Here is a 576,716-nt window from a genome sequence, read left to right as displayed (position 1 = left end):
ATGTAGTGGAATAAAGACTTATTGGAAATAAAAGCTGTGTGATCCCAGATTTATCTTCTGAACTTCTGAGATTGATTTTATAAGATAGAAATGCTTTCCATGATTTCTTCATAAGGTAAATTAGTTTCAAATAAAAGAAGAGGAGGGAGTCTTTTTAAAAGCACAACAAGTTAATTATCCATTTTTTAAACAGAGTGATGTAACATCTTAAAAAGTAGTTAGGTTACAAAATCTCATGTAAAATTACTCTTGAAAAATCACGACAGTTAATTTTGCTTGTTTGTTTTTAGCATTTTAGTTCTGGAGAAATAATTTCAAAAGCCAAAGGCTAGAAAATTAAACACAGAAATGTTTCTCTCATTCCAGGGTTTCTTTCTTGCTTTTTCCTCATTTTCTCCTCCCTTATTTTTCTCTCTCTTTCCCAGTTTCAATGAGAATGTAGTAATATTTGTGTAAACTAAATGGGTGTGTGCTAAGACTCTGTTTCACAAATAAACTCCACACTGTAATTATGCCTTAATTATGTGGCACATAATTTCAGTTGACTGATGGTGTAAAAATTGGGTCTGGTGGCTGCAATGCATCAGAGTCCTTCATGATGAGAACCAATTTCTCAGTATTTGGTGCTATTTAAAGGGAAAACAAAAATCTTCATGCTTTTCTGTATAGAAATTTTTGCCAAATAGAGACTGACTATATTGTGCAGACATTATTTATGCTTGAATGATTTTCAACATATCTGTCTTTGTTTTTAAAAACTAGTCTTTCTCTCTTTTCATCCTTTTTTTTTTTTAAACAACTAGCAGAGCTTAATTTTCTTATGGCCTCTGTTAGTGGTTTCAGCAAACTTAACAGTGCAATCAATTAAAATGTCTTTGACAAGCCAACTGAGGTTAAAATCCTATACTGCTGATGGCTGATTTAAGGACCTTTCCTTGACACTTATGGTATATAATTCAATATAATGTACCAAGTTCAATAATGAGATTAGCTGGTTATCCTGCACAATTGAATAAGAAGTTGACTGTTTGGTTTAACTGTAATTGGCATGTGATGAAGTTAACTACAAAAAAGATATGAACAACCAAATCTTGTCAAGATATGAATGTGCCTGTCTATTAATGGAAATGATAACTGAAATATTGACAATGATTTATGATTTTAAAATTGGCCCCTTATCATTAACGCCTGTCATAGAACTGCTCAATGGGATATTATTCTTACTTTTTATAGATGAGTAAAGTGAGATTCAGGAAATTATGTATTGAATACAAGATCACACTTTAAAGTACAAATCCTGGAGGACAAACCCATTTGTCTGATAGGAAACTTGTGTATGAATCATTTCTTGGGAAAGATATATATAATATATATGTGCACATAATAGATATTGTTATATAGAATATAATTAGATATAGAATATTTATAATTTGGAGTAAAAAAGACAAAGAAAGAAAACAATATTATATAGCATTATGGTAAAAAGTATGCATTTTCCAGTCATATGGTCAGTGACAAAATCCGAATGCCCTTACTTCCTAGCTGTATAAGCCACCATGAGCCTGAGTTACTCTAAAATAGGGAAAATTGGAATAGTTATATATCTAATAGGAGTTACTTACTGTAAAGCAATTAGATTGCATTTGGCATGTAACAAATGATAAATAATAATAGTGAGGGAGAAGAGAAAACATAAGAATTTATCCCTCTGTTGAAAAGTTTGAAAGTTAGCCACTAGATATTTTATCAGGCCAGTGCTTGTGATAAAATATCTAAAAAATAAACGAATAATCATAAATCTAATTTTTAAGATGTTGAAAGTGTGATATGAATAAGAACTAGAGGAGATAAAATTACATAGTGGAAAGAGCCCTTTTTATATGATCTCACAGTTACTACCATGCCTTGGAATCATTTGTTGATTCTGAGCACAAGCAGAAAATTGGGCTTAACCACGGGGCATGGACTCTCCTGAGGTAAAAGGAGTCTAGAGGAGCTTTTGACTATTACATAGGCTGCTGTGCTTTAGAAATCTTCCCTGATAGCCTAGTTGGTAAAGAATCTGCCTGCAATGCAGGAGACCCCAGTTTGATTCCTGGGCCAGCAAGATCCCCTGGAGAAGGGATAGGCTACCCACTCTAGTATTCTTGGGTTTCCCTTGTGGCTTAGGTGGTAAAGATTGCACCCACAATGCAGGAGACCTGGGTTTGATCCCTGGGTTGGGAAGATTCCCCTGGAGAAAGGAAAGGCTACCCACTCCAGTATTTTGGCCTGGAGAATTCCATGGACTGTATAGTCCATGGGGTCACAGAATCGGACACGACTGAGTGACATTCACTTTCTCATGCTTTAGGAGAACCCGTGTATCTCAAGTATGTCTTTCTGATCAGAGATTTGTTGAGTGACTTGTTTGTGTCTGTGGTATTGGTGATGGTGGTGGTGACTAGAGACTTAGTTTGTTAACTTCTAAAATGCTGAATAAAATCTGTCATGTATGGACACTTAGGAGATAAAATCCCACTAGAGCCAGGGTCTTGCTTCAAATAAATGGTTAATCCCCAGGTCAAGATATTTGCCAGACATCAAAGCAGCAGATGTCAGGAATCAATAGAGCTGAAACAAAACAAAACAAAAACCAGATCCCTCCTGTAAATTACCTATAGTCTTTCACCAGCCAATCAAAGACCTCCTATAAGAGGGCCCTTGTACAAGTTCCTCTTACAAAGGCCCTGCAAGAGGAACAAGGATAAACCAGAAATGACAAAGGCTTTCTGAGTTCCAAACTAAGTAAACCACCCAAATCATTCCTTGATTGGATTGAGGTGATCAGTTGATCATCTAATCTGCTGAACAGAGGAAAAGTCAATCTTTTCTACAAGGGAAAGAAGGGGAATATATTCATAGTCTCTCTAATTCCTCTAGACACTATGAGACTTACATTAAAAAATTAAAAAGATGCGAGTAAAGAGAAAATGTGATGGATAATAGAGAGAAGAAAAATAAATGATAGAAAAGACCTCAAAAAATCTGATGTTGAAATTATCAGGCAAAAACTTTAATATAACTATTATGCATATATTAAAGAAAATAGATAAAAAAACAAAACAAATAAAGACTGGACAATTTGCACAGAATTACAGTCTATATAATTAAAATAGTACTTTAGAAATTTAAAATTACAGTATTTGAAATTAAGACTTCATTGGATGGATTTATAAACAGAATAGACATAGTAAAAGACAAGATAAATAAACCTGAAGCTAGAGCAATGGAAAACATTTAAACTCAAGCACAGACAGAAAAAAAAAGAAATGATAAAAGCTAGTTTTTCTAAATCTTGAGCACAGTCACATGGCATAGCATGCATGTAATTTGAGTACCAGTAGGAGAGAACAAGAGAAAATAGGATTAAAAGCAACTTTGCAAGATAGAATATTTAGGATTACATTTAAGAGTTGACTTGAGATAACCCACAGAATGAGAACCTCATTGAACTTCTTCAGACAGTATATATTTACAGCTACAATTATACATGCTGAGGCACATAGCAGAGAGAAAAAAAATTAGACAAGTTAGATTTTTCAAGTAGTCTGAAGAAAAAATACACAGTATATTTCTTAAAGAAGTAATGTAATATAGAAAAGTGACTTTTTTCTTCCAGTTTCACTGAAATATTATTGACATATAACACTGCATAAGTTTAAGGTGTACAGCATAATGGTTTGATCTGCATTTATCATGAAACATTGCTACAGTAACTAGAGTGAACATCTGCCCTCACATATAGATACCAAGTTAAAGAAGTATTTTTTTCCCTTGTGTCGAGAATTTTTAGGATTTGCTCTGTTAACAACTTCCATACATAGCATATGACATTTACTTAAATTTATCATATTGTACATTACATCCTTAGTCCTTATCTTACATGAATCCATTCTCCCCCCAAATCTCCTCTCACCCAGGCTGCCACATAACATTGATCAGAGTTCCTGGTCCTATACAGTAGGACCTTGTTGGTTATCCATTTTAAATATGGCAGTGTGTTCATGTCCATCCCAAACTTCCTAACTATCTGTTTTTCCCATTCTTCCCCTGTGGCAACCATAAATTCATTTATAGTACTTTTATTTTTAGATAAATAATCTGTCTCTGTAGAAAAGGTGGATTTGATTGGATTTTTAATCTAATTCCTTTCTGGTTTTAAAGCCTGCAATTCTCATGCATTTCAGCATGTCTCTAAGGGACTTCCCTGGTGGCTCAGATGGTAAAGCGTCTGCCTGCAATATGGGAGACCCAGGTTTGATCCCTGGGTTGGGAAGATCTCCTGGAGAAGGAAATGGCAACCCACTCCAGTATTCCTGCCTGGAGAATCCCAGGGATGGAGGAGCCTGGTAGGCTACAGTCCATGGGGTCGCAAAGAGCTGGACACAACTGAACAACTTCACTTCACTTTACTTCTTCAGCATGTCTCACTACTGACAATACACCTATAGTGAATTCTTTCATTAATTCAGCAATAGAGCTTTTACTTTCCTTTACAAATACTTTTTGGTTCTCCTTTGGAAAAAAATGCTTATTTAAAACATCTTTTCCTTCTACTAATGGAAACCTAACATATCACTGCTATTTGTTTTCCCCACATAGCTGTACTTTTATTCCATGTATTGACAAACTGTTTTCTTCATAGGCCTATTCTGTCTATTCAAGATTCCCATTCATACAGTTCTTAAAAAGAGATTGAGAGACAATTTTTTTTTCTTAGCTCCAGGCATTTTCCAATAGCATAAGAGTCATAAACATCCTTGTTGGCAAAGATTTCATTAAACTCTGATAGTGCTAAAACCATTTTGGCTGAAGTTAAATGAAATGCTTGAATAAAATCTAGAATTTCTCTTTTGTTTTATAGTTCACAATGTTTTATCATATATTTTGTTAAACAGCCCTCATAAGAATGCTATGCTATAGGGACAGACAGTATAAAAAATACACATGTACCAGGCTAACTAATAACTAATAATTTGATCCTCACTCATACTTTTTATATTTCAAATTAAAATTTAATTATACAAGTAACACTTGAATATCCTCATTATAAAACATTAAATATTACTGATAAGACTAAAATTTCTTTTAGTGATCAACTTTAATTCTGCGTGCTTAATGAAAAAATAGCCATATTTATGAGCCAATGTATAACTTTAGGCTTTTCAGGGTAAATAGTTAAGCATAAGTGCCCCTAAACTATTGATCTGGGATGCCATCCAACCATTTCATCTGTCACCCCTTCTCCTCCTGCCTTCAATTTTCTCAGCATCAGGGTCTTTTCCAATGAGTTGGCTCTTCCCATCAAGTGGCCAAAGTATTGGAGCTTCAGCTTCAGCATCAGTCCTTCAAATGAGTATTTAAGGTTGATTTCCTTTGGGATTGATTAATTTAATCTACATACTGTCCAATGGATAATCAAGACCTGTATTACATTTTGTTTTATCTCTATTGACTTGTATTCTTAATTCATAATATATTCTAAATACAAATCCTTTACTGATATGTAACATTTTTTTTTTTTTTTGCTTTGGCTCCATCCCTTCATTCTTTCTGGAGTTATTTCTCCACTGATCTCCAGTAGCATATTGGGCACCTACTGACCTGGGAGTTCCTCTTTCAGTATCCTATCATTTTGCCTTTTCATACTGTTCATGGGGTTCTCAAGGCAAGAATACTGAAGTGGTTTGTCATTCCCTTCTCCAGTGGACCACATTCTGTCAGATCTCTCCACCGTGACCCGCCCATCTTGGGTTGCCCCAAGGGCATGGCTTAGTTTCATTGAGTTAGACAAGGCTGTGGTCCTAGTGTGATTAGATTGACTAGTTTTCTGTGAGTATGGTTTCAGTGTGTCTGCCCTCTGATGCCCTCTTGCAATACCTACCGTCTTACTTGGGCTTCTCTTACCTTGGGCGTGGGGTTTCTCTTCACGGCTGCTCCAGCAAAGCGTAGCCACCGCTCCTTACCTTGGACGAGGGGTGACTTCAGCAATATGTGAACCATGAACTTCCTGATGTTCACACTGGTTTTAGAAAAGGCAGAGGAACCAGAGAACAAATTGCCAACATCTGCTGGATCATGGAATAAGCAAGAGAGTTCCAGAAAAACATCTATTTCTGCTTTATTGACTATGCCAAAGCCTTTGACTGTGTGGATCACAATAAACTGTGGAAAATTCTGAAAGAGATGGGAATACCAGACCACCTGACCTGCCTCTTGAGAAATTTGTATGCAGGTCAGGAAGTAACAGTTAGAACTGGACATGGAACAACAGACTGGTTCCAAATAGGAAAAGGAGTACGTCAAGGCTGTATACTGTCATCCTGCTTATTTAACTTATATGCAGAGTACATCATGAGAAACGCTGGACTGGAAGAAACACAAGCTGGAATCAAGATTGCTGGGAGAAATCTCAATAACCTCAGATATGCAGATGACACCACCTTTATGGCAGAAAGTGAAGAGGAACTAAAAAGCCACTTGATGAAAGTGAAAGTGGAGAGTGAAAAAGTTGGCTTAAAGATCAACATTCAGAAAATGAAGATCATGGCATCCGGTTTCATCACTTCATGGGAAATAGATGGGGAAACAGTGTAAACAGTGTCAGACTTTATTTTTCTGGGCTCCAAAATCACTGCAGATGGTGACTGCAGCCATGAAATTAAAAGATGCTTACTCCTTGGAAGGAAAGTTATGACCAACCTAGATAGCATATTCAAAAGCAGACATTACTTTGCCAACAAAGGTCCGTCTAGTCAAGGCTATGGTTTTTCCAGTGGTCATGTATGGATGTGAGAGTTGGACTGTGAAGAAAGCTGAGTGCCGAAGAATTAATGCTTTTGAACTGTGGTGCTGGAGAAGACTCTTGAGAGTCCCTTGGACTTCAAGGAGATCCAACAAGTCCATTCTGAAGGAGATCAGCCCTGGGATTTCTTTGGAAGGAATGATGCTACAGCTGAAACTCCAGTACTTTGGCCACCTCATGCGAAGAGTTGACTCATTGGAAAAGACTCTGATGCTGGTATGGATTGGGGGCAGGAGGAGAAGGGGACGACAGAGGATGAGATGGCTGAATGGCATCACTGACTCGATGGACGTTGAGTCTGAGTGAACCCCGGGAGTTGGTGATGGACAGGGAGGCCTGGCGTGCTGCGATTCATGGGGTCGCAAAGAGTTGGACACGACTGAGCGACTGAAGTGAACTGAACTGAACAATCCATTCCCCCATTCTTTCAGCCTTATTTATGCTGTCTTTTGCCAAAAAGATATTTTACAATTAGATGTATACAGATTTTTAAGGTACAGTTTTTCCTAAGGCTGTCATCCTGCTTATTTAACTTATATGCAGAGTATGTCATGTGAAATGTTAGGCTGATCAAGATGAATCATAAGCTGGAATCAAGATTACCAGGAGAAATATCAACCACCAGATTTGCAGATGATACCACTCTAATGGCAGAAGGTAAAAAGGAACTAAATAGCCTCTTGATGAGGGTGAGAGAGGAGAATGAAAAACCTGGCTTGGACCTCAACTTTCAAAATGAACTAAGATCATGGAATCTGGTCCCATCATTTCATGACAAATAGAAAGAGAAAAAGTATAAGTGGTGACATATTTAATTTTCTTAAGCTCCAAAATCACTGTGGATGGTGACTGTAGCCATGAAATTAAAAGACACTTGCATCTTGGAAAGAAAGCTATGACAAACCTAGACAGTATATTAAAGAGTAGAGAGATCACTTTGTCAAAAAGGTCAGTATAGTCAAAGCTATGATTTTTCCAGTAGTCAGGTATATGTGTGAACTGGACCATAAAAGAAGGCTGAGCATTGAAGGATTGATGCTTTCAAATTGAGGTGCTGGGGAAGACCCAAATTGAAGGTGCTTGAGAGTCCCTTGGACTGAAAGGAGATCCAACCAGTCAATCCTAAAGGAAATTGACTGTAAATAGTCATTGGAACAGAGAAGGCAATGGCACCCCACTCCAGTGCTCTTGCCTGGAAAATCCCATGGATGGAGGAGCCTGGTAGGCTGCAGTCCGTGGGGTCACTAAGAGTCAGACACAACTGAGCGACTTCACTTTCATGCATTGGAGAAGGAAATGGCAACCCACTCCAGTGTTCTTGCCTGGAGACTCCCAGGGAAGGGGGAGCCTGGTGGGCTGCCGCCTATGGAGTCGCACAGAGTCGGACATGACTGAAGCAACTTAGCAGCAGCAGCAGTAGCAGTCATTGGAAGGACTGATGGTGAAGCTCAAGTTCCAATACTTTGGTCACTTGATGTGAAGAGCTAACTCATTGGAAAAGACCCTGATGCTGGGAAACATTGAAAGAGGGAGGACAGGGGGGTTGCAGAAGATGAGATGGTTGTATGTTATCACTGACTCAATGGACATGAATTTGAACAAACTCTGAGATAGTGAAGGACAGGGAAGCCTAGCTTGCTTCGTTCTATGTGCTGCAAATAGTTGGATATGACTTAACTGAGCAACGACAATGACAATAATAACTTTTACTTAAATATTTAAATACTTAAATACTATATTATACTTAAATACTATATTTATGCACATAGTTCATGTTTTCTGAAAACAATATATTCAGGAACTTATTTAGACTTTATCCAATTTTGTGAAGTAACAATTAATTTGTAATGGATTTGCAGTTTTTTAGGGAATAATTCATTTTACAACTACAACATTTGTCTTTCATTGGTATATTTTTCTCTTCTTTTTTTTTTTTAAAGCTTATATAGAGGAGAACTATCATTTAATAAGGGTTTATTTTACAACGAATATCCAGTTGCTGACTATGTTTTAACAGTATCTAACTCAGCCTATGTGTTGTCCTTTGGAAGGATTCTGGAAATTTATTTATTGTCATTTTGAAAAGTCCATTTATTAGTTTTGGAAGGACACATATCACTCACTGAAAGCAGTGGTTATTTATTTTTGTTACCACTTAATTTTTTCTCTTCTGGCACTTGAATTATGCTTTTACATTCAGGTTGCTTTGGGTTTTGACATCTAGGGAAGCCAGTTGACTCTTTTTCTTGTTGTTGTTGTTGTTACAAGCTTGTCCCTGCACACAGTATATTGGGAATTATTTTTGAGCCTATTCTCAATTCTTTGTCTTTAATTTTCAAGTAAACTTTTATTTACATTAACTATAACTATTGATTTGTATGGCCCTATAGTTTCTCTATTATTTTCTTTTCTAGTACTATATTTTATGTCCCTCTTACCCTGATTATGATAAATATTTTTTTCCAGTTCTTCTTATCCTACTGCTCTAAAGTTATCTGAAGAGGTCTCCTAATAATTTTATGGCATCTATTTAAACCTATTTAAAAATTTTTTTTTTATTTTTTTATTTTTTATTTATTTATTTTATTAAATTAAATTTTATTTTATTTTTTAACTTTACAATATTGTATTGGTTTTGCCATATATCAAAATGAATCCACCACAGGTATACATGTGTTCCCCATCCTGAACCCTTCTCCCTCCTCCCTCCCCATACCATCCCCTTGGGCTGTCCCAGTGCACCAGCCCCAAGCATCCAGCATCGTGCATCAAACCTGGACCGGCGACTCGTTTCATATATGATATTATACATCTTTCAGTGCCATTCTCCCAAATCATCCCACCCTCTCCCTCTCCCACAGAGTCCAAAAGACTGTTCTATACATCAGTGTCTCTTTTGCTGTCTCATATACAGGGTTATTGTTACCATCTTTCTAAATTTCATATATATGCGTTAGTATCCTGTATTGGTGTTTTTCTTTCTGGCTTACTTCACTCTGTATAATAGGCTCCAGTTTCATCCACCTCATTAGAACTGATTCAAATTAAACCTATTTTAATACCAAATTTTCTTTAAAAAAATTTGGACTATACTTTATGCTATAATATGATTATTGATTGCTAGTTTTTTTAAAAAGGTATCTGGCAATGGTAGCTAGCCTCAAAATTCTAGACACGTCTGGGTTGTTTATATGGTTTTCTAACATGACTAAAAAGAAAGCCTAAGAATCGTGAGTAGACATGCCCTGAATAATATCAGATTGCCCTCACACATGGAGGTCAGTGTTGTACAGAAGAGTAACTTGATATATTGCTAAGGTCTGAAAAGAAATCTATAAACATCCGAACAGACAGTGAAAAGAACTGTAGAACTTTCCTACTTCTTATGTTTTTGTGCAAAAAGAACACTTGAATAAATCTCTCCCCATAAAAGGTTGAGAAAGAGAAGGAGGAGAAAAAAAAAACACCAAAATCTACTTTAATGTGTTGTGACATCATGGAAGGAGTGCATCACCTTGAAAACGTTCTGAAAAATCTACTTCATATAATATTTTTAAATTAATAAACTTTATTTTTTAGAGACATTTTAGGTCCACAACTAAATAGAGCAGAAAGTAGAGTGTTCTCATATACCCCAAATTCCCACAGATGCACAGTATATGGGTATACATTTTCAGTTCACTTGGGTATGTAATGTATGTAATCAAGAAATGTAATGCTGGCTAGTATGGCAAGAATATGCTTAGTTTTATAAGATACCACCAAGCTGTCTTTCACAGTGGTTTAACCATTTTACATTTCTGGCAGCAATGAACTAAACTTCCTGCTACTCCATATCCTCAACAGCATTTTGTGTTGTCAGTATTATGGATTTTGACTAGTCCCATATGTATGTAATGGTGTCTCATTGTTTAATCTGCATTTCTCTAATGACATATGATGCAGAGCGAATTTTCATATTCTTGTTTGCCATCTTTATATCTTCTTAAGTGGTGCTTCTGTTCAAATCTTTGACCCATTTTTTAAGCAAGTTACTTATTTTCTTATTGTTGTTTTATGAGTTCTTTATGTATTTTCAATAACAGTCCTTTCTCAGATACCTTTTTTGAAAAAAATTTTCCTCCAGCATGTGGTTTGTTTCTTCCTTCTCTTGACATTGCTTTTTGCAGAGCCACAGTTTTAAATTTTGATAAAATTTAAATGATATTTTTTACAAGAAAATATTTTAAAAATTTGTTGTCCCCAAATAAGCAAAAATTTTTGTTGTTGTTTACTCACTAAATTGTATCTGACCCTGTGACTCCATGCACTGTAGCCTGCCAGGCTTTTCTGTCCATGGGATTTCTCAGGCAAGAATATTGGTGTGGGTTGCCATTTCTTTCTCTGGGGGATCTTCCCAACCCAGGGATCAAACCCATGTCTCCTGCACTGGCAGACACCTTCTTTACCACTGAGCCACCAGGGAAGCCAATTACAATATTACAGTAAAACAGAAGGAGTCTTTGACCATAAAATGAAACAACAGATTAGAAAAATAGAGTAAATGGAAATGAGTCAAATTGTCATGAATACTCTCTTTCCAGTGGGGAAAAAGAAAACAAGACTAGTCTTAGATTTTAGTCTTCTTCTGTGGTTCCTTTAGTTATTGAGAATGAGATTTTGAAGGAGAAAAGCTTTGGAAATGTTACCTATTTTAAATCTTCTCTTGGTTCTGGTTAAAGACCTCAATTAATTTCAAGTGTAGAAGCTACCCAAAAGACCAGGCCACTAAGTTAAAGCTCTAGTTTTACTTACTATGGAAATTAGCTTTACCATCTGTATTTAGTACAGTACTTTCATAGGTAGGTTATTTAGATGCTAGCTTTTTTAAATTTTTTTTGTATAGAATAAACTGCTCAGGAATTTTATTTATTTATTTTTTTTTGCACAGAATAAATCTGATACAAAGGCATAAAACTTAAACATGATATTTTACAGAATTGTCTTGTATTTAAATTTTTGAGAAGAATGTGTGATTCACTTGGTTTACATACTATTCAGGAAAGTTCACTTTCTATTATAAGTTGGAAGACATCAAGAAAGTTTTGTCAACAAACTTCTGGATTGCATAGCTACCCCCATCCCTGACGTCAACTTCACTTCAGCTTAAGGTTACTTTAAAAAGAGAAAAGCAAGTCATTAGGAAATCAGCAAATCACCAAACATTGGTTTTAATTTCTTATAAAAATATGTTGTTGATTAAAGAACTTAGCTCACTTTAATAAGAACCTGATATGTACCAGACCAATCTCTTCATCTTTATTTTGCTATGTCAGATGTACAAAGTGGGCCATAGGCTAAAAAAGCTAAGTAGAATGTTGGGGCAGTTGAACAATGTTTATGTTATTTATAAGTGGGGTTAGCACAGGTAAATAAAAATGGTGTGCACCTTCACATGGCAGCAATAAAGATAAAACAGCACTAATGTCAATCGTGTTTGGTCATTCACTAGAGAGTAACTCACAAAACATCATCTGAATAGTTTGAACGAATCTAACAAGCAAAAATTTAGACATCATCATTATATATTTGCGCACTTTGTATGATTATACAGCAAGCAAAGGAAATATCATTCAAGTATATTGTGGAAGCTATGAAAGCTAGTATGTGCATTTCCCTATGAGGAAGCACATATATTTTCTATAAACATCCATCAACCCAACATCTTACTAATTTAGTTGTGGTAAAATATGATTCATACTTCTTCTGCATATCCCATTAGGATGAGCTTGTAAGGCTGGTTTTCCCTTTAGTAATGTTTTTTTTTTTCCCTCAAATTTATTCCTATTATCTTTGGAGATCTATGGAACAAAGGAAGAATCATATACATTCATCTTGATCTTCTCTCTCATTAAATGCCGGCTTTGTAATACAGTCTTTATTTGGGGGGGGGTAAACTATAAGAGAGTCAGTCAATTAGATTTTCACACTAGGAAGTAAAGGAAAGTGGCAAGTCTGTCCAAGTAACCTATAAATCTATGGTATAGAATGGCATAAGTAGAATCAACCTGTGTATACATTTGCTTTCTGAGCCAGGAAGTTCCACTTTAGATGGATGAAGAACATTGTTTCTATTTCTAAAGTCTTATAGTAAGATGTTAGAGAAATGCAACTAGTGTTTCCTTTAATCATTCAGAAAAGAAAAACTGTGGGAAAAAGTTTTAATGCCAACATGGAATTATCTGTTAACACATGTTTTTTACTCAAGTAAAAATTAACCCCTCAAACTGCAGACAAAACACAGAAGGTAACTAAAGACAGTTTCTTTTTTATTCTTTAGTCGGTTTCTCTATGTCAAAAGGAAAAAAATAGAACTTGTCAATCAAAAGAATAGAAATTTTCTTAATATATTATCCTTTTCATTATCGTCAGTCCCAAAAGCTGAATCTGCATGGGTTCATTAACTAAAAAGACTTTGTTTAATCTTTTTTTTACATCTCACAGTAGAATAATTATTTAGCATATTGAAACATATTTGGAAGTCACAGCTATCTACAAAATGGACAACAGTTCTAGCATAGAATCATAACTACAGTATAAGATCATCTCAGATTGTTAGAATCAATTATAGAAGTTTTGTTATTGCATTTGATTGCACTTGGTATCTTAAGTTTTGATTATTGTAGAATACTGTGCTTGTAAAGAGCTATGAGAGACTGTAGTCTCTTAATTGCTCCCCTGCTTTTACAGTTGAAGTAACTGTGACCAATTTTATTGTTGTAGTAGTTGATAAGAGAAGGGAGACATGGTGACATGAAGAGACAGATACCCTCACTGACATCTTTCCTAACACAACCATGTAATCATTTGTTTGTCCAAGCCATCCAAAAAAGAAACACTCTAGTCACAAGGATGTGTTTGCTATATTACCACCTTAGCAAGCCATGTCTTTGTCTTTCATTCCAAACAGATAGCCAAGTCCTAGGACTACCCTATGTACAAATTTATAAGTAAATTTTCTTTTGGAAACTAACATTGTACATTGCAGTATGAAATGTAAACAGCTTTATTTTAAAGTAACTGAATTTTCAGGTTTTAACTGTGTTGTCTATACTTTTACAATATTATTTTTTTTCTCTGGGACATCAACATATCCTTTTGTGATTTTCTTAATGAAGCAAATAGCCACCAGTAGCAAATATACTCAGAATTTTATCACAAATTTTTATTGTCATGAAAAAATTGATTCAAAATGAAAAGAAAAAAGGTAAGTATACTAGTTTCTATTAATTTATACTGTATGTTCCTTCAGCCCAATGCCTATGTTCTATAAAGAAAACTTTTGATTAGACATTAATTAGGGGTCACACAGAGTCAGACACAACTGAAGCGACTTAGCAGCAGCAGCAGCAGCAGCAGACATAATTAGACTTTGGCCACCTGATGCGAAGAACTGACTCATTTGAAGAGACCCTGATGCTGGGAAAGATTGAAGGCAGGAGGAGAAGGGGATGACAGAGGATGAGGTGGCTGGATGGCATCACTGACTCAATGGATATGAGTTTGAGTAAACTCTGGGAGTTGGTGATGGACAGGGAGGCTTGGCATGCTGCAGTCCATGGGGTTGCAGAGTCGGACACAACTGAGTGACTGAACTGACTGAATGAATAAATGATGAATTGCAAAACAGCTTTAGCATTAGGTATTGGTAGAGGTCAAATAGGCTAATTCCCTTGTGATATTCATAAATGATGTCAGATCATATCATGTAAATATATAAAAGTATATATATCTATACATACACATATAGGTGTGTATATATTATGAATATGTATGTGTAGTCTTTTTATTTTTATTTCTATTAAGTTATTCTTGATTTATAATTAAAAGAATCCTCAAATATTTTACACTCATAACTATGTATTTTCATAGCAGAAATTTGATAATTTTAAATAAAAAATAATGTAAATTTCTGCTTTATATTGATCTGCATAAGATTTCTTTAGAAAGTACCTTTGAATAACAGAAAAATTTTTGTCTGCCCAACTCTCATAAAAAAATTCAGGTAACTCTTGAGATCTTCCAAATGAACTGGAAATAGCTTGTCAACTGTATTAATAGTTTTATAATATTTTTTGTGAATATACACAGGATTGATATTTAAACCAAAAAGAGTGATAATTTTTTACTTTATAAGGAAACAGGCTTCTTCATTACTGCCTGAGAGATAGTGAGAAAGTGGCTCTTGCTCTCTCCAAAAAAAGAGAAAAAAAATTTGATGATGCCTCTTGTATAATGATCATTGAAAGAAAATGATTATCAGTACATGTCATCATAACTTTGGTTATAAAACCTACCCAGTGAGAAGTCCTATCTAAGACTCACAACTTCATAAATTCACTCATGATAATGATAACAATATCAATAATTAATGATATCAGTAACAGTCATTAGTTTCTTGAACTCATATATATTAAGTGCTTAATGTGTATTGTCTTAAGTAATACTCAAGGTAGCCCTATAATGTAGGTACTACTATTAATAGCATTTATGCTCCAGTGAGGGGAAACTAGACCCTAGAGCCTTAACATTTTATCTTGACCACCCTGATAGGAGGTGTCATTGCCAGGACTTGAATCCAAATGGCTCCACATCAACATGCACTCTTGACCACCATCCTCGTTTCCTCTTCTTGAGAGATAGCTTCATATTTCCAGAAGCAGAGGTTAGCCAAACCCAGACACATTTTTGTTAAATTAATGTTCCATGTTCATTTTTATCTCTCATAATGTTCTTTCCCACAGAAATTTTTATGAGTAACTGTAATTAGACTGAGTTGAAGATGACATTTAGTTTCCTGGGTTGGAGATACCATCACCCTCTGGGGTCTTTCATTTCCATGCACACCAAATATTGAAAGAATCTTGTAGCTATTGTGAAATGGTAGTCCCATACTGGGAACATAAAAAAGCAAACCACAATTGTGAATTTTAGGAGTCCTGTGAGAATGATTTTGAGCTTACCTTACAATTAGGGTTTGGGCATATTCAAACACTTGATGGACTGAGAATCCACATGTGGGGTCAGAAAGATGGAAAAGAAAATCAGCGTTTTCAAACAAAGAAATAACCCAGAACTAAACACACGAATTGAGTTTGCTACAGTGAGTGAAACTGAGTAGTAAGGTTTGGATTTGAAGGGGTCCAAGGTGATGCTATTGGTAAAGAACCCACTTGCCAATGCAGGAGACAAGAGACTTGGGTTCGATCCTTGAGTTGGGAAGATTTCCTGGTACTGGGGGGACATGGTAACCTACTCCAGTATTCTTGCCTGGAGAAACCCGTGGACAGAGAAGCCTGGCAGGCTACAATCCATAGAGTCACAAACAGTCGGACATGACTGAGGTGAGTCAGCATAGCATGCGTGGGACCATGAGCCTGAGCTTCACCCTTCATCAGACTCATCTGAGGGATTTATTAAGAAAATAGATGGTTGGGTTTTGCTGTCAGTTAGTCTAGTTCAGTAGACATGAAGTGAACCGGATAATCTGTATCTTTTAAACCTCTCATGACTAGGTGATTCTGATCCACATCCAAGGTGAAGAACCCCTGACATAAATGAAAGAATCATGTAATATAGGGTGCGAACTCTGCTGTATAGATCCCTTTGAAAGAGCTTGTTCCAAGAGGCATAAGAAGTTCTATGTTGTTCTGAGTAGAGAAAGAGCACCTAAGTGAACAATCCAGAAGAGGTCTGCAGCTACAGAGAGGCAACCGATGGGAAGGATGGAGGTGAGGTCCAAAGACTTGAGTAGCAGTGAGGGTTGAAGACCAAGAGTATCAACGAACCAGAAAAACAGTGAAGGCTGTAATACTAGAAAGCTGCCTTCAAGAGGCCAGGGACTTTCACAATCTTGATGGTTAATTATGTCCAGCATCTGGAATCATATCTTGCTCATAGTAGATGCTCAATCAATATTGTTAAACAAATGAGTAAGTGATGCTAGGGCCAAGGATTTAGAATGTTGGGAGCATTGAAAAAAAAGAGTATTAGTCACTCAGTCATGTCCAACTCTGCAACCCCATGGGGTGGAGCCTGCAAGGTTCCTCTGTCCATGGAATTCTCCAGGCAAGACTAGAGTGGGTAGCCATTCCTTTCTCCAGGGAATCTTCCAAACCCAGGGACTGAATCTAGATCTCCTGCATTGCAGGCAGATTTGTTTCTGTCTGAGCCACCAGGGGAACCTATTGGGAGCTTTGCAAAACTTTAAGTGGTAACCAAACAACCCTTTTCTAGCCACAGATACATGCCTCTCCAGATACCTGGATAATTGATGAAGATGCCAGAGAAGTATTGGATTTTTTTTGGTTGTTGTTAATCATGCAAGTGAAAGCTTAGAATTTGGAGCTTTATAATACAATGCGTTAAAAAATAATAATTTGTATTCACAGATGTGGTAAGGGAACAGTTAGATTTCAGATGGAAGTTTTTGATATGTATTTCTTCCTTTATTTGAGATCTAGTCTAAACCACCTGGCAGATGGGAACTCTAGACAATTGTAGTTAATGGCTAGACCTGTCTTCACCAAGTTGGTTAATTCAGCTTAAACCTGAGATTATTAAAATTCATATGCATCTGAAATGTGGTCTCAATTGACTGGTTCCTTGGAGAAATATATATTTACCATTGTAATCATAAAGGGCCAAATTCCTGGTAGGCACTTAATATAACCTGCTACAACAGGGATGAAGCAGCTGTTCTGCCTCCATTTATCTTTAAGACCTCAAACCAAAGGGAAATAAAATAAAGTTCAAATCCAAGCTATACTTGCATATATAAGAATTGAATATACTCTACTACCTGAGACAAAGTATCAAAGACATTCTCTCTTCTACTCAGGAAAATTACATCATTTTGTTTATTTCAAACTAAGTAAGATTGAGTTATTGTTCCTCTACTGGCAGTAAGTGAAGATTCTTAATGGATGGAAATTTGTTAATTCTTGATTTCATATAGAATTTCCTACTTCTCTTAAATATATGTTTTAATTGTCAGAGACATTAAAAGGTTTCTCTGATTACCACAGTCTACCCACTCCAGGATTCTTGCCTAGAGAATTCCGTGGACAGAGGAGCCTGGTGGGTTACTGTCCATGGGGTCGCACAGAGTCAGACACAACTGAAGCGACTTAGCATGCATGCATGCATTGGAGAAGGAAATGGCAACCCACTCCATTATTCTTGCCTGGAGAATCCCAGGAACAGAGGAGCCTGGTGGGCTGCCGTCTGGGGTCGCAGAGTCAGACACGACTAAAAGTGACTTAGCAACAGCAGCAGCATAGAACTTAAATTATCTATTAAGGTAAAGGAATATACCTCCAAATAGAGGGGTTTTTTTCCACTTTCAGTCTGTATAATTAGATGTGACTGCCTTTTATCAATACCTTTCCATAACTAGCACCAGTCAGCGAGCTGCCTAAAAGTAGTATGTACAGTCTAAACAGTGATTCTAGACCAGTACTTAAAATTAAAAATAAAACACTACATCTGAGCAAGACATTGGTCTGAGTTAAAAAATAAATCTTTTGCTCAAATGCAAAAGCAAATATCACATTATAAATTTCAATTTCTCCTATTTTAAAAATATTTGTGTATATTATATCGCTATATTTTCTTTCTATGTCTCAGATTTTCCTGGTACTATACGTGGTTTTTTTACCTAGTAAAACTAAGTCATGCCAGACAGAAACTCCGTGAGGCTGATCAAAGTATAAAACACTGTCAAATTCTTAAACGTCTCTGGAAGAAAATTTCCCATTTGATTTAAAGTGAGTGAAATGATGATTTTAACAAATATAACTTAGTCCAAAAAAATGGTGATCTCTTTTTTATTTGGATGATATTCCTCATTTGTTTTAATATCTAGAAGTCACTGTTAGATTTAAAATTCTTTGAGTCTAACGTTTACCTAATAAAGCCAATATGTTAGAAACAATTGACAAGAATTGACATGAAAGTAAATCATTGTAAACGTAAAACCATGCTTTCAAGATGTTATAAGAATCAGTTTTAGAAAAGGGAAACTTCTTTAAAAAATAAATCATGAAGGATTAATTGTCTCACTGTATAAAAATCATGAAATTAGATCTGTCCCTCACACTAGTCATAAAGTTACAAAAATAATTTCCAGGCTGATTAAAGATGTCGATGTAAAAAACAAAAATATTAGAATTAAATATTTAATATATTTATGGATATTTTAAAATGCATAAAATACCATTAGTCCAGCAGGCCCATGATCTTCTCAGTGGGGAATCATTTGATTAATGCTAATTGTTTTTATTAAATTTATTAAAATCTTTAACAACATTGCTTTTAAAAAATCAAACTTAAAGAAACCCATAAAGTCAGGAAGGTCCAGGGATCTCTGGGGAGACCCAGGGACTCTTAGAGGAAAAGTCAAAATCTATTCCTTATAATGAGAACTGAGCAAGATGTGTTCTTTTAAATTATCTTTTATTGATATTATTAAAAGGGTACATTATCAGGTGTGAAAAAGGAAAATAAGACAAAAAGAAACACCACATCTCGAACAAATTCTTTCTTTATTGTCATGTTCAAAGCTGAGAGAAGTTATTCCAAGTAACTGTTGACCAGCAAGTCAAAATGATATTCTTTCAAGTTACTTTGAGAGTATTTGTTTTATAATAATATAAGATGTTAAAATGATATAATTTCAACTGGTGGAATCAAGGTTTAGCAATCCAGAAACAAAACATTCAAAGGCAAGATGTTGGAAGCAAGGAGAATGTGGACATGTGTTCCCGTGTGGTTTCATTTGACAGGTACGATGTGTTCTCCTTGCTCAACATTGATTTCCCAATTGACATGTCTTTCAGTTGAGAAAAAAAGTGTTCTAGGTATGAAAGTTGGAGTTGTGGGAGGCATAAAAATGTAGAGACAAATGGTGTGAATGGCTAAGAGTTCAGGGTTGAAACAGGTGTTGAATCCATTCTTTAGATTATTACACATATATTTCTTTTACCTTTTGCTTAAGATCAGCCATGCAAAGAAGAAAATCAGAATTAAATTTCCAAAAAGAAAACAGATACACAATCTTGATTATTAGGTGCATTCTGGGAAACTTAGTGACCTTCGAGAAGGTCTCTTCACTTCACCCTCAAACATAGAGTTTTGCTCTCTAGGTCCGAGTGAGACTAGGATCTTTCCCCCCTGAGAGTTGGGCATTCTGAATGGGAGTTCCTGGGAGGCCCAGGGATCTCTGAAGAGACCTAATGACTCTTGGAGACAAAGTCAACATCCCTTCCTTGAAATCATGTTGGGATTCTTTGTCCCCCAAATGCCCAAGTGGGAACTGAAAGGGCGAAGAAAATCTTCCCTCACCCTGAAACTGTAGAAGTACAAGAAATGAGGCTTTCTCCAGTTCCTTCATTAATGGTGTGGAAACTTGCCTGTTTCTACATCACCACCTGTATCCACTGACATGGTAGACACTTGTTTTAGTACCAAGAACTAGCTGTATTATGTAACAAGGGAAATTGACATCCCATCTGAAGGGTCTAGCAGCCAAAGAAAAAAACTCAGTTAGAACAAACACATATTTGGCCAAATGGAGGTGGAAGAGGAGACAGATAACAATCGGAACAAGAAAAATATAGATGAGTTCTTAAGGAAATTGAGGTGAAGCACAAAAAAATGACTTCTAGAGCTCAATACAACAGCAAAAAATTACCCTTCTAACAACAACCCAGTAGTTCTATTAAAGGAAAAAAATAATAAATACTCAAATGCGAATCAATAGTTAGAAAAAAAATGCAAGAAATATCTCAGAAAAAAAAGAGCAAAAGCACAAGGTCTTGAAGGCAAAGATCAGAGGCTGGGAAATGTGGTCATGTAGAATTGTGTGAAAAATACTTTTATTAAATGAAATATAAATTGTTAATGGACAGAGTTTGACAAATAGAAGAATTTTTTTTCAAGGTTGAACTGAAAAACTAAAATGTTTCATATAAAAAACTCACTGAATTAAAGACTACATTGATGAGGAAAGGCACACAAAACTAGGAATTTCCTGGTAAGATTTCTGAACTAATCCTAACACTAATAATTAAGAAAAAGCATCATGTAAGATTCAAGGCAGAAAGAACTAAGTGCCTACAAGGGAAAGGAACTGTGTTATCATCAGACTTATCTGTAACCCCAAATATAGAAGAAAGTGGCATAGCATCAACACAATGCTAAACTGAAAGAACAGCAACATAAAAGCAGTATGTTCAGTTAGCGTTTGACTAATTTAATAATAATCAGAAATTCAGGGACTTAGTATCCAGATCATCTTCAGAGGAAGAGTCAAAAAAATCCTATGCCATTCAGGGTTCTTACCAATAACAGAATATATTCTGAATTTATAAGCAGGAAAATAATTTAATAAGGGTCATTAGATGGGTCACAGGATTTCCAGGAAGCCCAGATTATCAAGAGTAAATACTATGTTCTGTGTCTAAGATTACCCTAGATAAAAGATAACAGAAAAAGTTCCATTCAATATTCTGTAAGTTGTGTATAGAAATGAGTGGAAAGGGTTGTATAAAAACATAAGAGCTAATGAAAAATGCTACCTCTGAGGAGAAAAGAGAGTAGGAATAAAACATGGAAGTGAATGGCCATAAACTTGGATATTGTTAAAGTGTTTTATAACCAAAATATTGTATTACAGCAATGTAGAATATAGCAGAAATTTCTATTCATGATTCTAACATGAGACTAAAAGAAATAAATATCAATGCAATGTTAGCCACTTGTTTTCCCTTTTGGGAGATTAACAGCTTTTATATCAATTAAAAAGTGGAAATTCTAAGCAAGGCATTCAACTTGGCCTAATAAAACAAGGGGCTGCCAGGTAGATTTTGGTCAGTGTGAGTTAAAATACTGTGTGTATTTGAAGGATAAGAAATTAAATGTGCCGTGAACCGAACTTGGCTTTTTTTTTTTTTTTTAACTCAGGCAGACCATAATAAAGGACTGACACTGTCTTAATGGAAATTACATTCACTAGTATGCCAAGGTCATCACAACTTAATTGCCTCAGATTTCAATCAGTGATTTATCAAATATGAATACCCTTTGGGGAGAAATGTATAAAAACCTGAGCTCTGTGTGTAAACTACTTCTTGTGATTTGTATAGCAAAATATATCACCAGTGTCCTTGTAAAACACATGTGTACCCATGAGAACAAGAACCAAATGTATTGTTCATTTTGTAGAACTGATCAAGATAATAAATAAAATGTAGTAGAAATATCAATGTATTATATTTTAAGAATGAGTTTGATGATTTGTCCCTTTTTACATTTGCTAACCTTTCAACTAAAATATTCTTCAATGTGTCATGGGATTTTTCAGCAAATTTTAAAAAACACTTTAAAATTCTATTAAATGATGCTGTTAGATCTTTATTGGTGAACGGAACATATCATCTTTTAAGAGAACTTGTTTACTTAGAAAAGAATCACTGAAATGATCCCTGCATGTTTACATATGTAAATATAAGCCAAAAAGGAAGTCACGGTGGCAGGAGAATTGTGAAACAAAACATCCTTGGCCTTGAATGTCTCCCAAAGCTACTTGGAATGCAGAACTGATCAGTAGTTAGAAGGTGAACATATTTGAATTGGGACAAATAAACCTTCTGAAGGGAAAGAGATTGAGAGTATAACCATTTTCTTTTGAAGCTTAATATTTTTTAAATGACTTATCTATTTATTTATTTACTTCTGGCTGTGCTGAGTCTTTGTTGCCACACATGAGTTTTCTCTAGTTGCAGTGAGGGGGGCTACTCGAGCTGCAGTGCGTGGGCTTCTCATTGCAGTGGTTTCTCTTGTTGCGGAGTCCAGGATCTAGGGCTTGTGGCTCCCAGACTCTAGAGCACAGGCTCAGTAGTTGGGGCACACGGGTTTAGCTGCTCTGTGCTATGTGGGATCTTCTCAGACCAGGGATTGAACCCACGTCTCCTGCACTGGCAGGCAAATTCTTTACCACTGAGCCACCAGGGAAGCCCCTGATGCTCAATATTATTAAATCTTGTCTGGAATATCTTGGAATGTCTCTGAACAAACTGATACTGACTGAAGGAATTTGCACTGATGGAAATCTGCCTCCAGGGTTACCACCAAGACTGGATGTTTTAAATGGAAGGTCTGATTTCACAAAATATATGGCTACAGCTTGGAATACATGGGAAGAGTGTCCAACAGCAATATTAAGTGTTAAGACCAAAAGCAAAACCATCAGTGTCCAGTCAGCTTGTGTTTCCATAGCAAAATATCATAAATGGGATGGCTTAAACAATAGAAATGTATTTTCTCACATTTCACATGGCCAGAAGTCTGAGATGAGAGTGCTTTGCATGGTTGTGTTTGCTGAGAGCTCTCTTCAGGTAGCAGATGGCAACCTGCTTATAGATGACCAACTGCTTATGGAGGGCTGCCTTATGGTTGTGTCCTCACATGGCAGAGAGAGAGAGAGACCAAGCTCTCTGGTATCTCTTCTGACCAGGGTACTAATTCTATCATGAGAGAGCCCCCACCTTCATGACCTCATCTTAATCTAGTTAGCTCTTAAAGGCCCCATTTGCAAATACCATCACACCGGAAGTTATGTGCTTCAATATAGGGATTTTATGAGAGACAAAATTCAGTCCAGAGCTACCAGGAACTCAGCATATCTTGCCTGTTTCTCCATCATTAAGAAATTGGCAATAAGAATGGCCCCCTGTGCTGAGTAATCCTGTGGGTTTCATGGAATAATGAGATGCCAGAGAGATTTTGATTTTCTGACTAATCACAAATGTAAGGTCCTCAGAAGTTAATTGGAATTAGAAGTGAGAACAACTCTTAGAAACTTCCAGAATGGCTACATGGAGAATTTCATGGATCCACTCCCCAGAAAACAGTAATAAATGGATGAAAATGATAAAACACAACCAGTTAAAATCTTTGGAATTTTTTGAAAGAACAAGAAGTATGTGAAGACACTAATCAAGAAAACTACTGAATTAAGTGAGAATGAGAGTCAGTGGCATTTCAGCATGGACTTGCTCCTTCCCTTCCCTTCCTCAGCTCAGCATGACAGAAGCTCCATTCCTGATAGGTGTTGCCAAGAATTTGGGGAACCCTATCCCCCAGTTCCCAGTCAAGAGCTAAGGTATCTCCATGAGAGGGACAGGCTGCCAACTTTTCTCACCTGATCTACAACTCTGTGTTGCAAAGTGTAATTCCAGGAAAGTACAGCCAGGAGATTTGGTCTATCTTCATCCACCTAGCCGTAAGTTATAATATAGAGGCTGTAACAGGCACGGCAAGCTAAGAGCACTGGGACTCATCACTTTTCACCCTAGATTTCTCATAAAGTGAAGGCTCCACACCAGAAAAACAAGCCAAAAAGGCCAAAGGCTTCCATTCCTGAGGGAAGCCCATCTTGTGGTGTCATTCTGAGAGAAGCAGGCCTCATCCCTCTCCGGAGAAGTGGCTTAGCGATTTGCCAAGGAGGTGAGGCAGTCCACAAAAACATAGGGTGAAAAGTACAGTAAACAATATAAAATTGTACGGGTAGATTTAAGCTAATGAATGAAAGAATCAGCAAATGTGAAGACAGACTTAAAAACATTAAGCTGTCTAAAGAACAGAGAGGTATAAGAATGAGAAAAATGAACAAAGCTACAGAGAAATGTGGGACATCATTAAACACATCAAAGGATGACTAATAGGAGACTACCAGAAAGAGAAGAAAGACACAAAAAATATTTGAGAAATAATTATTGAAAATTTCCTAAATTTGATGTAAAATATTCATGTACCTAAGGAGTTCAAAATTCTCCAAGGGTTAATCTATCAGAAAAATAGAATAATTATGTGTATATGCATTAAAATAAAGTTCAAAAATAGATGAAATAAAATGTAGACATAGAAGGGAAACTAAGAAAATGTTTAAATTTGTAAGCCACAAGGTCAATATGCAAAAACCAATTGTATTTTCATATAGTTCAGTTCAGTCGCTCAGTCGTGTCCAACTCTTTGTGACTCCATGAATTGCAGCACACCAGGTCTCCCTGTCCAACACCAACTCCCGGAGTTCACACAAACTCATGTCCATTGAGTCGGTGATGCCATCCAGCCATCTCATCCTCTGTCATCCCCTTCTCCTCCTGCCCCCAATCCCTCCCAAAATCAGAGTCTTTTCCAATGAGTCAACTCTTCGCATGAGGTGGCCAAAGTACTGGAGTTTCAGCTGTAGCATCATTCCTTCCAAGAACACCCAGGGCTGATCTCCTTCAAATGGACTGGTTGGATATTCTTGCAGTCCAAGGGACTCTCAAGAGTCTCCTCCAACACCACAGTTCAAAAGCATCAATTCTTTAGCGCTCAGCTTTCTTCACAGTCCAACTCTCACATCCAAACATGACCACTGGAAAAACCATAGCCTTGACTAGACGGACCTTTGTTGGCAAAGTAATGTCTCTGCTTTTCAATATGCTATCTAGGTTGGTCATAACTTTCCTTCCAAGGAGTAAGCGTCTTTTAATTTCATGGCTGCAGTTACCATCTGCAGTGATTTTGGAGCCCCCAAAAATAAAGTCTGACACTGTTTCCACTGTTTCCCCATCTATTTCCCATGAAGTGATGGGACCAGATGCCATGATCTTCGTTTTCTGAATGTCGAGATTTAAGCCAACCTTTTCAATTTCCTCTTTCGCTTTCATCAACAGTAGCAATAAAAAAATCCAAACAGAACTTGAAAAAGCAATTCCATTTACAATAGCAGCAAAAATAATCAAATACTTAGAGTACATTTAACAGAATAAGTTCAAAAATATACTGTGAAAATTAGAAAATATGACCGAAAGTAATTAAGGAATATCCAAATAAGTGGAAAGACGTTCCATATTCATATATTGGAAGACAATATTATTATAATAAAAAGTTCTCTAAACTGACCTATAGATTCAATAAAATCCTTATGTGAATACCAGCTGTCTTCTTTGCAGAAATTGACAAGGTGATCATAAAATTCATATGGAAATTCAAGTGAAGCAGCCAAGCCCCAAACATTTTGAATTTGGAAGATTCACACCTTACTTTATCAAAGTTTATTGCAAAACTACAGAATCAAAACAATGTGGTACTATCATAGGATCAACATATATTTTCAATAGAATAGAATTTGGATTCCAGAAAAAGATTGTCACACTTACGATTAATTGAATTTCAACAAAAGTGTCAAGAAAATTCATCAGGGAAAGAGTAGTCTGTTCAACAAATGGTGATAAGGACAACTTGATATCTATGTACAAACGAAAGAAGCTGCATCCCCTCCTTGTATCAAAAATGCAAATTAACTCAAAATAATTCATAGACCTAAATGTTCGAGCAAATGTTATGAAACTCTTTGAAGGAAATATAGGAGTATATCACTGTGACCTTGGCTTAAGCATAGCCTTCTTACATATGCAGAAAAACACAAGTGACAAAAGTAAAAATAAATCAATTAAATTTAAAATGAAAAATATGTGTTTCTAAAAATACCTTAAGGAAAGTGAAAAGACAACCCACAGAATGGGAGAACATACTTATAGAATGGGAGAAAATATTCACAAGTCATGTCTCTGATAAGAGACTTGTATTTAGGATACACACAAAATCCTACAATTCAATACTAAAAGACATACAAACTGATTAAAATTGGGTAAAGGATATAAGCAGACATTTCTCAAAAGCAGATATACAAATAAACAAGTAGTACATGAAAATGTGCTCAATAGCATTAATCATTCAGATCAGATCAGTCGCTCAGTCACGTCCGACTCTTTGCAACCCCGTGAATCGCAGCACGCCAGGCCTCCCTGTCCATCACCAACTCCCGGAGTTCACTGAGACTTACGTTCATTGGGTCAGTGATGCCATCCAGCCATCTCATCCTCTGTCATCCCCTTCTCCTCCTGCCCCCAATCCCTCCCAGCATCAGAGTCTTTTCCAATGAGTCAACTCTTAGCATGAGGTGGCCAAAGTACCGGAGTTTCAGCTGTAGCATCATTCCTTCCAAAGAAATCCCAGGGCTGATCTCCTTCAGAATGGACTGGTTGGATCTCCTTGCAGTCCAAGGGACTCTCAAGAGTCTTCTCCAACACCACAGTTCAAAAGCATCAATTCTTCGGCGCTCAGCCTTCTTCACAGTCCAACTCTCACATCCAAACATGACCACAGGAAAAACCATAGCCTTGACTAGATGGACCTTTGATGGCAAAGTAATGTCTTGGCTTTTGAATATGCTATCTAGGTTAGAGAAATGCAGATCAAAATGACATCAAGATACCACTTTACATTCACTAAGGTGGCTATAATACAAAATGTTGGCAGCATGTGAAGAAATCAGAATCCTTCTATAATGCTGGTGGGAATGGAAAACCATGCATCCACTTTGGAAAATAGTGTGGCGGTTTCTCAAAAGGATAAGCATAGGGTTATCACATGATGCAACAATTCTATATAAATATATATATGGAATGAAGACATATTTCCTCACAAAAACTTATACATGAATATTCATAGCAATGAACAAAGCTAGTGGAGGTGATGGAATTCCAGTTGAGCTATTTCAAATTCTGAAAGATGATGCTGTGAAAGTGCTGCACTCAATATGCCAGCAAATTTGGAAAACTCAGCAGTGGCCACAGGACTGGAAGAGGTCAGTTTTTATTTCAATCCCAAAGAAAGGCAATGCCAAAGAAAGCTCAAACTACTGCACAATTGCACTCATCTCACACGCTAGTAAAGTAATGCTCAAAATTCTCCAAGCAAGGCTTCAGAAATACGTGAACCGTGAACTTCCAATTTTTCAAGCTGGTTTTAGAAAAGGCAGAGGAACCAGAGGCCAAATTGCCAACATCCGCTGGATCATAGAACAAGCAAGAGAGTTCCAGAAAAACATCTATTTCTGCTTTATTGACTATGCCAAAGGCTTTGACTGTGTGGATCACAATAAAATGTGGAAAATTCAGAAAAAGATGGGAATACCAGACCACCTGATCTACCTCTTGAGAAATTTGTATGCAGGTCAGGAAGCAACAGTTAGAACTGGACATGGAACAACAGACTGGTTCCAAATAGGAAAAGAAGTACTTCAAGACTGTATATTGTCACCCTGCTTATTTAACTTATATGTAGAGTACATCATGAGTAATTCTGGGCTGGAAGAAGCACAAGCTGGAATCAAGATTGCCGGGAAAAATATCAATCACCTCAGATATGAAGATGACACCACCCTTATGGCAGAAAGTGAAGAGGAACTAAAAAGCCTTTTGATGAAGGTGAAAGAGGAGAGTGAAAAAGTTGGCTTAAAACTCAACATTCAGAAAACGAAGATCATGGCATCTGGTCCTGTCACTTCATGGGAAATAGATGGGGAAACAGTGGAAACAGTGTCAGACTAATATTTTGAGCTCCAAAATCAATGCAGATGGTGACTGCAGCCATGAAATTAAAAGATGCTTACTCCTTGGAAGGAAAGTTATGACCAACCTAGACAGCATATTGAAAAGCAGAGACATTACTTTGCCAACAAAGGTCCGTCTAGTCAAGGCTATGGTTTTTCCAGTGGTCATGTTTGGATGTGAGAGTTGGACTGTGAAGAAAGCTGAGCGCTAAAGAATTGATGCTTTTGAACTGTGGTGTTGGAGAAGACTCTTGAGAGTCCCTTGGACTGCAAGGAGATCCAACCAGTCCATCCTAAAGGAGATCAGCCCTGGCATTTCTTTGGAAGGAATGATGCTACAGCTGAAACTTTGGCCACCTCATGCGAAGAGTTGACTCATTGGAAAAGACTCTGATGTTGGGAGGGATTGGGGGCAGGAGGAGAAGGGGATGACAGAGGATGAGATGGCTGGATGGTATCACTGACCCAATGAACGTGAGTCTGAGTGAACTCCGGGAGTTGGTGATGGTCAGGGAGGCCTGGCGTGCTGTGATTCATGGGGTGCAAAGAGTCAGACACAACTGAACAACGGATCTGAACTGAACTGAACTGAAGGTGGCTATAATACAAAATGTTGGCAGCATGTGGAGAAATCAGAATCCTTCTATAATGCTGGTAGGAATGGAAAACCATGCATCCACTTTGGAAAACAGCGTGGCAGTTTCTCAAAAGGATAAGCATAGGGTTATCACATGATGCAACAATTCTATATAAATATAATAATGAAATGAAGACATATTTCCTCAGAAAAACTTATACACGAATATTCATAGCAACATTACTCATTAAGAGGGCCAAAGTGGAAACAACCCAATGGTCTAACAACTGATGAGTGAAATCTGGTATATCCATGCAATGTGTTATTATTCAGCAATAAAAAAGAAAACAGTAGCCTAGATTAGTAAGAGGGAAAGGCTTCATTACTACCTCTATTAATAAAGGCACAAGAGGATGAGACATTTATAGAGTAGAGAAAAATTGTCTGGAGAGTGTTGGCCAAATGGAACTGTTAAAATTAATTAAGATATTGAGGCCAGGCTGAAGTAACATGATATGAAAGGAACTGGCATAATAAACACACTGAAAGCCTTCTGTCTCCTTCATGAAATTTCTCAAAAGTAGCATCCCTTGACAGAAACCAACTAGAAAGAAGTCCAAGGTCAAGGGCCATTTTTGCAGTAGTCTATATAGGTCTTCCTCTCTGGGTGCAGAATTGGGTGCAGAAGAGTAACCATGGATCTGGAATGTACATGAAAATACTACAGCCTACAAAGCTTTTGTGACCAAAATTTCATGAGACCTTGAGTATATGGCACAGAGAAGGAAGCACTGACTATTATAGTGATTCTCAATTGTGCCAACTAAAAATTGGTACTTGCCATTTGTCTCTATGGGTTTCCTCAATGGCTCAACAGCAAAGAATCCACCTGTTAATGCAGGATACCCAGGAGACACGGGTTTGATCCCTGGGTTGGGAAGATCCCCTGGAGGAGAAAACGGCAAACCGTCCTGTATTCTTGCCTGAAGAATCCCATGGACAGAGGAACCTGGCAGGCTACAGTCCATGGTGTCTCAAATACTTGGACACAACTGAGCAGAGCAGAGATAATTATACATAATATTGACTAGCCCCCTGCCCCTACTCTTTGGAGCAGTTCCTTAGTTTTTCTGGAATCTTGTGTTTATTCTAATATGTTTTTAGTAATCAATTTAATTAATTAAACTATAAATAATGAAAAGCCAATGAAATGTATAAAAAGTTATAATATGCAATATTCTAATATAATAAGTTTATATTTTTATCTACTAATCTTGAATTAAACTGTTTCTGTACTTTTTATATATTACTGCAAATGTATACATAATAGCTATGTGATATTTTGTGCTTATTGATTCTGTATGAATATTCTGAAGCCATATTTTAATTATCTCTTGAGAAATGACTCTCATGCTTTATTGAAGACAAATGGTAAATGAAATTAATAGTAGTTTGCTCTATGTAATAGGCAATAATGGATCACCTTTTGTAATAGGCTAATAATGTTTCATTTATACTGCACCCTCTAGGAAAAATTTCCAGATAATTAATGCTTAACCTCTGAAATAAAATACTTACTCTTTATCATTGTTTTGTAAAAAACACTCTGAGATATATAATTTCTTCACTTTTAAATTTTTTATTTCAATTTTTCAAAATAATTATTCAAAAGTCATGTTAGGTACAATGGTGTTGTGCTATGCTCTAACATGATGAAACATGCAGGGGCCTTTAAGACAAATTGGATGTAACATTCTCTTTATTCATTTCCCATTTATTTTGCTATTCTACCTTTTTATTCAATAATAGAGTAAAATCCAAAATAAGAGAAATATCTATTTTTACCTCAAAATAAGTCCAGATGCTGTTAGTCTTTATGTTTGCAGTTCTTCCACAGGCCTCGGTAGCCCTGAGGTCTCTTCTGCAGCAGTTAATATGTATCCTTATATCCATCACTGTTTTCTGTAGGTCTTAGTGTATACTGTTTAACCAGAGAATACTCAGAAACCAAGAGGTTGTTTTAAAATGAATTAAATATAATTTGGGCTGGGGGGGATAAGAATATTAATTTGGAAGAAGTAACCTTATGATATAGTTATTTACTTATAAACTTAAGCCTATTTTAAGATGATGTCTCAAGTAATGACCTCTGCATAAAAGATGTGATTTTTAAAAATTATATGATTTGGTTTTATTATTTAAAATTATTTCATAGTTTGTTATTAACTATTATTACTTAAATATTGGAACATTTGAATTAGCATAGCACTCATTTCTGACTTCTGGACTTTGTGTCTTTGCGCCTTTGATAAATCTTTCACATAAGCTGCAAGCGATGAATGATGCTGGCTCTCATGTTTATGCGTGTATGTGTGTGTTTGTGTGTGTGTGTGCATGTGTGTGTGTGTTTGTAGTATCTCCAGCTCTTAAGACAATAACTTTTAACTCTGGATACTGGGTGGAATTTTCTAGATGCCATTTGGCTTCCATTTATAATCACCTGCTTGCTGGGCCCAGGTATTCTGATGTAATGGGTCTACATAGGGGCTCAAGCCTCAGAGGTTTATAAACATTTCCAGCTGCAGCAATGATTGAGATCAACAGACCTAGACTAATGTCTAGTAAATAGTTGACTTTCAATAAATATTTGTGAATAAATGAACAAACAATGAACAAAATAATTATTGAATGCCCTTTAAATAGTAGCTCTATAATAGCATTGGTGATACACTGGTATGCAAAGTTGCTGCCTTCGAGGCACTGACAGTGATACAGAGATGGGTAAAGTTTGAAGCATTTCTACTGAAATTATCTAATCACCCTCACACACGAAAGTGGCACAGAATCAGTCGTAATCATCTCAACTCACCAACGCACCTTTTCCTCTTCCTGTGTTTTCTGAGCTGAAGATAGCAACACCACCTGTTCTTTCACTCTGTCCAGAAATCCTTGGATCATCCTAAATACCACTCTCTCTTTGCTGGAATATCAAACTGATCCCTAAATCTTATGTTTTTTGACTTCCTATTAGTGTCAGGGGATCTTTATTTTTCCTCTCCTCACACTACCACTGACATAGTTAAATCCATCTTAAGTTGCACTCTGTCCATGCAATCAGCATCTTCATGGGTCTGCCAGCTTACAGTTTTGACCCTGTGAAAGCCATTCTCAAATTGTTCTAGAGCACAAAACTCATCAGTCCTGTCCCTGTTTAAAATCTCCCAATGCCTCATTATTCAGAATAAAATCTATATCCTTCCAGTTTACAGGACCCTATGGTGGAGGCCCCCTCTTGATTCTAGCTTTATTTTTCAAGTGTGGCTTTCTTGTATCCTAGGATCCAGTTCTGATGAAATTCTGTGCCTGCACCTTGCATCAATATGTTACTCTCTGGATTAGCTTTTGTTATTCCCTCAGTTTATAAAGCTTATCATCTCTTCAACCTCAACCTCATTTTAATAGTTAAATACTTTTCCTCCCTTAGAATTTATCTGAGACCCCACAGCCTCAGGAAAGCCTTTACTAATCCCCAATATATATATTGGGGAATATATTGAAATATCTGTAAAAATAACAATAGTAGTCCCTCTCTTTAAATATCCCCTATCCTTCTTGGGGGCTTCCCAGGTGGCACTTGTGATAAAGAACCTGTCTGCCAATACAGGAGACATAAGAGATGCAGGTTTGATTCACTGGGTCAAGAAGACCCCCTGGAGGATGGCATGGAATCCACTCCAGAATTCTTGCCTGGAGAATCCCATAGACAGAGGAGTTTGGTGGGGTACAGTCCATGGGGTTGCAAAGAGTCTGACACAACTGAAGTGACTTAGTATACACACAAACATCCTTCCTGGAGCACCATTATATAAATGGACAAAACCAGGAGAACATCTTGAGCTTGATCATGCACCTGTGTTCAAAATGAGACTGAGAAGTATTCTCAAAATCTGTATCAGGGATCCTAGACAGGGCTGTCTGGGGTCACTTGTTATCTCTGGAGTAAATGTTTGAAGTTCTACACTTGAGTAATGGCTCCATGGCTTGTGCTACACTTGCTAGTCCACATTCCCAAGTTCCACAATCCTCCTCAATCCAGTCAACACCACATACATACATTTACCCTGGCCATTTCTTCTTAGTAGCAGTTTTTTCAAAAGTCTCCTAATCACTATCATTTGAGTCTACTGACAAGGTACATTGTGGCACTTTCCACAGTGTTAAGGAGATCAGTGGAGAGGGTTGATTTCCTGATGTGCAATTCAATGAAATAATAGCCATACATAATCCAAAGCAAAGAAATAGAAATCAATAAGTAACTGTGCCAACCATATCATGGCATTATGTTGGCTACATTGCAGATTTTGCCTTATCTTTTCCAAAATTCTTTAAGGCATATGAACTTATCTCCATCTGAAGCTTGATAACAAAATTAAGAACTGGAGAAGTTGTGACTCCAACCCTTAGATGTGTTGACTTCAGAGCCCACACTTTTACCATTAGAACATGATTCCTCATAAGATAATAATGTTAATGCATATGGAATCCTGCAACTGCTTTCTATCTACCCCACAGGACACGTAAGAAGCCCACCTGTTTTAAGCTATTGAACACTGGGCTTGTTGTTGTTCAGCTGCTCATTTGTATCCAACTCTTTGTGACCTCATGGACTGCAGCACACCAGTCTTCCCTGTCCTTCACCATCTCCTGGAGATTGTTTAAACGCATGTCCATTGAGTCAGTGATGCGATCCAACCATCTCATCCTCTGTGGCCCCCTTTTCTACCTACTCTCAATCTTTCCCAGCACCAGGGTCTTTTCCAATGAGTTGGCTTTTTGCACTGGGGGTAAAAGTACTGGGGCTTAAGCTTCAGCATCAGTCATTCCAATCAACATTCAGGGTTGATTTCCTTTAGGATTGACTGGTTTGATCTTCTTGCAGTCCAAGGGACTCTAAAAAGAGTCTTCTCCAATATTCCAGTTTGAAAACATTAATTCTTTGGCACCTAGCCTTCTTTATTTTCCAACTCTCATATCCATACATGACTATTGGAAAAACCATAGCTTTTAATGTACCGAACTTTGTTGGCAAAGTGATGTCTTTGCTTTTTAATACACTCTCTAGGTTTGTCATAGCTTTCCTTCCAAGGAGCAAGCATCTTTTAATTTCATGGCTGCAGTCACCATCTGCAGTGATTTTGGAGCCCAAGAAAACAAAGTCTGTCACTGTTTCCATTGTTTTTCCATCTATTTGCCATGAAGTGATGGGACCAGATGCCATGATCTTTGTATTTTGAATGTTGAGTTTTAAACCAGCTTTTACACCCTCCTTTTTCACTTTCTTCAAGATGTTTTTAGTTCCTCTTCATTTTCTGCTATAAGGGTGGTGTCATCTGCATATCTGAGGTTATTGATATTTCTCCTGGAAATCTTGACTCCAGCTTGTGTTTCATCCATTCTGGCATTTTGCACAAAGTTCTTTGCATATAAATTACATAAGCTGGGTGACAATATGCAGCCTTCCAGCCTTGACGTACTCCTTTTTCAATTTGGAACCAGTCTGTTGTTCCATGTCCAGTTCTAACTGTTGCTCTTGACCTGCATACAGATTTCTTAGGAGGCAAGGAAAGTGGTCTGGTATTCCCATTTCTTTAAGAATTTTCCACAGTTTGTTGTGATCCATGCAAATGCTTTAGCATAGTCACTGAAGCCAATATTTTTCTGGAATTCCCATACTTTTTCTATTATCCAACTGATGTTGGCAATCTGATTATCTTGTTCCTTTGCTTTTTCTAAATCCAAATTGTACCTCTAGAACTTCTTGATTCACATACTGTTGAAGCCTAGCTTGAAAGACTTTGAGCATTACCTTGCTACCATGTGAGATGAGTGCAATTGTGCAGTAGTTTGAACATTCTTTGGCATTGACTTTCTTTGACATTGGAATGAAAACTGACTTTTCCAGTCCTGTGGCCACCGCTGAGTTTTCCAAATTTGCTGGCATATTGAGTGCAGCACTTTCACAGCATCATCTTTTAGGATGTGAAATAGCTCAGCCGGAATTCCATCATCTCCATTAACTTTGTTAGTAGTAATGCTTCCTTAGGCCTACCTGACTTCACATTCCAGGATGTCTAGCTCTAGGTGAGGGACTACAGCATTGTGGTTACCTAGGTCATTAAGTGGAGAAGGCAATGGCACCCCACTCCAGTACTCTTGCCTGGAAAATCCCATGGACGGAGGAGCCTCGTAGGCTCCAGTCCATGGGGTCGCTAAGAGTCGGGCACGACTAAGCGACTTCACTTTCACTTTTCACTTTCCTGCATTGGAGAAGGAAATGGCAACCCACTCCAGTATTCTTGCCTGGAGAATCCCAGGGACAGAGGAGCCTAGTGGGCTGCTGTCTATGGGGTCGCACAGAGTCAGACACGACTGAAGCGACTTAGCAGCAGCAGCAGCAGGTCATTAAGACTTTTTATGGTTCTTCAGTGTATTCTTGCCACCTCTTCTTAATATCTGTTCTGTTAGGTCCATACCTTTTCTGTCCTTTATTATTCTCATCTTTACATGAAATGTTCCCTTTGTATTTCTAATTTTCTTGAAAAGATCTCTAGTCTTTCCCATTCTGTTGTTTTCCTCTATTTCTTAGCATTGTTCACTTTGGGAAGCTTTCTTATTTTTCCTTGCTGATCTTTGGAGCTCTGCATTCAGGTGGGTATATCTTTCCTTTTCTCCTTTTCCCGTCATTTCTCTTCTTTTCTCAGCTATTTGTAAGGCCTTCTCCAGCAGCCATTTTGCCTTTTTGCATTTCTCTTTCTTGGGGATGATTTTCATCACTGCCTCCTGTACAATGATGTGACCACTGTGGAGTGGGATTTAAATGGACCTCTGGTGAGAAATCTAGGGACGGAGAGGTGAGTTAAACTTTGGTATACCATTGAACTTTCAGTGTTAGAAGCAAGCACAGGCTTGATTTGTCTTTGTTATAATCTCTGATTTAACTTTATTAACCTAAAGGAGTGCCTGTGAAGGAAGCCTGGGCTACAGTATTTAAAATATTATTATCCTCAAAGGATATATTTCTAATCCTATAACTGAAATATTTGCTTAAGCTTTTTGCTGTTTGTTGATCTCTAATGATACAAGCAGAATAGTGAAAAATCTTAGAGAATATCAGCTGCTCTGTGTGAAAATAACAAATTCCAGTATAATTTGGTGTCTTAGTAAAATATTTACATATACCTCATGTCCAATGGAGAAGGAAATGGCAATCCAGTCCAGTATTCTTGCCTTGAGAATTCCACTGACAGAGGAGCCTGGTGGGCTATAGTCCATGGGGTTGCATAGAGTCGAAAACAACTGAGCAACTAACATGGACACAGATGTCCACAAATGCATTGCAATAAAACAATATTATGACTTGCATTGTGACTCCCACAAACAGATATGTTGAAGTCCTATTCCCCAGTACCTTAGAAAGTGACCTTATTTTAAAATATGAATGTTACCTTATTTTTAATATAATTATTGTGGTTATAATTATTTAAGATAAGGCATAGTTAGTTAAGATAACATCATATCTCTCATGTCATCTTCTTAGCGAGCACCACCCTGGATGCCAAAGTAACCTGCAACTCCTCTATCACTAACATGTTCTATCAAGGCCCTTTCCTTCATTGCTGTATTCTTAGAAATAATCACTAACAGATATAAATTTTACGTATCATGTTGTTTGCATCTCTTAGAATAATATAATTGTGAATACAGGGATTTCTGTTTGTTTTTTCCAATGATGTATTTATAGATATAAGGTGCCAATAAATATTCATTGAAAGTGTGAAAGACCTTGTTATGACTGGAGTCAAATTATAGTAGGTTGTAAAATATTAGATATAGATTTTGGCAGGGCTGAGAAACTTGCACCCTCAATTTTCCCCTGAAGTTCCCTTAGTGAAAAAAGCAGACCTTCACCCAATCTGAGGAAACCACATTTTAATTTAAAAAAACTTTTAATTACTTAACATCAATGGTACCTGCTCCCATCCTTTATGGGGAAGGATCTTAATTATGTAAGAAAAAGGATGGTGGAATATAAAGATGTTTTAAGTTAAATATTTTTATGTGTATACAGTTGCTTACGGAGAAGGCAATGGCACCCCACTCCAGTACTCTTGCCTGGAAAATCCCATGGACAGAGAAGCCTGGTAGGTCACTTAGAATTTAGGATTTAGCGTATTAGTTCAAGCCTCTAGGATGGACCTCAACAGTTTGGTGTGCTGATTTATGAAGTCTTGAACTCAGTAATGGCTTACAGTTAATGGGTTAAGATGCCATAACTTTCTTGGTATGCTATATAGAGAAAGGAGTCCAAAGAGTTAAAAAAAGTGGAATATTGGAGCCAATGTGTTATGTTCACCTTGATCAGCCATCCCTAATCATGTGAACAGTTTACTTACTGACTTGGTAAAGAGGAATTATCAAGCTCTCCATATGCTTTACTGAGATACTACATGTACACCAAAGAGTAGGCAGTAAGCCCCAAGAAGCCTCAGGGACTGGCACATTAGTGATTTTTCTCTACTCTTTGAGGAATGGTGGGGCTATTCCTTTTAGGTAGAAGACATCTTGATACACACATCACCATTCAGGAAGAAATAAGCTGTATTTTAAAGCTTTAGGAGTTTGTTGAATTTTAGATTGTTCAGCTCTGTCTCATTTATTGGGAAATCCATAATGCCATTGATTTGGGGTAGAATCTAGAGCAAGAGAAAGCCATTCAGAAGACCAGTCTGAAATGCAAGCTTGTACCTAATGACACAGTGCAGTTAATAATGAAAAGAATCTGTATGGCAGATAGGGCTGCTAGATGAGGCTTCCTCACATCAAGAGCAGACACTATACCTTTTCCTTTCATCACATCCTAGGCCCATCTTATTCATAATATCATAACTTTGGAGATTAACAAAATCATTTCATTGTAAAATGGAAATGGTATATGTGACACCAAGCTCTAAATGGTCTAGAGTAATATTAGCAAAACAGATGGCAATTTCACAAACACCTACTCTTAACAATTTCACTATTACTGAATCCACACGTTGGAACTAATGGAGACTTTATTAGGATCAGTTAACGGAAGGCAAAAAGTGTGGCCTGGTTTACATATGGGTTTGCAAAGTAGCATGTTCCATGTGGAAGTATACAGTTGCTACATTACAGCCCAACTTGGGGAGACTATAGAAGACAATGGTAAAGATAAATGTTTTCTTGACCAAATGTCAAACAGTGTATGTATATTATAGTAATAATTATATATATTATTAATATATTATGTTATAATATACCTATTTGTATATCAATATAATTTATACATACCAGTTCATATAATAATATAAATAAGTTATAATAATTCTAATTATAATAAAATTATATTATTAAATATTATGTTATGTATCTATTTATATATAAATAATATAATTTGTATATGTCAATTTATATCTTATTTATATATATATAAGATAATGTTTTTGTGGAAAGATTATGTGTGGTATGGATCTAATTGTGAGTGGTGGCTGAGACTTGTCTTGTTGGAAAAATAAAAAATAAAATCAGAATATTTATGACAAGAAGGATTGGAAAGATAAAGATGAACATCACAGAATGAGCAAAAAGAGAGTGAATTCATGTTTCAAAGAGATACCTTGCAGAAACATCACTGCAGAGGAAACTTTCGATAATCAGATGGACAAAATGAACCATCCTATTGATGTCAGCAAATCCCTGGAGGAGGGCATGGCAACTTATTCCAGCATTCTTGCCTGGAGAAACCCCAAGGACAGAGGAGCCTGGTGGGCTACCATCCATGGGGTTGCAAAGAGTCAAACACGACTGACGTGACTGAGCACACATGCACCTCATTCTTTAAATACCTCACTGTCATCTCAGTGGCTGTGTACAAAGAAGACAGGTAGAAGAGACATGGGCTCAAATATCGTGTTTTGCCTTTTTTCTCATTAAGGATGATCTGGCTACTACCTGCCCAATCTATTAGTAGAGTTACAGCTAAAAGACTTTGACTCTTTCCCTCAGGTATGAGGTAGCAATTTGTTTTTATGAGAATAAGTCATATTCCAAATATGAGCTCGCCTTCCCTGTCTGAAATACTTCTGCCAGAACATCCATTAATGGATTTACAGAATGCTGTATTTATGGCCTTGTTATCTTACACATCATTGTCTCCAAACAAAGAACTCATTTTATGGTGAAAGAAATTTAACAGTGAGCTCATGTGCAAGGGATTCATTGGTCTTCCTATGAACTCCTCACCCAGGAGCAGTTTGAGGGGATAGTGTTATGGCTTATTGAAGATCCACTTATGTCCTACAGTTTCAATGTATTCCAATGCATGCTTCCAATTTCTCTTCAGCTAGAATGTGTAAGTTTAGGAACCAAGGTAAAGATAGGCCCCTCTCATTGATACATTTAAGAACTCATTCTTTGAACTTTTCTGCTTGTTTCTGCAGCCTTGGATTTGGAGATGTGGAGATACTAGTAGCTGGAGGAGTTGTGGGTACACTAGGGATCATGATCACAGTGCTGTTGAATAGCTACTCATTGGTTTGGGGGCTTGTCATGCTGCTGAAATAGGACAGTGAATAAGATCAGTCCACTGGTCACAGTGCTTATTCCAAATTATTATATGAAGGGAGAATTGGTCTGTTACTCCGTCACTGGGGCAAAGTTTAGTGAATCCAAAAGTTTCACTAGAATGTGTCTTTTCTCATGTCCAGTCATAATCATCAATGGAAAACTGTAACCATCCAATAAGACTGGACGAGTGAAGGTTTGGGTTGGATAATAATATTTGAACCACTCTACCAGGTAGCGCGTGTCAAGTAGAGATGCTGTCAAAGTGTAAGAGATGTTGCAAGAGAATAGCAAGAGTATGGAATGGCTGGTGTAAGAAGAAAGCTCTAATTATCAGTTTTTAGGCCTAGTGACTATTATACAGCTGGACACTGTGGCAGCTATACCTTAAAGTTGATCATTCTCTGCTAGCTTATCTGAAAAATAAAGGTGATGGCTATGGTATAATTGTGCTTTCATGGGGGAGTAAAATCGTGTTGAGATTATCTCAGTTGATGGTGTGTCTCTCTTGGGCTGAGGATTTTTTCCTCTGAGCAAATCTTTAGAATGGATTAAGACTGGAAAATGTGTGGAATATACTTTATTTTCCATGTGCTCTGTTCCACCTCCAGGTCCACTCTCCATGCTTTGCGGCCTACTATATACTGTTGGAGTAGGTCAGCAAGAAGACATGACCTCTGGTCATCAGTGAACCAGACCTGGGTAATCTTTGGCTCCTTAGGCCTCCCCTTGTCCTTGGGCTGTATATTCTGTCCCCCATTGCCACAATGGGAGCTGTTCCAAGGATATAACTTTGAGAAAGTAAAGTGTTACTAAGACCATCTGGATGGTATACATAACTAAACTCTGTTAAGTCCTCTGTATAAATGCTTGAGATTCTGGTGGAGGGTGTAGTGATCTATTTGTCCTGTGACTGCGTAAGACAAGCCTCGTAGGTAAGTTCCCTTGCTTATTAAACTTGTGTGTGTGTGTGTCCAGTTGCTAAGTCGTGTCTGACTCTTTGTGACCCCAAGGACCGCAGCACACCAATCCTACACGATCTCCCGGAATTCGCTCAAATTCATGTCTGTTGAATCCATGATGCTATCTAACCCTCTCACCCTCTACCACCCTTTTTTCCTTTTGCCTTTAATCTTTCCCAGCATCAGGGTCTTTTTCAATGAGTCTTCTCTTCCCATCAGGTGGTCAAAGTATTGGAGCTTCTGCATCAGTCCTTCCAATGAATATTCAGGGTTGATTTCCTTTAGGATTGACTGGTTTGATCTTTTTGCAGCCCAAGGGACTCTCAAGAATATTCTCCAGCAGTTAGAAAGCATCAGCTCTTTGCTGCTTAGCCTTCCAAAGGTCCAAATCTCACATCTGCATATGACTGCTGGGAAAACCATAGCTTTGGCTACATGGACCTTTCTTGGCAAAATGATGCCTCTGCTTTTTAATATGCTATCTAGGTTTGTCATAGCTTTCCTTCCAAGGAGCAAGGTCTTTTAATTTTGTGGCTATAGTCACTGCCTGTGGTGATTTTGGAAAGTAAGAAAGTAAAATCGGTTGCTACTTACACTTTTCCCCCCTCTGTTTACCATGTGTGAGGCCAGTCTGGAGTGACTTGCCTTTTTCTTCCATCTCTTTTTGCCCTCTGTTTACAGAGCCAGTTTATGAACCAACAAAAAGTTCTTAGAGGCTGGCCCGTATGAAGCAGCCAGACCTCCCCAACTTCTGGCTTTAAAGCCAGTACTCACTTCCTAACATTTGTCAGGCTGCTGAGGGACCACTTTTCAGTCTATATATTTGACTTTTTTTCTTTTTTAATGTGATTCCACTTTTATTTGTATAAGTTGATAGAAAGCAAAGAAAATGATCCCACCCAACTCATATAAATATAAGATTTATTACTTTTAACCAGGTGGAAAAACTGTTAAAATCGGAATGTATACCATTCAACCAAAGAAAAAGTTCTTACCAGTTCCTGAATACACACAAAGGGCCTCCATAAGCACTTCCACGCACTGTCTTCCAAGTTCTTGAGAGTCTAAATCCCAACCTAAGAGTTTCAATCAAGAGAGAGAATTCAGAGCTCAGCCTCTGTTGTATAGATTACATACAAACACAAGTGACTGGGTCAAGTTTAAGGTATGTCTAAAACTAGAATCCTGACATTCAAATGACTATACCATTCCAAATATGTGATGATCTCTCAATCAATAGCTAACACACAATAGATTACTTGAGATGCCCTTAATTGAGAGTCTCAAATAGGTGCTGTCACTGTGGCCTTGAAGGCCTGCCATCAGCAGAATAGGCAGGGTCTCCGCCTTTTATCTGTTGTCAAAACAACTTTTATTATCACTTTTGACTAATAGTCAAGTCTTTTCCCCTACACAAGTTTTCTTTATGTCAGAAATTTGAAGGTGGCCTCACTATTGTGTGAATCAAAATGTCAACTGTCGAACTTGGAATATGTTCTTTTTTAGGCTTGTATACTGTTACATGTGGCCATTGGAAAGAATAAGATTTGAGTGTTAGCGCCCAGCCTCAGAAGCATCTCGCAGCTCGTTGTCTCAAACTGCAAGACTTAACATGTTTTATGTGAATGCATATGCTTGAGTTCTCTTTTCAAGAAACAGTCTCTACATTGTAACTGGCAAATACTCACCAACAACAATTTCATAACCTTCCTGAAATACATTCCAGTGCTATGAGGGAATTCTTCTGAATCTGGAGCCTTTAACTAGATTTTCCTTGGACTGTCTTCAATTAAGAAAAAAAATGCTACTCACTGTTTTCTCATAATATTCTTTTCCAAGACAGAAGTCAGTTATTGTTTCATATTTTCTTTTATCTTTGCAAATCCAATTCTACTTTCACTCAAATATATCTTATATGCCTTATATATTTAGTAATATATTACTTATACAGTACTGAATTGCTATTATATTACTTTTCATGAAGAATTGTAACGTTCTTACATGGACTCTATATTTATTGCCTTTGCTTTTTATACATGCACCTCCATTTGTCAGCACTTATATTTAAATTAAATTTTAAGTTGGCAGCTTTTCAACTTAAAATCTAAAATGGTTCTTCTTTTTCCTTAATCTCTTTTTTCCACAGCTTTTTGTTCACACTTTTAACTTTAAATAGATTCACATCCTGTTTACATTTCTACTTTCCCACCACTCTCAGAAAGCAAGGATGAGAATTTCTTATCAGTGTTTGGTTCAGAGTGCCTCTCTTTGGTTCAGAGTGGTTCAGTGGATGAACGTCTGTAAGACTAAATGTAGTGTTTTCATGTAAGGCAGCATTTAGTTACTAGAAAGAAACTGCCAATCTATGTCTTACCCATATTTATTAGTCTGTAGCTAGACTAAAAGGAAAAAGTATATGTATATATTAATACATGTATATATACATTTTTTAATTAAAAATAAGATGCTAATTTTCTTATCACAGTATAATAGAAAACCTTGTTCTCATGTTTCTATAAACTTTTCTAAAAGGTACTATGGAATGCACATAAACCTAGAACAAATCATTTTGTAACGCTTTCATTAGTGACTAACAGTGCTTGAACAGACTAGAGATTCCACAACTGCTTGTGAATTACTTAATATATTGATTAATAAATATTTTCAAAAGATGATAGTTTATACCTTTCTTAGAGGTGTAGTAACAGATGGAATGAATAGAATATAGCTAATAATAGGCAAAAAATAAGAATATATTTTAAAGTTTTTGTTCCTAATGATAAAGGAGATAATAGTTAATTCAATTTGATCATTTATTATGGGCCAGATTCAGTAATAGAGATCTCTTCAAGAAAATTAGAGATACCAAAGGACTATTTCATGCAATGATAAACACAATAAAGGACAGAAATGGTATCGATCTAACCAAAGCAGAAAATATTAAGAAGAGGTGGCAAGAATACACAGAAGAACTATACAAAAAAGATCCTCATGACCCAGATAACCACGATGGTGTGATCACTCACCTAGAGCCAGACATCCTGGAATGTGAAGTCAAGTGGGCCGTAGGAAGCATCACTGTGAACAAAGCTAATGGAGGTGATGGAATTCCAGGTGAGTTATTTCAAATGTTAAAAGATGATGCTGTGAAAGTGCTGCACTCCATATGCCAGCAAATTTGGAAAACTCAGCAGTGGCCACAGGACTGGAAAAGGTCAATTTTCATTTCAACCCCAAAGAAAGGCAATGCCAAAGAATGTTCAAACTACCCCACAATTGTACTCATTTCACATGATAGCAAAATAATGCTCAAAATTCTCCAAGCCAGGCTTCAACAGTATGTGAACTATGAACTTCCAGATGTTCAAGCTGGATTTAGAAAAGGCAGAGGAACCAGAGATCAAATTGTCAACCTATGTTGGATCATCAAAAAAAGCAAGAGAGTTCCAGAAAAACATCTATTTCTGCTTTATTGACTATGCCAAATCCTTTGACTGTGTGGATCACAATAAAATGTGGAAAATTCTGAAAGAGATGGGAATACCTTACCTGCCTCCTGAGAAATCTGTATGCAGGTCAAAAAGCAACAGTTAGAACTGGACATGGAACAACAGACTGTTTCCAAATTGGGAAAGGAGTACGTCAAGGCTGTATATTGTCACCCTGCTTATTATTTAACTTATATGCAGAGTACATCATGCGAAATGCCAGACAGGATGAAGCACAAGCTGGAATCAATATTGCCGGGAGAAATAACAATAACCTCAGATATGCCCTCAGACACCACCCTTATGGCAGAAAGTGAAGAACTAAAGAGCCTCTTGATGAAAGTGAAAGAGGAGAGTGAAAAAATTGGCTTTACTCAACATTCAGAAAATTAAGATCATGACATCCAGTCGCTTCACTTCATGGCAAATAGATGGGGAAACAGTGGAAACAGTGGCTGACTTTATTTTTTGGGGCTCCAAAATCACTGCAGATGGTGATTGCAGCCATGAAATTAAAAGACTCTTTCTCCTGGGAAGAAAAGTATGACCAAATGAGACAGCATATTAAAAGGCAGAGACATTTCCAACAAAGGTCTGTCTAGACTAAGCTATGGTTTTTCCGATGACAGATGGTGAGTTGCCTGGATGGCATCACCGACTCAATGAACATGAGTTTGAGTAAGCTCCAGGAACTGATGATGGACATGGAAGCCTGGTGTGCTGCAGTCATGGGATCACAAAGAGTCAGACATGACTGAATGACTGAATTGAACTGAGATTCAATAATAAGAATTGTATATTGATTGTATATGTAAGCCCCAAACAGCCTCTAGGGTAGAGAATCTCTACTTTCTAAGGAATATGAAACATAGAGACTGAGAAAGTTGCCTCATAACTGGCCTTGTGAATCAGTATTTAAATTCAGAATATTTAATTCCATTGACTATAATCTTTATCTTCATGGTTTGTTAATTCTCAAAGAATAAAATGCACTTAATATTTTGAATAAATGCTGATGTACTATAGGCAAAACACAGGCCCCTGTACTTGGGTCAGTAAGGTAAGCTCAGTTGAAGAAAATTCTTTCCTTTTATTTTCTATATGTCTATTACATTCTGAAATGAACTCTGCTATTTCTCTACTCAGGGATGCTTTCCATATGAAAGTAGTATGCACTTCCAACAGATCCTCTACTGGAAAATACTGAACACTTTTGACAGATTCAGCCCAAACAGATACAAAATGGATCTCCTCTTCAAAAATTGTGCATCAGTTTAAAGATATGTTTGTGTATTTTCTTTCCTGACAAAAACTCTGCTGTGTTGTTTTGCAACTTTAATTTTCCACAAAGAATCAATAAGAGTTCAATTTCAGCTCACAAATATGCTATATAATTTTAAATTATTAAAAAATTAATATACCAAATAGGTACATAGTTTAAGGGGATTTGACTGTAATAGGCTATTAACTCAACAAGTAGCATTTAATATTTCCTCTAAAAATGCTACTTTGTGAGTGTTACGTTAGTAACGAACAATATGCTGCTATGCAGATTGCATAAATCTATAATGGATTATTGATGGATCGCAGTTTAATTTACAATGAGAACAATAAATTTATCAATTGTCCTAAGTGCTTTTTTTATGCTTAGAGTCTTTCTTTTTTTTTTAAATTTGATTTTATTTTTAAACTTTACATAATTGTATTAGTTTTGCCAAATATCAAAATGAATCCACCACAGGTATTTGGATGCAAACATGTATTTGGCTGTCTTTTCTTCTGTTTTGTTTTATGTGTTTATTTATTCTAGAAGACTACAGGATTGAATTTTTAAAATGTAAAATCAGCAGACAGAGATTGAACCTATTTATCTCTTTTGGAAATACATGCTTTTAAATTTGGGAAAGAAAGCATACTTCCTATTACCTTGGAAAAGTACTACAGAACCAAATACTTTGGGGAAAGGGTAAAATTTAGGAATGTTTCTCAAAAAGCACTGGAATCATAGCAGAGGAAAATAGGTCTCCGCATTCTCAGCAGATTGCTTGTAAATTCAAATGACATGCACGATGTATTGAAATATTCCATGACTGATTCGCCACATTTACTGCAGCATTAATATAAAGAGCTCTTGGAAAGCTTCACCTTCTTGCTTACTGATGAGTGGAATTGTTTGTGTCTCAGCTGGGAATGTAATTGGCACTCACTGTCCTCAGCTTTTCAGAATATTGGCATTTTGTTTCCAGAAAATTCTTAAGCATGGGAGGAGCTAAATGGAGGCGGGAGGATCTTCTGAATAGGTGAGATCACCCATCAAGTACTGACACATTCATATTCTCAAGGTTTATTTGAATAGTAACCTGTTGCCTGAAGTTATAATAATGCCTTTATATATTGTTTCTTGTTTCACCTATAGTGTGTGTGTACTTCAGCCATGTTTGACTGTTTACAATCCCAAGGACTGTGGCCTGCCAGGCTCCTCTGTCCATGGGATTTTTCAGACCAGAATACTGGAGTGGTTTGCCATGCTTTCCTCCAGGGGACCTTCCCAACCCAGGGATCGAAGCTATGTCTCCTGCATTGCAGATGGATTCTTTACCTGTTCGGCTAGCAAGGAAGCCCAATTAGCAGCATTTTTCTAAAGCAGGGTTTATAAATCATTTTTAATGACATAGGATTTTATTCAAAAGGAAATTTCTTAGATATTCAAGTTTTCTTATAAATAAATGATTCTTTTCTCCTCAAAACAAACTCTAACATCACATAATAATACCAAACTTGTTTATTGAATATTTAGGTGGCAGGGACAATACTAAGCACTTTAGACATTCACCTCTTAATCCTGATATTTATTTCATATTATCATCCTCATTTTACTGATAGAGAAATTGGGACTCAGGAAAAACTAAATAATATTTTTAACAATCCATTTCTAAAAAGCAATTGGGTAGAGTTTGAATCTAGGTTACTTTGACTCAATGTATAATCTTCCAACCTGTATCCTGCTTTGTAAATGAGAGTGTATTTCCCTCATGTTAGTGCAGCCAAAAGTAGGGTCCAGCTGCTTGCTGTTCAAAAGCCAATAAAGAGGCAAGGTTCTTGGAAAGGAAAGTTTGCTTTATTTTGGATGCCAGCAATCAGGGGATGGGGGAGATGCCTGTCCAAAGACTGACGTCCCCCCTGACAATCACGGGGTAAGAGCTTTTATAAACAGAGGGAGGGGGCTACATGCAGAAATAGCACAGTCAGCTTTGAAAGTCATTTTGAAATTGGTCATGTGGTGGTCTGACCAGCAACATCTTGGTTGTTTTAGGTACATTTAATCTTCAGTTCCATGGTCAGTTTGTTCTCATTTCCTTGAGGCCAATTCTTAGAATTGTGGCAGCTTATGTCATGGCTGTAGTCTGGTCATCCTGTAGTTAACTTCTTCCACCCGGTAGAGGTTTCAGTATCTACAAGACAGTTCATAGAATATGGCTCAGAATATTACCTATAGCCCTTGAGAAGGAACTAAAGGTCCTTGACTCTTTTTCAGTCATGAAGTTGTGTCCGACTCTTTGTGACCCCATAGACTGTAGTGCACCAGGTCCTCTGTCCTCCACTGTCTCCCTGAGTTTACTCAAATTCATGTCCATTGGATCATTGATGATATCTAACCATCTCATCTCATCCCTTCTGCTTCTGACTTCAATCTTTCCCATCATCAGGGTCTTTTCCAATGAATTGGCTCTTCATATCAGGTGGCCAAAGTATTGGAGCATCCTTGACTATTCTTAGTTACTAAACTATTATTGTTTGCTCTCCTTTGACTATTTTCCTTTGTTTCTACATTTTCTTACTTCTCTGATTAAATTTATTCTTTGGCTAAAGTTTTTCCACAGACAAAAGACAGGCAGAGGACATGAGGGACAAGGATCATAGAGTTCTGCTTCACGTCATTAGTGTTGGTCAGCTGAAAGTAATTTATATAATATAATACATCTCAAAAAGTAATTTATATAATATACTATAATTAATATAATATGATATGATATGATATAATATAATATAATATATATATCCTGTCCCAGAGGATTTTTATGGCAGTGAAACTATTCTGTACTATACAATAGTCATGGATGGATGTCATGATACATTTGGTTAAACCAACAGAATGTACAACTAAGAACGTACAACCAAGAACTAACACTGGGGTAACCTATGGACTTGGGATGATTATGATGTGTCAATAGAGCTTCAATCTTGGCAAAAAAAAAAAAGTTACTATTCTGGTGAGTGATGTTGGTAATGGAGTAAGATATGCCTGTGTCAGGGCAGGGATTATATGGGAAAACTCTGTACCTTCTTACCTTCTCAATTTTGTTGTAAAATTTAAACTATGCCCCCCCCATCTTAAATATTTTCTTCTTTTTTTTAAAACTGTCACCATATCCTCAAAACTGTTATTAATTTTTTTATTTAATTTTAATAAGATTTTTTGCACTGCTGCTCATCAACTATTGTAAAACTAAATTTGTGAAATTGAGGCAGAAACATTAATTCAATTTTTAGTACATTTTGTAAGTTGGCAAAAATAGAAAAATATCTCCATTTTCTCAGTCACTATCACTGTTCCTTGCTATTAAAATATTTTTAATTAAAATTTTTTTTTATTTTATAGAGTAATTATACAGTGTACACTATCACTTTTAAGTTATTAGTTTAGATTCAATATACATTTTTACAGATGAGGGTTTTGAAAGTTATGATGCTTATGTGCAATGGCCATTAAATATTCTAATAAATATAAAAGAAAGGAATAAAACCTTCAGGATGCAAAAGCATTCTGAATTAACATGCTTCAACTATATTATTCACAAGACTCATGAACAAACTCATTTACAATATTTTTTAGATCTTTCTCAGTTACAAAATAAAATAGAGCAATACAATTCACAAAATATGGAACAGTGTAGTCTATAGGTGAACGTGAAGTCGCTCAGTCGTATCCGACTCTTTGCGACCCCATGGACTGTAGCCTACAGGCTCCTCCGCCCATAGGATTTTCCAGGCAAGAATACTGGAGTGGGGTGCCATTGCCCTCTCAAGGAGATCTTCCCGACCCAGGGATTGAACCCGGGTCTCCCGTCTTGTAGGCAGACGCTTTACCATCTGAGTCACCAGGGAAGTCCTCTAAGCATGAATTTGGAATTTTCTGTTTAGTATTATTTGTAACAGTCTATTTTTTTCTACAATTATTTTATCTTAATACTAGTACTTTTTTGTTGGTTGATTTTTTTTATCAGTATGTCATAGGTTATAGGCAGAATCCTGTCCAGGGAATCTTTAATAAAATATCATAACTAATAACAAAGAAATTTAGTGTACTAAACATGATTATATAAACCAGTAAATCACTAACAATTATTTAGCTGCTGCTGCTAAGTTGCTTCAGTCATGTCTGACTTTGTGCCATCCCATGGACGACAGCCCACCCGGCTCCTCCATTCCTGGGATTCTCCAGGCAAGAATACTGGAGTGGGTTGCCATTTCCTTCTCCAATACATGCAAGCATGCTAAGTCGCTTCAGTCGTGTCCGACTCTGTCCATCCTATGGACAGCAGCCCACCAGGCTCCTCTGTCCACAGGGTTCTCCAGACAAGAATACTGGAGTGGGTTGCCATTTCCTTCTCCACAATTATTTAGAATATAGTAGATTTTAGAAAAAAATCACTTTAACAAGTTTATTATAGATCCTCCAAAGAACAAGAAATATCAACAGACATGGTCTTATTAATGATTGTGACATTATACTCTAATTTAAATTAATTGAATTATTAGGGTCAAGGGAAGACTATGTGATTTTGTGTGAAAACTGTAATCCATACATCAAAGTCAATTAGTACCTAAGTCAGTCATAATTTCCTTCAAACAAATGACTGTATTGACTCTCATTAAAAGATTTTAATGGGAAATCAAAGATATCAGATTTAATAAAGCTTAGAGATGATTTAAAATTTCTAATTTAATTCTAGTATATAAATGTTGCTACTAAATGTAAGCTGCTTGGAGAGAAACATGAGTAATACAAAAATGATACATGTTTTTCTTGGTGAAGATGCAAATAACTATTATGTTTAAAAACAATTATAAATGAACCTTGAAGATGTTAAGCTAAGTATAATAAGCTAGTCACAAGAAGAAAATATGTAAGATTCCATTAGTGAAGTCATTCAGTCGTGTCCGACTCTTTGCGACCCCATGGACTATAGCCTACCAGGCTCCTCTGTCTATGGGATTTTCCAGGCAATAGTACTGGAGTGGATTGCCATTTCCTTCTCCAGGGGATCTTCCCAACCCAGGAATCGAACCTGGGTCTCCCGCATTTTAGACAGGCGCTTTACCGTCTGAGCCACCAGGGAAGTATAATAAACTAGTCACAAGAGGAAAATATGTAAGATTCCATAGGTACAAGTAAATAGTAGTCAAATTCATAGAGAGAGAAAATAGAGTAGTCAGTGCCAGATACTAGTGAAGAGAGACATACAGAATTTCAGTTTTGGAAGATGAAAAATGTTCTGAAAATGGAGGGTAATGATGATTTCCTAAAGTGTCAGTTATACTTAAAAATATTCAAAGCAGTAAATTTTATGTTACATGCATGTTACTTGCATGCTAAGTCACTTCAGTCACATCTGACTCTTTGCAACCTTACAGACTGTAGCCTGCCAGGCTCCTCTGTCCATGAGATTCCCCAGGCAAGAATACTGGAGTGGGTTGCCATGCTGTCCTCCAGTGGATATCTTCCCCACCAAGGGACTGAACCTGCATCTCTTATGTTTCCTGCATTGGCAAGTGGGTTCTTTACCACTAGCGTGACCAAAATTTAAATTATGCCAGTCAATCAATCAACCTACTAGTGAATAAATATCAACTATAAGACGTCAAACTATGACTTTCAAGAAGTATGTGATCTTTTTGAAACTGGACAAGGGGAGTCCAATAATGAAGTATGATGCAAGCCGTGATTTAAGACAGCATCTGATGTATTGGTAAATGGATTTACAACTCAGTTCTTTACTGTAGGTGCACCAGATTTCAACTGTGTCTCACTCTTAATCTTCCTTCACAGGTCATGTTGGATCTGGGACCACTGGAGCCTCTGTTAAGTTTGCCTCCAATATTGTGATCAGGCATGCTGGTTTACCACAGTATGTTGTATGATTTTACTGATTCCTTAAGTTGTAATATCATAGCATGAATAGTTTGGGAAGAACTGTTTATGAAGTTCTGAGTTTAGTTAAGGAGAGATCATTTTGGACTGGAATGAATTTGTGAAACTACATAAATAAAAAGATACTTAAAAGGGATCATAAAATATGAGCATAGGTTTCATATAGTTATTTTGTTTTTGTATTTGTGCAAATTGTGGAGAAAAGAAGTGAGAAAGTGTATGCACAGGAAACAATGAATAAATCAGTTTGGCTTTAGCATAAATGTTAATATAAGGGAAGAATGGCAGACAACCTAGGAAAGTAGGCTTAGGAAAACTTTGGGAGGTCTATGAGTGACGAGTGAAATTAAATTAAAAGGAGGCATTGGATATTTAATTTCTTTTTTTTTAATTCCACTTCCTTCACAAATTATCAGATAATGGCTATACCAAATCATATTTATCAATTGATGCTGCTTCTCTTGAGGTATTGAAGTATTGAGGGAATATTTTTACTTTTAATATCTTTTACTAAAAACCTAACTGTAAGAATGTAAACAAAATCCAAGGATGGATTTGTTTGGAATGTATATATGTATACAGCTTCAGCCTGTATAAATTTTTGACAGTTGAAAAAAGTACTTGGTCCTTGAGACCTAAATAATGAAAGAGAATTGTGTGTATACTTGAGCTATTCCTTTTAAATGTACCACCAGGTCTTCTATAATAACATGGGTCTCTTTAATAAAGTTACAGATGATGGAGAAAAAAATGTTCAAGCAGAGATCTGATGCAGTATGTGTTTTCCATTAATTGATCAGTTTGTGTAATTCTGTAATTCTGTTATACCTTGCTGGGAATCTCAAAGAAATCAATACCGACCAAGATGAGATAGTTTCTCTGCCAACCTGACCCATGTTTAATCACAATTCGTTAGCAATATATTGCAACTTATAAAATCCCTTTTCTCTTCTGAGACCACCCTGCTTTGATAATTGGAGGCTCATATACCTCATAATTGTATGTCATTCAAGTGTCATAATCAGAGTAGTTTCTGAGTTCTACAAAAGATGTTAAGTTTCAAGATGTGGTGTATGATTTATGATGATTGTTTTCTTCTCGATTTAACTAGATTCTCTAGAGAACTGAAAAGGAATTTTCATCAAATCACCCTCAGGCCTCTGAAACACAAACAGGAGAATTGTGAGTCCCCTGTAACTGGCAAGGCCACTTCCTCTCAAGTGAAGACATTTTAAAACTGGTCCTGGCAAAGTAAATATTTCTAAATGTCCTTGAATGTTGTCATGTCAACTTCAGTCATGCATCTAAAATATAAATTCATGACACAGGGGGCTTAGGTAAGTGGATCACAATAAAATGATCACTATCATGGTTTTTAACGATTATTATCTCTAACCATGATACTGATCATTTGAAAACCTATTCAAACCCACAAAGATTCTTCTTTAATACTTTTCTTTTTGTGTTTGTTAGCTCTCAAAACCTCTCCTTTGTCTTAGAAATACCTTGAGCTCAATCAAGTGCAAATCAGGCTGCTAATAATGAATTTAGTCACAATTTATTGAGAGTTCACTGAAGGTGCAATAATACTAAGTGCTGCAGCAAGAAATTTTAAAAGAAGTCACACTGTCCTGATATTTTGGAATTAATAGTTTTCAAAAGGAGATGGTGTAGGACAGGGAAGCCTGTGTTGCTGCAGTCCATGGGGTTGCAAAGAGTTGGACACAACTGAGCAACTGAACAAAAACAAAAAGGTAAATATGCATGCTGAAAAATGACACAAAGCTTTTAAGGTGTAAATATGTTTATTTTCAAGAATTTTGGGTATTTGTTATACTTACTCATTCAGTCATTCCTAAATCTCATATCAGGTTTGACATACTTTACTAGGTTTTTCTCATGACCTTACTTTAATCTCCCATATGGGATTTTCATATTGTATGATCATCTATGAATATTTCTGGCTGTGTAAAATGAGTTCCTCAAAGTTGGTACTTACTCTGTTTTATTCATCTTTCAATCTATATTGCATAATAAAGCACTATTTTTATGTTAAATATTAATTGAATATTAAATGAGTGAATGAATAAATGAAAGAATCAATGAACTGTAGGATATCTATTCAGGTCAAGCACACTCGGAAAATTTGGCCTTTGAAAGCATGTCAAATATAAGCTAAGTCAAAGGCAGAATTAATATTGTGAATGAAGGCAATGGCAGCCCACTCCAGTACTCTTGCCTGGAAAAATCCCATGGACGGAGGAGCCTGGTAGGCTCCAGTCCATGGGGTCACTAAGAGTCAGGCACGACTGAGTGACTTCACTTTCACTTTTCACTTTCATGCATTGGAGAAGGAAATGGCAACCCGCTCCAGTATTCTTGCCTGGAGAATCCCAGGGACAGAGGAGCCTAGTGGGCTGCCATCTATGGGATTGCATAGAGTCGGACACAACTGAAGTGACTTAGCAGCAGCAGTAGCAGCAGCAGAAAACCCAAGGGGAACATTTAAAAACTCACTAAGAATGGTCCTAGTCTTTAATAATATGGCTAGGAATAAAAAGTCATACATTAAAGTCAATAGCTTTTAACATGTAAACAAAAGTAATTAGAAACCCCATATACATTAAAAACAAAAATAATGGGACTAAGCACTCAATATGTCAAAAATTGTTCAAGATCTGTTTGAAGGAAGTAAATGTATTATGAAAAGATCTGATATAACATTTTAATTTTCCATTCATATAAAATTTTTGGATATTCAAGAAATGGCAATTCTTATTTATTATGATAGACATTAAAACTGTACACCAAAACTTGTGTGTCACTTTTTTCTTCTGGACATATAGAATTGACTTTCATGTTACCTTGAATTTAAATATGGCCATGTGATTTTCTTTGGTCAGTAAACATGAGAAGTCACATGTGTCACTTCTAGGAAGGAGCTTTAAATGCCAGTGCATGATTTAACATGTTTCCATTGTGACTTTTTTTTTTTTTTTAATAAAACTTATGGTAGAAAGTTTCAAGATGAAGATTGTATTAGCCTGGGTCCCTGAGTAGCCATTATAAGAAGTGCCAATCCCTTCCATGCTCACTAAATTGCTATGAATTAAAAGTAAGCATGAAGAATACAATTTTAATGTGTTGAGACAGTGAGAATTGGTGGTTACATTGGAAACTTGGAAATATAATAAACTAAAACATTATTCCACAACAAAGATCAACAATCTTTTTCTGTGTAGGTCCAAATATCAAATATCATTCATATACTTTCTGTCACATCTTCTTACCTCTTTTGTTACAGCACAAAAGCAACCACAGGTAGTACCTAAATGAATAAATATGGCTGTGTTCCAATAAAATTTTTATTTATAAAGAAAGTGAAATGTTAGATTTGGTCTATCAGTTGGAATTTGCTGATGCCTAATCTGAAATTTTAGTATAATTCCAACAAATTCACAACTGGCTTAATTTTTAACCAAATTTGATTCCATAAGTCATATGGCAAAAATATATAATCAGAGGTACAAGATATCTAAAAAAAAAAAGTAATTGGGCAAAGCTAGCTCAAACAATTATTAAAATATATTTGAAATGCCAGCTTAGATACTGACACATGAATGGATAGATCAACAGGTATAAGGGAATATATTGTGTAGTGAAGGTGTCACCACTTATAAATGTAGAAAAGACAAATTAATTGATAACATTTTAACAATTAAGCTATCTGAGAAATATTTAGATTTATATCTGACTCCTTAAAGAATTTTTCTTATGGACTAATATAAAAAGAAAACCAAAATACACTTGAAGAAAACATGGGAGAATGTCTTATACGATTAAGATGTGGAGGTAGAATTACTTTACATAACATCAAACTGAGAAAGCATGAGAATTTAAATTAATTTAATAAACCATATAAATGGTATGAAGAGAATCAAAAGACAAAGGAGCATTTTGGAAACATAGTTGCAAAAACTATAACAGTTCAATTGTTTACTTAGTGTTTAAAGTGCTTCTGCAAATAACTAGGTAAAAGTTATTAACAAAACTCGTTAACAAGATGGTATATAGGTTATGAAAACAGAAGTTACCATAAAATAAAATAAGAATGAATTTTCAAAAAATGAAAACATGCTCAACCTCAAGTTAAATTAAGGTAAATGAAACAAAAGCTACATGTTTATGAAATCACACATTTTCTTGTATGTAAATGTAGAAATGTAAATAGAAAATGTAAATTTCTATGTGGAACAAGTAATTATCAAATAGTTACATTCCCTTTAACTTGAGAATTTCGTGTTTGGGAATTATATCCTACAGATATTCTGCAGAGACTCAGATATAAACAAAAGGCGCTTTGTGTTTATTACAGAACAAAACTGAAAACACCTACATGATTACAACAGGATACCACTTCTAGACACTATTCTGCATGTTATAAATGGTACTCTATGAACCTACTGGCTTCCCTGGTAGCTCAGACTGTAAAGATTCTGCCTGCAATGTGGGAGACCTGGGTTTGATCCATGGCTTTAGCTTTATATTTCTTATCAGACATTTAAAATGGATGAAATGCATGAAGCAATTGTGATTTGCACTTTCCCTCAAATGGGCCTCTATCATTTCTCTAAGTAAATGCTATCTTGACTTTAGCCACTAAATCCTTGTTCTACTGAAACAAAAACAAAACTGCAGAACTTGTGTAACATACCTCTCCCGCTGAGTCCCCATCGGTCCAGGTGTTAAAAATTGGCCTCTTTTTTTTTTTTCATGCCCTTGATATATGAAAACAAAACCAGAAGGAAGCTTGTTGAGGAAACTGTGTTTTAAACAGTAGTAGCTCAATCTGTTGATTTACAGGCTACTGATTTACAAGCTGTGAATGAATTGAAGCCTTCAGCAACAGGAAGCTCTGCCATTGGGAAACCCTAGAGCTCCAGCTGGAGCCCGGGGACCTACTTGAATGCTTACAGGAAAACTCACTCCAGGAGCCCCTGTAATCAGAGTTGTTAACCAGAAGGAAATGTCTTCAGTGCTCTTACATGGCTCTTAATCAGATACTGACAGAGTGCCTTTGATCAAGGCATTTGCACCATGAGGTTAACCAGAGGGTTCAGTATGTCCACATAGATTTCACAGTCAGCTCCAAATGTACACAACCAACAGAGAGACTATTCAAGCCTGATCCTGTGGCTGACTCTCTCTGTCCTCTCAACCTCCGGGGGCTGTTGTGGGGATTAATGAACGACATTTTTCAAGCATCTTGCCATCCCTGGACTTGAACGGAGAGCGAAACAGGAGGCATTGTTGTGGAGGCCTGCTTGCTACTTCTTTGCTAGCTGCACATGTCTTAATTGAAACCTTAGACAGTGGCACCAGCCTGCTGCCCTGCGTTAGGCCTTTAAAAACACAGTGGAGGAGAGAAAGAAACCTCAGGGAGGAATTATCTCACACACAGAGATCACTGGTGGGTGAAATGGCCCCGGCTGAGTTATTTTTCATTTGCCAGTTTGGTTGGTATCCAGAGTCCGTGACTTGAAACGAAACAACCCTGTAGTTGTGGAGCCGAGAAACAAAGTTGGCACTGAGGTGCCAGATCAAGCAGCTCCTAAAGTGAAAGTGAAGTCACTCAGTCGTGTCCGACTCTTTGTGACCCCATGGACTATAGCCTGCCGCATTCCTCTGTCCATGGGATTTTCCAGACAAGAATACTGAAGTGGGTTGCGATTTCCTTCTCCAAGCAGCTCCTAAGGTGCATCCCAAAGATGCTGAGAAGTTAAATATTTTCTGTCACTTTCATGGCTGGTGAAAGACTTCTTATACTTTTAGTGGACAAGATGGATTAAGTCTGTCTCTTTATAGAGCAAAAGCAATTGCAGAGTCTGCACATGGGAGAGATATGAATAAGGTAACACCTAGATTTTTTGTGTATGTATTAAAGTGACACATTACAGGGTGAAAGTTTATTTCTGTATTCTGTCATATTCATTGGATGGTACAGAAACAATATGAATGTAAATAATCATGAAATTCTGCAAATCTACAGGTTGTAGTTAGGTTTAAAATGGTCAGAAATAAAATAAGAGTAATTTAAAAAAAGATCTATGAGTTTTCTTTCATTTAGATGGCAATATGTATCCAAGATTGGCAATATGTATCTAAAAGCTAAAAAAAAAGGCAATTGTAAGACAGAAAGAAGTAAGTTGTTTTTCACATTATTTACCACTAAGCAGTAAATGTAAATTTCAAAACATAATTATTTTTATAGTACTTAAATCACTTGGTTTTTATTTTTTAAAAAACCTTTAGGAGATTGAAGAATCACCTTTCACGCTCTAGTTACTGACCTGTAAAAAAAATATGGAAAAATCACTGGGGCAAAATAAAAGATAAGTGGTTATAGTTAGTTTTTGATATATTACCTTGAAACATAAAGTGATTAAAATGTATGGAAGAATTTTTTCCTTGCCTTCTTTCAAATTAGTTAATATTATTCCAACTTGGCAGTGCAGTTAAGATTCTTACATTCAGAGATCAATATATATTTCAAATAGAGTCACCAGTCCACTTACTGTTTGAGAATTTTTACATTGAAATTTTTAACTGTTAGTTGCAAATTAAGGTAAGTAAATGGTTAAGCTTTTGTTTATAAAATTCACTTATTTTATTTTTCACTTAGAAAAAAAGTGCTTTCAGTTTCATAAGTAATCAATTTAAAAATCAAAATAAAATATGATTTCTTCTAATTTATCAAGATAAAGCTTTAATGAGTTTTAGCAAAATCTTAACAGCACTACTATTATGACAAATATGCTAAATTAGGTCTTTGTGCAAGACTTTAACTGTGCCAAGAGGTTGTGAGTGTTCTTTGGATGGAATATTGAGCATTGTGTACCTGACCTTCTGGGATTATTTGATTCTATTGGAATGTTAGGGCTTTCCTGTTGGCTCAGTGATAAAGAATTTTCCTTGCAATGTAGGAGATGCAGGTTTGATCCCTGGGTGGGGGAGATCCTCTGGAGAAGGAAATGGCAACCTACTGCAGTATTCTTGCCTGGGAAATCCCATGAACAGAGGATTCTGGCAGGTTACAGTCTGTGGGATAGCAAAAGAGTCAGACACAACTTAGCAGATAAACAACAACAACAAACAGGAGTGTTTCTACCTGTGATAAATAGAAGTTATCTTTGAGAAAGCTGGAGTAATCCAGTTTCCTGGAATTGCGCCACAGAGTCGTGTGAACTAAAGTTAAGTGGCTATGAGCATAGTGCCCTGGAGTTGAGGCATGCACAACTTACCCAGCACTACGCTTCTGTCTAAGAGAACCCAAGTTGTTAAAGGGTCTTCTATAATGAGCAAGATGACCTGCAAAACTGGGTTGAAGTCTCTAGGTAGCCAGCCATATGTTTTTATAGCTCATATAGAGAAACCTGAAAGAATCCACTTTTATCCCTCTCTTCTTTTCTCTCTCTTTTCCCCAATACTTTCCTCTGGGTTCCATCTGCCAGCCTGAGCTTAAAAGTGTCAGCCACGTAAATGAAGGAAAACATTACCGTAGTTTGTACAACTGGAGGATATTGTGTGCATTCTTTCCCTCTAGCTGCTAGTACCCTGTAAGCCACAATATGAAGCACTGGTTTATTTTCATCAGAGGCATTCAGTGAGAGTGACCTAATAATTCTCAAGGAAGTAGAATATGTATCAAAGGAATATACAATTCGTATTTGTATAGACACATGAGACTCATGTCTTCTCTCTTTTAAGTATAAACCTCACATTCTGAAAGTATTATATTGTGGAAATTGGCCAACTTCAGTAAGATGAAAACTTGATTTGGTATGTTACTTGTAGCTGGATGAAAAGGAGAAACATTCCCTCCTGACACATTCTCCCCAGCTCTCTTGTTAATCCCCAGCAGTGTTTGGGTACAGACCTGTGTGCTTCATTCTTTCCCAAGTCAAACTGACAGGTTTCTAGGTGGTCAGACAGGACAACAAGCCAAACTGAAGGTAGTAATCAAGACTTTATTATTGAGATAGTATGAGTAAGAGGCAAAAATAGACACCAGCTCACAAATGCTCCAGTGTTTTCCACAGAACAGCACCAGGCAAGGGTCATGTGAATCAGCACAGATGGAGGGATCCTCCCACTGCTGATAGTGCTGGACAAAAGGCTCCTGCCACTTTATGGATCCACTGGAGTAAGCCTGCAAACGCTAGGATTTAGCAGTAGAGAAATACTCAGTAGAGAAAAGAGGACTCTAAAGGGAGGCCCAAGGGTTAGGGATGCAGGTTTTCATGTAAACATGTGTCTTCAGCTATAACTCCCTCCAGAAAACTGCAAGGTGCTGGCCATGCATCAAGTCAGGAATGAGGAGGACAGCTTCCCCTCAGTCTGGGATACGTGTTCAGTCATGTCTGACTCTTTGTGACCTCTTGGACCATAGCCCGCCAGTCTCCTCTGTCCTTGAGATTATCGCAGCAAGACTACTGGAGTGGGTTGCCATTTCCTCTTCCAGGGGATCTTCCCAACCCAAGGATCAAAATAGCATTTCTTGCATCTCCTGCACTGGCAGCCGGCTTCTTTACCGCTGAGCCACCTGGGAAGCCCTCTTACCCTGAGGCCTGCCATGTGAAGCCTTGTAATTACCTATGGTCGGGTATGAAAGATCATCCAGAGGATTCTGGCCTGGAGCTGGATGCCTCAAATTCAGCCTTGAGACATCTCATGCAAAGATGAAAGTATGCTTGAGACAGAGGGTTCTGATATACCTCTAAAACTTAAATGCATGAGACTCACATATAGGGTTTGTAAAACTAGAGGGTATATTTCAGACATCTCCAAGCAGCTCTACCTGATGGATGGAATCCTAATAAGCAGGAACTAGAAGTCATACTGAAGAGTTCATACCAGCCTCAAAGGGGATATAAAACATTCATTTCTCCATGGACACTGTGTCCTTGAGGAAGGCCACTTACTGTTTTCAAGTGCTTGCTTTCCTGAGAGTAAATATTCATTGATTTTTAATGTTTACTCTTTGTTTGGAGCATCATAGATAAAGTCCTGACAATTTTGATATTGGGGTCAACCTATTAGCTGGTTTCAAGGAGAGATTTTTTTCCAGATCTCTAGGTGGCAGCTCTAATGAAGGGTGATACTCCTCAAGGTAATATGTTTTTTATGCTAACAGTTTTAGCAGTTTTAGATTATGCTTTGCTGATTCTATTACAGAGATGCCTGTAGCAAGACCCCAGGATTCAATTCTTTTTCTACAATTATAGGTATAGACATTCTCTGTATTCTTTTTTGTGTTCTGTTTCTCTAAGTTGCAGTATATATTCCCAACTTCATGTACTCTTCTTCCTTCACTCTAATTCTGCCTTGAGACATAGCTTCTTTTGCCAGTAGGCACGTACCGCCTCAAAATCCGGAGCACAGCTCAGTGGCTATCACTTTCTTCCTTAGTCCAAGGAAAGGAGGAAAGGCAGTGGCAACTTTACAGTCCAGGCAGCACCCCTGAGTCCCCAAGACTTTTCTTAGACAAGTGACAGGAAAGCATTTGCACAAATAGCTTGTATTTTATGTTCCCTGAGGGAGTGGGGGACAAGGATATTTACTGTGATTTTAAAACTCTCTCCTTGAGTCTCATTTTTTAATATCCTAGTGTTATGGAAGAAGCCATGCTGGTTACATTTGAAAACATTCAAAACTAATGAGAATTCTCATGAGGTGATGACTAATATCTCACATAGTATATATGAATACAAACAAATGACTTAACAATTTTCAGTGTTGGAATCAAGTGGTTTTGAGACAATGGTCTTGACCCTCTCAATAATCTGATATACACAAAGGAACATGGACTGTCATTAGTCAACCCTGATTTGTAAAATTCACTATACTAGGATGAAAATAAGCCTTCAAGTTTTCATTATAATTTTATAAAATCCTGGAACATATAGCATGGTCAGCAAATAGATGAACATATTAATTTTTCTGTAGTATTTAGATAAGTAAAATAATATATTAATGGCTTTAAGAACTTTATCTCAAATTTCATTACCTAAAAATATTGAAATTCTTCCAAGAGAGGGAGGATGTGATGGTATGACTCTCAAATTTCACAGTTCATCAGAATATCCCTAGGGCACCAAGTCTGGGAATGGGCTTCAAAGTTGAGAAAAACCATGGAAGACACTCTACCTATAATGAAGAGGTTAATTTCTAAGAAACTGAGAGTGCCTCCCAGAGAAGAAATGTCCATACAAGGAAATACAGTTTCCATATTGGCTAATGAAAACTCAAGGTGTATCACATGACAACTGTCAGAGGTCAAGATGTATCAATGACTGACCAAATTCATTAAAGGCTATTTATATTTTCAAAGTAAAAGTTCATTCACCACATAATCCAAATATCCTGGGAGGGCTAATACTTCTGTCTGTTATTATGACTATTCCAGTTTTCATTGTTATGACCACAGACTTTGCTCTGGGAGGTACTTAGCAGATGAGAAATTAGACTCCAGAAATGTGAATCAAATACATTGTTGAGGAGCATAATGTTGATGCTACTCTTCAGGTTGAAACTGATGTAGAAAATATGTGAAATTTGAATATAAACAAAAATATAGTGGTTTAAAGAAAACTATTCATGCCAGATGCTTTTATTTCTCATTCCAAGAAGAAAAAAGCACCTCTGAAGTTAGATCTTCAGAAAGGAATCTCCTCATGGACACACCACTTATTCTAATGTGAATTGTTTCTGCTTGTATTTATGCCAAGGGAACATTTCCTCAAGTCTAAGTCATTTGGTCTCAAGTGGCTCAGACGGTAAAGCATCTGCCTACAATGTGGGAGACCCGGGTTTGATCCCTGGGTTGGGAAGATCCTCTGGAGAAGGAAATGGCAACCCACTCCAGTACTCTTGCCTGGAAAATCCCATGGATGGAGGAGCATGGTAGGCTCATACAGTCCATGGGGTTGCAGAGAGTCGGACATGACCGAACGACTTCACGCACTTAACACCCAGAAAGTCAGCAGAACTAGTACTGGTTGCTGACTGGTGGCTCAGCTGGTAAAGAAACTGTCTGCAATGCAGGAGACCTGGGTTTGATGCCTGGGTTGGGAAGATCCCCCAGAGAAGGGAAAGGCTACCTACTCCAGTATTCTGGCCTGGATAATTCCATGGACTGAATAGTCCATGGCTTTGTAAAGAGTCGGATACGACTGAGCGAATTTCATGTCATTTCAGTTCAAGGAGAGCAAATTAAGAGAGACTGTCAACTCTTCAGGTCATGACTCTACTGCTGTATACCCACTAGGTGAGTTTTTAAATCATGCGTATTTACTTTCTTTCCAATTGGTTGAAGATATAGTTTTCCCAAAACAGAGCAATATAAACCATAATAAAGATGATGTATTTGTTTCTAATTTTCTGATTATTTGACACACTTCGTGCCTCCGTAATCTTTCATAGTGCTTGACTGACCCAGTCAGCAATCAGAAGATAGCCATACATTTCTTCAGGTCCAATATTCTGGGTCCATACAGAGGAGTCTTGAGATGCCTGTAGCCATTGTAATGAAAAATTAGAATCTTGATGAAGATTTTTCTCAGTTTTAAGCTTCAAAGAGAAGTAGGTGTTTTACATTTTTTATTCCAAATATAAATTGTAAGTATCCATTTTCTTTTAAAAGAGCCATCTATTTGCTGCTGAAACATTGGCAAATATTTAAACATGTTAGGATCTGGGTTAGGAGTAGAAGAAGCAAAAATTGACTTTTTCTTCATGAGGTTTCAATTTGATAAGAGAAATAAGACATATATGTAATGTAGGGATGATGATAATAGTAGATGACAGTTTCATAACATAGAAAATTGTTAAAGTTGAATTGCAAAAACGGAACTTCGAACACTATTACTGATAGCATGCATTTTATGTATGAAAAAATAAGCAATACAATTCATACGTAATTGAGTAAGCTCTAAGTGAAGCTTTTTTCTATTTAGAACTTTTCAATCTCTAATATGGTAATGTATGTGATGAGTTTATAAAAATTATATATTAAATATATAAGAAGAATATATTCAGTTGTGGGCATCTTGAATTTGCTAACCTACACAGACTCTGAGGAGTGACATCTGACATATAGAAATAGAATATGGCTCACTTAGATTGAAACTACAAAGAGGTGTTCGTTGCTGTCAGGAATTAGGAAAGAAAATATGATTCAGGTAAAATTAAGATCAACTATAATTGAAGAATTAAAAACGGAGTATGAACCTGAGAAATCAGATACATAGAGAGAACTAGGGAGAGGACTGTACCCTGTGAAGCCAAAGAAGGTTAATCTTTAAAGGAAGTGGATGACACAAAAATCAAGGCGAGCATAAGGACTCCGAAAAGGTTACTGAATTTAGAAATTGAGTGACAGTAATACTTTTAAGAAGCTTTGTCAAACTGTTGAAGACAATACCAGGTGATAAATAAAATCATATGAAAATGGAAACAAAGCTTCTTACACACACACACACGTGCACACACACATGTGAACACACACATGCACGCACACACACACACACGCCCAAACCATGCTGCACATGAAGAAAATGGTCTAAATAAAGGTAAGCAGACATACCTAAAACATACTTGATCCAGTATTCTAAAAGCAGGAACCACAGACTATACCTATTTAAAAACACATATTTCTTAGACATATCTCATATCTACTGAATCAGAATCTCTAGAAACAAAGACAGTGAATCTATATTTTAGCAAATTCTATGTGTGATTATTCTCTACACTGAATTTGGAGTCCCAAGGCTCTTTATATAATATCTTCCCAAGATAAAGGTCAGGGCTTTATTTATAAATCTCATGTTAGAAAATGGAAAAGGAATAAAAATAAATTCAATGGTAAGTACTATAGAGTAGATATTTTCTTTCTGACATACTAATATCAAAAAAGCATCAATGAACTAACAAAAAAAATCAACATTCTAAGGTCACAGCTTCTTAATATTAGGCAAGGTCATCATAGTAAAATGGTGAGCTAATAAATGGAAGGTTTAAATGTTTCTATTCTCAAGTAAGAGAGTTATGTAAAATTTCAGTATTGAGATAATATCAAATTAAAGCAGATTCATGATTATTGATTGAGTTAAATCTAAAAGCATAGGTAGATAGGTAGTGAGAAAAAGAGAGAAAAGATATAGTTCCATTTTTTTCCCCCAAATACAGTATGAATGGGGAAAAAACCTGCAAAATTTTATAGGAAAAGAAAAAAGACCCACTAATGAAAATCAATTAAGATGAACGGGTTTCTATTTTTTAGGTTTTCAGCCCAAGACTGTACTGGAGAAGAGCAAATATCCGTTCATCTTAAAGACCAAAGCCTCTTGCTGTGAACTAACCCCGTCATCTGATGGGTGTCAGGTGTCGTAACATGGTTCTCATTGTGCATGTTTGAGCACAGCTCAAGAACCAAAGCATAAATAAACAAATGGGCCCACTGTGGAAGGCCCACTGTGGAAGGCCAGTGTATGAGTGATTCTGTGTTCTGCCTTAGAGATTGGAAACAGATGTAAACATTGGTAATTATGAATGTTTCAGGCTGTCTTGCATGCACAAAAACAGTTGCTTTAGAAATTCTGGGTGGGGTTGGCCTAACACAAACATGATTTGTCTTTCTGAAGTGTAGCATGAGAGATAAGACTAAATGAAAGCACATTCATTATGAAATGAAATGTGGAAAGATCACTTACTTGTGAACTTCTGGTGTCACAAATGAAAGTTTTGAAACTGTTTGAGTCACTTTTCTACATTTATGAACTAATATAATCACATGTGGGAAGGAACAAGATGGCGGGGATTTGCTTCTTCCCACATCAGATTTCAACCATTTCAGGTAGATGATATTTTCTGACATACAGATTTAACATCAGAACAAAATACTAAGCAACTGTCCAGTTCAGTTGAGTGCAGTCGCTCAGTCGCGTCCTACTCTGTGCGACCCCATGAACCACAGCACGCCAGGCCTCCCTGTCCATCACCAACTCCCAGAGTCCATCCAAACTCATGTCCACTGAGCCAGTGATGCCATCCAACAATCTCATCCTCTGTTGTCCCCTTCTCCTCCTGCCCTCAATTTTCCCCAGCATCAAGGTCTTTTCAAATGAGTCAGCTCTTCACATCAGGTGGCCAAAGTATTGGAGTTTCAGCTTCAGCATCAGTCCTTCCAATGAACACCCAGGACTGATCTCCTTTAGGATGGACTGGTTGGATCTCCTTGCAGTCCAAGGGACTCTCAGGAGTCTTCTCCAACACCACAGTTCAAAAGCATTAATTATTCTGTGCTCAGCCTTCTTTATAGTCCAACTCTCATATCCATACATAACCACTGGAAAAATCATAGCCTTGAGTAGGTGGACCTTTGTTGGCAAAGTAATGTCTCTGCTTTTTAATATGCTCTCTAGGTTGGTCATAACTTTCCTTCCAAGGAGTAAGCATCTTTTAATTTCATGGCTGCAATCACCATCTGCGGTGATTTTGGAGCCCCCCCAAAATAAAGTCAGCCACTATTTCCACTGTTTCCCCATCTATTTGCCATGAAGTGATGGGACTGGATGCCATGATCTTAGTTTTCTGAATGTTGACTTTTTCACTCTCCTCTTTCACTTTCCTCAAGAGGATCTTTAGTTCTTCTTCACTTTCTGCCATAAGGGGATCATAGTGTTCCTCACTAAACAATTTTCCATCCTCTCCTGTAGCTAAATGTGGCTAAGTTTTGGATGATTTCATGTTAGTGAACATATATCAGACTTGCAGGAGGTCTCCTTAAATGAACTTCCTCCCTTCTTCATTCATGCATAAATGAAGTCCTTTCCAGAATGGAAGCCACATGTTGAGGATGGCCAATGGGAACCTGTGACTTAAAACACTGGGAACAGTGAAGCTGTCCTACCAACTTTGAATTGCCTCTGAGGAGAAGGCAGTGACAACCCACTCCAGTACTCTTGCCTGGAAAATCCCATGGGCGGAGGAGCCTGGTAGGCTGCAGTCCATGGGGTCGCTAAGAGTCAGGCATGACTAAGCGACTTTACTTTCACTTTTCACTTTCATGCATTGGAGAAGGAAATGGCAACCCACTCCAGTATTCTTGCCTGGAGAATCCCAGGGACAGAGGAGCCTGGTGGGCTGCCGTCTATGGGGTTGCACAGAGTCGGACACGACTGAAGTGACTTAGCAGCAGCAGAATTCTCTTATGTGATAGACAAATAAGCTTCTATATTATTTAAATCTTTGAATATTTGTTTATTGGTAGATGGACCAAACTCTACAGAATGTAGATTAAATCCAGCCAGACCATATGACCAGGGGCTGGTGAACAAGAATGGTCATGTTTTGCTGACAGTTTGGTGCAGGGGTCAGCAAACCACCATCCATGGCCAAATCTCCCCAGTGACAGTTTTGGCAAATAAAATCTTATTGGAATACATTTTCTATTGCTGCTTTCACAATACAATGTTAGAGTTGAGTAATTGTGACAGAGACCTCATGACTCATAAAAACTAAAATAATTACTATCTGGTACTTTATAGAGAAATGAAATGACAGCTCAGATCTAGTGGGAGATAAAGGCAAATAAGTGTAGACAGCCTAATGTATGGTAAATATAATATGAATAGTAAGGGTTCTGGGTGCTGCAGAGAGGGCAAGGAATAACCTGGACTTGAGAAACCAGAATATATTTCCTAGAGATGGTGATGTTTAAGATGAACTTAGAAGAATGTGTAGGTTAGCCAGATAAGTGAGTCAGTGAGGAAACTGTACAAGCCCAAAAGCCAAAAGTGACAAAATCTGTCAAGTGAAATGAATACTGAAAACTGCCCCAAGAAGTATGGGAGAATAACACCAACTATAGAAGTGCCTGGAGAATCCCATGGACAGAGGAACCTGGCAGGCAACAGTCCATGGGGTTGCAAGAGTTGGACTTAACTTAGAGACTAGACCAGCATAGAAGTGGCTATAGAGGAAGGCACAAAGGAGCAGGATTGAGCTCAATAAAACTTAGAAAAACCAAATTAATGTTTTACTTGTCAGTGAATTTTACCAGGTATTTGCATTTTAACCTTCATTGTTTTTATCTGAGTTTACAACAGAATTGCAACTTATTTTAAGAATGCAGTGAAGTTAGATGCAAAGTGGATGAGAGTACATCAGGAAAGTAAGATAGCACATTCAGAACTAGTCCTTGAACCAACCTTGCCCTCCAGTTCTGGATGCCAAAATTAAGTATGAATAAAAGTATTTGGGTTACTTATTGCATTGCAAATATAAGGATCCATTATTTTGAGACACGTATTCAATCATCTGGGTTTGGGCTCAAAAACTGGGAATGTCAAGAAGTGAAAAGGTAATTTCAGTTAAATTGATCCAGAAGCTATTCTGTGAAATGCTGCTTTTTTGTAGACCCATACATCAGAACCTCTTGGGCCATTTGGAAAGTTAAATATATTCGGTGACATCCTGATCTTGTGAATATAAATCAAAGGTAGTTCACTTCAATCTGCGTTTTAGAAACTTCCCCAGTTGATTCTGGTGTACAATAAGGTTTCTAAAAATATTTTTATATTTCTGGTTTTTGTAGCACAAACCCATAATCATTCACTATTCTCAATGCACAGGGCAGAGAAGCAAAGAACAGTTGCCTCTAAGCTGGCATGATTGAGTTTGGGAAGGACAACGACGATGTGAATGTGTAGCAATTGCCAATTCATGCCTTTTGAGTCTGCTTTCTGCTTTTCCTTTCTTTATGTTTCACGGACCTCTCATTTTGTTCTTGAGCTATTTCTGACTTCATAGCTCCACATAAAGAGAAACATAGTCAAAGTGTTCATAGATGCTGTGAACAGAGTCACTGTTTGATTCAGGAATTACTTTCTGGCTGTAATTTCTGAAGTCACAGTGCTTTCCTTTCTAGCTGTTAACTAATCTTCTCTCATAACACCTGACACGGATGTAGAATTTAGCTGCTTAAAAAGCACCTTCATATACATTATCCCTTTTGATCCTATAAAAGGCTCTGCAAAGTAGGTATGGATTATGGTATTCACTTGCCAGATCAAAATGGGAAATTCTGACATGACTCTAGTTGATCAGAAAAGAAGCCCAAGCTTAAACCAAAATATTCTGACTTCAGTTCTGCAACTTAAATGTTTATGCATATTTAACATACTGGAAGCATAACTGGTTAGGAAGTGACTTCTTAGAGTAGATATAAGAAACACACACATACACACTCCTTGTAAGGTAGCTAGCTATTTTTCAGTAAAAGGCTCTTTTCTATAAGTTCTGGCAAATCTTAGCTGACTCTTTCCACTACTGAGACTTGATCTAAATTAGTTTCTCATCCCTAACATTGAAAAGGCTATTCTCTCTGCCAAGTCATATTGGACACAGCATGAGGTTTCTGTACACCCATCAGTCTTCTAATTGTCTCAGTGAATAAGCCAAGCTTTTCCCATGCGTAGTCATTTTTCAGGCAGGAAAAGAGAAACCACTCTAGATATTTCAAGCAGAGAAAGAGCTCGTAAAAAAGTTGGTTTTAAAGGTGTTGGAAGGGTTGGAGGAGCACATGTGGGACACGAGTTTTAACTAAAGAAAATAAAACTTCAGAACTTCTAGAGGTCCACATCTGTCAACATGCAGAGGCTTACACTAGCTGCTGCTGCTGGATCGTGGTCACTTACACTGCTGAAGTCACCTCCACAGCCTTGGGTCTGGAGAGACCTGGCTGTCACTGTAGGGACCACCAATGTTCCTGGAGTCCCCAGTACCCTAGAGTAGTTTCTTTGCAGCTACTGCAAGAATCCAAAACGAACTCCCTGCTGTCTTCATACTTTAATCCTCTGGCAGAACCTAAATGGAAACCAGCTGACAAGGGAGTCTGGGAAGTACACTTCTCAAATTCTAGCCTCTTGCGCTGGAGAGAAGAGCAAAGAAAGGCAAATACGAATAGTTTCAACAGAAAAGTCATGGCAGAACCTGGTTCATCCAAACCACCAAAAGGTTTAAAATAACCTTATGTATCATATGATGAAAAGAACGGAGATGTAAACTAATATACAGCACTAGGAGAAACAGGAATAGAAATTTAAAAAGCTATAAATCTTAAGTTTTTTGTACATATATATTATTATAACTAAATTCAAGCATCTTTCTTGGTATATATCAGGATATATATGTAATATCAGGATAAGTATAATAACACAATATACATAATGACAGAATATACTTAATTATATATACACACATACACATATATATATGTGTATGTGTGTATATATATATGTGTGTGTGTGTGTGTCCAAGAAGAGATTTGAATTTAGAAATAATTTGGAATTGCTGTTTCAGTTGAACATTTTACTTATATCAGCCCAGAGGCAGACACATTTTCAGGGTATAGAAGTATAGGATTCTGGATATCCATTTCATAAGTTGATTTGCAGAGTGTATAAAATTTGAAGGTGCTTAAAATCAAACTTACATGTGCATGAAGGAAACATTTTAAGTCTTAATTCAAATGAGAGAAAACCCTTTAAAATATAGTATACATTTCCTGAACTCCAGCTACATTTACTTGTGTGATTTTCATATGCATTTGTTATGCAACTCAGATTTGCAGTTTCAGTTCAGTTCAGTTCAGTTGCTCAGTCATGTCCAACTCTTTGCGACCCCATGAATCACAGCACGCCAGGCCTCCCTGTCCATCACCAACTCCCGGAGTTCACTGAGACTCACATCCATTGAGTCAGTGATGCCATCCAGCCAACTCATCCTCTGTCATCCCCTTCTTCTCCTGCCCCCAATCCCTCCCAGCATCAGAGTCTTTTCCAATGAGTCCACTCTTTGCATGAGGTGGCCGAAGTACTGGAGTTTCAGCTTTAGCATCATTCCTTCCAAAGAACACCCAGGACTGATCTGCTTTAGGATGGACTGGTTGGATCTCCTTGCAGTCCAAGGGACTCTCAAGAGTCTTCTCCAACACCACAGTTCAAAAGCATCAATTCTTCAGCGCTCAGCTTTCTTCACAGTCCAACTCTCACATCCATACATGACCACTGGAAAAACCATAGCCTTGACTAGATGGACCTTTGTTGGCAAAGTAATGTCTCTGCTTTTCAATATGCTATCTAGGTTGGCCATAACTTTCCTTCCAAGGAGTAAGCGTCTTTTAATTTGCAGTTTAGAGGTAACTGAATCACTTATTGACTCTACTTGGTGCCAAGGATGCACTTGATCAGGAGATAATTTTTGAGACAACATTTTCCTCAGTTCTTGTCACAGATTATATAGACACATGATTAATTCTTATTATACATAAAAAATTGTCACAGTGAACAAAATAGAAGTACAATCCAACAAATATGTTCCCATTAAATTTGGTCAATAGTACTGCCTTTTTTACCTAAGCAATATAAGTAATTAGGTGCTGTAGGTGATAGTATGTCCTTAGAAAGCTTTCTTTTCAATGAACAATATAGTTTGTACACTCAAATAAATAGAAGCAGGAGGACTGTGTGAAAATGTTTAACAAACATATGTTCAAACTATTTCTCCTTCTAGATAACAGAAACAGTAACAACTATTAATTGAATTGCACCCATAGATTTTGATAACAATCAGATCAGATGAGATCAGTCGCTCAGTCATGTCCAACTCTTTGCGACCCCATGAATTGCAGCACGCCAGGCCTGCCTGTCCATCACCAACTCCTGGAGTTCACTGAGACTCACGTCCATCAAGTCAGTGATGCCATCCAGCCATCTCATCCTCTGTCGTCCCCTTCTCCTCCTGCCCCCAATCCCTCCCAGCATCAGAGTCTTTTCCAATGAGTCAACTCTTCGCATGAGGTGGCCAAAGTACTGGAGTTTCAGCTGTAGCATCATTCCTTCCAAGGAACACCCAGGGCTGATCTCCTTCAGAATGGACTGGTTGGATCTCCTTGCAGTCCAAGGGACTCTCAAGAGTCTTCTCCAACACCACAGTTCAAAAGCATCAATTCTTCGGCACTCAGCCTTCTTCACAGTCCAACTCTCACATCCATACATGACCACTGGAAAAACCATAGCCTTGACTAGACGGACCTTCGTTGGCAAAGTTAATGTCTCTGCTTTTGAATATGCTATCTAGGTTGGTCATAAGTTTCCTTCCAAGGTGTAAGTGTCTTTTAATTTCATGGCTGCAGTCACCATCTGTAGTGATTTTGGAGCCCAGAAAAATAAAGTCTGACACTGTTTCCACTGTTTCCCCATCTATTTCCCATGAAGTGGTGGGACTGGATGCCATGATCATAACAATGCAAAAAAAATAGAGGAAAGATACTAGAAATCTCTAATTTTGTAATAATACAGATGTCATTATGCATTTGTTCCAGACCCAAAAGGTATTTTAACAATTAATGTGGCAACTTCAAAAGACTAATTATGCAGGGTTGAGGGGAATATGGAAACTTTCTGTACTTTCTGCTCAATGGGGTAGAGCTTGGGTGTGGCAAAAAGAGAAGAAAACACATTTGCAACAGGTAAAGGAATATGTCATAGACTGGTGATTTTTAAATATCAGCATGATCAGAATCATCTGGAATACATGTGGAAAGAATTACTGGGTTCTGCTTCCAGAGTCTCTGGGTACTGTTTGAAGAGTTATGTAGGTAAAAAAAGAAGTGTTGAATCATCTGATAATTATGAATGCTTCATTTTTAATAGTACTTGAAGTACTACAGGGAAGGTGACATAAAGCTATTATTTTATGAAAATATATGGGAGGGTTTCATATTTATAGTCAATTTTAAATGTCTGAGAGATTTGGTTTATTTCCTTTGGGATTTTTTAATGTACTAACTATAAATACTACCAAAATGCTTACAGCAAACATCTTAAGAATTCTTTAAACTTATAAGCTAACTATATGCAAAGCATAAGTAGGAGTGATAGCTATATACCTCAACACATAAACAAAAATTTAGTCATCTAAAACATTCTAAATTTTAACCATTATTTTGGAAAGCTCTTCTACTGTTAGCCATGATTAAAAAAAACTCCCACACCTGTGTTAATGGATTACCCCGATGAAACAAAATGGTCAAAGCACAGATTTTAGCTCCCTGCACTAACTATGTAGGCAAAACAAACAGAGAAGCAAAAAAAAAAAAAACCCTCTTCTATTAGCGTGGCTCAATTATCAACTAAGATAGCTAGTCATCTCACTCCACTTTCTAGGGTATAGAAGAATGGACGACTCCTGGAGTTGTGTTCCTTTTGAAACTTCATTCCTTTCCCTTATTTCCCGTGGTAACTGATCCTTTCCATCTGTCCAATCATGTTATGGCCAAAGTGCTCTTCACGATAACAACTAGACATCTAGAAAATTAATACATATTAATGAACAAATGATAAATAAATCTCTTCCTAGAGTAGTGAAAATGTATTCTACTAGTAATCACCAAGAGACAATGTAGTCAGTGTCTTTGTCTTTGAATTCTAACTTGGAAGTGATTGTGGAAATTTATATATTCAAAAATATATTAGACTCTCTAAAGTGTGAATAATGAATATAGTTGATCCTTGAGCAATGTGGGGGTTACGCGCACCAACCCTCCTTATGTTAAAAAATTCTTGTGTTATTTACAATTGACCCTCCATACAAGCAGTTTACATCCACGGATTCAACCAACCCCATATCGTACAGTACTGTGTATTTATTGTGGAAAAGCTTTTGTATATAAGTGTACCCATGCAGTTCATAGTGATGCTTTTTCAGAGATCAACTGTATACTGCATTTATTCTATTCTACCTTATTGTATGTCCACAGAGGACATTTATTAGCAATTAAAGCACCCCACAAACTTTCTGATACATTATTGAACCTGCATCTCTATGTCTCCTGCATTGGCAGGCAGGTTCTTTACCACTGAGCCACCTGGGAAGTCCAATACATTAGCACTACTGATAAATTAGAACTACAGAATTAAAGTTTTTTGGTCATTCAAAGCCTATGGTAATAAATGTATTAGATAGATCAAATGTAATCTTACAGATGATTTCTGCATCATCCTAAGAATGGAAGATATGCTGACAAATATTCATAGGAAATCATTATTCCAATTTTCATAAAAGAAAAATGGGCAATGTATCAGTTATCTATGGATGATTAAAAAAACAACTTAGTGGCATAATGAGACAAATATTTATATTTTTCCAGCTTTAACAGATAATAATTGTATATATTTATGTTGTATGAAATGATATTTTGATATATGTAGACATTGAGGAATGATTACCACACCAAGATAATTAACATATCCATCCACTCACATAATTATCTTTCATGTGTGGGAGTAGTGAGAACATTTAAGATCTACTCCTTTAGCAAATTTCAAATATATAATATAGTAATATTAATTACTGCCACTATGCTGTACATTAGATCGTCAGAACTTACTCAATCTAAATAACTACAATTTTGTGTCTTTTGACCAATATCTCTTCATGTCCCTCACCCTGCAGCCCCTGGAAGCCACTATTCTACTCTGCTCTTCTAAGAGTTTGATTCTTTTAGATTCACGTATAAGTAAGATCATGCAGTATTTGTCTTTGTGTGTCTGGCTTTCGCATTTAGCATAATGTCCTCTAGCTTCATCCACAATTGTCTCAAATGACAGAATTTCCTAATTTTTTAAGGCTGAACAATATTTCACTGTGTGTTTATATATCACATTTTCTTTATCTATTCATTGGATGAAGGACACTTAGTTGATTTTATACCTGCTGCTGCTGCTGCTAAGTCGCTTCAAGTTGTGTCCGACTCTGTGCGACCCCATAGACAGAAGCCCACCAGGCTCCCCCGTCCCTAGGATTCTCCAGGCAAGAACACTGGAGTGGGTTTCCATTTCCTTCTCCAATGCGTGAAAGTGAAAAGTGAAAGGGAAGTCGCTCAGTCGTGTCCGACTCTTTGCGACCCCATGGACTGCAGCCTACCAGGCTCTGCCGTCCATGAGATTTTCCAGGCAAGAGTACTGGAGTGGGGTGCTATTGCCTTCTCTGTGATTTTATACCTAGACTAATGTAAATAATGCAGCAATGAACATGGAAGAACAGATAGCATTCAGGTAATGATTTCATATTCTTTAGATATCTAATCAGAAGTGGAATTGTTGTATCACATAATATTTCTGCTTATCTTTTTTTAAGTTCTGAGGAATCCAATACTATTTTCCACAATGAATTACGAATTCAGTCCCATCAACAGTGTACATGCAAGGGATCCCTTTTTCTACATCCTTACCAAAACTTACCTTTTACCTTTTTGACAATAGCTATCCTAAGCTATTATAATAGCTTAAACAGAATGAACTCTCTTTGTTTCCAAGGCAAACCATTCAATATTACAGTAATCCAAGTCTATACCCCAACCAGTAATGCTGAAGAAGCTGAAGTTGAATGGTTCTTTGAAGACCGATTATATTCTTTGCAGCCAAAGATGGAGAAGCTCTATACAGTCAGCAAAAACAAGACCAGGAGCTGACTGTGGCTCGGATCATGAACTCCTTATTGCCAATTCAGACTTAAATTGAAGAAAGTAGGGAAAACCACTAGACTGTTCAGGTATGACCTAAATCAAATCCCTTATGATTATACAGTGGAAGTGAGAAATAGAAATCAAATTTCTAATTTGATTTCTAATCAAATGTAGAAATCAAATTTCTAGATCCGATAGACTAGATAGACTAGATCTGATAGACAGAGTGCCTGAAGAACTATGGACAGAGGTTCATGACATTGTACAGGAGACAGGGATGAAGACTATCCTCAAGAAAAACAAATGCAAAAAGGCAAAATGATTTTCTGAGACGGCCTTACAAATAGTTGTGAAAAGAAGAGAAATGAAAGGCAAAGGAGAAAAGGAAAGATATGCACATTTGAAAGCAGTGTTCCAAAGAATAGCAAGGAGAGATAAGAGAGCCTTCCTTAGTGATCAATGCAAAGAAATAAAGGAAAACAATAAATGGGAAAGACTAGAGATCTCTTCAAGAAAATTAGAGATACCAAGGGAACATTTCATGCAAAGATGGGCACAATAAAGGACAAAAATGGTATGGACTTAAAAGAAGCAGAAGATATTAAGAAGAGGTGGCAAGAATACACAGAACTACACAAAAAAGATCTTCACGACTCAGATAATCATGATGGTGTGATCACTCCCCTAGAGCCAGACACCCTGTAATGTGAAGTCGAGTGGGCCTTAGGAAACATCACTATGAACAAAGCTAGTGTGGAGGTGATGGAATTCCAGTTGAGCTATTTCAAATACTAGAAGATGATGCTGTGAAAGTGCTGCACTCCATATGCCTACAAATTTGGAAAACTCAGCAGTTGCCATAGGAGTGGAAAAGGTCAGTTTTCATTCCAATCCCAAAGAAAGGCAATGCCAAAGAATGCTCAAACTACCACACAATTGCACTCACCTCACACGCTAGCGAAGTAGTGCTCAAAATTCTCCAAGCCAGGCTTCACAGTATGTGAACTATGAACTTCCAGATGTTCAAGCTGGATTTAGAAAAGGCAGAGGAACCAGAGACCAAATTGACAACATCCGTTGAATCATGGAAAAAGGAAGAGAGTTCCAGAAAAACATCTAGTTCAGCTTTATTGACTATGCCAAAGCCTTTGACTGTGTGGATCACAATAAAGGGTGGAAAATTCTTGAAGAGATGGGAATACCAGATCACCTGACTTGCCTCCTGAGAAATCTGTATGCAGGTCAGGAAGCAACAGTTAGAACTGGACATGGAACAACAGACTGGTTCCAAATCAGGAACAGAGTATGTCAAGGCTGTATACTGTCACTCTGCTTATTTAACTTACATGCAGAGTACATCATGAGAAAACATCATGGGTTGGATGAAGCACAAGCTGGAATCAAGATTGCCGGGAGAAATATCAGTAACCTCAGATATGCAGATGACACCACCTTTATGGCAGAAAGTGAAGAGCTAAAGACCCTCTTGATGAAAGTGAAAGAGGAGAGTGAAAAAGTTGGTTTAAAGCTCAACATTCAGAAAACTAAGATCATGGTATCTGGCCCCATCATTTCGTGGAAAATAGATGGGGAAGCAATGGAAACTGTGGCTAACTTTATTTTTTTGGGCTCCAAAATCACTGCAGATGGTGACTGCAGCCATGAAATTAAGAGACACTTGCTCCTTGGAAGAAAAATTACGACCAAATTAGACAGCATATTAAAAAGCAGAGACATTACTTGGCCAACAAAGGTCCATCTAGTCAAAGCTATGGTTTCTCCAGTAGTCATGTATGGATGTGAGAGTTGGACTACAAAGAAGGCTCAAAGAATTGATGTTTTCAAATTGTGGCACTGGAGAAAACTCTTGAGAGTCACTTGGACTGCAAGGAGATCAAACCAGTCAATCCTAAAGGCTATCAGTCTGAATATACATTGGAAGGATTGATGTTGAAGCTGAAACTCCAATTCTTTGGGCACCTGATGTGAAGAACTGACTCATTGGAAAAGACCCTGATGCTGGGAAAGATTGAAGTCAGGAGAAAGGGATGATAGAGGATGAGATGGTTGGATGACATCACTGACTTGATGGACAGGAGTTTGAGTAAGCTCCAGGAGTTGGTGAGGGACAGGGAAGCCTGGAGTGCTGCAGTCCATGGGGTCACAAAGAGTCAGACATGACTGAGCGAATAAACTGAACTGATTCTAAGCTATTGTTCCATTGGTCTGCTGCTGCTGCTGCTAAGTTGCTTCAGTCGTGTCTGATTCTGTGTGACCCCATAGATGGCAGCCCACCAGGCTCCCCTGTCCCGGGGATTCTCCAGGCAAGAACACTGGAATGGGTCACCATTTCCTTCTCCATTGCATGAAGGTAAAAAGTGAAAGTGAAGCCGCTCAGTCCTGTCTGACTCTTCGCGACCCCATGGACTGCAGCCTACCAGGCTCTGTTGTCCCTGGGATTTTCCAGGCAAGAGTACTGGAATGGGGTGCCATTGCCTTCTCCATCCATTGGTCTATGTCTGCGTTTATGCTAATACCATGCTGTTTTGTTTACTGTTGGTTTGTGTATAATCTGTAATTGGGTAGAATGACGTCTCCAGCTTTGTTCTTCTTGTTTAAGATCACTTTACCTATTCAGAGTCTTCTGTGGTTTCATATAAATTAAATTTTTTTTTCTTTTCTACAAAAATGCTATTGAAATTTTGCTAGAGTATGCATTAAAATCTGTAAATCTTATTGGGTAAAATTTAGTATTATTCATGAATCATGACCCCTATAATATTTGTCTGTATCGACTAACGTTCTTTGGAATCACTACCTGCCTGTGTTCAGGTAGCTAGTCTAGATAGCCTCTGTTAGAATCTGTGTTCTTCTTCATTTGGTCTCTCATTTTCCAGTTGTTCATTCTGGGCTTGTTCTCATCATGGGACAGAATTCTAAGTAACAGCTTGATTGCTTAAGTCTTCTTGAGCTTCAGGAGTTGATGTGTCATAGTGATACTTCTACCATATTCTATTGGCCAAAAAGTCACAGAGTCAATCCAGAATTAGAAGTGAAGGAATCTGAGTCTTGGCTTCCCTGGTAGCTCAGTGGTAAATAATCTGCCTGCCAATGCAGGAGACACAGGTTTCATCCCTGGGTCAGGAAGATCCCTGGAGAAGGAAATGGACACAGACTCCAGTATTCTTTCCTGAGAAATCCCATGGACCAAAGAGTCTGGTGGGCGATAGTACATGGAGTTGCAAAAGAGTCAGATACAGTTTAGCAAGTAAACAACAATGACAAAATGGCAAGCAAGATGACTTTAAGTCACTTAAGTAGTAAGTACATGAACGTATTATTTGAGCTTCCCTGGTGGCTCAGTGGTAAAGAATATGCCTGCCAATGCAGGAGACATGGGTTCAATGCAGAAAACATGGGTTGGGAAGATTCCTGGATAAGGAAGTGGCAACCCACTCCAGTATTTTTGCCTAGAAATTTCCATGGACATTGGAGTCTGGTTGACAAGGGGTCACAGAGTCCAACAAAACTTGGTGACTGAACAAACATGCACACAAAGTTACGATACAAAATGTAATCAGAGAGGTAGGAATGGTGAATTCAGTTATTTTTGCAATTAATTTATTACAGTCACTTTCTTCAAATACAAATGCATCACAAGCATAATTTCAGGAAAAAATTATTAAATGATTCTGAAATAGATGAGACATATCTGAATTTCATAATGACATTAAACTAGATAATCTCTATACTATATGTAGAAAATATGACGTCTTGTAGGTTTAGGTTGAAGCAATAGTTAGGCAGATTTGCAATAAATTAAGTTGCCATATTCAAATATGTTTATAGAAAAATGTCAGCTTAGACATTTGCAGTGGCAGAGCATAAGGCTTTCTTCTCAATCCTGTTCTGTGTAACACTTATCACCATTTGTCACTGACTTGTATGAAAATATGATTATCCAAATAGAAGATGACATGAATCTGAAAGGAATAGATAGTGTTCTGTATGACAGAATTAGTATCCAAAAAGGCCTTGACAGGATGAAGTAATAGATTAAATTAAATGTGACAAATTTTAATGTAGATAAATTTAAGGCAATGCAATAAAATAAAAATCTCAAGATGTTCAATTATAGACTGGCTTACCTGGGTAAGCATCTTAAGAGTTTTAAATAAGAGTGGCTTCAATAATAATCAACAGTGTTAGCAATTTGTATAAAACATCTGTGAATATAGATCACATTAATACATAAACATTGTATATGAAAAAAAATAACCTTTTTAAAAACTTGATTATTATAACTTACAACTAAGAAAATAGTGGTGATTAGTTTCAGCACTATATTTGATATTTAGTTTTGAGCAACTTCTCAATGTCATTTGAAAATCAGTTTCTTTGTTGTTGCTGTTGTTCAGTCGTTAAGTCATGTCCAACTCTTTGCAACCCCATGGACTGCAGTACCCCAGGCTTCCCTGTCCTTTCCTATCTCCTGGAGTTTTCTCAAAAACATGTCCATTGAGTCAGTGATGCCTTCCAACAACCTCATCTTCTATCATCTGCTTATCCTCCTGCCCTCAATCTTTCCCAGCATGAGGGTCTTTTCCAATGAGTTGGCTCTTCACATCAGGTGGCCAAAACACTGGAGCTTCAGCTTTAGCATCAGTCCTTCCAATGAATATTCAGGATTTATTTCCTTTGGGATTGACTGGTTTGATCTCCTTGCTGTCCAAGGGACTCTCAAGAGTCTTCTCCAGTGCTACAATTTGAAAGCATCAATTCTTTGAGCCTTCTTTGTGATCCAATTCTCACATCCATACATGACTATTGGAAAAACCATAGCTTTGACTATTCAGACCTTTATGAGCAAAGTGATGTCTCTGCTTTTAAATATGTCTCTGATGTCTACGTTTGTTATAGCTTTTCTCCCGATGAGGAAGTGTCTTTTAATTTCATGGCTGCAGTCATGAAAGGATTTTGGATGCCCAAGAAAATTTCTTGGGAGAGGGAGACAAAGATTTGATGAGTCCCTAGAATCAGTTTCCAGTACCTTCAGCCAAATTATTCATTTCAGTTCGTCTCCTTTTTGGTTAAGCTAGTGTAAGATTTACTTTTGTAATTTTTCACTTGTGAATGTGTCACTACAACCTACAAAGCAACAATAAGGAAACACTTATCAATCTCTGTAACTTTACATTTTGTTTATCTTTAAAATTTGCATTTGCATTAAAAACTTTTAAAAATTAGAGTTTGTGTGGTGTGATCATGAGATTTTTCCCATATTTCTCTATTTTTCTTTTGCTTTAAATTGAGTATTTTTGTTTATATATTGAAAATTAATTAAAAATTAAAATCATGCCCAGAAGGCTATGTCCCATAATTTTTGTGTATGCATAAAATTATTTTTTCAATTACAGTTATTTTAAAAAATCACTATTGTAACTCTTTAAAATACACTGTCAAGAATGGAACTGATATTCTTCATAGTTTACTTTATCATGGTTTTTGATTCTTAGATAGTTTAGAGCAATGTAGTTTAATTTTTCATCCATTCATCATTTCCTGAGTGCCAAGTTGAATAACAATAATATATATACCTACCTCACTAAATATTCTGAATATTCATTGAAAAGACTGATGCTGAAGCTGAAGCTCCAAAACTTTGGCCACCTGATGTAAAGAACTGACTCACTGGAAAAGATCCTGATGCTGGGAAAGATTGAAGGCAGGAGAAGGGAATGACAGAGGATGCGATGGTTGGAAGGCATCACCGACTCAGTGGACATGAGTTTGAACAGCTCCAGGAGTTGGTGATGGACAGGGTAGCCTGGTGTGCTACAATCCATAGGGTTGCAAAGAGTCAGACCTGACTGAGTGGCTGAACAACTGAACTGAACCTCACTAAATTATTTTACCTCCTCAGTTTTTTAAATCTATGATTAATACAAGGACAACTGTATGAAGAATAGCTTGTCTTTTTAGTAAAAGTAATCAGTTAAATTATTTCTAAAAGTTGTCATCAAATGTTGTGTGAGTAGCTCATTGTGACAAATATCTTTGAAAATTTAGGTATTTTGCTGAAGCTTGTTTTGACATAAGCATCTTAGCTGTTAAATATGCTTCTAAACATTATAAATTCCTTGATACTTTAAATCTTCTCAGTACTCCTAATATATTACCAGGAAAGGAAGGAGTGCTTTTGTATTTGCTGTCATGATCTTATTTAATTTTAAATATATTTAAAGTGGTGCTAAAATATGAACCCATGAGCCTCTTTTTTTGTTACTGTGGATATTATTTAAATTATAAATTCTTTAGTAATCAGTTCATTTTACTTAGTGCTTCACCTATTTTCCAAAATTTCAAAAGTAAAAGATTTTAACAATTATATTGCAATTATTAATAAATAAATCATTCTCAGTAGAGTCATAGAATAGGGGTAAACTAACGTTACCAATTTTATTATCAAGAGATAACTGCTTTAAAGGTGTTTACAAATGGTCTTCCTGTTTATATTGTATATATTCATATATACTTGTGATATAAACACAAAATCAATACGTTTATATGCTTTTTATCATTTGTATGGTCTTTTAATCCATTTTCATTTTCATACTATTCTATAGTCATAAATAAGATATTTTAAAAGAATCTTTTTGCATAATGTCTTAACTTTATGTTAAGCAATACTCAGCACAAACCACTTTATTCAAATAAGGCAAAATTTCTACTTATTTCACTATTTCACTTTTCATACATAACAAACAATATTAAAAGATCAATTTGCTATGGGGACTTTCAATGTACTGCAAGTTTACACTGTTTATTATTTCTGTCAAACTAGATTAATGTCTTTTCTATGAATTTAGTACCTTTATTAGCCTATAATTATTCCAGAAAAACAGAGAATTTAGCCAAATCCACACGAGGAATTTTATAGATGTGGATTTTTTTCTAAAGGCATCATTTCTAAATGGACCCCTATTTTAGCCTTTCTCGGCTTCAGGGAAGAAATTCACTTTAACCTTGGAGTCATCCTGAAAACAAATTTCTCTCAATAACCTGGTGCAAAGATATTAAAAATACTATTCTGTCGTTCTTCAACCCTTGCCCTTTCTCCTTAAATAACTTTATTACACGAGCTATTACTTGGCACCTATATTTCTCAGAACGGACTTTACAAAGTCTGTCCTCCTAATTAGCGTATGACCAGCCTCCTGTCCTGCCCAGTGTGCAGCTGACAAGAAGCAGAACAATTTGACAGCAATGTGTGTGGTGACCAGTGGTTCCGTGGAAAATTGGAGGAGCTGAGAGTGTACTGTCTAGGATGTGATTTTTACATCAGCCTGTTTTTCTTAATAAAGGGAAACTCAAACTACAAATTGGAGGCAGCAAATGGATCAAAAATGTGACTTTTATAGTAAGTGCTATTGTCATTATCTCTGTTTGACTTCCTAAGAGGGACCACACAAGTTTCATAGAAAGACTATTGTGAGAATCAATAGCCAATTGTGTGCAGCTTTGTACAGAAATCAGGAGAATTTTGTATTAGGCCACTCAATTCTTTTCCAAGTTAAAAAAGTATGTTAAATTTGTGTCATGAAAACTAAATCTCATTCAACTTGATACTGCCTTTCTCACATCTTCTTAATGCCCTGCATGACTCTACATTTATAGAAAATAAGAAGATTATTTTTAATATTTAATGTAAATGAAGATTTTTACAGGGAAGTATGAAAAATGTTTAAAAATTTTAAATATGTGCATAGAATACTTTGCAGTTATAAAGTAGTCACCATCATTATCTTACTGGATATTTCACCAGTACATTTAGAGATTCTGCAATATTTTAGTCTTTTTCCCCTGCCTTGCCCCAAAATATAGTCAGAGTTGTGTCTTTGTTCCTGTGAGTCTCTTTGTGTTTTCCAAGAAAATAATGATGTTTAGGAATTTAGGACACTGTTGGAATAGTTTCTATGTCCAAGGAAATATGGCCTCATTGATACCGGTTATTACTTAGGAATGCATCTTAAAATTATTTTGTAGAGACTTTCAATAAAATATTTTATTTCTCATGGATACTTATAGTTAACATTTGTTTGTCACCTTAATGAGTATATTCATATTTAAGTATAGAATAAAGTTTTGGGTCCACACTTTGCTTTAGATCTGTACTAGTGTTTAATCTATATTAGTGTTTAACGCTTACTCCTTGGAAGGAAAGTTATGACCAACCTAGACAGCATTTTAAAAAGCAGAGACATTGCTTTATCAACAAAGATCCGTCTAGTCAAGGCTATGGTTTTTCCAGTAGTCATGTATGGATGTGAGAGTTGTACTATAAAGAAAGCTGAGTGCTGAAGATGCTTTTGAACTGTACTGTTGGAGAAGACTTTTGAGAGTCCCTTGGACTGCAAGGAGATCCAACCAGTCCATGCTAATGGAGATCAGTCCTGAGTGTTCATTGGAAGGACTGATGTTGAAGCTGAAACTCCAATACTTTGGCCACTTGATGCGAAGAACTGACTCATTTGAAAAGACCCTGATGATGGGAAAGATTGAAGGTGGGAGGAAAAGGGGAGGACAGAGGATGAGATGATTGGATGGCATCATGACTCAATGGACATGAGTTTGAGTAAACTCTGGGAATTGGTGATGGACAGGGAGGCCTGGCATGCTACAGTCCATGGGGGTCACAAAGAGTTGGACATGACTGAGCAACTGAACTGAACTGAGTGTTTAATCATGAGTTGTGTGATATACTATTTACATTTGTTCAATAAAAAGCTAAATTAATTCTGAATCTCTTGCTGGATTGTCCTTATGGAAGGTAAGTAACTGTATGTATACAGTGGTTTTAAGGATATTGAGAAGGTTCTACAATCAAAAACTGAACTTTATCCCCTATTCTTGGAAAGGATTGATTTAGGTTAAAAGCTCCCTAGTGGAAGGAGTGCTGTAAGTCATTACAAAATTTTTATTTATTTATTTATTCTGAGAGCAGGGTAAAATGGAGATTTTTAAATACTGACACCCCACCCCATTCCAAGTAGCTGTGAGAAGTGAATGATGCACTGAAAAAGAGTGTAATAAGAGTGCAATATAATCGAGTTTGAAGAAATAAGACTAAATCAGAATCTGCTTGCAGTTATGAATAGAAGGAATACGTTTTTAAGGAATATGAACAAAGGAGAGGGAAAAGGAGCTGAAAATCTAGGATGTCAAAATCCACAATAAAGTGTGCTTCAAATTTAACTACTTGTCTTTCAACATAAGCAGGTTTAAATAATAACCTTGCTGATTTTCCTGAAACAAAATTAAGAGACAGATGACAGCATCAGCTCAATAAAAATGTGTCCTTGCAACATTTCTCTTCTCAAGATCAAGTTTTCTTTTTGTTAACCCCAATCAAATATAATCAAAGGATATTCTGGTCTTACTGAATATTTTCATTTTCCAAATAGCATTCATGTCCAATATTTTCTCTAAATTACTTAGTGAATTTAAAATGCAGATATGTTTGTCATATTTAAAGTGAATTTTAATGTAATAAGAATGTATTTTCACCATGTCAAATCAACCCAGTCTGTAACAGCAGACTATGACAACTCAAAGGAAGGTTCTCTTTTATCTTGTTTATATGTGAAACAGAGTGATAAAACTCTCAGATTAAAAAAAAAAAGTTTGCAAACAATTTCAAGAGAGAAGGAAAAATAGGCTTTTAACTTAATTGTAGTACTGTATCTCACTAATGGCAGAGTCCATACCAAAAAGAGCTCAAATTCAATTCAAACAATTAAGCATTCATACAACCTTATTTACCATTCACTTTTCAAACAAATGACTGTTTAAACAGATTTAGAAAAATAGGAAAGTAGACTTCAAATCTTCCCTCATAAAATGCCCTAAAGTCATTCATGTGTAATGTGTAATCAAACTCATTGCTGCTTGTTCCATCACTATAATTTTTCAGAAATGTTTAAACTCTGCCTTTAAATGGTTTAACATGGCGTGATCTTTCCCTGACCACCCCATGTGCAGTGCCTCACCTTATCATTATTCCTCTTACATGTATCATAAGCTTCTTTACATTGTTTATTGCATTTAAAAGGATGTCTGAGGGTCTTCTGAGGTCTGGGTATTGGTGTGTCCTCTCTCCATTCCACAGGGCATGTTTTCCTCCCCAGTGGATGATATTCAAAATGTTTATCAAGAAAAATAGTTGAGAAAATATCAATACAATTGAGAGTTTAACAGTTTATATGCAGAGCAAGTCATCACAAATGGGTCTGCTTAAAAACTAGATTTAACCTTGATAAAAAAATGTCTGGAACTAAACACAGTACACTGTTATCAACTGGTTTACTGTGAGCTGTGGGTGATTTATTTCTTCCTGAGACTATCACTTTCATGATGATAGAAAATAATATTTAACCCTACATGTTTTATTTATATATTATTTTAATAAGTACATTCTGCAATAAGCTGGAAAAGTGCATACTCCAAGTAACTTTATAGAGTACTGTTGATAGCATCGGCTAGACTGTAAAAGAAGAAATTAACCATAGATACGTGGCTATAAAATGAGCTAGTTGGATGTACAAATAAATCCATCAGTAAACAATCTGTCTGCAGAAAGATCTTCAAATCAAGGAAATAACTTCCCTCTGAACTGAAAAAAGGATGATGCTTCTTTCAAAAAGTGGTCTTGAAAATTTATGATAAACAAAAGATGTAGAGTATGTTCTTGCAGTTGTGGTTGTGAAAAATAAATGTATGGGGACATATAGCACACAAAGAGTGATGAGGCAGTGTAGTGAAATTAAACACCTTCTGAGAATTATAAAGTTTCTTTCATTAGAAGAATTAAAAAAGAAATAACACCAGTTTTGTTTCGATATTTGGTTAAAGTGCTGCTGAATGGTTAAAGTCATGTACAGACTTGAAAGTCTCAGAAAAAAGCAATGGCGAATTAGAATAATGTGCACTATATAACATTAATTTCATAAGAAATCTTTCAAAGAGATTTCTGGAAAGATGTTTCCCTGTCCATTAATTGAAGAGAGTTAATATGTTTTACCATCTTGTAAAGAACAATGGGCCAGCATATCAAAATCTGAGAATTATAGCAGAAAAGCACAAATTCAAACATATACACATAAACCACTTTAATATTATTCAATTCCAAATGAAACCCTTTGCAACCTAACACTCATGAAAGTGTCAGAACTGGTATTCCATTAGCAAATTTCACAAGAGTTCTCTTCTGAAGCAGGTGAAAAATATCCTGATTGACTCGAATAGTGTTTGATGACAACTCAAGATTACTGAGTGCATATTTATTGTAATAAAAATTTTATGATTTTAGAACATATTTCTCTGAGCTTTGTATTATCCTTCAAATTAAAATGTTTTGGCAACATAAACTCAAATTTATGGGTAATAGACTTAACAGAAAGCTTTATAGATGCAATTAAGGATTTCAAAGTGAAAGTGAAAGTCACTCAGTCATGTCTGACTCTTTGCGACCCCATGGACTATACAGTTCAGGGAATTCTCCAGGCCAGAATACTGGAATGGGTAGCTGTTCCCGCCTCCAGGGGATCTTCCCAACCCAGGGATCAAACCCTGGTCTCCCGCATTGCAGGTGGATTCTTTATCAGCTGAGCCACAAGGGAAACGCAAGGACTTCAAAAGCTTTCTATTTTATATAGGAATCTATACTTTTGAATATAATAGATATTCAGATTTAAGAATGAAAATTACAAGCAGCACATGTCTCAGGATAGGAATAATCATGATAATAAGAACCTTTTTTCTGGAAGGATTACTATATCCGATGTAGTGAGAACTTCCTCTTCACTAACAGCTGAGGTTCCAGGAATTTTTTTAATGTTAGTAGCAGAATTACTATAGATTTGAGTCTATGGATGTCAGACTCCAAAGGTAAATAAATTTTAAGCTTATTACCCTGGAAAAAACACAGTAATCTCTAGGAGAGAAACCGTTTAAATATCAACACAAAAATTGTCATGAAATGGTGCAGTAGGATTTACATAAGCAGAGGAGAGAAAAGAGGTAATTTCAAAGGCAATAATATCTGGTAATATTCAGAATGTGATTGCTAAACATTAGCAGTAAAGGATTAGCTAATAAAGGATATAAAAAATATTCAATGGACTGATATAGGATGTAATTTCACCCCTTTCATTTATAAAAGAAATATAGTTTAAATTTGGATAATGCAGGCACCAGTGCATATTTTCTGGTATTTTTCAGAGGTTCACATTTGTGCTCTTTCTTTACTATGCAATAACTCTGACTCAAACTAGGGACAATGGAACTGGAAGGAAATCAGCTTTTTAGTGGACCTTTCTTGCCACAGCATCTCAGCTGTTTTGAAATTTTGTTTCTGTACCACTAAAGGCAAGGAATTGGCAGACTGGGAAGGTGATCAAATTGCAATCAGCCATGGAAGGAGTGATCTATAAACAGGATGAGGCAGAGAAAAAGACACTGGGGGCTGGAATGCAGAGCACTTATATCATAGGCCTCTGAAGCTGAAAATAGAATTCTATGTAAAACTTGGTAAAAGAATAGTCTTCAGAGAGTCAGAGACCCATCAATGAAAGCAGCCTGTTGATAGGTGAACAAAAGAAGCCTTTGTGTGAACACTGGCTAATTAAGTCTTGCAATTACCGAAAGAGCTTTCTTTTTTGTGCTGAAGAGAGACATATAAGAGTGATAAACAAGTTCAGATTGAAAATACTTATTCATATTATCTGGGGGAAGGGCCATTTGCCTATTAAACAAAGCAAGGTTGCCCATTTCTCGCTTTGAGTAGACCTGGGGAGAGTGGGAAGAGACGGGCTTCTAAAGTAGGTGAAATTGTTGGCCATGAAAAGTGCCTTTGACTCAGTTTCAATGGATTTAACCTTTATTAAATATAGACCCCCTATCAAAATAGCTATAAGCTGAGAGAATTGCTTCCAATACACACTCCTTTTCTTAGCAGTCATAGAAAAAACAAAGCTTGATAAGCTCTTGGGGCTGAAGTATTCTTCTCCCATATGGGAGTTATTATTTCCAGTTCATTGTGTCTCAAAGTAGGGGTCAGGTCTCCCAGAGGCCACTGGGGTCTGAGAGGGTTAACACAGAACAGAACTACAAAACTCTGATCAGTGTTGATGATGGTGGTGAACTCTGAGCTATATAAACCAGATGAAAAGGCCTCTACTTACCACTTCAAGTGTTCAAACATGTTCCATCTCCAAGAGGGGGCTCCAAACCGCAATTTTATGGCAGTGACAAAGAGGAAAAGTTTATAGAAATGAGGGGTGTGCTTGTTTTTCTGTGAGGGAGGCATGTAGTCAGCATGAGAATCTGAAGCCAGGAGAGCAGAAAGGAAGGACTGAGAGTAGGGTCAAATTTGTGAAGGAAGTTGGCAAATCTCTGGGGAGGCATAAACTGAAATCCCAGGTGCTCCAGAAAATGTGGACTCCAATTTCTTTCTTTTTTCTCTTAAGTTCTTGTCCAACTCTTTCCTAATGATTCCTCCTGTTCTTAATCCTCTTTTTTTGGCTCTTGAAATCTACTCAGGAACATTATATTTCACAAGAGTAGTTTCATGTGAGAATGACTCAGGAATTCATGGAATAAGGAATAGGGATTTTGTTTTTAATTGCTTAAGTACTATCTGATTTCTTAGCCTTTGTTTGGCTCTTATAATCAGTGATACACAAGTAAACAGAGAGTTGGGACGTGAGATTTAGATGATCATCAAAACCAGCCCTTTCATCATTCACCACCTTTACTCATAGACCAGCAAAGAGACCCCCTTCTTTTCCCAGCCTTGTTGACACCTACAGTGATTACTCCCAGGAAGGTAACTCTCCCAGGTAATATTTCACTTCCCATTGATTGCACGAGTACCAGCTTACACTCTTCCAGCACTGATGAGCAGTGACACCCTCCTGTCAGACAGGTAATTGGTTGGCAGAAAATGCCACAGACACTTTAGCTTCCATGTTTCAAAATCCCTTATGCAAATGAGGCACAAGAATTAGTGCCAACCATCCACTATTACTAGTTGTCAATCAGCCGTGCTTCCTGCTCAGAGACTTCCTGCCTTATTCCATGCGAACGCATGGGCGTAAGTGCAACACCCTGGAAGCCATATGGAGTGTAAAAGGGTATTGTTCTAAACATTCTCTTCATAATAGAATACACTGGTGGGCTCAAGGAAGACAACATGCTGTAAGTATTAAAAGGCAGTATTTTCCAAATACTCCAGGAAACGCCTGTGTCAGTGTCCGATGCCTGGTACCAGTTCAGATTCTGAAGCCACTAAACAAGAAGACCTGTGTATGGGGCCCCTGAAAAGAAGGTTCACATGAATACCTTGCAAAACTCCCTCACACTAAAGTTTGAGAATAGCTAGTTTCAAGTCAATGCACATGCATTCAAAACCCTGCAGCCAGGCAGCACTATTTCTCCATCATTAAATTCAAGAAACTTGGTTACATTTTCTTTGTGCCAGATACCACTATATTTATAAACATATATACAAGGTATGTTATCTGCTCTCAAGGGTTTTAAAATTGATTAACCTAAGAAGCATCCAGCTAAGGACTATAGAATGAAATCTGTAACAAATTTTTAAGAGGGGGATACACAGGAAGCACTGAGAAAATGCCATCCATCTGAAGATATCTGTTGCTTTATCCTGCCCTTTAATTTGATGTTCTCTTAAGGTTATGTATGCTTAATATTAAGCAGTTGTTTATCAAAAAAATATCAAGCAGTTGTAACCCAAACTGTAGTACAGATTTTAAAGGATCTAGCCGTAAGCCCAGGATCAATGAATCTGGCAATCTGGGGAAAGTATGCACTTAGAAAATTTTGTTGTTTTCAGATATGTGCAAATATATGTGAAATATCTGGAACTTAGCTTATCTAGAAATCTGTAGCTTTTCAGAAACTGTTTATGTTTCTTTAGCAAGATGTAGTATGTGATTTATCATGATCTTTTAATTCTGCGTGAAGTCAATGACTGTGCTAAAGACTGTTGAGATGTCCCCCTCCATGAAGAAGAGAAAATAAGTTATTAATAGAAAATAAAATGTATCCCCAAATATGCAAAGAGTGAATGAATTAAACATACATGCAGCTCAGCGGTGCTTATGTATTTTGAATGAGTTTATTTCACAAGGGGGAATGGGTGGACACCTTTACTTATTTGTGTTTCTTTTTTGAGGAAATAAAATTTTATTTTTTCCTGGAGAAATAGTCACACCATTCTCAGCATTAAGATTATCTATACTGATACCAAATAGCCAAAGAAGTTTATTTATTTTGACCAAAATTATTAATGTCTTCTTGAACTGTAAATGTTCAAGGCTTTCCCACTGTGCTGGTTATTTCTCGTGGGCAAGCCCTGACAACTAAAGAGCCATTTGCTCATTGTGGAGACAAAGTGCTGAATCTGAAGTGCTGACTCAGCTGGGCAGGAGGTGGTAAGATTAATGGACACCAACCTAGAGGGAAAAGCGGTCTGTGACTGTTAAGGGCCTTGGTGGGAGAAACATTTCCCCAGTGAAAGAGAGAACACACACTTCGTCCTTCCATTCACCCCATGGCCAGACATCCTGTGGAACATGTCTGAGTCCCATGCAGTGGTCCTATTGCAAATTTATATCTCTATTCAGTAGTGATTGAATCAAGACCAACTCATCACACATTCTATCGTAAATTTAACTGCTGTGATACATCCTTTTCAAAGAGGGTCAATTGTATTTTCATCAATAACATATGCATTCTACTTGAAATAACAAGCATAATTGTAACAGAGTCTATCAAGCTACATAAGAAAACAAGATATGCCCAAGGGTATTTTTAAAGCACAACTTATATACTAAAGGAGATAGTAAAATAGTGAATAGCTACCGCAATGGAATGATTTAACAACAGATTAAAAGGAATAAATGGCATATCACCTAGTTACTTTTGGCTCTTTGCTGCTGCGAAGTCACTTCAGTCGTGTCCGACTCCGTGTGACCACATAGACGGCAGCCCACCAGGCTTCCCCGTCCCTGTGATTCTCCAGGCAAGAACACAGGAGTGGGTTGCCATTTCCATCTCCAATGCATGAAAGTGAAAAGTGAAAGTGAAGTTGATCAGTCCTGTCAGACTCTTAGCGACCCCATGGACTGCAGCCCACCAGGCTCCTCCGTCCATGGGATTCTCCAGGCAAGAGCACTGGAGTGGGTGCCACTGCCTGCTCCAACATTTAGTTAACGTTTGTTTAGTGTGAGAGAAGGGCAGGCAAGTGTCTTCCTATGTCAGACAAAATATGCTCCATGTTTAACACAAGTATTTAATTGTACTGCAGCCAGAAGAAATCTGACATTTTTCACTTTCGTATTTACTGTTAGTCCAGGATGTTTGATACTCTAATGTATCCCATGAATAGATTTCCATAGAGTGACAGTTATAAAGCAACAGTAAAGTGGTTCAAATCATGTTTAGCTAACAGACAATTTGTCAATATGGGTGGTTCAGTTTCAAGGCTTGACTTAATTCATTTGGTAGGTTAAAAACGTCAGTTTTGGAGATACAAAATATGATTTATTTATTTTGTAAATATTTACTGGTATCTGCTTTGCATCAGGTGCTATTTCCAGCTACTGGGGATCTAGTATTAATGACTAGATCATGATTAATGTTCTAGTGTAGAACAGTGCTAATGCCGAGAGGGGGAAAATGGAGGGTTGTACAATTCAAGGTGAAGTTAGATGTAATATAGAAAGTTATCATTCTCTATTCTTCCAGAAAACAAACAAGTCAAGATTACAATTTTTGTTTCTTCTACCTGACTGCACTTTTGTTTTTTGCCCTTTTCCTTTGTAAATTCAGTGTTCCACAGATAATGTAATGGAGACCAAAGAGGAATAAACCGGAAGATCTAGAAATTTGGTTTCATCTCTCATACTAATTAACCTTGTGACCTTAAAGAAATTAATTAATTTTTCTTAGACTCAGTATTCTGGAATAATTTATAGAGTTTTATTTAAGATATAAAATAAAACTTCATTTCTGGTGGGGTATACTAAACTATATAAAGACGAAGCAGTTGTAGCCTGTTTTGTGGGTGCCCACATGAACCTTCTCGATGTCACCTCCAGGAGACATGTTTCAGTTATAACAATTTACAGACAGCAGTCATCACTATGTGTATATTAGGTAATTTCACAATGCTTTTCTTATTTCTTATTTTCTCAGATCTGTTTTTCTGAGCAGGGGATAAATATTAGTAATACAGGGAAAAACAAATATATTTTTCAGCTGAAAAAATTATACTCAAAATATATATGTATAGTAACTTAAAATACCTAAGGGCCTCATGTTTTACAATCCTGTTATAAAGTCTCCTTTTTATGTTGTCTCAAAGGAACAAGTCAAGAATGCAAGGGTAGGTATCCTGTGGTGAAATTTAGTAGAACTGTGGCTAATGGTGATATGAACAATTTGTCTTTTGAAGAACAGTGACAAGACTGAGATTTTCTCTATTTTCATAAAATATTTTTGTCACCCTCTTTTAAACACAGGTACACACACACACACACACACTGCCTACTCCGTCTTCCTGAATTGATTTTCAGAAACAGCTCGGTAGGATATCCTGATGGTATCCTTTTTAATCCTTTCTTGTGGGAATGCTTTTCTCAGCCAAAAAAAGAGAGGAAATGTTTAAAAGTTTCTGTTGTTTAGTAAATAACCAAATTAAGTTATAAATACTGTCACTGCTTTCTATTCTATCTTTAAACTAATACAAATATGTTCTTCCTTTAGAAATACTGATCCTTGTTAGTTGTTTCGAATATATCTCCTAGTTAACACTTTAAACTTTAATCTCTAAACCATTATCTTTTTTCCTGGCTCAGCAGGAAATTCTGCCTGTCATTAAATCAGTAACTCCTTATGTTTATGACTACCAAAAACTGCAAAAGCCAGACTCTGCATGCAGTAAAACTTGTCTAATTAGCATCAGTCTACACATTACCATATGTTAACAATAGCCTTTCATAGTTCCTATTGCTTTGGCATCTGTTATAGATGACACAACATAGAATCATTCTTATTATTTTATCTTCTTGCTATAAGTTCTCAAGTATTTCTTTTCTTGTCTTTACCTATTCTTTTTTCTTGTTTACATTTCCTGAATTACTTTCAACATCATGACCTGAAGGTGCCTCATTCTTGCTTCCTGAAGAGGGATCATAGGCAGTACTAAGTTCAAATATGTTAACATCTTTATATCATCAAACCCTTTACCTCCCTACTTTAAAATTCTGTCTGTTTTTTTAGATCTATTTCAGAACCCATAATTTATCACTGAAGACAACAGAAACTGAGAATTATAAGACCCAAACTACCATAGGTACAAGATGAAATAGATAAAAGAGAAAAAAGGGAGAGAACAAAAATATGATAGAAGTGAACTATTTCTATTAAAATCATCCAATAGTTATTTAAACTAAGTCAATGCAATTTAAAAGTTACAAGGATGTTTCCTGGATTCCAATTTCTGAAAATTCTACTGTGCCCTTTTGAAAACAAGATGTTAAATACTTGGACTTTGATTACCACAATAAGGTGATTAATGTGTAATGATGTTATGCTTCTTATGAACTTGAAAGCAAATTCCACTTGTTTATTCAAATACCAGGCTGTATAAGCATTTTTCAGCCTTATGTAATGTTAAGGTATTGTAGAATAGAGGTGAGTTTATGTTTTTAATCTGTGGATTAAGACAATAATTTTAAGCAAAGTTATAAATAAATCATTTGTCCTTGTCAATTGTGCAAATGATTTTGAATGAATGGGATCAATTGTTGATATTTGGCAAAACTAATACAATTATGTAAAGTTTAAAAATAAAATAAAATTAAAAAAAAATAAAAAATAATAATCACAAGAAATCTGTCATGTCCAGAATTCTCTCTTATATACTTTTTGATCATGTATTATATACTAATTTCCATCATAGTTTAAATCAATACATTTTAGATTTTAAATCATTTACCTTATTTGCCACACATATCATATATTTACAGCTCTTTAAATTTTTATGACTTATTTTCAATTTGCTGTAAGTTTATAATCCAGAATCTGGAACAGTGTTAACAAAATAGTTCCGTCTGTCACTGATTGGCTTTGTGGTTTTGGCTATCACTATTGTGTGATATATCATAACATGTTTTAATCTGGACATCTTTCCTTCTCTGTCACCATTCCAGTGACACTTCTGGCTGGAGAACACAAAAGCTAATAGTGTTTAACGAGACAAAAATACAACGATATACATTTTCCTGAATGATAATAATAATTCACCTATTATCACATTATGTCATGAAGTTTAAAATTCACATCATTCTAGAATTTATTTTAAAATAATCACCCCAAGTGAATTTTGATTAGAGCCAGTGGTATGGTTTGAGGACAAAACTAAGATCCTAGATTATACACTCATCAAAGGTCAGGCAAAAAAGAGAGAAAACCTTTTATCTTATCATTTACAACCTTCTTTATTGACACAGGTCTGACTCTGGTGGTGTTCTGCCCCAGTCTTTGAAGATTTAGGGGCTCTTTTTGAAGATGTCAACTGGAAAACATGCACAACCTAAAAGTTGAGAATTATGCTTTATTTGGCAGGTGAAACTGAGGATAGCTCTGAGACACTGCTCTGAAGAGGCAAGGGCGGAGCCAGGATATATAAGAGTTTTTGTAAGAAAGACCAGGTAGTCAAAGCTTCAAAAGAAAACTGTTAATTAAAGAAAACCAGATACCTCAAGTTAATGCAGTTTGCACTTTTCTATGTATGGGAAGTTGCTAGAGTCTGGGCTCACTGGATTCATTCCTTTGTTACACACCTTAACTTTATAAGACCAGCATTCTGCTTTTCTCTATCCTGGATCCCCTCAGGGTGCATTGTTGACTTCAGTAGCTGAGGGTTGGCAGCCAGCAGCCCATTTGTCTCTATCCCAAACCAGTCCATCCTAAAGGAAATCAGTCCTGAATATTCATTGGAAGGATGAATGATGATGCTGAAGCCGAAGCTCCAATACTTTGGCCACCTGATGCAAAGAACTGACTCACTGGAAAAGACCCTGATGCTGGGAAAGATAGAAGGCAGGAGGAGAAGGGGACGACAGAGGATGAGATGGTTGGATGGCATCACCTACTCAGTGGACATGAGCTTGAGCAAGCTCCAGGAGTTGGTCAAGGACAGGGAAGCCTGGAGTGCTGCAGTCCATGGGGTCGCAGAGAGTTGGACATGACTGAGCAAATGAACTGAACTGAACTGAGTTCCCTCAGGGTTCACCAGCTGAGGTGGCATTAGTGGCTTGATGGCTGCAACATCCTTTGTTAACTGATATAATAAGTAACACTTTTCATTCACCACAGAAGCTCCAGTTACCCTAAAGAATTCCTTTCCCCTGGATTATTCCTCTTCTCTAGGTATGCTTCCTTAGCTGGTAAATACAAATTACAACACACTTTCAAGGCAGTTGTTTTTCTTGCCTACTCTTTACAAGACTGAATGTACTCATTTTCTTAAATATGTTTTCAACCTCATGTCTTTAAATAAAAATATGCAATACTGTATTCAAGAACACTGTTCTGACCTTATTTATTTTATTAATATGTAAAAAGCATATTTCAAAAATTTATACATTTTTACTTATAGAAAAGATCTATGATTTATTCATTAGTATCTAACTATGCTATCTTGAGGGACTTCCCTGGTAGCTCAGCTAGTAAAGAATCCACCTACAATGCAGGAGACCCCGGTTCTATACTGGGTTGGCAAGATCCACCGGAGAAAGAATAGACTACCCACTTCAGTATTCTTGGGCTTCCCTGGTGGCTCAGCTGGTAAAGAATACACCTGCAAGGCAGGAGACCTGGGTTTAATCCCTGGGTTGGGGAGATCCCTTGAAGAAGGGAAAGGCTACTCACTCCAGTATTTTGGCCTGGAGAATTCCATGGACTGTATAGTCCACGGGGCCACAAAGAGTCACAAACGACTGAGCTACTTTCACTTGTACTATCTTGAAGATCTTCTGGAGGAGGCATGGCAACCCACTCCAGAATTCTTGCCTGGAGAACCCATGGACAGAGGAGCCTGTCTGGCTACAGTTTGTGGGGTTACAAAGAGTCAGATATGACTGAAGTGACTTAGCACATATGCATGTTATATACATAATTGAAACTATTTTTGTGCTGTTCACTACAGGACAAATGAGTATATCTCTTTTTTGATCTTTTTTTTTTTTCTCTTTTGTTAAGCATTCTGAGTTTTCAAGTGGATCTTAAGCACCTTGGAGACAGGGACCTAATTGTATACTTTATTGTTACATCAATTTCTTAAAACATTCTTTGCTGTTAAAGATGAAAAGAAAAATAATAATAATATAAAAAGAAATTGAAAGAGAAAATAGGAGGTTCCTACCAGTCCATAAGCTTCCTTGGTGGCTCAGATGGTAAAGAATCTTCCTACAATGCAGGAGACCTGGGTTTGATCCCTGGGTTGGGAAGATCCCCTGGAGAAGGGAAAGGCAACCCACTCCAGTGTACTTGCCTGGAGTATCCTATAGACAGAGGAGCCTGGCAGGCTAGAGTCCATGGTATCACAGAGATTTGTACACGACTGAGCAACTTAGTACACACCAGTCTATAAGGGCTTCCCTGGTGGCTCAGTGTTAAAGAATCCACCTGCCAATGCAGGAGATGTGGGTTCGATCCCTGGGTCAGGAAGATCCCCTGGAAGAGGGCATGGCAAGCCACTTCAGTATTCTTGCTTGCAGAATCCCATGGACAGAAGAGCATGGCAGCTACAGTCCATAGGCTCTCCAAAGAGTCAGACATGACTAAGTGACTTTGCATGCCTAGCATACATCAATCCATAAAATTAATCTTTCAACAAATTCCTCTGTAACTGCCCTAAACTAGGACAAACTAAACTCAGAATGCTGGTAATATATCTCTTTTAAAACAAAATTTGAAAGTTTGTCAACTTTGTTACTAATTGTTTTTCACGTCTCATTTTTAAAATCTTCATATAGACTTTATCTTGAGAGAATCAGATTGAGGAACTGTTTTAAACTTTGTTTTAAATTCTAAATTTTAGATCAGTGTTTTCAGGTGGCTATTGGGTATGTCCCTTTTTGTCAGTTTGACTAAAGTGAAGTACAAGATATAGACAATTGATGCACAATATCCTCAGAAATATAATAAAAGGAAAATAAAATATAAGCTAATGGGAAACTTTCTAGCACAAAATACAGAAATGTAATCCACATTGAAAGTGAGTCCAATTTTTGGTTAAGTGAACCTTGTATTTATATTGATTTTCATCATAATTTCAAATAAAAAATCTTAGGGAGTTTGGGGTCAACATGTACACACTGCTATATTTAAAATGGATAACCAAAAGGTCCAATTGTATAGTACAGGGAACTCTGCTTAACAACTTGAGAAAAGAATTTGAAAAAGAATAGATAGATGTATCAGAAAAACTGACTCACTTTGTCCCTCACCTGGAACTAGCATAACATTGTTAATAAACTGTTCAGTTCAGTTCAGTTCATTCATTCAGTCTTGTCCGACTCTTTGCAACCCCATGAATCGCAGCATGCCAGGCCTCCCTGTCCACCACCAACTCCCGGAGAACTCCAATATAAAATAAAAAAGTTAAAAAAAATTTTTCACATCATGTTTTAATCCAGTTATTATTAATGTCAACCAAAAAATTTCAATTTAGTTTTAAATCATTAAAAACAATGTTTAATCAGATCAGATCAGTCGCTCAGTCATGTCCAACTCTTTGTGACCCCATGAATCGCAGCACGCCAGGCCTCCCTGTCCATCACCAACTCCCGGAGTTCACTCAGACTCACGTCCATCGAGTCAGTGATGCCATCCAGCCATCTCATCCTCTGTCGTCCCCTTCTCCTCCTGCCCCCAATCCCTCCCAGCATCAGAGTCTTTTCCAATGAGTCAACTCTTAGCATGAGGTGGCCAAAGTACTGGAGTTGCAGCTGTAGCATCATTCCTTCCAAGAAACACCCAGGGCTGATCTCCTTCAGAATGGACTGGTTGGATCTCCTTGCAGTCCAAGGGACTCTCAAGAGTCTTCTCCAACACCACAGTTCAAAAGCATCAATTCTTCAGTGCTCAGCTTTCTTCACAGTCCAACTCTCACATCCATACATGACCACAGGAAAAACCATATCCTTGACTAGACGAACCTTTGTTGGCAAAGTAATGTCTCTGCTTTTGAATATGCTATCTAGGTTGGTCATAACTTTCCTTCCAAGGAGTAAGTGTCTTTTAATTTCATGGCTGCAGTCACCATCTGTACTGATTTTGGAGCCCAGAAAAATAAAGTTTAATACAAATAAATACAATGTTTAATAATGAGTTGCAATTAATATTAAAAAAACATATGTTTGTAATAAAGCTTTACCTATACCCTATTACAACTATTAATTGGCACTCTGTGTAAAGGCTCTTTGGACTAGAACAAACAAATGGCAATCTATTTTTTACAAAGACTTTTTGAAACTCAGGCTAATTAAGAACAAAATTGCTATATATATCTTTTTAAAAATTTGTATGTTACAGTTATTCTCTCTTCAGATTGTCATTATGTGTTTAACTTTGTGTTTAAAGCACATCATGATATTCTGAATCTATGCATTAGATCAAAGCTAAGCTCTTTCAAAATAAATCAGCTAATTTCAACATCAGATGTGTTTCTAGCATGAAGGTTAAACTTCCAGTTTTAAGCTATCAAGGAACACTTAAATACTTTGACTCTAATTATCATACTATCATAGAATTGTAGATATGAAGTGGACCTTAGAGATATCTATTCCAACTCCCTCATTTTACATGGGAGCAGTATTCAAAGAGATTGAAATGGAGCTTTCCCAGTGTCTCACAATATTTTTTTATAAGATAAAAGGCTAAATCAGGGGTTCTGGCTCCTAGTTTGATTCTCTTTTCATCATAATCTTTTTGGGGGTGGACAGCAAGAATCACTTTGATATCCCACTACAGTCAAATGGAAGGAAGCCTTTTTGGGAGTTCTTTGCTCTGAAGTTGAACTGGGGACAGACAGTAATTCAAATATCTAAAAAAAAAAGAAAAAAGATTGTAATCCAGTAAATATAAAGAATTCTTACAACTCATCAATAAAAAGGTATTAACTCAATTTAAAAGTGAGCAAATATTTGAAAAAACATTTCTTAAAAGAAGACATTCAAATGCTAACAAGAGCATGAAAAGATGCTCAACATTACTCCTCCTTGCTGCTGCTGCTGCTGCTACGTCGCTTCAGTCGTGTCCGACTCTGTGCGACCCCAGAGACGGCAGCCCACCAGACTTCTCCATCCCTGGGATTCTCCAGGCAAGAACACTGGAGTGGGTTGCCATTAGGGGATGCAAATCAAAAACACAATGTGACCATTCACTCTCACCAGAATGGCTATCATAAAAAAAGATGAACAATAAAGAGGGTTAGTGAGGATGTGCAGAAATTGGGAACCCTCATATATTATTGGTGGGGATTTTGAATGTTGTAATTTCTTTGGAGAACAGCTTGGTATTCCTCAAAAAGCCCACTGTATCCATGATCATTTCCTCCAGTGGCTCCAATGTAGGACAAGCACAAGTAGTCTTCAGCTTTCGTTTGCACCAGGAATTGGAGAAAGAGAGTATGATATGTGAGACCATACTACTGTCCAGTCTCTCTGCCCAGGAATTTATTTGTTCTACTGAAGTAAATGACAGGCCAGTGAGTAAGATAACTATATTGACTTTCACTTTGGAAATAGAAGTCAATCTCTGCAGGAAAGGGTTAACTCAGTAGATCTGAGTTGTTGAAATCTACACATTCCCAAGAAAGAATATCTTCAGGACTGGCTTTTGATTGGTCCTGGGATGTGAGTGTTGAGTCCTTGGATATTATACCTGATAAGAGTAGTTTTTTTATGCCTAGAGACACTGAACCTATAGGTGCCACTATCTTTAGATAATTTATGCTGACAATGTGATTTATGGTGAATGCATGCTTTTGTTCAAATGCCAGCGGCTGGCATCTGAGTAGCTTAGGTCAGTCCATGTAGACACTATATGTCTGGCTCCCAGGACAAAATCTAAGCATCAAGAATCTACTGAGCTTCCATGGTTGGTAACACATTGTGTGTGTTGTCACAGATCATTGCTGGGGGAATTAACTGTGTCCATGCGACTCCACTGGGACACTTGAAAACATTTGCCATGATTCTCCTGCCTTGATCACATCATGCAGCTTACCCATTAGCTTATTTTAATCTGTATCCTTTCACTGCCATAAATCATAATTATGAGTGTGACAACTTTTTTAAAATCCCCAGAGGCCGCCTAGTGAATCACCAAACCTGAGGATGAGAAGCACCAAACCTGTGTAAGGGAACCCCTTGCACACAGTTACTCCAGGCAATCTCGAGTGTCTTTCTAAGGGAAGAAAGTGGTGAGCCAAATGTACACTGTGTCCCTCCTTTCTCATACATGAAGGTCTAACTGTGATCTTCAGAGGACTAGCTGTTTTCATGAACAGTGGACATCACATCATGAAAAATGCCACTCTTTATGTTTCCAATTTATTATTTATATCACACAATGTTCTTAATGGTAAAAAATTTTGGTTTGCTAGAATGTTGATAGACATGGAATTTGGATGCAATATTGGAAATATATATATATATATATATATATATATTCCTATCTTTTCCTTGAAAAAGAGTTGGACACAACTCAGGGACTAAGCAACAACTAATATATTTACATGTGCTTCTGTGTGCTCAGTCATTCGGTCATTTCCAACTCTTTGTGACTGGTGGACTAGAGCCCACCTGGCTCTTCCACCCATCAGATTTTCAAGGCAAGAATATTGGAACAGGTTGTCATTTCCTCCTCTAGGGGATCTTCCTGACCCAGGGATCAAGCCTGTGTCTCCTGCGTCTCTTGTATTGTCACATGAATTCTTTATCACTGAGCCATCTGGGAAGCTTATATGTGTGTGTGTGTGTGTGTGTGTGTGTGTGTGTGTATTCATATATATATATAGGATTTTATATATATATGAGATTTTATATATATATATAAAGCATACACATACATATACACACACATATTTTTTTTGCATGTACACATATGCATGGTAGGGTTATATGGATCTACATGAATCCTGAGAAAGGCTGCCTTTGGGAAATTAGGGGTGATGAACAAAGCAGATATTAACCTTATATGTAATGTTTTTAATTTTGTATCACAAAAGTGTATTCACTGTTAGAATTTTAATTAAAATTATTTTTCAAATGAGGATTCTAAAGTGACTAGGTTTATTTAACTTTGGTAGCTGAAAGCTAAATGAGTCCTTAAAATCATTTTTAAAATCCATCAGTTTTTAGAGGAGTATATATAAATAATTACCCATTACTACCCAGATTATATGTCAAGGACATGAAAATAATTTTCATCTTTAAGCCTGTAAGTCAGATGGTATCATGAGCTTCATGAAGTTGAATAGTAAAATAAATTGCTTATGAAAACTAGAGTCCTATTCTGCAGAAGTCCTTAACATTCTTGTAAGTCTAGAATAAGACATGTGGACTGAATGATTGTTGAGCTGTGTATACTAAAAATTGATGTACTTTTCTGTGCTACATTGCTGTCATGTTCAACTCTTTGCAGCTCCATGGACTGTAGCCTGCCAGGCTCCTCTGTCTATGGAATTTTCCAGGCAAGAATACTGGAATGTGTTGCCATTTTCTATTCCAGGGAATCCTCCCTACTTAGGGACTGAACCCACGTCTCTTGCATCTCCTGCATTGGCAAGTGGATTCTTTACCACTAGCGCCACCTTGGAAGCCCAATGGACATTTCTAACCATTTTTTCCCACAATATTTCATATGAAGAAACAGAAAACCACCCCAAATCAACCAAAATAAAACCACACCTTGGACCAACATAGGGGCCTTGTCACACAGGTTCCTCAAGCGATTTTCATAAGCCTCTTCCAAGGATGGTGGGAGATGAACCAGATGTCCAGCTCCCTCACCTCTCAAACAGGAAAACACTTGCTTGTGGTCTACAGAGAACTGAAGCTAAATCATCACCCATGAGACATTATATTCATGGCCATCTTGTGCTTTGAAATGATGACCTGATAATTGTTTCACTTATCCCATTCTTCTATCACATTTTCTACAACTCAACATAAATCCCATAATATGCTAAAATATAATGAGATGTACATTTATCCATAAAAGATAAGCCCAGGTGAAGTGCAACATGGCAACATAATAATTAAATCAAATTTCCAATGAAGAAACAGGAAAAACAAACTTGATACTAATATTGTTTTGGAATTGAAGATTAAAAGCCCATCCAAGTTGGTCAGGCTTTCCCAAATGGCGTTTTTGATCAAGCCCAGAGATGCTTCCCTTTCTACTGGAGTACATCTGTAAACAGGTCTCCACTTCCAGGGAAAGGCCCGATTCCATAAACCCTCCCACACAGTTTCGTAAACATTCAGGATTCTACATGTGGTATCACTCAGTTATTAAATGGAAGCCTGTGCTTTTACTGTATCCCTGTCACTGTGCGGATTTTTCCACTTCAACATAATGTATCATCTTGTCTTAGACAAGCAACAGCGTCTTCTGATTTAAACTCCAAAATATAACAGATGACAGAATTTGTTGAAATAAGAAATCTGGGGCTTGAGAACCCTCTTTCATAACATCATGTAGGACACGTCCACAAATGGCAGCAGGCAGCCTGGTTTTGAGCAGGCATCCATGGTTCCTTTCAGAGGCAACGCTGTACTAGTAACAGCTGCAGCTTAGCAGCAAGAAGCGCACACACACCGAAACCAACTCTATCATTTTACTTAGTCAATGTTCCTATAAGAAAACTTAATTTTGTTGGTATGTGACTACAAACTCTAAAAAAATGTCTGCAGCCCTTATAAATGATCAAACCTTGTGAGCTTATGAAAGCTTATTTCTAAACCTGAATAGTTTAATCAAATAACATTCCAACCTCGAACACACAGGGCATTATTATGTATTCACTCTTCATCTTATATTGTGGCAAAACAATTCTGCTATTGAGAACTTACATCTCATGACTCTGAGGTTAATTCCCTGGATAATCAGGATGTCACTTGAGTTTTAGAGCTCAAGTCTGACACTTAAAGCTCCCCAAAGACAAAGTCTGAATAGTTGTTTCAAGTGTCTTTTGGACTTGAAGTTGTGGCACTAGAGACCCAAGAAATATTTATTTCTGGTAGGAATGAGTCCAGGTGGTATCCTATAAGACATTTGAAGAATGCTCTAGCTCATATGATTGTTTTCACACTTTCATGCCTGGAAAACCCTCTTTCCCTTACATGTGTATCAAGGAAAATTTATGTTTGATAGAGTTTAAGTATTTTTGAAAGGTTAAATCACTTTGAAATAAAGTGATAAATATTTCATTCTGTACAGTTTTATTCAAGGATGACTGGAATCACTTACATCTCCTGATATAAGATAAAAATGATATGTGGAAGCATTTTATTATCCACAAACAGCTGCCTGTCTATAGAGCTGCAAGTTCTGATTTGACTGATTTGTGTCTGGCTTGATGCTACTTGAAAATAAAGGTTCAGCTCCTGCCTGCGCATACCTATTCCCTCTTAGAACCATCAATCAGGGCTTCACTAGAAGAAGTTCAGGAAGTCATTGAATTTTTATTGTTGGTTTCAGCAACAAGGTACCAAAAAGAGTGAGTGTAGATAAAACTGAGATAGCTATTATATAGGGTAGAAGTCCTAAATATTTTTGAAAGAGTCTACATATGGTATCACTCAGTTATTAGATGCTTTATCTTTTCCTGTCATGATGATGAATTTTCCCCAGTTCTGTGTAATACACTATCTCTTATATTAGACAAATGAAGAACTCTGCTCAGTATTTCTCCAAGAGGTCACTAGCCAGCTGTACCCCGTTTGTTTCCTGAAGATACACATTAAAAATGAGCCAGAATTAACCTCACTGAAAAACAAACACTGGCCCCCAATTTATACCATGTGTTATTCTTGATGAAATGCCTTGTATGAAAACATTTTCACAACCAACTCTGATAATGTAGATATAAATTAATATTCTCACATTTTTCCTTCGTTCAAGCAGTTTTGCTTCTATCACTGACCATGCTCCTGGTTGGACACTGTGTAATCGCTACAGATCTCTTTGAAGATGTTCAACTGAAATTTTGCCAAACATTGTGACAAAACGAGACATATTTCAGTTTGACTTTGTAAGTATCACCTGTCATTTTTCTAGCCATGAAGAGCCTTAATGTGGCATCTGTATTGCAAACCTCAGGGTGACTGACTAGTTTGGTTGAAACAGCCTAGAGAAACATGCAGAACTATTTAGAAAGCTAAACTGTTAGCAGGAAGCTGTCAAGGAAGAGTTGAGGTGACCTCATTGCTTTAGTTCGTGGCAACAGTATTTTAAAAAGAGGTCAGGGTAAGGTCACAAGTAATAGATAAAGATAGCATCTTAGGGGGGAATTTGTGTATATGAAGATGCTTTTCCCTCAAATCGATTCTGATATAGGTCACTGCCTTCAGTTTTATGTGTCAGAGTTCGCATTTCCATTTTCTGTCAAAAGTCATGATTCTAAGCATAGTAGTATATGTTGGCAACCAAAGAACCAGCCCCGAGTGGATGTATTGAATATTTGTTTTGCATTATTGTTTGCAAGGTGGCCTCACACTTACCTGATTGAAGCTCTGTAGGGTTTCAAAGAACTAAACAGTGGTCAGAAATCATCAGATTCCATTCCGTGTTTCACACCCTGAGATGCAACCCAGTCCCCCAGGGAGAGCCAGGTGGCCGCTACAGCTGGTCTAATCCTTGAGTGAGAAAGCACCATGAGCTGCTGTTGGCTGCAGCAGGAATGTTGCTAATTCTCTCCCTGCTGTTATGGAAGTGAAGCTGAGGTAAATCCTGGTCCAAGCAGCACTGATTCCAACTGCTCCTTTTTTCCCTTCCTCCAGATCTCCTGGGATGTCCGAACATTAACCATTCACATGTTTAGCCACATAAAACTAAGTCATCAAAGGGACATTGGATCAATCCTGCAGAAAAATAAAGAAAGGTAAGCAAATCAAAATTTCACTGGCATAAGGGGTATCACGTCTCACATTTATAGCAGTGCATGAGAAAGTTTGAATTATCAAAGGAACTTCATCCTGGCGCTGTTGCCAGGTCAGTTCTGCCCCACGGTGATTTATATTGCAATGCCTTTGCAAGCACTTGTGTTTGGGTTGGTCGTCTCTTAATGACTTTGGGCGTAATTTCAGGATAAAGTGATTCACTCCAAAGAAAACTGAGTATCCCTCTAATCGAAGAGAGTTATTTTTCAAGTTTAACTACTAATAACTATACATGTTCATCAGATGGAAATTGAATATTTGTTCTCTGTTGTTGTTGACAAGGTGGCCTCACACTTACCTGATATGAAGCTCTGAAAGATTTCACAACAGTAGCCAAATCTGAGATGATTCATCTTCTCAGAGAAATTCACTTTGTATTATATAACAGACATAAAAAGGCACATGAAGCTTGTTCAGTCATGTCTGACTCTTTGCAACCCCATGGACTACACATCCATGGAATTCTCCAGGCCAGAAAACTGGAGTGGGTAGCTGTTCCCTTCTCCAGGGGATCTTCCCAGCCCAGGGATTGAACCCAGCTTTCCCACATTGCAGGAGGATTCTTTACCAGCTGACCCATCAGGGAAGCCCAGGAATACTCAAGTGGGTAGCCTATCCCTTCTCCAGTGGATCTTCCCAACCCAGGAATCAAACCAGACTCTCCTGCATTGCAGGATTCTTAACCAACTGAGTTACCAGGGTAAAAGGCCCACAACACTAGATAAATTTAGGCATAATGAAACAAAAATGGTGTTCTACACCAACTGGATCCTGGGAAGTATGAGTATTTAATTCTGTCCTCATTGATTAAACTACTTCTCAGAAATCTTAATTTCCTTATGCTAGGATATTTTACTTAAAGGAAGATTAGTCATAAGATTTCCTGCTGAATCAATAGTTCTGAAGAGACACAATGTATGCACACTGTAATAGATAACAAGTCTCTTGATAATCAGTGTATTTGATATATTTTGTCAAAAAATTTCTAAACTTAAAATGTTACAAAACCATTTCAACCTCTGTCAGTACAAAATGTTGTGCTGTGATTCAGTGCAGTACAGAGTAGTTTCCCAGCAGGGATTCTTCAAAACAGATACCTAGTGAAAAGTGTTCTGTGGTCAAATAAATCTGAATGACGTAGAATGAGCAGAGTTAAACAGATGTTTTAGAGCTGCACTTTCTAGAGACTTTAATAAGAATGCATGCATAGAGATTCACCAATAAGAGATACAGGGCGTATAACATTTTCCAAATTCAGTTAGTCACAATACCACTACTGCTCTTTCCAAAGCAGAGCATTTTGTGTAAACCAGTATCTTTCCCCACCCCAGGACCTCTTTGTGTTTTTATTTAAATGTATGTAATTTGTAGGTATAATTATTAGCAATGCACATTTATTGTTATCCTTGGAAATGAATCAACTATACTCAAACTGATGTTATAACTACAATTTGTCTGCAGTAGGAATAAAATGAAAGCACAAACTGACATGTAAAACCGTTTCCTACAGACAGAACAGGTACCTGACTGTGAGAATTCAATTTTCTTTTTTGCATAGAGGGTTCCTGAGGACCCTGTTTTAATTTCTAACACACTTAGATTACAACATTTTCTATAGAAAAATACTGGACAAAATATATAAACTGCATAGCTCTTATTATGAGCAGTTGTTCAGATACCAGTTCTCTTTTAATGGAACAGTGTGTGACACAGTATGTGAGAGGGAAATTGATGCTAAATAAAATATCATTGACCATTCATGAGACTATCAGAGAGCTTTGCAAAACTTGGTATTTCCAGGAATAGAAAAAAATGGGCACAAGGAATTTATAAGAATTGGGTATAACTTGAAATTTATTTTTCCACTGATTACATTTCTAAACTCCCTTTAGTTTGTTCATATCAAATAAAACATCAGCAATCACTTTTGATACTTCACAACAAAAAAATTTTTAAAATACACACATAACCCATTATGAATCAATTTGGGTAAGTATTAATTCTAGACAATAATGTCTCTTTAGGGGAAGGCAATGAAACAATCAAAAAAGTTATGTTTTGAAATCAGTGAGCATAATATAAAATGGTCACTTTTTAGATTTCTTAACTATTACAAAGTTGAAGAAACAAGAGGAAGGAAGTGAGTCTATAGGGAGCTTTGAAAAACTTTCTCAGTATTTAAAAAAATGTTTACAGTACTAAAAGGCAGTCAAAGATTTTTCCTGAAGAATTCTGAAAATAGATGCAGGTCATACAAGGCTCCTGGATGTAAAAAACTTTTATTAAAAAAACTCTAAAATCATGAGCAGCTGGTTCTATCCAATTCCTGTGAAGTGGAGTGCTCTGGTTCAAGAGTTTTCTTGTCATGCAATCAAAGGACGGAAACATTAAGATTGCAGATGTAGAGTGGTGACACTCTGTAATTTCATACAGATCATAAGATGGTTTGGTGACATAAGAATTACTAGACCGTGAGGCCTGGGGTCCATGAAATGGATTAAAGCTTTATTGCTCTTTGGAGTTCTGACAATGACAAATGCCCTCTCTGATGTTGGGATTATCTTGTCTAAACTTTTGTTTCCTTAGTTTCAGGTTTCACTTTTTCTTTAACCATTTTCTAAGATCCCAAATAACTTCCGTTTTTTTTCTTTGTTATTGGAAGACATTTAGAAACACCCCCTTGCCTTATGCTTTCGTCTCTGGCAGCACATCCACGCATAAGTCATTTTTAAATTTCCAATTTCCTGATAAGCGTTTTGAATGATAGACTTAATAATATGGTCACATGACCCAAGTTTGAACTCCTATTTAAAACAAGAAAGAAAGAAAAAACGTGAAAGGCAATGAGAGAAAATTGTACAAGAAAAATTTAGGAACAAGATATCATGAGTATTAGTTATTAAACAGTTATTCAATTTCTGGCATCAGTTAAGTATATTATTGATAGCAATGTTTAATAACATGTCAATCTCACATGATATGTATTTTTTCTACCACCACACTCATATACACACAAATATCTTAAGTTTCAGAAGTAAGATTTCTGATTTAAGTTGGAAATGAATTTAAGAGCATTTCAAAATGTGTTTTGTCAATGTAATCATTTTTCTTTATTGAAATGAAAAAAGTAACACATAGCAAAAAGAAAGAAGAGGTTTTCCTTTTTTTTCTTTAGACTCTGAACCTGATGGCACTTTTCTCTCTTCCTGTCATTCTGTCTTAGTCATTATCATGCATTGTGGAAACACTACTTCTGGTGAAGTCAAGTGGGTGAAATATTGAATATGAGAGCAGTTATACGGTACATCAGTTCAGCAAAATTTGAGGATATTAACATTCAGTGTTTCTCGAGTACCTGATAAAAACTGTGTGAAAATCTTGCAGATGGAAATTCATTAAGATTTTACGTATTGCTAAAAATTTCCAGTAAGCCAGATTGGAAATTTTCATCTACAAGCACTACTTCCATATAGAGTTTCAGACTGAAACTCACTTAGAATGCATAAAATTTATGTTATAAAAGTTTTAAAAGCATGATACAAGGTTACTTGCCTGTTAGTTTTTCTGTCCTTCAAAAAAGAAAAACAGCAATAACATAATCTACCAACAAAACAGAAGTTATATCAATTTGCATAGCAAAGCGGTGTAAACAGCAAAGTGGCATAAACTTTGCTTTTGGGAATACAGAAAAAGAGATAAGCAAAACTGACTCTTTTTACAGATAGAATGTAGATTTTTAAAATTTTAAAGTATAAATATCCTGTGATTTGGGATTCATTAGGAGGGGAAATTTTAAGAATAAGGGAAAACTTCATGGGAACTTATTTCATTTATTATTCTTTTAAAAGTCCAAGACTATGACCATAGTGTTTGGAACATGAGTGTTTAATAACTATAAAATGATTAACCAGCTGATTATAAACCACTGAAACTCTACTGTATGCTGAGCATTATTTCAGATCTTAAGGTAACCATTACACAAAAACAAAAAGAATATCCATAACCACCAGTGAGTTTACAATATCAAAGTATTTCAATTCTCTGAGAAACTAAAGCAGTGGATTTAAAGTTAGACCAACTTCTTTTTATTTTTACTTTGAAAGTGAAAGTTGCTCAGTTGTGTCCAAGTCTTTGTGACCCCATGGACTGTAGCCCTCCAGGCTCCTCTGTCCATGGAATTCACCAGGCAAGAATACTGGACTGGGTAGCTGTTCCCTTTTCCAAGGGATTTTTGCAACTTTGACGTAGAACCCAGGTCTCCCACATTGCAGGCGGATTCTTTACCAGCTGAGCCACCAGGGAAGCCCAAGAATATACTGGAGTGGGTAGCCTATTCCTTCTCCAGGGGATCTTCCCAACCCAGGAGTTGAACCAGAGTCTCCTGCATTGCAGGTGGAATCTTTACCAGCTGAGCTACCTTACTTTAATAAAATGGCTTTTTATTGACGTATAGTTGATTTACAGTGTATTAGTTTCAGGTGTACAGAAAGTGATTCAGTTATACCTATATATGTTTATATGCATATTCATATATATATTCTTTTTGGATTCCCTTCCATTATAAATTATTACAAGATATTGAATATAGTTCCCTGTGCTACACAGTAGGTCCTTGATGTTTATACATTTTGTATCTAGTAATGTTTATCTGTTAATCCCAAACTCTTGATTTATCCTTCCCCGAACTTTCCCTTTGGTAACCATTAATATATTTTCTATGGCTGTAAGTCTATTTCTGTTTTGCAAATAAGTTCATTTGTATGTTTTTTAGATTCCACATGTAAGTGATTTCACAATATTTGTCTGTCTGACTTAGTATGATAATCTCTAGGTCCATTCATGTTACTGCAAATGGCATTTTTTATATATAAAGTACTCCCTGGTAGCTCAGATGGTAAAGAAACCACTTGCAATGCAGCAGACTTGGGTCTGAGTCCTGGATCAGAAAGATCCCCTGGAGAAAGGAATGGCTACCCACCCTAATATTCTTGCCTGGAGCATCCCATGAACAGAGGAGCCTGGCCAGCTACAGTCCATGGGATCGCAAAGAATTGGACATGACTGAGCAGCTAAGCACACACACACACACACACACACACACACACACATATATATATATATCATATTGTTTGTCCATTCATCTATCAATGAATATTTATTTAGGTTGCTTCCTTGTCTTGGCTATTGTGAACAGTGCTTCTATGAACACCTACTGTGTAGATCTCTTCAATTTAGAGTTTCTGTCAGACCCCAACAAAACTTTTTTTAATCTCAGTTATCAGTTACTAGCTGTTTCATTAGGCAAATGTTTGATCTTTTATAAGGCCCAGTTTCTACATCTATAAAATAAAGAAAATAGTATCTACATCACAAATATGATAAAGGAATAAAAGGAGTACTTTTTGTGGAGTGTTGTCCCATATAAAGCAGTCAGTAAAATATTAGCACTCTCCCTTGCATCAGAAGAGTTAAAATCAAAACTGGTAATGAGTCTTTCTTTAAAATTTGAGAATTTCAATGCTTCAGGATTCCATTGAATACATTGGTCTTGTTTCTGCATGGTGAAATATTGGGAAAACAGGACATTTAGTATTTTAGAATGGAAAGTCAAAATGTTCCTCTCACCTACATCTCCATTTGTTTCTTCTCTAAAAATGAGTAATGGTTTTCTTGAGCAAGTTGCCATTGGTAGAATTGATGGATTGATACCATGAAAGTTCTTAGTCAAAATGTATCTTCCACATTTCAAAATGCCACTTGAAATGTAGCTGTTGTAGTAAGAGGAGAGCTGAGAAATATGAGAAAATTTATGATAAGATTATGTTTGTTATAGACCATATTATGTATTTTTGCATTTTAATGGAATTTCTAGAAAAGGAAAATCTACAGAGATAGAAAGCAGAACAGTGTTTGCTTGGGGTTGGGTTGGGATTGGGAGTGGGGAACTGCAAAATGATACAAGGAAGATTTCTAAAGTGAGAAAAGTATTTTTAAATAGTAGGTAGACAGTAGATGGGGAAACAGTGGAAACAGTGGCTGACTTTATTTTTGGGGGCTCCAAAATCACTGCAGATGGTGACTGCAGCCATGAAATTAGAAGATGTTTACTCCCTGGAAGGAAAGTTATGCCCAACCTAAATAGCATATTCAAAAGCAGAAACATTACTTTGCCAACAAAGGTCCGTCTAGTCAAGGCTATGGTTTTTCCAGTGGTCGTGTATGGATGTGAGAGTTGGACTGTGAAGAAAGCTGAGCACCAAAGAATTGATGCTTTTGAACTGTGGTGTTGGAGAAGACTCTTGAGAGTCCCTTGGACTGCAAGGAGATCCAACCAGTCCATTCTAAAGGAGATCAGCCCTGGGATTTCTTTGGAAGGAATGATGCTAAAGCTGAAACTCCAGTACTTTGGCCACCTCATGTGAAGTGTTGACTCATTGGAAAAGACTCTGATGCTGGGAGGGATTGGGGGCAGGAGGAGAAGGGGACGACAGAGGATGAGATGGCTGGATGGCATCACTGACTCGATGGATGTGAGTCTGAGTGAACTCCGGGTGTTGGTGATGGACAGGGAGGCCTGGCGTGCTGTGATTCATGGGGTCGCAAAGAGTTGGACATGACTGAGTGACTGAACGGAACTGAGACAGTAGCAAGATTATAAAATTTACTACTACTAATAAAAATTGTACACCTAAAATAGGTGAATTTATAGTATGTAAATATATATCTCATCTATGAGATATTAAAACAAGTTATAGTGTAGAACTATATTTTCATTTGGGGGATCTCAATGTTATCACATCAACAATTTAAATGTATCAGTTTTGGCCATTACTCTATTTATTCATCTAAACCCTTGAAAACAAAGTCTATCATTATTGTTTCTAAGAACAATATTTTCTTCTCAAACTCTCAGTACCAACAAAAGTAGAATCTTCCACCAGAGTTGGGACCATCCGTATCTTTAGTGTATTACAAACAGTACTTGAACATCCATAGATATTCAGCAACATTTCTGTTGAACAGATATTATGCATTTTAAAAAGTAGATACAAGCACTAGGAAGAGTTAATAAATATAAATATTTCTAATTTACTATTCAATGTACTCCCACTTAGACAATCTAAATGGATATTCAACTTTATTGTTTGGAATTATTTGGGAGCATATCTGAACACTGCATTTAGCAATAAATGAGACTAGACAATTTACCAATGGGAAAAGCAAGGACTAAAGTCTGCAACATAGTTTACATTGAGACTTTTTCATTATCCAGAATGTTTTCAATAAAGTTTGTCTTTGCATTAACAAAGAAATCTTTTACAAATTGTAGAGAGAAATCAATAATATATAGTGTATTTGATTTAATAACCACAAATTTCATATTAATTTGCTAGTGTTTTTGAGAGTTTCAATGACATTTCATTGTTCTTCCTATCTATTTAATGTTACTATATTTGCTTAAAAGTGATTAAAATTGATTTTGATTAAGTGCTTATTATATATACATATGAATAAATTGAAGAACATCTCTTAAGTAGGAAGAAATAGAATCTCAATACAAAACTATTAGCATTTTGTGTTGTTAACTTATGAGGCATATGGACATTTTTTGAAAGATTCATTAAGAATATTCTTAGAAAAATCTAAGGGAATTGAATCATATTACTTATAATAAAATATTTGGAAAGTAAAATATTTTGATAAATAACATATACAATTTAAGAAATTCACAGGGTACACAAAACAAACAGTTGAATACAAAAGTGAATTGCATTTAGAATTTGCAGACAATCTTTATAGATTACAATTTGGTATACTATAGATCCTATGGATATTTGACACTTAGTAAATATAAATAGAAATAAGAAAGTGAGGAAGGGAAGGGGAGAGGAAGAAAAGCAATAAAGAAGACAAAAGAGAGAAAGGAAAAACACAGACTCATCCATTCAGTTCAATTCAGTTTAGTCACTCAGTCTTATTCAACTCTTTGCAACACCATGGACTGCAGCATGCCAGGCCTCCCTGTCCATCACCAACTCAGGAGGTTACCCAAGCTCATGTCCATTGAGTCGGTGATGCCATCCAACCATCTCATCCTCTGTTGTCCCCTTCTTTGCCTGCCCTCAATCTTTCCCAGCATCAGGGTCTTATCCAATGAGTCAGCTCTTCACATCAGGTGGCCAAAGTATTGGAGTTTCAGCTTCAGTCTTTCCAATGAACACCCAGGACTGATCTCCTTTAGGATGGACTGGTTGGATCTCCTTGCAGTCCAAGGGACTCTCAAGAGTCTTCTCCAACACCACAGTTCAAAAGCATCAATTCTTTGGTGCTTAGCTTTCTTTATAGTCCAACTCTCACATCCAAACATGACCACTGGAAAAACCATAGCCTTGACTAGATGGACCTTTGTTGGCAAAGTAATGTCTCTGCTTTTGAATATGCTGTCTAGGTTGGTCATAGCTTTCCTTCCAAGGAGTAAGCATCCTTTAATTTCATGGCTGCAATCACCATCTGCAGTGATTTTGGAGATCCCAAAAATGAAGTTAGCCACTGTTTCCCCATCTATTTGGCATGAAGTGATGGGACCGGAGGCCATGATCTTAGTTTTCTGAATGTTGAGCTTTAAGCCAACCTTTTCACTCTCCTCTTTCCCTTTCATCATCCATTAGGAATGTGTTTCTATTAGGAAGGAAAACAGTGGAGCCCTCAGTAAAGCTGTGCAGGGCCAACTTCATGAGAGAAAAACATGCTGTTAGCTATATCATTAAGTGATGTAAAGATCCCTTGAAGGCAAAAGTAAGGGCTAAGATGGATGTCCTTAATCATGAAAGTTCATGCAAAAACATGCTCCATATGGTTTAGTACACAAGATGTATGGCTTAATTGGCCCAGGAACAAGTGGAATACACAGCTAGCGGTGGAGAAGAGGAAACATACAAGATCAGTGCCATGTTGCTAATAGTGTTGATAATGTAACAGCTAATGAGAGCAGACCAACTGACAACAGCACATCTGTACACACAATACTGAGTTTTTTATTTTTAAGTATGTATATTTCCATTGTTGCATACTGGTAAAATTAGAAGAGGCTTTATCAAACCTCATCTTTTGATGTATGTGGCCATATCTTTACTAAAGGTAGAAAAAATGGTCAAAATTGGTTTTAGAACTAAAAGAAGAAATTACATCCAGTCCTTTAGGAAATTGTCTGTCTCCTGCACATGTCTAAATATGAAGGCAATGTGCTCTAGTTCTGTTATGAGATCAACCCCAGAGATCTGCATCTAGCATTTTAATCTAATGCTTCCTGAAATAAGCAGTTACTGTTAAAAAAAACCCATAAAAGTGAGTTTTGCCCACAATTTAATAAGGAGATTTCCACCACGGGTAAACAAACACAATCACAAAGTTACACAGGCTAAAACCCTGCATAAGAGACATATTTTCTTTTCTAACAACCACATTGAAGTAAATAGCTGGCCAACTTGTTTCCATGCACTTACTGTGTAGGATCAAATAGTTCTTTTAATCAGAATACAGATTTGCTGCTGAATGAATCAGATCTTCTCAGAGCCTCACTTTTTTTTCTTCCTTTTAATTGTTAAAAGATGTTGGAAACATTTTCAAACATTTCAGACTAAATCTAATAATTTATGTGTCCTACATAACAGGAAACTATGCTCATGCGATGGCCATTTACCACACTTAATATCTCCTTATTTGAAACAACATTTCCAGGCCTCTGTATGTGTACGTAGTCCACTGTAAATCAGGAATATAGAGCCTATAATTTAATACCAGGAAACGGAAATTGAATTTTGTATTATTTAAGTTGGGGCTGAAAATTAGCTTCCATATAAAGTCAAAATATTCTATTTCACTGAAGGAAACTGTCTACCTTATATAATTTTTATTATTGCATACTTCAAATGTCAAAAACAAAAGTTATTTTATTGACAATGAGAAATAGGAAAAACTTTCTTCTGCATTTTAAAAATAATTATTAGTGAGTTTTAATGTTAAAAAATTATTTTCAGAGTTGGCCGAACGTTTAACAATGGATCACAAATAGCTTCCCAGAATTTACCTTTTAAGCTCACTTCCTGCAGAATTCAATTCTGGTAAACATAAATCCTAAAACCTTAAACTGAACCAAGGTAAGGAAATAGGGATAAGAAAAGTACTTTTTGAGTAGGTGAACTAAGGAAAACATCTTACCTATAATATTCCATTTTACTTTTCCAACTCTATTAGTTTGATGTAATTATTTTATATGCACAATAAATAAACTGAATATATGGAATTCAGCCAGCATTGAGTTCATCTAATAAAAACAGCTAATAGTAAGGGTCTTGAGGGCTTTCCAGGTCTCGCAGTGGTTAAGAATCTTCCTGTCAGTGCAAGAGATGTAAGAAAGGCAGGTTTGATCCCTGGGTGGGGAAGATCCCCTCAAGTAGGAAATGGCAAGTCACTACAGAGTTCTTGCCTGGAAAATTTCATGGACAAAGGTGCCTGGTGGGCTATTGTCCATGGGGTCACAGAGAGTTGGGCATGACCGAGTACACACGCACAGAGTGTTGAATTCAGGTTTGTTTGAACCTAAATCCTGATTCATTTCCACCACAGTACTTTTTAACAAGCATAACAGGAAATATTTACACTAACATATATGTGCTGTGCTTAGTCACTCAGTCATGTCTGACGCTTTGTGACCCCATGGACTGTAGCCTGCCAGGCTCCTCTGTCCATGACGATTGTCTAGGCAAGAATACTGGAGTGGGTTACCATGCCAGGGATCAAACTCAGGTCTTCTGCATTGCAGATGGACTCTTTACCCTCTGAGCCACCGAGGAAGCACAAGAATACTGGAGTAGGTAGCCTATCCCTTCTCCAGGGGATCTTCCTGAGCCAGGAATCAAACTGGGGTCTCCTTCATTGAAGGTGGATTCTTTACCAGCTGAGCTACCAGGGAAGCCCACAGTGACATATAATATCTGATGATATTCATATTTATTCTCTTGTCCATTCAAAATAGTAGCTTTTAAAAAGCTCTTTAGTGTTCCACTTAACCTAGGAACATATAAGTAAACTTTCTTAGTCAATCTTCCAGAAGTGTAATAACTAAGGGTGCCCTCCAGACAGTTTCAGAATGTATAGAACCAAGAAAAAATGCAGTTTACTGAAGGAATGTGGATTTATTTAACAACGCATGGATTTTGGGAAGAGCAAATCATCCTAGCATCTGAACTCTCTGATGTCCAATAGGGCTGATATCTTTTTTAGGCTTCAACATTAACTTCAGTGTCACTACATTCTTTTCCTTTCTATTTCATCAACATGTCCAAGGACCTGGAATCATGCCTGACACACAGCAGGTATCCTGAAGGAAGCAAACAGGCAAAAAACAGTATTTGTTGCTTAAACTCATGGAATTTTTGTCTTCTGTTAGTACTGAGAGATAACTCAGATAATTTCATGTTTTGTTTGTATTGTCTCAGTTGTTCAGTGATCTACAACCAAATAAATGAATCACAGATGTGAGCTTATATTATACCAGTGGTCTTTATAGGTTTTAAAGTTGATGCCTTCATTAATATAGGAAAAATACAAAATATACAAAAATCAAATTAAGATGCTTTTTTTTGGAAAAGAAAGAACAGAATTCCTCCCATATATCAAATAATCCAGAATTATAACCAATCAAGAAGGTTCTGAATTGTTTTCATTAGCTCTTTAAACTCCAGACAGGCCAGTTCAAAAGACTCTGCTCTGTAGCATGAATGCTGCTGCCAAGTCGCTTCAGTTGTGTCCAACTTTGTGCAACCCCATGGACTGCAGCCTACCAGGCTTCTCTGTCCATGAGATTCTCCAGGCAAGAACACTGGAGTGGGTTGCCATTTCCTTCTCCAATGCATGAAAGTGGAAAGTGAAAGTGAAGTCACTCAGTCGTGTCTGACTCTTAGCGACCCTATGGACTGCAGCCCACCAGGCTCCTCCATCCATGGGATTTTCCAGGCAACAGTACTGGAGTGGGGTGCCATTGCCTTTAGTAAATCATATTTCACTATTAATTCTTATATCTATATATAACCATTTCAAAAATTGCTTTAACTGATATACATACATATATACATGCAAATATATGCATTCTTTTTCACTTAAAAATCAGTAAAGTAGAAAAGACATACAGGTTTTTTCCAAACATAGTACTATAATTTTTAAATGATAATATGTGTATAATATTGAATTACACATTAGACTAATTATACTAAATTATACTAATTATACTAAAATACTGAATATCCATCACATATTAAAGAATTTTATAATATGAAGGACCTATAAAAAAATCTAGGCCAATTTTCATTTCATATATATAAAAGGAAGATAATTTATTCACCTGAACATTATCAGAATTTATATATAGGTTCATAATTACAAATGTTTATTACAATATTGAGCAACTTCTAAGAAAATTATACAGTGTTATACTCAAAACATTAAAAAAAGATGCAAAATGTAATTCAAATAAAATACTAAGTTATAAGAAAGAAAATAGAAAGTGCAGAATGAGAAACAGTGAGAAAACACAGGAAAAAATAGTAAATTGATAGACAATATAATTAATTTACAAATAAGTCATCTAAATGCACCAATTAAAAGACAGAGATTGGCAAAGTGGATACTAAATCAAGATCCAGTTATATGGAATTTAGACAAAGTTACTTCAAATATAATAACATAAACATGATATTAATAAAATGATGAAAAAAATTACACAAAAATTAACTTTAAAAAATGAGTAGCTGTTTTTGTATCATATAAAGTGATTTCAGAATAAAGAAATTTAGTAAAGAAAAAGAAAGGTACTGATTGGTAGTAAAAGGATTAATTTACCAATGAGACATAGTTATTCTAAACGTGCCTCTACACCAACAAGAGAACTTCTCAACACATGGGGCAAAAATGGATAGAACTGAAAGAAGAAATAAGAAAATTCACAGTTATAATTGGGAAATTCAAAGCCCCACTTTAGGCAATAAAAAGAAGAAATAGACAAAAATAAGCAATAACATAGAATATCTGGAAAGCGCTACTAACCAACAAGATCTAATATACATTGATAAAAATACCGACCCAAGACAGCATTCTGTTGATGTATCCATGGACCATTTACCAAGGCAGGTCATGCCTTAGGTCATGAAAGGATCTTCAACAAATTTAAAATAATAGAAAATCATGCAGTGTATAATCTCTAATTATTACAAAATCAAATAATAAATCAATGGCAGAAAGAAAATATACAACATACTTTTAAATAATTCATGCTTAAAATAGTAAGACTCAAAAAATAAAACATATAGAGAGTGAATGAAAGTAAAACAAAACAAAATGTATCAATATTAATGAGATGTCCTTAAGGTAACAATAAAATAAAATTTATACAGCCATATGCTTATTTTAAAGGGAATAAAGGACTGACATTAATAATCCAAGTTCTTAATTCAAGAAACTAGAAAAAGAGCAACAGCAACAAAATACTCAGAAGCAAGTAGGGGGAAAGAAATAATAAAGATAAGAGAAAATACCAGTGAAAATCAAAATGAGAAAAAATAGAGGAAATCAATAAAACAAAAGATGTTCCTTCCCCCCAGAAAATAATAAAGATATTAAACTCTAGAAAGACTTAAAAATGAAAATAGTAAAGATGTAAATAATAAATGTTAATAATAATACAAGTTGTATTCCAGACCCCATATTCATTAGAAAGACAATAGAATACTGCCAACAACCTTATACTCATAAATGTGACAATTCATTAAAATGGATACATTTCTCAAAGACTACAAATGATCAAATCTCAACCAAAATGAAACAGATGAAATAAATAGTCCCAAAACCATTAAAAAATAAACTGAATTAGTAATTTAAACCGGAGAAGGCAATGGCAAACCACTCCAGTACTCTTGCCTGGAAAATCCCATGGACAGAGGAGCCTGGTGGGCTGCAGTCCATGGGGTCACTAAGAGTCGGGCACAACTAAGCGACTTCACTTTCACTTTTCACTTTCATGCATTGGAGAAGGAAATGGCAACCCACTCCAGTGTTCTTGCCTGGAGAATCCCAGGGAAGGGGGAGCCTGGTGGGCTGCCGTCCGTGGGGTCGCACAGAGTCGGACACGACTGAAGCGACTTAGCAGCAATAGCAGCAGTAATTTAAAATCACCTGAGATATAAATTTCCAGGTCTAGATAATTTCAGTGGAGAATTCTATGAACACTTAAAAATGAATTAACACAATTTTATAGAATCTTTTCTAGAAATGAAAAAGGAAGGAATAATCCTCAATTTATTTTATAAAAAGTGAAAGTCGCTCAGTTGTGTCTGACTCTTTGTGACCCCCTTGGAATTCTCCAGGCCAGAACAGTGGAGTGGGTAGCCTTTCCCTTCTTCAGGGGATCTTCCTAACCCAGGGATCAAACCCAGGTCTCCCACACTGCAGGTGGATTCTTTACCAGTTGAGCCACCAGGGAAGCCCTACTTTTTTTGTTGTTTTTAATGAAGCCTGACACCAAAAGCCCAACAAGGAAATTAGAGAAAAAATGTAGGATGAGAGGAAAAAAAGGTAAGTACATATGCATATCTCTCAGGAACTCAGATGCAAAATTCTCAACAAAACTTTAGTGTTGAATCCAGGAATGTATTAAATAATTTTATACCACAAGCAAGGGAGGTTTGTTCAAGGTATGAATAGTTGCTTCAATATTAAAAAATCAATCCGTATAATCACCATATAAACAGGCTAAATAATAAAATCACATAATCCTACCAACTGAGGAAGAAAAGGAACATCTGAAAAATTCTAACACATCTTCATGAAAAAAATCAGAAAAGTAAGAGTAGAGGAGAAGTTTCTCAATTTGAGAAAAAAATCACAAAAATTTTTGTAGCTAGCATCATATCATACTTAGATGAAAGGCTGAATACTTTATCCCTAAGACTGGAAATAAGGCAAGGATGCTTACACACCTCTCTTATTTAATATAGTACTAAAATTTGTAGCAAAAACAGTAAGGAAGGGAAAGAAATGAAGGACATATAGATTGAAAAGGAAGCTATAAAGTTGTTACTCTTTTTAGAAGGTGAGATTATCTACATTGAAAAATCCAAAACATCTATAAGAATTAAAACTTAGCAGTAATAAATGAGTTCAGCAAAGTAGCAGAATATAAAATAAAAAATAATCATTTTCTAGAAACCAATAATTAACATGTGGAAATGAATTAAAGTCACAATATCACTTATAACTGTGCCAAAAAAAATGAAATACTTAGGTATAAATTAAAACATATATAAGGTCTCAGTGATGAAAATTATAAAATGCTGATGAAAGACATCAAAAATACCTAAATAAATAGAGAAACTTACGATGCTTATGGGCTTCCCTTGTTGCTCAGCTGGTAAAGAATCTGTCTGCAATGCAGAAGACCTGGGTTCGATCCCTGGGTTGGGAAGATCCCCTGGAGAAGGGAAAGGCTACCCACTCTGGTATTCTGGCCTGGAGAATTTCATGGACTGTATAGTCCGTTAGTAAAAATATCAATTCTACACTATATAATCTATATATAATTATATATAGATTTAGTAAAAAAAAAAAAAAAAACACACACACACACACACAAAACTTTCCTAGTTAAAAAAATGTCAAATTTCACCATATTTTATATGCATTTTAACACAAACTTAAATATTTACTTCAGTTCTCTTCAGTCGCTCAGTTGTGTCCGACTCTTCGCGACCCCATGAATTACAGCATGCCAGGCCTCCCTGTCTATCACCAACTCCTGGAGTTTACTCAAACTCATGTCCATCGAGTCGGTGATGCCATCCAGCCATCTCATCCTCTGTCGTCCCCTTCTCCTCCTGCCCTCAATCCCTCCCAGCATCAGAGTCTTTTCCAATGAGTCCACTCTTAGCATGAGGTGGCCAAAGTCCTGGAGTTTCAGCTTTAGCATCATTTCTTCCAAAGAACACCCAGAACCAATCTCCTTTAGAATGGACTGGTTGGATCTCCTTGCAGTCCAAGGGACTCTCAAGAGTCCTCTCCAACACCACAGTTTAAAAGCATCAATTCTTCGGTGCTCAGCTTTCTTCACAGTCCAACTCTCACATCCATACATGACCATTGGAAAAAGCAGCCAAGAGGAGCTACCCCATGTCCAAGATCAGGGGTGGCGGCCGGAAGGAGCTACACCACGTCCAAGGAGCAGTGGCTGCACAGGCACAGGAGGGCCTAGAGAGCTACTCCACGTTCAAGATTAGGAGGGGCGACGGTGAGGACATACCCCCTCGTCCAAGGTAAGGAGCAACGGCTGCGCTTTGCTGGAGCAGCTATGAAGAGATACCCCACGTCCAAGGTAAGAGAAACCCAAGTAAGATGGTAGGTGTTGCCAGAGGGCATCAGAGGGCAGACACACTGAAACCATAATCACAGAAAACTAGTCAATGTAATCACATGGACCACAGCGTTGTCTAACTCAATGAAACTAAGCCATGCCATTTGGGGCCACCCAAGATGGGCGGGTCATGGTAGAGAGGTCTGACAGAATGTGGTCCACTGGAGAAGGGAATGGCAAACCACTTCAGTATTCTTGCCTTGAGAACCCCATGAACAGTATGAAAAATATTTACTTGAGAAGCATCATTTAATTATGTTATATCCTTGAAGATACTTATATCCCAATTTTCTATATAGTTGTTCTTAACCAAGGGAAAGCAGAGGACAAGGGAGTTGATCTCTACTCTCCAATGTAATAAAAATATCTTCCATTGAGACAAATGATTGACAGTATAGCTTGAAGCCCATTATAAAAAACGAAGTTTCCTTAAACGCAGGTGTCCTTACATTCAACAACCCACTGCATATGCAAGTATGATGTGACTCTCTTTCTCTTACTCTATAGAAATCAGGACTTGTGAAATCAGCATGTGAAAATGATGGATGACACTCTGTGTACTGCTGGAAGTGCCAAATTGTCCATTGTCTCAAACCCGGAAACCTCATATTCTTCCACCAGTATCCATTAAAGTGTGGCAGGCTAACCAGTTGTCTTGTAAGAAGGGTAAAATCTCAAACGTGTCACAATTCTTGATAGGTTTCTTTCTCCTTCCCCTCCCTTGAGATGCTTGTATTTAGAACTAGTCACAGTGTTGTGAAGCAGCCCATGCCAGGAAGACACCCCATGTGTAAGCGCTCCTGCCAATAGCCCAGTTATGTCCCCAAATGATAGCCAGTATTAGTCAGTAGATGTGAGTGAATAAGCATTCAGATGATTCCAAGCCCCAGGCTTGGAGTCTTCAATCTGAGGCCCAGACAACTTCTCTCTGTTCTATGCCATGTGAGAATTCTTGACCCATGGAAAACTTGGGAGATAAATGGCTTTAAGAGAGTTTTAAGCCACTAAATGAAATTATGTAACCATAGTAACTGGAACATTCCTTAAAAATAAACAAAGAAACAAAAAACAACATTTTGCTTCAATATATCTTGATCTTTTATGTACAGGCTGTTTTAGAAGGAAAACATTTCTCAAAAAATTTTAATCCTGTTTTTGGCTTTGACATTTAGTAACCCTTTAAATTTTAGTAAGTCATTTACCATGTTTGTATTCCCTTCCCTCACAGCAGGATGATATCATAGGATTCTCTCATTACCCATAGTGATATTGCATTAAAAATATTTATCATTTAGTAAACAATAATGAGTTTATTTATGGTCTAGTCCATGGACCAGGTCATGTGTTAGATTAGTCTTTTCTTTACAAAGCACATTCTCTCTCTAAATGTTTGAAGGGAACATTAATCTGAGTGGAACTAAATTGGATGTTATTCACAGGATTCAGGCCATATTGGTTGACAAAGGTAAAACTATTCATTTGACACTCCATGATATTTTTAAAGTTAATTCAACAAGTATTTGGGTTGGCCCAAAACAAACATTTTGGCCAACCCAGTTCTTATGATATGCCTACTTACCATGTTCTAGACACTGTGTAAAGCATTTAATAAATGATCCACCACTATTAGTACTAAATATTATGTGTCATGCTAGAGCCTTCCATGATCTAATGATGCCTCAAACTGAACTGTAGCCAATTAGGATGGTATGGGGAGGGAGGAGGGAGGAGGGTTCAGGATGGGGAACACATGTATACCTGTGGCACAACATTGTAAAGTTAAATAAAATAAAATTTAAAAAATTAAAAAAAAAGGAAAAAAATTCCTATTTGTAAAATGTCATTGAAAATTTGAAAATAAGAACAATTGTAATTATTTGATTCTGGAAGAACATGGGTGTGTGTGTTAGTCACTCAGTTGTGTCTGACTCTTTGTGATGCCAAGGACTGTAGCCTGCCAGGCTCCTCTGTCCATGGAATTCTCCAGGCAAGAATACTGGAGTGGATTGCCATTTCCTTCTCCGGTGATCTTCCCGACCCAGGGATCAAACTCATGTCTCCTGGATTGCAGGCAGATTCTTTACCATTTGAGCCACTGGGGAAGCACATATGAAACATTCACTATTAAAATGTAATTCTATTACCCTAAGATATCATTGTAACATGATGTCAATATTTCATATATATATATATATATATATATATATATATATATATATATATGATCTCCTGGGTCAGAATCATAAAGCAAGTTGAATATTAAGGAGATTCTAGCCCAAGATAAATAATAATATTGGCAAATTGAGCATTCTCTGAATGAGAGTATCCAAATGAATTTTGACTACAGGCTTTTTCCATGTTTGTGTTGCTGAGTTGCTGATATGAAATATATATTTATTATATGAAGCATACCTATGGCAGTTAAATTCAGATAGTGTTATCTATAACAATTTGTATTGGCTTCCTCCCAAGGCTTTTGATTTGCCATGCATGAGAATAAATGAAAACCATATGAAAGTCAATAAGTTCTTGATAGTACATGACATTCTGTGTTCTCTCATCCTTGATTTTAGCAAACATTCCAAGGCTTTGGCTTCCATCATAGATGGTGATAGGCTTAAAAAATGTAAGGGCTTTTTTCTTGGCTTCAGATAAGAATCCCAAACTTAACACACTTCCATAAATCATTGGTGTGGAAATCTGTCAGAAAATAGCACAAGAGTACTACTTTTTCCTTGTGGTATTTGGTGTTTCCAAATTAGATTATTTGTTGAATGTTCAAGGGAGCATGTTTTCTTGACGGGTTCACCATATGTCAGACAAATCTCATGCTCTTGAAATGGAGTTCACAGAAATGAAATCAAGGGTAACTGCTTTCTCCTTCCTCTACTACAGTAGTAAGAATCAAAGGATTCTGCAGAAATATGTCTCTGCTAGAGTCACTGAGTATCGTCATGCATGTTGAAAAGTGGCAAGATGGAGACTACCCAAGATCTTAAATCCAGTATGAATTTCATGACTGTTCTTCAGATTTTATCCTCGTTAGTAGTATTATACGGACAGACAATAAAGTGTAGCCATTTAGAGCAAGGGTCCTGCAGTTGATTTTGATTTAGCTCTACTTGATAGCTGCGCAAATTTATATGATTCTTAATCACTCTAAACCTCAATATAGAAGATAATACACATATTGTAGAACTGTTGGGGAAAATTAAGTAAAATAGTATATATTAAGTGCTTGGAACATGACAATGCTTAATTATTTGAAACAAGTAAACAGAATAATACATATATATGCTCATATATGTAATAGAATTTATGAAGTAGTTTTAAAATTCTTACTTGTTATCATTGCTCTTGTCACGTTTATTAATTTTAAGTGGAAAATTATTGTTGTTCAAGGAAGAAAGACGATAGCCCACTTAGTGGGAAATGTGATTTAATTATGGCTATTCTCCATCAACTTGTAACTGGTTTTCCCAGAGAATTTGGGCATGAGGACTCCTGTAAATTCCAAAATCTTCATTTTATAGTGCATTTAACTCTACCACTTATTTTTCAGAATTGTGTCTAGATCCCCTGGGTCAATAGAATGTGTATCCCAAGTGCCCCATAAGATGGATAGCTTTTAGTAGGCATGTTGGCATTATTTGTACATAAGAAGGGAGTAGGGAGGATCAGAATAGCTTTGGCATTTACCTTGTTAAATTTTTATAGCAAAGCTCTGGTTCAAGGGTCTACTTAAACGACTTAACTGCACTAAGAAAAATGAGAGCATTGAGACCTATGAACGGAGTCCACAAAATTCTATGAAAATGAACCAGTTCTAGTAGAAATCAGCATATTTAATGATCCAAGATACACAACTGTAACATTAAGTAGTTTTTATTGACCTGAAGGAATTTTATACTTTTCCTCATAGGGACAAAAATTCAGGACATTCCTCTTTATTATATTTTCAAAAATTGTTGTGTTGTTCAGTCACTAAGTTATGTCCGACTCTTCGGTACCATGGACTGCGCACACCAGGGTTCCCTATCCTTCACTATCTGCTGGAGTTTGCTCAAACTCATGTCCATTGAGTCGGTGATAAAAATAGTTTTAATTAATTGATCTGAATAAAAAAATTGAATGCTTATTATATATCAGACATAACAATGGGCCGGGGGGACACAGTAATTTACAAGGCATAGTTCCTGCTCAAGAAGGTTTTAGCCAGTGCTGGGAGGATGAGGAGACCAGAAGAATTAATAAAGATTGGCTAGGTGATTCTTGGAGAAGGCAATGGCACCCCACTCCAGTGCTCTTGCCTGGAAAATCCCATGGACGGAGGAGCCTGGTGGGCTGCAGTCCATGGGGTCGCTAAGAGTTGGACACGACTGAGTGACTTCATTTTCACTTTTCACTTTCATTCATTGGAGAAGGAAATGGCAACCCACTCCAGTGTTCTTGCCTGGAGAATCCCAGGGACGGGGGAGCCTGGTGGGCTGCCGTCTATAGGGTCGCACAGAGTTGTACACAACTGAAGCGACTTAGCAGCAGCAGCAGGTGATTCTGGACAAAAGAACAGAAAGTTCAAAGACGATTCATAAAAAAGAAAAAAAAAGTGGGGTTACTCAGAGAACTACAAGTGATTCGGCACAAGCGTGAGGAGATAGTGGACAGACAGTAAAATGTAGAAATAAGCAGGGTTTTATCCCAGGCAGGTCTTATGTACCAATATTAAAGATATTCTGTGTTCTAGAAATGGTTAAATTGGCAGCTGCAGGCTAAGTTCAGCCCTTAGATGTGTCTTCCTCATTATTATGTGTGTTATCTCATTTAAAATATATATAAAAATTCTCACAAAAACTCAGATCAGAAATTCTCTTGAAAGATCAGGAATTCACACTGGATCCTTGTAGCCCTGTGGCTGAGAGGTTGCTTCTGGAGGAATGAACAGTGCTTTTATGAGTCACTGCCTTCTCCACTTGCTTCACTCACTTTTATCACCTGTTGGGCCCCTGAAGCATTTGCTTTTGCAAGCCTCCTGAGGAGAAACTACAAAACTAAATTTGCTTTAATATGTTAGTCTGACTGATATTACAGCTATCAGGTTTGTATTCAGATGAATTTACTTAAGAGATTACTTCAGTAATCGAGAGAAATGATGAGGGACTAACAGAGGTATTGGTGGGGGGTAAAGAAAATAATAGAAATTAGCATTCCTAATATGGAAACATGGCTTTGGTGATCTAAAAGAAATTAGAAGGAAGAGTAAATGATGTCATTTTAATGTTCAGGTTAATCAACTTGAGGGTCATTTTTCAATTTAGATGTTCAAGAAGCAGATGCCAATCTAGAATTAGACCTACAAAGAAATTTTTGGTGGGGATGCCAATGAAGGATTGAAATGGAGGGTAAAAGAAGGCATAGAGGGACTTCCCTGATGGTTCAGTGGTTAAGAAACTGTCTTCCAATGCAGGAATGTGGGTTTAATTCCTGGTTGGGGAACTAAGATGCCACAGGCAACTAAACTCCCATGCTGGAACTACCAAGCCCATGTGCTCAAGAGCCCATGTTCTGTGATAAGAGAAGCTCCCATACTGCACGGAGAAGACAATGGCACCCCACTCCAGTACTCTTGCCTGGAAAATCCCATGGACGGAGGAACCTGGTAGGCTGCAGTCCATGGGGTCGCAAAGAGTTGGACACGACTTCACTTTCACTTTCACTTTTCACTTTCATTCATTGGAGAAGGAAATGGCAACCCACTCCAGTGTTCTGGCCTGGAGAATCCCAGGGATAGGGGAGCCTGGTGGGCTGCCGTCTATGGGGTAGCACAGAGTCGGACACAACTGAAGCGACTTAGCAGCAGCAGCAGCATGTACTGCAACTAGAGAAAACTCACACACTGCAGTGAAAGAGCCCCCACACCACAATGGAGACCTAGTGCAGCCAAAATAAAAAAAATAAATAAAATAAAATGAAAGAAGGCACAGAGAGCCTATAGATTGAAAAACAGTTCTGACACCTATGAAGCAAAGAATGTGGGATTGGATCTGATGCTCAGACTGCAGTACAACTCTGATAAAGTCTCAGCCAGGATAACTGCAGCATGATATTCAAGGTTTATTTTTTCACTTTCATGTATTGGAGAAGGAAATGGCAACCCACTCCAGTGTTCTTGCCTGCAGAATCCCAGGGACAGGGGAGCCTGGTGGGCTGCCTTCTATGGGGTCGTACAGAGTTGGACACCACTGAATCGACTTAGCAGCATTGAAGGAATCAGTTGCCTGAAAAGAAATGGGACAGAACTGGTACTCCCACCATTCTCCACGGCCTGGTGTAAACTATGCTGGGGACTTTGAAAATATAACAGCTTGAGTTTGTCAGCTAATTGCTCTCCTTCTAATACAGTCTGTCTTGAAACGAGATGTGAATAGTAAATGCCCATAGAGGACACAGGTACCACTAATAGAAGTATTGGATTCAAATAATGAGAGAAGGCATTGAAAATGATTGCTTGTAGAGAGGAAGGAATGAATGGATTTAGCAAGAGACTGATGTTTCCTTTATGGCCTTTTGGAAGGCTATTACACGATAAGCCTTACCCTTACACTATAAGTGTAAGAGACACTTACGAAAGGCACTTTGTGAGTGCTCAGTTGCTTGAGTCATGTCCAGCTCTTTGCTACCCTAAGGACTGTAGCCCACCAGGCTCCTCTGTTCATGGTATTCTCCAGGCAAGAAATACTGGAGTGAGTTGCCATGCCCTCCTCCAAGGGATCTTCCTGACCCAGGGATCAAACCCTCATCTCCTGCATTAAAGGCAGATTCTTTACCACTGAGCCACTGGGGAAGCCCCCAACACATTATATATGTGAGTTAAAGGACTTGGGACAGAGAATGATCTATGGATTCCAAATCCATAGATCTATTCCAATCCATAGATCTATTGATCTATGGATTCCAAAAGTTCTTTTTTTCTTTTTTCTATTATATGTAAGCACACTACTTGCCCTATCTATACTCTCTTTCAGTCAAGTGTAGTGGTATGATTGTGTTCTTGTCAATGGAGAGAGGTGGTGATATGTGCCACTCACTGGCAGGGTTCATAAACTTGACCACAGACAATCCTCTCTTCCACTTTACCAGCTGGAAACAAAGGATTCTAAGGCCTTATCCTCCACAAGATGGAGAGAGCATGAGGTTTGAATCATTGCAAGTGAGACCACTTGGGAAATAATTACTTTGTGTTATTCTGTGTCTAAAATTGTATTTTTAATATGATAATCTCCAGGTCCATCCATGTTGCTACAAATGGCATTATTTCATTCTTTTTAATGGCTGAGTAAAGTAAGTCATGTATGTATGCGAGAGTTGGACTGTGAAGAAAACTCAGCACTGAAGAATTGATGCTTTTGAACTGTGGTGTTGGAGAAGACTCTTGAGAGTCCCTTGGACTGCAAGGAGATCCAACCAGTCCATACTAAAGGAGATTGGTCCTGGGTGTTCTTTGGAAGGACTGATGCTAAAGCTGAAACTCCAGTACTTTGGCTACCTCATGCGAAGAGTTGACTCATTGGAAAAGACTCTGATGCTGGGAGGGATTGGGGGCAGGAGGAGAAGGGGATGACAGAGGATGAGATGGCTGGATGGCAAAACCAACTCAATGGACGTGAGTTTGAGTGAACTCTGGGAGATGGTGATGGACAGGGAGGCCTGGCGTGCTGCAATTCATGGGGTCGCAAAGAGTCGGACAGGACCGAGTGACTGAACTGAGCTGAACTGAACTGAATTCCCTACTTCTAACAATAGTGCCAACATTTCCATAAGTACTCCAGACATTTTATGGTTCTCTTTGATTCTTACCTCTGGAACAGTTCTCTTGTTAGATTGGTAAAGTCTCCTTTCTTTCTGTGTCTTTGTAAGCATCCTTTTCTCCTTATTTATTCTATTACTATCATCCTAGAGTAAGTGTATACTTTCCTGTCTAAACACGAATGTAGATTCTTACTTAATCTACAGCCCTTCCCCAAATTATTTTTGCAAATGGACCCTGTCACTGTCCCCAGAGTATATCAGGGATTACAGTAACAATTATATTACAGAAAAAACACAGAATAAAAAGATCCCAGTTTGAAATATCTGTTTATTAACTGGGATGACTCTGGAAAGATGTCCTGGACATTCAGAGCCTTGATTCCATCATCTATTAAAAGTAGATAAATCTATTCAAACTATTACACAATTCCATTCATTTCACATGCTAGCAAATAAATGCTCAAAATCCTTCAAGCTAGGCTTCAGCGGTATTTGAACCAAGAACTCTGAGATGTACAAGCTGGATTTAGAAAAGACAGAGGAACCAGAGTTCAAATTACCAAAATCTGTTGGATTGTAAAAAGCAAGAGAATTCCAGAAAGACATCTATTTCTGCTTCATTGACTTCGCTAAAGCCTTTGACTATGTAGATCACAACAAACTGTGGAAAATTCTTAAAGAGATGGGAATACCAGACCACCTGACCTGCCTCCTGAGAAACGTGTATACAGGTCAAGATGCAGCAGTTAGAACCAGACATGGAACAAAAGACTGGTTCAAAATTGGGAAAGGAATACATCAAGATGGCATATTGTCACCCTGCTTATTTAACTTCTATGCACAATTCATCATGCGAAATGCCAAGCTGGATGAAGCACACGCTGGAATCAAGATTTCAGGGAGAACTATCAATAACCTCAGATATGCAGATGGTACCACCCTTATGGCAGAAAGCAGAGAGGAATTAAAGAGCCTCTTGATGAAAGTGAAAGAGGAGAGTGGAAAAGCTGGCTTAAAACTCAGGATTCAAAAAATGAAGATCATGGCATCCGGTCCCATCATTTCATGGCAAATAGATGGGGAAAAAATGGAAACGGTGACAGACTTTACTTTCTTGGACTCCAAAATCACTGTGGACAGTGACTGCAGCCATGAAAATAAAAGACGTTTGCTCCTTGGAAGAAAAGGTATGACAAACCTAGACAGCATATTTAAAATCAGAGATATTACTTTGCCTACAAAGGTCTGTATAGTCAAACTACTGGTTTTTCCAGTAGTCATGTATAGATATGAGAGTTGGACCGTAAAGAAAGCTGAGCATTGAAGAAATGATGCCTTTGAACTATGTTGCTGGAGAAGACTCTTAGGAGTCTCTTGGACAGCAAGGAGATCAAACCAGTCAACCCTAAAGCAAATCAGTCCTGAATATTCATTGAAAGGACTGATGCTGAAGCTGAAGCTCCAATACTTTAGGCAAAGAGCAGATTCATTGGAAAAGACCCTGATGCTGGGAATGATTGAAAGCAGGAGGAGAAGGGGACAACAGAGGATGAGATTTTTGGATGGCATCACTGACTCAATGGACATGAGTTTGGGCAAGATTTGGGAGATGGTGAAGGACACGGAAGCCTGGTGTGCTGTAGTCCATGTGGTCTCAAAGAGTCAGACACAACTGAGCATCTGAACATAACGAAATCTATTCACAGGATTGTTGCAAAATATAATGAAGTGATTTGTAAATGGTGACAGGAAAATACCCATCTCATAATAGCGCTTAAAATATATATCTTGAATTAAATATATTCTCTTTATCTCCTGCTTACACATTATTCTTATTCCTCTCAACAAGATTGAATGCTATTTCTTTTACAAGGAAAACTCAAATCTGATCTATTTTGTGACTACCTCTATGGAAATCTTGATCACTTATCTTGCCTCATATTGTGAGTTAGCAATGGTTTTCGTATATAATCATTTTCTTTAAATAAGTTCCAAATGATTAGGAATCTACTTTATTCAAAGTTTTAAGTGTTTCTTAGAATATTATTTGAAGTTCCAGTTTATTGGTTGTTTCTAATTTTTGTTTTACCTGACCCATTCAGAATTCCTTTCTTCTTTTTTCATAAGTGATATTCTAACTTTCTTTTGGACATAAACTACTCTGGCATCTCTAATCCCTATGGAACATCAATCCACAATCTCTAAGAGCAGGCTCAGAACTAGGAGCTGTTATGAATCTAAGTCATTCATTCTCCCATCCAAAGCGATTCAGACAGTGCTCCTAAGTCAAGAAAGGCTCCATGATTTCTATTGGAACAACAGAGGGAAAGCAATTATCTCACAGGAATTACAATGTAAAATTATATCAACTAGAGCAGTATTTTAAAAGATATACAGTCACGCCTAGGTAATGCCTATGGATAATATAACATACATCTCTTCCTCACTAATGGAGAAAAAAGAAACAGAAGCACATTCTTCTTGACTTGCATAAATTTCATTATTTTGCTGTTTAAATAAGCATGTTTTTATAATATTTAAAAAGGTTCAAAGACCACTTCCATATTCCAATCTGTAAAAAATATTTTCGTTATGTTTATTATAAAAATATAAATGTTTCCACTACAAATCATTTTACATTAGTAAGAGGCCATCTACATTGTACAGCATAGACTAAATGAGTAATGTTTTGAAAATGAAAATTTAAAGTACACACATATTGCCAATCATATCACATTTATACATGGCTTATTCGATATTTAGTACAGCTTAACATGGGCAAGTTACCAGAAATAAATATATAAATCAGACTTAAGATACAATCAGATAATATGGTACATGATATTATGAAGCAATTGTGGTTTTGTGTTTACTGAAAGCCAGCGCAGTTTCTGTACAAAGAGATGGCCATAAGCATTCTAGTACCTCTATTCCACAGTTAAGAATCGTACACTATTATGTTTACATATGTACAGGGTAAGGATTGTGAAAAGTAAATTTATAATAAGTCAGATAGAAAAATAGTGAAAATGAAGAGCAATATACTGCATATACAATTTCTACTTTCAAATGGAAACCACAGCCAAAATAAATGAAATAGATTAAACAATCCTCAACTTCTCCTAGTTCCTGAAATGCACAGATTTTGTGGAGTGTGCACAGAATAGTACCTAAGAAAGTAAATGCTAGTCTGGAAAAAAATGAGATTGAAGCCAGATTCAGATCTCAATCTAACATTCCACAAAACAAAATGTTTGCTTAAAAAAAGGTTTTGAGCCGCTTCTAGCAGGCTTAAGTGAAATTTGTAATTAATTTCATAATCATATATATCTTTTTAAAAGGTTCATGCTCTTATACACCCAATACATAATTCTAGTAGGATGATTTGACTATAAGAATATTGAAGACATTTGAGAAATAATTTTATATATGAAGGAATACAACATAAGCCTTATTACACTAAATTTACAGCAGATTAGCACTTGTGAATTTTGATCTGTGATTGTAAGCTGTATAAGTGTTCCATTTGGCATAAGAACATAAAGGTTGCAGCATTGTTTTATCCATTCTATTCTTCTGACATATGCATTTCGTATTCCAATAACATGATCATATCAGCATTAGAAAGATTATAGATAGAGCTAAAATGTTGCTTCACAATGTATTATGGCTAGATCTCCACCAGGTATATATTTCAAATATTATGGAGTATGTTCATATTTGACCTTTATGGAAAAGCAAGTCCAAGTTCCTTGCAAGAAGAGATCTCTCCAGATTTTGAGTCTTGATGGACAACCAGCTATTTTGACGATTATATGTTCAATAAGTGTCAAGAAGCTCAATGTTTCTAAGATATATACCAAAACTATAATAGGTGCATTTCACTGGAGACTCAAAGATAATAATACTTGCTACTGATGATGACAATGTTTAATTAATTTAGCAAAAGCTCAGTGATGCAGATGAATAGTTTAGTAATCCTTATTCCCTATAATCAGCTCAACAAGTTTAAGCAAATGTATAAAGAGGCATTTCAAAACCAGTCAGCCAGTGATCTTTTTGATTCATGCATCCGCTTATAGGCAGCTTATAGGCTACATCGCCAATTAATACAACAATCTAAATAGTATTCCAATCCTTTCCAGTGTAGCATTCTCTATTCAGGAGCTCTAATATAGCTCTTTTACCAATGGAGGGAGTTTATGGTCTCCTAAGCACCAGAGCAAGGCAGGTATGTCATTGAAAATCCGTTATACACAAGTCGGTATATCACACTAAATTAGGAGCACACAATTTATAATAAATGGAGAGACAGAAATGGGTGGAATAATTCAGACTGTGAGAGATTTGGTTAGTGTATGAACAAGGAAAGGGTTTTGTTTCTTTTTATATATAGATATAGATACATATGAGTGTATGATTCAAACAATCTGGAAAGAAACACATCATTTTCTGTGTCTAGTTTATCATGTTTTCTACTGCTGACAATTTGAGAGAGCATTTGGCACTTGGCTGTCACAAATCCAAATTAAATCATCAAGGCATAAATAGAAAACAATAAAAGACAATTAAAAAGAAAATAAATACGTACTTTTCTTCAAAATTAAAACACATTTTTACATGATAATACTTAAGGAGGCTAACAATCAAAAATGTGTAGTACTTAAAACAACTACAAACTTCATTTCTATATGCTTTTTAACAGATAAAGGAGAATAATACAATGAAAAGGTAGTAAATATGGCCGGATAGTTTGAGGTATGAATTCCTCTATTTTGCTTGCTTTCAAGGAAACAAAATACCTGCTACAGATCTCTTCTGTGTATAAAAATATCACAAGCCTGGTTTTCTGTGGCTATTCAGAAGCACAGCCACCTTGTTCATTGCATCATTTCATTTGTTTTGCTTTTATGATAGTCAGTTTATGATCAATGGCTCTATGCTAGTTCTTTGTCGTTTTGCGCTGAAGAATTCTGATTTAATCCATCAACTAATATAAAAAAGCAATTACAAAACAAAATACACCCACCCACCCATCCACTAAACAACAGGGGAAAATAAAGAGTTTTTTAATTCCATTTTAAGGCATTTTACTCGTATCTGAGTGTCTTATCGGGCTTGGAAGGTCCACCAGTATTTCCAGTGTTGTCATCAGTCTGCAGAGTGATGCTGCATCTTCCACTTTCTTCCAGAAATAGCACTTTACACTGGGACTGGACTATTCTTGGATTGTGTTTCTAGAACTTTAATACTGCTGATGATCTTCTTCTGTGGCCCAACCACAGTGACACCGACCTTTTTCATGTCGCTGTTAAAAAAAAAAAAGAAAATTTCTGGTGAGAATCATGGGCTCCTGGACAGTATGTAAATAGGATATTTTCAATTAACAAAGCTTGTACAATTACAGATCCCAATGCTCTAAGTATAATTTCCTGATTTTTGTAACATATGTGTAGTATTATATATCCTGATTACTCTACCTTTATCCTTGTGGAAGAATATAGGTTGTAGGATGAATATAGGAAGTGGGTTGAACAGTGTTCCCCTCAAAATTCCTGTCCATCTGGAACTTCACCATGTAAGGGCCCACTTGGGGATTGACTTGACTGATAGATTGTGTTTAAAGTGACACTGTATCAGTTTCTGCATTCAGTTCTTTAGCAACTAACAGATTCTACTTCTTATCTCCTGAGGCACCCTCTCTAGGCCCCAGAGCTGCCAGTGGAAAAATACAACTACCTATTGAAGAGGTCATCAGTAAGCACTTGGTCTACAGTCCTTGGTATATGTAGCATCTGAACTAGGGCAAATAAGAATGAAACCATCTCAAACCCTCCAGACTAGATCAGATTCATGTTAGTTGAATACTTCATTCAACTCTAGCCCCAGAGGTGAAGAATCACCCACCTGAGCTCTACCCAAATTCATGACTCATGACATTGTGTGTACAATAAAATCCTTGTTGTTTTAGCCTTTTAGTTTTGGGAAGTTTGTTGTTCAGCCATAGATCACTGGAAGAATTTCTTTAAAGTATAAAGTTCTTTCAAATTACAAAAAATGGCAAGGATATTTCTCTATCAAAATCATTAGATTTAAAATAGTTAATACTTGGAAACCAGGAATTGAAATAAATATTATAAGAATACATGGAACTTCATTTGGGGGGAGGGGGAAGACTTAGCTAAACATGTGCAAATAATTAATTAAACATTCTTGATTTAAGTAATTAGTTCATATAATCATCTCTTTCAGGTCTTGATCAAATATCCCTCTCTTATGAGATTTCCCTGATGCTCCTACTTCATATTGTAAAATCTCTCTGCACTCGTATCTGCACTTCTATTTCTTTTCTTGTTTCATTTTCTTTCAAAGTATTTATAACCATCCAGCATATTGCCCCCCCCTTTTTATTTTTTTTACTCTCTATCTTGTCTCACAAGAAGGTGAATTCCATGTGAACAAGGAATTCTTGTGGGTTGTACTATGCTTATCAAACACACCCTAAACAATAACTCTCATTTAGCAGGGGCGCAATATGTACTTGCTAAAGAATAAATCAGTTGTCCAAAATATATTTATCTGCGAAGTTGACAGAGGATTAAGTGTAACTTGGAGAGCTGGGCAAATTGAAAATGGCAAGAAGAAAAAGCACACACATGCAAATGCACACAAAGGTGGGGCTCCTTTATATTGAGCACTAAAGAAAGAATGAAAAATTGGGAATTTAACTACATAGAACTGAACCAAATGATTTGTTAAAAAGTGAGTTCCCAAGCAATAAAGGTGTGCAAGAAGAAAATAGGCAACCACTTAAGAAGCAATTTACATGTAATTTAAGCATCTGCTGCATAAAATTAATCAAAGCTCAGTTGCATTCCTATTATCTAAGCTGGGAGTGAAATCACAATGCCCTACAGGTTACCCCTGAACCCTGCTGCCATTCAAGGGGGTAATAAATTCTCTATGGATAGCCTGTATTTTGCCTGAGGTCCTCTCTGGTCAGTCTTTAGCCACCTTGCTTCACCAGGAAGGCTAGTGGGGAGCTATGCTGACATCTAGCTTGCTGCCCTTTGTGTAACTGTGGATAATGAAACCTTCATTTTAAGTATTGTTGTTGTTCAGTTGCTAAGTCGTGTCCAATTCTTTTGGACCACTTGGACTGAAGCACGCCAGGCTTCCCTGTCCCTTCCCACACCTAGGTTATCTATGTTGAACCCTGCTTTTGAGAATGCGTGCTCTACAGGATTTTGATTCTTTTATAAAGACACCAAGGATCTATCTTTAAAATGAACAACAAACATTTCTCTACTCATCCTCAAACTATTACAAAGTCGGGTTATGAATCTAAGAGCCAGAAAACAGGACAGACATAAATATATGTGTATAAATCAATAGATTCTCACTGTTTTTTATATTTCTTCTCTCATCTTTCTTCCAATTCTCTATCTCTCTCTATATATATATCTATGTATACATACATATTATACCTTGCTAATTTTTTTCTATGTCTCCTCTTTTCTGCCTTCTTTATAAGCTTAAAAACAAAATGCAATCATGGGAAGATAGAAAAAATGCTCCAAGGTACTATACTAAATTTCCTGAGGTCACTGAGAAATTGGTGGCTCAGACGGTAAAGCGTCTGCCCGCCGTGCGGGAGACCTGGGTTCGATTCCTGGGTCAGGAAGATCCCCTGGAGAAGGAAATGGTAATCCACTCCAACACTCTTGCCTGGAAATCCCATGGACGGAGGAGCCTGATAGGCTACAGTTCATGGGGTTGCAAAGAGTCGAACACGACTGAGCGACTTCAATTTCAATTCAATTTCAATACAAGCTATGATGCTTAACCCTGACTTTTCCTCTAGAAATGAACCACTGATTCTCTGGCCACTGGAAAAAATCAGATACTGCAAGTTCACAGACCAATTTGGGACAAGTATGAAGGACCAACCCAGCTTTAGGACTCTTGTTCCAACAAGTAGAACTGAGTCTTCTTCTAGTCCAATGCTTCCTCATCGCTTCTTTATGAATGTATGTCCCAAGGGTACATGAAGAAATCTGAATAAAACTGTTTCAGATTCAGCATCTGGAAACCCAGTGTAAGCAAGTTGATATGGAGTCTTGTTTCTATTTAATGCAAAGGATTATACTGGAAAAGAGAATTACAGTAAACATCCCTGTAGGTGATGCCTTAGCTTGAGCCTCTATGTACCCTCTACTCTCTTTCCCCCATCAAAATGTCTTCTACCTACCACCCTGCTATGACCGAAATCTCTCTAAACATCCCGCTGCTGTAGTCTCAGTAACACTCCCTGTATCCTTATCTCATTAGGACTACCCTATTGAGAAGAGCAATGGAAAAGTTCAAGACTAAAGAGCAGTTCAAGATTGAGACCAGAGGTTAATAAGCTATCTGATACTTCAAAGGCAAAAGGATAGGTGATGACACTTTGAAAATGGCATCCGAGGGTGCAGGGTAATGACATGCAGCAATTAATCTGCCTCAGACTCATTCCACACACTTAATTCTCTTTCCAGTTTCTATAATCACTCTTGCCCTTTCTTATTCTCTCTTCCCTCTCACATTAACCTTCCCTAATCCATCCTAGGCTATGAAATAATATTAAAAAAAATATGTTGACTGAATAAGACCACACGTTTAAAAAATTTTATTTGAAAATTAGGTGATGAGTAGCTGGCATGTAAATGAAATCTCTAAACTAATTGGAATAAGCTAATATTTATTTGAGTATGAAACACTTGTCCAGTGATTGATAGTTTGGATAGAAAAAGAAAACAAATTTAATATCCTTTCTTGTAATAATCTGAAAGTCTTATTCTAAAAGAAACTCTAGAGTTATTTGGTCAAGGGAATAATTTCTGAATTGAGTCTGGACAACACCAAGAAAACAAGGATTGGAAGGAATCAAATTCAAGCAATACACCTAAGACTGCAAAAGAAAGGATGAAATATAGAGTTAAATATTTTTATAACATTGAAGATGAAAATGTTGCCTCATTATATTTCCCTAAATGATTAATGTATTAAATATTTTAAAATTCTTATATTTGTGATATAAACAAGGAATGTGGCATATGGGATAATCCTTTGCATTAAAACAAGGAAGGTGGCATATGAGACAGAGAACCAATAAGTCAACAATACTTTGCAAGGAGTTTTAGGTCAGCAGATGTTAATTCTTTGTTGACCCTAAATTGAGAAGAAAGGACAGAAGAAAACACTTTGAAATACAGAGATCTGAAACCAACTGGCTCAGTGTGAAGGGGAAAATCTGAAAAAGCCGAGTATCCTAGGAAAAATCAGCTTTCATCTAGCATATAGACTCACAACTTGTTTAAATAATCATAACCACTAAGTGGGAATATTCCAGCCAGCCCAAAAAGAGCTTACTATCCAATGCTGTACCAGAGACAAACATATTCCTAAGGTGAAAGTACAACAAAGGCTGCCACTTCACCTTTTTAAACAAATAGCATTCTGTCTACATTTGTAGATTAGGATATCTGACTATATTTAAATTGTGAGCTTGCTGTTAATCATATTAACAAGGTTCTGCCTCATCCATTTCAGTATACTGTTTCATTATCTAAAAGCTCTGAATGTTGATACTTTATTGAGAATAAACATTTGTATAGCTTTGCCTTTGAAAATCTGGCAATGGTGCAGAAATTTTTAGCTTTGTGTTTGTTCTTTGCTATGCTTCTGTGCTCTAAAGCAAGTGTCTTGTTATCACAACCCAAACTATTTACACTACTAGAGTAAGAATTTCTAAAAATATTTAAATATATTAACACGTCTTGGGGCTGTGTCTGATCAAAATAACTATCAGAGAAACCCAAAGCACATTGTCAATTGGGTCAGAAGTCTATTCAATAAATACTATATTTCAAACAGGAATGCTAGCACGTATTAAGTAGACAAGTGTGAGTTTATACTCTAAGAATAAATTCACCTCTTCAGTATAATTTACCCTTTCTGTAGATCCTTTTGTGATGTCTGTGTTTCTGATAAGGATGCTATACCATTTATAGTAAACTCCTTTACCTATTTGTTAGGTGCTTGTATCTCTATTAATTACACTACACACTCCCTTTTGGCATCTAATATATAGCTTTCCAAGTGACTTTATTTAAATGATTGACAAGATGAGAAAGTCCTTAGATGCTCGACAACATTTGAATATTCAAATACTGGATATGACTTACAGAAAATTGAGGGCACTAAAGGGTCTATTTAATGTAATAAAGATCAAAAGGTAGAAGAGTTTGATTCAAAGATGGATACAGTTTCCAAAGAGACTTTACAAGCTACAAAATTGTGGACAATTTTGATGTATCTATTCCACACAAAAGCTCTTTCTTTGGAGCAGTCCTTTATGTTACCCTCAAGAAAGAATGCCTAAAGCCAAGTTCACACTATCTCACTCCACCTCCTTTGAAATGAAATGATTAGCTCATGGCAAACATGTCTTTGGAGAAGCCAGTCTATCTATAAGCAGGACTGAGGCCTTCAGAATGTCTCTCCTGGGGACTTAGAATAAAGAGACTTGGACCCTGGTCAGTTGAATGACATACCAAGGTTGTGCGATCTAGGACTGAGAGAGTCATTTTCAGCTATGTGCATGAGGATACAGAAAAAGTCACTGAATAGAACAAGAAAAAATGATGCAGCCTCATTAGAAAGTGAAGTCAACTGTCTCATTCACAGAGTGATGAAGAATATGGTTTCCAGTTTTTACTTCCTATTTCCAGTTAGCAAACTTGGTGAATGAGGATGACTTTTATGGATTATTCACTGGGTTAATTTAATTCCTTATAAACCCCTTCTCCTTAAGGCCATGGGTTTCTCATATCAAAGAAGTCCTATTACCAAAGGATCCCTATTGTACCACAGGATCCCTAAGATGTATGTTTGTGTGTGTGCTCAGTCCTGTCCGACTCTTGGGGGCCCCACGGACTATAGCCAGCCAGGCTCCTCTGCCCATGGAATTTTCCAGGCAAGAATACCGGAATGGGTTGTCATTTCCTACTGGCTTTTAACACATGAAATTATAAATTATAAAATAAAACTAATTAATATTTATCAATTGTGCATTTATCTCTTTTGAAACTGATCATAAGCCTTTTTAAGGAAAATTATGTCTTAAACTTGCTTATAACTTTATTTTCTAGCATCAGATCACTTAAGAATAGGTGATAGTATAATATAAGTTGTTTATTTAGTATCTTTGAGAACTACTTTTAGACTTTGGCATGTTCCCCTGTATATCAAATTATCCACCTAGTTCTCAAATTTCCATTTCCACAAAGGTTAGGCTTTGTTAGAAATAACAGAAATTCACAAATGCAGGGGTATACAAGTTATCATGCTATATCTGCCTATGTTCTAAATTAGAGGCTTGAGTCTGTTGGGGGTGGGGTGTGGGTGTATATCTGGTGGTTTATCTGAAGGTCACAGTTCAATGAAGATAGCTTTTGTGGAGATGAAGCGTGAGGGAGGAAAACACATCAACACATCAATCTAGAAGACATACTTGAGAAGGAGACCCAGGATCCAGCTCAGTGGGTTCAGGAGAAAGTTAAGTACCTTAGAGATTCATTTACTCTTTAAATGTATTAATTCAAGACATATATGTCCACTAGGAAGTTCAGAATCATTCAGTCAAAGACTTATTCTTACTCTGCAGAAATCTTGGCTATGGTGTCACAAGAACTGTACTCTACGCCTGTGAAGATTTCCTTGCACTGTGCTGTTCGGACACCGTTAAGCCAATCACCTGTTGTGCGGAAGGTAGTAATGTCGAAGTTACTTTGGTCCAGGAGAAGGTTTGAGGGCCTGCAAGAAAATAAAATACCAAAGGGAGAAAGATCAGGAGTCAGCAGAGTTGCTGTGTGTCAAAATTCGACACCAACATCAGCAGGAACTTCCAGACTTCATGTGGCGCTCCTGTTTATTTGTAAAATTTATCTGCCATGAAGCCTTCATCTGCTCAAGCTGGCAGCTTGCAAGAACACTATGTAATCATCTTGTCTCAGTGCTCCCCTTCTCTACTCATGACTGCTTTTTAAATTACTGAAACTTTGCCAGTGAAAAGCATAAATATATCCATACATACTTCTATAATTTAATTTGTTTAACCATTAGCAAAGATGGTGGTAATTTAGGTTGCAGTTATAGCTGACATGACATTCTGAACACTCTGTTGTCTGCTTTGGTGGATGGATTTGTTTCCAATATTAAATCATGCCTACTGAATGTTAATCTGCAGACATTGTACAGGTTGCTGTCTAAGGGAAAATTTGAACAATGTAGACTATATTTACAGCAGGATGTAAAGTTCGAACAAATTTAATGTCACATTGTCATTAAAAATTAAAAAGAAATAGAAAACAGTAGATGAGTAACAAGAAGTGAAAGTCTAACAACTATGACAACACCAAATATATTTTACAATATAAACATATATATATATATATGTGTGTGTGTGTGTGTATACACACACACAAAGATAGATGATAGATAGACATTGTGACTATGACTTTTATTGCACAATATAGTCAGCATTAACAGGAATTTTTCAGTTCAATTACTCAGTCATGTCTGACTCTTCGCGACCCCATGGATTGCAGCACGCCAGGCCTCCCTGTCCATCACCAACTATCGGAGCTTACTCAAACTCATGTCCATTGAGTCGGTGCTGCCATCCAAACATCTCATCCTCTGTCGTCACCTTCCCCTCCTGCCTTCAATCTTTCCCAGCACAGGGTCTTTTCCAATTAGTCCTTCGCATCAGGTGGCCAAAGTTTCGGAGTTTCAGCTTCAGCATCAGTCCTTCCAATGAATATTCAGGACTGATTTCCTTTAAGATTGACTGGTTGGATCTCCTTGCAGTCCAAGGGACTCTCAAAAGTCTTCTCCAACACCACAGTTCAAAAGCATCAGTTCTTTGGTGCTCAGCTTTCTTGATAGTTCAACTTTCACCACCATACATAACTATGGAAAAACCACTGCTTTGACTAGACAGACCTTTGTTGGTAAAGTAATGTCTCTGCTTTTTAATATGCTGTCTAGTTGGTCATAGCTTTTCTTCCAAGGAGCAAGTGTCTTTTAATTTAATGGCTGCAGTCACCATCTTCAGTGATTTTGGAGCCCAAGAAAATAAAATCTGTCACTGTTTCTATTGTTTTCCCATCTGACATGAAGTGATGGGACTGGATGCCATGATCTTAGTTTTCTGGATGTTGAGTTTTAAGCCAGCTTCTTCACTCTCCTCTTTCACTTTCATCAAGAGACTCTTTAGTTCTTCTTCACTTTCTGCCATAAAGGTGGTGTCATCTGCATATCTGAGGTTATCAATAACCTCAATATTTCTCTCAGCAATCTTGATTCAAGCTTGTGCTTCATCCAGCCTGGCATTTCATGTGATGTATTCTGCATATAAGTTAAATAAGCAAGGTGACAATATATTACCTTGATGTACTCCTTTCCCAATTTGGAATCATGTTTTCCTGATTTGGTTCCATGTCCAATTCTAACTGTTGCTTCTTGACCTGTATATAGGTTTCTCAAAAGGCAGGTCAGGTGGTCTGGTATTCCCATCTCTTGAAGAATTTTCCAGTTTGTTATGATCAACACAGTCAAAGGCTTTGGCATAGTCAATAAGGCAGAAGTAGATGTTTTTCTGGAACTCTCTTGCTTTTTTGATGATCCAGCAAATGTTGGCAATTTGATCTCTGGTTCCTCTGCCTTTTCTAAATCCAGCTTGAACTTCTGGAAATTCACAATTCACATACTGTTGAAGCCTGGCTTGGAGAATTTTGAGCATTGCTTTGCTAGCATGTGAGGTAAGTACAATTGTGCAGTAGTTTGAACATTCTTTTGCATTGCCTTTTTTCAGGATTGGAATGAAACCTGACCTTTTCCAGTTCTGTGGCCACTGCTGAGTTTTCCAAATTTGCTGGTATATGGAGTGCAGCACTTTCACAGCATCATCTTTGAGGATTTGAAATAGCTTAGCTGGAATTCCATCACCACCACTAGCTTTGTTCATAGTGATGCTTCCTAAGGCCCACTTGACCTCACATTCCAGGATGTCTGGCTCTAGGTGAGTGATCACACCATCATGGTTATCTGCGTCATGAAGATCTTTTTTGTATAGTTCTTCTGTGTATTCTTGCCATCTCCTTGTAATATCTTCTGCTTCTGTTAGGTCCATACCATTAGGATTGACCTATATAATTACAGGTCTGACTATAGGTCTATGACAAACTGCAAGATCTGGTGACTCAAAGGAACAACAGGGATAAAAAAGAAATGGAGGAAACCATGTTTTCATCTCTGAGGAGCCAAGAGAAGCATCCTATTGGTAAACTGCCTTTGGGTTGTTTTTTGAGCTTTCAGTGATCTCTTTAATTGTCCTGTGACTCATAAGGCTGGAACCAGTCACCAGGTAGACACTTGATTGTCTTTCTCTTTATTCTTTCCTCTTAGTATGGGTGCTTGAGCAAATAGTAGTTATGAAGGCCTTTGCTTTGAGATGAACAATAATAATAGCCATAAGGATTATGTTAAACAATTATGAACACTAACAATATGCCAGAGACTATACTGGCATAGACTAAGCATAATACACAGATACGAAGGACTTTAATCTTTATATTAGTTAGACACTGATGCTATGTCCCTATAATTCTTGTGGAATCTGAAACTAAAATTAAATTACAAATCAGAGTTCTGTCCACATTCAAAAGGAATTTTTTAATTGGGAGATTTCTGTTACTACTGATGATATTTCTCCAACTCACTCCTAATGTATGAGACATGCATAAGCATGAGGTCAAGATTCTGATATCTAAACAAACATGTCCTAGATCTGAATGCTGCTGTTGGAAACATGTGAGAGACATGTAAATTCATTTGGATTTTGATGGGGAGATATTAAATTTATCTACTAAAGATACAATTTTAATTAAAAATAAGTTTATTTGATAAAAATGAAAATTTAATACAATTTTAATACTGAGTTTAAGAAAACATTGACAGCATGATTGTTTGGTTCTATCTGTATTTGCATGCTCTGTGGAAAATACATATGAGTAATTACTTCCCTCCTTGTCATGATTTGTGAAATGGAGACAGACAAATGTGGAGGATTTTTCAACCTTCTTTTTTCCGTTAGACTAAACTCAACCACTTCAATCCTCTTTACCCCAAATGTTTTCATTATAAATAAAAAATTAAAGTAAAAGTCACTGGGTTGTGTCTGACTCTTTGAGACCCCATGGACTACACAGTCCATGGAATTTTCCAGGCCAGAATACTGGAGTGGGTAGCCATTTCCTTTTCCAGGGGATCTTCCCAACCCAGGGATGGAACCCAGGTCTCCCTCATCGCAGGTGGATTCTTTACCATCTAAGCCACCAGGGAAGCCCAAGAATACTGGAGTGGATAGCCTATCCCTTCTCCAGCGAATCTTCCCAACCCGGAATCAAACAGGGGTCTCCTGCATTGCAGGTGGATTCTTTACCAACTGAGCTATCAGGGAAGCCAAATTAAAGTTATGGAGTTTGTAATTTGTTTTGCTGTGTTATAGTTTAGTTTTAACTAACCCTCACAGGTCATCTAAAAGAAAGAATGAGAAATTAAGCATTATTTTACAAAGCATTATCTTTCCTTTAGGAATATCTAGAACATCACAAAATATAAATGTAGTATTTTATAATGCTATAAACATTATACATATACATAAATAATTCTGGAATATACACATAATAATTTTCTATGATTCTTTAAATTACTAATCTGAAAAAAATTCATTTTTTAAATCATTGAAATTTCTTGTGTTTTATTTTCTTAAGAATTTGAGAAATTACAGAAATAGATACACAAGCCAGGTTCCAAAACATGCACAATATTCTTGGGTAGTTTTGCATGACCATCATGAATGAAATATCCTTTGTCACTGGCCAACATTGGATATAATATTGTGCCCATTGGATAAGACTTGGAATCAGTAAACAAAATTGATAGGTGCAGCATTAAATCAGGTGTGAGGAAATTTTCTAAGAAAAGTGAAGTGAGACCTAGAAAGGAGACAATAAAATATTGGACTATCTACAGGCATGCACACACACTCACGTATACTCACATCCTACAGCTTGGATTTCTACAGTAGCTGAAGCACAGACTAATCTAATGTTGACTCTTGTCAACTCCTGGTCCCATAAATAGCAATCCTTTTTTATTTATGAGCTTGTGGGTATGAAGAATCAAACCCCAGGACGTTTATTCAGAATATTTACGAAGTATGCCTAATAGCAAAATGCAGAGTTTTTCTTTCTCAATTCAAAATGGTTTGTATTTTTAAACTCAACAATATAGTCGGACTCAACAAGAATTTGGAAAAAATTAGTACAAACAAATTGAAATAAAACAGGACAGGCGGATTAGGGATTAGAGTGACCCCAACCGAGTCTTTCTGTTTATTACTTGGATCAAAGTATGAGGAAGACAAAGAATGACCTAATTTTAATGCCAGTGACCTCAGAATAACCAGCCCTGCAAAGTATCATTTTTCCACTTCCAGGATTTCTCTGGGGAATTCAAATAAAAATTGGTTCTTTTCCTCCTCCGAGAGGACATCTGGAGAGTTTATCAATGGATAGGAATTTGTCTCTCACTGTGAAGAGCCTGTGATGTCTCTTCATGCGCACCAGGGGAATGTAGGCTTTTTGAGCAGCTGCAGGCATTGGAGTTTTTTTAGACCTAGCCCCAGACATTGGGTCTGAAGGGGAAATTTATAGGCTGGGTGATGTGCACTGTGAGCTCACACTTTTACTAGACAAATTAGATAGGTTTCAATCCGTGCAGCTGTAAACGATGTCCTGCAGAGTTCCACCTGATCTTTTACAGCTTTTCATAAATCAGTACCTACTGGCCGCAGACTGCAGTCATTAAAAAGAAATCATGGAAATTACATGTTTGCTCAGGGGAAGCAAAAAATAACTTTACTCCCTTTCTTTCTTCCTCCTTGGATTTTGGTTTTTGAATTATTCTTTTGTGGATTTTCATACTGTTGCTTTAAAGAGGTACACATATATTTTCTTCCCACCAACTCTTACTTTATCTGTAAATGCTCATAACAATTAGCACCAGATACTGGGGACAAATATCAATAAGTAACTGCTAGTCCCAAGAATATTTTCTTATAATGATCTTATTTCAGTATTGCACTAGAATTCTAACTCTAAAATTGAATGTTAAGTTATCCTTTTATAATATGGAAAGACTCTTTTGGGTTTACAAAGGGCTTTATTTTTTATGTATTAAAAATAATGATTTATATATTTTTCTTGAATAAATAAGTAGATGCCTACTGAGTCTAGAAGTAAATATTAGTAATGTTGAAGATGTATTCTATCCCACTATAATTATGTGCTTTTTGTCTGTTGTTGTGAATAGTTTCAGGGACCATAAAGAGTAGTTTCTCAGCAGCAAAATGTTAATTATATTTATATTTATTGATATTATTGCCTGAGAATGGTAATATACTTTTCAATTCCTTTTATAATTTATTATTAACATTTTTATTTCAAGGAGTATCTTATTGTATTTCAAGGGAAAATTGTGTATTTGCCAAATTTCTAAACATGGATTTATGATCATTTTCATCTTTTTATCCCTAATATAAGAAATTCCAAATAGGATTAAATGAATTTAACTTGTCATCAGTAACTAAAAATAATTTTGAGTACATATAGTTCCCAACAGGAGACTAGTACATAAATGACACATTAAAGAGGAGTAAAGTCATTGTGTTTATTTTAATTGTCTTTAGACCTTAAGGACAAAATCTTAGCAGTTATAGCTATTACATCTGGTTTAATTTCTCCCAATGGTAAAATTACTTGCTTTTTAAGATTAAAAAAAAAAAAAAGAGATCACCTGAGTATTTGGAATATTTGCTTTCTTCTAAAATGTTCTTTATCATATTTGTTCAGTAAGGAAAGTCACCCTGTCAGTTTCAGAATTAGAGGTCAAAGTCATTTTGAGAAATAGATTGTTTTTTGGTCCTTAGACTTCTACTAAACTATATAATATTTGTTAAAAAAAAAGTAGACATTCTCTAAAATAAATATATTTTGTTCTCTTAGAGATCAGTAGCATTTGTTAATGTTAATTTAGTGCCATTAATGGGGGAAAATTACAAGTACTGCTTATTTTTGTTCTTATTTATTCTGCAACTTAATGAAGATAAATCCTTACAAAGTTAGCAATAAGAATTAGCACAATGAAACAATATATTTTAAATCATTCCAATTAAATTAACTAAGTATAATTGACTCTTTATTATTCTAAGTATTTAAAATATGTCATTTAAGTCTTTAGACTATAAATTAGGTTACCTTCATTTAGAACCTCATTCTAAAAATATTGAATGTATTATATCATTCTGTATGCCCAAAATTTATATTCTAAAATTTATGATAGTATTGATGAATCCAATGACATGGCATTTGAAAATTTTGTGAATTTAAAGAAAAAGTTATTTCTCTATTTCATTTTATATACATAAATATCCCCAAATAAAGGCATCTTCTGTCTGAATAGAAATGAATTCATCTGTCATGTTTCTTTATTTTTAGTTTTTAAAATTTTTAAATTTATCTACATTTATAAAATTAATACAATAAATTTATTTAAATCTAGGTGCTATATTTTATACATGTCATACATGTAAAATTAGTTGTTTATTATATAATACATAAATATGATATAATATGGATTACATATATATACAAAATATAAAACTAATCTTCACTATAGTTTCTTTTAAAAATGAATTTTGCTTACTTTTTAATCTGTATAACAAAAACAAAGAGCTGACTCATTGGAAGAGACCCTGATGCTGGGAAAGATTGAGGGCAGAGGAGAAAGGGGTGACAGAGGATGAGATGGTTACATAGCACCACCAACTCAATGGACATGAGTTGTAGAAAACTCCAGGAAATAGTGAAGGACAGGGAAGCCTGGCATGCTGTAAACATGGGCTTGCAAAGAATCAGACATGCCTTAGCAACTAAACAACAAATAACAAAAATGTATTATAAAATGAGAGAAAATGTATCTTTCTAAGACCACTTTCTATTTATTTTATAGCAGCAATTTCTATCAAGAACTTCTTTAAGAAAGACTTTTCCAATTCTTAAAAAAGGAAGAGCTCTATTTTTACCCTTTTATACATGTGCATTATGACTATATTTTTCATTTTTTCTATATTTATCAAAAGCATTATTTTTGCATTGTATTTTCTTTTTCATCATCCCAATTATAACAAAATCTCTTAAAATGTACTTCATCTATCATTCTAAAAAAATCAAATTAACTATCTAAAAAAAACTCAGTGTCCTTCTCATTGTTTAGAGTGGCTCTTTCCCTTTATTGTCTTTTTTTGCCTCATTCTTTTGCAGCTTTTGATTATATAATTCATTCTATCCACTTTTGGAAAATTCCTTGATCTGTAGTTTTTCTAATGGTTTAAGTTTCATTCCTAACTCTGTCTGTTCTTATTTCTACCTACCACTTCATATGCTTCTGCTCTGATATTGGTGCTATTCTCCAAAGCTCTAGACAGAGACCATTTTCTTTCTTTCTGGATAGAAGCCTATGCAGTGGTTTAGTGTTCTGAGATAATAGCTAATGTTTCAAACACTTTTCCTTCTAGGATTGCCACCTACTGGCTTGACTGGCTCTGTAGTTCTCTTATAAGGAGTCTGAAATCTCCATAACCTACTGTGATACCCTGTTACGCGCTGTGGAAGCATTCATTCATTTCAATCAGTTTCTTGGTTCTTATAGATTTTTGAGGTCTACACTAAGTGACGGAGGGATTTAGAGGCTTCAGAAACGCCACTGACCACAGAGCAGCACAGGAGCAGCAAGGAGAAGCTCCCAGTCTGGGAGATTGACACCCTCCACTATTCACAGATTACAGTCTTCCTATGATCCTTGGGATATGAGAGCTTTAAGTATAAATTATATTATTATGTCGGAGAAGGCAATGGCACCCCACTCCAGTACTCTTGCTTGGAAAATCCCATGGATGGAGGAGCCTGTTAGGCTGCAATCCATGGGGTCGCTAAGAGTCGGACACGACTGAGCGACTTCACTTTCACTTTTCACTTTCATGCTTTGGAGAAGGAAATGGCAACCCACTCCAGTGTTCTTGCCTGGAGAATCCCAGGGATGGGGAAGCCTGGTGGGCTGCCATCTATGGGGTGGCACAGAGTCGGACACGACTAAAGTGACTTAGCATAGCATATTATTATGTAGAAGAATAAAGATGGATATACTTGTGGTAAAAATCAGCAAGACTAGATCGAGACTTGTACCTTCTAAATGTGTTTCTAATGGTGTTTTTTCGAAAAAATTATCTTTGCAGACAGAAGGCTTGAATTTGGATGCTTAGCTTTAGTCTCTCCCCCAGCTTGCGATGTAACTTTCCATGTTCTTGTGGGACTCAGTCTCATTGTGTCCAGAGTGCTCATCTTCCTCACACAGCTGTTCACCCTTCTGCACTTGGTACCCCGTTTAGTGGCAGCGCTGTCCTCAGAGTCCTCCTTGTTTACCTGGAAGTATTCTCTGCTACTCCATGTCACTCTGCATGGCTCACTACTCACCAGGTCTTATAATACTTCTTTACAACTGTTTGAATTCACACCTTTTTTTAAAATAAATTTTCTCTTCTTTACTCTAGCCTAAGTCCTTCCCAAGACTATTGAAATCACCTCCTTACTCCTTATCATGCACTCTTCCTCTCCAGTTCTTCTAGGTACACTTGCAGAGAACTACTCCACAGGCAAAGTGCAGTATGTCATTTAATTGTCTTCAACGGTTCCTCTTTTCCTCATGGACAAAAGCCCAGATTTCTAGAGATGACATGCAATCTTCCATTATCTGGTGAAATCATCTAGTGGCTCCTTCCTCATAATTCCTTATCTGATCCTATATTATACCAGAAATAGTTTATGCAGTGTAAATTGAAGTATTGTAAATTTTTGTGTGTCTTGATTTTCTGTACAGTGTTCTCCCAGCCTGGTATGATCTTATACTGGTAGACATTTCACTCATCATCCACTAGTCGCTCAGTTCCAAAAATTATTTCTCTGCAACTTCCAGAGAATCTCAAAGCTCAAAGTAAACTCATTCTTTGTTCATGATTCCTAAACACTTTGTCTTTTTGTTCCAATAATTACTTAATCTGAGGGATATTACTGTCGACCTTGAACAACACTGAAATTCACTTAGTTCGTCCTCCCTATTTGCAGTTTCTCCTATCTGAGATTCCTTGGCACCCCCAGATTCAACCAACCACAAACCCTGGAGTAGTGTAGTGTTTGCTACTGAAAAATATCTGTGTATAAATGGACCCCTATAAGCTTCCCCAGTGGCTCAGTGGTAGAGAATCCACCTGCAATGTAGTAGCCTGAGGAGATGCGAGTTTGATCCCTGGATTGGGAAGATCCCCTGGTGGAGGACTTGGCAACCCACTCCAGTATTCTTACTTGTAAAATCCCACAGATAGATGAGCCTAGCAGGCTACAGTCCATGGGGTCGCAAAGAGTCAGAAACGACTAAAGAGAAGGAGCACGTACACACCCATGGACCCCTACAATTCAAACCTGTGCTGTTCAAGGGTTAATTGGCAAGCCACTCCAGTACTCTTGCCTAGAAAATCCCATGGATGGAGGAGCCTGGTAGGCTGCAGTCCATGGGGTCGCTACGAGTCCGACGCGACTGAGCGACTTCACTTTCACTTTTCACTTTCACACAATGGAGAAGGCAACGGCAACCCACTCCAGTGTTCTTGCCTGGAGAATCCCAGGGACGGCAGAGCCTGGTGGGCTGCCGTCTATGGGGTCGCACAGAGTCGGACACGACTGAAGCGACTTAGCAGCAGCAGCAGCTGAACTTATCCTCCAATGTTCAAGGCAAGCTGTTGCAAGTGGAGGCTGTGTCTCTTTACCTGTGTAATCACCATGTGCTAAGTGGCTTCAGTCCTGTCCAAATCTTTGGGACCCTACGGACTATAGCCTGCCAGGCTCTTCTGACCATGGGATTCTCCAGGCAAGAACACTGGAGTGGGTTGCCATGCCCTCCTCCAGGGCATCTTCCTGACCGGTGTCTCTTATGTCGCCTGCATTGGCAGGCAGGCTCTGTACTATGAACTGCCACTTGGGAAGCCCTCAGGGCCCAGTATAACACTTCACACAAAGTAAATGCTAAATAAATCTTCATACTGATATACAGTCAAAACTTCAAATTTATTCATGTCTCCTCCATTTACTCTACTTTTAGGAAAATGAATCAATTACTGGAGAACAAACATAAAATTTACTCCAACTTCCTTTCCTTTCTCACCACTTCTTGCAATATCTAAGTAAGTTTTTAATCTGATACACCATGACCATCTGCTTAAACACATTCCCCACTTCCAGCAATGATATTCACAAAGACACTCTCACTGGAATATTCTTTGGGAATGTTTCTGCTATGAATCATCAACTCTAAGGAAGGTTGAAAAGTAAAATAATGCATTATAGTAAGATTTCTGTAACAGTATATGAAATAAAATGTGCCATAAAACTAACTAGACTCAGGCAGACTCTGGAAAACAACATCCCTATAAACATTGATAGAAGATGTTGTTTTTCCTAAAGGACTTTATAGACATAATTCTTTACAGTGATCCAAATAACTAAGTCATTCAGAAATTTGAATCCTTGGTGCCATCCACAAACTCAGATTGAGACAGTCTCCAAGTGTATTGAAGAGGAAGGGAAACATAAGATTTATGCTTAGGGGAAATAAAAGAAAATTAGGGTTAGGGTTAGGATTAGGGTTAGGGGAAAATTATAAGCTTTTACCTTTATGACTAGTGTCTATAGAAATTCATATACTAAATAGGAAAAAGAACTGGAATATTTTTTCTAAAAATTGTGTCTGTTGAAATGGAAATTTAGTATTATTTCAGCAAATACATATTCATGTGTGTAACATATTTATTGAGTTTCGAGTATCAACTTGGTAATACAAGGGAAGCATAGCATCTGATCTCATTGGTCTTAGAGTTATTTGGAGGAATGAATACTTAGAAAATGCACATAACTGAATCACAGTTGGCATGAAGAAGGACACAGTGGCCTGTAAAACAATTAATAGTGTTGACCTTTAAATCTTGTTGCCAGAGAATGCCTCAATTAAGACAAGGCATAGAAACTGCTCTCTAAGGGAAATGGACACAAAGAAGACTCTTACGACAAGGAGAACAGCATGAGCTACTGTCCTCCTGTCTGACATGCTTCAACTTTCTGAAGGAACCTGAAGTTGGTCACTGAGGCTACCATACTATTTAAGTGAAAGGAGCTCAGGTTGAAAGGCTGAAATGCTCCCCACAAAGCAGTTGTGTAAATCAAACAGCCTTACATCTCTGCCTTAAATGCCTTAATGGGTTCCTCATGCATTTCAAAAAATTCCAAAGTCCTCCCCATGACCTGGGTATCCTCAAGTACTCTGGCTTCTGTTTGCCTTCCTGTGACAGACTCTTCCTCTCCCTTCTGTTCTTCCATTATGTTGTTGTCCTTCTGCCATTTTCGAGAACACTTTAGACTCATCTGCAGTTTATTTTTACTATGCCTAGAGTTCTTTTTTTTTTTTTTTCCCAACCACCCTTTAATGATCGATCACAACCTTTTATTTATTTCCTTCCTATAATCCGTGCCAGTCTATTGTCTATTTGTATACATTATAGAAGGTGTCTATTCATCTTATAAAATGTAAACTCTGTAATAAACATATTTGTCTTCATCACTATTCTCCAGCATCTGCACATGCCTAGCACATAGTAGATTAGCATACAATAAATAATTGTTAAAAAATGAAGAAATTAATATTTGAATAAAAGAAAGGACATTGGAGGAGCAGGGGTATTTAAATCACCAAAAAGAATGCAGATTTTTTTCCAAGTATAATGGAAATTCAAAATCAGTTATAAAGAGGTGACAAATAATATTGTATATACACAATTTATTGAATTCTCCAGACATGTATATTGAAGTGGGTAGTTATTCCCTTCTCCTTAGGGCATCTTCCTAACCCAGGAGTCGAACTTGGGTCTCCTACATTGTAGGCAGAGTATTTACCATCTGAGTCACCAGGAAAGCCTGACATATATTTATCAATATATAATTTATCAATATACAGAGATTGATAGGAAAATTCTGAAGACTCTGTAAGAGATGCTCAAAGTGGGACAAGAATGGAATTAGGGGACACATTAGGAGACTACCGCAGTGCCCTAGGTCAGAAGGAGAAAAAGTCATAGGAGAGAGCATTTGCAGTGAAAAGGGAGCGAAATGGATCATGTTGACACAGTGCTCACCTGGGTTGAAGTGTGGAGGCCAAGAAAGTGGGGCCAAGATGGTTCTAATACTGATTGGGTAGATGTATAGGTGCTAGTGTATTCAACTAAATTCAAAATGCAGTGGGAGAATGAGATTATCAGGAGTAAATAAAAGGATAAAATTTTGAATATTAAGTTTTGAAATGTCTGTCTTTGAGACCCTTATTGGAGAAGTTTGGTTCTGAAGGGTGGTAGAAAAATAAGAAAGTAGTTGACAAGAGATGTGGAATCAGCACAGGTAATGTTGATAAATAGCCTTTTCTAAATTCCCTTGATGATAAAAATTACCTGGAGTTTTTTATCGAATGTACAAATTCCACTCCTTTCCTGAAGATTCTGAATTAGTAGCTTGGGTTAGACCTGTATATTTGAACATTTAATAAATTCCCTCTAGTGATCCTTTTACTAGGGTAATTTGAGAAACAATGTTATAGAACATATTTTTATGGCAATAATCTTGCAGAAATAAAGAGCCTGCTTATGCAGGAGAGAGGGAAAGAGGCTGGATACACAGGGGATGGAGAGGAGAGAGAGAAAGGCATTTGCCTCTGACATTGGAAGCATACTTTCTCTCTTCTAATTACAGGAAAGAAGGACTCTCCTCTCTTGTAATTATAGGAAAGAAGAACACCAGTATGTTTTTGTTTTGCTGCTGGAATTTTCCATCTGATGGCTTGTATTTTCTCAATAAAGCATGTGGCAAGGGCATTACTGGAAAATTAAATGGGAAGAGGAACATGTGTAATCAGCTATGAAAAAGAATACAATAATCATTGTCAAAAGTGGGAAAGAAAATTTTCTAAAGAAAAATAAGATCTCTTGACATTGTTGCATGGCAACATAAGGTTGTCATTAATAAATTTATAAAGGCATAATCTGCCCAGCTGTGCATTTTAATGTCAATAAGAAAACATAAGCACAATTTCTAAAATTTTATAGTGAATTAAGAAAAATATGTTCCCTAAAATTACACCGTTTATGACAAAATAAACGGAATATATTAAAGTATTACATAATATATATTAGAATAAAAAATGTTCAGTTACTTTAATAAGAATGGAATAGTGAATTTAACAAAATTTGAATATGATAATATACAATGACATAATATGATCTGATATTAAGATTAATTTCCCATATAGAATTGGGTTTAACTATCTAGATAATATTACATGAGCTAGTTTTATATTGGTAGTGACCCTATGGAAATGGCTTGAATGCTTTTTTATGATATGGAAATAGTTGAAAAGATATTCTTTTTTGCTATTGAGTAAAGTTTAAAAGAAATGGCTTCAGGGTATAAAATGAGGACCGTATGGCTCAGGGAAAGGCAGGTTTGTTATCTTGTTGGTTGTTAAACTGTCAGGTGGATTTCCTAATGAGTCTGCACAGTCTCATTCTGAAATTTAGGACAGAGATTCATCCTTGCAGGATAAGTTATCAGTAGTTTTACCTACTGGATATATATTAATAAATTCAATAGTATTGATCTCTTAAAAGTTATTTCTAACAAATAATCTATGACTCTTGTATACTTACATTAAGATTTTGATGCAAATTCTCTTTATTCATTTTATTCAAATGTAATGTAAAAGCTGGATCATATATGCTCACTATAATTGTTTCCATTAAGGTAAAAAATTACATACTCTCAGTGCATTAACAAGCACTCTATCAAGTTGAAAGTCACAACTCTTAATACCTGTCAGTGAAAACAACAGATGTGCACAAAAATAAGAAAATTCTTTCCTATAAGGCTTTTATACATGAGTCACAGTAAATCATCACTATGCAGTATGTATACATGTTAATTAATATTGTGGATTTTTGTGCACAGTAGGTGTAGTTCTTTTACTAAAACTCTGTAATTTAAGAACACATGATCAAAATGTAGAACTGGTTTTCACATATGTGTACAATGAGCACATACTTGACATTTCTCAAAACCATTAGGACAACTCAGTGATTCTCAGCTGGGAGGATTATGCATCAAGTCTAATGGACGTTGTGCCCTCAGGGGGGCCTCATGGCCACAGTGTGTTGCTGTCCAGGAACACTGACATTATTATACTCTTAGTTTTATCCTTCACAGTGTCTAACAAAGTAATCGGCACATAATATGGGTTAAATGAAGATTTGTTTAATCAAGGGAAAATTGCATTCTGCTAGCCAGTACAACGGCTTGGTGACACTATTATTATTTCTGTAATTTTATTTTAAATGCAGATTAAATCAAGACTTTGCTAGAATTCCCCAACACTCTAGATATCCTTTTTTGTTTTAAGTAACAGAGAATGGAAAGAATCTGTGTGTTCAGGGTTTCTATTGTGCAAATATTGAAGCCTGAATGTATACACGCTTCTAGGTAAGATGCAAGTTAAAAAATACCAGAACTTTATCAGTGTCATTCAATAGAATGAGATTTCCTCCTGAAAGTTAAGAAACAAACAAACAAACATGTCTTTTTAATCTTGAGGAATATACGTGTCAAAGTATGCAGTTGGGGGAGTGGAAGAAAAAAGTTAACACCTCGGAGATAAAAATACAGTCATCTCAGAGAGAGTGCAGGATGTAAAATCAAATGTGTCACCTTGCTGCCGCACTGGTGATGATCTTCAGACTGCCTGGGTTCCGGATAAGCTTGTCCAGAATGCTGACAATCTGCTCAAACTTGGGTCTGTTGTTTCTGTCTTTCTGCCAGCAGTCTAGCATCAGCTGATACAACGCAGCTGGGCAGTCCATGGGGGGTGGCAGTCGATAGCCTTCATCCACAGCTTTAATTACCTGTGTGAAATGTAAAGTTTCCGGGGACTTAAAGAGGTGGAATTTCTTTTATTATAATACTTCTTTTTGGGCAGGTCACATTTATATGTATATTTCAAAGTAAAGTGAAAGGTTTTCATTTTAAATTTATTAAAAGGATAACAGCTTATTAAATAAATATTATTCATGTCTGAAAATGTTATACAAATAAGATTGAGACAGAGAAAGTGGATTTAGGAAAGAAGAGTTTGTACAGTAACTTTCTGGATTAAAATCAAAAGAAATGTTCTATGATATCGGAAATTTAGAAAACTATAAAGAAACTCTTATGTGGTAATACATATTTCTGTGAAAACTCTATATAAATGGATGAATGCAGAAAAAAATACCACAGATTTTTATTTATATCACATTTATTCAAATGGTATCTCTCAAATCGTAGTCAGTTCCTTTGTTAAAAGCCCATAGGTTGAACAATTAAGTGACTCTTAGTTAATCAGCATTTTTAAATCATGTAAAGTCATGATTTTCAAACATTACTCTGTATCAGAATCATCTGGAGAACTTATTAATACACAAATAGCTAATCTTTGATTCAATAACTCTGGGGAAAGTCCTGAGAATTTGCCTCCCTACAAATTTCCAGACCTTGCTCAAGCTGCTGGTCCAGAAAGCACATTTTGAGATCCTCTGATACAGAAAGAATTTGGAAAATAGATATGTGGAAAAGCGAGTCTGATTTTCCCAGTGTCATTATAAAACGTGGCTTGTTTGAAGAAGTTCAGAAAGGTTTTTATATCCAAATACATTAAAAGCAATTTTATATGTGGTGAGTAGGAAATGACTAAAAGCGTCTCAGCTTTCCTTCTTATGTGTCTTTGAGATCATGCTCAGTTTCTGGCTAAGCATAAAGAAAACTCTCTGTGTGCTGAATCCATATGCCAATAGCATCCTTGCACTAAGCATTAGCAAAGCATGACTTATAAAAACAAAAATCCTTCTGAAAAATCATATCACAGTTGTAATAGAAAGTTAACAATTGTTTTCTCTATATCGAGACTTCAATTTGTATAACTAACTTCATGTGCAAGTTTAATACATTATAAGAAACAACATGTTAGAGATTGGTTGTTTTGTCTGACTTTGGGAAATGCTATATTTAAGTAAACAAAATGTTGGCACAGATGCATTAATTGAATCTACAAAGGATGGCAGAGTGTATCTTACTAATGTTACACTGAGACAATTTTGTAGCAAAAATAATTCAAACATTTCTTGATATCTATTGGCCATTTTTCGGGCACTTATTTCATTACATTTTATTACAAATGTTTTCCTTTTGTCTCACTTCTAAACCCTTGCTTTAGGGAAAAATGTGAAGCTGTCAGAGCAACTCAATTAATATCTTTATAAGATTTGGAAACAATTTCGTTTCTTCTAAGTATTCTGTTTCAATGTCACAAACCAGGAGCCACCTGGTTTCATTATGCTCCACTTCCTTGCACAGCTTGATCTCTTAATCTGAACCCATAACTCATAGACTACAAATACTTACATCCTGATTGGACATCTCCCAGTATGGTCTCTCTCCATAGGACATCACCTCCCAGAGAACAATCCCGTAACTCCATACATCGCTGGCTGATGTGAATTTGCGGTAGGCTATGGCTTCTGGTGATGTCCACCGGATTGGGATCTTCCCTCCCTTGGAATGTAAAATCATGTATACATACACGATCAATGACTAAAACATACTATATACATTATCATCTGAAATCTGACTGAATTTGTCGGGGCATTTCTTTTATGAAAGGGACTGTGGGTTTCTTCTGATATATCTCTATGTTCATATATTCTAATACCAACGAGAGAGTGGCAAAGGGAAAAACATTTGAAAATTGCTAAAATGCTGACATTTTTTTTTATCAGTTATGGCACATTTATCAGTCATCTGTTAACAGTAAACAGGATAGGAAAGTAGATAGGATATATCATATATTAGAATGTATTGAGGTGGATGTGTGTGCTTAGTTGCTCAGTCATGTCCGACTCTTTGCAACACCATGGACTGTAGCCCCTCTGGCTCCTCTGTCAGTGGGGGTTCTCTAGGCAAGAATATTGGAGTGGGTTGCCATGCCCTCCTCCAGGGGAATCTTCCCAACCCAGGGATGGAATCCAGGTCTATTAATTGAGGTATCTCAAATCAACTTTTATTGATTTAATATATTTATGCATGAACAAACAAACTTAGTGCTAATGTTGATTTGTAAAGAATTTATACCACTTCTTGACACACAATTTCTTGTAGGTATTTGTTAATTAAATACATTGCAAATGAAATTATACATCTAAAAACACTTTAATATATTCATCAATCATCTTAATTAATTTACTCAGTCCTCACTCTACCATTAGCCACTGAAATACCCTCTATGTACAAGGCAGGCACCATATGAGCTAGAAAGATATAATGATTACAATCTGAGAATTTATAGTCTAGAGCAGATATTGCTTCTATGAGTTATGGGAGATATAAATGTATAACTCCCATGGAATTTGCTCTCAGTTTAATAAATACATTTAATCAAGATGTGCTGAGTAGTAACCATATGGGAAGTATTATGGTAGTCACTCTGGGTGAGACAAGCATAAATAATACACTGGCCCTTCTGTTTGGGAAATATCAAGAAAATAGTAATGATAATTAGTTGTTGTGAATAACTAAATGAAAGGAGAATTAAGTATCTAGTGCTTCACATCTGAAACTTTACAATAGAGTCGTCTTGGGCTCATGCTGATTAAAACGGAAATTCTGATTCAGTAGTTCCAGAGTGTAGGCAGGATCTGCAGGTGATTTGGGAGCTTTTTAGAAATCAGATCCTGCCTGCATTGAGAAAGAAGACAGTAGTGGAATGGCTGTGATGCAGAATGTGGAGCTAAGTTTCTAACTAGAGAAACTGAGGCAGTCAAATATGAATTGAGCATTGCAAATTGCACCAAATTTTATATAACCAGGAAAAAGGGATAGATTTTCCAAAAAGTTCATATTATCAAAATATACGATATTCATCAAAGTGTGTTCTATTGATGTTTACCTCATAGGACTTCACTGTTTCTTAAGCAATGCTTGTGGGTGACAATATATTGCTTTGGAGAAATGAATTGGTGACTTGGGAGGTAAGTTATTAAATCTCATTATGCTTGAATTTCCTCATCTGTTATTTTGGAAACTAACAGTTCATAGCATCATTGTGAGGCTAAATGACAAATTTCAGTAAAATCTCTAGCATAGTTCCTGGCATACAGTAAAGCCTCAAGAAACATTAGCTTAATAGTACCATACTTTTAGAGAAATGGCATAAATCAACACACAGAGGAGGAAAATATATGTTCTGGAAAAAACAGTTTCCAGTGTGGTAATACTACAGAAAATGTGGAGACATGTAATAGGAGAGGATGGCAAAAGGTCAAATCGGCTTTAATCACAGCAACATTGAGCAAGTGCTATCCTTGAGAGGAGAGCGGCATGTGCGATTGGAACTAGCTCAGTAAACTGCTTGACACTTTTCTTCGATATCTGTTCAGAAAAAGTACTGACAGGAGGTCTTTGAAGGAGGTCAGGCTTACACAGGGTTTTGAAGGATGCATGCAACTGGAGAGAAGTGAGTGCAAAAAGGAGGACTGAGCACAGCCTTCTTGAGATGATTCCAGCCTCAGGGTTGTCCATGATTTATACCAGTGCAGTAAAATCAAGTTGGAGAGATGGGGGCTGGAGTATGAGAGCTTTGGGAGTTCGTGAGAAACACTATAGAGCTCAGCGTGCATTGGAGTAAAGATGATCCAGAACCAGAAAGCAAAATAGAAAACACTATGAAGTCCCTCCACTGTTCACCTTAAACTATCACAAAATTGTTTGCTAATTGGCTACACTCCAATACAAAATAAAAAGTTTTTAAAAACAGAGCTTATTTTCTTAGAAGTTGCCCCTTTATTTTCCATCTCACTTATACTCATTTATTCATTCTCATTTTTATAGTTTGTATTCTTTTTAATGAAAATGTAAAAGATCCTTTTTTATATTTAAATTTGGAGGGTTTTTTTTTCTGGTCTAATATTGCCCTTTCTCTGCCAGTACATTCAATGCTAATAATAATAATAACGTTTAAAAAAAGAAATTAACTTACTTGCACCTTCCGAGACCAAGTTTGGTTTTTAAGGATTCAAGATTTCAAATACCATCCCATCATTTTGATAAAAACAGAACTACACATGTGACATTTAACTGAATCTATTCAAGATGCCAAGTGGAATTAAAGGGCATACATTCTTTCTCTTTTAAAGAACTCTGAGAATTAACAGAAGTCAAACAAATTGTATTCGTGGGGCAAAGAAAAGATAATATTTAAAAATCTCAGCTGCATGTCTTATCTTTGCTACAGACACTTTGCCATTTCCTTTCCTTTGCCCAAAACAATTTACTAGTAGCACAAAAATTGCACTAAAAAAAGAAAGCTTTCCATGTTGAAAACTTTGTATCTATTAAGAAAATATAAGGCACAGATATGTATTACCTTATCAAGATCTCTTGAAATAAAAATACAGATATAAAAAAAAAATCCAAACCAATAGATGGATGACAACCATAAACAAGGTATTTTAGACTGATTGGTTGTGCCCTGAAAATGAAGTGATAACCATACATTCAAGATGCTCATCCTGACCCTAGGCAGCCATCACTGGATGAAGAAGAGAATGAAGATGATTAAGGATTATTGATTAGCATTCAGGGACTTTTTATCATTGGCAATAGAGTTATAATATACATAAAGCAACAAATAAAGTGTCTAATCTTTAATAGAGTACTCAATAATTGTTTTGCCCTTTCTTCCATTCCAATTCCCTTCAAATAGCACACTTTTACAATTTGTGCAAAGAATTTGATAAATGAATATATAAAGGAAAGCTTATTGCCAACTATTAATACAAAGTATTAAAATTTATCATTTGTTTTTATTTTTGCTAAAAATACAACAGAGTAAGAAGAGTTTTATAAATTTTTTACTTTTTCTGTGATCAGTAAACAACTTGGCACTCTGTCTTCAAATGAGAGAAAAATAAGCCAACATATTCATAGTATACACTTAATTAGAAATCAAACTACAGGAGCAATTCTGAGCTCATAATATTGTAGAGTTTGTGGAAGGATGAGTGTCCTGTTATTACAAACTCTTTAAATTGAACATTGTAGTTTCAAATACTTTATAGTCAAGATTAGTAAAATAAATTTGAATAGTAGCTTTTAACGGAGAAGGCAATGGCACCCCACTCCAGTACTCTTGCCTGGAAAATCCCATGGATGGAGAAGCCTGGTGGGCTGCAATCCATGGGGTTGCTAAGAGTCGGACATGACTGAGTGACTTTACTTTCACTTTTCACTTTCATGCATTGGAGATGGAAATGGCAACCCACTCCACTGTTCTTGCCTGGAGAATCCCAGGGATGGGGGAGCCTGGTGGGCTGCCGTCTATGGGGTCACGCAGAGTTGGACACGACTGAAGTGACTTAGCAGCAGCAGCAGTAGCTTTTATCCTATGAAAGTGTGTTTGTGGCTCGGTCACGTCCAATTCTTTGCGACCCCATGTACAACAGCCTGCCAGGCTCCTCTGTCCGTGGATTCTCTAGGCAAGAATCCTGGAGTGGTTAGCCATTCCCTTCTCCAGGGAATCTTTCTGACCCAGGGATAGAACCCAGGTCTCCCTCATTGCAGGCAGATTCTTTACCATCTGAGGCACCAGGGAAGGCCTCTTGTCCCATATATTGCCATAAATAAATTGTGACCAAACTATCATTTGAAATCATAAGCCTATGAAAAGTTGAACAGGTTATAAAGCTGAAGATAATAAGCATATGGCATATGAATCTGTGCTCACTGCTGAGAGCAACTATTTTAGATATTATCTTGCAAATGTGCAAAACAGGCACTCAATAAATGCTCATTGACTTGCACTAAATTCCCTTCTTCTTAAATACATGCTATTGTTTTTTCTTGGGAATCGTTTGCTCTGCCTGTTTTTTTAGAACTCGAAGGCTTCTTGTTTGAACAGCCTATTCAAATGTGAACTTAATGGTGGAACATTTTAGAACCTTCTAGGCTAAGATGGTGACTCCATTTTCTGTGATCCTTCTACTAGTTAATCACCCTGACTAGACCAGGATGTCCAGAGGAGTCACTGCCTTCCCTCCTTCCTCTCTGCATCACCATAGCTTAAAACAAGAGTCTGACTTTTTAGCTCTCAGATTAGGATTATTTTATGAATTTAGAGTAGCAGATTTTACTGGAGGTCTATGATAATTTTAAGAATTAAAAAAACAAGCAGTTCATTTGAAGAAAATAATACACAAAATTCATTTTTTTCAGAACATATGTAAATATTAAAAGTGAGAAAATATATAACATAATAATAGTTTAAAAAATTTTACAATTTTTGGATGTGCTCTTCTTTCCCTCATCTACAGTTTAATAATGCTGTTAGTCTCATGAGGATAGTAAAGATAAGAATTGCTGAGCATCAGTTTTTCACAGTATCTATACAATTATTAAACTATTGTTAGGGGAAACACAGACAAATCGCTCACCTTGCCCAGGCACCACAGTAACATTTGCCAGAGCTATTTTATGACTAAGGTCCTGGTAAGCAGCATAGAACTAACAAGCAACCACCAACTAAAAGAATTTGGGGAAGGTCAAAAGTTTCATGTGCCTTATCAGATTCGAAGAATCCTCCTCACTCAAATCCATCTTGGTTGAGTGTGCCACCAGGAAGGATCCTGAGGCAGAATAATTGGCCAGACACAACTCAGAAGCTAACCCCGTCACCATAAAACCTGAGTCTGCAAGCCATATGGCAGAGCGGTCCTCACAGGTTCCCTCACCTTCCCACTCCCCACCTGGGTGTCCCTTCCCAATAAAGTCTCTTGCTTTGTCAACACGTATGTCTCCTTGGCCGATTCATTTCTGAAGGTTAGACAAGAGCCTACTCTCCAGTCCTGGGAGGGGCTGCCCTTCTTGCAATATTGTCTCACAGGATGTTGTATGGACTAAGTATTTTAGAGTTTTCAGAATGTTATAAAGATTTTCATTTGACTCTATAACTATACATCCTAGATCAACAGTCTTGATATTAATGTTGTAGGAACTTTTCCACCCTAAAAATATCAGGAATAATTTAATAAGCATGTTTAATCTATGCACATGATTACTACTTCATTCCTTTGTGAATGAGGCTAAGTAAAATCTTAAAACATGAAAATAATTATGCAAAAGATAGATTCAAATGCTGACTAAAAATATGCAACATATTTACCTGTAGGTGAATGATTATTTATGAGTTTATACCCATGACATTTTAAAATTGAAATCAAAACATCAAAAGTAAAATGGTCATGTTTAATATTTAAAGCTTTGAGTGGAAGAAAAAATTTTAACTTTCAACAGTTAGATCAAAAGCAACAGAGAATAAAATTTAACGAAAATAAAAAGATGTACTATTTGTTAAGTTATGTGTGATATATCAAAGTTCAACATTATAGGAGACCTGATGGCAGATGGCTAGTCTGTTGCATAGTTTTTCACAAATGGCAGTGTATTCCACGTTATCCCCTGTAACTTGCAGTCTAGTGTGGACAGGAGGAGTTATAAAGTATCTGAGAGAGATATTTGATCCCAACTTTCATTCTTTACACATTCTTTACACATGTTGGGTAACTTTAGATCAAAGTCTATATATAGTAGCAATTTTGACATTCTAGACCAGATTAATTCTTTGCTGTAGGGGCTGTCCTGTGTATTGTAGTATGTTTACTAGCATCCTTGACCTCTACTCACTAGATTACATCAGTATCCTTCCAGTTGTGACAACCAAACGTCTTTAGAAATATCAAATATCCCCTGGGGAGCAAAATCATCCTTATTTGAATACTATTGTTTTAGATTATTTGTGACAAATCCGATCAACAAGTGAAAATGATTCAAATGAGATCCAGGATTTAACTGGATTTTATGTAGACCAAGTTATATCCTTTCTTTTTCTTTTTTTAACCATTAGCACACACTTCACAGATATTTTTACTCCTGTTTTAGTGCAGAAAAGGGCCAAGTTCATCAAAGTTAATCTCCTGATATGTGGATCTTGGTAAATATAATAGCATCCTCTTTAGATTTTTCTATTTTCTTTTTTCTGCCTTGTTTCCATTCTTTAATTTTTTTTTAAAAGAAGCTAACTTTCTATTGCTAGGAAAACATATTAAGCATCAATTTCTTGTTAAAAGGAGGCCTCAATAATGAAAAATTTTGGTAATAAATAAATTTTTCCTACAAAAACAAACACTATCCATGGCTGCTGCTGCTGCTGCTAAGTTGCTTCAGTCGTGTCCGACTCTGTGCGACCCCATAGACGGCAGCCCACCAGGCTCCCCTGTCCCTGGGATTCTCCAGGCAAGAAAACTGGAGTGGGTTGCCATTTCCTTCTCCAATGCATGGAAGTGAAAAGTGAAAGTGAAGTCGCTCAGTCGTGTCCGACTCCTAGCGACCCCATGGACTGCAGCCCTCCAGGCCCCTCCGTCCATGGGATTTTCCAGGCAAGAGTACTGGAGTGGGTGCCATCACCTTCTCCAAAACATAAATGCCATTCGCATAGTAAGACATTGGATAAAAGTCCTTGAGGGCTCAATTTGGTTCTGAAAAAGGTTAAAGAAGTTGCGGCCCATAAATTTTAATTTAGTCACACTTCATGATAACATTCTCTGCCTTCAAGCTGAGCATCTGTAGATCTGAGACTATCAAAATAAAATCAATTTAACATACAAGAGTCTGACACACAAAATTTCCTATAAGTAATGCATTGCAGAATTTATTTATATTTCTGCTTCTGACTGGACCACAATTCCTCTTCCTTAACCCCTCCCACTTCAACAAATTTAAACTCACATTGACTTATATTTTTTTCTTCTTTTCACATTAAGAAATTTCCTTTTCAGTTTATACATGAAGGGGACATTTTACATTTTTAAATGCTTACCAAACACATCCTTCAATGAGCTATCCCCAAATTTGGATTTGATGAGACAAATGATGTCATCATTTGGCATACTGCCTTCCTGACACAGTAAAACTTTCTAATGCAACTGTTATTAATGAGCTAAAACTTTGCAATTTAGGTTTTGGTTGGTAAAATGCTACTAGGCGTTCAGAAAAGTAAAGTGCCAGATAGTTTCTATAAAAGTAATTTATGAGGATGCACTTTTTCACAATATTTTAACAGTTCATAAAATGAAACATTTACTTAAGGTGGTCTTTCTACCCACATGTAAGCTCCCCAGATATTTCTGTATTTGAGAAAAGTCTCCAATTGCCTGGAGCAAGCCCAGATGCATAGCATATGGACTGTGTATAAAACATCAATTGCAGAGGAACCTCCAGTCCAAATTCAACAAAATTAGAAGTTAACGCTTGTTCCCCATATTTACAATACCGAACCCAGAGCCAGCTCCTGCCAATGCTGGTGTCTCATCTATGACAGTTAGTAACTGGGCCTGCAGGGGGACTTACGGTCACTTGTTCCATTTGGATTCTTAAATTTAGTAGGAATTAGGAGTTGTCATTTCTAGGCTTAGCTTTGACCATATTATCTAATTTTTGCCAAGTGTCTTAGCCTCTCTTTGCAGATATCTCATCATTCCTAAACCAAGGTTCATGGAAAACATAAAACTTGACTCTATATTTAAAGTTCTATCTCTAGGAGCTATGCTAACTTATAGACTTTTGTTTTTCAACTTTCAAATTTCCATCTAAAGATGGTGACATTTTTAAAATTAATTAATTTGGACTCTTAAAGATGATCTTAATTTTGGACTAAATTACATACCTATTGGCTGTAATATCTGGATTTGCTCTCATTGAATGTTTACAGAAAAGTAAAAGAAGAATAAAATGATACAGGTAAAGATACTAAGGATGATCTCGGCAGAGGCATTATATAATTGCTGAACTCTAATATAGAATTAAAGTAGTCCAAAACCTTGCTCATTTTGTCCAGAAACAGCAGTTAGAATAGGATTCGCACAGTAAACCTGTTTGTTCTTTGAAGATCTGTAATTTGGTTCTCTAAGTTTAATGAATTTAGACAGTTTAAATGAGACATTTGGCTAAAAGCCCTGAATTTTTCAGATGCTTAACTGAAGTCAGCTCATTCACTGTGGGCTAGGGGGCTTCAAGTCTTGATTTCTAAAGAAAAGGAATGTAATTGCTGAAATCTTTGGACATTGAAGCCTAGAATCTTATGTCAGCCCCAATTTTTCTCTAATTACACACACAAATCTCTCCTTACTGGATTAGGAATTGCTTGGCTGATTCATATTTCATATGCTTGCCTATGAGCTCTATCAGGTCATACCTAGAGTGACAAAGGACTTTGCAGAGTTTATCTTAGTAAACCCGGAGTAATTGAATGTTTAACCTGGAGGCAAATACTGGCTTCTCAGGTTAGAATTGAAACTACAGAGATAAATCATTTGACTTAAGAATTTAGGATCTATCTATTGTCAGGAAGTAAACTTCATTCACTGCAGACAACAGGAGACAACAAGGTGAAGGGCAATCCAAGAAGACTCTCAGGGGAAGCATCTGTTTGAATTCCCCGTAGTTCAAATCTAAAAGCCATTGAGAGAATTGTTCCAGCAGATGTTGATTGCCACCAGAGATCAGAGACAGATGATCTCTCAGGTAGGAAAAGTCAATACTTTGAACTTTTGAAATTTTTCAATATTATGTGAGATGCTTAAGAATTTCTTAAAAGTATTCACCTTGCTTTCTATTAACAAGTAACTCTATGACTATCCAGGAAATAAAGTACAAACAAATAGCTTTTCTGTTACTTTCAGACTCACATAATACAATATAAAATTAGGTTAGCTGATGTATATGTTCAACAAGCAATAAAAAATTGGGGGATAAGACTAAATATACATCCTCATATAGATACAGGTATTTTCAATGTTCAAAGAGATTTTAAATGTTAAACTTTGTGTTTTATATATACTGAATTCCTACTTTATTTATTAAAGGTTATAGAAATTCATTTGAAAGTGATTTTTTAGCACTTGGAGCACAATTTTCAAAAAAAGCCATCTTAATAGGTAAACAAATCAGAAAGACTTACTCAATATACTAGGAATACTGCATATTTACAATAAAAATAATGAAACAGAAGTATTAAATTCATTCTATTAGAAATCAATGAAAAAAGTACATAACTTTAGAAAGTTTGCTTCCTTGATTTTATTAATATTGATAACTAAAAAATTAAAGATAGTTTGAGAATCTCATTATCTGCTGAGACAATTCTGACTAGACATCAAGACAATGGTACCCTTGTACATCTATGTTTGGTAAAGATCTCTTGAAATATGTGGGCAGTTCCAGAGAAATGGCTAGCAAAGGAAAGGGAAAAAATAATGGGAGTGGACTTGAACCATGGCATATACAACTATGATTGAAAAAGAGTCATAGGACAGGAATGAGTCTGATTATTAGCCATTCCACACATCAAGTGACATGACTGGCTTGGGACAAACACGACTGCTATTCCTCCCTATCCAAAGTAGCTGGGGCTGGTCACTGGCTTCAGCATCTATGGGAAAAGCTTCAGGCAACGTGCCATCACAAATTGAAAATAGGGGATATTCACAAATCAACTGGAAAAGTTTTAGAAACTGATTTTTACTAAGCTTCCAGAGCTCACCACACTACAGACTGGCTCAATCATTATTCACTTGTTTTTTAGTCTGAGTTGTATCATTAATCTGATTACTTAATTCGTCTTCCAAAGTGAGCCTGTTGGAATTAGAGAAATTATTAAAGTTATTTCATTAAACTGAAAAGTAGTTAGGGCAAAATGAATCTCACCTAGTAACCTCAATATTTACATCATTTTCTCCTTTACTCTCATCAGTTTTCTGTCCTAATGTCATTTTATCAGAGAAACTCTCTCTGGTCATCCTGTCTAAAGCAGCAGCTCCCTCACACTGTCCACATTCCTCTAGCAAGATGCCTTGCTAAATCTTTACCTGTTTGTTTATTAAGTGAAATTCCACACTAGAATGTAAGATCATGAAGTCAGGGCTTTGCTTTCAACTTTGGATCCTCAGGTCTTAGAACAGGGCCTAGTATGTTATATAGGCACTCAAATAATTGTTGAATGCATGATGCATTGTAGAGAAAACAGTTCCTGCTAGAGACTATGTGTAATGTATTTACATAGAACCTCCTCACTCCTGTGTGCCACTCCAAAATCATAGTTGTGATTTTTCTTCACATAAATCTGGATGGATTATTTTCACATGTGGAAATGGTTGCGCTACCCATCTGTCTGAAATGGGTGGCTAGAAAGTGTCAGTTCTTTCATTAAACTTTGATGTAACATTAACTGAGGTTATAAAACCTTCCAGAGTTTTCTGATTTTTGAGTATATAGCATTTACTTTGTGAAGTTACATAAAACATAAGCTATATACTGATCTTAAGAGAGTAAAAAATATCTACATTATTTGAGCCCAAGCTTATATTGAATTACTATATGAAGGACACTGATTAGATATTTACTTATTTTTTCATTCATATATAAATTACACATGACATATTACTTATCAACATAATATAATTATCTTTTTTATTGCACAAAAGTTTTTAGTCCTTGAGAATTCTACAGAACTAAGGGTCATGTTTTCTAGCATTTATATTTATAATACTGAATATTATATTCAAATAGGGTTATCCTGAACCAGAGTATTCAACCACTTAGCTTTTAATCATTCATTTTAGCCACTTTTTCTTTCTTGTTTTGCAAATAAAATTACATAAGACAAAGTGGTAGTAGAATATTTCTGGCATTAACTTGGCAGAATCACAGAGAAAAAATATAGAATAAATTATTACGTAAAAATAAGATTCCTTAACACGTAATGCCTGAGATAAGTTTTCATTTGGTTTTATCTTCTAAAAATCAAATAGGTGTTAATTTGCCATGGGCAATGTGATACAAGACAAAACTTTTCATTCAATATAATAATCCACTTGGTAATTATTCAGTATCCATGTCTACAACATAAATAAAAAGAAAAAAACTAATTAATGAAGGATATAACCAAGAACACATCATTTGGTTTTTCTCACATTTCCCAAGTCAGTTTATGTGGTAATTATACCACTAAAATGAATTTGGGGACTTAAGAACTGGATTGACTTTACATGTCACAGTATATAAATTAGATAAAAGTCTATATTTTCCCTAACTTAATCCTGCTTAAAACAGCAAATTGAAGACTATTATCTTGGAATTTTGTATCCCATCAATTCAACATAAAAATATGTGTCCATTTAAAGTGCACACATATATAATATATGTGTAATATTTAAAGTGAAATTTCATATGAAAAAGATTAAAAATTATTCATTCAAAAACAGTCTCACCAATAACACCCCACTTCTGATATTATAAAAAAGAGCAATTATTAGTTCAGTGCAAAAAGTAGGAAAATGCATAATTATACTCTAAAAGTTACACAATGTGTAACTAAAGAGAGGCAATTCATTTTTCATTTGTTTTTCTCAATAACAAAATCTTTGATGTTTTAAATTTGTAGAGCTAAATACTCTAATCCTATTCATTCCAAGTAAAATCCAGGTCTTTTAAGATGGTTTGCGACCTTAGGTATGCAACCATAGATAAGCTCGAAGACCTTTCATCAAAATGTGCTATAGCATATAATACTATAACATAAGTTAGATGTTATATCATTTAACAACTGCTCAAATATTTACTTACTTTTTAAGGTGCTATTTTCCTCATAAAGTATCTATAACAGTGGTTCTCAAAGTGTTATCCAAGTATTTCTGGTTGTCCTCAAAAGCATTTCAGGGGGTCTGCAAGACTGAACTATTTTCATTGTAATATTAAAACTTTATATCTTTCTCATTCTCATATCTCATGAATGTACAGTCAAATTTTTTAAAGGTTACAGGATGCACAATAATATTGTAAAATAAAAAGTGTCTGTGTTTGGAATTTCTGCATAAGTCAGTAGTGAGAAATAAAGAGAAATAACTAGAAGTGTGTATTAAAAAAAATGTCCAATTTCCTACCCAATATTCTTTTGGAAAAGATAAACACACATAAAAGTGTATATTATTATCTCAGCTGACCCTTTCCCTTAGGCATACTATTGAGGATACAAGGAAGGAAAACTCAGGACATACTTAAGACAGTATCAAAAGCAGCAAGATTAAATCTCTGATACATTTTTTTAAGTTGTGAAACTAAGGGTTTTCTCAACTTCTCAGATATTCCCTTCAGTTTGTGTGTGTGTGTGTGTGTGTGTGTGTGCTCAGTTGTGTCCTGCTCTTTGCAACCCCATGGACTGTAGCCTTCCAGGCTCCTCTGTCCATGGGATCAGGCAAGAATACTGGAGTGGGTTGCCATTTCCTTCTCTAGGGGTTCTTCCTGACCCAGGGATCGAACTTGCATCTCCTGCATCTCCTGCATTGGCAGGCATATTCTTTACCACTGAGCCACTGGGGAAGCCTCAGTTTAAGAATCTTTAAATATAGAATTAGTGGATATAATTTCTATTTCTCTTCTGCTCTGACTGTCAACCACAAAGACGTTTTAAAAATTAGAACAGCAGACACCCTACATCCATTCAGTGTCATTGAATCTAATGTCTCAAAGATTTCTTAGTGCAATTACAATCTCTACCTAAGGGCAATAATTTTCAGAGAAGCAGTCAAAAGGTTTACTGCACTGAGGCACTGAATGCTAATTCCTGAAATATGTTAAGTGTGACTAAAGTAACGTGACTGGTAAAAAAGATTAACAAGAATGTGTTTATCCAAAAAGAATGCCTCGGCACACTATTTTAAACGGTGAACTTGTTTTTCTGAAATAACCATAATCATAGCATGCTAAATCTAATAAATAGGGCAGACGTCTAAGCTGAATAACACTGTTTTTGGTTAGGAAAAAAGTCGACTTTACAACAGAGTACTATTTTCCTTATTTATTAACTATTAGCTTACTGAAACCACAGATTTTATCTTAGTCAAGTCTGCTTCCCAAAACACTATATGCTTAAAGACTTTTGAGTGATAGTACAATTTACACTCTAGTTATAAAGATAATTTCAAAGGAGAAAATCCTCAAACATTTTGGGCAATAGCAGTCTTCCTGCAGTAAGTACCCACTCCTAAAAAGACAGCTTAGTATGACAATAGTCATTTACTTCCTTCAGTGTATTTGTTTAAAAAACAATATAGCAGTCCTATTACTTTATAATCATACTTCATATTTTACATAAATTATAAAATTATTTTACTGAACAAGGCTTATTATGGGAAATTAAATCAAAGACGTCTAAATGATTCCAGAAATGCAGACGCAAATTACAGCTTCTCAGAGGGAAGTCAGAACCACCACAGATATTTTGAGGAGTTCCAAGAAAATACAAGGATGAACACTGAAGAACTTTAAGTAACTATTTATTGATAGTGAATTGAGACCATTTGGATGATGTGATTTTGAAGAATCGTCTGGGCATGAAGCATCAGTGCAAAGATCCTGCTGCATTTTTATTTCACAAATACTAATGAAGAACTTCAGAGAAGGCAATGGCACCCCACTCCAGTACTCTTGCCTGGAAAATCCCATGGATGGAGGAGCCTGGTGGGCTGCACTCCATGGGGTCGCTAGGAGTCAGACACGACTGAGCGACTTCACTTTCACTTTTCACTTTCAAGCATTGGAGAAGGAAAAGGCAACCCACTCCAGTATTCTTGCCTGGAGAATCCCAGGGACGGGGGAGCCTGTTGGGCTGCCGTCTATGGGGTCGCACAGAGTCGGACACGACTGAAGCGACTTAGCAGCAGCAGCAGCAGGGAAGAACTTTGATACAGCAACACTGTCCTTTTACTAAGTTTGAAGAAGTGAACTTGAGGATCCCTTGGTTCCAAAAAAGTAACAATCAGTAGAAATAAAGCTCTGAAAGTTGACAAGATATAGTCTGCAGAGAGCAGATGATTTAGATTTGAATGAATCTTTCAAGTTTCTATGAGAGAAATTGTTTCCTGGAGTATCCTGGTGCAAGAGTTCAGAACCAACCACCCCAAAATATTTCGCTTTGGAATGTGAATGTTTTTGAGCCAAAGGCAATCAAGACCTTCCCAGTTCAAGAGAACCTTCTGTCTCTCACCTGAGTGAGTGAGTGAAAGTCACTCAGTTGTGTCTGACTCCGCGACCCCATGGACTATACAGTCCATGGAATTCTCCAGGCCAGAATACTGGAGTGGGTAACCCCTCCCTTCTCCAGTGGAACTTCCCAACCCAGGGATCGAACCCAGGTCTCCCACATCGCAGGTGGATTCTTTATCAGTTGAGCCACCAGGGAAGCCCCTTTGCTATCCAAAAGAATTTATATCAGGGGGAGAGTCCTTTCTTTGAACGAGATATGTTAGCAGAGATAAATTTTATCTGCACGGCCCATATATATGGTAGAGCAAACATCTAGTTGCCCAGCATCTAGTCTTCTTAACCTTGTGAATTACTGTTCTTTCCTTTGAAGTCCCAGGCTCTCCTTGGCTCAAGGAGGCACATATACCTCATTTTACCTTTCTGTTTTTGATCCTCTCATATATGTGGGATTCCCATGCATATGAAATTAAATTTGTTATTCTCCTGTTAATCTGTCTCATGTTGATTTGATTATTAGATCAGCTAAAAGAAGCTTTGAAGGGTAGAGAAAAATTCTTTCTCCCTAACAATGGAAATCAAGACTAGTATTGAGAATAAGACAGCTCTCATTTAAAAACGGGATATGGATTACAGTTTAGAACCTAAATGAATTACCAGAACATAGAACATCTGACAAAGGCTTTTATTCACAAATAGCTTTTATTAGAACTGGAAAAATGTTTTGGATAAGGTGATTTTTGTAACAGGGATAATGCCAGCAAGAATGATACTTTTCATGGAATATGTTAAAAGCTCATACAGTATCAGAAGATTACGAGGGGTATCTGTAGAAGGCACAGTTATTGTTGTTGTTTAGGTGCTAAGTCATATCTAACTCTTTTGCCACCCCATAGTCTTTAGCCCACCAGGGCTAAATCTCTGTCTGTGAGATTTCCCAGGCAAGAACACTACAGTGGGTTGCCATTTCCTTCTCCAGGGGGCCTTCCTGGCCCAGTGATCGAACCCACATCTTTTGCATTGGTAGGTGGATTCTTTACCACTAAGCTGTCAGGGAAGCCCAGAATGCAGAGTAATAGCGAGTAAAATAAAAACCATTTTCCTCTGGATAGCAAGTATTTTATTGTCTGCTGCATATGTTGTCCCCTGTAATAATAATTTAGTCACAAAAATGCTTTGCTGCAGCATGTTGGCTACTTAATTTTTCTGGTCAAAGAAGGAGCACTAAAAGACACTATCAAGATACTTACACCCCCAAAATGTGTAATTTTTTCACATTTTCAGAGCTGTGTAGAAGTCACTGGTCTAAACTCAATCAACTAGCTGCAAGATATAAAAATTTCTTACATTTCTCTTGTTCTTAATCTAATGAAGTAAGAACAGCAACATTTTTATGCAGAACACAGTTTCTAAAAACACAGATTCATGAACAAAGGTAATCTACTACAGAGCATAACTGAACATGGGAAATACAAACGAGGGTGAAAGCTACTAGGAAGTTCTAACTTCTAAGTCAACACATCTAGGGACATATCTGGGGCTCTCAGCTTCTTTCTGTGGTTCTATCACTGTAGTTTTACTTGTAGATGAAATTCAATCTTGCATATTGAACTCTTTCTTAGAGTGACATATAGTTGCCATCTGACATCCTTAGAGGTTAATAGCTATTGAGATTCATGACGCCGGAAAAGAATGAGAATTTTTTGTTTGTTTGTTTAATCAGGGATAAACCTCTAGAATTAAGAAGAAACCAGCAGAAGTTGACTGTCTTTTTTAAAAAAAACCCTCCCATTCTCATGGCTAATGAAGATTTTGGTATAGTAATTGCCTAACTGCTTTCCATGTAGCTTGTTATCACTTTTTATTTTCATATATAAAGGCAACCATGATGAAAAGATGAGTAAATAAGATTTAGATGCATGAGAATCTTGCTGCCATTTTGTGGAAAATCATTAAGCCAACATGAAATTTCAGAATTAATATCATTACTCACTTAATGGACAGTGACCATCTATTTTCTCAGAATACGTAACAATATTTTATTTTTAAAGGATAAATCTCATTTGGGGGAAGATACAGTTGACAAAGGGATTCCCCTGTGACTCAGTGGTAAAGAATTTGTTTGCAATGCAGGAGATGCAGCAGACGAGGGTTCCATCCCTCGGTCAGGAAGATCCCCTGGAGCAGGGCATGGCAACCCACTTCAGTATTCTTCCCTGGAGGATCCCAGGAACAGAGGAGCCTGCCTGGCTACAGTCCATGGGTTTGCAAAGAGTCTAACACTACTGAAATGGCTGAGCAGGCATGCATGCACACATAGTTGACAAAGCATTTTGGGATGTGACTTCTATTTATTTGTTAGTCAACATAATGCAAGTTGTTAAATATAAAAGAATAAAAAAAGAAAACAAGTTACTCACTCTTGTTGTGTAAGCAGCTTCTGGGTCATCTTCTAGAACCCGTGAAAGTCCAAAATCAGAAACCTTACACACCAAATTACTGTTGATCAAGATGTTGCGAGCAGCAAGGTCTCGGTGAACATAGCCCATGTCTGAGAGATACTTCATGCCAGATGCTATGCCTCGAAGCATCCCTACCAGCTGGATAACTGTAAACTGGGCATCATGTTTCTGAGAAATAGTTCAAATGTACAGTTAAGATGTGTTGCTATTTCCTAAGACATATCTTGATTACATTTTCATATACTGAATTATAGACATGACTGAGCGACTTCACTTTCACTTTTCACTTTCATGCATTGGAGAAGGAAATGGCAACCCACTCCAGTGTTCTTGCCTGGAGAATCCCAGGGATGGGAGAGCCTGGTGGGCTGCCGTCTATGGGGTCGCACAGAGTTGGACATGACTGAAGTGACTTAGCAGCAGCAGCATACATCCTGGTTTTAAGTACACAAGCCTAACAAGATATACAAGAGTAAAGCAAAACTGTATAATAGCTACAATACTTTGCAGCAAGAAGTTGCCTAATATTCTTTAACTTCAGGTTCAAAACCAGAACTTTGCTGGTCTTTTGAGGAGACAAACTCCTTCTCAGAAACTTTAAGATCAAGAATAACAAAATAAAATGGATCCTCTGGCTGTTTCTCATGTTTATTGGCTTAATTGAATGTTTATTCTTCCTTTTTGTTTTCATGTGTTTTATTAATTACTTCAAATAAAGTAACTTTAAATCTTTAATTATAAAAAATAGTTGAAAATTAGTCAAAAATATTTACTGAGTATATGTTTTTCTACCCAACCTCGAGTTTTACGTCATAAAATTGAAAGCAATAGGAGATAAATTCAGAGTACTAGATTTAGAAAAGTTTCCAATCTGTCTGGATTAAAATAGAAACATATAGTTTATACAATAGATAGATGATAGCTAGATAGATGCATGCATATATACATAGATGTATAAAAATTTAATGTCTAGTAATATTTAAACAAACAATAATTTAAAAGGAATACTTATTATACTTTAAAAGAATGCTTATTAAATATTTTAATTACTTGAGTTGTAAAATGTTTGTTTTTGAAATATGTCTGTGAAAATAATTGCTACTAAAATCTTTATTTGCCTTATAAGTATTAAAATAAAGAATACAATTTCTCATTCATACACAAATTAGAATTTTTTCCATGATTATGAATTATAGTATATGTTTTATCTACCTACCTATCTATCTATCTATCCTTATCTACATAGTGCTGAAAGAACCCTGAGAATAGGGTCTAAGTCTTGATTTTTAATCTTTTTTATCCTTGTAGTGACTGATGATTGACAGTGTCTTGAATTACACATAACTTCTGAATTTCTTTGAATATAATATATGTTGAAATTATTAAAACAATTTTTATAAATATAAACAGCTGAAATTTATATGTAAATATATGTTATGCTGCTGCTGCTGCTAAGTCGCTTCAGTCATGTCCGACTCTGCGTGACCCCATAGACGGCAGCCCACCAGGCCCTGCCGTCCCTGGGATTCTCCAGGCAAGAACACTGGCGTGGGTTGCCATTTCCTCCTTCAATGCATGAAAGTGAAAAGTGAAAATGAAGTCGCTCAGTCATGTCCGACTCTTAGCGACCCCATGGACTGCAGCCTACCAGGCTCCTCTGTCCATGGGATTTTCCAAGCAAGAGTACTGGAGTGGGGTGCCATTGCCTTCTCCAATATATGTTATACATGTGTATATATATATGTATATAAGTTATGATAAGGAATGGTATCTCTGGATTGAAAATCCTTAGGCATTATATCATATGCTTAGGTTCTGAGAGGACAGTACTCTGTAAGAAAGAGAAGGTCTTTTTTCTTATAGTAGATGGAGGTTGCTTTAAATAAAAAAAAACGAGTGTTTCTATCTTATACCAATTTTATTTATGTCTCACTTTAGAACCTTTAAATTTTTGTTTTAACTAATATGAATCTTGTCTGAATAAAAAAACGGAAGAAAATTACACAAATTTAATTTAAAAATATAAACCATCAACATTTGGATGCTACAAGATAAAGATGTAATTTTACAATCTTCCTTTTACTATTTAGTCCCAACAAAGTCAGTTTTCTTAAAACATTGATTATCTAACAGGCATAATAATAGAGGTTGCCACTATCATATTCAGCAATTTATTCCATATTTATATATGTTTGTAGATAGATAAAGATAAGGTGGAAATATGTAAATGTATGTAAAGTACCTACTTACACGTAAGAAACTGTCCAAGGAACCATTCTCCATGTATTCTGTGACAATCATAACAGGTTTACCTAGGTTTAGATAAATAATAAATGCATAATCATCAGTAGAGTTAAACAAATACCATGCAATGAACACACATAATACATTTTGATATACCTGATTAAAAAACATAAATTTTTCTCTGTCCTCCAAAATTTGCAAAGTTGCAATTAAAAAGAAAACTAGTTTTCAGTAGAAAATGAAACAAAAAAATGGAGAAAGATTTGTTTCCAGAAAAGAGCCTATAACCTATATGATATGTAAATTAGCTTATTTGACATGGTTTTCCTTAAATCAAATGATGACACTTTCTTTAATTGCATTTTATTTTAGCTGATATACAAAATCAAGTATTTCTGTCTTTAAGCCCAAGTAGAGCCAAAAATTCCACAATTATTTACACTTTATATGGATATGTACAGAGCTATATGCTAGGTGTTTTCTCTTGGGCTGGTTATTCAGAAGCAAGTAAATCAAAGTCCCTACATTCATGGATCCTATGTGTAAATTGGCAAAACAATTAAGACTAATAATTAAAACCACTTTAATCCATATTCAATTAACACATTAACAGTTATAAAATCCATACTACCTTTAAAAGAAAAATAAAATTAAAATTGCTGTTGGTAGTAACTTATAATAACCATTTTAGAAATATGGGTCTTAAACACCATTAAACATTTTAACAAGCATTTAAATATCTTTATACATACTTCATTTTTATTAAGTGCTGGTTTCACTATTTTATATATACTGACACTAATTATCATCATTCTCACTTTTTATATGAAAAAAACCTGAAATATTAATTTAATGTCTCATAGCTAATAAGTTATAAAACCAGAAGTTGCAACTTGAATATATTAATTATGCTGTTACTTTGGAAATGTACACTGAGGGAAACATTCAATATATGGAAAAGCACTAGACAAATGCACAGAAGTGCTAAGTATGCTGATACTTAGATCTACAAATAGAATAAATCTTCAACTATAGGTAATAATTGAGGCAACTGTTGCGTGTCAGTTCTACGGATCATTCTGAATTGAAAGAATAACTGAAGACTACAGCAGTTAAAAAAAAATTATTACAGTAAAATGTAACTCCGGTTTCAAAACCTACCCATATTACCACAGCATAGTTCACTTCCTTTATTCTTGCTTTCTTTATATACTGCTTTAAATATAAATCTTTCATGTTACAAAAAAAAAGAAAGAAAGAAAAACCCACTTATTTTCCAAGTCCAGAAGACCTGAGTTAAGTTTTGACTAAGCATGAGAGACCTTGAGCACAGAATAGATTTTTAACAAACATTCATGTCACATAATTGTAGAGCAGGCATAATTTTTTTCATATGTTTCTTCTGCATCATGGTTTAGTTTGCCATATTGATGCCAGACAATAGCTGTCTTTCCTTGTTTTTCCTTTCATTAGTGAAACTCTTATTTCATACCGGTTGTGAAGTATGGCTTAGTACCAGGAAGATTACACTTACTACATTTAGTATGTGAATATATCCCAAGCTGTATGTCTTATTTATTTAGAGGTGAGGAAATTATTTAAATTCTGTAAAATTTGTTAGATTTTCATATATGTACAAATCAACTGACACAGTGATTTGTTGTCAATTAAGACCGATGTAGTCATGTATTTGGGGTAATATATCAGACACATTATACATCTCTTGGTGTACCACTGATATAAAGTTTTTTAAGCTAAATATTAATAAAATTTTCCACACTTTCAAAAACAAAAAACAACCTGATAATGCCTAAAAAGTTATTTTAGTCAAAACCGTGAGCCTCCAGTCTTGCTTCTTCAAAATTATAACTAAACTTTGATTTAACAGTATTTAGGAAAAAAGAGAAAATTCAACGGTTTCTTGAAAACTTCTCTTTCTCCTGAACTGGTAAATCAAATATCTAAGGACTGATTCCAGAGAACTAACCTGAAGTGAAATAAATGAACAATTGAATGAATGAAACCCTGCAAATGCACGTTTTCCCTACTTCACGGTAAGTTTCTATGTTTCTTCCTTAACAAATTCTTAGAAGAATAACATGCTCATGAAACTCAATGCAGCTCTTGAACACAGTCACAGATATATTGCTTCTTACAGTAAACTCTCAATTACAGTGGCCAGTTACTATATTTGTGTATTCTCCAGACCTTTGCTTATCACTCTTTTCCTTCTGGCTCCCAGCCCTATGACCATTTCATTTCTTGTTAGCATGTCTGGTAAAATGTTTGGCAAGGGAAATAAAAGTAGCTGAAAAATCAAACCAGTCAATTAAGCCAAAGCCCCATGACCATTCAGAAATCAGATCAGGCTGCATTTAGCTCTGTAATTTAGGTATTTGTAAACACATCAGTTAAGTTGGGCAAGTCTGAAAATGTGCTTTGCATTAAGTTCAAAGATTCAGCAAACCCAAATGTACAGACAAAAAGTAAACAGAATCACAAATATTCTACCTTGGAAAGCAGTATCCTCACTTACTTTTCTTGTGATTTTGATTATGATAAACAGAGTAAAAGGAAAAGAAACTGCAATAGTGGTAAGGACTAGTTCTAACATGTGTTAAATGTAGTTGGAAATTATTTATAAAATACCAGCTCATCTGCACATTATTCAATGTATTTCTATCAAAGTTTGCACATTCTTTCATGTGTATCTTGATTTAGAAATGACATTACCAGTTTCTTCAAAAGCTGCTGTCATTAACTTCCCTCAGAGATCCTTAATAACATCTGAATACACATAAAAAAATCAATGAAATTATTGTTGTTTGGCTGAAATGAAACTCCATCAAGAATCCGCAAAATTAAACGTGCAGTGGAATTTTGCTTTTGTTCTTCAACTGACATGAGTATAGATAAAATCATGATCTTGCATAATTAAAGGGTTAAGGGAAGCACAACAATGAGTTCATTTCCCCAGTGGCTCAGAGATATTACTAATCATTTTGTTTGCTGACAAAAGAAATGTAATTCAAAATGTCTAAGAATTTCAAGTTCAGCACTATCTATTTCACCACCTTCTTAATCAAATATTCTACAAAAAGGCAGCAGGATAATGTGATAAATATAGAGCCAGACATAAGACTTTTTATTGTAGTTATCAAATAAATGTGGTTTTAGACTAAAATAGTTTCAAACATAAAAAGCATGTATACATGATTTACTTATTACAAATTATTGAAATTTAATTCATTTCCATAGGAAATGCAATTAATTACTATTAACAGTAATTGTGTCTTACACACTCTGTCTTGCTTTCAAGACTTATACATACTCCAACACATACATGTGATTCATAAAATCAAAGTCTGTGACCTTAGCAGTCAGTATTCAGCATTCATGTAATTAGAATCAGAGTGGAAGCAAAAGAGGATAAACAGGAGAAAGAAAATTGAAGAAAATTGACAAACTATGCCTCAGCATTCTTAGAAAGGATGATTTGAACCACCTTTGATTAGAAAGAAAATGTTTTGGTTATAGATTTCCATACACTATAACTAACCAACTGATAGAAATATTATAATGAACTGAATTAGAATATTTTTCTACAGGTTTACCATTAAATCATATAAACACACATAACAATCTTTTCCAAATTTCATTTTAATCAAGATATTATTTACATTAAGAACGATCCCTATTACATCCAACGGTCTATGAGTTAACCATTGCAGGGACCAACTCTATTTTGTCCATAATCCTAAATAAGAGTTCCAGTTAGAACTGATCATATATACCAGATCTATTATTTCAGCTAAGGATAGTCTCTGTCTTCAAAATCAGGCTAAAGAGTACTTTCTCCAACTCTTCTTTAACCAGTTCTACTCTTTACACATCAAAAACTTTACATTCAGCTGATTAAAATTTTTAATGTATTTATGCTTAATGTGAAATGAAATTTAATACTTTTAAGAATAAGACCAATATTTCTACTCTCCCTTATTCCATTCAGAGCTGATTTGTCTAAGTGGAATAATGATTAATGAAAATAATAATTGGAATATTCTCAGTTTGATTTTATAAGTACAGCTTAGTTTTTTTTTCCCCTTTTGAACTTTCTACATTTTACTTATTTTCTTGTTTAATTTCAAAAATTAAGACATTAGATCAAATGATAAACTGAAATGGTGATAGAGGACTTGTTTCTACTTTGAAAGAAATGCTTTCATGGTTTCATTGTGTTTGTAGGCTTGTTTTCTTTTGTTTTGGAGGGGTTTATATACATTTATCAGGCATGAATACTTCTATGCATAATATGTTAAGAAAAAAATTTAAATTAAAGTGTTTATTTTTGCATCTATTGAGATTGGCTTTTTCTATTAATGTTGCATTCTTGAAATAAACTAAACTTGGGCAGGATAAGGTATCTTTATTTAATACATTGCTAGTTATGGTAGGAAGGAATTATGTTGAATGAATTGGAGAAGGAAATGGCAACCCACTCCAGTGTTCTTGCCTGGAGAATCCCAGGGATGGGGGAGCCTGGTGGGCTGCCGTCTAGGGGTCGCACAGAGTCAGACATGACTGAAGTGACTTAGCAGCAGCAGCAGCAGTTATGGTTTCATAATTATCCCAGTGTTATTGAAGTTTTGTTCATGTGTTATACTAATCTCTTGTTTTCTTTTCTGATAATATTCCTGTATGGTTTGATATCAAGATATCACTAGCTTTATGTGTGGGTTTCCCCCCCCCTTTCTGCAAGAATTTGTGTAAGACTAGAATTACTCAGTTGTGAAACAAGTGTACAGTTATATTTCTTCTTCCTTTGGGAGAGATATTGCAGATTTAAACTAGCACTCTGTAAGAGGCAATATGAGCACATTCAACTTATGCTCTAACAAATTTTGTAAACTAAATATAATCTTTCAAAAACATCAAAACCTACCCTATCTAAATGATTGGGGGAAATACAGCAACATATTATAATTGTGGCCAATTCAATAGAGAGATATGAGTGGACAATGTTGAGGAAATAAGGAAAATTTTTAAACATGTAAAAGTAAGATTCCCTGTGTTGCTTATTTTTCTTCTAATATATTGAGTAAAGATTTTCCTAGCTTGGTTGATAATGGCCACTTAGAGATGTTTTCAACTCATATATCAAATTATAGTCACAAATGCATAACTTGCTTCATCAGTTTCTAAAGTTTATTGTAACAAATTGCTTTTACAAATTATTAATAAAATATATATAAAATATAGTCTATTAAAACTATGATATGTAGAGCAGTGTCCTTGAGCCAAATACCAAAGAAGTTTTAGAGAGAGGCAAATAAGACATAGAAATAATATGGCATAGTCACTAAAGATGACAAATAATTCTAATAATATGTCATTACCATATGTACAGAAAATGCAAGCAAATGATTGAGCTTTTGCTGTCCAGTGGACACCCACACCAATATAGAAGTCTTTTCAGTATGAGGAATCCTCTTAATCTTCTGCCTATGACTTTCCTCAATAATACAATAGCTTAGGTTACAGCAAAGTTGCATTATTACTTTTTAAATTTTAGAAAATAATTCATCCCCAAATAACAACATAAAACATATCTCATCCAACGCTGCTGCTGCTGCTGAAGTCACTGAAGTGACTTCACTTCAGTCGTGTCCAACTCTGTGCGCCCCATAGACTGCAGCCCACCAGGCTCCTCCATCCCTGGGATTCTCTAGGCAAGAACACTGGAGTGGGTTGCCATTTCCTTCTCCAATTCATTCAACATAATTCCTTCTATTTCACTATGTGAAAAGTGGCCAATGGAAAGTCTTCTTGGATGCAGTCTGAACATCTTTTGAATAATGGTGTGACGGCAGAAATATCAAACATTTGCTAAAAACAAGTTCCATCATTTTGAACGTTGACTGAAATTGATAACACATGTTAGTACGAAGTTCTAAGCAGGACTGTGCCCCCAGCTTTCTGCTACTTTAAAGATCAGAGACTCTCTCACCTTCTCTTGTTTAAGATCATCAGGCTCAAAACCACACCATTAAAATTGTTTATAGCTCAATTCAAATAAATGAAAATAAAATGATTGAATAAAGTGCTTTCTCTAACTTGAAAATGATACATTAGAATAGATTCAGTGTTTCAAAGCACATAACTAATAGTCATAATAAAAATTATCTTTGAGCAAAGAAAGGAATTGCCCTCAATAATTTTCTTCTACACTCCCAGATGAACTAGTAAAATCTTTTCAAACTCAACCAGAACTGATCATTTAGATTTGCATAGTTGTATTCCACTTAACAATATATTCCTATGGAATCTTATTTGATCTTAAAAGGACCTGGAAATAGTAAAGCAGGACTGCTAATTCTGTGATACAAGTGAACAGAGCGAGTCTGTTGGAGTGGTTCGATTTGTCAGATGTCTCACAGATCAGGAGAGCTGAATCAGAGCTTGATCTCCGACTCCCTGATTCTTAATCCAGATACCAATATGCTTTCTTTTCTTCTTGAAATACAATTTGCTCACTAAATTATAAATTCTGTATTTCTAGTTGTACATATGTTTCTGAGCTTTGCAAGTAGGTTGTTTTAGCAATTATATATTCTTGGGGAACAAAGAAAATGATAGGAGTGGATTAAATAATTTCTTTCAGTGACAAAACTGCCTTGTTATTTCTGTTTCCCCTCTGTTGCAATAGGGCACCAGACTTAGAGATTTTAAATATGCCACTAAAGGAGTTCAAAATCTAATTCTAGGTTTGCAACTGTATTATGTTTGCACTATATGAGGTGATTGGGATTTATATAGTTAGATTTGGCAGTCTCTCGCATGCATATTTGACCAAGGAGATATATCAAATTTAGAACTTTCACTCTAAGAATAAGGCAGTTGTAATTCATATTAGAATATTACAGACTCCTACTTGAATAAAATGTTTAATGTATAATACCTGCAATTTTGTAAGGTCAATTTTTAAATGCGTTTTTTCTGCATTTCAATCTTGGGTTTTTTTTTATGGGTTTCTTTGCCAGATGACTATAATTCATATTTGATTATTACATTTTTTATATAAGAAAATCTTCCACAATAATTATGGTTTAATTTTGCTTATCATTCAGTAAATGAACTTGCAGAAAACAGCTAGCAAAACAAAACAGTATAATAATAACTCATAATACTGGAATGGCAACCCACTCCAGTACTCTTGCTTGGAAAATCCCATGGACGGAGGAGCCTGGTAGGCTACAGTCCATGGGGTCGCTAAGAGTCACACACGACTGAGGGACTTCAGTTTCACTTTTCACTTTCCTGCATTGGAGAAGGAAATGGCAACCCACTCCAGTGTTCTTGCCTGGAGAATCCCAGGGACGGGGGAGCCTGTGGCTGCTGTCTATGGGGTCGCACAGAGTCAGACACGACTGAAGCGACTTAGCAGCAGTAGCAGCACACTGGAAACAAAAAAACTGAGAATTTTGAAAATTGAGAATGAAAATAAAAATGTCTATGTAAGTATGTAGTTTAATACCAGTGAGTTTCTCCTCACAATGGTCTCAAAATCTGAAGGACAACCACTTGGTGAGAATGATATGGGGGATTTAAAAGATTGATCAACTATTAAAACCCCAGTGAGACATGATTATGTAATCCTAATATTAAGTATGACATTCTATAGATATGGTCTTGCCCTGAAGAAAGAATACTTAATAGAGTTTTCCAATCCTTAGTACTACTAACAGTATTTTCATTACTAATTTTTAAAAATTAAAACAGGTGTTTTCATCAGAAAATTTTTTAGTGTTACAACTAAAGTAGCCTTGTTTTTATGAGTACAGAAGGAAAAATATGCTTCTAATAAGACAATGTGGGCTTATAGTTTATGACTAAGTTCTTCTACATTGTTAAGTTCTTAACCCTGCTTACTATATTAAAAAACTCTAAAGGAAATCAAGGTATATTTCAATTATACCATGCTCTTGTGAATAAGGAATTGCCTTTTTAGTCACACTAAAATGAGACTAGGTATTAGTGCCATAATATTAAAGAAAAATATCATCATGAAAATTGTAATGTGTGATGCTGTTGGTAATCATAGACTATGTAAATATGGTGCCAATGAATAACCCCCTAAAGGATGCCAAATTCTCTGCCATATGCTGTCTTTCACTTTAAGAAGTTTGTTGCCAATTTAATTCATTCTTCATTTGGTGCTCCAAAATCTGGAGAAAAAAATAAATTCCAGATCATTCTCAAGAGATTTTCTTTGGGATTGGAGCCAAAAATCACATATCTGCCTCAAGGGATCCCTTTTGAGCTTGGCTGGAGAAGCTATCATGGAAATAAGTTCAGGTCTCCACCACAAGCTGTGAGCCAGAGCAGTCAAGAATCCATCTGGGACTGTAGATCAGAATTATTTGAAATCCACAGAGAACAGAGAAAAGGGCTTGGGTCTAATGTGATCCCAATCTTTACAGCTCAGAAGCATTCCCCAAACTCTCATAATTTTTCCAAAGCCAGGGGGGTAAAGATTTGGAAGCTTAAATGAAACTGGTGAACAATAATAGAAAAGGCAGCTATCTGGGAGTTCCCAGCAATTTCTGTCAAAACTGAGTCATTAGTTTTCCCTGCTACTCCACATAACACAAAGTTCCACACAATTCACTTAACTATTTTTTTAACCCACATGTCTTAATATAGTCCAAGGTTTAGCTCCTAAACTGTTTAAAGCTTTTTAAGATCTAGAATAGAACTGTCAATATAATACTAGTTAAATATATTTGATCTTTTGTCTATGTATTAATCCTAAACTGTTTTGTTTTTATTGTCAAGACTAACAGAGACTTATGAAAATAAGACCCCAAATCTTAAATTATTGGCTTTGGGTTTAAACAACCTCTGCTTAACACACACATAATCAGTTTTGTGACTTCACTTACTTTTAGTAACAACTCCCTCTAGTCGAATGATATTGGGATGGTCAAATTGTCCCATAATGCTTGCTTCGCCTAAGAAGTCTCTCCTCTGCTTTTCTGTGTAGCCCACTTTTAGGGTTTTGATGGCCACTGAAATCTCTTTTTTTGAAGGAAGTTTTAAACGGCCGCTGCACACCTCTCCAAATTCACCTGTTAGATTGCAGAAGAAAACAACAAGAAAAGGCAAGGAATGGTATTACAAAAATCATTAGTAGAGAGCAACTGTTTTCTCTCAACAATTCAATTCAAAATATTTACACCCTTTACCGGCAAGGTGTAAACTCATAGACCTCCAAATTATTTTGGAAGATCGTAGTCTGAGACTCCCTAAAAACCCCAGTCCATTCACACTCTGGTGATAAATGGACCTTGTGATAAGCTTCGTGTCTTCTGAAGTACTACATTGTGAATAATGAAATATGAAAGGATAAGAAGGAAGTTGAAAGCTGTATCTATTAGACTTTCACTCCTTATTCTCATAGCCTCAAAATAATCAACAGAGCAGCACCAATATAATGAGTTGAGCACTTGATTAAATTTGAGATGTGTCTCACCATTTTGTTTTCACCAAGAGGACCAATTTAACTACATATTTCTGCTTTCTGAAAGCAGGAGCAACAGAGGATAATATGGTTGGATGGCATCACTAACTCTACGGACATGAGTTTGAGAAATCTGGGAGATAGTGAAGGACAGGGAAGCTGGCATGCTGCATTCTGTGGTGTTGCAAAGAATTGGACATGTGTTAGCGACTGAACAGCAACAAGGCTGCCACAGTGATGGCCACTAAATAGTGTCAGATATAGAATGTATCTGGTTTATAAAAGAAATCCTAATGTTGTATAACTAGATGGATTTTGTACAACATTAAAAGTGATTTTTAATGTCAAATGAGATATTTTTCTGAGAAGGAAAATTACATGATCAATTTTTGGCCTTCTGTGGAATGGAAAAACATTTTTGGTCCAACCCTCTTGCTGTGAGTTTTTGCACAAGCCCAAGGTGTCAAGGAGTGAGATGCTTCTTCTCTATTTTTCATCCAAGTAAATCCTTCTCTCCACAAAGCAGCAGGTTGTCCTATTGATTTACCAACCACATCCCTATCAATGACTTCCCCAGATTTGAATCTTGCTCAGGAATCCAGTCTTGCCAACTGTTTTCAAAACAATGACTTAGGCTGTAACTTGTTAAAGTCAGTTAATGTCCAAAAGCAGTTATTCATAATTTATTTAATAAATACTCATCAATTGGCAACAGTGTGACAGAAACTATGAAAAACACATAGATATATGCTAATAAAGGCAGATCTAATTTCTTTCCCTCAAGAAAGTATAGAGAAGATAGCAATATCTGTAGCTAGGGTGTTTTTAGGATTATAGGGAGAGGTGGGGAAGAACTTGAGAACATTCAATGATCTTTTTTAAATCAAAGGAAGAATATGCTGTTATAGATGCATAAACATTAGGAGAAGTCAGGATGCAAAGTACATCGCTAAAATTTGTAAGCAAAACTAAGTTTCTTTATGCAGGGTTATCAGAACATTGCCTAAGTCCCATGCACTCTTTGTAAACATTAATTTTGGATAAACCATAAGGAGGCATTCATAATGAATTTTCACATTCTGAAATAAAGTTCTGTCATTATCATGTATGAATATGGTGTCACGGATCGTGTTTTAAATTTGGATATCATGGTTATTTATTTTAAATGACAAGACACTTACTTGATAGGACAGATAGTACAGAACTGTAACACAGACTATGCATTCTGAAGCCAGATTGTCTAGGGTCTAATTTTGCATCTGTCACTATCTATGTGATTTTGAGTGACTGTGATTCTATGTCTTTGTCTCTTTATCTGTAACATAGGGACACCAATTATTTTCTACTTCATAAAATTTTGGTACAGTTAAAGGAATTAAAATATGAAAAGCACTTAGAAGAGAGACAGAAACATAATAAAGTGCCATCTGAGTGTTGTTTACTATTTCTTTGAGTACAAACATAGTATAAGAAAGATGAATTATCTAGCTCTTAAGAGTTAGCTCACAGTGAAGAATAAATACAAAAGTTCTTTTTAAAATGTCAAATTCTGTTAATGTAAGAAGAGATGGTTGTGATGATGATGGTGATAACACATTTAATGTCCTATTGGACAAGTATCTGTAAAGAAAAGTATATTCTGAAAGTACCTCACTAGGAAAGTCAGAGGGGAAGACTTTGAATTTCAAGTGGCCCAATTAGTGTTTTTCCCTTGTTCTCAATGGGAGAGCTGGACACGTGGACACTTTCTGGATTTTCAAATCCAGAAAGTGGTGTTTCAGTAGTGCTAGTATTTAAAAAAAATCATAAAATTTAGAAATGTGCTTATTTCACCTGATAAATACTAGAAACTGTGACAAATAAAGTATACACATGTGTGTATGTTAGTCACTCAAGTCGTGTCCAGCTCTTTGCAACCCTATGGACTGTAGCTCACCAGGCTCTTCTGGACATACGGAATTCTCCAGGCAAGAATACTGGAGTGGGTTGGGTTCCCATTTCCTTCTCTAGGGGATCTTCCCAACCCAGGGATTGAACCCAGGTCTCCTGCATAGCAGGCAGATTCTTTACATTCTGAGCCACCAGGAAAGCCCACACTAGACATAAAAATGTTAAATTTTAATCAGTTCTCTTTATAAGAACTGTTCTTAAAAGAACAGTGTTGGAAAAATCAACAAAGACTGGGCAAATGGAATGAATGCCTGATGTTTCCATCTAGTCAAGTTTTACATGATCTTATTCAATTAGATTTGCACCCATTAGGAAAAAAAAGTAGATCATGTCATTTCTAAATAAAAACACAGCTACAAGAAGATTATTTGAGAAGATATTCTTGATTTTTAAAAAATATCAATTAAGTGTATCACTGTGTATTTGCTCTTTAAAATAAAATATGTTTTAAGAGAATGGGCAGACTATATTTTGATTTAAGGTACACAATGCACAATTGCTCAACATAAAATTTCTTATACTAATTTCATTTAAAACAGGAAAAAATGCACTTGTGTTTAAGTAGAAAGACCCTCTGCATTACCTCAAAACCCATTCTCCTTCCACTGTTTTAATAAAAACATAATAAAAATACATATTGAACAACACTGTTATATAAGCTAAACACTATACATGAATTATCTCAGTTAATCCTCAAAAAAATGCTTAGAAGGCACTATTGTGATCAGCAGTGTCTAGCATAGACTTCAAAGGTGAAAAGTGTAAGATTCAAGTTTTGGTTTCCCAATTTATTAATGTCTACGTGACCCTGGGCCATTCATATTTTTAGCTTCTGTTTCCTCATCTGGTGAAATGGTAATAAAAATACCTATTTAAAAGTCTGATAAAATTAAACCATGTGAATGCCTATCACAGTATAGGAATTACATATTTTAAACCTATAGAGAACTTTGGATTGAGGGATAAAATTAGGAATTCTAGTCATTATAAATTCCTCACTAAAAAAATTATACTACTTTGAGAAAATTAACTTATGCCTCAGTTTTAATTTTGTAATTTGCAATATGGTTATAATTCTTCTGGCTATTAAATGCATAAATGAGAGTTTCTATTAAATCTACTTCTTTGTATAAAATTCTTGACCTAAAACTAGAATTTGTCCACATAGCCTTCCTGTATATTTAATTGACTATAAAAATTCTTTGATTGAATAATATATTCAGCTCTTTAACAGTGGAAGATAGCTGCTAATCCATCTAGCATGATTACTAATTTTTGTGAACAGCATTATTTTAAAAATTTAGAAAGGTATAGAAAGTGGTTAAGAGTATAGATGAAAGGAGATTGGTCATAAGTGAATTGTGACGTAAGTTGTTGCAGAAATGGGTACATGCAGGCTCATTATGGTGGGCTTCCCTGCTGGCTCAGACAATAAAGAGTCTGCCTGCAGTACAGAAGACCTGGGTTCGATCCCTGAGTAGGAAAGATCCCCTGGAGAAGGGAATGGCAACCCACTCCATTATTTTTGCCTGGAGAGTTCCATGGACAGAGGAGCCTGGTGAGCCTATAGTCCGTGGGGTCACAAAGAGTCAGAAAAGACTGAGTGACTAACACTTTCACTTTCAGGTTCATTATACTATTACACAATTTCATCTATTTTTGTAGACATTTAAAATATTATGAAACAAAAATATTTTAGACATTATAGCTTTCAAAATCTTGGTTTCATATTCTATTTGGTAACGACAAATCATTTAAAGCCTAATCAGGACAGACTAGAATTCAGAGTGTATATTATAAAGAAATCTTCCAGGAGAAGCATAATATACCTTGAAGATATATATATATATATTTGCAAACAAACCAGGCAGTTTTATAGCTCTTATGTGGCAAATAAGACTATTGGGTGCAAAATACTGAAAAAGGGGTATATGTCTAATTTTTTGCAAATATTCTTGAAGAGAAATCAAGGAGGATCTTCTCTAGTCTTTAATAAACATAAGGGATCATTAAGTGATTCAGTACAGATAGCCTTTCCCTTTATCTTATTGATCAGAGACCATTTTTAATGAGTATGTTTTATCTCACCCTACCCTGTTCTAGGTATCTGGCTTTGTCAATAATACCTGTATGTATATAGGCTTCCTTGGTGGCTCAGATGGTAAAGAATTTGCCTGAAATATGGGAGACCTGGGTTCGATCTCTGGGTCAAGAAGATCCCCAGGAGAAGGGAATGGCAACCCACTCCAGTATTCATGCCTGGAGAATTCCATGGATGGAAGATCCTGATGGGCTACAGTCCATGGGGTTGGAAAGAGTCGGACATGGCTGAATGATAACACAGGCATGCACTGTGTTCTAGATATCTGACTTTGTCAATAACATCTGTATATATAAGTTTTTGTTAATGCAGAAGGCCCCAAATCTCGAGGTTGCAATATGTCTGGCCTTATGGACATTGGCTGACCATGAGTAGGTTTTGCTTCTCTCATTACATTCTCCAGCTGAGGGTGCTTCATATGCTATTGCAGCTTCCATGCTGGAGAACAGTGCACTCTTGTGGGGCAACATTAAAACCAGCATGACAAAACCCCTCTGCACCATGGAGCAGTTGAAGAAGCAGAACTATACAAATGAAAGAGAGTAATAAATATGTATCTGGATTAATTTTAGCTGGATTAACATAGATGTACAGTGAGTATGTATGTTCCTAAGTCTTAGATTGTGGAAAAAGAAGTACTTACTCCTGTTTCCTTTTATGAACTGATGGTTTCATACTACCCACACATGTGAGTTTTAGGAGTATATAACATTAAAAAAAAATAGAAGAGAGATTTACTAAACTATTTGTTTATTTAGATAATATGTGAATCTCTCAGATTACCTTGCTTGAATAATAAATACTATTTGAATTCTAAATATTTCTTCAGTGCAGAGAAAAAGAAACAGAGAAAATTATATTTACTTCTGTGTAAAAAAGCATCAGTCATATATAATACTTGCAGAAAATGTGATCTGATATGGTATGCATAATTCAGAGAATTCATTTTTCAGAGTTTCATTCTATTTCCCACATCAACATAACTAGTTTGTTTTTAAAGCAATATTGAAGAATGAGGTGATGTGTGTAATTATTGTACAATGTTGTTTATTTTTCTTTTGAGTTAGTAGTTTTATTCAAATAGACACTGCATATACTATGAATGCCATATATTTATATATAACTGTAAAAAACATTGTTATTTTTATAAATATATATAGTATTTGAAAATATGAAGCTGCAATTAATAATCACTCCATAGGTGTTAATGAATTTATGATTGAGCAAATTAATAATTAGAACAAAAATATATCTATATGAAAACAAACTTCAACACAAATAATTTAAGACTATATAGTGTTACAGGCAGGTGTTAAAATGGAGCACTTCATATTATTTAAACTATTCTGTCAATACAGTTTTGATGGAATTTATATAAAATACATCATTTTTAAATTTTATTTTGTGTTGCCTAATTCCAAAGAAGAGTCAAGAATTACTTTTTTTCCTACAAATCAAAATTTTTCACTTAATAGGCTAATTTAAAGAAAGACACACTTTTATCCCATGATTCCCATTTAGCCAAATAGACTTTGTGACACATGATCAGCATAGCCATGGGGAGACTGAGCTGCTGTGGCTGTGGCCTGTGAAACTCAATAAATAAAAAGCTGGCCGTAACCTGTAAGTCTGTAAGTTTGGTGCCTTTGAAATCATTACATTCATTAAATACTCCTGCATTTATTTATTGCTTGCCTTTCATCATGAAATCAGAAAATGTCCCTTTTCAAAGCAATATGCATGAACCTGAGAGTGTGAGCAATCAATCTCAGGCAGCATTCTTATGCATAGCTGTAAAGTTGTAATTAACATACTAGGTTGACATTGGGTTACTATGGTGCTTACCTGCTCCAACAACTTTGTCAATGGATATGTTGGTGGCATCCAGTTCCTTAGCAAACTCATGAACTGCTTGGGTAGGGTCCTCATATGTGTGTGGGTCAACATAAGTCCTGAGACCTGGAAGTTTTACTGTTTAAAGAAAGGAAGAAAGGCATTACTGTAGCTAGATGTATAAAACCTTTACTGAGAAAGTTTTATGATAACATTATTAGTTTAAAAAAATTCCCATGACATTAAACTGCATCAACCTTTGGTTTATTCACAGAAATTATCAGACAGAAAAGTTAGAGTAAATAAGTAGAACAATTTAAGAAAAAAATGTCCTTGTAATGAAACAGAGAGAGGAGTTCTCTCTTTAAAATCAGTAGAAGGAAAATGGGAGAAGGCAATGGCAACCCACTCCAGTACTCTTGCCTGGAAGATCCCATGGACGGAGGAGCCTGGTAGGCTGCAGTCCATGGAGTTGCAAAGAGTCGGACACGACTGAGCGACTTCACTTTTTTCACTTTCATGCACTGGAGAAGGAAATGGCAACCCACTCCAGTGTTCTTGCCTGGAGAATCCCAGGGACAGCGGAGCCTGGTGGGCTGCCATCTATGGGGTCGCACAGAGTCGGACACGACTGAAGCGACTTAGCAGCAGCAGCAGCAGTAGCAGCAGAAGGAAAATGAGGGGGTTCTTAAGAAGAGAAGAATGGTTCAGAATTGAGTCTGCCCAGCAATGACTACCTGTAACAAGAGTGAGTGAATGCCTTCACACTATCACACATGTGTGATTCAACAAAGTGAAATAACCAAATATTTATTATAGTGTCACATGTGACAATAAAGGAAAGATTGTGAAATACTTTCGTAAGGTGGGATAGCTGCTGTAATTATAGATAAATTAATTAGAGGATATAAAACAACATGTTTTTTGTCTGACACTGTTCTGCTTTTATTAACAGTCATTCAAAATTCTCCACTTCAATTATAGATCTAAATTAAACTGTGAGCATGTGTATATATGGGCTTCCTTGGTGGTTCAATGGTAGAGAATCCACTTGCCAATGCAGGAGACATAGGAGACCATGGGTTCAATCACTGAGTGAAGAAGATCCCTGGAAGAAGAAATGTCAACCCACTCTAGTACTCTTGCCTGGAAAATCCCATGGATGGAGGAGCCTGGTAGGCTGCAGTCCATTGGGTTGGGAAGAGTCGGACACAACTGAGCGACTTCACTTTCACTTTTCATTTTCATGCATTGGAGAAGGAAATGGCAACCCCCTCCAGTGTTCTTGCCTGGAGAATCCCAGGGACAGCGGAGCCTGGTGGGCTGCCATCTATGGAGTCGCACAGAGTTGGACACGATTGAAGCGACTTAGCAGCAGCAGCAACTGAAATCTTATTGTGTGGAGCTTTTCAACATGTGTCCATGCTAAGTCACTTCAGTTGTGTCCTTTGTGATTCTTTGTGACCCTACGGATCTTAGCCCAGCTGGCTCCTCTATCCATGGGGTTCTCCAAGCAAGAACACTGGAGTGGGTTGCCACACCCTCCTCAAGGGGATCTTCCTGACCCAGGAATCAAACCCACATCTCTGCTACTGCTACTGCTGCTAAGTCGCTTCAGTCGTGTCCGACTCTGTGCGACCCCATAGACGGCAGCCCACCAGGCTCCCCCGTCCCTGGGATTCTCCAGGCAAGAACACTGTAGTGGGTTGCCATTTCCTTCTCCAATGCATGAAAGAGAAAAGTGAAAGTGAAGTCGCTCAGTCGTGTCCGACTCTTCCCAACCCAATGGACTGCAGCCTACCAGGCTCCTCCATCCATGGGATTTTCCAGGCAAGAGTACTGGAGTGGGGTGCCATCGCCTTCTCCGACCCACATCTCTAAGGTTTCTTTAATTGGCAGGCGGGTTCTTTACCACTAGGGTCACCTGGGAAGGTGACCACCCAGCTTTTCAATATAGTTAAAGGCAATAAATTATTATCTATAAGTTTAATAATGGTGCCAAAGAGCTAAATTCCCAACATAAATCATACTTATAGCTTATCAAATATAAACTTTCTTCATAGTTTATTTAATCATTCTGAAGGTAGAAAATATTCACAATGTTCCAAATTAAAATTGCACAGATAAAAGATATAGGGGAATCATTTTGAATTTGATTTAATTTTAATGAAATTTCTATCATTTAGAAAAATAATTCACATTAGAAACAATTTGGAATGTTCAAAAACCTTTCTCTGAAAACTTTCTCTAAAAAGGAAACCTAAAATCTATTAAAGTACATAACACTAATGCTTTAACATTAAATAATAATATAATAAACTCCCATACTTTATGCACCAATATAACTGATTTTGATTTTAATTTTAGTAACATTGGTAAAATTATTTTAGCTAGGAAAGTGGACACTTAATAATGATATATATTTTTTCTTATCACACTATATTATTGAAGGATTTTTTTTTTAACATCTTAAATTAGCAAATAAAATCAGACATTGTCTTTTCTGATACCACTTTTTAATAGAAAAATCTTAATGGCAAAATCACACCTGAACATTCTGGAATTTCTGAAGGCGTCTTTGAGTCAGTTTGGTAGTTAACATGAAACAGGTGTAGGGACAGTCATGAGAGCAATTGTTCCAGAGAGCCTTCAGCACAATGGCTATTCAGCCAAGGAGTCCAGGATTTCAGAATTTAGATTGAGAAATGGTTAGTTTGCTAATCTACAGGATGACTCTGTGAATGCCATGTTACATCACATAATAATGTATGTTCCTGGGAAACTTCCATAGATGTTTTGAGTAAAGAAATATAAAGCATAAGAATAAATGGATTATAAGAGAAATGGTGACTGGGAGAGACTGGAGGTAAAAACTATTTTCCTCAGCCTCTTCTTCAGAAGCTGTGGAGGCAGCAGAACAGGTATGAAAGGTGAGGGAGCACATGGAGAATTGAGGAGAAGATGGGTTAGTGACTCTCCTTCCTCTGCCCGGTGTTGACCCCAACACTGGAAAAGGGCAAGCACTCTCCATCCAGGGGCAGAGTGTTGATAATTGAGGTGACACTCATAGCTAGGGAATCAACATTCACAAAAAAGGAGACATAGTAAGTTTTTTTGCCCTTGCTCTTGGCAAACTGTGAGTGGAGTTGCTTTGAAGTAAGAACTCTACTTTTCTGCAGTACAAAGAACGTACTAGGCATAAGAGGAGGAAAGCTCTGAAAAATATGCTTTTCAAATGCCTAGCATTGAGTGCCTGTGATTGTAGCTATTGCCCAGGAAAAGACAGAGCCTATTGCCATTATTAATAGCTTCATGTTAAGAAGTTATTCACAAATAGAAATATCCTTTGGTTTCCTGGAGACAGAATTTGAGCTCAAAAATGCCCATTTCTTTGGAGCTCACACATCAGCTTGCATGCTTCTGCTGTTATTATAAGCATTACTGCTTCCTATAAAAATAGTCACTCTTTAGTACAGTGGTCTACTATTATTTATTATTACACTAGAACTATTTCTATATTATCAATACTAAAACATTTTACTGTAAAACAAGCAAACAGATTTTCTTGCTTTGGGGTAAGGAAAACAGTAAAAGTAACCAAAGATTTAGTAAAAGATGTCAAGAAATGAAGTCTTTTTAGAACCTTTCTGTATAGTAATTTTGGTTACATTTTAAAGAAGATACATCAAATGGAGGCTAGAATATGTGACCATCCCATTTTGATTTTCCCGCTAGTCATTTTAAGTTTGGGGACTAGTAAAGTAAGAAAATCTGGCATTCCTTTTCAAGAGAAATGTAGCATTTTTTAAAATTGCATGAAAAATATTTTTCTTTCTAGTAAACAGTTACAAATATTCCACCTTGCTGAGTTTAAGGAAATCAACTTGGGTGATATTTACTGGCAAAATATGGACATGGAGCTAAGGGATACAAATTGCTGCATATAAATTAGGTAAGCAACAAAAATATATTGTTTAGCATAGAAGTTATAGCCATTTACTCATAGTAACTTTTAATGGCATATGATCTGCAAAAATCCTGAATAACTATGCTGTACATGTGAAACTAATATTGTAAATCAACTATACGTAAATTTAAAGAAGGAATTACAAAGAAGATTTTAAAATGAGTTGTTAGGAAGGATGTCTCAAACATTTTAAATAAGCACCAGCTTTAAACAGTCTTGAAAGTGTGCTTTAGAGTTACCATTCCATTCCTGTCAACCCTAGAGAGTATCCATATTGCTAAATAATCTAAAAATTAAATAGTCATTCCTGTATAAAATCAATCAAATTCTTCATGATTGATTAAAATCAAATAAATGGCTTTTCTATCCACATGACATTTAGAGAAACAAAACAAATATAAACACATACACACACACATCTCCAAGAAAAATGGCCTGTTCACCGTGGGAGCTCTGGCTGCTGATTTTTAACTGCCATCCCCAGAGGTTCCAGGAATCAGGTGATTCAGGATGCAAGCGCATAATCCCTTCACACCAATAATTAAGGGCAACACACAGAGTAACTGGGCTGTGTCAAGAAAACCAGATAATAAACACATGCACACGTGTTAAGCTGCACTACTTTACAGCTCGTTCTGTGCAAACACAGTAATTTACATTTCCATTTTACCAGCATGAGTTGCCCTAAGGATAGCAAAAAAGTAAAAAGGCCCAGGCAGAGAGGGCAAGGGGACAGGATCTTAGGAGGTGAAACACATTTCTTTCCTTTTGAAGCAATATTATAGGATTTGTAACAAGGCTGGAGGGAATGGTTCATAGCTAGAGCTTTTCAAAGTAATACCAAATAAATGGTCTGAAATAAACCAGCTGTAGCATTAAGACACAGAAAGTTTATGACAGGCATATAAGTTACTTTACGTCCTTAAAGCTAGGGTAAAACACATTTCGTTTTTGTTTGGCTATCATAAGTATATTGTGTTTGAAGAAAATTAAAGCTTCAGCAAACTCCACCATAAAAACCGACAGCTAAAGCAGATTGGAGTCATAGAGGAACCTGCTTAAAATTGGCACACAGAAATTTATCAATGCTTCAAGTTTATAAGATTTATAATTCCTATATAAAGAACCAAATCAGTAAGGCCTGCTCTAAAGACAGTATTTACATCCATTGTCCAACTCAGATTAAGATGAACTTAATCCACAGAAATGCAACTGTTTTGACTAATTTATGCACGGTGAATGTGATGCAGTGTTTTGTGGGATCATGAAGGAAAAGCTAGATAAATATCCTGTAACTTGTTCATGCACTTTTAAAACTTTTGAGTTGCAAACCTAACTACTCTGGATTGAAATACTGATATTATATTATTGATATTGGTTTTTCTGTGAATTATTCTATAATGAGATGGAAAAATCAAAAAATGCTCTTTGTGAACTCTACCTTTCTGTCATCCTACTTTAACTTACATTTTGGAAAACACTTTTTTTTTTTTTTTTAAATCTGCTATATGCTTCCTGCATGGTAACAACAGGTCATCAAGTTTTTACTGTAAAGTTACAACCTTTAGATGGAAGTTCAAGGACTAATAGGAAGTATCATGTTGAACTGAAAGCATTTATAGAAGGCAACTGTGGATGCCAAAGAAAGTAATGCTTACAAGACTACATTAGTTACAGTGAGATTATTGGAGAACATATAAGAATGAGTATAATCTTTGTACTAATTTCCAGGAGGACATGCCACTGATTAGTAATCGCCACAATAAACTGAGCCATAGTTTGGAAAAGCAAAACACTTGGAATGATTTGTTTCGCCAGAAGAAAAAAAAAGTCTTTTTATTAGCTATAAATACTTTGTTTCTTAAAAGAGTATTTCTTTTAAAGAATATTAAAAATAGACTAAATTGTTTGATATTAAAATAAGAGGGGAAAGCATTGACTTCCTTACCAATTGGATATATCATGTAACTCCAAAGTAAAGTTTATTCTAAAGGCTTTCTCCTGGTTGGTTGACAAAATGGAGTCAGGCATTTCACATAAACAAAGGTTGTTTATATTTACTTGGCAGTTAAGAAAGGAAAAATGACTCCTATTTAGATTTCAGCAAATAACTAGTAATAAGGAAATTGAAGATACGCTTTGCCTTTCAGCCATGCAGAGCTGACTATAGTTATGTACTTCCCATCATGAGCATTATTTGAATATAAACCACCAGTTGCCCTTCATGTTAGTTTTAGTATGCTGCAATACAGACACGTAAAAATTACTTAATGCAGAGCCGTGGATTCCCTTCTCCATTTGAAATAAATGGAACTTGCTCAACCTTCTGAATTCTCTCTGTCAGGGGGAAGTTATCCAGTTTTAAGTCAACAACTGCTAAAACTGAAATGGTAAAGCCAAGACACCAAACATAGTTTAGAAACTTACAGTGTCCATTCCCAAAATGAAGTCTTTTTTCATCTGCACCATGTTTCGACTTATGATAGCCACAGAACCTAGAGGTGAATCAAAGGAAGAGAACACAAAAAATAAATATACTGAAAACAATGATCTATGTTCAGAATGTGCAAAGCACACACAAAAAAGCATTTTCTATGAACAATTAAATGCTTTAGTGAAAGTTTAATGACTTCATATTTTCTAAATCCTCTAGAGAAAGCTTCTTTCTCTGGGGATCCTGGAAAGCTGCCTAATGAGGAGATACGGAGAGTAGCTTCCCCACTGTGCAGACTCCTTCAGTTCAGGTTTTATAATGGCCCTAGCAAGTGTTTATAGTATTTTTTTTAAAAACAACTGCTGTTAGAATGAATGGAGGGTAAGGTTTCCATTGTTAGTGATTAGTGCTGTGTGGTGTTGCCAGTGTTCTGGGTGAGAAAGTGTCAGGGAAATCTGGGGTGTATTTGATGAGAGAAGCGATAATTGGAAAAAGAAAGTAAAAACTAAGAGTGAGGTCAGAAGAGAGAAGAGAAACGGTGTGTTTTGGAGAGTGGGGCACGAAATTAATGAAAAAAAGAAACTCGAAACTAAAGGTGGAGAATCAAAAGAAAAGGAGAAAAAAGAAAGATCTAGAATACAAGTGGAGACATTCTTATTCGTTAAAATAACTTACTGACCAAACTTCAGAGTTTAGTGGCCATTGAGGGGAACAAGCAATGCAGCAATGAAAGTAAGTTGTAAAACAGACTGTGAACGCACCTCCCAATCAAAACATAGGTGACGACTGTGAGGAGGATAATTGCTACCGCCGCTGAAATGGCAATCATTACCACTTGGCTGTTTTCACCAGAGATGGAGAAAGCTGTGAGGTTGGAGAGAAAACAATAAGAAAAAACTAGGCATTGAGAGAGCATAACTAAACTTTACCTGAAAAAGTTGATAAATTGTCATATTTTTTCTGCTTTTACCTAAAAGATGGCTTGCTGTCTAATACAACGTAAAAAGAATTCTTCATTTAGTGTAAAATGATAGACATTTTGTATAGTTTTACTTGAAGTTTCTGATTAATAAGAATAAATACTCTGTTTTCATGGTATGAAATGCTCACTAGTTGAGCATCTACTGCACGAAACATACTGAATTGGTTTTCTTTATACTCATTGGCAAGAGGCTCACCAGATAAATAGAAATCATCAGAGAAATACAGGGGATAGTTCAAGTTTCCCAGAATGAAATATAAAAACTTTCTCATTAGTTTGCTTAGTCTCTAACGTCTGTATTTATTTAAAAGATGGTATAATACCTGTCCTATGGACCTCAACACATCTGACCAACAAATTGTTCCTGTCCCTGTATTTCCTATGTTAGTAAATGGCCCATCACTCATTCACTCACCAACACCAGGTATTAGCAGATATTCTCCAGGAGCCAAATCTGGCCTGCCATCAATTTTTGTATAGCTCAGAAACTCAGAACAACTTATATTTTTTAGTGGTTGTAACAAGTCAAGAGAAGATTTTGTGATATGAGAAAATTATATAAAATTCAAACTTTGGTGTCCATAAATAAAATTGCATTGGAGCATAGCCACATTCATTTATTTGTTCATTGTCTATGGCAGCTTTTATGCTAAAATTAGTGAAGTTGTATAGGAGCAATGGAGACTGTATGTACACTAAGCCTAAAATATTTATTTTCTAGCCCCTTACAGAAAATGTTTACTGACCCTTGACTAAACCAATGCTTCTCTAACTTTGTTATTCATTTGCTATTGTGTCCAACTCTTTGTGACCCCATGGACTGCAGCACACCAGACTTCTCTGTCCTTCACTATCTCCCAGGGTTTGCTCTCTGTATTATTCACATAAATCATTGAGGATCTTTTGAAGAAAGCAGTTTCAGGCGGTCTGGAGTGGGGACTGAAACTGTGCATATCTTATGAGCTCCCAGTAATGCTGATGCTGCTGATTTTAGACCACAGCATTTTAAGTAACAAAGATGTAGGCCATAAATATAAAGTCACCTGTCTTCTCCCTCTCCTGATTATTCTGCATCCAATTAATCACGAAATTCTTTTAAATACTTTAGTTTCTATCTTCATTTCTCTTCTGGATAACAATAAAAAAATTCCCAACTGATCTCTATCTGCAGGCCTTGCCTATCTTAGCTGGCCACCAGAGTATTCCTGCTAAACCACGAGTTTGATTATGTCATTCTCATGCATAAAAGTCTTGTAGGGCTCTTTGTCACTTTCTGGATAAAATGTGTGTATTCCATTTAGGATCTGTTCTCTCTCTAAATCTCTAGCCTCATCTGCTAACAAAATCCATAAACATTCTAATCTTTATACTTTCTAAAATATGCACACTTCCTGGACCATTCCCTCTCATAGACTCATACTTTAACATTTATTGTTTTTATATTCATAAATGCTGATTAAACAAATAAATGAGTTGGGTATCAAAAGAGGAGCTTAGAAGAGACGGTTAAGTTATATTATCACCTCTTCAGAAACCAAGGTCACATCTTGAGCCTGATGAAAATCTAAGGCTGGAAGATTTTCTCCAAAATACTTCAATTTAGGGAATAGTTAAATGATGCAAATTAAAAAAAAAATAACATGGCAGATAGACTATTAGAAGTTTTCTAAACATCTGAAAAAAAAAAGAACTGAGTGTGGTAGGATGGTATACTCATAATATAAACTGTTGCAAGCACTTTATTCTTTACAACCAGAAAACTATTGTTTATACTTCCATGGCAGTCGTGGGAGTGCCTGCTAGGATCTCTCTACTGCCAAGCCTGCAGTGGGCAGACAGCCTCCAGCTGCTGCGCCTTCAGTATCCACTGCAGTCCCACTCTCCTCAATGACTAACCATGGCAAGGGGACTGGAGCCAGGCTACTTGGGCCCCATGCATGACTCCTGCAAAGGGTTATCTTCATTATGGGGCTCACCATTAGCTTGGTGAGACTCTCAGAGCTGCGTTGCTTTCTGAGGCTCATTATTCTGAACTCGGCTTTCTTTCAGTCTTCAAAAATGGCTGACCTACATCTCAGTCTGAGGCTCTGCTTGGCCATATCCACTCCTCCTGTTTTATTTTTTTATCTGTTTCCCTTCCCTTCCTTCCCCAAAGCTCTTGTAATTCTACCTTAGTATCTGCTTTCCAGAAAACCTGAACTGATGCATCCCTATCCGTTGGCTATACATCATGAGTCATTTGTAAAATAACTTAACCTTGTAATTCAATAATGTTCCATGAACATATAATAATCACTTTATCTCATGCTTTGGTAAATTTTATCCAGTTTATAAAATAAAGGTCAGAGAAGCTGGGAGACTAAACATGACAGAAAAAAAGAATTTTCTTTTCATTAAAGACAGGATTAAACTTGACCCCTCTACAATTCCCTCTAGTTTTCAATATAGATAAATTCCAGAGACTATCTAAAAGCGCATAACCAAATCAAATTATTTTTGTGCTGGAAATTGGCAAACATTTGAAAGAATAATATTGATTAAATGTGTGTGATAGAATTGTCTAATAATTTTATGTGGCATACTGTCAACAATCTATATCTATTATAATTCTTAGAAATTTAGTTTGACTCTGTTTCCCACAGCAAACTGCTCCCCCTGTGTCTAGTCTCTTCCCATTTTTGTCCATCCTAAACATGCTGTCCACCATCTTTCCCTAAGGAAGACTGGTGAGGAGTACATTCTCAAGAGCCAGAATGCCCGGCTTTGTACCAATTTGCTATGTGATGTAATATGATTGTTGTAAGGATTAAAGGAGTTAATACAAGTTAAATACTAGAACAGTGCTAAACACATAATAAGGATTTAATAAATCTATTTTTGTTATTTCCTTTTCCTTGTGAAGAACCATAAAAAGTACTCCATATCTTACAAAATTACATATGACAGTCTAATTTTGATATACAAAGTTCTTTATATAATGGTTCCACTCTACTTTTATCAGGCGTTCTTAATAACCCCTAAAAATAGGGTCCAAGAGATTAAAGTTGCTGCATATCCATTCATTAGAAACAATGAAAAGGCAGTATGAAGCATTTAGCAGTGCTGACTGAATTGTCCCTAGGCCAATCTTCTTGAATAGTAATATCCAATAAGCTCTTCCAATGCCAAAATTCAGCTTTATCCCATATATGTTTGTTCCATAAATTGCTTGGATGTTCAAATTACGTACTATACATTTAAACAGGACACCCACACAATGCCTGCTATACTACTATACCAGGTGATATTTTAAGTACTTTATAAACATTAATTAACTTAATCAATATAAAAACCATATGGATTCACGACAGTGATCTTTCCCAGTTTTCAGATAGGGAAACTAAGACATTGAAGACTGAAGTGGCGTGTCACGGTCATCCTAATGGGTGTCAGTTCACGCCAGGGTCCCTTTCTTAACGCCTACACTGTGCCTTCCTTTCGTAGTCACAAAGCACACACTCCAGATTCAGTTTCTGCCCACAGAGGTTCTAAAATATCAGACTGTCAGTTTTCTCAAACATGCCACACTGTTCCATAACGTCTGGACGTCTTGCTTTGGTGGATGCCACCTTTGTTCTATGAAAGTCCTTTTACTCATATATACTCTATAAGTTTTCTGGGGGACTTAGCATAACTTTCTTTCTTTCTTTTCCTTTTTAATGTGCAATAGCAGCACTGGATCAGTACTCCAAAATCTGGAGACTTTAGGCTCATTGACTTTACTTACTAGCTCTGCAATCTCAGGAAGAAAAAAAAAAAAAAAAAAGGAACTCTGTGTCCTAGACCACGGATAAAAATAAATAATAGTATCTGAATAGCTTACTGAACAGGATCAAATTACATGTTTATGAGAATGCCTTACATACTGTCACAAAAATATATGGGTTCTAGAATCAGACCCATAATTTACCAATTGAGTAACTTTAGAAAACTTACTTAACTTCTCTAAGCCTCAGTTTCCTCTTCTATAAAATGATGATAATAAATGTAAAGCACTGACACATAAATAATGTGTGTTAGTCGCTCAGTCATGTCTGACTTTGTGACCCCACGGACTACAGCCATCCAGGCTCCTTTGTTTGTGGAATTCTCCAGCCAAGAATACTGGAGTGGGGTAGCTATTCCCTTCTCCAAGGATCTTCCCAACCCAGGGATTGAACCGGGGTCTGCCACATTGCAGGCAGATTCTTTGACCTGATAGTAAGAAACTTTAAATCACTTAGGAAAATATATGCTCTGCTGAGCCTCTATATGGTTATGGTAAACCAAGATCAAAAACTACTAACTAAATTCCAGATAAAAGTACACTATGTTTTACTAAGAAACATTTATTTGTCTTATGAGTAAAACTTTATAATTAAAAAGATAAAAACTAGAATAATCAATATACTGTTAATTCCAAGCAGGAGGTTTTTTATATCTTCTAAATATCAATCTGTAATAAATAAGAAAAATCCTTAGAGTTCTTATGAAGATATCATTTTGATTTAAAAAATGAAGTGAGAGTTTTGATTTTTTTTCTTTTTTTCCCTAAGACAAAAGTTAATGTTTAAACCTATATTTACTTATTTTTAAACTCTGGAAGAAATCTATAGTAAAATAGTAAGAGTGAATGGATTTTAAAAAAATCAAACAGTGTAATTGAAAGATTTTTATAAATGGAGGAGGGTATTAAACAAAATTCTCTTTCTCTCTATCTTCTTTTCATCTGATCTATCAATCAATGGAAATATAGCAAATATAAAACTTGTTTGCAAAAGTCCTAAGAATCTCATTTTTAAATGGGATATTTCTTAAACCTCAGATACTGATGCCTCATTAGAAGATCATGCATAACATGACCACTGCTCTATCTGTGGTAAATTTGGAATCACATTACAACTGTAGAATTTGAGGTTGGTTTTGCAAATTTACTTATCAGATAGGGTTAACTGCTAATTAAGAATGTGTGAGGTTAGACTGGTGTTCCAAACTATGCATTAATATAATACGTATTTATCTAATGGTGTTCTGTACCTCCTGCTCCTCAATATGCCTAGTTTGTAACACACTATATAATAAATATTTGATTTTTATGGTTCTGTGATTTGTGTTCTCTCTTGTTAAAGCAACTATTCATTTTGGTGTTGTTAATGTCAATAACTATTTAAAAGTTTGAAAAAATTCCGTCTACAATCATTTCAAAATGAGGAACTTTCTTTGTGGCACTTAAAATTTATAAAAAGATTTAGAACTGCAAATTTTAAATTGCAATTATATTTTATTATTGTGGCATCTAAAATTTTAAATTGGTTTTAAACCTCTTCACAGAGGTTTGCACTTCCACAGTACTTTGCATCCTTGTTTTTATGTCCTGAAAGCGTGATTTCTCCGTGTTCATTCCATCACAGGAAGATTAGGCGAGGTCTAACATACAGACTCCATATCTGAGACTTGAATCCTCTGTGCCATCCAAGGGGGATTGGTTCCAGGACCTTCTATAGATACCAAAATTTAAGGATGCTAAAGTCCCTTTTATAAATTGGTGTAGTGTTTACATATAACTTAAACACATCCTGCCTTATATATTGAAGCATCTCCAGATTACTAATAATATATAATAAAAATTAATGCAATGTAAATAGTTGCTGGATTGCCATAAATTAAAGTGCTTTTTAGAATTTTCTGGAATTGTTTTGTGTATATATATATATGTATATATAAAAATTTTATTGAAGTACAGTCTAGTGGATTTTCAATGCTGTATTAGTTAATTTCTGCTGTACAACAAAGTGACAGTTATACATATATATTCTTTTTCAAATTCTTTCCTATTCTATTCCACTATGGTTTTATCACAGGATATTAAATATTGCTGCTGTTATTGTTCAGTTGCTCAGTCTTGTCCAGTTTTTTGTGGCCCTATGGACTGCAGCAGGCCAGGCTTCCTTTCCTGTCCTTCACCATTCCTGGAGCTTGCTCAAGGTCATGTCCACTGAGTTGCCAATGTCATCCAACCATCTCATCCTTTGTCATCCCCCCATCTCATCCTTTATCATCCCCTTCTCCTTGTGCCTTCAATCTTTCCCAGAATCAGTGTCTTTTTCAATGAGTTGGTTCTTCCCATAAGCTGGCCAAAGTGTTGGAGTTCAGCTTCAGCATCAGTCCTTCTAATGAATATTCAGGGTTGAATTCCTTTAGGATTGACCGGTTTGATCTCCTTGCAGTCCATGGGACTCTCAAGAGTCTTCTCCAATACCACAGTTCAAAGGCATCAATTCTTTGGCACTTAGCCTTTTTTATTGTCCCACTCTCACATACATACATGACTACTGGAAAAACCATAGCTTTGACTATATGGAACTTAGTAGGCAAAGTAATGTCTCTGCTTTTTAATTCACTGTATAGGTTTCTCATTGCTTTTCTTCCAAAGAGCATCTTTAATTTCATGGTTGCAGTCACTGTCCACAGTGATTTTGGAAACCAAGAAAATAAAGTCTGTCTCTGCTTCCAGATTTTCCCCGTCTATTTGCCATGAAGTAATGGGACCAGATGCCATGATCTTCGTTTTTTAAATGCTGAGTTTAAGCCAGCATTTTACTTCCTTGTTCATCTTCAGGAAGAAGCTCTTTAATTCTTCTTTGCTTTCTGCCATAAGGGTGGTGTCATTTGCATATCTGAGGTTATTGATATTTCTCCCGGCAATCTTGATTCCAGTTTGTGCTTCATCAAGCCTGGCATTTCACATGATGTACTCTGCATGTAAGTTAAATAAGCAGGGTGACAATATACAGCCTTGACGTACTCCTTTCCCAATTTGGAACCAGTCCATTGTTCCATGTCCAGTTCTAACTGTGGTTTCTTGACCTGCATACAGATTTCGCAGGAGACATATAGGTGGGCTGGTATTCCAATCTCTTAAAAAATTTTCCACAGTTGTCATGATCCACACTGTCAAAGGCTTTAGTGCAATCAATGATGCAGAAGTAGATGTTATTCTGGAATTCTCTTGTTTTTTCAGTGATCCAAAGGATGTTGGTAATTTGATCTCTGATCCTCTGCCTTTTAAAATCCAGTTTGAATATCTGGAAGTTCTCGGTTCACTTATTGTTGAAGCTTGAAGGATTTTGAGCATTACTTTGATAGCATGTGAAATATTGTAATTGTGTGGTAGTTTTAACATTCTTTGGCATTGCCCTTCCTTGGGATTGGAATGAAAACTGATCTTTTCCAGTCCTGTGGCCACTGCTGAGTTCTTCAAATTTGCTGGCATATTGAGTGCAGCACTTTAACAGCATCATCTGCTAGGTTTTGAAGTAGCTCAGCTGGAATTCCATCACTTCACTAATTTTGCTAGCAGTATTGCTTCCTAAGGCCCACTTGACTTCACACTCCAGGATGTCTGGCTCTGTGTGAGTGACCACACCATTGTGGCTCTCTGGGTCATTAAGATCTTTTTTGTATATTTCTTCTGGGTATTCTTATGACCTCTTCTTACTATCTTCTGCTTCTGTTGCTGCTGCTGCTGCTAAGTCGCTTTAGTCGTATCCGACTCTGTGCGACCCCATAGACAGCAGCCCACCAGGCTCCCCTGTCCCTGGGATTCTCCAGGCAAGAACACTGGAGTGGGTTGCCATTTCCTTCTCCAATGCATAAAAGTGAAAAGTGAAAGTGAAGTCGCTCAGTCATGTCCGACTCTTAGCGACCCCATGGACTGCAGCCCACCAGGCTCCTCTGTCCATGGGATTTGCCAGGCAAGAGTACTGGAGTGGGGTGCCATTGCCTTCTCCGCTGCTTCTGTTAGGTCCACACTGTTTCTGTCCTTTATTGGGCCTATCTTTGCATGAAATGCTCCCTTGGTATCTCTAATTTTCTTGAAGAGATCTTTAGTGTTTCCCATTCTATTGTTTTCATCTTTTCCTTTGCATTGTTCATTTAGGAAGGCTTTCTTATCTCTCCTTGCTCTTCTCTCAAACTCTGCATTCAAATGGATATATCTTCTTTCCTTTTCTCCTTTGCCTTTAGCTTCTCGTCTTTTCTCAGTTATTTGTAAGTCCTCCTGAGAACCACTGTGTCTTTTTGCATTTCTTTTCTTGGGGATGGGGATGGCCTGCTGTACAATGTCACAAACCTCAGCCCATAGTTCTTCAGGCACTGTGTCTATCAGACTTAATCCCCTGAATCAATTTGTTACTTCCACTATATAATAGTAAGGGATTTGATTTCATTTATACCTGAATGGTGTCATCTGCATATCTGAGGTTACTGATATTTCTCCCAGCAATCTTGATTCCAGTTTGTTTTTTTGGGGGGCTCCAAAATCACTGCAGATGGTGACTGCAGCCATGAAATTAAAAGACACTTACTCCTTGGAAGGAAAGTTATGACCAACCTAGATAGCATATTGAAAAGCAGAGACATTACTTTGCCAACAAAGGTCCATCTAGTCAAGGCTATGGTTTTTCCTGTGGTCATGTATGGAGAGAATTGGAATGTGAAGAAGGCTGAGTGCCAAAGAATTGATGCTATTGAATTGTGTTGGAGAAGACTCTTTAGAGTCCCTTGGGCTGCAAGGAGATCCAACCAGTCCATTCTGAAGGAGATCTTCCCTGGGATTTCTTTGAAAGGAATGATGCTAAAGCTGAAACTCCAGTACTTTGGCCACCTCATGCAAAGAGTTGACTCATTGGAAAAGACTGATGCTGGGAGGGATTGTGGGCAGGAGGAGAAGGGGACGACAGAGGATGAGATGGCTGGATGGCATCACTGACTCGATGGACATGAGTTTGAGTGAACTCCTGGAGTTGGTGATGGACAGGGAGGCCTGGCGTGCTGCGATTCATGGGGTCGCAAAGAGTTGGACATGACTGAGCGACTGAACTGAACTGAACTGAACTGGTACCTGAATGGCCTACTGGTTTTCCCCATGTTCTTCAATTTAAGTCTGAATTTTGCAACTAGGAGTTCATGATCTGAGCCACAGTCAGCTCCTGGTCTTGTTTTTGCTGATTGTACAGAGGTTTCCCATTTTTGGCTGCATAGACAATAAATAATCTGATTTCAGTATTGACCATCTGGTGATATCCATGTGTACAGTCATCTCTTGTGTTTTTGGAAGAGGGTTTGCTATGACCAGTGTATTTTCTTGGCAAAACTCTGTTTGCCTTTGTCCTGCTTCATTTTGTACTCCAAGGCCAAACTTGCCTGTTTGGTCCAGATATCCCTTGACTTTCTACTTTTGTACATTTTTGATTCAAGGTTGTTTGGATCTGTGAATGTGGAACCCATAGATCTTGAGGGTCAACTGTGTAGATTTATGTTTTTGAGGATGGAAGCACCCTTTTGAGTAGAGGAATTGTCATGTTTCAGCTGTGAGCTCATAAATTCTAACACTAGGTTCTCATACCTTGCAGAAGGTAGAGCTAGCATTTCTAATTGTCTGACAAAAAATGTGCGATAAAATATTTATTTTATCATGTTAACTTAAACAGCTTTTATAATTTTTGTTAATCTTGAATATTTCTATGAAACATGAAATTTGGGCATGAAATTCTACCATACCAATAACAATGTAATTTTGTATCATGAGTCAAATATTTACAAAATAGGAAATATAGATACGGAGAGAAAAGGCATCTTGAAACTGTCAAAAGAGATTACTGGGTTTCATTTCAATTGTATGCTGGGCATTGTCAGACTCTCCCTTGATAATCTGTTTCTAAAGAGTGTTCATCTTTGTCTTTGACCCTGTTTTACAACTGTGAAATTAGTTCTAAGTAAAAAACTAAGAATAGTTATATACAGTATATAATTTTTCTCATTACAATTAGAATGATTCATTAACTAGAGACATGACTGTTTTATGTTAGAAAAGATGACCTCAATCATTATATTTATTGTCCTACAGTATATTAACCAGATTTGGATTAACCAATTTATGTAAGTTTTCCTGATGGTCTACACTCATACACACAAACAGACACAAACATGTATGTATATGTATATATGTATTTGTTCTTCATGCTGCTGCTGCTGCTGAGTCACTTAAGTCGTGTCCGACTCTGTGTGACCCCATAGACCACAGCCCACAAGGCTCCCCTGTCCCTGGGATTCTCCTGGCAAGAACACTGGAGTGGGTTGCCAGTTCCTTCTCCAATGCATGAAAGTGAAAAGTGAAAGTGAAGTTGCTCAGTCGTGTCTGACTCTCAGCGACCCCATGGACTGCAGCCTTCCAGCCTCCTCCATCCATAGGGTTTTCTAGGCAAGAATACTGGAGTGGGGTGCCATTGCCTTCTCCATATTTCCCTTTAAATCTGTTTAATTTGTTACTAGCTTCTTCATTAATAAGGTAAATGAAATCTTTAATCTGTGTTTATTTTAATTAATATTGTAGACATGATTTTATCTTTTTAAAATTATATTTTAGTTGAGGTTTTTTCTAATATGAACCAAATGCATTTGAAGAAAAGCAGAGTGCTATTGGGAAAATGTTTGCCAATTTTATAAATTTAGAGTCAGACACACAGGAATATCCAAATTACTTGTGAATGTGAATGAGGTGATGAATGAAGTTTAGATATCCTTAATCTCCAAATGATACTAGATCCATGAGAATTAAAACAATATTAAGTTCCTCATGGATCATCAAGTTTCTTTCTTTATAGTTCATTTAACCATGCAATGAACCTGGAATATCTGAATTAAGAGGTACTTTAATATTCAAGTTAACTTTAATATTAAAGTTAAAAGATTGCCATGAACATTGTAATGTTCCTCAAAGACATTTATGTCCAATAGAAGATTAGAAGCATTCCAGGCATTAGAATATGTTCCATTTGAAAAAAGAGAAAAAAAAAGATATACACTTACACAAGCATAAGTATACATATACAATGCTATGCAAAATTATTAAATGTTCCCCAAGCAATAGTGAAGGACAGGGGAGCCTGGCATGCGGCAGTCCATGGGGTAGCAAAGAGTCAGACACGACTTAACTACAACAAGAAGCAATATACTCTCAATGTATTACATATTTAACTAAAACTGATTGTGAGAATGAATTATCAGACATCTTTGCAACAGCCTTTCCCTCATACACTATATTGAAGAAAATACGTACAGTCTGGACTGGTTTCAAACTCAAACTTGCGACTGTTGGTCCCATATCCAGCTGCGGTCCGGGCTCGGATTTGGAATACGTATGTAGTATCAGGCTTGAGGCTACTGATGGTAACATTAGTGCCTCGTGCCCTGAGAATCGTGTAACTTGTTTCTTGTTCCTGCTTTGAGGTAAGAAAAATCATGTTAAAACCGAATCTTCCTAGTCATGTCAGATGGTAAAAAGCTGAACCCCTCTAAACCAGTTCTTTTACATTTAACACAGCTCATATGATGGATAAGATATGACAATTGTTTAACTCTCTGAATGTAATAGAGGCATTTTTAAGCTAAAAATATTTATAGAATGTCCCATCTTGGATAAAATAATCTGTTCCCTGCAAATAATGCAGAAAAAATTAGTCTTAATTTTTGCCAGTTAATGAATATGTGGATGAAAATAAGTTATCTTCAAAGCCAGAGCTGAATGAAAGCTTCAGTCTAGTTTTAAGAATAAACTTTCAAAGAGGAAAATATCCCTTGAATTAAGCTTAACAGGCATCTCAGAAATATTTCTATTAACTGTAAACTATTAAATTTAAGAAGGTCCAAGTTTTATGCACAATTCTACATTAATAACTTCCTTAGTATCAACTATATTTGCAATGTGTTTAATCTAAGTCAGTGTGGTTTAGTAGAGATGAAAATCTTCAGATAAATGTCTAGAAATATTTCCCCAAAGAGTTCACCATTGTACATTGGGAGGTTCACATTGCACATGAATTATAAAGGCTTTTTGTGTCAAGCCTTGTTTATGAAAATTGACTTTACATAGAATTGTGTTTTTCCTTTAACATAGATTAGTATATAAGTACCTAAGTTCAAGTAATGGTGGAATGTCCCTGGTACCTGGGGTGGGCCTGGAATAGGAGATATAGAACAATGCATATCCTCAATGCAAACTAAATAGAATATTACAGAAAAAAAAGTCATGCATTACATATACTTTTTACCTAAAGATGCTGGTTATGTATCAGATAGCATTTGAGTTAGTATATTAAATAATGAAGAAGGCTGAATATATTTACTTTACAGAAATCATTATTTTATGTGTTAAAAAATTTATTAAGCATATATCTACATGGTTGTATTCATCATCATTAATGAACTAAATAGTCAAGACCTTGACTAGTCAAATCTAGTCAAAGTTAGATCTTTTAGGGCTTAAATCTTACTGAAACATTAAAAATATTTCTAAGTATCATACATATTTGGAAAAAAGTTTTAATTTCAAAATTTATGAATATTTGCTATAAATATCTGTATAAAGTAATTTAAAATAATATACATAAGTATACATTGACTTTAAAATGCATAGACAATAAAAATAGATTCAGTCACTTTTTCCTATGCTAGTTAATATTGTTTCAAAATATTGTTTTATGCTTTCTTTGAAATAAGTTCAGAAAATGATTTATGTTTGTAAAAGATATGAATGTAGGTTAGTAGTATGTTTGAATCAGCGCTACAGAAAAGTTGGGTGTTCCCTGGTTCTGCTATCCCGTCTGAACTGAGGTGCATCATTAATTACCTTTTTATTGTGTTGTATCATCTATAAAACATGGATTCTTATATTTGCTATCTTGTCACATTTTTAAAAATAGAAGATTATGATCAAATGGGTATTTGACAGTACCACAGTGGATCACTGAAAGCTAGGAGGTAATTTATTGATACTATGATTTTGGCACAATGAAGTTTATTAGGTCTCACTTTCTCTGTCAAAGAGACATATCCTTTTCCCTATAGGGGGCAGTATGAAAAAAATGGCATCATACTTGTGAAATACTTTAACTTCAAAAAAAGCATAACTACATGGTGCAGAGAAATGCTTATACATTAGATTTTTTTTGCATAACTGACCATACCACTAATTCTCACATCTCTTAATGATCCATTTTCATTTAGAAGAAGATATGCAACACAGGGGAAAACATATTACATGAGGAGTGATGACTGTCAGAATTCAAAACAGAGAACCAATGTTTATTAGCAATGAGGCTATGAGAAATTCAAATGTCACTCTCAGTTTTTGTAATTGTAAAAGAACCTATTTACTTACTCTCATCAGATTATCAAACAACTCAAAATAATGTATGTAGACGTGTTCTGTAAATAGAAGCTATCAATACACAATTCATTTTAAAATACTTTGTAAACTGCAGCAGATAAATGAATATGTTGTGTTCATATTAGTAGCTATGAAACCACCCAGCTCTATTGATAAGGTTTGAATACATCTTGTTTTCAAACCTCACCATAATTTATAACCAGGGAGAAATAAGTGGTACCTAGAGTGATGAAATATCATGGCCTGAATTATACTTACAAATAATTATGTACTTATTTTTTATAATTGTATTACCAAACACAATTTTATAATGTGAGGCACACATACTCCCATCTTCTAATCTCCTTGTACAAAGTAAAGAAAGCTTTCATCATCAGCTCACTGATATAATGGTTTTGTTACCAGTTCAACATTCCTATCGGTATTGAATAAAATTCATGTGAATGTGAAGATCAGAAAATGATGCTTAATGCAATGAACTTAGGAATGAACTTATGAATGAACTTGATGCAATGAACTTAGGAACTTCATCGATAGATGAAGGAATTGCTATATAATGGTTGTTTAGAACAAGGGTCTCCTGTGGAAGACACAAATGTCATCTCTAATATCATAACTAGATGGCTTACGTTCAATGGTAACATCTTTGCTATGGCTTATTTCTGTAGAATGGGGGATATTCAATACAATAATTCCTAAACCCTCCTCTACCTATAAATCAAAGGTAGCACATGACCAGAGTTCTAAATAGAGCATTTTTACTAGTCATTCGTTTCTTTGCAAGAGTGTACTCATGAGAAAATAACCTCTTTCCTGACACAATTCAACTCTTTTAACATTATCTCCCCACCTTTTCGTAGTATTTGACCTCATAGTCCAATATGATCCCATTAGGGTGTTCAGGTTCTTGCCAGGATAAAGAAATGCTGTTTCTGGATGTCCGGTCTTTCTTAATCGTCATGACAGGTGATGGAGCTGTAAAGAGAGGATGGGAGGGTATGATGGGAAAAGGAAAATTAATTGGATTGGGAAGGGCAGTAAAGAAGAGCAGAGAGGGAAGGGGACAAGCAAATGGAACCTATCATTGTTCTAATCTTGGCAAGAAAGCACTATTTCCATTTCAAAGGCTCTTGAGTATTAATCTGGCCCCATATCAAGCCTCAGCAGCTGGATTATAGCCCTGGTACATAGAGGCCTATGGAAAATGAGCTGAGATTTTCAGCTGCTGGTGGACTAGTGGCAAGTGAGCAGATGTTTTCAATCTGCTACTATAATGTAAGCAATGAAATATATTTGATATATTAAAAAAGAAAAAAACATTAGGACTACCTATTTGTTATAATGTTGCAAAGTTATGAATACCAGAGTCTTCAGCTCATTGATAACATTTTCATATGCAACTCTGTAAGAGGACTGGAATCCATTATGCACAAGGAGTCCCATGGTATCCATAGGTAATAATAATATTTAGTGTATTGTAAAATAGATAGGATTTAGGACATAGTAAAATAGATCTTGACTTCTGACAAAAAAGCTCTCATGAATAAAAATATATATACCAGGAAACAATAATCTCTACTTTTACATTTCCACTTCTTAAAAAAGTATATTTAATAAGAAGTACTGAGGAAGTGGGTGCTCTTCGTGTCACAATTCTCTAGATATATTTTGAGGCCCTTATTGGGTGGTGACTGTTATGTTTTTCCTATGCATTATCAAAAATATCAATATGAATAAAAAACATCTGTCTGGATCAGATATCACAGGGTCACCATGTTTTCTAATGGAAGATTAAACATGTTTTAAGTGATATCATACTTCAAATCCTTCCATTAAAAAGAAAAATGCATACTATCCATCAATGCACTCTTGGTTTCAAATCTCAGTCTTGGTACACTGGCCAACCAAAATCCCCACTGTGAAGTTCAGCAGCGTTCTTCCCTAACGGAATGCAGTAAAACAAATTACAAACACGAAACAAACAAAAATCAAGAGTTCTCAGGAACACTAACTGTTGAATTGCTTTCATTACTAAGGGACATATTTTTTAAAGATTTTTCTCAAATCAAGGATTATTAGAACGCCATGTATTTGCCTTTCCTATAAGAGCTAGCAATAGATGTTTCCTATATGGGGTCGCAAAGAGTCGGACACGACTGAGCGACTGATCTGATCTTATATGTGGATTTGCTGTTTCTATGATTATCAGATATCATTATTATTATTAACATTATTATGATTATCTTGCCAGCTTTTGCATCCAAACTGCCATCCAAATTATTCCTGTCTATAAATGCCTTTTATTTTGTTCTTTACTTAAAAATAGAGCTTTCATTAAACTTCCCTTGTGACACTTCTTTACTAAGTGTAAACTTAAAGCATTTATTACAGCAAATTTTCTGTCTTCTTATTTCTACTATATGTCATGTCTTATGAGTTTTTGTAATTACAGTCTCATTATTTTAATGGCCAGGGGATGATCACTTCATTTTTTTCCAAAGTAAAATGTAAGTGTTGCTTTTATGATGGAAAAGTAAAATCATTTCTTTTATCACATTTCACACCCATTAACAATTAATATACTTTCATGTGGCCTTCCCCGGTGGCTCAGTTGGTAGAGAACCTGCCTGTAATACAGGAGATGTGGGTTGGATCTGTGGGTCAGGAAGATCCCCTGGAGAAGGGCATGGCAACCCACTCCAGTATTCTTGGTAGAGATTCCCATGGATAGAACTCTATGGCGGGCTACAGCCCATAGAACTGCAGAAAGTCATACACTTCTGAAGCAACTGAGCAGGCATGCATGCACGCATACATTCATGTAACTGATATCATTTACCTTTCATGTTTGCCTTTTGTATATTCAATAGTATTTTATTTTTCAAACTTGCCTCACAATATCCCCAACCCTAACACTGAGGCAGTTTGCTGCTCTGAAATTGATTTTATGTTAAGGATAAATTATTTTACACATATTTAGTTGAAATTTTATAAACTTATTCAAAATTTATAATCATGTCAGTGAGTTAGAAATAAATAGCAGGTATGTTAAATTTTTAATAATTAATTTCTTTTTATTTACTCTAATATTTAGAAAAACAATTTATTATTTTGTTGTTACTAGAATAATTTCAGTCCCAATATCATTGCTAATAATTTTGCTTTTTTTTGTACAAAAAAATGGAGACATTTCAACAAGTTTCCTCCTGAAGTAAATCCATTAATAGAATGACTTCTAATGCATGCTTACAGGGCATTTCAAACACGCAGAATGTTGGAACACTATCCTATTAAACCCATGGAGACCCTCCCTATTTAATTTCATATCGCTCGAAACTGGTTTATTTTCCTTAACAGTTAAAATATATTTTCAAAGAAGTTTTGAAAATTACCAGGTATAGCATCTCTCCTTAAAACAGAAGAAAGAGAAAATAATTTGTTTCTAAGAACAATTGTGAAGAGTATCACATAAACTTTTTAGTGAATGCTTTCCAGGCTCTTTTGGGGACCTGCCTAAGTTTTACTGCTTCTGCACTGTGCAAGACTTTATAACTGTTGAAATTCTTCAAAGGTCTTTGAGCAAGCTGCAGGGCCCTGCTGGATTGTAATAAATAGCCTTTTGTAATTCCACACTTACTTAAGTAGAAGCAATTGCTCAAAGCTTGTGCCATCTCTAAGTTAAATGAACTCTTTCTGATTGCTGCTTTTAGGTCCCTGTTAAGTCATTTGTTCTGCTCTTTTAATACACGCCCCTTGTGTTGGCTGCGTTTCAGGAGTTCCAGTACAGTGCACCAGCTGAAATCCCATTATGCGTAGGTAATGCTCATCAATATTTTAATATTAATCAATAATTAACAAAATCTGTTTTTCTATCCTCTAATAAATAATTTTAAGACATAATAAAATATACTGTAGGAAGAGACAAATTCCATGAGCACTCGGCTGTATCCATGCTTTCTAAATGGTTTCCTAGCATACTTTTAAATTCATGTCTTAAAGTATAATTTACCCATACTTGCTCATGTGTTGTGATACAATTTGTAATATTAATGAGAAACAGTAATATGGATTACATTTTTTTTGTTAGTTTTCAGGTATCGAAGAGTGATTTGTTCAAAATAATTTTCCAAATTCATCAGTTCAGTTCAGTCACTCAGTCGTGTCGGACTCTTTGCGACCCCATGAACCACAGCACACCAGGTCTCCCTGTCCATCACCAACTCCCAGAATTTACCCAAACTCATGTCCATTGAGTTGGTTATGCCATCCAACCATCTCATCCTCTGTCATCCCCTTCTCTTGCTGCCTTCAATCTTTTCCAGCATCAGGGTCTTTTCAAATGAGTCAACTCTTTGCATAAGGTGGCCAAAGTTTTGGAGTTTCACCTTCACCATCAGTCCTTCCAATGTACACCCAGGACTGATCTCCTTTAGGATGGACTGGTTGGATCTCCTTGCAGTCCAAGGGACTGTCAAGAGTCTTCCCCAACACCACAGTTCAAAAGCATCAATTCTTCAGCACTCAGCCTTCTTCACAGTCCAACTCTCACATCCATACATGACTACTGAGAAAACCATAGCCTTGACTAGACGGACCTTTGTTAGCAAAGTAATATCTTTGCTTTTTAATATACTATCTAGGTTGGTCATAACTTTCCTTCCAAGGTGGTGTCATAGTGAATTTGCTTTTAATTTCATGGCTGCAATCACCATCTGCAGTGATTTTGGAGCCCCAAAAGATAAAGTTTGCCACTGTTTCTCCATCTATTTGCCATGAAGTGATGGGACTGGATGCTATGATCTTAGTTTTCTGAATGTTGAGCTTTATGCCAACTTTTTCACTCTCTTCTTTCACTTTCATCAAGAGTCTCTTTAGTTCTTCTTCACTTTCTTCCATAAGGGTGGCAATTCATAGAAATTCTTATTTTTCTATATAAAAGAACCATAGTACTCCCAGGTGGCTCAGTGGTAAAGAACCTGCCTGCCACTTCAGGAGACAGGAGACGCAGGTTCAATCCCTGGGTTGGGAAGATTGCCTGGAGTAGGAAATGGCAACCCATTCCAGTATTCTTGCCTGGAAAATTCTATGGAAAGAGGAGCCTCGGGGGCTACAGTCCATGGAGTTGCAGAGAGTTGAATAAGACCAAGCAACTGAACACACACACACTGCAATGTATGTCATACATTTGACTTTTTCTCATTTCTCTGTTTATGTTTTTTTCTTAACTTGTGATTTTAAAGAATGGTGGGTAATAATTGGATGAAAAAAAGTCCTAAGATTAGAGAAATGCTTGGAAGGAGAGTGAAAAGTTACCCAGGAGGAGGAGGAAGCATAGGTTTTTCCCTAGCAAAGTGCTGGCATATAAACTAAAACAGGAATTACTGATGAACCCCACAACAGCCCAAGGTTAAGAGATTTATTCTGCTGACTTGCTTATATACCGTAAATGATATATAATTACAAGGATTCTCTTACTAATAGGAAGAAGTTGATGACAAAGTAGGCTGCTATGAAACAGGTCCAGGAATTTACACAGTATAGTAAATGAATAATTTTGTAGGGGAAAAAAAATGAAGAAATTGGTAAGAAGAAAAATTAAGACAGTAGGAAGGTAAAAATTTCCAGTAAGTCAATGACTTTTTAAAATACTATCTTGGTTGTAACATACATTTGTGTTGTGTTTGAGGGGGACCAAATTTTTGATCCTTTGTTTTTGCTATTCTGGGTATATTTGGATATATGTGCTCTTTGGAAAATAAAGAAAGGAGATATGATATACTTGGTTATATTTATTTTTATGAAAAATTTATTTTTATTTTTCAAAATAAAATTTTATTTTTAACTAAAATATTTCTTAAAAGAATACAAATAAAGAGAAAAATAGTGAAGGTTGGGAGGAAAGAAAAGACCAATAAATCAAACAGTTAATCATCTTCCATGAAGTTTTTCTGAAGTTACACTGCACCACTGAAAAGTTTTGAACACTCTGAATATTGAAAAATTTATTAACGTGTGGTGTCATAGTGAATTTGCTCATGGCTCTTTCAATTCATCCTTTTAAAATGTTCTCAGCCTCTAATTAAAATAAATAAATTTAATTTAAAAAAAAGACAACAGATATTTCACCCCGTATTATCCAGTACTAGCTTTTGTGAAATCTAGTATTAAAATACTTTTCAATTTCTGTACTAAGGAGACATACCTTCCTGGGAACCAAGGGCTGAATCATTCCCTGAGTATTTTCTTTCCTATTTGCTGGACACTGTGATGGCCATCTCTTGAATCACATCAATGACTAGTCCAGAAGACAGACAGAGATGAGCAACCCTTAATAGTTCATAATTGAACATTAATTATTTATTTATAGAGGACTGGTAAGATTTTCTTTCAATACCAGCCTAACCTGAGCCATTGACTGCATCTAATGAAATAATAGAAACAAACAAACAAACAAAACAAATTACAACAGGGAAGCAAAGATATTAGGCTAAGAAAGGATTTTTTGTAAAGAGATCTGGTTAGAGATGGGGCGTGTGTAATTGACAATTTGCCTTTTAATCACACAACACTTGCACAGGTCACATATACTGACAGACATGGAAGGGCTTCATTATTTTAACGATGGTGTTTTTAAGTTACATTTACTACTATTCTGCAACTAAAATATGATCCATCCTTAGAATCAGGAAGTCAAAACTTCAAAATTCAATTCCTAAAGGATCTGGTTTGGTTCGTTTGTTTTTATTGGGACTTTCCTCTTTCTGGGTTTGGGAATTTCTAATGAACCTCTGAGGTATCTCTGTGGTTTAAAGATTGGACAAGTTAAAGTAATAACAAAATGGCTCAGTTTTTCTAAGTGAGCCAAAGCTTTAAAAAATTATCTCCATGGGAAAATATCATGTAGTAAATGGTTGAAAGATTTTTCCTTTGAATCAGGCATGCCTTTAAACGCCTTACTCTCTTATTTTTTTGTACCATTCATTACAATGCCCACTTTAGAACATTTCCTTCTTAGTTTTTTCAGAAGTGAACATTTCTATTAAATCCAGAAACACTCTTGAGTTTGAATGAACATAATCATTCATAGCTTAATGTTTTCCATTTCACCACCCCTGTCGTGATTTTCCCAACTTGTTGTTCTCTGCAATTTCCTGTTTTGGTCCCAGGACTCACCACTTTTACAGTCTAACCAGTTTGAATTTCAGCTATACTTCATATATTCCCCCTCACCAATAACACTGCATGCCAGTCAGCTTCAGCATCAGAAAGCCGATAAATTTCCTCTCTACTCAGTTCTTCCCTCTCCTCAGTTATTTTCCAGCCCTGCTTCAGTTCAAACCCTTGCCATTTTTCATGTGCACTGGATTCTGTGTTTTCATCTCAATATTTACAGAACTTCCTTCAATTTTCTATACATTTTTGATGATCTATCATTCATAAAGCAAATGAAACATTAAACCCCCCTTCAAAAATCTCATAATTTCAAAGCAGTTTTCCTAAATTTAACTAAAAAATAAGCTTCAATGGAAAGGTATAGCAATCTCAATTGTGAAGAATTTGATGTCAGAAAACTTTTAAGATCACGCATTTGGGAAATTTTGGAGTATCATAGGATATGTAATTTGAAATAATTACATTATTATTTAAGATTCCTCATTAGACTGTAGTGATAAATATGTACCAGCTTTACCATTTATTGTTCTCCTTTCAAAGTAAAATTTTGAAGACAATACCTTTGGCCATCTGCCTACAATTGTACTTGCCATACCTTCCCTGTCTGGAACACTCTTTCTCTTCTCTTTTCCATTGGAAAAATCTCTTCTACTCATCATCTTTAGAAATCCATTGCTAATTTAATTGCCCCATAAAGCTTTTTCTGGGTCCCTCAGACAATAGTTAATCAGTTCCGTTCTCTGTTCTGATATATAGTATAGTTGTTAATTCTATTATTATTTAGCCAAACACATTGTGTTGCAATTATATCATTTGGTTATCTGCACGTCTTCCCATCAGATTATAGGTTCCTTAGAGTCTTTACTGCCTAGCATCACATTAAATCTGTATAAATCTAGTTATTCAGTTTGGTTAGCTTTGCAGTAAGATATACAATATACTTTGTGACTAGTTCCTTTGAAAGATAACCTTATTTAGCTCTTGACTTAATATTAAAATAACAACATTCAAATAAAAATGAAAATTATAGTATGTTAAACAGAGATACTTTTTCTATAAAATTATCCCATCTATTTTGTATAGTAAAGAGAAAAAAATTTTAAACTGAATCAATAGTGTTGGGAGAAAAACATTCTAAAACGTATACATCAAAAGTAAATTTTGAGGATCTCTCCACCTACATTTTGTTAATGGAGTATATAGAGGGGAAAATTCTCGTAAAAATTTTAGGCTTCTCTGTTCTAAATGTCTAAAAGACTCTAAAATTTTAATTATTGAGTTTTGAATAACTCACAGTAGTTTTAGAGTGGAGAATGCAGTTAAAATATATAACCTCATTCCCATTTCAGCATGGAGCAATAAAAGAGAAAAAAAACTTTATTAATAGAACAGTTTATTTCATAGGTGTTTATCGCATGAATTCATTGAAAGATGCTGTTTTTGATTTTTAAAATTGATCTTTACATTTATATTTTAACATCATGTTCTCCTTCTATTAATACCATTCAATATCCTCATAGAATTGGATCAGTCTTCAATATGTCATTTTAAAAAATCAAGTTCTTCTTGTATTTCTCCATTATTCTCACTACTATCACACTCACCACACTCTAACACTTCTAGTCACCAAATGTGTGGGTTCCCCCACACTAATCAATTCTGATTTGGTTTCCTACAATCTGACTTGAGAAGGGAATGGCTACCCACTCCAGTATTCTTGCCTGGAGAATACCATGGATAGAGGAACCTGGTGGACCCCAGTCTATGGGATCGCAAAGAATTGAACTCAACTGAGTGACAAAGACTTCCACTTGAAGATAGAATTATATTCCATGGGTTAGAAGCTGAGCCTCACAACACTGCTCCTCATCTCGGATGTCCATTATTATTAGAAGCTTTCCAGGTTACTCACAACTTCTGTATGACTTGCCTACAAACTGGGGGTTCCCATGACCCTCTGTGCTAGTTCAATTAATTTGTTAGAGCTACTCACAGAACTCAGGGAAACATATTTACCAGTTTATTAATATGGTAAAGAGTACAGAAGAACAGTCAGGTGAAGAGACATAGGGCAAGGTCTGGGAAGGCCTTAAGTGCAGGAGCTTGTCTCTATGAGTTGGGGTGTGTTCACTGACCTGGAAGACCTAATAACCCCATACTATTGGGATTTTTATGGAAGTTCTATCACATAGGCATCATGGATCATTAACTCCAATTTCAGTCCTTCTCCCTTATCAAAGGAATTGGGTGGGCTGAAAATTTCAGGTGTCGAATAAAGGCTTGGTCTTTCTGGTGACTAGCCATCCTCCAGAAGCCTTTCAGGAGTCCATCTAGGGTCTCCTCATTAGAACAACACACTCCAATCACTCAAAAAATTGCAAGGGCTTCAGAGGCCTGTGTTTGGAACCAGAGTAGAAGACAAAAGGACGGAAGATATTCCTAGTACTCTTACCACTTAGGAAATTATGAGTTTTAGGAGTTCTGTGCCAGAAACAGGAGACAGAGACTAATGAAAATATTTTCTATTATTTTATATACATGATAAGACTTTGAAAATCTATGGGGGTAATCATAGTTTTCATTATGAAAGAGGTTAATATTGATACATTGCTATTATTATGGCTTTTATTATCCATAATTCTGAAATTAAAAAATCATGTAGGTAAGAAGTAACAAAAATAGAGCAAACAAAGATTTCTTTTAAAATTGGTTGTCTTTGAAAAATGCAGTATACAAGCAAACTTGTTATAAAATATTGAGATTCTGAGAGACATTATATACATTTATAGCATCAGTACATTTTGGAAACAAAATAATGTCCTTTGGATTTGCCGAGATATTCTACAATATTTTTCTCCCTTAAAGTTCTTTGGAGACCTGTGAATACTGTCAACATGTCTGCAGTCTTGGAGTTCAGTGAGCCCTAATCAAGGACATCACACACTGGTGTACAAGGCAATGAAAATGACAGGTGGTTTATTTATTTAAATACATGTGTGTGTGTGTGTGTGTGTGTGTAGCCTAAGGTTCTTTCTTTACACATATAATGTGATGCTCATGGAGGGTCTGATTGTCATTTTATATAAGACAACTAAAATTCAATTACATTTAGAGCATTCTTTTCTTCATCAATTACACAAGAAGCATAAAATACTCTCAAAATTCCATGACAGATAGACCTTTAGCTATGTATACATTATTTTTAAATATGCAATATCCTTTATATCATTCCTGAAAATCCAAACCTCACACTTCTAAGGCCTGAGCCTAAATTTAGAAAAGTGCATTCCAGAGATAATACAAACAATCTACATTAAAAGGATAGAATCTTCCCTCCCAGAGAGCTGCAAGTTGTCTGAGAAATTCCTCACTTCATGAGATTTCTAAATACCTTAAAATTTCCAGAAGATACAACTTGGCTTTGGGAGTAATAATGTATCTTAATTCAGATTTTTTCAACTTTCTCCCTAGATAAAATTTCTAGTTATTCTATTTAGAAAATCTGCCTTAATGGGATTTTAATATCCCAAGTTCCTACCCAATGTAGGATTGTAAGTGTGTTGTCTTAATGCAGTGGCATCTACAAAATAAAGACAACAGATTAGAAATGTCAAAACCAAAGTTAATCATTAAATTTTAAATACTAATTATGGTCTCTTGGGCAAAATCAAAAGATATCTTATACAACTTTTAGTATAGACAATATTATTTTAGTATAGATGACTCCAAAGATTGATAGGAGCAGCTGTTGAATGTAACTAATAGACATGTGGTGGTAGAAAAAGGTGATGGTTCAAGATAAAGCCCAGATGAATGAAGAGAACACTTCACAGGAGAACTAGGCTAATCACTAATCACACTGTAAGGCTGTTTTTGTTTTAAAGGACTGCTGAAGTTATAAGTCTGGTTCTGAGTCAGAGTCCTTCAGGGACAGAGTTACTACATTTCAGCACAGGATACGTGTGCATGCATGGTCACTCAGTCGTGTCTGACTCTTTGCGACCCCATGGACTTCAGCTTGCCAGGCTCCACTTTCTATGGGATTCTCCATGCAAGAATACTGGAGTGAGCTGCCATTCCCTTCTCCGGGGAATCTTTTTGACCCGGGTGTCTAGCCCAGGTCTCCTCAGTGCAGGCAGATTCTTTACTGTCTGAGCCACCAGGGAAACTCCCAGCATAGGATAGATGCAACTAAATTTGGACTGTGGTGATATTATCTCTGGAGTATCTGACAAAGGGCCTGCTGTCTTCTAATTGTGAGCAGGAGTGGACAGATACAACTTTAACACATGCTTAGAGCAAAAGAGGACTGACTGCCATTTACCCAGCTTCCATTTTACAGAAAATGGCAAGAGAGCTAATCTGATGTCTTCACTCTTGGATCTTACTTGCTTGTTTCATGTGTTCAAGCAGAATAGAAAGGAGGAAAAAATTTACAATATGCTATGTATTTAGAAACTAGAAAAATATATACTGATTTTAAGTACATTCAACTTTTATTCACAAACTATAATTATAAAAAGAAAGAGACATTGATAAAAACATTCTATATTTTCACAGGGGTAGGTGTGTTTGTTAGATGTCATTTCATTTTACTTACAGTTAATGCAATTTACTATATATAAATGTTACCTCAATTTAAAAAGAAGTAAAATATATGATTTGTATAATTAAATCTTAGTATGTCATATTGTTAACTATATTTTTCTCCTTTTCCGTATTCTTGATGCTCCTGTGTGAGCATGCTGACTGAGTTTAGGCTGCCTCTCCTAGGGTTAGCAATTCTAGAAACAGCAAAGACTAGCCCAAGAGTATGCCTCTTATACTGCAAACTAATCAATCTAGTGTCTTCTGTATCTGGTTCTTAGTCTGTAGTAGGCACTGCTCCTCTGCCCCAGTCATCCTAAGACCAGGTACCAGACAACTAGAGGAGGTCCTTATACCTCAGAGACTACTACTGAAATTACTCAAACTAGCCAGTCTTTAGTATCCTTGCCTTATCTTGCCTAGCCTTGCCTTCCTTAAATACCACAAAAAAGTCTCTTGCTCCTGTATTTTCCTTGTTGCTTCTACTTCCTGACCAATTCTGGTGTGATCCTCCATGATGTCATGTGTCCCCTTCTCCTGGGAGTTGTAAAGAGCAAACTACATTTTCAATAGCAATTATTTTATTAATCTTTTGGCCTCACCATACCTGAATAATAATAAAAAAATTCAAGTATATGCCCCAGCCACTAATGCCAAAGATCCTGAAGTTGAATGGCTCTATGAAGACTTACAATACCTTTCAGGACTAACAACAACAAAAAAAAATGCCCTTTTCATCAAGGGAACTGAAATGAAAAGTAGGAAGTCAAGAGATACCTGGAGAAACAGGCAACTTTGATGTTGGAGTACAAAATGAAGCAAGGCAAAGGCAACAGAGTTTTGCAAAGAGAATGTACTGGTCATAGCAAACATCCTCTTCCAATAACAGAAGAGATGTCTCCACATATGGACAGTACCAGATGGTCAACACTGAAATCAGATTGATTATATTCAGATTGATTATATTGTCACTGAAGATAGAGAAGCTCTATACAGTCAACAAAAACAGACCAAGAGCTGACTGTAGCTCAGATCAAGAACTCCTTATAGCAAAATTCAGACTTAAATTGAAGAAAGGAGGGAAAACCACTAGATCATTCAGGTATGACCTAAATCAAATCCCTTACAATTATACAGTAGAAGTGGCAAATTGATTCAAGGGATTGGATATGATAGAGTGCCTGGAGAACTATGGATGGAGATTTATAACACTGTACAGGAGGCGGTAATCAAAACCATCCCCAAGACAAAGAAATGGAAAAAATCAAAATCTGAGAAGGCCTTACAAATAGCAGAAAAAGAAGAGAAGCAAAAGGCAAAGGAGAAAAGGAAAGATATACCCATTTGAATGCAGAGTTCCAAAGAATAGCAAAGAAAGATAAGAAAACCTTCCTAAGTGATCAATGCAAAGAAATAGAGGAAAACAATAGAGTGAGAGAGACTAGAGATCTCTTCAAGAAAATTAGAGATACCAAGGGAACATTTCATTCAAAGATGGGCATAATAAAGAACAGAAATGGTGTGGACTTAACAGAAGCAGAAGATATTAAGAAGAGGTAACAAGAATACATAGACATACAGATGGGTAACAAACACATGAAAAGATGCTCAACATCACTCATTATCAGAGAAATGCAAATTAAAACCACTATGAGGTACCATTTCACGCCAGTCAGAATGGCTGCGATCCAAAAGTCTACAAGCAATAAATGCTGGAGAGGGTGTGGAGAAGAGGGAACCCTCTTACACTGTTGGTGGGAATGCAAACTAGTACAGCCACTATGGAGAACAGTGTGGAGATTCCTTAAAAAACTGGAAATAGAACTGCCTTATGATCCAGCAATCCCACTGCTGGGCATATACACTGAGGAAACCAGAAGGGAAAGAGACACGTGTACCCCAATGTTCATCGCAGCACTGTTTATAATAGCCAGGACATGGAAGCAACCTAGCTGTCCATCAGCAGATGAATGGATAAGAAAGCTGTGGTACATATACACAATGGAGTATTACTCAGCCATTAAAAAGAATACATTTTAATCAGTTCTAATGAGGTGATGGATGATCACCTCATGATAATGAGGTGAGGAGGATGATCATCTAATGGATGAAACTGGAGCCTGTTATACAGAGTGAAGTAAGCCAGAAAGAAAAACACCAATACAGTATACTAACGCATATATATGGAATTTAGAAAGATGGTAACAATAACCCTGTGTACGAGACAGCAAAAGAGACACTGATGTATAGATCAGTCTTATGGACTCTGTGGGAGAGGGAGAGGGTGGGGAGATTTGGGAGAATGGCATTGAAACATGTAAAATATCATGTATGAAACGAGTCGATAGTTCAGGTTCGATGCACGATACTGGATGCTTGGGGCTGGTGCACTGGGACGACCCAGAGGGAGGGTATGGGGAGGGAGGAGGGAGGAGGGTTCAGGATGGGGAACACAGGTATACCTGCGGTGGATTCATTTTGATATTTGGCAAAACTAATACAATATTGTAAAGTTTAAAAATAAAAAAAAAAAAGAACTATTCAAAATAGTTCTTCATGGCCCAGATAACCATGATGCTGTGTTCACTCATCTAGACCCAAAAATCCTGGAGTGTGAAGTCAAGTGGGCCTTAGGAAGCATCACTACAAACAAAGTTAGGGGACATGATTGAATTCCAATTGAAATATTTAAAATCCTGAAAGAAGATGCTGTGAAAGTACTGCACTAGATATGCCAGCAAATTTGGAAAAATTAGCAGTGGCCACAGGACTGGAAAAGGTCAGTTTTCATTCCAATCCCAAGGAAAGCAATGTCAAAGAATGTTCAAACTGCCACACAGTTTCATTTCACAGGCTAGCACTCATTTCACAGGCTAGCAAGGTATTGCTCGAAATTCTCCAACTAGATTTCAACAGTACAGGAAACGAGAACATCCAGAGGTACAAGCTGGATTTAGAAAAGGCAGAGGAACCAGAGATCAAATTGTCAACATCCGCTGGATCATAGAAAATGCAATAGCATTCCAGAAAAAATCAGTTTTATTAACTATGCTGAAGCCTTTCTGTGGATCACAACAAACTGTGGATTTTCAAGAAATGGAAGTACCACATTACCTGCCTCCTTAGAAGCCTGTATGCAGATCAAAAAGCAACAGTTAGAACCACACATGGAACAATGGACTGGTTCAAAATTGGGAAAGGAGTACGTCAAAGCTGCATATTGTCACCCTGCTCATTTAACTTATATGCAGAGTACATCATATGAAATGCCAGCCTGGCTGAAGCACAAGCTGGAATTAAGATTGCCAGGAGAAATACCAATAGCATCAGATACACAGATGACACCACCCTTATGGAAGAAAGCAAAGAGGAACTAAAGAGCCTCTTGATGAAAGTGAAAGAGGAGAGAGAAAACTCTGGCTTAAAATTCAACATTCAAAAAATGAAGATCATGCCTTCTGGTCCCATCACTTCATGGCAAATAGAAGGGGAACAAGTGGAAATGATGACAGACTTTATTTTCTGGGCTCCAAAATCATTGCAGATGGTGACAGTAGCCATGAAATTAAAAGGCGCTTGCTCCTTGGAAGAAAAGCTATGACAAACCTAGACAACATATTGAACAGCACAGATACTACTTTGCTGACAAAAGTCCCTATAGTGAAAGCTATGGTTTTTCCAGTAGTCCTGTATGGATGTGAGAGCTGGACCATAAAGAAAGATGAGTGCCAAAGAATTGATGCTTTAGAGCTGTGGTGTTAGAGAAGACTCTTGAGAATCCCTTGGACAGTGAGGTGATCAAACCAGTCTATCCTAAAGGAAATCAACCCTGAATATTCATTGGAAGACTGATGCTGAGGCTCTAATACTATGGCCACCTGATGAGAAGAGCCAAGTCATTTGAAAACACCTGATGCTGGGAAAGATTTAGGGCATGGGTAGAAGGGGATGACAGAGGATGATATGGTTGAATGGCATCACCAACTCAATGGGCATGAGTTTGAGCAAAATCTGGGAGATAGTGTAGGAAGCCTGGTGTGCTTCAGTACATGTAGTCACAAAGAGCTGGACATGACTGAGCAACTGAACAACAAGAACAACATCATTCTAATTAACCACAGTAGTGGAATATCATCTAGAATTTTTTTCAAACAGGTAATAGGCATTTTTCTTTATAGATAGGTAGTGAGGTATTTAAGGAAATGACTGGTGCACACACAGTCTTATAGTCATCATTTTTTCTTGGTTTATTCAAATCCAGACTTTGCCATGATGCACTCTCTTTGATGTTTAATAAACATTCAGGTTTAAAACCTACCTATAGAAATTTTGATAAAACACATTTTTAATCTATTATGCTATTTAAGAGAGAGATACCTGTGCAATTATAGGCTTTCAATCTGTTGAATACCTGTTGATTTGTTCATTAAATGCATGATTTTAGTCATATTACATTGTTAGTTAGATACTAGATACTAAATCATAAGCTGACATCCTTGTTTGAACCTATTCCTAGTTGGTATCATTGACGCCCAAGGTAAATACTTCTGTTTATTCTTTGCTTGATCCTTTCATTTTTACAAGAAAAGAAAAGAAGATGAAAAAAATGTTGCCACAGTTGTGTCAGTCCAGAATTCTTCAAGGCATCACATATAAACCCTCTTGTAGTAGGATTAGTTGAGATATTAGCTATTAGTAATAAATAGCTAACTAACTGAGGTACTGAAATTTGAAACACATATATACACACAGACTAATGTATGCATGCATTTGTGTAAAATCAAGTGCAGTCTTACAATAAACTCACTCTCACTTGTATATGTTCTTGGTTGAGTGAGAAATGGATTTACTCCTGAAGGAATGACAATGAGCAACCATTACTTTACTTTTCATTGTTGTAGGAATCAAGAATTTTTATAGGGCATTATCCCCCCGTAAATGTACACCATAGAAGTATATGTTGCATCTAAATAGTGTTGATCTTGTGTATGAAAGGAGAAAAACAATTTGAGAAATTCTGCTTAGCGTATGGCGTGTGCAGGCCCGGCCCATATGGCTTATGTATGCCTAGCAAGCCTACCCTGAGTGCAACACAGACTAACTGATGCAGGGAGGCGGTTGCATTTTAGAAATCATGTAGGTTGAACCCTTCCCTTAGGAAACTAAATGCCCAAACTTCCCATAACAGGAAATCTGCAAAATTTGATCAAACATTTCATTTTCGAATTAGTTCAGAGCTATCCAGTTTACTAGCATATAGAAACATTCACTGACTTGAAAAAATGGGGACAGGGAGCATCCCAGAAGAGAACCTTTTTGATGGGTCATTATTTAGAATGTAAAGTATTTTGATGACAGTAAAATCATCTTTCTGAGTAGCCCTATTTCCATGTTACCTTTATGCTAGGAATTTATATATAATAGAGATAGGAACACAAAAGTCTTTATTAATTCAAAAGAAATCACCTAAAAATTTTGAAGCAATAGGAAAAGTCTAAATACACTTGACAATTCCACGAAGCCCAATTTTTACTACTGCACCATTCCAAACCCATGACCAATTAAAATTTAACAAATTAATTAATAAAAGAAGCTATGTTTACTGATTTTTTCTATTCTAGCTGTCTGTAAGATGCAGGTAAGGAATATGCCAATTTGAGTATTTTTGCATATTTATACAAGCAAAATGCACATCAACAGAGACTTACAGAGTCTCCAAAAGCAATCATGCCTGCAAAATTTCCATTTTGGCTGTAAAATTGTCATTGTCCATGCTTGCATTCACTAAGACACTCCCCAATCTCTTTTTGTCCCAAATAAATTCCCTCCTTCTTGTCCCATATCACTTAAGAAATGCAAACAGTTAGTTGCACTAAATAATATTTCATTTCATTTCAATGTTTGGCGGAGCTAATACAATATTGTAAAGTTTAAAAATAAAATTAAATTAAAAAAAAAGAAAAGAAATTTTTAAAACTGTAAGCAGAAAACAAAGAGGAAATTCCTTAGAGGCAGGCTACCTGCTATTTAATTTCCACGATGCCTGTGGTCTGACCTCTTTGGTTCCAGGCATACGATTAATTTATTTAAATAATTTTTGTCAAATTCCTTTTTAGCTAGCCATGAATTTAGGAGTAATGCTAATTCTCAAGTTCATCCAAATATGGAAAATGCATCAATACATACCTTTGCAATTACGCAAACTTCACATAATTGACCTTAGAACTCTGAGAGCCGGAGCAGATTAATTGTTACATGCACCATAAAAACTTTAGCACATTAGAAAAAAATAGCCTTAAGTTGTTCCATTTTTGAATTGCATAAGAAAAGCAAAAAAAAAATATGCAGATACAAATATACTTATTTCATTTAAGATTCTGGCTTATATTTCAACGTTTATATTTAGGTTTCTGTATTTCTAATTCCCAATAGCTGACAAAAAATTAGCTCATGCACTAGAGTTGTCAGACAATGCTGCTTAAAGTCCTGATTTTATGGGAGAGAAATTTCATTTTAACTAAGGTGTGGAAACATTCTAAACACTTATTCTCAAGCTTGTAAACTGGACTTAGGTCATTTTGTGTTGATTAGAATTATATTTAAAAACTGAGTTAAAAATGCAGAGATGAGTTCATCATCATTATTTATTGGAGGGAATAAAAATATTCTAAAATGGATTTATGGTGATTGTTGCATCAGTCAGTAAAATTATTACAAGTTACTGAACTGTATACTTGAAGTGAGTGGATTTCATGAGTTGTAAAATATATTTCAATAAAGTTATATAAAAAAAGAATAACCAGAAATATAAAGTAGTATACGTTGTTGTTGAAAAGAGAGGTACTTAAATTAATTGTATGGCTTTGAATGATTTTGAACTTTTACTGTGTTCCATATATTTTATCAAATTTTTAGACTTGTTTGTTGAAAAAAAAAAAAAACTTATATCAAGTATTATACAGACAGGATAACTGGCCTGGTCTGTCGGTTTCTTCCGGAATTGAAAAACAATAAGCCAAGGATCATTATTATTCACATTGCACAGTCTGTGGTTTAGCTTTAGAAACATGCTTTTCAAGTTAAATTTACTTCAAAACACACCTAGCTAGAAAAATATGAGGGAAAAATGCTAGAGGCAAAGTACATTTGAGGTTGAGAAATCTGGCAGTCCATTCTCCAAACACAACTGAGTTCTCCTACCCTTGTTACATTCAAGGATGACTCACAGTTGGTTTTCACATATGTGTTTATGGATTTATGTACACATCTTGTGTTCCTGAATGGCTGAAGTATGGTACTTTTACTCTTTGTTAACCTTAGGAATAACTGACTGTCAAACTGACTTTGGGTTCTAATGGCCTGGTTTAGTTCTCTGAAAGAGGATCCTGAAATAAGAATCCTCTAAGACCAGACGCTGGGTTCTAAACAATGTATAGAATTTACAAGTAGGTACACGTGGAATGAATATTCCATTAGCATTTGTGTTTATATAAAGCATTCAATCCTTAGACAATTGCAATTATCAATATAATGTCTGTGTTCTCGTCATTCCTATATTTTTTAAAATGTACAGCAATAGGTTAAGAAGTACTTTGGGTAAATTACCACTAGCTTTCTTGTGAAATGGTGCATCATGAAATCAGATAAGAAAAAAAATCAACCCAAGTAAAACAAGTTTTGAACAGATGAACATGTCCTTATTACAAGACTTGTAGCAATTAAGCTTATAATAAGGGAAGTAACTACAGGAAAGACAAACATAAGAGGAAACTTGTGAGAAAAAATTTCTAACACATTCCATGGAAAGTCAGCAGGGTTTTACAAGAAGCAATCAAGTGACTGTAGAAAGAAAATATGCAACCAAAGAATTTATTCAGTTAACATCTATAATTTAACAAAATAACATATGACAAAGTCAATTTTTGAAGACAAATTAAAAGGCTCTATGGACTACACGTTGCTAACTAGAAATGCTCATTTAAGAAAATGACAAATCACATCAATGACAAACTATCCCAAGAGTGGCTGTTACAAAACTTGGCATCTAAATATTCAATGTCAACTTTATTGGTAACTTTAAAATCTTAAATCAACACCTTTTAATCCCAATATAGGTAGAAAATATGCAATATAGAAGAGACTATGCTTATATTATTAACTATGAATGTAAAATTATAAAAAATATTTTATTAAATTTGAACATGAATTCTTTTTTTTAATATAAACTTATGTTATTTGGAGGCTAATTACTCTACAATATTGTAGTGGTTTTGCCATACATTGACATGAATCAGCCACAGGTATACATGTATTCCCCATCCTGAACCACTCTCCCGCCGCCCCCACCGCCACCCCCCACACCCCCCACCCGCCACCCATCCCATCCCTCTGGGTCATCCCACTGCACCAGCCCTGAGCACCCTGTCTCATGCATTGATCCTGGACTGGCGATTTGTTTCATGTATGATAATATACATGTTTCAATGCCATTCTCCCAAATCATCCCACCCTTGCCCTCTCCCACAGAGCCCAAAAGACTGTTCTATACATCTGTGTCTCTTTTGCTGTCTCACATATAGAGTTATTGTTACCATCTTTCTAAATTCCATATATATGCATTCAGTCAGTTCAGTCGCTCAGTCGTGTCCGACTCTTTGCGACTCCATGAATCACAGCACACCAGGCCTCCCTGTCCATCACCAACTCCTGCAGTTCACTCAGACTCACGTCCATCAAGTCAGTGATGCCATCCAGCCATCTCATCCTCTGTCGTCCCCTTCTCCTCCTGCCCCCAATCCCTCCCAGCATCAGAGTCTTTTCCAATGAGTCAACTCTTTGCATGAGGTGGCCAAAGTACTGGAGTTTCAGCTTTAGCATCATTCCTTCCAAAGAAATCCCAGGGCTGATCTCCTTCAGAATGGACTGGTTGGATCTCCTTGCAACCAGTTGGTCTTCTCCAACACCACAGTTCAAAAGCATCAATTCTTCGGCGCTCAGCCCTCTTCACAGTCCAACTCTCACATCCATACATGACCACTGGAAAAACAATAGCCTTGACTAGATGGACCTTTGTTGGCAAGGTAATGTCTCTGCTTTTCAATATGCTATCTAGGTTGGTCATAACTTTTCTTCCAAGGAGTAAGTGTCTTTTAATTTCATGGCTGCAGTCACCATCTGCAGTGATTTTGGAGCCCCCAAAAATAAAGTCTGACACTGTTTCCACTGTTTCCCCATCTATTTCCCGTGAAGTGATGGGACCAGATGCCATGATCTTCGTTTTCTGAATGTTGAGCTTTAAGCCAACCTTTTCACTCTCCTCTTTCACTTTCCTCAAGAGGCTCTTTAGGTCTTCACTTTCTGCCATAAGGGTGGTGTCATCTGCATATCTGAGGTTATTGATATTTCTCCCGGAAATCTTTATTCCAGCTTGTGCTTCTTCCAGCCCAGGCTTTCTCATGATGTACTCTGCATAGAAGTTAAATAAGCAGGATGACAATATACAGCCTTGATGTACTCCTTTTCCTATTTGGAAACAGTCTGTTGTTCCATGTCCAGTTCTAACTGTTGCTTCCTGACCTGCATACAAATTTCTCAAGAGGCAGGTCAGGTGGTCTGGTATTCCCATCTCTCAGAATTTTCCACAGTTTCTTGTGATCCACACAGTCAAAGGCTTTGGCATAGTCAATAACGCAGAAATAGATGTTTTTCTGGAACTCTTGCTTTTTTGATGATCCAGCTGATGTTGGCAATTTGGTCTCTGCTTCCTCTATATGCATTAGTATACTGTATTCATGTTTTTCTTTCTGGCTTACTTCACTCTGTATAATAGGCTCTAGTTTCATCTACCTCATTAGAACTGATTCAAATGTATTCTTTTTAATGGCTGAGTAATATTCCATTGTGCATATGTACCACAGCTTTCTTATCCATTCATCTGTTGATGGACATCTAGGTTGCTTCCATGTCCTGGCTATTATAAACAGTGCTATGATGAACACTGGGGGTACACGTGTCTCTTTCAATTCTGGTTTCCTTGGAGTGTATGCCCAGCAGTGGGATTGCTGGGTCATATGGCAGTTCTATTTCCAGTTTTTTAAGGAATCTCCACACTTGAACATGAATTCTTTAAATCATATGAATCATCAGATCTAATACCAGTGAGAAAATTATCTACACATAGTTGATATTTAAAGGAACAAAACTGAAGAAATTTAAAAACTGAACATACTAGTTTTAAAAATCCAACACAAAAACTCTCATGCAAATTTAATATATGATATATCAATTATCATAACTATGTATATATACATACACATAGCCCATGTAAAGATCAACTACTGATCATTTTATACATTAGAGTCACATATTATTTTATTTATTTCTAAGAGCAATCTTAAAGATGGAAATTCTTTTTCTGTGACTGAATTACATCTGGCTGACTTAAGAAATAAAAAAAGGGGAGATGCCGGGAGCCAGCACGGGAGTTACCACCCATGACAAGGTCATGCGAGAGAGCCCTGACGGGCAAGGAGAGTCAGGGCTCTAGGGCACCCTCCCTGGTCTGTCTGAGCATCTATCCCAAAACCAGAATCTGTTTTACTATTTTATGACTTTTACCAACTTCCCTGACATTAACAGGGGGCTATCCCCGACCACCTTTCTCTGAAGAAAATTAACTTAGAGCTCTAGTTAATAATTCTCCTGGGCATAATAGGAGTGCTTCAATTCAAACCCCTCTGATGACTTTCTAGCTTGCCTGATAGGTTTGTTCAGATTCACAGCCTCCCAACCAGGAGAGGCATGGGAAGCTTAAGATATTCTAACAATGCAGAGCTTCTAGGAGAGTTAAAATTGTTAGAATAGAACTAGTAGAGGATTTCTTTGTTGAGCTAATGCTTGCTGCTAAGTTTCCATATCCCTTACCTACTGTGTCCCTGGGAGTGTATTGATTAATATAGTTGGTGTATAGAAATGTAAGTAGTAGTAAGCTTTAATGTTTGTAACCTTGGACCCTTGAGTTAATTCTTTTCTTGTTATAGCCCACCTCACTTTTGCCCTATAGGAATGCAACTTTATCTAATGCTTTCAGAGGGTGGTGCCTGACTTTAGAATAATCAACTTTAGAGAAAAATAAGTTTTCTGAAGAAAGGGTCATAAAATGTTAACAGGCCTCCTGGCCCGAAGATGATGTAAATCACCTAAAGCTTTTGCATATGATAAGTTTGCAGAAAGAAAGCCTGGCTTCGATAAGGATCAAGGACTGCTGACCTTGCATGACTCTACTCCCACCCCCAACCCCCCATTATCCTCTATGCACAACTTAAGGTATAAAAACTACTTTGGAAAATAAAGTGTGGGCCTTGCTCATTAAAAAAAAAAAAAAAAGAAGAAGAAGAAGGAAACTTATTTCTTAAAATTATCAAGAAGCTCAACTAAAACAACATTTACCAAATGGTGGTACTCTCATTCATTTTCACAGACTTCTCTCATTTGAATTCTTCCATTCATACTTTCCAGTTACACTTTGTAATATAAGCAATGAGATCATTTCTATTGCAATTTTATGGAGACAAAAATAGTACATTTTTAAATGAAAAGGTTACTGATTAGTATTTAATCCCATATTCTTTCCCTTTCTTACTATCCTACTAGAAGACTAAAGATACTCAAGTCATTCTTCAGAAGGACACTTGAGACAACATATTTAGTATACCATTTAATAAAGCCACAATCCTAGTTGGTCTTATAGCTCTCTTTAAAATGATTCTAAGATCCTTTCTAAATTAATAACATAATAAATCTTATGTTTTACATGTTCCTTTTGCATATGCTTGATTAATTACTTAGTACATGTGTGTGTGCTAAGTCGCTTCAGTTGTGTCCAACTCTTTGCTACCTTGTGGACTGTAGCCAGCCAGGCTCCTCTGCCCATGGGATTCTCAAGGCAAGACTACTGGAGTGCGTTGCCATGCCCTCCTCCAGGGCAACTTCCCAACCCAGGGATTTAACCCGCATCTCTTAGGTCTTCTGCATTGGTAAGTGGGTTCTTTATCACTGAGCCATCTGGTAGCCTTTAATTCCTTAGTTAAAAATCATTCAGTTCAGTTCAGTCGCTCAGTTCTGTCCGACTCTTTACGACCCCATGAACCTCAGCACGCCAAGCCTCCCTGTCCATCACCAACTCCCGTAGTTTACCCAAACTCATGTCCATTGAGTCTGTGATGCCATCCAGCCATCTCATCTTCTGCCGTCCCCTTTTCCTCCTTTCTTCAATCTTTCCCAAGATCAGGGTCTTTTCCAATGAGTCAGCTCTCGCATCAGGAGACCAAAATATTGGAGTTTCAGCTTCAACATCAGTCCTACCAATGAACACCCAGGATTGATCTTCTTTAGGAAGGACTGGTTGGATCTCCTTGCAGTCCAAGGGACTCTCAAGAGTCTTCTCCAACACCACAGTTCAAAAACATCAATTCTTCAGCACTCAGCTTTCTTTATAGTCCAACTCTCACATCTATACATGACTACTGGAAAAACCATAGCCTTGACTAGACAGACCTTTGTTGACAAAGTAATGGCTCTGCTTTTTAATATGCTATCTAAACTGGTCATAACTTTCCTTCCAAGGAGCAAGCATCTTTTAATTTCATGGCCGCAATCACCATCTGCAGTGATTTTGGAGCTCCCCCCTCCAAAAAAAAAAAAAAGTCAGCCACTGTTTCCACTGTTTCCCCATCTATTTCCCATGAAGTGATGGGACCAGATGCCATGATCTTAGATTTCTGAATGTTGAATTTTAAGCCAACTTTTTCACTCTTTTCTTTCATCAAGAGGCCATTTAGTTCCTCTTCACTTTCTGCCATAAGGGTGGTGTCATCTGCATATCTGAGGTTATTGATATTTCTCCTGGCAATCCTGATTCCAGCTTGTGCTTCTTCCAGCCCAGCATTTCTCATGATGTACTCTGCATAGAAGTTAAATAAGCAGGGTGACAATATACAGCCTTGACGTACGCCTTTTCCTATTTGGAACCAGTCTGTTGTTCCATGTCCAGTTCTAACTGTTGCTTCCTGACCTGCATATAAATTTCTCAAGAGGCAGGTCAGGTGGTCTGGTATTCCTATCTCTCAGAATTTTCCACAGTTTCTTGTGATTCACACAGTCAAAGGCTTTGGCATGGTCAATAAAGCAGAAATAGATGTTTTTTGGAACTCTCTTGCTTTTTATCATTTCATTCCAGAGGAGGTTGTGCATTCATTAACTACCAGACATGGTGGAATGGATAAAGCAACATACAATGGTTCAGTTCAATTCAGTTTATTTGCTAGTAGTATCCAAGTCTTTGTGACCCCATGGACTGCAGCACGCCAGGCCTTCCTGCCATCACCAACTCCCAGAGTTTACCCAAACTCATGTCCATTGAGTCGGTGATGCCATCCCTTCATCTCATCTGTCATCCCCTTCTCCTCCTGCCTTCAATCTTTCCCAGGACCAGGGTCTTTTCAAATGAGTCAACTCTCCGCATCTGGTGGCCAAAGTATTGGAGTTTCAGTTTCAACTCTCACATCCATACATGACCACTGGTAAAACCATAGCCTTGACTAGACAGACCTTTGTTGGCAAAGTAATGTCTCTGCTTTTGAATATCCTGTCTAGTTTGGTCAAAACTTTTCTTCCAAGGAGTAAGTGTCTTTTTATTTCATGGCTGCAATCACCATCTGCAGTGATTTTAAAGCCCCCCAAAATAAATAATCAACCACTGTTTCTCCATCTATTTGCCATGAAGTGATGGGATCAGATGCCATGATCTTTGTTTTCTGAAAGTTGAGCTTTAAGCCAACTTTTTCACTCTCCTCTTTCACTTTCATTAAGTGGCTCTTTAGGTCTTCACTTTCTGCCATAAGGGTTGAAGCAATGTAAAAGGCAGATGAATCCACCTTTATGAAGACTGAAAACATTCTCATCACTAGTGAAAGTGAAAGTCGCTCAGTCGTGTCCAACACTTTGCTGCTCTGTGGACTATATAGTTCATGGAATTCTCTAGGCCAGAATACTGGAATGGGAAGCCTTTCTCTTCTCCAGGGGTTCTTCCCAACCCAAGGATTAAACCTAGGTCTCCAGCATTGCAGGCAGATTCTTTACCAGCTAAGCCACAAACGAAGCCCAAGAATACTGAAGTGGGTAGCCTGTCCCTTCACCAGGGGATCTTCAGACACAGGAATGGAACTGAGGTCTCCTGCATTGCAGGCAGATTCTTTACCATTGATCTATGAGAGAAACCCTCTCATCACTATAGTTGGATTTATTTACACATTATTTCCCATATCTCATGCTCCCCTAAATGCATACGGAACCTATCATTTCCATTAAAAACTAACTGGCTTGAAGTACTCCAACCTATTCAGGGTACCTAATGGGCATTTTTAGTTGGTCTCCTAACAATATCCCTTTGATATTTATTATTGTAGGGAAACTTTCCTATTTTAAGCTGCCAGTATCTTACTCCATTTGACTGAGAGCCTTATTTGACCATTGGAGTCAGCTCTGCCCAAGCACTTCAGGTTGGGAGTTCTATGAATTAATAGTCCTTCAATTAGCTATCATTCTTGAGGCAGTCTCAATCAAGGACTGATAAGGCATCTGGGTATAAATACCCAAACTCTATCTTCTATTGAATAGGATAACTCTGAAGTAAATGTTCTACACTGGCTCTCGCTGTTCAGCAGCAGAACTAAATTCCAGTCTTCCGCAGGGTCATTTGACCAATACCTGACACTTCATCAGTCGCCTTTCTTTCCGTGTTTCATTTTCACACACCCCTCCCTGTAAAGAAAGGCAAACTAAGACACACTTAGTCTCTGAAGATACTCAGAATATTGATGAGAGCTTGAGAACATTTTGAACTCTGCTTAGATTTTAAAGACACTTGCACAGTTCATTTTTATTCTAGTTAACAGCAAGTACTATCATTAGGAAGTCTTGGCATCCATTGGGTCTGTGCTTAGGCAAATCAAACACAGACACACACACTGATATAAGAAGTGCAGATACCCAGAGCTAATACATACACACACACACACACACACACACACGCACACACACACACACACATCCCTAGCCCAGCATCATCAATGCCTCAAGCTCACTCTGGAGAGTTGGAAGTGATAAGACAGACATTAGAAATTACTTGAGTAAGAGGAATACAGTTGCTTAGTGGAGTAAAAAGATAGTTTGTGGTGTTATATTAAATGTAGAACTGTAGTGGCATCATTTTTTGTTCATTTAGGTCTCTATTTTTCTATCTACTCTAGGTAAAACTGACTCTTTTAGACAAAATGGTTAGTTTTTTTGTTTTTTGGTTTCATTGTGTTTTGTTCTATTTTTTTTTAATCTTGCCATTCTATTCTCAGAATACAGCATTACCAAGTTAGAAAAGCAGAGGTGCCTTATTATTTTCTTTGATATTCACAGAGAAATACCAAGATGTATCATGAAAACGAGTCCTCAAACAGGGAGCAGACATTCCAATGCACATTGGAACCATGACTTTTTAAAAGTGGAATACAGAGGAAAGAGTTCCTCTGATCTGTTGAAACTTGCTTTCCTGTTCTTTGATGACATTGTTAAAATATCTCATAGCTTCCTGTTCACTTCCAGTTATTAATGCCTGGTGTACACTGATATAAAACAGCAATTTCCTGGGTGAGAGAGAAAAGGCTTTGCACTTTTATTTCTTCTTTCTGTCTTCTGATGTTGGGGATACTGTGAAGAGGCTGTAAAAAAATGAAAAAGTTTCTATTTACTGAGCACATGATCACACTGTATTTGTTGAGTTCACTGTTTTCTTGGCTGATACCAGCCTTTGGAATTGTCTGCTGGCTCCCTATAAGCACTTGTGACTTTTTCAGAGGACTCTGTAGGTCTTTACACTGCAGGGACCCATGTTGAACCATTTAAAACACCTTCAAGAAATCTGGCCCCAGCTGCTTGCAGTTCTCTTTTGAATGTGGTAGACTTGGTACATTTTTGTCCTATTGTTTCTTATTTGCTAATTTCCAAGCAACAGAAAAATATCTTGCTGAATATCTTATATATAACTACATATATGTATGTGTATTTATGTATAGTATGTATAATTGTACTATTTTAGCTTTAATTTTGGAAAATCATTTAAAATGCTTTTGTTGTCTTAATTAAAGCTGATATGATATAAATATATAGTATTGTATATAATACCCATAACATAATAATTACATTAAATGCTTCTAAATAATCTTAGAGTTAAGTTCTTGAACCCAGGATGAATAAAACCAAATAATGACACCTTCTCCATCCTATACTTCTCAAAACCTAACAGAATGTAATTTAGCTTTGTATTGGGGTAACATGTTACAGAAAAGTGAGGTAAAATATATCTCTGAATAAATCCTTCTGTCAATTCACATGGTGAGTGAAAATTGGAGTTCAGTAGGAATCAGAGAAAGAGGCAGATAAGCAAGTCCCCTATGGAGAGACTCACTCACAGCAGGGTGATGATATCATGGTATCCCACTGTCTAGCAGACTTCACCAGAAGAGACACCTGTCACATAGGAATTGAAACAAGTTGACTCAGAAATCTCTTCAGTTCTTACTTCCTCAGTTCCTACTTGCTACTATAAGACTATTCTGAAATAATATTGCCATTTCACAATTAGTACTCCTGATTAATTCTCACAATTAATGCAAAACAAATAGCTTTGTTTTGTAATATAAGACAGATGCTAGACAGAAAGGCAGAAATACAAGGCTTATCTACAGATAGCCAACATGTAATGAAGAAAATATTAGACACACTTGTTAAGTTTCTGCTTGTCTGAGGAGCCAACATTTTAAAACATGATCTTGAAAAAACTATAAATGAGCAACACAATTTCTTTAAAAGTAAAGGTTAAATAAGATGGAAAAAAAAAAGCTCCATTTATCTCTTAGAGGGCTACTATTTACATAGTATTATTACCTTTGGAATAAGTCTTTACCCTTCCAAAGCCTTGGCATTAATTTATAAAATTGATTTTGAGAATAAATATAAATAGTCCTCAGTAAGAATTTTATTTAGTGCCAGAGACCTTTAATCAAATTCAAAAGTTACAAGAGTAAGAATTGAAATAACTTTTATGTAGTAAAAAGACTAGAAAAGCAAAGTGATAAAATACTTTGCAGGACCACATATTTTCTTAATCAAGATACATTTGTTGGATCAAATTACTTTTTTCATGCAGCAGTTCTATGCAGACACATCCTTGATCCTTTTGTGGTTTAAGCTGATTTTCTGAATATTTCTCTTTAAAATATATTGCCAGTGCAAAGTGAGATAACATACTTTCTTCTGAAAGTCAAATGGTAAATTATTCTATTTGTTTTATTTATGATTTAAGGAAACTGTCTTATTCATCAATAATAACACTAACCACAGTCTTCAGGAGACAGAACCTAAGCCTTTCAAATGAATGGCCATAAAGTGAATAGCTTGTGCCAAAGGATGATTCATTTGATTTAAAACACATTGGTAGAACACATTTTGGAACTGTGCACACTTGTTAATTTTCTCTTTTATGATTTTCCTTCTTTCATAAGTTGGCAATCAAAACCAATATCTAGACAGTGCCATGTCTGATAAAGTGGTTAAGAGTGTTCCTGGAAGTGGCATAGATGCCAATGATTCAGCTCTTTGCAATTAGAAGAAATAAAATGTCTGGGCTAGATATGAATAAAAGCAATTGTATATTTTTTTCTTTTTTTTTAAAAACATCCTGGAATACAGAAGTTTGAGCTAAGTATGAGAGTGACAGGGGGATTGTCAGAAATAGTTAACATGCTTCAACCTACTGAAGAGACACTGAGGCCCAAATTTGTATCTCAAATCTCTTCAAGTTCTAGGTCATGACCAGAGAAATTATGAGTTGTTTTAGGAGTTCTATTGATACATTCTGTCTTCTTTGCAGTGTCTGCTGGGAATGACTGACTCAAGAAACTTCAGATGAATTGATCTTCAGTTCTAAGGTGGGCAAAAGTCAATCCCAACTTGATTTAAATCTTTCAGAACAGATTGATTATTAATTATGTAGAAACTTATGGTAACATTTTTCCCCTACCTCTGTCATAATGGTTTTACATTTTAGAACTGGACAAAGCTTTTAGATAACTTCCCAAGCTAAAAGTGAATCATAGAGAACTGTTCTGTAGCCACAGTGACGTTGATGCTAAAGCCCACCACGAGACACGTTCTAGAAGCTTGTCAAATGTTGAATTATTTTAATATTGTTTCTCTTCATCATAGGTAATTAAGGATGATCACGATATAAAAAGTTTTTAGAAAAGACAGTGTTTTTTCCTAGTCTTGAAATTTTTGTTACTTGTCAGTTTCAGTCTTTTTTCTTTCCTATCCCTGTGAAACTAGGTTGAAGAATATAGACTGGAAAAAACTGCCCATCTAGAGATTTCCTCTAAAAATTCTGAACGAGACAGAGTGGACAGCTGTAGATTACTGAACTAAAGACACTAGCTGACAGGATTTAGGGAAACTCCATACATAAGATACCAGCTCACCTAATGGACTCTTTCTCAGTTTATGTGGTTAGAAGTGGGCCTAGGATAACAAGATTCTTGTATAAGATGAGCACAAAAAGAGAATATTAATTCAAGTACTCTTCATTGAATAATTGGGGAAGCTAATCTTCCAGGGAAACTTAAAGACATGTAAACAGATAGAAGAAAAGTGCCTAAGTAGAAGGCGGTGAAAATTGTGGTCATAGTACAAACCACAGGGTATCAAAATCATCAGCCAAAAGCAAGTAACAACAACAACAAAATCACTAGAATAAAAAACTATGTGAACTAACATGACTTTTTTTTTCTCAACAGAATCGTAACAGCACAAAAACTGATTTTACAGAGAACTATCTTGAAATATTCATTTTTATCCAGTTTAAGAGCAGATGTAATAAAATTTGCATATTGACTTCCTTAACTCCTTAATAGTTCTGTTACTTTTTTACTTTATACTCACTAGTGAGTTGCAGGAGATTGTCTAGATACACAAAGGAGATGAGTATCAGTAGCAGTATCAGTTTAAAAGGGCACATCACGTTTTTACTCTGTGGTTTAGCAACTTCTGATCCAGTTCATCTATCTCTTTCTTCTTTCTTCCTCATGCTAAGAGAAACAGATTTTCCTATTTCTTTTCATGACTAATACCTCTCATTGATTACATTCCTTCTTACCATTATTGCTGCTGCTGCTGCTGTGTCGCGTCAGTCGTGTCCAGCTCTGTGACCCCATAGACAATAGCCAACCAGGCTCCCCCAATCCTGGGATTTTCCAGGCAAGAACACTGGAGTGGGTTGCCATTTCCTTCTCCAATGCATGAAAGTGAAAAGTGAAAGTGAAGTCGCTCAAGAACCCTGCTGATCTTGCCATTATATTGCTAATCCATATTCTTCTGACCTTCAGTGGCAAGCTTTAGCAGAGGAGAAAGTCATGATTAAGACGGTAGGCACCGCTGGGGCCTTCCTGGTGGCTCAGTGGTAAAGAATCCACCTACCAATGCAGGTGACACAGGTTTGATCCCTGGGGCTAGAAGATCCCACATACCATGGAGCAACTAAATCTGTGCACCACAGCTAATGAGCCTGTGTTGTAAAGGAGCCACAGCTCCTGAAGCCTGTGTGCCCAAGAGCCTGTGCTCTGCAACAAGAGAAACCACCGTACTAAGAAACCTTTATACTACAACTAGAGAGTAGCCCCTGCTTGCTGCAACTAGAGGAAAGCCCGCACAGCAGCAAAGACCCAGCATAGCCAAAAATAAATACATAATTAATCCAGTTAAAAGAGGAATGTAGGCACTGCTGTCAGATTACTCCAAGTTCAGATTGTGATTTAGCAACATCTGCGTGGACTTAAGTATGTTACTTAACATGCTTTTCTCGGCCTCTCACTGAAAAGCTAGGAAAATAAGAGTTTCTACTTTATAGGATTTTTTCTTAATGAAGATTGAATTAAATAATGTACAGAAGACAATTAGCACAGTGCCTGCCATCTGCCATAGTGTGCACTTTAACATTTGCAATCCAATCTCTGTCCCCAAATTTCACTCTAAGCTGTCTCAAGTAGTAGCTTACCTTTCCAACTACTAAAACTAGTAGCTTCTATATTGTGATTGACATCTGTGAAACCTCCAGTAGTTTAATCCTCTGCTCATCCTTCCCTTTTTCTTATATCTCTTTACACTTAAAAAGTATCTAAAAGTACCAATTTGGATAATGACCAATCTAGCTGTTATGAAGGAGACAAATGTGGGCCATGCCTGGATCACACCCTCAAGGAACTTAGAGTATAGTAGGGAAGATTAAATGCATATAAAATATCATTCTAATGTAAATTAGAATAGAGGAGCACCAGAAGAGATGCCAATAACTGATAATGTAGTGCTATGGGAGTTCAGATGAAAGCACAATTACTGCTAGCTGGGAAGAATTAAAGAAAATTAATGGAGGTGCTGGCATTTAATCTGGACCTTGCAGGATGGAAGACATTTAGATATATAAATATTGAATAAGTGTATTTTAGGTGAAGGTCACCAAATTTGCAAAGCTTCCTGGAGAAAGGAAACCATGGAATTTATTTTTGATTATGATTAGAAATTTGTATAAAGGCTACAGGTGTTTAAGGTCTTAATTTCCAGGCTAAAAGTCTGATTTTTCCTGTATTATGGGGAGCCATTAAAGCTTTTAGAACAAGTAAGCAACATGATCAAACTGTATTTAATAGGATTAATTTCGCTATGATTTCATTACAGTTCAGCAGACATGGATAAGACCAAGTACCTGCTTTTGAGGAGTTACAGCATGCGGTAAGAGCACTGACAGAGCTATAAACAGATCCCTTGGGGGTCCAAGGGGGCTGGCTTACTCCACTTGAAAAATTAAAAAGTTGCTGCAAAAGGTCACACATGAACTAATTTTTGATAGATAAGAAATGAACAGGCAAAGAAGGAACACATAATTTCCCATAAGTGAAAATAACTAACATGTTTGAAATGGCATGAAACCGTAGAGAGTTTATGAAGACTATAAGAAATTGTATTTATAGAGCATAAAGTGGAAAGATATTGAATGGCAAGTAGGTATGGAGCAGGTCATGGGGAACTTTTAAGCCACAGAAAAGCACTAAGATTGAAGGTGCTTTATAAAACAGATGAGGTAAAAAGAGTAACTCAGACTAGTGGCTATTTTAATAGTCCAGATGAAAGATGATAACCTAAAGTTAGAAATATCAGCGGAGACAGAAAGGATGCCATAGAAATAAAGAGAGAGTTGTGCTGATGGAATCAACAGGGCATAACTGATTATAGAGCCATTTGATAGACATTTATTTAATACCCACTGCATTATACCACGGAGAAGGAAATGGCAAATCGCTCCAATATTCTTGCCTGAAAAATCCCATGGACAGAGGAGCCTGGCGAGCTACAGTCCATGAGGTCACAAAGACTCAGACATAAGTTAGCAACTAAACCACCACTCTATACAAACTGCGAAGAAATACATCAACAGTACACCAGTGAACATAAGTGGACAAAAACTCCTTGCCTTCATAAAGCTTATATTTCTTGAGGAGGACTAAGACAGGCAGTGAAAAAAGAATAAGATTTCACAAGTGACCATTGCATATGATTATTTCCTTAAGTCTGAACTTAAATCCCTAAGCTAGCTCCTTTTTCTATGCTCAAAATTTTCTGCTATAGTTCCCAACATCCTTGGCCTTATTTTTTTTAATTCTATATTCTATATAGACTTCTTTTCAGCTCTCATGATTCCCAAATATATTATTTATATGTAAGTTTTTTTCCCCAAGAATCAAATTTTAAGAGTCAACAGCTTAAAGCTGTAAGACCATTTGTATGAACAACCATAATGTTGTCTTACCTCATCAATTCTAAGATGCTCTTAGATGATTTTCTCCTTCCAGTATTGACCAAGGACTTCACCATGCTTTACACTATACTTGTTAAGGTTATTTTCACACTGAATGACTGTCACTCCCCATTGCTCTTAAATTTACACCTGCTCAATTGGTACATTCTGGTTTTAATCTCTTCCAATGTCATCTTCTTCCTTTTCTCAAATTTAGTTCCGACCCTGCTGTCTTCCTTTTGGATTATTGTTAGTTTGTCACTCAGTCCCCCTTGCAACTTTATTTCTTTCCCTAAATCAAAGGTCAGATTACAACATTCTCCTCCATAAAAATCTACATGCCTTTCTCCCCATTCCATCCCCAATCATCTATAGCATATACAAGCGCTGCTACATACAACATGAAGAAAAGTTCCCATGCATGCTTGACATGCAAGGACTTGCATGGCAGGCTCTGCAGGGAGACAGGCTTTCTATGTCAAAGGAAAGTGGGCAGCAAAGATACTGTGCAAAGACAGTCTCTGCTTTGGTCCCTGTGTCTGTGTCTATTGGTATTGTTGCTGAGCTGGTTCAGCAACTGAACTGAAAGGGTTCAATATTTGTAAATACTCTCCTAAACTGAAGAGCATAAATTCTTGGTGGTTTTTTCCCAGAATGCACACTATAGAATTGAGTATTAAAAGCAAGGGTACAGCAACACTAGTGTGCATCTCCAAGTCTGGTAGGATGTTTGCTGCACAGTCACCCAAGGCTGCTGCTCTGTCGGGATTCTAGAAGACTAGGAGTGTGCTGAGCCGAGATAAGCTATCTGTGCTCTTGTGTCTATAGCTCTTTTACTTCACTTAAAGTTCATTTTTTGTAAATTGGAATACAGTTGATTTACAATTTCATATTAGTTTCAGATATACAGTACAATGATTCAGTTTTATATATACAAATATATATATATAAAGTTTATATGTAAATGTATGTATGTGTGTGTGTGTACTCAGTCCTGTCTGACTCTTTGCAACTTCATGGACTGTAGTCCCCAGGCTCCTCTGTCCGTGGGATTTTCTAGGCAGGAATATTGGAATGGGTTGCCATTTCTTTATCCAATAGGTATGTATATGCTATATACATATTTTATGCACATAGTTTTATATATATATATAAAGTTTTACATATATATATATAACTGAATCATTGCGCTGTGTATCTGAAACTAATATGAAATTGAAAGTCAACTATAATCTAATTAAACAAAAAAGAAATGAAGTAAAGGAGTTATAGACACAAGAGCAGAGACAGCTTATTCTTTGTGACCCCATGGTCTATAGCCCCTTAGGCTCCTTTGTCCATAGAATTCTCCAGACAAGAATACAGGAGTGGGTAGCCATTCCCTTCTCCAGAGGATCTTCCTGACCTAGGGATTAAACCTGGGTCTCTTGCTTTGCAGGCAAATTCTTAATCATCTGAGCCACCAGGGAAGGCCCATATACATATATATTCTTGTCAGATTTTTTTTTGTTTATTGCAAAACATTGAGTATAATTCCTTGTGCTACATTATAGGTCCTTTTGATTTTCAGTTTCATGTATAATAATGTGTGTATGTTAATCCTATCCTCCTAATTTATCTCTCTCCCTCCCCTTTCTCCTTTGGTAACTATTAAAGCTTATTTTCTATGTCTGCGGGTCTAATTCTGTTTTGTTAATTTTTGTCTTTTTTTCTGAGATCTCACATAAAAGTGACATCATATGGTATTTGTCTGTGTCTGTTTGCTTCATTTAATATCAATAGGACAATCTTTAGGTTCATCCATGTTGCTGCTAATACTTTATCTAACGGCTTCCCGGGTGGCGCTAGTGGTAGAGAACATGCCTGCAAATGCTGGAGACATAAGAGACGTGGATTCTATCCCCCTGGGTTGGGAAGATTCCTTAGAGAAGGAAATGGCAACCCACTCCAGTAATCCTGTCTGGGAAATCCCATGGACAGAGGAGTTGGCGGGTTATAGTTCATAGGGTTGAAAAGAGTCAGACACGACTAAGTGACAGCATGCATGCAAGTTCATCTATGTTGCTCCTGATACTTCAGTTAACTTCTGTATTTTTGACCAAATATGTTTGGAAATGCAGGTGAGTGTGTGTCTATTTCAGTCAAACTGAATATCCCTGGAATAGTACAGACCGCACATCACTTTTCCATCCCTCACTCAACCTTCTCTCCGGCATTTAAGCTGAACTTGCCAGGAGAGACAATTACCTGTCCAGCCTCTCTGCTTTTTTTCCCAGTCCCTAAAAGCTTTTGCTCCCTTTTGCACCTATCAAATTCTTATTTATCTTTCATTATCCAGCTTGCTCCCGGAGTTTGAGCAAGCTCCAGGAGTTGGTGATGGACAGGGAAGCTTGGCGTGCTGCAGTCCATGGGGTCGCAAAGAGTTGGACACGACTGAGTGACTGAACTGAACTGAACTGATCCATCTCAAGCTCTACTGCTTCAATAAAATCTTCCTTTATTCCCAAAGGGAAATAATCCTTCCTTTTTAATCCTGATACATTTTGATTGAACAAATTATATTTATTTGATTAATTGTTGAAGTACTTATACTTTTCTTGAAGACTGCAAGCATGTGGTAATTATCATTATATCCCCCTAACACATAGTACAATGTTAGTTACATTGTAATACTCAATATATATTTCTGAGCTTGAATTAAATAGATAAAATATTTAATTGTTATGAAAGAGTAGTCACTTTATGAAGTGAATTTAAAGAATGTTTCTTTAAAAGCATCAAAGACCGCAATGCAGAAGAAAACAGTAGCTCAACACTAATTAATGCATGTTTGAGGGTAGGATCTATATGTTACATTGATTAACTTAGCCCTACTGTACAACAGATTTGGGGAAAATTAAATATGGAGATCAGCCCTGGGATTTCTTTGGAAGGAATGATGCTAAAGCTGAAACTCCAGTACTTTGGCCACCTCATGCGAAGAGTTGACTTATTGGAAAAGACTCTGATGCTGGGAGGATGACAAAAGAGGATGAGATGGCTGGATGGCATCACCGACTTGATGGACATGAGTTTGGGTAAACTCCAGGAGTTGGTGATGGACAGGGAGGCCTGGGGTGCTGCGATTCATGGGGTCTCAAAGAGTCAGACATGACTGAGCGACTGAACTGAACTGAACTGAAATACAAATGGATGTTAAAATTCTACAGAATTAAATGGATTCAAGAAATACTGACAAAATAATGGCGATCTAGTACATTTTCATAAAGTCTAGAAAAATAAGTATTGTCTTTTGAGAACAAGATACCATTTTGACAAATCCAATGTGCTTGATTTCGGGCCAAGCACTTCATCTAAGCTCAAACTGAGCTGAGACAACAAAGGTTGAGAGAGTTGTAGATTTGTTGCCTGTTTGCAGCCTTGCAGTTGGGAAAACAGTTTCTGTCCAAGAACTTGCAAATGCCTGGGGACCAGATTCAGCTTTAGCAGGCTAAGCAATCCCACCCTTCATTTCAGAGGCTTTGAACCTGTAGGTTTGGCTTGAATTGGGTACATACTGGTGTGTTGAAAAGCTTCTGAGTGATTTTTTCAATAATTTCATGTTTAATAATCATTAAGCTAAGGGTTTTCATTGATGTCACTACCCAAAGATGATGAACAAGCTGTCTGAGTGGCTAGTGGCAGTCACAGCAGTGTCCTGGACATAGAGATGTCCCTCAAAGGATGATGAAGGGAAGATGTGTGTCTCGTAAGGAGAGACACTGTTCTGGAAATTCCATCCCAGATAAGCACATGAGAAAGTGATCGCCAAAAGTAAAATGTAGACGTGAAAATATTTACCAATAAAAAACAGTATAATGTGATTTTTCTGGAAACTGCACTGCTATCGATGAGTGGTCCTCCAAAGGGAGTTTTGAAACTCGACATATTTGGGATAGAATTAGGGGAGGAAACATTTTCTGATGCACTAGATGTTGTATTTCAAGAAAAACCTAAGAAGGAATCACCCAAAGTAGAATCAAAATTCAACAACAGAGAATTTCAATATGAGGGGGATGTGAAATGCAAAGATTATTATTGTCTGTGTAACAAATCATCCTGGCATTCCCCTTAATTGTATGGTCTAGATATTATTCAAAAGAAAGATTGCAATCACACACACACCCCCTCCCCCCCACTGCCATGGAGTACTATGATGGTTAATTTTATGCCAATGTAGCTAGTGTCGAAGTCATTTTGAAGGTGTTTTTCAAATGAGATTAACATTTAAATTAGTGGATTTAAGGAAAGCAAATAGTATTCTGTAATGTAGCTACATCTCATTCAATCACTTGAAGACCTTAAAAAGACTGAGGTTTTTCTCTCAAGAGAGAGAATTCTGCCTTCAAACGCAGCTGCAACATCAAGTTTTCCAGGTTTTCCAACCTCCCAGAGTACTCTGTACATTGTGGACTTGTAGCCCCACAACCATGTGATTCAATTCTTTAATAAAACAGATCACTCTCTTTCCCTTTCTCTTTCTGGCTAGCTAACTAGTTCAATACATAGATATACAGACAGATACACCTCCTATTGGTTCTGTTTCTTTGGTCAACTTGACTAATGCAGGGTCTAATGTAATTCAGTAAACCCTTTCCAAAAATAGTTCTATGATCAAAAACTATGTCAAAAGCAAAGTTACACAGTTTTGTTTAGGATAAACTGATATAACTGTTTTATTTGGTGCCACAGCCAATTATCTTACAAATCTCCTGACAGTTTAGACTTGTATAAATCCTCTTACTAATCTAGAGGAGGAAAGTGGAAGTTGAAATGACACCAGACTAAAATTTTCATATGTGTTGATAAATATAATCCCAGTGAAAGAGAACATTTTCTTTAAACTGTGAATAAAGGTAAATGCTCATTCATCTGGCATATTTTTGGTTCATATTCTAGTGGCAATTCTTTGCAAGGCAAAGGCTGATGAGTCTTCCCTGCCATCGCTGCCATGTTGCATACATCCTGCAATCTGTCAATCCGGTGCTTTTCACAAACACTCAATCACACGTATCAGGCACTTTCCCCTTGCCCCACTTCCCAATACCTCCCCACCCCACACACATATACACATGCTCACTCCTTATTCAGTGTTCCAAGAAAATGTCTTTCTTTCCACTATACTTTCTGCATTGCTCATTACAGAGGTCATATAAAGTTCTCTGGTTTGTAGCCTTTGTGACTTAAAAAAAAAAAAAAAAAAACCTGTAGACTGTGTGCAGGTGACTACAGCTAGGATGAGAGGCCCTGTAAAGAAATATAGACAATAGAAGCAGCTGCCGGGTACCAACTGCAGCGGAAAGGCAGCTGCTTTCTTTCCATCGAGGTGGAGCAGAGCTTGCTCCTAGGCAGCAGTTGTTACACCAGCCATAGCTTCCGAGGCTAATCTCCCACCACCCCAACAATTATTTGAGGAACAAAAGGAAAATGACCGAGTTCCTCCCTAAATCAAGGACACACATAATGAATTTCCTTCTCTACATGGTTCATTCCTCAAGACAGGAGAATGTACATCTCAAAAGAAAGGAACGTACACTTGATTAATAGCAGCTAGTACCACTTCAAAAAGATGAGATGGATCATTATAATTATTTTTGAAAGGAATAATTGTGGCTATTATTTCTGGAGTGGGGTCATCTCACATAGTTATTCTCAAGGTTTTATACTACTATGCTTTAAATGCAGGAGTCTTTTGTTCTTCGTATTACAATCAGGATCTTGGGGAAGGAGGGAGTTCTCACTCTTCACACTTTTGCTTAGAATATACTTAAAACATAGTGTTTGCTTTGGGGACAAAACACATATAAAAATCTTGCTTTCCTTGTAGCACCGAGATAGGTCATCATTCTATGGTAGATTCAGATACCCCTTGTTGGAAGGAGTAACAAAGAGAATTACTAAACCATGATCAAAGGCCAACTCTCACATGGTCTCTGCACTGTTAGTTTTGTGAAAGTCAAGTTATTATCACCTCTCCAGGAGAAGGGAATAGCAGGGACTGGGCAGAGAGGAGAATGACACAGGTCTGCAGAGGTGAGTGCTCAAAAGAAAACAAAACCAACAAAAAAATGCTCATCTTAGCTCCAGGAACTCTTAAAGAGGGAATTTCATTAAGTAAAATAACCTTTCAGTATCCCCTAGACTAAACTATGAAACATTTTTGAAAAGCATAAAATCCTTATTTATGGCAGGAATGTTTGAAATTCAAAAGATAAATGCCATTCGGAATGCAACCATGTTCTAGGTATCTAATATATAATGGGACACAGCTGTAATAACAGCCACTGAGCCAGGGGGCTCCCTATATCATGTCATTAGCTGACTTGTTATAAGCCGATCTTCTAGTCCTTTTTATAAGGGCCATTGGGGTAAAAAATAAATATATCATGTACTGAACATCTGTGGTGCTGTCACAAAGCACCACTCATATCAATTTTCAAGCTTATATCTTAGGCTATACACAACAGACTTTTAAAAATGAAGATTAACAAAAAGTATAGATCAGGAACTCATAACTCTTTATTCCAAAAGGAACGCTGTGGCTGTGCCATAGGTAACACTAGGGGCACCTTTTCTATTGTTTTAGTTTATTATTTGGGGTTTGAAACCATACATGCACTCTCGGTAAGATGCTATTGGTGAATATTTTATATATGAGATTTAAGTAAGGAAAGAAATGTCAAACTATTGACATTAAGTTATCAAAATCATGAATCAGCACTTAAGAACACACAATTATGAGCAGCGATTCCTGCTGGAGCCTTTTTAAAAAAGAAATAAACTTATCTGGTCATATTAGAAGCTTTTTCTTTCATTTTTCCAATGTCAAATAAAATATAATACCATCTCCTCAAAACTAATACAATTATGTAAAGTTTAAAAATAAAATAAAATTAAAAAAAAAGAAAAGAAAAAAAAAGAAACAAGGGAAGGGAATACACATTTGAAATAACTAGAAAATATAACCAGTTATAAAAGATTTTAGAAAAAAATACATAAACTGATTTATTTAATGAAATAATTAATAATAATATTAGTATAGTTCATCCATGCTTATGCTCAATCATGTCCAACTCTTTGCAACCGTTTTGATGTAGTCTGCCAGGCTCCTCTGTCCATGGGGTTTTCTAGGTAAGAATAGTGGAGTGGGTTGCCATTTCCTATCCCACGGGATCACCCATGGATCTATCCTGTGACTCCTGTGTCTCTTGCATTGTAGGTAGATTCTTTACCTGCTGAGTCTTTGGGAAAGCCCCCATATAGTTATTATAGACTAGTTTTTGTAGAGAAGACATGGTTGGAAGGCAGAGATCCAGTTAGGAGTTATTTTATATAATCTAGGCAGGATATGATGGGCTTCCCAGCTGGTATTAGTGGTTAAAGAACTCACCTGCCAACACAGGAGACATAAGAGACAAGGGTTCGATCCCTGGGTCAGGAAGATCCCCTGAAGGAGGGCACAGCAACCCACTCTAGTATTCTTGCCTGGAGAATCCTATGAACAGAGGAGCCTGGAGGGCTACAGTCCATAGCATAGCAAGGAGTCAGACACTACCGAAGCGATTTAGCATCCGGGTACGCAGGCAGGATATGAAGGAACCAGCGTTATGGCAATGGTTACGGTAAAACGTGGTCTGGTTCTCGTCATAATGTGAAGGCATATTTATAGACTATGCTGATGGATCAGTTGTAAGGTGTGACTGAGAGGAGTCAAAGATAACTTCAACAGCTTTAATCTCATAACGTGGAAGGATAGAGTTGTCATTACCTGAAATGGGAGGCCTTTGACTTACTGACTTCATATTCACCGTTGCCAGGCATATAGCCCTGATGGGCAGCAGTATATTACTCAAAGTGTTTCAAATTTCCCCTTGGTGGTTTGAAAAAGAATCTTGGGTGCTATGCGCACAAATACTAAGTAAATGATATTATTTTTCTATATACAGAAGTAAAGTTCTCTTTTCAAATATATTTTAGGTAAAATAAAAAATGAGACTTCATTCAGTTGAGTATATTGCTAAATTTCGACCGTTCAAGTAGTATATGGTTGAAGCAAAATCCCTGGGAGCATGCAGTTATTTACTGAAAATTGGGAAATTCTGTAGTATTGAAAAGACCTGGGTTCAAATTCTCTTTAGCCACTTAAGTTAGATAAATGAGAACAGTTAACTAAATTCTTATAAACACTTTATTCTTCTATAAATAAAAGTAATAATGCTCAAATTATAGGGTTGCTTTAAAGCTTAAGTGTTGCCCATAAAATATACAATATGGTATTTGGCAAGAACCTGGTTCTCCACATTTGGTTGCTACTTTAAATAATAAACATAATTCTGTGCCTATTCAACAGTTTCTGGGGCTATTATAGCAACCCAAAGGTATGCACAAATAAATACAAAACATCTAATGCCCACCACATTAGATGTGCTGAGTTGCTTCAGTCATGTCTGACCCTTTGTGACCCTATGGACTGTAGCCCACCAGGCTCCTCTGTCCATGGGATTCTGCAGGAAGAATACTGGAGTGGGTTGTCACGCCCTTCTCCAGGGGATCTTCCAGACCCAGGGATCAAACCCGCGTTGCTTATGTCTCCTGCATTGGCAAGTGGGTTCTTTACCATTTGCACCACCTGGGAAGTGCCCTCAGTTCATTTAAACAAGAAATAACTACTGACAGTAGAAAAATGTTTGTTTTAATAACAAATATATATAAACAAATATATATTTAAAAACAAATATATATAAAATGCTTAAGATCTTACTCAGTATACTGAAACTAACAGCAAATAGTTATTTAAATACCAGCATTACCTGTGAAATGCATATAAATTTTTGAATTTTCTTAAGTAGGTTCCAAGAAGACAGACTCTATCTTCCAACAGTGTATATGAAGATTGACCTGGATGAAAAATGGTGGGTTGTTTCTTTATATGCAATTCCTTTAGTAGATTCTTTTTTTGAAACTCATTTCAATAATGTTTTTAACTTTTTAATAGAGAGTGAGTAGTAACTTTAAACTTTCACTGTGTGTTGTGCTTTGCTCAGTTGCTCAGGGATCAAGCCCAGGTCTGCACTATAGGCAGATTCTATATCATCTGAGCCACCAGGGAAGCCCTTATGCAAACCAGGCATATTCAAATGAGATACAATTAAACTACACATACAACTGTCATTTAATTTGAATATAATTTAAAGTATTTTATTTCTTTTTCTTCTTTGAGTAGGAATCTTTGGGATAAGGTACTGTTTTTCTTGGGAGGGGGGCATCGCATAACAGAAAACAATCATCGAGTTTTAAAAATTTATCTTCTAGTAATAAAAAAGATGAAGCTATGACAGGTAATTTGGTATTATGTGTGAATTCAAAATAAATGTGTCCTTGTGTGGTTTCACTGAACTGCTGATGCTTACTGAAGTCTCTTGGCAGTTGGCCTTGCCTCCCTTTTCTTGGCCAAACTAATCAATTTCATGCTGGTTTCTTAAAACCTTTAAGATCTCCTACTAAACTGAGAGCTCCTTGAAGATAGTAGCCACATCTTAATCAACATTTTATCCACAGTGCATTCCGCACAGTACCTGCCACATAACAAGTGCTCAGTCAATCCTTAGGGAACTGAAAAAAAGCAATTTAGTAATTAAATGTATTATGAACTTCCAAAGAAAACCAGGAGTTAGCTAAAAGTTATTTTGATCTATAAAAGTACATTTGTTGCTATATGTTCCAAAAGTTCATTAATTGATATTAATACCAAGTGTTGATCACTTATAAGTACTAAGCCCTATAAGTGCTTATGTGGGGAATTATTCTTGTCTTTAGTTCATCTCCATGGAGACATAATCCTCATTTAATAAATAACATAGTTAAGAATAAAACTATCTAAGTTCAAATGATTTAGAAAAAAAAATGACTTTTTTCTCTCAGATCTGTTAGATCTCATACACTTTTCAGAACTTACTCTTTCTAGAACTTTACATTCTTCTTGAGATATGTATACACACATAAACATATAAACACAAAAGCACACATATGCAAACAAAACAATAAGTTGTTGCAAAACCTAGTTCTTTATCTGGCTGTTTTATATTGGGACTTTAATAAATATCTGTCTTCTATTTGCAATAATAAGAATTTATGAAAATAGCTTAGAATATAAACATATCTCAAATAAGATCGATGACATTCATTTTTAAACTTTTCAGAAACAAGGACTTTAATTCTTCTACTATATTAATTCAAATTGAGAAAGATGTTTGTTATATTTTAAACCTTAGTCCTTTTCTGGGAGTTGATTTTATATTAAGCAATGTATTTCAGGTGTCAACTATGACACTCCCTCTCATTTTATTTAGTCCTCATAACAATCCATATGTGTAGTAATGTATCCATGTCAAAAAGGATGTAAAGTCTTCACATTAGTCCAGTCCCTGCCTTAAATTCATTTTAAAGCAAAATTAGGAGTGAATGCACTAAGAAACCAAATTTAAGAATTAAAAAAATCTACTCACCCCACTCTAAAGTGGCAACACCTGGATTTACAACTGGATTTTTGAAACTGTCCTGCAACACTCTGCTTTTAAAATATTACATTTTTTTGAACACATATTTGTTTCAATTGTAAGCAAGTACTGAACATTTTCCCCATAAAAACATGATATATTTTGCATCAATTTAGTTCCCTAGAATACACAACTGTAAAGAAACTTAGAAGTTATCCAGTCCAACTGTTGAGTTTCAGGAAAGAGAAAAACATAGCACTGATAAAAGTGACCTACTCAGTGGCCCAAACAAGAGTGGGAGCAGAGAGGAGTATCCACCTCTGGTGATATACATTCTAGAACTCTTCCTGCCCTGACATAGAGCTCCACTTTAAAGCTATTTCTTGGACAAAATTGTGACAAGACACAGATTTTCTCTCTGAAGGTTTGTTATAATTATTTTTTTCCTACTGGAATGAAAATGAAAACTATTTTGAGTTTACTTCTTGATAACAAACTGTGAAGATAAATGATTTTAAATTAACATTGGCCGGTAGTAAATGTAATCTTTCAAAGCTATTTTAGAAGAGTTTTTATTGTTTGGTTTTGGCAAGAAAGATTTGGATAATTAACTTTCCAATAAGGATTCAGATTTAATTTCTTATCAAGATTGCTCAAATTACATGAAATTTTGACTTCAAAGGAAAACAATCGAACTATCTATGTTCCAGATAGTCATAAATTACAATAATATGGTAACCATCTTTACAGATTTATTTTTTCAGTCTTAATTATGCAAAGCCATAGGGGAAAAAAAAATCCTAACACTTAAGGAACTTTGGAGATGTAGAACTGTAGGCAAGACATTTAACCACTTATAGTCATAAAATTGTTATCAGGATTAAATTAGATAATTATGTAGTAGACTATAGTGTAGTGTTAATCATATCATGAGGATTTAGATCAGCAATTATTACTGGTGAAATGAGGTAGAAAATATGAGTTTCCCATTTTTTGACCTCAGCATTGTTTGGTTTAGAGTGACTATTATAGAGTTTTAGGGCCCCAGTACAAGGGGATGCCATACATAATAATTCTTTTAATTGAATACTTATCACAGCAATTTTATGGTGATATAGTCCCCTGAGGAAGGGGTGATTTTTTTCCAATTTGGACAATGGTGCTGTATGGATAGGATTATAAAGTGAGAATGCTGGGCTACATTATAGTTATTAACAGGAAGATAGTTTTTGAAGATACTGAAATATAATTAAGAGTTTATAAAGAAAGAGTTTGACTAGTGGTAGTAGGATTTTTGCTTTGAACATTAGAGCATCTTTTTCTTCTAAGTATTTGCATTTATTCAATTTCTCAATTATTTGCATATATTGCAATTATTCCCAAAGGATCTTCAATATTCAGCTTAACTCTAGAGGGGTAGAATATATTTAAAGATGAATTGTTATCTTCAATGTGTTTTGATACTAGAAATTCTTATTTTGGGGGAACAACAACAATACAAAGATTTCTATAAAATACATGTTTATTTTTTGCTCTGGGAAAGAGTCAGTGAATACAAAGTTAGCATTAAATGGATATTTCTTCTTTTGCAATTTAAAAAAATAATTTGAATCAATTCATTGATTTATGTGTGTGTGTGTGTGTATTTTGTTGCTAAGTCATATCCAAACTTTGCAACTTCATGGACTGTATGTAACCCACCAGGCTTTTCTGTCAAAGGGATTCTCCAGGCAAGCATACTGGAATAGGTTGCCATTTCCTTCTCCAGGGGATCTTCCCAATCCAGAGACTGAACTTGCATCTCCTGCATCAGTAGGCAGATTACCACTGAGCCATCAGGTAAGCCCTCAATTTTTATTTTTTAACTGAAGTATAGTTGACTTGTAATGGCTCATGTGTACAACAAAGTGATTCAGTTTTATATGTGTATACACACACACACACACACACATATATATATGTATACTGCAAAAAGGCGAAATGGTTGCCTGAGAAGGCCTTACAAATAGCTGAGAAAAGAAGAGAAGCTAAAGGCAAAGGAGAAAAGGAAAGATAAACCATTTGAATGCAGAGTTCCAAAGAATAGCAAGGAGAGATAAGAAAGCCTTCCTCGGTGATCAGTGCAAAGAAAGAGAGGAAAACAATAGAATGGGAAACACTAGAGATCTCTTCAAGAAAATTAGTGATACCAAGGGAACATTTCATGCAAAGATGGGCTTGATAAAGGACAGAAATGGTATGGACCTAACAGAAGCAGAAGATATTAAGAAGTGGTAACAATACATGGAAGAACCATACAGAAAGATCATCATGGCCCAGATAAGCACAATGGTGTGATCACTCACCAAGAGCCAGACATCCTGGAATGCAAAGTCAGGTGGGCCTGAGGAAGCATCACTGTGAGCAAAGCTAGAGAAAGTGATGGAATTCCAGTTGAGCTATTTCAAATACTAAAAGTGCTGCACTCAATATGCCAGCAAATTTGGAAAACTCAGCAGTGGCCACAAGACTGGAAAAGGTCAGTTTTCATTCCAATCCCAAAGAAAAAAAATGCAAAAGAATGTTGAATTGCACAATTGCACTCATCTCACATGCTAGCAAATTAATGCTCAAAATTCTCCAAGTCAGGCTTCAACAGTACGTCAACAGTGAACTTCCAGGTGTTCAAGCTGGATTTAGAAAAGGCAGAGGAACCAGATATCAAATTGCCAACATCCACTGGATCATTGAAAAACCAAGAGAGTTCCAGAAAAACATCTATTTCTGGTTTATGGACTATGCCAAAGCCTTTGATTGTGTAGATCACAACAATCTGTGGAAAATTCTTAAAGAGATGGCAATAGCAGACCACCTGATCTGCCTCCTGAGAAACCTGTATGCAGGTCAAGAAGCAACAGTTAGAACTGGACATGAGACAACAGGCTAGTTCCAAATCAGGAAAGGAATATGTCAAGGCAGTATAATGTCACCCTGCTTATTTAATTTTTATGCAGAGTACATCATGAAAAACACTGGGCTGGATGAAGCACAAGCTGGAATCAAGATTGCTGGAAGAAATATCCATAACCTCAGATATGCAGATGACACCACCCTTATGGCAGGAAGTGAAGAACTAAAGAACCTCTTGATGAAAGTGAAACAGGAGAGTGAAAAAGCTGGCTTAAAACTCAACATTCAGAAAACGAAGATCATGGCATCTGTTCCCATCACTTCATGGCAAATAGATGGGGAAACAGTGGAAACAGTGGCAGACTTTATTTTTTTGGGTTCCAAAATCACTGCAGAAGGTGACTGAAACAATGATATTAAAAGACTCTTGCTCCTTGGAAGAAAAGCTATGACCAACCTAGACAGCATACTAAAAAAGCAGAGATGTTACTTTTCCAACAAAATCCATCTAGTCAAACTATGGTTTTTCCAGTAGTCATGTATGGGTATGAGAGTTGGACTATAAAGAAAGCTGAGAGCTGAAGAACTGATGCTTTTGAACTGTGGTGTTGGAGAAGACTCTTGAGTCCCTTGGACTGCAAGGAGATCCAACCAGTCCATCTTAAAGGAAACCAGTCCTGAATATTCATTGGAAGGACTGATGCTGAAGCTGAAAATCCAATACTTTGGCCACCTGATGTGAAGAACTGACTCATTGGAAAATACCCTGATTCTGGGAAAGACTGAAGGCAGGAGGAGAAGGGGATGATAGAGGATGAGATGGTTGGATGGTATCACCGAGTCAAAGGACATGAATTTGAGCAAACTCTGTGAGTTGGTGATGGACAGGGAGGTCTGTGTGTGTATATGCATTCTTTTTCACATTCTTTTTCTATTATAAGTTATTTCAAGATATTGTATATAGTTCTCGTATCATACTTTGTAATGCTAAGTGCTTTAGATAATACCATGTTTTCTCTAGCTGGTTGTTGTTATTTCTGTTCTTATGAGCACCTTTTAGAAGTCAGCAGGAAAAGAGTAACCATAATTCTCTAGACACAAGTCTGCTTCATTCACTATAATTAGAAATGAAAATGGGATGAGATTTCAATATAGATCCTGGAAGCCCCCAAACTGTCTCCATTTGCTCGTTTTCCATACAGTTGTGACTTTAAGCTCACAAAAAGGTTCTGAATAACTGTCAGGACAATATATGGCTGTGCTTTTGTTCAGCTTATTGTTCATGCTGCAGATACGTAATATGCCTCCATACCAGGGTGTGATGGCTGAAAGGCATCATTAATGTGTTAAATGATGTGGAAGGCTTCAGGCACACTAGGACACATCATGGCAGAATATATTCCCAGATGCACAGGTCTCTGCCTTGATTTCAAATCAGAAAGAGAAGCTAAGTTACCACACAAGCAAAACGCACAATGGAAATTACAGTGTATATATTCACTTGTTATCTCTGGGCTTGATTCAGACCTCACTTGTTTGTTGTGAGAAATAAAAGGTAAGGCTGCAATTCTTAGGGTTTATTAATCACACACGTGAAACAACAAGAGGAGGATTCATCAGAGTTCATTACTGGAATCTTATTTTCTCCATTTTGTAGCTGATTTTCAATATATTTTGACTTTCTAATTTACTATACTGATGCTATAAAAGACCTTTCTTCACGCTCAGAGAGAAGGCATGTAGATGATCTGATGTCTACTTCCAGGGTACATAACTACATGCCCACATACATTTCTATAGAGGCTATATCAATATGTGTCCATACTTTAATAGCAGATCCAAGCTGTAAGCTTTTTCCACTTTTATTTTGAAATGTTTGCTTCTTCAACACTTCTAAAGCCTGCTTGGCTGTCTTTAATACGAGATATTCCTCTGTCATATCTATAAATGCTTCTTCTAAATCCCAAAGGAACAACAATGTGGACAGAGTAAATAAACTCCAGAATAAAGAAGATTTTAAAATATCTGCTTTTATCAACAAATAAAAATTTAACTAGCTTCTAAATGTAGCCAAAGTGCTCATTTCTGAAATGTGCATTATTTATTCAAGATATATTAAACTATTTCTCCTATTCATAGATGCTGTTACCTTTTTCTGTGAAATAGCATGTAACAAACATATAAGCTGTTGCTGCTGCTGCTGCTGCTGCTAAGTCACTTCAGTCGTGTCCGGCTCTGTGCGACCCCATAGATGGCAGCCTACTAGGCTCCCCCGTCCCTGGGATTCTCCAGGCAAGAACACTGGAGTGAGTTGCCATTTCCTTCTCCAATGCATCAAAGTGAAAAGTGAAAGTGAAGTCTCTCAGTTGTGTCCGACTTTGTGCGACCCCATAGGTGGCAGCCTACCAGGCTCCTCCATCCATGGGATTTTCCAGGCACGAGTACTAGTAAGTTTTAAAGACCTTTAGAGGAAGTAAGCTGATATGTGTGCTTAAAGGTCAAAAAATGTATTGGCTAATTTAAATTGTACCAGTAACAAAGTTCTAAACTATAGTCCTCAATCACAAAAAGTAAATAAAACAGAAAATTTACTAGTGGATTTCCAGTTCAATCCCTTTATATGATGGATAGTAATTTTTAACTGGAAAAAAAAAGACATTTGCCTTTGATCATTAAATTAATTGGGCTTCCCTGGTGGCTCAGATAGTAAAGAATCTGCCTGCAATGCAGGAGACATAAGTTTGATCCCTAGTTTGGCAAGATCCCTTGGAGAAGGAAATGGAATTCCACTCTAGTATTCTTGTCTGGAAAATCCTCAAAGACAAAGGGGTCTGACAAGCTACAGGCCCTGGCATCGCAAAGAGTTGGACCTGACAGAGCGACTTCAGATATGCAGATGACATGACACTTATGGCAGAAAGTGAAGAGGAACTAAAGAGCCTTTTGATGAAAGTGAAAGACGAGAGTGAAAAAGTTGGCTTAAAACTCAACACATGTATACCTGTGGCGGATTCATTTTGATATTTGGCAAATCTAATACAGTTATGTAAAGTTTAAAAATAAAATAAAATTTAAAAAAAAAAAAAAAAAAAAAAAAAAACCTCAACATTCAGAAAATTAAGATCATGGCATCTGGTCCCATCATTTCATGGCAAATAGATGTGGAAACAGTGGAAATAGTGACAGGCTTTATATTTTGGGGCTCCAAAATCACTGCAGATGGTGACTGCAGCCATGAAATTAAAAGACACTTGCTCTTGGAAGAAAAGTTATGACCAACCTAGACAGCATATATTAAAAAGAAGAGATGTTACTTTGCCAGCAAATATCCATCCAGTCAAAGCTACAGTTTTTCTAGTAGTCATGTATGGATGTGAGAGTTTGGACTATAAAGAAAGCTGAGCACCTAAGAATTGATGCTTTTGAAGTGTGGTGTTGAAGACTCTTGAGAGTCCCTTGGACTGCAAGGAGATCAAACCAGTCCATTCTAAAGGCAACAAGCCCTGAATGTTCATTGGAAGGACTGATGTTGAAGCTTGAAACTCCAATACTTTGGCCACCTGATGTGAAGAACTGACCCATTTGAAAAGACCCTGATTCTGAAAAGATTGAAGGCAGGAGGTTAAGTGGATGACAGAGGATAAGATAGTTGGATGGTATCACTGACTCGATGGACGTGAGTTGAGTAAGCTGCAGGAGTTAGTGATGGCCAGGAAGACCTGGCGTGCTGCAGTCCATGGGGTTGCAAATATTCAGACACGACTGAGTGACTGAACTAACCGAGCGACTAAGCACATTAAGTGGATGATAGAGGCTATTCTGGTTAGAGCCAAGGCTAAGAATGTTTTCCTTATATCAGGAAGTTTCTTAGATGCTACCCTTCTTTGCATAAAGTAATGGTCCTTCAACAGGAAATCTAAATAAAATTAAGTCAAGCCTTCTGTTTTTTAATAATATTGTTTACCAGTCATTTTTCACTGGGGTGGCAGCAATGAAACTCCTAGAGAGGTATCAAGCACCTGAAAAAGTCCTACCATAACTATTGATTCCTTTTCCCTTCTTATTTTTGTATCTGGCTTAATTTACAGAAAATGGCTTATTTATTCATTACTGTAGATAAGAACTATGTTATAGATAGAAGCTGAAGGTAAACAAAACATCAGTTTATTTTTGCCAAAGGGACATCATGGAAGAACTGACCAAAATTGATTAATATCTGCAGATAAGATCATGATATTGATGGATGTGAATGTCCTGATTTTGACAAATTTATTGAGGTTGTACTTTAGGAAGTTCACAGTGAAGTATTTAGGAGTAAAGGGGCATGATATCTGCAATCTACCCTCAAGTGGTTTAGAAATAAGTATCTACTTACACAGAAGGTGATGGGGGAGAGTATGATAGAGAAAATATAGTAAAAAATTAATTTTTAGGGAATCTGGCTTAAGGTACTGATTCCCAACCTTTTTGGCACCAGAGACCAGTTTTCTGGAAAACAATTTTTCCATGGACAGAGTGGGGTGGGATGGTTACTGGATGATCCAAGTGGATTCTGCTTATTGTGCACTTTATTTCTATTATTATTTCTTTGTGATATGTAATGAAATAATTATATAGCTCACCATAATGCAGCATCAGGGGGAACCCTGAGCTTGTTTTCCTGAGCTCAGGCAGTAATGAGAGTAATGCAGAGCTTCATATAAATACAGATGAAGCTCAGCTTACTTGTCTTTGCTTACCTCCTACTGTGCAGCCTGGTTCCTAACAGGCTACAGACCAGTACCAGTCCACAACCCTGGGGTTGGGGAGCCCTGGCTTAAAGTATATACACATACTGTGTACATTGGTACTATTTGCAAGACTTTCATACCTGTGAACAAATTGAATTTTATGATAAAACTATACACACACACACACATATATATATTTTTATATTTTTCATATATATACTCATATATAGAACTCCAGTAGGATAAATTGGAAGAGGAGAAACAAGTCCATTTACTCCAGGGAAGTACAGGAGTCAAGATAGTCTTCACAGAGGAAAAAAAAAATGTAAATGGAACTAGAAAAAAACATTAAAAAATGCATGCCTAGAACAAAAAATTCAAAGTTTAGGGATATGTTGAAAAAGAAAATACTGGAGTGATACCAGGACCCAGGGAATGGAGGGACATATTTTTCAACTATTGTAAACAGAGTGAAACACAATGGTATTTACCTCCGCCTCATGACAAGTCTTTAGTCAGTTGTATGACTGCAAGCAAAAAATTCCAAGACTTATGGTACTTTAATGTCAACAATCTGGCAATCAAGAATCTAAATAGGAAAAGACCAAGGATTCCTAAAACTTTTTTTTTTTTTTTTTGTGGAATGTAGGGCAAGAAATTTTTAAATGCCACTTTATATTTTGAAATTATAATTGCAGATAATACAAATACTCATTTAAATCCAATGATGTAATTCTTTCACTATAATTCAGGCATTCACATGTGAAGAATTATATTTATTGACAATATTCCCTGCTCTTGTTAAAATTAAGCTTCTTAAAACAGATTGAATGAGGTTACTCTTCACTTTTAATATGTTTCCATTCACTAGCTCACTACCTACTACCAGTTGCTGGGCCTTCATTGCATGTTCAACCTGATATTCTTTTATCCTTAAACAAGATCCTTTTCCTTGTCTCAGTCTAGATGTCCTACTACCCAGGAAACTCAATTCCAATATATATATACGTGACCTTTATTTGATTTATTTCTATTTTTCAAAGTACATCTAAACTGTTTTGTCCAAAGGTTTCCTAAAATCCTTTAATCACCACTTCTTAACTCATTTCGTTATATAGTATCTTCTGCACTGAAATATACTGGTTGATCCATTAACCCTTTTTACAAATTGCTCAGTGGAAAGAGGTTGTTGAGCAACATGATATTCTGATTTAAATTAACATAGTTAAGTCAAATTCTCTTTTATTTTGGAATCTCAAAATAATTAAAGGAGGATTATTATATTTCATGGTATTCTTTATTTATAAACATTATGACCAAGAACCTTAAAATCTTACACTAAGTGTGGAGTATGAATACCCAAAACAATTCAAAGGAAAAATCAGTAGCATGTGAGTACTTCTTAAATGTTAAATGTAGAAGATGAACCAAAGATGACACTTGAAAAAGTGTTAGAAACTGGTAAACTGAGGAAAATGGCAGTCCCATTAACACAGCAAAAAAAAATTAAGGAGAAAGAGTGGTTTGAGAATCAATGTTTTCATTGTTGGATGGTGGACATTTCCATTAATCAATAAACATTTGAGTGAATAAAAGATGATAGAAGGCCCTGTCTGAAGTCTGAGAATCACAAATGTGAACATAGGCAAGATCCAAGGCATGTGTTCTCAGTCATGTCCAGCATTTTGCGACCACATGGACTGTAGCCAGCCAGGCTCCTTCGGTCATGGAATTTCCCAGGCAAGCGTACTGGAGTGGGTTGCCATTTCCTTCTCCAGGGAATCTTCCTGACCCAGGGAAGGAACCCACGTCTCTTGCACATCTTGCACTGGCAAGTGCATTCTTTACCAGCTGAGCCACCAGGAAAGCCCAAGACAAGGTGCAGGCCTTTATGAAATCCACACTTTTCCTAACAATTGCATTCACTTTAACAGAAAGATGCAAACAGGAAATTATAACTGATTCTCAGGAAGGCACTTTTGTAGAGTGAGGACAGAAACCAGACTGGACTCTGAATGAGAGAACAAGACAGAAGAAAGGATTACTTTACGAAAATATCTAAACTTAGTTTGAAAAATAGGAGAAAATAGGATAAAATCACAAAGAGTAAAACGATTTGGAATGTGCACCCGTGGGTGTATGTGTGTGTTTGAGTGTGTGCTTATTGTTGTTGCAGATGCTTATGGAATCATTGGTATCTTCCTCTAAGATGAAAAAGACTTGTGCAACATAAAAGGCAAAGACAAAGAGCCAGAAGAATGTTTGTCTAAGATGTTAGCAGGGGAAGTGATTTGCTTGAGAGCACACTCTTTAGAATCAGGAGTCAATGGGAGTTAGTGTGTAGTAACAGGAGGGATAAGATTTAGAAAAGCCAGTAAGTTAGCATTTTATTTTCCCTTTTAAACTTTATGGTCTTAGTAAGTTAGGCAGTGTAAGGCGAAAAACACACTCCTGTGTGTTTCTTCCACACAATACTTCACTTGTGGTCACCGAATGTGTGGGGATTTTTTCCACACCAAGCAATCTTGCAACACCAGTTGGGTGTCCTACGATGTAATTCAATTCTGACACTAAATACCTGGAGTTTGCATCAGATCTCACAGGTTAAGGGCTTTAGTCCCACAAGACCTCCCCAAACCCCCTTTCAGATACTAATCTCAAGTCTAAGTTTTATTGTGCTTTTGGCCCACCAGGTATAAATCAGAGGTTTCCATGGCCCGCTATTAATGTTCAATTAATTTACTAGAGCAGCTCACAGAACTTAGAAATACATTTTACCTACTATACTTTATTACATAAAAGAATGCAACTTGGGAACCACCAGATGAAGAGATGAACAGGGCAAGGTACTGAATTTCAAAATTCAGGGAACAAGGCAGAGAATTTCAAAATTTTCTCCAGACACATTACCTAACAACATATCTACCAGAAACTCTCTGAATCATGTTCTTTGAGTTTTTAAGGAGGCTTGATTACACAGGCATGATTGATTATCTAATTGACCAGTGATGACTAAACTCTATCTCTGGCCCTCCCTTGGTCTGTAACGGAGATAAAACCAGTCAATCCTAAAGGAAATCAACCCTGGATATTCATTGGAAGGACTGATGCTGAAGCTCCAATACCTTGGCCACCTGATGCGAAGAGCCAACTTATTGGAAAAGATCTCACTCCTAGGAAAGACTGAAGGCAAAAGAAGAGGGAGGCAGAGGATGAGATGGTTATGCAGCATCACCGACTCAATGGATATGAATTTGAACAAACTCCAGGAGATGGTGGAGGACAGAGGAGCCCAGCATGTTACAATTCATAAAATGTGACAGTCCAAAGAGTTGGACATGACCTAGCAACTTAACAACAACAACAAGACTCTCCACCCTCCTCAGAGGCAAAGTTGAGGAGTGGAGAGGCTAAAAGTTCCAATTCTCTAATCACATGGTCACTTCCCCTGGCAAATAGCCACCATCCTTAGGGGCTTTCCAAAGTGAACTTCCAAACTTCACCTTATTAAGGTAAACTCAACTATGACTGAAAGGGGTTTTTAATGTATAACAAAATACGCTTTATTGCTCTTATCACTTAGGAAATTCCCTGAGTTTTAGGAGTTCTGTGCCACAAGTTGGGACCAAGACCAAATATATATTTCTTGCTATAAATCACAATGATTCAGAGGGAAAATCATCTGTGTAGAATGAGGGAGTGAGGGATAAGATTAAATTTGGGGAAGAGTGGAGATGATAAAGAAGATCTGTTGCAGAATACCCCTGAAAAACTCTGTGATAAATGACTGAGAAGCAAAGACTAAGTTTATTGTAGGTGGCACAGGTTATGGCAGATTTTCCTAGGAAAGTCCCCCTTTGTCTCAAAGACAGCATTTCTTTTTGTAGCTCTATGGCATGAATTATAGAATGACAGAAAGAACATGAGAATAAAGTTGAAACTGGAGTTGGATTTGGGAGCCTTAAGTAGAAGTTTGACAACTTGATTAAAAAATTGAAAAAGCTTCTTGGATCTCAGTTTTTACAAAATGGGGGTAAGGTGGATCTCAAAACTTGAAAGCCAGTATATTCTCTTTAGTGTCCCCTCTTCTTGTCTGAGATTGTTACATGCTATAGGATAGTGGGGAAAGGGAAGGTTCTATGATGCAAGTTGAGAATAAATAGACAAATATTCCACTAGTGGAATGACTTTTCCAGAACTGAAAGGTAAATATACTCATTCAAAGAAGTAAACAAGAAGTAGCAATTTACCCCAAGGTATAACTTTACAGGTTTTTGTTCTGCAATCTGCAGTTCTTTCTATACGTGTTTGAGTAATGGATTCATGGATATAATCTTTATGTAGAGACCATGCTTTTTATCTCACTGACATACTTTGTGAAAGTATTAAGAGCTGGGAACTAACATCCGAATTTACAACATAATCCTCTACAATTTAGAAGGTGCCTTATCGTGTGGTCATCACATGGCATTTACAATGTAATCAAGAGAAAAATCAACAAATTCAATCTCACAAAGTAAATGAAAAGGGACACATTCATGTTTCCCCTTTATAGCCACGTCAGATGGAGAGGATAGGAGGAATTTAAACACCAGGCACCATAGCTGTCATAGCCATATCTTTCTAGAGTTAGGGAGCTCATTTCTCAAGGCTACAAGTCCATTAACCTTCACAAGAGCAAAAATAAAGCAAAACAATGAAACACTCTGGAGAACTGGCATTGCTTCTAATCTTGCTTATATATCTCACCGTAGGGATTTAAAGATGGAACAAAGACCTCTTCTTCCCCAGGCACAAAAATGACACAGACTCCCTGAAATAAATATACAAAATGCCTCATGGTACATATTGTAGAAATATTTGTGATTTTTCTGAAAAATGAGAGTGGGGTTAGGAAAAGTAACTGATATCATCCCTGTTGAATCTTTGTCTTACCCAGTGATTTGTAACTGGGAGGGCCAAAGTATCAACCCCATTTATTTTTTAAAGTCTTGGTCTTCTCTTGGTTGCCACTTTACCTAGATTCATTCACTGTATATATCTGGAACTGTTAGTTTCCTGATAAATGCATTGTCAGGAAGCCAGAGGTCAATGATAAGATAGGAAGCAAGGAGAGCTTGCTTGTTTTTATACATTTCTGTTTGACTTGGGAGATAATTATAACGCAGATTGATGCTCCTATTTTAAACAAGGTAGTAAATCAGAGTAAAATATGGGATTCAGGAAAGCCATTTGCCACATAATTATAATTTCTTAAAATTCCTGCATTCATTGAATATGAGAAGCTGTAATCATGTGATACATAGCAACAACATTACTCATCTTTTTTTTTTTTCTCTCATGGAAGACAGTTAAATAAACTTAAGTTACAGTCTTTAAATATTATTAGTTACAAAGTTTAAATATCATTAACTGAAGCAAAACAAAAGCATATGTTGCTTGATCTGAGATGTACCTTCTAGTGGGAGAGATTACAGATTCAGTAAGGAAGATTAAAATAATGATTAAGTGTACTTCACTAAAAAGTCGTGTCTTTTCCACAAATAAACTTTATTTATTACCACGAGACAAATAGTATTATAAGAATTCCATCAATATAGGAGAACAGAAAAAATGTGGGAACAAAAGAGGGGTTTAGAATCAGAAAGAGACACATTTAAGCATGGACTCTGCCAGGGGTTATATTCAGAACACCTATCAACTGGCATGGCAGGGACATGGAGCCTTCAAGTTGGAAGAGTTCCAGCACGGGGATCTAGAGACCCCTGTGATGCAAGGATTTATCATTTTGGTTGCTGCATTAAGGGAGAGAAAGAAGGGGGACTGAGGTACTGATATAGAAATGCCTCTAATGCCAGGATTTATCCCTTCATTGCTAGATTATGGGGGAAAAATGGGGGACCTTATATATTGGGTTTAGGGGCCTTCTCAGGGTACTTGAGGAATTAACAAGTACAGTACATTTCTATGCTCACCTACAGAAGTAACTGTACTTGCTTTTAACCAGTGTGGAAATAAGTACACAATTTTACCCACCAGCAAAGTCATACTCGTGCATATTTGCTGGATATTAATCCTGATGATATACTACTTTTGTACTTTGGTAGTTTAACTAAATTCCCTGAGTCAGACAAGTGAAAGAAAGTGATGAGTTCCCCGGCTAGTTATCTGGCTGCTCTAAGACCTCTTCTAGCTGATAAAATGTAGTCATCTTTCCTTTCCCTTTCCTTCTGACATTCAGTATTCATATCTTCAAAGCAAAGAACAAATCTTTCTTGAGAGCTGGGGGACTTCCATAATTTAAACCAAATGCAGAAAAGAAGCTGAGTTTACATTCAATCCTAACTTCCAGCTCAGGGAGAGTGCCCCTGGGAACAGACATGAGGGTCTGTAGTTCTGGCTGAAGCATCCTCAGAGTGCCACCCTTTTTCTTCCTTTCCCCCTTTTTGGCTCCAGTGTTTCTTTGCTTGCATAAAAATTATACAATAATATCTCTGAATTGAATTGCTTGAAATGTATCTCTAATTATGCTATCTTATAGCAACAGTTATGCACAACAAATATCTATCAGCTTAATTTTGCACGAGCTTTGTTGATTTCATTTTATTCATTCATCCTAGTTATCATCTTTGAAAAACGATTGCCTTATTTTAAAAGGATATCACTGGTAAGTCTCTGTATACTCTACAAAAGTATCTCTTCTATATGTTTGAGAGAATCGCAACTAAAACCCCATCAACAGTTCTGGACACCAAACTGTTAAAAAAAACATAATAAAATCACAAAAAGAAGATTTAAAGAGTGATCGAAGATTTAAAGAGTGATTGAAGATTTAAAGAGTAAATTTACAGGATTTACTAACTGTAAAGAAAATAGAAATGTTGTGAATGTAAGGAAAAAGTGAGACCTTTGTGTGCTTAATTTTTCCATTCTACATTAAAGGCCTTTTGCTTACGATCGGGCAGTATAGCTTTTCTTTTTGATTAGGAAAAGAATGTCAGAGGAAAATATAGTTGGTGAAATCACCAAGAAAATATATACCTGGAAATTTTTTATATCAGTGATTAAAACTGTTTTCCAGCAAGATCTCTTTTTAAAAGTTTCTCCTCAAATTCCATATTTTTAATTTTAAGATACAAATTGTGCCTATTAAATAAAATGGATTTATTTTCTTCTTTTTAATTAATCAGAGAGTTTTAACTGTCTGAACTATACTACTCAGAGATTCTGGGAAGCACAAAATAACTGATCAACTATACAAAGATCTGATAAAACTATAACTAAGGTAAAGATATTTATAGCTTTAAATATCCTGTATATGCTTTTCCAAGCTTGAGCCAATGTTCTGTTTAATTCTTGAAAATAGGGAAATGTTGCAAGGAGCCCCACAAGTACTATCTCCAGGGCCCCAAATATTTAAAAAGCTTTCAAATTGTTAAGCGATGGATTATACTAGTTTAAAATTATCTAACAAATGTGATTTATTTTCACTCTGAAGAATGAAATTGAGCTAGTTAATGGACCATCACTGTCCAAAAGTGATAGAAGAGAATATCCTTTTCACATTTTTTTTCGCCTGCCCTTTCTTCCACTCTTTTCTGTTGAAACTGTTACTTGGCTCTGAGATGGCAAAAGAGGAAGTGCCCAGCATGTACTCACCAGCCTGGTTAGTTGTGATGCTGACTGCCGCAAACTGTCTTGGTGGCGAGCTCAGCTCTGACACCCCGTTAATGGCATCGATCTCAAAGGTGTAGTTAGTGTGTGCCAGGAGGTCTGTTACTGTCACCGTGGTGTTGGTGAGTCCAAACTGTCGAGGGAGGAAGCGGACATTGGGACTGCACGGCTCACACTGTTTTACATTCCACCCACATTTTTTACATATGATGTTGAAGGTAACATCTTTCCGGCCTCCTGTGTCCAGGGGCCAACTCCAGTCCAGGATAACCGAGGTCTCGTTTATATTAGATATCACATTTCTCGGTGCAGACGGAGGTCCTGCAAAGTAGTTCAACAAAGATTAATGAGCCTCGCATTGGTTTTCTACTACAAGGGAAATAGATAATTTACAATGGAACTGAAAGAGGTAAATAACCATCTTGTCTTTTATTTTATACTTTTAATTCGTCCTTAGAGGATCGAGGAGATTATAGACACATGGATTCCAGAGGACTGTCCTCCCCAGTCTGTGAATGGGGGAGTTTGGACTCCAGGTTGAAGATGCATTCACGAAGTCCAAGGAAGGAATCTACCACTAAATTCAATGCCCTTGTGAATAGTTATGAAAACCTTAGAATTAGTTTTATAAATCTTAGTTCTTTTTCCCTGTGACCTATGACCAACACATAACAAGAGGGAATAGAAAAGTAAAAACACAAATCCCATGCCTATAACCTCCCCTACCCTGTCAAAATAATGCAAGATCTAAAACAAGATATAGATTTTTTTTTTCTTTCTAGGGGTCCTGTTGTAGGAAGTGATTTAAAAACTAATTCATTCTGTGTGATAAATGTTGCATTTGTGGTGAGCCAAGCATGGAGAGTGAAGCAGAGAAAGCTTTTAATTTGCACATGGATAACAGAAGGAAATGGGCCAAATGCTAAAAACAAAAAATACAGTAACAAGAAGAAAAAAGTAAATAAAGCAAACATGGAGGCATGGGTTGCAGCAAAACTACTCACGGGTACAAGCCATGGATGGAGGGTCTTTGTCTGCTCGGAAGTAATTATTTTCACACCTGCAGTTCACGGAACCTTCTTCGTGAGTGGAGCTGTGAGGCGGACACTTAGCACACTTCATGTTACCGTCTGAAGCCTTGTAGAAGCCCGGCTGACAAGCTATGAACAAAATGCCTCTTTTAAAATTCTGTGATAAATTGCAAAGTATATCCTTGAAAATACATCAAACAGATTTCAGGAGGCTAGGGCATGCATTTATCATGAATAAAATCCATTTTTTTTTTCTTCCCAGAAATCACAGAAGCAAATAATGTGGCCCAATATAGTTTCTCCATGTATATGTTTGTATTTGCACCAAGTGTTGGGGGGGGGTGGGGGGAACCCACAAGAGTCAGATTATTTTGGCACTAGAGTGTGATGAAATTTCCAGTTCATGTTTTCACAGCTTTACTTGGCATTGGACCATTTGTGGAGAAAATAAAGCAAAGCCATGTCATCATGCAGCCATTTCCTTTTTAAACATGACGCAACGTGCACAGTCTCTGCTCTGCAGCTAGCACTGTATTACATACCCACTTGTTTTCTAATCAGTTTATGTGTAAACAATTTTCTTCTCATGAATTGTAAACTGAAGGAAGAAATCATGGCTTTGTCTATATTTTAAGGTTCTTTATATATGGATCTCCTGAGCAATGACATTTTTGTTCTCTCTTGACAGTGTCATTCCTTAACTTCTCTGGTAATGGCCTAAGATAAAGATTTTAATATATTTCCTTATTTGTATCTCAAATACATAGAGAGGTATAATTTCTATTTAAACTAATATACATGTGAATATTTACTGGATTAAAGCTTTTTAAAATAATCATGTTATCTTTCTTCCTGGTAGTATCTCTGAATGATGTATCTTTCTTTCTTTTTTTTTTTTTTTTTTTTAGTTGAATGAATTGGTTACCAGATATTGATTTCAGCTGCCCATTTAGAATTCACCATCTATTTACAACTTTTACAGAAATGTCTCCATTATAGTATTTTCATTTAATCTGATATAAAATTTAAAATGTACTGTTTCATTTGGTCCATTTTCATAACTACAGTGAGAACTGAAATCATAGCGAAAATCTTAACAAAAATCCCTTGATATTTCTTTGAAGAAGAAATTCAGGATCTTTAGCTTTAATTTCTTCTAGATTATCTTTGGAAGCCAGTAATTTCTTAAGTCTCTAAAACTCAATTTCAAAGCTACACTGTTAAGATTTGATGGCTTAAAGCACTTAGAGAATAGACCCTATAGACTATTATTATGATTGAATTCCAAATTGTTAATATCAACTTCATATTGTGAATAAGAGGTTATTTACATTTAAATAAAACCTGTAAGAATAAATTTTAACTTTTATAATCACTAAATGCATATCGAAAGATAACGCACTGTATAATAGTGTATCTTCCTATTGAACACTTCTTGGGAGATAGCACTGCTGAGGAAAATACATTGACAAGGCAAAAAATTAGATTAACTTAAAATAATAGTCCTTGGGTAGAGAAAATCCTCTGGAGAGGAAATGGCAACCTACTCCAGTATTCTTGCTTGGAGAATCCCATGGACAGAGGAGCCTGGCGGGCTACAGTCCACGGGGTCAGACATGACTTAGCAATTAAACAACAAACAACAAAATGACAATAATCATTAATCTAGTGTTATGGATTTCAAATTCCTACTAAGAATCATATTACATTAAATTGAATAACTTTTGGTTCTATATTGAGAGCCACTCAAATTCTATTGCCCTAACCAAACTTGAGTATGTGAAGTGAAAGTTGCTCAGTCGTGTCCAACCCTTTGCGATCCCATGGACTGTATAGTCCATGGGATTCTCCAGGCCAGAATACTGGAGTGGGTAGCCTTTCCCTTCTCCAGGGGATCTTCCCAATCCAGGGATCAAACCCAGGTCTCCCACATTGCAGGCAGATTCTTTACCAGCTGAACCACAAAAGAAGCCATAACCAAACCTAGATTAGGATTTTAAACTTTGAACATTGTCCTTAAACACTGATTAGGAAGGTCCCCGCATATCTTGTGTCATATTGCCTCAGGGGGAAATGATATAAAGTATAAACAAATTATGCATTTAACTTCTGGTTTCAATTTAGCTCATCACTGAGTGCCTTTGAATTTGCAAGAGGGCATTGCTGAGTCTCTAAAAGATTAAGTTGCAGTGTTTCAAGGTACTTTGTTATTTTGTTTGCTTGTAAATTTATCTCTTTGTTTTTGTTTGAGTCTTTTATGGTTTTTACAACATTTAGCATAAAGGTATTCAAAACACTCAATCATTTTTTGTTAATATTATAAATGGCTATGTATATGATACTTAAAGAAAAGACAAGACAGTCATATAACCACTTGTTAGCTACAGCAGCACAACACGGAATTTCTGGTAGTATTGAAAGTAGCTAGTTATTAGCCTAAAAGTTAAGAATATAACTTGAGCTAATAACCAGACTTGATCTAATTTTGAGTAAATAATAACCTTGGAGATGAGAACAGTAAAAGTAGGGTAGGTAATATGTGTTAGTTGCTCAGTCGCGTCTGACTCTTTGTGACCCCATGGACTGTAGCTCACCAGGTTCCTCTGTCCATGGAATTCTCCAGGCAAGAATCCTGGACTGGGGTGCCATTTCTTTGTCCAGGGGATATTCCCACCCCAGGGATGAAACCTAGGACTCTTGAATTGCAGGTAGATGCTTTACCATCTGAGCCAATGCAGTTTAACAAATATCTGTCAGTCATCAACTTTTGTCCGGGCTCCTTCTTAGTCTTGAAGATATTAATATCCCTAATTTTGTCCATCCCCAAAATGCCTTTGCTATGTGAAAGCAGGTAACAGAAATGTACAGAACACAGGCCACCTGCAGCAAGTATTTCATTCTGATTGAGCTGTTGGAAGAAATACACAGAAGAAATCCCATTTGAGAAAGATTATGAAAAGATAGTAGGAGTTGGCCTATAAGTAGCATGATTAAATACACAAATGGATCAACATGAAAAGATAAACTCTTAAGTAGAGGAACATGGTGGGCACTGTTGGTTAGGTACTCAGTATCCCAATCCTGTTTCTGCTTGTTAATAGAATCCTGATTTTGTTCAGAACTGCATTCTGCCAAATACTCCCTAACTCAGATTTCATTGCAAATTGGGGTGGATGGCCAAAGTTATGGCCAAAAAGATGGCTAAAGAGATACAAACAGAAATCTAATGAAAGCTTTCAGTTTCTTTTCTAGCAAGATGATTCAGATGCACTGAAACCACTCAATCTACATTATTTTAGATTTGATTATGGGCATAATGGTTACAGGAGACACTAAGTTATAGGCCAAGAAACTTAGGGAGATGTATACACTGCTTTTGCTGACCAAGCAAGCACCAACTCAAGATTTCTTATAATGTCTGAAAAGTAACACCCTGTTTGTTGTCACTACGGTCAAGTTTTCTTTTTCTTGCAGCAGAAAGCATAAGTAAATGATAAAAAAGACAAAAAGAATTCAGTTGAGATGTATTAATTACACAGAATCATAGCTTGCTGCTACTGCTGCTAGGTCGCCTCAGTCATGTGACCCCATGGACGGCAGCCCACCAGGCTCCCCCAACCCTGGGATTCTCCAGGCAAGAACACTGGAGTGGGTTGCCATTTCCTTCTCCAATGCATGAAAGTGGAAAGTGAAAGTGAAGTCGCTCAGTCATGTCTGATTCTTAACAACCTCATGGACTACAGCCTACCAGGCTCCTCCGTCCATGGGATTTTCCAGGCAAGAGTATTGGAGTGGGGTTCCATTGCCTTCTCTGGAATCATAGCTTAATGGAACTAAAAAGATCCTAAGAAAGCACAATGGTCAGTCTCTGTGTTTTACATCTGAAAATCCAGGATATTTGGTGGCACAGTAAGGAACAGACTCTACTCTGCATCTTCTGGAACTTGGTAGCTATCTGGATTTAATAGGTGATAGGACTTAATCATCTATTTACAGGTATTCATTGAATGATAACTCTATCCTGAGTACAAAGATAGGTTCTACAGTAACAACCTAAATGTAGACACTTTTTCTCTTTATGAAGAACTTTCAAATGTACCATCTCAGTTGAATCACACAACATTTCTATTGAAATAATCAAGGTAGATATTAATCTTATTTTACAGAATAAACAAATGAAGCGCAAACAGAAATAATAGCATGCCCAAAATATAAAAGAAATTCAATGATAGTCTGAACAAGCAAGAGAAATCTGCTTTTAATTTTATGTAAATCATTCATTAAAGCAAATTATTTTCTGATCAATTTAGGCTTGGTGGTATGACATTGGAGAACACTCATCTAAAAAATATAATGCAAAACATTTAGTTAAACAAATGCAAGTCTTTTGTCATATAGTGTTAGTAAGACCTCAGTTTAGAAAGGCTGATGTTCTCTTGTTCTCCAGGATTTTCTGTCTAATTGAAGTGTAACATTACTATGGGCAGATGAGCAATTGTGCTTTTGATGAAAGGGCAGATGTTGACTGCCAACTTTAAGAACATGGTGACCCACAATATGTGGGAGGCATACAATTAAATTTTCCTTTTCTTGATACAAACAGAATCTCTAAATCCTTCACTCAGGTTGTTCAGCAAATTTGAGAGTATGACTGAAAAGTTTATATTCACTAATAAAATTATTATACTGGTAAGAACCATTATCTTTAAATATATAAGGGGAAATTCTTTACATAGTATACTTACTTCAAACTTTTTCCCTCCCTTGTAACAAATCAACTTGTGCTTGAATACCAATCTTTCTAATAAACCTTCTTCATTCTTAAATCCTCATGGAAAAATTTGAAATTACCTCTAAAGGGGATGAATACTTATGTTTTATTATCTTTGCTTATGGTAGGGAAAACAATGATAGTAATTTAAAAGTATCTCCTTCTTTTCCTCGAATGTAAAATCGCTATTGCAATGATGTGCACATTTCTCCCACTATGTATTACTTTAGAAACTGAGAAGGTTCAGTATTCAAAAAAATAAAACCCAGGTAAGAAGTGGTGGTGAGAGTTGTGGTTTAGTCACTAAGTTTTGTCTGATTCTTTGCAACCCACAGACTGTAGCTCGCCAGGCTCCTCTGTCCATGGGGTTTCCGAGGCAAGGATACAAGAGTGGGTTGCCATTTCCTTCTCCAGGGGATCTTCCTAATCCAGGAAAGAACCTGTGTCTCTTGCATCGCAGGCAGATTCCTTACCACTGAGCCACCACGTAGAAATAAGAAGTGGAAAGAAGAAAGGAGATATGTTAGTGTGTTTTATTTACCTTTCTTATTTAAAGGACATCTTGGTCAACTTATTACATAATATCAAAGAACAGAGTACACACACTAATGGTAAATTATGGTAAAAAATTAATATGAAGTCAGATTTATCCAACTTTAAGTTTTAAATTTAAAAAAGTAAAAAATAAAAACTTCTGTGGTATAGTTAAGGCCTTCTCTGTGTTGGCCAGCTACTAAAGTAACACTTAACTGAAGTGGAAATACACATATTCAAAGCCTGCTGCCAAAATGACAGAAACCTGATTTACATTTTTCCTCAGATAACCCAGTAGTACATGTTCTTGTTAGGCAAACACGGGTAAAATTATTCATAGATTTCTGCCTCAGGGTAGTAAAAAACCAAAGAGTGATTAAACAGTGTAAGATCTTTTAAGTTGAGGCAAACTGCTGACCTTCTTTTTTTCCTGTCCCAAAGATGTTTGATGTCCTTGTTGTAATGGAAATTTTTGAACTAGGTAATTGTGGGCAGGAACCCTTGGCTTTGATGAAGCAAAGTAGGATGATCCATGAAACTAAATTAATCATTAAAAATGGGAGGTAGCACCTCCTCAAATCCTACTGGATATCATGATGGATTTACCAGGAATCAGACTTGTTCACATAATGTTTGGATTTCATTTATTCACTTTCTAAAAACAAACATGTATTGATCTCCTAAGATGACCTAGACACTCTATTGTGTCCAGTCACAGTGATAAAATTCACAATCCTAGCTTTAAAAGGAGACCTATTAATTCCACGTGGCACTATTGTTTTAGAAACAGGTCTTCTCACTTGAGAATTAGAGTGTAAGTGCTAAGACACTTTGCAACACAACATTTTTAAGTTATTTTCACCAAGAAACTCCCTGATTTTATGCCTTTATATCCCAACACTTCAAGGTCTTTTCAGCAATCTTTCAGTAAGACCACTAGACTGGGAAAGAGGAAATGTAGGTTTTAATCTAGTCTTTTTTTTCAATAGGTATTATCTCAAAGTTACCAACCAGGCATCTCCAATTTTGATGAGGTAGTTGGGATGGTCACTTCCTCTTCTAAAATAAGTTGGAAATTCCATCTTTAGTAATTTATTATCTGTTCCCGTGTTAGACTCTGAGCAATATGTAGACAAGAGCGATTTACTACTCATTTTAAATGCTCAGTGTCTAGCGTATTGCCTATCTAGCTAGCATATAGCTGTATACGTATAGCATATACATATAGCTGTATACGCATAGCTGTATATGTATAGCGTATAGTGTCTAGCTAGTGTATAGCTGTTGGTGAAATGCATTTTTAAGTAAATAATTAACTTGCAAACAATTGTCCTCTCTGGACTTCAATTTCTTTAATTATCAAATTATGGGTATTAACTATCTTCTAAAAACTCTTCAGGCGAGACACTTTACAAGGTTAATACTTCACATACCAAAATTTGTAGGATTCCTAGAACTTCCTAGGTAGAAAAAAAAAAATAGAACAAAGTGAAAGAGTTAATTCTTAGGTAGGTTAATAAGGATTCTGGGGCCCTCAAGGAACGGGCTCTGGAACGGGTCCAGGGCCAAGGGGTCTGGAACGGGCAGGGTTAATAAGGATTCTGGGGCCCTCAAGGAACGGGCTCTGGAACGGGTCCAGGGCCAAGGGGTCTAGGAGGAGAAAAGGACAAACTCTTTTTCTACATTGCTTTGTCTTCGTCACATAAGAAGTTTTTTCTTAAACTCTGAGTTGTTATAACAGTCTTTAAGACTAACTTTCTTTAAGCCCAGACTAATGATTAGGCAACAAAACAACAGACTTGCTCAAGGGTATGTTTTTCTTTAAGCTTTGTTCAGTTCAATTGCTCAGTTGTGTCAAACTCTGTGCGACCCCATAGATTTCAGCACGCCAGGCTTCCCTGTCATCACCAACTTGCAGAGCTTACTAAAACTCATGTCCGTTGAATCGGAGATACCACCCAACCATCTCATCCTGTCATCCCCTTCTGCTGCCTTCAATCTTTCCCAGCATCAGAGGTCTTTACCAATGAGTCAGTTCTTCCCATAAGATGGCCAAAGTATTGGACTTTCAGCTTCAGCAACAGTCCTTCCAGTGAATATTCAGGACTGATTTCCTTTAGGATTGACTGGTTGGATTTCCATGCAGTCCAAGAGACTCTCAAGAATCTTCTCCAACACCACAGTTCAAAAGCATCAATTCTTTGGGGCTCTGCTTTCTTTATAGTCTAACTCTCACATCTATACACGACTAGTGGAAAAACTAGCTTTAACTAGATGGACCTTTGTTGGCAAAGTAATGTCTCTGCTTTATAATGTGCTGTCTAGGTTGGCCATAGCTTTTCTTCCAAGGAGCAGAGCAAGCAAGTGTCTTTTAATTTCATGGCTGCAGTCACCATCTGCAGTGATTTGGGAACCCCCCAAAATAATCTCTGTCACTCTTTCCATTGTTTCCCAATCTATTTGTCATGAAGTGATGGGATCAGATGCCATGATCTTAGTTCTCTTTTCGAATCCTGTGGCCACTGCTGAGTTTTCCAAATTTGATGACATATTGAGTGCAGCATGTTCACAGCATCATATTGTAGGATTCAAAATATGTCAACTGAAATTCCATCACCTCCACTAGCTTTGTTCATAGTGATGCTCCTTAAGACCCATTTGACTTCTGACTGCAGGATGTCTGGCTCTAGGTGAGTGATCACACCATCGTGATTATCTGGGTCATTAAGATCTTTTTTGTACAGTTCTTCTGTGTATTCTTGCCACCTCTTAATATCTTCTGCTTCTGTCAGGTCCATACTGTTTCTGTTCTTTATCATGCCCATCTTTTCATAAAAATTTCCCTTGGTATCTCTGATTTTCTTGAAGAGATCTCTAGTCTTTCCCATTCTACTATTTTCCTCTATTTCTTTGCATTGTTCACTGAGGAAGGCTTTCTTATCTCTCCTTGCTTTTCTTTGGTTGCATTCAAATGGGTACATCTTTCCTTTTCTCCTTTGCCTGTGGTTTCTTTTCTTTTCTCAGCTGTTTGTTAGGCCTTCTCAGACAACCATTTTGCCTTTTTGCATTTCTTTTTCTTGAGTATAGTCTTTATCACTGCTTCTTGTACAATGTCATGAATCTCCATCCATGGTTCTTCATGCACTATATCAGATCTAATCCCTTGAATCTATTTGTCACTTCCACTGTATAATTATAAGGGATTTGATTTAGGTCATATCTGAATGGTCTAGTGGTTTTCCGTACTTTCTTTAATTTAAGTCTGAATTTGGCAATAAGGAGTTCATGATCTGAGCCTCAGTTAGCTCCCAGTCTTGTTTTTTCTGACTCTATAGAGCTTCCCCATCTTCGGCTGCAAAGAATATAATCAATATGATTTTGGTATTGACCACCTGGTGATGTCCATGTGTAGAGTCTTCTCGTGTGTTGTTAGAAGAGGGTGTTTGCTATGACCAGTGTGTTCCTTGGCAAAACTCCTATTAGCCTTTGTCCTGCTTCATTTTGTAGTCCAAGGCCAAATTTGCCTGTTACTCCAGGTATTTCTTGACTTCCTACTTTTGCATTCCAGTCCCCTATGATTAAAAGGACATCTTTTGGGGTGTTAGTTCTGGAAGGTCTTGTAGGTCTTCATAGAACCTTTCAACTTCAGCTTCTTCAGCATTACTGGTTAGGGCATAGATTTGCATTACTGTGATATTGAATGGTTTACCTTGGAAACGAACAAAGATCATTCTGTTGTTTTTGAGATTGCATCCAAGTACTGCATTGTGGACTCTTGTTTAAGCTCTGTACTAATGATTATATAATAACAATGCATCTTGCTACAGGACATGTTTCTCCTTCTTAACAAGAACCTTCTGACTAGTGTCACTCATCTCACATACTAGTAAAGTAATGCTCAAAATTCTCCAAGCCAGGCTTCAACAGTATATGAACTGTGAACTTCCAGATGTTCAAGCTTGTTTTAGAAAAGGCAGAGGAACCAGCGATCAAATTGCCAACATCTGCTGGATCATCTAAAAAGCAAGAGAGTTCCAGAAAAACATCTATTTCTGCTTTATTGACTATACCAAAGCCTTTGACTGTGTGGATCACCACAAACTGTGGAAAATTCTGAAAGAGAATAGGAATATCACAACACCTGACCTTCCCCCTGAGAAATCTGTATGCAGGTCAGGAAGCAACAGTTAGAACTGGACATGGAACAATAGACTGGTTCCAAATAAGGAAAGGAGTACCTCAAGGCTGTATATTGTCACCCTGTTTGTTTAACTTATATGCAGAGCATATTATGAGAAATGCTGGGCTGAAGGAAGCACAAGTTGGCATCAAGATTGCCAGGAGAAATATAAATAACCTCAGATATGCAGATGATGCCACCCTTATGGCAGAAAGTGAAGAAGAACTAAAGAGTCTCTTGATGAAAGTGAAAGAGGAGAGTGAAAAAGTTGGCTTAAAGCTCAACATTCTGAAAACTAAGATCATGGCATCTGTTTCCATCACTTCATGGCAAATAGATGGGGAAACAGTGACAGACTTTATTTTTTGGGGCTCCAAAATCACTGCAGATGGTCACTGTAGCCCTGAAATTAAAAGATGCTTACACCTTGGAAGAAAAATTATGACCAACCTAGACAGCAAATTAAAAAGCAGAGACATTACTTTGGAAACAAGTGTCCATCTAGTCAAGGCTATGATTTTTCCAGTAGTTATGTGTAGTTGTGAGAGTTGGACCATAAAGAAAGTTAAGCACAGAAGAATTGATGCTTTTGAACTGTGGTGTTGGAGAAGACCCTTGAGAGTCCCTTGGACTGCAAGGAGATCCAACCAGTCCATCCTAAAGGACATCAGTCCTGAATATTCACTGGAAGGACTGATGCTGAAGCTAAAGCTCCACTCCTTTGGCCACCTGATGCAAAGAAGTGACTCATTTGAAAAGACCCTGATGCTAGCAAAGATTGAAGGCGGAAGGAGAAGGGAATGACAGAGGGTGAGATGGTTGGATGGGATTACTGACTCAATGGACATGAGTTTGAGTAAACTCCAGGAGTTGGTGATGGACAGGAAGGCCTGGCGTGTTGAAGTTCATGGGGTTGCAAAGAGTGGGACACAACTGAGCGACTGAAATGAACTGAACTGATTAATCTTTTCTTGAAACATATGTTGTGGGAATGGGTCTGATAAGACCTTTCTATTGTTAGTTCTAATCTCGTTAATTTAAGATGTATATTGTGAGTGGGTCTGGTAAAATTATGTAAGTTCTTAATTAGACTATCCAGTGGGGCACTCTCCATCCCCCTTCTGATATCTATGTCAGAAGCTCTCTCTGGTCCTTTTCCACTGTAATAAAACTTCTATCATACAAAAGCTCTGAGTGATTAAGCTTAGTCCCTGATTGCAAAGCTAAATCTTCTCTTCAGTCACTATAAGCTTTCAAAAAGTGTCTTCACTTTCATTCCTGCTTTAAGTATTAAAATTAGCTATTGAAATTACAAAATCACATAGGGCAACAAAATATAAAAGATAGAGGTTCTTTTCTGATTAAAAAAAAATACATTTGAATCAAGAAATGACAGGTTTTTGCCCTGAAAGTGTTTTATCTGTATCAGAGTATTATGTATTCAAAGCGCATGTGGATTTCATGATTGGATAGATTGAAAGATAAATTCACTGCCAAGCAAATAATTCCCTGTTATTGTATTTTAATCTTACTCAATAGCATAATAAAACTACATTTCATTATGCTCTTCCTCTTATGTATATTTTAGATTGAGTAGAATATTGAGAAGCTGGGAAATCTTATAGGAATACATTTAAAAATTAAAATATTGTAATTAATTATTTTTAATTTTTTAAAATGTAAGAAGATGTGATTTTTTTTCTCTTTTAACAGTAAAGAAAACTAGCATGATACTGAAAATACAGTTTAAAACAGATATTTTATTTCTATTTGTCTGCAGTGAGGTTTTATTTGACTTTTTCTTGTTAATCTAGCTTTTAGTTCCTCTATTTTAAGTGCCCAGATAGTGAGAGTAAGCAAGTTTATTTGCCAAGCAAACCCCAAAACTTACTGGAAAAAAAAAAAAAAAACCAGGATGGGCCACAGTGAAACAAAAATGATGTTCTTGCCAAATGCTAATTTTCTATTGAGAAGTACTAAAAATATCAATATAATAATAAAAGGAAGCCAAAATAATACCAATTTGTAATAGATGAATTAGAAATATTTTGGAAATCTGCTGATTCTGTATTTTTAAAGAGGTAACAATAAAAAAGGAACTGAATACTATGGGTCAGTAGTGGGGTAAAATAAACTACCAGCTTTGGAAAAGAATTTTAAAAAAGTGTGAAATAGGGAGTATTATGAGTACTAGCTATACAATGAATAATAATCATTAAAAGAACCTTCCAGATAGAATCTTGGCCTCATTCCCAAAGCACATAGCACACTTTCCCTCTAAGATGTAATTGATGGGTTTGAGTTATGCTGATACAGAGAATGGGTGAAGTTGCATAGTGAAAGGAAAACAAATGCATTTAGTAAACCATGGTGGCTACTGTTAAAAGAAAGTAGCTTTTCAATTGCAAAGTGAATTTTGTCTGCAGTTGACTAATGTGGTTGACTTTTAAGAGAAAACATGGTCCTAATTAAGGGTTAAAAGGCTCATTTCAATTTGAATTAACTTTAAATTAAAAAATAAAGCTGTTGGTAAATAGGGTCCTTTTAGTATTCAGACCTGAGCTCTGTACACACAGGACTATATTATCAATTCCCAGCCATAAACACAAACTAATGACCAGAACCAACACTGACTAAACAGATGATTTCCTGGCCTTGCAATTCCAGGCCTGACAGGGTCTATTTGCCAGTACAAGGTCAAAGCAACTGTTTATTCCCAAAATGAGCTGCACTCCACAATCTTACAGGAACTCTATTCTTTGCCATTTGAATAGAGGTACAATGCTTCGAGGCAAGGCGGAGGCATTTCAATACACTGGAAGTGGCTATGTTCAGTCATTAAACCCTGCAATGTGCAGCATTTACAAAGTGATCAAGTGTTTCCTTCTTCTGTCCCCTCCACTGTTCAATAATAAAGCCTAAGGCAAAATGCCACCATACCATTAAACACAACAGAATCAATCACAATCTAGTGTGGCTCAGAGATGGCTTAGTAACAAGACTTTATTGTGTTTGTTGTTGTTCCATCAAATTTAGCCAGACAGGTGCCAGTAACACTGAAATATGTTCTAAATGCATGTAAACTACAAAGAGAATGCTAGGAGACTCTGGTCCTAAGGGAGCTGTGTTTTACCAGCTTTTCAGTTGTCTTCTACTTACAAGGAAGAACTGTGTGCTTTAGGAGTAGCACTAGTTGAGTTTTTCTTTCTTGTCAATGCCCAGAGAATGAGACCCATTAATAAAATGTACAAATTCATGGGAATATGTATGTTATGAGCAGGTACATTCTAAACACAGGGAGGGAGGGAGAGGGAAAGAGAGAGAGAGGAGACAGAGACAGATAGTGACAGAGGCAGAGAATGAAAGAGAAAATCACTTTTATGGGATGTTACTGTGGTGAAAGTAAAATGCACAAATCTATATTCAGGATACATTGAGAGACAGCTTGGAAAAGCTTTTCAGAGTAGTGCCATACATTTTCTTTAGAGCAGAACAGCATTGGAATGTCTAAGAAAACCATTCCTAGGAAAGGACTTTGGAGGAGATAAATCACTTCCTTGTCTAAATAAGCCCTACTATGGATTAGCATTTTCCAGGCTTCATTGGAATTACAGCCAGAGCTTGAAGAGGTCAGCAGTCCAATATCAACCTTTATAAGTCAATTTCAGAAGAACAGAATTGCCATCATAGATCTGTAGTCACCCGGATTAGGAGTTTGAGGTACAAGTCATGAAAACCGTTCAATTCTATTTCCAAAGATCTATTGTACAAGAACGTACATAGAACAACTAAGGCTTGTATATGTTTATCTACACAAAGATATATAAAAAAAAATTAGAAAGAATATAATGGCAAATTAGAAAGAACAAACTACTGCAAATTAGAAAGGTGGTTAAATCAGGTTATGTTTTTATAATTTCATATCGAAATTATGCTATTCTCATGTGTTTATGACACATTAAGCCTCAGATAGAGCCTCATAATATTTTAATGGTAAAAAAAGCAGAATTATATAATATAGATGCAATCCTGCTTCTAATGTTTATATTTTATTAACATTATCACTTATCTAATGAAAAACTTGGAGAAGGCAATGGCATCCCACTCCAGTACTTTTGCCTGGAAAATCCCATGGATGGAGGAGCCTGGTAGGCTGCAGTCCATGGGGTCGCTAAGAGTCGCACACGACTGAGCGACTTCCCTTGTGCTTTTCACTTTCATGCATTGGAGAATAAAATGGCAACCCACTCCAGTGTTTTTGCCTGGAGAGTCCCAGGGACGGGGGAGCCTGGTGGGCTGCTGTCTCTGGGGTCACACAGAGTCGGACACGACTGAAGTGACTTAGCAGTAGCAGTAGCAATGAAAAACTTAAAAATATTAAAGTCGTAGGATTATAAGCATTACACATTTACACACAAAACCCAAAACTTTTTAGTTAATGAACATATTGTGTGTGCATATTTTGACCTATAGGTGTATATCATGTAAAGTGCAAAGCTAAACATGTACTACATGTGAGACCTAAATCTACATATCTGTATTACTTTCTGCCACTCTTTTTGCTTTTGCCTGCACACACACACACATCCATACACACCTTACAGTTTTGATTAGCTCTTGCTTCTATTCTACTGATCAAGGAGTTTCATTTTCTTTTTTTTCCTTTCACTCTCTTAAAGCAACCTAGGGGAAAATTATGGTTAACTGCAAATGTTGATAACCCCACTAATGTTAATTTCACACTTTTGATCTCAAGTAATATATCTCCACTTGGGAAAATTTACATGGAAAATAGCACAACTTAAAAAATCCAGGATTTAAATGAAAATCTATAAATGATGGGAAAAATTCTGTGAACACTGCAAGACACATTGCAAAAAATATTTACTCTCTTAGTTATATTGCTAATGACTCTCTCAAAGAAGACAGCCACCTAGAAATTTGAGGAATGATGACATTGTTGTATTTAATAAAAAGATCTTTAAATAGGCTTTATTTTTCAGGCAAATTTATTTTGAAATAATGTAATTTTCTATTCTGAGGAAATACCTCTGCAACTTTCAAATGTATTCCTTAACAATTCTTATAATATTTTTCTATTTCAATTTTATTGTTTGAAATTTATGAAAATGACTACTTGATAATATTCTGGTTAGAAAGAAAATAAATTTTAAATAAGCCTATAATGTGTCATTTATACATTGAACATTCACTTTATGATCACAACATATTATCAACTAGGAGAAGTCTGCAATTTTAAAGCATTAAATATTGCTTTGATCTAGCTCATGACTAACAGCAATCTATAAGGTGATTTGGAAAAAATAAAATAAACAAATATAAATCTAGGGTCTTTTAAAATTTATTTTTATGCTTTTGGTAAATATTTGCTCCAAAATAGAAAGGGGATTTATAGTCAAACCATTCTGAAACTCACTTCCTCAATGTGTAAGGATGGATTTCAAATGAAAATATAGAAACTATTAAATTAGATGCTCACGGGATCAGCAAAATCATTAGCTGAATGGGTCTTCCAAAAAACCTGAAACCAATCACTGATTTTAAAACTATAAAAAGTGAAAGTGAAAGTGAAGTCACTCAGTCGTGTCTGACTCTTTGCGACTCCATGGACTGTAGCCTATCAGGCTTCTCAGTCCATGGAATTTTCCCGGCAAGAGTACTGGAGTGGGTTGCCATTTCCGTCTCCCAGGGATCTTCCCAACCCAGGGATTGAACCCAGGTCTTCTGTATTGCAGGCAGACACTTGACTGTCTGAGCCACCAGGGAAGCCCATTAAAACTGTAAAGAAGACACAAACATTCATAATTGTATAGAATAGTTTGTTTATAAATTTGAGTTAATTTATAAGCATATTATAAAATTAATTCTATTCTATTCAGGAAAAATGTTTTTCCTATTTGCATAAGAATATGAAGTTTTTCAGAGAAAAACTTGTCTCTATAAAGTTTCAAATATCCAACTATTTACATTTGTATATCAAAAATACAAAATATCTCTTTATCCCCACCAATTAAGGTGGAAAGAAACTTCTCAAAGTAAATAGAGGAGTCTCATGGGCAGTTCCCACAAAAATAGACAGTAGTACTGAGTGGTGTTATGAAAATAAAATGCAACAGGCTTGACTACCTTAAAATGATTAATTTCTAAATATACAGATGGACAGTTTTTCATAGTTATGACAATTACCCTAGAATGTTGCATTCAACTTGGGAGACAGATGCATTGCAACAAAAGGACTGAAAAGGTTAAATCCATCTAAGAGGAGGAGAGAATTAAAGGGCAGAAAGAATGGGAGAAAACAGAGGAACTTTTAAAATACATTGCTTATAATTGGCAAACATAGATCACTCTTTTAATGCAAATAACTAGGAAACAAGAGTTTGGAATATAAGGAGGAAAAATGACAGTAGGAGAATGTTTGGTGTTTTTATCACTCCGGTCATTTCACAGAGCTTCAGATTTGGTAGTCTGTACTCAGTGTGGCTACCCTTGGAGTAGCAGGAGAGGAGAGAGAGAGAGAGAGAAAGGATGGAGAGAGGAGGGAGAGGGAGGAAAAGGAATGAGTGTGTCTTTGTCTTAGAATAGCCACATCTAATGTGTATGTCTGCAGGTGTGTGTTTCTCTAATTTAGACCACTGGATGCATTCTGCAAGTATTTCTTCAGGGCAGAGATCATGACAAATCCCATCTACTCTCTGGAATAGCCGTTTCAGTTCAGTCACTCGGTCGTGTCCGACTCTTTGCGACCCCATGGACTGCAGCACGCCAGGCCTCCCTGTCCATCACCAACTCCCGGAGTTTGCTCAAACTCACGTACATTGAGTCGGACAGGAATAACTGTTTACCATTTTGTTAATTGACTTGGAAAATTCATTCAGGGTGATTGTTTGTCTTATACTCTGCAAAGTTAGGGGTTAGATCTTGTATGTGAGGTTAGAGAGGTGAGAGGCTGGGCAGGAAACGGGATATTGAGGCATATCTTATCCTAGTAGCCTTTGAAAAGCCAGGCAGATTGCATTACCTGTTTGCATTACCTTCCCGAGATCTAATTACCTGAAGAGAACACCTCACCCCTAGGGGATATCATAAATACCATTTACTGAAAATCTCCTCCATGTCTAGCATGGCACTTGTGTTTCACGTCTGCACTCACAAAAATCATGTGAGCCAGGTATTATCTATTTTTCCTGAGGTGATGATTGAGGCTTGCTTATCCCACTATTTCAAATGTTGTAACCAGAAATTATACCCCAATCTGAGGGACTGCTAGACACGGATATATGTGTTTTTGTATCCATGGTCTTCTCATCCTGTATAGCTTAAAAGTGAATACAAATAAAAATCTGACAATGGATCCATCACCCTAAAATTAATATAGCAAATTTATATATTATGACTGTAAAAATATGAGATGGATCTTACTGGGCACAAGGAAAATTGATTACCTCATTTTCTTGCAGTAACCGTTTGCCAATAGTAATTTTTTTCAACAATATCGCAAGCCTATGTCTAGCAAGATGAATGACTCTAGTGGAGGGAAATTCTATTCATAATGAACAAAGAATGTTTAACTGTTGTAGGTCTTCTGGAAAGGTATTTGTGAGCTAGATTTCTGTGCAGAGGAATCTGCCTGCTTAGAATAGAATGGGTTTTCTACTTTGTTACCAGCTGAAACAAGGAACTTTATTTTGAAGTGGCAGAAAAGCATACTATAAATATTTAGGTAGGTGCCAAAGTAATTGCAGTTTTATATTATTGAATTTTGTTATTTGATATGGGAATATATTCTTAAATAAATATGGTTGTGGTATAAATCATTTTAATGCACTTTTTTTTTTTAACCAATGACTTATTACTTCCAGTTTATTTTATATTTATTTCAGACTATGGAAATGATGTTAGACAAAATACAAATTTAAGTGATTTTTTTAATTTGAGTTCAAAATAGATCTTAAAACAGTGGAGACAACTTGCAACATCAACAACACATTTGGCCCTGGAACTGCTAACAAATGTGCAATGCAGTGGTGGTTCAAGAAATTTTGCAAAGGAGACAAGATCCTTCAAGATGAGGAGTGCAGTGGCTGGCCATTGGAAGTTGCCAACAACCAACTGAGAGCAATCATTGAAGCTGATCCTCTTACAACTACATGAGAAGTTGCCAAAGAACTCAACTTGATTGTTTTGTGGTTGTTCAGCATTTGAAGCAAACTGAAAAGGTGAAAAAGCTCAATAAGTTGATGCCTGATGAGCTGACTGCAAATCAAAAAATATCATTGTTTTGAAGTGTCATCTTCTCTTATTCTATGCAACAACAACCCCATTTCTTGATTGGATTATGACGTGTGGTGAAAAGTGGATTTTACACAACTGGCAATGATCAGCTCAGTGGTTAGACCAAGAAGCTTCAAAGCACTTCCAAACGCCAAACTCACACCAAAAAAAGGTCATGGTCACTGGTGGTCTGTTGCCGGTCTGACTCACTACAGCTTTCTGAATCCTGGTGAAACCATTACATCAGAGTAGTATGCTCAACAAATTGATGAGGTGCACTGTAGACTACAACCCCTGAGAATTGGCATTGGTCAATAGAAAGCGCCCAATTCTTCTCCATGACAACACCCGACCACATGTTGTACAACCAGCGCTTCAAACGTTGAATGAATTGGGCTGTGAAGTTTTACCTCATCCACCATTATTCACCTGACCCCTCCCCAACCAACTACCACTTCTTCAAGCATCTTGACAACTTTTTACAGGCAAAATGCTTTCACAACCCTCAGGAGGCAGAAAATGCTGTCCAAGATTTCATGGAATCCTGAAGCATGGACTTTTACACTACAGGAATAAACAATCTTATTTCTCATTGGCAAGAAATGTGTTGATTGTAGTGGTTCCTATTTTTATTAATAAAGATGTGTTTGATCCTAGTTATAATTATTTAAAATTCATGGTCAGAAATTGCATTTACTTTTGTACCAACCTAATAGCTTCCAATCAAAAATGAAAAAGGCTAAGCAATTCTACTTTTCTGTGGGATTTAGTAGTCCATTAGACATTAAGAATTCTTAGGTAGCCTAGGAAAATAAAATATTCAACTTTAAATATCATATAGGTGATTTTCAGTAAAAAAAAAAATTACATTGCATTTGGAGTTCTTCAAAATATCTACTGAAGAGTAAATACTTAGGATATCAACAAGAGTGAAACAAAATAGCACCTTCCCCTAAACTTTGGCAGTAGATTTAATGCACTTCAGAAAAGACGCCTAAATTAGACAGGGAAAGACAAATATCATATGACATAACATGTATGTGCAATCTAATGATCTAGTGCAGCTAAACAAGTTTTAGTATAAACCCTCTTCATTTCTCAGTTTCTCTGTGTCCATAATAGGGATAGTAAAAGAAACCTACCAAGATTTCCTAAGAATGAAATAAGAGTATAATGTTTCAAATACATATTAGAAATTAATATTACTATATACACATATAAGTAATTAAACATTTACATAATGTATACAAACATTTCTAAAATCTATGATAAAAATCAATAGATTTTTCAGTATATTTGAACAATATTAAACCTTATCTGTCTTTTCTTAATTTTCTACTTTTGGAAATGTATTAGGTATTTGTTTCTCTTTGGAATATTGCTGCAATACCCTTCTCTGTTAAAATTATAATTTTTCAGAGGATACACAAAAACATATCACAACACAGTGCTCTTTAGCTGAAGTAAATTATCCATAGATGCTTGGCCAGTCCTTCTCTGTTCCCAATACTTTCAACTATTTCTTTGTGACCCTGGAGATTTCCATAGATATAGCATGTCTATATAACATTTTTTATTTAATATAGACAAACCAGAGAGATGTTTTGTCCTTGGTTCCTGGTTAATATGCCAGTCCATCCTATCACACATGACTATTGCCTTCACTCTACTTTGTAATCCTTGTATGTACTAGTGGAAGGTGATGAATAGGTCTCCTCATGGGTAATTGGAAAAATTACCTCTGACTTTATACTCAAAGTCTCTTTGCTTCTTTATATAGATTCATTCCTTCTACTCCCGAGTACTAAGCAATTTTTTTTGGCTGCCATATGTACTAGCAAACACTTACAAACTTGGCTGACTTCCCTCCACGTCTTGTCCTCACTTCTTGAAGAAGCCTTCTTTTACTGAGTTTTAAAACATATCTGACTTTGAAACTCTAGCTTTCCTGAGACATTTCTTCGTAAGTACAGACTAAGGTGATATGATCTTTTCAACTTTCAGCCGCTTGTCCAAATCTGTATCATGTTGGCATTGACCAATGTCTCCTCTGTCTGATAGCTGTTCTGACAGTTAATGAGAAGTAAAAGGCTAGAGCTATTAGTCCAAATCCTAGGGGATAAGTGTCCAGATTGCAAAAACCACATTCACATATGGCAATAATTGGCAGGCTCTTTTAGGTGATCACAGAATTATTTCCAAAGATCCAATGGATACTTGAATAATTCCCTGGTGCCAAATAGGAAACTCTCCTGAATAAGTAAACACTGTTTTTTTTTTTTTTTTTTTCCATGTGTGTGTGTGTGTGTGTGTGTGCAGTTACTGTGTTTGCCTCTCCCCTCATGTACTTTTCCAATGAAGCAGATTCACTTGAACAGTTTATGCCAGAATTTATATAATTTTACCAAAATTCTTGACTTACTCCATGGCAAATGAAAACTCAGAAATAAGATACTTCAATTCCACACTGTATAAAGTATTATAGATTTAAATTAATGGAAGCCATCTTTTAATGTCCAAATATCATAGCACTAGGATCCGCAGATGGAGAAGGAAATGGCAACCCACTCCAGTGTTCTTGCCTGGAGAATCCCAGGGACGGGGGAGCCTGGTGGGCTGCCGTCTATGGGGTCGCACAGAGTCGGACACGACTGAAGTGACTTAGCAGCAGCAGGATCAGCAGATCAGCCTCATAAATTATATTCCTTCAGGAAGTTAATAATTTGCAGAATGCTTTTTTAACTCTTTATAATTCTCTTGATTTTTTCAAAATTAGCACAATACAGAGTATATTTCTGTTAAGGCATTAATTAATTGAATCTTTAGAAATTTAATGGTATATAAACTTCTAAGTCTGCTTCCTTGCCCAAGCTGATTTACAAGGCTCTATGTTACTACTTTCTGTTTCTCTCTAACCTCTTTCTGTTTACTCATACTTGATAATAAATTAAACATTCCTCAGAATCAATCAAGCAATTAATAAATGAATAAAATACAATAGGTCTTCTAATGGGATAACAGAAATTAAAAGGAATTGCTCATTTAATAAAGTGGTTGCAGAACATTTCTTACAGCATCAAATAATTTAACTAATTTTATATTAATATTTACCTATTTTAACTTAGTATTTTAGTTTGAACTATAAGTACAGCTATGAGTACAACTTCCTTATTCAACTCATGAAGAAGAACAGACTTGGTTTGGAAGGTAATCAACCTGTGTTCTAGTCTTGACCAGCCCTGTCTAGCTGGATGCTGTCTTATGTTGAAGGAATTTGTCCCAGATCCAACGGTTGGTCCCAGACCTCAGTGGTCGGTGTTGGTGGACTTCATACTACCACGTCTTCTTTCAAATCGTGTGCTACTTCACTGTGTTCATAGCATAGAACCAATAACAAATTTGAAAAGTGAAAGTGAATGTTTTAATCGCTCAGTCGTGACTGTAGCCTGCCAGGTTCCTCTGTCCATGGAATTTTCCAGGCAAGAATACTGGAGTGAGTTGCTATTTCCTACTCCAATGGATCTTCCTGACCCATGGGTTGAACCTGGGTCTCTTGCATTGGAGGCAGATTCTTTACTGTCTGAGTTACCAGGGAAGCCCTAATGATGCATTTATCTTGGGTCAATTTAACCTGGAATGTATGAAATTTTGATAATGTATTTTATTAATCACTCAATATATTTTACATATTTACAAGACAATATATTTCACATGTTCCTATACTGGACGCTGGGAGCAGTTTGATATACCAAGTCAGTGGTGGGAACTTCCTCATAAAGAAACAGAAATAAAACAAACACTCCTTCCTAAATTTATATTGTCTATTATTCCTTCCTCCATCAATTATTATTGGTACAAAATTGACTTTTCAATAGCTCAGTTCAGTTTAGCTCAGTTCAGTTGCTCAGTCGTGTTGGATTCTTTGCAACCCCATGGATTGCAGCACGCCAGGCCTCCCCGTTCATCACCAACTCCCGGAGCTTACTAAAACTCATGTCCATTGAGTCGGTGATGCCATCCAACCATCTCATCCTCTGTTGTCCCCTTCTCCTCCCACCTTCAATCTTTCCCAGCATCAGGGTCTTTTCAAATGAGTCAGTCCTTCTTATCAGGTGGCCAAAGTATTGGAGTTTCAGCTTCAGCATCAGTCCTTTCAATGAATATTTGGGGCTGATTTCCTTTAGGATGGACTGGTTGGATCTCCTTGTAGTCCAAGGGACTCTCCAGAGTCTTCTCCAACACCACAATTCAAAAGCATCAATTCTTCAGCATTCAGTTTTCTTTATAGTCCAACTATCACATCCATACATGATTGTTGGAAAAAACATAGCTTTGACTAGACAGATCTTTGTTGGCAAAGCAATGTCTCTGCTTTTTAATATGCTGCCTAGGTTGGTCATAACTTTTCTTCTAAGGAGCAAGTGTCTTTTAATTTCATGGCTGCAGTCACCATCTACAGTGATTTTGGAACCCCCCAAAATAAAGTCTGTCACTGTTTCCATTGTTTCCCCATCTATTTGCCATGAAGTGATGGAACTGGATGCCATGATCTTAGTTTTCTGAATGTTGAGTTTTAAGCCAACTTTTGATTCTGCTTTAGGAATTTCTCTTTAAATTTGACTTTATAGAGAAATTTACAGTAACTCTTCATTGAGATAGGTTGTTACTTACTGCATGAGTAAAGTAATTTTAGTCAATAATACTATATTTGAATAATCTATTAATGGTTTTTCAGAAGTTGTAAAAGACTTCCTAATACATTCTGTGATGTTGTATCTATTCATTACTGGTAACCTAATAACTAATTTTTGCTAATCATGATCCTAAATAAGCATATAATTAGGTTGAAACAAGCATTAAAAACTCATGCTATGAAGCTCCATGGCTTTAGAAAAGTTGACACGATTGTTCTATTTAAAATCCCATACCCTTGAATAAATCAACTTCCTTGCCTGTTCAGCATTGGTCTCCCAGGATTAGAAGATTACACAAGATGTTTTAATGATTACATTGGAGAATATGTTTCCCTAAAGCAAAGATAACATCCTAGTAGTCACCTCTCATTTCTTGTCACACGTTACTCTTTCATTTGCTGAACTTCCATTCCTCCATGTTGACTCTAACTTGAAAATTAAACACCTTAGGGACACTAGGGAATGACTGGAGATGAACACTATTCTGGCCACAGCTGGAGGCCACTGAAACGCTACTGCTCCAGACGAAGTGAAAGGCTCAGGCACGGTGGGAGGGAGTTGGCACTTGCATCTGATTTCCCCTTTATTTTCTATTTGAATTCTTTGTACAGGCATGTATGCCTACCGTTCTACTAAATATTACCAAACAAAATGAGTAGTAGAGTAATCCACATAAAACAATCATTCACCCTTCTAAGAAGTATGCAGTTCTTTCAATATCAGAAATTTCTAGTGTTCAGAATTCTTAACACTTTGAACACGGCCATTGCTTAAATCCATACTTATTTTTATGATAATAGGACAAACTACTGTTTATAAATGTTTTGCATATATCTGTGTGTATACTATTATTTGTAGAGACAAACTAAGAATTTCTTAAATTCATTTCTATGGATACTTAGAGGTAGCATATCCAAAGCAAGGTGTTACATCATGAGCCTCAACTGAAAAGGTGCCAATCTTTTTAAACAGGGAATTCACATGGCAGCTTAACATTAAAAGAGAGAGAAGCTATTTCAACATTTTATGGCATGAGTTTACACAATCTGAGGCCCCCATTTTCACACAAGGACAAGCCTGTGTCCCTACAGAACAAGTTAGGGGTAAGTACTGGCCTCTGGATGGGGTTTTGATGAATAGCGCCATTGTGCTTAGCCTCTACAAATTTTGGTTTTCTCATCATCCTGACTGGTGCATTGACTATGTAGTTCTCCTGTTTGTAATTTTAACACCTGCTTATGCTTCAGTCTTAATATATTATACTTTCATTATCTCTTTGTGGGGCTCTCAGCCTTATTACACGGAAAATTCAATGAGAAGAGGAGCTATATCCTATATATTTTTGTATATTAGGTATCATAACACTCCCCCATGCAAAACTGATAGCTAATGTTATTGAAACAAACCAACTCTAATACATACATACATGCATGCATGCATGTGCATATGTAGTGTGTGTATGTGTGTGTATTTATACTAGATAGTATTCATGACATGCCACAGTATTAGCTCTGCTCTCAATTTCTTTCCTCCACTCTTCTCAACCTCTCCCCACAAAAATTCTCAGATTCTATAGGAAAAAATAATAGAGACGAAAGATAAATGACATTTATGGACAGAAATTTAGAAAAAATGTCTACATTTTAGAACGCAGAGAAAGAGCAAATGATCCTGGGAAGGAGGTATAGGGAGTAATGAATGGGATATATGGATAATGAAAAAGTGGAAGTGTTAGTCACTTAGTTGTGTCCAGCTCTTTGTGACCCCATGGGCTGTAGCCCACTAGGCTCCTCTGTCCATGGAATTCTCCAGTCAAGAATACCAGAGTGGATAGCCATTCCCTTCTCCAGGGGAACTTCCTGACCCAGAGATCAAATCCAGGTCTCCTGTATTGCAGGTAGATTCACTGCCATCTGAGCCACTAGGGAAGACCAATATGGATAATAGGGTTTGATAATTTCAGCAAAAGAATGTGCAAGAGTAAAATATTCTGAATAAAATATGAAAAGCTTTTGAAAAGAAGTGTGGATTGAGCAACTTTGAGGCTAAGGAACATCAGTATTTGTCATTCTTTTTGGAAGATACAGATGCCAGTATTTGTGTGTATATATGTATGTGTGTACATTTAATTCTAATTCCCCAAAACTACTTATATATAATAAACACAGTATAAACTTTTGTGTAAGGTGTTATATCTTTTCTAATATATATACGAGAGAGCTCATTACTTAATAGCAATTTTGTGCTTTCTGTTAGTCTTCAGTGGTGTCATTTTGTTCATTTACATATTGTGAGTAGATTCGCTTTAGCATTTCCATAACTGAAATTTTCTACAATTATGCTTTTGATGAATGTAAGCTCTTCTCTGAATATAGAATGTATTTAACCATAGGTACCATCAACACTGGGCTTCCCAGGTGACGCTTGTGTTAAAGAACCCACCTGCCAATGCAGGAGATGTAAGAGGTGTGGGTTGAATCCCTTAGTCAGGAAGATCCCCTGGAGAAGGGTGTGGCAACTTACTCCAGTATTCTTGCCTGGAGAATCCCTCAGACAGAGAAACCTGGAGGGCAACAGTCCATGGGGTCGCAAAGAGTCAGACACAACTGAAGCAATGTAGCACTCACACAGGCACCATCAACATAACCCACTTGTATCAAAGCAGCCTGCCATCCGATCACGCATGTGCAAAATCAGATATTTTGTCTGATTATTGTGTGCAAAAGAATGGGGACCTGGAATATAGAAGGATTTTCAGAAGAAGTCAAATTACTTAATCAAAAATAGTCTGAAATGGAAAGAACTTGAAAAGAAGCCAGGATAACCAAGTTAAATAAACTATCATCATACTCCTCTCTAACCCCAACACAAACATCCAATCAAAAAATGGAGACGTCTTAAAAAGAGAAACTTCCTTAATAGCTGCTAATAATGTACAAAATTACACCCTAACATCTTATTCCAGGAAGCTTTCATTTTGCGACAGAAAGAATGATTTCCATTCATCAACAACATGGGTTTCTAAAATATCTCTTCAAGTTATTATGGTGCTTCATAACCAGGCCTCACTGTAAAATATGATGTTAAAAAAATCAATAATAAAATATTCACATGATCCAAGATTTTCCCAAATTGAATCTGACTGGGTCATGGCAGTATGCTGATGTCTGGAATGCAAGTAATATACTATATTATTGATGTCTGTCAAATAACGGAAATTGTTACAAATTAATTCATCCTTAACCTAATTAACCCCATGTGCAATATTATATGCATTCTAGACAAGTACTGTTTTTCTCTAACCATAAAGCTAGGAAGGACAATATTTCAACTTATAAAATCGCCTTTTAAGCTACTTAGAAACCTCAAAGAATATTGCTCTTGTAGAAGTGATGCAAAAGAATGCATTACCTCATCTACTTGAATTATTTTTGGTCTGATACAAAATGTTCTTTCTCTAACTTTTTTGATTGTAAAAATAATCTTAGGAAAGTGTCTACTCTGTCTTTTACACATGAAGCAGGTAGAACCATTCATATTAAGAGCTTGCATCATTAAAAATAAAAGTTGTGTACATACTGGAGAGGGAATTTGGAAGCCTTAACATTTCTTGATGTTATAATGCAAAAATGATTGCTTTCTATATAAGATATCTCATAATTCTGACTTTACAGATATATATATATATGTTTATATATATACATAGATAGACAGATATTATACTATATATATAGCAATTACGACTGGTCTTGTCTTCCTGGAATCAATGGGTGGGTTGTTTTTTTATGGTATTTTGTTACTTCTCTTCAACTGTCTTTACACCTAAACTTCTCTATCCCTGTTGCCAATAATTGCCTGATCTTCATATTTGCAATATGGGACTTGATTTGAACACATCTAGCTCTGAAATTTTTCTATGCATCAAATCTGCCTTGGATCTACAACATTCATATTTATTAGTTCTTTCTTTCTCTTCCTGCTAGTGGAAAAACACTAGTATGATATCCCCCTAGTTTACTTAACTGATTTATTGTTGTGCAGTCACTAAGTTGTGTCTGATTCTTTGTGACCCCATGGACTGAAGCACAACAGGCGCCTCTGTCTTCCGCTATCTCCCATAGTTTGCTCAAAGTCATGTCCATTGAGTGGGTGATGCTGACTAACCATCTCATCTCTTAACTGATTATCTACCAGAAAAAAAAAGAGAATTCCAAAAAGAAAATCTAATTGTGGAGATATTTTAAACCGTTTCAATCTGACTTTCTTTGACCATCATTTTATATCAGATTGCAACACTTTCAGTTCAGTTCAGTCGCTCAGTCGTGTCTGACTCTTTGCGACCCCATGAATCGCAGCACACCAGGCCTCCCTGTCCATCACCAACTCCCGGAGTTCACTCAGACTCACGTCCATCAAGTCAGTGATGCCATCCAGCCATCTCATCCTCTGTCGTCCCCTTCCCCTCCTTCCCCCAATCCCTCCCAGCATCAGAGTCTTTTCCAATGAGTCAGCTCTTCACATGTGGTGGCCAAAGTACTGGAATTTCAGCTTTAGCATCATTTCTTCCCAAGAACTGTTAAAATTTTCTATTTTTAGAATAATTTGGATAAATAGATATTAAAAGGGCCTTGATTGGCAGTAGAGAGTACTTGGGTATGGTGAAGTGGTATCTCAGGGAGAACCAGGGCTTTGCCTCTTTCTAAGTGATCTTGGAGAAGTTGTTCAAATTTTTTGAACTCACTTGCATGCTGAGTACAAAAACATTTAAAGAGCTTTTATTATTATATAAGGTATTGTTCACAACAGTACTTGTGTGAAATATTAACATTTTCTAATTCTTAGGATTTCATTGTTAGTATTGTTTTAACATGAAGTAACTATTGTGTGCAAAACTGAGGAATTTCATTTTCCGTAAAAGAGCATTAAGCCCTATCAAGGAAAGAGCTTCACCACATTTTAAGAGAATACTGTCTTCTGTTTTCAAAATCTAGAACAGTGAGAAAAAAGTGCTTTGTGGTTAATCTCCATGTTAGGAGATTTGTATCTAGGTCTACGTCTCTCTCTCTCTATATCTACTAGAGAGGCACCTGGTATTGTGCCACATGTTGTCAAAATGCATTAGTGAAATATCATATCTGATAACAACTAACGTGAAATGATACCCCACCGATTGGAATGTCACTGATGCTGTGGCCTGTTGTTCTTGACACCACAGACGAGGATCAAAGCATCTTTCATGGTGATAAAGTTGGCAGTACGGACGGGAAATAATGCCAGAGAGACTGATTAAGTGTTAACGTTCCCACCTGGTGCCATGAAACTAGCACATAATATCCGTAATTCAGGATGATTTTTCTCCTCCTGTGCTTACTTTCGTGCCAGCTCTGGTGTTAGAAACAGTTAATACTGATGAATGGTTTCCTCCTTGTATCTCCCCAGGCAAGAATTAGGCTATAAGAGGACTTCTGTTTCCGTGTGATTCCTTTCAAGGACTACCTCCTACATGGACTTTAACTATCAAGAAAGGCATTTCAAGTGGGCACAAAATGATGACTCATTCATTCTTTGTGCCTCATATTTCACTTGACAGACACTCCACTCAAGCTGTCCCTTAACTGACAACACCTTGGTGCGTACGTTTTTCTTATGACTACAATGTTTTAGAGATAGTTTAGGAGACCTGGGACCCAGGTTTGTATGCTCAAGGAATAATGTCAGCTAGAATATGAAATTCTGAAATGAGGATAAATCTTTACCTGAAACCATGCTTCATCTATCACAATTAGACTTGCTGGCACCTGTTACCATCTTAGCATCAATGACTTCTCTCCATGAAACTATTTGTAAGGCGGATCCAGAATAAGTCTTGAAGAAAAGGAATTCTGCCTGCACTGCTAAAGCCTAGATGGTTTAAGATAACAGCACTGCATTTCTTTTTTAAGAAAAGTCTCTTCAAATGTTGCAAGTAACTTAAACCAAAGACATAGTGATATTCATTCAACCTTAGGTAAGATTCTCCTAAAACAAAATTAAATGTCATAGATAAAACAGATCAATGGTAACACATTTATGTGAGTCACTATCATCCACAGGACAGAAAAGCTTTTATTAATTCCTAAAGATGCACTGAAGTGTTCTGTCCACTGGGTTCTGAACTGTAGCTCTTATTCCAAATGTCTATGCAATATGGCTGAAACAATCAGAGCATGGTCCTCAAAGCTGTCCATTTTAGGTCTACTTTTGTTGGCATACTCTCTTGTCATAAGATATTACATTTTAACAAACATAAAGTAAAATAAGAAAAAAATGTACACAGACATATAAAATATTTTTCTAAATATATACATTAGGGAGTAATTTATATCATTACATCATTTGTACTTAAATGATGTAACAGGTATTCCTATTACTAATTTGTAGATTTTAGTCAGGCTTTATGGTCCATTTGAAGACCTTGTGTTTATATTGTGTAGGCTGCCATGGAGGTGCCAGATAGCTGAATGTGTCTTATATTACCAATGAGGTCATCATTATGCAGCAAGCTGAGAACAGCAGGACTATCACCAGGCTCCGGAAATGAGGCACGTCATGAAAATGTGTATCTTCATTTGTGTTCTTTTATAATTTCTTTCCCGGAGCTTTCACTCTACCACCAGTGTGCTTTGGATCTCTGATAAACACATTGTAAATTGCTTTGCATTACATCAGCATTGATTCTCACTCTATTCAAGATCTCCCATTGCTTGACGAAAATATCTTAATGTTCCCATGTGATGCTCATGGCCCATAGTTAACGTTAAAAAATTAGTCATAAACTTTGAGCGTCACCATGAAATAAAATGAAACAAAAATATTGATAAAAAACTACTTTAAAAATCTGCAGTGTAGCTTTTTATATAGGCTCAAAAATTGACCATGTACTAATACTTTTATGTTGATGGAGGTGACTAAATTTGACAGAACTTGCAATCTGACTGTATAATTTGTGGCTGAGAAAATAGCCTCTCAGAACATAGCTATATCATATACAATATTCTGTAACAGTTGTTATTTAGTTGCTAAGTCATGTCTGAATCTTTGTGACTCTGTTGACTGTAGCCAACCAGGCTCCTCCATCCAAAGGATTCCCAGGCATGAATACTGGAGTGGGTTGCCATTCCCTTCTCCAGGGAATCTTCCCGACGACCCAGGAATTGAATTCGCAACTCCTGCATTGCAGGCAGATTCTTTTACTGCTGAGTCATCCTCAAATATAACCAAATGGGGAAAGTCATGTTGAAATGCTTAGTAAAATGAAAAGCAATATGAAATGTTAATTCTTAGAGTGTGTTTGTCTGTGTGTGTGCACATACAATATCAAACTAATAAATCGCTCAAACTGAAGTTGATACTGCAATAACATTGAATTTGGAATTCCTACAAGCATGATTTACTTTACAAAAATTATATACCTCTCATGATAATAAGAGAATATGTCATTTTAATTTTCTGATGACAGCTTTGAAAAATACGTGGTATTTAAAAGCTGAAATGGCAAATATAACAGAGTGAGCCTCACAATTTTAGCTTTTTTCCCATTCTGTTATTATTCACAAATATACTTTTTATAAAATTATTTAAAAGTCACATGAGATAAAGTAAATATGACTCTATGATTATTTTTAAGCCATATATGATATAATATATATGACAATAATAACCTAGGGGATAGGGAAAACTATGCTTATGAAATAAAAAAAAAATGATTTACCAGAAGAAATTCAGGATCAATCTGAAGTAGATTTTAGTAAGTTGTAGATGTACCCTGAAATCACTACAGAAACTGAAAAGTAACAGGAAGAAGTTAAAAAATCAATAGAGGACTTAAAATGCCAATAGAGGAATCAAAATGACTAACTAGTTAGTATATATACAAACTATTATGTTAAGCTAATTGTGTAACAAAACCAGAAAAGATTAAAGGAGAAATGAAAGGACAAAAGGACTATTCAGACAAATATATGACAAATATCAAACAGCACACCTAAATCCAAACGTATTGACTTTTACATTAATTGTGGATGAACATAACAAATGAATACTCCAAACCTACATCAGTCTGGCAGATTAGATTAAAAAAAAAAAGAAGATTCAATTATATGCTCTTTATAAGAAATCCACTTTAATTCAAAACTAAAAATCAGTTGGAAGTGAAAGATGGAAGAACATATAATAAGGAAATAGTAGCATAAAAGAATTGGAGTAGCTCTACTCGTGTCAGACGAAAGAGACTTTAAGGAAATGAAAGCCACTAGACGTAAAAAGGAACACAGTGAAAACATAAGCATAGTGGGAAGAAATACACCAACAAATGCATCCAAACCTAAAACTACACAAGAGAAACATGAGGAAAAAATTGACAAAATTTGGCAGAGAAAAGTAGGATTAGCAAGGAATACTTAAAACTGTCTTTATTCACACATTGCATGATAGTCTAGGAAGAAAATCTTAAGGAAAGTATGGAAAAAACCCCACTAATTGCATAACTGATGAACTCTGACATTTTAGGTTATCTCCTGAGAAAGAAGGTCCCCAACTTCATAGAAATTTTCTTTGAGTTTGTGACATTTGTAAATAGAAGTGTTATTATAATCTTTCTGTGTTTTAAGTCCTTCAGCAAAGAGTAACGTGATGTTCTGATTTTATTATTACCACAGGTCACAAATATGAGTAACCAAAAGGCCTGAAAGACGTAAAGCCAGAAAATGTTGCAGAGAAATGTGCTGACCAGGGAAAACTGAGGTGCCGCATAGGTTCCATGCCACCACGTCTATGACTTTAATTGCTGTTTTACTTTACTCTAATTGCTATTTAATCTTTTTTTCACTTTTAGTGTCCCTCTTTTCCAACAAAATTATGCCTAAGTTGCACCATCCCCAAAGCACTCTTCAATAGTCTTGGCGATTTCATGCCAGACAACAAACCCCAGGATATTTTTCAGACATTACATGGAAAATATTTGACATCATACTGCCAGCCGTGAAGTGTTGAAAGTGCAAGTGTCTGTGCCAATAAGGATACTCTGAGGTCAAGGAGCCTCTTGGAAGTATTAATGATATAGACACTTAATAAACAATTCCAGAGTTGGCATTGGCTGAAGAAAGACAATCCATAATCATGAAGCTAGAATAATAAACATGAATTTTAAAAGACAGTTGTTGGCTTGGACCATGGCTCTCTTAAATCCATTGGGTGCTTTGGCTAGCACTGAAGAGAATGTTAAACTTGAGCACATCTGAAAATGTCTTGACTCAATTATGATTATAATTTGTTTCTTTCTAGTCTCAGTCAGTGATATACATGGAACCAAAATGCTGAATTTTCAAATCCTTTTCTATTACTCAAATCACATTGTCATCTTTTGTCCCATTTTGGACACCACTGTTTGCATGGTTTCACTTAGATTGTTGCTTGAAACAGTAAATGTCAAAAACAAGAACAAAGAAATGGTGAGATTCACCAAAAAGTCTATTTCTCCAAAACATCAGCACTCTTTTGTCAAAGTTAGTAGCTAGGAGAACAAAGGAAAATGTGTTACAGCTTAATTCTTTCTTTTATAATTTTTCTTTGTATAATCCAGAACCTGAAACATATTTTTATTTCCCTTTTGTAACACAGGGAGGATCATTATGTATTTTTTTCATCTCAAAAAAGAAACTAGAAAATAATAGCAGCAATCATTTATAGAATGCTTACTATTTGCCAAGTTTCTCCCTGATATTTTATTTAATATTCACTACAATCCATGGACTGCAAGGAGATCCAACCAGTCCATTCTGAAGGAGATCAGTCTTGGGTGTTCTTTGGAAGGAATGATGCTAAAGCTGAAACTCCAGTACTTTGGCTACCTCATGTGAAGAGTTGACTCATTGGAAAAGACTCTGATGCTGGGAGGGATTGGGAGCAGGAGGAGAAGGGGACAACAGAGGATGAGATGGCTGGATGGCATCACCGACTCAATGGGCATGAGTCAGTGAACTCCGGGAGTTGGTGATGGACAGGGAGGCCTGGCATGCTACAATTCATGGGGTCGCAAAGAGTCGGACACGACTGAGCGACTGGACTGGACTGAACTGAACAATCACTTATATCCATACTATTATGAGCTCCATTCTATAGTTGAGGAAACTAAGTGCCAGAGAAGTGAGGTAACTAGATACAAAATTTTAGAGGCTAGTTAAGAACCCAGGCATTTCCGGTCCAGAGATTACTGCAAAGTATTGCTTAAAAAACAAACAAACAAACAAAAATACAGGCTGTCTAAGGTATCTCCAGAAAGTAAAATTTAGTTTTCGCTATTGTTAATACTTTATATATTGATTATAAAACACCAGAATCCAAACTAAATTATCTAGGTCTTATATTCAAACAGCTGACAAGACATAACAGTGGTGCATTATTGGGAGATTTACTTTGTGTATTGACTTCCAGGAATTCATTGCTAATTAATAGGTATTTACTTTGCAGAATGTATTCTTGTCTTTTGAAGAGCTGAATAAACAAGGTATTGGAGAGTGTACTAAGGTCCAGAGTGTGAAAAAACAATGTGAAAAAGTAAACTATATCAAGAAAGAGAGGAGCTAATAATTTAAACTTCGTCTCCACAATTAAAGAGCTTTTCAGTTAACCTATTTATCATTAAGAACATACACCTTAGAAACACTGTATGACTACAAACATTTTTAGGAAAGCATTTCATGACTTTTCCAGGACAGTCTGTCATTATTCAGTGCATTTATAATGGTAATAATGTCTTCAATTTCTATTTTTACCTTAAAGCTGTTATATGGTATCCTATTCCTATCTCTTAAAACTAGTACTCACATGGTCTACTATGCTTTTTACTCACTTGCCTTTTACTTTTAGACGTCTACTTTTTAATATAAAGAACCCTGGTTTGAACTGCTCAAAGCCTTGGACAGGTATCAGCTCATTAAAAACTCTACTGAGAAACATTCAGTGAACATTTTAGAAATTGTGCCATTTCCACTTAGAACAGAGAGTTCAAAGGCATGTAAGGATCATCCTGTGGGTTTTTCCATCAGAGAGATGACTTAGTATAAGAATCCTGATTCTGAAGTAATGAATCCAGTTTTCTCCTAAATTCATAAGATTTGTGACTTTGCAACAAAAAACACAGGAAATGAGAGTGACACTATGAAACGGTACTTTTTTTTTTTTTTGTGGAGACACTTTATTGTGTTGAAAGAAAAAAGTAAGGATAGACTCAAATATCTCTCAAGGTCTTTAAATCTGTACTAAGTTATCTACTAAAAATATTTTTCTTGAATATTTAGGAATTTGACTTAAATTACTTAAATCACACAAGAAATACATATTTGGCAGTGAAACAAAAAATATTCTTATTTGAAGGCTATAAAATATATAAACTAAAATAATAATAAAACCAACAGTAAAGAGTAAGCTTCCTATGTTTAGTGCTCTGGTGTATGAATACACAGAATAGGCTAATAAAAGTTCAGATATATTTGGTGTGTGTGTGTGTGTGGGTGTGTATACTTGTGCACACATATATGTCAGGAAGTTGAAATGCCTGCCAATAATCACAGAAAATATCATGACTCTGAGAGTTCAAAACTAAAATTTTATTAATTCCCTCTTACTGTACTCTGATTGCCTTCACTTCTCCTATTTTTGACACTACCAATTATGTCTCATATTTACTAGTCTCTACTCCAATAACTTGTAGAAAAGCTCAACACTACTTTTCTAAACAAAGCGAATAAAACAATAACCTCTCCTAGTTGCATTCTCTATGCCAAAATGTCAATGCAACTTTAATTTTTTTTTAATCTCCAAAACCACTGTGAAAAACATAGTCTACCCTGTCTTCTTCGACTTTCTTACATTCATTCGTTTTCCACCTCCTATCAATTCAATGACTCATATCTACTTCCAATGCCTAAATCTGAAGATGAATTTTCTTTACTTTCTATGTGTGCTTGATTTATCAAGCAACATTTGATACTTTCACTACCCTCTCCATCTCCAGATCTTTCAAAATGCTGGTTTCTGAGACACTACTCTCTCTTTTTACTATCCACCTTCTTGAATATTGGAGAAGGAAATGGCAACCCACTCCAGAATTCTTGCCTGGAAAATCCCATGGACAGAAGTGTGTGGCAGGCTTACAGTCCATGGGGTTGTGAAGAGATGAACACGGCTGAGTGACCTCACTTTTTCTTGAATATTTCTAAGGATCTTCCTTCTGTTTGCCTTCTAAATAATGTGGGTAGGAAGGAGTGACCATTCATATTGAAAAGGTAGTCTGCAAAAAGACCAAATGTCTTCCTGAATCCGTTGCCTTTGCTCTTTAATGTATTTTACATCTGCATTCAATATTAATCTTCTAAGGTAATTAACTCAAGCTCAGTCATGTCTGACTCTTTGTCACTTCAGGAACTGTAGTCTGACAGGCTCCTTTGTCTATGGAATTTTCCAGACAAGAATAGTGGAGTGGGTTGCCATTTCCTACTTCAGGGGATCTTCTTGACCTGAAAATTGAACCCATATCTCTTGCATCTCCTGCATTGTGCTACCTGGGAAGCCCTAAGGTAATTAATTTAATACCATCATCAAGGATTACTGAGTTTCCCAGATGGTGCTAGTAGTAAAGAACCCACTTGCGAATGCAGGCAACATAAGAGATGCAGGTTCAACCCTTGGGTTGGGAAGATCTCCTGGAGGAGGACATGACAACCCACTCCAGTATTCTTGCCTGGGGAATCCCAAAGACAGAGGAGCCTGGTGGGCTACAGTCCAAGTAGCTGCAGAGTCAGACACAACTGAAGCAACTTAGCACACACAAATGATCACTGCTGCTACTGCTAAGTCACTTCAGTCGTGTCCGACTCTGTGTGACCCTATAGATGGCAGCCCACCAGGCTCCCCCGTCCCTGGGATTCTCCAGGCAAGAACATTGGAGTGGGTTGCCATTTCCTTCTCCATTGTGATTCCCAGCTCCTTTTACATAAACTTCTGTACCACATTACAAATCTCAACACCTCACTCTTATCAACTATAACCAGTTATAATGTAAGTGATAATACTTGCTGAGATGAATATAATTTCTCTGCTAAAATATGTAGCACAAATTATTAGAAAAAATTCAAATATCTTCCCTTAACTATGAAGTGAAGTGAAAGTCACTCAGTCATGTCCGACTCTTTGTGACCCCATGGACTATAGAGCCCATGGAATTCTCCAGGCCAGAATACTGGAGTGGGTTGCCTTTCTCTTCTCCAGGGGATCTTCCTAACCCAGGGATTGAACCCAGGTCTTCCACATTGAAGGCGGATTCTTTACCAGCTGAGCCACAAGAGAAGCCTTCCCTTAACTATACTCCATAAATAATTTCTTCCTTTTGACTTATTCCTACTTACCTTCCACTACTCTGGCAAGGATTCTCAGTATAATCATCACTTCAACATACTCACTTGCTCCCTATGCCTCATTTCTTATTTTTTTCTTGCATGCCTCCTCCCCTATTCAAAGTTACAGCCAGCTTTGTCTTTTAAGCTCCTGCTTAGATCTCATCTTTGATGATCACAGTTGACACTGATCCCTTTTCAAACTTCTCTTTCTCATTTTTTCTACATATTTACGAATTGTACCATGCAGTTCAGCTTTACTAGGGGCTTCCTTGGTGGCTTAGATGGTGAAGAATCTGCTTGCAATGCAGGAGACCCAGTTTTAGTTCTTGGATTGGGAAGATCCCCTGGAGAAGGGAATGACTACCCACTCCAATATTCTTGCCTGGAGAATTCCATGGCCAGAGGAGCCTGGTGGGCTACAATCTATGGTGTCACAAAGAGTTGGATGTGACTGAGCAACTAACACTTTCACTTTGCACACACAATTTTATTTAATGCTTTCCATCAGTGTAGGTTTGTTTCTTTACTATTGTGCAGTCAGATCTTTGATAAAAAGAACTTCCAGTATTATGATCCTTCTTCATTTCAATTTACACAGTGTAATACAGGGCCAAACACATCATGGGCACTCAGTAAATACTTAGTGATGGCTTCACTGAGGAAGAAAACACTAAAAATTACCAAGGCTTCATTAGATGATACAAACAGTCAATATACTGTTAATTATTACATTCTATGGAGTCAATTTTAAATTCGAAAATGCTAGATGCTGTTGTACATCACATCTTGCACTTACATTCCATTTACATTATGTGATTAAACTTACCATATTAAGGATTTGGGGGAACTAAATGCAAAAAAGTTATAACAAGCAAACAAAACAAGAAGATCTCTAATCTGACACACATAAGTACTGTTACTATTTTAGTAATTGAAGTAACTGTACATGTGTCCTATTTAAAATAATGATTTTTATATGATGAATCTTCAAAGTTTTTCCATGCTCTTAAGTAGTCCATTCATACTACCAACGAGGAGTGGGATGAAATAGGAGACTGGGAGTGCCGCATATACACTACTATGTATAAAATAGATGTTCGGCAAACACCCGGAGAGTAAAAATGGTTCTCCGGCGGTTCCCCAGTAGTCTGCTGCGGAACCTTCGCCAAACCAGGGGGAGGCTGCCGCCTGCGCCGTCTTTGCACAGCTACGGCGTGCAGGCTCCTGATTCTCGAAGGAGGGTCCGAGGCACCACGAGGGAGTTAAAACGTCCACCGGTGTGTTATTTTTAAAAGAAGGCCTGAGAGCTTTGGAAGCCCAGCCAGGGCAGTACCCCTTCACAGAGATTCCAGGCTAACCTGGTGACTGAAGGCCTAAGGTTTAGAATTCTCTTGGAGAAGCACTTTTGGGGTGGCTGGGATGTCCAGGTGGTGGTTCCTGCTACTTCAGCAACAGGCTGTGACAAGAAGTGGAGAGCAGCATGCCTTCTACCTGGTACTGTGTTTTAGGATTTTGCTGATGCAGAGGATGTCCTACCTGGCGTTGGTCAGATCCTCGGAACTTCACATGTTTCCTGCATGAACCTGTGTGAGCAGCTGTCAAACTCCGGTGCAGAGGGGATGGGCTGATTAGAAGTTTGGGGACCAAAATCAATTAGGTGATCTTTATTAGAAAGATTGCAATAAAATATTTTAAAGCAAATAAAAATAGGTGGGTCTGAGTAAAACCAAGAGGGTACAGAAAGGTTTAGGGATGTAAAAGTGAATGAGCATCAGTTGACATCTAGCTGTATGTACCTCTTTCCAGCTACATTACAAAAAACTAAAATTAGGTTTGTCATATATTGACACCAGTGTTGAGGATTTCTAGATGGAGCACCATAATATTTTTAATATTTGAGGTTTTAATTATACTATTAACACAATCATCCAGTTTTCTTTTTGATGAATTGGTGAAAACATAGGTTGTCTGGATATATTCTTAGAAGAAGAATAATCCTGGTGGTTGTCAGGAGCTGGGAATGAGGAAGTGAAGAAGTATTTAATGGGTATTGTTTCACTTTTACAAGGTGAAAGAGTTGATGGGGATGGATGGTGGTGATAATTGGTCAATGTTATGAACATAGTTATTACCACTGAACTGTATGCCTAGAAGTGGTAAAGATTTGGGGAGGGATAAATTGGAAGATTGGAATTGATACATACACACCACTAAGTATAAAGTAGATAACTAATAAAGACCTGTATAGCACAGGAAATTCAGTGCTCTGTAGTAATCTATAAGAGAAGAGGATCCCAAAGTGTATGTATAACTGATTCAGTTTACTGTATACTTGAAACTAACACATTGTAAATCAACTATACCCCAATAAAATTTTTTTAATGGTAAAAAAAATATATATATATAATAAAATAGATAACTAATGAGTGCCTATAGCTCAGGGAACTCTACTCAGTGCCCTGTGGTGACCTAAATGGGAAGGAAATGGGAAGGAAATCTACAAAAGAGGGTATATATGTATACATATAACTGATTCACTTTACTGTACAGCAGAAATTAACACAACACTCTAAACCAACCATACTCAAAAACTGCACTTCAATATAAAATAAAAAGTTAAAAATTAAATTAGCTTATTGTGATTGAGGTTACCTTTCCCCAGGCTTTGAGGTTGAATTCTTTCTTCCTTTTGGTTTCTGTCCTTGAGGGGTGGGATGGGGAGGAAGATGGAAGGGAGGTTCAAGAGGGAGGGGACACATGTATACTTATGACTGATTCATATTGATATGTGGCAGAAACCAACATAATTCTGAAATCAATTAAAAATAAATAAAAATTAAAACAATAATGAAACTAAAAGAACTACCAACTGAATAATGATTACTTTTACTTTTTATATACCTTCAGATTTCTTTCTGTTTTCCTAGTAATTTATGCTGTGGCTTTTGTTTTCTTTGCTCCTCACTAGATTTAGCAATTCACAGTTCTTTGAGCTAGGACTCTGCACTTTTTGAAGGCTATCCCGAAACCACTCAGGGATGTTGCTGCTGCTGCTAAGTCGCTTCAGTCGTGTCCGACTCTGTGAGACCCCATAGACGGCAGCCCACCAGGCTCCCCTGTCCCTGGGATTCTCCAGGCAAGAGCACTAGAGTGAGTTGCCATTTCCTTCTCCAATGCATCAAAGTGAAAAGTGAAAGTGAAGTTGCTTATGTATGTTGGTTACCAAAAATTCTCTGTTTCCCTCTTTAGACTTTATGATTTTTTATTTCCATGTTATTAAGCTTATTATTTGTTGTTATCATTACTATTGTTATTATTTTGGTGTATCTAGCTTTAAATGGTCTCAGGTACAATATAAACATAGAAAAATAATCTAAAAACCTCTGCTATAGAGAATACATTGGGGGAACAAATTCATCAAACTTCCTGAAACCTAGGAAGGAACAGTCCCTTATATCAACATACATATATTATTGTAAAACATAATGCCAAATTATTGTTCCCTGAAATTTGAAATTACAAGTTTAGGTCTAATGTTTTGAAATGTGAGAAAAACAGACAACAAATTTAGTGTGAGAATTTTTAATTTCTGAGACTTATTCATTTCTAACTGAAGAAGCCCTGAACAATGCTTCATCTAGAAAGGATTACATCAAATTCAAAACAACCAACCTCACAGTTGGCAAGTATCGCTTGACAAGTAGTGGAAGACAAAGCTTTTTACTCCCTGCTTTCAGTCTAGCCAAACCACAGCAAGGTTAGGACCAAACAGACCCAAACCCACACGGCTTTTCTGAGGATTACTCACAATTTGCTGTGAATGGACGACTAGACTGAGCTTAGGTGATCTGACCTGAAAAAGCCAGGGAGTCTTATAATCTATCAGACCAGGGTCTTATATCATTAATTTTACTGCCATTATACAGCCCATATCATTGTTTCCCCAAGGCCTGACCCAAAATTCAACTATAATTTGTCATTCAGGACTTCAATGTGTTCTGTGAGTACCGTTTGGGATATTTTGTTAACATGGTTGAAATAAGAAAATTAAATGTTCTGGAAGCCACCGCTAACGTGAATTCTGTTCTAACCACAGATATTCATGGTGTCACCTAACACCCTCTACTTTTGCTTTCAAGAAGATTTCAATAGAGTTGATTGTCTTAAGGTGGACTAAATTCCCTGCCCATAGTTTAATGAAAGTGAAAGTCACTCAGTTGTGTCTGACTCTTTGTGACCCCACTTATATAGAGTCCATGGAATTCTCCAGGACAGAATACTGGAGTGGGCATCCGGTCCCTTTTCCAAGGGATCTTCCCAACCAAGCGATCGAATCCAGGTCGTCCACATTGCAGGCAGATTCTTTACCAGCTAAGCCACCAGGGAAGCCCAAGAAGACTGAAGTGGGTAGCTTATCCCTTCTCTGGAGGATCTTCCCAACCCAGGAATCGAACCAGGTTCTCCTGCATTGCAGGAGGATTCTTTACCAACTGACCTACAAGGGAAGCCCCAATGGTAGGATAAAATCAAAACAGTATAGTAATTAAGAAAATGGGCTTTGAAGCCAGGCACTTTGCATAGAATTTTGGCTTCACCATTTACAAGCTCTGTAACCATAAACAGATTACTTAACCTCTCTGCCTCAGATTTCCATCTACATAGTGGGAATCAAAACATCAACTTCCTCGGAGGCTCAGTGGAAAAAAAAACCACCTGCAATGCAGGAGACCCAGGTTTGATCCCTGGGTCAGGAGGATCCTTTGGAGAAGGAAATGGTAATCTACTCCAGTATTCTTGCCGGGGAAATCTCATGGACATAGGAGCCTAGTGGACTACCATCCATAAGGGTCACAAAGAGTCAGACAGAGAGACTAAACAATGGTTATTAAGATCAACCATCATTAAATATAGAGCACCTAGAACATTGACTGGAAAAGGGTAAGCATGAAAAAACCACTGGTAATGCTGAAGCTTGGATGACGATGAGCACAACTGTTCTGCAGCTACATCTGCTAAGGTGTACCAATTTATTCCATCAATGGTAACTGTACACAATAGTAGTCTCTTATTCTTTATTCACTTCTCCCCCTCTAGGGATATAGTTTTCCATGAAAATTATTTTCTCCTACATCATATCTGACCTGATATTTTCTTGCTAATTTGATAGAAAAATAAGGGGGAATGCACATAAGCTTTTCATACAAGGTATTATTGTCTGCATTATAAAATAGGGTGAAACAACCTGGTTGAACATACATAGAGAGCAGAAAGAGGGCAAATCCTCTTTCTGAGAACAGTGATCTGAAATTGGGAGCAGCCAAGGAGCTGATGTGGTCAACAGAATAAATGGTGACCAGCATAGGGTCAGAAAAGATTTTCTTCTAATAATCCAGAACCCCAAAGAGATAGTAGGATGACTGAATTTTAGAGGTAAACGAGATGTTAAAGAATAAGTTTCAGAGGTGTGAAGTGACCTACTTATGGTAGACAATAAGAAAGTAGTAGCACTGAGGACTTTTTAATCTATGATTTCCTAAGTATCAATCTATTCTTCTTCTACTTTACATGGCAGGTCCAAAAAAACAAAAACCTGCCTGTATATATGAACTTCAAACTGCCTCACAAATCTTCATAGACTAAAACTAAAGATATAGCATGATAACTCTGTCTTCTGTTAACAGATGGCATGATTTGTGATGCAAAATAATACTCTTCTTGGCCTTTATATTTTTTCTTAAACTATAGCAATTTTTATGGTTATGGTAAACAGTTTATCACATTGAAAAGTATAAATCATAGAAAGGGCTGAAATAGATATTCTGAATGGTAAGATAATTATCACAGTCAGAAAAAAGATAATAAAATCAGAAAATACTATGAATAAATGGAAAGTATTGTTAGTATACATGGGATAATTCTTTAACAACAGAATGATTCCTAATGCAAGTGAGAGTTATGCATTATGTGAAAATCAATAAGCAATGTAATTTTAAATAATCAGAAATACAATTGCAAAATAATCCTTAAATAACCTTCTATTTCTTTCCCTGTGACTAGAGAAGATCAACATCAACCTAATCGTGTAACTAGGTTAAGATATTCATTAACCTAATGACACTGCTGGAAACACTTTCATTTGTAAATTCATCAGATACTTCTGTTCCATGAACTTTTCAAGGTGCTTGAGATTTATCAGTAAACCTAACAAAGAACCCTGTCCTCTTGGAATTACACTGTGGTGTGCAGTAAGCAGAGAGGAAGGAAAAGAGAGAGAGGAAAAGAAAATAGATGGTCACAAATATAATAAATATGTATATTTTATATTAGATACAACTATAATTCATATGGAAAAATAAAAGATAAACTGCGAAGCTAAAGACATAAGAGAGTACGTGAGGGAAATATTTTGAAAAGAGTAGTCAATCTGTCAGGGATTTAAACAAACAGGAGAAGTAAGAATATATATCATGCAGATAACTAGGCAAGGCTATTCCTGGCCTAGTAATTAGCCAGGACAAATAAGGACGAAGTTGTATTTCAGGAACATCAGGAAAGCCAGCATACCCAGAGTGGTAGAACTGATAGGGAGAGAAATAAGAAATGAGTCTCCTGAGTTAAATTATGGATGGTGTTCCAAGTCTGTGTAATGTTTCTATCCTGAATACATAGAACTATTGCAGGGTACGGAACAGAGGAGAAACCTGCATTGGCTAATCTTAAAAATATCACCATGTCTCTTTTGAGAGTAGATGACAGAAGGAAAGAGTGGCTAAAATTGAGGCCAAAATATAGTTCGTGCTGGACTAGATAGAAGTGAAGAGTTTGCTGCTAAAAGACTAAGTCCATTGAAAAGGCTGGTGATGAAAGTTTTCTACAAATTCACAGCTGGTTCCAAAGACTCAAGTACCTTGAAATTTGCACCCAACTGAGCAGCAAAGCAGGGGCCAGGGATACTACAGGGAATAAAGTTCCCTAAGTTGTGAGTTTCAACAGATTGCCCATGTTAAAAAAAAAAATAGTAGTTCCAAAATCAGCAAGGAAAAAAAAAAAAAAGAAAGTAGGTCTGATTCTAAATCTTCAAAGGATCAGGTCTTACTCTTATTTGGAGAAAATACATGAAGGGGCAGCAAGTTATTCCCCTTGGTGACTTGGACATAAATACACAGAGATGCACAAAGAACCATCTGAACTCTGTGAGGGAGGAAGTTCTCTGTACTAAACTTACTCCATTTCTTCCTTATGTGTGAAGTCCATTTTTTCATACTATTACAGAAATAGCTGCTTTATTTTGGGGATCCTGATATATTATTAAAATGATTAAAAACAACATGAGATGGTTATTTGTTTGAAATGTTCTCTGATAATCAAAATATATCTCAAATATCCTTTTATAGGTGCACTAAATTGCCTGCTTCACATTTTTGTATAAAGAACCAATATTTATAGGATTAATAAAAATGTATGACAACCTATGCCGATTTAATAAACAATCCCTTCCTTCCCTTTCTTCCTCTCTCATTTTCTTCTCCTTTTTTTCCTTTCTTTCCTTGCTTTCTTCATCCCTTGTTTTCTTCCTTCCCTTATTTTCTTCACTTCCTTTTCCCAAATATTAAGGCTTTCATGTTAAGATCACCTGATAAAGTGAAAATATTTAAAGAAACTCCTAGTGGAAATAAGCTTTGAAGACAACAGTGAACAAAAGAAAAGAACAAATATTGCAATTGCAATAGTAAAAAAGGTATAGTGTGTGGAGGGAAAAATCTCATCAATCAAACATTTTAAAAATCAAGAAATATAGTTTAAAGCAAGAAGAAAACAGTAAATTCAAATGCTTCTTTGCAAAATCCTGCACCAGATATTATTACTGGACCATATATGATTGTTTTTGAAATTCTAATATCCTTCAGAATAATAGAGGTAAAAAGAAAAAGTTAAACTTTAGGAGAGTATTAGCAAATTAGGAACCACCTTAATTTTAAATTCAAAAAATATAAAGCCATTTTGAAGGTTTTTTAGATATCTTACAACATGTGGAAAAGTGTATTAGAAAAATAAGCAGCCATGATACACACAAGAAATGAACACCATATGGTAGTTTTCATTCACATGCAATATCTTTCACCACTTTGCTCCTGACTGCAATTCTCTAATCATTTCCACCTACTCAGTTCCTTATTCTCAACTTGTACTGAGTTAAGATACAGTCAAACTCCTCAAATGGATATGAAATAAAAGGCTTTTTACCTCCCACAAAGCAAGCTGAATGTTAGAATCCCTTTTTTCCTTTATATCAACTAAAATAAAAGCATAAAGAGAGGTTGTTACAAAACAGATAAAAAGATTATCCATAACAGGCAATTGAACTGTAGGGGAAAATGTCATCATATAGGAAGATTTTAGTACTTACTAATATTTTAAATTTGTTATAATACTTTATTATATGGACTAGGTAGATTGTTATTCCAATTACAGATAACACAGTCTTAGGGGAATGTTACAGATTTAAAAAGAAAATGGAAAAAAAAAAAAAACCCCGATGCTATGCCATCCCCTAACAAGAATTTTATTTCATATTAAAATAGTTGTTTATTTAATAAAATTGTCATGTAGGACAAGCAGACTAGATTCTATCTCTGGTCCGAGGCATTGCAATTTTTCTAAGGTATTTTTCTTTACTTATTTGGGTACACTCAAAGCTAAGAAGGTCAATATTCCACAAAATAGCCACGTCAGGTTTTGTTTCAGTTTCCTGTATCTCTGGTAATTTTTCCTAAACTTCAAATACCTTTACAGAGCTTATCAACACATATCACAACATCCTAGACTACCTTACAAGAGTATGTTCTGTTGTGCTGAGCTTCTTAGGGAAAAAAGTAGAGTTCATTCCTAGTCATGGAAATCTGAAGAAGAGATTATGATTTCAACTCTAAATAAATATCCTTTGGCATTTTATACTTAACTCTCAATTTACACCACTCTCCATTCGCATATGGAGAAGGAAATGACAACCCACTCCAGTATTCTTGCCCAGAGAATCCTGTGGACGGGGGAGCCTGGTGGGCTGATATCCATGGGGTCGCACAGAGTCGGACACGACTGAAGTGACTTAGAAGCAGCAGCCATTTGTATAACAACTTATATTTACTGCAGTACCTTAAAATTCAGACAACTAAAATTATTCTGTGAATATAGTTACTGAATCCATAACCAACAGTGAAAGATCCAAGTGCTTAAATATGTAACTCAAGGTATCATGTGACTCATTTTTTAATTAATTTAATTGGGCTGAATTAATATGAAATCTAATTTTAATATTGAAAGGGACACATTACTTCCCTCTGTATAGTAATGTGCTAGTCTCTATTCAAATTAAGCTTGGTAAGTTCAGTTCAGTTCAGTCGCTCAGTTGTGTCCAACTCCTTGTGACACCATGGACTGCAGCACGCCAGCCTTCCCTGTCCTTCACCAACTCCCAGAGCATATAAAATCCTAAAGAATGTTTCTGGATAATAGTTTTTCTTGGAGTAATAAAGTAAATCACTCTGTTTTTTAAGGATCCAGTTTTCCTTCCTTGTGGTTAATATCACTTGAGATTTTAAAATATGTTCATCTTTATGTAAGCATTTTCAAATGGAAACTATTGAATTTTACCAAGTTCAGTTCAGTTCAGTTGCCCAGTCGTGTCTGACTCTTTGCGACCCCATGGACTGCAGCACGCCAGGCTTCCCAACTCCCAGCACACCAACTCCCAGAGCTTACTCAAACTCATGTCCATCGAGTCGATGATGCCATCCAACCATCTCATCCTCTGTTGTCCCCTTCTCCACCTGCCTTCAATCCTTCCTAGCAGCAGGGGCTTTTCAAATGAGTCATTTCTTCACATCAGGTGGCCAACATACTGGAGTTTCAGCTTCAGCATCAATCCTTCCAATGAACATTCAAGACTGATTTCCTTTAGGATGGACTGTTTGGATCTCCTTGCAGTCCAAGGGACTCTTAAGAGTCTTCTCCAATACTACAATTCAACAGCATCAGTTCTTTGGCACTCAGCTTTCTTTACAGTCCAACTCTCACATCCATATATGACTACTGGAAAACATAGCTTTGACTAGATGGACCTTTGTTGGCAAAGTAATGTCTCTGCTTTTTAATATGTTGTCTAGGTTGGTCATAGCTTTTCTTCCAAGGAGCAAGCGTCTTTTAATTTCATTGCTTCAGTCACCATCTCCAGTGATTTTGGAGCCCCCCAAAATAAAGTCTTGTCACTGTCTCCATTGTTTCTCCATCTATTTGCCATGAAGTGATGGGACCGGATACCATGATCTTAGTTTTCTGAATGTTGAGTTTTAAGCCAAATCTTTTACTCTCATCTTTCACTTTCATCAAGACGCTCTTTAGTTCTTCTTTGCCTCTCTCATTTAGGACTGGATATAGACTTTGTTACTATAAGTGACATTATCAACTTTTTCTATCAATAATACCTCATTCTATATATTGTGGCAGCTTAAGAGTAGAAAATAGAGAAAGCTGTAACTATATTTTACAATGCGGCTGAAACTCAGAATATATTTGAGAACTCTTTTTTGACACTGCCACAAGAAATATTTTATGAGCCACATGAGAAAATTTCCCTTAGTGCTGTAAAATCATGGCTTTGAACAGCCTTTCTTATTTGATAACTCATTTTAGCCACAGCGTTTGACTCTAGATAATTCTGAAGGACAATGAATAGTAAAATTCATCTTTTGAAAAAAATCAAAATTTGTTACTATTGCATTTGTTTAAAGAATGAGTCATATGTTATGAGGGTATATTTTGGTGCTATGTGGAATGAGCAGACACACCAGGTCTCACAGATGAGCTAACTTAAAAGCAAAGAAAGGAAAGAGATTCTCAGAGGTCTCAGGAAAGTAGACATGGCAGTGTGGTAAGCAGATATAGGCTGTGCATTTTACTTAAGAGCTTTCACTTTTTAAAAATTGGCTTAACCACACAGGATTTCCTTTATTAAAGTAAATGACAGACACTCTATTGATTCAGTATATCTTACTACTGAGCATTATGACACTCTGGTTAAAAACTTGAACTCTGAAGTCAGACAGCAAAGGTTGCATTCTGGCTCTAAAGCTGAGTAACACTGCAAAAATTTCAGACAATGGAGATAATTGCTGAGAGTATTTAATGAGATCATCTAATAAAACTATTCAGTATGGAATATAGTAGGTACAATTTTTCAGTCTTCCCATTTCCTCTCTGTGTTTTAGCCTTTGCTTGCGTGTGTATATAGCACTCTCAATATTTCCAGCTCTGTATATAGTGACATCATTAAGTGGCCTGAAAGAATAGTTTATACTGGTATTAACTATACCTCTTTTATCACAGAAAAATAAGCTATTTGGGGGTGAAGACTAACTTATTGATAGAAAAAAATAATCCATTGAGGAAATAAAATACATTATATATCTTGGAGTTTAATAGCTTTGTGTCAATTAGAAGATTTACTGAGTTGCTAAGCCAGATAATAAACAAAATGAAGTAATAACAATTACCCAAAACATAAATCTATTATGGTTCAAATCCTCGTAAGTACTGGTATTAATGTTTTAAATTCTTTCTTTGTTTAGCTTAGGGACAAAAACATGATATGACAGCAAAAATAAAACAGTGTTCTTACGTCCAGAATAAAAGTTGATATAATTGATACGGAAATTTTCAGTTATACAGTAATACTATCTCAGCTTGTAGGTAAGCAAATCTGAGTGGCTGGTACTTAGAGCTATCAAAATTGTTCCTTGAGGCTGTATATTGCACAAATCAGTTCTATTTTCCCTTTTGCTATACAATGTTTGACAGGCTCCTGCCTGACATGTTTGCTTTAAAATGATGCCTGTACCATTTTAATAGTAATTATCTATGACATGAAACTGGATTCTGAAGCTGTATATATTGAGATTCAAATTCTGTCCCATTTACTACCTCTCTGTCACTTGAGCAGAAGACTGACATTCACATCCTCGTTTGACAATTGCAAACAACCACAGAAGTTCATAACAGTATTGTGACGATTAAATAAGGTAGTCCATGTAAAGATTTTTGTATAGTGCTTACATATATTGCACACTTAATAAATATTTCTGTTTATTATTATTTTATTATTCTGTAATTATTTTTTCTTGGTTTGCTTTAGTTTTACTTTTCCAGACTAAGCTGTCCTGAAGCTCCACTTTCTCTTGATAGTTTCATCATGCTCTTACATCTGTTTCAGTCATCTTAGAAACAGTCTTCTTCCTGAATACAATTGTTGCCATTTATACCTGTAATATTTCTCCTGTCTTCTTTTTTATTATAATTACCAAAGTATTAATTTAACTTGGATAAGTGTAATAGCTTTTTTTTACTCTTCTCCCTAATATTTGTTTCCTTGTCACTTCATCCTGATTATTCTTGTTCAAAATGGCTTTCATTATCTTACTGCAAACTTATTCTAAAATTTTTCACAGTTTACTGCTGTCTGTATGTAAAAAGATAAACCTAAAGTTTCTGAAATTTGGCATTAACATGGTTCTTCAAACACATTATCATCTTGTACTGCCCTCTGCCATAAAATTATCTCTCCTTCGATCATCCTATATAACACACCTTATTAGCTTTTACAGGGATGGAAATACTTTCTCCAAATATTCCATGCCAGTCTCAGAAAACTTACCACCACTACACCTTCCCTATGTAGGTGTCTTTATTTATTTTTTTTTTCATTTTTTATTTTATTTTTTTAAATTTTATTTTATTTTTAAACTTTACATAATTGTATTAGTTTTGCCAAATATCAAAATGAATCCACCACAGGTATACATGTGTTCCCCAACCTGAACCCTCCTCCCTCCTCCATCCCCATACCATCCCTCTGGGTCGTCCCAGTGCACCAGCCCCAAGCATCCAGTATCGTGCATCAAACCTGGACTGGCAACTCATTTCATACATGATATTTTACATGTTTCAATGCCATTCTCCCAAATCTTCCCACCCTCTCCCTCTCCCACAGAGTCCATAAGACTGTTCTATACATCAGTGTCTCTTTTGCTGTCTCATACACAGGGTTATTGTTACCATCTTTCTAAATTCCATATATATGCATTAATATACCGTATTGGTGTTTTTCTTTCTGGCTTACTTCACTCTGTATAATAGGCTCCAGTTTCATCCACCTCATTAGAACTGATTCAAATGTATTCTTTTTAACGGCTGAGTAATACTCCATTGTGTATATGTAGGTGTCTTTAAAAGTACACTTGCCAGCAAATCCTTATTATGTTGAACTATTGCATTTACAATCCATTTAGTGCTTGATCACATATTGTTTTAATATGTTCTATAATATTTAATTGACATATGATGATAAGTCACTTGAGTCGTGTCCGACTCTTTGTGATCCTACGGACTGTAGCCCGCCAGGTTCCTCTGTCCATGGAGTTCTCCAGGCAAGAATACTGGAGTGGGTTGCCATACACTTCTCCAGGGGTTCTTTCCAACCCAGAGATTAAACATGTATCTTTATGTCTCCTGTATTGGCAAGTGACTTTTTTACCACTAACGCCACCTGGGAAGCCCTGCTGACTTATATCCTGTATCTTTATTAATGTTAAGATAATCTATACAGCATGCTATTTTATAAGCTTTATGTCTTTCTCAGAGTCTCTAATATATAATTTTAAAACACAACAAATATGTGTAAGAGAATTAATGCATAACAAAAACTTTGGCTCCTGGCTAAGATGGAGCAACAGGGACTAGACTTACCATCCCATGACAAAAAAATAAAAATGAAAAGCAATAAATATAACCAAAATTATATGAAACAACATTTTTCAAGTTATTGGATATCAGGCAACAAAAACAGGGGTCCTCAAGAAAAAGGAAATGGATAAGATAAGCACTACAGTTCCACATCTTCCTGCCTTGGGATTCTCCAGGCTGCAAAACAAGGAGGGGGACCCAAACCAGAGCTCAAAAAACTTCTTGAGTTGAGGAGGTAGAGTTGAAGATCCAGGAAGCCCTGGTTGACTGAAGTTCTCAGAGAGAATACCAGAGAGGAGTGAGCTCTATAGAAGTAGCTAAAGGACAGCTGTGAATGATGTCCCTTTAGTGTTCAGCAGAGTACTGATCAGCCTATGTTTGAGGAAACTTCCCGAGGCCAAGGAAAGAAGTAACCAAAAGGATTGGAGATATTGTCTTCGGTGCTTACACAGGACAGTGAAAAATGCTTGCTGCCACCAACCAATATGGAAAACCTTAAGGTTCATGGGGCATTAGGTAGAGTACCTAGGATAAGGTTGCCTCATTTGTAAAGATTAAAAAGCCCTTGATTTAACACTGCTCTGATTCCACATAACAAATCTTAAAAGCAAAATTCACAAGGATCAGATTGTTTCCTAATAACATAACTGCATTCCATAAGAAAGCTTGGGAATATTTATAGGAATACAAAAATATTCAGCACTCAAGAAGGAGAAATTCATAATGATTGGCATCCAACTAAAAAATTACAAGGCATGTATAAAAACGCAATTCATAATAAAGAGGAAAATCAATCATTCAAAATCAACTGAGAACTGTTATAGATATAAGAAGTAGTATGTATGTAAATTAGGACAGTTATTAAAACTCTATTACATATGTATAATTAGAGATAGAAATTGGAAGGATGAAATATTTAAATATATAATGACTAAAATGTTCTAAATTTGATGAAAACCTCAAACATACAGATCTGAGATCAATATATTCCCCTTATAAGAAAAATAAAGCAAACTTCTTCAAGGCACATCATAAATCAATTGTTCAAAACTAGTAATAGAGCCAGTCTTAAAGGCAATAACACAAAAATTATATCTCACATAGAAATAAAGAACACAACAGATTTCTATTTATAGAAAAAGAAAAGAGTAAAATATCTTCAAGCAACTGAAAGGGAAAAATATCTAGCCAGAACTCTTTCCCAGTGAAATACCTTTCAAAAATAAAGGTGGACTAAACAGTTCAAACAACCAAAGTTGAGAGATTTATCACTGGCAGACTTAAACTACAAGAAATGTTGATGGGAGTCCTAAAGCAAAAAGAAAATGATGTTACACAGACATATAAATTTCCACAAAGAGTTGAAGATACTCTCATTGGTAACTACACTGGCAATTACATAAACTTTTAAAAATATGTATGTCTCATAAAATATAATTGAATTTGTTAACTAAAACAATAACAGTGTATTATTAGATTTACAGTATCTGTAAAGCAAGTAAAATGTTTGAAACCAATAGCTTAATGTCTAGAGGGGGAAGAAATGAGTATACTAGTCTAAGTTTTTCATACTATACAGGAAATGGCATACTATCATTTAAAGGTAGACTATGATAAGTTAAAAATCTATGTAGTTAATCCTAAAAAACAAAACAAAACACTAAAATAACAAAATTGAAGAGTTAGAATTGATTAGGCAACAGAGGAAACATAAGAAATAATTAATCCAGTGCAAGAAAGAGCAAGAAGACAAAGTAGACAAGGAACAGAGGGAGAAAGATATAACAAATAGCAAGGTAATGACTTGAACCTAACCTATCCATGATCATCTTAAGAAAGAATAGCCTAAAAAACCCATTCGAAGGGCTGAAACTGTCATATTAAATTGAAAAGCAAGAGCAAACTGTATGCTGTTTACAAGAAATATACTTTAAATATGGACACACATTAAAAGAATGAGAAAAGGTATGCTAAAATTAGAAAAAAGAAAAGGAATGAAATGACTATATTAAATCCAACAAATGAGATTTCAGAATTAAAAACATTAACAGGATAAAGTTCATAACAAAATTATAAAAGGGTCAATAGACCAAGAGGACATTACAATCATACATATTTATAAACATGATGACAGAGCTCAATGAAGAAAAATTAAGAGAAGTACAAGGGGAAAATGCAAATACAAATTAGCAGATGGACATTTTGGTACATACGTCTCAATAACTAAAAGAACAGGTGTGGTGAAAATCAACACCACCACTGGCCAACACAACCAACTAACTTAGATTAATAGAACACTCCATTCAACACAGGCAGAATATATCTTTTTTAAGTTCAGACCAAACTTTTATAAAGACAGATCATGTTTTCAGCCATACAACAAGTCCAAATAAGCATTAAAAGATTCAAGAGAAATTCTGTTTTAAGAACAAAGTATAATTAAATTCACAATCACAGATTTCAGAAAAAAAAAACAACAAAAAACTCCAAGTATTGGAAAACAAGTAATATATTGAAATAACCTATTTGAATTTCTTGAAAATGAAAACACAATACATTAGAATTTGGATAGTGTCAGTAAAGCAGTACTTAGACAATTTCTAGCCATAAGCATTGATATTAAAAACAAAAGTCTCCATTAAGTGACATCAGTTTGTACCATGGAAACTAAAACAGAAGATCAGATTAAATGAAAAATAAGCTGAGGAAAGGAAATATTTAAGATCACAGATGAAAGTAACAAAATTGAAAACCAAAAAAAAAAAGAGTGGAAAATATCAGTGAAATCAAAAGATATGTCTTTGAGTTCAATAAAATTGAAAACTTCTAACTATAATGATGTGAGAACAAAAGAGGTCATAAATTATTTATTTATATATTATCAGAAAGATAAGAGACTCCCTTGTGAGACAATGGCTAAGACTCTGCCTGCCAATGCCAGGGACACAGGTTCAATCCTTACTCTGGGGAGATTTCGCATTCTGTGGGTCAGCTAAGCCTGTGTTGCACAATACTGAGCTAGTGCACCACAACTGTTGAAACCTGTACACTTTAGGGCCCTCGAGCCACAACTGAGTCCATGAGCCACAACTACTGAAGCCTGCACATGCTAGAGCCAGCAACTCACAACCACTGAACCCATGTGCTGCAACTACTGAAGCCCGTGCACCCAGAGTCTGTGCTCTGCAGCAAGAGGAGCCACCAGAATAAGAGACCTGTACACCACAACCAGAGCATAGCCCTGACTCTCCACAACTAGAGAAAGCCCTCACAGAGATGAATCCTCAGCACAGTCATAAATAAATAAATTATAAATAAACAAAAAGATAAGAAAATAATGTAAAACTTTTTATTATAAGAAATTTGACAACTTAGATGAGTCAAAAAAATTCCTTGAAAGATACAAGTGATGAAGTAGACTGGTTCCAAATCAGGAAAGCAATATGTCAAGGCTGTATATTGTCACCTTGCTTATTTGACGTATATGCAGAGTACATCATGAGAAACTGACTCACTTGGAAAGACCCTGATGCCAGGAAAGATTGAAGGTGGGAGGAGAAAGGGACAGCAGAGGATGAGATGGTTGGATGGCATCACCGACTCAATGAACATGAGTTTGAGTAAACTCTGGGAGTTGGTAATGGACAGGGAGGTCTGGCATACTGTAGTCCATGGGGTCGCAAAGAGTTGGACAGGACTGAGCGACTGAACTGAACTGAGTCAATTTAAATATAAAGAAAAATTATTCTTAACTCACGCATCATAGAAACATTGCTAGAAGGTCAGTTTGGCCTGTAGATGTGGCTTGTCAACTGTTCTCCTTACACAAGCCCACAGTGATTTTTCCTTTATGTTTTCTTCTACTATTTTATAGCTTTAGGTTTTTACATTAAATCTATGGTCTATTTGAATTGTTTTTTGTGTTCAATACAAAGTATAATCAATGTTCATCTTTTGCAAATGGTAATTGTTTCAGCACTGTTCGTACTTTCTCCACTAAATTTCTTGGCAGCTTTGTGGAGAATCATTTGTGAATACATGTGTGAGTCTATTGCTGCATTCTGTTCTGTTCCTTTGACCTATTTATTTATTTTCATACAATTACCACATGGACTTGAATAGTCTGGAAGCCATTAGTGTGATTTCTCCAACTTTGTTCTTCTCTTTCAAATTTAATGAATTTAATAAAAGTGGAGCTATTTGGATTAGCTCTTCCTTTTTGAGTGAGCTTCACCACTTGCCTTTGCCCTGCTTCATTCGATATATTCAACTAATATTTGCAAATCAAATGTCTGATGAAAAATTTGTGTTGAGTATATATAAAGAATTCTCAAAACTCTATGGCTTAAAAAAAAATCTCCACCCCCCAAGAGAGGACAAAATAATTAAATATACATAAATTTTGCAAAAGAAGATATATAGATGGAGAATAAGCAAATGAAAAGCAGCCCCATTAGTTTTATGAAATGCAAATGAAAACTACAATAAGATATTAAATACACACCTATTATAATGGCTAAAATTGAAAAGACTGACCATTCTAAGTGTTGGTAAGGATGTAAACAAGCCAAAATTTTCATATACTGCTGGCAGAAATACAAAATGTTTCAAATACTTTGAAAACCATTGTGGCATTTTATTAAAAGGTAAAATATCACATGATGTAGCCAGCCCACTCTCTGATATTTATTCCAAAAGATGAAATGCTCTTAAAAAGGCCTTTGGACAAATGTCTTGAGTCATATTAAGACCCTTAGAAGAAATGGAGTAGCCATTATGGTCAACAGAGTCCAAAATGCAGTACTTGGGTGCAGTCTCAAAAATGAAAGAATGATCTTTGTTCGTTTCCAAGGAAAACCATTCAGTATTACAGTAATCCAAGTCTATGCCCCAACCAGTTATACTGAAGAAGGTGAAGTTGAACACTTCTATGAAGACCTATAGAAACTTCTAGAACTAACACTCAAAAAAGATGTTCTTTTCATTATAGGGAACTGGAATGCAAAAGTATGAAGTCCAGAATCACCTGGAGTAACAGGCAAATTTGTCCTTGAAGTACAATATTACTGGTCAGGGCATAGACTTGGATTACTACGATATTGAATGGTTTTCCTTGAAAATAAACAAAAATCATTCTGTCATTTTTGAGGCTGCATCCAAGTACTGCATTTTGGACTCTTTTGTTGACTATGATGGCTACTCCATTTCTTCTAAGGGCCTTAAATTGACTCAAGACATTTTAAAAAGAAGAATATTATTTCATAACACATGAAAATAATAAAATTCAAATTTCAGTAAACAATTATTGGAACATAAACACATTCATTTATGTATGCTTTTTTTTTTTCCTTTTGTCACTGCTTTCACATTGTAACTAGGGAACAGATTAGCTTAGACAGAGATTGTATAGATCACAAAGCCTATGTCATTTACCATCTGACCCTTTATGAAAAAATTTTCCCAACCCCTACAACAGGCAAAGATTTCGTAGATGACAGTTAAAACACAATCAATAAACAAAATGTGTATTCAGTTCAAAGATTTTGAAAATTTGAAATAAGTTTCTGTAGTCATCTTGTGTGTGTGTAGGTGTGTGTTCGCATTTGTGTGTGTGTGTGTGTGTGTGTGTGTGTGTGTGTAAGAGGGAGAAAGCAAAATTAAAGAGAATTAAGATCATGGCATCCGGTTCTATCGCATCATGGCAAATAGATGGGGAAACAGTGGAAACAGTGGCTGACTTTATTTTTCTGGGCTCCAAAATCACTGCACGTGGTGATTGCATTAATTTTAATGAAATTAAAAGATGCTTACTCCTTGGCAGAAAAGTTATGACCAACCTAGACAGCATATTAAAAAGCAGAGACATTACTTTGCTGACAAAGGTCCGTCTAGTCAAGGCTATGGTTTTTCCAGTGGTCATATACGGATGTGAGAGTTGCACTATAAAGAAAGCTGAGCACCGAAGAATTGATGCTTTTGAACTGTGGTACTGGAGAAGACTCTTGAGAGTCCCTTGGACTGCAAGGAGAACGAATCAGTCCATCCTAAAGGAGATCAGTCCTGGGTGTTCATTGGAAGGAAGCTGATGTTGAAGCTGAAACTCCAATACTTTGGCCACCTCATGCGAAGAGTTGACTCATTTGAAAAGACCCTGAGGCTGGGAAAGATTGAGGGCAGGAGGAGAAGGGGACGACAGAGGATAAGATGGTTGGATGGCATCACTGACTCGATGGACATGGGTTTAGGTGAACTCCGGGAGTTGGTGATGGACAGGGAGGCCTGGCGTGCTGCAGTTCATGGGGTCACAAAGAGTCGGACACGACTGAGTGACTGAAATGAACTGAACTGAATTATTAGAGGCTTTAGAGACTTAGTTCAAGCTGTAGATTCCTTAATTGCTAGGTTATACTTTCTCTAGATTTAATAGTATAGTTAAGAATTCTATCCTGTATATCTCAATAAATTTGAAAAATACAATATTATGTTAGTAAATAGCCTGTGTGAGCAAGGCATTTTAGGCGATGCAGTTTGGCATAAAAGCTTAAATCAATTAATTTTTATAAGTGCTTTCTTATGTTCCCCTACTTTCCCAGTAAGTAAGCCTATATTTATTACTAAAGTGATTTCTGGAAAAAATTATTATATCTTTCTACCAACTTTCTTGGAAGTATAAAAACAATTAAGCTTAATAGTGTAGAGAGCCCAAAATCTTATTAGGTACCAGAATATGAGTTTGTCAATTCAGTATTAATTTGATTGCCAGATAGTGTACATTCATATCTGTTCCTCAGTCATTGGTGGTACAATACAACCAGTTTGCTGCTGCTGCTGCTGCTGCTGCTAAGTCGCTTCAGTCGTGTCCAACTCTTGCGACCCCATAGACGGCAGCCCACCAGGCTCCCCCATCCCTGAGATTCTCCAGGCAAGAACACTGGAGTGGGTTCCCATTTCCGTCTCCAATGCATGAAAGTGAAAAGTGAAAGTGAAGTCGCTCAGTCATGTCCAACTCCTAGCGACCCCATGGACTGCAGCCTACGAGGCTCCTCTGTCCATGGGATTCTCCAGGCAAGAGTACTGGAGATTAATTCTGCTTTAAAAAGTAGAGTTAGGATCATATATTATCACGAAAAGCAGGTATTTTCATGTATCTTGGCAATCTGGCACATGTTCCATAAACCAGGTCAAACTTTTAGTCTCAAAGAGTAGAAAGTTCTGATCTTTTAAGTGACAAAGTCATAAAATGGAACAAATGATCCTTACACGTAATCTCATGCAACATCGCACTTCAAGGTCCTTAGTCAGCGATTTAGTAATAACTCTTCAGTCTTAAGTGCCTACAAATGACCATAAGTTATCTTATACCTGCCCTTTCCTACTGATTTTTTTATTCAAGAATTCTGTAAATAACCTTCACCTTTTTTCATCTTATTATTATGAAGGGCTGGTCTAAATCAAGTGTTAATTTATACAACAGATGCAAATGATCTCTGTTTTTCTCTCTGTCTCTTACTTCAATTACAAAATAACCCAATAACTCCTAAGAAAGAAACTGCCTGCAAGTCCTTTTATCAAAGAGTGACTACTATCTAGTTTTTATTTGACCTATACATCACATAGTAATAGTACAGTGAAGATCAGTTTATCATGCAGGGCTAAAAGTTTAAAATTGACAAGTAGATGTGATTTTTTTTTAAAATCTACAGGTATGTCTTCAACCTTCTTTGCAATAATGGGCAGTTTTACTGTTAATCAAACACAGGGTTATACCTTGAGTATACCAAAGAAGAAAAAAAGATTAGTAAGAAATTTTAGTTAACACCACAGTTCCTTTTTAATAGCTTACCAGTATATTATTTTCAAGCACATTTTTGAGGGGTGGAATCCATTCTTTCTAAACAATGCATGCTGCATTTTCAAAACGTATTTTCATCTATATGCAACTCTGATGAGACCATGCTTGCAACACTTTTTTTGTCTGCTGACCCATCAGAGAGAAGGGGTTGAGAATATATCAGAACAAATGTGGCAGAAATTATCAAAAGGTTGTTGTAAATAGTGATATAATTGATTAAAATAATATTCATTACTTTATAAGTTTATGAGGGATAAAATTTTTTTATTGACACTGTGTAATAGAACTTCAGAGAGTAGGACCTCATTAAAATAACTTAAAAACTGGTGATATACAGAAATGAACATTTAGGACATTTAGAAGGATTGTCTAACTGGCAGCTGGTGGCAGCCTCACAGTTTGTATGATCTGACATTACATTTGATAAACGCAGGAGAGATTTCATAGGACAAATCCTAAACTGAAGGCAAGGCAGCATCATCTGTTACATCAGGTACCTCTCAGGCTGAGCTTTCTTTGATGCTTATAACCCAGAAAGCTAAAACTTTGCCCACCATGGCTTCACTCCCCAGAAAGGCCACTCATTAGAAAACAATGTAAAGGAATTCACTTCTGCTAATCAAACTTAAGTTCAATGACAAGAAGAATAGCAGAGTGGCAATGGGTAGGAATTATAACATTTTTGTTCCCTTTATATATTTATTTTTATCTATCTTTGTCCCTGTAATTCTCAATAATTCTTTATGATCCCCTTTCATGAGTGCAAGCACACACATACTCATGTGTATTTAACCTTCTAGCACTAAAGAGAATGCAGAAAATTAAATAAAATTTTAATTTCTAACATGAGACTCAATAAATAAAATTAAACACAATATATATACATATGTATGTGTATATATTCATATATATATGTACATATATATATGTATATAATTTAACAAATTAAAATTGGAGTAAATCTCTCAAATAAACTTGCCTGGCACAACCTGTCTGCTCCAGGATCCCATTATAAAGGATGGAACACATTAATATACTACATATAATTTCTTTCTTTTTCATAGAATATCCTCAGATGTAAATTCTGAAACCATTCATTTTTAATACCAACTTTAATACCAAATTTAACCAGTCATAAGGCAACTTATGTGGCTTTCCCATGGCTCATGGGCAAAGAATCCTCCTGAAATTCAGGAGACACAGAAGACAGGGGTTCAATCCCTGGGTTGGGACAATCCCTTGGAGGAGGAAATGGCAACCCACTCCAGTATTCTTGCCTGGAGAATCCTCATGGACAGGGGAGCCTGGCAGGCTACAGTCCACAGAGGACAAAGGGTTGGACACAACTAAGTGAATAACATTTTTCAATTTTCTTTCTACTTCAAGGCAACATAACCAGCATTATGGGCTGTCAGTGGGAATGAAGACTAAAAGGCAGAACCAAGCCCCAGTCTCTCTCCATCTCTCCACATTCCCCACATGAAAGAATTCAGATACAGAACAATTAAGTTCTGTACGCTTCAATGATCCCTGATGATAGCAGAATTCCACATACTAGCTCTCTGACCAGGAGTATGTCAACTCACCTTTCTGTTTCAGTTCCTTAGCTTATAAAACAGGAGTAATAATAGTAGCTACCCCATAAAGTTGTTCTGTTGACTACATAAATTAATATATGTAAAAACTTGGAACTCTGTTTATCACACAGTAGGTGCTATATTAAGATCAGCTGTCCCTGCAGTTATTGTTGTATGATAATTACCACATTTGATACCTTGCCATCAACATAGGGTGAAAGTATTTTCAGAATTCTTTTTTAAGATAAAAAAGCATTTAAAATCATTTAGAAACATTTCTATCAAGCTTAGATTAAATAAACAAGTTTTCCATTTTGAGGTTAAACTAATTATCCTGACAGATTTTCTAAACAGAATATCTCATTATTCTGTAACACTGAAGCAAGGCAACATCATTTATGCAACCATTATGGTGCTTTTGAGTTTTAATGTGCTGAGTCATGTTCAAGATTCACATTTCAAGATTCACATAAACAGTATTTATTATCAGGCTAATCATAGGGACCTTTGGTTGGGTTTGTCATCTGACCATTGGTTATAGTTACCATTTGCCACTGGCAGAGGATTGCCAAGCTCATATCTCCATTGGTTCTAAAACAACTCGCAGCAATGAACACTGAAGTCTGTAACACTTTTCATCACATAACAGTTTCTGTGCTTGTCCATGCCCAGGCACTTTAAGGCAGATATACAGTACACTCTGTATCCACTCAAGGATTTGAGATAAAGTCTATGAAAATAGCTATAAATGTCAACATTATACAGCATCATAGCCCTGTATTAGTGTCAGGAAGGCGTATTACCAGTTTAAGGCTATAATCATTCATACTCTACCTAGTAATGGTATGACACATCCATTTAGAAAGATGTTCTGCTCACAGAAAGTATTATATTAAAACGACAAATGCATATATACCTGAGCCTGAATACACAACATTGACTACGCCAGTGAGAAATTGTTTTTCATCGTGATAAATATTATATATAAACGCTGAACAAATGTGTATGTGTGATTTTTAAATTGTGCTACTTTGTAACTTCTTGTATATCAATTATTGTTAGGAAGCATGCACATTTTAGGCTTTTTATTTTATTTTTTTACTTTTCCCCCCAAAATAAATTCTGGTATGTTTTCTTATAAGGTAAGCATACCTCTATGGAACTAGAATAGTAATCTGTTATATTATCATATTTGGACATATTTTTGTCAGAAAAAATGGAAAATTACCAACTTGGTGTATTTTTTTCCATTTTTATTGAAAACTCAAGGTCAGTGTTTCATCTAGGGACAATCTTGAATGGGGAGAAGAAATGGCTGAAGTAGTATTCCAGATATTTACTACAATTTAGGCAAATATCAAACAATGCAACCGGGGGAATCTCCTTAGCTTCTCTGTAAATAAGGGCATTGACCTCAATGAGCTCTATGAAAATGTTCTACTTCTAAAAAAATTGATGCTAAACCAAATATAAATATTTCTGCTCTCTTCTTTCTTTATTTTATCCTTAGTTTTTTGGGGGGAAGTCTGATAAACTTTGCATCCTGTACAATGTACATTTCCAGAATATCATAATTACATAAAATAGTGATGGTTTTCCCTCTTGTTTAGCTGACATCATTCTCTCCTTTAACTTGACAGTTCACAAGCACCTCCAAACTTTGTGTCACCCTTTTATTTACTTCATTGTATTCTAGCCTTCCCCTGAGAAACACTGATATAGTGGTAAGAAAAAAAAAAGCATTTTTACCACTGGGAGCCCGATTCCTGAGTTTAGAATCTCAATTTTCTCATTGAGGTCTACATTACTTTTGGCAAAGTATTTAGCATTGCTGTTCCTCAGTTCCCCCATCTGTAAAATGACAATAATAGTGTTTACCCTCCAGGGTTGTTCTGCAGTTTAAAAGAATTTCTTACATGTAAAGGCCGGGAAATGTGCTAAGTACTCAATAAATGTTAGCTATTATTTTTCTGTTCTTAATCATTTTGTAGCTATAAATGTTTTTCTTGTTAAAAACCAAGGATAGATTCAAAACTTAATTATTTCATAAATGTTTTTAGAGGGCAAGCTATAAAGACCTCCATTACGTTTTGTGAATAAGTCGAATCATTTTCCTATTCTTACAGGGCTTCCAGGCTATGGTAAGAAGTGGAATTCATTTTAGATGCAAAAGGTAGCACAGCTGAAAGGGGCTATTTAAGGAATGGGTGGAGGGAAGTTATATAATCTGGTTGTATTTTTAAAAATCCACTGGCTAGCAAAAGATAGAATGTTAGTTTTTACTTGGGAAAAGTAATCAGGGGAAACCACATTATCAAGAATTTTAAATCAGTAACATAAAAATTGTAGAACTAGGTCACTAAGGTTTCATATCTGAGATGTAGATAGTAGGCATCATTTTCACTGAGTTCACATTTTTTTCAACATAATCTAAACATTCTGAATATTCTAGACTGAATTTATCAGTGGTCTCATTACTATCACTGGAATGGTTTATTTTTCTGAAGACTTCACAGTAATTAACAGTTCCATATGCTTTCCGTGAGTCTTTAAAAAAAAACTATCAAAGATGTAGCAAGTTACATTTATAGGACTTCCCAAAATATACAGCTTTTAAATAATGTGTATGAATTTAAAAATGAAAATAGTATTATATTATCTAGAATATATCCCTGTGACAACAGCAAATATGTGCTTTGCATACAAGTCTGACTTAATCTTTTAGAATTATTTTTATGTACAATTTCTGTCCATTGTTATGTATATATGTATATGAAATTCAATACTCATGCTAATTAAATTTATGTTAATAAATACAATAAATAAATATAATGAATATGAGTAATACAATTTATAATAAGTTTAATATGAATATTAAATTGATCAAATTAATATAATTGTTACTAACATTTAATAAAATTCTAGTATTAATAAAATAACATAGGGCATTGATATCATTGTAGACTTCTATGTCTACAACAATTATCCTGAATCTATGTAGCACACCACTAAGATATGTGACTAAACACTCAATCTGACATGGAAAACAGACAGAAAAGTCCATGGAAATTTCTAGATTTTTTTTAATGCAACCCCTATAATTGAGGAGCTGCAATTTTACCTTTTAAAAAAGTGACAAAGAGGAAATTAAACTGATCCCATTTGTTTCATTAAGATTACTTTCTTTCTACAACTCTAGGGTATATTTATATAAGAGGAAGAAACAGAATTTTCAAATTTGAGTGTCAAATCTATGTGTATAGAATATAAATTCTCTTTTATTTTGTGTTTCACTGTGATGTACAATGAGATTTATGTTCACAGACTCAGAATATGGGATAGAAATGAGTACCATTTTTTATCTATTTTTTCATCAAATTATTGTGCTTCTGCTGTGCTCTCTTTTAAGTTCTTATGGCTGTTTTATTTTAACGCATATGTAAAATGACTTCATCAGACAAACAGCAGTCAGGTCAGCATAAAGAAGTGCCGTAGCGAGGCCCATAACATAGTCAACAGTCTTAAAAGTTATTGGTGAAGTTAAAAATATAAATCACATATTCTCTTAACAATCCCAGCACATTTTATGTCAGACCCTATTTTTCACTTATGTTTCAGAATTAATTTAATATGATTCTAAATTATATTGCAGAAAAATCCTTCCTTATCATCAGGGTGGTGAGAAATGCATATTTAGATGAAAAGGGCCCTGACATTTTGAAACTGGTGGTTTATTTGTCTATCTGAAAATTACCAGGGATTTTTCAGGCCAAGTAAAAATACAACAGTTTTCTTCCCCCAGTATTATTATTGGTAGTATACCTGGGGAAGCTCAGTAGCAGCATAGATGGACCATTTTGTTACTTTCTCATATTCAGGTACTTTATCCACCTTACCAGCCTCCATGAGTAAATGTCAGTAGCAATGAAACATTACATGTCTTTCCTCTGCTTTAGGAAGCTATCTACATAGAATTTCATGAAGATTCAGAAAAACAAGAGCTTGAAGCTTCAGGAAACCTGACACTACTCATCAGTTTAAAGTTCTTTTTGTTTTGTTGTTGATTCTACTTTTCTACAATAAGTTCTTTCTATTATCCACAATAACTAGTTAAACCATGTTCATGCACTTTTGCTCAGAATGTGTGAGTGCTCAGATGTTTCCAACTCTTTGTGACATCATGGACCCCTGCCAGGCTCCTCTGTTCATCGGATTTTCCAGGGAAGAATACTGGAGTGGGTTGTCATTTCCTCCTCTAGGGACTCTTCCAAACCCAGGGATCAAACTCATGTTTCCTTCATTGACAAGCAGATTCTTTATCACAGAGCCACCTGAGAAGCCCACTTTTTACTTCATTTTAAAGAAAATTTCTTATACCTGTATTCCAAACAGAGTTATTTGTATTGGTTTGAGCTACAATAATTATTTTGCCTGACTACTACTATATCAAATAAAGTACAGAAGCATCACTATCAACAAAGCTAGTGGAGGTGATGGAATTTCAGTTAATCTATTACAAATTCTAAAAGATGATGCTGTGAAAGTGCTGCACTCAATATGCCAGCGAATTTGGAAAACTCAGCAGTGGCCACAGGACTGGAAAAGGTCAGTTTTCATTCCAATCCCAAAGAAAGGCAATCCAAAGAAAGTTCAAATTACCACACAATTGCATTCATCTCACGCACTAGCAAAGGAATGTTCAAAATTCTCCAAGCCAGGCTTCAGTAGTACGTGAACTGAAAACTTCCAGATGTTCAAGCTGGATTGAGAAAAGGCAGAGGAACAAGAGATCAAATAGCCAACATCCGTTGGATCACAGAAAGAGCAAGAGAGTTCCAGAAAACTATCTACTTCTGCGTTATTGATGACATCAGAGGCTTTGACTGTTTGGATCCCAACAAACTGTAAAAATTCTTAAAGAGATGGGAACACCAGACCATCTGACTTGCCTCCTGAGAAATCTGTATATAGGTCAAGAGGCAACAGTTAGAACTGGACATGTAACAACAGACGGTTTCCATATTGGGAAAGGAGTACATCAAGGCTGTAAATTGTCACCCTGTTTATGGACTTTACATGCAGAGTACATCATGTGAAATTCAGAGCTGGGTGAAGCACAGGCTGGAATCAAGATTGCTGGGAGAAATATCAATAACCTCAGGTATGCAGATGATACCACCCTTATGGCAGGAAGTGAAGAGGAACTAAAGAGCCTCTTGAAGAAAGTGAAAAAGGAGAGTAAAAAAGCTGGCTTAAAAAAATTAACAGTCAAAAATCTAAGATCATGTCATCCAGTCCCATCATTTCATGGCAAATAGATGGGGAAACAATGGAAACAGTGGCAGACTTTATTTCCTTGGGTTCCAAAATCACTGCAGATGGTGACTGCAACTATGAAATTAAATATACTTGCTCCATGGAAGAAAAGCTATGGCCACCCTAGACAGCATATTAAAAATCAGAGACTTTACTTTGCCAACAGACATCCATCTAGTCAAAGCTATGGTTTTTCCAGTGTCATGTATGGATGTCAGAGTTGGACTATAAAGAAAATTGAGCACCGAAGAATTGATGCTTTTGAACTGTGGTGTTGGAGAAGAATCTTGAGAGTCTCTTGGACTGCAAGGAGATCAAACCAGTTCACCCTAAAGGAAATCAGTCCTGAATATTCATTGGAAGGACTGGTGCTAAAGCTGAAGCTCCAATACTTTGGTCACCAGATGCAAAGAACTGATTCATTTGAAAAGACCCTGATGCTGGGAAAGGTTGTAGGCAGGAGGAGAAGGGGATGACAGAGGATGAGATGATTGGATGCCATTACTGACTTGATGGAAATGAGTTTGATCAAGCTCTGGGAGTTGCTGATGGACAGAGAAGCCTGGCGTGCCACAGCCCATGGGGTTTCAAAGAGTAAGACATGACTGATCAACTGAACTCACTGACAGAAACAGCCAACTGTTAAATTGATATTTATAAAAAGGTTAATAAAACTTCAGTTCAGTTCAGTCCCTCAGTTGTGTCCAACTCTTTGTGATCCCATGAACTGCAGCACACCAGGCCTCCCTATCCATCACCAACTCCCAGAGTTCACCCAAACCCATGTCCATTGAGCTGGTGATACCATCCAACCATCTAATCCTCTGTCATCTCCTTCTCCTCCTGCCCTCAACCTTTCCCAGCATCAGGGTCTTTTCAAATGAGTCAGCTGTTTGCATCAGGTGGCCAAAAGTATTGGCGTTTCAGCTTTAACATCAATCCTACCAATGAATACCCAGGACTGATCTCCTTTAGAATGGACTGGTTGGATCTCCTTGCAGTCCAAGGGACTCTCAAGAGTCTTTTCCAACACCACCGTTCAAAAGCATGAGTTCTTCAGTGCTCAGCTTTCTTTATAGTCCCAATTCTGACATCCATACATGACCACTGGAAAAACCACAGCCTTGACTAGACGGACCTTTGTTGGCAAAGTAGTGTCTCTGCTTTTCAATATGCTGTCTAGGTTGGCCATAATTTTCCTTCCAAGGAGCAAGCATCTTTTAATTTCATGGCTGCAGTCACCATCTACAGTGATTTTGGAGCCCAGAAAAATAAAGTCTGTCACTGTTTCCACTCTTTCCCCATCTATTTCCATGAAGTGACGGGACCAAATGCCATGATCTTCGTTTTCTGAATGTTGAGCTTTAAGCCAACTTTTTCACTCTCCTCTTTCACTTTCATCAAGAGGCTCTTTAGTTCTTCTTCACTTTCTGCCATAAGGGTGGTGTCATCTGCATATCTGAGGTTATTGATATTTCTCCTGGCGATCTTGATTCCAGATTGTGCTTCCTCCAGCCCAGTGTTCTCATGATGTACTCTGCATATAAGTTAAATAAGCAGGGTGACAATATACAGCCTTGACGTACTCCTTTCCCAATTTGGAACCAGTCTGTTGTTCCATATTCAGTTCTAACTGTTGCTTCCTGACCTGCATGCAGGTTTCTCAAGAGGCAGGTCAAGTGGTCTGGTATTCCCATCTTAAATTCAATTGCTTTCAGTGGCTCCTATTATTTTTGTATTAATTAACCTGACCCAAAAATTGACATGGCTGACATTAATTTGTGTTGTTATATTTAAAAAGCCATGACACATTTCACCTTTGGTGTAGAGGATTGTTTATTTCCACAGAGAAAAATGATCTGTTTTGCTGCCCATAGTGGGTGTTGCAATAACTCTTTGTATTTTCCATATTTATTCACTTATTATGCTTTAATACCATTACTGGCACTTATAATTGATAATGGATCTTCTAAAAATACTATTATAGTTAATAAAACATGAGAAAAAGCATGGCATGTATCAAGTAAGTTCTGATATTTTCCATTATAATCCTTGACTATGAATAAACTGGTTCGGAGATATAGAAAGATATCTTATATTCTGGGATTCGAAGAATTAATATTGTTAAAGTGGCCATATTACCTAAAACAATTTGCAGATATAATGTATCCTTATCAAATTACCCATACCGCTTTTCAAATAACTAGAACAAATAATCTTAAAACCTATATGCAATCATAAAATACCCAGAATTGCAAAAGCAATCCTGAGGAAAAAGAACAAAGCAGGAAGTCTAATCCTCCCAGACCTCAGACAATACTACAAATATGCAGTAATCAAAATGACATGGTATTGGCACAAAAACAGACATGTGGATCAATGGAACAGAATAGGGAGCCCAGAAATAAACCCATACACCTACAGTTAATCTCAACAGAGGAGGTGAGAATATACAGTGGGGAACAGTCTCTTCAGCAACTGGTGTTGGGAAAGTAGGTCAGCTCCATGTAAATCAATTAAGTTAGAATGCTTTCTCACATCCTACATGAAAATAAACTCAAAACAGCTCAAAGACTTAAACAAAAGACATGGCACCATAAAACTCCTGTTAGAGGTCATAGGTAAAACACCCTCTGAGATAAAATGTACCAATGTTTTTATAGGTTTCCCAAGGCAATATAAAGACGAACAAACAGACAGGACCTAATAAACTTACAAGTTTTTACACAACAAAGGAAATAAAAACCAAAGGAAAAGGGAACCTAAAGAATGGGAAAAATATTTGCAAATGATGCAACTCACAAGGGCTTAATTTCCAAAATATATAAACAGCTTATACAACTCAATAACAAACTAGCAAATAACCCAATCAAAAAAGGGGCAGAAGTCCTAAATAGACATTTCTCCAAAAAAGGCATACAGATGTCCACCAGGCACTTGAAAAGATACACAACATCTCTAGTTATTAGAAAAATGCAAATTGAAACTACAATGAAGTGCGACCTCACCTCAGTCAGAATGTCCAGCATTAAAAAAGTCTACAAGTAACAAATGATGGAGAGGGTGTGGAGAAAAGAAAATCCTCCCACACTGTTTGTCAAACTGTAAGTTGTTACAGCCACTGTGGAAGACAGTACAGAGGTTCTTCAAAAAAATAAAAAATACAAATAGGGCTTCCCTGGTGGCTCAACGGTGGAGAGTTCACTAGCCAATGCAGGGGACATGGGTTTGATCCCAGACACAGGAAGCTCCCACAGGCTGCAGAGCAACTAGGCTGTATGCCACGGAGCCTGTGCTCTAGAGCCCGGGAGCCACATGTACTGAGCCCATGTGCCTCGGCTCCTGAAGCCTGTGCACTCCAGAGCTCTGCAACTAAAATGCCACTGCAATTAGTTGACTGTGCACCACAACTAGGGGAGAAGGAAATGGCAACCCATTCCAGTACTCTTGCTTGGAAAATCCCATGGACAGAGGAGCCTGGCAGGCCATAGTCCATGGGGTTGCAAAGAATCAGAGATGCCTGAAGCGACTTAGCACGCACCACAACTAGCGAGAAGCCCTTGCTCCCACAACTAGAGAAAAGTACACAGAGCAATGAAGAGCCAACACAGCCAAAAATAAATAAATCAAATTTTCTAAAAAACTAAAAATAGAATCACCATCAAAAACCCACATCTAGAAAACCCACTCCTGGGTATATAGGCAGTGTTAGTCGCTCAATCATGTCTGACTCTTTGCAAATGCATGAACTATATCCTGCCAGGGTCCTTTGCCCATGGAATTCTCAAGAATATTGGGTAGCCATTCCCTTCTACAGGGGATCTTCCTGACCCAGAGACTGACTCTGGATATATCCAGACAGAACTGTAATTGAAAAAGATACATGTTCCTCTATGATCATAGCGACAGTATTCAAAATAGCCAAAACATGGAAACAACTGAAATGTCCATCAACAGAGGAATGGATTAAAAAAAAGGTGGTACATATACACAATGGAATTCTACTCAGTCATAAAAAAGAAAGAAATAATGCCATTTGCAGTAACATTGATGAAACTAGCGATTGTCATACTGAGTGAAGTTAAGTCAGACAGACAAAGACAAATATCATAAGAGAGCAGTTACATGCATAATCTAAAATGTGATACAAACGAACTTATGTATGCAACAGAAACAGACTGACAGACACAGAGGACAGACATGCAGTTACCAAGGGGGAGGTGAGACGGAGAAGGGATGGAGTGGGAGGTCGGGGTCAGCAGATGTAAGCTATTATGTAGAAAAAAATGAATAAACAACAAGGTCCTACTGTATAGCACAGGGAACTATATTTAATATCCTGTGATAAACCATACTAGAAAATAATAGAAAAGCACTGTATATATATGTTTAACTGAATCATTTTGTTGTACAGCAGAAATTAATACAATATTGAAAATCAACTATACTTCAATTACAAAGATCATAATTATGTGGCAGGATATAGTTCTCCCACATTTGGGAATATAACTCAAAATCCACCATATTCACAGTTAAACAGCAATAGTGGAGACAATATTGTTAATATGTTTTATATAATACATATAGTTGTGTCATACTTATTGGTATGTCTTCTATATATTTTATGGCTGTGTGCAGAGATGAAATATGCATAAATACAATGCAGATGCCTTCATGTACCAAAATCGTATCTTATAACTGTATTGATGCATTGCTCAGTTCACCTGAAACCGATTATACCATGCTTGACTCTCTGAAAAGCAATCATCCCCTCCAGAACAGTTCACTCCGTCCTAATCGATGAGAATAGAAACATCACTTGTCACTACTCAAGTGCTTCGATTTGTATAAGCTGTACAAGAGACAGACATGGTGACAGCCCACCCCTTCTCCAACTCCAGCCCCATTTTTCTTTTCAATCCTCAGGAGCCTTTGTATTGATTACTGTTAACTTTGAGATGCTTTCTATGGCAGAACCACTGAATTGTAGTCAGACTCTCTATAACCACTTATTCCTTAAGTCCTCTTTAAAATTCCACCTAGCTATCTACCTGGAATATCAGTATTTTCTAAGAAATAGTACTTAAAAGTCATTATGAAACATGAACATTACTAAATAAACCCATTGATATTTTCAGGAAGTAAATGCCATTGCACCAATTTTATATTTGGCAAATGATGTTGTATTTTACTCTGTGCTACCCATCATATGCACACAAACCCACACACAGCCACACACGTTCACACATAAGGAATGCTGAAGCACTGCAGTTAGTAATTTTATATTTTTTACTGAGTAAGTGGGATGAATAAAAAGACACTTCACATCTTAGGATGATAACAGAATGCTGTCAAATACTATGGCTTAACAAGTTCAATAAAGCTTGCTTTTGTTACTGAGGTAAGTATCTCTTTTCATACCACAGTTGGTCTTAAATGGCTTTTCCCAATGAGCTCGATACTGTTTTTCATAACCATTGGCTATTTAGCAAAAAGGACTGTAATCAACAACTAACAAGGAGACAAATTAATCGTCAAATATATAAGATAGTTTTCCTAACCTTACTTTAGGATCATATCAAATATTGCAGGATCCATTGTGACAGATGCCCTTATTAAGAACACTTAGTTGTTAAAAAAAAAAAGTCAATTAGTCAAGGTCTTACATTAAAAACTCAGCTTACAAACTAGCATACATTTCTCTGAATTTTAAACAAAACGAATAACATCTTTGAAATTTTGCTACCATTTATTTTGAGCATTTATTAAATGCATGTCTAAGCCAGAAATTAAAAGAAAGTATAAAAATCAATTAGCCATAGACAGCTTGAAGTATATGAATATAACTTATTCAATAACTATAAATATTAAAGTATAAAACAACTTCTTGTTGCTGATCTTTTCTCTAACTCTTTCTAGAAGGGTAAACAGAATGTGTAAGTTTCATTAATAAGAAAGAATTATTTTTTTTTAAACTTATTACTTAGGAAAAGAGAACATATTTCTTCCTACCCGAATAGGATTTTGTGAGTATGTGTGCACACTAGGAAAAAAGTAATCTTTAAGAAAACAGTGTAGTTCCTTTGCCATAGCTATTTACTTGCAAAAACAATTTTAAATTTAAAATAAAAGGCTACTCCCAGAATTTAAATGATACTTAGTCTGCTATTTAAAAAACCTAGGGGAAAAAACTCCACTATATACACATTTGGTTCAAATTTTCCACAGTTTAAACTACCACCAAGCAAGTCAGATGCATAATTAAGAATCCTCAAGTTAAGGATGCAGTTCTAAACACACTTAAATGTAAGCCTGGCCTCACCCCTCCCCCAGCACAAGGCACTTAAGAGGAATGAAATCTATCTTCTTTCTAAAAGTTAATTTGCACTCATTTTAGAGTATTTCTTCTGGGAAATTAAGGCAAACCTCTGGGGGCACGGAGCTTTGTCATTAGAAATTCTCTACCTGAGAAGCTGATAATTTAAAAATACAAATTTTTAATCAGATTTATCAAGATCGGAAAATAGGAGAGGAACCTTTTTCACTTTATTCCTAATTCGTGTATTCGTGGCTATGGGTTATGGAGAGTCACAAAAATAGAAATTTGCCCAAGAAGTACACAAGATCACAAGGCAGAGGAAGCAGGGGAGCCTGGAATGTCCTCCTGCTGGGCGTGCACATGGCCTTCCACTCAGCCCATGAAACACTGCATTGTTTAGAAACGGCAGACACGGAGAGCACAGTGAACGCTGTGTTGCAAACGTTTTCATTAAACGAAGTTAGTAAACTAATCATGCTGCCAGGACTCTTCCTGACAGGGTGATTTCCTACCTGGTAAAGCCAAGCTTCTCCAACTCTAACCACCTACAGGGCAGAGACTTGCTTTCAGCTACCCTTGTGGCAAGATGCAGGCTGCCAGTATGCCACTGAGGCTGAGCAAACTTGATACTCTGTCTGAATAATGTCCCAGTATGCCTGGGATTAAGAATAAATCTTTTAAAATGAAAAGTCAAGCAGGAAATATGTATAACATACTAGCCTTTGGGGTAAAACTCCTCCAAAAGGAAAGTGTTTTGACTCAATTTTAAAAGACTGCTGGGGAATGATACATGTTTGAGAAGGGCATCTTGTAAAAAGTATAAACCCGTCGTAAAACTTGCAAAAGCAAAGATTCTTTTTTTTTTTTAAATAAAATATATATTTTAGACAAACCTCATGAACCTTCCTTGGAAAGACAGCCACAGTCAACCTCCTGATTGCTGTGTGAGAAAATGGTTAAACACCCCATTGAAACCGTGTTCACCATCCAAGGAGAGCCTTATAAGGAAGCATTGTGTAAAACATTTTTAAAAAGGAGAACAAAGAATAAATGGCTTAAAATGTATTAACTAATACATAGGGAATTTACATAAATGGGAACATGAATAGTCATTGACAAAGTTTCAGGAAATCTTTGGAGAGAGAGCAACAAAACACCAGGGCATCATATTATGACAACAAATAGAATATCTTGGGATCATTTTTCCTATTAAAATGGGTGGTTTAGAGTTTGAACTATAAACTCATGAAATTAAAGCTCTCTGGGGTGTCCTATTCTTATAGTAACACGTTCTTAAAAGCGTAAGTAAAAATACTTCATTTAAAAGCATCATGTTTTCAGTGGCCTAGAAGAGCTCTGCCATTGTCATCTAGTTGTCTACTCAAGTTTTGTGGTGTAGAATTGTCTTTGTTTTCTTTAGATGGTCATGCCAATTCAGATTTCTAATTTTCACATATATAACAAAGACTTTTCAGTGCATGAAATAGCTACTGTATTGCTGATTAGAAACATATTCAAGAGCTTGAAGGATGTTTTATACAGTTACATTATAGTTGGATTGTAGATATCATCATTTCATTATAGGTGCATGTAATCATTTCACATAAAATTCAGAATTAGTGTGCTTTATCATCATCATCATCATTGTTTGCATTAAGATAAGAGAACCATGTATTAGGATAAAAATAGCAGTTTTTATAGGAAATGTATGCTTTGATATTAGAATAGTCTCAAGACATAAAACTACCGCACAATTGCACTCATCTCACACGCTAGTAAAGTAATGCTCAAAATTCTCCAAGCCAGGCTTCAGCAATATGTGAACCGTGAACTTCCAGATGTTCAAGCTGGTTTTAGAAAAGGCAGAGGAAGCAGAGATCAGATTGCCAACATCCGCTGGATCATCGAAAAAGCAAGAGAGTTCCAGAAAAACATCTATTTCTGCTCTATTAACTATGCCAAAGCCTTTGACTGTGTGGATCACAATAAACTGTGGAAAATTCTGAAAGAGATGGGAATACCAGACAACCTGACCTGCCTCTTGAGAAATCTGTATGCAGGTCAGGAAGCAACAGTTAGAGCTGAACATGGAACAACAGGCTGGTTCCAAATAGGAAAAGGAGTAAGTCAAGGCTGTATATTGTCACCCTGCTTATTTAACTTGTATGCAGAGTACATCATGAGAAATGCTGGACTGGAAGAAACACAAGCTGGAATCAAGATTGCTGGGAGAAATATCAATAACCTTAGATGTGCAGATGACACCACCTTTATGGAAGAAAGTGGAGAGGAACTAAAAAGCCTCTTGATGAAAGTGAAAGTGGAGAGTGAAAAAGTTGGCTTAAAGCTCAACATTCAGAAAACTAAGATCATGGCATATGGCCCCATCATTTCACAGGAAATAGATGAGGAAACAGTGTCCGACTTTATTTTTTTGGGCTCCAAAATCACTGCAGATTGTTATTGCAGCCATGAAATTAAAAGATGCTTACTCCTTGGAAGGAAAGTTATGACCAACCTAGATAGCATATTCAAAAGCAGAGACATTACTTTGCCAACAAGGATCTGTCTAGTCAAGGCTATGGTTTTTCCAGTGGTCATGAAGAAAGCTGAGTGCCGAAGAATTGATGCTTTTGAACTGTGGTGTTGGAGAAGACTCTTGAGAGTCCCTAGGACTGCAAGGAGATCCAACCAGTCCATCCTGAAGGAGATCAGTCCTGGGTGTTCATTGGAAGGACTGATGCTAAAGCTGAAACACCAGTACTTTGGCACCTCATGCGAAGAGTTGACTCATTGGAAAAGACTCTGATGCTGGGAGGGATTGAGGGCAGGAGGTAAAAGGGGACAACAGAGGATGAGATAGCTGGATGGCATCACCAACTTGATGGACATGAGTTTGGGTGAACTCCGGGAGTTGGTGATGGACAGGGAGGCCTGGCGTGCTGGGATTCATGGGGTCGCAAAAGCGACTGAACTGAACTGAAGACATAAAAATTGACAGTACAGTAGTCAACAGAAAGATAGCATGGCCTCCAATATTTTCATTACTTTGCATGCATCTAGTTGTTTTGTTGAGGGGATGGTATAGGTGATACTATTTCACACGAGTATCTATGTATTTAATCATGAGCTTTATTACATTACATCTTAAAATGGATCTACTTGTTAAAAACAGTTATACTGATCCTTAGTATAGCTTTGAAAAGTAAAAAAATTGCTATGATCTTTTTAAAACTGCAACTGGATAGTTTCAAAACAGACTGACTTTTAGATATCCTCTTTAATACATAATGTGTCTTTTAGTACTATAGAAAGATACATCATTTCCTATGTTGTGTGGGAATCTAGACTTCCTGAGAGGGCTATTCAGATTAGAATCATAAATCTTTCTCCTGAATATAGAAAGCCTGGTAAAACTTTCTCTCTCAATCAACCTATTTCATATTTTCTTTCCCAAGCAACATCTAACAGGCAAGGGAAGAACTGTTATCAATCTCTAGTGCTTCTGACTCCTGTGTTTTTAATTTATATGCACATTTAAAAATTGCTATATTAAAAATAGAAGAGAACTAGTTATCTCACAATACTGTATTATCAGAACTTTAATTAGGAGCACTGTGGAGAAATTTGCAAAACCATTCTCTTCTCAGTCAGGCATCCATTTAAACATTCCTTCCTCCTCAATCAAAATGTATCCAGTTTAAAGAATTTGCTAGTGACAGGTTCAATCAATAATTTAAGCACTGGGGCAGAGACATCTTCAGTCTGTTCAGTGCAACGCTCTATAGACATCCTATCTGAGAGGGAAGGGATTAAGAGAAGGTATTATGAGCCTTTTCATACAATCACTTATTCTGTAAGAGGTTGACATATTTTTATGGATGGCATCCTGCAACGCTGATAAATCAATCAGAATATGTTCTGAAGTAGAAATTTCCTATATACAATTTAAGAACATTGACATTTATAGGAGATGTGTATCCTTGACAGCATCTGTTTAAAAAATGCAGGTGCTGCCATTTTTCTTGTCTTGCAGCCTCTTTCAGAAATTTTTCATCTGCTTTTTCTCCCTAGTCTTGTGTTCACTGACTGCTACTGATCCCACGGGGTCCAGTTCACACATAACATTCTGCAACCCTCCAGAACTTGATCAAGTATATTTATCTCCTGGATTATGCAGAATATTTATTGTTTTGAATTGCATTGTATTCCCTTTTCCTAAAGGAAGATACTTTGCTTTACTTGTTATTACAGTACTAGTTCTCAGCAAAGTCCTTGTTTTTATATGCCCTCATACATATTTATTTAATGAATAAATGAAAGCAAGTTTTTTCCCGTGATACAGATTCAGAATGCTTACACCAAATATGATGAGCTCTACATAAAATCACACGAACTATATATCTTGTCAGCTATTAAATGTGGAAAAGATTGAAGCATTTTAACATATTACTGAGAAAATTCAAGGTTGAAAAAGGAATTTGAAGGGAGTGAGCACATTTGTAAGTGAGCTAGGTCTGAAGGAGATCAGCCCTGGGATTTCTTTGGAAGGAATGATGCTGAGGCTGAAACTCCAGTGCTTTGGCCACCTCATGCGAAGAGTTGACTCATTGGAAAAGACTCTGATGCTGGGAGGGATTGGGGGCAGGAGGAGAAGGAGATGACAGAGGATGAGATGGCTGGATGGCATCACTGACTCGATGGACGTGAGTTTGTGTGAGCTCTGGGAGTTGACGATGGACAGGGAGGCCTGGCGTGCTGCGATTCATGGGGTCGCAAAGAGTCGGACACGACTGAGTGACTGAACTGAACTGAACTGAGTATGACTACAAATGCACATTTCCCCAGCTACACGCTGTGAAGGTTTAAGGAATGTATAGTTGCAGAGGGAAATCCATTTTCCTCTCTCATGAGGAGGTCTTGTCTTAGAACTATCAGAGTTCTGGTGTATTCTTCTTTCTTCTGTCATGTCTTCTTGATTTTAGGAGCTATCAGTGGTTTTTGAAGAACATAAATCTCCCAAGATAGGAAAGCAGCATAGAGCTGACATCCCCTGAGGAGTAACTTATAGCATACCCAATAGTAAGAATTTTGGTTTGATATGCGTAATGCCAGATGTAGTGGAAAAATTATGGACAAGTCTCTCCAACTTGAACTTCAATTTTAATTAAACTACTTACTAACTATTTCATTTGAGCAAGTCAAAACCACTAAGCTTTAGTTTTATTGTTTGTAAAATTCTGGAAGTACTAACTACTGAACAGAAGGCTGGGAGAATTTGAAAAAAAAAATTATAAATGTGCAGTACCTGCCATTCATAGCAACCTAGTGAAGTAGAAGCATGAAATCTGATTAACACTTGTGGACAGGAAAGATGGCAATCCTCTCATTTAGTGATTGTATTGGGAGGAGTGGCTTGGTAAGGATTATTGGCTTCAGTTCTTAAATTTTCTTGGTTAAGTTACCTTTTCCCCCCCTCCCCTAAAATCACTTCAGTCTTCATAAGTGCAGAAAACTGACACGAAGGGGTACAAGGCACACATTTAGTCCACTGCATCAAAATGATGGCTCTATCAAAGATATTGACTTTTACCTGTAGATAAGTCAATTTAATTATAACACAAGTGATAGCTCCTACAGTCATGTTTTTCTGTTCTCTACTAATTCACAGAAATCTATGGCTTTCAGATTAGGATATTACTCCTTACATTAGAAAACATTAGGATTTAATGCAGATCATTAAACAAAGAGTCTGATGATTTTATCTCACTTGCCCTAATTTTTCTCCTCTCTAAATATTCTTGCAAGTTGCCTAGAAATCGTTTATCTCAATTTTTAGCATCTGAGTGTCTGTAATATTAATAAAGTACTAAAGAATGCTAAAATAAAATAGTAGAGTAGTAACCTGTCAGAGATGGAATGATTTATTTTCTTAAAGTTTTAAAAGGCAAATAAAACAACCAAAAAAGGGGGAAAAAAAAAAAAAAAGAACTATTTTGAGGCTTGGACAAAATGAGAGTGGCATGTGAATAGGAAATAGCAAAGGAAATTGATTCTTTTTGCGTGTGGATTCTGTGTTTGTGAATTCATCTACACACTAAAATTTATTCGTAACTCCAATGTGACCAGTTCCTGGTCATGCGAGGGCATACATAGAGTGGCAAAAGAATTGTTGCCCCCACACATATGTTCCCAGCGAAGGTCAAACGGTGAATTCTGCTTTCCTGTTTCAGGTCTTGTAAACAAATATCCTTTTTGTGGTCTATTTACTGCCATGTTTCCACATTTTTATGCTTTGTGTTGATGAGTTCACTATTTTAATGGCCTCAAGGCATCATGCTGATGTGCTGCTTAGTGTTTGAAACTCAAAAACTTTGTGATGTGTCTTACAGAGAAAACATGTGACTCAAAAAATCTTCCTCCAGACATGAGTTATAGTTTGTTGACCTTGGGTTTAATGCTTATGAATCAACAATATACATTAAATAAGGTATCTCAAAACAAGATTTATGTATTGATCAACTGATGAAAATGTTTTGAGCAGATGCACTCAAGAACCTACCCTTGTATTCAGATTTATAGAATATAATTACCAAGAGTAATGAGAATCAAGGATGTGTACTACAACTGAGTCCTTTCATTCATTGTATTTTTTGCCACTCCAGTTTCCACTTGTAAAGCATTCATCCACATAGATTGTATTGATTGAAAGCTCCCTTCTAAGTTAGATTTTACAAACAAGACTGAAGGAAATGGACAAACGAAAGAGATGGGCTACCATTCAATCAATACCTTAGAAAAAATCTAAGGTATCAGCAATAAAGCATATAAAAAGGAGGACTGCAGAAATGGACACAGAAAAATTACATTCTTATATCCTTTTAAGGGTATTATTTCATCTCATTTGTATCTCCACAAATGTTAGGTATTATAAGCACTTCTATTTTCAATCAACAAATAAAGTGATGCTTAGACCAGGTAACATCTTTAAGGGAACATGGGTGGTGGTGGTGCTGCTGCTGCTGCTGCTGCTGCTAAGTCGCTTCAGTCGTGTCCGACTCTGTGCGACCCCACAGATGGCAGCCATCAGGCTCCCCTGTCCCTGGGATTCTCCAGGCAAGAGTACTGGAGTGGGTTGCCAGTGCCTTCTCCGGCACGGGTGGTGCTAAAGTGTTTTAATAAAAAATCAAATCTTTTTGGCTCAACACACTTACAGAAATGACTTGAACAAGATGAAAATTTATCTTCCAATGATAATAGATGTAATTTTGGACTAATAAACTACTTACTAAGATAAGAAAAACATCCATGTCCATTAGTGAACACGGGACCAGGACTTCCCTTTTGGCTCAACGGTAAAGAATCTGCCTGCCAATGCAGGAGACTCTATATGATCCCTGGCTCGGGAAGATCCTCTGGTGAAGGGAATGGCAACCCACTCCTGTATCTCACCTGGAAAATTCTGTGCATAGAGAAGACTGGCAGGCGATAGTCCATACAGTTGCAAAGGGTTGAACATAACAGAGCACACACGAAACCATTGATGAAGATTATAATTTTGTACTGAAAGATAAAGCCAGAATTTATTTCAGGCCAGAGACATGTGGTTTCTTAAGTCTTTTATATTAACTGTCAGAGAACATTAATTCTATAAAATATCTTCCATATTTACCTCTTTACTCTTATTATTACCAAGTTGTGAAAAATAATATCCTCATTCTCCTAATAATATTTCAACATTTTATGGGTTACATGGTTACTATTAAACATGATCGATTTTGAAAATGAATGTGGACAAAGCAGAAAAGAGTAAATATAAATATGGATAAAGTAAAAATTCAAAACTGTACTAAACAGGAATGATTTAAAGTATTTAACAAGCAATTCTCTCACACAACTAGAAAAATAAGAACTATGAATGCTCTTTGCCTCACTGCAAACACACACAGATATTTACATTTCTAGCTTAGCATATGACTTATTTCCATTTTCTAACAAGTATTAATGGATTAATATTCCTTGACACTTGCAGCAAGGCAAAGTTTAAAGACACTGCATTATTTGTAAAAGATAGGATTATAGTGTAAATGCTGGTAATTCTTGTGCAATCTGTCCATACAACTACAGGTGTGTGGCATATAGCTAAATGATATGACTTAAGGATTTTTAAACTTAAATTTTAAGTAGAAACTATAAATTAAACTATAATTAAAAATTTTATTTTTAAAGATAGTAGCCAAGAATTGGTAATGTAACATATATATATATATATTTTTTTTTTTTTTAAAGTCACTCAGTCATGTCCGACTCTTTGTGACCCCATGGACTGTAGCCTACCAGGCTCCTCTCTCCATAGGATTTTCCAGGCAAGAGTACTGGAGTGGGTTGCCATTTCCTTTTCCAGTAACTGATATAGTAGTTAATATAAACGGACTCATTTGACAGCATTTTCTTTTCTTATATTTCTGGCCATTCTTTTTTCATATTCTTACTTCTCCTCCTTCTCTTCCTGGGACATAATTTCAGAGATGTAAGCTCTTATAAATAATTATGTCCCAAAACACTGAATAACAGAGAAGGTCATACTCATAAACGACTCTTGGTTTCCCCAAGTGGATCTAACTTTATGGAATTTCAGTCATAAAAAAATATTTTCAGTTTATCATGAACACAAATCAGAAACATATCCAACTTTATTTTATGTAGTAGAAAATGACCTTTACTTAGGAGTATTTAAAAACACTATGCTAGATTGCTATTTCTAACTTGGTTTGTTTTTCTTAACTTGTGCCTTGCAGAAGGTGATAGAGAAACTTTATATTTAAAGATGTCCTTTCCTCAATATTGTTGAGCTTAGTGTTCCTTGATCAGTCCTAAATATTCATTGGAAGGACTGATGCTGAAGCTGAGACTCTAATACTTTGGCCACCTGATGCGAAGAACTGACTTGTTAGAAAAGACCCTGATGCTGAGAAAGACTGATGGCAGGAGGAGAGGGGACGACGAAGGACGAGATGGTTGGATGGCATCACTGACTCGATGGACATGAGTTTGAGCAAACTGTACGAGTTGGTGATGGACAGGGAAGCCTGGCATGCTGCAGTCCATGGGGTCACAAAGAATTGGACACAACTGAGCGACTGAACTGAACTGAAGAATAAGAATAGATAATGTTTGTGTCTGAGTGCTGAAGTGGGGAATATAACAATATTAACAGAAATTAATAAGTGATGAGAATATCTATATGTTTTGTACACAAAAATTACAAATATATAAAAGGGAAGGCAATATGTTTTCCTGCTTGGTTTTTAAAAAGCATTATTGTTACAAGTTGGGAAATATTCTGGGGAAGAAAGATTTTTTTTATGCCTGTTTATTTTTAATCAAAGCACATATTTTTATCAGAAAGAAGAAAAGAGAAAAATGTTGTACAAGGGAAATTTTGTTTCAAATAGTATTTTAAAATTGACATTGAACTCATTCAGAAAATCACAACCATGAGGCATAGACCGTATTCTAAAAACCTAGATAGTATATTAAAAAGCAGAGACATTACTTTGCCAACAAAGGTCCGTCTAGTCAAAGCTATGGTTTTTCCAGTAGTCATGTATGGATGTGAGACTTGGACTATAAAGAAAGCTGAGCACTGAAGAATCGATGCTTTTGAACTGTGGTGTTGGAGAAGACTCTTGAGAGTCCCGTGGACTGCAAGGAGATCCAACTAGTCCATCCTAAAGGAAATCAGTCCTGAATATTTATTGGAAGGGCTGATGCTGAAGCTGAAACTCCAATACTTTGGCCACTTGATGTAAACAGCCAACTCATTGGAAAAGACCCTGATTCTGGGAATGATTGAAGATGGGAAGAAGGAGAAGGCAGAGGATGAGATGGTTGGATGATATCACTGACTCGATGGACATGAGTTTGAGTAAGCTCCAGGAGTTGGTGATGAGCAGGGAAGCCTGGTGTGCTGCAATCCGTGGGGTCACAAAGAGTCAGACACGACTGAGTGACTAAACTGAACTGACTGAGGCATAGATAACATTTGATAACATTTATGTGCTTTAGTATAACTTTATTCAACTTCAACTAAAAGAAAGTTAGTAACTAAGAGGGGACACACTTTTAGAGTGGTCATAGTGATCTGAATTCTTACTCAAGCTACAAAATTCAGCACACTATTGCATCTCTTCTTACAGAAGTAAGACAGAATTGAGAGTTAGGCTGACTGTAGATCAGGAGAAGCTGTCCACATGGCTAACTCTCTTAGTCATAAAGAACAGGTGGGCCAACAGCTGGCCAAAGACAGATAGGAACAAATAAGAAGGTAGTGGACAGAAATCCAGTCAAAAGGAGGGTGGAGAAGGATTCCTGAGCTTAAGGTCAAAGGTAAACTAATAACCCAGTCTTCTAGAAGTCAAATTATGGCTAGCAATGATAATGATACATAATAGTAGTACTAACAAATCTGTCACTAATCATCTGCTGTCAGAAAATGTGCAGAATACTTTAATATATAATATTAATAGATCTTCTTATAATAATTAATCCTGACTCCATGGATACTAAAATTAAGTTTTAAATTTGGTGTCCACAGAAGAAACACTAGCTGCTTGAGGTCTGTTATAAATTCTATTTAAGTGCTCTTGACAGTCTCCTCAAAGAGATACTATTTTTATAACTTACATTCTAAAGATAATCCTACTCGGCCCTGAGAGACCAGTGACTTTAAGTCATATAGCTTATAACAGAAAATCTTGTCACTCAAAATCAGGCAGTCTACCTCTAGATTCTATGTTCCAAACAAGTGGCTCTCAGATTATAGCTTGCTTCAAAATCAACCTGGTAAACACATACTGTTCGGCCCTATCTGTCTGAGCTACTAAGTCAGCTGGTCTGGAGTGGACCCAGGGATCTGCATTTCTAACTACTCCCCAGTGACACAGCTGCTGCTTGGGGCTTCACACTTTGAGAACCACAATTCTATGCTCCTTCTTGGGTGCAGGAATGTCATTTCAATTCTCTGTAGAATGTATAAAATAAATCTTCCTTGTAGGATCACTTTGAAGATTAAATAAGTTATCACATGAAACTGTGTCTGGCACACAATCAACACTAATTACTTGAAAGGTATTATTGGGCAACAGAGTTACAAAAGTAGTACTTGAATTAGATTGGATGTTTAAAAGCGTAGAAAAGTTGAAATAATCATGTCATAAAACTATTTTTTTTCAATTATAACTAATGCTAAATGGTTATCCTACGACCTTGTAAGATAGAAAATCTTGCTTTGACCTCAGGTTGTTCTTTTTTTTTTTTAATCTAACTTGTATATAAGAAAAATTATATCATTCACCACAACACAGGAAGGCTGCAAAGAATAACTTGTAAAATTATTTTATAGCACTTTGGGAAAATAATGGAGTATATAAAAGCTAATAATAAATTTCACCTTCCTCAGAGAACATTGTAAATTTTCAATCTCAGCTGATTTACTGCTAGACCTAAAGTGCTAAAATTATGATCAGAATTTTTTCTTGAAAAATCAGTACAGTTAGGCTTTCTCTTTTGATGTATCATCAATATAATTTATAATGTTTAATTATCTACAACCCTAAAAATGTATTCAATTTCTTTACTTTCAAGCACAATGATTATGTGATAAAATTTTGCTGGCTCAGAATAATAAAAACAGAAACATGAAAATCAGGATAAATTACACGTTGAGAAATTCTTTCAAAAGGGAAATTCAAATTTGAAGTTTTGAAAAATTTGAAGTATCCCTTTAAATTTTTGAGACTGCAGTGAACTTTAGGTGAGATTAGCCACATGAACAGACATATCTTTCAGCAGGAATAGCATTAGGAAACATGTGTTTTCATAAAGAAGAAAGTTGATCTATTGGGGTCTGTGTGAAAGAGGTGTGGCCTAGTGGACTAGGTGTCAGAAGTTGTGAATTTTAATCTCCCTCAAATACTGCTCCATTCTACTGACTTGTGTGGCCCGAGGCAAGTGAGTGAATTGTTTCCTTTGGCATTTAAATGCAACTTTTGGAAAAATGGATGAAATAACATAAACTTACCACAAATAATTAAGTTCATACTTTTTCTTTATGTACATCAGAAAGCACATCCTCGCTATTCTGAACTTTGTATATATTTTCCATCATTGTAAACATTTGAGAGGAACTTTTTTGAAGGCCAATGTGAAATGAGACTAGCAACAAAGAGAGCTTAGAATTACTAACAAAACATATGTGTAGCCTAATGGAATCACACTGTTTTAAAACAGTGTGTTACCCTATTGGTTTATTGTTCTTTTCTCAAACTAGGGATAATCTCAGAAACTGTTAGCATTCTAGTATAAAGCTTTTGAGTCTTTGCTTGTTCCCCATAATTCTCAGCTTTTATATTTTTTGCACTTAAAAAAAAATAAAAATAAGCCAAACTGCAAATAAAATAAGCCAATGGTAAAGTTTGTGCTATTTGGATTTACCAGGACATCCTTTGTACAGCTATTTTTAAAAACTTAATTGGCTAAGCAACAATATCTCCTTTCCAAGCCTTTCTTTTTAATATATCATCCTCCAACATGGATGACTTTTAATGCCCATTTAGAAACATCCTTTCTTGGCTAATTCTGTTGCCTGCTTTCAAGGAGAAAAGCAGAGCTGACTTGTGTTAGTCAGTGGTGCCCAAGCCTTTTTAAATGAGAATAGGATACCAGACTAAATAAATCAACCTTCCTTTGCCTGAGTAACTTCTGAATTAGCCACAGTATAAAACAGTCAAGGATAATTAATGATATGCTTTGAGTCAACCCTTATTCATTTCTAATTCAAGCATACCTACATCTTTTAAAAACGTGGCTACAAAGAAAATTACAGTGAAGCTCATCATCTTCAATTTCTTGAAGATCTTATTGTCTATTATAACTTTTATAATATATTTTGGCCAGATAAGCTTACTTCACTCATACTCATTTTTCTGTTTGGTTACTACTCACCTTTCGTTACATGTTTCATTTCATTTCATTTCTAATTCTGCCTTAGAAAATCTGATTTCTGTTCATCCAGTTTGTTTCTACTTTGCAAGCTTTCTTACGCGCTCTGAGAAGAAAAGGACCCAGGCAGAAGATGAGAAGGAATGGTAGGAAACATTAGACATTTTCATTGTTTTAAATGATATGCTATTTTAAATATTTTATAAAGGCCATGGCTTTCCAAAGCAATGCTTTCCAAAGGTCTTAGCCCTTTCAAGGTGATAAGTGAAGTGAAGTGATAAGTGAAGCTCTGTTTCTGAAGAAAAATGTACTAGATTACATTAAACTTGGTTTTGAAAATCTCATTTCATATTTGGCAAATGATTGTGATTTTTCATTGCTCAATTTTCTTTTAGTCTAGTTGTGCTTTTGAGTTGTTTTATTGTACTTTTAATCATATACCTTTAAAAAAGTCAACTGTTTATAACCAATCAGAATAGTAATATAAAAACAATTATAAAGATCAAGGGAGAATGTAAAAAAAAATAAAGAAATCTAAAGCATTTAGAAAATATTTAAATCACCAAGATGATTGAATATGCTAATTGCTTAAGAAAAGTTATATCTTTAGGATTGGAAGAAAATTAAGAGGTCCTTTATAAACTGCTATTGCTATTGCTATTGCTAAGTCACTTCAGTCGTGTCCGACTCTGTGCGACCCCATAGACGGCAGCCCACCAGGCTCCCCCGTCCCTGGGATTCTCCAGGCAAGAACACTGGAGTGGGTTGCCATTTCCTTCTCCAATGTGTGAAAGTGAAGTCGCTCAGTCGTGTCCAGCCCTCAGCGACCCCTTGGACTGCAGCCTTCCAGGCTCCTCTGTCCATGGAATTTTCCAGGCAAGAACACTGGAGTGGGGTGCCATTGCCTTCTCCCTTTATAAATACTTACATATAAATATTGAGAGTTTTTAATCAAAATCTATAGAAGTAATCAAAGTTCACCAATTCATGTATTGTGCCACAGTACTTAATTAAATAACAAAGATCACATCATATTTTACTTTGCACATTTCTCAAAAAGTGTTTCATGAAATAAATGTGCATCAGAATATTTACAAAGATTATTAAGATAAAAGTCTTTGGATGTGAAATTTATTTTTTCAAAAAATAAAATTTCTGTAGAACTACTCAGACCTGTTAACTCATTAATGCACTTTATGAAAGCGTCTGTATGAGAAGGAGGATATTGGATATTTTATTTCCCAAAATTATTTGGCCAATCTATCCCCCATATTTCCTAAGGGAGCCTTACAGGAATACTGTTTTCTGTGATATTAGTTTTGCAAAATTTAGCCCTAGATGAAAGTTTTCTTAAAAGCAAAGAAGATTCTGCTCCTTTTTTCACTTATTACAATTGCAACTTTGTAGATTTTAATCAATTTCACCAACATATGTTAATAATTTTACAAGTTACCAGTTCAACTGAAATATTGAGATCATTAAAAGCGTAAGAGTTAGTTTTCACTTTATCAGTATTCTTAATGACTTTCTCAGACTTCAGTACTGAATCGGGCACTTTATCCATTACTATTTTAACTCCCAAGGTGGAAAGTCATGTTTTATTTTAAGACAGAATTCCCAAACCATTTTTATTTATTAATTCAATAAGTATTTCTTGAGATCCTAGTACTTGCCAAGCATGTATGTATGCTTTGGAGATGGATCAGTAAATAAGTTGTGAAAGTGAAGTCGCTCAATCATGTCTGACTCTTTGCGACCCCAGACTGTAGCCTACGAGGCTCCTCTGTCCATGGGATTTTCCAGGCAATAGTACTGGAGTGGATTGCCATTTCCTTCTCCAGGGGATCTTCCCGACCCAGGGCTCGAACCCAGGTCTCCCGCATTGTAGACAGACGCTTTACCGTCTGAGCCACCATAGACTGCTTCTAGTCTCAGTTTTTATCCTACTTAAGGACACGGACATTAGCAAATTTATTTCAGAAATTATTTAATTGTAATAAGTGTTGATAAACAAACTTGCACACGATTATTAATGTGTCAACTTGACTGGGCTAAGGGATTTTCAAGAGCGTCCTTATAGTCTTTTAAGGACTGTGTCTGAAAACAAAAGCCATGACTGATTTCATATGCCATCTCCTCATAGGCCAGCAAACCTTGCTGAGGCTGCTGCTGCTAAGTCGCTTCAGTCGTGTCTGACTCTGTGCGACCCCATAGACGGCAGTGCACCAGGCTCCTCTGTCCCTGGGATTCTCCAGGCAAGAATACTGGAGTGGATTGCCATTTCCTTCTCCAATGCATGCATGCATGCTAAGTCGCTTCAATCGTTTCCAACTCTCTGCGACCCTATGGACAGCAGCTTACCAGGCTCCTCTGTCCACGGAATTCTCTAGCCAAGAATACTGGAGTAGGTTGCCATTTCCTTCAGCAAACCTTACTGAAAATTAATTGGTTTAGTAAGAAGAAGAGCAAGCTCAGCCTTTGTTGGAATATTAACTCCTTGGAAGCTAATGTGCAGAGAATGCCTGAGAGCAGAACACCTAAGCAGCTGTTACGTATTGAGCAATAGCAGGTCAGCCTCAAAGACTTCAGGGAAACTGCTGCGGGGCCTATAGCATACAAATGGGAAACAATGGGAAACAGCAACCATTCACGAATCAGTCTAGTGTGGAAGTCAGCACAGAGGGAGATTCTGACTGTGCAAAACAAAAAGGCAAAGAACAAAGTAATATTTTGTTCTGTCAATAGTGCCTGCAGCAGCAAGCTGAAGGATATTATTTGTTTTCTGTTGGAGCTTTAAGTCAATCTTACACATAGAGTGAAGTGAAAGTCACTCAGTTGTCTCCCACTTTTTATGACCCCATGGAGTACACAGTCTATGGAGTTCTCCAGGCCAGAATATTGGAGTGGGTAGCCATTTCATTCTCCAGGGGATATTCCCATCCCGGGGATTGAAGCCAGGTCTCCCACATTGCAGGCGGATTCTTTACCAGCTGAGCCACCAGGGAAGCTCAAGAATACCAAAGGTAGTCTACCCTTTTCCAGAGGATCTTCCTGACCCAGGAACTGAACCAGGAACCACCTGCATTGCAGGTAGATTCTTTACCAGCTGAGCTACCAGGGGAAGTCTTACACATAGAAAGTGTTTGCAAATACTTTTTTTTTTCCTTCAAATAGCATATGCCCCACTGCTCACATAGAAACTTCCAACACTTAAAATCCAAGATCTGCTAGTTAATTCAACACTTATTTAGAGTGCCTGCTATGCTGGAAGCATTTTTCTAGCTACTTGATTATCATCTATAAACAAAATAAAGATCTTTGTCCCAATATGGTTTTTATGTTAGTCATAAAGACAGAAAATAAACATAATAGCTAGGAAAATTATGACAATGTTAGATGATGGTAAGTGCTGTGAAAAAAAAATAAAGTGGATCAATGTAAGAGGATTAGAGTGTGTGGAGTGGTAGCATGTTGAGGTATTAAAGGCCATTGTATGTAATAGTTATTCAAAAACTTGGAGGTTAGTCCACAGAAAATCTGAGGAAACTGGATTTTCTCTGGAGCAAAGAACAAAGAGTGGAACATGCCTACAAAGCAGTAGCAAGGTGGCTGACAATGGAAGCAGAGGCCATGACCTTGAGAGTAGTAAAAAGGAATGTTGAGTGACTAGACCAGTCATACAAGGCCTTATAGGACTCTTTAAGAAAAAACTTCAATTTTGAAATGAATTTAGACATAGAATTCATTCACATGGAAAAATAGCACATTTCCACATACCCTTCACTCATCTTCCCTCAATGATATTATTCAATATATAAGTGTAGTACTGAGACTACAGAATTTTTGATACAAATAAACTAAACTACAAACTTCCAGGAGACTTCCCATACATTCACTTGTGATCACTGTCATTTGGTGTAAAGCTGTTTGAATTTTATTGTGCATATCAGTTCAGTTTAGTTCAGTCGCTCAGTCATGTCCAACTCTTTGTGCCCCCATGAATTGCAGCACGCCAGGCCTCCCTGTGCATCACCAACTCCCAGAGTTCACTCAAACTCACGTCCATCAAGTCGGTGATGCCATCCAGCCATCTCATCCTCTGTCGTCCCCTTCTCCTCCTGCCCCCAGTCCCTCCCAGCATCAGAGTCTTTTCCAATGAGTCAACTCTTCACACGAGGTGGACAAAGTATTGGAGTTTCAGCTTTAGCATCATTACTTCCAAAGAACACCCAGGGCTGATCTCCTTCAGAATAGACTGGTTGGATCTCCTTGTAGTCCAAGGGACTCTCAAGAGTCTTCTCCAACACCACAGTTCAAAAGCATCAGTTCTTCAGCACTCAGCTTTCTTGACAGTCCAACTCTTCACATACATACATGACCACTGGAAAAACCATAGCCTTGACTAGATGGACCTTTGTTGGCAAAGTAATGTCTCTGCTTTTGAATATGCTGTCTAGGTTGATCATAACTTTCCCTCCAAGGAGTAAGCATCTTTTAATTTCATGGCTGCAATAACCATCTGCAGTGATTTTGGAGCCCCAAAAAATGAAGTCTTACACTATTTCCACTATTTCCCATGAAGTGATGGGACCAGATGCCATGATCTTCGTTTTCTGAATGTTGAGCTTTAAGCCAACTTTTTCACTCTCCTCTTTCACTTTCATCAAGAGGCTTTTTAGTTCCTCTTCACTTTCTGCCATAAGGGTGGTGTCATCTGCATATCTGAGGTTATTGATATTTCTCCCGGCAATCTTTTTTTTTTTTTAATTTTATTTTATTTTAAACTTTACATAACTGTATTAGTTTTGCCAAATATCAAAATGAATCCACCACAGGTATACATGTGTTCCCCATCCTGAGCCCTCCTCCCTCCTCCCTCCCCATTCCATCCCTCTGGGTCGTCCCAGTGCACCAGCCCCAAGCATCCAGTATCGTGCATCGAACCTGGACTGGCAACTCGTTTCATACATGATATTTTACATGTTTCAATGCCATTCTCCCAAATCTTCCCACCCTCTCCCTCTCTCACAGAGTCCATAAGACTGTTCTATACATCAGTGTCTCTTTTGCTGTCTCGTACACAGGGTTATTGTTACCATCTTTCTAAATTCCATATATATGCGTTAGTATACTGTATTGGTGTTTTTCTTTCTGGCTTACTTCACTCTGTATAATAGGCTCCAGTTTCATCCACCTCATTAGAACTGATTCAAATGTACTCCCGGCAATCTTGATTCCAGCTTGTGCTTCTTCCAGCCCATATAGTTTTGTATAAACACCACCATGGTCAGAGGGCAGAGTTGCTCCATCATTCCCTATAACTCTCTCTAATTATTATTACATGCTTACCCCACCCAAAGACTCTGATAACTACCTGACCTTGACTTGAAAGGTGTTAACTTTAGTTTTGAGTGAGATTGGCTCCTATGAACAGTTTTGAGCAAATGAGTGACATGATCTGCAACAACATGATGATGATGATGATGATATAAATATAGGTATAGATATTTCCTTATGCAATTATAATTCAAAAAAGTTCAAACCTAATAGAATTTTGAAAGAATAAGAAAAAGAGCACATATAATTCTTTTTGGTGGATAATGGTAAGGATCATGCCAATTGTTTTGAGAAGAGAGGGGAGGAGAAGCATCAATGGTGGAAATAGAAGAGAGTTAAGCTACTGAAACCTTAACAAGACATGAAGGTGACAAGGACCAGGGTGCAAAAGTTCTATAGGCATATCTTTCTTGACTTACCATGGGGCTACACCCAGGCAAACCCATTGTCAGTTGAAACATTGTTAAGTCAAAAATGCATTTTACACACCTACCCTCCCAAACATCATAGCTTAGCCTAGCTCACCTTACATGTGCTCAGAACCCTTACATTAGCCTATACTTGGGTTAAATCAGCTAACAGAAAGCCTATTTTATACCAGAGTGGTGAATATTTCATGCAATTTATTGAATACTGAAGGAGAAAAATATGAAAAGTATGATTGTATGAGTACAGAATGGTTGTAAATGTATCAGTAGTCTACCCTCATGTTCACGCAGCTGACTGGGAGCTGCAGCTCACTCTTGCTGCCCCCCATCATGAGAAAGTATCTTATCACATACCATTCATCTGGGGAAAGATTAAAATTCAAAATTCACAGGACAGCTTCTACTGAATGTGTATTGCTTTCACACATGGTAAAGTAGAAAAACACTTAAGTCGAACCATTTTAAGTTGGGAGGACCATCTGTATGGAGAAGAGGCTAGATTTTTATTATTTTTTGAAGGTAGAAATGCAATATTCTGAAGGCACATGCTCTTCAGAATATTGCATGAGCAATCTAACAGAAAGAGAAGAGGCAATATGCCACAAGTTTCTCAATATGTTGGTCCTTCAAAAAGCTTTGCTGAACTTACATAGAGGTGGTGCTATATGGATAGGAACTTTTAAATCATTTCAACAATAATTTCAGGATTCACTAGACATACAATTATAAGTAGATTTATCCATTATATAGCCTATCCTATTTTTTAGAGTAAATGTAATATCACAGAAGGAAATAATACTAATTAGAAAACTAAATATATAAAGATTATTTTCTGTTTCATCAGTGCAGAGGAAAGTGATTTCAGGTATTTATTACTATCTGCTGACACTCATTTTTTTTTAACTAAGCAAAGCAAATTGCATAGTGTGTTTCCAAAACATTTTAACAAAAGTTTATAGAACTTTATCTTGTTATTAAGTACAGGATCTGAATGTGAATTAAACAGATAATTTTTTCTTTTCTTATTAATTTATTTTTTAAATTAAAAGATAATTGCTTTATAGATTTGTGTTGGTTTCTGCCAAACATGAGCATGAATCAGCCATAGGTATACATGTCTTCTCCCTCTTGAATGCCCCTTCCACCTTCCTTAGTGTGGAGAAACATAAATTTAAAAGGCAAGGGAAAAAGTGAAAATATTGTTCATCATTTTCTAGTATTATTTTTATCAAACTGTATGGATCAATGGTGGAAAATGAAATGGCAACCCACTCCAGTACTCTTGCCTAGAGAATCTCATGAACAGAGGAGCCTAGTGGGCTACAGTCCATGGGTCTCAAAGAGTCAGACACAACTGAGCAACTAAACACACACACACGTATACCTGTGGCGGATTCATTTTGATATTTGGCAAAACTAATACAATTATGTAAAGTTTAAAAATAAAATAAAATTTAAAAAAAATAAATAAACACACACACACACAAATCAGTGTTCAGAACAAACGGATATACTTAATATTGTTTATGAAAGCTCTAATTAAGAAAGTTTTAAATCACATTCCTTCCTTGTGATTTCTAACCCTAAAATTTATTGTATATTTAAAATATGGAAATAAAGCAGCTATTCCAACTCCTCAGTGCAAGACCATGAGCCCACTGTATTATGTGCTTTTGCTACTGTTCAAAGAATAACATCATATTTTTTTAATTTCAAATAAACTCCACAAACTATAATTTTAAATATATTTTCTCAATTTTTAGTTTCTTTTTAGCCATAAACTTTTCTATTAATTAATTAAATTCAGTGCCTATGACAACATGAAATGAAACTGGTATTTAAGAAAATTTACAGACATAGGCATCTCACTAAACTACTCTTATTTACTCTAAACAATACCTTAAAATTTACATTTTCACAAGAAATTGACAGTTAATCTTGACCTCCTTTGTAAGTATTGCTTTCTAATAAATGTGTATATACAACTTTAAAGCTCGAACTATAATGCATGTCATCATAGAGGCTAAGGGAACAAAGGAATGCCCTAATGATTAAAGGCTGTCCTAAGCCAGGCATATCTTTTTTGAGAATGGTCATCTTTTATTATACAAGTGCAACCATGAGAGGTGGGGAGGGCATGATGTGGATGTGAATTGTATCTTTCAATTTCATAGATCCATTCTTTTCAAAGTATATATATGTGTGTGTGTGTGTGTGTGTGTGTACTGAATCTGTCTCATTAATGAACTTGAAATATTTTATACCTAAAACGAGGTATAGTGAGTACTGGGAAAAAGAAAAAAGGGATAATATAGCATATAATTTACAGCTATTAACAGGGAAAACATTGCCTTTTTCTTAAAAAAATGTAAACCTGTAACTTCTGCTGGGATCAGAAGTATCATTTGCAGAACTCTTTTAACCAGTGTTTCACCTCTCCACTTGACAATGCATAAATCTTTTTCTATTGCTCTGAATAGCTAAATGGCATCTGGCCATGGCGATCGACTGAACTGGGGGCAGAGAGAAGTAAAATCAGTTTAAAACTAACCAGTTAGAAGAATTGCATTCTATCAATATTTTCCCTAAAGTATTTTCATCTTTATACTGATACCTTACATGAAATATATATTACATTAAACATTTATGTATTCTTGCCTGGAAAATTCAATGAGCAGAGGAGTCTGGCAGGCTACAGAGGTTACAGGCTACAGGCTACAGACCGTATGTGACCTACATAGGGTCACTAAGAGTTGGATACGACTGAACTTAGCATGCACACATGCAAACATATATTTACATCAATATAAAGTCTTAAAGATGAACAATGAATTCCCTGCAAATGATATTATACTTATTGTTGACATCTATTAAGGTAAGAGTATGAAAAACTTGAGCAATATTTTTTAAACATAAATAGACAAAAAGGTCAATGTTTTCTAATGATTACACACCTTGAAAAATACCCAGAAATTAGAAAAAAATGCTGAAGGAGCAACTGGCAAATGGGATCTGAACTTTTTTAACCAAATGTATTTTGTATCTGCACTCTACTCAAGAATTTTCTTTTTTATAACTACAAATAGCCAAAAAGTATAAAATATTCTCTCTCCTTTTGGAATTTAGTCTAGCATAATATATGTTTAAATATGGTCTAAACCAGTCTTGGAATTCAATATTTCTCAAAAAATTCAATGAAACATTAATTATCATTGTTCTTGGCAGGCATACATGGAAATTTGGAAATGACTTGCAGTATGAGAAACACATAGAATCATATTTACTCTGCAAATATTTCATATTTTTTAAAAGAAATGATCCTAAAACTATGACATGTTTTTGCTCTATACTTTACTATTTCTGAATAGACAATCTATAGAAACCAAAACTCAAAGTAAATTCATTGTTTTTTTTCTCTTAGGTTATATGTATCATAGTTATTTTTATTCATATATGCTTCATTTAAAAAGACAAAGCAAAATAATGTGATTAATAATAAACATACATAATATCTTTAAATATAAACATCCTGAGATACTTGAAACAGTAAAATGCCTCATATATTTTTCTATTACACTGAATATATGGCTGTAATATTAATCAATTTAAATTTTTCATCCACATAAAACAGTATCATGTAGTAAAAATAAGGCATATAAATGGATTAACTTCTTTTACATAAGACAAATTAACAAAAATTCAAATTTTTATTAAAATAAAAATGGTATTTGGGTACCATTATGGATTGTACCTTATTGCTTAATACATTTATCTTCATAGTTATGTGAGAGTTGAAAGAGCATGGGCTCAGTCAACAGATCAATGTGTGTTTAAGTAGAATTGCACCCTTTACTGACAATGTTACCTTGGAGAAATTACTTAATGTCTCTGAATTATGGTTTAATTAGATTTATATCACCTACATTCAGGGTGAAGACATGCAAAACATATGATACGCTGTCTTCATAACAAAACATGATATGCTGCCATAGACTTTAGTCACCATTCTCATCTTTCATGTTCAGTGTTTATATATGATAAATTAATTCGGCCCAGAATTGTCATTATGAGTGAAATATCTATCACTTATTAAAAGTTATTATATTAGTCTCCCTATTTAAAGAAATTACTGTGATCTATTTGAGAGGTTAAAAAAATCCTGTAAAGAAGTATTTTTCTGCACAGGTTCTAATTCAAGAGAGTTGGTTTTCATTTTGCCTGTTTTTTGGTTTGTTTTTCTGTTTTTAATATACGAGATTCTGAGGTAAAAATAGAAAAAACAAACAACAACCCAGTTGTTTGACAAGAGTATGTCCAGAACTTTGATTATTGAACTTCTAAAGACTTTCACATTTTCAAGAGCAAAATGGTTAGAAATGATTGTGTATGTCTAACTGTTTAGATCTAAGGCTGAACTTTTTTTTCATAATCCCAGACAATTAATTCTACATCTAATGTTTCTAACAATTCTATGAAAGATTGTTCTTAATGTTTGCTATCTATGCAATCTCATAAGAAAGGCTATAAAGCTTACTTGGATGAACATGACTAATCTGTCTTGTCAAATTTGCAATCTTACAGAAGGATATTACCAAACATTCATTTGGAGAAATTTTATCCTGGGGATCAACTGAGGCTTCACACAGAAATGGTATTAGAGACAACATATGGAAACAACATAGAATATAATTTTTATATCCAGAAACCATCCCAGGAAAGACAGCAGTAGAAAAAAAAAGCCTAAGTAATGGGCAGTCATGAGAGTTTTGGGGTCTTTTAGGGAAATTCTGATATAGTTAATGAATTCAATTTGTTGAAATCCAAGGGAGTTCCAATTTGGTCTCAAGTATTATGTCTGTACAGGACGGCAGTAGGAATGAGAACAGAAGATAACTGAGATTAGACTATTGAAAGTCAGGCTGAGAAATTTGGTATGCAAAGACCCTGAGGATTTAAAAAAAGAGTAATGTAAGTAGAACAACTTAGGAAAATTAATCTCATGGTCCTTCACAGAGTAGATAAAGGTAAGGATACAAAAGAGACCACCACCACCAGCAATTAGTAATATTTTGGTAATACATGTGAGCATTACTGAATCCTAAATCAGAGTGGAAGATACACAGATTGGCCAGTAAATATGAAAGAAGGAATCAATTGACTAAATGTGTGAGAATAGTTAGGTCAATAAAGCTTCGATGGTTCTAAGCAAAGAATAAAAGAACTTTCACTACTGGGGAAAAGCGACTTGGAAGAACTGATTCAATAGGGAAGATGCTGAGTTTGGTTTTGGATAAAAATCAATCAAGTTTCTAGTTTTAACACAAAATCAAATGTCCTTATTTAAGAATGTGTGACTAAAAATATGAAACTTCAGTTAAAAGACCTTAAAAACTGGAAATGTTCGATGATACTGGACAGATGAGATTTTACTAAAATGGACAATGTTGGTGGCTAACCCAGCATCCATCCTCATCTTATTACTTTCTGGCATAACCTTCCCTCACCTTGTAGTCACAATCCTCAGAAATCTGACTCTTCCACAGTTTCAGGAATGGAGGAGTGATTATTTCAAGACAGTGAATAGTGGAGCAATGAACATGTGACTTGATTCTAATCAATAGGATATGAAGTAAAGTCAGCAATGAGAAGTCTAGGGAAAAATATCCTCTCATCTAACAGAAAACATAGGAAGGCAATTTTTCTTCCAGGTATAATGCCTGGGATTGCCACAAATTACTTCCAGCTCCCAAGGATGAAACTGCAGGGATTATGGCAGAATAGAGAAAGAATCTGGGCTCATTCTGAGATTGTTGATTTCTGATAAAAATATATCTGAAACACATCCTATCTCTGGACTTCCTACCATGTAGAATTGGATACATTTTCCTACTGTTCGCACTATTTCAATGAGGGGTACCTATTCTTATACACAAATGTCTTCCAATTGCTAAAGACATTTAAAAAGATTTGAGATGCCAAAGGTTCAAAAATGGAGATAATACTGGCTATTGAAAGGTCATGTCTTAAATTGGGAAAAATAGGGATTAGAAAAGGACAGGGGTGATAAATCACTGAGATATAGAAAGGCAGACTTTCTAGAATGAGTCATGATTAATAAAGCACTTGTTTCAGAGAGATCAGGGAAGGTGATAATTGAGGAAAAGATAATTGGTTTGGAACCTGGAAGTTCCACAATGTGAACTCTAAGAATATTATTTCCATACCAGTGCCACAGGGAAAAAATGGGCAAGGATTTTATGGTGAAAAAGTACACGTGGTAGATGTTGCAGTTCATTAAGGAAATGATTAGATTTTCTTATTAGTTTAGATTAAGGAAAAGAGGTAAATGATATGGTAACTTGAGAAGATTTATTAGGAAAGCACTTTTGTTTGTGTTTGTGTTTTAATTGGGAACATGTAGGTATGTGTGTTAACAAAAGGAACAAGTGAAATGGTAATTCAAAGATATGTAGCATAAAAATAGGCAATTGACAAAATAATCAGAAATTCCTTTAAGCATCTGTGTTCACCAGTGTGCCTTAGATTGGAATTGTCTTCACTTTCAAGTTTCTGTGGCAATGTCATGCACTCTAGAGTTGTAGTTGAATCTGTTATCAATGATTTTCATGAATCTACGTGTCAACCATGATTTTAGCAATGAAATTTAGACTCAAATTTACAGTTTGCTTAATAGTTTTACTTGGATATCCCAGAATGACTTTGACTACAAAATGCTCAAACCTGAACACATCACTTTTTTTTCACAGTCCTGTATTTCCCACATTTCCTCTTTCTTATTGGAAAACTGGGTTACCTAAATTTCTCTCTCCTCAGGTGACCTGTTTCCATAGATTTCATATCCTATGTGTTTTGGGAGTTTATGCTTTTCTCCTCGGTTTTATAAAACTGGTCACAGGGAATTCCCTGGTAGTCCAGTAGTTGGGGCTCTGTGTCCTCACTGTTGAGGGCCCAGATTCAATCCCTGGTCAGGAAACGAAGAACCCACAGCCATGCTTGTGGCAAAAACAAAACAAACAAACAAATAAAACAACTGGTCTCAATAAAGTCATTATCACTTCTTGAATTAAAAACTCTAATAGTCCCCATTTTTAAATCTCTAACTTTCCTCTCATCACAAAGATCTTTCAACTGTTTGTTTTAAGACATTAAAAGCCAACACCTTGCTCCACAAAAACATACATCCCAGATACACATAAATCAAGTTTAAGTTCCTGGGATGGAATATGATATGATATGATACTATAGTACCTGTCCCCAGCCTGTGCTGTGCTCAGTCGCTTCACTTGTGTCCAGTTCTTTGCAACCCCATGGACTGGAGCCCACCAAGTTCCTTTGTTGATGGGATTTTCCCTGCAAGAATTCTGCAGTAAGTTGCCATGCCCTCCTCCAGTGGATCTTCCCAACCCAGGGATCAAATCCAGGTTTCCTGCCTCTCTTGAATTGTGGGTAGATTCTTTACTGTTGAGCCACTAGGGAAGCCTGTCCCAGGCCTATTTCTCAGATAACATTTTCCACTTCTGTCTGGGCCTGTCCAGTTTATATTTCAGCAATACCAAAATACTTGCCATCCTAGCTTACATCTCTTTCTTACTTTTAGAACTTTGTTAGGATATTGCCTTCGTTCAGATTCATCATTCATCTCATCTTTTATGTGCCTCAGTTCAGTTCAGTCGCTCAGTTGTGTCCGACTCTTTGCGACCCCATGAATCGCAGCACGCCAGGCCTCCCTGTCCATCACCAACTCCTGGAGTTCACTCAGATTCATGTCCATCGAGTTGGTGATGTCATCCTGCCATTTCATCCTCTGTCTTCCCCCCCTCCTCCTGCCCTCAATCTCTTCCAGCATCAGGGTAGTTTCAAATGAATCAGCTCTTCACATCAGGTGGCCAAAGTACTGGAGTTTCAGCCTCAGCATCAGTCCTTCCAATGAACACCCAGGACTGAGCTCCTTTAGGATGGACTGGTTGGATCTCCTTGCAGTCCAAGGGACGCTCAAGAGTCTTCTCCAACACCACAGTTCAAAAACATCAATTCTTCGGTGCTTAGCTTTCTTTATAGTCCAACTCTCGCATCCATACATGACTACTGGAAAAACCATAGCCTTGACTAGAAGGACCTTTGTTGGCAAAGTAATGTCTCTGCTTTTGAATATGCTATCTAGGTTGGTCATAACTTTCCGTCCAAGAAGTAAGCATGTTTAATTTCAGGGCTTCAATCACCATCTACAGTGATTTTGGAGCCCAGAAAAATAAAGCCAGCCACTATTTCCCCACGTATTTGCCATGAATTGAGGGGACCAGATGCCATGATCTTAGTTTTCTGAATGTTGAGCTTTAAGCCAACTTTTTCCACTCTCCTCTTTCAGTTTCATCTAGAGGCTCTTTAGTTCTTCTTTGCTTGCTGCCATAAGGGTGGTGTCATCTGCATATCTGAGGTTATTGATATTTCTCCCGGCAATCTTGATTCCAACATTTTCCACTTCTGCCTGTGCCTGTCCCAGTTTATATTTCAGCAATACCAAAATACTTGCCATCCTAGCTTACATCTCTTTCTTACTTTTAGAATTTTGTGAGGATATTGCCTTATTTCAGATTCATCATTCATCTCATCTTTTATGTGCCTAATTACCTCCTATAATTCTTCTGCATATGTGCATGCTCAGTTGTTACGTCCAGTCTGACTCTTTGCGACCCCATGGACTATATAGCCCACTAGGCTCCTCTGTCCAGGGAATTTCCCAGGCAAGAATTCTGGAGAGAGTTGCCATTTTCTTCTCCAGGGGATCTTCCCATCCAAGGATCAAACCTGAGTCTCCTGCATTGGCAGGCAGGTTGTTTATCACTGAGCCACCAGGGAAGCCAAATAATTCTCTTAGTTCCACCTTAAGTTTATGTGCTCCTTAGAATTTTCCCCTATCCTCTCAAGCTGAACCTTTTCCAGTATCATAGGCAGGTGTCGGTCAACCTCTATTGCCTTAACATGATTTTCTGTTCTTGAATTTTTCTTTTTTATCTCCTAAACTGGGAGCTGTTTGGCAATGACTGGGACTTATTTACCTTTGCAACTATCTCCAGTATTTAGAAAAGTACTGGCACAGAACAGATTCTCCACAAAAACGTGTTGAGTGGTGCTGAATTATTCTTATTAAGAGTAGAAGTCAACAAATACTATCAGCCTACATACTATATGCTAACACTTTCTCTTATTTACACAGCATATTTTATACAGAGAGCATCAGTAAGAACTTCTAGACATCAGAAGAACTGATATCAGAGGAACCTCAGTTTGATATCATCAAGAAAGAAAATTCACTGTTTCAAAGATTGTTAAACTGATACTATTTTCTGATGATTTCAAACATAATAAGGATCAAAATAAATAGATCATTAAAATGTTAGCAATGAATTTCTAAAGGAGCCTAGAATGTTCTTTACTATAAATCTTATTTAACTTTCTTAAATGCTATTCAAATGTCTGTCAATGTAAAGTGATTGAAAGTATGTCCACAGCATCATAGAAAGGGCGGGGTGGCAATTGACATGCAGTATATTTGTACATATAATAATTGAGCTGTCATAGTTCATGGAAATGATGGCAACTTTATTGTATCCTTTGCAAGCTCTTTGATACAACCTATTGGGAGAGTCAAAGAATTAGATCAGCAGGGGCCCAGATTTATTCATTAGAGGGTCACAGTATAGATAGCTATATCCTATGTCACATTAAAGAGATATGGGGGCCAATAAAATATTACTTTATCTTTGTAATAAATAGCTCTAAACTTCAGAGTTTTATTAGAAAATGGAAAATTGTAACTTCATAGCTTATTTTTTAGCATAAAAAATAAGTAGTTGATAATAGGATTTAATGAGTTGCAAAAGTTTATTTTATACTTTGCTGAGATTTCTTTAAGTTTTTGAGAATTTAAAACTGTATTTCCCCAATTATAAAATAAACTCCAACTTTCATAACTGAATTGGAAGTTTTCACTGGGACTTTTAGCCTGGTGTGATGTTTCTTGGCCACATTAAAATTTTCAATCAATGTGATTGACAGTGCAGAAGATGGAATAGTTTTAACAATCCCCCATCCTATGTGAAATTGATGACACTTTCTCAGAGGGTTTTCCTTTGCAGAGTCAGTATTCATATGGTTTTAACTGAGCATGCCAGTCACATGGCATGAGGAGAAAGTAAAGAGAGATTGTGATTCTAGCCTATCCTTTCTGTAAGTGACTTTTGCTAGTATGTGATTCTAATTTATTCTCCTGAGATTTCCCATTCTAGTATTTCTAAATGATCTTGTACATTGCAGGGTTTTAAGTAACCTTATTATGCTCTTGCTTTTACATCATAGGCAAGGAATTAGAAAAGCTGTCTTTGTACAATATGACCCACTTCCTTAAAGACTTCTTAACTTGAAGCAAAATCCATTTAACCAGCCAAGGCTAGCACTCTGATAATAGTTGCTGCCAGTGGGATGACCAGGTCCTTCCAGGATACAGGCATCCACATTGATTCCAGATAATCCTAAATCATCAGATTTAATTCACACTTTTGAGAAGGTGTTTATAGACTAATCTTGTCCATTGCAGTAGGATTTTTCACAATTATGAGTCAACTAGATTTTTATATTTGTTCTATCTCACCAAAACAATCAACATAAAGGACCTCATAATTTTTCTTTTCCTTTTCATTTCATTATTTTCAATGTGAAAATAACTTCATTGGCAGTGTATGAATAATATTTTTAATATTTATAACATTAACCATTTCCAAGATGTAGAAAGTCATTTTACCAGGTTTGATTGTATAAAAATTTGAAAATAGCCTAATGCTATTTTTAAGATTAACTCTGATATGCTTTAAAAGAAAAATAAAGCACTTACATTTTTTCTATTCTACTTTCTTTCCTTTAACTATTGTTCTGATAATTATATACCTGAATTTATAGAATTATCAGAGAAGGCAATGGCACCCCACTCCAGTACTCTTGCCTGGAGAGTCCCATGGATGGAGGAGCCTGGTGGGCTGCAGTCCATGGGGTCGCTAGGAATCGGACATGACTGAGCAACTTTGCTTTCATTTTTCACTTTCACGCATTGGAGAAGGAAATGGCAACCCACTCCAGTGTTCTTGCCTGGAGAATCTCAGGGACGGGGGATCCTGGTGGCTGCTGTCTATGGGGTCACACAGAGTTGGACACGACTGAAGTGACTTAGCATAGCATAGCATAGAATTATAAAATTTATATATATATATATTTATGGAATTTATAAAAGCTTAAAATATATTTCCTAAAGATATAAAGGATGCATAAATTTTAACTTGATTCAAAGTTTTAAAAAAAGATAAAAAATGTACTCATTATTGCTAGGATTGACATGATCTTTAAAAAATGAAATAAAAGTGAATCAAAACCATTACAGATACATGGCGGATTCATTTTGATGTTTGGCAAAACTAATACAATTATGTAAAGTTTAAAAATAAAATAAAATTTAAAAAAATAAAAATAAAAAAATAAAATAAAATTAAAAAGATACTGGAATTCTGGTATGGTGCTTCTTTTAAAAAATTTTTTTCTCTACGGTTATCCAACCATACTTATCCTTTCTGCAATCCTCTTTAATAACTCAGTTGGCCTGAATGACAAGTTATGGGAACACAACTGCTCATCTGGAGGATTAACTGCAATTGAACTATGCCCAAAACAATCTGCTCATTTTCATAAGAAAACCTGTCACTTCACTTCCAAAAACAAATGCTTAACACAGAATTAGAAAAAAAAAAAAGAATTAAAAGTCAAATACATCTTACAGGAGCATTCACCTGTGCAGCATTTGACAGATGGAAGGCTTGTAAATATGACTGCTACTAATGAAGTTATGTAGCAACATCACTGTTACAGGCATTACCACTACAGTGGCTAAAATACTATTTTAATATAAAAAGCGAAGGTAATTTGAACTACTTCTCGATATTTTTTATTCCAGTTTTTTCTCATATTAATATTTGTAGAGATACTGTTGCATTCTTTATAACCACTAAATTAGCAACTTTGTAAATAGAAAAAAAATAAAATACTTGTTTCAAGAATTAATAGATTTTATAAAGCTATTTTCAAAAGTTCTCATTTTCATTTTACTAAAAAAATTAATCCAGATATTTTGGATGTATAAAAATATGCAATCCATGTCATAAAATTATTAGTTCATATCATTTTTAAAAACACACTACTTAAACTGTATAATATTAGCAGTAGAAGTTTGTCTTATGTTTTAAACAGAAGCAAAACAAACAGAAAATATACTTAAGTTACTTTCCTTCAGATTTTCTAAAATAGATATTCTTGGAAACATAGTTCTGTTACTGACTTAAAAGCTGTTTTAATTCTGTTAAAATCTTCCTTATAGGCCAATTTACCCCATTATGTTTCACATTTAAACTTTGTGTATCAACAATATAAAATGAGTATCACTAAAGAATAAAGAAGTTTACTGGCTATATTTTCTCATTTTCAAATGCAAAATAATTAAATTCTTAATTCCATATCACAGTACTGTGTTGGTGAATTATAGAGAAAAGCACTTTAGAAGTAGTATAAAAGAAACTACTAAAAAGGGAGACTTTTTTTTCTTGTGTGAAATAATCTCATACTTTAATAAATAAAATGAATGAAAGATTATTTAGTTAAAAAACCATAGAAAATAAGAATGATAAAGGAAACACTAAAACATCCTGCAAAGCCAATCAATGGGACATGGTTTTCATAGTGAAATTTGCAGTTTTAACTTATTTTATTTGAAACATTAGTATCAATGTGTGTCTCCTAACTAATAATTATGATTATTTTTTAACAGGAATAGTCTATGGATTTTTACCTCCTGTATCGGGAATGGCTGTCTCAGTAGAATTACAGTTCTTGATTGAAACTGGTTTAAAAATCATCAGCTCATATTGCAGCATTTGTACCAATTAGATAAATACATTACTCTTTAGACTTTGAGTTGGATTTCTAACTCTGCCAACTGTGCATTTCTTTTCGTATCTGCATTGATTGGAAAGCACCTTAAAAGAATCAACCCAGGTTTGAAACCAGCATTTTATAGCACTAAAGGATAACTTAATCTTGTTTTCTGAAACAGGGAAATATAATTTTATTTACCATCCCATCAATACAAGTTTGAGACTTGAGATTTATAATTCTGCCTGATGGTCCCTTTAGTTTATCTCTAGGGAGAAAAATAAATTATTCGATAATTAGAGGAAATAGTTTGTTTCTTGAGATAGAGTTTTTCTTATACTCTTGTTTAGAAAAAAAAAAACTTCAAAATATATTATTACATTTTTATTGTTGTAAAAAATACTGAGCTATTTAAATGAGAAACAAAGAATGTGCATTACATTCTTTTAAAATCATGTAGCTAACAAGAAATTGACTGATAAACTGTATAGGTTTTTTCTTTTTTTTTTTTTTTTGTTTTACTTTTTATTTTGTATTTGGGTGTAGAGGATTAAACTGGATGGCATCGCTGACTCGATGGACGTGAGTCTCAGTGAACTCTGGGAGTTGGTGATGGACAGGGAGGCCTGGCGTGCTGCGATTCATGGGGTCGCAAAGGGTCGGACACGACTGAGCGACTGATCTGATCTGTAGAGGATTAACAAGCAATGTTGTAATAATTTCAGGTGAACAGCTATGGTAGTCAGCCATACATGTACATGTATCCATTCTCCTCCAAACTTTCCTTCCATCCAGGCTGCCATATAACATTAAGCAGATTTCCATGTACTATAGAGGTTTCTTCACTTTTTAAATGGAGAAAATAATAGTACTTGGCAGATATATCAATGTATGTGAAAGTCGTAGAACAGTATCTGGCATAAAGTAAGAACCCAATAAATAGAAGTATTAGTAGTGGTGGTAGTATGAATTAGATGGTAGTAGAAGTTGTAGTAGAGGTAGAAATAGTAGAAGTGTTATAGTTCTTGGTGGTGGCTGTAATGGAAACAGCTACAACGGGCTTGTTAAAATGTACAAAATCACCAGCACCATGGTAAATTTTGGCTGAATGCATTGGGTCGGGGCAAATGACAATCAATTTTCAATTACCTAACATTCAGCTACAGCATGTTAAGAATGATTGGCTGATTCACTGATTAATACATGGAATGAAAATTCCCACCAGAAACACAGCAGTAATTGGGTTCTGAGCAAAATAGCTAATCACCTTTTCTTATTCTCCCTGAGGAAAAACAAGAAGTCAAGTGGAAGAAACATTAAAAATTACATTGTTATCAATGAGTGCTTTTGGTTTGTTTTTGTTTTTAATATGTAAACTAGATATCAGACTGCTGCAAATTAACAGAATGGCTATCCGGTAGTAATAAATCTGTAAGGTATATGATGCGTCTGGGTATACAGTTTTTTAAAAAGGAAAACTGAAGTGTGTCTCTGTAAAAACAATCAAATTTTTATTTGATTTTTGTCTGTTATCCATGTATTTAGTTTTTAAGAAGCACTGTGTTGCTTTAGTCATTTCTGATTTAGTGTTTCATAAACTTGCTCTCAAATCTTTCTATTTAATGATTACTGAAATAGCCTCAAATCAACTTGTCATTCTTCATAATTTAAATCAGTGCTGCTTTGTATTATTTTTATTACTGACTATTACCAGCAGTACTTCTATTAACTAGTCAGACAAACACAAAATTTTAATCTTAAATGGAGGGACTATGAATGATTTTTATTTCCTTACTCTATTCCCATATCTCTCATGTAATCCATATCTCATAAATGAACATGTTGTTTTTCATAATTAGAAAAAATACATGATATATTTATATTGTGGGAGATTGAAAAAATCCTATACTAGGTACATTAAAAATTGGACAGTTACCTAAAAGGGAAAACACCCTTTATTTTATGTATTGTAAAATACAACTTTTATATTCCATAGGGCATTTTCACACTTTCAAATGATAGGGATATATTATAACTTGTTGTATAGCAGTATCTGTGTTTCAAAATGCTAGTAGCTATTTTTTTCTAGAAATCTTAATTGTATCAATTATGCATTTTCCCCTCATTAAAGGAGTCAATGAAGCAAGCACTATAGTTATTGGAAGCCTTACAGAAAAATGCTTAGAAAGTAATTTTCCACAAAACAAAACACAAAAACACAGAAAAGCACATCCGGAGATCATATCTCTGCTTCTATGCAGGGATTCTCTAGTAATTTCATAGAAAATATATTATTTCCACCATCTGACCTGCTTCATTACAAAAGCAGTCTCCGAAGAGCAGCCCCTGTTCCGGCCCCACTGGGGTTAGAGCCACACTCTTGACCCTCCCTCCTGAATGCGCTCAGTTGTCAGTTTGGCCTCCTGCAGCTGTTGGGTATTCCAGTGGATCAGATGGCCAGAATGGGTCTGGGATAGACCTATTAGCATCTCAATATAGCCGCTCAGTCCCCTCTATTACCAATTCACTCAAATTAATTAATTTTTAATTTTGTACTACCTCAACTATTATAAATCAAGTCAGCCAGTGAGACAGAACAGCACACTGAAACAGGAAACTGTGGTTTAAGTCACAGAGGCTCAACCTATGCAATCTGTCACTTAGAAGATCAGAAAAAAAGGTAAATTATCTTATGCAGAGATTATTGAAAAATATTTTCTGATGAATTATGCTCCTTTCAGAAGGTCACGAAAGAGAGGAGTCATGGTGATAAATGTCTATGATGTGTGTAGATACTTACACCCAAGTTTTGAGTCCAGAAAGGCTGGTTGACTTTAAAAAATGCTCCTATGGGTTTACATTTACTTTATTTGAACCTAATAGTTTTTGGAAGTGTTAAAATATATACTGTACAAATAATGACTTTGAGTTTTTGACAGTACCTGTAACTTCATAATATTCCTAAAATATAAGATAATAAAATGTTTTTATTATTAGGTTAAGTTATTATTACTATTATTTTGTTGGCTTAGTTTTAATTTTCTTAGAGCAAAATTCTCTACAAGAGTGAATGGCTGGATTGAAGAATCATCTAAATTATAAAACTGGTATTTTGAAATGTGGAAAGCAATGAAATAATTGGAAAAAATATCCCTCTGTGTTCCTTTTTCTTTACTTGAATTGATCTCAGGAATAAAACTCAGTAAGGAAGCATTTACTTTGAACAGTACAATCCTCTTTGAGTGAGGACTGATTGCTTTTGATATTCCATAATGCAATGTACACAGTTATAGATATAGCACATGGGGCTTTCTTTTTTGACATTGAGCTACAAAGTATAAAAAAGACCAAAGATTAAAGGTATTCAATCACTCCAGTATACTGTATACCATCTTATGTCATATACTCCAGCAAGGAAATGTGGCCAAATTTAAGATGTATTTATACCATGGTGGGAAGAATTTTTTTAACCTAATATAAACCTGGCTGTTTTAGACAAAATACAATTGGTTTCTGTTTCTGAGAATAATAAAGGGTAGATTCATGGCTACCAAATAACTCCTAGAAAATTTTCTTTCCCTCTCACATATAATCAAATCCATGGTGTAGTTTATTACAAACATTATAAAGTAGTTTAATTTTAAATATTTTCAACTATTTTACAAGCACTTGGCATTAAAGTTGTGGAAATGAAGTAAGTAATTTGTTGTGGTTAACAAAGCAGTAAAAGAAAAAAGATTAAGTCCATATTTTAGACCACTATTTCACAGATTTTCCTGGGCAACACTGCTTCCCTAATTCTATACTGGTTACAGATAAATTGCCATAAATGACAACTATCAACATTTAAATAAACAGTAAAATGAAATACTTCCTAAACCAAAAGTTGTTAAACTCAGTAATGGATTTCTTATATTAGAATTGTAATAAAGGAATTGTTTTGTGACTTTGGGACTGGTTTGATTGTGGTTCTGACTGAAGGCAGAAGATGTCAAAAATAAAGGAGAACTTTAGAAAAATGCAATTATCAAATTCAAAACTGAGTTCACATGTCTGAGAAAGATTTCAAGCTACTTGCATAGTGAAAAATGTTCTTACATTTCCCAGTACTTTATTGTTTTCATTGAGATTGCTATGCAAATTCTTTGTGTTGGTACTTTGGTGGACAAGGTTGAACCAATTGCCAAATTAAATAGAAATTAGCCTCACATTTCCATTTGGTTACCCCATGTTGTGTAATCATCTCCCCAAAATATACTTTTCTTCATACTAATGAACAGTAGATACCAGTTATTTAGTGCACTGGGACGACCCAGAGGGATGGTATGGGGAGGGAGGAGGGTTCAGGGTGGGGAACACATGCATACCTGTGGCGGATTCATTTTGATGTTTGGCAAAACTAATACAATTATGTAAAGTTTAAAAATAAAATAAAATTAATTAAAAAAAAAAAAAAAAACTATACTGAATGTTGCCATGTTGTCATTGGTGTTTTTTCAGGTATCTCAGAAAGAAAAAACCTTGCTTTGACTGTTTGATTTTAACATGTTGAGGGCCAATTAATCTTTTCTCCTAATGAAGAGTTTTAATCATAAAAATTAATTTTTTTTCTAATATAATCTTACAAACTACAAAACTGGGTTATGATTTAACAGGTTGAACTTACTCTTGTATACAAACAATCATCATCTATCACCAACCAAATTTTATGTAAGTCCATTAAAGTCTTAGGCAGAGAACTTAGAAAAAAAAAAGTCAACCAAAATAAGATTCTTTGGCAATTACAGTTTCACTTTCAAAATTTATTTTTATTGGTACTGAGTACATAGAATTAAATTAATATAATCCATGGTTTATGAAACCTTTTAAAATTGGCTCATGTATGGTCATCATTTAAGTATTTATATATTAGCTTATTTGTTCACTTATTTGACCATGCAACCACATATTCATTCATTCATTTATTTACTGAACTATAACACTATAATAAGTATCTATAAATCAATCATCCAGAATATGAAATTTTCTTATATTTATTTACTTATATGACTTAATTTCATATTTTAACACTTAAAAATTATCTTTAACTTTATAACATGTCTTATTGATAGATGCAATTTTAAGAATTTATCTGTCACTCAATATCATATTGCTAAGATTCATACAGAATTTTATATCATTCAGTCAGTTCAGTTCAGTCGCTCAGTCATGGCTGACTCTTTGCGACCACATGAACCGCAGCATTCCAGACCTCCCTGTCCATCACCAACTCCATGAGTTCACCCAAACCCATGTCCATTGAGTCGGTGATGCCATTACCCATCTCATTCCCTGTCGTCACCTTCTCCCCCTGCCTTCAATCTTTCCCAGCATCAGGGTCTTTTCAAATGAGTCAGCTCTTCGCATCAGGTGGCCAAAGTATTGGAGTTTCAACTTCAACATCAGTCCTTCCAATGATTCATTAATTCTGATTGATGTATAGTATTCCATTGTGAAAATGTACTATAGCTTAGCCATCCATTCTGTTCTTAATTAAACTTAAATTATATCCAGGTATTATGTAGTTTAAATAGTGCTTGATGAAAATACACCTTGCTGAATGTAAACAAGAGTTTTTCTTGGGTATGTATCAAGGAAGAATGGCTTAGTTTATTTCTTGTAATAATACTAAGCTATTTTTCAAAGTAGTTAAAATGCTTCAATTTTCACAGGTAATATTAAATTAAGACTAGAAAGTGTGAAATCCCATTTTCTTCAACACAAGAAATAGCTGTTTTAAAAATACACATATTTCTAACAGTTAAAAATGGTAACATTAACTTCTTGACTAGTATTTCTGATCATTAATGATATTAAACATTTTCCTGTGTTTATTGAACATATATGTTTGCTTTTAATAAAATGTCAGTTTATGACTTTCATTCCCTTTTATATTCATACTTATTTATTAATATGCAAAATTGTATACATAATTTTATATAATACTAATACATATATTTTTCTAAGTGTTGAGAAATTCTTCACTTGCAACTTACTTCACTTTCTTGGGCTTCCATTGTGGCTCAGCTGGTAAAGAATCTGCCCACAATGTTGGAAACCTGGGTTAGATCCCTAGGTTGGGAAGATCCCCTGGAGAAGAGAAAGGTTACCCACTCCAGTATTCTGGACTGGTGAATTCCATGGACTATATAGTCCATGGGATTCAGAAAGAGCTGGACATGATTGAACAACTTTCACTTTTACTTTCTTAAAATATATTTCAATAAGCTGAATTTCTTTATTTTAATGTAAATGAAAATTTAGTGTTAAGAATTTATCAAGGCTTCAAAAAGAAAAATGATAAATTGTATGAAAATATATTCAATAAGTTAATGAATGTATAGATATACTATGTTCATAGATAAGACTGATATATTGAAAATATATTTTTTCCCTAAATTTATCTACAGTTTTAGAAATTTCAATAAAAACCTCCCAGGAATTTTCATAGCATTTAATCACATTACTCTTAAATATTTATGAAAGAATAAAAGGCAAGTAATGTCAATAATAATTAAGGACAAGAAGGAGAGACTTGTCCTTTCAGATATCAGGACTTATTATTAAACTACAGTAATTAAGAACTGTTAAGTATTCACACAGGTATAAAATGTTTAAGCAAAATAAACTTGAGTTTAGGCTTAAATCTTCATTTTGCCACTGAAAGTCACTTTGTTTTGTCTCTTTGAGTGTAAAAATTTTGTGCAAAAAAAGAGTACACTTTGTCATGAACATTTTGCTCTTCTACAAAGGTATCAATGAGTGTTAGGAAAGCATTTATCTTGGAAGCAACCCAGCCAAATCCCATGCAACCATTATAGCATGGCAAAAAGCCTCATTATTTTCTAAGTCAAGTATACTACTGAAATTCATCTTTAGAAGTAATTAATAGCCACATCACCAAGGAAAAAAGTCGCAAATTTTATTGGTCCATATGTGTCAAATCATAACTAACCAAAATTACCTTAGTTAGTCACAAAGTTGACAGAAAATAAACAATGAAATATAAATGACCTCTCTCACAAAGACTGAATTGTGGTATATTACTGTGTAAATGATTACTTTTTTCTACATGGTTCTATAAAGTTTCATAAAAGTTTGTTGATTAAAATACATGAAAACAGCTGTGCCATGGAAAATTAATAACACTAAATTTAATGTCAGCTCCAGTATAAATCAAGTTATCTTTTTTTGTTGATATTAAGATTTTATAGCATTACTTCATTAATATTATTTTTCAAGTTTTATTCTTATTTATATAGCATCATTATTACTCCATAAAATTATATTTAAATTGATATTTCATTTTATATCAATTCAAAGTGGCATTTTTTACTTTAATGGCATAATTTGTTAAATTCTTATACCATATTCCTTGCATTTGATTTGTTTGAGAAGTAAAACTCTTAAAACCATAACACTTTGTCACTCAGAATTGTGCCATCTTATCAGAAGCTTCTTACTATTATTCTACTTTGCAACTTTATCCCACCTCAACTGCAGACCCCCAAATGGCATATTTTTTCAGCCTGTACAAAAGATAAAGAGAAAAACCCCTGTCACTTCAATTATAGCAACAGCCACATATTCAGTTTATATGTGTCTCATATAGCCCTGGTCTCCCAAGAAAACAAACATGAGGTAGGAAAGAAATACATTCAAAAGAAAATAAAGTGAATCTTAAGTTCCTCTAATTGATTATGTATTAAAAATGGTAAATTATCATTACAGAGGACTTCAAAATATTATATACTGCAGAGTTTCTCCATAACAATATATGTATAAAAACATAAATGATCTCACTTATAAAGTTTTAAAAATCAATAGGACATTAAAATCTTGGCATAAATTATCAAAATTTTTTTCATGCTTGTCTGTTTTAATCCATAAATCACTCATCTTATTGAGAGCCACACTAGGCAATAGATAGAGTTAATTCCATGACTCCCTGATTCTGTAGGCCCCTCCAAAAGAAAACCTGGACAGAGAACCATTTCTTTGACGGTTCTCTCCACCAGAGAATCTCTCTGGAACAAAGAATGGGTGGCTCATATTCCAGCTATGATTTTAAATAAATATGGATTCAGAAGCATCCCAGTCATCATTATTGATTTTTCTGCTTTATGGAGTATCTATGTGATTACATAAAAGTCCAAATTGAAAAGAAGACATCTAACACATTCTTTCAACTATATATGCAATTCCTTTAAATATGGTGACAAAATGAACTTAAAGATCTAAAAATAAATAAATCATTCTCATTATTCCCACCTTAAGCAGCTTCAAGCAATCTTAATATCTTTGCACGATGGAAAATGTAATTGAAAGTTTACAAGAGAAAAATTCCCGTGAGTTAATTTTTTGCCTTTTGTAGCTGACAAACTCCAAAATGCCTTCATTTATCTTAGTTATGCCTTCCACCATTTCCCTCAGAGAGAAGTAGATGATCCTCTACTCTCCAGTTAGCACAAGACCTGTAGCCAACTCTAATTGAGGAACCAGTATAATTTTCACTCTTCCCTTGCAGTCTTCAAGCCAACTGCAATTCAGCACATGAGAAAAAAATAACAGCTGGTGCAAAGTTCTTAGGGTCTGGCTCAGCAGGGGAAGTAGAAGCAAAAAGTCATGTCAACAACAATAACAATGAAAACATTTTTAAAAGCTTTGATCTTATGAATAGCCTCAGTACCAAAGGCAAGGCCTGCTGTTAATGCCTTAACAACAGAGCAAAAAGAGCAGACATCCTCATTTTCACATGCTAGTTCAACACCAAAGAAAGAAAAGTAGGGAAGACAATGTAGATCTTAGAGGGAGCACTGCAGTTAGGTTGATAGCATTGTTACTGCATCTATTACACTAAAATAAATGCTACCAGTAAATGAGAACTTCCATTTTCTCTGTTCTTGAAAGATTTCATCTTCAGCTGTCTTCAGCTATGACAGAGTAAGTGAACTATGTAAAACAAAGCATGTTGCCCACCACCTGGTTCTAAAAGGACTAAATCAGCAGCCATGGCAGTCCTTAAGACACAGTACCCTGAAAGGAATTCAGAGAGAAGATCAAGAATATAGGCAAAATAGGGGTTTTTTTTCATTCTTTTTAATTTTTAAATAATTTATTGGCATACAGATGATTACAATGTGGTTTTAGTTTCTGCTGTACAGCAAAGTGAATCAGATACGTGTGTGTTTATACACACATGTCCAACTTTTTTAGATTCTTTTCCCATAAAGGTCATTACAGAGTATTGAGTAGAGTTCCCTGTTCTATATAGTAGGTCTTTATTTGTTACTTATTTTATAAACAGTATGTACAGTCACTCTCAGTCTCTCACTTTATCCCTCCTCCCTTCCTACTTGGTGACTCTAAATTTGTTTTCTACATCAGTGACTCTATTTCTATTTTGTAAATTAGTTCACTTGAGTCATTTTTTTCAAGAATCCATATATATCAATATTATATAATATTTGTCTTTTTCTGTCTGACTTAGAAATATTTCAGGACAATTCTTTTATGACCCTGGATTCTTGCATCTTCCCATACTTAGAAAAGCAGTAAAATTATTAATTGAGATTCTGTTCCTTGTGACTAGCAGTGGCCTTCTAATAGATGGGATGTATACTTGATCAAAAGAACACCTTTACCAAAATCACTGGCCTCTTCCCCACCTCTTTGGAGCAATTCCTCAGAGCTATGTGAGAGGCTGTCTCCTGGGCTATAGTCCTCCATAAGTCCCCAGATAAAATCAAAACTCACAGCTCTCACATAGTGGATTTATTTTTTAAAATCAACAAGGAGTTGACAAATATCTAAGACAAAAAGTTATTCTGCTCTTAAATTTCAATCATTTTGTTAACTTATGTGTCACTGTATTCATGTAAGGTAAATATGTAGACATGGATTATTTGTGGTCTTTCATATTGGGCTAAATAACTATATTTTATGAAAATCAAAATCAACCATCCTTGCATATAAAATAGGGTTCATTTCCCCACACCCGGAAAAGACAATTTTCCTTATATATACTGAACTCAGTTATAGAGATAAAATGGACATCTATGAATCAGTAAAACTGGAAGTTCATTCTGTCTACTATTTCCCTACATTTGATAAAAAAAAAAAAGTGACCTGAATGAATGAATGATAGGCAAGTAGTTCAGTCTCTTCTAGCTTGGAGCATAGGATTGAAAAAATAAAAGTCATTCATTTTGAGTCAGTATTTAGAATTCATTACAGAACACTTCAATTTCTTCTTGAATATTCAGTCTTCTCAAGTTTTAAGAGATAATCTTGTGTAATGTACAGTTTTATGGTCTTCCATTATTTAATCTGGTATAAAGTTGGGAAATGGCTTCTGTGCCTATATTGGATTATTTAAAATGTCATCCTTCCCCACCAGTACTTAAAATTTCCCATTAACCTAAAATTTAAATGTATCTCCAGAGAAGGGTGCATGTGTCCTTTTTTACATTTAGGCTATCCATATTAAACACACCATTCTTCCCTTTAAAGTGATCTGAAGCCTCAGACCCTTTTCCCTTTCCAACACAAATTTGTGTGTCAAGCTTTTCACCAAGCTAGCCTGCCCCAACCAATCTGTCCCATCTCCCAGACACAGTGGCCACACTACCTAATGTTTCACAGTTGGCCTCCTGGTTCCCCCGCAGCAAAACTTCCTCAGATCTATCAACCTGGCCAGAAATGGTTATTCCTCACCCAGCCAACAGAATTTGGCTTTCTATTTCTAAACAGGTGCATTTGAGTTCAACCTCTAAGAAAACTGTTTTATAAGTAAAAATGAGTGATAATCACTCAGTTATGTCTGACTCTTTGCAATCCCATGGACCGTAGACTGCCAGGCTCCTCTGTCCATGGAATTCTCCAGGCAAGAGTACCAGAATGGGTTGCCATTCCCTTCTCCAAAGTAATAGTAGATATGTGTCATTTTAGTCTCTAAAAGTTTAGAATACTATAGTCCATAGACAGGCATCATTCATATATTCTGATGCTTATTAGTACTACTGAATCTCAGGCCCAACCCAAGACATACAGACTCAAAATCTGAATTTTTAACAAGACCTCTAGGTAATCCATATAAATATTAACATTTGAGAAGCACTTTCTATATTGCAAAGAAGATAAATGACAACAGCAACATCACAATTAGTAGCTAAAAGTAAGGGAGGAAGGGAGATGAAGGGAAAAAGTGAATGCCAAACTGCATTCATTCTGAGTTAATACATTAATTTTCTATTAATTTTAATATCTATTAAATATAATGTATTTAATAGAAAATGTAAAACCTAGATTGTGTTTACTTACTTATATTTAGTTCAGTACTGCCCCAATATAGGAACAATTTGAATATATGATAGTATGTTCCAAGTGCGAATAGTTTTGGCTGATAGAGGCTGTTAGTATTCTGAATGAAAAATAATTTACTAATGTCACATTTTGAAGAACTGCAGATGAATTTTTGTGACCAATAAACTGGTACAAAATGTTATATAATATCTTTAGGAAAAAATTGTGTCAGTTAACTTATACTATTCACCTTAGTGCAAGTTATTAATAAAAGGAGAAAATTATATGTTACTTCTCTTAGGTAAGTTCAATTATTAGAAATATGGGGGAAATGGGCAACAAATAAGATTCTTTGCATTTAATAAATAATTTTTATTTATGATAAATATAACATGGTAGAAACAATATTACGGAATCATAGATATTTAGCCATGGAGAAAGCAAGTGACAAGGGTCACCATCCTCGGGACCTTGTGGGAGCAGATTTAGAGATGCAGTTGTGTGTGTGTGTGTGTGGTGTATATGTGGTGTGTGTGTCTGTGCTGGCAAAGTGGAGCTATCCTAGTGGTTTCTAGTCATATTGTAACAACTGAAAGAAGGTAGAACATAATAAAATAATGTTATAATAATTTATTTAAAATGGTGCCTTCATTAAATAACCTCCCCTGATCAAAGCTTTCTAAGGCAGTGCTTATTTATAAATTTCATGTTAGATTCATACTACTTTTCTCCTTTATTCTACTAAAAAACCTTCAACAGACAACATATCACACAATATTTGAAGAAAGTTTAGGTTGTCTGGCTCCAACATAACATTGAATCTTTATAATTATATAATCATATGTTATAATTATATCATTAATAATTGTATTATATAATCTATATAATATGATAATATGGGCTTCCCAGGTGGCTCAGTGGTAAAGAATCCATCTGCCAATGCAAGAGATGCAGGAGACACAGACTTAATCCCTAGGTCGGGAAGATCCCCTGGAGTAGGAAATGGCAACCTGCTCCAGTATTCTTGCTTGGAAAATTTCATGGACAGAGGAGTCTGGTGGGCTATAGTCCATGAGGTCATAAAGACTTGGATATGACTGAGCAACCAAATTCATGGCAAGTAGCAAAGAGAGATAAAAAAGCCAATGGGAGAGACTGGAGATCTCTTCAAGAAAATTAGAGATACCAAGGGAACATTTCATGCAAAGATGGGCTCAATAAAGGACAGAAATGGTATGGACCTAACAGAAGCAGAAGATATTAAGAAGAGGTGGCAAGAACACACAAAAGAATTGTACAAAAAAGAGCTTCATGACCCAGATAATCGTGATGGTGTGATCACTCACCAAGAGCCAGACATCCTGGAATGGAAGTCAAGTGGGCCTTAGAAGCATCACTATGAACAAAGCGAGTGGAGGTGATAGAATTCCAGTTGAGCTATTTCAAATCCTGAAAGATGATGCTGTGAAAGTGCTGCACTCAATATGCCAGCAAATTTGGAAAACTCAGCAGTAGCCACAGGACTGGAAAAAGTCAGTTTTCATTCCAATCTCAAAGAAAGGCAATGCCAAAAAATGCTCGAGCAACCACACAATTGCACTCATCTCACACACTAGTAAATAATGCTCAAAATTCTCCAAGCCAGGCTTCAGCAATACGTGAACTGTGAACTTCCAGATGTTCAAGCTGGTTTTAAAAAAGGCAGAGGAACCAGAGATCAAATTGCCAACATCCACTGGATCATTGAAAAAGCACGACAGTTCCAGAAAAATATCTATTTCTGCTTTATTGACTATGCCAAAGCCTTTGACTGTGTGGATCACAATAAAATGTGGAAAATTATGAAAGAGATGGGAATACCAGGCCATCTGCCTGTCTTGAGAAACCTGTATGCAGGTCAGGAAGCAAAAGTTAGAACTGGACATGGAACAACAGACTGGTTCCAAATAGGAAAAGGAGTACGTCAAGGCTGTATATTGTCAGCCTGCTTATTTAACTTCTATGCAGAGTACATCATGAGAAACACTGGGCTGGAAGAAGCACAAGCTGGAATCAAGATTGCTGGGAGAAATATCAGTAACCTCAGATATGCAGATGACACCACCTTTATGGCAGCAAGTGAAGAGGAACTAAAAACCTCTTGATGAAAGTGAAGGAGGAGAGTGAAAAAGTTGGTTTAAAGTTCAACATTCAGAAAACGAAGATCATGGCATCTGGTCCCATCACTTCATGGGAAATAGATGGGGAAACAGTGGAAACAGTGTCAAACTTTATTTTTTTTGGCTCCAAAATCACTGCAGATGATTATTGCAGCCATGAAATTAAAAGACACTTGCTCCTTGGAAGGAAAGTTATGACCATTCTAGATAGCATACTGAAAAGCAGAGATCCAACCAGTCCATCCTAAAGGAGATCAGTCCTGGGTGTTCATTGGAAGGACTGATGTTGAAGCTGAAACTCCAATACTTTGGCTACCTCATGCGAAAAGTTGACTCATTGGAAAAGACCCTAATGCTGGGAAGGATTGGGAGCAGAACAGGGGGATGACAGAGGATGAGATAGCTGAATGGCATCTCCGACTCAATGGACATGGGTTTGGGTAGACCCCGGGAGTTGGTGATGGACAGAGAAGCCTGGTGTGCTGAGATTCATGGGGTCACAAAGAGTCGGACACGACTGAGCTACTGAACTGAACTGATAGTGGCCTAAGGCTATGAGTTGTTTTTCTGAATTTTATTATTACAATTATAAGCAAAGAACAGGGCTTCCTAGGTGGTTATAGTGGTAAAGAACATTCCTGCCAATGCAGGAGACATGGGATGTGGGTTCAATCCCTGGTAGGGAAGATCCCCGGATGGATGGCATGGCAACTCACTCCAATATTCTTGCCTGGAGAATCCCATGAGCAAAAGAACCTAGAGGTCTGCAATCGTGGGCTCACAAAGACAGGGACATGAGTAAAGAGACTTAGCACACATTCAAGCGAAGAACTGATCAAAGCTACACAGATTTCCTTATTAAAAACTCACATATTTCTATATTAAAAATGTCTTAAGTAAAATTTGTTAGAAATCCACATTCTATTGAGATGAACTCAACTTGTTTTCCAATTACAATAGTTGTTACTCATTGCTACACACTCACAATCAGTTCATTTTTAAAAATTGCTTCAGATGTAAGCATTAGGAAATCTTATTTACGTGAGGAAATTATTATTTACATAAATAAGTGGGTAGAAATGGAAATAGTTTATATAGCAGCATGACTTATTCTTCAATCTGAATGAAAATGAAGAACTAAAACTGCTTGATTTGAAATACTTAGTATTTGATATGTAGCCATTCACATTCTTAACACCAAATTTTAATTCTTTTTTGTTTAACACATATACAAGGAACAATACACCTTAATAAGATTTTCAGAAGAATGAAGGAATGATTATATATATAAATAAAGCAAAAGAGCAATTGTGAATAGAGAATTGGGAAAGAGATTTAGCTTGAGAGTTTGAGCTTAAATACAATGTGATTCTCCACAAGTCAACATCAGCACTTATGAAAGCTGAGGATATGAAAACTGATTTCCTTAAAGTGTAAATGACAGTGTGCCTCTTGGACATGTTCTGTGATTCTCCAATTCACATGTACCTCAGTTTGAAAACTGCCAGAGGTACTTTCATCCTACTTCATGAATGTTTATGGATTATTCAGGTGTTGCATAAAGTGCTTCATATAAAGCCTTGAATTTAATAGTCAAGCACCATTTATATATAAAATTCATAACTTTTAAAGCCAAATTCATGCCATATGCTAATGTACCTAATCATACTATATGCAACATTTTTTATTTAAATGAACATGGCACTGTCATTATGCTTTTCAATATTCATTCCCAAATATTTTGAATGACAAGGGCACTAAAGAGTATAATGAGCTTGTGAATATATTGTATTTATTAGACCTCTATGGGAACACCAGGCAATTAGCCCACTATAGTTGTATTGTCAGGCTCTTCCATTTGCATTTTCTACAATTTTTTGTCCCCAGTAATACTACATCCCAGTCAAGTTTTCATCTTCAGGATTCTCCTTTTATTTCTACACTTTGGTACACTGCATAATTGCACATTACGCATACCCCGTCCATGAATATTAGCCAATAGATGACATTTTTTCAGCAGAAAATTTTAATTTAAAAGTGAATCAAAGTAGGCATTTTATCTGGGGACCACGTGTCTAACAGAGCAGTCATTTCCAACTAAGGATAGTGAAGTCAAAGTTACAGCAAATCTACTTTACAATGTTATCATACATGCCAAACATAATATTGAATTACCAACAAAATGTGTTATGCACAATACACTATAATTAGACTTATACATTCACTGCACTTGTAGCCCCAACATGTATGTAATTTGGTGAAAAGAACCACAGTGTTGAAAGCAAATGTGAAATTTGCTAAATGAATTTTTGAAAGCCTAAGTCATTTGACCTTTCCAGTTTAAACAACCTAATATAAAAATTAGTCATTCTTGGACTTGGGACATTAGAAATAAACTGCCCAAAATAATAGTCATCATGTTCTGGGTTATTCATACTCTGAATTATTATAGTAAAATTCTGAAGTGTTTCAATGAATAAAATAATAATACTCAGCCCTCTGAAATCATAGATAAAGCCAAGAATCAATCACCCCTCTTTGTATTTGTGTACACACAAACAGGACTGACCTGTTCCTGGAAGGGTACGGGGCACTGGAGCAATTCTGCTCCAAGTTTCAGGGTGTAAATTTATGTCATGACTTATAAGATTTTTTCCTAATTTACTGAATACTGACTTAAATATTCAATCTTTAGCAATTTGCAAGTTCCTTACCTCAATTTAACATTTACTCAAGAAACACACAGGAAATAAATTATGATTGATAAATGAGTAATCAGAGACCTGGAAGTGATCCCCTGAGCTTATCTCCTCAATATCTAAATAAAATTCCCTCCAAAGTCTGAGGTCAATTTCTAGACTGTCTTGGAGAGAAGTTATTACTTATTCTCAAAGGCAATTTGGAACAATTCCTTTAAAAATGATTTAGCATCTAGTAGCTACAATTAGAATCCCAATGTGAGAATTTTTTTCTCTTTATTTGCAAAGAAAATGGTAGAAATGAAAATATTTAGAAATAATATTTGTAAAGCACTATATTAAAAAAGCATATACTACTCATGATAGGTACCAATTATATATTTGACTGAATATTTACATATAAAATTGAAGGATTCCAGAGTATCAGTTTTTCAATGATTTCTCTCTTTTGACTACTTTCAACCAAGATACTGTGTAATATGTATGTACTGTCTCTTGCTCTCTTTCTGCCTTATAATCTGTTCTCTGCTTTCCTGCCTATGTATATATACATTGTGATGCTTATTCTTGCATCTCTTATTTATACTTACAATCTTATAAAACAGGTTGCATCTGTAGAATTTAAATGTGATTAAGTCTCAGTAATTGTGCTTGAGCTACATACTTCATGACATTGCAAAGTATCTAATTATTTGGCCTTGAATAAGAACTGATTTTCTACATGATAAAGAAAATGTACTGTCATACCAAAGTAATTCAAAATTCGTAAAGAAGTCAGAATGGTATGACATGCCTTGTTTTAAAAGAAACAACTCTGAACCATGTTAGACAGACCATCAAAGCCAATTACTGAACCAAGTAAGTTATTTGATTCTGAAAAACTATTCAACATGGATTAATCTAAGTTCTAAAGAAATAATTGAAGATCTCTCAATTTAAGAACAGAAATATTGTAGGTTATAAGACAAATTGTATGTTGTTTAGTTAGAATTTATTTTCTTCTGGCCCTTTTTTTGGATGTATTTGTAAACTTGGATTCTCTGAATTCTGTTACTTCCAAGTGGTGGGTGGGGGTGGAGAAAACACACCTTTTTAGATAGCTGACTTTTCCTCCTAGCTAAGGCTTTATTCTGATTATGATAATAGCTAATACTTATTAATTACTTTTTACATTCTAGGAGCTGTTTTTTTTTCTTACTTTATCCTCCCAACAATACCACAAAAGAGATGCTACTGTTATTTCTAGTTATCTCTAATTTATATATGAGTATCCAAGGTGGTTAAGTATTTACCCATGGTCACACAGTAAATAAGAGGTAGAACAAAGATAAAATCTAGATCCTCTGATTTATGCCATTGATACTGATTAAAGCAATGATGCTTTGAATTATTGTTTTCTGCAAAGGAAACTCTATAAAGTATATAAATGCTGAATTCTTTACCAGATTGGAGATAATATGATTTAAACATTTACCAATACTCAAAACCATAACTCTGGATATGTCTGCTTGCTTTATACACTTTGTATCAAGTGTTAGGATGCACTCAGAATTTACACAGGAACAGAAGAAAGGGGCCCTGCAGAGGCACCAGCCCCGGTAGAGCTTGAACACATGTTATCATACACCTTCTGGATTATGCCCTGTTTCCTTGCTGCCATCATACTCACTCTATGTAATAGCTTTCCCCTTTTATTTAGCTTTTAGAATTTACTCTGCTAGTAGCTTTGAAACCAAAATTAATCCCTGTGTTGTAAATATATGTGTAAAATAAGGTAAGCTCTAAATAGAGTCTCAGTGCTGCTGTGAGAATCAAGAACTTCACTACAGGAACTCATGACACACCTAGAAGAGATATGCACCACCTTGGATTCCAAGCTTAACAGCAAAGGTGTTTCTTAGAAAATGATTTGGAAAAAACATTTTTCTTAGAATATATATTAGGCTCGTATGGTATAATGTTATAAACATGATATTGTTTCAAGGTCTTCTGCACCATGGGTGAATTCTTTACCATCTAAGCACTAGGGAAGCCCCATTAAGATAAAAAATACACAAATATGTCAGTATTAACATATATAAAATCTTGCAGAAAATGTAAAGGTTACTCCTAGTCTACTTTCAACCTAGTGTAGTATGAGAAAAATGTTTCAAACATAAGAAAAACCTTCTGAGAAAGTATAGAGTGTCCTCAGAGGATTCATAGAATACCTTCACTGACATTCTTAGACATGTAATCAACTGCTGCTGCTGCTGCTAAGTCGCTTCAGTCGTGTCTGACTCTGTGTGACCCCATAGACAGCAGCCCACCAGGCTCCCCCGTCCCTGGGATTCTCCAGGCAAGAACACTGGAGTGGGTTGCCATTTCCTTCTCCAATGCATGAAAGTGAAAAGTCAAAGTGAAGTCGCTCAGTCGTGTCCAACACTTAGCAGCCTCAGGGACTGCAGCCTACCAGGCTCCTCCGTCCATGGGATTTTCCGGGCAAGAGTACTGGAGTGGGGTGCCATTGCTTTCTCTCAATGGAATCTACTAGATTGCTTCTTATATATATATAGGTGCTGCAGTTGGTAAAGAAACTGCCTGACAATGCAACAGACTCAAGAGACAGGGCTTTGATCCATAGATCGGGAAGATTCCCTGGAGAAGGAAATGGCATCCCACTCAAGTATTCTTGCCTGGATAATTCCCTGAACAGACAAATTTGGCAGACTACGGTCCATGGGGTCACAAAGACTTGGACATGACTAAGCCTGCACACACACAGATTATAAAGGGATTTTTTTTCTTATGACAGTGATCTGAGCAGCCTCACATATTCATGTTCCTTTAACTGACTAACAGATGAATTGCTGTTTTTTAGTTGCTGAGATGTGTCTGACTCTTTGAAATCTCATGGACAGTAGCCCTCCAGGTTCATCTATCTATTGGATTTCCCAGGCAAGAATATGGAGTGGGTTGCCATTTCCTTCTCCAGGGGATCTTCCAGACCCAGGGATCAAACCCACGTCTCCTGATTGGAAGGTAAATTCTGTACCACTATGCCACCTGGGAAGCCCAACAGATGAGTATTAGCAAGTAAAATGTAATTTTACCACCACCCTTATGGCACAAAGTGAAAAGGAACTAAAAAGCATCTTGATGAAAGTGAAAGAGGAGAGTGGAAAAGTTGGCTTAAAGCTCAACATTCAGAAAACTAAGATCATGGCATCTGGTCCCATCACTTCATGGGAAATAGATGAGGAAACAGTGGAAACAGTGTCAGACTTTATTTTTTTTGGCTCCAAAATCACTGCAGATGGTGATTGCAGCCATGAAATTAAAAGATGCTTACTCTTTGGAAGGAAAGTTATGACCAACCTAGATAGCATATTCAAAAGCAGAGCCATTACTTTGCCAACAAAGGTCCGTCTAGTCAAGGCTATGGTTTTTCCAGTGGTCATGTATGGATGTGAGAGTTGGACTGTGAAGAAAGCTGAGCACCGAAGAATTGATGCTTTTGAACTGTGGTGTTGGAGAAGACTCTTTTTTTAAATTTTATTTTATTTAACTTTACAATATTGTATTGGTTTTGCCATATATCAAAATGAATCTGCCACAGGTATACATGTGTTCCCCATCCTGAACCCTCCTCCCTCCTCCCTCCCCATACCATCCTTCTGGGTTGTCCCAGTGCACCAGCCCCAAGCATCCAGTATCGTGCATCGAACCTGGACTGGCGACTCATTTCATATATGATATTATATATATTTCAATGCCATTCTCCCAAATCCTCCCACCCTCTCCCTCTCCCACAGAGTCCAAAAGACTCTTGAGAGTCCCTTGGACTGCAAGGAGATCCAATCAGTCTATTCTAAAGGAGATCAGTCTTGGGTGTTCATTGGAAGGACTTATGCTGAGGCTGAAACTCCAATACTTTGGCCACCTCATGCAAAGAGTTGACTCATTGGAAAAGACCCTGATGCTGGGAGGGATTGGGGGCAGGAGGAGAAGGGGCGACAGAGGATGAGATGGCTGGATAGCATCACTGACTCGATGCACATAAGTTTGGGTAAACTCCGGGAGTTGGTGATGGACAGGGAGGCCTGGCATGCTGCGATTCATGGGGTCGCAAAGAGTCAGACACAACTGAGTGACTGAACTGAACTGAAGTTACAGATCTTCAAATCTTTACATTTTGAGATTATATCCAAATGGATAATATCAGGTGTAGTTGTTGTTGTTCAGTCGCTCAGTCATTTTGGACTCTTTGTGACCCCATGGACTGTAGCACGCCAGCCTTCCTTGTCCTTTACCACCCTCCCAGAGCTTGCTCAAACTCATGTTCATTGAGTCCGTGATGCCATCCAACCATCTCATCCTCTGTCAATTCCTTTTTCTCCTGCCTTTGATCTTTCCCCAAATCAGGGTCTTTTCTAATGAGTCAGCTCTTTGCATGAGGTGGCCAAAGTATTAGAGTTTCATCTTCAGCATCAGTCCTTTCAGTGATTATTCAGGATTGACTGGTTTGATCTCTTTGCAGTCCAAGGGGCTCTCAAGAGTCTTCTCCAACACCACATTTCAAAAGCATCAACTCTTTGATGTTCAGCCTTCTGTATGGTCCAACTCTAACATCCATACATGACTACTGAAAAACCATAACTATGACTAGCCTGGCCTCTGTTGGAAAGGTAAGGACTCTGTTTTTAATATGCTGTCTAAGTTTGTCATAGCTTTTCTTCCAAGGAGCAAGTGTCTTTTAGTTTCATGGCTGCAGTCACCATCTGTAGTGATTTTGGAGCCCAAGGAAATAAAGTCTGTCACTGTTTCCCCATCTATTTGCTATGAAGTGATGGGACCTGATGCCATAATTTTCGTTTTCTGCATGTTGAGTTTTAAGCCAGTTTTTTCACTGTCCTCTTTCACCTTCATCAGGAGGTTCTTTAGTTTCTCTTCACTTTCTGCTATAAGAGTGGTGTCATCTGCATATCTGAGGTTATTGATATTTCTCCTGGCAATCTTTATCCCAGTTTCTGCTTCAGCCAGCCCAGCATTTCTCATGATGTACTGGGCCTATAAGTTAAATAAGCAGGGTGGAAACATGCAGCTTTGACCTACTCCCTCCGAATTTGGAACCAGTTCTTTGTTCCATGTCCAATTCTAGCTGTTGCTTCTTGACCTGCATAGGGGTTTCTCAGGAGGCAGGATTACCATCTCTTTAATAACTTTCCACAGTTTGTTGTAATCCACACAGGCAAAGGCTTTAGTCAATGAAACAGAAGTAGATGTTCTGGAATTCTCTTGCTTTTTCTATAATCTAATGGATGTTGGCAATTTGATCTCTCGTTCCTCTGCCTTTTCTGAATCCAGCTTGAACATCTGGACGTTTTTGGTTCATGTACTGCTCAAGCCTCGCTTGGAGAATTTTCATGAGATGAGAATACCAGACCACCTTACCTGCCTCCTGAGAAACCCCTATACAGGTCAGGAACCAACAGTTAGAACCAGACATGGGACAAAGGACTGGTTCCAAATTGGGAAAGGGGTATGTCCAAGCTGCATATTGTCTTCCTGCTTATTTAACTTATATGCAGAGCACATCATGCGAAGTGCTGGGCTGGAGGAAGCACAAGCTGGAATCAAGATTGAGGGAGAAATATCAATAACCTTGCATAAGCAGATGACACCACCCTTATGGCAGAAAGTGAAGAGGAACTAAAGAGCCTCTTGATGAAAGTGAAAGAGGAGAGTGCAAAAGCTGGCTTAAAATTCAACATTCAGTAAACAAAGATCATGGCATCCGGTCCTGTCAGTTCAGTTCAGTCACTGTCAAGTCTGACTCTTTGCAACCCTATGGACTGAACATGCCAGGCTTCCCTGTCCATCACCAACTCCTCAGGCTTGCTCAAACTCATGTCCATTGAGTCAGTGATGCCATCCAAACATCTCATCTTCTATTGCCCTCTTCTCCTACTGCCTTTAGTGTTTCCCAGCATCAGGGTCTTTTCCAATGAGTCAGTTCTCCTCTGGTTCCATCAGTTCATGGCAAATAGATGGAGAAGCAGTGGAAACAGTGACAGACTTTATTTTCTTGGGCTCCTAAATCTCTGCGATGGTGACTGCAGCCATGAAATTAAGAGACACTTGCTCCTTGGAAGAAAAACTATCACAAAACTAGAGAGCACATTAGAAAGCAGAGACATTATTTTTCCAACAAAAGCCAGAATAGTTAAAGCTATGTTTTCCAGTAGTCATGGACTGATGTAAGAGTTGGGCCATAAAGAAGGCTGAATGCCAAAGAATTGATGTTTTTGAACTGTGTTGTTGAAGGAGACCCTTGACAGCCCCTTGGACTGTAAGGAGATCACATCAGTCACTCCTCAAGTAAATCAGTCCTAAATATCCATTGGAAGGACCGATGCTGAAACTGAAGCTCCAATACTTTGGCCACCTGATACGAAGAGTTGACTCATTTGAAAAGACCCTGGTTTGGGGAAAGATTGAAGGCAGGAGGAGAAGGGGACGACAGAGGATGAAGTGGTTGGATGGAATCACTGACTAATGAACGTGTGTTTGAGGAAGTTCTGGGAGATGGTGAAGGACAGGGAAAGCTGGCATGCTGCAATCTATGGGGTCACAAAGAGTGGGACGTGATTAAGTGACTGAACAACAACAACAATTTTGAAGAGTTTGTATGGAAAATGATTTGTGTAGGAAAGAGAGATGCTATCTCTAAAATAACAAAAAATAAGGGTATAAGAAAAGTGTACGTATATGAATTCCTTTGTTCACCATGTGTGTCTCCATTCAAGGAAGTTACCCACATTCTCTTAATGCTTTATATTGATATAGTGCATATATTAATAAAAAAGCACAAATCTTAGTAAGTAAAAAAGCCATCAATATTCAGACAAAAGATGCATCCATTGTATACAGATTTTTGAACTAACCTCTGAAAGGATTTCTGGAGAAGTGAGAAAGCATATTGATAATCATAGAAATATTATAATCTGTAACAGTGAATGTTTGCTCTTTATTCACTTAAAATTTAGTACCATATTTTAGTACCATATTATTATCAATATTGTAGTACTGTATTTTACAATTCTCTTCTAACTTTGACTTTTAAAAATATTCTAGGTCAAGACATGCAGAAACCAAGCTTATTCAATGATTTCAGATATTATATAAAATGATCAAACAAGGTCTAAATAAAAAAATTAAATGGCTAAGGAATCTTACTCGATTTTTTTGTGATGAATTTAGAGGTATGTTAAGTCAGGTAGAGCAAATGCGATCTTACTAAACCTGTCAGGTAAATCTTGGGTTTATTACTGGACTAAGAATAAACAGAAATCATCTTCTACAAATGGAACTGACAATTCCTTTGCAATGCTGACCCTTGTCTGAGGTTTACAGCATGAGCTTGGCCACTGGCCAATGTGAACAATGTTTAAATTTCTTTATGGCAGTTCAATGAGCTTTCAGATGTTCATCTGCTTTACCTACTGTGCTTAATAAAGAGCAAGCCAATGCATTTTCTCATCTCCTTTTCATCACTAATAAGAGCAACCATCAACCTTATGAAAGATATAGTCTGCTTTTTCTTTCAGTTTTCCTTTCCAGTAGCTCTGCTCTGAAGCTTTAATAGAGCACCATTATCCCACCTATCATCATTACATAGATTTGGATATAAAGCTATGTACATCTTGTCACTAAAACGCAGTAACTACAAACAGTAAAAGCCTTAGGGAATTACTTCTGTTCTTGAACATCAACATTTAAAAAGAGTTTCAGTATATTAATGAAATAGTTGATTTATAGAAGCCTTCATATTCTGGAAAACTGAAAAGGTTAAGAAATTTCTAATAGCAAAACAAGATTTTATAATGCATAACACCAATAACTTTTCAAAGAAAAATTAGCTTTATATATTAGTATATAGTGCTTATATATATATATATATGAACATGTAACCTGCATGCATATATGTATATAATAGACATGTACATGTTATATACATCCATATACATATAAAGTTATTCATACGTATACATGCATATATACTTACATATGCATGTATATTTTTACATATACCAATATTTATGATCTTCAAAAAAACCCAGTATGGTAGCAGATACATCAGCCAAATCTAAAATTCACTCCCAGTCTGCCACTTGGAGATCTGTCAAGCTAATAATGAAGCATATTGTGCGAGCACACACACTGGGCACAGAGCGAGTGTTTTGTGAACCCTGGTTCTACACTCGCCATCATCTCCTATCAATCATGTCCTCAGCAACAGCAGGGGCAATGGAAATAGAAGCAGAGGTAATTGGAGGCATGACTCAGTTCCACATGCCTGAAAAATAAAGGCCCCAGATATCCTGTTAAAACATTTTTGTGTTATAATCTTACCCAATTCTATACTGAAAAAAAAAGAGGAAAGTATTATATTAATGAATATATTAAGTTCTTGCCTCTTTAAATAACTATTGTCAATCTCTTTTTCTCAGTTCCAATAACCAAGGGAACTTGGTTTTCCAGTCACTAATTCAGCAGCAAGAACTTGCAAATTTTCACATTGTGATGCTGTGCAAAATATCATCAAAAGAAAAGTATTCGCTTACTAGATTAGAAAAAGGATTGGGTTTCTTAATTAGACAGACCTGAATTTATATCCTGGCATTAAGACACAGGGAAAATCAGTAAGTTCTCTTAGCCCTGTCTAGGTAAAGTGTGGCTTACAATATTTACCTTGTAAGGCTTATGCTGAAGATCAAATGGTATGTTAACCACTGAGTACACACAAGGCAATCAATAAATGCCAATTCAAATGTATTTATGACTTACACTTCAGACAGGATACGCACAATTCAAGATGGAATCGGTTACTATAAAATACTCATTAAAAAGTGAAGAAGAGCACACAAAAGGAATATAGGGAGAAAAAATAAAATTGTGAGTTTAGTATCCAAAAGATACGTTGAAAGGATGTAGCTCTTTGTAAGATGTAACAAGTCACATAATTCTGGGTTCTTGTATAGAGAATGCAAGCAAGATATCATGGCCATGACATGAATCAAATTACAAACATGAAAACAAGCCCAAGGAACTGTACAAGCTCTTCTGGTACTGGCATGCATGTTCAGTCGTGTCTGACTTTTTGTGACCCCATGAACTATAGCTCCTCTCTCCATAGGACTTCCCAGGCAAGAATACTGGAGTGGGTTGCCAGTTCCTCCTCCAGGGTCTGGTACTAGAGCTAGAAGTAAATGTAAGGGGCCTCAGAGAGAAGACATAGTGAAAAGTATTGAATAGCATTCTTAAAAGCATTCTTGCAATATCTACAGCCTGGAGCTTCACAGGCTATTTCTGAAAATAGAGGTTGATGGGCTTCAGGTTCCTTATTTCCCCAGATTCTCTACACAAGAGAGGCACAAGGTCACGTACATTGCCCCACACTCAAGGTCCAGTTTCACACTTACTAATTGTATGTGACCTTGGACAACTGGGCAGTTTCTCTAAGCCTCTAGTTTCCTCTCATGGGAGATGGGGACATGACGGTGCTTCTCCATGGGCCTTTGTGTGTGTGTTAGTCACTCAGTCATGTCTGACTCTTTGTGACCCCACAGACTGCAGCCTGCCAGGCTTCTCTGTCCATGGAATGCTCCAGGCAAGAATACTGTAGTGGGTTGCCATCCACTTCTCCAGGGCCATGGGCCTTTGGGGGAATTAAATGAAGTGTTGAGCTTAGTTACATGCCAAAGGACAGAAGTGGCTATTTCGGGAAAAAAAAAATAGATCTGATGTTGGGGGGTTCTTCTAATTTTCAAAAAAGGCACAGTCACTGAACTCGATCTATAGGAACTTTTTTCTATCAAGGTTATTATTAATACATCCCGTAATATAACCACATTTACTTGTCATCTTTGCATTAGTATCACATTACAGGATAAAGGGAATCAAATGTCAGATTTGAATTTATGTCAGCATGTCAGAGTATCCTAAAAGAGAACTAACTCCGTAGCAGCTGTCTGAACCCTTTGCTTGAGAAAATTCCCTAACTCCAAAGGCTTTCTCCTTGATATCTCTTTTATTACTTCTTCACATTCTTAGTTCTTGCACTACGACATCCTAGTCACTTTTTCTAGCTCTGTGCAGGTAATGTTCATTTCCTGTTTTTAAATATTCACCTTCATGTGACTCTTCCTGAAATTTTTATTTTTTTCTCCCAGATAAAGAAATTTCATTTTATTTTTTTTTGCATAAGTGTCACTTTCGAATTAGCTAAGTAGTAAGTATGACTTCGTATGCCTTCAAAAGTTACATATATTTCTAAGTAAATCCCAGAAAGGATGAGTCCTGAGGCAAAATTGTGAGTGAGATGCTTTAGCTTGGGTTCCGATTTAGGCTCTGCTAATGTATGATTTGAGATTTTTAACCTTAATTCATAGCTGTGTAAAAGGAGAGATTATTCTAGATCAGGTTTTCTCAATCTTGAAGAGATTTGCCTAGGCAATTCTTTGTTGTAGAGGATGCTCTGTGCATTACAGGATATTCAGCAACACCTCTGGCCTCTAAGCACCAGATGCCAATAGCAATCTCCTTCCCCAGTTGTGACAACCAAGAATGTCTTCAGACATTGACAAATGTTGCAAAATTGCCTGAGTTGAGAATATCAGACTAGGCTTTAAAATTATATGAGTGTTATGCTGAAAAAGTCTGTATCAGCATTTTATTTCTTCATATTTCCACTAAAATACAAGTTCCTTGAAGGCAGGGACATTTTTCTGGTTGGTTCAGAGCCACATTTCCAGTGAATACTTGGTAGAGTAGGCACTCATTAGATGTTTGTTGACAAAAATGAATAAATGATGGAACAATATCTAACTCCATAAAGGTTGAAATCTCTCCATTTATTACATCTTTGCAGCATGTTTTGATGGGTCCTTAAACACTATTTGTCTTTCATGCTTATTCCACTTTTATTTCCTTAAAAATATTGTCTTTCACCCTTTTAACATAAATTCAGTTCATATACCTTTTTAGAATCCAAGATACTTGGAAGGAAGAACTGTATTCTCTTTCTTTCCGATTTAGCACATTGATAAATGTATGCCAGAGAAATATTACATGTGCTAAATCAGATTGAAATATTTCATATATCTTCAATACAGTAGTATGATATAGACAGTAAATAGATCCTAATTTCTGAAATACAGATTTTCTTCCTTAATAACTACCAGATAAGCAAAATTATTTATTCCCAACCATTCATATACACAGGTTTGTTTCCGAGCTTCACAAACCTTTACATGTTCTTTATGCATTAATTCAAGATCAGTATTCTCCCATTCCATAGCATATGCTTTCTCTTTTCTTGTTGAAAGTGAGTCTTCATGTCAAAAAATAGCAGCTGTTCTCAATTAGAGTATCCACTTTTAACCTCTTGTGGCTTTGTAACTGACCACTGAACAGAGAGTTCAGGGATATTTCACGTTCAAGATCTTTAGCTATTAGAAGCCATTCTTATTATTTTTAAAAAATCACACAAAAAAATCTGTAACTAATCATATGATGATTTTGAGTTTCATAATCTCGATGCTCCCTTGAGATCCCTGGGTCTCCTCACACACAACAAATCTGTGATTAAATGTCCACATTGCGACTGTGTTTCTGAAAGACAATCGATAGCTACACATTTCTGAGGACTGCAGGGACAGCAGTAGATGAGAATATGATCAAAGTTTTATTCTAGGATAGTTCTATTACTATCATAGATTCTATTCTCTCATAGAAGGGGCCATAAGTGATTTTAGAGTTATTTGCCAACAGGATGTTTTGCCTACATCCTAGAAGATGAGAATTTACAATAGCAGAGTATACATTCAGTCTTTCCAGTCGTATGATTCTTTCCAAATGGCTCTGACTTTGGAAGCACTTTTATCAAATATTATCAAGACTCATACTTCTCTGTACAATTACTCTCTATTGAAGTTTAGTGCCAGCTGTCAGAGCTGTAATGTAAACCCTTATTAGCTCTTGTAAGTTCTACTCTGGAACTAATAAGGGATTGTCAAAACTATCCAAACACAGAGAGAAATGGGGGGATAAATCACAGAAAAGAGGATGGAAATTGTTCAATGAATCTGTACTAGCAAAACAATCTTTGTGAAATGATTACCGATGCATTTCGCAAAATCTCAAGGTGGAGAAAAAGATCTAGTTTTCAGTTTATTTTGCATAGGGTTTGATTTTCTTTCCTTTGGGAGAGGCTGACTAAAAGCAATAAAACAAATTGAAGAAGTTAATGAAATATCAATAATCTCCTTTAAAAATCTTTCCATGTATTCTGTAAAAATGTTACACTGCATTCCTCAAATTTTAAAATATGGAAGATTTGATAATATCTGAACAGCTAGAAAGAAAAAGTATAAGTTTGACAAACTGAAGACGAATATTCTTTTAAAAAGCAATAGATTATATAATATCTAAGCTTTAAAAACTTTTTTTACATACTGGAATGCAGCAGATCAGAAGGAAGGAAGGCTGTCTATATAAACCCCAAAGTAATCTAAGTTAAAGAAATGAAATTTAAGACTTCCTACAGGGTCCAACTAGACTTGATGGTAAATTACTATGACAGATCCACAATCTATTTGACAAGGTAATATTCATTAAGAAGTCAAAATAACTATAAATTTTATATATTTGAAATAACCAATATTTCCCCTTTCACAGACATGGCTTTTTCTTGGAAAATTTGAATCTCTTTTCAGATGAGTTTACATTGATTAGATATTTTGTAAGTGGTATCAGAGCAATATTCTGATCTTCCTTTGAAATGAGACTGAAAATGCAGTGACAGAAATAACCCATTTCAAGGAAAATCAGAGCTATTTTACTTCCTGCAACTGAATTTTTTTTTTCATGTCTTAAATTCTCATAGTGAATACTATCCTGAGAAGCTTCATCCATATTTGTCACAGACATACTCTCAAACAAGCTACACAATGAACAAATTATTTGTGTCTCCCAAAGATTATACATGTGACATATAGGGGTGACCCAAATTATTATTTCCCACTTTAAAACATTGGACCAGACAAAGTATCTGAAATTTCACAGACCTTGCTGCTGCTAAGTCACTTCAGTCGTATCCGACTCTGTGCGACCCCATAGACGGCAGCCCACCAGGCTTCCACGTCCCTGGGATTCTCCAGGCAAGAATACTGGAGTGGGTTGCCATTTCCTTCTCCAATGCATGAAAGTGAAAAGTGAAAGTGAAGTCTCAGTCATGTCGGACTCTAGCGACCCCATGGACTGCAGCCTACCAGGCTCCTCCGTCCATGGGATTTTCTAGGCAAAAGTACTGGAGTGGGGTGCCATTGCCTTCTCCGTTACAGACCTTACCATAGCTAAAAATAAAAGAAAGATAGAAAAGAACTTTATATTCTAAAAGCAAATACCCTAGAGTTATTTCATGTAAGACAACTGCAAACTAGGTCAGAACCTCAGGAAAATACCTTAATACTGACCTATAAAATGGTCTTCTGGGTTAGGATAAAGAGTAGTAAAATATTTATTAAAAGAAGAAATTCTTACTATTTATCCCTCTTTGAACAATGCAGTTTCTATAACTGAAGATAAATCTATATTTTACTAAAATTTAATTCTTATTTATTTATAATCTTGCATGATAGTTTTAACATCTATAAAACTGTCTGGATCTTTTAAGGTCTTTTATGTTGATTTGTTGCTGATCACTTGACATTCTTATTTATTATGAGGTATTTAAATCATTGGATATGATTTTGTTCTACTCTCTAAATTTAATGATGGTCATATCTCTCCTAATATGTTTGCAATTAAATTGTCTCTGACTACTCAAAATAATCTGATTTGTAGTGTATACAGAACAAAGATTTCACATTTCTTTCTAGTATCTTAAACATGCAAATTCATGGTTTAAACTTTATACTGTTTGTTTTTATATAGACTAAAAATGAACTATAATACTTAAGTCACAAATCAAATACACTCCCTTATTTTTCCTCTCATTTTCAGATTTGAAAAGAGTTTTTACTTAATTACTGCTCAGATAGTGTGTTGACATGCTTGGATTGAAAGTTTCTAGTAATATCACATGATAATTCATGTAAGCATATTTGGCATTTACTTCATAAAATTTATGCTGTTTCCTCTACTGTTTTCTTTTCTCTTTGTGTGATTCTCAAGTGAACATAAATACCTAAAATAAATCAAATAGATATAGTTATTTTCTATATAAAGTAAATTGGTTTGAATAATATTTTGACTCACTTGATTACTTATTTTTGACTCAGATAATTTCTTCAAGGATATTATTATATCCTCACCAACTATCTAAGATAGTCTTGTATACAATAAATATTAGGGTATAAAACAGTTTGCAAAAATTTTAGGTTTAATGTTTTTGAAATTTAGCAATTTTATTTTACTATTATAATTGCTTGTTTCCTAAACTGTATTTTCTTAAATCAGTAAAAATCTATAAGTCCCTCTGGTTATACAATATAAAAATGTCCACATGTAAATTCAAAGACACTTTTGAAAAATCAGTGGGAAAAGCCTGTGCTAAAGAAAATTGGAGACTGAGTCAAATACTGGATGGGAAAAATCAAAGGTCATGAGTGTTTAGAAGAATAAAAATGAAAGCTAATGATATTATAAAAGAATACAGGGAATATCACCTATGATTGAACAGACTAGAGGTTTAATGGAACTAAAAATGAAGTCACCTCAGAAAACTTCTAATTAAAAGAAGGTAGGCAACCAATTAGAGAATGATAAATACTAAGCACTGAAGAATTGATGCTTTTGACCTGTGATGTTGGAGAAGACTCTTGAGAGTCCCTTGGACTGCAAGGAGATCAAGCCAGTCAATCCTAAAGGAAATCAATCCTGAATATTCATTGGAAGGACTGATGCTAAAGCTGAAGCTCCGATACTCTGGGCACCTGATGCAAACAGCCAACTCATTGGAAAAGACCCTGATGCTGGGAAAGATAGAAGGCAAGAAGAGAAGGGGACAACAGAGGATGAGGTGGTTGGATGGCATCATCTATTCAGTGGACATGAGTTTGAGCAAGCTCTGGGAAATGGTGAAGGACAGAGAACCCTGACATTATGCAGTCCATGGGGTCGCAAAGAGTTGGACACGACTGAGTGACTGAACAACAAATATAAATTCATTGGACAGTTTCTCTCCCTCAAGGTATCTCTAAGTTCTAATGTTTAAGGTTAGATAGAGACTATTGAATGGGTGAGTCTGTCATTTCTAAGTGAAATGAATAATTCTTCATCTAGTTCCTATCTAATTGAAAACATCTTCAATTATAATCTGCTAGGCTGAAGGCACAACGTCCTTTAAACAGATATGATATAGTCCCTCCCCTCAAGACACTTCCAGTCTGAAAACAACTGTAAAGAAATACTTCTGAATTCATTAAAACATATGAACATCTTGTACTTCTGGAAGATGCACACAGACTAAGGAGGTGCTGAGAAACCTCTGAGGTTTTCGATTTTCTCTAGCACCTCTGTCAAAGCGAGCATTCTGTTACTGAAAGCGTGACTGTTTCTTTAAGAGACTTTCTGAACAGACAGAGAAATGAGTAAAGAGTAAGAGCTGGTAGGTTAAATAAACATAATTATGGAAAATCATCAAGAATTCAAATCTTCAAACTTCACATCAAACACACTTTTCTACTCAGCTGCTAATGTACAAGAACAAGGAATGAAGTTAGCATTCCACAATGAACCTACACAGATAAAACACAGAGCAACAGATTCTTCAGTGACATTAATAAGGTATTTGGTACATTAAGTCTAAACAAAGTTTGTAGGAGGAATATTTATAGTAACTCCCGGGTCTCTGGCTCAAATGTAATTAACTGACTAAATAAAAAGACATTAGCATTCTCATTTCTTCTCTCCAACTAAATCAAAATAGATAAAACAATTCATTTGCCAGGAGTAAAAATACATATGTAAAGATCACAAGGCTCCCTTGGTATTAATGTGAAATTTCCTCACACCTCCAATCTTCAAAACACAAAAGTGCTATCCTGGGATGTAAGAACTATGAAGGATTTCCCAAATGAAATGAACCAAGTAAACTCTGACTGTCAATAACTGAAAGCAAATAGCACAGAATTTAGGTTTATAATTGAAATTTTTCAATGCTATCTTATTAAAAAGAGGTTTATTAACATCCTATAATAACATCTCAACCTGTAATTTGACCATAGTCTCAACATCAAGCAAGTTTGTCAAAATCTGAGGAACATGGCCCCCAAAAGGTGTAAATCACACAAACACATGGTAAAATAAAACACATACTATGAGAGATAACATTTAAAGAAAGACCATATTTTAAAATGACATATTAGAGAAACTTCTAGAAAACCAAATTGGATGCATTTCTTACTTCCCTTACTAAATAATTATGTTACCATTAGTTTAAGTTTTTGTAGTTATTTATATGTGCATTTCTGTTTTACCAAATTCATCTTAATAAGTACTCTCCACATGGGAATTAGATGGGGAAACAGTGTCAGACTTTACTTTTTGGGGCTCCAAAATCACTGCAGATGGTGATTGCAGCCATGAAATTAAAAGATGCTTACTCCTTGGAAGGAAAGTTATGACCAACCTAGATAGCATATTCAAAAGCAGAGACATTACTTTGCCAACAAAGGTCCATCTAGTCAAGGCTATGGTTTTTCCAGTAGTCATGTATGAATGTGAGAGTTGGACTATGAAGAAAGCTGAACGCTGAAGAATTGATGCTTTTGAACTGGGTGGAGAAGACTCTTGAGAGTCCCTTGAACTGCAAGGAGATCCAACCAGTCCATCCTAAAGGAAGTCAGTCCTGGGTGTTCTTTGGAAGGAATGATGCTAAAGCTGAAACTCCAATCCTTTGGCCACCTCATGCAAAGAGTTGACTAATTGGAAAAGACTCTGATGCTGGGAGGGATTGGGGGCAGGAGGAGAAGGGGACAACAGAGGATGAGATGGCTGGATGGATGGCATCACCGACTCAATGGACAAGAGTTTGAGTGAACTCCAGGAGTCTGTGATGGACAGGGAGGCCAGGCGTGCTGCAATTCATGGGGTCGCAAAGAGTCAGACACGACTGAGTGACTGAACTGAACCCTCCTGAAAGTTTTCTTTTTTGTATTTTCAGTTTATTTGGCTATGCAATTTCTGATTAATTCTTTATCTATTAACCTTTCTTACAGTCTTCCCTTATTTTTTCCCTCTTACCAGTATGTGAAATAGAAAGGTTCATAATTTTCCACTCTTACGTTTCCTGTGTTCAATCTTCCCTAGCAAAAAAAGCCAGCAACATAAAGCATCTTATTACAGAAAATTCTGTTTTCCTCGCACTCATCCCCTCCCATACAAATACACTGCCCTCAACACACAACTTATTTTTAGGTGTAAACTATTGACTTAGCTCTGTTTAATAATTCACTTAAAAATATGTTTTTTTAGAGGCAGAAACCAAAATATTTTAAAACACATACACACATTTTTGCACTATAAACCAAACTAGTTTGGCAATGATAATATTCATCTTTCTCTTTCTAGCATCCTTGGCAGGATTTGGCATATATATTTAATAATTGAATCCACAGACAAAGTATAACTTTACTACTTTTCTTCATTCAGAAACATGAATTTATATAAAAGTTTGTATCAAGTACAAGACAAGTATAATGATATGGCTAAAATTGTGATCCTGCATAAAGATACCTTTGGTTTTACTTATAGTTCTGAAATCGATGAGCTTTTTGTCTACAAAATATTTTTCCTATCAGAGATTGTCTCATTTTAATCATTTAGTTCAATGAACTTTATCCCAAATATCTAGCTAGAGGGGAATAGATAATTTAGAGTATTTCATTACTAACATCGGAAAATGACCTACTAATGAAATTTAGATCCTTTATAAGACCTCTGTATAGAATAAGCTCAGAACACAAAAACTAATGGAACTTCTACACATTTGGGATCTCTGAGAAAATAACTTGATAAACAAATTATAAACCATTCCTTCTGGAATGCATAAGCTGGGTAAGATAGTTCCCTTTCTCCCTAACCAAAAGTTTCTAAGCACAATAATGATGGGTTCAAAACTCAATGCAGAGTCTTCTCACGATTAATGAATAACTTCCATGATTAACTTTGAAATGCTCTAAATTAATCTCCTTCTGCTTCCTTGTCAAGAAAGTTTGTACCTAGTAGAAGGTTTATTGGTCTGTGTTGTATTAAAATTATTCATTTATTATCTCTTTCATATTAGATTGTAAGCTCTGAGAAGGGAGGTACACTGACTTATTTATCTACGTTTTCTCACTGTCTGGTACATTATTATTTAGAACTTAGAGATTTTTAGAGATATTGAATTAAATTTGCTATACATTTTGGCATATCTAAGTTGCTTGACAACTCGTTTATCCTGATTTTGTTAGATATCACCTGAGCTAATCTTAGTCTTCCCATGGTATTTTGTCTAATAATTCTTCTTTCCTAAAAATCTAGAAACAGAGAGCTGTGATAAATAAGCTGAAATAGATGGACCTTATATTGACAGATTCTTGGTTACTTTGTGCCAGTTGCCTATGGTCCTACTCATCCTTTAATATACTCTAACTTCAGTAGAATACGTGTCCTTGTGGGGTTTCCTGGTCTCTGCCACGATTGGACTGAAAAATGGGAAAGCAGTGTGGGTTGACGTTTCAACTGCCACATTCAGAATCAGACTGCCTGGCTTCAGATCTCAAGTTCAACATTCCTAAAGGACCTAAGGCAAGATATTTAATCTTTCAAAACTTTTTTTTTAACTTCCTCATTTAAAAAATGGAGCTAATAATAGGATGTACTCATAGGCTATTTTGAGAGATAAATAAGATAACTCATGGACATAACTTAGCAAATGAGCACAGTTTCTGACATCCAATAAAGGCTTAATGCATATTTTAAAAAATTCTTTGCTTTCTTACTATACTTCCTATAATTAAGTAGATTCTCTCTAAATATTTCTTGAAATAAAGTGACTGATTCTTATTTTCCTCTGTTTTAGAAAACTGTAAACCTCTGTTTGCTGATCACTGTGTTATAAAATTACCCTGAGGTGTTTAAAATCTAGCCACATATGTATGTCAAGGTATTGTTCCATCCTTCTGTAAAATGAAACAAAACAAAAAAAAATAAGCTCATGAAATACATGAAATGTATTTAGTTATCTTTTCATCTATATCTAAGTAATACCATTCCTTTGTGTGCCTGAATTGAAGCCCTGTTGATAAACAATGATTTGTGAGTCATAGCAAACGATCCTGACTAGTTCCCAAGCTTAAAAACCAACCAGATTTTTAAAATAAAAAAGGAAACCATAACAAACACCAGCACCACCACTGACAACAAAAGCAAAATTACAAGCCTCAAGCCATGCTGGCCTATTATATTACAGGCTGTAAATTAATTGGTTGTGTATTAGATATTTAAGACATAGTAGACTATGCATTTAAACTGACATATTAAAAAATTTGCTAATATACAGTTGATTTAGACTCAACACTACATGTAAATCAGCATGAAGTAGAATACCTTGACACATCCTCTAATAATTGGAATATACAGTATTACTTTTACTATGAAATAGGAGGAAGCCAAATAGGGAAAGGAGTACATCAAGGCTGTATATTGTCACCCTGCTTATTTAACTTATATGCAGAATACATCATGAGAAATGCTGGGCTGGATAAAGCACAAGCTGGAATCAAGATTGCCGGGAGAAATATCAATAACCTCAGATATGCAGATGACACCACCCTTATAGCAGAAAGCAAAGAAAAACTAGAGAGCCTCTTTATGAAAGTGAAAGAGGAGAGTGAAAAAGTTGGCTGAAAACTCAATATTCAGAAAACTAAGATCATGGCATCTGTTCCCATCATTTCATGGCAAATAGATGGGGAAACAATGGAAACAGTGGCTGACTTTATTTTTGGGGACTCCAAAATCACTGCAGATGGTGACTGCAGCCATGAAATTAAAAGGCGCTTGCTCCTTAGAAGAAAAGGTATGACCAACCTAAAGAGCATATTAAAAAGCAGAGACATTGCTTTGCCAACAAAGATCCATCTAGTCAAAGCTATGTTTTTTCCAGTAGTCATGTATGGATGTGAGTTAGACTATAAAGAAAATTGAGCACCGAAGAATTGATGCTTTTGAACTGTGGTATTGGAGAAGACTCTTGAGAGTCCCTTGGACAGCAAGGAGATCAAACCAGTCCATCCTAAAGGAAATCAGTCCTGAATATTCATTGGAAGGATTGATGCTGAAGCTGAAACTCCAATTCTTTGGCCATCTGATGTGAAGAACTGACCCATTGGGGAAAGGGATGACAGAGGACGAGATGGTGGATGGCATCACTGACTCAATGGACATGAGTTTGAGTACACTCCAGGAGTAGGTGAAGGACAGGGAGACCTGGCGTGCTGCATTCCATGAGGGCACAAAGAGTCGGACACAACTGAGTGACTGAACTGGACTGAACTGAACTAAAATTCACCTGGCAACATAAGCAATTGGTAAGACATTACCCTAAGAACAAGCTGCACCTTGAAGTTACGTTACTGAAAAGTCATTACACTTGTAAATTCCAATCATATCCCATTTTATTTTCTATCTATTATTCTACTATAATTAGTTCTTAATTCAGAATATTTTTCTTTGAATAATTTGCTATTATGCATATGCATCTAATGCTGCAATTAGTATTTTTAAATGTTGTAAAAGTCTGATAATATATCATCACTATGTCGAGGAGGTGCTATTAATATTTTCAATATAATAAACTATAAGAATCAAGGAAATAAAACTTTGATACAAATATTATCTCTAAGAGTAATTTTGCCATAGAGTATCATTGAGTAACAAAAGTTACCAGTATGAGGTACCATTTCACTCCAGGCAGAATGGCTGCAATCCAAAAGTCTACAGGCAATAAGTCCTGGAGAGGGTGTGGAGAAAAGGGAACCCTCTTACACTGTTGGTGGGAATGCAAACTAGTACAGCCACTATGGAGAACAGTGTTGAGATTCCTTAAAAAACTGGAAATAGAACTGCCTTATGATCCAGTAATCCCACTGCTGGGCATACACACTGAGGAAATCAGAAGGGAAAGAGACACGTTTACCCCAGTGTTCATCGTAGCACTGTTTATAATAGCCAGGACATGGAAGCAACCTAGATGCCCATCAGCAGATGAATGGATAAGAAAGCGGTGGTACATATACACAATGGAGTATTACTCAGCCATTAAAAAGAATACATTTGAATCAGTTCTAATGAGGTGGATGAAACTGGAACCTATTATACAGAGTGAAGTAAGCCAGAAGGAAAAACACCAATACAGTATACTAACGCATATATATGGAATTTAGAAAGATGGTAACAATAACCCTGTGTATGAGACAGCAAAAGAGACACTGATGTATAGAACAGTCTTATGGACTCTGTGGGAGAGGGAGAGGGTGGGGAGATTTGGGAGAATGGCATTGAAACATGTATAATATCATGTATGAAACGAGTTGCCAGTCCAGGTTCGACGCACGATACTGGATGCTTGGGGCTGGTGCACTGGGACGACCCAGAGGGAGGGTATGGGGAGGGAGGAGGGAGGAGGGTTCAGGATGGGGAGCACGGGTATACCTGTGGCAGATTCATTTCGATGTTTTTCAAAACTAATACAATATTGTAAAGTTCAAAAATAAAATTAAAACAAAGGGAAAAAAATTCTGAAAAAAAAAAAAAGAAGTGGTTCGGTAAATTAAAATAAGTTTAAAAAACAGAAGCAATTCTGAATCTACTCTGAACTTTCTGAATACAATTTAATGTCACTTTCTTTTTAAGAATTCTTCTACTAAAGTTTGTCTCAAGGCAGCATGTAATATTGGTTGATTATGTGCATGTTTTATTTATTTATATTAACATTTTATGTGATCCTATTTATCTGGCTGACACATTTTTCTATTATATTTTTAAATAAGACACAAAGCATCATATAAAAATTATTTAAAATCTAAACAATTATTAGGCTCTTGCTCAATGGAAAAAAATGTGTGAGATATTTCGGCGCATACTGATGATATTGAGACAGAGACACATCTATTTCTTTCCTGGTGTGGATATCAGAGACTGTCAGTAGAAAACAAACTGGAGGAAACAGTCAGTTTTTAAATTTTTCCTCATCTGTACTCAGTCACTCAGTTGCATCCAACTCTTTGTGACCCCATGGAACATAGCCCATGAGGCTCCTCTGTCCATGGGATTTTCTCAGCAAGTACACTGTAGTGGGTTGCCATTTGCTCCTTCGAGGCTCCCTGATTAAGCTTTTATTATTTTATTTAAAATAAATCCCACAAAGATAACACAAACAGTACCACAGTGATAAAATATAATTCAAAGTGGAATATAAAGGTTACTGAGACTTCTCTCTAAGCAAGTAGTAGCTAGTATGTTGTTTCCAGTTTAGAATTTTCAAAACCATATTTAGTAACAGTATTCTGATATCTCTTGCCAAGGATCTAAATAACATGGAGAAGTATCAGACTAGGGTGTATCATTTCCTGTCATTAAAAAAAAATCTATAAACTATCTATGCTGCTGCTGCTTCTAAGTTGCTTCCATCGTGTCCGACTCTGTGCGACCCCATAGACAGCAGCCTACCATGCTCCCCTGTCCTTGGGATTCTCCAGGCAAGAACACTGGAGTGGGTTGCCATTTCCTTCTTCAATGCATGAAAGTGAAAAGTGAAAGTGAAGTCGCTCAGTCGTGTCCGACTCTAGCAACCCCATGGACTGCAGCCCACCAGGCTCCTCCGTCCATGGGATTTTCCAGGCAAAAGTACGGGAGTTGGGTGCCAAACTATCTATAGTTAAAAGCAAAATGCTATGTCCTGTTCAGATTCTGAGAAAGGTCAGTTTATATATAAAGTAGATTCATCTCTTTCACATGGACTTGAGACTTACTAAATGGCCACAAGTAGAATACACACTCAATTCTTTTGATTAAGTTAACAGCAACAAAAAGGTATTAAAACAGACTAGATTCCAAAGACTGTATATTTAAATTCTCCCATGTACTGAAACATTTAAAATTATAATGATAATTTTTGTGTGTTCTTAAACACTAAACCTTGGCTAATGCTAAATAACAAACTTTGGGATTAAGTGGAATTTATCATCTAATATAATCTTTTGTGGAAAAGATGATCTTTTATTTGATTTTACTTACCATGATCAAAATTTTAAATAATTTAAATTATTCCTCTGTATACCAAAACTGAAGCATCAACCCTGGATTTTTAAATAAAATATTTTTTATTAAAACACTAATGTTTTATAAGTAAATCCATATTTTATGCACAGATCACTGAAGAGACACTATTAATATATTTTATAGCAATGAATTACATATTACTATGAGATTGATGAGCACAACCATAAATAGTCAGTGGAGAATCTAATTCTGTTAGAATCAGATTAGCTTAGTTCCAATGCTATTTCTTCCCTCTACGTAAAAGAGACAGCGATCCCCCCCCCCCTTTTCAATTGGTCTAGTAGTATGTAGACTAGCACCACATAATCAAATATGCTAATATTTGTACAAAAATTATGAATCAACACATCAAGTGGGATAAATTTCATCTATAAGTAGTCTCTATTTAGTTTGAGTCACATTTTGCTGCTAAGTGAATTCGGGCTGGTTTCATTTATTTCAATTACTCTACCATGAACTCACAAGTAAGAAGTACCACTCTAGGGAAAATAGAGAAGGACTCTTACCTTGACACATGAAACCTCTTTCTTCATAGCCAGCATTGCAGGAGCACTTGCCAATGGGTACAAGCCATTCACCTTCTGTACTGCAGTACATCCTAGGAGGATCTTCCTCCTTAGAGTTGTTAACACAAGAACCTCTAACTTCCACCAGAGATTGGGAATCCATGGGTACTGTGTCTGGAAACATAGCCAGATTCTTCACTGTAAACGGGCACTTTTTGAAGTACACTCTCACAGACACTAAGGCAACACAAGCACCAACATCTTGAAAAGCCAAATAAAATCCCTTTTTGTTGACAGGACCTACTTCTCTAACCTCAGTGTTGAGTTTAAGAATACGGTCCCCAAGATCCATCTGCGTGAAACTTTCATCAGCTGCAATGGTGTCAATCTTTGTAAACTGATGTTCTCGGAATTTGACTCCATGATCATCATCAGACTCCATGTAGTACAGATTGAAAGTCTCCTTGCAAGTTCCCAAAACCAATGGAATGCTATTGCAGTCCCGGAGAGTGAACTTTAGCTCCACATAGATCTTCTGAGCTGAGTTCCTGGGGATCCAGTTTGTCCTCAGCCAATTATTTTGACTATGATCCATGACATTGCACACCTGGTAAGTCCGGATGGGTGTGTAATGTTCATCAACACCACTGATCTCTTCCCACTTGAAGAATGAAAGAAGAAGAAAAAAAGAAAGGCAGAATTAATGAATTAAGCATGATGAATAATTGTGACTACAAGATGAAGGTGTTAATGGCATCACAGGAAATACAAAACAAGCAGAAATTTCACTGTTGCTCATTAAAGATCAAGATGCGCAGCAATTCTGTAACATTCTTGTTTGCAGTTTTTATTATTTACAAGGTTCTCTGAGTTCTTTGACACAAAATAATTCAAAATTTTGATGAACACATTTGAATTTTATTTGAGTTTGTGTGATATTCAGGAAGAAGTTGCTTAGAAATTGATTGGACCTAGACAAACATCCTAGCATAAAAAATGTCAAATCAGTGATCTCTAATAATATGATAAGAATTATTTTGTCATGTATTTTAGGGGATTTTTTTTTTGGTTTGCTCTTTTAAAAGAAAAAGAAAAATACCACTGCCTAGCATTTCTCTTTATTAAACTTTCCCCAATTTGGGCCAGACTTTGGTAAAATCAGTATATCACAAAGAAAGTGAATCTAAATTATTTCATTACCAGGTATCTTTATGCATGACATTACTAACATGCTTGGTCATTTCAAGAAATATATGATGGAGAACTTTGAATTTCTGAAGTAAAAACATGAACATGTCTCCTTCCCATCTCCCCAAAATCCAACAAATAGTTATACATGTAGAACCGAAGATTTAAGTATAGTGAACGTTTCAATTCTTAATGTCTTTTATCCATGTTAAATTTTCCACATGCAAGAAATACATGGCTACTTAAGTTGTTGTTATAGCAGTTTGGGCTATGATGGTAATAAAACTTTTTTTCATTGTATATACACTCAAAAAGTTTCAAGGCTTTTTAGAAAAGTTAAGCACTGCTTCTTTGATCCTTATACAGGTTTTGAGAAGCTTTCAAGTTAGCATCACATTGTTTGTGTTATTTATGATTCTATAACTATTATTCTATCTGTTTCTAGCTGTGTCTACACTCTGTTTACACCATGCCCAGTTATCTTATTGCTGCTAGGAAAGTACATCGTTTTCCATGTCATATTAGAGTTTTAATCTTCTATGGCTTTCCCATTACTCATGTAAGAACTTCAAACTCTTCAGTTTGGCATTTGTGCTTTTCCAAAAACTATTCCCAACTTACATTTATTTTTTTTCTAAAAGTTTGAATTGAGATTAGAGAATTATAAGTTTCACTTATGCACATACTTTTCTTGTCTCTGTGAACTCTTTTTTATGTTTTCAAAAGAAATGTTGGATCTTCTTTCGTTATGGTATAAAAAAAGAGCACTGGTCTTTGCTCATTTCTCTGTGATGCCTCCCCATAACCTTAATGTGCTTAAGACACTTTGTTTCGTATAACACTTATTAAATATCTTTTTCAGTTTTAGATTTGATTCATGATACATCATTAGATTAGTTTAACATTGTTTCATATACATTTGTTAGATTTTAGAGCTCTTTATATCCTTTATAACTTCACACAACTTCACTTTTTAGGAATAAAAGATGAATACAATGCATAAAAATTATGTTTTTTATAATATATTTAGTAAACTCAAGGAAATAATAAAGTTCATATTAGATAATATGTTTTAACTTTGTAAATAAATAAATGAAATCCTTGTGATGCCCATTATAAATGGGTTTCTAAAATCTTCTCCATTAAAAGAGTTACTTATTTTCATAAGGAAGAAGTTTTAAATAAATTTTAACTAAATCAATGGCATTTAAAATATTTTAACGTATTTTCTACTTATATTTATTAAATACACATAGGAATTCCAATCCACAACTTCTAGTTACAAAGTAAGATAAAAATGCTATTTTTTTAAATTCACAATAACCAAAAGTAAAGAAATATGGCATTTATCTGGCCTTTGAACCTCATTAGCCAAAAAAATAATTATTTACATTAGAGTGTTTGAATTATCAAATCCAAGCTGCACCCTGCCCCACTACCAATGTGAGAAACACAGTTTTAAAACTCTTTAGTCTCCTTAGTTCTCCTACCAATCTAAGAACAAACCAAAAGCAAATAATTAAACAGCACCACTTATTTCAGTAACTTGGATCATTCAGGGTCTGGAATATATGAGAAGCATTCATTTTCTGGAGACAAAATTGGCTTGTCTTTATTGTCATGCCTAACATCCAACAAAGGAACCCATTTTGTTATTTTAGAAAACCCTAGAATAATATACAAGAAAATACTCATAATGTATTTTTAATAATCACCGATTAATCATTTTCAAACAACCACTCTATAAATATATTATATGGAGAGCTTTTAAGAAAAAAGTATATATCAGAGTCTCATTTCTGAGGATTTTACACTGAGGTGCCTATAAAAATTAAGTCACATTCAAAACCAAAATTAATGTATAACTTTAATATCAGAAAATTAAAAACCTGTGAACTGAGTTGAAGCTCAAAAAAAATTGTAATGTTAAATAGTATTATTATGTTGCATCTTTTCTATTAATATTACATTGATTCTATGATGGCATTGTAAAGTATAGAGCTAACAAAAACTCCAGAGAATAAATGCTTTCTGTGGGCATTTTACAGAACGTTAGATGATAAGGCCTATTTAAAAATTAGCCAACTGACTTCAAAAATTTTAGGTCAGAGTTTTCTTATCAGAATAGATAAGTTTGTAATTTGATGAATCAGTTGGAATTTTCTCCTGCTCTGGACAGCCTTTTGTTAGACACCAAATAGAAATGACACAGAAACGACACCATGTAAAGATTTTCACAATTTGATGTAAAATATGATTTTAATTATGGAGATATCAATGTAGTCTAATATTTTCCTTTGAATGCTAATTTGGCAAGCTATCACAAGCCTTTGAATGCAGAGGTACAAATTGCAAGAAGATAATGCAAACAGCACCAGCCTGCTCTGTGCATAAAAAGGTTGCAGAGAGCAATTATCACTTCATTAATTTGTAATGAAAACCAAATTGCCTGTAAGTGATGGTGACTTGCCATCTCAGACCACTTGCAAAAAAACAGCAGATCTCTGACTCTAGTGTCTGCTGAGGACTTGTTTAGTTGCTCAGTCCTGTCCTCTTGCGACCCCATAGATTGTATGTAGCCACCCAGACTCCTCTGTCCATGGGACTTCTCAAGTAAGAATACTGGAGTGGGTGGCCATTTCCTCCTCCAGGGGATCTTCTGGATCCAGGGATCAAATCCACGTCTGCTGCTTGGTAGGCAGATTCTTTATCACTGAGCCACCTAGGAAATTGCTGAGGACTAGAGAGTGGAAATAAAATTCCTAAAAAAGCAGTTTTGCAACAGCAGCAACAGAAATCATTAAAGCGCTGTTGTAATTCTTACATTTTATAAATTAAAAGGATACTCATATTTACCCAATCTTCATACCTAAGAACTAATGTGTACATTCGTAAATTATTAGAGATTATGTACTGTCATAGTCATTGTGTCAAGGCCAATGTGAACAAAGAAAATGGGTGATTTAGAATTAGTGACATATAAAATTGGGAGGTACAAAGCATTTATCGCTTCATTTTTCTAATCCTTAAGGAAGGATCTCTTCAAGGGATGTCCAGCAGTAACACTGTCCAGCAGAAAGGGACACAAAACTAGTAAGAACAGAACTAATAACACAGACACAGAACTAGTGACTAGTAAGAATGCAAATTCTTTCTAAAGCTTAAATTCTTCAAAATCAATAATTCCAGGAATAGCCTGGCTCCCATATTCTTACTATATAAGCTTTTATCATTAGACCACAGAGACCGGAATTGAATTTCTTTTTTTTTTTTCTTTTTCCAGATTATTACAACTATAAGAAAAACATTTGCCCAGACTTCTTTTCCCTAGAAGGATGATTCAGAATTCTATTCCCTGTAACATTAGCACAATGAGCCTCCTTATCAACAAAATACAGTGTAAGATGTGATTCAATTTATATTTTTTAGATAGCACAGCTTCTTGTCACTGAGTCAAATATATATTTTGAGGGAAAATATATTTTTAACAATTAATCAGCATTTAACCTAATAGCTCTCATTTTAATGAACCTCAATTATAGTAATAAAGGATTTATACTCATTGTTAACATTAATTACTCTCTTGGATACATTTTTTGCTACTTCCTAATAGAGAGTAGGAGGAAAGTGTTTACATTTTCTTTAAAAGAGGGAGAACATGGGATACAGCTAGTGCATAGACTAACTTAAATATTTAGAAAGTGAGAAACAACTTCGTGATTTACTTTATAAGGTTTAAATCACTTCTTAGAAATTTGCAGATGATATTAAAAAAGAAAATATACCAATATTCTTATGTTTGTAATACTACATTTATATTTCAATGGTGAATAAAAAGCACATAGTTCTGCACTTTAGAAAATGCTAATGTGACTAATGCTGCCCTTAATAACTGTGAAAGTGAAGTCATTCAGTCATGTCCGACTCTTTGCGGTCCCATGGACTGTAGCCTACCAGGCTCCTCCGTCTATGGAATTTTCCAGGCAAGAGTGCTGGAGTGGGTTGCCATTTCCTTCTCCAGGGGCTCTTCCCGACCCAGGGATCAAACCTGGGTAACCTGCATTGCAGGCTGATGCTTTACCCTCTAAGCCACCAGGGAAGTCCTCTTAATAACTTGTAAGTGATATTAAAGTTGATTCGTGTCATTCTTTCTCCTCTCCTGTTTCTACTTTTACATGTTTTTCCTTTTGCACATATCATAGCTGTTTCAAAATGCAGTGTTCATTACTCTTTGTAACCCTATGGATTATACAGTCCATGGAATTCTCCAGGCCAGAATACTGGAGTGGGTAGTTGTTCCCTTCTCCAGGGGATCTTCCCAATGCAGGGATAGAACCCAGGTCTCCCACATTGCAGGTGGATTCTTTACCAACTGAGCTATCAGGGAAGCCCTCTTAATAACTGTAAGTGATATTGAAGTTGATTCGTGTCATTCTTTCCCCTCTCCTGTTTCTACTCTTACATGTTTTTCCCTTTGCACATATCATAGCTGTTTCAAAACACAGTTTTCATCCTAGAAATATTTGAACATTTATCACACATCAGCATAAGCTTGGCAATGCATAATCACTTATAGGAAGATGTCACTGGCAAGTTTCAGACCCAGATGTATGTAACAAACTCACTATATTTCCATATATTATTAAATAGAATTTTCTTAGCCAATAGGCCTCAAAAGTATATATATACACACACACACACATACTTGTAATAGTATTACATTAAAAAGTAGAGTAAAATAAAAGAGTTGAGACAAATGAGAAACAGAATTTGGGGGTTTGGGGGGCTTTGTTGGTGATGATGATTTGGGGTCAAATCAGAGAAATACATTTATAACCAGAGGACTGAGGAGAGAGAAGATGGGGATTTGATATTGAAAATTCAGCATCAGCAACAAGATGCAGGCCAAAGTCTAAAGATAATGATAGCCAGAAGTTACATGCCTGAGATGGCATGTCCAGTAATCTTAATAATAATGACTACTATCCATCCTCCCACCCACCTTTACCTCCTAAGTAATTAGCAGAAGTTTGATAATGATATTACAAATATCTTGTTGAAAATAGAGAGGACAATGTCTCAGTTTGGATACAGTATAGAGAAAAGAGATGGAAAACCAGGAAGGGAAAGAAAGACCAGAGATTATTATTATTATTGAGGAAAGCCATATTAAAAAGCAGAGATATTACTTTGCTGACAAAGGTCCACCCAGTCAAAGCTGTGGTTTTTCCAGTAGTCATGTATGGATGAGATAGTTGGACCATAAAGAAAGCCGAGAGCAGAATAACTGATGCTTTTGGATTGTGGTGTTGGAGAAGACTCTTGAGAGTCCCTTGAGCTGCAAGGAGATCCAACCAGTCTATCCTAAAGGAAATCAGTCCTAAATATTCATTGGAGGGACTGATGCTAAAGCTGAAACTCCAATACTTTGTCTGCCTGATGCAAAGAACTGACTGATTGGAGAAGACCCTGGTGCTGGAAAAGATTGAAGGCAGGAGGAGAAGGGAACAACAGAGGACAAGATGGTTGGATGGCATCACCAACTGGATGGGCATGAGTTTGAGCAAGCTCTGGGATTTGGTGATGGACAGGGAAGCCTGGCATGCTGCAGTCCATGGGGTCACAAAGAGTCAGACATAACTGAGTGACTGAACTGACTTCAGAGGATAAGAGAAAGAGTTAGGACCAGGAAAATGTATCATCTCTGTTTGGGTATAGGGTAGGCCCTGGTACATTCTGTAGTTAGAACAAGATGCTGGCTATTCAAGGCAATGTCTTCTGAAAGTCTGAGCATGTGTGGGGGTCCTTTGGTCCCCATCAGCGCCTACTTTGGATTCTCTGTCTTTACTCAGCACTTTACAGTCACAAATACTTCCATCTTCAGTCTCAGGATTTCTCAGTTCCTGATACCCTTAGACTGAGGCAAGAACAAGGGCAGCCTCAGCTTCACCATTCTAGGCCTTTGATTTTAGTAATTCTCCCCTAAGTTGGGGTTGGTTTAGTGGTACTTTACTGAGATCTCAGAGCTGTTGCCATATCTTTGCATCTGTGGAAAAACATCCCATAATTCTGACTAGTCTGTCTAATTTCCTTACATCAAAGGTTCTTATTTTTGGCTAAGCATTAACCAGAGACCTTTTAAAAAATACTACTTCACAGATGTCTATCCAAAATATTTCATTTTACATTACCTAGGAGATTTGGATGTGAGTAGGTGACTCCCTAAGGTTGGGAACCAATGTTCTATGTCCTTTGGGCAACTTTTGCCCTCAACTTCACCTGACAGCATATTCCACTATCAGTTTCCAAGACTTCCTTATTTTATACATTGGAGGATAATTGCTTTACAGTGTTATGTTGGTTTCTGCAGTTCAATTCAGTTCAGTCGTGCAGTCGTGTCCGATCCTGCGACCCCATGGACTGCAGCACGCCAGGGCTCCCTGTCCTTCACCAACTCCCAGAGTTTACTCAAACCCATGTCCACTGAGTCAGTGATGCCATCCAACCATCTCATCTTCTGTCATCCCCTTCTCCTCCTGTCTTCAGTCTTTCCCAGCATCAGGGTCTTTTCAAATGAGTCAGTTCTTCACATCTGGTGGCCAAAGAATTGTAGTTTCAGCTTCAGCATCAGTCCTTGCAATGAATATTTAGGACTAATTTCCTTTAGGATGGACTGGTTGAATCTCTTTGCAGTCCAAGGGACTCTCAAGAGTCTTCTCCAACACCAGAGTTCAAAAGCATCAGTTCTTCAGTGCTCAGCTTTCTTTATAGTCCACCTCTCACATCCATACATGACCACTGGAAAAACCATAGCTTTGACTAGATGGACCTCAGTACATCAATGTGAAACAGTCATAATTATATATCCCCTTCCTCTTGAGCCTCCCTTCTCCCCCCATCCCACCCCTCTAGGTTGTCACAAAGTGCCGGTCTGGGCGCCCTGTGTTATACAGTAGTCTCCCACTAGCCATCTATTTTACACATGGTAGCATATATATTTCAATACTATCTCAATTTTCTCTACCCTCTCCTTCCCAAGACTTCTGAATCTCCTCAGAAACCATTGCTACGTCTAATGTTTCCAGATAGTCCTGCCTTTGTTTCTATTGAAGGCCCTATTGCTCAGCCCTCATCCCATATGTTGTTGATGCCCAATTTGCCAAGGCCCAGATGTGCCTTCGGAGAAGGCAATGACACCCCATTCCAGTACTCTTGCTTGGAAGTCCCATGGACAGAGGAGCCTGTTAGGCTGCAGTCCATGGGCTTGCTAAGAGTCGGACATGACTGAGCGACTTCACTTTCACTTTTCACTTTCATGCATTGGAGAAGGAAATGGCAACCCACTCCAGTGTTCTTGCCTGGAGAATCCCAGGGATGGAGGAGCCTGGTGGGCTGCCGTCTATGGGGTTGCACAGAGTCGGACACAACTGAAGCAACTTAGCAGCAGCAGCAGCAGCAGCAGATGTGCCTTATGTAGAACCTGAATAATCTCATCTTCTACCTCCCACAAAGATTTGTAAGATATTATTATAATAAACAACACAAGTCTAATCATATTGCTCTTCTATTTCACATCTGGTGGTAAATGCAAAACGTGTGCATTACAGAAAAATGTAAACTGTGTGTGGGAGGGCTACCTTCAGTCACATATCTCTCTTGGTGGAATGCAAGACAACTGATTTTAGATATGCTACAGTTTTTAGAGTTCACTATAATTTGGTAATCTCCTACTGTGATTTCTGAAATGATTTGTGATTTTTTAAGATACCTCTATAATAGTGGTTTAATTTGATTCCACATGCATTTATTGAATGTTTCTATATGCAAAGCCAAGATTAGAAGCAGTAGATAGTAAAATGATAAGTAAAATGTGATTTTTGCTATCCAGAAATTGATGCTGGAAGGAAGGGCATGAGTATCACACAAGGCAGATAATGATACGTAGTCCATTTGAGGTGTTGCAAGGAGCTGTGGGGAAAGAAAGGATTACTGGTGGAGGAGGGTTCTGGGAAATCACTAAAGAAGAAATGGAAAGGTAGGATGACTAGAATCTCTACAGGTGGAAATAGGAGGGTTCACTGAAAGAAAGAGTGTGAGCAAACAGGAAGACCCGTGAGGACAGAACCTGTGTAAGGAGTGGGGTTCCAGTGTGACTGGAATTTAGGGCACTGAGCAGCCGGGATGCAGACAGTTACTTAAAAAGAAAGGACTGGGCAAATTTCGGAATGTCAGCTGATATATCTTTACTTCATTTGCTACCATGAAAAACTCCTGAAAAGAGGCACAAGGTTTGCTCCAGACTGGGAGACGGTTCTCCAAAGAGAAGGAGAAAGAGGGGTTTCAGAAAGACCTCTGCAAGTTCCAGAAGAGAATTCTGAAGAAGATGACCTCTGCTGAATGTATGAACAGTGAACATTTCCCAAAAGATTATAAAGAAATATATTTTTCTTATGAATATATATAGGATACAGCTACACATGCAGAAAGGAACACAGCTCATTATAATATAATTTTGTGACTACTAAAAGGTTTCATAAAGATTCCCATTTGTACAGAAACACTGCAAACAACAAGAGAAAAAAAATTAAAGGTACATGTATGTAAATAAATGTTTCTTTCATTTTTCTTTTGTGAAATAGTGTTCTCATTAGATCCCACATATCTGATTTCAAGAACACCTAATCAATATTTATTGAATAACTACTACCAAGCTCTATATTGATACTATGGTAATGAAGAAGATAGGAAAGATATCTGTCCTTAAGGAATATACCATACTTACGTTAAATCCATTGTTATATCCATTTTTATTTTGTATCCATTTGTATGTTATATGCATTTTCATTTATTTCTTTGCTCATTATTCTTTCTCGCCTTCATAGTCTCTGGTTTGACTTATTTTTCCCTCCCAAACATTTACGTGAAAGTGAAAGTTGCTCAGTTGTGTCTGACTCTTTGTGACCCCATGGACTATACAGTCCATGGAATTCTCCAGGCCAGAATACTGGAGTGGGTAGCCTTTCTCTTCTCCGGGGCATCTTCCCAACTCAGGGATAGAACCCAGGTCTCCTGCATTGCAGGCGGTTTCTTTACTAGCTGAGCCACAAGGGAAGCCCCCCAAGCATTTCACTCTGTGCCTAAAACTAAATACCTCATACAGATTTACTAAAATTAGATATCACGTGATGCACTAAATGTTAAACTCACGTAACTAACAAAGCACAGAAGTATGCTTTGGGGCACAGAAGGCATTGATTTTTAAAAATAAATACTCTGGTTAACTATGTGTCAAAGAGTGACCTTAACCAATTAAATATAAGACACATACCATGTCTATAAGCGTTTTGTAAAAAAAAAAATAAAAAAAGAATCAGGAAATGAATTTCTATAAAATGTGTGTTAGTAGATTTATGATAAAGATTTTGAAATGTATGATGAAAAGTTTTTTAAAGATGGGAAACAATCTTAAAGTTTGAGAGATGGTGGGTGGCAATGGAAAAAACTTTCCAAAATAATGCAAAATGCTTAAAGATCTATCAAAAAGTGAATTTCTAGCCAGAAGAATAAGCTTGCAAAAGATATAATACATTAAAATATAAAATATACCATGGGAAGGTCATATCTACATTCTTCATTGTCAAAAGTTTTCAATTAAACCTGCTATTTGAATTTACTTTTCCTGTGAGGGGAAAAATATCAATGTAATGAAAGACAGTAAAAGTAAAATTTTAACTGTAGAGGTTTGATGTTAATGGTGAAATATTTCTATTTATAATGTAAAAGAAATATAATTGCAAAATGTTATTTTTAGAAGTATAACCATGAAAAAATTTACCATTAATATGAAAATTACTTTCATAAAGAGAAAGACAAAGTAGTATAAAAATCATCAATTAACTATTTATCTATTCCATAAAGTTTGGGGAAATTGTTTATATTTATCAGAAATTTTTCACTCTTTCTGTTGCTATGTAGTCAAATAACTACACTTCTCATAGGTTAAATTTGCCCTTTAATGTCAGGGAGTAAAACAATGAGACTATCATGTCTCCAATTCTTGGAAACATATTTAATATGAAATTGCCCAATAAAAAGGTAATTTTAGAATTCAGTATAACTGCTTGAAAATGTGGGGTAAAATTCCACGCACATTGGCTTAACTTGTCTAGACTGAAAACTGAGTTAAAATGGACATTTACAGAATTATTACAAACGGCCAACTACTTAGAAATTAATGCATAGCAGTGACAGCAGTACGTTTCATACCAGTTGTGAGAGTCATGTAATTTCCTGCTATGATAATGGGTCACAGACACGGTAATTCATAGCAATTTATGATATACCTGTGGAGCGCTCACAGTGACGGAAATGAAATTAACTCGTGTCACTCTGCAACATATGCTAAGTTTTACACATTTTCAGATAACTCAGTTTATTTTTTAACACAATATGTGTAATTCCTGAAAGCAGTTTTTTGAAATGTAAGCTGCTTTATAGCAACAATTTTAAAGCTGCAGAGATGCCTTTGGCTGTTGGGTGGCAACCCTGTTTCATAGGAACATTTTTAATCATTTATCCGTTTAGTATCTTAGGAAGGCCAGCTATGTTAGTGTCTAAGCTCTAGATACAGGCAGACCTTAGGTTTGAAGCCTACCTTTGCTAGTTAATAGGAGGTTTAAGAGCCTGTGACTAAATTCACACAACTCTAAAATGTGAAACATCATAGTAAACTCTTTCTAGATATGTGAACAAAAGTAGATTTTCCATTTTAAAACAATTGTAACAGTGCATGGCACTTGGGGAGCAGTAAACAAATATTATTATTCTGCTAAAGTTAACAAAAAATGTCATTGGGATATATGGATTTTTTTCTTATAAAATAATAGAAGTGTATTTTAAATTCAAGCTTTATCTATTTTCTATTCTTATTTCACTAGTCTAGAGATTTTTCAAATTTATTTAAGGTCACCACAGTTTCTGACAAGTGTAATTTGTTTTACTCTTTCGAAATCCAATAAATATAATTAATGACGAAAGTCAACTGACTATATTGTAAATGAGCCTGCTGTCTATTATCTATGATAAATATGCTATTCCATGTGGAGTAAAGTTTTGCCAATATTATTCCACACTTTCCCAGGTACTATAGTTCTGTAACATTTTTAGAAAATTGACTTCAATTCCTTTCACTATTTTTTTGAATGAACAGTATATGATCTATTTGTATATTAAGAGACATGTTTTAATAAAACAAAAATATGTATTATTATCATACTATGCTTTTAGTTCATACTGGTCACTGTGTTAAATCTGTTATGTCATGTCTAAATTGAGATGATAACAATACCTTTCTTACAGTACTGCTTAGTTTCTTAACAGATTATATTGGTAGTTAGTAAGTGCTTACATAGTTGCCACCTGCTAAGTAAAACAAATATGTATTAAGCACATACATGCTATAAACTTGTTTTCTAGTACTACCATTATGATAATGGTGCAGAAGTCATGGTTCCCTGACCTTGATAAATCTTAATCATAAGAATGGAAATATGTTTGTGTAAGCTTAATGTTAGACAGTCATTCATTTATTCAATAGAAATCCACCGAGAGCCAGGCACTCTTCTATTTCCTGGGGACCACCTTCTCCATGGGAAGAATAACAGTAAAGTCATCAGTGTTTTAATGGAGCTTAGGCTCTCCTTGAAAGAAAACAAAGAGTAAATAATCACACAGACACATGAAAGGTAAGCTGACCATAATTATTATAAAGAAAAACAAAGAGAATGGAAGACTATAGGCGGCTTGACGAAATGACATTTCAATAGGGTAACCCAGGTAAGTTCTCACTTTTGTAGCCACTTGTTTGAAGTGAGTAACCAGGCATAGAGATACATGTAGATACAACATCGCAGACTGAGAGAACAGAAAGAATACGAACTGTGAGATTGAGGGTGGTGGTATAATTAAAGCATGGCAAGGAGGCCACTGTGGCTGAAAGAGAGTGATCCAGGAATGAAGTGGTGAAACCTTAGACCTGAGAGGAAGTTGACTATAAAATCAAGTAGGTCCATGTTGGCCATGTGAGAGACTTTGGATTTTATTGTCAGACAAGAAGGAACTCAGTGTATGGTTTGGACAGAGGAGTGACATGATTTTACACATATAGGGCTACTGGGTGAAAAATACATTGTAAAGATCAAAGACCTATGATGTGAGATCATCAGGAGGTTATTAAGTGGCAGAGGATAAGACATTATCGGTAAAAAGGGGAGAACAGATTCTGGAACTCTTTTGGTGGTAGATCCAAAGGGCTTGATGATAGACGGAGTGCAGGACTTTGGAGAAGGGTGGAGACCGCAACACACGCACACACTCAAAGAATGGCAACACCTGATGTGATACCAGAGAAAGAGAACAGAAACAGGAGCTGGAATATAGGTGAGAAACTGAAATGCAAGTGGAATTTTGACTAGTGAGAAAGGGTGATGATGGTTAGAAAGAGGAAAAATAACACATTCTGGGCAGGGGAAGCAATGTGTAAAAAGACATGAAAACACAAAAACATCGACTGAGTTTGGGTATCATGAAGCTGCTAAAGTGAAAGATGGAGCTAGTCTTTCTTTGATTAATGTGACTCATATTAGACACTTGTTATATACTAGGACTCTATTTCCTCTATTAGAGACTCTGTTTAGGGACTCTAAATATTTTGACTCTTAATTCACTGCAATAAAGTACAGTGAATAAATAGTCAGAAATCTGTCTCCTCAGGAAGCTTACATTCTAGTGCCTGCGAAATTGCTTCAGTCCTTTCCGACTCTTTGCAACCCCAAGGAGTGTAGCCCACCAGGCTTCTTTGTCCATGAAATTTCCCAGGCAGGAATACTGGAAAATGAAAGTGAAAGTCATTCAGTCGTGTCCGACTCTTTGCAACCCCATGGACTATACAGTCCATGGAATTCTCTAGACCAGAATACTGGAGTGGATATCCTTTCCCTTCTCCAGGGGATCATCCCAACCCAGGGATCGAACCCAGGTCTCCCACATTGCAGGCAGATTCTTTACCAGCTGAGCCACAAGGGACTGGAGTGGGTTGCTCTTTCCTTCTCCAGGGGATCTTCCCCACCCAGGGATTGAACCCACATCTGTGACTCCTGCATTGGCAGGTGGGTTCTTTAACACTGAGCCAGCTGGGAAGCCCATGGGGAAGAATTGGTGGAGTTAAGTCCAATCCTGGAATCTGGGCAGAGGACTGAGAAGACTCAGCCTCTCCACGGTATCGCTCTGGTTTCTATGAAGAGAACAGCAGAGAATTAGAGGAGGAGTGGACAAGGACTGTGTGGATAGTATGGAATGTAACAGAGGATTTTCTCATCACGCAAGAGATTCAAACAAATATAAGATTTAGGGACATTACTTTGACAAGAATATTAAAGATGGGTTGGAGGAGGAGAGGAGGGAGATGAATTGAAGAAATTGTAATTAACCCATTAGTGATTCCCAGCACCAACACAGTTCCACATAACCCATTTGCTGAATGAGTAAATGAATGGGTTAATTTTTGAGGGCAAGTAGTATTTTGGTGGTAAAACTCAGACTTGGCAATTGATGGGTATTTGCTTTGAAAAAAATGAAAACCTGATAATGACTCTGAGTCAAGTTAACATTTGATAATCATATTGACCATTTTATGAGGCCATTACAGTAATGGGCTTTCCCAGCAATGCATCATTTTATTCTGCAAAACCCCTGTGCGGCAGGTACTATCATCAATTAACTCTACAGAGGAGACAAAGGAAGCTGAGGAAGAGACTCAACTTCTCACCCCAAATCACACAGCTGTAAACGGTGGAGCCTCGATTCAAACCCAGAGCTCTTCCATTCCAAAGCCTTTCCTATTTTCCACTAATCTGCTTTGATGACTTGGAAATGAAAGTCATCAGCAGAGAGGGGCAGCAACATAGGTGGGACAGGTTATGTGAGGAAGAGGAACAGTTGTCTTTAACATAAGCTGGGCCTGATGTGTCAGTGAGAAACAAAGAAGTTTGCAAAAGTTGGCAGGTCACCCAGAAGTCAGCAGACATTCAGATTTTGGAGTTGCATAATCAAAGCTTTGGAAATGATTGAGATGATTTTTAAAATATATAAGACAAAAGGAATTTTAGAAACTGTATTTTGAGATGCTTATATTTAGCGCTTAGAAATAAACGATGAGCAGATGAAAGAAATGGAAATATTATAAAAATTGTTTTTTCAAAGCATTCATGTTGAAATGTTCCCTACATCAAAAAAAGTTTTTCAAGTTAAGTATAGTAAATACTGCTAGAAAAGGAGCATTTACAGAGGTAGAGTTGAACAAGAAGAAAACAAGTCAGAGATACCAGATCAGAGAATTTCAAGAACTTTGTGTTTAATATGAAGAATACCTTAAAATAAACAGCATATGGTCTGAAAAGAATGAACTTGTTAGCGTAAGGATTCAGGTGACTTACAAAGAATTTTTTTTTTTAAAGTAGCAGAGGTTTTTTTGAAACTTTTTGGAATTAAGGAGCAGACAGCAAAGAATACATTGAAGTAGCAATTGTACTCTTTTATAAAACAATATTATTGAACAGAAAAGATTCAGTGATTCTCCAAAGAATGAGCCTGCTGTAATGCATTTTACCACATATAGAGACCTAGAGACTTTCTTCACAGATGAAGAAACTGACATCTGGAGAAATAAAAGTGTCCAATGTTACAGTGCTAATTAGGGACCAACATAGACCACACAAGATCCTGGTCTTATTCTCAGTCCTGCATTAGTGCCCATATACCACACTATCTTTTTGCAAGAGAGAAAAGACTAGTCTTAATGTCAGTTTTGATAGAACCCTGGTTCACTAGTTACGTATATGAAATTTTAACTAGAAATTTCCCTCAGTTATGGGCAAAGATTGATGAGTTTGAAACAGTATGTGGGATCTTAGGTCTCAAGCAGGGTTGGAACCCACATTCCCTAAAGTGGAAGCATGGAGACTTAAGCACTGGACTGCCAGGGAAGTTCCTGCATTGCTGTATTTTCTGTTGTATTTTTAGATGAAACTCACTGCTTTATTAGATTTTCATTTTCTAAGCATATCAATTTATCTTCTTTACACCATGTTTTAACATGATCTGAACTATTGATTTTTTTGAAAGAAAATCTACATATCTGGGAGAATATTTGAGAATGCACTTAACCTTATGTCAGTCCTGACTTACAGAAAACTGTAAACAAATCAAAAGTGGTAAACATGCCACTGTGAAAATTATCATGATTATAACTGTTCTATAACATAGGGTATTCAGTTTCATAGCCCAAAGTGAATGTGATTATAATCAAAAACAATGAAATAAGTTGGGATCTTAAATATTCACAAGTCCAGAATTAGAAATAAGTGTTAACACATAAAGTTTTAAAACAGGGGTGAATTAAAATTTAAACATTTTGAGCTTGGAAAAATGGTTCAATATTATTTAGCTAATATTTAGATAGCAAGTAAACACATTGGAATAAACCTATCAAGCTAAGTAGTATGTGTTCAGAACAGTATTTTGTATAAAAAATATTACAAAGAAAAAGCAACTGACCTAATATAAAATGATCGAGGACATTTTTCTAATGACAAATTAAATTGTGCACAATAAATGATCAAGCTACAACAATTGTTACCACAGTAATGCCAAGGCCACTATCAACTGAAAAAACAACTATCTTGAAAGCAATTTGAACGTTAAAAGAATTATACCCCAAAATAATAGCCAACTACATAAGTTACAGAATTCTTGTTTTCTTTGCTCACAGTTTGACCATTTGTTTATTTATGGTATCTCAAATTATCTTATAAATGCTCCACATAAAGAGAAGGCATTGAACAACATATATTATTTTGTGGTTTCAAATATTATAATAATATAAACTACAACTTTGTTATTATATCTCTATTCACTATCCAAATAAATTTTAGTTCAACTGTCTACAAAATATTTTAGAGAATATTTGATGATAAATTCAACATTTAGGTATAAATAACATATGTGCCCATACACAATTAATAGAAAATAATTTTCTAAATTCTGCTTCTAATTTTACAGAAACTGTTGATCAGTTTCTGTTTTCCTGATCAAATATGGCTAGTGCTGGTATATTTCAAAGCAGTTTGTGCTGGTTTAGCAGCTGGATGGCTCCTAGAATTATTTTCCTAATATTACATGCCTCCAGAATTCTTCAGTATCTACAACTATATGGCACCCAAACTGATAACATATACTAGTTTGTTTACTATATTATGATCCTATTTAAAATATGGAACCCATGTAGTTTCTGGGGGATTAAAGAGGATTATAGTACTATATTGAAGAAAATTAACTATAATATTAGCTACAGATCACTACAAGTACACTGGAAAGAAAATATTCTGATAAGATGTCCTAGTCAAATTTATACTCTGATTAGCTGAGAAATAATTCCTAAATCTACAACTATTTGGTTGTTATAAATGCCATTTAGCATTTATTTCTATTTTATTATATATATAAATATGTATATATATAATATGTATTATATGTAATGTATACCACTTTACACTATATATGATATGTGTATATACACAAAAAACATATATTTGGTTGTGATTTTATATATATAGAATGTTTTACATTTATTTGTATTCATTATCATAATTTACTGCTTTAAAATTTCAGCCTTGTTATTTTGAATACAAGTAACCCTTTATTCCTATAAATCTGGATCCGAGAAAAGCCTAGAGTATATTATTTTCAGTATCAGCAATCTACCAATAGTATTATAGATGGTGCAACCTAAGTTAATGAACACTATATTGCATAATGTGCTTTCTAGACCAATGTGCCTAGGATTCTCCCCTTGGATTTTGGTCTTCTTTTATTAGGCTTGCCTGTTGCTCCTGCTGCTAAGTCACTTCAGTCATGTCCAACTCTGTGCAACCCCATAGACAGCAGCCCACCAGGCTCCTCCATCTCTGGGATTCTCCAGGCAAGAACACTGGAGTGGGCTGCCATTTCCTTCTCCAATGCAGGAAAGAGAAAAGTGAAAGTGAAGTCACTCAGTCGTGTCCAACTCTTAGCGACCCCATGGACTGCAGCCTACCAGGCTCCTCCACCCATGGGATTTTCCAGGCAAGAGTACTGGAGTGGGGTGCCATTGCCTTCTCCGTAGGCTTCCCTAGTCCCCAGCAAATCATGTACTGACAGTTTTCAATTGAGCAGATAATTTTCCAAGTTTTGATATGTATAATCTAATATAATCCTCATCATTAACCTATAGGGTAAATGATTGTTTATATGTTATATAATAGATAAGGACGCTAAGCAGAGACATTACTTTGCCAACAAAGGTCTATCTAGTCAAGGCTATGGTTTTTCCTGTGGTCATGTATGGATGTGAGAGTTGGACTGTGAAGAAGGCTGAGGGCCGAAGAATTGATGCTTTTGAACTGTGATGTTGGAGAAGACTCTTGAGAGTCCCTTGGACTGCAAGGAGATCCAACCAGTCCATTCTGAAGATCAGTCCTGGGATTTCTTTGGAAGGAATGATGCTAAGGCTGAAACTCCAGTACTTTGGCCACCTCATGCGAAGAGTTGACGCATTGGAAAAGACTCTGATGCTGGGAGGGATTGGGGGCAGGAGGAGAAGGGGACGACAGAGGCTGAGATGGCTGGATGGCATCACTGAGTCTAAGTGAACTCCGGGAGCTGGTGATGGACAGGGAGGCCTAGCGTGCTATGATTCATGGGGTCGCAAAGAGTCAGACATGACTGAGCGACTGAGCTGAACTGAACTGAAGGATGCTAAGCTACCTAAATATTAAGTATGATTCTGTCCACACACTAGGAAGTGATGGAGAGATTTGAATTTAGGCACTCTAGTCACAGGCAGTACTCTTAATCATTTTTCTACATTGATTTGGCTTTGCTTGTTTTACTTTTCTTTCTAGTGTTTAGTATTAATATTTTTATTTAGAGGAGTTAATTCCAAAAGGCACTATATGTCATTCTTCTAATCACATAAAAACTAAAATTCCTCTTTTCCCTGCTCTGCCACTTCCCAGTGCCTGCACAGGGAGCTGTTCTGTGATTGTTAAGTCCCAATTCATACGGCACCCGGTCTGCTGAGATTTCTTCCCTCCCACCTAACCTGAGTCACTGGCTCCTCAGCTGTACATTTCTATCACTTCCTAAATAATTCCACCTTTGCATATATTACTTCTTACTGCACTGATTTGCAAACGCATTTTTCTCCAAAGAGGCTATATTTTCCCTGAAGGTAAATTTATGTGATCTCTAAGAATACAAATTCTTTGTATAGCTAAAGAATCCAGCAGAGTGCTTGAAAATTTATATACTTGCTGGGGAAGATCATATAAAGCATAAAGCTGGTTGGGCACGGTGAGGTCTCAAGAGAATCATGGTAAGCTAGAGAGTATATTAATGGTCTGAAGAAATTCCACTTTAATTTTTCTTAAATACTGTTATCTCCTAATCTGTCACCATATCTAACTAGGGTCATATTTGCTCAACCAATGAAGGAGAAACATTATATTTTATTTTTCTAATAAAATAACCAAAATGAAACAGCTAAGCATGTAACCATGTGTTATGGGCTGAATTGTGCACGTCCCAAATTCATATGTTGAAGTCCTAACCTCCAGTACCTCAGTATGTAACCATATTCAGAGATAAAGTCTTTAAAGAGGCAATTCAATTAAAATGAGGCTGTAAAATGCTAATCCAACATGACCAGGAAGGTCTTATAAGAATAGGATACTTGGACATAGACAGGTATAGATAACGAGCTATGTGAAGACACAGGAAAAAGAGAGCCATGTTTAAGCTAGGGAGAAAAGCCTGAAACAGATTCTTCCCTCATGGCCCTGGAAAACCAACCCTTCTGACACCTTGATCTTAGACTTATAGCCTGTAAGAAAATACATTTTTGTTGCTTAAGCCAGTCTGTGATATTAGGTTAGTGAAAAAGTAATTATGCTTTCAGGCTGTGAACTTTAAATCATTATATATATTAAGCTCAAAACATCTTTATTAATCAAATAGGAACAATAACAATCAACGCATTTTTGCCAAATGAGAAATGTTTGTTTATTCTTGTAGCATAAAAATCCATGGCTCAGGATTCAGTGAACTCTTGGAAAGCATTTTCTGTCTCCCACTGACTGTGGAAGCATCTTCCCCACAATTAGTTGTCGAGATGCTTGAAGAAGTGATGGTCGGATGGTGAGAGGTCAGTGAATAAGGTGGATGAGGCTAAACACCATAGCCCAATTTGTTCAACTTTTGAAGTGTGGTTGTGCAATGTGTGCTCAGGTGTTGTCATGGAGAAGAATTGGACCTTTTCTGTTGACCAATGACAGCTGCAGGGTGTTGCAGTTTTCAGTACATCTCATCAATTTGCAGAGCATACTTCCCAGATGTAATGGTTTTTCCAGGATTCAGAAAGCTGCAGTGGGTCAGACCACCAAACTGTGACCATGACATTTTTGGTGTAAGTTTCGCTTTGGGAAGTGATTTGGAGCTTCTTCTTGGTCTAACCACTGAGCTGGCCATTGCTGGTGGTCATATAAAATCCACTTTTCATCACATGTCACAATCTGATCAAGAAATGGTTTGTTGTTGTTGCATAGAATAAGAAAAGATGACACTTCAAAATGATTTTTTTCAGTTGTGGTCACTGTATGAGACACTCATCGAGCTTTCTCACCTTTCCAATTTACTTCAGTTGCCAAACAACTGTGGAATGGTTGATGTTGAGTTCTGCAGCAACTTCTCATAGTTTTAAGAGGATCAACTTCAGTGATCCTCTCAATGGGCCACTGTCAACTTCCAATGGCTGGCCTCTGTGCTGCTGATCTTCAACGAGCTCATCTTCTTTGCAAAACTTCTTGAAGCACCACTGAACTGTGTGTTTGTTAGCAGTTTCTGGGCCAAATGTGTTGTTGATACTGCGAGTTGTCTCCACTGCTTTATGAGCTATTCTGAACTCAAATAAGAAAATCACTAGAATTTGCTTTTTGTCTAACATCATTTCAATAGTGTAAAATAAATATAAAATAAGCAGCAAGCAATAAGTCATTAGCAAAAAGAACATGAAGTAAGAACTGTGCATTACAATGATGTATAAGATAACCACTTTTATTTAAGAATGTATTTGAATATTAAACAGCAAAGTTCAACAAAGCAAAACCGCAATAAATTTTGCACCAACGTGGCAGCCCTAGCAAAGAAGGAAAGCTATGACAAACCTAGACAGTGTATTAAAAATCAGAATCATTACTTTGCTGACAAAGTTCTGTGTAGTCAAAGCTATGGCTTTTCCAGTAGTCATGCATGGATGCGAGGACTTGGACCATAAAGACGGCTGAGTGCCAAAGAACTGATACTTGAATTGTGGTGCTGGAGAACACTCTTGAGAGTCCCTTGGAAAGCAAGGAATCCAAACCAGTTAATCCTGAAGGAAATCAACCCTAAATATTCATGGGAAGGACGGTTGCTGAAGCTGAAGCTCCAATACTTTGACCACCTGATGCGAAGAGCCAATGCATTGGAAAAGACCCTGATGCTGGGAAAGACTGAAGGCAAAAGGAGAATGGGGCAGCAGAGGATAAGATGGTTAAATAGCGTCACCAATTCAATAGACACAAATCTGAGCAAACTCCAGGAGACAGCAAAGGACAGAAGAACATGCTTTTCTACAGTCCATGGGGTCGTAAAAGAGTCAGGCACAACTTAGCAACTGAACAGCAACAGTTGTTGAAAGCAAAGGATATACTATGTAATAACATTTATGCAAAGCTTTAGAGTTTAATACTCAAATAAAGGTTATGTTTTGCTGTTTAGTTAATGGGTTGGTTTATTATATTGTTCTCTGAAACTCCTGGTTCAAATGTTTTCATAGATATGCTTGGCAAACAGAATGTCAAAGAGAATAATGAAAACAATATAAGACCTTTTATTATATTTGAACTATCCTAGAAAAATTAAGTATTCTTTGTCAGAATTTTCTAGCAAGGGTTAAAAAGATAAGTAAAGAAAATTGCAACCTGATTTCAATAAGATAAATAAACTATATCAAACGAGCATAGATAGCCTTTAGGTTAAGTAGTCATGAAACAGTTAACAGCAAAACCTCGAATAGCTACAGATGGAGGATGTTTAATGGTGTTGCACAGGAAGTATCTTAGAGTCCAAGTTTCTGCACAATGAGAGACCTGTTTTCAGCTAAGACCTAATGTTGAAATTATGCTTCCAAATAAAAGGAGCTGAGTTTAAAATTAGTTTTCCATTATTATATCTGGGTAGAAAATAACTGGGCTATTGCACAAAGAAGACATATATTAATAATAAATTGTAGAACATATTGAACAAAATTAATGTCTTCTTTCTAATTCTATTGTTAAAAATAGAGTAATTACAGTGATTTTTTTAAACAGAGCAGCTGATGTGGAAAAAAATATTGCAAATTAAAGCAAAGGTTCTTTTTCTGGAATAAAAGCAATTGTATCTGGCAGCTTGATTTGGGACAATGAACACTGAAAGAAATATCTCTGAAAATCAGGACTTTTCAGGAAAAGATGTGCTATTCAGAATAGAGATGTTTCTTAGTATAGTTTTCAATGGTTCCATGGTAAAGAATCCATATGTCAATGCAGGAGATGCAGGCTTGATACCTGGGTTGGAACGATTTCCTGGAGCAGGAAATGTCAACCCACCCACTCCACTATTATTACTTGGAAATCCATGGACAGGAGAGCCTGGCAGGCAAGAGTCCATGGCATCACAAAGAGTCAGACATAACTCAGCACATATACATACATAGTTTTCAATACTATACTTGGAATGAAAGATTGAGTATTAATACTAATGCAATAAAAGTTCAGACATTAATAGCAATTCTACATTATATCCATTATGGTCTATGGTATACTTCTTATTTCATAATGTAGAATCAATTATTTTTGTTTAGTTCTCTTTATATTCTTGAGAAAGGCTCAAATTTATTCCTTTCAAATATTTTTATAAACATTTTCTAAGCAGACAGGAACCCACTTAACTACTACACTCCAGGCACAAGCATCTGGTTTAAGTGGAACATGAAAGAAACACTTATTACAGTCTTACATTAAATCAATTCAAAAGTATTTATTGAGGGCCTATTATTGAGGGCCCAGACACTATTCATTACTGGGTATGGAGCTAGTAGGGGAAAAAATGAACAGCAAAGACCATGTTCCATGAAGCTTATTTTCTAGGGGAAGAAAGAGAGCAGATAATGAAAAATGAAAGATGGTAAAGGGATACATGGTAAAGTGGTCAAGAATCACTATGCTGACAAACTCTTATGGGCAGAGGTCTGAGTGATATGAGGAAGGAAACTATTTGTCAAGACAAGAAGAATAACTGTAGGAGGAGCAGGTCTGAGGAATGAATATGAAGGTACTTTGATATATTAGTTATAAATGCATGTTAGACATCCAAGCCAAGATAGCAATAAGCCTGTGTCCTTGTGAGTCTGGAATTTGGAAGCACAAGGGAGACAGAGATGTGATGTAGTGATATACAGATGGTGAGATTGATAAGGAAATAACCATGGAGAGCTGAGATTTGAAGAGTGAATTCTGGAGTTCTTAATTTATTAGAAAGCAAGAATAGTGGGAGAATCAAGCAAAAGAGTCAAAAGAAAAGTGATTAATAAGGCAAAAAACTACTAAAATTATGCTCGGATACCAAATGAATAAAAAGTTTCTAGAAGAAGACAATTAATGAAACGTTTTGTCAAATGTTCCTGCTGGATGAGAAAGTTGAGGTTTGAGGACTGAACCACTTCATTTAGTAGCATGCATGTCATTGGTGAGGGGTTTCTCTCATAGCTCAGTTGGTAAAGAATCCACCTGCAATACGAGAGACCCCAGTTCAACTGCTGGGTCAGGAAGATCCGCTTGAGAAGAGATAGGCTATCCATTCTAAGCAAAAACAATACCCAGTTGTGGATGTGATGGGTGATAGAAGCAAGGTCTGATGCTGTAAAGAGCAATATTGCACAGGAAGCTGAAATGTCAGGTCCATGAATCAAGGCAAATTGGAAGTGGTCAAACAGGAGATGGCAAGAGTGAATGTTGATATTCTAGTAATCAGCAAACTAAAATGGACTGGAATGGGTGAATTTAACTCAGATGACCATTATGTCTACTACTGTGGGCAGGAATCCCTTAGAAGAAATGGAGTAGCCATCATGGTCAACAAAAGAGTCTGAAATGCAATACTTAGATGCAATCTCAAAAACAACAGAATGATCTCTGTTCATTTCCAAGGCAAACCATTCAATATCACAGTAATCCAAGTCTATGCTCCAACCAGTAATGCTGAAGAAGCTGAAGTTGAACGGTTCTATGAAGACCTACAAGATCTTGTATAACTAACACCCAAAAAAGATGTCCTTTTCATTATAGGGGACTGGGATGCAAAAGTAGGAAGTCAAGAAACACCTGGAGTAACAGGCAAATTTGGCCTTGGAGTACGGAATGAAGCAGGGCAAAAGCTGATAGAGTTTTGCCAAGAGAACGCACTGGTCATAGCAAACACCCTCTTCCAACAACACAAGAGAATGCTCTACACATAGACATCACCATATGGTTAACACCAAAATCAGATTGATTATATTCTTAGAAGCCAAAGATGGAGAAGCTCTATACAGTCAACAAAAACAAGACCGGGAGCTGACTGTGTCTCAGATCATGAACTCCTTATTGCCAAATTCAGACTTAAATTGAAGAAAGTAGGGAAAACCACTAGACCATTCAGGTATGACCTAAATAAAATCCTTTATGATTATACAGTGGAATGAGAAATAGATTTAAGGGACTAGATCTGATAGACAGAGTGCCTGATGAACTATGGACGGAGGTTTGTGACTTTGTACAGGAGACAGTGATCAAGACCATCCCAATGGAAAAGAAATGCAAAAAAGCAAAATGGCTGTCTGAGGAGGCCTTACAGATAGCTGTGAAAAGTAGAGAAGTGAAAAGCAGAGGAGAAAAGGAAAGATTATAAGCATCTGAATGCAGAGTTCCAAAGAATAGCAAGGAGAGATTAGAAAGCCTTCCCCAGCTATCAGTGCAAAGAAATAGAGGAAAACAAAAGAATGGGAAAGACTAGAGATTGCTTCAAGAAAATTAGAGATGCCAAGGGAAAATCTCATGCAAAGATGGGCTTGATAAAGGACAGAAATGGTATGGACCTAAAAGAAACAGAAGATATTAAGAAGAGGTGTCAAGAATACACAGAAGAACTATACAAAAAAGAGCTTCATGACCCAGATAATCACAGTGATGTGATCATTCACCTAGAACCAGACATCCTAGAAGGTGAAGTCAAGTGGGCCTTAGAAAGCATCACTACAAACAAAGCTAGTGGAGGTGATGGAATTCCAGTGAAGCTATTTCAAATCCTGAAAGATGATGCTGTTAAAGTGCTGCACTCAATATGCCAGCACATTTGGAAAACTCAGCAGTGGCCACAGGACTGGAAAAAGTCAGTTTTCATTCCAGTCCCAAAGAAAGGCAATGCCAAAGAATGCTCAAACTACTGCACAATTGCACTCATCTCACACGCTAGTAAAGTAATGCTCAAAATTCTCCAAGCCAGGCTTCAGCAATATGTGAACCATGAACTTCCAGATGTTCAAGCTGGTTTTAGAAAAGGCAGAGGAACCAGAGGTCAAATTGCCAACATCCACTGGATCATTGAAAAAGCAAGAGAGTTCCAGAAGAACATCTACTTCTGCTTTGTTGACTATGCCAAAGCCTTTGACTGTGGGGATCACAATAAACTGTTTTTCTGGAACTATATAGGTTGGACACAACTGAGAGACTGAACTGAACTGAACTGAACCCACCCTAGTATTCTTGGGCTTCCCTTGTGGCTTAGCTGGTAAAGAATCAGCGTGAAATGCAGGATACCTGGGTTCAATCACTGTGTTGGGAATAGCTCCTGGAAAAGGGAAAGGCTACCCAGTACGGTATTCTGGCCTATATAGTCCATGGGGTTGCAAAGAGTCCATACCACTGAGTGACTGTCACTTTCACGTCATCAATGAGACCATTATAAAACGTGATGTTAGCTAACTTATACCAGTCTGGATGTGACTCATCTATTTGTTTATCCAACAACATTTTATAGAGGAAATATTATATGTGAGTACTAAAGGGGTAACTATGAAAAGGAGTGAATCCCTTTCTTTTTATAATACAGTTAATTAAATCACAAAACAACTGAAAACAAAATGTCACACATCAGATAATTTTCGTTTATATTATTAGAATTAAGTTGTTTATATAGCCCATTAAAATTTTGTATTTCTTCAGATTATTTATTTTTACTTAGGATATACTTCTTACATAATTTAAAATATATTTAAGCTTGTCAAAGAAAACAGACTGAGGTACTAAGGACTTTCATGTTTATTAATATGTAGTAGATTTATTTTCTAACAAGACAAAAGATTCCTCAACCCAACCCTTTAAGTGATGCCACAGAGCTATGTCATGGCCAATTATTTCAGATAAGTGCCTATAGTGACAAGGCTGCTGCTTAATTTAGGCTTTTCATATACATACAAATGCACACACAATATATATACCAATCAATACCTTCTACAATATTTATCAATTAATTCTAAGAATATACACAGTCCATCAAAACAAGGAAATATTTTTATTTATTTATTTTTCTTCTTCCAGGTTTCTTTCTTTCTTTTTTTTTTATTATATAAACTGGAAATTCTTTTTTTTTTTAATCTTGATAGACATTTAAAAAATTATTATTATAATTATTATTTTTACTTTAAAATATTGTATTGGTTTTGCCATACATCAACATGCATCTGCCACGGGTGTACACATGTTCCCCATCCTGAACCCCCCTCCCGTATCCCTCCCCATACCATCCCTCTGGGTCATCCCAGTGCACCAGCCCCAGGATTCCTGTATCCTGCATCAAACCTGGACTGGCGATTTGTTTCTTATATGATATTATACATGCTTAATTCCATTCTCCCAAATCATCCCCCCCCTTCCCACAGAGTCCAAAAGACTGTTCTGTACATCTGTGTCTCTTTTGCTGTCTTGCATACAGGGTTGTCGTTACCATCTTTCTAAATTCCATATATATGTGTTAGTATACTGTATTGGTGTTTTTCTTTCTGGCTTACTTCACTCTGTATAATAGGCTCCAGTTTCATCCACCTCATTAGAACTGATTCAAATGTATTCTTTTTAATGTCTGAGTAATACTCCATTGTGTATATGTACCACAGCTTTCTTATCCATTCATCTGCTGATGGACATCTAGGTTGCTTCCATGTCCTGGCTATTATAAACAGCGCTGCGATGAACACTGGGGTACACGTGTCTCTTTCAATTCTGGTTTCCTCAGTGTGTATGCCCAGCAGTGGGATTGCTGGGTTGTATGGCAGTTCTATTTCCAATTTTTTAAGGAATCTCCACACTGTTCTCCATAGTGGCTGTACTAGTTTGCATTCCCACCAACAGTGTAAGAGGGTTCCCTTTTCTCCACACCCTCTCCAGCATTTATTACTTGTAGACTTTTGGATCGCAGCCATTCTGACTGGCGTGAAATGGTACCTCATAGTGGTTTTGATTTGCATTTCTCTGATAATGAGTGATGTTGAGCATCTTTTCATGTGTTTGTTAGCCATCTGTATGTCTTCTTTGGAGAAATGTCTATTTAGTTCTTTGGCCCATTTTTGATTGGGTCATTTATTTTTCTGGAATTGAGCTGTAGGAGTTGCTTGTATATTTTTGAGATTAGTTGTTTGTCAGTTGCTTCATTTGCTATTATTTTCTTCCATTCCGAAGGCTGTCTTTCACCTTGCTTATAGTTTCTTTTGTTGTGCAGAAGCTTTTAAGCAATCTATAGATTCAATGCAACCCCTATCAAGCTACCAATGGTATTTTTCACAGAGCTAGAACAAATAATTTCATAATTTGTTTGGAAATACAAAAAACCTTGAAGAGCCAAAGCAATCTTGAGAAAGAAGAATGGAACTGGAGGAATCAACCTGCCTGACTTCAGGCTCTACTACAAAGCCACAGTCATCAAGACAGTATGGTACTGCACAAAGACAGAAATATAGATCAATGGGACAAAATAGAAAGCCCAGAGATAAACCCACGCACCTATGGACACCTTATCTTTGACAAAGGAGGCAATGGAGAAAAGACAATCTCTCTAACCAGTGGTGCTGGGAAAACTGGTCAACCACTTGTAAAAGAATGAAACTAGAACACTTTCTAACACCATATACAAAAATAAACTCAAAATGGATTAAAGATCTAAACATAAGACCAGAAACTATAAAACTCTTAGAGGAGAACATAGGCAAAACACTCTACGACATACAGAATATTGGAAATAAAAGCAAAAATAAACAAATGGATTTAATTAAAATTAAAAGCTTCTGCACAACAAAGGAAATATTTTTAGAATTATACTAATATTATAAGTTCAAACTCATAATTTTATTTAATTAATATTACTTTAATTTAACATGTTCAAGTAATTTTGCCAACATTTATCTGTGTCTCTTATTCAGTGTAAATCTACTACATATTTATATTTTAAAACATTGATTTGATGTAATAACATGATAAAAGACTACACAGTAACTCAACAAAGATAGGGCATTCACATGAAAATATTAGTGAAAATAAAAATTAAAGTCTGTATTACCACAAGAGTAAATTCAACATATGAAGTGAGAATCTAAACTGTACACTATTGTTAAGTTCAATACACTTTCATGATTAATATAAATCTGGAAAAAATCTAGTATTATTGGATGAGAAAAGCAAAGCAGTAATCATTTTGCATGGTATTACTCAGAGCTCTACAAAATGGGTACATAGAAAATTAAAGATTTAAAACATAGGTAACAAAAAAAAAGACAAAAATTCAACAAACAGGTGCATAAAGTATAATTTTCTTGGTTTAATAAGTCTTTGAAATGCTATATTTCTACACAGTGGAATTTCCTAGAGAATTCCCTATTCACAACGTGTTTTTCTATTGTCATTCACCTAAACACTGAGCATACTGTGGAGTCAGTATGCCAGGCTGAATGAAACTGTAAAAAGCACCAGCTGGCTGTATTCAAAATGGCACTTGTCCAGGTTTCAAATGTCTTATTTATATACATTGGAATTCTGCCAGCTGTTTAATATTTAGGACTAATAAATATAATTGGCAGTACTATATAAGCACAACTAACAAAATACCAAAAAATACTTCTCAATGTGAAGTTTGACTTGTTCTCATTTCATATAATTGAATTTGTGACAGTGGAAAATAAGTTTAATCAGTTTCTCTTTAGAAATAATTTTTTAAAACTTTTTAAAGAAAATGTAAACTAAGCTGTAGGTGAGTTGTAAGCTTACCATCTGGTCTACATTTTATTAAAGGAGGTTCATTTATTGATAGGTAAAGCTTGCACCATTATACAAATGAATAGGGTTATTTAGATAGGTCCCTGGGCCTCTTAGACAAGGTAAAGGTTATTAAACCCTTGAGGAAGTCACAATCTCGTGTCAAGATAGATTAGTATCTCGTGATAACAGAGTTGAAGTCCTACCAAGAGAGGTTTATATGAAAGTAAGACGGAGCTACTGACAGTGCTAATCAAAAATGCAATGTTGTGATTCAGGTTTTCATTTCCAGAAACATGCCCCTAAGAAGGAAGGAAGGAAGCCAGGAAGGGAGGGAGGGAGGGCAGAAGGGAGAAAGAAAAAGAACTGTCTTACAAACAAAATAAGCAGGTTTTTATATGCTTTAAATTTGACTAATTGACAAGAAAGTGATCTTCCTTTCAAAAAACTACTACTTAAGACAACAGAAATTCCACTCAAGTCGTTATTTCATCTAAATCAGACTGCCTGTCACTGCAAATGGCTGCATCCCTGAGTGCGATAGTATATAGAACCCAAATTGCCACCTGCATGACAGTATGAAGATCTCAACCAAGAGTGCTCTGATAGCACAGGGAGCGGAAGGGCAGGACTGAAGGGTGTGAGGACTCGCCAAGGTGAAGAATGAGAGACTCTAACTGGAGAAGCACATTCTTCAAATCCCACCTACTTTACATTTCTTCCAGGTTTTAGCCCTAGAAAGGATGTAAAAAATCTAGTCCTTTTAGCCAACAGTGAAACACTGGGGAGGCAAGAAGTGAGTGCGATAAGAAACTGAACAATTGAGAGACCTGAATTTTAAGTCTATTTCTAGCAATATCTGTGTGACATTTGGTAATTAATTAATGACCCTGAAGGCTTTATTTTCCCATCTACTAGATATATATCAAACAAAAGTCCCCTTCCTCATACATGGTGAGTTAAACGCATATTTCATTCACTAGTACTTGACTAGCTATCAGACAGGCCAACAGTCATCTAGAAAACTGCAAGTTCACCAAACTTTTAGTTTGCGCTTTTTTTCCTAACTCACAAAATCTAAAAAAGATGTTTGATATATTTAAAAAATATATAAATAAGTTATTTTCAGGGAAAAAGCTACCACTTTGCTAACCTATCTTATAATTATATTATTGATACTGTTTTTACTTTGAATTATGTATTAAAGGATAGCTTAGTATTTCTAAGTTCTTGGCCATCTCCTGTTAATAGGTGCACATACAAAGTCATATACTGTCTTCAAAACACATATGTGCAGATAAAGACAGAGCTTATATCAGAAGAATAATCTAGAAATAGGAATAAAGCAAATAATAAAACTGGCTCTTCTATTTTTAGACACATAGAGGTCTAGCACATGCTTTCCAAATTGGAGATACCTTTGCCCTGTTGGTAATGAATACAAAATTGGGAAGCACTTGGATTATTTAATCCTGGAAGCAGTAGTTCCACTCTTGGAAATACCAATATCCTAAGGCCCATATCTTCCCACTTGATTCCCCATCATCATCTTGCTACAAAACATCTTTTGTTAGAAAGAAGGAGAAAAATGGTTTAAAAAAAATGATTTTCAAAAGGAGTGTTTCATTTTGATACAGCAATCAAAATGGATACCAGGAATTCTGTCATGAAAAACTTTGATTGTCATGAAAAATATTTTTAAAGAGCTTTAAAAAGACTTTTTTAGTATGTGTTTATATTTTGAATTATATTCCTGAAAAATAAGAGTTCGCCTGTTCCACTGCTTGTCTATTTTAGTAGTCTACTGACTACTACATTGTAATTTCTGCATATGATTATTGAAAGTAGGATCATTTATGGCATGTCTAAACTAAATTCAAACAACTGAAATGTAGTTAGATTAATGCCAATGTAAACCATCAAACCAATGAATGGAGGTCTTTTAAGTATAAATTAAGTGCAATGGTTTTGATGCCACAAAATCCCTGTGGCTTGGAGTGTACTAAGATTCCACTGCTGTGTCAGTTCAGTTCACTTCAGTCGCTCAGTCGTGTCTGACTCTTTGCGACCCCATGAATCGCAGCACGCCAGGCCTCCCTGTCCATCATCAACTCCCAGAGTTCACTCAAACTCATGTGCATTGAGTCGCTGATGTCGTCCCCTTTTCCTCCTGCCCCCAATCCCTCCCAACATCAGAGTCTTTTCCAGTGAGTCAACTCTTTGCATGAGGTAGCCAAAGTACTGGAGTTTCAGCCTCAGCATCAGTCCTTCCAATGAACACCCAGCTCTGGTCTTCTTTAGAATGGACTGGTTGGATCTCCTTGCAGTCCAAGGGACTCTTAAGAGTCTTCTCCAACACCACAGTTCAAAAGCATCAATACTTCGGCGCTCAGTTTTCTTCAGAGTCCAACTCTCACATCCATACGTGACCACTGGAAAAACCATAGCCTTGACTAGACGGACTTTTGTTGGCAAAGTAATGTCTCTGCTTTCTAATACGCTATCTAGGTTGGTCATAACTTTCCTTCCAAGGAGTAAGTGTCTTTTAGTTTCATGGCTGCAGTCACCACTGCAGTGATTTTGGAGCCCAGAAAAATAAAGTCTGACGCTGTGCTGCTGCTGCTAAGTCACTTCAGTCGTGTCCGACTCTGTGCGACCCACCAGGCTCCCCCGTCCCTGGGATTCTCTAGGCAAGAACACTGGAGTGGGATGCCATTTCCTTCTCCATTTTGGTGAAGTCACTCAAACAAATCACCCAGCTACTCAATTACTTTTGCATGCTTATCTTCATGTTTGCTTCCTGAATGCAAAGGAAAATAACATTTTCCTTTAGGGAAATTGGTTCTCTCAATTTCCAACTATCTGAGATTAAGTTGAGCAAGATAGACTATCATCTTTTGCTAGAGATCTCTATAACTACTTGGTCCTTGAAACATTTGATGAAAATTTCCCTGGTTGTTCAGATGGTAAAGAATCTACCTATATTGTAAGAAACCTGGGTTCAATCCCTGGTTGGGAAGATTCCTCTGGAGGAAGGCACGGCAACCCACTCCAGTATTCTTGCCTGGAGAATCCCCATATACAGTGGAGCCTGGTGGGCTACAGTCCAGGGGGTCGCAAAGTGTCTGACATGACTGAGCGACTAAGCACAGCACAGCAACGTCCTTAAAATTTCAAATGTTGCTCTGAATCAAGTGAACATTTTAAAAGCAAAAGATCAAATCTTTAAAGAACAGCAAGAAAAACTGACACAAAAAAAGTCTATAAAAATTATATACAAAACACTTTTATATTCATAGGATATTTATTTAATCATTTAAATTTCAATAATTTTATCTCATACACAGAATCTCATAGGCATTTGCAGTCATGATTACATACAAGCCTAGAGTTTTTCAAATAAATTTCAGATAAGATACTGGTATAAAAATCTGTAGCTATTTTCCATTTCCTAAAAAATGATGAATACTTCTTGAGCACTAAAAAATGTTTAGAGTTGAAAATTCAAGGTTTCTTCTTATAAAGTAAAAAGAACATAAATTCTTTGAAAAGAAATCGTCATAATAACAGGACTAGAATGTATGTTTGGTTTTTTTGACAATTTTTTTTTTTTTTTTGTAAAGTGGATTAAATCACCACAGAGAAAAATTGGTGTGTGGAATGTGTGTATGTGTGTGTGTGTGTCTGTGTGTGTGTGTGTGTATATGATATTTAAGAAATTTAGACAATAATTAAGGACTTAAGTGATAGAGAAGGAAATGTGCAATACTGAACATAGTAAAATACTACAGCTCTGTGGGTTTAACACACACTGTTATCAGGATAATGTTAACATATCTTTGGGTATTAGACGGGGTGGGGCAGCAATAGAAGACTTAGTTGTGATACTGAGGAAAGACCAAATCCTGCAAATTACACCCTAAACTTAGCTTGAGTTGTACAAGAAATTACCACAGATTTGGTGCCTTCAAAAACATTCATTTCTCATAGTTCTAGAAACTCTGATATCGGTGATCAATGCACAAGCATATCCAGAATCTACTGAGGGCTCGCTTCCTGATTCACAGACAGCCCTCTTGGTTTTATAACCTCACACTGCAGACAGCAGAGACAGGTCATTTCTCTCATGTCTCTACTTAAAAGGGCACTGACCCCATTCAAGAAGCCTCCATCCTCATGACTTGATAACTTTCCAAAGGCCCACCTCCAAATCATATCACATAGGAGATTCAGATTTAACACACAACTTTTTCAGGAGACATGAACATTCAGACCATAGCAAGGACTATCCAAAATGAGATGAACTGCCTCAAGGGCTCAGAACATGTGCGGCAGGGGAGTATATGAGACATTCAATTTATGTTTATTAATTTAATAAATTGATTTAATTATCAGGATACATCACCAAACAGTTCAGATGGCTTTAAATTATACTGGGACTCTGACTTCAAGATTTATCTTTCTGAATCCTAAAAATAAAATCACATTTGTAATCAGTTTTCCTTTCAGGTTCAGAAATGTCTGACATTCTAACAAGTTTCAGTGCAGGTTTTGTGTATTTTAATCCAAAGATGAAGTTATTATAGATAAATTTTATTCAAAACACTTTAAACAAAGTAATATATACCATGTGATTCCTGAAAACAGTAATGTGTGGATTTTTACATTATACAGAGATGGATTTGATCTTTCTAAGTTTCCCTAGGAAGAAGTGAGTAGGGAACATCTCATCTCCCTTATATCGTTACATAAGTAGAGAGACAGGCTAATTTTGTACTGGTTATCTGTTTTCACATATATACTATTTCCAGGTGAAGCAAAAGAATTGCACACATGTACACATGTAAATTTAATAGCTCTGCAATTTTTTGAAAAGTAAGCCATACTTTTCCTGTTCAAATTTTGTATTCTATATACACTGATATTTGTTATCAAACAGACTTCAACATTTTCCTATTCCTAGCATAATGTATACTGTGTCTTTTGAAACTACCGAAGTAAAATTCTATGCAGACTATATGGAGAGTCAAGTCATTATCTATTCACACTTTAAAATTTCCTATACTAAACTATCAATGCATCCATACCTCTTAATTTTAAAGAACACCCTGATATATCCAAACTTCAGTGACTGGGCTAATTTCCACTATGAACAGCCATATTTTCTGTTCTGCACAGACTGCGTCACTAGCAATTATACATTCCTGAACTGATCTTTCACAGATGTCAAGAGAATTTGATGAAAAAATGTTCTCAGGTTGGATATGTGATTGGGACAGTCAAGTGCCAGCATGAGTACACCCTTGCTATGGGAAATAAAGGCTGGCACGAGACCAGTATTTGTTTTTCAGTCAAAGCAGGGAGGAGTTGGGGGAAGCTGATTTAAATAATGGAAAAGAAAAGTGGAGGAAAGTAGAAGAGAAGAGAAATTTAGGATCCTATGGTCAGTAAATAAGAGAAAAATTATAGTGCAATAAAACTAACATAAGAACAGAAACAAGAATTATCATTTTTCAAATGGTCTCTAAATGCCCATGTCTGCTTAAATAGTGTAAATTCAGTATTTGACCAATCTTCCCAGCAACCCTTAAAGAAGGTACTAGTATTTTGCCAAGGAATAATAATTCGAAGAATTGAAAACCAGGTCTTGCTTTGAAGCCTGTCACTCTCCCATGCTTTCAGGGCGGGCTTTTGGGACATGTGACCAGTGCGGCTGCATTGAGCTCTGTACTTAAAGGGTCTACATTCAGTTTAATGCTCTGCTGTCAGCAACTTAAAATAGTTCATAATTTTTGAACATGGCATTTTCTATATGCCCTGTACTTCTTAAATTACATCACTAGCACTGATACCTCATAATACGGGAGAACAACATTTAAGGAATATTTATTGACTGAGGCACTAAAAATTTAGAAACTCAAACAGGTTTAAAACAACACACAGTATTAAGTGTTTCAAGGTCCCTCTCCACTATCTCTATCACCTTGTATTTTAATTATTTCTTTCCAGTTTATCTGATTGTATCCTCTTCCGAGACGAGTATTGATAACCTATCAAGTAGATCCATTTGTCTGTCTCCTCAAAAATTTCAATCAGTGTATAAAGCTGAATTATATGGCATAGTCTATAATTGCTACCTTTTGCTGTAAGAAAAAAATTCTTTGGTAAAAATCAAAAGATCCTGACAGCATAGCATTATTTATCTATTTAATGTATCTTTGTTATATTTAATAAGCTAGATGTAAACTCCTCAGAATTTATCTGTGTTCTTCAAAATACTTCCTTCAATTTTGAGGACAAGGTAGACACCAACAAATACGTGTAAATTCATTAAAAGTCAAAAAAGAATAAACTGCAGTATAAACAAAAAGAGACAGATTAAGGGAACAGTTCAGATAACAAAACTAGGATATTGTTTCAAGTCTTTCAAGCACAAATTACATGATTATAATATAAGAGCTTTTGTGTTTAATACAAAGAAGTATTTTCAAAACTATGAAAGCAAGAGAGTATGGAAGGGGCATCTGAGGTGGTACAGTGGTAAAGAATCTGCCTGACAACACAGGAGACAGAAGAGACAGACGTGAGTTCAATCCCTATGTCAGGAAGATCCCCTGGAATAGGAAATGGCAACCTTCTCCAGTATTCTTGCCTGGAAAATTCCAGGGACAGAGGAGCCTGGAGGGTTACAGTCCATGGGGTCGCAAAGAGTCAGATATGACTGAGGGACTGAGAACACCCACAGAGTATGAAAAATATTCTGTTTAAAGTGGTTAACCATTCACTTGATTTGTCCACATCTTGGTCATAAGACTGTGACAAAGTTTCTCTTTTCTTCCTTATTAAAAAAAAAAAAAACTATAGACATTATTTTAGCTTCTCCTATATAAATAAGTCTTAACAAATTACACAAAATGAACTTGTTGAAGTATTTCCATATGAATTTCACTTGCAAAAAATGTGTTTTTTTTTTTTCATGTAAAGCACAGGTTTACCACCTCAGAGTTTCATGGAAATAAGTCTCCCCCCTTCCCCCTTAAAAAAATCATGACAGAGGAAAACAAATGACAAAGCTGGGGTCAAGGAATCTTGGAAACAGTCCAATTGTTTTATCAGCTGCTCCACAAAGCAAGCAAACCTTAACCTTGATTGGCCCTATAGTGCTACTAAACTGATGCTTTTCATACTCTGCATTTTGCATATATGAGCAAACTCTCCTCAGTTTAATACGCTGATTACTGTAAAGTAAGCATAATGTCAAAACAACATTTGACCCAAAGCAACATAGAGCTCTGGCTTTCTAAGCAAAGCTCCTGTTGTATGCCAGTCAGCAAATATTAATATACACATTATAAATTTAAGGATATGGTCTCATCTTTCTCTTTGGGGAACTGAGCGTACAGCTTCAAAAATCAAGAGAAATTAAATTCTGACTCAGTTTCTGGTAGAATGGAAAACTTACAGAAGAAAGGAAATACCAGGATTGGAATTGTATAAATGACAATGCCTAAAAACATTTTCACATTCAACCTGACCTAGCTAAGATATTTTAGATCTATGGAGGAAGCAGGAGGGCTATAATTTTGGACTATTTTTTCAAGGTATAGATGTTTTGCTATCTTATACTTGGTTTACCATGCATTTGTAGATTTTTTAAAGGAAGAAATTATTCACTCTGATCTAGAAAAACAAGGAAACAAAAAGAACAGGGTTTTCCTAACATCCTGAACTACATACACATCACATTGTTTTACTGTAACTTCTAGTTTTGAAATAGGAATTGATACAAATAAACCACTCTTGAGCTGTATTTCCCCTTATTCAGACATTCAAATCACTTAGCCTCTATGTCTCAGGGTATTTAAAAAAAAAAAAAAAAAAGTGTCTCAGTGAGACACTGATTTCATGCTGTGACAAGCTCAAAAATGAAAACAACTACACACATGAGAGGATTTTTCACCAAACCGCAGCGCTAAGCACAAATGAAACCCTGCTGGGAACATGTATCTACAAGTGTGAGTGTGTTTGACTTGGTAACACGGGTTTGTGACTCTACGTGTTAATAGGAAAAAGTAAAAAAAAGGAGCTAGACAAGGATTTCATTGTCCACGTTTTTTGAATTTTTTTTGCTTTTGGAGTTAGAGTTTAAAAATATTGGCAGCATTTGAACATAACACTTAGCATTGGCTCAAAGGCTGTCTTCACTACGGTTAACCACACAGTTCGCTGCTCTACCCCATCAGTGACCTCAATCCAAACAACAACAACAACAAAAAGATGAGAGAAGATTCAAATTTTTTACTTTTACATTCCCCTTGGACTGGCCTGGACTGAAGATCATAGAGTCTCAGTATGGATCATATGAATTCTTCTTAGATAATGGAGTATGTGTTCTATTATTTCAGAAATAAAGTCAGACAGTAACTCATTCTTAAAGCTCTCCTCCTTTTTCTTTAATTAGACCTATTTAAAATCCCTTCTTTTATCACCTTGTCTGCACCTCACTCCAATGTGATAATTGAGAGAAGGATCAGAGGTATAGAGACGAGAGATTAGTATTATACTAGGAAAAATACTAGAGACATGTTAATCAGAATCTCAAATCACTTCTCTTTCTAATGTCATTTCACAATTTTTGTTTGGATCTTTGGTAAAACATGAAAATGCATATGAAATAACTTAACACTGGAAGAAATCAGAATAACATTTCTAAAATGGTAGGTTATAGAGGATAAAGACATTTTTTCTTCAGGTTAAAAAAAAGGGAGAATGCAAATTAATTTTATAATAAAATACAAGCAACATATTTTGTAGCCCTAGATTTTTGAGCAGCATCACATGTTAATAATACATTCCATTTATAGTTTCTATACCACAAACATTTATTGACTATCTTATTATGGTATGATGCACCATGACTGAAAGCAACAAAATTATCACCTTAGGCATACAGAGGAAGTTTTAGTCTCAAGATTCAGATGATACTGATAAGCAACAATTGATATAAAATACATCCTTTATTCTTCTTATCCCTAAATATGAAATTATTATTTATCTCAGCAAATAGAAGTTTAGGTATTCAAATGCTTTTTAAAATGTGGACCCTTTAAGATGTAATAGTCTTAAAATTATTATGTCAAGTATTAAATTATATTATTAAAAATAATAATACCTACAACACAAAAATCCTTAAAATATATTTTTCAATACATCTAAAATAACTAAAGCAAGACCTAATCCATGAACTTCATAGATAATGTAACATCTAAAGTAATAAATAATAGATTCACAGGAGCCATTATTTTCCAAGGCCCAAAAGTTCAAAATAAGAATTCCTTTCAAAACAATTGGTGGGTCTTTGCAAAGACATTTGACTCTACAGACAGGTTTTAATTTCTAATTCCTATCAACGATAGTATATGTGAAAATTATGAGTTATTTAATAGCATTCTTTCATATATATTAGTCCTGTCTTTCTATAAATGAAAAAATGGAACATCCAGATAGAAATAAAACATATTTACAATTGTAATAAATAACTTAAAATGAATTGAAATTAAAAAAGGCTACACATGCTGTCTGATTATAAGCCCTCAAATTATTGTTCACATCTTATTAAAAGTAATTTATCAATCATAATGCTAAAGGAACTACACTTTGAGGTGGTTTAATAAAATGATTGTTCTTGATATTTCAAGACCATCCCTATACAAGATGAAGTTTCAATATTGGTAAAATATTGGTTTCAACATTGTGGTAAAATTCAAAACAGAAATATAATATACTTGATTAAATATTTAGATATTAATCTAGTTCCACTTCTGGGCTTTTCCTTCAACACTTTTGCTCCTTTGGGGGAGTATTGTTTTCATTATCTTTAAAAATTGTATTTTTTTTCTTCTTTATGCCTCAAATTTATTTGGAAAATTCTGAGTAGAACAAATTAATCAATTAGTAACATTTCTTTGAATAGCACAATATGTAAATGGGAGAAAAATAAAATTAATAAGCAAAATAAAAGTGGAAAAACAGAAAACAAAGTAAGCAGTGGAAAACAGAATGTAAATATAGAACATGTGGACTGTTGTGAGCAACACCACACTTTAAATTACCCACAGGGAGATGTACAGGGTGCTGTGATAAAAGAGTGCATTTAATTTGCAATTACTCATTTGAATTAACACTTGAATATTTGCTTTCACCCCTTACATTTTCTGGCACTTTGAGTGGCCTTTCAAAGCTCTTTTGTAACAAAGTAAGTCTTAGACCTAACTGACAATTCCCAAAAATGATGAGAAAAATGAAATCCAAAGTAGAAGGGGAGAAATGTAACCCTACCCATCAGCCGTGTGCTGTGAGCCTGTGTCAGTCTTTGAAGTTGCTGACTGAAATCTTACCAATGGGAGAGAGAGCATCAAGTTAGAAGAGAGAAGGCAGATGCATGAGAGATAAATCATTTTTTATTGTTGGAGTTCCAAATGCGGACAGGCAATCCAAGGCATCAGACTTGCAGTCGGTCCTGAAGGCTCCCCTGAGATTTCAGCACTCAGTTGTCAGGGCACACACCAAGGCATGCAACACCCAGACAAGTGTCTGCTACAGACCTGCTGCAGAGAATTGCTGGCAGCTAGCTGGCTAGTGTTCTGCACATGCTTAGAGGTAAAAATGTCTGTTAGAAGATACGGAATCAGATGTTAGAAGAAAAATACCCTCACTATATTTAGGAAAATTCCAAATGATCATGAGAAGTGGTAGACCTGAGGCACACGAATGCATACACATGCATACACAGGAACTCTTTATGCTATGCTGCTGCTGCTAAGGCGCTTCAGTCGTGTCCATGCCACATGTAGGCAAGTGTTTTGATTTTGTAAATTAATTATTCATCAATGTCTTGAAAACTCTTGCGTGTGTATGTGTATAGATGCCTGCATCTGCGTTTTGTGTCTATTTGTTGCTTGCATGAGTGTCTAAACAATTAAAAACAAAATTTGTATGTCTCTATTTTAATTGTCACACAAATCCAAAATTACACATTCTGAAAGTCATTTTTGGATTTGGAGTCCCCTCAATTATTTTTCCTATAGTACATTCCAAACAAATTCCAGATAACTTACACAACAAATTCTGACAGTGAAAATATTTTATTACGCATATATATATATATACTTAAGTACATTTATAACACTTCTTGGTCTAAGCAATATTTAAGGCAGCTAATACACATAAAGTGTTTTACAAACTACTGTCACATACAACTCTGTGAGACGTGTTATTACTCTCATTCTACAAGTGAATTTACTAAGAGTTAGAAGGATTGAATGACTAGGACAAGAATAAAGAGCTAGTGGATAAAAGATATCTCCAGGTCAAGTTCATTAACTTGGAAACTCATAATCTTTTTACTGTGCCATGCTACTGATCCCAAACTGGATTGTATTGAGATTTGCATCACAGGCACAGAAATGAAATAATACTAAAAGAGTTAGTTTCTGTGTTAGAATATTTAAAATATCTCTCATGGATATTTTATGGATATATACGGAATATATGGATATATATGGAACTTGCCTATAAAACAAGAAAAAAAGTTGCCTTCATGTTAGCAAAAATTGGAGGTGGTACTGACCAAAACAAAAACAAGTTAAAAAAGGATTAAATCTAGTTAGAAGGAAAAATTAAGTCCTGGAGAATGGAAAATCATGCCCTCCTCAGCCTCCTCTTCTTCCTTCCTTCTCTCCCTCTTTCCGCTCCCATTCTTTCCTACTCTGTCTTCTTTTTTAATGTCAGTGTATAAGAGAACCAGAATAAAATCATATGCATGGTTCAGAAACCATAGGAAATTTTTAGAAAGCAGCCTTTCCTTTAAGGAAAATATTTGAACAGATTTGTAGAAATACAATATTAAAATGGAATAATTTTTCAAACTAATATTTAGGAACAGTGATTTTTAAAGCCCATTAGAAGAAAACAAAACCTTACTATTTTACTAAAAGATCTTAAAAATTAATATTTCAACATGGTTCTAAATAAGTGCCTCTCTCTCTATATACACACACACACACACACACACACATATATATATATATAATATATGTATGTATATATATTTGCTCATTTGTTTTAGTATTTTAAAACATTGTGCTTTAATAAATGGCCAGTAACTATATTGCACCTGTAAATCACAACTTTAAATGAATAGTTTCAAACTGTCTAGAGCTTGTACTTGGAACAGATCTTGCAACCTGAGTATGACTGGTACAAAATATATCATAAAATATTGACACGTTTCCAACTTAAAGGAGAGCCAAGTTTCCTGGAGCAAATTGTACTTGTAAACACCAATCATTTTTACAACACTTTAAATTATCACGTGCTGGCACTTGTGACCCAATTTGTTTAAGCGTTATTTTGGATCACATCAAATAAAAAGGGCATATTTTCAAAGACAACATTCTACTGCCAAATACAACCAACTCATGTTTATTTCTTCAGGTGAAAGGTTCAGGGTCAAATTTTAAAAATACTATCACTATTTTTTCCCTTCACAAAACCTATTGTCATCAGATTTTCAAAGGTTGGTTTAACTGAAAAAGAGTTAGGCAGCACTGGAGAATGTTATTATTATATGCCTCTAATTAAACTGAGACAACAAAACCAGTATCACAAACTGCTGTCATTTTTTTTTCCTTTGCAAATGTTGTTGCTGTGAGATTTACAAAGTTTGATTTGATCTTTTAAACATGCAGGGCCAGAAAATCTTATAATTATTAGCCTTTGATTGAATTGTCTAGTGTAAGTTCTCTCCAAATTGTCTGCTTTTATAAATTATTATCACCTCTATCGATATCATACTCTGATATTTGTTTTATAGTTTTATCTGATGATGCTTAAGAAAAAAGAACTTCATCAAAATAAATATTTCCAAGACTATTTGTGCTAGCTAATAACTTGAAAATTAAGGGGACTGATAATTTCTAATTTACATTCAAGATAGGCATTCTTAGAAAACTCACAGACTTTTGAGAACATTGTGCAAAGATACTCTCACCAATTTTTCCATAATTTTATTTCCTGAAGTGATGAACAAATTATATATGAACATACTTGCTTGAAAATGGATTAAAAGCCTTTTATTTTTTTTAATTATTTTTTTTAAATTTTATTTTATTTTTAAACTTTACAATATTGTATTAGTTTTGCCAAATATCGAGATGAATCCACCACAGGTATATCTGTGTTCCCCATCCTGAACCCTCCTCCCTCCTCCCTCCCCATACCCTCCCTCTGGGTCGTCCCAGTGCACCAGCCCCAAGCATCCAGTATCGTGCATTGAACCTGGACTGGCGACTTTAAGATTAGATCGGGTAGATCCCCTGGAGGAGGAAATGTCAACCAACTCCACTATTCTTGCCTGAGACATCCCATGGACAGAGGAGCCTGAAGGGCTTACAGTCCATGGTGTCGCAAAGAGTCAGACAAAACTGAGGAACTGAACACACACACAAACAGATCCGATCTACACATTGATAATAATTCATTGTATTAAAAAATAATAATAATTCATTGTATTTAGCTGCAAATAATCTCATTTTCCTAATAAAAATAATAATGAACTACTCATAATAGCCACACCCACATCTTTGCCTCAATCAATTCTATTCAGAATTCTTCCTAGTTATGAAGAAGACTCATATACCTCTAAAGACAGATATTATCATCTTTATTTTATTGCTATTTCAATTTATGAAGACACCTAGGGCTAAGGCGGAGAAGGCGATGGCACCCCACTCCAGTACTCTTGCCTGGAAAATCCCCTGGATGGAGGAGCCTGGTAGGCTTCAGTCCATGGGGTCGCTAAGAGTTGGACACAACTGAGTGACTTCACTTTCACTTTTCACTTTCATGCAATGGAGAAGTAAATGGCAATCCATTCCAGTGTTCTTGCTTGGAGAATCCCAGGGAAGGTGGAGCCTGGTGAGCTGCCCTCTATGGGGTCGCACAGAGTCAGACACGACTGAAGCGACTTAGCAGCAGCAGCAGCATACATAATTTTCGACCACTTACCAAATATAAACATATATTTAAATGTAAACTATGACAATAATTCATCTGTTACTAATTTTTTCCTACAAATATTCTTCTTGAGTTTGTTCTCTGTGATAACTAGAGAATGTTTTCTTGTTTCTACCTGCTGTATCAACCCTTTTCCTCCAAAATATACACCTCAAAACATACATGTGATGTCACCTGAGAACCAGACACCCCCAGACTGCCAGTACGAACCACCATTTTCTGAAGTCACTTGGTGTTTTTACTGAACACTCTTTAGGAAATATCAGTCAGTATTTGAGAGGAAATATTGTTTTTCCTTAAATTGTAACAACACTTAATTATCATATAGTTTAAAAATAATCTAGGTTTAGACCTCAAGAGTAGCCTAGACTATGATTATTTTAGAATCTGCCTGAATAATAGTCATAGTAACTAACTACTGCTGGGAGTAACATAACTACGCTGACTGAAAAGTAACAGGGGCAGTTCTCATAACCAGATTTTGAACATAGCTTCTCTCTCCCTAGCAATGCAGCTTAAAAGGATGGCAAAATTTACTTTTAGAATTACTAGTTTTACACAGCTAATGGGCATTCCTGGTGGCTCAGATGGTAAAGAACATGCCTGCCAATGTAGGAGGTATAAGAGACGTGGGTTCAATCCCTGGGTTGGGAAGATGCCCTGGAGAAGGAAATGGCAACCCATTCTAGGATTTTTGATGGAGAATTCCATGGACAGAGGAGCCTGGTGGGCTACAGTCCATGGGGTCACAAAGAGTCAGACATGACTGAGTGACTAACACACAGCTAATGAAAATTTACTTCCCTGGTGGCTCAGAGGGTTAAACATCTGCTTGCAATGCAGGAGACCTGGGTTCAATCCCTGGGTTGGGAAGATCTCCTGTAGAAGGGAATGGCTACGTACTCCAGTATTCTGGCCTGGACAATTCCATGGATAGAGGACCTTGGCGGGAAACTCATATGTTTAACAACACTTAGCAATATATGAAAATTCATATATTTAACAATAAATACACAAATAACACATTGTACTTGTTCCTTTGTAGATTTTTATTTTCTGCAGAATATTAACTACAATATGAAACTTTGCTTAAGTTGTAAAAAAATCACAAGGTATAAAAATGATGAAACAAGGCTGAATTTACTCTCTCAATGGACTTGACAAGTGACTAATTTGCTGTGAGAAGTTAAAAGTATTATATCACTGAAGATTTATTGCTTACCAAGAGCAGAGATATAAAATGCATCTTTGGCCTGTGGACTTTTCTAAATTAATTTATATCTATAGACTATCTCTGCCAAGAAGTGTTCTATAAGCAAAACAAAGAAAAAATACTAATTAGGCTCATCTATCATTAAATTCAATACTCGATGCATCTATATTATCATAGTTCACATCATATGGTACTTGTTTATGTAATATAAAATAGCCAGGGCTAAATACACACACACAAAAACTAATCACTTTTTTGTCAACAAATATATTTACACATATATCTATATCTACCTATATATATATGAAACATTTTTACACATTCTGAATGCTCTAAACTTTTTATAATTTAAAAAACAGTTTCTATAACTTTCCTTTATTAAGACTTTTGTAACTTGTAAAAATTATTCAAAACCTTGAATCAATTTATAATCCCAAGGTCAAATTACTCTAGTCACTAAGACAATCTAAAATTCCTCAAAATATTGTTTTATAATATTTTCCTTTCTTTTCACTACAAAGACAGAAAAAAGCATGACAATTTTATTCCTATCAGCACATAATTACGTAGTAATTGATGTCCTGTTTTTATTAACAATATGGAATAGATCACCTTTCTGAGTAAAATATTGAAGAGCACACACTTTCCTTTTACACTTTTTTTTTCCCTGTATAAAACCAGTCTAGTGGTAGTGAATATTTTCTTGCTCTTACAGTTATTTTTTCCCAGTAATTTTGCATACATATTATTCTAATAGCTTCCCAGGGATCCACTTGAGTGTCCAATGGAAAGGTTAAGTTGGAATAAGAGAAAGCATTGCAACTAATTAATATGTCAGAGGAGTATAGCCCTAGCCAAAAGAGTTAATGAAGCTTGCTAAGGACACATGTGGGCCTTTTGTAACACAGGCCTGACTGTACAGCCTAGTTAGGTTAAATTGTCTGTCAGTTACTGACCAGTTGGCCACCACCTGGCTGCCTAGGCCAGTCTGTCCCCCATCCCCAACAGCCCTCTTCCCAGATCTCAATGGCAAGCTGCTGCCACTAACCCTCTAGAAGCCCCTGACAAGGTTTGGGCACACAATGGGCTCCTGACAAGTGAATGAAGGGCCGTGGTGACACTCTGAATGGGGAAGATTTTCCCCATTTAAGCTGGTAATGTTCACAACAACACACATAAAAGAAAAAAGCCCATCCTTGGTGTCAGGCCATTAACATGTATAACAATATGCTAATAACCTTCTAGATTACTTTCTGTTTCCAAGGACATTTAAATACATGAATTGATGCCTTCAAAACTTAAAGGGGATGATGGGAGAGGAGAAATGAAGGGGCAGTTGGTTAGGGAGGAGGAAGAAACAAAAAGCAAATGGGAGAGATTGCAATCTATCTCACAGTAAACTACTTATAATGTCTTCCACCCAAACAGAGGGCTTCTGTCTGTGGAAAGATTACACTGAGGCTCACACTGTGCCCCGAGGGAAACATTATCAATGACATGCACATCTCCATGAGACTTGCATTTAAACATGACTATTGTGATCAGGAGGTGGCGAACTGTTTTTAAGTGCAACCATGGACCTCTGGTTTTGAGGTTGTATGTTACCCTTCCCTCATCTCTCTCTTTTGGGAGAATTTCTACAGGACTCTAGGTAGAACCTTTACCATCTGCCCAATTAACAAACATGTTTGAGGAGCCTGAAAAATTGTATCTCAAGAAAAAATTATGCCATTTTAGAAACAGGCCCTGCCTGAGGTTGTAGCATGAAGCAATTAAGAAATGAGTGAAGGAAATAGACTATAAAACACATTTTCTTGCCTGTTGTGTTATCATTTGCCATTGTCTTAGAATAAAACAAATGTGAGATGGAGTTTTAAATCCCACCATATTCATTCAATGTACATCTCAGAATTAAAAATCATTTTATGTTATCATAAGGAAAAAACTATCACATTCACCACCTGCCACATTGTATGTCAAAATTCATTGCTTCTGCCTTAAAAAAAAAAATACACATACACAGCAACTCTTTCTTTAGTGCTGATTAGTGATAGTCAGTCAATTTGAAAAATTACTGTTCTCATAGAATTCAATTTTGGGCTGCTGCCATGAAATTGAATCTGCCTGGCTTCCAATGAGAGAAGGGGTTTGGTAAATATGATATGCTTTTTAAAATTCTGTCACAAGGAACTTAACAGAAATAGGTAAATGGTATAACATTTCACTTTAATTTAGAGGGTAAAATGCTTCTTCCTTATACAGGTTTTGAAACAACTCATAAATTTGGAGCATCAAAATCTTCATGTAATGAAGAGTCCAATTTGTACCAGTCTGCAAATAGGTGCCCATGCGGTGATACTAAACAGGAACCCTTTTTGTAGAGTCAAATCTGTTAAAGGGTTTGCTTCCCTAAGCAGCTGAGCAAAAATATCAGAATATAATCCTTGAAAACAAGGTTATGAAGAGTAAACGTTTGTTTTCAGGCTGTAAGCATCTTTTATTTTTAATGACGCATTAGGCAGGTGAACTACTGAACTTAATTCTAGGTAATATTAACAAAAATAACAATAGCAATGTGGATTTGTGTATTATTTTTCAAGTCTCTTATTTTAATTCAGATTTAAGATTCATTTACTATTTCTACTTGGCCTCAGGGTCTCATTGTCTATCCTCTTGCTCTATCTTTAGTAGAGGGAGGTGTCCTGGGGGACAGAGAAGGAAACAGCAGAAAACAGTAGTTGGTATGCCGTCAGCTCCTTGGCCACATCTTACCATGTGGTAAGCCATATTCAAAGGACCGTGGGACACCTCCACTGCCATGTCCCGCTGCTTCATTTCCATCAGGATGGAGAGCCAGAGTGAGGTGTCCTTAAAGGTTCCTTATTATAATCAAATATAATAAGCTACTTATCAAGAAAATAAGATAGGCCAAGTCAAGGATCCCCATGCTTAAACTTCAGTATTTCTACTTTTGTAATGAAATCTTCCTTTTTTGAGGCTAGTCTCAACATTCAGTCAGATGCTCAGCTGTGTCCAGCTCTTTGCAACCCCATGGACTGCAGCACGCCAGGCTTCCCTGTCCATCACCAACTTGCAGAGCTTGCTCAAACTCACGTCCATCAAGTCCATGATGCCATCCTACCACTGTTGTCCCCTTCTCCTCCTGCCTTCAATCTTTCCCAGCATCAGGGTCTTTTCCATTGAGTCAGTTCTTTGCATCAGGTGGTCAAAGTATTGGAGCTTTAGCTTCAGCATCAGTATACTGATATACATACTCTGGTGTCTCTTCAGATCATACATATCTCAACATTAAAGTTGACTGATTTCCAAAATCACTCACTTGACTATTTTTCTATCCATCAGTAAGTAACTTTATAGGATACTCTAATAAACAAAGTTCTTTAGTGAAAGCAGGCTCAATACTACAATTTCTATCAGAAAATGTGGATCAAAAACCAAAGTTAAGACTGTGAAGTGGCCATTTATATCACAGTCAAACAAGCTGTATTACATTTGGGTTGTAACCTAAAGAACAAAATGACAAAAGGGCTAATAAAAAACTCTTTCTTTAAGGTCCAGTAACTCTGGTCGCTCAGTCATTGCAACTCTTTCCGACTCCATGGACTGTAGCCTGCCAGGCTCCTCTGTCCTTGGAATTCTCCAGGCAAGAATGCTGGAGTGGATTGCCGTTCCCTTCTCCAGAGGATCTTCCTGACCCAGGGATTGAACCCAGTCTCCCTTATTGCAGGCAGATTCTTTTTTTTTTTTTTTTTGGCAGGCAGATTCTTTACCATTTGAGCCACCAGGGAAGCTCGATGATTCCGCAAATAATTTGCTTTTCCGAGTTCAGGGACAGGGCATTCTGAAACACATGGTATCTGATAATACACAGAAAAAACTGTATGGTGACACATAACGCATCTTTCCTCTTCATTTGGGATAAGAGTTACACAAAATGGTTTTATTAATTACAACAATAAGCAAAGAAGTAGACATAATTTGTTGTTGTCAGATAGTATCACTGCCTCAATGGACATGAATTTGAGCAAACTCCAAGAGACAATGGAAGCCAGAGGAGCCTGGTGTGCTGCAGTCCATGGGGTTGCAAAGAGTTAGACATGACTTAGGGACTGAACAACAACAAGATATGTTTTACATGTCGATTATTTAAGATGGTAGTTTATACTATATGTAAGAGTCAAGATCATTTAAATAATGTCACCATGGTTAAAACTAATAAAGTAATAAAACCAGATCAGACTTTGCATTTAAGAAGCAAAGCTAAGATGCAAGTACTGTGTACAATATAAAAACGCATATTTTCAACCTGTAAAAATTATACTGTTTTTACTGCAAACTTGAGTATCTTAAGAAACTATTTTAAAATAGAGAATATAATATGTGCAATTAGTAGAGTGTCAAATTCAACTAGTATAGATTTCAAAGTTTGTTTAGATATTCAATCTTTTTATACGTTTAAATTACTTTATGGTTTTTAAAAAATGAAGTGTAATTTTGCATTCATGTGACCTAAATGGGCTGAGGCTTTTTCAGTAAAACAAAGATTGGCTGGCTGTTTGTCCAAATCTCCAGTGAAGAGGCAATTGTCTCCTGACAGAGACAATTGTCGGTGTTTATTCTACTGAAAAATGTGAATATGTTGTGTTTCTGAATTTGCTTAATTAAGAAAGGAGCTTTGTACAATCTATGGACAATGAATAAAAATGATAGGTCTCTAAGACTCCTTTGCTTTGATTTTTCTCTAGCGCATCTGATGGTGCACCAGAACTACTTAGCATTGCCTATTTCAAGACATTTATCTATTACAATTACTGAAAATTATTATTACACACATTTGAATATCATTATATATAAAGATAAGCTGTCTTTACTTAATGATAATACTTTAGCATACAGCAAATATCCATTTTGTTTTTACTTCATAAAAGAATATGCAGAACATAAATAGTATTTTTATGTATTAATTATTTAAAATTTTTCTATTTCAAAAGGCATTGTATTTAACTCATTATATCTTTTTCTTAACTACCATTATGGTATAACATACTAAACACTAAAAATTTTCCATAAGATCAAAATTGAAAGGAATTTATTAATTAATGTGACATTATATTTACTTTATATTTACCATATTTCCAGCTCTCAACAATAAGCTATATTTACCATTGTTCCAACTCTCAACAATAAGCATGCAAAAATTAGATATAAATAAACACTTTAGAAATTTTATAGAAATGATTTTTTAAAACTTTGTTTTTGGTTTGTTTTTAATCATAGGCTCCTTGATGATGGAAGTTTTTAGAGAATGACTTAAAAACAACCTATAAAAACCACACACACACATACAAAAATAAAACACAAACTTTCTACTTTCAGAAATCCAATAACAAAATACCACAGTTGCCAAAGTTATCTGCTTCCTATCAAGACCCATGTTTGGCAAAAGAAGTATTCAATTCATTCATCATTGTCAATGTGCTGGTACTCTAATTATTTCAAATTGTTTCCTCAGCCAGAGGTCTAGGACAAATCAGCAAGCCAAAAATAGCAGTTATGAATAATTATGCATAATTTACCTCAAGGCCTAGGCCAGTCTATCATTAAAACTTTTACTTGCCACACTGTGATCTCTGCTAATTGCAAACTTTAAAATTAGTTCAAGGTTGTCTTTTTATCCAGTGCCAACCTCAAACCCTCTTCCTAGGGACTTTCTGGTAGTTTGAACACTTCAAATAAAGTGTCATCAGAATTTTGTAAAGAATGCATACATTAAATGAAAGATGGAAATTACTGGAGAAATATCACTCTAACTTTTTGTAATGCTCAAATATGTTCATAAAAGTATAGTGATGAGAGGTTAGAAGTCAAAATAAGGTAATGGCCTACTTATGGGTATTCTATTGTGCTGAGAAAGATGAAAGAGTTTTAGAAATGTGCCAATATTTCTCCTAAGAGTCAGTTCTTAGACAATCACTATACTTTCTTAAAAAACGGACCCTTGACATTCTGCTATTTACCAGAAAGTCAACAGAGCAATCTGACTTGGACCTTCATTTAGGACAAAAACTGAGATACCCATTTCTTTTACCACAGACATCAGCATTTCTAATAATTACAAATATTTCCAAATATGCAGTAAAGTATGACACTAAACTGAAAGCAATGCATTTTGATTTATTTTTACCCTCTTCAATGTTATTTCTTCCCATATAAGAAAAGGTTACAGACAAACTTAATTATCCCCCATCATTTCTCCCCTTTGCCCTACCCATGCTCTATCTTGTAGCTATACTTTATCTTCTTGTTGAAAGAAGAGAAAAGATTAACTAAAGAGAAAATAAATGTGATATCTTAAATTATTTATCCTTCATTTTACTTGAATTTTAACCTCTTTTTAAGGCCTTTGAATTTTAGGCCATGAAGACATGTATCACTAAACTGTCATCCTTCTGAATTATTTTCTTTATATAAAACAAAGGATGCTCCATTTCATCTCAGACATTCTGAGGAGAAATGGGCCAGTCTTCAGGAATGTTTTTCCTGGCTATGACCAGTCAGATAAATGTTCCCACTCCATTCCTTTTAATAACACCTCAGACTTGTTATGTTTCTGTGCTTATGCTTTATGCCTTTTATAAATTGATGGTTTTTGAGAGTCATCTGCTCAAGGAATCCCTTCAACAGTGCCAGGTCAATTTACTTAGAGTGAGTGCTATTCAGATCCTCTCTAAGCATCATTCCAAAATATTTTGAGCTTGAAGATTTTGCTGAAACACTGCTTCAGAAACTGGTGGTGGACGGTGCCAAGAAGCACAAACAAAAAAAGAGAGCAAATTGAGGGAAGCAGATGAATTTGGGAAAGAAAAGGATAAAAGCTAAAGACAGCAGATAACTGATTCATCTTCAATATTTTGAAGAATTCTGTTGCTTGTTTTTGCCGTTGTCAGTCTTTTTGCATGAAAGACCTTGTAGTATGGCTGTGTTATGATGGTGCCAGAATGAAAATCAGAAAATAGCAGTTATTATACCATAAATGACTTTGTGTTATTTCAAGAGTTCACAGGCATATCCAGCACCCACCTGGCCTCCCGGTGGGCCTCAGCTACTTCAAGCAAAAATATATAACCACGAGTGCTTATGTCAAAAGGAGAGTCCATGTATTGGGTATATTTTGCTCTTGTTCTCTGAAATCTTTTAATTTAGTGAACATTTTTAAAAAAATGAACAAGTTACCATAACAAATAATTAGAAATTGTGATAAATTATATAATGGAGAAGATAAGGGGAAAAAATAAAAGATAACAAGGATGGTTGCTAGGCTTAGTTTAGAGTATGGATCAAGGAAAGCCTGGCATTTAAGCTGAGAAGGAGACCAGTAGGGTGATACAATAGAGGTCTTAAGGTGATGAAGAACCCAACCAAGATCTGCAGTTAGATCACTGGGATCTTAACTGTACAACTTATTTGCTGCTAATTAGCCTTTGGGCAAGTGACTTAATCTCTCTGGCTTCAGTTTCATTATCTGTAAAGCAAAGATGATGATAGTCTTTAAACCATAGGCTGAACCACATCTGAAGAGACTGGGAATAGTGTTCCTGGCAAATGAAAATACAAGAATAAGAACCCTAATGAGTGAAAGCATTTGGTGCTTCTGAGAAATTGAAACTTGGCCAGTGTGACCACAGCATGATCCGGCAGGGATGAAGTTCAAGAGAAGAACAGCAGGAGCTATACCGCGTAAAGCCTACTCAGCCTTGGAAAGAAGGCTGGACTTTGTTGTACAAAAGCTGATGTTTGCTCTTCCTTCAGAAGATGTATATGTCAGTGTTCAAGATAATGGAGGATAGAAAGGAACAATGTGAAAAAGATCCTCTTTTTCTGAAATAACATTAAAAATTAAACATTAACATATAATGGATGTTTTCAAATAGATGAATTTGACTGCAGTGTTGAGATTTTAAAGGGAAAGTTAGCTGGAACAGCAGCAACATTTGTATTAATGCAGGAGACCAGTTAAGAGATGGCGGTCTGGTCCATGGTGGCAGCACTGGGAAGGAAAGAATTTGACCAACTTGAAATGTGTTTACATTATACTGCATTTATTTAAAAAATCATTTTTTACAAAATATGTACTTCCTTGGAGAAGTTTTATATGCAGATAATACTTATTGGGTGGGTTGTACACTAATGATGTTTTAACTTTCAAGATCAATTTCTGAGGATCAGCACTGGCAAATTGTCTTATTCTTAAATGAAGTTTCTTTGTTTTCTCTTCCAACTTTCTCACTGTTGCTAGAAAGAATACTAGGCTGGCTTTTCCCATGGGCCCCTGTGGGATTGTATAGAATGTTGAATCAGAATCACGTACAGCATGTCTCCTTTATGAGTCTGTTTTATGCTCCTAATCCTTCACTGATTAGAAGTGACAGAAAAACAATACAGAGATCCTGTAATCTTTAAAAAACAAACTTCTAAAATATAAGTTTCTAAAGTACTAAGTGTATGAGAATTCCAAATTAGCAATGTTGTACTCAAGAAACTTTTTGAGTAATATTATCAATGATCTCTGTGTAGTTGTGTAAATAAAATTTCACTTACAGTATCTTGATTATCTTCAGGTTATTCCATTCTATTCTATTAAATTACCTTCAGTTTATTCCATTTATTCTATTAAATAGATTCATCTAGTTCCTAAGATATGGTTCATGGCTATTCTACTGGGTATTATGAGGCATTAGCATATATTTTAGCATAAATTTGATGGTCACAGAAGAACAAATGGGAAGAAAAGCACATGTTTTCATTGTATAATCTTGAGATTGTTTCCATCACCTACTTATTTATTGTCCATGAAAGAAAAGAATCTTTCAGGCATCTAAAATTCTGTGTTGAAAATTTTCTGATAGGTCAGAGGAAGTCAGGATATACTAATAGGTTTCATCCCAAAGAGAGTCTGGGTGGAAACAGACCCAGTGGGTAGCTGTAAATGGCAAGAATCAGGATAGATGAAGTGTGGCATAAGTTTTGGGAAATGTCCCCCAACAAAGATTTCCCAGTTGATTCAAGCAAAGACATCCATTATACAAAAGTCTGGAGGCGTTAATTTTAGGCTGGATTTTGTCTAGGCTGCTTGGCAGGTTCATGCTTCTCTAGACCAATTACTTTTCTCTGCTCCTTTCTGTCTGAAATTTTACTTCTCTCTGAACAATTCAAAACTAATACTGGAATAATTTCAGCCATTTCTGTTCACTTAATATAACTTGATATCATTTTCTACACTGGTTTGGTGCTCTTAGCTGCTGACTTCTCTCCCCAAAATAGGCACAGTCAGATGCTGAAAGACCCCATTCTCTAATCTGACTCTACTGCTGCTGCTGCTAAGTCGCTTCAGTCATGTCCGACTCTGTGCGACCCCATAGACAGCAGCCCACCAGGCTCCCCCGTCCCTGGGATTCTCCAGGCAAGAACACTGGGGTGGGTTGCCATTTCCTTCTCCAATGCATGAAAGGGAAAAGTGAAAGGGAAGTCGCTCAGTCGTGTCCGACCCTCAGCGACCCCATGGGCTGCAGCCTACCAGGCTCCTCTGTCCGTGGGATTTTCCAGGCAAGAGTACTGGAGTGGGGTGCCATTGCCTTCTCCGAATCTGACTCTAGTTCTGCATAAATCAACCAGACTTCTTGTATTGACCATACACATAGGGTCCTTTCAACATTTTCAAAAGGAACTGTCTTCTTTCCCTTCCCCAGTCCATCACTCTGGGGATTAAACTTTGTACATTTCATCCTCTCAGTTGATTCTGAATGTTGTGTTTTTCTATGTCACATGGCTGTAGTGAGACAGGAAGGGAGGCGGCAGGGCACAACTAATAGAAGGACACAAGCATTAAGAAGAACAGAATAAGTCCAAGAAACCCAGAGAGTCCCAAACAGGATAAACCCAAGGCGAAACACCCCAAGACACATATTAATCAAATTAACAAAGATCAAACACAAAGAAAAAATATTAAAAGCAGCAAGGGAAAAACAACAAATAACACACAAGGGAATTCCCATAAGGATAACAGCTGATCTTTCAATAGAAACTCTTCAAACCAGGAGGGAATGGCAAGACATACTTAAAGTGATGAAAGAAAATAACCTACAGCCCAGATTATTGTACCCAGCAAGGATCTCATTCAAGTATGAAGGAGAAATCAAAAGCTTTTCAGACAAGCAAAAGCTGAGAGAATTCTGCACCACCAAACCAGCTCTCCAACAAATACTAAAGGATATTCTCTAGACAGGAAACACCAAAACGGTGTATAAATAAATAAAGTAAATGACAACGGGATCATACTTATCAGTAATTACCTTAAATGTAAATGGGTTCAATGCCCTAACCAAAAGACAAAGACTGGCTGAATGGATACAAAAACAAGACCCCTACATATGTTGTCTACAAGAGACCCACCTCAAAACAGGGGACACATACAGACTGAAAGTGAAGGGCTGGAAAAAGATTTTCCATGCAAATAGGGACCAAAAGAAAGCAGGAGTAGCAATACTCATATCAGATAAAATAGACTTTAAAACAAAGGCTGTGAAAAGAGACAAAGACGGTCACTACATAATGATCAAAGGATCAATCCAAGAAGAAGATATAACAATTATAAATATATATGCACCCAACATGGGAGCGCCACAATATGTAAGACAAATGCTAGCAAGTATGAAAGGAGAAATTAACAATAACACAATAATAGTGGGAGACTTTCATACCCCACTCACACCTATGGATAGATCAACTAAACAGAAAATTAACAAGGAAACACAAACTTTAAATGATACAATAGACCAGTTAGACCTAATTGATATCTATAGGACATTTCATCCCAAAACAATGAATTTCACCTTTTTCTCAAACGCACATGGAACCTTCTCCAGGATAGATCGCATCCTGGGCCATAAAGCTAGCCTTGGTAAATTCAAAAAAACAGAAATCATTCCAAGCATCTTTTCTGACCACAATGCAGTAAGATTAGATCTCAATTACAGGAGAAAAACTATTAAAAATTCCAACATATGGAGGCTGAACAACACGCTGCTGAATAACCAACAAATCACAGAAGAAATCAAAAAAGGAATCAAAATTTGCATAGAAACTAATGAAAATGAAAACACAACAACCCAAAACCTATGGGACACTTTAAAAGCAGTCCTAAGGGGAAAATTCATAGCAATACAGGCATACCTCAAGAAACAAGAAAAAAGTCAAATAAATAACCTAACCCTACACCTAAATCAACTAGAAAAGGAAGAAATGAAGAACCCCAGGGTTAGTAGAAGGAAAGAAATCTTAAAAATTAGAGCAGAAATAAATGCAAAAGAAACAAAAGAGACCATAGCAAAAATCAACAAAGCCAAAAGCTGGTTCTTTGAAAGGATAAATAAAATTGACAAACCATTAGCCAGACTCATCAAGAAACAAAGGGAGAAAAATCAAATCAATAAAATTAGAAATGAAAATGGAGAGATCACAACAGACAACACAGAAATACAAAGGATCATAAGAGACTACTATCAACAATTATATGCCAATAAAATGGACAACGTGGAAGAAATGGACAAATTCTTAGAAAAGTATAACTTTCCAAAACTGGACCAGGAAGAAATAGAAAATCTTAACAGACCCATCACAAGCATGGAAATTGAAACTGTAATCAAAAATCTTCCAGCAAACAAAAGCCCAGGTCCAGACGGCTTCACAGCTGAATTCTACCAAAAATTTAGAGAAGAGCTAACACCTGCTCAAACTCTTCCAGAAAATTTCAGAGGATGGTAAACTTCCAAACTCATTCTATGAGGCCACCATCACCCTAATACCAAAACCTGACAAAGATGCCACAAAAAAAGAAAACTACAGGCCAATATCACTGATGAACATAGATGCAAAAATCCTTAACAAAATTCTAGCAATCAGAATCCAACAACACATTAAAAAGATCATACACCATGACCAACTGGGCTTTATCCCAGGGATGCAAGGATTCTTCAATATCCGCAAATCAATCAATGTAATACACCACATTAACAAATTGAAAAATAAAAACCATATGATTATCTCAATCGATGCAGAGAAAGCCTTTGACAAAATTCAACATCCATTTATGATAAAAACTCTCCAGGAAGCAGGAATAGAAGGAACATACCTCAACATAATAAAAGCTATATATGACAAACCCACAGCAAACATTATCCTCAATGGTGAAAAATTGAAAGCATTTCCTCTAAAGTCAGGAACAAGACAAGGGTGCCCACTTTCACCATTACTATTCAACATAGTTTTGGAAGTTTTGGCCACAGCAATCAGAGCAGAAAAAGAAATAAAAGGAATCCAAATTGGAAAAGAAGAAGTAAAACTCTCACTATTTGCAGATGACATGATCCTCTACATAGAAAACCCTAAAGACTCCACCAGAAAATTAATAGAACTAATCAATGATTATAGTAAAGTTGCAGGATATAAAATCAACACCCAGAAATCCCTTGCATTCCTATACACTAATAATGAGAAAACAGAAAGAGAAATTAAGGAAACAATTCCATTCACCATTGCAATGGAAAGAATAAAATACTTAGGAATATATCTACCTAAAGAAACTAAAGACCTATATATAGAAAACTATAAAACACTGGTGAAAGAAATCAAAGAGGACACTAATAGATGGAGAAATAGATCATGTTCATGGATTGGAAGAATCAGTATAGTGAAAATGAGTATACTACCCAAAGCAATTTATAGATTCAACGCAATCCCTATCAAGCTACCAACGGTATTCTTCACAGAGCTAGAACAAATATTTTCACAATTTGTATGGAAATACAAAAAACCTCAAATAGCCAAAGCTATCTTGAGAAAGAAGAATGGAACTGGAGGAATCAACCTACCTGACTTCAGGCTCTATTACAAAGCCACAGTTATCAAGACAATATGGTACTGGCACAAAGACAGAAATATTGATCAATGGAACAAAATAGAAAGCCCAGAGATAAATCCATGCACATATGGACACCTTATCTTTGACAAAGGAGGCAAGAATAACAATGGATTAAAGACAATCTCTTTAACAAGTGGTGCTGGGAAAACTGGTCAACCACTTGTAAAAGAATGAAACTAGAACACTTTCTAACACCACACACAAAAATAAACTCAAAATGGATTAAAGATCTCAATGTAAGACCAGAAACTATAAAACTCCTAGAGGAGAACATAGGCAAAACACTCTCTGACATATATCAGAGCAGGATCCTCTATGACCCACCTCCCAGAATATTGGAAATAAAGCAAAAATAAACAAATGGGACCTAATTAAACTTAAAAGCTTCTGCACAACAAAGGAAACTATTAGCAAGGTGAAAAGACAGCCTTCAGAATGGGAGAAAATAATAGCAAATGAAGCAACTGACAAACAACTAATCTCGAGAATATACAAGCAACTCCTACAGCTCAACTCCAGAAAAATAAATGACCCAATCAAAAAATGGGCCAAAGAACTAAACAGACATTTCTCCAAAGAAGACATACAGATGGCTAACAAACACATGAAAAGATGCTCAACATCACTCATTATCAGAGAAATGCAAATCAAAACCACTATGAGGTACCATTTCATGACAGTCAGAATGGCTGCGATCCAAAAGTCTACAAGCAATAAATGCTGGTGGGGGTGTGGAGAAAAGGGAACCCTCTTACACTGTTGGTGGGAATGCAAACTAGTACAGCCACTATGGAGAACAGTGTGGAGATTCCTTAAAAAACTGGAAATAGAACTGCCTTATGATCCAGCAATCCCACTGCTGGGCATACACACTGAGGAAACCAGAAGGGAAAGAGACACGTGTACTCCAATGTTCATCGCAGCACTGTTTATAATAGCCAGGACATGGAAGCAACCTAGATGTCCATCAGCAGATGAATGGATAAGAAAGCAGTGGTACATATACACAATGGAGTATTACTCAGCCATTAAAAAGAATACATTTGAATCAGTTCTAATGAGGTGGATGAAACTGGAACCTATTATACAGAGTGAAGTAAGCCAGAAATAAAAACACCAATATAGTATACTAACACATATATATGGAATTTAGAAAGATGGTAACAATATCCCTGTGTACGAGACAGCAAAAGAGACACTGATGTATAGATCAGTCTTATGGACTCTATGGGATAGGGAGAAGGTGGGGACATATGGGAGAATGACATTGAAACACGTATAATATCATGTATGAAACGAGTCGCCAGTCCAGGTTCGATGCACGATACTGGATGCTTGGGGCTGGTGCACTGGGACGACCCAGAGGGAGGGTATGGGGAGGGAGGAGGGAGGAGGGTTCAGGATGGGGAACACAGGTATATCTGTGGCGGATTCATTTCGATATTTGGCAAAACTAATACAATATTGTAAAGTTTAAAAATAAAATAAAATAAAATAAAAAAAAAAAAAAGAAGAACAGAATACCACAAAAACTGGTTAGGACCTATTAGGCCCAAGATGGCAGAAGATATGACTTCCAGTAGACCTTGAGTCTCATTAGATGTTCATTATAATGCATTAGCATGCTAAATTACTCACCCACAGGGATCATGGCATTTAGGAGGCTGACCATAAAAGGCCAAAATGTGAGTGGTGGACCAACTCCTGAAAGTCCTCACCTCTTCTTCAAGGTAGACTCTTTCCTCCCACTAGTGAGCCTGTGAAATTACCCAGCCCATAAAAAATAACCACCCACACCTCAAGGCACTCTTGTCTTTTGAGATGGACCACACTGTCTCTAGAGTATGTGTCTCTGTGAATAAACCTGCTTTCACTTTACTATGACTCACTCTTGAATTCTGTCCTGTGAGAAACCAAGGACCTTCACTTGGTGGCTCATTCCAGGGACTCACACAATTCCTGGAGCATGACCCTTTTCTCACACCCCATTTTTCCTACAACAGTAGTAGAGATCCAGAGCCCATGATAGAAACCAAGAAAAATTGAGGTCTCCCAATATTCAGAAATAGATTTCAAATGTCCACATAGCATCCATTTAGGGTATTTAGAGTTGTTTCATTCTCATCTTTTCCTAGAAGCACACATTATATAGTTAAGGAACTCACACAAATTCTACATTTAATTTTAAAATCACAAATGTATCAGATTTGACATTATAATGCTAATAAAATATAACAGTGAAAGAGATAGCCTAACAAATCAAGAGCCATATAAATCAGGTATTCTGCGAAAGTTTTCTATCCTATCCCTTCCCCTTCCCCTTTTCGCTCCCCCAAATCAAAGTATTATATTTGAAACCAAAATTTAATCAAGTTATTTTTATCTTTTAAAAATATGAGTCATCATTGCTGAATGCTCACTATGCACCTGGTAGTGAGTTAAACTCTTTATATATAAAAACTGTAACACTTAATTTGCGCAGTAGTTTCATGAAATAAGTAGCAACTCTGTCACCTTGGGGATGGAGAAAATGAAATTTATAGTGAATAAGAAGCAATGGCAGAAGTCAAGTTTAAGTCAGCCTGATTCCAAGGCTATAAGCACTCTAGTTTTGTTCACGTAACAGTGTAAATAACTATTGCTGAGTGATTCCCGATACATAGAGCTGACATTGCAGCTTGCCATCCAGGTCCTTCTTCACTGAAGGACTTGGTATCTTGGCCGCTGGGCGTGTTGCAGCAGGCAGAAGCAGCTCGCAGTCCCTTCAGAGGCTGCCTGTGTTCCAGAGAGCTTTGCTCCAGAATTCAAGCCCTTCCCCATGTGATGCATCCAAAGACTGAGCATGCAGGAATGAAAAGGCCTGGTTATCTTAGCCCAATTCAAGATAATTCTAAAAGATCATTTTGGGTCATGCAAGCTGGATGGGCCTGTCTCCCAGCTCCACTTCTTCTGCCTTCCTGATTCCTCTTCTTTCTTCCCCAGGGGCAGATCCCCAAGATGCTTCTTCATAAACGGTCAGAGTCTGCTTCTGGGGAAACCCAACTCACAATAATGGACAAAGAGGGAGAGGCTGGGCATGTGGTTTTAGGCAAGACAGAAGTAAGAACAGTGACAGTGAGGAAAGCACCGCTGTACATGATGAGCAGAAGTTAGATCATAAAAAACGATGCACTTCACTGTGTTTTGTTCTCCATAAAATTAATATGGTCATTCTTTGTAGCTAAAATTATTTAATTCATTGATTTATTCTTTATGATCTAACTTCTCCTGTAGATGGCATGTTCATATATTTACTCCTGTTTTTCCTGTCTCCATAATGCATATCTCCTAGGATATTAGATAACCCAGAATGCCTAGAACAATCTCATTCATACCTGTTGTCTCATTTTAATTATCAGTAGTGCCTCTCTTCAGTCTTAAGCCTGCTTACAGGGATGATCATTATATGTTCATCTGACTAATTCTCAGAACTTGTATATATCTTCTACTTGTGATTTTAAGTGATTTGTGTCACTTGGATAAAAAGGGTCATTAAGCAAAGCATTAAGCACAGCAGGTTTAAAATAATAAAAATTATAATAAATTAAGGGTCTGCCAAAGATCTATAAACTTAACACCAGTATGTATGGGCAAGAGGGTACAGAAACCAATGCCTCCACGGACTGCTAGCAAGAGAGTAAACTGGAACAAGCTCTACTGAGGGCTATTTGAAAATATTTATAAAAACTTAATATGCATACAAATTTGCTCAGCAACTCTCATTCTAAATGTTTAACAGAGATCTAGTTATTCAGTTGTGAAATGATATTCATGCCAGGTTATTCATTGCAGCCAAATTTGTGTTCGGGGGAAATGAGAAAGAAAAATGAATGCCTCACTGGCAGTAGAAAACAAATAGACTATGGCACATCCATACTATGTGGTACCATGCAAACATAAAAATTTAAAAAGGAAGCTCTCTATATGAAAGATCCCCAAAACACATTGTTAGGTTTTAAAAAAACTAGGCTATTAAAAAAAATAATTGAAAACTTCCATTCGATTCAAATTATATACTATGACATAATACTTGTCCACATATAAATATACTAATAATATGAATGGCCTCCAGAAAGGTTAGAAGAACTGCTAGCAGAGATGAGTGAACCATATCAATGTATTGCCTATTTGAAACTTTCCCTTTGAATCTAGATTTCTGATATGTTATGGATCTCAAACTTTGGTTCAAGAAGGTCAAAATGATTATAATAATAATATGGTGGCATTTGCCTTTTCACTCTAATTGAATCTCTAGAGTTCAGAGGAGTTTACCAGAACCTCCATGAGTGTTTATCATTATATCTCTTAAGTTAACATCTAGTGAACTTACTATTATTTTTAGATGGATTAGTAATTTCTTTAAATTTCTCAGTTTAATTCCCATTAGGGTAATTATTGATGGACATAACCCATAAAAACAAAACCTCAGTAATTTTTAAGGGTATCAAGGGGTCCTGAGACCAAAAATGTAGAAGAACCACTCTGATACAGGAAATTAAAAAAGGAAAAAAAAATTGTAGTGTAGAGACATTTGAGGTTGTGAGATGGAAGCAATTAGTAAGCTGAGGAGAACAAAAAGTAAAACAATTTCACTGATGGATCTGGTATAAAAAGCCTGGACAATATTTGGCAAAGATATATGTCAAGTTTATAACAATACTAAAGAAAGCTTAAGCTACAAAATTAGGGGTGGGAATAAACAGGATACATGTTTGCTTATGCAACATGATTCTGAGTTAAAAGAAGTGTATAGGGAAAAAAAGTGTAGAGGGAAAAAAATATGCCCAATTCAAATGCTGGCTTTCTGAGTGCTCTATATAAAATGTTATTTACTTATGACATTTATTTACAATTATTTAGTTATAAATATTCATAATTTTATAATCCTAAAAACTTTTCATGGGGCCTTCACATGGAAGTCTCATTTTATTCTTCTAACAATTGAAAGGGAAAGAGCCTGAATATTACCATCATTTCATGGAAGAATTTTATACAGGATACTCTGCACTGTTGTTTCGATATCATTAAACATTAACAGATTACACAATTTACTTATTTAGTATATCTGTTGTCTATCTACCTCCAGATGAATGTAAGATTCATTTGAATTGCTCCATAACATTCAGTTCAGTTCAGTTCAGTCGCTCAGTGGTGTCCGACTCTTTGTGACCCCATGAATCACAGCACGCCAGGCCTCCCTGTCCATCACCAACACCCGGAGTTCACTCAGACTCACGTCCATCGAGTCAGTGATGCCATCCAACCATCTCATCCTCTGTCGTCCCCTTTTCCTCCTGCCCCCAATCCCTCCCAGCATCAGAGTCTTTTCCAATGAGTCAACTCTTCACACGAGGTGGCCAAAGTACTGGAGTTTCAGCTTTAGCATCATTCCTTCCAAAGAAATCCCAGGGCTGATCTCCTTCAGAATGGACTGGTTGGATCTCCTTGCAGTCCAAGGGACTCTCAAGAGTCTTCTCCAACACCACAGTTCAAAAGCATCAATTCTTCGGTGCTCAGCTTTCTTCACATTCCAACTCTCACATCCATACATGACCACTGGAAAAACCATAGCCTTGACTAGACGGACCTTTGTTGGCAAAGGAATGTCTCTGCTTTTGAATATGCTATCTAGGTTGGTCATAACTTTTCTTCCAAGGAGTAAGTGTCTTTTAATTTCATGGCTGCAGTCACCATCTGCAGTGATTTTGGAGCCCCCAAAAATAAAGTCTGACACTGTTTCCACTGTTTCCCCATCTATTTCCCGTGAAGTGATGGGACCAGATGCCATGATCTTCGTTTTCTGAATGTTGAGCTTTAAGCCAACCTTTTCACTTTCCACTTTCACTTTTATCAAGAGGCTTTTTAGTTCCTCTTCACTTTCTGCCGAAAGGGTGGTGTCATCTGCATATCTGAGGTTACTGATATTTCTCCCAGCAATCTTGATTCCAGCTTGTGCTTCTTTCCAGCCCAGCTGGATGTACTCTGGATTTCTCATGATGTACTCTCCATGTAAGTTAAATAAGCACGGTGACTATATACAGCCTTGACGTACTCCTTTTCCTATTTGGAACCAGTCTGTTGTTCCATGTCCAGTTCTAACTGTTGCTTCCTGACCTGCATATAGGTTTCTCAAGAGGCAGGTCAGGTGGTCTGGTATTCCCATCTCTTTCAGAATTTTCCACAGTTTCTTGTGATCCACACAGTCAAAGGCTTTGGCATAGTCAATAAAGCAGAAATAGATGTTTTTCTGGAACTCTCTTGCATTATTGATGATCCAGCAGATGTTGGCAATTTGATCTCTGGTTCCTCTGCCTTTTCTAACACCACCTTGAACGTCTGGAAGTTCACAGTTCACGTATTGCTGAAGCCTGGCTTGGAGAATTTTGAGCATTACTTTGCTAGTGTGTGATATGAGCGCAATTGTGCAATAGTTTGAGCATTCTTTGGCATTGCCTTTCTTTGAGATTGGAAAGACAACTGACCTTTCCCAGTCCTGTGGCCACTGCTGAGTTTTCCATATTTGCTGGCATATTGAGTGCAGCACTTTCACAGCATCATCTTTCAGGCTTTGAAACAGCTCGACTGGAATTCCATCACCTCCACTAGCTTTGTTCATAGTGATGCTTCCTAAGGCCCACTTGACTTCACATTCCAGGATGTCTGGCTCTAGGTGAGTGATCACACCATCTTGATTATCTTGGTCGTGAACATCTTTTTGTACAGTTCTTCTGTGTATTCTTGCCACCTCTTCTTAATATCTTTGCTTCTGTTAGGTCCATACCATTTTTGTCCTTTCTTGAGCCCATCTTTGCATGAAATGTTCCCTTGGTATTTCTAATTTTTTTGAACAAATCTCTAGTCTTTCCCATCTATTATTTTCCTCTATTTGCATTGATCACTGAGGAAGTCCCTCTTATCTCTCCTTGCTATTCTTTGGAACTCTGCAAAGAATATATTTGAATACACAACCATCAAATGGTCTCTGCTTATTTTCTGTGGTTCCAATTAGCAGTTAGTGCTTGGTTCTTTGACTATTCCTGGCCAAGAGTTTGAAATGAATGTGAGAGACAATGCACAATTTATTCTTATGGCACTGGCTTTAGCAACACCATCTAACTCCATAGAAAGCTTTGTCACTAGTGGCAGTAGCCATGCATGAGTGTAAATGTGTGTGTGCTCAGTCATGTCTGACTCTTTGCGACCCCATGGACTTTAGCTCTTCAGGCTCCTCTGTCCACAGAATTTTCTAGGCAAGAACACTAGAATGGGTAGCCATTCCCTTCTCCAGGGGATCTTCCCAACCCAGGGATTGAACCTGATTGTCTCGTATCTCCTGCATCACAAAGGCAATTTTTTTTACCATTGAGACACCAGGGAAGCTGGCAATAGCCATAGTCAGAGACTAAGTAAAAGCAGAGGTGATTCACTGAAAGATTTTGGTAATGTTTGCTGTGGTCCTCATTGTACCCTCCTCAACTGGACCTGTTGCCTTTTGAGCTGAGCTGTAAGTTCCTGCTGATATTCCTTTCAGTAAATTCCTTTTCTGACTAAATCAGCCTGAGTGAGTTTCTGATGCTAACAACTAGGTGCTAACAAGGGTGCTGAGACATAAAACAGTATCTGATTTAGTAAAAGAATTCCAGTTTGTTCTTTCCTCTGAAATTTTTCATAGTACCTTCAGAAGGATAGGTTTTAACTCTTCTCTAAATGTTTGGTAGAATTTACATATGAATTCATTTGGTCCTAGAATTTGTTGGGAGTTTTTAAATTATGGATTAAATTTCATTACTGGTAATTAGTAACATTTTCTATTTCTTCCTGCTTCAGTCTTGGGAGATTGTATTGAATTTATCTATTTCTTCTTGTTGTCCATTTTATTGGCATACAGTCGTTGATAGTGGTCTCTTATCATTCTTGGTATTCCTGTGGTGTTGTAATTTCTCCTTCTTCATTTCTGATTTTATTTATTTGGGCCATCTCTCTTTTTTATTGATGAATCTTGCTAAGGATTTATCAATTTTGCTTAACTTTTCAAAGAACCAGCTTTTAGTTTTATTGAACTTTTCTATTTTTTATTAGTCTCTATTTCATTCATTTCTGCTCTGATCTTTATCTCTTTCCCTCTACTAACTCTGGGTTTTATTTCTTCTTATTATTCTTCTAGCTCCTTTAGGGGAAAGGCTCTAGGAGGCTAACATCACTCTGAAAGCAAAATAATTGGGAAGATATACCATGTTCTTGGAATGAAAGAAGCAACATTTTAAAATGATCATACTACCCAAGGCAATCTACAGATTCAGTGCAATCCCTATATAAATTATAAATGGCATTTTCACAAAACTAGAAGAAATAATTTTAATGTTATATGGAAACACAAAAGACCATAAATAGCCAAAACAGTCTTGAGAAATAAAAACAGAGCTGGGGGAATCAATCTTCATAAATATCATACTATAGTACAACACGGCAGTAATCGAAACAGTATGGTACTGGCACAAAAATAGACCCATATATCAATGGAGCTGAATCGAGAGCCCAGGAACAAATCCACTCACTTAAGGTCAATTAATCTATGACAAAGGGGGCAAGACTATACAACAGAGCAGACATTCTATTCAATAAGTGTTGCTGGGAAGCTGAACTGCTCCATGTAAAAGAATGAAATTAGAGCATTCTCTAACACCATATACAAAAATAAACTCAAATGGATGAAAGACTTAAATGTAAGACCAGATACTATAAAATTCCTAGAAGAAAACATAGGCAAAACACTCTGACATAAATCACAGCAATGTTTTTGGATCTATCCCCTAAATAATAAATAAAAGCAAAAATAAACAAATGGGACCTACTTAAACTTTAAAAAGATTTTAAAGGAAAGTATTGACAAAACAAAGAGTTGACTCATTGGAAAAGACTCTGATGCTAGGAGGGATTGGGGGCAAGAGGAGAAGGGAACGACAGAGGATGAGATGGCTGGATGGCATCACTGACTCGATGGATGTGAGTTTGAGTGAACTCCGGGAGTTGGTGATGGACAGGGAGGCCTGGCGTGCTGCAGTTCATGGGGTTGCAAACAGTCAGACACGACTGAGCGACTGAACTGAACTGAACTGACTGACAAAACAAAAGGTCAACATACTGAATGGGAGAAAGTATTTGAAAAGTATATGCTCTGTAAAGGATTAATATTCAGCACATATAAATAGCTCACACAACTCCTCATCAATGAAAAACAATCCAATTTTTCAAATATGCAGAGGAACTTAATAAACAATTTTCAAAAGAGGAAATGCAGCCAGCGAACAGGCACATGACAAGATGTTCAACATTGCTAATCATAAGGGAAATGCAAATCAATATCATAATGAGCTATCACCTCACATCTGTCGGAATAGCTGACATCAGAAAGAACACAGATAACAAATGTTGGTGAGGATGTGAAGAAAAGGGAAGACATACGCTGCTAGTGGGAATGTAAATAGGTGCAGCTACTGTGAAATGCTGTATAGAGATTTCTCAAAAATATTGAAAATAGACTACTACATGACCCAGCAATTCCACTAAGTATATATCTAAAAAACACACAAAAACACCAATTTGAAAAGATACCTGCACTCCAATACTCATAGCAGCATTATGTACAATAGTGAACATATGAAAGTAACCGAAGTGCCTAACAACAAATGATTGGACAAAGAAGATGTGGTATATACATAAAAAGAAATACTACTCAGCCATAAGAAAGAATGACATTTTGGCATTTGCAGAAACATGGATGGATAGAAGGTCATTTGCTAAGCGAAATAAGTCAGAGAAAGACAAATATCATACACTATCATTTATACATAGAATCTAAGAAATAATACAAATTGTTGAATATAACAAAAAAGAAGTAGACTGACAGAGAGAACAAACTTGTGGTTACTAGTGGGGTGGGTGGCAAGGCCATATAGGGATGGGGAGTGGGAGATACAAACCATTGACTGTGAGAGGCTCAGGATATATAGTACAACACAGGGAATATAGCCAACATTTTTTTAACAACTGTAAGTGAAAAGTAACCTTTACCTTTAAAAATTGTAAAAGTTAAAATAAAAAAGAATTGCAGTTTTGTATGAAAGGGTCAGGGCTGTAGAAATGACATTAAAATTAAATCTCAGTATATCAGAATATGAATGCTTCCCAGGTAGCATGGTGATAAAGGATATGCCTGCCAATGCAGGAAACGCAAGAGACACAGGTTCGATCCTTTGGTCAGGAAGATGCCCTGGGGAGGGTAATGGCAGCTCCAGTATTCTTTCCTGGGGAATCCCATGGACAGAGAAGCTGGTGGGCTGCAGTCCATGGGGTCGCAAAGAGTTGGATAAGACTGAGCACTACTACTACTACTATATCAAAATATATATTAGATGTTTCATAAATATTGGATTCATGAATCAGTGAAATCTCATTAGAAACATTTGGTCAATATGCAACCACAGTAGTACAAATCAAACTGATATATCATTAAATAATCTCCTTTGAAGATATGGGTAAAGTTACTTAAAATACATTGCCCTTGCCTATAAAGCAATGTATTACTCAGGAAAATAACAAAAAAGATATGTCCTTTCTTCTTTCCACAATATATGTGTAAAAGATATTTTTCTTTATTTAAGGAAAATTAAGGGGAAGTCTATTTATAGTTTTGGTATGCAATAGCCTACCAATTTTTTTCTTTTTCAGATACAACTAATTTCAGATGTGAAAAGCAGTTGACCTATTAAGCAGTGCTCCTTGGGGCATTGGAGTCCTTTGCAATATTAAGAGTTACCACATTACTGAAAATTGAAAGTGAAAGTTGTTTAGTCATGTCCAGTGCTTTGCGACCCCCTGGATGGCAGCCCATCAGGCTCCTCTGTCCATTGGATTCTCCAAGCAAGAATACTGAAGTGGGTTGCTATTCCCTTTTCCAGGGGATTTTGCAGACCCAGGGATCAAATACAGGTCTCTTGAATTACAGGGCAGATTCTTTACCATTTGAGCCCCTGGGGGAGCTCAGATTATTACTGAAAGACCCATTTTAAAATATGTTTGAAAAACAATGGCTTATAAAAAAAAAAGAATCATGTGCCTTTAAAACAGGACTTCTCAGAATCTTTAAGACAGTATTGTGTTAGTTTGTTATGAATTTTTTGAAAGAAGGCAACATAATAAGTATCATCCTATAAGCTTATTTTATATTTTTGCAATGTTAATCCTAACATTTGAGGTATAAACATTGTCTCCTGATGGATTAGGAATTCTTGACCAAATCAAATAGCCAACCAATAATTGGTATGTTCTTTATTTCCTTCTAATAGATAGTTAAAAAAAAGTAAAACTCCACCAATTTATTAACATAATTATGCCATAATATAAAAGTGAGAGAGAGGATTTTATAATGAGAAATGACACACCTTTTATTATTAGTATTAAAGGTAATCTTCAATGGAGAGGTAGACTCTATAATGAAATTTCAGATTTTTGGAGAAGCATCTAAAATGATTTAGAACATTCTGGAGTCAAGATGTTTAAGTTTAAATTCTGTCTCCAGCATACATTGGTTGTATGACTAGGGCCAGTTTTTTTCCCCCTTCATTGTATTTTAGTTTTCTCATCTATAAAATGATAATAAAATGTGGTTCATAGGGTTCAGTTCAGTTCAGTCACTCAGTCATGTCCAACTCTTTGTGACCCCATGAATCGCAGCACACCAGGCCTCCCTGTCCATCACCAACTCCTGGAGTTCATTCAAACTCACGTCCATCGAGTCGGTAATGTCATCCAGCCATCTCATCCTCTGTCGTCCCCTTCTCCTTCTGCCCCCAATCCCTCCCAGCATCAGAGTCTTTTCCAATGAGTCAACTCTTCACATGAGGTGGCCAAAGTACTGGAGTTTCAGCTTTAGCATCATTCCTTCCAAAGAAATCCCAGGGCTAATCTCCTTCAGGATGGACTGGTTGGAAATCCTTGCAGTCCAAGGGACTCTCTAGAGTCTTCTCCAACACCACAGTTCAAAAGCATCAATTTTTCAGCACTCAGCTTTCTTCACAGTCCAACTCTCACATCCATACATGACCACTGGAAAAACCATAGCCTTGACTAGACATTTGTTGGCAAAGGAATGTCTCTGCTTTTGAATATGCTATCTAGGTTGGTCATAACTTTCCTTCCAAGGAGTAAGCGTCTTTTAATTTCATGGCTGCAGTCACCATCTGCAGTGATTTTGGAGCCCAGAAAAATGAAGTCTGACACTGTTTCCACTGTTTCCCCATCTATTCCCCATGAATTGATGGGACCAGATGCCATGATCTTCGTTTTCTGAATGTTGAGCTTTAAGCCAACTTTTTCACACTCCTCTTTCACTTTCATCAAGAGGCTTTTTAATTCCTCTTCACTTTCTGCCATAAGGGTGGTGTCATCTGCATATCTGAGGTTATTGATATTTCTCCCTGCAATCTTGATTCCAGCTTGTTCTTCTTCCAGCCCAGTGTTTCTCATGATGCACCCTGCATATAAGTTAAATAAGCAGGGTGACAGTATACAGCCTTGACGTACTCCTTTTCATATTTGGAACCAGTCTGTTGTTCCATGGTTACCATGTGTAAATTCATATTTTTAAAGCATTGGTATATATCAAAGTATGTAAGTTTGTTATAAATAAATGCAGAGTCTTCCACCTGGGATAGGTAAAGAGCCCGCACCACTGTTAGACCTTTATGATATCTTATCTGCTTTCTCTCTCTCGACCCTATCTAAAATTTCAGCTCTATCAGTGGATTCTCCCTATCTCCCTCACCTGCTTTAATTTTATTTTTTTCCACAGCATAGGTCACCATCGAAACATCATATATATTATTAATGGTGTTTACTGTCTATCTCCTCCATTTCCAAGCACAAATTTTTATGTTTACCACTGTGTCACTAGAGACATGTAGAGATAACTTCCTGGAACTAGTCACCTGTAGAATAATTGCAAAATCAATATATGCACATCTTCAGCCCCCAGATGGTTTCATCTCTACTTCTGGGTCCCCCTGGCCTGGGCTTTATTCTTTCAACGTTACCCTTTTAAAACAGCCATCTGCTTCGAGCAGCACAGTTATTCAGATAACCATGAACTTAAGCACATATTTCAGAACCCAAAGGAAATCAGGAAAAACACCTAAGAGAAATGTGATATTCTGTGCAACTCGCTTCTCTTCCCTTTCCATCAACTTTGTAAGAGATCTGGTTTTATGAAAGAACACCATAAGAATTTGCTACAGGTGTTATGGATAACAGCTGAAGTATGAGAAAGGATGTCTGTTAATAAAGGTTAAATAGAGTTTGTTTTAATTTAACAAGCTGAGAAAATTGTAAGAAAGCTGTATTAAGGAATAGCTGGCTATTGGTTTTTTTTAATGAAGTTATCTTTAATCATAATTTTTCTGAAGTTAAACTTGGGAAATCCTTGAATCAGAAAAGGGTAGAATTCAGTTGGCCAAGACTAGGGACGTGCACAACACTACTTTAGTGTCCTGGCTTTTATCCAGGTAGAAACCTTCACTTCATCACTATTTCAGTCTTAGATATCTACAAACCAAAAGTGTCCATGGAAGTTTATTCTATTCTTTCAGCTTTTACACTCTACACAGACACCTTGTTTCTGCCACATTATCTGGATTCATTAGTGTACTGACACTGTGTCAACTCTGAAAACTGTTCAAGCAATGAGGGGTGTCCTGTTTTCTGTCCTAGGCCATCTGGTTGCCCTTACGTACAATTTGTTCAGGAAAAAAAAAGTGCAGTCGATATGAGTGAATATAAAGTGAGAATGGAAATGATGCTATAAAAAGTAGTAAGAAAAAATTGTCTTAATATATTTAGCACTTTCATAGTCTAAAAATATGGTAAAATATTGCTGGTCTGTCTGGCATTATAACATCTTTTAGCTTTTGCATGCTAACTAGTTTAGATGATCTGCCAACTAATTTCATTCTTATTTTTGCCTAGGATAAGAAACTAAAATTTTCATTAAGAAATGGGAAAGTAAATAGCAAACACTAGAAAATCAGAGCTTGAATTTTACCTCACAGTAGAATAAAAAACAAAAATAATATATTATCTTTTCCATCAATTTCCAAAACACATGAGCCTGACACTTTGGCCTAACTTTGCTAAAAGTACACCAAACCACTCTCCCATGTAGAGGAATAAGAGAGGAAGCACTATAAACTAAACCAATTGCTTTAACAAATTATATTTTTTTTAAAGTGGGGGTTAGTTAAAATTAAGAACATTTGTTCCTCAGTTTATAATGCTTTCAACTTTTTCCAGTTAACCTACTTTCTTCTTTAGTATGAAAGAGGAAGTCATGGGTCTCTAACACCCAAATAAAGATGTGAAGAACACCCAGATACCAAGGAAGTGCTTTCACAAAAAACAAAGCTCACGTGAAAGCATTTAAGACAAGTTTCCTGAGACACCATTCTCTATCCTGAAAAGTCTACTAGTCATTGTTCATTAGTCTTGGTCTTGTCCTGATAAGATACTTGGTACTCCTGTTTTTGTTTATTCATTCATAAACTCTCTCTGACTTGCACATAAAAGGTAACTTCTATCCAACAGCCCCCAATAAATGTATCCTTTCAAATGTGCTAGTTGACTAGTTTAACAATCACCACACTGTTCATCACATAAAGATTGTTATTTCTTTTCTTTGGATACTTACAATCTGTTTCTTGTAAAGTTGAAAGAGGTTGCTTTCTCATGTTGAAAGAAATGACAGCTGTAATTACTCCTACCACTGCAACAGGACGTGCTTGCTGATGTTCAACTACATACTGTATAAACCATGAATCTGTTCAGTGTTTTCAAAGATGAGAAAGGGTAATCTCAGAAAAGAAATCATAAGATCCTATTTTCACCCCCTAGGTACTCAACCTGCAACAACACGTATATAAAAGATTTTTTTTTTAATTTAAACTTGTTAAAATATAATTGTAAAACTAAGATTATTTTGCTGTTTTGTTTTTCTTTCACAAATGATGTCTGTGAAGCCTGAGTGAAAGTTTGAAAGTGTTAGTGGCCCAATTGTATGCGACTCTGCTAACCCATGGACTGTAGCATTCCAGACTCCTCTGTCCATGGAATTCTCTAGGCAAGAATATTGGAGTGGTTGCCATTCCCTTCTCCAGGGGATCTTCCTGACCCAGGGATCAAACCCAAGTCTCCTGCACTGGCAGGCAGATTCTTTACCATCTGAGCCAGGAGGGAAGCCCCCTGTGAAGCCTGCTGCTGCTGCTGCTGCTAAGTCGCGTCAGTCGTGTCCGACTCTGTGCGACCCCATAGACAGCAGCCCACCAGGCTCGCCCATTCCTGGGATTCTCCAGGCAAGAACACTGGAGTGGGTTGCCATTTTCCTTCTCCAATGCATGAAAGTAAAAAGTGAAAGGGAAGCCGCTCAGTCATGTCCAACTCTTAGCGACCCCATGGACTGCAGCACACCAGGCTCCTCCATCCATGGGATGTTCCAGGCAAGAGTACTGAAGTAGGGTGCCATTGCCTTCTCTGCCTGTGAAGCCTGGCATCATTTTTTTTTTAAAAGTATTAATTGCTTTCCTTTTCAGGATTTCCTTTAACAGTGCAAAAGGAACCCTGAAAATAAAAATGGATTGCTATCATAGGTGACCTAATCTGAAATTTTATTTAAAATTTTTGTTTAGTCTCTCATCTGTAGTAGCATCTTTCTGGTTAACACCATACTTGAAATTAACACATTGTTGGAAAGACTAAATGAAATCCTATACATAATACATATTGTCAGTGCCTGGTATAAGGTAAGCACTCATTAAATGCAACCTAATAATCTTTTTAACATACTTAGAAAAAAACTATTTCATGCTTCTGTATTTTGAGAAATGTATTAAGTGACATAGATCAAATGAAACCACAGTTACATAAGAAATAGTTACTAAGTTATTGAAGAATATACATGATAATTATTCATAATGCAGGAGACCTGGGTTTGACCCTTGGGTTTGTAAGATCCTCTGGAGAAGGGAAAGGCTACCCACTCCAGTATTCTTGCCTAGAGAATTCCACAGACTCTATAGTCCATGGGGTCACAAAGAGTTGGACACGACTGAATGACTTTCACTTTCACTATTCATGAGTACTGCTCATTACTTATCAATTGTGTGTGTGTGTGTGTGTGTGTGTGTGTGTGTGTGTATCTGACCCTACCAGCTCCAAAATTCCTCTAACCCAAGAATCATGTCATATATTTCTCTTTTCCTGTTTAATGTATCATGCTATCAGACATACTCACAGGAAGTACTTAATAGTGCCACATTGAAAAGACTTCAAAAATTCTTTAAACAAATTTAATCTTTAAAAAAACAAAGATCTTATAAATCTTTTAACACAATCATTTTTGTATTGATTAATAGAAACTAATACAAACGCCTAAATTATAGATGAAAACAGATTAAAAGCAGATAAGATAGTTTGTGAAGGAAAAGACGATATGACAGGAGGGGCCTCAGGGATGGGCTACATTTGCAGAAAGAGGGAGGAGGAAGTGCTGATATTTAGGGATAAGAGCAGACCTGGCTTGTCCAAAGTCACTTTGGAGGCCAGTGCGAGTGGAGCCACGTGAGGAGGGGACAGGATTAGGTCACTGACATCACTGGACAGAGATCTTCTGGGCCTTCTAGGCAATTCTGAGGACTTGTACTCTGAATGAGATGGGAAAGCATTGGATGGTGGGAGCATAGTAACATCAGTTCAGTTCAGTTGCTCACTCCTGTCTGACTCTTTGTGACCCCATGGACTGCAGAACACCAAGATTCCCTGTCCTTCACCATCTCCCCCTGAGCTTGTTCAAACTCATGTCCATTGAGTCAGTGATGTCAACCAATGATCTCATCCTATGTCGTCCCCTTCTCCTCCTGTCTTCAAACTTGCCCGGCATGAGGATCTTTTACAATAAGTTAGCTCTTTGAATTAGGTAGCCAAAGTATTGGAGCTTCAGCTTCAGCATCAGTCCTTTCAAAGAATACTCAGGACTTACTTCCTTTAGTATTGACTGGTTTGATCTCCTTGCTGTTAAAGGGACTCTCAAGAGTCTTCTCCAACACCAAAGTTCGAGAGCATCCATTCTTTGGCACTCAGCTTTCTTTATGGTCCAACTGTCATACTCATAGATAACTATTGAAAAAAAACCATAGTTTTACTTAGACAGACCTTTGTAGGTAAAGTAATGTCTCTGCTTTTTAATATGCTGTCTGGGTTGGGCATAGCTTTTCTTCCAAGGAGCAAGCGTCTTTTAATTTCATGGCTGTAGTCACTATCTGCAGTGATTTTGGAGCTAAGAAAATACAGCCAACTTAACATTTTAATTTCAAAATGGACTGCAGCTATAATGGGATAAAGGCAGAAGTAAGCTTAATTTTTACAGTAATCCAGGGAAAAGATGGTGGTGACCTGGCTAGGGTGATAGCAAGGGAGCTGATAAGAAATGGCTATATTCTTAACATATTTTGAAAGAAGAGTCAACACAATTTACCACCATTGCAAGTGAAATATAAAAGGAAAAAACAAAAAAAAAGAGTCAAAGTTGACTCCAAAGTTTTTGGTGTGATCACCTGCTAGGAGGAAGTGACCACAAACTGAGATGAGGAAGGCTACAGAAGTATGTTTGTGGAGTGAGGGAGAGAGATAAAGAGGAAATTACTTTTTAATCAGTGTAACTTGAAATGAATATGTTAAGAAGGAATTTGAAAATAATGAATCTGCATTTTAGAGAATTCTAGAAATGAAGAGGCAACAGCAAAGTCAATAAGGAAGGTGCCACTAGTGAGAAAGAAATAAGCAGGAGAGCAAGGTATCTTCTAAACCCCGTGGAGTGGATACAGAACATTCCTTGCTTCTCTCTTACTCATACACACCCTTCAAGATAGAGCTGAACTTGCAGCTTTGAAGGTCTCGCTCCCCAACCACTCCAGTTCATTGTGGATATCTTCAGTTTCTAAAAACCTATAGATTTATTGTATACATTGTTGCTGTTGTTTAGTCACTAAGCTGTTGAAAATGCTTTTTCAACCCCATGGACTATAACCCGCCAGGTTCCTATGCCCATAGGATTTTACAGGCAAGAATACTGGAGTGGGTTGCCGTTTTCTTCTTCAGGGGATCTTTCTGGTCCAGGGATAGAACCCTAATATCCTGCACTGGCAAACAGATTCTTTACTGCTGTGTCACAAGCGATGTTCCCCCACACCCCACTGTACACATACTGGTTATTAATTAACATATAGTGAGGTGGTTATGTGACCACCTAGGTGGCACAGTGGTGAAGAATCCACACAGGTTCCATTCTTGGCTTGGGAAGATCCCCTGGAGTAGGAAATGGCAATCCACTCTAGCATTCTTGCCTCGAAAATTCTATGGAGAAGCCTGGTGGGCTACAGTCCATGGGGTTGCAGAGTCAGACACGACTTAGAAATATCTATACATATTTAGATATTTCTCTCCACTCAGCTTATAAATATACACCAAGTGTTTACCAAAAAAAGACAATAAAATAATTAAATAATTATATATATAAGTAATAAAAACTGTACATTGACTCTTTCTAAACTTATCTAGCAAATTGGTTTCAAAAATGCTAGAGTTTAGTCCCTAGTTCATAATGAATTTTTTCAAATTGTTATTAACATATATATATACTCACATTCCCTCTTTCATATCGAAACATACTAACAATTGCCTTGTGATTTTCACATCCATCTTTGTATTAAATATATTCCTATAATCATAAAAGTAATTTTCTCTTTGTACTATACTGTCTTGATTCTGCAAATATATTTGACTAGACAAGCACAATCTTCTAGAAAATAATAAGCTTCTGAAGTTTGAAACAATACATGAAAGAATAATGATGTGAATTCCAGTTTTTTTTTTTCCATAATAAAGGTTTGTATTCCATTAGTCCTCTCTAAAATGTTTAACAGTACGAACCTTTAGGTCCTGAGAATTATTCATAAATACAGATGAGTAAAATCACCTAGACATCTTGAATGGTCTTGACCCTAAGTTAAAACTTCCATATGTGAAAGGAGGTTGGGGATGGAGAAAGAGGGCCTGTGTAGTTTGAGAGCCTTTAATCATAATAAGAAGCAGCATGAGGGGGTTGTTTTATGTTGAGCAGAAGTAGACAACTGAGAATATTTTGTTAATTCTAGTTTATATGATTTATACATAGTGTGTTGCCTCATATTGTTAATTGATCTTGAGACAGGATTTGTAATTGCTATCAGATAAGGCAGAGAATACATAGGTATAAATTAATATGGGCACCATAATGATGATTGCTTTTGTGATCCCGGTAAAAATGAGTTAAAATATCCAGGAATGTATGTGAAATAATATAAATAATCCAAATCACAATCTCCAGGTGGGACAGCAGTCTTTATCAAATGAAAACCTCCTTTCAAACAATATTGCATTTTTGGATACTTTTTCAACATAGGACATCTATGATTTCAAGAATAAAAAATCCCACTTTCGTCTCCAGTAAATGTCTCTCACTCTTTCTAACAGTAAAGATAAATAGGTCGCTACAAGCAGAATTTGGAAGAATATTTTCCTTTCTTGAGTTTCAGGGTATACCATACTATGAAATGAATTGGCAAATTTCATGTATTGATATTTAATGTCTATATTTTATTTAATTTCTATGAGTACAAATTCTATGCTTCTATATAGAATGCATAATATGTACTTTATGCACATATCCATACTAGACTTAGGTTTTTCTAAAATGTTATACAGTTGGTATATTAATAATCATTTTCTACTAGAGATGGGACCTAGAAAATCTTCACTAATATACAAAGTTTAATTTTCTCACATTAAGAGCCTAGAAGCAGACAGTTGCATCTGTTCTGGCAGCTCCTTGAAATCCTCAGTGGGCCAGGCTTCTTTCAGCTCTTTCCTACACTGCTCCAGTATGTGGCTCACATTCAGGTATTACAAGATCACTGCTTAGTGCCAGACAATACCGAAATGCCAGATTTCCTTACAGCATGTTCTTAGAAGTCCCATACCCCTGCTTATATCAAATACATCAAAACTTTCTCATTTGTACAAAATTTGTCTTGATAGAATCTGGGGAATGTACTCCTCTAGCATGATACACTGTCAGTCAGAATAAAGTGGCAGTTCTTATTAGGAGAAAGGATTGAATGGATTTTGGAATAGGCAATTAGACACAGAGGATTTTCAGAGGCACACAATCCAGCCATGATAACTGGATCTACCTTTCTCCTGCTTTTATGAATCATCAATTGCCCCATTCCCCTTATAATAATACTTAATTTGTTCATAATATTTCTCTCACTTCCAAAATTAAAGCATTGAGCATGCCTTCTCCTATAGTGTTTAATTTCGAGCATAACCAACAAAAGGTGTTAGAACTTGTCCAAATTTATAAGCAGCAAATCCTTTACTAAAGACATTAAATTTATGAATGTCGAACAGATACATATGATGCTATGTTCTCCCTGTATCAACCTGTCATTTTGACTGTTTTATATGAGGTAAGCAATTAATGGTATGGAAAAAACAATATATATCAAATTCATATTGATAACTAATAACATTTCAGTAGCATAGAATGTTCATTTATTATCAGTATTTTGAAGTTTCCTCAAAGCTGTATACATGTCTTTGGAGAAGTTATATTAATTTTCAAATTCTGGAAATGACCGTTGATAATAAAATGAAGAATGTCATCTATTATCTACATTAGCAGATCTCCAAAATGAGATAAATTCATCCCGGCTATTGCTATTTGTTTTAGCCTTTTAGATTTCTTCTTTCCTCAATATGTGATGTACATTATTATCTGTCTATATATATAATGTAAACGACTGCATATATAAAAGGAATACATGTCAAATTTTATTGTCCAAATTTCCTGAAGACTGCTGATTTTATATCAAGTTCAGAATTCAAGGCATTTGTTTCAGTGATCGAACATGGATGTCTAGTTGTTATTAATTTGAGTTTAGTATGTGCAACATCTGTTGTGATTAGACACAACTGAACTTAGTATTTAATTAATCGTGAGGTCATTCATGTGCCACCGAAATATATCCTCCTTTTCTATCCCAACTGTGTCACTGAACAGAGAGGCAGAAATATGAGGAATGGATATACAGCAAAAAGACCTATTGCTGATGGTAGGTTGCAGTTATACTTGAGTGCTTCCCTGGTAGCTCAGTGATAAAGAATCTGCCTGCCAAGAAGGAGACATGGGTTTAATCCCTGGGCCAGGGAGATTCCCATGGAGGAGGAAATGGCAACCCACTCCAGTATTCTTGCCTGGCAAATCCCACGGACCAAGCTGGCAGTCCATGGACCTACAGTCCATGAAGTCTCAAAAGAGTTGGATATGACTTAGAGACTAAACAACAACAGTCATACTTGAGAACAAACTGGTATTTGTACATAGGAATACATTTTGGTGCCTTTATTTATGAATTCTACTACAAATGTTATTCTTTTATGAATTAAAAAATCTACCTAAAACTTTCTATTAATATCAATCTCTCCTTTATCTATCATATGTTGGAACGCCAGTAACTTTCTTTTCTTTTTTTTTTTTGGACTTAAACTGTTTTAACTTGCTTCTTGCAATTTCTTAAAATTTTAAAAGATTGAAAGCTTTTATACTTTCTGTGGGATTTCTATACTGACTTTTCTGACTCTTTCTATGCATTTAATATAGGTAGTTTCCCAACAAGTATATCTTCACTGTTGTTAGGTTGAAATACAGCAGCAGTGAATATGAACATCAAAATTTTTTTTTAATATTTGAGAAAGAATATTAAGCAAGTAATGAATAGTTTTATATGAATAAAAAGAAACAATAAATCAGGATTGATTCAAAGATCTTGACAATAGGTGACCAAGTAGATATTTAATGCATTAGCTCAAAAAAAGAATACAGAAGAAAGAGTAGATTTTTAAAAAAATATTTGAGGTATTTCAATCATTTCATTCAGTGAGGAAGATGTAAATTATTGACTATTACAAATTCAGATAAATTTATGAAGAAAAAGCCAAAGATTTTCCAAATATCTACATCTGGGGATCACTCAACATTATTTTAAATAACTTCTATAAGAATCAATTTATTGAAATAATGCTGCGAAGAACATTAGGCAATATGCATATTTTCAAATTGATTTTTTCATTTTATTCAGATAAATACTCAGAAGTGTAATTGCTAAATTGTATGGTAATTCTATTTTTTAATTTTTTAGGACCTTCTATACTGTTTTCCACAGTGGCTGCACCAATTTGCATTCCCACAAACAATGCATAATTTCCCTTTTCTCTACATCCTTGCCAATAGGTACGTTTTTATTATCTTTTTGATGATAGTCATTCTAACATATGTGAGGTTGTCGTCTCTGGAAAAATATCTATTCAGGTTCTCTGCCCATTTTTTAATCAGGTTTCTTTTGCTTTTGTGATGTAGAGTTGTATTAGTTCTCTCTCTTCATTTTGGATAGGAATCCCTTATCAGATTTGTGAATATCTTATCCAATTCAGTAGGCTATCTTTTTGTTGTTGATGGTTTCCTTTGCCGCACCAAAGCTTTAAAGCTTGATGAAGCATCCTTCGCAATAGGCAAGATATGGAAGCAACCTAGGTGTCCATTGGTAGATGAATAGATAAGGAAAATGTGGTGTATATATACAATGGAATATTACAGTCATAAAAAATTAAGTAAAATCTTTCCATTTATGATAACATGGACGGACCTACAGAGTATTAGACTAAGTGAAATAAGTCAGATAGAGAAAGACAAATACTGTAAAAGTCCACTTATATATGGAATCCAAAAAACCAAATAGACAAGCTAGAAAACAGACTCACGATTCAGAGAACAAGCTATTATTTGCTAGAGGGGAGGAGGGTAAAAGTTGGACAAATTAGGTAAAGGGGATTAAGAGATACACACTTCTAGTTATAGAATAAAAACGTCAGTGATGTAATTACAGCATGGTGATATATAGTCAATAATATTGCAATAACTTTGTTGACAAATGATAACTAGATTTATTATGGTGATCATTTCATAATATATAAAAATATTGAATCCTAATGTTATATATCTGAAATTAATATAATGATGTATATCAACTATACTTCAATTTTTAAAAACTGGTTTAGCTCAAAGAGCTTACCCACCTGAAAAAATGACTGAGTCCACATAAGAGAATGGTTTTAAGGGTGTTTGTAATGGATATTATTTTCAAAAATTTTCCATATGTTTACTTGAAGAATCTCTCTATAAAAGAAAAATCATTTTATGTGTGTGTGTGTGTCAATGTGTCTATATCTCTATATGTGTGGATATGCACATATACAACTTAAATTTCTAACACATTTTATTTAGAAAAAGATAAAGCAAGTTTATTAGGAACAATATTTTGAGAACAGTGATTTTAAGCAAAAGAATATATCAGTTTTGCAAACCTTTCCCTCTTCCTTTCTCTCTTTCTCAAACAGACCACTGGGGGTGGGAGGGTGGGGGGGAAATGTTCTTTATTCACTTTAGAGGGTTTCCCAAGTGGCGCAGTGGTAAAGAATCCACCTGCCACTGCAGGAGATGCAGGAGACTTGGGTCTGATCCCTGGGTTGAGAAGATCCCCTCGAGGAGGAAATGGTAACCCACTCCAGTATTCTTGCCTGGAAAATCCCATAGACACAGGAGCATGGCTGGCAACAGTCCATGGGGTCTCAAAGGGTCGGACACGACTGGGCATGAATGTGTGTGTAGCTGCATATTTTTTAGAAATCATTTTTTCTTTCTGTGAAGAAAAAGAAATGTGTCTACTTTATGAAGGTATATTTAATTTTATTTTTATCTTGTTGAATGTTCTATGAAATATTGTGGCATTATCAATTGCATGCTAGTAATACTATAGGAAAGATATGATTATAATTTCCTAACTTGTTTTAAATTATATATCTAACATCGATTGATCAACTGTTATATTTAAATCAGTAGATTGTGCCTATTCTGACTTTTTTCACAACTCTCATTAAACTCTCATACCCTAATAATTCGTCTTGGGAATGAAGAAGTATAAACAATTGCAGTTCACCATGACCAATTCAACTCATTTTATGAACAGATTCAAAGTGTTCAGAAAATGAGAAGTAAACTAATATCTAAGACTCTATTTTACCAAAAATAAATAATTGAATGGTATTGAAAAACTAACAAAACTTTAAAAGAACTACACTGTGTCCTTTTACAAGTGATGCTATGCAAAGAAAGGAAGGTCTTGCTATGTTTAGATATTACCTAAAGTAAACTGCCCTGAAAGTTTTGTAATAATTTCAGACTCAGAATTATGTGAAACAAAACAAAATGGATTCAAAAAATAAGCAGTCCTCATTAAGTAGAAAATGAAATGAGCATACAGACAGAAACATCTTTGGTAAACTTAGAATTCAAAACATGTGTAAAACTAGAAGTATAAATTGAAAGTCAGAGCAATATAAAGCAGCATCATACATAGAGGAAACTTAACTGCACATTGCTAAGTGAATTAAGCCATTCTGGAATGGTTACACACAATATTATCCCACCCTTAGCTTATTTAACTTATATGCAGAGTACATCATGAGAAACGCTGGGCTGGAAGAAGCACAAGCTGGAATCAAGATTGCCTGGAGAAATATCAATAACCTCAGATATGCAGACGACACCACCTTTATGGCAGAAAGTGAAGAGGAACTAAAAAGCCTCTTGATGAAAGTGAAAGAGGAGAGTGAAAAAGTTGGCTTAAAGCTCAACATTCAGAAAACTAAGATCATGGCATCTGGTCCCATCATTTCATGGCAAATAGATGGGAAACAGTGGAAACAGTGACAGACTTTATTTTTCTGGACTTCAAAATCACTGCAGATGATGATTGTAGCCATGACATTAAAAGACGCTTACTCCTTCGAAGGAAAGTTATGACCAACCTAGTTAGCATATTCAAAAGCAGAGACATTACTTTGCCAACAAAGGTCCGTCTAGTCAAGGCTATGGTTTTTCCAGTGGTCATGTATGGATGTGAGAGTTGGACTGTGAAGAAGGCTGAGCGCTGAAGAATTGATGCTTTTGAACTGTGGTGTTGGAGAAGACTCTTGAGAGTCTCTTGGACTGCAAGGAGATCCAGCCAGTCCATTCTGAAGGAGATCAGCCCTGGGATTTCTTTGGAAGGAATGATGCTAAAGCTGAAACTCCAGTACTTTGGCCACTTCATGCGAAGAGTTGACGCATTGGAAAAGACTCTGATGCTGGGAGGGATTGGGGGCAGGAGGAAAAGGGGACAAGAGAGGATGAGATGGCTGGATGACATCACTGACTCGATGGACGTGAGTTTGAGTGAACTCTGGGAGTTGGTGATGGACAGGGAGGCCTGGTGTGCTGCGATTCATGGGGTCACAAAGAGTTGGACACGACTGAGCAACTGAACTGAACTGAACTGAGGACATTTTAGAAAAGGAAAAATATAAAGAGAATGAAAAGATCAGTGTTGCCACAGAAGGGAGAAAGGATGAATAGGCACAGCACAGGGGATCTGTAGTGTAGTGAAAACATTCTGTGTGATAATGAAACAGTGTGTACATACATTGTGCAGTTGGCAAAACCTAGGAAACTGTACAACATGAAGAGTGCACTCTAATGTAAACTATGGACTTAACTAAAATAATGCATCATATTGGTTCATCAAATTTAACATATTACAGCACTGCAAGATGTTAATTATTGGGGAACTCAGGGAAGGGGAACATCTATGTGAATTCTCTGTACAGAGTATAGTGTACTCTCTGTTCAACTTTTCTGTAAATCTAAAGTTGCTCTATGAAATAAACTCTATTATTTTGAAAAACAAACTGATGAGAGTTAAACTTATACATGATAATATGTATTAATCAATAGAAACTGACAGAAAAAAATTTTCATACTAAATGCAATGGGGTACCCTGCATTGGATACTGGAAAAGAAAGATGTTAGTAGAAAAACTGATGAACTTTAAAAAAATGTAGTTTAGTTAATAGTAATGTATCAGTGTGAATCTTTTAGTTTTTAGAAACATTACCATATGCATATAAGACATTTTAAAACTTTTTATTTTAGATTGAAGTAGAATTGATTAATGGGCTTCCCTGGTAGCTCAGAAGGTAAAGTATCCCCTGCAATGTGGGAGACCTGGGTTCGATCCCTGGATTGGGAAGATCCACTGGAAGAGGGCATGGCAACCCACTTCAGTATACTTTCCTCAAGAATCCCCATGGACAGAGGAGCCTGGCAACCCATGGGGTTACAAAGAGTCAGAAACGACTGAGCAACTAAGCACAAGACACAGCACACGTAGCTGATTAACAATGCCGTGATAAAGTGTACAACAAAGTGTTTCAGTTATATATATATATACATGAATCTATTCTTTTTTTTTATTTTATTTTATTTTTAAACTTTACATAACTGTATTAGTTTTGCTATTCTTTTTTTCTCAGAAACCCATGATGTTTTCTCTGACTCAGATAATCAAGATGGTGTGGTCACTCACCAAGAGCCAGACATTCTGGAGCATGATGTCAAGTGGGCCCTAGAAAGCGTTACTACGAACAAGCTACTGGAGGTGACAGAATTCCAGCCAAGCTAGTTCAAATCCCAAAAGATGATGCTGTTAAAGTGCTGCACTCATTATATCAGCATATTTGGAAAACTCAGCATTGGCCATAGGACTGGAAAAGGTCCGTTTTCATTCCAATCCCAAAGAAGGGCAATGCCAAAGAATGTTCAAATTACCGTATAATTGCACTCATTTCACATGCCCGCAAGATTATGCTAAAAATCTTGCCAGCTAGGCTTCAGCAGTACATGAACCGAGAACTTCCAGATATACAAACTGGATTTAGAAAAGGCAGAGGAACCAGAGATCAAATTGCCAACCGGATCATAGAAGAAGAAAAAGCAAGGGGATTCCAAAAAAACACATCTACTTATGCTTCATTGCCTAGGCAAAGGTCTTTGACTGTGTGGATCACAACAAACTGTGGTAGATTCTTGAAGAGATGGGAATATCAGGCCACATTACATGCCTCCTGGGAAATCTATATGCAGGACAAGAAGCAACAGTTAGAACTAGACATGGAACAACGGACTGGTTCAAAATTGGGAAAGGAGTGCATCAACGCTATATATTGTCACTGTGCTTATTTAACTTATATGCAGAGTACATCATGCGAAATGCCAGGGTGGATGAATCTAAAGCTGGAATCAAGATTGCTGGGAGAAATATCAACAATCTCAGATATGCAGATGATATCACTTAAATGGCAGAAAGTGCAGTGGAACTAAAGAGCCTCTTGATGAAAGTAAAAGAGGAGAGTGAAAAACTTGACTTAAAACTCAACATTCAAAAATTGAAGATCATGGCATCCAGTCTTATCACTTCATGGCAAATAGGAAAAGTGTGGAAACAGTGTCAGATATCATTTTCTTGTGCTCCAAAATCGCTAGAGACAGTGACTGCAGTCATGAAGTTAAAAGACACTTGCTCCTTGGAAGAATAGCTATGGCAAACCAAGACAGTGTATTAAAAAGCAGAGACATACACTTTGCAGACAAAGCTACAGTTTTTCCATTAGTCCTATATGCGGTTGGATCCCTGGAATGGTAAGATCCCGTGAAGAAGGAAATGGCAACCCACTCCAGTATTCCTGCCGGGGAAATACTATGGACAGAGGAACCTGGCAAATTATGTCCAGGAGGTGACAAAATGAGTCAGACATGACTTAGCAATTAAACAACAACAAAAATTATTCCCAAAGAGCCAAAATGTAAAGACCAGAATAAAATATGACCAACATATTAATTATATATATATATAAAATAACCAACAGCTAGAATGAAATGTCCAAACACTCACTGGCCGTATTCCTCCTTGGCTCTGAAAGCTGAATGTATTACATAAGAACAAGACAAACTATACTAGTGTACTAGAAACACATGAGACACAGAAAGACAGGGAAGCCTGGCGTGCTGCAGTCTGTGGGATCACAGAGAGTCAAACACAACTTGGCAACTAAATAATAACAACAATACTGGAAACTCCTTGCAGGCAGTGATTTTTTTTCTCTCTCTTTTGACTCTAAACTGTCTAGCAAAGGAAGTGCTTATACATGTTCAATGACTGATTCTCGATTATCTAGAATCAAATGATACAAATATCTTCTGAAGCCACTTTTTAAAACAGCTTATGTTGTATTAATTAAAATAACAGTTTTTTCTTTACTGTTACTCACAAGTCACATTATGTATTCCAAAAAAAAGCTAATAAATTACTACAGAATAGCAAAGAGAAATCTGGCCTCGTTAAAAAATTTTTTTTTTCTCCCAAACTATGTAGATCCTTTTGTAAGGCAAGTTTTTCATTTTTCAGATTCATTATATTTTACAAAATACCCTGTATGTAACATTTAGTGATTCTTCCATATTTTGGTATCTACTAATTAGCTGAGAGGTCGTTAGGGATTTCCTCATCCTATTGTTAAACACATTACATTTCATTAACTGTTCAGTCAACTTAAGTTTTTAAATAATTGTTAGTACTGTGCTAGGTTCATGATCTTTTTTGAAGAACCAAAAAGTGAGCCCCTGATGGATGAGGTTATTGAAAGACTTGGTGAATCAGAGAGCTAAATCAGTATACTAAATCCCAATTAATTATAAGAATAAAAGTTAGTTATATAAAATTTAAAGAAATAGCTGTTCTTTACATAAAAAAATGCCCTTCTTTTCTACACTTTGACCAGGGTATTTAATGAGAGATATATGTTGTAATTTTCCAAGGTAATAATTCAGACTTATGTCTGTTTCCTAAGGAACATATAAATTTAAGTAACATATCTCATTTCAATATTTTGCTTGTAAGTGGGTTGAGATGTTTCATGCTGTATTTATTTATACTCACTTCCTATGGAACATTTGCTTCTATAACAGGTTATAAACAATATCCCTCTCCTATTTAAACATCATTGAAAATATCTACCTATATCTCTGTTGAAAATCATAATTTCTACAACTTATATCTAATAATATCAGTGTTTTTTCAAAGGAAAATTGATTGCTGAGAGAAAACCTATCCGGTGAACATTTTCTAATTTTGTCACTGGTTAAAATTCTATTCAAAATTTGTCTTTTATTTTCTATTTATCCTTTGTCTATCACATATCATGAGTGCATTCTATAATGCTTATCTAGAAATTACCTTTTTTATACTGTAGATACAATTTATTATAAAATTAATAATGAAATTAAAAGTTTACTTTTGTTTTTATGTATCCTTTACTGCCAAAATATCCATAGCTGGATCTGCCCAAACTCTAAAAGTTTATTATATGACTTTCTGCATCTGTGACCTTCCATTTGAAAATTTAATCTTCATAGAATCTATATTTCTCTGTAATTTAGAAATTATAACATTGGGACAATGATACAGAATTTCAAATGCAAAAGCACATAAGATACTAATAGGTATATTATGTGTTACAGATGTATATCTGTGAGTGTGCATATACATACATAAATATAAATAAATATGTCATCCATTAGCAATACAATTCATATCTATAGTAGTACTGTTCAACAGTTGATTCTTAAGAACTCTAAAAGTCAAGAAACTTCAATCTAGGAGAAATTAAGATACATATCAGTCATCATCAGTAACATGCAATATCATAGAAATTACCCTAAAATTCTCCATATCCTATATCCTGTTGACACCATTTCTTTCTTTTTTTTTAATATAACTTTATTGGACATCATAAATGACCAATATCCATAACTTCAATTCTATGCCGTGCCAGATATCTTTCTTGGATGACCTTAATAAACCAGCTGTTCTTTGCTGCTCTATTTTAAGTCCACAGAGTGAATTTCCTAATTTCTAGACTGCTGAACAATTTTCCATTAAAAGAATTCCAGTCCTCTGACATGGCATATGAGGCTCTTCACAATCCAGGATAATTCTGTTTTTCCCTTCACAAATTCCATGTTCTGCTCTTCTCTACACTACTTTCAGAATACATGCGCTAAATTTTTTTTTCTCAACATACAATGCTATTTTATAGTCTGTGTTTTGTGTATGTGATGCCCAATCACATATACCTGGTAAATTACTATTTATCTTTAAAGCGTCACATACTTTACCCTTGACATAGTTTACTCTGACTCGCGTTAAGCAGAGCTGATGACGCACATTACAGTATTATTGAATCACTGTGTATCTTAATTGATGACTATCATTCTATTGTAGTTACTGCACCATGCATTCTCTTCTATCAGATTGTTTGTCAAGGAAATGGCTTCATTAACTCTCTTACAATAGGCAGTATAGAATAATGGTAATGTACATAATGTAAAAAGTCAGACTAACTGGTTTTATGTACTTTGGCCACCTCATGTGAAGAGTTGACTCATTGGAAAAGACTCTGATGCTGGGAGGGATTGGGGGCAGGAGGAGAAGGGGGCGACAGAGGATGAGATGGCTGGATGGCATCACCGACTAGATGGATGTGAGTTTGAGTGAACTCCGGGAGTTGGTGATGGACAGGGAGGCCTGGCGTGCTGTGATTCATGGGGCTGCAAAGAGTCGGACACGACTGAGCAACTGAATTGAACTGAACTGAACTGAACTCTCTTACAATAGGCAGTATGGAATAATGGTAATGTACATAATGTAAAAAGTCAGACTACCTGGTTTTATTCCTGACTCCGTCACTTACTAAGTGCATGATCTTGTTTAGTTATTTAAATTTGGAGGTGGGGTTTATTTTTTCTGTAAGATGAAAGTAAAACATTATAAGACTGTTGTGAGAATTAAACAAGTTGACATATGAAAAGCATTACAAATAGAGCACAGCACATTGTTGAAATATTAGCAATGGGTATTGTTTTTTGCATCTTTTACTGCCTATGATAGTACCAGTACATAGCAGGAGCTCAGGCAGTTACTAAACAGGATGAATAAATTCCAATACACTGAATATGTTTATACCACATAAACTATTCAGAATTCGATTCCAATAAATAATGTGACTCCACAGAATTTCCTTTCTAAAATAATGTTAGCATCTTTAGTTCTTCCTGTAGTGTTTACCACTACAGAGATTATCTTTGAATAGGATCATATATTTCAGAAATGAAGAAGTATTTATTTTAGAGGAGATTATTACCATGGCAAATTATACCACAAAATATTTCTTGGGTTATAAAACTCCTGCCCTGATTTTTACATTCTAGTTTCCAAAGTCTGCTGAAAAACTAACTTGCTATCCTAACTTATAATTATCACATTACAGAAAGCTACATAAGAATGCCATATATTTCTATAAAAATATTCCATAAAAATTACTGTTGAGAAGGCAGAAATATTGCTAATAATTTTGAGATGTTTAAAATCTTGAGGATTTATTGCTTAGAAGATAACACATCTAAGCCTTCTATCTGAAGACTAGTCACATTAAAGTGATGTACTAATTTTTTTAAAAGATCTCAAAACAGTCATTGGTTCTTATGAAAATTAAGAGTAAATGAGATTTGTTTTGATTATGAGCCAACATATAAAACTACTCTTTCGACGCAAGTACAGTTATATTTGAATCTAAGCTAAAATCAATTTTTAGTTGTCAGAGAATGAGTTAAGAATTTTTAGGCAGAAAGTGACAACTCAGTCCCTGGATCATAAATCAAGTTGTGATGAGAGGATAGGGGTACATGAGAGAATGGAGAGCTAATAATAATCCTATACAACCCAATTTTCCTCTTGGCCTTATGAAAGATCAGCATTTTTCAACTGCTGAGAAAACAGCACAGCGCTGACTGATGTATCCCAAGATTTGGTTATTCTTTAGGGTACTGTAAAGCAAGACATTCAGACACAATAGTCCTGAAATTCTGTGCAAGGTAGTCTCTTCAACATTAAATCACATAATCTTGAATTTTTCTTTGGTACTGTCCTCAGAAAAGACAGAGAGGATTAATGAAAGACCACAAAACAGACCCAGAAAACAATGACTTTGAGGATGACCTTGAGGGTCCCTGAGCTTCAACTGCTTGTCTGTGTAATTAAGGAATTGCAGTAGATGATTTCTAAAGTCCCTGCTGGCTCCAAAATTGATTACTCATTCAAATATATGCTACTGCTCCAAATAAGATAAAAATATGCCCCCTTTATAAGAAAGTGAAGCAGCTCTATCAACAAATATTTTCACAAAATTCTATACAGTAATCTTTGGTTTAGGACTACACTGTTACTTGTTTTTCAACACTCAAGAGAATGAGTAAATTGAAATTATACTGATTCTACTTTAAAAACTGATTACCCAGCACATCCATCCATTCAGGATAGACATGACAAACGGTTTTATAGCACAGTGTACAAAATCGATTCATATCATCCATGAGCTTTAAATTCCATTGAAGACTTTTGAGAAGATCGATGTTCATGACTACCAGATGCCTTGATATTCACAGTACTGAGTAAGTATCCAAGTGTAGGCTAAGAGTTAAGGTTCTTTGAAACCACCACGCTGTGTGTCTCCTCTCTTCCTGCACTAGCTGAATCTCCCTGGTTGCTGGACTCATGGTCTTGTCTCTTTATGTTGAGAAAAAAGATCATTCTTTACATTTGTCTAAAGTTTGAAAAATTCCAGACAAAGGAGCCTGATGGGCTACTGTCCATAAGGTCCTGAAGAGTTGGACATAATTGATTGACTGAGCATGCATGGGCCACAAAAACTTTAACTTATTCTTAGCCCTACACCCAAAAGAAAATTAACTGGTATTGTCACTTGGAAAGGAAATTTGATTACATTTGCCAAGCATCTTATGCCCTCTTTTTTACCTTTTGCTTTGTCTTCCTTAGTTCATTAATTTTTCTTCTGTGGAGTTCCACAAAGGTCTTACAACTTACACAATACACCAAATTTGGTTTCTCTTTATTTTATGCCTTTATTATAAAAATGATATATTAATAAAAATTCTTTTTTTCTAAATATCCCTTCTTGGAGTGTCAGCAAGATAATGAAAATTTAGCCTATGCCAAATCACTAAAATGCATAATTAGAAGAATAGAGGGCTGACCCTTGGTTTCCATAATCTATTCTGAGAACTTTTACAGTGATTTCTGACTGCTTTTTCTGACTCCTGTCTGTTCTTTGATTACAACAGTCTCCATAATCACCTCCATAATCGCTACGAACAAAGCTAGTGGAGGTGATTGAATTCTAGTTGAGCTATTTCAAATCCTGAAAGATGATGCTGTGAAAGTGCTGCACTCAATATGCCAGCAAATTTGGAAAACTCAGCAATGGCCACAGGACTGGAAAAGGTCAGTTTTCATTCCAATCCCAAAGAAAGGCAATGCCAAAAATGCTCAAAGTGAAAGTGCGGTCGCTCAGTCATGTCCGACTCTTTGCGACGCCGTGGACTGTAGCCTACCAGGCTCCTCTGTCCATAGGATTCTCCAAGCAAGAATACTGGATTGGGTTGCCATTTCCTTCTCCAGGGGATCTTCCTGATCCAGGGATTGAACCCGGGTCTCCTGCATTGCAGGTAGATGCTTTAACCTCTCAGCCACCAGGGAAGCCCCAAGAATGCTCAAAGTACCACACAGTTGCATTCATCTCACACGCTAGCAAAGTAATGCTCAAAACTCTCCAAGCCAGGCTTCAGCAATATGTGAACCGTGAACTTCCAGATGTTCAAGCTGGTTTTAGAAAAGGCAGAGGAACCAGAGATCAAATTGCCAACATCCACTGGATCATCGAAAAAGCAAGAGAGTTCCAGAAAAACATCAATTTCTGCTTTATTGACTATGCCAAAGCCTTTGACTGTGTGGATCACAATCAACTGTGGAAAATTCTGAAAGAGATGGGAATACCAGACTACCTGACCTGCCTCTTGAGAAACCTATACGCAGGTCAGGAAGCAACAGTTAGAACTGGACATGGAACAACAGACTGGTTCCAAATAGGAAAAGAAGTACATCAAGGCTGTATATAGTCACCCTGCTTATTTAATTTATATGCAGAGTACATCATGAGAAATGCTGGGCTGGAAGAAGCACAAGCTGGAATCTAGATTGTTGGGAGAAATATCAATAACCTCAGATATGCAGATGACACCACCCTTATGGCAGAAAGTGAAGAAGAACTAGAAAGCCTCTTGATGAAAGTGAAAGAGGAGAGTGAAAAAGTTGCCTTAAAGCTCAACATTCAGAAAACTAAGATGATGGCTTCTGGTCCCATCATTTCATGGGAAATAGATGGGGAAACAGTGGAAACAGTGTCAGACTTTATTTTTTCGGGCTCCAAAATCACTGCAGATGGTGATTGCAGCCATGAAATTAAAAGACGCTTACTCCTTGGAAGGAAAGTTATGACCAACCTAGATAGCATATTCAAAAGCAGAGACATTACTTTGCCAACAAAGGTCCGTCTAGTCAAGGCTAAGGTTTTTGCAGTAGTCGTGTATGGATGTGAGAGTTGGACTATGAAAAAGGCTGAGCACCGAATAACTGATGCTGGTGTTGTGGTGATGTGGTGTTGGAGAAGACTCTTGAGAGTCCCTTGGACTGAAAGGAGATCCAACCAGTCCATTCTGAAGGAGATCAGCCCTGGGATTTCTTTGGAAGGAATGATGTTAAAGCTGAAACTCCAGTACTTTGGCCACCTCATGCGAAGAGTTGACTCATTGGAAAAGACTCTGATGCTGGGTGGGATTGGGGGCAGGAGGAGAAGGGGATGACAGAGGATGAGATGGCTGGATGGCATCACCGACTTGTTGGACGTGAGTTTGAGTGAACTCCGGGAGTTGGTGATGGACAGGGAGGCCTGGCGTGCTGCAATTCATGGGGTCACAAAGAGTGGACATGACTGAGCGACTGATCTGAACTGAACTGAACTTATAATCACCTCTTTAAAATATGGCCTTTGAATAATCTCCAATATCTTTAGTGGGGCACATAAAATCTATTATAAGCTGATCTCAGTAACTTTCTAGGAATGTTTCATAGTCATTTTCCAGACAACCTTAAATTCAAGTAACTCTTTGATAGGGAATTTTCATATTCCTTATTCCAATTTCACTATCACTTAATTTATGGCTTTTCTAATCTTTTGGCTTTAATGTTATCTCTCTTTTCATGAGCAATGGATGAAAATGTATAAATATCTTCAGCATTTACAAATACTCAAGCTACTACAATCAACTCAAACCAAGCTCCAAGATTACATAAGAGAAACTTGAGAATGCCAAAATGAATTCCTGTTACAAAAGTTCTAATAATAGATTCCTTGAGTGGCTGGTAAAATGCCTATTTTTCCTGCTATGTGTTTATTGTAATATCCTAAATTTTAAAATATCCAGAACTATATTTATCATGAATTATGCATAGTGCTACATCAACAGTTTGGAAAAAACTATAGCACAGCACCATATCAAGCAGAAGTCAATTATGTTCATAAGTAATACCTGCTTCATTATAGCAGATAATGATTTTCTAGCACAGTGATTCCCAAAGTTAAACAGCATGAGAATCACATGGAAAGCCTGTGAAAATACAGATTGCTGAAACCTGATCCCAGGATTTTTAACATAGTAGTCGGTCTTAGAAGCCCAGAATTTTGCATTTCTAATAATTATTGTTTAAAAATGAAAAACAATTTCAATATATTAGTTTATATAGATACAGCTATATATGTCTCTGTAGTTTAATATATATGTATATATGTAGTTTTATATAACTGTATATACATAACATATATGTGTGTGTGTGTGAGTTGTGTATGGTAAGCTGCCTTACTACCAGAATGAATAAAACAAACTTGTAAACAGGCTATTCAGAAAATTGAGTATACTATTCCCCTTGATGTTTTTCTTCTTATGTCCCCTGTAAAAGGGATAAATAATTTTAGCAAGAAATCTGGGCTATTACATTGATAATTCTTCTTCATATAACATTTCCTGAATAAAGTGAACATCATTAGCAAAAAACAAAACTGATAGTAATCAGTGAGCTACGAAGTTTGCAGAAATACTTGAAGTGGCTTGTATTGTAAATGTTATAACCTTTAAATGTTCTCAGGTCCAATGGCTATCATTTGGGACATGGGACTTATTTAAAAAGTGTTTTACGCTGTATTTTTTTACAGGCCAAATTTAATTTCTTTAAAAAAAAATCTTTCAAAAGAAATGAAACACCAGTGAATAATAAACCTAAAGGTCAAGACCATTAATTTATGAAATTAAAAAGAAAATATTTAAGGAGTAAAGTAAATAAGTAAAACTTTTGGGAAAATTATGATTTTTATAAATTCCCATCAAAATTCTTGACTTACACTTAATGAAATGACAGAATGGAAATTCGTCTCCATTGGAACACATATGCTACATTTATATCCCATATTCAAATGAAAACTTGGAAACTTGAAAATACAACATTTGTTCTAAGTATGCTCTTTATTTTAAGGGAGCTGGACATTTCCTAGCAATACAAAAATTGATATCCAATCTGCTATATACCCTTTTGTACATGTGTCAACAAATTTAATGTAAAATAAGTATGAAAACCATTCTTTTTTAAGTTTAATATCTATATTTTGGTTATTCTTACTTTAATAATTTCTTTTTTATCAGAAAGTTCTTTCACTTGAAGTTGCACAAAGTAAAATATTTTGGTGCTAAGAAAGTTGTTATTTTTATAAAATGCTATCAATATGACAAATCACTAGAAGCAAACCTTTACTGTCAATTTGAATTAAAAAAATGAAATCTACATAATAAATTTATTAAATTATTAAACATTCAAATTAGACATGAAAATTATTTGTGTATCTTAGCTTTTTATTTAACTTTATAATTACTTATGTTAAATGACTAATATCATTTAAATGTTAAATATCACAAAGCACAAATTTGTGGGTAAAGCTGAAATAAAGAAAACCCATTCAAATATGTTTCAAGACTCCTTTCCTCTAAACCCAACAAGGCTATACATCAAAGCAAAAAAAAAAAAACAAAAAAAAACAAAGTATATCACATGTCATATTTAAAAAATTCTAATTCAATCCCCAAAATACAAACAAGCACTGTTTTGATACAGAGAGGAAGATTTATACAGAAATATACAACATTATCAAAGAAAAATATTTCTTTTTCTTTAAACACTAACATAATTTCTGATAAAATAGATACAAGATAACATTTTAAATTTTATAAATTTAATATTGCTAGAATAAATTCTATTTTTGTTGATTTCTACCACTTATTCACCTTCCACCTTATTCTATAGTGTATTTTGCTTCAAGGAAAGGTTAAAAAAGACCTATAAAACTTTGCCATGTTTTTCTAATTAATCTGACAACCTTCCTTGAAAGGTCAGCACAGTAGGTGAAAGTGAACATAAAATATATATATATAATAATATATATAAAATATATAGCATTGTTCATCCTAGGCAGAAAAATTTTAAATGACCAAGAATCACATATGTCAAAATTTTTATTTTCCTGGATGTACTATTCAGCATATGAAGCAGACTTTGGACTGTGATTCACAAAGGCAGAGTCCCAGGTGGTTATCATTGACACACAGTTGTCAACATATTCTTCCTACATTTCAGACACCGTTCATAAAATGAAAGGTAGAAATCCAGTAGATAAGACTTTTAGAACCCAGACTTCACAAATAGCAATAATTCCAATATTGAAGGCAAATTATACTACAATAGAGACTTGTTTTAGAGAGTACTTTTATTATTTCCATTATTCTTGATGATTCACTCAATTCTAAATATTTCTAGTTTTAGGTAACTGGAATTTATTTGCAGGATACCAGATTTTTACCCCTAGACAACAGCCTATATAATTTTCAATATAGAGCTATCCTAAGCTACTTTTCTTTTTCAGTTAACTTCCAATGCATAGGCTTGTTGTATTTTCTAAATATGTTTAACTAAGTAGGTCTGCTAGTACAAAAAATAATATATGTAGTATAGACATAGATGTATATCTATACTATTATATATGCATATTTATATATTACATAAGTACATCTGTAATATACACTCGTACATATATAATATATACACTATAGTATGTGTAATTTTACCTAAGTTATGCCATTGAAAAAAGAGTGAAATCATTAACAGACCCTATCTAAAACAGATTGGAACATCAAATTTTTCTCAACAAATGCAAAATCAGTGTTAGTTTCATTGTCCTCCCTTGTATTGGAAAGATTTTATTATTTACTTATCCAGGTAATTTAAATTTATGGGCAATTAATCTAAGAAACTTAAATGGGAGAAAAACAGGGAGAATTTCATGAAATGGGAATTGGTGTCAAAGAACTTGCCATTTCCAGGCTGAGATAAATATCAATGAAATAACTGCAATAACATTTAACTACATGCTGAGGCGGTACAACAAAGAACAAGGCAGATGAGCTAATAGGTGTTATATTCTAGTCTTGGGGGTGGCAGGAGGGTGGCATATGAGAGTTAGAAGTTATCCCTGAAGAAGAAATATTAATATCTGAGGAAATTCTAACCACTTAGAAATTTAAATAAATAAATTGGACATAAATTTACCTTATTTTTATTCTTTCAATTCTAAATTTCAAGATTATATGCAAACTTTGATCTGTGCAGCTTCAATGAAATAACAATCATATGCTGCTAATGGTAATATTTTGAGCTCTTAATTGAGAAGAGGTATTAATTGGCATCCCAGGTAATACTATCAAATTTTCCTTTTTCAAAATTCAACTCTAAGACATGGTGTAGACTGAGATTTAAGCAGACGTATCAATGAATTGACTATTCATTAGAAGGGCTGATGCTGAAGCTGAAGCTCCAATAGTTTGGCCACCTGATGTGAACAGCTGACTCATTGGAAAAGACCCTGATGCTGGGAAAGATTGAAGGGGATGACAGAGGACAAAATGGTTGGATGGCATCACCAACTCAATGGATATGAGCTTGAGTAAGCTCTGGGAGATGGTGAAGGACAGGGAAGCCTGGCATACTGCAGTCCATAGGGTTGCAAAGAGTTGGACATGACTAAGCAACTGAACAACGGCAATTAATGAATTTAGCAGGTTTCGATTAGAATGGAAAAATTGTAAAATTTGTCTAAGATTAAGAAATGATATCTGTAAACCTATTTTACATACATTTGTGTATATGTATATAGATAGATAGATATACATAATTAGATATATAGGACAATCTCACTTGCCCAACTATCATTTACTCTAAAGTGCTGTGACTTAGAAATTACTGTTATGCCTCAATTAAATGTGAGGATAAATGCTAATGAAGGTTAATAGACTTGCATTAGATCATACAGCAATAAAAGATACAGCCAAAATCCAAATGCAGATGTGCCAATTTTACATGATGTGCTTATTCTATTTTACTATTCTTCCTGTTATCTTTGACATCATCTTAAAGCACAAAAAAAGACAACCTGGGAAAATACAGATAACATTGTAGGATAGAATTATGCATTGCCATAGCCTTCATTGAGAAATCAGGGTGTCTGACCAGGAGATAAAGCATTGCATCCTATCAGGATATCTTTACATGGAAAGTATGAGAAATACAAAAAGAGTGGATTCAATAAGGAAAACATATGCCTCCACATAACTCAGAGGTTCTGAGATGTCAGGGTTCCTGGATGGTCTCTCTAACGCTCTCTGTCTTTACCTTTCTGGCCATTAAGGGAGTGCAGGTCCTCCAGACTGGACACTGGGCCATTACAAAGCAAACCCAGAGGCACAAAGCACCTGGCCTCCCCATGTTTTTTTTTTAATTATTAATTGGAGGACCACAATTATAATATTGTGTTGGTTTTGGCCACACAATAACATGAATTAGCCATTAAGTATACATATATTTCCTCCTTCTTGAAACTCTCTCCAACCTCCCAACTCATCCCACCCCTCTAGACTGTCACAGAGACCTCCTATCTTTTTATTGGAAGGAAACTTTCCCAAAAGTCACTGGAGTCCTGTTCCAATTTCACTGGCTTTACATACTCTTGCCTAAACCAACATTGGAAAAATGACTTAATTATCATGATTTGCTCTCAGATGAATCAATACTTACCCTGCAAAGTAATAGAAGGGTCATTTTCCAGGAACACATAGGAGGGTGAAAACATGAACCGTTTCAGTGTTCTATCAGCAAAGAAAAAACCAGGGAACAAATATTGGGTGAGCAACCAATGGGGTCTCTATTTGCCAGGAGACTGTTTTCTATTTAAGTACATTATCACTGTTAAGACAGCAATAAATAACTAGGAAAATCTTTATGAAAAAATACCTAAAAGAATTGAAAGATGGAGGTGGTTTAATTATTTTTAAAATTTACAATTGATGATTTTGAGACTTCTAATTTCACCCCACCCCTCCTTCAAATCTGTCTTCATTTTCTTCTCCTTAGTTGAGTTTACTTAATTGAGTCAAAGTTCTTGATTCCTTTGTACTGCTTAACCATCTCACCAATACTATCCTAAGTGAAAACTATGTAGCCTATTTCCCTCTAATCTCTCCTCTGTAATCATACACTGACTAAGACATTTCAATCGACCAGTCAATTTAAGTACTAGTCATGTGTAAACTATGGATTCTTTCTATATTATGATCCAACAATATGTATGGGCTTTGATATGTGTTGATTATTTTCTAAATCAAAAAAATATTTAAACTACTGAAGTATTTACTAACACTTCTGAATAATTAAGCCCCAAATTCAAATATTATTGATGTAATTCATAGTTTATAGGGCCAGAGAAGGTTAATTGCTTGTTTACTTTACTAAAGTGAACAAACAGTACCAGAAAATATCCATGTCAAAGAAAACTTTTTATTGAAAATAAATTGTAATGAATTATCATGACCCTCCTGATAATTTCAATTGACAAGTTTGAGTAATATTTCCATGAAATTTACTAAAGAAAACCAAAGTTTCACTAAACTTCTTCACAGATATTTTTCCCATACCTAATAACAAAGTACCAAACTGAGAGCTCAGATGATAATCAACTTGCAAGAGACCTGGTTTTGATCCCTGGGTCAGGAAGATCTCCTGGAGAAGGGAATGGCAACCCACTCCATTATTTTTGCCTGGGGAATTCCATGGACAGAGGAGCCTGGCAGGCAACAATCCATGAGGTCGCAAAGAGTCGGACATGACTGAGTAATTAACACAACACCATACTTTTCTACCAGGTTTCCTTTAAGATATGAAGCACTATTTAAAAATAGAGATAGAAATAATCCTCCCAAGAAAATACTATAAGTCAGTTCTAAGGTTTTATGTGTGAATATATCTCTGGAGAAGAGGATGACTAGGAATAGAAAATACTATATATGAAGGAATGAGCCGCTCTTGACAATTTTCCCTCAAATAATAATTTTATATAGCTCGGGTGATGCAATCATTACATGAAAGACATTTCAAATTTGGGAAGAACTATTGGTCTATTTCTTAAAACTTATATTTAAAAAGATCTGGAATTTAGAGCTTCTGATGGAAGTATGGCTGGGACTTAAAGAAGTTGCTGAGTACCCCTAAGCTCTTTTCAGTGACCATAACTCCTGATGGATCACCATTATCCACCCCTTGAGTAGGGGTTTCTCAGCCTGGAAGCTGACATTTTGCACCAGGTCATTCTTGGTTGAAGGAAGCCGTCATGTTCTTTGTAAGATGTTTAGTTGGACCCCTAGTTTCCACACTAGATGCCAGTTGTGCCCTGCCTACCCAGTTGTGACAGCCAACGTATGTCCAGACAGATATCCCCATGGGGCAAAACCAAAATCGCCTCCCCACTTATCTACCCCCTCATCAGTTGAGAACCATTTCCCTAAATCAAAAGTACCATATTTTCTATGCCACTTGTTGAGTCAAACTCACAGAAACAAAGAATAGAAAAGTGGTTGCCAAGAGGTGAGGGTGGGGGAAATGGGAAGGGGTTAGTAAAATGGTACAAACTGTCAGCTGTAGAATAAGGACTGAGGATCTAATGTATAACCTGGTGACTAAAACTGATAGCACAGTATCATAATACTGAAATTTTCTGAGAGAGTAGAACATACATGTTCTCAGAAAAAAAAAACAAAAACAGAAGAGAGTAGGATATTAAAGTGATTAAGTATTCTGTGACATCATTATAATTTTTCCCTCCAAAGTTTATATTTATATTTTAGTTAACCTGAAAACAGATGCACTTCTACTTGTTAGGGTTAATTAATTAAAATAATAACTAGTTCAAACTTATTTCTGGCTATCACTTCATTTTTTATGGAAAACCCTGAGGCATATATATTACTACTGGTTTAATTATCTATTCCTTTTAAAACTAAAACAAACACAAAATTCTTATATCCTAGTCAAATTGAAAATGGCAATGTTTAGGCAATAAAAATAATAAATTGAATCTACAGGCACAAATGATCATACAAGCAAAGACGTTAAATCCCAAACTTCAACTGACCATAGAGTTTTCAGTCAAGAATATCATTAGTATCTCAAAAAGAAATTAATATTAACATCACATTTTCTAAATTAGTGCTACTTCCGCATGGACATTATGTACTACAAATGTACTACAAATCAACCCAGGACAATAATTTACATATTTGATTTTTCCTTTTCTCTTTTAATAAATCTTTTGGGACTTAAGGTATTATAAACATCACTATCTGTCAGGGAGATGTTTTTTTTTTTCTCCCTGCTAGTTTTAATGATAAGCTTGGAGAGGTTGGCCAGCTATTTTAAGGCTATTTAATGCATCTGAAATAGGGAAGTCACAGCTGCTAGATAAACCAGAAAAGCCATGAAGAAGAGGCCAGAGCGCCTGAGGTCAGCTTTCTGAGGCTGAAGGAGAGACTGAAAACTGTTCATGAGAAAACCATAAGTGATTCGTAGGAGAAAGGAGGTGGGAAATCATGCAAGAGATGGGAAAAGTAAGGGTAACTTGCCCTGAGGAGTGTTTCTTAAATTTAATGTGCTTTAATGTGAATCACCTGAGACCATGTTAAGAGGCAGATTCTGACTCAAAAAGGCTGGGGTGGGGCTGCATTTCTGAGAATCCCCCACATGCTGACACTGCTGATTGGTGCATGCACACTTTACATGGCAGGGTTCTAGAACACCCTTCCCCATCCAACATATATATGGAAATAAAAGTGTTAACTTTGTTCATCATAAAATCTATGAGATAAACAAGGTAAATGAATTCATTCCCCAAATATTCAATATGAGAAATGTTTTCTTTATACCTTCTTTAAAGCAGAAAAAAAAGAGAAGTAAACTGCTGCTTTGATATTTAAGTTAATTTATTTTAAAAATATATTTTCTATTTATATTTATAGATATAAAGAATTAGTATGGTTCTGCTTTTCATATCTTCCTAGACAGCAATCATATCTTCTATGATAGGTTATCTTATGGAGTAATGAAAAACTCAAATTTCTAAAATCAACATTATAGTTGAGTATGAGTTGGACAGTGAGTTTTAAATCAGTATTCCAGCTCAATCCGGAGTTTCTATTCATTTGTTATGACTACCCAGGATGTGCTTTATCTTAACCATTTGATTCCTTTTGCACCTATGGGAAAACCAAATGCTGGCTTACTTCATACTCTCCCTTTCTGAGCCATAAACCAAGACCTGATTATGTGATAGGTTTTGGCATTATGTCAATGTCAAGGTGCACCAGAAAGAGAAGCAGATACAAGATGACAGATAGATGAAGTATCCCTGATGCAAAACATCCTGTGGTGAGGAAGACGCTGCTAGTAAAAATTAGTATGTTTAGGCACAGAAATCGAAAGACTGAACACCTAGTCAAAGTAATTATAACCTCTTTGAAAAGAGGACGGTGTAGGAATAAAACAAATAGGAATATATACCTTTTTTCCTACCACAACTATTTTGAAATAGCGCTTTGTATTTTCTACAAGCTATCCTTGGAAACAAAACAGATATGTTTAGGCATTTTTTGTCGTTTTTTAGGAAGAAGAATTTTCCAAATGTATGAGCCTCTTTTTCTTCTGAAACAAAGAAATGTATGACAGAAAACCACAAAATACTGTAAAGCAATTATCCTTCAATTAAAAAAAGAAAAGGAAAACTTTCTCACACAAAGAATCATCATAAAAGTTTGGGTCCCAAAATGGCATACACTTTAGTAACCTGTGTCTGGTTTCATAACATTAAAGGTACATACAAAGCTTAGAATTTAAAGGCAGCCATATTTTTCCTGGCTTCCCATTTGGTGCTAGTGGTAAAGAATCCACCTGTCTATACAGGAGATATGAGAGACGGTTTGATCCCTGGGTTGGGAAGATCCCCTGGAGGAGGGCATGGCAACCCATTCCAGTATTCTTTCCTGGAGAATCCCATGGACAAAAGAGCCTGGTGGGCTATAGTTCAAAGGGTCGCAACGAGTTGGACATGACTGAGCAACTTAGCAAGCATACATATTTTTCTTAAATAAAATGCCTAATTTTAAACTGACCTAGACAAATTGAAGACAGTTTAAGCAAAGGAATGACGGGAACGCAGGTTCACAGTCTCGACAAATACATCCTACCCTACTTGGAATTGTCTCCACAGTTGATTTTAAGGCTACAACTCCAGAGGTGACCATCTCCAAATACACATTTTCCACATCACTTAAAATTTGTGAAGTCTCTTCTCAACTCACTGATTCTGACTGCATCACAAAAAGATGTTAGATATCATGCTTAGATCATCTGCATGATGACAGTAAGAGTCAAACCATTTATTTTAGTTCATTCAAGCTATGGATAATTCAGAAGAGGAAAAAAAAACTTCCAAATGCTCGATAGTTCCACTGGACACAAATATTAAGCTGTGTTAGTCCATGTATTGACTACAGTGATAAACATAATTTCTCATCAGAAGTATAGGAATTCCTGTTCCCAATAATCCTAATCTCTAAGAAAGGCAATGCACAGAATTGTGTTCCTTTCGATAGTTAACCAAACTCACCCCATGTGACGGATAGGAGATCCATCCCAGCTCTCCTTGAATGGTTTTTGAATCCAGTAAATTGACTGAAAAAAAAAAAAAAAAAACAGGTACACAAACACAGTTAAAAGGAATGAATTCTATTTAACTCTGTCAAATTGATGTTGTGTGTGTTGCTGAAATGACAACATGTTCAAAAAACACGACTCTGCTCATTCTCATTATATGTGTATGATTAATATAAGAAGGGTATTACAAAGAAAAGAAATAATAGAGAAAAGCAAGGAACCAGAAGTTTCTGTGACTTTTTTAAAACTGTTTATGTTAGTTTATAAATATATTCAATATACTGACAGAATAATTTCATGTTTAAAGAGGACACTATAAAAATCCAAAGTAGGAAACATTAATGCAAACAAGAAATCAAAGTAACTGCAAAGACCATTAAATTTGATAAATTGACATATGATTTCACTATAAATTAGTTAAATATGATTCCCTAGTGAATCATATTTTTTACATATTTGATATGGCATCTTCATACTGTCCCTGGCTAAATATATTATTCTGTAATGTGTATATTTTTAATACTGTATAAATTGTGTACTTATACATAATGAATAAAATGCTTAGCTACCAGTTTGAGGAAAAACCAAAGTAAAATTATGCATTATAATCTCACCTGTATAAATCTTTACTTATTTAAAGAAAGTATTGTTACCCAAAGGCTTCAATACTTTTGCTCAGAATTTTCTGATAGTTATTAAGTCTGATAAATGATAAAATATAACAAGAATGTGACTGCATTTTGAATATATTAAGAGAAAGGCAAATGATTTAAGATCAGAAAGTATTAATTTAAAGTGGATTAAAATATAAAAAGGTACTTTATTAACAAAGGGCTTGTGTTGATTGTCAATCTGTTAAATAGTGGAAACTATGGTTTTACCCCATCCTTCTCTAAATTAGAAAATAACCCCATGATTGATTAATGTAAGATGCAGAAGAAGTTTACATAAAATATGAAGGTATCATTAACATGAACTAGAGAAGGTGAATCAATAAATATAATAAGAGAGACTTATTTTGAAGGGTTCCATATATTCATAAGTCAAAACATAACATTAATATAGGCAAAGTACATGTCCACATGCTGTCAATAAAGTGTTTCATGATGCATGAAAAGCACCACTCTTTCTTTAATCATCCCATTTATTATCTTACAAAGGAAACACTACACTTACAAAATGTTAAGAAAAAGAATTATATGTGATTGATGTTAGAATTCTGAATTTTCAAGCATTGATTTTAAAAGATATTTGGTTAGATGAAAAATATAAAAGATGAGTATAAGAAAAGTTTCTAATCATTAAGTTAAAAAAGATCAAATTCTCAAAGTCAGATTCTCTGTTTTGCAAGTAAAAACAAACAAGCAAAAAAAAAAAAAAAAAAAAAACACACCACAAAAAAACCCCCTATAAACTTAATCTATTACACTGGGATTCCTTAATGATTAAACTTTTTTCCCCTCACAAAAAGTTAATCCCAGTGAGAAGTAATTATATTTAGGTTGGAGAAGACTCTTGAGAGTCCCTTGGACTGCAAGGAGATCCAACCAGTCCATTCTAAAGGAGATCAGTCCTGGGTATTCTTTGGAAGGACTAATGGTAAAGCTGAAACTCCAATACTTTGGCCACCTCATGCAAAGAGTTGACTTATTGGAAAAGACTGATGCTGGGAGGGATTGGGGGCAGGAGGAGAACGGGACCACAGAGGATGAGATGGCTGGATGGCATCACAAATTCGATGGACAAGAGTTTGGGTGAATTCCGGGAGTTGGTGATGGATAGGGAGGCCTGGCGTGCTGCAATTCTTGGGGTCGCAAAGAGTCGGACACAACTGAGCGACTGAAATGAACTGAACTGAAATGAAAAGAAGAAAGCTGTCACATAGATCACATAGTGTAATTTCCATAATGAAATTATTTCCCCAGATATCAGTTTGGAAATTAACAGTATGCTTAATTATATTGAAGTTACCTCTGAAAAATGATTCGTTAAAAAAATCTACCAGTTAATGTTACAGATAATATTTTAGATTGAGCTCAGTTGCTCAGTTGTGTCCAACTCCATTGACTGTAGCCTGCCAGGCTCCTCTGTCCATGGGATTTCCCAGGCAAGAATACTGGAGTGGTTTGCCATTTCCTTCTCCAGGGGATCTTGCCTACCCAGGGCTCAAACCCATGTCTCTTGTGTCCCCTGCATTGTCAGGAAGATTCTTTACCACAAGTGACACCTGGGAAGCCCAGAATTTCAGATTAAATCATGTTAAAGAATTTTTGCAAATATGAGAATACATCCTCACCTTTAAAGAATGTTACCAACATTCCTTCTGATAAAGACACACCTACTTCAGTTGTTGTTTCTGTCAGTCATCAAGTGATTTCCCATTAGGTGATTTACACTCAGGGATTTTCATAGTGGAATCTGCAGGGCCAGGATTCATAAATCATTAGATCATATTTGTAATGTCTTTAGGGATCTAAGTGATTCAAAGTTTTTGTGTGTATGTAATAATTGAATATGTACTAAATGATGAATATATGTCACTCCATATGCTAAGATGAATGGATGATTTAATTTCAATATTAATAACCAGAGGGAAAAAAGTGTTTGAGGCAAGGTAAATTAGATTTGGTAAATTTAGTAAATTACCCATTGGAAGATAGGTTGTTCACTAAAGAACTATATCCTTAAGTTTTCTCTGATGATAATGATGAGGGGGACAAGACTAGATTAATCACATTAGCATTTGGTTTCTACTCAAAGGAGAAAGGCTAAGCCAAAAAGAATTGTATTGCAATGTCAATTAAAATTAAGTGTGAGAGATTAATTAAATCTATTGCATTCACTCAGAAATTGAATTTTTAGTGCACTCTATTTAACTTGAATGAGGGAACACAAAATTAGCAGCATTACTCATGATTCTGATTCTCTGATCTATTAAACATAATAATGTCTGCACTGCTTATCTCACAATATTGCTATGATGACCATCTAATATAAATTTATTTAAAGCCACCTGAGATCTTAACATGCTATACAGATTCAATGTTCTTGTAAACTTAGAATATTAACTAACAACAGTTCCATTTTGTCTTCTGAATTGTATTGAAAATCAACTGTCAATATATATAGCCTAATAGAGAAGAAAACAGGCATCAAAATTCTTTGCAAAAGCACTTATTTGGGGTTTATAAAGTGTCTTTTGTTTATAGATAAATAAGAACAACACAACCTAAGAATTCTAGCTGTGTTAAAGTAATGACTGTTAGACTGAAACTGGCCGTGATATAAACCTCCAGTCTGCTGTGATCAGTTGTATAGCAATCTGAGTGTAGCATAATTGAGATAAGAAGAGAAAGTTAATGGAATTTGAAAGTCAACCTGCTGTGAGCAATGTCTCTGGATACACTGATCCAGAGACATCACTCTAACCTTGCAATACAATGTCTTAATCCTCACAATGATACAGGCAAGAACATTAGTTACTAATGTTTTCCTCTTGCAAAAATGATGGAGACCTAATCATAATCTAAGGGGTACTGTTTAAATGCCAGAGCAGATAGAATTGTGATGTACAAATATATTGTAGTCTGAGTTTTAGTAACAATGCATAACATGAAAAGTTTATTTTAATTTCTGAAAATTTTGCATTTATAATGATCAATTTTAACAAATAAGAGTCCAGTAATTACGTTTAAGGGTAGGTGGGAATATATAGATAGACTAACTCTTTAATGACTGCCTCCTGCCAGGTTATATGCCAAAGATACAAATGATCTCTTACCAGACTTTAAATTCTAATAGTTTGATTTCCAAATAGTTTTGATTTGTAATAGAAAATATCTTAGTTCCTTAATTTCAAGATACTTCCTAGTCAAAGAGCTATGTAGCCTATATGAACTTCTAAAAGTGTTTGAAATTGGACATGTTTTGCAGTGTTCCAATCCACTTAGGTTGAGATATAAATAGAAACCTTTTGGCAAAAAAAAACACTGTGAGAAGTATGGTTGGATATTGTTCTCAATGTCTTTCACATGCTTTATTTACTGTCTAGTCTCACTGCTTTTAAATAGACAAAAAAAAAAGTGTATAAATAGGTGAAGGGGTTTACAATCATGAAAACAATAAGAGAGTCCTTACTCAGTATCCTTGAACTGGCTTTCAGGTGGGCACTCAGGAGAGATTTGCTGGTCAAAGAATGTGTGCTGTCTGATAGGAATTAGAAGGTAGAGAATGAAGCAGTGACAGATTTGATTTTCTTGGGATCCAAAATAACTCTGGATGGTGACTGCAGCCATGAAATTAAAAGACAGTTGTTCCTTGGAAGGAAAGCTATGACAAACCTAGACAGGGTATTAAAAAAAAAACAGACATCACATTGCTGACACAGATCCTTATGGTCAAAGCTATGGTTTTTCCAGCAGTCATGTACAAATGTGAGAGTTGTGCCATAAAGAAGGCTGAGTGCTGAAGAACTGATGGTTTCAAATTGCAGTTCTGGAGAAGACTCTTGAGAGTCTCAAGGACAGCAAGGAGATCAAACCAGTCAATCCCTAGGGAAATCAACCCTGAGTATTCATTAGAAGGAGGGCTGCTGGAGGTGAAGCTCCAGTACTTTGGCCACCTGATGTGAAGAGCCTACACAATGGAAAAGAACGTGATGCTGGGAAAGACTGAGGTGAAAGAAGGGGATATGCAGCAGAAGATGAGATGGTTAGATAGCATCACCACTCAAAGGACATGAATTTGAGCAAACTCTGGGAGATACTGGAAGACAGAGGAGTCTGGCATGGAGTTCTAGAGTCCATGAAGTCACAGAGTTGGACAGGACTTAGCAACTGAACAACAATGACAAGAATGAAGTAAAAGACTAAGAACAAAGTATAGGTTACAAAGTATAGGGTAAACTGGCTCACCTAGAGCCAGACATCCTGGAGGGTGAAGTCAAGTGGGCCTTAAAAAGTATTACTATGAACAAAGCTAGTGGAGGTGATAGAATGTCAGCTGAGCTATTTCAAATCGTAAAAGATTATGCTGTTAAAGTGCTGCACTCAATATGTCAGCAAATTTGGAGAATTCAGCAGTGGCCACAGGACAGGAAAAGATCAGTTTTCATTCCAATCCTAAAGAAGGGCAATGCCAAAGAATATTCAAACTACTGTACAGTTGCACTCATGTCATAAGCTATCAAGGTTATATTAAAAATCCATCAAGCGAGGCTTCAGCAGTACATAAACTGATAACTTCCAAATATACAAGCTGAGTTTAGAAAAGGCAGAAAAACCAGAGATCAAATCGCCAGCATTCGTTGGATCACAGAAAAAGCAAGGGAATTCCTGGAAAATATCTACTTCTGCTTCATTGACTATGCTAAAGCCGCTAATTGTGTGGATCACAACAAACTGTGGAAAATTCTTAAAGAGATGGGAATAGCAGACCACCCTACCTGTTTCCTACAAATTTATATGTGAGTCAAGAAGCAAAAGTTAGAACTGGATGTGGAACAACAGACTGGTTCAAAACTAGTAAAGGAGTATGACAAGGCAGTATATTGTCACCTTGTTTATTTATCTTATATGCAGAGCACATTATGGGAAATGCCAGACTGAATGAATCACAGCTGGAATCAAGATTGCTGGGGGAATTATCAACAACTTCAGATATGCAGATGATACTGTAATAGCAGAAAGTAAAGAACAACTAAAGAGCCTCATGATGAGGGTGAAAGAGGAGTCAAAAGCTGGCTTAGAACTCAGTATTCAAAAAACTAAGATCATGGCATCTAGTCTTATCACTTCATGGCAAATAGAAAGGGAAAAAGTGGAAACAGTGACACTTTTCATTTTCTTGGTCTCCAAAATCACTGTGGATGGTGACTGTAGCCATAAAATTAAAAGACAGTTGCTCCTTGGAAGGAAAGCTTTGACAAACCTGGAGGGCATATTAAACAGCAGAGACATCACTTTGCTGGCAAAAGTCCATATAGTCAAAGCTGTGATTTTTCCAGTAGTCATGTATGGATGTGAGAGTACAACCATAAAGAAGACTGAGCACCAAAGAATTGATTCTTTCGAACTATGGTGCTGGAGAAGACTCTTGAGAGTCCCTTGGACAACAAAAAGATCAAACCAGTCAATCCTAAAGGAAATCAACACTGAATATTCTTTGCAAGGACTGCTGCTGAAGCTGAAGCTCCTATATTTTGGCCACCTGATGTGAAGAACTGACTCATTGGGAAAGAGCCTGATGCTGGGAAAGATTGAAGGCAAAAGGAGAAGAGGGTGGCCGAGGATAAGATGGTTAGATAGCATCACCAACTCAATGGACATAATACTGAGTAAACTCCAGGAAATAGTGAGCCTGTTGTGATGCAGTCCTTGGGGTTGCAGAGTCAGACAGGACTCAGCGATGGAACAACAACAGTAAAACTGGCTTAGATTGGTTTTAAGTTCTTCTGGAAAGAAGGAAATCTTGCTGGCATTCCTACCACTGATCTTTACTATCACTATTCCTGGCTAAATTATGGATTTAAGATGCCCAGGAGGCTTGCTTTCTCTTCTCTCCCCACTCTCTATTATAATGAAGAGACAGAATCAAATGTCTACTCCTTTGCTCACTGGCATTGTCAACATCATGAAGAATTTTCTGTGTCAAGAATTTACACCATCTTCCCTTCTTACTACTAAGAATGCATTAACGCTTTTTAAAGGACTCAGCCATTAAAGTACGTTTTTTCAAACAAATGTTTTCAGTAAGGACAGATGAAAAACTATAGTATAAATTTCTGGAGTTCTACTTTTAAAAAATTATTAATACACCAAGATTTTTTCAAGAGCATTTTAAAATTTTGATTCATAGTGGCTATCTGCTCACTTAGAAAGACTGAGTTAAACAAACATTCACCTTTTGCAAATTAAGTGCTGCAAATATACAGACAGTTCAAAATAATTTGCAAAATTAAATATTACAATTTCTTACTGAAGTAGAAGATCCTTTCAATTATTTAATAATATATATACACACACATATATATGTATATATATACACACAAACATGCTTTGTGATAATGCTATAGTTGCATTTTATGAAAACATTTAGAAATTTCAAGGTGAACAGTAGGGTTTAAGAGCCAAAGAATTTCAGACTTGTAATAATAGACGTGTTTTCTTGGAAAAATTTCAGTTATAATGTACTTTTATAACCAGTTGCAAATAACTAGGAAATCACTACGGTAGAAAACAAACCCATCATTGATTATGTCTTTTTACTAAAAAATTACTTTTCCTTTCCTGTTTACAGCATCACTCTAATTGTCTCAGCTACATTTCTTGTACACTATTTATCTCTATTATTTTCATCACTTTCTGTTATGATGAAAAGTATAGCTTTTCTCTAGGTTACAGACAGCAGAATAATACTTTAATCTGATCCTTGGTTATACTTAAATGTCACAAATAGAGGTAAATGATAAAGGAAGTAATAAATTTTGAGCTCAGTGTTGTAATTCTCTATATATTACTCTGGTCAATCATAACATGGAATCAAGAAATCAGGATGTATTTTCTGACAGGAGTCTACCAAAACTGAGCTTTTCATTTTATTTGGGTATGCCATTGAGAAGAAATTTAAAGGTCAGTTTTATTAATAAACTTATCTATTGATATTTCAACATAACCTATCCACTAGGATTAACTATTCTTACTTAACAGTTCTGGTGGACTTCCTGTTTATATTTATTTCTACCTAAACATAAGATAGCATATTAAAAAGCAGAGACATTACTTTGCCAACAAAGGTCCGTCTAGTCAAGGCTATGGATTTTCCAGTGGTCATGTATGGATGTGAGAGTTGGACTGAAAAAAGCTGAACGCTGAAGAATTGATGCTTTTGAATTGTACTGTTGAAGAAGATGGAGAAGGCAATGGCATCCCACTCCAGTACTCTTGCCTGGAAAATCCCCTGGATGGAGGAGCCTGGTAGGCTGCAGTCCATGGGGTCACTAAGAGTCGGACACGACTGAGCGACTTCCCTTTCACTTTTCACTCTCATGCATTGGAGAAGGAAATGGCAACCCACTCCAGTGTTCTTGCCTGGAGAGTCCTAGGGACGGGGGTGCCTGGTGGGCTTCCATCTCTGGGGTCGCACAGAGTCGGACATGACTGAAGTGACTTAGCAGTAGCAGTTGAAGAAGACTCTTGAGAGTCCCTTGGACTGCAAAGAGATCCAACCAATCCATTCTAAAGGAGATCAGTCCTGGGTGTTCTTTGGAAGGAATGATGCTATAGCTGAAACTCCAGTACTTTGGCCACCTCATGCAAAGACTTGACTTATAAATAGGAAAAGACTCTGATGCTGGGAGGGATTGGGGGCAGGAGAAGGGGACGACAGAGGATGAGATGGCTGGATGGCATCACCGACTCGATGGACATGAGTTTGAGTGAACTCTGGGAGTTGGTGATGGACAGGGAGACCTGGCATGCTGCAATTCATGGGTTCACAAAGAGTCAGACATGACGGAGCGACTGAACTGAAACATAATGAAAGGGCTTCCCTGATAGCTCAGTTGGTAAGGAATCCACCTGCAATACAGGAGACCCTGGTTCGATTCCTGGGTTGGGAAGATTTGCTGGAGAAAGGAAAGGCTACAAACTCCAGTATTCTGGCCTGGAGAATTCCATGGACTGTATCGGCCATGGGGTCACAAGAGAGTCAGATAGAACTGAGCTACTTTCAGGTTCACTTTCAAATATAATGAAAACATTTTTGTAATAGATCATTAGTATTCTATCTCACAGGCCAAAAATTATAAAAATGTTTTTAAAATGTAAATGAAGTCAACTATAACCTATTGTGTGCAGATAAAACTTTCTATAATCTTAAATTTTACAGGCATTTTGGGTCATAGAAATATTAATTTATGGTAATTTCTCTATTAGGGTTTCCCTGATAGCTCAGAAAACAGAAAAGGTCCCTTTTCATTCCAATCCCAAAGAAAGGCAAAGCCAAAGAATGCTCGAACTACCGCACGACTGCACTCATCTCACACGCTAGTAAAGTAATGCTCAAAATTCTCCAAGCCAGGCTTCAGCAATATGTGAACCGTGAACTTCCAGGTGTTCAAACTGGTCTTAGAAAAGGCAGAGGAACCAGAGATCAAATTGCCAACATCTGCTGGATCATCGAGAAAGCAAGAAAGTTCCAGAAAAACATCTATTTCTGCTTTATTGACTATGCCAAAGCCTTTGACTATGTAGATCACAGTAAACATTGGAAAATTCTGAAAGAGATGGGAATACCAGACCATCTGACCTGTCTCTTGAGAAACCTGCATGCAGGTCAGGAAGCAACAGTTAGAACTGGACATGGAACAACAGACTGGTTCCAAATAGGAAAAGGAGTATGTCAAGGCTGTATATTGTCACCCTGCTTATTTAACTTATATGCAGAGTACATCATGAGAAACGCTGGGCTGGAAGAAGCGCAAGCTGGAATCAAGATTGCCAGGAGAAATATCAGTAACCTCAGATATGCAGACGACACCACCCTTATGACAGAAAGTGAAGAGGAACTAAAAAGCCTCTTGATGAATGTGAAGGAGGAGAGTGAAAAAGTTGGCTTAAAGCTCAACATTCAGAAAATGAAGATTATGGCATCTGGTCCCATCACTTCATGGGAAAAAGATGGGAAAAAGAGTAGAAACAGTGGCAGGCTTTATTTTAGAGGGGCTCCAAAATCACTGCAGATGTTGATTGCAGCCATGAAATTAAAAGATGCTTACTCCTTGGAAGGAAAGTTATGACCAACCTAGATAGCATATTCAAAAGCAGAGATATTACTTGGCCAACAAAGGTCCCTCTAGCCAAGGCTACGTCTTTTCCAGTAGTCATATATGGATGTGAGAGTTGGATGGTGAAGAAAGCTGAGTGCGGAAGAATTGATGCTTTTGAACTATAGTGTTGGAGAAGACTCTTGAGAGTCCCTTGGTCTGCAAGAAAATCCAACCTGTCCATCCTAAAGGAGATCAGACCTGTGTGTTCATTGGAAGGACTGATGTTGAAGTTGAAACTCCAGTACTTTGGCCACCTCATGAGAAGAGTTGACTCATTGGAAAAGACCCTGATGCGGGCAGGGATTGGGGGCAGGAGGAGAAGGAGACGACAGAGGATGAGATGGCTGGATGGCATCACTGACTCGATGGACATGAGTGGGTAGACTTCGGGAATTGGTGATGGACAGGGAGGCCTGGCGTGCTGCGATTCATGGGGTCACAAAGAGTCAGACACGACTGAGCAACTGAACTGAACTGTACTGATAGCTCAGTTAGTAAAGAATCTGCCTGGAATGCAGAAGATGCTGGTTTGATTCCTGGGTCGGGAAGATCCGCCAGAGAATGGATAGGCTTCTCTATTAAATAACCAACTAAAATAGTAATGTATAATTTTAAAAATAATTCTGTAGTGGTAGACATTTCTGTGAAAAACCTATTTGTGACATAGTATCTTAGTGACTCATTTATGGGATATAAGCAGATTTATGGACAAGGTGATATACTATCAACTTTTCTTATTAGTTTTTCTTCTTAAACAATAATTTTGGATTAACTTCTATTCAGGCAGGCCCCAATTAAAGAAGAAACAAATTAGCTGCCACATCTCAATCTTCGCCGACAGGAGGAAGAGTTTGTTGGAATGAAAACACAGTCTCACAGTAAGATGTCTGTGTTCTCATAACTACACCAGCTCAAGGAAATAACAGAAATACGGACCAAAATTCCACTTGAAACTCAGAAACATTAGTAAATGTTAACTCTATGCTGTTTTTAAAGTGTTAGAATTTTCTTTTTTTTTATTATTAATCTTAAAAGTCTAAAGGTCACTCTGATTCCAATACTTTTATGGAGAAAACAGCTATTAAAATATCCCTTGAGAATGTGTTCTTATAACAAAATAATTCTCTCACATAAATAAGTGGGGATGTTCTACCATCAGTGACATATTACTACATTAACAGCCTCAGCTTTGATAGCAGTCCCTAGAATCACAGGTCTCTTTGTTTCTGTGCATTGTCAACCTACATTATGAATCATTTAGACAAGTGAAATGTGTTTCCTAAAATGTAAGATACTAAAAGTAGAACATTAATGGTTATGTAAACATTGTACTTTTGCAACACATTTTAGTTTTTTAAAATGTTCCAGCACTAACAGAAAAACTTGTTTATTTCTAATTTGAAAGGATTTATTAAACAGATTAAAAAGTTAAAATAAATCACTCAATTTGAAATTATATAAAATTATTAGGGCAAATCTGTGCTCAAACTTTAGCACATATATTTGCCATCACACCAGAAATTCAGCCTGTCTTGGTATACATTTTCTTATTATATCGCTTGACTACTAAACTTTGATTAGTAAATGTAAGCTCTGTTTAGTCAGGGTTTGAACAAAGGCTATGAAAATATAATATAATAAGCAAATGGCCTGTAAAACAATTATAATATAGTAGTTATTTTCAACATAAAAATGTGTCTGGAAGTCCCTTGGATATAAGGGTTCAAATTTTAACATAAGGAACAAAGTATTGTGATGAAATGAAATTTCAATTGAAAAACATTCTTTGGATCTTTTTATATCACAAAACTTGTTTTAATTTTAAAAGAAGCCCAATCCAGAATAAATTGTTTAAATTTCTGAAAAAAAAAATCAGGATATAACTTTGACATCATATTCTATAGGATTACTAAATCTCAACTTGTTATCCTACATCATGACTGTTGAATAGACATACATACACACATATACACACACACACACACAACTCTTCAAGGTATAAATATGTGTCTCTATAAAAGCCCACAAAGGATCCAGTGAAGTGCCACACGCCTATCACTTTAATTCAAAACTCTAGGCCTTTATTTTCCATATTAGGAGCATAGTGTCAACGGAAAGCGTCAAAGATCAGGTCAGGAAACTAGCATGATTAGGTCATTGTGCTAGAGATGGTCAGGAAACTTCATTCATCACTGCAGGAGAATGTAGCACTCAGACAAACCTTGGTGTGCTTTTCCTTGGTCGTGTAGTCATAATATGAATAGAGCCAATAGAAGCTTCTATTTGGCGATGGCCTTTTTCATATTCAATCATGTGCCTTTCCAATACACACACGTATGTATATGGATGTATTCACACAGAATTTACATTGAGCTTAGATATGTGCTTACTGAAATAGCGATTTCTGAATGTTCAGTTCTTTCAAAAGTGCTTTTTACTTGTATATTTATTTAGTATGCATTCATGCAAATTATTTTTAAAGTTTTGTACCTCTATATGGTAAAAAAAGTAAAATCTGGGTTATAGTCATCCCTAAAACATGAAATTAGGCAAGTCATGTAATCTACTCCCTTTGTTTTTATTAACTTATTGTTATTTTTAACTTTATTTAAAAAACTTAAAAAAAAAAAACAAAACTCTTCCCTTTTACTTCCAGGACTCTGTTTTAGGCAGCTAGTTTAAAGTTCATATTGCATTTTAACAACTTTTATACCTATGTTAGAAGTTTTTATGTAAGTATTCATTTTGTAGTCATTTGTCCCAGCTAAATCGTTGTCTTTCAAGGCCATTCAGTATGCCACTACTGATAACCTTCTTTTCCAAAATCCAGTAACTAAACATCAGGTATTCACTACTTGGTAAATAAATGAATGCAAAAACAAACTATTTTGGTATGAAAGATGAGTTAATTTTTTCTTAATTTTAATGGTTTTTGAATGTATGCCTTTGAATTTAAATGTAGAGTTCTAATGTTTTCACTAGGACCAGGGTTATAAACCTTAGTTTCCAAAGAATCACCTTTGGAAAGGAAAATATAAAGGGATACTAATTTAATATATTTTTAGATTTTTTCTTCTTTAATCGTGTATATATTGCTAAAAGATATTAAAACATTTAGAATTATTTTGGACGTCACTTATAAGCAAGAAAAATTGTCCTTTTTCACTGTATAAATGTTTAAGGAAAAAAAGCAGTTGTGCCTAAAAAAATAGATAAATCATCATTGTAAGCATAGATTAATCTATCTTGTTCAGTTGGATGAAATATATATATAATTACACTTGGAAATCTTTTTTTTTTAATAAAAAGGACTATCGAATCATTATAATTTCACATCAGAAATGTCAAGAACATCATAATAAAATCTCTGAGTTTATCTTTCTTGATTTAATGTAAATGAGTGTTATTTGTGGCAAACTAGATAGTAAAACTAAACCAAGAGAAAAATATTATTCTATTTTATTCTGCCTCTTTAAAAATATTTTCAAGATTTGGCACTGGCTATAATATTTGATGGAGTTTATATATTTAATAAAAGAATAACAACCCTATTTAACTTCTATTTATAGTTTCTGTGATGATGCCAGTTCTTTTCATTCTGTCAAAATATGAAACATACCATAACTAGCTTTGGCATATCGAAGGGGAAAATAAAAATTGGGATATAACCGTAGCTTCACGTCATTTTTGAATATTATCAGTGATCAAGGGTCCAGTTGGGGAAAATTAACAAGATTAGACTGTGACAAATAAACAAATGATTGCTTTTTTTTCTCATCACCAATCTGTAATTCAGGAAAACTTAATTTTACTTCATTTTCATTTCAAAAGGTAAATATTCATCCCTAAAATTTTGTGCACAGTGTGGGAATGGTTGAGTTTTGTAAGAAGACAATACTGCTGGTCACATACATGCACACACTCACACAGGGCTGCTCACAGACTTCCTCAGAGTGTTGTTCTGTTAACCAGAGGATTATTCAATCTACAAAGAAATGATTGCAAATCAGCTGCCCAGCCTAACTTCTCAGTGTGAAGACTACTACCATATAAAATTAAAAAATGTATCTGTCTAAGATCTATAGAATTTTATTCATTGCTAAATTACATTTGAAAATAGGGGAATGAAGTATATGTTAACTACTAACAAGCTGTTCTCTGTTTCTCTTACTCATCCTGAAGTGGAAAATATCAAAATTTCATATTGATTAGAAACCAACTATCTTTATCACTGGCAAAAAGTAAACTTTAAAGTCTCGTTTTTCATCAAAGAAGGGGTGGGGGTTGGGGAATGGGTATTATTTTTTTTTTTTTTTTTACAAAATAAGTTTATTGATCTATCTTTAACTATTATTTAAAAGGCAATAAATTAACCTCCCCTTAATGACTATATAGAAAATTCAAGATGTAACCATTCTGATATTGATTAGACTTATCAGTAATAAAATTAATCGAGGCTTCTCCCTTTGCTTCAGTCCACATTATATAATCTGTCAAGAATTTTTGTCTTAAAATGAGAGGCAACTCAGTTTGGAGACTTTGAAGTCACATTTACATTTTCTTGATTTGAGAGAGCTCTCCAAAATCATATATGAACTATAACAATAAATAGCAGGGAAAGTAGTTGTTGATTCTAATCCTTCAGAAGTGAGAAAACAAAAGTTTGCTGTTAAGCCCTTGCTCACGGAAAATGTGCCAATAGCTTGAGTGGTTAGAAAACTCATTGGGAACCTAAAGGGTAACAGGTTTGAAAAATTTTTTATTTCACATTACAGTGAAGAAAGCAAGATACTGAAAGCAGCTTTCTGATGTGAAAGCCTGATGTCATCAATATGCTATTTTTGCTCTTTGCCAGGTTAACAGAATTTATTGCAGCAATTAATGCAAAGCATATGTGCTGAAATACCTACACGAAAAATATAATCGCCCCCAATTTAATTTGCTACCTTTCAAAACTCTTGTTTAGCTACCTTTTCTCAATGTCCCCACTTAAATACAGTACAAGTGTTTTTAAAAAAGAGGAGATAAATCTTTATAATTTACTTTCTCATCTTAAGTAATTTATAAATTATCTTTTATATACGGGAAAGTTTCCACAGAAATTGAAGTCTACTTTTTAGGCCAAGTTCCACTTCCACCCATTACTGACCTTTATGACAATTCCAGTAGTCAATCCATGCTTCATTTTTATTAAAAAAAAAAAATCACATCCAAGTTATAGTGACAATTGCCTCACACTCTCTGTGTATGGAATTCTTGAGAAGAATCTTTCCAAGGTAAGCAGAGTTTGAGTGTCAGGAAAGGAAGACAGAGGAGGAATGTGTGAAGAAAACACATCACAGATCACATCACATCTCCTATTCCTGGGTCCACATCAAATTTTCTTTATTTTCCTAGTGAGTCCCTAACTCTTCCAGATGATCATAATTTATGAGGGTAAACACAGCAGATTCAAAGTATTCTTTGAAGTACTTTCCTGAAAGTATTTATTTAAAAAGTACTTTGAAGTCTAAATTTTCACTCCAATACTCTGAGTATTTCTAAGTTTTCCCTGCAAGTCCCAAGACAAATTAATATCCTCAGTAGGATTAAGATTGAGAAACTAGAGCTTTTCCTGAATAGAAGGATACCTCCTTAATTTACAGGCATTTGTGTACAGGAGAAAAATAGAAGGTTAAAATCAGAAGACAGACAGGAGAGGGCCTGATGAGTTTATTTAGTTTTCTCAGTTGTAAAATGAGAGACCTCACAATACTTTCTTTAGAGGTGCTTTAAGATTAAATGAGGTTCAGTAAGTACTGAATGATAATGTAAGGAAAAAATCTTTCCAACCAGTGGAACTCTGTGTGTTTTCTGATTAGGGGGCATTACACTGAGGCCATTATTTAGTTTGGGTATGCCCTGGATTTTCAACAATTCTTTTATGAAAAACACTAAAGTTCTGAAGACCACACAAACTTTAGCATCATCCCCACTACTAACCTACCTCGGTAACACTGCTCCCAGAAACCCTTTCTGGCCCTTTCCGGGCTTACTCCCAAAATCAGAAGAGTGGGAAATCCTGTTATAATTTTTAAATAGTGTCAATCAAACGGGGTGGTGGGGGGCATAGGGGAAAACAGATAACTTTTGATTGTGCACGAGGGTGGGGATGGGGGTCTGTGAACTAGCGCTGAGGGCCCTTAACAGTTGGCATTAATAGGTGGTTTTAAAGAAAACTGGGGGGGGGGGGGGGGGGGGGGGGGGAACGGTTCATTATCGTCCAGAAACTAAAGGACAGGTCTTTTAAAATATTCAACAAATAGCGAAGTGGTCGGGAAAGAGAGCAGCAAGCAGGACAGCGGACGTCTCAGGCTCGTCCCAAGAGAACGGGCCTGGTCTCCCAACTCTGCAGGGAGCGCTGAGAACCCTGGAGAACTGAGTCCTCCTCCTGCACCTGTCACTTGGCAGGCGGGGAACTTAGGAAGGGGACCGCGCCACGTGGAAAAGGTTGAATAAAAGGGGAAGAGGGTGGGGGGGGGGGCGACAGAGACTTCGGGTCAAAGTCTGTGGTTAAACTCAGGACTTGCCCGGCCCGTCCCAGGAGCTACCGCGCTCCCCAGGTGAGGGGAGTCCAGGTGGTGAGGTGGGCACCGCCTCTCCGAGCCGTGGCAGCCCCGCGGCCGCAGGCAGAGGGCGCACGTTTGCCTCTCGTCTGCCCCGCCTCCGCCCGGCGCTGGTTTCCGCGGAACTTGGCGCCCTCGCGCTCGCCCGGCTCCAGTCTCCGCCCCGGCCGCGAGCGCCCCGCGCCCTGCGCCCGCCGGCTGGGAGAAGCCGGCCCCCGCGGGGGCTCCGCGCGTACCCGCTGTCCACCGCCCCCCGGGGGGCGCGCCTGCTCACAGCGCTCGGGCCGCGCGCTTTGGCTGCCTGGCGCGGAGATGGCTCGGGCACAAAGAACCCACCGAACCCCGAGAGCTGAACTGGGGGACGTGGCCCCGGAGTTGGGATTTTCTGATCCGATCTTGAATCCGATGCGGAGTGAAAAGTAGCGAATTGTTGGGAGATTCCGTTTTCCCGCCGCACCGAAGAGCCTGGCCCCGGCGGCGGAGCATAATTTGAGGTTAAGATGCCATAGTGGTGGGTGTGGTGGCCTCGAGGGCCTCTGTTCATCTCTCTCTGTCGCCACACCCCTGTCCCTCCCAGTAAAGCTCAGTTTCGTGCTAAAATTTCTCAGGGCATACCTGGAAATTTAATCAGTACTGCATTTGCAAATGTAGGAGGTGTGATGCGAAGGAAAAGAAGCGCCTTCGTTCCTCCTGTGGCCGCCCCAGTTCATGGCTAAGGTTATTCACCACAGTTTGTTCGTACAGTGCCGGCACTTGTTTCCCCCCTCTTTCCTTGCCTTTTATTCTGACTTCATCATGTTGGTTTGGATTATGTGGATTTTCACCCTCTGCTTTGACTGGAACAGCAGGACATGGTTTAGAAAATGAAAGGAGGGAGGGGGTTCCCCACTCAGGGCTTCCAGTTTAATAACATCACTCCAAGCTGGAGGCTTTATTTGCTGAACTGGTTTTGATTCCATCCATCCTCCACATGTATGTGCCCAGACTTCCAAAGGGGGGTTTGGCTTACACTTTCAAAACTTTGCTATATAAAATATTTTCTTCAGGGGAAAAAATCAAAAGTCTGTAAACTTGAGAGGAGAAACAAAAGCATCCAACTCCCCTCACCCCCACCCCGCCCCAAACACACACCCTTTTTTGTGTAGGTGCAGATTTTTAGAGATTTAATTTAAAAACCGATTAGCCAGATGCTTGAGGCGATATTTTTCTTTTAAGCAAAAAATGTATTACTGGTTTTAGAACCTTTGCATTTCTCTACGTCTGCATCTTTTTAATCGACTTTTTATTTTCTTTTCCTCTTGCAAAGGCTTTTTTTCTCTTTGTAATCCACCACTTTTTTTTTTTTTTTTTAAATTTCACATAAAGCTGGTAGGAGGCAAACTAAAACTTGTTGACTTTCAGATTTGAGTTTTCCAGGAGAAAAGCTTCTGCCAGATTCCAAGAACTACCTGATTCCAGGGAGCTGGTAACAGACCCAGAGAGTGAAATCCCAGTGTGTACATGTGCCCACACCCTGATTCTCAGAGGTGTCTGCCTAGATTGATTTGTGGCTTGGAATACTTTGCATTTTATAAATGTCCAACAATGCTTTTATTTCTAAAGTCATTGCAGAAAAATTAAAGTCTTCAAATTTCTTAGAAATAAATTCTGTACTCTGGTTTTCAGTATACTTGGATGAATAATAAAATGAATGTTTTACACCACCAGTCATCCCTTTATTTGAAAAATCTGTGGAAAGCTACTTGTGCACTTGGTAAAAGCCCTGCTCTGACCCTCCCTGGTGATAAAATCCAGATCTCTGAAAACAGAATAAAAAAGGGGACACCTGCATCTGTTTTTCTAAATCTTTTATCAAACAGGAATTAAAAGAATAAGGTTTATTAAAAACTTTTTAAAGACAAATGTGCATTAAAAAGTAAAATTGAGGATCTTGACAGAAAATGATTTGTAAAACTTAGTGTTCTTCCAAGAAATACATATTCGCCTTCCATCTAGTATTTATGCCAAACAAAATCATTGGAAAATGACTAAAATCAAAGGTAACCCACATCATAGATTTCTCAGTAAGTAAATGTCTGTAAGAACTTATCGAGTTTTGATGATTTGTGGAAAGTTTTATTAATATTTTCTTGAAGATTTTACGACTTGGAAAATGTAACTCTCAAGAACAGTTCTTGCTGTTTCCATTTGCGTTGAAGTTAGTAAATCAAATATACTGTGGAAATATGTTTTGCCTTTAAAAATCCTTTGCATATGTAACTGATTATTTGATATTTAAAAATTACATATTTTATTTCAGAAAAATTCCAGAGTTTCAGAAACAACTTTAACATTTAGGGGTCTTCATGAAGAGAGTTATTTTGAGAAACTATCAAAAGTGACAGACTCTTAAAGAACATACCAAAATTTGAATATTAAAATATGGATAATATATGGACATAATAAAGAATCTTATTAAATCTTTAAGGACAGTAAGTTTTTTACAAGTCAAGGTGAAACTACTGAATTGTTTATACAAGCAAAAAGTAAACCAAAATTAAACTTAAGCAATAAAAGTCTTCACATGAAACTCTCTGAACTGACTACACAGTGTAAAAAATACATTTATGTTCTGATTGTGCACAACATTTTGTTTAAAATGTTTATGTTAATTTTAAGTTCTTTTCATTGTAGCTTCCAGTTACTAGCATTGCATGGGAAAGGCAACTTGATTTAAAATGCCACCATAGTCTTACATGGGGTAATGGTGTTTTATTATTTGTAGTTTCCGTTTTATAGGTCTAGTTGCTTTTGAGTTATAAACGTATTCAATTGACTTTATATCTTGAAATGGGCAGAAAAATGATATTAACTAGATCATCAATAAAAAAGTATAAAATCGAAACTGTTGATAGTTACAATGAAGCTGGTTTGTATCTGTAAGTCTATTGTTATTGCCAGAACATTTACTATTTAAGAGTTTTTAATTGCTTGTTTATGACAAGGGCAAGAATGGTGTGATATATAAGGGTGAGGAGAATGGAGCATCAAAGTGGACATTTCCCCACTTGAATTATTATTATCAATATTAGTCTTTAGGAAGATATAGATTCAGAATGAATTAATTTCATGATAGATTTTGAGAGGTTACAAGAAGTTTCTTTCCGGCACAATCAAAATATTATCGTAGCAATTCAGGTTGTCAGTAAAAGCTTAAACAAATTTGCTGATAATCCTGTTAATGACCTAGGTCAAGTGTTAACTGTTGTGGGTTATAAAATAGTGAAATTAAGGTTTCTCCTACCTCCAGGCAAATAGCACAGTTATAACTGTTAGGGGGAGGTAGGGGCAAGCTATTAGGTGAGCTATTAAGTTACAAAAATGTATAATGCATTCAATTATTTAGTCTAGAATGATAAAATGCCATTAAAAGCAAATGTAAGCCCTCTTCTTAAAACTATAAAAATGATATGATAGCTTAGTTTTCTATAAATATTTCAGTCAGTGTATTATTATTTGAGGATAAGTGTTTATACATGAAAATGATGCCAGTTCACACTGATTTTTAAAAAGGGAAAAATCTATTATTTAAATGTATATTGTCTCCATTATTTGCCTAATATTCAAAGGGAAACATACAGTGTTCATCTCTAAGTTTTACTTTTAAGCTTTAAACAATCACATAGTATCTTCAATAGTTAGGTGACTTATGTCCAGTGAAATACATTTCATACAAACAGTATCCCAACACTCCAATAAAAGTCTCCCCAAATAAGTAGTATATAAATATGCAGATTGAATTTTATTGACTTTTATTTTGAAAACTGATTTTCAATGTAAAGAGCTCTATAGGTGAAAGGTAATTAACTTATAAACAGTTAGATAGTAAAATGTGTTACGTACTGAAAAGTGTATTATGTACTAAAGAATAAGCAGTGAATTATGCCTCAGAAGCCTTCAAATATAGAAAAGTGTGTAAAGAAATTGCTTTTTCCATTGCTAAATGATATTGAACTAGTAATAGTCAATTCTTTATATCAAGCTTTAGCCTTTTCATAAAGTTATTTTTATTTATCATTATCACCATCCATCCGATAGGTATAAGGAGCAAATATATAAACTTCTCTAACAACATTAAGTATAACAATCCTGTTTTGTCATGAAAAGTAGTAGTTTTCCCATTGGAAGTCTTTTCTTGGTGTGTTATGTAAACAGATCTGAAAAGATTTTAATAAAGTTCCATGCAGCTTTTGTAAAGTTTCCGTCTAAGCACAGAGGTCAATTCTTGATTTAAGTGATCATCAAAATTATAAACAATTATCAAGGAGGAGACCAGTCATAGAAAGTATCATCTGGAATCATCTTCTTGATAGCATATTAGAAAGTTATCTGTAACTGGATTTAAAAAAGGAAAGCTCATATTAAACTTTTTTCTAAGCTTTTTTCCTCTTATCATGGGCTAATGGCATTTCACAATTGATATTTGGTTATCAAATCTCAAGTCTTAAAAAAAAGTCACACAGTGGCATATTTCCTAGCAATTAACTCAATGGCTTGGATCTTGTTCTCTTAGAGTTCTATCATGACTAACTTCATAACAGATTGCAGAATAAATTCCAGTAAATTTTACTGGTAAATTTTCTGTAGTATGGAAATATAATTTGAGCATAGTATTTTAAATGCAACCTAGTATTTTGTATTTCAGTTTTCAACATTAATATCAGAAAGCTGTACTAATGAGATTCATTCTATGATTATTCCTTCTACCCAACATATGAATTTTCAGAAGCATTGCTTTTTATTCAAAGGACATTGTTAGAAAATTACATGAAAAATCTTAGAACATACTTGGATTTTTCACTTTTCATGTTGTTCAAATCTACAACTAAGTCCCAAGCTATTGTATTCAATATTCACATTTAAAATCTTACTCAAATATTATCCAAGTTAAATCATTCATTTTATTTCAAACCTTTCCTTCATGACCTCAGAAGAGAAAGAGACACTACTATAGAACATGACCTGTGAAGAATAGTCCCATAAACAATGTAGAGATAAACTTTTGCCCAAGCAAATTAAATGTAATCATGTCAGTTTTCTGAATATATTAACCTTTTTATATTCATACTGTTAATGTGTATCTGCCTGTATAATAATATGCACTATATACCCAAATATACACAAAGTGTGTCTTAAAAGCAACTTGCACTTGCTAATTCTTGCTTCATTAAATTAATACTCATGAATTTTATATAAATATCAATGAGTTTAAATGGCCCTTTTTTCCTTTTGCAATTTACTGAAAGGTTGTGTTTTGCACAAAAAAATAATGACTCTCATCTATATCCCTGTGCATTATTAATTCACTAAAATCCATTATCTAAATAGTTTATAAATATTCCATCTGGAGAAATACAATTTATCATAGCAATATGGGAATAATATTACTGTTTGTCTAGCTATTATCAATACTTTAATATTTTTCAAAGGAACAAAAAGTATAAACACTAATTTGAAGTTACTGATACATTACTCATTATACAAATAACTACCCTTGCCTTTCATTCATAAAAAAATAATTGCCCATTAGTTTCAAATAAACATTTTAATTTAATTTGTAAAAAAAAAATGCACTTGAAGGTAAGATAACTTCTTGATCCTTCTAGGTTAGAATTTTTAATTTCCCTATAAAAAAGACAAAAAATTTAATGAAATCTGCCAAGTTGATAAAAACAGTCACTAAGGAAAGAATGAAATTAAAACTGCTCTATTAGCACTGAAAGTAGGTCACCAAATATGAGAGGCAGTTTTCATATTTAATTAAAAAGTTGCTAAATATTCTTGAGTTTTTATTTGTTTTTTCTAAAAATGATATATACAACATACAGTGGCACTGTCTTGCCAATATATTTTTAGTGAGTGACACAATATATAATGCAGCATTTGCACATCAGTTGCTCAGTTTTGCTGAATTGCAAAATAAATTACTAAATGTTATTGTTATAAATTCAAAATGATTAAGAGGAAATAGAAATTGTAAGTGTTGCTTGAAAGCGATCAATTATTCAGAAAAGTTTGTCTTAAGAGTTAGCAATCGTATTCACAAATCATTAGGAATAGATCACAAAAGGTGTACAGGGAAAAGGCAATGTGTCTATTAAGCATGCAATCTTATAGTAAACATTATTGTCCTTAATATTAGGCTTGCACTTTAATTCATTGAAAAGGAATGAATGCCCATTAGGAGGAAAATAAATAACCCAACATTAAGGAAATACCATTTGCTGCATATGAACATTCTTCCTCAATTTGCTGTTCAGTTATTTACTACACCTACCCAGGAGATTTTCACTATTCATTAAATATAATCTCCTATTCGCATAAGCCCTTAAACAAAGAAAATCCAGTCTAACCTTATTGTAATACCTACAAATATTACTTATGTTAATGTGGCATATGCTGCTCATTAGAACCTGTACCATAGAGCAAACCACCGCCTGGCGGGATACACATCACTTCAATACAGCAGTTAAAACATAAATACACACACACACGCACACACAGCCGCGCTTCAACAAACTCCGATTTCCCTTTAGCCCATTCATAAATGCCATGATCCTAAGTAGGAACAACCTGTCATTACCTTTAAACATACTAAAGAATCTAGAGAGGAGGGCAGAATATTCTTTTAAACTTCTCAGAGTACTACTACATGGTCACAATTAGGAAATAAAATACTACCATGGCTATTTGGCAATTAACATACTGGGTTGTAAAACTGGAGGATTTTTCTCTTTCTGCTTAAAACGGGCAAACAAGGTAATTGCTTGAATTGGTATCAGATTCAAAACACATTTTAAATCTAGGCAATCCAAAATTACCTCTAAAAGTGCTTTAGAAGACAGCCGAAAATAAAAGCACCTTTAGTTTACTCCGAGAGCAAAGTGCTTTATTCAGAGGCACCTCGGCGACCTGAAAACGCTTCGGTGAGAACGTGCCTGGAAAAGCGTTAGCCCCTCGGGGCAGGGCTGTGCGCGTCGCGGTACCTGGCTTACCTTCATTGGAAGGTTGGAGAGTCAGTTCCCCGAAGCACTTGAGAGCAGAGCAGCTGAGAAGGAGGAGGATGGAGAGGTGACAATCCATGTTGCTGGTGCAGAGGGCAGTGAGAGGAGCATATCTCCATGAAGCATGCCACTGATGTGAGGGGGAGCGCTCTGATTGCTGGAGAAGTTACCATGCTCCGCTCGCAGGCTGATGTCAAGTTTGACACTGGAGATAAGGAGGAGTCTGGCTGCCTTTCCGCGAACCTCGCTCAGAGACTTCCCTGGGTCCTAGTGCCGTCGTAAGCGAGCGCTGAAGAAGGACAGGAGCACGCGCGGGGGCCCAGCAGACAGCTCTAAAGCGCGGGGCTGGGGAGGAAGGGGTTGGGGATCGGCTGCATCACAGAAGGCGCAGGAAACCCAGAAGTTATGATGGTGCGGTGGTGGACAGTAGTGATGGGGACAGAAAAACACCCCCCCACACACACACACACTATTTTCAAGGGAAAGCAGCTATTTTATTGTTTGCAATACACGCTCTTGTAGGTTAATTCCCTGAAGAAACCAGAAACCCTGATAGAGTGTCTTATGACACAGTGAGTGGAAAAGAAACTGAAATGCCAGAGAAATGTTTGTTATTAAAAGAACAGGAGCCCTGCATTAAAATTTAAAAATACATTGTTGATTGTAGTCAAAGAAAAATTAGGATTATTTCTTCATCGTGTTCAATGTGATCATAACTCTTTACAAATCCTTTCTGGTGCAGAAAGAACTAATACACACCTCAGATCAGAAAGGCTCTTCAGTTCTACACCAGGTGGTATCAGGACTTTTAAAAAGAATTGGCACAGGATCTCAGTGAGTATAAAGTGCACTTTGGGTTTCCAAACTAGGAAGTGTGCTTCAACAACCTAAGGAAGTGAGCAAACCCAGTCCCAGGGCTAGCTGCAGGTCAGCAGGCATCAGCAGGCATCCCTCATTCTATACATTGGTATAAATAAGAATAAGAGAAAAATCAAGCCTAAAGGTCTTGACAGCACATCACTACCCTCCCTCCTTCACCATCTAGCATTAGGATCTCTGGGTTCCATGAGATAAACAATGCATAATTCACAACTCCGCATTTAGCTTTTCAGCCACTTCCAATCTGATAATAGCTGGATGCAATTCTTCTTTAGCATTCCAAATCTAAAGGCTGAATAACAGTGTCTTTGCACTTTCTCACTTACTTTGCACCATGGTTATAAATGGTTTCTCTTCTTTCCAGTTTCCTTGCTGGACAACATAATTGCAATCTATTTCAGCCAAATAAGTTTGCAATTTATATTTTGAGAACTCTTCTTGCTTATCTTTAAAATATTGCCCAGAATATGATCACTCAAATAGTCTCCTGCTCATCTATCTTTTCCTTTTCTAAGCAGAAAACAAGACTCTTACATTCCTTGCACAACTCTAGAAAGTAAAGGTAGATTGACAGCTGTAAGATCAGTGATCAATTTTAGAGCTTCAGGTTGTAGAATCTAAATAAGTATTGCAAAGGCCTTCCTAATAAGATATCCTTTTCATAAGAGCTATGATTTTAATGAGAGAACATGATTTTCACATGAATTTAAATAAGTGGCTTCTGATAACAGTTTGCTGTCTGGAATTAGGGGATGAGGTTGGGTGGGTGGAGGTAGCCAGGATAAAAGAGTGACTCTGTTCACTTTTTTGTGTGTGCCTTGTTACTTTGTATCTCTAACTTCTTCCCACATTATGTCACCAGAGACTGTAGAACCCTCTTCAAGTGCCAAGTCTGTCAGAATTGAAAATAATGAAAGATACTGAACAGAGGATTCAGATAGTGGTGACTCGGGCATTTTTTAAAGTTCCAACACAACTTTAGTCTTTCCATTGTTCTACATTTAGATAAAATTTTTCTGAAACGTGAAAGAAAATAAAGTCTTATTTGGAAGTGACAATTTAAAAACATTTTGGAAAAACATGCCAGTGTGCTGATATCCAAGTCCACTGGCTTCCCCTCACACGACTTCTCTTTTCACACTTAAACTGCTTATCACTGTGGAAAGAGGCATTCATGTTTGAAGGAAGCTATGGTGATGCGAAAATAAGTAAAAAGCAATTCCTAGCCTGGGAATAGAAAGGAAATAATATAGGATCTTTCAATTATAGACACTCAAGATCATGAGCTGTCAGATAATAAGAAGTTTCAATAATCTGAACGTCATCCTGAATAGATGTGGAATGATGCCAGCAAACAGGAGGATGCAAAGAATTTGGCTAAAGTAGTTAGAGGAGGGATAGAGGTGTGGGCAGCCCATTCAGGAAAAGCCTCGACAAAATAAATAAATAATGATGATAATAACTGAGGTGTAGTTTGAAGGATGAGTAGGAATTGGATGATTGAAGAATGGTTCGGAAGGCACTGCATGCAAGAAGATGGAACATAAACAAAATCAGAATAGTCTCCAAGTCAGGGCCAAGGCAAGCATTTGGCATGAATAGAGCAAAGAGCACATGTGATACAATAAGAGCCAGGAGACAGAGAAGAAAAGGGGCCAGGGTTGGGGGAGGCGGGTTTAGGGGGGACAGAGTGCTAGGACATGTTCTTCCAAAGGCAGATTGGAAACTACAGACAATCTATGACAATGATTTTACAATATATTCTAGATGAAAGAGAGACACAAAAAGTATTTCAGCAAGTAAGAGCTGGATCATATGAGTTTTAGGAAATTACTGATAGCATTGAGCAGTGTTTCTACCTGTGGTTTAGGGCTTACCTGCTCCTAAAGTACCTGGAATACTTATTAAAAGTAGCGCATCACTTCTGCCCACCATAGACTCATGGAATCTGAATATCTGAAGTGGGAACCCATGAACTTGCAATGTGACAAGCTCCCCAGGTGATCATTTTGATCCCTGACATTGGAGAACCACTGCTGAGTGTGAAGGAGGGAAAATCTGAGGCAGAATGGCACGATGTGAAGGCATTTGTGAAAAACTAAAGTAATAAGAACTGAACTAGAATCCATCTGACAGAAAAAAGGAAGATACATGATGCAATTAAAATACATGCTTGAGGTGAAGCAAATGGTATTCCCTAAGGGAAAATGGATTTGTGTGCTGAAGAAGAGGGAGATGGCTAAGACATTTGCAAGACTGAATTCCCCTCTGTTCAGTTGGACATAAAGTGAGTGCCTAACATGTTCCTGATCATGTGCTAGACACTGAGGGCAAAAAACACGAATGGGGCTCCCTTTAGAATAATCTAGAGTCACATCAAGAAATTATGCAATTATTAGATAGAGGAGAAGGGGACAACAGAGGATGAGATGGTCAGATTGCATTGCCGACTCAATGAACAAGAGTTTGAGCAAACTTAAGGATATAGTGAAGGACAGGGAAGCCTGCTGTACTACAGTCCGTGGGGTTACTCAGAGTCAGACACGACTGAGCGACTGAACAACAACAACACGTAGAGTATTTTCATAGTACAAGGTAGAGGAGTGGGAGTATCTCAAGTTAGGAATTAAAGGGAACTTCCTTGGAGTAGATGGCAACTGAGTGGCACCTGGAAAGATGTGTTTTCAAGAAGAGAGTTCAGAGAAGAGAGATTAAACACAAAAAACATGCTTTTGGAGGAAATAACATATACCTCGATTACTAGCGCATGGATTTGGAGGCAGTGTCAAGGCATGTGGCAAAGAGAGGACAGGAGGGTTAGGGAGGAGCAAGGTTATAGTGAATTCTGTAAGCTGTTCGAAGGAGCTTGGACTTAAGGGTGATGTGAGGCAGAAGAGAGACATATTCAGTTAGCATTTAAAAAAGTTATTTTGACATAGTTAAGTGGGTAGGGTAAAATGAAAGCAAAAACACCAATTGGGAGTCAAGAGACCACTTAGAATCCCTTTGCAAGAGGATTATCATGCAGAGATACAAGTGGGGCTCTTGAACCAGACTATCCGGGCTCTGTTACTCTTAGTACAATTCTAATAATAACAGATCCTATCTCGTAGGGATGTTGTAAGGATTATATGAGATTTGGGATGGTACAGATAAAGTGTAAGTCTAGTGCTTGACACATTAAAGTCATTCAATACATTGTTTTATCTTGATCTTTATGAGAGATCCAGAGGGTCTCATAGTGAGCAGTGATGGCAGAACTACAAATCACAAAAACGTGGGTGGGTGGGACTGAGAAATGGCTTCATAGATTGGTCATGAGAAATGAGGTAGATGCACATGTCTAGGAGGCCTTTCAATCTGTGGCTTGAGTGAGGAGGCAGTCAGCACTGCAAAAGAGATTTGAGAAGAGAGAATGGGCATAAGATATAAAATTTTTATTTGAGGTTTGCATAGATGAAGTGAGCTGGTGGAAAGTCAAAGGCAGATGAACTGTTAGGAGACAAAGACCTTGGCTGGTGGTGTCCTTCTGGAAATAATTTCCTCTGCAAATACAGCTCACCCCCTGCATCCACAGAGGCTGAACCCACTGATATGAAGGGTTGGCTGTATTCATTGTGCTTCTAATTTTATGTCAGGGACTTGAACATTCGCATTTTTTGGTGTTCAAGCCGCTCTGGGAAAATCCCTGAGGAATGCTGAAGGAGGGATGACTGTAATTAGTATAAAAAAATAAGTGCATTCATTCATGTAAGCAAAGTGTTGGCAGAAAGATCAGTTGGCCAAGGATGAAGCCCTAGTGTACAGCAGCACAGGCAGACCTCAAAGATATTGCAGGTTGGTACAGACCACCACGGTAAAGCAACTGTGGCAGTAGAGCAAGTCATGCCGACTTCTTGGTTTCCCAGTGCACGTGAGTTATGTTTACACTATGCTCTATTCTATTACGTGTGTGAAAGCATTGTTTCAAAAAGTCAAATGCTTGAATTAAAAAAATACTCTTGATTAAAAACAATTACAATAGTAACAATGAAGATCATTGACCACAGATCATCACAACAAATATAACAGTAATGAAAAAGCTTGAAATAGTGTGAGAATTACCAAAATGTGACACAGGAACCAGAAGTGAGCAAATCCTGTTGGAAAAATGTCACCAACAGATTTGCTAGACTCAGGGTTGCCATAAACCTTCAATCTGTAAAAAACAGAGTGTCTTTAAATCACAATAAAGCAAAGTGCCAAGGAATGAGATATATCTGTATTTAAAAGACAGGCAAAACAGAAGAGCAAAGAACTAAAAGGATTAGCATAGTGGAAGCCAAACTTTTGAGTTTCACAAACAGCTTATAGTCAAAAATGCATTCAATAAAAATACCCAATAAGATATTGACTGAAAAAATGACAATTGGGTTGGACGACCGAAGATTTTAATAACTTTGGTGGTGGCAGTTTTGGTGAGTAACTGGTCTGCAAATAGGATTAAGATAAAAGAGTAAATAGAAAGTGAGGAAGTAAAAACAGTAAATGTACTACTCGTTTCAAGAAGGTAGGCTAAAAGAAGGGAAGCCTAGAAAAGCAGAAAGTGAGGTGTAATGAGAATTACAAAACAGAAGAGGCTCATAAGATCTTTCTCTCCTTTGTTTAGCTGACTAGTGATATAACTGATTTTCAAAGGTGTTTAGGGGATCAAATTTGGGATATGAAAAAAAGGTGGGGAAACAATAACGTCTGTTTAGGAAATGGAGAGATTCAAGTATAGATATATTCAAGCCAAAAGTTAGATGTAAACGTCCAGAAGGGAAGAAAGGTTTGAGACTGCAAATTGAAAAGCATTAGTAGATTTGGTAGTAGCTTAAGTCACTGCAGTAGATGAAACTGTCCAGACGGATCATAAACAGTGAGGGAAACTTCAGTCTCGTTAAGTAAAAAGTTCATAAGGCAGGCAGAGGATGTTTAATTATCAGAATTCATTGAGTAGGAGTAAATATTATTAATATAAAAGAAAGGTGAAAGGTGAAGAGAAAATTGAGATGACAAGGGAGCTGAAAATTTCAGGGAGAGGACAATCAGCCAAAAGAAAAAAAAATGGTAGACTTCGGTGAAAATTAAAAACGAAAATGGCTTTTCCAGTTAATGGAAAGACCACAGGACTGGGAATCTCCTCTCAGAAAAATCCTATTTAGAGCTGCAAAATTCTTTGGAGCCTATCATTTTACAGTTAGAGAAAGTCAAAAGCATTAGTGACTTCATTATGTTCACACAGTCCAAGGCAACAACAGGAAAATTATCCGAATGATCTTGCCTTATACAAAGAAAATATTAGAAATAATACATGGGAGAAAGGTTTCAGGAAATCTGTTACTAAAGTGTTTAAGGTTGATTAGAAGAACAGAATAATCCAAGAAAATGTCTTGAAGCACTGTGAGTTGTTTTCAGGACAATTACTGGATTTTGGATTTGAAAATAGTCACAGTAGGTTGCACAAATTAATTTGCTCTATTTTAACTGGTATCAACTAAATTAATATATATATTGAATTTTAAAGTGTAAGCTTATGTAATCAATGTAAAAGTTAGCATGCCTGAGTTAATTGAAAAATGCTCATCGTAAATTAGAAAGATTTCATTCAATTGTACACAGTTATCAAAAGAAAAGCAAAAAATAGATCATAATTATGCCTTGGGTGTTAGGATTATCCAATGCTATTTAAAACGTGTCTCATACTCATTCTCACTATTACCTCTGGAACATTTCTCCATTTTTAAAAACAAACTTTACTACTACCATTACTTCCTAGTCTTCCATTTCTCTTGCCAAAAGACAGTCAAAACAAGCCAGAGTTCATCTTAAAATCTAAGGAAAACATCCCAAAGCTCTGAGCAAACTCTGAGCAACAGCATATGGGGCTGGAGGGGGTGGGGGAGTGAAGGGAGTGTTTTGGCTGAAACAGAACCAGTATCACTTTTAAGTAAGTTTTTGAGAAATATTTCACGTATCTACACAAGTACACATTTATATACTTAAGTACACTCACATTCACACACACACAAACATAAGAGATACTGTGTCAGTACACTATCCAATTGTATTTTCTTGAATAGGAGGCTTCCATCTTTAACATGCAAGACATTGGGGAGCTTGTTCAAATCCAGACTTAGTAAATCTTAGTTCAAATGATTTAGTAAAACTGGCACAGGACTTGGGGTTCTACAATTCTGACAAGTTCCTAGGCAATGTCTTTGCAGACTTGACAATATTTTGTATGGCAGAGTTCCAGAATACATACACTTTGTTTGAAAAATTAATATAGATATGTTGATATATATTTAAATACAAGCATTAATATATTAAAACATCAGATGATAAAATAATATAGGAATCATAGCTGAATCAATTCAACCTTATCTCCAGTAAACTTCAAGATAAACCGAAGGCTCCTAAAAACTAGTTAGACAATATTTTATTACCCTAAATCTGCCTATTTTTGAAGGTATATGAATTTGCAAGACAAATTCATCATTGTGTAAACTCATTGCTCTTATAGCTAAATCAAGTTTTTAAGCATTTTATAATTGACTAATCTGCATTGTTAACTATTTCAAGGATATGAATTGTCTGCCCAATATTTTATGTTCTTTCCTGGCAAAGTAAATTCCTAACATTATTTAGAAGAGAGAAGACACTGTTCAACACTGGTGTGTATAACCTAACATCTCTTTCATTTTATTTTAGATATCACTACAGTAGGATGATAATTTCTCAAGATATGTATAAGGCCACCAATTTGTAACTATCCAAGGAGATTTGCAACCTTAACAAGCATAAAAAAACCATTATAAAAGCAAACCTAAGACTTAATACAAAATAAATTTGTGCTTACAAGTTTAGAAGTTTATCTAAAGATGAAAAAGTAATTTTCTTCATTTTTGGTGAAGTAATTTTAAATACAAATTAATCTTTTTGGAGTTTTTTTAGTATATTGATTTTTGGTTTGGTAAAACAAGAGCAATATGGTTAATTGATTGAAGGAAATTTGTTTTAATGGTGTCATAACTGAAGCTATACTTATGGCTTAGGTAAAAATGTAGGTGCATCTGGAGTAGTTTTTAATAAAAAACAAAGGTGGTAAAGGATTATTAAATGTTCTATAGAAGTATATTTTGAGAACACATGGCTTCAATTTTGTTTCTCAAGTATCTTGTAAGCCTGAACATAAAATAGCATTACTCAATACAGAAAAATTAACTGATTATGTGCTTGTCTAACCATAGTAGTCAGTTCAGCTGGGATCCGGAAAAATAATCCATATTAAGTCATAGGGATCTTATATTCAACAGTGTCAAACATTTGTGATTTTTCACGGATGCTCTGGTTTCCATGAGTGCCCAAATAACCTCACCTGCTTTTCTAATTTGTCTCCTAGATTGTGCTATGGGTCAGTGATCCCTATTATGTCATGTCAATACAGTGGTTAAATAATGATAAATAATTTAAAATGTGGCAGGTAATCTGTATCTTAATGTCAATCATCTTTACCTGTGCAGTATCTCCGTAGTTAAAATGGAAGTTACTTTCATCTCAAACTTTAGGCTTTATATATCCAAATCATAAATTTAAAAAATATACATTTTAGAGAGGTGAGTGAAGTTCAAAAGCTAATTAAATTGAAAAAAAAAAAATCAAAGTAAAGTGTGCTGCTGCCTAGTTGCTTCAGTCATGTCCGACTCTGTGCGACCCCATAGACAGCAGCCCACCAGGCTCCCCCATCCCTGGGATTCACCAGGCAAGAACACTGGAGTGGGTTGCCATTTCCTACTCCAGTGCATAAAAGTGAAAAAATAAAGTGAAGTCGCTCAGTCGTGTCTGACTCTTAGTGACCCCATGGACTGCAGCCTACCAGGCTCCTCCGTCCATGGGATTTTCCAGGCAAGAGTACTGGAGTGGGGTGCCATTGCCTTCTCCAAAGTAAAGTGTGCTAAGTTGCTTCAGTCGTGTCCGACTCTGTGCGACCCCATAGACGGCAGCCCACCAGGCTTCCCCGTCCCTAGGATTCTCCAGGCAAGAATACTGGAGTGGGTTGCCATTTCCTTCTCCAATGCATGAACGTGAAAAGTGAAAGTGTAGTGTACTTTAAACACTTAAATAATTACAAATATACTGATATGTTTTTCTATAAAAAAATTAAGCTCTCCACCAGTTCTTAATTACAACAATGAAAGATTCAAAACGTGCAAGTTATATTATTATTTCAAATCTGTTCACTTGGCAGTTTCTCTAAGTTAGTTTAGGCCTAAATGTTCAATAATTTTTTTTTTTTTAAACACTTGCACAAGGCAAGGCCCAAGTAAAAACTTTGATTTTTTTTTTTCAATTTACTTTGCAGGACAAAAGCTGGAATAAATTTACAAGTCAAATTCATATATAGGAAACCTGGCTATTGGAGGTACCATCACATCTAAGCGCGTGGAGTAATGGCAAGTGCCAGCACTCACTTCACTCGATTTCATTAAAGGTTTTTTTATTGTCAAGTCCCTGGTTTAGGAGGGTTCGATCCCCTGGAGCAGGAAATGGCAACGCACTCAAGTTTCCTTGCATGGATAATCCCTTGGACAGAGGAACCTGGCAGGCTACAGTCCATGGGGTCGCAAAGAAACCGAAACAACTGAACAACCGAGGGCACACATAAGGCCAGGTTTTAGGAAACTGCTATAGTCATGCTGTCCACTAGAGGGCTCTGCAGAAGCAGCAGCCGCTGCAGCTGAAGATTCAGGTGTTTAGATCAGCAACTTGATACGAAGCCCAGAAGTCTTCACAGGAACTAGCGCAACTTTATTTTTAGATTTAGTTTAATTAGTTTCCTGATTGGTACTAATTAAGATGGGTTATGAACGCCAAAGTGTTAGTTTTATATGATCACATAACATTCTTTTACTTACCTTATCTGGACCCTGTGCTGAGTTCGTCATAGCCCTGAGGAATCAAGAAAAGAGAGTGGCGCATTTGATGCTTGGTTCAAAGACATCTACCCCATTTCCACACTAAAAAGCATTGAGATGAGTGATACATTTTTTTTTAATCATTCTCTTTATGCAGTGTTTTCTTATTAAATTTCCCCATTATGATGCATAATGAGAATGACATGAATGTAAGATTTATAGTATATGTAGATATTTTCTGCAAAATACATGATTTAGTAAAATTTACTAGGAAAGATAAGGAAATATGGTAAAACTACCAATGAAATAAACAAGATCTCCAAAATGGATAGTCATTACCTAAGAAGTCCCCTTAAGCATGTGGCAGAGAAAAGACAGGGGCTTGCCTGTATCATTTATGGTAAAGGTATTACAGAAAGCAATAACCACAAAAATTAAATAATTTTGACTTAGCATTTTAAATTTAAAAGTGTATAAGTTTAAGAAGGGATTAAAATAAAAAATGAATAGACCAAATGACCTAATCTGTTCTGGGTAGCAAGCAATGTGTCTGATGTTTCTGAGAATGTGTCTTGCTCTCACTAGTAAAGTGATTCAACCCACCATGATTTTCAAGAGAGACATGAGACACTCTTTGAATAAGCATATCATTTATCATATGGATGAGCTGTGGAGGAGACCATGCCTAACTTAGAAAAGCTAATCTCTTTTTCTACCTTTCCTATACAACTTTGAATTATACATTTTTAATATCCTTCAGAATGGAAGTTTGCAAAACTTCTATAATAATTTAACAATGTCCTTAACAATTATCTAACTCTGAACTATATTGATGGGCTGCTGGAGACCCTTCACTGGTGGAGTAATGTGCCAAACTTAAGAAATATATACTATATTAGGATAGGCTTGATGATGTCCAGATACTGTGTTGTTAGAAATGCAGGGAAACCTATAGATGTTAAGTAGCCTACAGACCATTTGTGACCAATTCCTGAGATGCTCAGAAGATGACTTCATCCAAAACACTTTGTAATTAAGCAAATACAGTGTAAATTACAGGAAAGCTGAGGTTTTGGTCTGCTTTGTTCACTGTGTCTTCATAGCATTTACAACAGTGTCCAGCACATCAGTTCAGTCGCTCAGTCGTGTCTGACTCTTTGCGACCCCATGATCGCAGCATGCCAGGCCTCCCTGTCCATCACCAACTCCCGGAGTTCACTCAGACTCACGTCCATCAAGTCGGTGATGCCATTCAGCCATCTCATGCTCTGTCGTCCCCTTCTCCTCCTGCCCCCAATCCCTCCCAGCATCAGAGTCTTTTCCAATGAGTCAACTCTTCGCATGAGGTGGCCAAAGTACTGGAGTTTCAGCTTTAGCATCATTCCTTCCAAAGAAATCCCAGAGCTGATCTCCTTCAGAATGGACTGATTGGATCTCCTTGCAGTCCAAGGGACTCTCAAGAGTCTTCTCCAACACTGCAGTTCAAAAGCATTAATTCTTGGGCACTCAGCTTTCTTCACAGTCCAACTCTCACATCCATACATGACCACTGGAAAAACCATAGCCTTGACTAGATGGACCTTTGTTGGCAAAGTAACGTCTCTGCTTTTGAATATGCTATCTAGGTTGGTCATAACTTTCCTTCCAAGGAGTAAGCATCTTTTAATTTCATGCCTGCAGTCACCATCTGCAGTGATTTTGGAGCCCCAAAAAATAAAGTCTGACACTGTTTCCACTGTTTCCTGTAGGCCTATAATCAATACTTGTTGAATGAATTAAAATGTAAATTTATGGTTTTTTTAATTGTTCTGTTTTGTCCCTTTTTTGGGATTCACTTTATGTCAAACTTCAACACTCTACCTATTAGCTTTCTTCTTTAATTTTCCTTTTCAAACAGTTTGCTGCTACTGCTGCTGCTAAGTCGCTTCAGTCGTATCCGACTCTGTGGGACCCCATAGACGTCAGCCAAGCAGGCTCCCCCGTCCCTGGGATTCAGGCTACTCGGCCCATGGGATTTTCCAGGCAAGAGTACTGGAGTGGGGTGCCATTGCCTTCTCCTTCAAACAGTTTAACACAACCCAAATGTAGATAGAAAGAGTAACTCATATAGCAGTGAATTAGTAAGACATATCATTGTGTCTGAATAAATTGATACATTTATTTTATTTTTGATAGTAAACTTATATGCCTGACCCTTTATAAACATAGACAACTGAGTTGAGTTGACAATATTAAGAACTGTTTAAATGGACTATTGACCCTAGAGAAATAAACAGAAATTATTCTTAAGTAATAAATAAACAGTGATTTTTCCTTTATATCCATTGAATTTGTTTAGCAGTCTTTATGTTAACATCTTTATTATCATTCATAACAAATTTATTTTATACGGAGACTTTTAAAGAGTGATAGAAACAAAATAAAACTCAATTTAATAAAGTGGTGCAAATATTTTCAATATGTAAAGTTGTTCTCTTTACTTTTCATTTTTGAAACTTAAAGTCCCTGAAATACAGTATTTTATTTGGTGTTTTTTTTTTCTCCCAAATAGGAAGAAGAGCATTCTTACATCTTTAAATTCCCAACGAACCAAATGACAGAGAGCTCTGTCTTATGGTTTCGTAAATAATAAGTATATAACTCTTATGTGTGAATATTTTAAATGACTGCAGAAGAAATCAAATATTTAGTCAAATTTCAACTTTTAGACTGCCGGGAAAAAAAGCTATTTAATGTCCACAAAGTTATGTTGCATCTTTAATTAATCGTACCACATGTAAGTCATCTTCATTTTAGAAGCATCAATATTCATCAAACTAACAATACTATTATTTGCAAAGTAACTTATGGAATAGAGTGACTTAGCATCTTTTTTATAGAGAAAGCCTGGTTGGCAGCTTTAAGATTTAAGGTTCTTATTTGTCCTCAGACAAGTATGTTACAGGAAAAGATAGTGACACCCAGGTTCCTCTGTGTTGCTCTGCCCCTCGTGTGTCAACTCATGTCTAGTAGATAGTCTTTTGTTAATTTTCCTAATCAATGTACAATTACCAGAATATCCTTTTGTAGTCATTTGCATTTTTTATTAATCTTAAGAGTAGAAAACCTGGAGAAAAAATGATCATTATTTGTGAGGTTTAAGAGAAAAACCTAGCCCCCTTTATCTTTATTTATATATTTAATTATTCAAGAATAATCAGGATTAACTCTGGGTAAAGAAAATTTCAGGTAGGACTGAAAAGTCCTGGAAAAGAGCCTGATGCTGAGAAAGACTGAAGGCAGGAGAAGAAGGGGATAGCAGAGGATGAGATTGTTGGATGGCATCACCAACAATGGACACGTGTTTGAGTAAACCTCAGGAGATCGTGAAGGACAGGGAAGCCTGGAGCGCTGCAGTCCATGGGGTCACAAAGTGTCAGACATGACTGAGTGACTGAACAACAAGGACTGAAATCAGAAGTCAGTCTAACACAGTTTCTGAATATTACAGAGAAGTTATCCAACTTGGAAAAATGAGTTTTTATTACCTTGATGCTTCTTTGCTCCATGGAGCATCACAGTCCTGGAATTAAACCAGAGAATGTTTCAGTAAAACCTACTAGAGGAAGGAATTCTTCAAAGAAATCTTAGGCCATAGAAATCTTGAAACATACTTCACCTGATTATATTACAACAGAATAAACAGAACAATTTAAAAAGAAAAAGAGAAAGGCAGACATAGATTCGGTTATAGAAAAGTCAGTTATTATATTCCCTAAATCATTCTAACATTCAAACTAAGTTCTAGTAACTATTTTTTTTTTCTCAATAACAAACTCTCTGGAAATCAGTAAGTCCCTAGAGAAACGGAGTAAGTACAGTTCTGAGTGACAGAAACGATTATCCAATCTATTTGATCACATCTCTTTTCATTGTCTTACTTTGTGTATGAACATTTAATAAATACTTAGAAATTAATACATGAACTCATTATTACCACCTTTTCAAGAGATCTTCCTAGGAATAAAATTTCCATCTGTACTTCCTGACTTAGCTGGCGAATCAGTTAACATATCTGAGGAAGAAGGCTAATAATGCTGCATAAGTCTGTCTTATTGCTTCTTAATGAATGCCTTCCAGAGGAAGGTGGACTGGATAATTAAACACTTATAGGCAGCAACTAGGGCAAAAGTGAGAATGAGAGGAAATGTTCAAGCTTAGGACACGCAGAAAGCATGAATTCTTTAAAGCAAATTCAATAACAGGACACAATTAAAGATCAATACATACATTTTATCTGTGATTTACATGGAGTACTTTTTTCTAATGCCTAGTGATCCTCTATTCCAAAGATGGCAACTGAAAGTAAATTGAAATGGAAAAGCAATGGCATATTATGAAGTTTGATGAGTACAAACATCCCACCTTTGATAATTATTACCTGTCTTAGTAGCTTTAACTTACTTTCCTGAGGACAGAACTTTGACTATGAAGAACTACAATTTTTTTCCAGAACTAGATATTCCTTCAAGAATATCTAGTTCCTTCAGAAATTTCCTTCAGAAATTCAGTATTTTTAAATTTAAAATTAAAAAGGACCAACTGAAGTTAGATGTTAAAAGAATATGCTAATTAGTTAAATATTGATTTGCAATTTGAAATTATGCTATTAGTTAATATTTCTTATTGAGATTTCTAAAACAGCTAAACTGAATCAAAATATATAATATGAAATACATTAATTTTAAGTTTGAAAGAGGGTGTATCTATATTTTGGGAAAGAGAGTATTATACATCCACCCCTTCAAAGATATTTCTGTTAGAAAATGGAATGCCAAGATTTTCTTAAGCAAAAAAGTCTGCAGGAAGACTGTAATTTTGAATATTCCTCTTAATCAGGTCCTTGGAAAGACCACAAATAGTTATTTCAATATTTGAGCTGAAGTCCTACTTCAACCAGAGGAAAAAATAGTTGATAGCAAGATGTTAAACATGTATCATAATATTAAATATCCAGGACCATGTACTATAAAGATATAGATACAGATAGGTATACTATAACCTCTAGTGGCTTACCTTTTGTCTCAGACAGTAAAGAATCTGCCTGCAATGCAGGAGATCCAGGTTTGATCCACAGGTCAAGAAGATCCCCTTAGAAGGGAATGGCTACCCACTCCAGTGTTCTTGCCTGGAGAATTCCATGAACAGAGAAGCCTGGCAAGCTATGGTCCATGGGTCACAAAGAGTCAGACATGACTAAGCAACTATCACTTTCACTACTAACTAAAATTATCTGTCTTTTTAAAAATAGGAACATTTTATTTGAGACTCAGCCATAATAAAAAATTGATTGTGATATCATCAGCTATAACTCATCTGCAGAGTCCCGTTGTTTGTAGAAGGTATCTAAAATATTGTGAAAACACTGACATTTTCTTTATAGGTGAAAAACAAAATTCTTGTCATTGATCAGAACCTACAAGTTCACTCTAACTAATCATGGTAAGCAGGTTAACTCAGTACATTGACATGAACTCCAAGGGAATTTAAGATCAACATATTTGGTTAGGGGAATGATGACAATCACTTGACTGTAGTTATTAGAATGTTGACACCAAGACTGTTTAAGTTAGAGTTCCTGTGAATATACATAAATGCTCCCAAGACTACATTTTCAATAGTGGCAATCAAAGAGAAATAATTATTTTTGTCATATTATGACTGATGTCACTAGAATGAAAAGATTGAGAAATCTAGAAGCTAAAATTAAAAAGAAATTTTCTATTACATTTTACAAACCCAGTTTACTTGAGAATATTATTGGGACTGTGGAATCAGGTTATATATTTTAATATGATTTTATGATACAATTGCTTAATTTGAATGGGAAGTTTAAAAGAGGATTTAATTGCTAATGTAAATATAAATCACATGAAAATATAATAATTTGATTTGTTATCTGTAATCCAGGAATTAATGATACATGAGTAATGGATCAAAAAATGTACTCTCTCCAAGACTTTTTGAGTGAGAAAAACCCACAAAATTAGTGCACTAAGGTTTCAGAGATGAATGAAACCTATGCTTTAATAAAAACAACTTAGTGCTGAGAAATATTTGTTTCATTTCTACCCAAAGTTTATGTGTGAACCTAAAGAAGAGTCAGTTGTTTTACTGTCTTAATAGGCAACATGGGGCTTTTTTTTTTTTTTTTTTTTTTGGCCTGTGATTTATAAGATCTTCTACAATTCTAACACTTTTATTTAAAAGCAAATTCAAATACCATTACCGTTTAATGTAATATACCAGTTTCTTTTATCTATTTCAACTGGACATTATACTATTTGTTATATCAATTGGTATGCAGAAGCAAGCAATCTCAGTAGAAATATACTTGCCTGCCTTGTTAATGTGTATTGCCATTATTGTGTACGTTGCCATTTTTTTTCCCCTTGAAACTACAGCTTCAATTACTGTCAGATTACTTTGTTGTTTGTTGTTTTAATCAGTAAACTATGTTGGATTCTTTTGAAACCCTATGGTTTGTAACCCACCAGGTTCCTCTGTCCATAGGATTCTCCAGGCAAGAATACTGGAGTGGGTTGTCGTTTCCTTCTTCCAAGGATCTTCCCTACCTGCATCGCCTACATTGGCAGGCAGGTTCTTTACCATTGACTCACCAGGGAAGCCCCATCCGATTGGTAGATGATGCCTAACTAGTAGTTGTCTTCTACTCATCTGACTCCCAAGAAGCAATACAGGCAGCTTGTCTCTTCAGAAGCATGAAAAAGTTAAGTAATACTGCAAAGGGACATAGAAATTCCCTGGCTCTTCCCTCATGCTACCACCCCTATCATAGCAACATCACTTAAAAGAAGTTTTAGGACAAAAAGAATCTCTGTCATTTATAGAATGCTTGGAATTTACAAAAGGTAGGGGAAAATACTCCTTGATATATATATATATATATATATATATATATATATATATATTTTAACTTTTCATTTTAACAGTGTTGTAGCAGTTTCAGGCGAACAATGAAGGGGCTCAGGCATACATATACATGTAGCCATTCTACCCTAAACTCCCCTTGTATCCAGGCTGCCCCATAATATTGAGCAGAGTTCCATGTGTTGTAGAGTAGGACCTTGTTGGTTATCTATTTTAAATATGGCAGTGTGTACACATATTTTCCAGTTTCATTTGTTCTTTTTCCATGTATATATTAACATAGTTTCCATCTTCCTAAATAAATCAATTCATCAGGCTATTCATTTTAAAGAATTTGAAAAGATGTCATTTACCAACAGTTAAAAACCATTTTTATAGTTACATCAATATTTAGTCCTGAAGACATAACATACTTTATTTAATGTTTTGTTTGTTTCCATTTACAAAATGACTTTTCTTTATTCATAACTTTCATACAACTGTCTATTTAAAGTGTACATGTACTTGAATTGTGATGGATATATACCTCTGTGAAAGTCTCCCTGCAAACAAGATATAGAACATTTCAATCACCCTGCAAAGAGTGCTCACACTGTTTGTTGTCCATCTCTTCTCTGTTGCTCAACCTCAGGCAATCATTGATACACATTTAGTAACAATCCATTAGTTTCCATTTTCCAGAATTTTAATTGAATGGATTCTTACAGTATGTATTATTTTGTGTCTGATTTTTTTCACTCAGGTAAATGAGTTTCAGATCCTACATGTTGTATGCATCAGTAGTTGGTTTCTTCTTATTGCTGAGAACTATTTCATTACAGGAATGTAAAACATATTTTTTAACCCATTCACATCTGTATAGACATCTGTATTGGCTTTTGACTATTGTGAATAAAGTTGCTATGGAAATTCATGTACAATATATGCAGTTTTCATGAATACTTATTTTCATTACTGGTGGGTAAATATCTAGAAATGAAATGGCTAGATCATAAAGTAGATATATTTTAAACATTTAAGTAAGTTTATTTTTAAAAGTGTTGGTTGTGCAGGGGCTTTTCTCTTGTTACAGAGAGTGGGCTACTCTTCACTGCAGTGGCTTCTCTTGGTGCAGAGCTCACGCTCTAGGGCACGTGGGCTTCATTAGCTGCAGCGGGTGGGCTCAGTAGTCGTTCAGGGCTCTAGAGCGCAGGTTCAGTAGTTGTGTTGCAGGGGTTTAGTTGCACTGCTGCATGTGAGATCTGGGATGAGGGATCAAACCCATGTTTCCTGCGTTGGCAGGCATATTCTTTACTACCAAGTCACCAGGGAAGCCCTTAAAGTAATTTTCTGATATCTCAAAAGCAATGTATATGAGATCCAGTTGCAACAAACCCCTGTCCATAACTTACCTTTTAATTATAACCAATCTGATTATGGGTAGTCATTACTCAGTGTGTTTTTAATTTACATTTTTTCCTGATGATTAATGCATCTTTTTTATGTTTAGCATGGACTAAAGCTTTTCATGGGCTTGTTGACCTTTTTTTTTTTTTTTTTTTGCTTTCGAGTGGTTTATTTAATTATTTATTTATTATTTAAAAATTTTTTTAATTGAAGGCTAATTACTTTACAATATTGTGGTGGTTTTTGCCATACATTCACATGAATCAGCCATGGGTGTACATGTGTACCCCATCCCATCCCTCAGGGTCATCCAAGTGTGCCAGCCCTGAGCACCCTGCCTCATGTATTGAACCTGGACTGGAGATCTATTTCACATATGATAATACACATGTTTCAGTGTTATTGTCTCAAGTCATCCCACCCTTGCCTTCTCCCACAAGGTCTAACAGTCTGTTCTTTACATCTGTGTCTCTTGTGCTGTCTCATATATAGGGTCATCGTTACCATCTTTCTAAATTCCATACATATGTGTTAATTTGCTGTATTGGTGTTTTTCTTTCTGACTTACTTCGCTCTGTATAATAGGCTCCAGTTTCATCCACCTCATTAGAACTGATTCAAATGCATTGTTTTTAATAGCTGAGTAATACTCCATTGTGTATATGTACCACTGCTTTCTTATCCATTCGTCTGCTGATGGACATCTAGGGTGCTTCCATGTCCTGGCTATTGTAAACAGTGCTGCGATGAACACTGGGGTACACGTGTCTCTTTCAATTCTGGTTTCCTCGGTGTGTATGCCCAGCAGTGGGATTGCTGGGTCATAAGGCAGTTCTATTTCCAGTTTTTTAAGCAATCTCTATACTGTTCTCCATAGTGGCTGTACTAGTTTGCATTCCCACCAACAGTGTGAGAGGGTTCCCTTTTTTCCACACCCTCTCCAGCATTTATTGTTTGTAGACTTTTTGATAGCAGCCATTCTGACTGATGTGAGATGGTACCTCATTGTGGTTTTGATTTGCATTTCCCTGATAATGAGTGATGTTGAGCATCTTTTCATGTGTTTGTTAGCCATTTGTATGTCTTCTTTGGAGAACTGTCTGTTTAGTTCTTTGGCCCATTTTTTGATTGGGTCTTTTATTTTTCTGGAGTTGAGCTGCAGGAGTCGCTTGTATATTTTTGAGATTAATTCTTTGTCAGTTGCTTCATTTGCTATTATTTTCTTCCATTCTGAAGGCAGTCTTCTTGTGTGATATCTTTTCAAATCTTTCACTATTTTAATAGGTTGTCTATATATTATTCAGTTACAAAAATAAATATTCTGAATAAAAATCCTTTGTAAAATAAATATCATGAATATTTTCTCTCATTCTTTGGTTTACCTTTTTGCTGTTTTGAGATTTTATTTTGAAATATACAAGTTTTTAATTTTGATAAAGTCCAATTTATAATTATTTATTTTATATTTAAGCTTTTGTATCCTCTCTAAGCCACATTTGTCTACTTCAAATTGGTAAACTTTTACTTCTGTGCTTTTATTTTCTAGATGTTTTGTTATTCTAGCTTTTCTATTTAAGTATTTGACTTAGAGCTAATTTTTTTATACGCTGTGAATTGGTTTAAATGTTCACTTTTCCCCCTTAAATGATCTTCCAACTTTTCTAGCACTATTTGTTCTCTACTCCTTGAATCCTTTTGACAATTTTGTCAAAAAACAACACAGCATATAAGCATAGGTGTATTTAAGGATTCTTTATTCTGGGGTATATATCCACCTGTCTATCATTTTGCCAATAACACCAGTGACTTGATACTAAATATCTCTATATAGAAGAAATGTTAACATTAGTTTATTTTACTACTTAATTCTTCTTTCTAAACATTGCTTTGAATATTCTAGATCATTTGCATTTCTATATACAGTTTTGCATCAAATTGACAATTTCAGTGAAAAGAAAATGCTCTGAGAGTATGGTTGAAATTGTAATTAAAGCAGAATCACTATTTTAATAATATTGAGCTTTCCAATATGTGAACATGTATATTTTCATTTATTGATATCTTCTGTAATTTCTCAGTAATATTTTATAATTTTCAATGTAGATGCCTTGAGTCCTTTTGTTAAATTGATTCCTGTGTTTTATGTATTCTAATGCTAGTTAGCATATTCAAAAGCAGAGACGTTACTTTGACAACAAAGGTCCATTTAGTCAAGGCTATGGTTTTTCCAGTAGTCATGTATAGATGTGAGAGTTGGACTGTGAAGAAAGCTGAGCGCCGAAGAATGGATGCTTTTGAACTGTGGTGTTGGAGAAGACTCTTGAGTCCCTTGGACTGCAAGAAGATCCAACCAGTCTATTCTGAAGGAGATCAGTCCTGGGTGTTCATTGGAAGGACTAATGCTAGAGCTGAAACTCCAGTACTTTGGCCACCTCATGTGAAGAGTTGACTCATTGGAAAAGACTCTGATGCTGGGAGGGATTGGGGGCAGGAGGAAAAGGGGACGACAGAGGATGAGATGGCTGAATGGCATCACCGACTTGATGGACATGAGTCTGAGTGAACTCTGGGAGTTGGTGATGGACCCGGAGGCCTGGCCTGCTGCGATTCTTGGGGTCGCAAAGAGTCGGACATGACTGAGTGACTGAACTGAACTGGACTGAACTGAATGCTATTGCAGATTTATTTTCCAATCTTTGCTCCTAGTATGTAAATATATATTTACTCAATTGTATCGACTTTTATTTTGCAATCTTGATAAATTCACTCTTTGTTTCTAGTAGTGTTGCATATGCCTTAGGATTTTCTATGAAAACAATCTTGTGATCTCTGATCAAAAAGCTCACTTATTTTTGAGCCTTTATGTCTTTTCTTTATTTTTCTTTTCTTCTTCCAATGATTGGGAACTTCAGTAAAATTTTGAAATAAAAAGTCATGAGAGCTTTCATCCTGCTATTTCAGAACTTTCAGGAGAAGCATTTAGTATATCACTATATTAGTCAGGCAAGAGAGAGACAGAACCAATAGGTTGTGTGTGTATGTATAAAAAAAACAAGACTTATTACAAGGAATTGACTCATGTAATTATGAAGATTGGTCCATACAAATTCTTCAGATTAGGCAGCAGGCTGGAGAGCCAGGAGTGTTAGTGATCAAGTTTGAGTCTAAAGGAATTGTTGCAGAATAGTAAGAACCAATGTTGTAGATGAAATCTGAAGACAGTATGCTGGAAAATTCTCTCATGCTCAGAGGGGGCTGATCTGTTTGTTATATTCAAGCCTTAAACTGATTGAATGAGGTCTACCACATAGTGGGGAGCAATCTGCTTTATACTCAAAATTTACCAATTTAAATGTTCAGTTCAGTTCAGTTCAGTTCAGTCGCTCAGTCGTGTCCGATTCTTTGCCACCCTATGAATCGCAGCACGCCAGGCCTCCCTGTCCATCACCAACTCCCGGAGTTCACTCAGACTCACGTCCATCGAGTCAGTGATGCCATCCATCCATCTCATCCTCTGTCGTCCCCTTCTCCTCCTGCCCCCAATCCCTCCCAGCATCAGACTCTTTTCCAATGAGTCAACACTTTGCATGAGGTGGCCAAAATACTGGAGTTTCAGCTTTAGCATCAGTCCTTCCAAAGAACACCCAGGGCTGATCTCCTTCAGAATGGACTGGTTGGATCTCCTTGCAGTCCAAGGGACTCTCAAGAGTCTTCTCCAACACCACAGTTCAAAAGCATCAATTCTTTGGTGCTCAGCTTTCTTCACAGTCCAACGCTCTCATCCAAAAGCATTCTGAAAAACACTCAGAATAGTATTTGACCAAATACCTGGGCATACTGTGGCCCAGTCATTCTGACACATAAAATTAGCCATCATAATCACCATTACTTATGATATTAGCTGAAGAGATTTTGGGTAAAGTTTTCATCATGAATGAATGTTGAATGCTAATTTTTTTTCTGCTTCTTTTGAAAGTATCATATGGTTGTTATCCTTCATTCTGGTATGGCAACTTACAGTCATTGCTTTTGAACACTTAAATGAGTTTGTAGTCCTAGGATAATCACTACATAGTCATAGTCAACTGTCTTTTAATACGCTTTGTGTTCAATTTGCTAATATTTTACTAATAATTTCTACAAATATGTTCATAAAAGATATTAATTATTTGTTTTTATTTCCCTCTGGCACATAACTAGGAGTGGAATTATGAGTCATATGGTAACTCTATGCCTAACTTTTTGAGGAACTGAAAACTGCTTTCTGGAAAAGTTAACATTTACATCCTCATCAGCAGGGAATGAGAAGTCCAATTTTTCTTCATCCTCCCAAGGACTTGCTATTATCTATCTTTTAAATCATAGCTATCTTAGTGGATATGAACATGTGATTCTGATTTACATTTACCTAATATTTAATTATGCTGAGCATCATTTTAGGTCCTTATTATCCCAGTGTATATTTTCTTTGAAAAAACATCTATTCAAATCCCTTGCTAGTTTTTCAATAATTTTCTCATTATTAAATTGTAATTGTTCTTTATGTATTTGAAATTCCAGTCCCTTATCAAGTATATTAATATTTTATACCAGTTTGTGAGGTTTTTATTTTCTTGATATTATCACTTGTAACACAGAGGTTTCTATTTTTGATGAATGTTAGTTTAACTATTTTTAAACTTTTGTCAATTGTATATTTGATATGACTCTACTTGTAAAAGAAATAAATAATATTGTCTAATCCAAGGATGTGAATATTTATACTTGTGTTTTATTCTAATACATTTATAGTTCTAGCTCTCACATTTAGGTCTATGACATTTTTAATTAAGTTTTTTGTATGTAGTATAAGAAAGGAATTCAACTTCAAGCTTTTGCATACAGATGATCAAGATAAGCATCTAATATATCGCTGTATTAGTCAGTTGTCTTAATATCATTTGTTGGAAAGACTTTCATTTTCCCATTGTTTTGTCTTAGAACTTTTTCCAAGAACACTTTAAAAAAAAATCATTCAATACCAATCCATAAAGGAATTTACTACCATGATGTCCCCTCTATAATTTTTCTCTCCCCTCATCTCAAAACCAAAAAATAACTTACTTTCTTCCATAAAAGCAGACCCATTAGGTCATGGGAGACATAGCACCTGTCAGCTGCAAGTATCTCCTATAAATAAAAAGGGGTTTCTTTTAAAGAAATAAAACAAACACGTAAACATTCTGTGAGATAAATTCAAGTCTCCATTTTTTTTTACAAATATGGGAATGGCTTAAAAATTTGAAAAAAAATTTAAGCTGTACTACGCATGTATTTCGGAGAAGGCAATGGCAAGCCACTCCAGTACTCTTGCCTAGAAAATCCCATGGATGGAGGAGCCTGGTGGGCTGCATTCCATGGGGTCGCTATGAGTCGGTCGCGACTGATCAACTTCACTTTCACGCAATGGAGAAGGAAATGGCAACCCACTCCAGTGTTCTTGCCTGGAGAATTCCAGGGACGGCAGAGCCTGGTGGGCTGCCATCTATGGGGTCGCACAGAGTCGGACATGACTGAAGCGACTTAGCAGCAGCACACATGTATTTTAGGTTGCATTCTTCTTGGAAACCCCTCAAGTCACTTTTTTATTTCCCCTCAATTTCTCTGCCCACAAGAGCTCTACAAATATAAAAATGGTTATCCAATGACCAGGACTTCAGCTTTGTGACAATAATAACAGTGAAAATTCTGGATCCCCTTTCTGGGGTCACCAACTTGTTCCTTATTATATGCTGTAATACTTTGTGCCTATGGGAATCTTGAGTTGGATAGAGACATAGTTTCCCCAGAAGAAAGTTATAGGATATAGCAAATTTTGTAAATTATATATGCTTTCAGGGGCTTCCCTGGTGGCTCAGAGGTTTAAGCATCTGCATGCAGTTTGGGAGACCTGGGTTCAATCCCTGGGTCGGGAAGATCCCCTGGAGAAGGAAATGGCAACCAACTCCAGTATTCTTGCCTGGAGAATCCCATGGAGGGAGGAGCCTGGTAGGCTACAGTTCACCGGTTTGCAAAGAGTCGGACACAACTGAGCTACTTCACTTTCAGGTAGAAGTTAAGTGATCTAGGAGAAAGTACTGTATTTTCTGATGTCTTTCTTTCCTTTACACTGCAATGCTCTAAGAAGAGCATTTAAGTTCCAATAAGAAACACACACAAACAAATGAAACTAAGCACCATCTGATGATTTGGTATCAGAAGTCATAAGAATGGTAGTCTTTTCATTTCTTGCATTTACATCAGAGACAAAGTCCACTTTATTTTACATAGATCTTCATATAGAAATACAGTTGCCATGTTAGCTGAATAGTATGGTCCTTAAAAGCTTGCCATTTATCACCTAAAGGAATGTTAGAAGATTTACAGTAAAATCAGCCTTTAAAGTATGAAAGATGTGCACTATCGATTGTAGTGGGAACAGCAAGAAGTCTGCATTTTAAGCAATTTTGTCTGCCGTGAACATCAGCAGAGACCATTGATGAATTCCAAATAGAAACACGTGAAATTTATCCTCCTCTGTTCTCTTCTCTCAACCAACATTATCCATTCACTCAGGAGCACTTATGTTCCTGGAACAAGAACAACAAAAAGAAATAGCTCTTGAAATGCAACAGGGCAGGATATTTCTACCCAGGGAAAAAGCAATCTTTCACATAACTGTATTTCATTTATACTGTATATTCTGAAAAACTTATTATAATATCTGGTATAATACTATCAGGGAATATTTTGATGTAAAAAAAAAAAGATTCCACTTAAGCTTAAATAAAACAATTTTCAAGTAACTCCCCATGTCCAAATATTGGTCTGGGGACAGCATTATCCACTATTTGAAATAAAATTTACAGTAATATTATTTCTCATGATGATTATAAAAAATATGGTTCAAATACAATACAGAATTTAGAGCTGTTTACTACTTATTGTGTCTAAGAACACATATGACACATAGTTTACTTATTTCAGCTTTAGTATGTTTAACAAATGTATTAATACAAAACAGGACACAAGTTCATGAAAACTACCAATAACAAATGTTTGGGTAAGATAATGTAACTACCAAAATTTCTGTTTCTTAGACACTGTGTCAGTACCTAAATATGAAATTAATTATTAGTATTCAATGTTCTGTCTGAAGTATTGGTTTAAAAACAGAAACTCAACAGTTATGATGATAATCTTTCATAGAAACAATGATAGCATTTCAAAGAATTGTAAAACTTGTGCCTCTAAATAGGTGAATAATTTATGTAGAAAAGTTCTGATAGTAGTATTTATAACAAAAGGGAAATTCAAAAAAATTCCAAATAGAACAATGGTTAAATAAATGGCATAGAATAGAATATTATACAGCAATGAAAAAACTAGCTTTTCCAAGAGCATTCTATCTGTAAAAAGAAATACTAATAATAGAGATTATAGATAGAAAGCAGACTGTAAAACTGTATACATTATTAGTTGCTGTCTGTCTAAAAAAGTACATTAAACAAATAAAGCTCTAACATTATTAGTTAGAACATTTAAAAAATAAACCTATAGATGGTAAAATAGGTTAGAATTGATGTTTACCAATAAAAATTACCAAAAAATTATACTGGTAATTGTAAAATCAAGGATAACTCGTTGAATGTTCTCCTTTTTTCTTTTAATGTGCATGTATTAATACAACTTTATAGATAGAAAAAAATGTTACATTTGCTTTCTAATGACAAATCAGTTAAAAGAAAAAACATTTAGCAAAGCAGCTGAATCATTAGAGAGGTATACGTATTCCATGGCTCATCCCATTAAATCTTAAAACACAGCTATGTAAAGTTTAAAAATAAAATAAAATTAAAAAAAAAAAACACAGCTATCAGTCTGAACAGACTATGAAAGCTTCTGCCAGGAATCAAGTGGAAAATCCACTTTCAAGATACAAAGATACCAAATTCCTGCAATTCCACTAGGCAATTCTAAGAAAACCTAAGACCAGCTAATTTTATCTACGATATATATTTATATATATTCACATACACATCTATATTTACTCATATACATACATTGGAGAAGAAAATTTCAACTCACTCCAGTATTCTTGCCTGGGAAATCCCATGGACAGAAGAGTCTGGCAGGTTACAGTCCATGGGGTCGCAAAGAGTCAGACACGACTAAGGGACTGAACACATATACATACATATACACAATATATACATATGATGCAAAAATCAAGATATATATATATATATATATAAATACACGGATTAATTTCAGTGAATAAAATATACTGACATTCCATATTAACCTATCTCTACCGAAAATAGACTGTATCTGAAGAACTTAGTTGAATAAAATTTCATTTTAAATGATGCACATTGTACTTTTCTGGAAAGATGATCATACTGAAAGCAATGTGCAACACAAGTACGATAAAAAGGGAAGAATTCTGCCTGGGAATGACTACCAGGAAATTTACAAGTCTTCTCTTTTTCACTCTAAACAGCATGTTCAAGGTTTTCCTTCTCTGGTTTACCTTAAGCTTCTGCCCTACCTTTCCTTCTAGCCTGTTTTGGAACTCTTGAATGTTTTTCATAGTTTAAAAATCAATGTTTCTAATTTTTTCTTCAAATTTCATTTTCCTTCCTGTCCATCTCTTTTATTTAAATTACAAGTGGAGAAATTCTCCTATTCCTTTCTAAAATTTCTGTCTTTTTTATGCTTCAGTTCAACCATTAGCTAATAAATATCTAAATAGTTCCATATATAAACTTCCTATAAACAACTCTAATTCATATGATGCAAGTCAAACCCATTTCTTCACCACAATCCTGCTTTTTCGGTGACCCTCATTTACTTCAAGTTACCTCTTCTTGTGTATTAAGAATTTTACTGCCATATCCAATTTGTTCCTCTCTTCTAAACGGTTATACTCATTCTTTGGATTTTATAGCTATCACATGTCTGTGCGAGCATACTAAGTCGCTCCAGTTGTGTCCAACTCTTTGCGACTCTATGGACCATAGCATGCCAGGTTCCTCTGTTCATAGGATTCTCCAATCGAGAATACTTGAGTGGTTTGTTATGCTCTCCTTCAGGGGATCTTCCCAACCCAGGTATCAAAACTGTGTCTCTTATATCTCCTGCATTGGCAGATGGGTTCTTTACCACTAGTACCACCTGGGAAGCCCACAGTTAGTATATCCTGCCCTTTAAGTCTTTCTTTGATATTTCTTCCTTCCATTTCTCATGTGCCTTCTTATACATCTGACAGGAAACTCATCTCTGTATTCCTGCATTCTTACATCCAGAAACTTTTCCTTAATTCTCTCCAGAAACACACACACACACAATCACACATTCATTCCTCTAAAATATAAATCTGATCATTTATGTTCAGTTCATTCTTGAGTTCCCAAAGGAGAAAGCCTGACCTCTGTAATACTTTATTCATAATCTTCAGCAAGGCTCAGATCCATTATGCAAAGCTACCACACCCTGACATGGGCTGAACTTTGGTCATGAGGCACTTTGCACTACACTGCCTTTATTCTTCTTATCTCCTTGCATGGGTGAATGTTCCCCATTTTCTCCATCTTACTCTGATGGATGGTTATCTACTGTAATTTACTTGAGATGTTATTTGTGTAATCCAAGGTTATTTTATTTATAGAACCATCCTGAAAATTTACAATGTACCATCAACATTAAATTTAGACATATCAGCCTCCATCATTTCAATATAAGCTTTTTGAACATCAGAACTCTGGTTTTTCTTTAGATGACCCTAATGCCTTTAACATTGGAGAAGGAAAGGGCAACCCACTCCAGTGTTCTTGCCTGGAGAATCCCAGGGATGGTGGAGTCTCGTGGGCTGAGGTCTATGGGGTCACACAGAGTCGGACATGACTGAAGTGACTTAGCAGTAGCAGCAATGCCTTTAACATGAGAATGATTCAAAATTTTTTTCATAAATTGAACTGAATAGAGGGTACACTTCCTTAACAATCAAGTTATATAGGACCTTTTAAAATAATGGTCATGTCAAAAACAAGAATATTGAACATATGCTGACTACTGTGATAAGCATTGAAAGTTCACTAATTTTCTTGCTTTCATCTTCTAAGCATATGGTAAAACTTACCCAATTCCTTGATCATAAACCTGTGCTATTTTTTACATATTGGCAATGAAGGCAAAGAAACACAGAAAGGTGAGACAATTTACTCAAATTCATAAGCTATTAAGTTGGAAATTAAAAATTTCTCAGTATTACAGTCAAGGTTCTAACTACCTTGTACCACCTCATCATAAGAATTTATTAATTCACTCTATAATTAGTAAGTACCTTTTGAGTGCCATAGAGCATAGTCTTTGATCTTTAATGAGCTTGGAGCTAGACTCTCTGGATTTTAATTTCAGCTTGCCTCTTGTGAATTATGTGTCATAAGGCAAATGATATTCTCTCTAGGTCTTTGCTTTCTCATCAGGAATATGAGGACACACATAGTACCTACTGCATTGGCAAATATCATCATAACTTTGTCTTCACAACTTTTTGTTGTGAAGATAAAAAGCATTTAATATTGGGTTGGCCAAAAGTTCAGTTGGGTTTGGCCATACAACCTGAATGAACTTTTTGGCTAGCCCACTATGATACCCTGATGACAATAAGCACTCAGTGAATGAAGCTATTATTTAAGATATGTAAAGCAAGTCACTGTTCCAGTCCCAATGTCTCAAGGAGAAACTGACAAGCAAATCAATGATTACAAGCTAATGTAGCACTAAATAAGGAATGCATAAGGTCTTGTAGGATGACCAAGAAGAGATAATCTCTACTCATCCACATGCAGCATGTAGCCTCTTTGGCCCAGCTTGGTGACCCAGGGCTGAACTAATCCCTTTGATGCTGATGAGTAGCCCCAGGGCAGAAGATAAATGGACAAGGAGGCAAGACAAAATGCCACCCAGCATCTGTTGTAGTGTGGGCTAAACTGGGTTGGCAAGGAAGTGCCATGAGACTGTGAATCAGCTCAACACATGACATTTCTCACAAAAATGTAGAGTGAAGTAGAAAATTATCCCCAACAAATTAGGGAAACAACAATTAGATTAAGTCAGGGACAAGCTCAAAGGGACAAACCTAGAACTTCTAGATGCTGTTAGGATGTCTGCCTTACTCCTGTAGTCCAGGTTTTTTTGCTTTTTTTTTGCTTTAGGAACAAGAAGAGATTTCAGAATTTGTCTAGAAAAAGTTCAATATTTTATACACTCATGAGTAACTCAATCCCTTTGAGAACAAGATACAGGCAAGAAGTTAGTTTCCCTGGTTACCTGCTATAATGGCTGGTCTTTACTGGTTTATATTAAACATAGTAAAGCTATAAAGTTTAAATACTTATAAAACAGTTTTTAAGGTACCCAGGTGACACAGTGGTAAAAAAAATCTGCCTGCCAATGCAGGAGACATGGGTTCTACCCCTGGATCAGGAAGATCCCCTGGAGAAAGAAATGGAACCCATTCCAGTACTCTTACCTGGAGAATCCCACGGACAGAGGAACCTGGTGGGCTACAGCCCATGGACCTGAAAAGAGTCGGACACAACTGAGTGACTCAGCACACACACGCACATTGTTACTGTAGCAATGGGAAGATCTGTGATACAGGCAGGTGAGAACTGATTGAAGCAGCCTTCTGAGCAGTGCTGGTCTCATCCAAAGGCAGCCTGAGCTTTCCCCAGCAGCAAGCAGAGAAAGGTGAGAATTAAGGTTACAGACAAGAAGACATATAGCTGTTTTGAAAAGCTATCATTTGCTCCATGATGGTAAATATAAGAAGATAATTAAATGTAAAGAATTCCTCAGTGAACAAATATTTAGCAAGAAACTATTCTGTGCACTCTTCCAGTTCTTCAAAATGTTGATCAAGAGATTAGATATCAATTCTCACAGAACTCAAATTCTAGTGGGAGAAAAAAAGACATCGCAAGTAAATAAATAAACTCAATAATGTTTCATAATGTTAGAAGTGCCATGAAGACAGAACATGTTGTGTAAGAGAATGACTAGCAGTCTATTGTGATTGCCTTAGAAGTTAATCTTAAGCTGAGACCTGAAGAGCTAGAAGCATGTAAACATGTGGAGACCTGGGGAGAGAATTTTCTAGGTACAGGCACAGTTATGGTAATACCTTAGGAAGAAAACAGATTCAGACTATGGAAGCACTGAAAAAAAATCAGCACAACTGAAATATAGTGGACTTTTGGAAGAGTGTCAAGATCAGAACGGCACAACAGGTTGTGACCTCACTCATTATTCTTAGGATCATAGGCCTAGAATAGGGATTGTAGTTTATTCTGGGAGAATGTGAAGTCAAAGAAAAATTTTAATAAAGGATTTACATTCTCTGATTATAGTTTTTTTTAACAGCTTTACTGAGACATAATTTATGTATCATAAGGGCTTCCCAAGTGGATCAATGATAAAAAATCCACCTGCCAATGCAGGAGAGGCAAGAAATGTAGGTTTGATCCCTGAGTCAGGAAGATCCCCTGGAGAAGGAAATGGCAATCCGCTCCAGTATTCTTGCCTGGGAAATCCCATGGACAGAGGAGCCTAGTAGGCTACAGTTCATGGGTTTGTCAAGAGTCAGACATGAGTGAACAGCTGAACACACACACACACACACACACAGATAGATAGTCTTTGTTCAATATTTATGCTTTAGTGGATTTTAATTATTTATTTATTATTTTTGCCACACAGTGTGGCATGTGGGATATTAGTTTCTTGACCAGGGATCAAACCTGTGTCTCTTGCATTGGAATGGTGGATTCTTAATCACTGGACCACCAGGGAAATCCTCTTCAATGGTTTTTAGTTATGAAATCATCACTTTAATATAATTTTGGAACATTTTCATCCTCCCAAAAGGAAAGCATAAAATCATTAGCACTTTCTTCCCCATTCTTGCTCACCACCCACTCCAATAACACACCATTATATTTACTCTGGATTTTAGCAGTATCTCTTAACTGCAATTTACCATGTTGGGGCAGTCAGATTTATTAGTTGTGGAAATGAAAAGAAGTAGAGAGACCAAGAATGTTTCAGAGATAGGACTTATCAGTATATATAAAATGAACAGGGTCAGGAGAAGGGAGGTAAAAGCAAAAGAAGAGTGAACAAGTAACTCCTAACTTAATGCTTGAACAACTGTGATAATGTATAACTCTCTGTGTACCAGGGGAATATGAGGGATCAGTATTAGTTAGATAAGCTCTGTTGGTGCATTTCAGTGTGTGTGCATGTTCCTAATCAAAGTTTGTTTTATTTTTAATTGGAGGATAACCACTCCACAACATTTCACTGGCCCCCACCACACAACAATGCTCATCACCCTCAAGCAGACACACATCCCGTCCATCTCAAACCTCACCTACCCTCCAATCTCTCCCACCCCTCCAGGTTGTCAAAGAGTACTTCCTTGAGCTCCCTGTGTTATACAGCAACTTCCCACTAGCTATCTATTTCACATGTGGTAATACATGTTTTAATACTACTTTCTCAATTCTTCCCAACTTCTCCTTCCCCTGCCACATCCAAAGTGTATTCTTTATGCCTGTGTCTCTATTCCTGCCCTGCAAATAAGTTCATCAGTATCATTTTTCTAGATTCCATAAATATGCATTAGTAGACAATATGTGTTTTTCTCTTTCTGGCTTCTTCACTCTGTATAACCTTATCAAATTTTGACATTTTTCATATTTAGTATACTGTGCCTTCTACATATCCAAGGGAAGTCTCACAGAAGCATTTGAACACATGAGGAGGAAAATAATGACAGGAGATATACGTGTGGCAGCTGTGCGAAGCTTGCCCTGTTTTTTCTCAGATTCACTCCTCATCCTTCCCCTGATCTGCTCTGGATCACAAGCAGACTAATCACTGCTGGCTATGTCTCACCTTGGGTTTTGGCTCATGGCAGACACTGGTGAGAGATTGGAAAATGAAAGCATGGACAATCAGGTGTATTTCCCTCTCCTTTAGCCTCGAATAATATCGCTAGTGGTGGCTGAACACCCTTTGTGGCTCCAACTCCCACCCCACAGGCTGGCTGTGATCCTAGCCAGTCAGTCCCTGCATCTGATAGCTGGTAACTCTATCCCATTTCTTTGATCCTCTAAGAGTGTAGCTGTTGGTAACATGTTGGTTACCTCATAGCTCTCCCCTTTTCTTCTTAGCTCCTTTATCACCTATGTACCAATTGACTATATTAAAGCCCTCCTTTTTTAATCCTTACAGTACTTTCTGTTTACTGGATAGCATACTCACTGATAGTAGTTATCAGCATATAGCTATCAGTTTATAGGTAGCGAAAGCCAGGGCAAAAATAAGATTAACAACTGTGCTGTTCACAGGAAAATAGCTCAAATAGGACAAGAGTTTTGTGTGTTGTGTTCAGTGATGTGTTTCCAGGATGTAGAACTCTATTTAGAATGTATGAATACCCAATGTTTATTGGGTAAGGAACTCCATTAATTAGCTAATTAAGGGAACAATTATTAACATTCAGATTTATTTTAATCATTTTAAAAACTATATAATCTTTACTTCAAAAATATTTTAAAGATGTATTACATGTATTGTTTTCCTTCCGTTTTTCTATCCTTTTATCAATTAGTAGATTTAATAAAGGATATAAAGTTGTTGCAAAAGATATGCAAAAAAAGGATAAATAATATTCCTCAGATGGCATTCAAGATATAAGTTTGCAAATTCAGGTTTTGAGAGAAGTAAAATTTTAACTTGCTTTGACATATTCAGAAAGAAATCTCAAGGAATCAGATAAAAGAGTTTCTTCTACCAAGTAGGGAAGAAACTACTTCATCTATGATGACTTGGCCATGAGGCCTGTGGCCTTACATTATTAATATAGTTGAATATAATGTGAAGAAAGACTGTGGCTCAATCTAGCAGACTAGATTTCTCTAGCAAC

General features: G+C 36.2%; 1 protein-coding gene and 1 non-coding gene across 6 annotated transcripts; both read right to left on the bottom strand.

Moving 5' to 3' along the window:
• Window positions 1–50,334: 50,334 nt before the first annotated feature.
• On the bottom strand, window positions 50,335–50,406 carry TRNAF-AAA. The gene has a single exon. It is a non-coding gene; the product is annotated as a tRNA-Phe (tRNA).
• An 81,557-nt stretch (window positions 50,407–131,963) lies between these two features.
• EPHA3 (EPH receptor A3) lies at window positions 131,964–543,789 on the bottom strand. 5 transcript variants are annotated; one of them, XM_044940607.2, is made up of 18 exons: window positions 543,558–543,616; window positions 520,046–520,110; window positions 515,131–515,201; window positions 416,835–417,495; window positions 274,209–274,364; window positions 273,190–273,525; window positions 214,518–214,642; window positions 211,559–211,721; window positions 200,201–200,303; window positions 199,433–199,500; window positions 193,051–193,176; window positions 186,577–186,762; window positions 177,641–177,702; window positions 175,349–175,558; window positions 158,190–158,339; window positions 156,462–156,655; window positions 141,091–141,246; window positions 131,964–134,698 (listed from the first exon to the last, which is right to left on the bottom strand). In XM_044940607.2, exons 3-18 carry the CDS (start codon window positions 515,167–515,169, stop codon window positions 134,593–134,595), a joined length of 2,841 nt encoding a protein of 946 aa, XP_044796542.1. In that variant the 5' UTR covers window positions 515,170–515,201; window positions 520,046–520,110; window positions 543,558–543,616; the 3' UTR covers window positions 131,964–134,592. The 5 variants fall into 5 exon arrangements, with proteins under 5 accessions (XP_044796542.1, XP_044796544.1, XP_006077340.1 ...); XM_044940609.2 differs by lacking the exon at window positions 515,131–515,201 and having other exon boundaries at window positions 141,188–141,246; window positions 543,558–543,788; XM_006077278.4 differs by lacking the exon at window positions 515,131–515,201 and having other exon boundaries at window positions 211,559–211,718; window positions 543,558–543,786.
• Window positions 543,790–576,716: the final 32,927 nt, after the last annotated feature.

This window comes from Bubalus bubalis, chromosome 1 (assembly GCF_019923935.1).
Source record: "Bubalus bubalis isolate 160015118507 breed Murrah chromosome 1, NDDB_SH_1, whole genome shotgun sequence".
NCBI lineage: Eukaryota > Metazoa > Chordata > Mammalia > Artiodactyla > Bovidae > Bubalus > Bubalus bubalis.
This window is presented reverse-complemented; position numbering and strand designations above follow the sequence as displayed.

Coding starts and splice junctions, on each gene's coding strand:
- EPHA3 (XM_006077277.4), bottom strand. CDS start 543,645: ATGGATTGTCACCTCTCCATCCTCCTCCTTCTCAGCTGCTCTGCTCTC. Junction 273,526..274,208: donor TCCATCCATGGCTTGTACCC/GTGAGTAGTTTT, acceptor ACTACTTTGCAG/GACCTCCGTCTGCACCGAGA. Junction 141,247..156,461: donor ATCACCAGTGCGGCAGCAAG/GTGACACATTTG, acceptor ATTTTCTTGCAG/GCCCTCAAACCTTCTCCTGG.